We start from the raw sequence: 528,138 nt of genomic DNA, 5'->3' as shown, positions 1-528,138 counted from the left end.
TGTGATTTTGGGCCCATAGTTTTCATTTTAGCAGCCAGAATAGATAACTGGTACAAATTTACTGTTGCCAACAAAAACGAAACGATCCTTCACTTCTATAAATTTATATATTTTTTCTTACATAATTATTAAACCCAAGTGCTTTCTAAAGATTTCTCTGCTAATTTCCCTGCTAATTGGCACGTTATGCCAATATAAATCTATTGCAGTACATTATTTCTATCGGCTCCTTACAGTAGCTTAGGAGAGGGCTCTGTTATAGACAATAACTAAAATTCACACAAAAAATTAAGCTCCTATTGAGGGTGAGTATTAATTTCTGGGGTTCAGATGTCTCTCTCTCTTTTCCCTCCATTTATTATAAGGACCTGTCTAATGCTGTTATGGCAGCGCTGAGTCTACTAAAGCTGTACAGGACCTACATAATATCCCAATTCAGGTCTGTAGGTCTGCATGTTGCTGTAGAACAAGGAGGAGCTGATGTCCAGGTTCAAGAGAATCCTCTTACGGGAGGGAGGATCAGCCTTTTGCTCTATTCAGTCTTTCAGTTATAAGGGCAATTAATTGCTTTACCCAGGCTATTGATATACAGGCTAGTCTTGTCTAAACGCACCGTCAGAGGAACACCCAGAATAATGTTCCATCAAACATCCGGGCACTCTATGGCCCATTTAAGTTGACCCATAAAATTAATCATCCAAGTAAGTATTTAGAACAAACATTTTATTAAATATGCTGGAGATAGAGACCCCCCTACACCCCAGGATTCTGTCATTGTCCAATTCCTATTCTTTTTTCCACTCCTACCACTGAAAAAAAAAACCCTCATGTTTTCATACCCTAGGACAGTGGTCAGCAAACTGGGGCTCGCGAGCCACATGCAGCTCTTTGGCCCCTTGAGTGTGGCTCTTCCACAAAATATCGACTTCTGCGCATGGGCCACGAAGTTTCAATTGCACTGTATGTGCGCACCCGCACGTGGTATTTTTTGGTACTTTGTGGAAGAGCCACACTCAAGGGGCCAAAGAGCCGCATGTGGCTTGTGAGCTGCAGTTTGCCGACCACGGCCCTAGGAGAAATACCACCATTTAAACTGATTTCTATGTGTGCCTTACATTTCACTCTATCCTTGGAAACACCCAGTCACCATAGGCGTGTGATACAGGCATCCCTTGTTTCATTATGCTTTGCTTCATTGCCCTTAGCAGTTGTTGCGTCCTTATTTTTTTACAAATTTGAGGCACAACCCTCCACCAGCAAAAGGATGGAGTAGGACTTTATTGTGAATCTCACTTTATTACAATGGTCTGGAGCTGAACTCGCAATAACTCCAAGGTATGCCTGTAATTCTCCCACTGGAAGTCTTTACTTGGATAACCCACTGCGTTGTAATTACATAAACATACGAGGTATAATTTGAAAAAAATTACTTTATGTGCATTTAACATAAATTGTTCAATAAAAACTCCTGGTGTCAGAGAATATTCTCAATTACTTGAATTTATAGTAGAGAATATTGTGACTAAACAGAAGAAAAATATTGTTAGCATAATCAACTATAAATTGTTCCACAAATTCCTTCATATTATGTGCCTAACTGTGTTCCCCCAAAATGTGTATGTTGAAGTTCTAAACCCCAAAATACCTCAGGATATACTTATATTTGGAGAATAAATTAAATTTGCTTTTAAAGAGGTAATTAAGGGTAAGTGAGGTCATGTGTGGGCCCTAATCCAGTATGACTGGTGTGATGAAGAGGGGAAGAGACACCTGGGATGTGGGTGCCACAGTAAAGGACTTAAGGACACAGGGCCCATTTGCAAGTCAAAGAGAGAGGCCGGAAGAGAAATCAAAACCACTAAACTGAGTAACCTTAACCTATAATGTGCATATTTTCCAAAAACACAAAGACCGGTGTCCATGAAATATGGCCCCTTATTATGTAGAAACAGAATGTTAATTGGATGCCAGAATGAAGGCAAAAGGAAGGAGATTCTCCTACCCTTTTATATTTAAGATACCAACACACAGAAGAAATATTCATACCTGAATCTGTAATTGTGTTTGCTCATCAGGTGGACTATTACATGTATAAAATCGCAAAGGAAAAATCTTTGTAAAAGTCACAGCCACTTATATAGGTCTGCCTATACCCTCTGTCCCCTTCTCTTCATCTCTCAGTGTGCTTGAGACATAGTTGAGCAGCAGTGACTACCAGTATATGTAGCCAACTGGCTTGGGTTGTCTTGGTTAATCTTGAGTAATCATAGCCAAAAAATCTTTTGCATGTCCTACTTATGACACTGGCTTACTCACTGGTATTCTGCGTGAAAAGAAAGCATGTACTGTTTATAGAGGCTCTTCCAAGGTTGTCTCTTCCTTATTTTTTCAGGTGTTCATGTTAATAGTTGTGATTCATCTTTAGACTCAACCAAACTCAGGGTAAATATGTCAATAATACATTTCATTAAAAATAAAATCTTATACTACTCTAACCAGTGGTCAGCAAACTCATTAGTCAACAGAGCCAAATATCAACAGTACAATTGAAATTTCTTTTGAGAGCCAAATTTTTTAAACTTAAACTATATAGGTAGGTACATTGTCATTAATTAGGGTACTCCTAAGGCTTAGGAAGAGCCACACTCAAGGGGCCAAAGAGCCACGTGTGGCTCTCAAGCCGCAGTTTGCCGACCACAGCACCTGTTGAAGCTAGTTAAAATAATTCTTTGAGCCTTTAATCTAGAAAAGTATGTTGCAGGCACAAAATTGGAGTTATTAGTTAAATGAAGGACAAATTATACCAACTGTAGGTTACATTAAATTTTTTTGGCAAAATATACAATATGGTGTTTAAATTTACATAGATCCAAATGATTTTTTTAAAACAATTAAAAAATATCCCTAAAGCCATTTTCAAAAAGTCCTTTGTTTGTGATTGTGAGAAAACAAAAAGAGAGATTAAGTTAAAGTGATTAGATTCCTACAGTTTGGGCAGAGTAGAAGTTCGTTCGATCCCATCAAAGGCAATGCAGATACAACATAAAGGGAATCAAATATGAAGATATTTAATTACTTTAAAATAACTTACATAGTTTTGCATTAAGGTTAGAAAAATCTTAAAATAAAAATCCGTATATTTATGTAAAAGTAACAGATTTAAAATGTTTCGTCATTGTTGTTTAAATATTTTTATTTAAAAAAAAATTAAAGGCCTTCATGGCACAACTTCTTCCCAGAACAGTTATATTTTAGTTATACCAATTACAATACAACTACAACCAATAAATCAAGGGGGAGAGGAGGGACTTCTGACTTCAAACTTAAAAAAAAAAAAAAGGAAGGGGAAGCCCACTTCAAACAGTTAAAAACCAAACAAACAAAAAAACTTTCAGAGTAATTGCCACAACTGTCTTCTATTGGCATTCCATTTCTGCAATCTGATCAATGCAGACACAGGTAGGGCTGAGACATAGTGTCCCAGTACAAGGTATACAGATGAGGTAATTTACGACAAAGAAGTGGTTACTCTGTAAACCCTTGCCCCTCACTCACCCAATTGGGTCTTTTACTCATCCTTTTGCAAACTCCTTAGTTAGCTTTTAAACATTTTTATTTCTTTTAAAAGGCTCTTGGGTGGCATTTCAGAGTCCTCTGCATTTACATTCAGTTTCTTGCAAGGTCTGATGGGTGTTAGGAGGTTCAGCTGTCTGAAGCTTCCCACACCAGCCTCTGCTACACCTAGATTCTCTGAGCTACAAGGGTAGGATGTGAAGTCTTGGTTTATAACCACCCTCCTCCACACCTAAACGTATTAGTCGTAAGTGTCCTGTTCAAGTCACAGTGCAGTGCAAACGTAATCACAAATTGCATCTCTGGCATATCCGGTGCTTTTAGCTTCGGCACAAATTCAACACGGCAACCTACACAGCATTCTAGGGCATAAAAGGGTCCAGAACAATAATCCACTGAAAGTGGCCCCAAGAAAGAAAACCACCCGCCACACAGACTGTTCTCCCTATAAAAGGAGGCGTCAGCCTTCTCTAACGTTCACCGTTACACTCACGAAAGCCAGCGCCTTCATAAAGTAAGTTACTCCAGCCAAGATGGGTTACAAAGTTAGATAAGTTCATTCAACTCAAATACTTACATTTATGACACCCACATGAGAAAGGCTGATGAATCTCTAAAGGTAGGAGAATGGGGAACTAAGACTTTAGGCCTTAAAATATGTTGGAAGAATTTTTCCTAGTCCCCACAAACAGCTACTGTAATTAACAGGAGAAACTCTAGAGCTGATGGTTTTGCTATTGGGCTTAAAAAACTAGGCTTCCTTAGTGAAGCACCTGATAGATTTAGGTGGTTGCATTACAGTGGAAAATCCACTTTACACACACACACACACACACACACACACACACACACACACACACACACTGCCGACATTCCCATCCCCAACCCCTGCACTGCTAAGGCACAAAATGAATTTGATGGCAAAGGACCCTTAATCCCCAGAGACGCTTTGGCTTGTGGTGCTTTTTTAAGGCCTCTCTGCCCTGCCCGGTACCCTGGGTTGAATGAGGGGCTGTACAACTGGTGGCCTTTGAGAAGCCTCCACGGTACAGGGCTGCAGGCCCCTCAGATGTGAACGTGGAGAGAAGACAAACCTGGCAGATTAAAGAGGAGCTGGATGGAAAAGAACACAGAACACTGATAGAAACTTACGTTCTAGAGGGCATTTAAAGCTGAAAACATTAAGAAAGGACTATGTAAAACCTTAACATGGGAGTAAAATAAATTTCATTTACAAAAAGTAGGCAGACATCAATATATAGAGAAAGTTTAAAGGAATAAAGACCCATCAAGAGGTTGAAACAATAACAACATAAATAATGTTACCTTATTTATTGAATTTTAGACACCCTCTATTGAAAGATGCATAATTGTGCATTGATTATTCTAGAATGAGGAGAAAAACTCTGGCATGTACTCTGTGACTTACTCTCTATACATATAAAAGCCTAAGCTACTGGCTGGCTATTTGACCGTTTGCTATGACACACACTGACCACTGGGGGCAGATGTTCAATGTACAGGCATGGAAACATGGAACAGACTGATGAACCTAAGAGGGAAGGGGGGGAAAGGGGGAGGGTGGGAAGAGATTAACCAAAGATCTTATATGTATACTAGAGGCCTGGTGCATGGATTCATGCACCAGTGAGATCCCTTGGCCTGGCCTGCGGGGATCAGACCAAAACCTGCAGTTCCACATCCCCAAGGGGTCCTGGATTGCGAGAGCGTGAAGGCAGGCCAAGGGACCCCTCTAGTGCACGAATCCATGCACCAGGCCTCTAGTTGACGATAAAACACAGTCTGATTTCTGAGATGTTTAAATGTGAAAAAAGTATGTCATGTAATAGATGACTACAATATCTACTATTTAGTGAGTGTTTTTCCTTGTTAGAACGTGTGTTAAATGTTTACATTAACTCGCGAAGTCTCCATGGACAATTAGTATTTCAGGTATTATACTTCCATTTCTACAAAATCAAAACCAAAGCTTAGAAAAATTAGGCAACCTGCCCTTGGCTATACAGTAGAAAGAAAGAGAGTCAGGATTTGTACTGGAATCATGTCTCACTTTTTTTTTATTGGTAGGAAATGATGAGTGACTGACAACCATTAGAGAACAAGAGAACTTTGGATATTAACATAATTTATGTCATAGATATAAGAAAACTTTATGAATGAATCTACTGGCTAAAGTAAAAAAAAATGCTGCTTCCAAGTTTTCAAAGACAGGGAACTAAAGCTACAGAGGTTATCATGGCAGCAATGGGGAGATTCAGAAGGGTAACTGGTTGCAGGCAAATGATATTTGTTTAGGAAAGGTTGAGCTTCCAATGTCAGGGTAATAAAATTGTGTCACCATTTAGTTTTGCAGAAATGGGACTGAAGCAGAAGTGCAAAATCAGGGAGTGGAATGTAAAGCAGTACTTAACACTATGGGAGGACATCCTATATAATAAAAGCATAATATGCAAATTGACAGAACGGCAGGACGACCGGTCAGCAGGGGGGTGGGGTGCCAGGCTAGCCAAGGCATGTGCCAGCGGGCAGAGGGAGGGAACGGAGGGGTGATGGGGGGGGGCGGTTGGCAGGGCTGGCCGCTTGCCAGCTGGCCCATCCCCTGATCTGCCCGCCTGGTTGAGTCCCACAGAGGGAGGCCACACTGCAGCTTAGGCCCGCTCCCTGTGGGCTGGAGGCGGGGGGAAGAGCGGGCCTAAGCTGTCAGTAGGACATCCCCTGAGAGCTCCTGGACTGTGAGAGGGTGCAGGCTGGGCTGAGGGACCCCCGCCCCCCTGAGTGCACAAATTTTCATGCATCAGGCCTCTAATAGCATATAAATATGTAAGGAGAAGAGTGGGAACCTGAACCAAATTAGGGTTAAAACCACCGTTATGGAGCAAAAGGAAAACTGGCAGCTATGAAGAAAGGGAAACTAGCAGAAAAGAGCAGAAGGACAAGAATAATAACGAGGCTTGAAGATCAAGAGAGTCTAAAGAATTGGAGAGATTTAATAAACACAAATTAAGAAAAGGTTATTGAATTTGGGTAGGCAGGTGGTGGTATTAAGAGAATAATTCCAGGAGTAGGGTGGTTCCAAGAGGCAGACAGGCGGGAGATTACATGTAAATGAGTAGAAGCTGTGGCACAGGTGTAGGCCACACATTTCAGGGACTGACATTAAAAGAAAGAAGAGAAATGGAATGTTAGCATGGCAGTCAGGGGAAGGGGAAATTTAAAATGTCAGCAAAGGAGGCACGGGTAACAAGAAAGAACCAAATGCAGAAGTCAAGTGAAATACGCTATTGAGGGCAGTTTGAGCGGTTTGCTAGACAGAATTCTCCCATCCACTGAACAGTATTTTATTGAGTAACTATTGGGAACAGCACTGGGAAGACTAGGGTTCCAAAAACAACAAAAGCATAATTCCCACCCTCAGGTTGTTCTCAATTTATAGAGGAAGACTAAACAAGACTAGAGCCAGTAATATGAATATTAAAAGTAAATGTAGCAGGCAAAGGAAACACAAAAGGGTCAGACTGGGGACAGCAAAGCTCAAATAGAAGTGATGTCCATTTATCTTTGGCTCTTGGAGCAATGTCATTTTTCAGTATGAAAAAAGTAAGTTCAATACAAAGTAGAAATTGGAGGTGTAGGATAGGTGGTTCAGGCCTCTATAGGTTTGCATGGTTAGCTTGAGGGTGAGGAAGCAGATGTTGTAAAGGGTCACGTTGTCCATACAGTAGATCTCATGGGTATCTCAACCAGTTGCTGGACAGAGGGGGTAGCGTTGTAGGGCTCACCACAGTGTGGGACATTTAGGTAGGGCACCGCACTGAGGTGTTCATGATGTGTTCACTGATGCTGCTGATGAGCTTGTGCCCCGCCCAGCCAGTGGGTCAGCTAGAAGCCTGCAGGCAGTCACGCTCTCAGCCTCCTTCCTCACCACACTCGGGACTGAGTCACACAGCTTGGCTCCCTAGGTATGGTGGCCCTTGGCCTAGTTGTTGCCTCCCCCAGAACGACCAAAAACAAAGTCGCTAGTCAGATGATCTGGCCAATATGACCTGAGAGAACCGAGTCTGTGGTCTCAGGTTCTAGATGCACCAAGATAACACGAGGAACATATTTCCCACCAGGGGCGATACACGGAGATGCTATCCAGCCACAGGCCACTGTCCTCGTGATAGGTGTGGTGAGGCCGATGCCATGTCCATTACTGATCACCTCGCCGAACTTGGCACTGATTTGGTTGCCACACTGTCCGGTCTGGGTGTGCACAATTTCCCTCAGGGTTCAAATTTAAACTTTTCTTGCTTGCCTCCAGGTGTGTACATGGTAAGAAAATATGCCTTTATTTATTTATTTATTTATTTATTTATTTATTTATTTAGCTGCTGGTAGCAGGCGGGTAGGATGGGGTGTGCCCTGGAATCTGGAGCAGTGAGGTCTGAGCGTGGCAGCAAGAAGATTCTGGAAGCGAAATTGAGTTTTTAAATCTAAGTGTGCAGAGGGCAGAGGGACAATGAGAAAGAGCCAAAACCTCAGGGAGAGCTTAGCTGTTTTAGAATGCTGCAAGTAGTTGAATGTGGCATGTGTCTCAAATGAGGAGATTAATGATGAGAGATGCGGCTGAGGTTACTGGGATCACGCCAAGGTGGTGACATGTAGCTGACGTTTAGCTATGTGCTATTTAATAATCAGGTGGCATACACACGTTGGGAAAACACTTATGGGAACTTTAAAATGAAATATACTCTCCTGACTTAAATCTCAATAGAAAATCTCAATTGATTTTTTTCCATAAAGGCCCATTTTAAATATTTTTATAAAATAAATCCTGTGTTGAGTATTAGTTTCCTGTGCCTGTTATAAGAAATTATCACAGAGTGGCTTAAGACAGCACATGTATTATCTTACATTTCTGAAGGTCAGAGTATGAAATTGGACTCACTGAGCTGAAATCAGTGTTGATGGGGCTGCCCTTCTTCCTGGAGACTTTAGAGGAGAATCCATTTTCTGGCCTTTTCTAGCTTCTAGAGGCCACTACCATTCTTTCATTCATGTGCATTCCCGAGTCTACGAAGCCAACAATATTGGGTGAATCTGCTGCTGCTGTCACCCCTAGTTCCTGTTCTCCTGCCTCCCTCTCCTAATTAGAAGAACCCACCAGCCAATGCAGGGCAATCTCCCCATCCCAAGGTGGTGGACACACTTGCCTCCATCTGCACTCTTAATTCCTCAGTTTCTGGGGACTAGAACATGGACATCTTTGGGAGGACATTATTCTGCCTACCACACATAGGTATAGCGTCTGACAAAAAAAGGTCTTAAAAATGGTAAGACAGTTTACAGTGGGAAAGACCAGTAATAGCAGAAGCATTCAGTGAACGTTTGCTATTTGCACAGAGATTTACTACAGATTATATCATATTCTAAAATAACAGGAGACTTACTATCCCCTAAAAGACCTAAAGGAAACAAAACACACTAATACGAAACAAAATAAGGTAACACAGCAAGTGAAGGTAGTATAGTAAAGTTTGAATATATAAGTATGGAGAACATTTAATTTGATTACTTTTTTTAAAGTTAAGAAGATAAATTTTACCCCAAAATGATTTTCTAAAGAAGATGGGTTGGTGCTTTTGAGAAAACAATAGATATAGACTAATAAAGAATAAAGAAAACATTTCAGGTAGAAGGATTATATGTAAATTTTTTAATGTGGTCAAGTAACCAATTCTGGTAGAAAAATATTCTGGGGACATTTGATAGGTATTAATCACTATATTTTGGGAGACTATAATTGAAGGCAAATGACCTAAATTCAAATTGGGTGTCGCCTCAGAAAAGTCATTCTCTCTCAGGAAAATAATGCATGTTATCTCTCTCTTAATATTAATATTATGATCATAATTATGAATGTGCCTTGTAAATTTTAGAGTGCTGTGCATGTTGGTTGTGTTATGCTGTTACAGTAGTTATGGTGAGCCTTAACTGTTAGATTGAAGAATTCAGGCTATAATTTATGGAGAAGAGAAATGTACTTTTGATTGTCAAACTGGGAGTAATGTGTGGAGTGGTGTAGACATCCATTACAGAACTAAAGATATTAATTAGATCAAGGAGTCCAGCTTGAAGGCCACATTAGAAGTAATCTAAGAAAGTGGAATGGTAGTTGCCAGATGGGAGAGGGGCTGGGGAACTAGGTGAAAGAGATGAAGGAATTAAGAAGTACAGATTGGCAAGTACAGATTGGCAGTTACCAAATAGTCACAGGGATGGAAAGAACGGCACGTGGAATATGGTCAATACTACTGCGATAGCTATGTATGGTGCCAGGTGGGTACCGGAAATATCAGGGGGGACACTTTGTAAAGTATATGGCTGTCTAACCACTATGCTATACACCTGAAACCCATACAAAATAATATGGAAAGCAAACTAATTAAAAAATAAAAATAAATGATGAAGTAAAAAAAAGAGATGAGGACCTAGATTTGGATGAGGGATCCCGAACAAATGCATCGGAAGGTATGCATGGAGGTTGGCAATTGACTTGCAGAAAATAAAAAGAGGAAGAACATAACATTTAATATTGTGGATAAGGACAAAAACAATGCATGGGTGTATTTTTAAGTGTGGATAAAAAAATATTATAGATATTCCATTTTGAAGGGGGCCAGAATGAGATTATGATTGAAAATAATAACTGGGGATCTTGACATATTTACAATAAGGTTCTTTGGAGAACAAAAGAGAGAAAATGAATGGACTGATAGATGGGTAGACACAAGGAATGGGTTGTTGCCATTCAAATTGTAGTTTCTGCCTGAAATACTGTAAATAAAGTGCTTTGTTCAGGCTTAGCAGTATTATAATAGTCATGTTTGCCTTTGAAATGCTGGTGCATGTGTAGATTAGTACATATCTTTGCTATAGATAGGGTCACTATATGTGTAACTGTGTTCTTCATAGCAATTACTATAGGCCAGTGGTCGGCAAACTCATTAGTCAACAGAGCCAAATATCAACAGTACAACGATTGAAATTTCTTTTGAGAGCCAAATTTTTTAAACTTAAACTATATAGGTAGGTACATTGTTATTAACTTAATTAGGGTACTCTTAAGGCTTAGGAAGAGCTACACTCAAGGGGCCAAAGAGCCGCATGTCGCTCGCGAGCCGCAGTTTGCCAACCACGGCTATAGGCAATAGTTATGTGCTTCCTTATCTATCTAAATTTTTATTATATGTTCATTAAGGACAAGGCTGTCTTTCTGTCTTGTATAGCCATAGCTTTGTACAGTGTCTGCCATATAATAGGAGCTCAGCAAATGGACCAACAAATCAATTTCAGTGCTTTTCTGAATTTGTCATTTTTGTTGTTAATCTTTACCCAAGGATATGTTTCCATTGATTTTGAGAGAGAGTGCAAGAGAGAGGGAAAGACAGAGAGAAATACCCATGTGAGAGAAACAAAGTGATTTGGTTGCTTCCTGCACAGGGACTGGGCTGGGGAGGAGCCTGTAACCAAGGTATGTGCCCTTGACTGGAATTGAACCTGGGACCCTTCAGTCCCCAGTCGGATGCTCTATCCACTGAGTCAAACCAGCTAGGGTTGTCTTTTTTTTTTTTTCATTTTTTGCAAGTAACTACCCCCTCCAAAATTGGCAAAGGCCTTCTCTAATTAATTTGGGCATCACCAGTCATTTATTTGGCAATGCTTTGCAAATCCTTGGCTCTCAGTGTTTTGTCAGTTGAATTGAGAGCATACAACATTTAAAAAAGAAACTACAGAACATACAGCCACACCCTAAATTACCCCTAGATTACAAAATGGGCTTCAAATTCCTTAACAGTGACATATTTCAGAGGATCCAAATGTTGGAAAACCATATACTATCATTAAAATTATATAATTTAAGATAGATATCAAATCCATCCAGGGAATGTCCTTGTATCTTGGTTGTAATGGGTGGTGTGAGGGAGGGAGGGATGAAGGAAAGGAGGAAACTTGAAAACTCTTCTGAAAGTCATTTTTTCCTCTCCTTTATATCCAAGCTAAAACACAGAACACTTTTACTATTCCCATCGTGTAACAAATAAAATTTCTTTTTTTAAACTATATTTTTACAATTGTCTGTCATAACTTGTTACTGATACTGAATTCACAACATATATATTTTGTACTTCCTTTGGGACTTCGTTTAAGTCTTATTGCTACATGACCTGAAAATTAGGCAGTTTATTTGGTTGGATAACCTGATAGACACTTCTTTGCTTTTAAAAAGTCAGAATAACCAGACTATCAGTGGGAGAATTTTGCAAGGGATTCTTTTAGTTCCCACATGATGAAAAATTTTCTTTCATCTTATCAGTGAAAGGCACCTAATGAAAAAGACAGAATGCCTGCCAGAGTCAACAAGACTCTTTCCCCAAGGAAATAAATGAGGAGCAAATGATTGCTTGAATAAATTTTTAGAAATGCTGGTCTTTTCATTTCATTCCAGAGGAAATAAAGGGAAAATAGCCTTTCTAAGATACAATAGTGAATAACGAACTCCAGTGGCCATGCCAAATCTCCAGCAAATCCCACAGCTGGTGGGGAGGTGCCAAGAAGGGACAATGACAGAATGGGGAGAAAATCACCACCTTTAGCACCTCCAGTTACTGAAATGGGTCCTTGGCTAGAATCAGAATAGGTGACAACTCTGTCACTATCCCACAAATCTCATTATGAAATAAACTGCTTATACTTCACCCAGGCCAGTTTGACAAAGGACATCATAGTTCTCAAGTCAAAGCTTCTATATCTTCCCAGTCTAGCTCCTAGGTGTCCCAGGATGCGGAAAGATTCAAATGCCTGATGCCGGTTCAGTGACCTCCTGAACAATAAGCTGCTCCTCTCCAGCCCTGCCTGCCTTTAAGTGGTTGTAAAGCTCCAGTTCTGTCATGGAAGGGTGCCTTGAAGGAAATGATACTACTGTTCAGTGCATACATTTCTTGACATGTCTCAGTTTTCTAAGATAATAGCCAAAGGACACGGAGAATGGAACAGAGAGCATCTTGCTTGGATACTAGTTGATATGGGTAGATCTCTAACATCCATGTTATCCTTGACGGTTGTGATCAGAGATGATTTACAAGAAAATTTTTTTCTAAGTTCTTTCTAATTGTCTTGGTATCTGCAGAAATCTTTTGTCTGGGCATTAAATGACAGCAATAACGGAGGTCTGCAATAGAAGGAATTCTTGTGGTCATTGCTCCTTTATATATAGTTCGAATTGCTTTATTCAGGATTCATTTAGTTTACAATGCATAAGCACACGCTATTGACATTACGTTGTCAGAAGAATAACTTTTACTGTTTGTTTTTTGTATGTAAACACTAGGTTATCTTACTGTGGGTCTTATGAGGTTCTGTCAGTTCAAGATGAAATTGATTTATGTACAAGACACAAGGGCAACCAAATATAAGTCACTTAAGCCTATAAATCAGTTTTATCCTGAAAATATATTGCTAACCTAGCTTTAAAATTACCTACTTTTAATCTAAAAGTTCTATTGTTCTGATAGCCTTGACACAGCATTTCCATTAGACCACTTCCTGCCTTGGGGATAGGCACCACTTTGAGTGGAAATAGTGTGTATAACTTGGTACCACAAAAACTTAAGCCCATCACCCAATTTTTTGGACCCTTAACCATGGGACGGGGGGGCGGGGGGGGGGGCGGGGACCGGGGGCCGGGGGGGGGGGGGGCCGGCGGCTATCCTTTGTTTCCTTAAGAAAGCTATGTCATGTAAAACATATTAAATGAATGTGTATGCTCTCCTCTTGTTAATCAGCCTACCACTCTTACTCCAACATCATTCCTGGTGATTTCAGTACCTATGAAAAGGATCCTAAAATTATTTTTGTTTTTTTAATTTTCTCCTTTCAAAATGTATGCTTTCGTGTCATTCCTCTGCTTAGAATTCTACAGTGGCTCTTGACTTTAAAAATAATAGCGTAAATGTTTACAGTGATATATAAGTAAGATGACAATATAATAATCTAAATGAAAACACTTTTGAAAGTAAAAAAAAAAAAAAAAAAAGGCAATAGACAATTAAGCTGGAAAACAGGCAAAACTGTAACCCTTCTGGACAAGCTGACTTATGAACACCTCACCAATAAGGCCCCACATGAGCGGGCTTCTCCCGTGTCCTCTGATACCTTCTGGCACCTGCCTCCTCACACATGCTGCTCAGCTACCCTGGCGTCTGGGCTCCTCCTCAAATCCACTGACATTTGCAGACTAAACACTGGCTGGGGCTCTATCTGGAAACCTCTTTCCCCAGGTCCTCCTTTACTTCATCAACATTTCTTATCAGGAAGGCCTTCCCTAGCAACTAAAAAAAAAATAGTAAACCCATCTCAGCACTTAGAATGTTCATATCCTTTACCCTGCTGCCTCCCCCCAATTACCTGTTACCTTGGAAAAAGAAATGGCCATTGAGTTGAAAGCAAAACTAACTAAAGGCACTTTTGTTCTCTAGAGAACTGACATAATTTTTATGTCCAGGGGAGGTTGGTTCTTGGTTCTTTAATTTAGGAAAATACCCTGTTTGAGCTCAGTGGAAATTTTCAGTTGACCAGTTGCATCTTCTCGGGCATAGTCAAGTCCAAAGACAAGATAAAGAGGACGCTGAAATTCGTTGCATGATAAAGAAATGACTGAGGAAAGTACAGCAGTAGACATTTTAGAAACATCTACCCTAGAGAGAGAAGAGTGGCCTAGGTCTTTGGGAAGTAATATCTAATACTAAATGTTAAGTTGTTCCTTTTCTGGGCTGTAGTTATATAAGCCCCTTAGCATTAGCCCCCTGAGTGCTGTGTATGTTTCTTCTGAGAATTACAATGTTGCAAGAACAAATGAAAAAATGTCGTGGTTTCATATCGATAATAAAACAGGCAAGGATTTAAATCAGTGGCCCATTTGAGCTGTCAAGAAAAACTGTGACTTTGAGATGTGCCAAAAAGGACTAGTGGCGTCCTGTCTAGTTTACTCCATCTGTGTCCTCCCTGCCTTTTATTGTTTTAGAGCTATTTGACAACTCTCTAAGTTGTAGAAAACTAATAATAATGCAAGTGATTCTGTCTATAAAAATATAAATTTGTTGTATTCAATAGAACGCAATTAATTATTGCCTGTGGCTAGACCAATTTTTGCACCTATTTGTAAGTTTGTTTTAGCATTTCTTACTACATACAAATTCTTTAAATTCTGCTTTCAATTGGTAATAATATTATCTCACTAGTTTCCTCATAAGTTAACTAAAATATTTGACATGTTCATTTGATATTTCTAAGAGAGTCACAATTTTATCTTTTAAAAAAGAGTATTTAACAGAAACAATATCAGAAGATAGGCTACTTTGGGAAACATTGGAGTTCCTCTGAATTAAGAAGAGACTATGAAAAGAAATAATCCCTATTCCCTCTAAAACTTATCAGAGGAATTTTGCCTTTGAAAATATAAAAGGAAGACATAGATAGGGTCATCAGGGTTTTGTGAGTGAAGACATTTGATATAAATAGCTTTCTATATCGTTTAGTAGGTGTTTAAAAAGTCTTAATCCCCTTTCATCCCACCACAGTTCTTAATCCTGTAACTTTTTTCACTTAAATATTTTTAAATGTTTTATTATTTCAGTTTGAGTAGTTTTTAACTGTGGAAAGTCTTAAAACCTCTGGCTGTTCCACAAAAGTATAGATCAAAAGCAAATTTTTTCTATGAAGGGACAGACAGTAAATATTTTATGCTTTGCAAGCCATATGGTCTTTGCCACAACTATTCTCTGCTGTGTAACACAAAAGCAGCCACAGATCCTACATAAACAAGTGACTGTCAATAAAATTTCATGCACAAATTCAGGATTCGGCCCAGGGATTTACCAACAACTGAGAATAAATTATAATTTATTTACTCAAGACCTTATGAAACTATTAAATTAATAATTATTTAGAATTTTTAGAGTTGTAAACTAAGATGATTAAGAGGAGAATACAGAACTTATTTTTTTATCATTCTAACTATGAAAATATGTGTATAGATACAATAGATTGTAATGAAGGTTTATAAATGACCAATAAATATAATAAAGACTCTCTAATTCAATAACAGTGCCAGGAGCATGGCAAGATGTGTATGGATAAGACATAGCTAAAGATGGACCACTTAAAACAAAAAGGAATTTGTTCAAAACCAGAACAGAAGTGGCTGTTCTAAAAAAGGATATTAAAAATAGATCAACTCTGAGGCTCTAAAACTGAGCTGTTGAGATGCCGTTTCTTGTCATGGCATCAAAACCCAAGAGGACTTTGCATTGGGATATAATATGATGTGTCACATCAGAAGAATAGAGTGGAGACCATGGCCAGACCAGAATGGGCCAATTCCACGCCCCTACCACCAGCCACAAAAATTCAGTTTGAAGGAATGGGATAGCAACACCACCTGGGGATTGTCTGGTGGAGTATGAGAGACACTAACCCTTGTCCTCTCCCTGAGAACAGAACAGGGGTCTAGCAGGTGAGGACAGCAATGCGCTGGCACCATGCTGTGAAGTGTCTGGTGGAGTGAAGATATGCATACCAAGGCTACGCTCATTAAAAATCGACAATTCCCTACTTTCTTAGAATTATTCTGGCTAGTCTCACATATTTATTCTGTTGGAGGAACTTAAAATCATATTGTCAAATTCGTAAGGAAGAGTACATTCTGGTTTTATTGTGATTCAGTTAAATCTGATTCAGAGCAAGATTTACATTGCTTGTAATTGTTTATTCTTTCTACCTGTAGAATGGTGTGCCTCTACCTGTTATCCAGTCTCCTTTTATGGCATTCTGTAAATTCATGTAGCTTTCTTCTAAGATGCTTTTGCATGTTCTTTATTGCCAGGAATTTTATTGAGTTGTCCAACAGTTATTTTTTTTGTTACATTTTCTGTTTAGACTTAATAAATATGGATGATAGCTTTCTCATATTTATTTGTAAGTGACTTCTTCACTGAACTCCTTGAGTGGTTATAATTCAAGGGTAGTATAAATACAAAACTTCTTTTTGTGTCAAAAATGCCATCTGTAATAGCTAAGACTTTATTCCAAGTTAGGATGAGATTAAAAGGGAGAATGGGATAGAGCAGTGATGGTGAATCTATGACATGCGTGTCAGAGGTGACAAGCAAACTCATTTTTTTGGTTGATTTTTCTTTGTTAAATGGCATTTAAATATATAAAATAAATATCAAAAATATAAGTCTTTGTTTTACTATGGTTGCAAATATAAAAAAATTTCTATATGTGACACAGCACCAGAGTTAAGTTAGGGTTTTTCAAAATGCTGACACGCCAAGCTCAAAAGGTTTGCCATCACTGGGATAGAGGCATAAACACTTTTGTTTCACTTTTAAGATTAGTAAGTATGATATCCCTTTTATTTTTGATGTGTCTACTCCTTTTACAGATCCAGATGTTAGCTTGGTGGTGACTAATTATAAATGGTTTTAAATAAGAGTGACTAAGAAAATATATTAAATACAACCTTAGCTCACAAAATTCACCACCATCTTTTTACTGTAGCAGTTATAGTAAACATATCCCTAAACTTTATTCTTACCACTATATCTTTGTCTCAAGACAGCCATCCTCAGCGTGTGGTCCATTGAATTCCTAGGAGTGCCTACGTTATTTTTAGGGGATCCAGAATATCAAAATTATCTTTTAGAATAGTACTGCTATTTGCTTTCTCACTGTGTTGACATTTGCTTTTCACTGTGTTGATCATGAAAAAATCCATAGTAAAACTGCTACTACCTTAGCATGAATCAAGGTGCTGGTATCACGCTGCTCGCAGCCAATGTATTGCTCACTTGCAGATTAAACAAAAGAACAGTTTCAAGTAAGAATGCCCTGGTGAAGAAGTACAAATTACACATGTTATTAAATCTCCACCCTCAGGGATAGATCTTCTTAATATCTGTGTCACAAAACACAAAAGTGCACATAAAACACTAGGCAGAGAGATATGTTGGTTGACTCAAAGAAAAGTGCTTGTGTGATTGAATGATGAGGTGAGCTAGCCACTCTTTCCTGGAGCACCATGTTTATTTAAAGGAATGACTCCCAAGCTAATGGTTATGCAGAATTTAGTATTTGGTAGATATTTTATTGAAGATAAGTTTAGTGGCCTATCACTTCAAGGGGAAAAAAAAATGGACAGTATCTATTACCAGTGATAAAGTCTGAGCTTTCAATTGAGAATTAGAATTTTGGAAAGCTTGTATCCACTACTGTGAGCTTGATAATTTTCAATATTTCAAGACTTTCTGATGAGACTGATGAGAATAACAAATGTGGTTGCTAGTATTGTTTTAAAAATATATCAGCATCTGAAATACCTACATAGCATAAGGAATCAAGTTTTCAAAGACCAATTCATGATATTACAAATATATTACAAAATCATACATGAGCAAGCAATCCATCCAAAATGCCTGACCTATGAATGGATTTTAAATTAACAGAATACAAAAAAATCATGGATGGTTTAAGATTTCACATAGTATCTAGTTGGGTCTCTGTCTTTCATTTGATGTGTTCATGGCATTTATATTTAATGTAGTTATTGGTGTGATTGTATTAAAATGTCCATCTTTCTAGCTATTTTCTTTGTTTCATCGTTTATTTATACCCCTCGTTTCTGTCTTCTTTTGGATTAATGACTTTTCATTATTTTATTTTATCCACTATTGACTTGTTATTCATACATTTTATGTAAAAGACTTTTGGCCTTGCAGTGTACAGTATATAATTGTAAGGCAATTAAAGGTAGACTGCAACAAGTCAGCTGGCACCCTGTTTACACAGCCAGAAAACTCACGCTCATGTGTACTCCAAGGACCTTACTCAGTGTGTCCCCAGTTCCTCCCTCCCATCCTTTAGAATATTGTTGTCATATTAAATTTTTAAGTTCTATGTTTTAATTCATGCCACCTCTGGTGCCCTTCATTTCTTGGAGTGTTAGTTTTCTATTGCTATGTAACAGGGGACCACAAACCTAGTGACTTTAAGCAATACCCACATGTGTAACTAAATACAGGTGATAGTTGCATAATATTGTAAGTAAAATTCCACTAAATTGTACACTTCAAAATGGTGGCTTTTGTGATATGTGAATTTTACCTTAGAAAAATTATGAGTTGGAGCCAAGGGTTTTCATTCGTTTAAGGAACTGATTAGAGTCTGTTCAACTGAAGGTTATAAAAATGGAGGTGAAAACAACACACCCATTTATTACCTCACTAGTGACCTAGTGCACAAAATTCATGCATGGGTAGGGTCCCCAGGCCTGGCCAGCAATCGGGGCCAATCAGGGCCTTCCTTCCGGCTGCTGGCCGGGACCTCCCTTCCCTGGCTGCCAGATAGGGCCTTCCTTCATTCCGCGCCACCCCCTGGTGGTCAGTGCACGTCATAGCGAGTGATTGAACTCCCAGTCTCCTGGTTGAACTCCCGAGGGGACACTTTGTGTATTAGCCTTTAATATATATAGATAGTTCCTGTGGTCAGAAGTCAAGATTCAGTGTCATGTCAGCTGAGGTCATCAGGTTGAAATCAAGTTTTTGGCCAGGGCTGCAGTTTCATCTGAAGCTGAGTCCCCTTCCATGCTCATTCAGGTTATTGACAGAATAAAATTTCTTATGACTGTAGGACCAAGGTCCTCCCTTTCTTGTTGGCTGTTAAGTGGGTGCCATTATCAGCAATCAGAAGTCCCTGCCATTCCCTGCAAACTATGGTAGTTTGCTCTTTCAAAGTCAACATGAAAATCTCTGTAAATCCAGGCTGCTGAGGAGTCTTTAGGATTCCGCCTGCCACCCTGTGTTTATCACTAGGCTCCAAAGGCTCCCCAATCATCTAATACTGGTTTCTGGTGTTTGGGTTGGGTTTGGCAGGAATTTTCTCTCAATTTCTGTTCAATTTGCATCTTAAAATCGCCCCCTTCAACTGCACCTCAGAAGTCTTCCTCCATACTCTTGATCTTCCTCCAGCAGTGGACAGCTATCACTTATAACTCAGATAACTCACCTACTGGTGAGGGGGCTGGAGTCCTCAGTTGTTCTGGTTCAGCCTCTCTCAACTAGGGCTATGCCCCTGAGTTTTGTTTGTGGTTCCTTTCCAGTGCTCTTGCCCATTTCCATCTGGTGTAGGAGACATCTAGGACATCTAGTTATCTGGGCCCCAGAAGTATTCCTGCCCCTTCCCTAACGGTAGAGAGGATTATTTTCTGTTTTTTGTATTGCTTTGTTTTTCCCCAAGCTGGAATGGGTCTTCACCTATGTCCTAGTGGTGATATGATTTGATGCCCTACTTCCCCTGGTTTAAGGCTTTTGTGTTTTAGGGGATGTAGACACCAGAGGATGCTATATCTCTTTCCCAGGCATGCCCCAGAAAGGAGTTTTTCCCAGGTCTTTGTCCTCACTTTCTATCATGAGCCCACAGTGAGGTCTTTGGGGAAGAACCTGTGAGTTTGTGCTAATTCCCCTCGTGTGTGCAGTTTCCAGTATCTGTGCATTCTCACATTATCTATGTTCCACATTAAAATTTTTGCTCAATGTGTACTGGCCTGCATTGTATCCAGTGTCTAACCCAGATAAACAAGTGCTAACACCTAAAACATAGGCTGAAAATAAACTCCCAATAATGGCAAATCTTCATCAGGAAGTAAGTTTATAAAATATGAGTGTGTGGGACAGATGGGTGCATTTAAAACGACTTTTACCAAGTGCTTAGTATAGAAGATATACCAAAAATTTCTCAAGAAATCATGATTATGATTAGGTCATTTATAACATACTCCATCCATTTGGACAACTAATTTAATCTATGCTCTTATAATAGATCTCTTGGTGATCCAAGACTGTGCAGCTGAAATATAAGCCTGGTTATGCCCATGAGCATGATATATTCTCCCCTTAAGACTTACCATTCTAACCTCAGGGGTCATCTGTCACTTATTCTATAATAAATCTCACCACTCTCTACTAATATCTAAGGATTAAATTTTCTAGAATTGATTTCCTGATAATTCAGTGTAGGTTCAACAATTATTATCATTTGATTGCTTATTATCATAGGCCTTTTTACATGTATCAGGTTAAAAATCACCTTACTGTAGACACTTTATAAATCTTTTTCATCTGACATGTGAGGGCAGGTAGGAAACAAGACATGGAAATGTAAAAGTAAATGAATTGAAACTAGTGACTCAGTGCATAGATTCGTGCACATTGAAATGGAATTAATTAGGAGGTGGCTGGTGGGGCGGGATGGGCCAGACATGCCCTTGGCCTGGCCTGTGGGGATCGGGCCAAAACATGCTCCTCGATATCCCCCAGGGGTCCCGGAGTGCGAGAGGGCCCTCTGCGAAGTTGCTGTTGCACAGTGTGTGGACCACAAACCCAAGTGTACAGTACACCAGATTCAGGGCCAACAAGTGTCCCAGCAGCAGCATGAGCCATGGTGGAAGGTGGAATCGTGTGGTCCCACGAGGAATCAGTCTCCCTCCTCTCTGGTTTCGAGGTGCATCACCCAAGAACCGCCGCTGCCAAGTCACTGCGGCCTGGCAGCTCCTGTGTTGAGCATCTGCCCCTTGGTGGCATCATAGAGATGACCCGCACAGTGCGGCCGGATGGCCGGACACTTAGCATATTAGCCTTTTATATATAGAGATAATGTTCAGGTGTTTGATCACAAACGGAGCTTGTTCTTACAGGGACAAGGCTCTGGTGTAATCTGAAGCCCCTGCTCACTGAAAAAAGCAGGAAGCTGCTGGGGATGGGTATACAGAAAGCAGGAGGTGTGGGTTCATTCTTTTCCCTTGCCCTCCTTTAACTATAAGCCGTGTGCAGTTTCCAGACCCCTGGTAGAGAGAAGCTTGGCATGGAGATTTCATTAGCACACTGTTCTGATGAACTGAGCTCACCAACCATGAACATGTATAGTGTGGCAACAGTCAGGCTCATTTTGGAATGCCTTCGGTTCTGGAGAACAGAAGAAAAATAATCCACATTATTTGCGAAGCCCCTGTGAGAGCCCTGAGTGAGCATCCAGTTTTGTTAACTGAAATAGAAACAATTTCTTCTAGAATTGCTAGTGTTCCCTCCCCTTGACAGGTACTCAATGAAAGAAACGAAAGAGCCTTTGTGTAATTAAGTATTTGCCTGTGAGAGCCACTCTGAGTCATTCTTCATTTTAAATTGTTTCCATCTACTTTTTTTTTTTCTGTCTAAGCTGCTGTGGGGTGTTTTGCCCATTTTTTTCTAACATGCTCCTTTATCACTATGTCTTTGCCTTTAATCGTGCCCACATCCTAAAACCCCCTTGGTCACCTGCAAGCAAGGCACACCCATAGCTTTTTACTTCTCTTTTCTTCCCATCTTTTTTGGTTTGGAAATAAAGCTCAGTAGCTGATGAGAATATTCAACTGCATGTATCTGCGCTTAAGCAGCGGAGGGCTTTTAAAAATGAATCATTTCTTTGGGGTGAATGCTGTTAATGAAAGAATTCTCCCCTTTACTAAGGGCACATTAAAGTAAGTTTAACATCTCTAGGGCTCAGTCTCTTAAAAATAAGGGTATAAAGACATTCTCAGGAAATGCTAGACCTTCAAATTTATCTTACACTGCAGCCAGCTTTTATGACCTATTTTAAGAATTTGGTACTAGCTCTCCTGTTTAATGAGCAGTTTAATTTAAAGCTTAAAATTATTAAGTATTCCAATGGAGTCATAAATAATGCAGTTTATAATACTCTTATCAAGCACATGAAGTTACATTTGTCTTCCATTAACAACATACTTTTAAAGCAGCATGACCTCTTTAGATATATAAGAGCATGCAATTAGCACAATTTGTCACAGGTCTTTTACACATTAATAAGATGTAATTAATTGTCTATTTTGTCTAATTAACTTTTCAGACACTAGCTGTACCTATTCTTTTAATACAGAGCAAGTATGACCTATTTGCAATTCTAATCCTGACAGAGAATTCACACCAAAAACTCAAGTATACAAAACTCAGAAAAAGAGTAGAAAGCAATTAAGAATTCAACAGAGCAATAGTATAATTTTAGGATATTCATCTTTTTAATGTAAAGGATAGGAAAAAAGTACAAAATAAGTCCAACTCCAAGCCATAGAGAAATTCATACTAGAAAATAAATGAGAAAACATACAAAGATTTCAAGCATACATTAATGTATGCATTCTGATTTATTTCATATTTGCTTCTTCATTCATTTAGCCATTCTCTTATTTATTAATTCATCTGGTTTTTTTAATGCCAACTCTCTGGAAGACAGCTTGTTGATAGCTAGAGATTTGAGGATTACCCAGATGAAAACACTGCCCTTAACAGAATATTACCTGACTATGAAATTAATAGTGAAATTATCTGAGCCTTAGAGTAGATAGCTATATTCCATGTAAACCAGGATACATTTTAGTGGCATATTTGCTCAATATGAGACAACATATTTACACTAGTTTTTTTAAACTGTAAAATTAATATATTTTAAGTATAAAAATGACAAATAGTTTATATGTTGTTATACAATATTAAATATTATTCAAAATACTATTTTAATGGATAAAATAATTCATAGATACTATAATTTATTTAGTACTGACTGAAAAATCACCAATGTGCCTTTTTTAAAAATTCTGAATGAATCTGTGATTCTAGGGGGAAACTCTACAAGGAATTGTGATAGTCAAGGTTAAAAAGTGATTTCATATTATGCAGGGTGGGCAAAAGTAGATTTACAGTTGTGAGTGCACAAAACAGTTTATTCTTGATTGATTTATTAATTGTATTATTTTTCATACAAACAACTGTAAACCTACTGTTGCCCACCCTTGTGTTTTACACGAATTAGCAGTGTGGCAAATAATGGAATATTTTACATTATGCATTACTAAATATTTTCTTAGGTTACCTCTTAGACATGAAGTCCACGGACCAGAGGCCAAAACTAAAACTTTTTAAAGTATATTGATTCATATAATACAATCAAATCACTTTTTAGAAAATTCCAGAAATTTAATATCCTATATGTGAATATCAGGCTTATGTAGACTGAATTATTTTAAAATTTCATATTAGGCTAAAATGTCTGTATATTAACATTTTTTAATAATTTCTCTTCTATATGTATTTGAGTCATGTGTAATATTAAATATTCTATCATATTAGTAACCCTTTTTCCATTTTCATTGTAATATAATGAAATACTAGTTCAAAGAATGTGCTCTGGAATTAGACCATTTGTGTTGTAATCCTGTGTTGAGCACCTGTCCCCTGGTGGCCAGTGTGTGTCATAGCAACCAGCCGGATGGGAGAAGGAACACTTAGCATATTAGACTTTTATATAGAGAGTTGTGTATAACAGGATATTGTAAAAATTAAGTTACGAAATTTTTATTAAAACGTTTCTTACCGTTACATTGGCTGGGCCACAAAAATATTCATTGTGGGCTGCATGCGGCCCGCAGGCCTCGAGTTTGACATGCTTGAGATACAGGTTTTCTGGCTTACAGCTGGCATCTGAAGTGTGTAGTTAGAGAGGGTGGCAGTCCTGTAGGACTGAATCCTTAACCTGTGGAATCTGATTCTAACTCTGGGTATATAGTGTCAGAATTGAATTGACTTCTTGGATACCCTGCTGATGTCTGAGAATTATTTGTTGGTCTGGAGGGAAACCCCTCCCCCCAAAATTGGAGTTGGGTTCAGGACTCCTGTTTAGTTAGTATTAGTGAAGTGAAATTTGCTAGAACGGGCCTGGCTCATAGAAACCTTTGGTTTGGGAAGAGAAAGAATGAAAGAGGTAACCTTTGATTCCTGGGTGGCCGTGTGGTCCCTCATGGTATGGAGTAGCAGCTCTGTTGTGCTGGGCTCAGTTGCTAAAGGATAAAATTATCAGTGGAAATTAGAGATGCACTGGGTGCATAAGGAAAGGAAAACTAATAAGAAATAGGAATAGGCAAAATATTCAACCCTTTGCTATTGTCACCTATCATAGCTGCACTGAAAGTAAAAGAAAGTGTTGGGTCTGGCCTTGATGCTCATCCAAGCTCAGATTTGGGTTAATTCTGACCTTTGCCCATTAACTTCAAAGCCACCTAAAAGGAGACAACATTATGCAGGACAACACAAAGTGCCTCTAAGACCTCTGGTCACCAAGAAGGTAGTTAATGTTGAGGGGGGAGGGCAAAAGCAAGAAATGACTAAAACCAGGAGATAGAAGCGGGGAGGGGGTAAGAGGGTGTTTCATTTTGTAGATTGGTATCACCAGCTTCCTGGGGAACCTTTACTGAAAAGGATTTTGTCAGTAACTAACCTGAGGGCTAGCTGTGTCCTTGGTTTTGAATGGTGCTGAGTGGAAGAGCATGCTTGGGTTGATGGAATACCCATAGCTCCCTATTAAACAATCACTAGCTCACTATTGAACAATCACAGGAGGCTGGACATGATCCAGACACACAGGAGGTTCTTCCTGAGGGGACAGCAAGCCTGGTGCACTGAATGAAAGCCACTGTAAGGTCTGCCCACCTCCCCGCCCCCTTATAAATGCCAAATGGAAACCCTATTGAAGCAGCTGATATGCTTCATATGCCAGCCACGTGAGACTGGCTTTATGATGACCAGGGTACTCACCAGCTGACTATGCCTGTTAGTCAGGTCAGAGTAAATGCTGTGATGAAGGGGGGCCCTGTGCATGGGCACCCCAGGTTATTTATTGCTACAGAACCAACCAGTTCAAGAAGCCTTATCAGATTTCCTATCTCAGCTTCCCCTCCTGGGTTTTACACATGCAAATAAGAACATTAGCTTAATTAACTAGAGCAGTGGTTCTCAACCTGTGGGTCGCGACCCCTTTGGCGGTCGAACGACCCTTTCACAGGGGTCCCCTAAGACCATCCTGCATATCAGATATTTACATTACGATTCATAACAGTAGCAACATTACAGTTATGAAGTAGCAATGAAAATAATTTTATGGTTGGGTCACAAGAGGAACTGTATTTAAGGGCCAGAAGGTTGAGAACCACTGAACTAGAGAATGGGAACAGGCTGAGGGGAGAGCCAAGAGATTCACCTCAACAGGCTGGTTTTTATTTACCTTATTAAGAAGGTAAGGTAAATAAGCAAAAATTGATAGAAACAAAGCAGAAACAGAAGGGGGAGGGGTACAGGACAACTACCAGCATCGTGGGAATCTTTTCGATGGTTATTGGGAAATGGGTACATAAAACAGACATTGATGGGGTTAAAGCAAATTTTCTATTACAGTACTACCTAAGGTTGCGTGGGACAAAGAGCCTCCTTCTTGTCCCCCAACATTAGGCTCCAAACAAGTCTTCGTACCCTAGTTTTGAGAAATTTTGCAAAGTAAAGATTTGGAAAGTAAAAAAGCGGTGAGAAACCTGACCAGCAATCACTTTGGAGCAGCAGAAGGCAATCAATCAAGTTAAAGTTTGAAAAACAACTCGAGTCCCTTGGCTCAACCCCAAAGCCTTTTCACAAGAGTGGGTAAAATTGTCAAGAGTGGAAAAAAAGAAGTTTCTAGGACTCCCTAATAGGGGAATCCCATGAACTGGGAACAAAAACTCACCAGCAAGGCCAAGACTCAGGTTGCAATTAGTGTGAGAGAAAGTAAAATGCACTGGATGGTACTATTAGGAAAGTTGGAATGTTTAAGAAAGTATAATGTAAAAAAAAAAGTCCTGTCTCCTTTATTTAGATGTTTATGGCGAGGGAATACCTTCCCCTAACTAGCATTGTAAAACGGAAACTATAGAAGAAGTCCTAGTAGAAGCCATTAAGGCACATAAGCATAGAAGGGATTGCCATAAAAGTTTGGAGGGGAATTGGTATGTGAAACGGACATTATGTGAACTGACTCTGTCTGTCTTACTGATGTATTATGGGGATGGAAATGTATGTGGATGGGAACCTTTGCCCTTCCCAACAATGTAAAACAGAAGGCATGTAAATCCGCCCTTCAAGCCACACTAATTGGACGTGCTAAATGGGAAGCAGCGCGATGGCCTGAGTCTACCCAGTGCGTTATAGAATCTCATAGGGACAGCACTCTCTGCAATGGTCTTTGTGGGGCAGACACTGTGCCTCATAACAAGAGCCTCTGAGTGCCTCCCAGGGAAAGTACTGTGACTTTGGACAAGATAATGTCCATTTGAGGGGCATTGACTACCCTGCCAACCAACACTATCAATGGAAAATTCCACTGTGCCTGAGGGACATAATGCTTGAAACCTGAAATACCTATGATGTCAGAGGTGCTGTCAGATGAATAGTTGAATGGGGAAGGTGGTGCCCAGATGTATGCCATACTAAAATGGACACGGTTTATGTGAGCCCGTGCTGCCAGGGAAGTGCAAGGAGGAACTACAGGAGAGCCAGGCGCTTCGTCCCCTGGGGCTGACTCTGCAGCAGCAGAGGAGATGCAGAATTCTAATGTCCTGGGGGCTGCTCTGGACAGACCACAAAGAGCTGTTTGGTCTGTGGTTGGCATTCCAAGGTGAAGTGACAGCATCCTGTTTGGAAAGCTGCTGTAGTAAGACCAGCAGATGGAAAGACTCTGGCTGAAGAAGTGAAAACAGATCAGCTCCATTGGGATGGATTGCACACTGTTTTCTCATCTGTGACACCAGGACTGAACAGCAGTAAGGCCGTGTGTGTGGGTTGCTATGACTCCTGGCATTGGCCAGTGGCCTAACACATGGTCAGTCAGAACAATGGAAACCTGCTAAAGGGATGCCCGTCGGGGCACAACCCTAAGGAGTTCTGAGGGTGCCTGAAGCAGGACAGGCCAGTGCCCATCGAAAGAGCTCCTTTCCGGTCCTCTCGCCAGGCGTCCTCGTGGGAGTGACATCGTCTTTAAACCCTGCGTGGCAATCCCTGACGCACCGCCGTGATGCCCAGTGAGGACAGGGCTACCTGGAAGTCCAACTACTTAAGATCATCCAACTCCTGGATGATTATCCAAAATGCTTCATTGTGGAGCAGACAGTGTGGGCTCCAGGCAGATGCAACAGATCCGCAGGTCCCTCCGCGGGAGGCTGGGGTGCTGATGGGCAAGAACACCATGAGGCGCCAGGCCATCCGAGGACATCTGGAAAACAGCCCAGCTCTGGAGAAACTGCTACCTCAGATCCGGGGGAATGTGGGCTTTGTGTTCACCAAGGAGGACCTCACTGAGATCAGGGACCTGCTGCTGGCCAATAAGGTGCCAGCTGCTGCCCGTGCTGGTGCCATGGCCCCGTGTGAAGTCACTGTGCCAGCCCAGAACACTGGTCTTGGGCCAGAGAAGACCTCCTTCTTCCAGGCTCTAGGCATCACCACTAACATCTCCAGGGGCACCACTGAAATCCTGAGGGATGCACAGCTGATTAAGACTGGAGACAGAGTGGGAGCCAGCGAAGCCACCTGCTGCACATGCTGAACATCCCCCCTTCTCCTTTGGGCTGATCATCCAGCAGGTGTTTGACAACGGCAGCATCTACAACCCGGAAGTGCTTGACATCACAGGGGAAACTCTGCATTCCCGCTGCCTGGAGGGCGTCTGCAATGTTGCCAGCGTACGTCTTCACATTGGTGACCCAACTGTTGCATCAGTACCCCATTCTATTATCAATGGGTACAAGCGAGTTCTGGCTTTGTCTGTGGAGACTGATTACACCTTCCCACTTGCTGAAAAGGTCAAGGCCTTCTTGGCTGATCCATCTGCTTTTGTGGCTGCTGCCCCTGTGGCCACTGCTACTCCTGCTGCTGCTGCAGCCCCAGCCAAGGTTGAAGCAAAGAAAGAGTCAGAGGAGTCGGACAAGGATATGGGATTTGCTCTCTTTGATTAATTACCAAAAAGCAACCAGCTCAGCCAACTCTATTTGAGAAACAAGGAAATAAAGCTTACTTCTCTGAAAAAAAAAAAAAGAAAGAAAGAAAGAAAAAAGAAAAAAAAGCTCCTTTCCAGGTTTCGGAGGAGATGGGAATCAACAAGCAAATAGCCCATGTGTTTGCGGAGATGGCCACTGGGTCCACCCATGAATAGACATGAGGCCGCTGCAGCAATGCTGAGATAGACTGCGTGTAGATAGTCTACTTGTACCCTCTGCGGCACAAATGCCAAGAAAACTGTTGTGTCTGCCAGTAAAAGGGACAGAGACTGCAAATGGTTCTGAGGAAGATTCCCCGGGGGAGAGCTCTGAGCTTCCCTAGCAAGTCAGACTGACTTTGGTAGCCGTGAGGCCCTCTAAACAAATTTTAACAGGAATGGACAGTGGCTCTGGGCTGTGCTTTGCTTACCAGATGGTAGATAAAATGCTCATATGCTGAACAAACGTGAACACAAGGTATTGTACCACGCTGGATGGCTGAGCGTCATTTCTTCAGACCAGAAATCACACTTTACAGCCAATAGTGTCCAACAGGGACAGAAAGAGATGCTTCTCAGGACTACACAGAGAACTGAACGAGGCCATGTAACATTGTTTGTCTAAAATGGGGGGAGACAAAGCCTGAAGGGCTGGCTTACATGCCTTCCCCAGTGTGTGCACACACTCTACATGGACATGAGTGGCTAAAGGAGTGTTCCCACCAGATTAATCTGTTTTTCTGGAGGATCTGGGAAGAGGGGTGGGGAAGGGTGTTGGAAATCTATTTTTTTCATGTCTCCTAATTTTTGTTTTCCTACCTGATGCATTGGTCACAGGATCAGGGCTGAAACTACAAGGGCCCTAAACAGGGATGATGGCTAAGCAAGAAACTCTCACTGTGTTATGAACATTTCTGTCACAGTTCCTAAGGGCTGAAATGGACAGCTTTTGCCTTTAAGTCATCTGGCACAATTAGGATTCACAGAGAACTCAGCTCTATTTTCTGGGGGTCAAAAGAGCTCACTCTTCTGCCCTGTGTAATCTTTCCAAGTCAGATCAGGAATGGACTGAGGGGGAGGCACTTGCTAGACTAGTATTGCTGTCAGCATTCTGGACTAGCACAGAGGCTGAACCTGATGTCACTTCCCAAAGTGGAAAGGGGCGGGGTGGAAGATAAGTGATAATGGACACATCATTGCCCTTTCCCACATACCTGATGCCCTGTGAATCTCACCCTTCTGGCTGCTCGTGACAACATTATTTAACAATTAATTGGGGATCTGGAGGGAACATACTTCCCAGATACCTGAACCATTGTAGCCATTCAATGGAACCCAAGGAGAGGTTGTGGGAAGCTCTGGTTCTTAGCCAATCTGTCAGAAGCACAGATGAGGATCTAGATTTCAATTGGAGTTGTGAGCATCCCATCTGTACCCAATCAGTAAGAAGCACAGGTAGCCAAGGCTCATGGCCGACACTGCAGCACAGGGGAAAGCAAAGCAATAGGATATATGTAAATATTCCATTTTCATGGTTATTGTTACTAAATTATTAAAATGATTATTTAAAAAAAGTGCTGGTTCTTTCTTTGATGCTGAACAAAGCTCAAATTTGGGTCTATCTGAGCCTCGGCCATTAGCCTTAAAGCTGCCTAAAGGAGGAAGTGATACAGGGCAACAGGAAGTACCTCTAAGACCTCTGGTCACCAAGAAGATAGTCAATGTGGGGAAGGGCAAAACCAAGGAACTATTAAAACCAGAGGTAGCACTGAAACCGGTTTGGCTCAGTGGATAGAGCGTCGGCCTGCGGACTGAAAGGTCCCAGGTTCGATTCCGGTCAAGGGCATGTACCTGGGTTGCGGGCACATCCCCAGTAGGAGATGTGCAGGAGGCAGCTGATCGATGTCTCTCTCATCGATGTTTCTAGCTCTCTATCTCTCTCCCTTCCTCTCTGTAAAAAATCAATAAAATATATTTAAAAAAAAAAAAACCCAGAGGTAGAGTATAAAGGAGTTGATTCATTTTGTAGAATGGTATCACCAGCTTTCTGAGAAGCCTTCAGGGAAATGAATTATGAGTATAAATAATTGGGGGTGGGGTGGGAGGGATATGTCTTTAGGGTTGACTTCCACAGAATGTAACTGGCATAGTATGGGAATAGATAATGTATATGGAAGGGGACACTTCCTCTACCTAACATTGAAACCAAAACCTGTAGAAGTCCTAATGGAGGCCACAGTAAGGGTCATATTCATTTATGGAATCATGGATAAAGTTTGGAGGGGAATTGGTATGTGAAACAGACATTATGTGAACTGACTCTGTCGGTCTTACTGATGTATTATGGGGATGGAAATGTATGTGGATGGGAACCTTTGCCCTTCCCAGCATTGTAAAACAGAAGGCATGTAAATCCGCCCTTCAAGCCACATTAATTGGACGTGCAAAATGGGGAGCAGTGCGATGGCCTGAGCCCACGCAGTGTGGTGCAGAAGCCGGGATGCTGGTAGGGACCATTCTCTCTGCAATAGTTCTTTATGGGGCAGACCCTGTGCCTCACACCAAGATTCTCTGAGTGCCTCCCAGGGACAACAATTCCAACTCTGGACATGAGAATTCCCATTTGAGGGGCATTGACTACCTTGCCATCTGACACTATTATAATTGCAGCTTATACTTCTGAGTGGTGCCCAGAAGTATCCCATAATAAAATGGACACGGTTTATGTGAGCCCGTGCTGCCAGGGAAGTGCAAGGAGGAACTACAGGAGAGCCAGGCGCTTCGTCCCCTGAGGCTGACTCTGCAGCAGCAGAGGAGATGCAGAATTCTAATGTCCTGGGGGCTGCTCTGGACAGACCACAAAGAGCTGTTTGGTCTGTGGTTGGCATTCCAAGGTGAAGTGACAGCATCCTGTTTGGAAAGCTGCTGTAGTAAGACCAGCAGATGGAAAGACTCTGGTTGAAGAAGTGAAAACAGATCAGCTCCATTGGGATGGATTGCACACTGTTTTCTCATCTGTGACACCAGGACTGAACAGCAGTAAGGCCGTGTGTGTGGGTTGCTATGACTCCTGGCATTGGCCAGTGGCCTAGCACATGGTCAGACAGAACAATGGAATCTTGCTAAAAGGATGCCCATTGGGGCACAGCCCTAAGGAGTTGTGAGGGTGCCTGAAGCAGGACATGCCAGTGCCCATGGAAAGAGCTTCTTTCCAGGTTTGGAAGGAGATGGGAATCAACAAGCAAATAGCCCAAGTGTTTGGCTGAGATGGCCACTGGGTCCACCCATGAATAGACATGGGCCACTGCAGCAATGCAGAGATGGACTGCGTGTAGATACTCTCCTTGTACCCTCTGCGGCACAAATGCCAAGAAAACTGTTGTGTCTGCCAGCAAAAGGGACAGAGACTGCAAATGGCTCTGAGGCAGATTCCCCAGGGGAGAGCTCTGAGCTTCCCTGGGAAGTCAGACTGACTTTGGTAGCCCTGAGGCCCTCTAAACAAATTTTAACAGGAATGGACAGTGGCTCTGGGCTGTGCTTTGCTTACCAGATGGTAGATGAAATGCTCATATGCTGAACGAACGTGAACACAAGGTATTGTACCAACCTGGATGGCTGAGTGTCATTTCTTCAGACCAGAAATCACACTTTACAGCCAATAGTGTCCAACAGGGACAGCAAGAGACGCTTCTCAGTACTACACAGAGAACTGAACGAGGCCATGTAACATTGTTTGTCTAAAATGGGGGGAGACAAAGCCTGAAGGGCTGGCTTACATGCCTTCCCCAGTGTGTGCACACACTCTACATGGACATGAGTGGCTAAAGGAGTGTTCCCACCAGGTTAATCTGTTTTTCTGGAGGATCTGGGCAGAGGGGTGGGGAAGGGTGTTGGAAATCTGTTTTTCCCATGTCACCTAATTTTTGTTTTCCTACCTGATGCATTGGTCACAGGACCAGGGCTAAAACTACAGGGTCTCTAAACTGATTTTGGCTAAGCAAGAAACAATAAAAGATCATTGGAAAGAAGAAAAAAAATAATAGCTAAGGATAAAGGACGATAAGTGTGTTACATGCTAAGGGTAATACAATATTACAGTAGCACCTTGATATAGGCTTAGGGGAAGAGACGATATTGTCTCTTAGATTAGGTATAACAGATGCTGATAGATTGAAGCCGTATATTTGCTGAGACCATTCCTGCTTTGATACCTAACAAGATCAAATAGAAGCTGGCAAATCTGATTGGCCTCATCCTCGTCTCCCTTTCATATTATATGATGTTGACACAGATAGTTAATAACTGAAATTCTGATAACGTCACAGTTCCCTTTGACTTCTATGATTATTTTGCTCTGTTTGAAAACCAGGGGGTGAACTGCGATACAGTGATTTTATAAGAAAAATATATTTGACCATTCAAATGACCAAAATATATTTCTTATGTCTCTTTGGTCTTCATTCAGAATTCCTGGCTTGCAGCTTCCAGAACTCTCTGAATTTCCTAAGAGTTAAAAGTGTGTCTGTGTGTGGGGGGGGGGGGGGGGCGGGGGGGAGGGAACGGGGGGGGGGGGGCCTCCTTTTATGTTAATGTGTGACTTTTGAAAGCATCTGAGAATGGGGTCTAGTTGCCAGGAGAACCAACCTTGTGATTGGAGGGTTGGAACTTTAGGTCCCACTCCCTGACCTCCATGTAGAGAGGGGTAAAGGGCTAGAAGTTGAATCAATTACCAGTGGCCAACGATTGATTAATGGTGCCTATGCAATGAAGCCTCCATAAAAATCCAATAGGATGAAATTCAGGCAGTTTCTGGATTGGTGAACACACAGATGTGGGGAGAATCATGTACCCAGAGAGGACACAGAAGCTCCGGCTCCTTTCCACATACCTTGTTTGCCCTATGTATCTCTTCATCTTGCTGTCCTGAGTTACATCCTTTTACAGTAAAAGACCTCATAAGAAACACGTTTCTCTGAGCGCAGTGAGCCGTTCTAGCAAATTAATAGACCCCAAGGAGGAGGTGTGTGGAAACCTGATTTATAGACAATCTCTCAGAAGTATAGGTGACAATCTGGACTTCCAGTTGGCATTCTGAGTTGGAGAGGTCACTGGAACCTCCAATCTATAGCCAGGCAAGTACAGGTATTTTGGGCTGGTAGCTGACATCTGAAGAGAGAGAGAGAGAGAGAGAGAGAGAGAGAGAGAGAGAGAGAGAGAGAGAGAGAGAGAGAGAGAGATGGGGGCAGTATTGTAGGACTGAACCCTTAACCTGTGGAATTTGAGGTTATCTCCAGGTAGATAGTGTCAGAATTCAGTTGAATTATTGGACACCCTGCTGGTGTCTGAGAATTCTTTGTTGGTGTGATAGGAACCCTCCCCACAACCTTCATGTTGGAATGGGGTCCAAGAACCCTTTTAATATAGAAACATAATAATTCTTGTTAGTTCATGAACTCAGTTTGGGGCTTAATAAGTTTGTGTTGTTCCCTATGTCATCAATTTTACTGCTTCCATTGCTTTTGAGTTGGTTGCTTTCTGTCAGCAACTGTGTTAAATTGCTTGTCATCCTCTGGTCTTCAATGCTCAGACCTACACTTTCATTAGAATCCCTTCTTATCTCCCACTGCATTCTTTGCTAGTCTTTCCTATGTGTGCTTCAAATCACTAACTCCTGTTTCCAAAAGTTTCAAATATAGTCTTGGCCACTAGTATTTTGAATTTCTAAGCATTTTTGTCAGTTTATCCTCTTCGTATTTTTGTCCTCATCCCAAGTTTGGCCTCTCATTATTGGTCTAAGCCAGCCTTGGGCAAACTACGGCCTGCAGGCGGGATCCGGCCTGTTTGAAATGAATAAAACTAAAAAAAAAAAAAAAAGACCATACCCTTTTGTGTAATGATGTTTACTTTGAATTTATATTAGTTCACACAAACACTCCATCCATGCTTTTGTTCCAGCCCTCCGGTCCAGTTTAAGAACCCATTGTGACCCTCGAGTCAAAAAGTTTGCCCACCCCAAGCCTTTGCTTCTTAGAGGGCCTATCTTCTTTGGTAACACTGAGCTCATAACTATTTCTATGTTTCAATTTTGAATATTATTTTTAGAGGTATACTTAGTCTCTGCTTTTCTCCTGATTTTTTTTTTTTTTTTATTGGAAGGGGCTTATGTTTTCAAAATTTTTTTCAGCCTAGGGACATTTTTATCTAGGTTTATTGTTCTGCCAACAAGTAGGGTGGGTAGAGTGCTTTTGTTCCCTCTAATTGCTGCCATGCAAGCTGGCAAAGTTCTGCCTCTAGGCCCAAAATAGACCTCCTTCAACTTGAAATGCCCATGTCTTTTCATTTAATGTTGGCCTGATCCACTGAAACTGAAACTAAATTCAACATATTTAGAGACTTGGGGGGATGAGAAAAGTGGCAGTAATGAAATAAATATCTAAAGAGTATCTATTGCAAAAATACAGGTTAGGACATCTGGACCATAATCATTATCATAGAACTTGCATTATTGTCAAAGTAAACTGCATCCAATCCACAAGTGCCATAATATAGCCACTGACAACTATAGAATCACAGAATGTTACAACTGAAAAGTTATCGTTCAGACCGAGCTCAATATTTTCTAAAATCAGAACCCCAAACTCAGTGATTTTCCCCCCTTGGTAGGTCACTATTCCTTAAGGTTCAGGAATCGGGACACTAGGCTAGGAAAACATAAAATGTTCACAGGTGATTGGACAAAGTCAGGCAAGTGGTAACTAACGGTAAAGACAGACTGAATACAGTCTGAAAAGAAAGAACCAGTTTTCTAGGCCCTACAAAGATTCTTTCAATAATGTCTGAGTGGATGTTATTATGTTAGGAAGTGAGCATGTGACCAGACAGCTCCAGGTAGATGAGGATCAGAGATTCTGACAGTGGAACATGGAGATTTGTAATTGAACTCTCACCTGGGATTTGGTATTAGTTAATAAGATAAAATTGACAAAGCATGAAAAAAGAGGGCAGGTGTGTTGTTGTTTTTATTGGACAGATTCATATCTTAAATCGATCACTTCAGGAATTATCTAAGCTCAGTTTCTTCATCAGTAAAATAACAAAAGTGAAACATTTCCTTCACCATCCAGTTCTGATGAATGAAATTATGTATGTAATGAAAATTTGCAAATCTACTTGCCATCATCTCAGTAAACTAGTAAAGGATCATTTTATTTTTAAAAACATAGCTAAAGGTATCAACCTTCAAGAGAATGTTTATTGCCACTGTATTAACCATATTTATATTTTTATGAATAAATACAAAATGTAATGTTTTGTTAATTAGCTACTAGAGGGAACACTTTTCATCTGACAATGGAGACACTACTTCCACCTAGTGGCAAATTATCTAAATTACAGTATCGGGTCTAGAAATGCAAACATTTTAATTCAAGTATTATTTAGTTTAGAGAAAATATTTTTTTATATCTTGTACATTTCACTATTAACTTTGAGGCAAAATGTAAGCACTATTAAAAAACTAAGCTGTAATTAAAATGGTTTAGAAATTAAAACTATTCAATATTATTTATTAAAAATCAAAAGTGACTGCCTTTTGCTTTATATCTTTATAATGCCAGGCTATGTGAAACTATAAAAAAATCCTTTATTTTATTCTATGAATGCAGGCAAGCTGTGTATTTGCTTGCTACTACTCAAAGGAAAATAACTTGATGTCATCATGAACTTCAAAAAGTATGGTCACTAGAAGCTTCAAGTAAAAGAAACATTTTTGTTATTAATTACAAACTAGTTGGGGTTATCGTTTCCTCTATTTTCACATGCAAAAAATTAAGCTGGGAAACAACAATAAAACTCTTCATAAATTGATAATGCATGCATGTACTTTTGCAAATTGTAATTGGCCCAATTTTACCCTTAGCATTTAGAAATAATCACACTCTCCAGCAATTCTTGTCACCCCATCTGGTTTTTATGTATAAAACTGCTTTCAGAGGATCTAATATCCCGTAGTGACAACAAATCTGTCACAGAATTTAGATTTCTCAGTCAGTATTCAGTAACATTTCCCAAATTATATTCTTGCTCATTGTTTCAGATACGTTTTGGAAAGCACTGCAATAAATAAAGATAAGCAGGCCTGAGTGTCCTATTTTTAACATGGTAATGTATATTAATGAGAAGAAGAGAGCAGGCATCACTTCCCAAAAGCTCCGGATTGCTTGCCTCCACCCTTTTTCCCAGACACACAAGTACTCCTCTAAGGCACTCAGATTGGGGGAGGGGAGGCGAGAGCCATGCTAAGTGGCTCATTTTCTTGTTCTGCACTGATGAGTTATTTTGGTAGTTTTGCTTTGGAGTTTATCTTTATGTCAAAACTGAGCTTGTTGAGTGGAATGGTGCACTATATCATCTATACCATCCCTTTTTGCCCATTATGAAGTCATGACTGCAAAAAGGAAATGCTTGATTAAATTGGAATATCTCCCATCTGGTATTGTTTGGGTTTTGTACAATGAAGCTGATTTATGAGAAGCAGTACAGCACAGAGGGAGGAGGAGGGGCCAAAGTCAATTGAATGCTGAGGGCCAGATGCCTGCTCTACCAGCTTTATGGACTTGGACGAGTTGGCCAACCTTTCTAAGCCTCGGTTTTCTCAATATTAAGTAAGAAAGTTATTCCTAGTTTTATTTGAGAGTCCACGGAGTTAATACATTCGCACAGTATTTGGCAACTATTAAGTGCTCAGTAAAATATATTGTCCATATGTAGTTTAAATATGTAGTTGAACCTGATGTTCAACATGTTGAGGATTAGATCTACATTTTTACTTAAACCACTTTGGGAAATAAGTTGTTTGAAAATAAGGAGCTATTTCAGTGCTTAGCTTGCATTCCCAGAATTTAATTGAAACCTGGATGTTTGGTAAAATCATTTTTTTAGTATCTCGATAGCTTATTAAAAAATATAATGAAACAGTACTATGGAACATAAAATGCAGTTTTCAAATGTTTTCATTAAATTGCCCAGAGTAGTGACATTCTTGAGAAAATGAAGTCTTTCTTTCTTTGTAATTTTGGACTATTTTATACATACATCATTATATATGTATATTGCAAAGCTTTTACCTAATGAATAGTGTTCATGGCCAAAAAGTAAAGTTTTAAGAGAGGGGAAAAAAAGTATTTTCAGCATAGTTTTCATGTTTTTGTATAAAATTCTGTATGAAAAAAACAGCTAAGGTGAGTATTCTTTGTCTGATTCTAGAACACCCAAATGATGTTATATAAATCTTCCCTTGCTGTACTGTATATAGACTGACAGGGACAGAATGAAAACCAAAGCAAATATGAGGTAAAAATGATTTTTTATTACTTTAGGTATTTCTAGATGTCAGATAAAAATGAGAACATTGCTAAAAATTTTACAGAATGACAGCTTTGCCTTATGGATAAAATTCTATAGTTTGATGTATGAGGCAGAAAATGTGAAAAATATTATGAAGCACTACCCTGACATAATGATGGAAAGCTGTTGGAAGTGTGCTAACGCCAGAGAAATATAATAGACTAAAGTTAAACAAGAAAGAAGGCAATTCCTTTGTATCTCGCCTATCCCAGAAACATGAGTTCTGGCCTTCAAAAAGATGCAAAGCACTGATTTTCTTTTCTTTTATTTATTGACTTCTAAATGTTCTACTTTCCTGCCTCACTTTGAAATTAACTTCTCCATGCGTGCCTTTGCATATCTATCAAATGCAAAACAAATAATGGAAAGTTCTTGAAGAATCATAATTGACTTGCCATGTTCTGCTCTACTGCAAATTAGTAGATTAGAATATGATAAATGACTAATTCAGAGTCGCTATACTTACAGTCTCCCTCTGCACGTACTCTCCCAGGGGACAGTAGGCATTTGCTTCTTAGTCCACGTGTACCGTTACCCTGAGGCGCTCCTGGGCTGATTTATGTCGGTGGTGGTACCTGAGGAAACAGGCTCTTACTCTCTGGGAACCTGAATTTGTACTGATTCTTAAGCCTTTCTGAGCTTGATACATCAATTACTCTTTTGACTCTCTAAGTCATAGAGTGCTGTCATATCTCCACATACTTGTGAATTTTCCAGTTTTCTTCTTATAACTGACCACTGGTTGAAAAAGACATTTTATATTTTTTCAGTATTTGAAAATAGATTAACTCTTGTTTCATGACCTAATAAGTGATCTAGCCTAGAGACTGTTCCATGTGCATTTGAGAAGAACATGTATTATGTTGCTTTTGGATGAAATATTCTTTAGGTGCCTATGAAGTCCTTTTGCTCTAATGTGGCATTTTAGGTCATTGTTTACTATTGATTGTCTAGGTGATCTCACTATTGATAAAAGTGGAGTATTAAAGTCCCCTATTATTCTACTGCTGTCTACTTTACCATTTTGTCGTTATTTGCTTTATATATTTAGGTGCTCCTATACTGGGTGCATTAACATTTACAAATGTTATATCTTCTTGTTGGATTGACCTTCTTTATCATTATATAATGACCTTCTTTTTCTTTTATTACAGTTTTTATCTTAAAGTATCTTTGGTCCAATATCAGTATTGTTATCCCAGCTTTATTCTAGTTTCTATTTACATGGAATATCTTTTTCCATCCTTTCACTATCAATTTGTGTGTGCACTTATATCTGAAATAAATCTCTTGTAGGTAGTATATACATGGGTCTTTTCCCCCTCACCCCCATTCAACCATTCTTTTCTGTCTCTTTTGATTGGAGAATTAAGTCCATTTAGTTTTAAGATCATTGATAGGTAGGTACTTATGGCCATTTTGTTCATTGTTTTCTGGTTGTTTTGTTCTTCGTCTATTCCTTTCTTCTCTGGCTCTGTGATTTGATCGTTGTCTATAGTGGTATGCTTACCAGTAGATTCTTGTGTGTGTACCTACTATAGGTTTTTGCTTTGTGGTTACCATGAGATTTGCATAAAACAGCTTACATTTATAACTGTCTTTTTCAGTTGATAGCAATTTATGTTTGTATTCTAAAGCTCTACATTTTTACTCCTTCCTCCATGTTTTATGATTTAATGTCACAATTTACACCTATTGTTTTATATCCCATTTTGCTTAGGGTATTGTTGCTTTTCAGAATCTCCTCCTAAATATCGGTAACACTTTAGGTGGGATGCCACTGTAAAGTTTAAAAATTCTTGACATATTTACCTATTCACCTGTGTAAATACTCTCCCATTTTATTTGAATTTAATCATATCATTGGGGGAGACAGTGAGTAAATATACTTTTAAATTTAATATATATATAAATATGTAAGTATGGTCTACTAATAACATTGGCTATAATTTAAAATATCACTAAATTTCTTGAGTGCTTTGTAATCTGGGACTCACTACGAATACCTCTAAACACCTGATGTGGACTTTGTATTGCTGGGCATTACAAAGAAATAGAATAGAATATTGAAGGTATAATCCATTATTTTCTCCTGGAGATTGTAAGGCACAGTGAGATGTGGATGTGATGGATTTCGGCTTAATGTTTTAAAATGCCTCTAGAACATGCCACGCATACATCACACAGATTTCTTTGTGCTAATGCTACGGCTTGCTTTGTTCTTAACGGAGTTGGCTTTTTAGTCTCCTAAGTCCTGAGTGACATTTTTGTTGTGTAAATGGCTCTTCTTTTAGGATGTGTGCATCCTTTATCTAATAGGATCTGTTACAATGACATTTGGAACAACTGTTAATATTTTCTAGGTCACTATGAATTATACCACACATTTTTCATTTGCATTGTGTCTAGGTTTAGTGAGTGTACATCTGAATACATAACTATGCACAATAAGCTACTAACAAAGGAAAAGAACCACGTAAGTACAGAGTTAAAGTAAAATTGTGCATGACTTTTACTTTAATTAACACGGCATGTACAAACTCAAGAATATCTGAAACATAATGATGGTCTGTAATACATCTTAGATGTATATTGCTATTTTCTCAAATAATTATAAACTAAAACAATTGGATCACTCTCTTAAATAAGTATTCATCCAGCTCCTATTTTACAGGAGCTGAAGATACACGGAAGACAAGGGGAGGGTAAATGGGTAATTTGTGTCTTTCCTATACTCTCCCCCTAAATGTATTCCATTTGGAAGTATACAGAAGAAATGTTAGAATATTGATAATTTATCTCACTCTCATCTCCTATACTTTCATCCTCTCGTATACTCTCCTGGCTTAGATGTTCCCAGCGTACCGGCTTTTCTACCGCTGCTTCTCCTCTTTGAATGACTTGCTGCTCATGCGTAGAACGTTCTTCTGCAGCTTCCTGTGTTGTCTCTCTCACAACTCTGTGGACACTCCCCTTCTCGTTGGGTCTGGCCTGACCGCTCTAAAGGGGCTCTCCCAAGTCGCCTTTTTCATCCCTCTTTTCTTCCTTTACCCACAGCACCACTTTTAAAAATACATTATATGTGTTTATATTTGTCATTTCCTCCACTAAAATATTAGCTATTATTTATTTGCTTTTTTTTTGTTTTCCTCATAATTGTATCCACAGTGCCTAGAATAATACTTGCCATGTGTAGTGTTTAATACATATTTTCCAAAAGAGTTAGTGATTAAATTTTTTATTAAAGAAGTAATCAAATATAACAAAGTAGCATAGGACATGCCTGAAATACCATGAATTTATAACTGAGGGAGGGTTTACTACATAGTTGCTTGGTTTAAAATGTGTTTTTATTGAAAAGATATTTAAAAAATTAAATTGGTAAAACTCAATCCCATCATTGTAGCAAGCCTAAGTTAACCATTGCATTTTATGTTTATGTATACCAGTACAGTATATGGAGACATTATACAATGTACAATTTCATGTCATTGTTTATTATTTTTGTTTTTTGAGACTTTTCCCCTGTTCAATTGGATATAATTGTCATATAGCACTTTATAAGTTTAATGTATTCAATATAATGGTTTGACTTACATATGTTACTTGATTACCAAAAAGTTAACATCCATCATCTCATCCTTTATAATAAAAGCCTAATATGTAAATTATCCCCTTGACCGGGAGTTTGACCACTTGCAATGACGTGTGCTGAACACCAGGGGGCGGCATGGAACATGGTGGGCGTTGGCGACATGGCACTGGCAGTGGGCGGCAGTGGAAGTGCTGCTGGCCCCGATAGGTCCCAATGAAAGCAGGACTACAGCGGGATGGTGGAGCAGGTGAGCGGACGGTGCCAGGCCAAGGCAGGTATGAGCAGGGCCCAACTGCCCCACTGATTGCCCTGCAGACAGCGGTCAGCAGCGGTGGTGGGGGGTGGGGCTGCTGCCTGGCTCCCAGACGCTGAGGGAGCTGCAGGGGCCCGATGACTCAGGTGGAGCGGGGCATGTGGGGGCCCAGCTGCTGCCCAAGGCCCAGAGATCAGCTGGGGCCTGACCTTCCATGCCAGTTGCTCGTGCTTTGATCGCTGACCAGGCCTAGGGACCTCACTGTGCACAAATTTGGTGCACCGGGCCTCTAGTATAGATATAAAACAAGAAAAAAATTCTTAGGATTTACTCTTTTAATAACTTTCAAATCTCTACAGCAGTGTTAATTATAGCCATAATATTGTACCTTCCATCCTAGTACTTCTTTTATAACTGGAAATTTGTAATTTTTGACTGCTTTCGTCCAACCCCCACCTCTGGTGAACATAAATCTGATCTCTCTCCTATGAGTTTGTTTTTTATATTCCACTGTAAGTGAGGTCCCTGCAGTATTTGACTTTCATTGCCTGACTTAATTCACTCTGCATAATGCCCTCAAGGTCCATTGACCTTGCAAATGGCAGAATTTTTAAAAATACATATTTTTATTGATTTCAGAGCAAGGAAGGGAGGGGGAGAGAAACATCAATGATGAGAGAGAATCATTAATCAGCTGCCTTGTGCACACCCCACAACCTGGGCATGTGTCCTAACCAGCAATCGAACTGTGACCTCCTAGTTTGTAGGTCAACGCTCAACCACTGAGCTATGCAGGCCAGCTGGCAGGATTTTTTTATGGCTAATTAACATCCCAGTGTTTTAATATATCACAGCTTCTTTACTTATTAATTTGTTGATGGACACAGGGTGTTTCCAGGTTGGCTATGGTAGTAGCTAATGCTGCTATGAAGGCAGGGGTGCAGGTATCTTTTAGAGTTAGTGTTTTCATTTTCTTTAGATAAATAGCCAGAAGTGGAATTGCTGGATAAAATGATAGTGGTATTTTAAATTATTTTGAAGAATCTCCCTCCATACTGTTTTCCATAGGGACTAACCAATGTACACTCCACCCACAGTGCACAAGGCCCTTTGTCCCATTTCCTTGACAGCATTTATTTCTTGTCTTTTTGATGGTAGCCATTCTCTCTCTCATTGACTGGCAGAGGCTCTTTGTATAATCTGAATAGAAGTGCTTGTTTGTTTGTATGTTAGTAAATGTTTTCCAGTCCATGACTTCCTTTTCATTCTCTTAGTGGTGTCTTTTGAGGAACAAAAAGTCTTAAATTTAATGAAACCTTTTTCAGTAATCAATTGCTATGTAACTACCTACCATAAAAATTAGTAGCTAAAACATTGTGTTATATTTATACCCCATTCTGCATTTTGGAAAGGCATGTTAGTCTCTGGTAGTTGGATTTATTGGCAACTTGCTTCCCACAGCACAAAAGGAGTACAATGTCCCATCTTCCACACTCTATTAGTGAAAGGACATACAATGCCACTTGTACAGGGATACATGTTCCAAGATTCTCATCTAAGCAAAGGTTGTATTAGCAAAACGCTAGTAATGAACTGAGTGCCCATTTATATAAGGCTCATTAAATTATTATATATTTGTAAAAGGAAATATTCAAACCACTGCTGTTAAAATAAGTTGATCCAATTTGATATGGATTGAGCCAAAATATATATTGTTTTTACTGAAAATAGAAAACTGCATGAGAGGAAACATGTATGTATATAAAACATGATTTAATTTTTCTTAAAAACATAATGTTTGTGCCTATTCATAACCAAATTATGGTAGGATGAACAAAATAATAATGTTTGTGTATCAAAAAAGATTCTGTGGAATCTTGCCTAAAAAAGAATCTTTCCATTTTTGCTTCCTTTTATTATATGCATGTATTTATTTTCCACTTGAATATTAATAAAAATATGTAAATGTAACATTTCAACATATCATCAGAAAGAAAATAGTGCTAAAAATAAAATAAGAACCCCAGTAGAATTATAACATAGTCAGAAACACCCTCAAGCAAAAATAAATTTTCTGACAGATTTTTTGAAAATGGTTTCAGAAACTTAGAGATGTTTGAAAATGAGATACAGATGAACTGAAATTTACATTTGTTGCGTATAAACACATCCACAGGAAGTTGGGTAAATATGCCGCAGAATATGGGACAACAGTGAATGGGTGAAATCCCTGTGCCTATCTCCTTAGACAGCATCTGTCAGAAGTAGTTTTCCTGTTTTTGTCACTGTGGACATTTAAGCTTGACTTTAACAACCCCCATAAGAACCACCCAGCCTTGGGTTCTATATGCCACAGTGTTTCACATGGAATCAATGAAGTGTGTGAAAAAGGTAATTTTGAGACATTTAGGATATATACTAACTTACTTGCTATATAAAAATAATCAGAATGTTAGCATTTTAAGGGGTTCTAGTGTCAACTTACAGTTTCTCTACTGGAATCTGGTCTAAATATTGGCCAGTCTCAAGGATTTTCTAGCTTTATTTTCCATTTCTCTCTTCTTTGTATACAATTATGTTTTCCAAGTTATTATTTAATTCATCTTTATTAACATGCAGGATCCTTTCTTACTGCAGAATACATAGGAGAGCTTTCTGCTCCATCTGAAATTTCAATTATTACCTTACACTTGATTTCTGAATCAGTCTCAAATGTCAGCTCTGTGAAAATTATAACACATTTGTTTTCCTCCTTGTTCTTGAAGAATTTCCAATAAGCAGACATTAATATTGATGAAATCTGTAGGGTCTACTATGACTTTATTAATATAGATTGCTCTAAAAGATTTTTTTTTATTTCATTCTAGTAGTTTAGGAGCAGGGGTGTATTAGAGATAATTTTTTAAAATCTAGCAAACCTGAAATGACTTGGTGTTCAAATAGAATTGTTGAAAATGCAGATTTGAAAAGTAACCAAAGCCAGGAGTTTAGCCTGGAACGGAGCTTGTAGGCAAGCTAGGGGAGAAAGGGCTGCTGTGGACATTTGCCTGTAGGCAAAGTCTTTTGTTATCACCAGTAGATGAGTCCATGAAAGACTACAAAATGCTAAGGTTTGACTGTTTCCCCCCTTTTCCTGTAACCTCCCTCTAGAGTTGGGTGGGAAAAATAAAGTTATAGCCGTTGGAAAGAAAAATGTTCACATGCTACAGCTTTCAACTTTAGAAACTCTGAGCCAGCAGCTACATGTTGCAGAGGTTTTGATTAGAAGTTTTTAGGGGAAAAGATCAATACCTTCTGATTCCTCTGATCCTTTGTGATTGCAATAACATTGCATTCACTCGCTTTATGATGAATAAAGTCATTATTGCAGCTGAGTGAACCAGGGACAATCTAGACCCAAAAAGCCAGATCTAAATTATGAAGTAAAGTAAAATGTCACAATGAATTTTCACTTTTTTGCTTCATGTATTTTGTTTACTGCACTAAACATAAAGAATATGAAATCAGAAATGTCACCTCTTCTCTTTACTAAAAAGAACATGCTCTTCTAGCCCCGTCCTGTAGAAAGAAAATTAGTAAAATGGCAGTGCTGCTGCTTTAAGTATAAATCAAGAAACAGTGTTTAATGCTGCCTTTCTTATTGAATGTGGGCAACAAATCTAGTTTGATTACATTCTATTGCAAATGTGGAAAATGATATTAATAACCAATGGGAATAATAAATTAACAAAAAATAATTACAGATAAGTATGATGCACTCTCCAAACACAGAGTACCGAGGCAAATGTAGTAACAACATTTTCATGAAATATATAGACAGTCATGGAGGCATTTGTGGAATTAATTGCCTATTTCTGAATTGTATAACCATGTGTAAGCACATTACTCATATAGGTGAGAAAGATGTTCATCAAGGTATCAGGGTAAATATTTAAATCATATATCCCATCCCTAGAAGAAAGCAAATATAAGAAGCAATGCAAAAAAATGTCTTTCACACTTGGTTCCTAAGAATATTTGCTTATTTGTTTTGGGCAACTTATATCATGGGGGTAAATGATAAAAAGAATAGGAATAACTGAAGCCACTAATATAATACCAAATTCTCAATTTCTATTAATAATTTTCTATATTTTATCATTGATATTATCAGTGATTATTCTGCTTCACCTATATTTATGTTGTAATAAAATAATACCCCAAACTATGCTCTCTGTAAAATAAATTACAAAATATCTTGAGGACAAAAAAGGAGCATTGTTTGTAAAAACCAATGCCCAGTGCAGCTCTAAACACCAAGCAAACAAATGAAAACCTATGATTTTTATGTCTTTAGAATTTTAAAAATTAATAACTTTTACTGGTTCATCAAGGAAAGTCTTAAGTAAATTGCCTTTTTAAAAAAAAAAGAAAAAGCAAATACATGGTGGTGATGATATAATGACTACTCGTGCACTTTGATGTTAATTACTGCCTTGATTCAAGCTAAGGTGTCACTACTTATACCTATCTCTAGTTTTTCCTTTATCAATGCAAAAGCAACACAGTGGGAAAAAGGGGAAAATGACTCATTATTTTGTAAATAATTTTGACCTTACCCATGAAGATTCTCAGGGAACTCTGGAATTCTGCAAAACATTTGAGAACCTGTTGGTAGATTGGTTAAAAGTGTGGAATGGGGAGTTTTACTGCGTGGGTATGACTCAGCTCTGAGCAAATTACTTAACCTCTCTTTCTTTTACTTTACTCATCTGTAAAATGGAGATATGAATGGTGCTTAGCGTGCCTGAGCTGGGTTTTGGTTCAGTGGATAGAGCCTCAATTTTAGTCAAGGGCACATGCCTGGGTTGCAAGCTCGAGCCCTAGTAAGGGGTTTGCAGGAGACAGTAGACCAATGATTCTCTCTCATCATTGATGCTTCTCTCTCTCTCTCCCCCCTCTCCCTTCCTCTCTGAAATCAATAAAAATATATTTGAAAAAAAGAAAAGACTAGTGCTTATCGAATAGGATCGTACAAAAATTAGAACAGTAGCTGATAGATAAAACACAATTTTTTTTGTTTCTTAGTACTATGGTATTAATAAATATATCACCAGTATATTCACTTGGTAGGAGCATTATATAACCATGAATTAATTATACTGCTCCATTATCTTTAAAATATTTAATAATTTAAGCTTCCCTTTTCTGTGAAGTAGTTTCTCCATGAGACAAAAAAAGTAAATTTACAAGAAAGTGATTTTCTAACAAACCTGTATTCCTCTGGCTCCAATTTTATTTTTGCTCTTTCTGTATTTTAATTACAATATATTTTGCATATAACATTGTATAAAGTGCACAGCCTGTTAATTTGATATATTTATTCATTGTAATATGACTTCCATGGGTAGTAATAATTAGCACCTCTATCAGTATTCAAGTGTTCCCTTTTCTTACATCCTCACCAGTACTTGTTATCTCTTGTATCCTTGTTGATAACCCTTTTAACAGGTGTGAGGTGGTTTTCATTTGTATTTCCTGATGATTAGTGATGTTGAGTATCTTCTCATTTATGTGTTTGCCATTTGTATGTCTTCTTTGAAGACTGTCTAGTCAGTTCCTCTGACCCTTTAAAAATCAGACTGCTATTTTTTCACATTGAGTTATGAGTTCTTTATATATTTTAGACATTAACCTCATTTCTGATATATGGTTTGAAAAACTTTTCTTCCATTCAATAGGTTGCCTTTCCATTTTATTACTTTTGCGGTGCAGAAGCTATAAGTTTGATGTAGTCCCATTTGTTGATATTTTTACTTCTGTTTTTCTCGTTACATCCAAAAATCTGTATTTTTGTCTAGGCATATTATGGTGTTGGGTAATATGTTCAGGTCTTCAATCCATTTCAACTCAATTTTTGTGAGTGGTGTAAGATAGGAGCCAAATTTCTATCTGGGTTTATTCAATTTCCCCAGCACCATTTGTTGAAGAGACTGTTCAGTCCCCATTGGGTATTTTTTGGATCCTTTGTTGAATATTAATTTTCCATATATGTGGGTCTTCTGAGCTCTTTATTCCATTTCATGGTTGTTGTTTCTATTTTCATGCCAGTACCATACTGTTTTAACTAAATAGGCTTGTGGTATATGGTAGTTTCCCTTATCTGTAGTTTGGCTTTCTACAGTTATTTGCCCACATCAACCACAGTCTGAAATATTGGCAAGTTCCAGAAATAAACACTTCATAAGTTGTAAATTGTCCAGCATCTCCACACTGTAACATGGCCCTCCACCTGTTGGTCATTTAGTAACCATGTTTGCTAGCAGACCCACTGTCACGGTACGGCAGAGCTTGTGTTCAATAACAGTCCCAAAGCCCAAGAGTAGTGATAATGGCAGTTTGGTGTACACAGCATTGGGTACTGTCCACTAGTCAGTATCCACCAGGGTCTTGGAATAGGTCGCCTTCAGTAAGGGGAAAATGCTGTAGTTTGAAATTAAAAAATGTGATGCCTCTGGCTTTGTTCTTTCTCAGGTTGCTTAGGCTTTTGCGGTATTTTGTGGTTATATACAAATATTAGGATTGTGGGAATTTTTCCTATTTCTGTGGAGAATGCCATTGGGATTTTGATAGGGATTTGTGCGAATCTATAGATCACTTTGGGTGGTATGGACTTTCAACAATATTCTTCTTTCCATAAGGCTGTAAAGGTTGAGAAAGAAAGACAACCACACAGTTGTATGTGTGAGCACTGGGAGCGCTAGCTACCTGCCCCTGCAACTTACTTGTTTCTTCAGAACCTGCATGAGGCCACCTCTTCTTCTGGGTGCCTGGACCCAGCAGTGTCATATGGTGTTTATCTTCTAGAAGATGTGGACTGAGAGACACAAAATTAAAAGATATACTTTAGGTATGGCAGTTAGTGTTAAGAAGAAAAATAAAGCAGGCCTGGGAAATGATCAGTGGTTAAGGGTTGTAATTTTGTACAGATGGTGGGTACAGTAAGGGTAAAAGGAGATAAAGGAAGAAGCCGTGTGGGTATTTGTGGAGCACGTGCTCCATTCAGAGAGAAAGCCTGTGCACGTATGCTGAGGAAGGAGCCTGCCTGGACACTAGAGGCCTGTATGACTGAGAACGGTGAAAAAGGACCACCCACTGTGGAAAATTAAGGAAATAACTGCTGATAGTGGCCTGATTATTTACAATGTTTTGGTTTTATTTTCCTGGATGAATTAGGAAGCCATTGGTGAGCTTTGAGCAAAGATGGGATGCCATTTCACTTATGTTTAATTAGGATTATATAGTCTTCAGTATTCAGGACAGACTGAAGTGGATCAAAGACAAGGCAGGGGTCCAGTGAGGAGGCTATTGCAATTATCAGGATAATCATAATGGTCACTTGGGCCAGGGTGCTCTAGGTGTTCAGCAGTGGGGAGACCCTTGAGCCAACAGGATTTTCTGATGAGTTATGATGTAGTTTATAAGAGCAAGAGAAGAGTATCTTGAAGAACTGAAAGGACATAAGATAGGGAATACTGAGAGGAGGAGCCTGGGGGTTGGGGTTGGGACATCATGTCAGTTCTGCACATATTAATTTGCAATACTGTTCCGGCAGTTGTATATGTGATGTACCTATACATAGAAGGGAAAGTGGAAGTAATCCTTATGAAGATATTTAAAGCTCTGAACGATATGAGATTATTAAGTGGGTGAGGAACCCAGAGAAGAGAAGGGTCTGCAGACTGAGCCCCGGGTGGTCCAGCGTTAAGAGGTCAGAGATACGAGGAGGAACAAGCCTAAGAGGGAGATGCAGCAGCCAGCAGAGAAGCTGGAAATCCAGGCGTGTGGCTCAGCAAATGTCAAGGAAGAGAGTGACTGCAGATGCATGTTAGACTTTTTTTTTTTTTTAATATATTTTATTGATTTTTTACAGAGAGGAAGGGAGAGAGATAGAGAGTTAGAAACATCGATGAGAGAGAAACATCGATCAGCTGCCTCCTGCACATCTCCTACTGGGGATATGCCCGCAACCCAGGTACATGCCCTTGACCGGAATCGAACCTGGGACCTTTCAGTCCGCAGGCCGATGCTCTATCCACTGAGCCAAACCGGTTTCGGCCATGTTAGACTTTTTAATTTCATCCTCAACACCTCAATGTCTCATCTTGTCCATTGAGTTATTTCTCTTTGCTAAATTCTGGATGATCTCCTTAGAGGCAATACAGCAGAATAGTTGGTAGAGTCGATCACAATGACAAGCAGACTGGCTCTAACAAATTCCAGCAAGAATATACTAATGAACACACTTATAAAATTAACAACAAACAATAGAAAATAAAATAGCAAGTATTTCAATAGCACGTGTGTGCTTAGTAAGCACGTGATAAGCATTAGGTCACTAATTTTCTATTCACACGTTTCTAATCAATGGTTTAACTTGGGTGTTTTATTTCACTGGCAATTTTTCACTTCTGAAACTCATGTTTATTTCTTTTCCAAATATTCATATTCTTCCTTTGCTTTTTATTCCTATAGTTTTGATTGTATACTATGTTTTTAAATCATTTTAAATGTCCATTTTTATAATGCCCACCAGTTTGTTATGACCTAAAGCTCTGATGTTCTGTTCCTCTGGCTTGTCATGGCTGTGACTGTCTTACACGGGTATTTTTGTATCAGTATTTTATAACTTTGCATTTGTAAACTTGCCCTCCCAGGGTTTTCCCTATAAGGATCTTGTGGCCAAAGGGATTTTGCACTTGCTTCTTCCTAGTACCCTAAGCTTACCATTGCCTTCTGGGCCAACACCTATTTTGTAATGTGGGTTTCTTAGTATGTCTACCTAAGTGGAAAAACCTATCTTGAAATTCAGAACAATGAACTCGACTCTAGTGAATTTTGTTTCCATTTATATTAACCGAATGGTTCTGGAAACCCTACACTATCTTCATCATCCTTACATGCAATGAGGCAGACTATTCACAGTGAAAGGTGCACAGAGTAAGAGTCTGTGAAGGTCTCAGCTCCACAGGGACTCTCAGTGTTTAATCCTCCCAAAGGTTATAAAGGAACAACTAAGACCTGTGTGTAGCCCCAGGGCCAGGTCATTTTCCTACATTCGGTGTTGAAGTTCTATTTTGTTTTATTTGTGGGGATTTCACTTTCTTCCTTGGGAAAATTCAGAATGCCTCTTAAATTTTATTCCACCTTTCTAGCAGGTTAGGTTTTAGAGGTCGGTCTTGTGGATTGAAGACAGATTATTTATTTTGTCACATTACCAAAGCCAGAGGTACTCTGCATAGATTTTCAGAACTGGGATTCTGTATCAAGATTATCTAAGAAAACTGGCCTTTCCTAAGGGCATACACAAATGCATGCTACTCAGATCCACATGCTTGAAGATCCACCTGTAGTTTGAATGTACTTCTGGCCAATGTGAAATCTTTTTCTACCCTTGCAAGCAGGTATTTCTGAACCCTAGTGCAAAGCTTTTCATTTTGCTTATAGGACATGGGGTAGATGAAACAGAAATGGGTATTATCTGGATAAAAGAACTAATTTGGTCTTGCTATTTTATAGAGTAAAACAACTACTAAGACTAGTTTTAGTTTCCTTGTATTCTTATTTTAAAGCAGTTGTGACATTATGACTCCCTCAAAGTTATATAAAGTTTCACAAATTTGATTAAGCTGTGAAGAAGGAACTGAGACAAATCTAATTGGATTTTGCTTTATCAATCACCCTGGAACTCTGTTTGCTTATATCGAGTTTTCAATTCAAATATCAAAGATAATTTGCTACCAAAAAGAAACTGTCTTTGACTCAACATTAAGAAGATCCATGTAATTCACTATGCTATTTGCCTGTTTAGGAAACCGAAAAATGTGCTTGCAGAACAACAAATATTGTTATAGCACTGTCGGTTCCATTTTAACATGGTTAATGTTCAAGTGCAATAGAAACAGGAATCAGCACAGGAATATGATTTGGTTTGCTATAAATGAAGTCTTTGTTTTGAGCAACCATATTGTATTTGATATGACAATATATATATCTAGTTCTACTGCATAGCTACAACTCCAATTTTTACAAATGTGTTCATTGTAATTCAAATTATCATGCTAACATATTTGAAAGAAGAGCATTTTGATTTTGTATAACACTAAATTATTACACTTTTTTGCAATATTTACATTTGTTGAAATTATGGGACCATAAGTAACAAAACTATTTCATAAATAAAGAAGCATGAAGGAATTTATTTCAAGATATAAATGTTGAAAATTTTACATACCACCACCAAATTACTTCAATAAGACTAAAATTATCACTCAATAACTTATAAATAGTATCTTTTCAAGGATCAAGGCTTGTATTCATGTGTGGGATGTATACATATCTATAACATATTCATGTATTAACTATGTTAAATTCCTGTTTCTTTTTTCCTCACTAGTCTATATAACCCAGCGGTTCTCAACCTGTGGGTCGCGACCCCTTTAGGGGTTGAATGACCCTTTCACAGGGGTCGCCTAAGACCATTGGAAAACACATATATAATTACATATTGTTTTTGTGATTAATTACTATGCTTTAATTATGTTCAATTTGTAACAATGAAATTGGGGGTCACCACAACATGAGGAACTGTATTAAAGGGTCACAGCATTAGGAAGGTTGAGAACCACTTATATAACCCATACATTTCTTTTTGCTTCAAAAAACTAATTTAAACATGAGATGGGAGACCTGTATTTGATTAAATGTTGTGATTTCTTGATAAGCAAATAATTGGATTTGCTGCTAGTACAACTTCTCTATTCTTTAAAGCTGAACAGGATTGTTTTTTGTTTTTTTTTTTTGCTTTTTGTTGCTTTTCAATGTGGTCAGAAATATTTACATAATGAAGAGAAAATTACTTTGGTAAAATTTTATTATATTTCACTTTAATGAGTAACAATTTATTAATTGCAAAGACTTTCTGCTCAATAATAATTCTGCATTCCTCATTATTGCCAGTATATAACTGCATCATAGTCAATATTTTCTAGCTTCACGATGATGCATCTTCCAAAAAAAGACACACGGTTTTTCTTTCAGAGAAGCACTACCTGTTCCTGCAATGAACTCCAAACCAAGAAAGCAGGCATTCATAGGATGAAATAGAATTTTGTCTACATTGTAAATGTCACACCCTATAGCATCTGAGGTCACACATTCTATGACACTGAAATTATAGTATATAACACTTTAATATGTTTATATTAAATTCACCAATATATAAAGTAGAAAATTAGAATGGAGAATTGAACTTTGTTTTACTATTTTTCATCACTGAAATAGATTTCTGCTCTGCAATCTGTGAAGGTTATAGGTCTTCAGAAGTATGGAATATATTTTTGCATTCTACACTAGGGTTTGAGGAGTCCAGTTCCAGGCCAAAATTCCCGGGGTGACATTTCAGTAGGCAATTGCACAGGCTTTGCCTTGCAGGCCTCATGGGAAAAATTATCGTCTTAGGGAACATACTCTGTGCACAGCCCGTGCATTAGAATTCCTGGAGGAAGTTAACAATTAAGGCTTTAAGATTCCTCAGGCCAGCCATGCTCATACACATCTGTATTCCCAGCCTAGGTGCTTCCTTCAAAAGTCTGTTTATTAGGGGAATTGGCTGAGGCACTTTTCAGGTGTCTCTGCCAAGACCTCTGCAGTGGGGGTCTTGATTAGGATACGTGTCCCCACTCTGCCCCAGTACTTTCCCACTCCTGGCCCTCCCCTATTTCCCCAGTCCCTTGTATCCATAAGAAGGCAGGGGCCTTCTGTTCTGTTTAACTGCCAAGGAGTCACAGAGGATGCCCCCTGTCTGCACAGCCTGTCATGGAACCTTGCTTTGCTGTTGCACATGCAGAAATGGAACACTGGGGTGCAGTCATCTATTTTGATTTCTTGTTACTCCATTGCAGTAAGTAAATCGGGCTTGATTGTTGCTTTTAGTTTGGTGTGTCCTCGTAGACAATCTTGACACCCGAGAGCTCCATGACTCGTAACTTCACCTTTCAGTGGTAGATTTTCTTTGAATAGCTTTCCTTTTTCTTTAATAAAAAGAAAAAAAATAAATGTATGGGGGGACATTGGTTAATAAAATTATATATGTTGGTTTCAAATGTACAATTCTATGCTAGATCACCTGTATATTGCATTGTGTGCTCACCACCAACTCAAATCTTCTGTCACCGTATAGTTGACCTCTTTTTCCCTCTGGTCACCACCATACTGTTGTCTGTGTCTATGAGTTTATTTGTTGCTTTCAGTTTTATGAGTGAAATCATATGGTTCTTAACTTTCTTTTACAAAACTAACGATATGGCCCTAACTGGTTTGGCTCAGTGGATAGAGCGTCAGCCTGCGGACTGGAGGGTCCCAGGTTCGATTCCGGTCAAGGGCACGTACCTTGGTTGTGGGCACATCCCCAGTAGGGGGTGTGCAGGAGGCAGCTGATCGATGTTTCTCTCTCATCGACGTTTCTAACTCTCTATCCTTCTCCTTTACTCTCTGTAAAAAATCAATAAAATATATTTAAAAAAACAAACAACAAAAACCTAATGATATGTGCCCTGCCAGCATGGCTCAGTGGTTGAGCGTCAACCTATGAACCAGGAGGTCACGTTTCAGTTCCCAGTCAGGGCACAAGCCTGGGTTGTGGCTCAATCCCCAGTGTGGGGCGTGCAGGAGGTAGCCAATCGATGATTCTCTCTCATCATTGATGTTTCCATCTCTCTCTCTCTCCTTCTACCTTCCTCTCTGAAGTCAATGAAATTATTTTTTAAAAAAAACTAATGATATGTTATTGCTCTACTTAAAAATAATAGCTTGTAACACACAGTCATCACATTAACGCTGCTAATGCAGTATTTCCTGTGTTCAAAACTGTTGGGTTTTGGTTTCCATTACTGAATTTTAAAATATGTGGCTCTGCATAATAATAATGGCATATTCACACCCTACCAATTAATATAATGTAAATGTTGAATCTTTCTTCCTGATATTTTAGGCATCAAATTAATCTCTTGAGAAAGAAGTTATTGGTCTCTTTTCTAATGTAGCTTGAATAATATTATGTGCAGGAAAACAAAGTTTCATTGTCTAACAGACGCCTAATTAGAGAATTGAGCACTTGAATCAAGTGAGGCAAGGAAATGAATTATATAGCATTTACATGTGGAGCAATATGAGTAATAAATGCTGCTTTAAAGGGAAACTCATGAAAGCTTAGTTGAACTTTGAGCTGTTAATTTTTCTTTTCTGATAATTGAAAAAGCAGAACATGACAGCTTTGTCCTTATAGCTTCTGTTACATTAAAGAAATGATTGAGTTTTTTACTGGGATAACCAGTGATTCTTATAAAGTTTAATTTTAAAAAACATACCATAGATATTGTTCAATGTAATGAAGAATCTGTGAAAATCTAAAGAAACAGCAGTGCCTGAAAATTTGAGTTAAGGTCCTCAGAGGAGCTGAATTAGAAAGGTGTCATTGGTAGAAATTAAATGTTCTGTAAAAACAGCTGCTCTGTATAACTGATGAAAATTGTTTTCCAAAAAAGAAGTTTTAACCTCTCTAGACTTTTACCATATTTATAGCTGGGCTGTGTATTTGGTCACATAAGCACATTGTAGTCCAGGAGTCTACCTGATCAAGTACACAGGCTTTGCCTACATGTCAGAGCAATTGCTTTGCTCTCAAAGGAAGCAAAGTTTGATCTGATTTTAGCAGGAGGTGAGGGACTCCTCAGATACCCAACAGAGATAACTTTTGTAGCTTTACAGACAATTACGACTGTCTACCGTAAATCACACATGTCAATTTTCTTCATTAGGATTTTACATTGGAAAACTAAATAAATACACAGACATTTGGGGAATTCGAGTTCCTTCACTTAGAACATAAGTTGATAGATGTACGAATTCTATTTATCCTTTCATTGTTACCTGGGTTCCTTCCTTTCTAATGCAGACTAACCTATTGCTGGGTTGTATTTATGTGTGCTCTTCTAAATGCCTGTAGTGTTAGGCATATGACTAGAATATAGTCATAGCCAATACACTTTTCTTTACCTAATTCTTGATAAAGGCATAGTTGTTTTGGTATCTCCTATCCCAACTGTCCACTAGTGGGCCATTCTACTGATTATCACTGTCTTTAGCTGATACTTTCTGGCCACTCATTACATGTATGGCAAGTATAAAATGCTAGCTCTATCTTGAGTGGTTCCTGTGCCTCTTTTGAAAGGCTCTATTATAGTTCCTAGACATAGGAGTTCTACTTCTAAGGCAACCATAGTAGTGGTTGGACCAGTCTTAGCAATTCATCAAGCCTTGAAGAGTTTTGTGTTCTCAATTTTTGAGGCTCATTTGACAACTGAGACATATAAGCACGGTTGGTCCTCCAAAGTCAGCCCTTGATGCCAATTGAAGAACACCCTAAAAGTTCTACTAAATATATTGTTTCACAAGTATAGTTCTTCAAAAATACTCTAGTGATTAAAGTCACAGCAGTCCCTGGGTTTGTTAAGGACATTAGAAGATGGCTGTATGGTGTTAAATGCTGATGCATGTGCATGCTTGTGTGTACAGAGAGACCCCTAGAGTGAGTGAGAAAATGACAGAAAACAATCAAGGCATCAGAGTCTAACTGGAAAGTCGGTAGTGAAATACTATTATGTTTCTCAAACACACTGATTCTTAAGCTATTTTAAAATCAAGTGATGTGGAGTTCTCACCAAATTATAATGTAAGGTGAAGATATGGCATATCAATTTCTGAGATATTATTAAATGCTTCAAAGAAACTAAAATGCGAAGGAATGGATTTTGAGATGGATAAATTTCTTTTTTAATATACCTAAAGGAGGAAATAAAAGATCTATTATGATGGCAGTTAATCTTCTATCTTAGTGGAAGAGACCTTGTGGGGAAGAAAATGAAATGTTCTAAGTTCTGATCAAATAAAATAGGCACATGACTTTTTAAAAATGAAACATGTATGTGACATAAAAAAGCAACTGTCCTTTCTCTATTCATCTGTCCTGTTCCTTGCTGGAAAAAAATGCTTTGAACTCTCTTATTTATTTTTTTGAAACCTAAATGTATTTTCTTATACATATCTTAATCATTTTAACCATTATTTATAGTTACAGGTGTTTTTCTCAACTACAAACTTCCTTACCTCCCCCAATATACATAGTTGTCACTATTTGTAATTGCTCTCTTTAAAGCCTTTAAGTAAACTTACTTGGTAAATATATGTAGCATACTTGCATACCTATTTCTTATTCAATAAATTATGCGGAGTATCATGGCAGACATTGCTGATTGTTCATATAGCAGCTATTACTCCTTTCTTGCTTGGCATACAGAAGAAATAAATAAAATCCTGCTTTATATAACAAGATAATTATACTTTGAAACACTGCATCTGTCTTATTGCTAAATTTAACACCATCCTTATCTCTCTTCCATTATTATATTTTGTAGTACCTCCCCTATATTTTCTTGGTCAGAATAAGGGTAGAGTTCTAGCCTCCCATTTAGAAGGCAATCTTGTATTTCAAAAATTAATTATAAAATAGGTTATATTTTCCAGGAAAATCTTAAATCTCATTCCTTGGTAGCACGCTTCTAATGGCTGTAAAACTGAGACAGATGGCTCCTTATGTGAAGGACAGTCTCTTGGATGTAGAGTAATAAAGTCTACAGCAGATGCTTCAGGAGCTTTGTTAATGAGAAACAAACAGGGGAGAGGTCCAGAAAGGGCTCATTATCTCATTAAAGGGACGTTAAGCCATATCCAGCATGTATTAAAGCAGATATTAAAGAGTTTACTACATATCTTTGGAAACATCTTAACATTGTACTTTTTCCATTACTTTTACATGTCTTAACTGTCTTACCTATTAGCTGAGGATATTCTGTAAACAACAAAAATCCACATTGGATTCACTGTACATTCCTTGAGATCTAACATGCTGCGTTCCAGTATTTTGTGATTTGTGCTGATAAGGCTGCATAAATTAGATGCAGTTCAGAGTACCGCCATCTAAAAGTTAATAATGCCCACGTTGTCAAATCTCCTAGCTAAAGTTGACTGCTGAATTGATTTCATGCGGCTTGTTGATCTTACTGGTTCATCTTTTTTTCTTTCCTCATTATTTAAAAAGTGAGTCATTTCATTGCAAAACACCTTTTTCTGCAAACATACAGTATGATAATTCCTTGTAAGAAAGTGATAGGTAACATCTGGGCTAAATTCAACCACACTGTCCCACATGTGGAGAAAGTCTAAAGAAAGGAGCCAGTTGAATTTCTAAAGGCCAAGAATCAAACCTCATATGCTCTAGAAGCTCTTACTTGCCAGAAAATATTGCATATGTCCACAATTGGCCACATACTACACTGTTGGACCTTTAAAAGCTCCCATTCATCATATTTTTTTACAAAAAGTTTGTATTACTTTGTTCTCTCTCGGTTTTCTTAGCATGTTCCATACTTTTTTAATGGGATAGTCTGTTAGAAGATTGTTTGTAAATTTCTCCAAACTACTTCTTAAAAATGTGGGTCCTACCACCAGTGTAAGCCAGAACCATCTGATACCCAGAATTTTTATGTATACTCAGCCAAACTTTGGGGTGCTTACAGCAATCACTATTATTATTGCTCTAGCATTCATTGTTATGCAGTAGTCAACATGTAGGTGATGGTGAGGCTTAATTTGCTAAAATTCAACAATACAGGAATAAAAGTCCAAGGGATGTAAGCTTTTTAATTTGTTCAAAATCAGCCATGCATAGAAAGTTAGTTAATAGATATTATTATGGGGAAATGGGCTGAAGAAATGACTTTCAGAGAGAAAAAATATATAACTCCATTTTCTATAAAGTTAAGGAATTTCAATTTAGGATGCAAATCCATGTACAATATTGACAGGGCTGATGTTCACAATTTATGGCCTGACACACGGTGTATAACTTTGGTTAATCCCAGAAAATTATAAGAAGCAAATTCTAAAGCTTGACATTGATTTCAAAACAGCTACAACAGCTAAGAGCATTGCTGTCCCTGCACGGGGACCCCACCTTGTACACTCTTTATTTCAAAATACCAGACACATGCAAGTATAATCCCTGCACTAAACATAACTATTATCTTTTGAAATTGTTCAATTCCTGTGCTAAAGGAGTTTATGAAATTCTTCTAAGTGGGATACAGGCACTTTAAAAATGTAATATTGATTACATCAACAAAACTTATACTCACAGGATTCACAAATCATGCCTAATTGACAGCACCATCAAGTCATTTAGGAAATTCACATTCTTGCATCAAGCCTAATTGTCAGTATGAAGAGTAACTCTTCCATAGCCTATTTATCTTTAAATTGGGACACCGAAGTATAAACACAAGAAAATAATTCAGTGGATGTGTTGAACTCATTGCCTCTAATATCCCCGCCTCACCACCTATGCTAAGAAATCTAGTACAGAAATCTGGCTGAGTGAGTTGTGGAGTTTCTGATCCTGGATCTCTGTTTTTGTTGATGTTCACATCCTTAAGAGAACACGGTCATGTACTGCACAGCCACGTACTGCATAGCGACACTGTAAGCCATGGTTAAGTGGCGCATGACTGTAGTCAGGAAAAATAAGGATTATTTTAGTAGCTAAAGGTTTTGAAGGCAGGGAGATGATAATTTTTGTTTCCTTTGAATGTCCTAAATGACTATCATGCTATGAGCATTTATCTGGATAATTTAGGAGGGAAGGCTCATGGACCCTGGCTCTCCTTGTGGATTATCCTATCTTGGATCTGGGTATTAAAAGCTCAGAAGCTCTACACCAACAAAGTAGAGCCAGGGCCCAACATAGAGACAGTGAAAAACCAAGGCGGGCTAATTGCCACAGCGGTCAGCGAAGATCCGGCTCTGTTGTAAACTGACCGTACAGTCCTGCCGTAGCAAGCAGGTAAAATGGAGTAGAATTGACTCCAGGTGGTACAGCTGCCATGCCAAGCCTGAGATAGGACTGGCAGGAAATAGGATTTGAACAAGCAGAAAGAGTGACTTTTTGGCTTTTGCTCTATCAGAGATAGACATAGCCAAGCTCCATTTTTCATACCTGAAAGGACAGGATTAACACAGTTTTGTGTTCCCTCCAAATAATTTTTGGCTAGATTCATCTCCTTTGGGGACTGCTATGTTTTGTCGATGTCAGAATATCCAAGCCCTGTAGACAATTTTTTATGAAAATTGGTTTGAGTCAAACAGAAGATATGCCTGGCAGCAAGATCTCAACAGACTGAGAAAACGGCAAACAATTATTCTGGAAGCAGTTCCCTCTTTAATCTCAAATGTGTAAAAGAAACTAAGGAAGATGGCATGAAGGTGAGAGAAAAGAAAGGAGGTATTTGCCTTTTAGTAGTTATATGCCTGGGGTGTGACTACCCACCATTACCTGTCCAGTTATGATCAGATCACTGTGTGAGGTTACTTTTCATAGAACCCCCTTTTTCATCTACGTTCTTATATTTCGAAAATCTTCCTTTGTTAAGGTTTTTCTAATGCATAGAAAGTGACAGCTGCCTCTCCCAGTCTTCACTGTTTTATCTCCTATTGGAGGCCACCCCTTTAGCTTTCAAACCCTTTGTCTCTCAAACCTGCCCCAGCTTTTATTTTGCTGGCTCTCAGGAATTGAGGATGTGCAAAGCCACAGGGAAGAATCTCTGGCACCCAATCCGCCTGAATCCAGGTGCTGACTGACAAAGGTGCAAACTTCTGTCTGGGACATATAGGTAAGACATTGTTTTTGTGCTCTTGTCTCCCTCACTATGCCCCCTGACCTTTGCCCTCTAAGCGTACCTGAGTAGGCCCTTAGATATGTGCCAAACTAAAAAGCCTGCCCTCAGTCCGCTGGAAGAGGGCAGACAGCGAAGGGCAGTCTTCCTGGGGAAAAAGGCCTGAGATACAGCCCCAGAGCGCATAGAACTCAAGAACTGTCTTTCCCTTCTTTACATTCATGAGCCCCATGGGGACTGTATGTCTCACTGGTCATCACAGCCAGGCAACTGAGGGCCATTTCCTGGGTGACAGCCACCAAAACAGGGTGCCAACACAGACTCCAGGGTGCCAGTGTCTCCTGAAGGGGAGCTTGTGGCGGCAGACACAAGGGGTCCGAGGCTGCCTGTCACTACTCGAGTCGAATTAAGCAGACGGTTGAATCATACATGAGCATTTATTCCAATAATGACGGCAGTATGGAAGAGCGGTTGGTCACACTGGAAATGCTGCTCTCAGCTACACGGAGTTATCTCCTCTCCCACTCCCCTCAGCAGGTGGCTGATTATACACAGGTGAGAGCAGAAAGTGTAACATGAAAAGGAGAGGGTCTGAGCTCCTGAAGGCCAGACTGCAATCTTCTATGATGTTAAAAACTGCCTCAGGAATAGGCTGAGCTAAGTTCGACAACAAGGTGGCTAAACTCCCAGAGTGGGTCAGGGCCTGAGCACAGCAACCAAATTAGTGTCCTTGGTCTGTTCTCAAATTGGCCCCTTATTCAGAAAGGAAATACATCAAGGAATTTTACACAACCATGCTCTATTCTGTGCCCTTCCCCACTATCACTTGTACCTATGACCAAATCCAAGGCACTAGACACATGCCCCAGACAGAGGGGCAGCAAGAAGAGAGCACCCACCCCCCAAGGTCTCTAGAGGCCTCACACTCAGGCCCACTTCTCAATTAAACACACCTCTGGAGAGGATTGCACTTGGCCTTTAGTTTGTTTTAGGTCTGTAGGTCCCACTGGCCACCAGAGCCAGGCAATGTAGAAGTGCCCCTTGGGCAGCAGGTGCAAAAACTGGGGTTCCAGGCAAGGATATAAGCTCCTCCCAGGAGCTATGGGCCTGAGAGGCAGAGTGAGAGTGTAAAGAGAGTGCCTGCTGGCCTCCATCCGCAGATTATTGTAGTAGGTTAGTGATACATGGAGTGCAGGGAGTAGATTCTCCCTGTGGGTTCTTGCCTCACAAAGTTTGAAGAATAAACTCAAGGACTTGTTAGTAAAAGGGTCACTCTTTTGCAGAATAGTAGCTTCAAAGTCCAAAACCCATATGGTGCTCTCCTCTTTCTCTCCCCTTTATCTTACTTTCACAGAGGATAGAGGAATGTTGCGTTTCCCTCTTCCCAGTATCTAGAGACATTTCTCTTCCTCTATGGAAGTACTAGTAAGATAAGCATTTGGTGGCTTGGAGGTATTTCTACCCTTCGCATATGCATTCCTCTCCCATGGACACCACCCTCCCCCCCCCCCCCCCCCATTCCCTAAAACTGCTTTTCTTGTCTCTAACACACATCTACTTTCCTAATGAACTGTGTCTCAAATGAAAGAAATTTTAATCAGATAAATTTGTGAGGCAAGAACTCATAAGGGATTCGAGGTGAGCAGAATCTCCCCTTATTACAATGGCAAACAAAGTTCGAGAGTTTATTCTTCAGACTAAAAGATTTTAAATAACAATGTATACGCTTACAATAAACTTCCACAAACTCTCCCTGGGGTGGGGTTCCCAAATGGGAGAGCTTGCTCTTTCTCTTAATTTCCTTTCAATGAGGAAAGCAAAGGAAGGAGACAAAGGGGTCCTGATACTCTTCAGAAGAATGACCAAAGCCCAAAGCCCATGTGGTGGGCCTCTTTACTCTCCCCATTTCCTGTGACATTTCTCTATCTTCTGTGAAAGTATGTAAAGCAAGCTATCTCCTTCCCCTTGTCATATGCATTCCTCTCCCATGGACCCCCCTTATTCCCTGAAACTGCCTATCCTGTCTCTGAAATTCCTTTCACTATGGCCCTGAGGGTCTTGAGCTTCTCCTTGTGGGGTTTAAACTCTTTCAGTCCTCATCAGGCACCTGGACTTTTGAGTTCCCTCCCTATTGTAGGTCACCCCATTCCAGGGGTGGGGTTTATGACAAGATTATGCTTCCTACACATTTTTCCACCACCCCCAGAGGATGAGTTAGCTACAGGTGAGTTTAGGATACTTCTACATCAGTGTTTAACTGGAATGCCATTCATACTTTAAATGAATAAAAATGAGTGTTATATACCCTAAAAAGTTAAGCATAACGATGAAGTAACTGGCTTCAGGATTCAAGTTCTTTTTCATTTAAGGGTATATGGAAATATGTTATTTTCCTGAATTTTTATCATCTTTATCACTCTGCCCTTTTCTGCAGTATCTGTATGCGTGCTCTGTGTTGGAACTTATTGCTTTCACTTCATCTTAACTGAACAATTGCTGAGCAAACAGCTGTACCAGATGTTTGCTCCGCGATGGTGAAAGCAATCAGATGGGTATCGATCTGGGATCACAACTTCAGGAAGAAAATGCTGAGAATTCAGCTTTTGGCTTTCACCCCTCAGGACAAGCAGTCACCCAGACAAAAGATGCTGTTGTCAGTGAAACTGGTAGTGTTAATCTCTGTTTGGCTAATTCAGTCCCCTGCTGTAAAATTGGATCCCACTCATATTCTACCCTCCATTATGATTCACCGACATGATGCTTTTCTTGGGTTAGAAATAGGTGAAACCAGCAGTGAATTCATTGTTCTGCATTTATACTTTGGCACAACCCTTTCTATCTATTATGGTCAGGTAGTTCAGCCTCCTTTGACTCTGAGTGGATTTTATAATTCTATTTAGAACTACTCTGTGATTGCAAAATTATGAAAAGTGTTCAAAACGAAAATATCATTGAGACAATACATTTAGTATATGATGATTTCTACTTTATTTCAGCAGAGCTAAAAAATGAACCGTGTTTTATTGAAAGGTACAGAAATGTTTCCTCATTGATTAATGGAAATAAGATAGTGTTTTGCTTCCATGGCGTGGCATATCAGATCATTTATTTGATTTTTGCATAAGAATATCTGCCTTTGAATTGTAAACCCCCAGTAATATATATTTTAGGATATCTACCCTGTTAAAGATTTAAGTATCATTTTTACTTATAAATATTTGTTACTTGAAAATAATGCCTACACAAGCTCTTCTAGTTTAGTTCTCCTAGTACCTCTCTGCTTCTTTATCCATTTTCTATGAGGCTGAATGATATGCTTGGAACCACTCTTTCTTAAAAAAAGAATTACAAATGCTTTGGATGGATAAACCTGTGGCATTGGACACATCAAAACAATCAATGCAATGGTGGAAGGATGCAGTCACCCTCCATAGAGCTGCCCTTGTATGGTATGATTTACGGCACAAAGCATTCCACTTAGCTGCAAATACACCTCAGTTAATATACTGGTTGTTGTCGGTTCTTAATTTCAATATCTCCAGCAGTTTCTCACCATTTTTCTAAGCTATATCGAATATATGTTACACATGTGAAAAATTCCCAATAATTCAGTTTCTAATCAGAAGATATAACTATATCCATGTGACTGACTTATGTTGTCTAAAGTTCTTAGGTCACTTCTAGCCCTGGCCCAAAATTGAAGGCAGAAGGATAACGTGTTTGTAAAAGTAGCCCATCCCCATTTTCAAGCCTTCAAACCATCTGTCTAGAGTAAATAAAGGAATTTAAGTAACTTTCTATTTATCTTAAAATTTTTGGAAAGCTACTATTTCCCCACCATCCTAGAAAGGAAAATTAAGACTTTTTTCAAAATAATGCTTCTCAATCTGCAGAACTACCTAGACATTTATCTCCATAATGTAAGTGGGCCTCAGCAACTCCCCAAATTATCACGCAATGCTCAGGGCCCTATATACATGACTACCCTCTTGGCTCTCAATCAGGGAGGTTACAGGTCTGAAACAAACCTGTAGTGCAGTTATTTATTGTGGAATTCCCCTGGCTCTATAGTTCCGAGCTCTCCTATGGACGGTGACTCAGAGGTATCTTCTCACCTGGGCCTCAGTCTGTATATGCCCCCATTAATACCAGTTATTCAACTTCCATTATGTGTGAAATTACCCTTCCAGGTAATAGTATGCTAAACCCACATCCAAGGGCAGGCTAATTCCCCCAGCTCTCATTGTCCCAGAAAACAATTAATGATGTATTTTGATAACATGTTTTCCAGATGATTGACATTAAAAAGCAGTTAACCATCTAATAAAATGCAAAGGGAGCACAGCATCACTCCGGAGGCATTCTTGGCAAAAATGCACCACCTGAATCTGTCTAATGTTTTTTCATAATTACACTCAAACAGAGGAACATTCTTCAAAGGTTCCTGCCTTACAGAAGTTTGACAAAAAAAAGTCTTTTCCTCCAACAAAATAGACTCCTTACTGTAACAATTGTACCCCTTAATCTATCATTGGGAAAGCTGGTAAAAAGAAGACATTACTTCAGAGCAAATTTAACTCTAAAATTTATGGAGCAGTAGATGAAAGAATATTCCACTCAATAACAGGCAAAACTAATTGGTACTAATAAAGAAAATTTCATTTTTACACCTGTATATCACGTAGATACTTTGTAGTAGAGGCCAAGTCACGGAGTGGAATTCCACAGAAGGTAAGAAACTAGAAATCACCCCTGGGGGCCACTGAAAAGTGGTGAGAGCATTAGCGAAACACTCCAAGTCTGGCTTTCCGTTGTTCATTTATCAACCCTCTGAAATCACAGCTCTTTTCTTACTCCAGTTACCATCCTAACTCTACAAAACATCTGGAAAAGCAGGCCACAAACAGCAGCAGCTGTTATTGTTGGCAAAGAACAGCGATGGCAGCATGTAGCAGCACGTGCCCAAAGGTGGCAGAGAGCTGAGGAAGGGCGGCCAGCAGCATTCCACTTAGAATGGAGAATTGGTTTGGGATATTAAGAACAACAATTCACACAATAATTCTTATCCTTTTCATGAAAGCATGCCCAGCTTTTTATTAAAAAATGTTTGATTTACTTACCAAGTACATGTTTGCTAAGCTGAAAGATGTGAGGTAAAATAGCTCTATCCACCCACCCAAGCCAGAAAAAATAAAATGCATCAAAATTGAGTCCTTGAAAACTAAGTTTAGCGAATCACTTTTTAATGTTATGCTGATTAATGGATTCTTAGATTACCAAATAATTAACAGAAATATCATGTAGGTCTGTTAAAGAAACTTACCTATAACAGGTACCATGCAATCAATGTAGAATAGAGAGTTAATGCAAGAGAGAGCCCAGTAAAAAGACAAGTACATTGAAAATGATCCATGGTTTCAACCAAGTAAACCATTACAAGTTTCACACATTAAAACTTTGAAAAGGATTGCCTTTTATGAACACAGGTTCAGTTATTTTAAGTTCTGTGGTCTTACCTGGCATGGCATCATGGATGCAGTTCTGTGGTCTTACCTTGGATGGTATGAGGGATGTGTGGAGTCTGAACTAGTAGTTCAGGAGATTTCTTGTTAGTGGCTGTGGGGCTTGGAGTTCTGACATGACCTTCTTCCTAATATACAAGAAAATATAAATTACACTTTAGTTTAGTTTTGGTGCAATGGACCCAAATATTGAATATGAAAATAATGTAAGATAAATCTACATTATTGTGAATAAGGGTGTCCAGCCCTGATTGACGACCAACCTCTAACTCTTAATGTTGCATGAAATTCTCCCCAATGGGATGGGGAAGAACATCATCTCAGAATTTTCAACAGAAAATCAGGCTCAGCATGTTCAAGACCACAATTTAAAACAAACAAAACAAGACATGATGTATTCTTTAAGCAGTACCCTCTATCAGATATTGCCCCACATTTCCATTACAGGTAGGTTAGCCTAAGGATGTAACATATAGCTATCTTTGGCCTGGTTTCATTTTCATCCTGGAGACTAGATACAATGGCCACTTTTCTTGCCTGGTCCTTCAACCCAGAGAGTAGACTACTGGCCTGCAATTCCTTCATGGCATCTGTCACAATATCACTGTCACTGCTGGGGGAAGGTAGTGGGGTAGGGACACTGGAACCAAGAACTGCCCAGCTGAGTCCAGTCAACACATACAGAACAACAATTTAAATCTCTAAACTTTGGCTTTCAAGTGAAATACTTCCTGTGGGACCACTGACAGCCTGGGTCCCAGTGTGACGCATATCTATTGCCATGCAATGAACTACCCAAACAATCTGCAACCTCTTGCTCCACTGAAAACACTGTGAATATCCATCTCACACAGCAAAGTAACGGAAGCCTTAAAATAGGAAAGTTGACTGTGGCATAGTCAAATTGCCCTGTGATTAGTATCTGATTTGTTTAGCCCTTGAAAAGGGTTAATGCCATGAGAACTTCTAAGTACTTGCTTTTGGAGAAACTGTCACAGTATGAATGAAATTTTTTAAAACATAGATCTTGCAGGGATTAGAATGTGCATTACCTTAGCAACCTTTGAGTGGAATACATAAACCTGAGGATGCAGTCCTAATCACTATTTTAATAATCAAGGAATTGCAAATCAGCACAAAGAGAGGTCACGACGAAGCAGAAAATTTGTTTACTGATGAAATTCATAAGAAATCAATAAACTTTTTTTTGCAATAGTTTACCAGCCAAGTTTAAACAAGATTTTAGAATTATTTGTTCACTTTATCAGGGAGCAAGGTATTTAGGATTGTAAATTAGTCCTTGATTCAGACTGTTTATTTCCTGGCTTGGCTGACCTCTCAACAAATATTAGCTAAGTTAGTAAATATGTTAAATACTCTCTTCACATGTTAGCTGAGTGCTTTAATGTTTGGTCTCACATGTAAGGGAGGTTAAAGGGACTGACAATGCGAGAATTAAATAAGACTATTCAGGTGCTTTGCCCAGTTTGACTTGAGGATCAGTCAGAAGGAAAGGATCAGAAGAAAGAAAGGTGCTACTTAATGTCATTCAATAATAAGTATGAAAATAATAGTAAGTATGAATAACGTATTTAATAACCTATGTATCAAGATATAAACAATTAGCCCAGCTGGCATGGCTCAGTAGTTGAGCATCAACCTGTGAACCAAGTCACTGTTTGATTCCCAGTCAAGGCACATGCCCAGGTTGTGGGCTCCATCCCCAGTGTGAGGCATACAGGAGGCAGCCAATCAATGATTCTCTCTCATCAGATGTTTCTGTCTCCCTCTCCCTTCCTCTCTGTTTAGTTCCAAGATAACAAAATATCAAACAAATGTGTGTGGGTGTGTGCGGACACACTGCACTGCACTCCCTATGTCTCTGAAATCAATAACAAATTCTGTTGTTTTATGATTATGGATAAATATGAATAATTTATGTTGATTGCCAGATTTCTTATTTACAAAAATACATGGCATCTGACTATCTGGAGGGAAGCTCTAGTTTAGCTGTTGGGGGATTTATGGACATGCTGTAGGGAACTAAGGTGGAGCTAATCATGAAAATATTAATGAAATGAGCACATGCTTTATAAGTCTTGAGCCACAATGTCATTTGACTGACAGCTTAATTATATCTAGCTGAAATTAGAGTTTAGTCTAGAATGATTGAGGATGTCAATTCAGTTCCAAGACAATGTAAAGTAAAAGAGTTTTTAATCCACTCAGCCATTCTTCATATGTTAAGGTGAAATGTTTGGCTAAAGCAAGAAATAATTGTTTGCTGGAAGCAGAATCCATGCACACTGGCCAGTTGTGCAGTTTAGGGCCCATACAGTCAACAATGGTGCTTTTGGGTGGAGTCATTTCAAAAACGTAATAAGATGTCATCTCAGCTGTGTAGCTGGCTAGAAATCAGAGTGGTTGACTGACGAAAAAGAAGTTTCACAATAAATTAGTGTTGCATTGGCTGCTACTGCAGAGACCCCCTTAGAGATATTTGAAACCCCTAAAGGAAAATGGCTCAATCTCCACAGATGCTTGTGCCTTTAACTATACATTTAACACATCTAATCTGTACATCCATCCAGCTGATATAATAACAGTCAAAATTTAATAGGATGTGCATTTAGGATTGTGTTCAAAAGAAACGATGGCCTGAAACAGGAATGGCAAGTTCAATGTGCCATGCACTTTTCACAAATGACCCACGACGGCCTTATACTTTCATCAAGAATGTCTGGTTAATTAATCTTCTTATAATTCGCTCATTACTATGAGCAAGCAAAGCCATCACAAGGATACCATGCTCATTCTCTTCAGTAGTGTCACATTTATCTAGGTGTTAATAATCTGGACATTGCCTTCATTCACATTCACGTCTACTTGACCACAACCTATCATCTGTCTACCTCTCCCTCCACCGAGTGAAAGCTTTGTGAAGTTGGTAACCTAGACCAGAGGCTATCAACACTTGTCCATCATTCACTTATCAGTTCCAACATTACCTAAGCCAAGAGGTCACTAATGTGAGACCTCACCTCAGAACTGATCCACATGAAGGAGGAGAATATGACAGAAAGAATTAAGGACACTTTTGTAATACTTAATAAATTTTTTTAAAGAAGAATTTTGAGTGGTGGCAGAGGCACCTGGCTAAGTGTCAGGCGTTGCAAGACTAAATTCCTGGATCTGAATGATTTCCATAGGGGTGACCGTCAATTGGAGTTCTCGGCAGGAGGGTGTGCAGGGTGGGAGGTGGTGGCAGTTTCATCTATGGCATGGCTTCCAGGTACATTGGCCATATTTTCTCTTTCTTCAGTTAACAGTATTCTTGCTTATGGAAAAACCAGGCTCAGAACTCAATTCTAAAGACACATTAGCAGTTTTGGGCACTCTTTCCTGGGATTCTCTCAAGTGTAAACCCTGTATCTGCACTTCAACAAATTAAATATCAACTTTCAACCTTGCCTTAGATGTCCACATAAAGTCAGAGTAATCCTGGGTCTTGTCTTATCCGCAGGGGATCCTTTCATGCCTGACCGCCCCACTCCCCAACAAAAACAATCTACAATATCTTTAAAAGGGCTTATAGAAAAGGGCTTATAGAAAAGGGCATTGAAAAATAGTCCAAAAATCATTAAATAAAGAGAAATTATGTGTGTGGAAAATATTTGATTGAATATTCATAACCTGTACCTGTTTCCAAGCAATTAATAAAACAATAATTGACAGTTTCTTGGAAGAGCCTGAAGCACACGCCATTTACTATGCAATCTGCTCTCCTTATCACCAAAGGGCATTAGCATTGCTGAGAAGCCCACTAGGGCTGCTCTCTACAGGCTGGGTCTGATGGTGAGAGGTGCTTTAACTGAACAGGGAGTCAGAGCAGCAGTGAGATGATAGTATCCCCAATCAGCAGTGAGTTCATTATTGCAATGAGCAGCAAGGACCAGAATAGCAACCAGGAAAGATCGATCTGCAGGGGTTGTCATGCTCTCTCCATCATGTTTCACTAGGCAAGTTTCCATCAAGAAGGATGCCTTTTCTCCAAGGGATCTATAGCCATTTACTTAGGCAACTATTCAACATTTCTATTCAACATTGCTTTTAATGTACATAGAGTCGGGCTCACTAGTGTCAGATCAAAGTGCTCTCATCTAAAAGTGAGGGTGCATGGAGTCAGGCAATAGGCAGAATCCTGGCTTAGGCGTGGGTCCACTGCGTGTATAGACCCACCCACTAGTAATTTCCCAGGTTATTTTGGTCAAAGTGGTGTTCTAAATTAAATGCTGAAAAAACTACTGAAATAGCATTCATTTTAAAATTTGGACCATGTATACATAATAAATGTCAAAAGTCTGTCTGTCTGTCTCACACTTCTCCAAAGCATATACATTTTCCTTTTATATCAATGAAGAAGTTCATTTTATTCTTAAAAAAATTAAACTGGGTGGTTACACATAATTGTTAGGAAATGGCACATTAATAATTCCCTTGGCTCCTATCATGCACCATCACATACGTATTCCACTTGCCTACTTTGTGGCACTTTTAGAGATCTGTTCTCTAATATCTTTGCACATAAAAGAATCTATAAGCTTTTTGTTTCTCACCAAGGCCCACAATAATAAAAAATCATGTGACTTTTCAGCTAAGATGATGTTATTTTCAATTTGATAATGTTATTTTCAATTACAGTTTTACTTTCAATCATGGATTCCCCCCCCCCCCCCCGCCCCCCACCCCCCACCCCACCCCCGCAACCTCCACAACAATATATAGCTTTTCTTCAGTAGTTTTCCTTATCCTTCCTCTAATCCTGGATTGTGTGTTTCAGTGCAGACTCAGTTCTTGGCTGGAATGACTAGTGTGGACATTTTATTGCTTTTGTACATTACTTTTCTTTCCAGAACTAATGAAGAGTATTACTTAGCACTAATTGTTGGTTGACTTCATAGGATTTTTTCCTAGGTAGATGATCATATGATAAAAAGTGAGTTGTATCCTTTCTCTTTAAAAGAACATAAAAGTGGGCATAAGAATTAAATACTGACAATTTTTTAACAGACTAAATTAGAAAAATCAATGCATTTAAGATATTAATTTTATATCAAAAAGGTTACAGTTTTGTGATAAAATAACAGATTATGAAAAGGTAGGTTTTAAATTTAGTATTAAATTCACTTAGCCAATCATATATTTATATGGCTTTTGAAAATTTGGTAGAACTCACATAACAAATCTCCTCAGGCTGTAGCCTTTTCTGAGAGGAAAACTTCAATGAACATTTCAGTTTCTTTATTGCTTATTGATCTGTTCAGATGCTTTTTTCTCGTTCTCAGAAAATTGGGTAAATTACTTTTCTCTCTGTTGCCATATACTGGCTGAGATGAAAATTTAGCTCAGCTCTCATTGATTCCATAGCTTATGCTCTTAACTCTGTGATGACTACCACACAGCCTTATCTTATTTATAGTTACTGAGAACATCTTCTAGAGCAGTGGTTCTCAACCTTGGCTGCACATTAGAATCACCTGGGAATCTTTTTAAAATCTTGATTTCTGGGCCTCATCCTCTGGAAATTCTGTTTCTTTGTTATGGGGTGGGGCCACAACATTAGTACAAATTATGTATACAGAGTACAAATTATGTATACAGAAGATGGCTCATGTTAGCCTGGACTACAGATTGAAGGCAGGCATGAAGAAAGGGAAAAAAATAAATGAGAAAGTTATTACAGTAACTCAGGCATAAGTTGGAGTACTGTATGTATCTACACTAATAAAAGAGAAACATGCAAATTGGCATCACTCCGCTATGGCCACCAGCCAATCAGGATGAGTATGCAAATTAACCCAACAAAGATGGCGGGTCAATTTGTATACGCAGGTGCGGAGCAAAAACTGAAGGCTCCGGCCCCAGTGAAGACTGAAGACAACTGAAGAGGCTTGGCTTCTTATTTCCAAGCCCTGCTGCAGCTGGAATGGAGAAGCCAAGCCTCACTGCAGCCTGAGTGGAGAAGCCTAGCCTTGAAGCTTGGCTTCTCTGCCACGGCCGGACCAAAGGCCTGGGTCCCGGATGCCAGAGGGAAACCGGTGCCAGCAGCCAGGGGAAGGAAGGCCTATTGCGTGAATCTTCGTGCAACAGGACTCTAGTTATTATATATTGATGATTGATGATAAAAAATTAAAGAAAATTATAGAGAATTGTTATTTATCCTGGTGGTGTGAATACCCATTCTTTTCCCTCCTTGAGTAGAGGGAGTGTTAGCTCACCCCAAAGGAAATTGGAGGGAAGAGCCAGTCCTTCTTTTCTTTGGGAGGAGTCATTGAGGGGTTGGAGGAGGGCTAAGCTGTCTATAGAGAGTATTCTGCTCTTTCCCACCCCCAAGCCACTAGTGTAGGGGATAGAAACTGAACTCCTTGCCCCAGTGCAGAGCTGTTAGACAGATTTAGACAGATTTAGCCACGTCATGACCGATTCTGGGTCTCAGTATTAGGGCAAAAGAATAGGCATCTGTTAATATAAATTTTATTAATGGTAAAGATGTTTTGGAAAATGTGGCTTATACCTAATCCTAAATGTGAATTAGTTCAGAACTCAAGAAAGGAATTTTATTCTTGGCTTCCTCAAACCCCATTTTAAAGTATGCATTAAAACATATATAAAATTTAAAATAAACAGCTGGTTGATTTGTTTGAAATGGAAATAAGAATCTGTGAAATATTCACATGGAAGTGAAAATTAAAATCCTGGAAAAGAATAAAGAAACTGAATTTGAAGATCCAGCTTTGAGAAACAGATTGTATATTTGAGAAATTGAGTGTATATTTGAGAGGTAAATCAGGTAAACTGATGTCCTTTGTTTCCAAATGTTTCTTCATTTCTTGAGGACTAACCAGTTCTAAAACAGTCCACAAGTATACTTAATGCATACCCTTTTTCTTAAAGTTAATTGCAACCTAAAAACAAGAAGCAGAACATTGATGAATGGCTCTATGGCATGTGTATATTATATATTACTGGTCAGTGAAAAAACTGTCAGAAATTGTGATAAAAATTGGTTTCTATGCTAGGTTAGAAATTCCAATAATAACTCATGGGACCAGCAACTGGGCCATAACTGCTTTCCCAGACCCATCCTTACTCTGTATTTAGACCAGGGGTGGGCAAACTTTTTGACTCGAGGGCCACAGTGGGTTCTTAAACTGGACCGAAGGGCCGGAACAAAAGCATGGATGGAGTGTTTGTGTGAACTAATATAAATTCAAAGTAAACATCATTACATAAAAGGGTACGGTCTTTTTTTTTTTTAGTTTTATTCATTTCAAACGGGCCGTAGTTTGCCCACGGCTGATTTAGACTATGACTTCTCTATTCAGTCAGTGGTAGAACCAGTCTCATTGTTGACCCGAGTTGACTGAGTCTGAGAGGGTATTATATGTATAAACTGTTGCTCATTCAACATGGTTGGACAGAGAGATGAAGATTCAGTAGGAATTAGGAATAACACATTCAGTACCATAATCACCAACACTTATTATGTGTATGGATAATATTAATATCATCCATGTATGATTAAAAACACCTACTCTCCTCAAAGAGACATTCAGCCAATTCATCCTATATTAACAACTAGAGGCCTGGTGCATGAAATTAGTGCACGGAGAGGGAGGGTCCCTCAGCCCGGCCTGCACCCTCTCCAATCCAGGACCCCTCAGAGGATGTCCAACTGACTCTCACAATCCAGAACTGCTGGCTCCTAACCACTTGCCTGCCTGCCTGATTGCCCCTAACCACCTCTGCCTTGCCCCACACCCAGGACCCAGGATTCCCTTCTCCGGCCAGTCGCAGGGACCCGGGCTTCCCTCTCTCTGGCCAGCCACAGGTACCCAGGACCCAGGCTGCCTTCACCCAGGCTGGCCACAGCCACATGGACCATGGGAGGGCAGCTTCACCTGGGCTGCAGGCACCCGGGACCACAGGGCAGGCGGCTTGTCCCTCTCCTGGATCGCAGCCTGGATGGTCCCCATTCCTCTCTCCACAGTGTTGAGTGTCTGAGCAGTTAAGGTGTGAGGGCATGATGATGTGAGAGCATGACAACCATTTGCATATTAGCATAAACCATGAAAATGTATCCTATATAATAAAGAGCTATGTGGAATGATTGGGGAAAGCAAGCATAACACGACACTTATAAAACCTTCCACATTCTACCTCAGTCTAGTCCCCTCCCCCCAATTATGAAGTAGAAATATTATTTACTATTAAAAATTAGTCATTTATTAAATGGTAGATATATTACATTGTTGGATGAATAAATACAAAATTGTGCTTTCATGTATAACAAGCAGCCCACATTTCCCAAGTTTTATTTCAAATTAATTGGAACCATTATTTTTCCTAGTAAAAGTGTCATTTTATTTAGTGATAAACCTCCAGACCCACAGAAACTAGGATAGAATTCAAGAAAAAATTGAGTTTAGCCATATAAAATATGATTTTTACCCCAATCCTCTCTCCTCTTCCTTACAGAAGCAGGCTGCATCAATATGAGACCCTTTTATTCTGTCTTCTGTAAAATTTAAATTTTCTGAATATTTCTGTAAGAGAAAATATTTTCTCTTCTGAATCTTTCAGCTATTTATCTTTCCAGCCATTTATCTTTCCATACTACATTTTGAACATTAAGAAAATCACAGCTTTCGGTTGAGGCAGCAAGTCTTATAGATGAGGTCACCATTGAGCAAACATTTACTTATCTTTACCATATATTTACAATAATAATTCGCATTTTATTATCTCCTCATGTGTCTTGTATGCTCATTTTACTAGTATTATCTCCTTATGTCCCTTAGCTTCCATACACTTGATCAGAGACCCAACAAATTTTGGAACTTGTTGAGCTTATGTAATTTTGATTTAGAGAGAACCCATTACAGAGTCAGGATATTGGGTAAAACTCTAGAAAGTCCTGACTTCCTATCAGAGAAATGATCCACATCTACCAGGGTCTAGTAACAGATTCACACTACACAGATCATGAGATGAGAGAGGAGGGCTATACCCTAACACTTAACAAACACCAAAATTTTGTGGTCACAATATCCTGTAATTTTATGGATTTTGAAGGAAATATGTGGACCTGGAAAAGACTTGGTTTTATGACTCTCAAGATTGGGTCCAAAGTTCCTTGTTTTAGGGCACTTATTCAAATTTGTTTGGTGAGTTGGTATGGAGAGGAAGGGAGAAGGAGAGAGAGATAGAATTGAGCATTTTACTAAATCCTCCGGCTACCTTCTGCATGCCCCACACTGATCAATGATTCCCTCTCATCACTGTTGTTTCCGAGTGTACTGTCTCCAAAAAGTAAAAGCCCAATAAAGGATCAACCTCTTTCTGTTGTGGTTAGTGGCTACAGATATAGCTTTTTGTTTTGTTTTTTTAACTAGGAGGATGTGGAATGTCCCCTTGGGCTCTGCATTATAATGATTGCCTCAGAGCCTTAGATACTGACCCATTCATGGCCCACATAGAGTATCAACATATCATCGATGTAAGGGAATATTTAAATTTTAAATTTCAATCAGCAGTATACAGTATTCTAGGATTAGTCCAACAGACAACATAGTTTGGGATTTCAAGCAGTAAAAGTATACTTGTTGGGAGCTATCGGAGAAACTGGCCTAGTCAAAGCCATCTTAAGAACAATAAGTTTCTGGTAGTAACTCCTAGTTATCAGAGACCACGGCAAAGCCATCTTAAGAACAATAAGTTTCTGGTAGTAACTTCTAGTTACCAGAAACCACGTACGTCCTGTGGTTTGGTCAGCAATTAAGAATCCGTCACACACCACTTGTCACACACCACAAGCAAACAGCTGCCACTTGCTGATAGGCTATTACCATAAGCTTTGCTACCCACCCCTGCTACCCACCCCCACCCCTGGAACAAATATATTCTGCCGCTGTAAAAATAAAAATTTGAGGCTTGATCAGACTCCTGTCTTGCCTCCATTTCTTCGCGTCTCCTATCCTCTCATTCCCTTACAGGCACCTTCACAGCACCCACATTGCATGCCCCGCAGGTCGGGGCATAATTGGCGCCCAACGTGGCCTCCGTACTTCGGTTCCTGTTAGGAACGTTCACTCAAGTGTCCGGCCGGACCTCCTCTTAGGCGCCACTGGGATCGCCCTGTGAGTCAGCCTGTTTCCTTGGTCGCCGCTCGGCCCACCCACCCTGCGAGTCAGACCTGCTGTTACGGTAAGTGAACGCATTGGAACTGTGGATAGGCATCATCTTTCATCATTGCCCTCCCTTATTCTCCTGCCTCTAGTCCACTTCGAGCACTCTCTTGTTGTCTCTGGGAAGAGTGAAGGGTACCCGAGTTCGACTGAGAGAACTCCGAATCACTCAGGCTTGTTCCCTGGTTTCGTTCCCCTTGGTTGATCTTCATCCGAAAACCCTGAGTTCACTTTGTCTTAGTGGTCGTTCACCTGGCATGGGGCTTATACATCCCGACCTATGACACGTGAACAGGGGCCTCCTTTGTGAGGTTGAGGTTGGTTGATCTTCCTTGGTGGTTCGTCTCCTCGTGGACTCCTGGGCTGACCTGGTACGGGGTTTATACGTCCCGGAGGCTTACGTGGAAGAGGCGGAAATATGGGTCAGGCTTTGAGCTCTCATGAGTTATTTCTCAGGGGACTCAGGGAGTCCCTCAAGGCACGAGGATTTCGGGTTAAAAAGAAAGATTTAAGGAATTTTTTCACTTTCGTCACTGACCTTTGCTCATGGTTTATTATAGACTTTTGATTTGCATGTTTAAAGTGTTAAAATTTTAGAAGGAAATCTTTTACAGTTTTTGCATGTTATTATAGAATATAACCTTTATTTTTCTTGAAAAAGGTACTCTTTTAGATCAGGCTGAAGAAAAAATAGTACCATGGTCATCTTAATGTGTTTTCTTATCTTAATTTGTATTTGGAATCTATCTGTAATAAGAAATGAAACCCCGCGGCTGAATCTCTCTCTGGTTCGGAGAGATTCAAAGGTGGCAGCAGAGCGCAGAGCTATAAGCTCTCCTGCAATGAGATTACTTAATGTTCTGTTTAAAAACTACCTGAGAACATGTCGGGAAGTGCAAAGTCAAATTCTTAAAGATTGTGGTCAATTTACATCTGATTGGTCCAGGGTAGGCTAAACCTGTTCTTCCAGGGAAAACAGCCCCCGCCTCTTCCTCCCCCAGGCCAATTTTGAAACTTCCCACCGGCAAGCAAGGGGCAGAAAACAATAGCTACAAGCTTGTTTCTGGACCTTCTCCAGAGGAAAAAATTATGGTCGTTTTAAAATCAAAGGCCAGGCCTGCCTTGCCAGGCTCAAGTGTGACTTTCCAAAGCTGCTGTGAAATTTAAGACCTTGGAGTTTATACCTAGATATCTTGAAATGACATAATACTGAATTAAATGAAATCTAAGTATGCCTCATACAAAATCTAGAGGACAGTATTAAATCTGTTGGTTGATTATGTCTTGCATTTTTAAAGTTTAGTCTTAATGTTACTGATTGAGGTTTCCTCTGAAATAATTAGAATTCAAAATATGTTGCTTATTGCTCTGATAAAAAGAGGACTAATTTTGTGATCTCAACTGAAATTTTCAATGCAAAAACCAGCTTAAATTTAATTGATATCTCTTAATAATTATAAGAAGTATATAATTTTTAAATTATATATATATTTGATGGTCTCTCAAGTTAGATTTCAAAACTATAACCAAGAAATGACTTTGGGACATTTCATGGGCCCTGAAATGTTTTCAAAAGTCTATTCTCTTAAAGAATTTTTTAATAAAGCCAATTTAATATACTTAAAATCACATAAAAAGCTTTATTAAATAAAAAATTAATAAATATAGATTTTAAGTTTTTGCCTCTAAGAAAGGGCAAAACAAGTTATTTTATTTAAAATTTCTTAAAATATAGCAATAAATTTTAAGATATAATTTAAAATAACAAAAGCTCTTTACTACTACATTTTAAATTAGGCTAAAGATAGGCAGTATTTACACCTCGTAAATCAGGCATAAAACTTTACTAAATTTACTAACTTTATTAATAAAGATACCTACCATAAGAAGCCAGTATCTTTATAAGCAATTAAATCCTAGTAAAATAAATTCTTCACTCATATTACTAGAATCTCCTATATTCCCCAAGGACAAAGCATAGTTAAAAGGGCACATCGTTCCCTGAAAAATCAGATCTAAAAAACAAAGAAGGGGGAGCTAGGGGGTCCGTACTCTCCTCACCAAATATTACAACATTCAGTATTTACCTTAAATTTTTTAAATCTGGACGCGCAGGGTTTGTCTGCTGCAGATCGACAATAGACCATGACAGCCCATCGGGCTGCCTTAGTAAACTAGAAAGATCCTAACAGTATGTGCCGGGGTCCAACCCCAGCGGGTCCAGGGGTCCCCAGAGGTGTAGACGGAGTCGGCGAAGAAGGAAGGACACGGAGACAGTGTTCAGTTGATCAGCAGCCTAGCCAGGATCTCCAGCCAGGATCTCCAGCCAAGTTCTGGTCTGGATCTCCAGAGAGGTTCTGCTTAGGATCTCCAGCCAGGTTCTGTCTGAGATCTCCAGCCAGGTTCGGTCACCATGTTCTAGTCAGGCTCTCCTGCCAATCTCCACAGTCAGGTTCAGTCCAGGATCCCCTGCCATGTTCTCTCGCCAGGCTCCACCTCCAGGCTCCGAGGCCAGTCCCTGTCCAGGATCCTCCGGCATGCTCTCGCCAGCGAAGTTCTTCTGTCTCTAGAGAATGCTCTGTGTAGGTTCTGTGCCTAGGCTCTGTCTCTCTTGGTCCTGTCTTCCAAGCCCTGTGTTCTAAGTTCTGTGTTCTGAGTTCTGTCTCTTGCTCTCTAGTTACATCTGTATTTATACCAGTTGATTCAATACTATCAATCTCTATTACAAAGGTTAGGGCGTTTCTTATCTCCATTCCAGGGAGTAAAGATTATGTAGCTTAAGCATGATTATTCATAGTTAAAGTGATTAATTACCCGCCTGGCACTTAGTTGAGGGGTTTTATTCCCTCCCTAACTTCAGGGGAAAATCCCTACCTGGGGATTCAACCTTTCTCGGAGAGGTGACCTTGGTTAAAACACAGCGCCAAGAAGGTGAGCAAACATATTAAGAACCATATGCCATATATGCCAGGTCCCTTGAAACAGCAAGCATGGACCGGCTCCCGGCAAGTATGGAGTTGCTAACTTGGGGAAGAGGGTATACTTGTGCTTAAGTTCCAGATGCAAACCCCAGTGACCGAGTTTGCAATCGGATCTCTGAGGAAGAGGCAGAACACGCTCCAGTGGAGGCGTCCTTGGCAGACCCTTCAGACGGAGATGGTCCCTCCTCACCTGGGTCTCTTTGAAGAGGCTGGATGCGGAAGCTCAAAGCATTCACTCGGAACTCTTCCTAGGAGTTAATTTTGGCTTTAATCGCCTTGACGGGACTCTTGCCAGTAACTGTGGCTGAGGTTCAGTGGACTCAAATGATTAATCCACCAACCTTCACTCTGCAGACTTGGACTAATCCTGTTCTTCCTCCTTACCTTTTGCTTATTGATATTATTCATATTAACCCATTGGGATCTATTGTGCATGGGGATCAAGGGTTTGAGATCACCTGTTCAGGTTGTAACCTTATTAACTGTATCTCCACTGAGGTGGGACCATTTGATGTTATGCTCTTGCACCAACCTGCCTTTGTAATGATACCTGTGAATGTGACTGGAAAGTGGGATCAGCATACAGGGTTGGAAGTTCTGAAGCAGTTGCATGGACTTTTAGACAGGCCTAAGAGATTTCCCCCTTGTCAGCTTTTTCTTATTCCTAACCTTTGGCCCCTGGGCCTTTAGAAAATTAACAAACTTTATAAAACAACAAGTTGATAGCATTCTGGCCAAACCTATTCAGGTACACTACCACCGTCTAGCCATGTTAGACCGTGAACGTTATTATAATGACTGCCAAAACTCCCTCCCTGCGGGGACAGCATAAAGCCAGAGGAATGCTTGCCTACTCCCCATAGAAGGAGAAAGGCATGGGCACCGACCTGGGTGCACGGCAAAGCACTGCAAGGGAAGGTCACAAAAATTCGACCGCCTCTGGATTTCCCTGTGAGCACACCTGGTTTGCATAGAGGTTGGTATCCATACATAGCTATTTGCTCTGCCTCTCCTCCCCAAAAGATACCAAGAGCCACTAATGGTGGGATTCCACAATCCCACAGGAGGAACCAGGTCCCTACTCCCCCAGTCGGTTAAAGCCCACCCTTGATAAAGAAAAAGGGAGGAAATGTTGGGAGCTATTGGAGAAACTGGCCTAGTCAAAGCCATCTTAAGAACAATAAGTTTCTGGTAGTAACTCCTAATTATCAGAGACCACGGCAAAGCCATCTTAAGAACAATAAGGTTCTGGTAGTAACTCCTAGTTACCAGAAACCACGTACGTCCTGCGGTTTGGTCAGCAATTAAGAATCCGTCACACACCACTTGTCACACACCACAAGCAAACAGCTGCCACTTGCTGATAGGCTATTACCATAAGCTTTGCTACCCACCCCCGCCCCTGGAACAAATATATTCTGCCGCTATAAAAATAAAAATTTGAGGCTTGATCAGACTCCTGTCTTGCCTCCATTTCTTCACGTCTCCTATCCTCTCATTCCCTTACAGGCACCTTCACGGCACCCACGTTGCATGCCCCGCGGGTCGGGGCATATACTGAAGGCCTTTCCATACGATGGAAGCTGACAGTGACTATTTCTGGGACGGTACTTTGGAAAGAGAACATTAGCACTATTCCAAACAGCATGCCAATTGCCAGTAGTATCGGTTATTTGCAATAGTAATAGTGTCAGATACAGTGGGAACAATGATGACTAATTCCTCTGTGTTTTATAGCACCAGTAACTTTCACCAGGCAGACAGGGCTGCTAAAGCAAAAGATAGCATCACAAATCATCCCCACATATGTTAAATCTTGTACAAAAAGACTAAATTATTTTTTCTCAGCACAGGAATGGAGAGCATTAGGCGTTCAAGCTTTTCTTGGCCATACAGATGGTTGACAGTTGCAACCTACTATTGGATTCTGTAAGTGTTGTCTAATCAAGAACACACATTCACACACTCTGGATATCCTCGTCGGTTATGTAGGCAAATATAAAATACTAGGGGCCTGGTGCACAAAATTTGTGCACGGGGGGGGTTGTCCCTCAGCCCAGCCTGCCCCCTCTCACATACTGGGAGCCCTCAGGGGACGTCCTAGTGACGGCGTAGGCCCGCTCCCTGCTCCCCTTGGGGAGCGGGCCTAAGCTGCAGTCTGGCCTCCCTTTGTGGGAGGTGACTGGGCTGATCAGGCGAAGGCACCAGCCCCATCTCCCCGCTGCTGCAGCCACTGCCAGTCACCACAGCCAGCAAGGTTTTTTCATCAACACGGACTCCAGTCCCTTCACCATGAAAAAATGACAACTTTCTTTAGGCATTTTCAAGATGTGTCTTTCATATAATAATAATTTCTTTATTATTTTTTTTGTCCTCACCTGAGGATATGTTTCCATTGATTTTTAGAGAATGTGGAAGAGAAAGGGAAAGACAGAGAGAAACATCAAAGTGAGAGGAACACTTTGATTGGTTGCCACCTGCATGAGCCCTGACCTGGGCCCCGGCCAGGGAGAAGCCTGCAACCTAGGTACATGCCCTTGGTCAGAATTGAACTCAGACCCTGCCATCGGCAGGCCAAGGCATTATCCACTGAGCCAAACCGGCTAGGCAGGATATGACATTTCTTAGCCCTCCAGCAGTGGACCTTTGTTTTTTTCGCCAGGAGTGTGGTGAAAAACCCTAGATCACCTTTTTGGATTCTTATTACCCAAGTTACTAAGAATATTACCAGTGGCATACAGGGAGCTTAACCAATGAGCGGTCAGAAAAGGTGTTTCCTCTGTAGTTCACACCAATCGCCGGCTTGCCCCGCGTGCCCGCCCCCCCCCCAGGCCTGATTCCTCTGGCCCAGGCGTCAGGCCTGGGCAGGGGGCCCCCATCTCCCTCCAATCGCCAGATCGGCCCCTTGCCCAGGCCTAATGCCTTAGCCAGAGGCGTTGACCCCCATCACGGTCTAATCGCTGGATCAGCCCCTCGCCCAAGCCTGACACATCTGGCCGAGGCATCAGGCCTGGGCAGGGGACCCCCCAGATCTCTCATCTAATATTTTATTAGATACCACTTTTAATCCTAGACTAGAAATAAATTTGAATCTTGGGGTTGGATTTTTAAAAAAATATTTACATTCTAAAATAAATTGCTGTATAAGTAACTGCCCAAGCTTTAAATCATCCATATGTAACTGACTTCTTGAGTTTGAATATAGTGTTCCAATAGAAAATATAGAGAAGGAAAGGGGGAAAAGGAAAATTAATGAGCCATGGTTTAGCAAGACATCTGTATTTTTTTCTATGGGTTTTTCCATTGTCAGTTTGATTAATGGGATGTCTTTAAATGTATCTCCTTTTGGATATCTTATATCTCGACAAGTCTATTTCATGTTCTTGCCACCAACATTTCCAGTAGATTTCTTCAACCTGTCAGAATGACAGATAAGTTTCTTGGGTCAGTCTTACAGAGAGCTCATTGTAGTTTCAACCCAGTGCAATTGCCCTGACGGTCCTGTAAGCAAAGGGCCTCTGGCGTGCCATGTGATTTCCAAACCCATGCTGCAGAAAGATGTCATTTCTGGGCTTAAAATAAGGTTACAAGTCACTAGTCAAGGTCTTATACTGATTCTTATAAACATTCATCATCACCTCCTGAGCTGATGGGAAATCAAAATTTAAATATATCATATGGGCTTTTAATTTCTTCTTTAAGCTATCTACAACATGCACTTTTAATAACTATCTCTACCAAGTTCTAAACCAGTCAATCAAAAGTTCACTGCCCCAATGCCCCGCAGAATCTGTTATTGCCCAGAGTCAAGTGACAGTGCCCAGAACTCCATACCAAATAATTCCTTATATTTCTCCCAAATATTTGAGTTTCATTCTAATCCTTTCAGGGAAAATTGTCAAAGTCTCTAATCTTGCACACTGAAGTAATACTTATAAATGTAATGAATTAAACTTAAATAGAATTCTGTAACTTCAAGTTACAATATATAATAAAATAATTATAAATAAAAATATTTATATTCAATTTTGAAAGATTAATCTTCAGTTTAAGCAGTTCAGGTTTTTTTTAAATTTATAAATGTAGTTTAAAATATTAGAACATGTTTAAATAAAATTTTAAATAGGACTAGACATAATTCAATGTTCAAGTGAAAGTAATTACCAAAATCTGCCAGTTTCATAAAATGTAATATTTCTATGCTGAACTTAGGAGTATAAAAAAGAATTCAGGCCCTAACCATTTGGCTCAGTGGATACAGCATCAGCCTGTGGACTGAAAGGTCCCAGGTTCGATTCCAGTCAAGGGCACATACCTTGGTTGTGGGCACATCCCCAGTAGGAGGTGTGCAGGAGGCAGCTGATCAATGTTTTTCTCTCATCAATGTTTCTAACTCTCTATCCCACTCTCTTCCTCTCTGTACAAATCAATAAAAATATATTTTAAAAATAAATAAAATAAAAAAGAATTCAGTTTTGAACTATAGATTTATTTACCTATTAAATGATAAACCTATAATCTTCTGCACACAAACTCCACCAAAAACTTTATTTATGCAATAATGCTACATTGCACTTTTCTTTTAATTCGTTTCATTTGTTATTTCATTCTTTCCAGACATCAATAATATATACCTTTATTAGCATCTCATACTAATTATTCCCTTCATCATTAGAAGGCAAAATCATCCTCTGCTGGATTAATTTTTCAAATGTGTCATTTTTACTTTTTTCTATATATCTCAAATACAGTATGAACATTTTAAAATTCTCCCCCCTAGACATTTCTTATCTAGTTCCTAACATTCTAAATTGCTTAATAAGGAGACTACTGAAAGCAAATACAGGATAAGGAAATGCCTTCTGGATATGTACATGAGGAATTTCTGCCTCAGTTTCTGAGCAAATGCATGTGACCAATTCATGCTTTAGCCAGGTGCATTAAATTTAAAGAGTTCAACAAGAATTTGTGTATTATTAGCTTTAATTCTGAGTTACTGGAATAATTGATCTTTTATGCCATTAATGTGGCCCATTTGACATTACTTCAGTATAATTTAATGCCAAAAACCACTAACAAATTCCAGGAAGTAATGTTGCAAATATCAACATATTGATTTAAAGTTTATACGGAAAGACAAGACCCAGAAAATTCAACACAATGTTCAAAGAGAAAAGTTGGAGGGCTGACACTATCAGACATCATCATTTATTATAAAGCTATAATTAATCATAGGTCAATGGAATAGAATAGAGAGCCTGCCGGAAGCCGGTCCACCCTTGCTGCTTGACACAGTCGCTGCAGGGAAGAAACATCTGCACAGCTTATATTTCAAGGGACCTGGCGTATATGGCATATGTTTGCTCCCCCTCTTAGCGCTATGTGTTTTAAACAGGACCACCTCCCCGAGAAAGGTTGTTTCCCCAGGTTAGGGATTAACAGGACTAAGGAAGAGAATAAATCAGTGAAACTCCCTAGTGTTACAGAAATACCACGTACTACTTATGAAGAACTTGGACTAAGACTGTTGGCAATAAATTTGGGACTTGTTGGGCCCACATCCCCAGGGGTCTGCCCACCAGGGAAAGCACCAAAGCCTATACCCCTGGAGACCCACTGACACAGGACAGTCCCAGGGAGGGCAAGCAGTGAGGTTGGGAGGACATAACCTTGACTGGGTAGGATAATCTCCTTCAGTCACTTCCTTGTAGCTTATCAGTAGAGCAGTGACCTTGGAATAGCCCTTGTAATGGAACACAGAGATTAACCTAGACAACATTAAAATCAACAGAACTAGATAGAGACAGGATTTTTAGCTAAGGTCAGATAAGAAACAAGGAACTGTAGAATGTTACCCAGAACATACCATGATGTGATTATAGAGGCATGCTTATAGGATCAAATGGTATAAATATAGATGTAATAGGAGAATAGAAGAAGAACCTCACTATGCTGATCAAATGAACGCTGTCTCCGTGTCCTTCATTCTTTGCCAACTCCATCCACACTTTTGGGAACCCCTGGACCTGCTGGGGCTGGACCCCCACAGGAGCCCAGACACAGGCCCCCATAAATAAAGTCAACCGGTCTTTGCTCCATTTTATTGCCTTTGCTCTTTTGTCCAAGATAATTTCTTCAACAAATAATAACTCTAAAACTCCTAGAAGATAACATAAAAAAAACACCTAGACAATCTTGGGCATAGCAATGACTTTTTAGATACACTACTAATAGCATGATGCATAAAAGAAAAAAATGATAAACTGGATTTAATTAATACTAAAAACTTATGCTCTTCAAAAGACAATGTTAAAACATGAGAAGACAAGCCACAGGCTGGAAGAAAATATTTGCAAAAGGCAATGACTAATCAATGGGTCAAAGACCTTAACAGATACTTCAACAAAGAAGACATACAGCCGAAACCGGTTTGGCTCAGTGGATAGGAGCGTCGGCCTGTGGACTGAAGGGTCCCAGGTTCAATTCCGGTCAAGGGCATGTACCTGGGTTGCGGGCACATCCCCAGTAGGAGGTGTGCAGGAGGCAGCTGATCGATGTATCTCTCTCATTGATGTTTCTAACTCTCTATCTCTCTCCCTTCCTCTCTGTAAAAAATCAATAAAATATATTTAAAAGAAAGAAGACATACAGATGGCAAATAAAAATATGAAAAGATTCTTCACATCATATTTCATCAGGAAAAATGCAAATTAAAACCATAATGAGATACCACTACACACCTCTTAGAATGATCAAAATCAGGAACACCGATAACACCAAATGATGGTGAGGACACAGAGCTACCAGAACTTTGCATTCCCACAACTAACAAGTAAAACAGTATAGCTACTTTGGAAGACAGTTTGGTGGTTTCTTACAAAACTAAGCACACTTTCACCATGTAATCCAGCAATTATGCTCCTTGATATTTACCCAAAGGGAAGGAAAACTTACACCCACACAAAAAATTGCACATGGATGTTTAAAGCAGCTATATTCATAATTGTCAAAACTCAGAAACAACCAAGATGCCCTTGAGTGGGTGACTGGATAAATAAACTATTGTACATCCAAGCAATGGAATATATTCAGTACTAAAGGGAGATGAGCTATGAAGCCATGAAAAGGATAAAAAGGAAAATTAAATGCAGATTACTGAGTTAAAGAAGTCAGTCTATATACCATATGGTTCCAAATATATGACATTCTGAAAGAAAATACACAAAACACTATGGAAACAGTAAAAGGATCAATGGTTTCTAGGGTTTGAAGGTATGGGGAGGAATAAATAGGAATATCACAGAGAATTTTTAGGTTGATTTTATAAACTTTGTCTGGGACAAAAACTTTCATCTCCCTCTACCTCCCCTCCCCCCACCCCAATTGGGTTGTTATGAAAAGTTATGCCTAATTACATATGATGTGGATGTGTATTACTTGAACTAAGGTCTCCAGAATATCTTAACTTCTCACTATAGCATGTGAAATTAAGGAGAAAATTATTTTGTAAAATCTTTTTTAGGGAGTATATTACTAGTCCAACAAATGACAATGATTGATATTTAATTTTTAAACAGAATCTGGCAATCTATGAAAAAAACAAAAAGAATATATTATGTTATGTCCTAATTAAAAACTAATTAAATATTAGATGTACTGCTTGTTTAATATTTAATTGCTACTATGCATTTTCTGGTGATTCTTCTAATAAAAATGTAAGTTTATGTGCAGGAAATATTATCAAGCAAGACAAACAGGTCCTTTAGTAGACAGTTACCACATATGAGAAGGCAGGCTCAGAATTTTAGGATATCTTGCTATTCTTTTCTATGAAAAAAAGATTCTCCATTATTGATGGTATATTCCATTATGGTATCTCATCCAGATTTCACAGTAAAGTGGTTTCTCTGCATTATTATTTCATCAAAGCAATCAAAGAAGAGTGAACTAAAATATTTATTTTTGTTTTAAAGTTCAGCATGCCACTCCAGTAAAAATATACACAAAATTGAATGTGATTGTGACTATGAAATGTGTTTCTCACCACTACAAGAGGCATGAAGTGTTGAAAGTTGTGTGTTGAATATTTATTATTTTGAAATTTTGTATCAGTTTACAATAAAAAGGTATACTACAGATAATATATTTGAAGAGGAGCAATATTTTTTATTCTATGATTTTTGGGTGAATATTTATGTAGAATATTTTGAATATAGGACACACTTATCTATTCACCTTAGATGGTTCTTACTAAATGTTTAATTCATTCTAGTTTTATCTCATATTCATTGAACTCTCAAGCAGTGATTACTGGTGTTCCAAATATACTGAAGGGTAGCAAAGAAATTTAGTATAATCCAAATATACTATGCAATAAATCAGAATCCCTTCTTGTATTGATTTGGAAGAATAAAAATTAATCATCAAGATGATCATTAGTGAACTATAGTGACTATTTTGGTCACAGAGGAATATATGTTTATCACCACTACTTCAATCATCTTAAATAACTGACTAAATAACAATGCTTTTATTCAATTTAAGTACAGAGAACACATTATATTTATTATTCTTAAGTACAAAAAATATCATCATCATAATAAACTTGATATTAAGAGATCACCAACATGTATTGTGAATAACATATTATTTTATTTACATTGTTCATAATAATTTTAATGTTTTATACTAAAAGGTGTTTAGGATGCTCCTAACATATCAGATAAGCTGGACTGAGGTTAATTAACCTCTTTTACAAATACTTGAATTATTTCTGATCATCTTTGCTTCTATTTTTAGCACTTTACAGTTCACTTAAGCTATTATATTCATCATTATATATAATACTACAACTAGCCTATTATGTATGGATAGTGTACTTCTAAGATGGTCTATAGCTGGAAAGCACAAAAACCAGGGCTATATCAAGAATTTTTACTCTCACTCTACTGTACTTCCCTTTATAGCAAATTGCCATGAAAGAGCTGCCACCATTGAAACCATGTGATATATTAAAGGATATTTGTTAAATAGTGGTTTTGCATTGAGAACACTGAAAGTAAATTCAGAGGCAGCTCTAAGTTCAAGGTGGTCCTGGATTCAGTCTTCATTACCTCCCCTCCAGAGGAATCATAAAAACAGTTGTAAAATATGTCTAATGTCTCCAATAAAAAAAGTAACTTACCTCCCAATTTTTAATTGGGAAATACTAATCTCTGAGGGGGATACTCCTGAGGCAGCATTTCTGAAGTTGCATTTGCTTGAGAATTTCCCACAATTTAATGGGGGGAAAATGTTGACCTAAAACACAGCAGGGGAGTTCTTGTTCATATGCCTGCGTGGAGGCTACTCTGCTGTCCTCAAGGACTGGACATGTCCTTTTTCTCTCTTGAATGCGCCTCTTGCAATCCAGGACCTCCTATTCATCACTGCTCTTCTCCCACTTAGATACTGAATAGCATATGGAAAAGACTCAAAATGTTCCTAAGTTGATTGAATTTAAAAACATAAATGCCGGGAGCCAGTCCATCCTTGCTGTTTCAAGGGACCTGGCATATATGGCATACTGTTCGTAATATGTTTGCTCACCTTCTTGGCACTATGTGTTTTAACCAAGGTCTCTGAGAAAGGTTGTTTCCCCAGGTAGGGATTTTCCCCTGAAGTTAGGGAGGGAATAAAACCTCTTAACTAAGTGCCAGGCGGGTAATTAATCACTTTAACTACGAACAATCATGCTTAAGCTACATAATCTTTACTCCCTGGAATGGAGATAAGAACCGCCCTAACCTTTGGAATAGAGATTGATAGGATTGGAATCAACTGGTATAAATACAGATGTAACAACACAGAACTTAGAAGACAGAACCTACACAGAACGTTCTCTAGAGACAGACGAACTTCGCTGGAGAAAATATGGCAAAAGATTCTGGACTGAGCCTGACTACAGAAATTGGCAAGAGAACCTGACTAGAACCTGGTGACTGAACCTGGCTGGAGAACCTGGACAGAACCTGGCTGGAGAACCTAGCGAGGGAACATGGCTACAGAACCTGGCTGGAGAACCTGGAGAACCTAGCAAGAGAACATGGACACAGAACCTGGCTGGATATCCTAAGCAGAACCTCTCTGGAGATCCAGACCAGAACTTGGCTAGAGATCCTGGCTAGGCTGCTGATCAACTGAACGCTGTCTCCGTGTCATTCCTTCTTTGCTGACTCCGTCCACACCTTTGGGGACCCCTGGACCTGCTGGGGCTGGACCCCAGCACATAAACATTTGTTTATTTTTAGCTCATTTCAATCAATTTTTAAAATTTAATTCCTATTCGCTGACTAAAATAGCATTTACTTTTCATACTTATTAATGTTTTGAAATTGAGATACATAGAACAATTAACTAAGTAACTAAGAGAAAAAAATAGAAATACCTCTGTATATAAAAATGTGGCAGTTTACACCTTAATTTTCTGTTATTTGTTTTTAATTTAATAATTATTTAGCCTTTGTGAATATTACCCCAAGTCACTGAAATATATATTTTTGATCTAGCCATGGCACAAGGGTTCAGGAGTTGGGTGACTCAAAGTATTTCTTAAGTACCTGTACCAGGCTCCTATAACTGTCATCAGTCATGGCAAGAATACTGGGCAGCACCTGGGGACTCATGAAATAAAAGAAACCAACAGATTTGGGTCCATTGATTTGGTTCCATTTGATTCAGCAAGATAATGTTTGTGTGTGTATTTTATATGTATATATCTTAATAAAGTTAATACATATAAGAAAATTATAGTGACTTTCAAAAGAAATAATAAAAATTACTTTCATTCTGAAAATGTAGGCACTGCCTCTCCATAATCCCATTGTTGAATCCATTTGTACTGGCCATGTTGCTTATGTGACCTGGAATTCCCTCCCTTCTAATTCCAGCTTATTCAAATTCTACTCATTCACCAAGTCCCAACCCATATATTTTCCTTGAAAACTAGAGCCCACAGTCAACCTATATTTCCTTCTGGATATTACCACAACAAATGTTGAACTTTCTAACGTTTTGTTTACATTATAGTTTTTCTTTTATACATCAGTTCCACTTCGTGCCTGCAAGCAACTGAACCAACTCTAAATGTCAGCAGAAAAAGAATTTACAGTATCAATGAAGCCTGTAGGATCAGGGTTGGGATATGAGCAGGATCCAAGGGACTCTAGGTGACAGGAAAATAAAAATCATCTAGATTGATTCTAGAAACAGTCTGAGGAAGATGCACTCTGTCTCCAACGCGTCACTATCTCAATCTCAACGCCATAAGCAGTGGCTACCCTCCTTATATACTTGCTCTAAATCCTACAGATTCAAAACCACTGCTAGTTATGTCTTCTCTCCCCTGCAATTGGGTGAAGGAATATCTAGCTTTCTTGGCTTCCATATGGTGACAGTGGAGCCTATAACTTATTCCATGAAGGTTCCTCCTAAATGGAGAAAAATGCTTAAATTTGAGTAAGCTAAAATGCCTAAAACTATCATATTTTACAATGTTTAATATAAGCTCATGGAGGTTATAAATTCATTCTCATCTCATTTTTGCATTCCTCACTCTGCTTAAAACAAATAACTATATCACTACAATTTCCTTGATACACACTTCAGCACTGCTCCAGGATAGATTTAATCATTGAAATATATCAACAAGCATTTGTAGTGTGTCTATAACTCTGCCATATATTTCTTTAGGATTCCCTAAAACACATGTAGCAGAGTCCATGAACCAACGACACTCATAATCCTGATACAGAGGTGAAATTTTTCTCATGGGAAACAACTTGAAGAAAAGTCCAAGGCAGCATAAGCAAGTACACGATATATAGAGGCTCTTGAATGGGCGTTAAAAAAATATCAAGTAATCAAAAATTAATGTAGGATGTGTTTACTTCAAGATCATGAGGTTAACTTGATTTGTATAGCCTGAACTCAAGGGTGGATAATATACACAAAATAAAAATCTGATGAGTAATAATATTGTGATGCAGTTTGACTATACAACACTAATAAAAATTACTCCACTGCACTGTTAAAATTGGTTTTATAATAGCAAATGTCATTGTTCCAATGGAATGTACTCTTTGTTTTAATTTTCAGGCAGTAGACCTGATTTCATTTCCATGAAAAATCCAATCAGTTTATCATTTTGAAATTGACAGACTTACTTCATTAATTTAGATGTCTGTGAGCATTTCTCACTGAAAGATTTTGCTTCATGCAATGCATGATCATTGCATTCTTTCTGATAAGTACACTTGTAGGAAAGAGACAAAACACACACACACACACACACACAAACTTTCACTGAATGATTTATTTTGTCTTTCCATCATTTCATTTTGAAAAAGAAAAAACTTTGTAAAGATTCAGATAAAGATTTAAAGGCATTTTTATTATTTTTCTAGAAGCGCTCATAAAATGATCATGTTATGTTGAAGTCTTTTTGAGAAAGGTGATGTTCTGATACCATAGTACAGAACATAAAAGTAAGAAAGAGGCACTCTCTCGTTTCAGTTACGATCCTGATATCGCTATCATTACTTCCATAGAGGACTCAGTTTGTTTAGGACCAAACTGAAAATAATATCCAATTGGAATGTATTCTAACCAATAGCTTATGAAATGTGTACCTTAAATATTAAGAACAATTAAAATATGACATAATTGTGAAATATTGCTTTTAGCAATTGTTAAGGTTCTTTACATTTTCCATTCTGGCAAATTTGTTATTGTATTTAACAGTATTTAGTTGTATTTAATTTAAAGCCAGTAATTAGGTGTTGTTTTCTTCTGTAGCTCTACAACCAGTAATTAAGATAAACATGAGTTCAGAGATGATTAATCAATATTCTCTAAAAACATTAATACATTAATTATAAATGTCTACTTGAATCCAGCAAATTAAAACATTTTACTATTAGTTTCCATAAATATCACTCAAATCTTTCTTCATGTGGGATTCCAACAGGCTTTAATAAAGGGTATTTGTAAACAAGTATTCAAAGTGTACTGTAAAGACACCAATGGAGATAATGCAGGATCACAGGGCTGTCCCTATGTCCCCAAGGCTGGGCCTGAGGACTATAGTTAAAGGGAGGAGCTGCCTTGATAGGAACTGTGATATTCATTCAAAAGATACAGCCTCTATGTCCCACTCCCCCACCTTCCAATCTGCTGCTTAGGTTATCATTGGCCAAACTCAATTGGAAGGCAAGGTTCTTGTCCACCCAACTCTATGCTCTGCTCCCAGAAGACTGAATGCAGAAGAGTAGAGAGCTGATATGGAAAAGCAGATGGACTTAATGTAGTATGTAGAAACTTTAAGTATCTAGTAACTCAGTTTGCCTATTATTTGGCAGACAGACAGACATGCTAAGCAAAAAGTCCACACTACATAGATCCATGCCATCCTCTGATAACAGATTCTACTAAACAGTAAGATAACAGCAAATAGGATTAGCAGATAGTAAAAGGTTAATGATTAAACTATGACTTTTAATGCACTAATAAATCGTCTATTGTTTAATCAATGCATTAGAAGAGTTTAATCACCTATACATTCCTTAGTACTAAAGAAATTTGTCAAAAGCCTTTTTCATAGAAAAACATTTAAAATGTACACAAATTACTCTAAATTAATTACATTAAATACATTCATTTATCACTCAAGAAACATTTAACATAAGTCTACTACCATTTCATATCATGAGCCCTTTGACTTTGGGACTTGAGTGTAGTCAACAGACTCTAAATTACTTTAATAGAAGGCAACCTTCTATGAACAAATTAAAGTATACTGACTTGATAAAACTTTCTAAGTGCAAGTTCTCTTAAGTTATCTATCCTTCATAGAAAAATATGCCTTCTCTTCCCCTCTGTTATTGCTGTTTTGATCTGTGCTGAAAAATCAGCATTTCAAGGATCAGCTATGTGTAAGGCTTTCCTTCTTAAAAAATATATTGAGTTATTTGGTCTGCATAGCATCAAAAGGTTGGAATACCCATCAAATTGCAAATTTTCTAAGGTCAGAAATCATGTTTATTCCATTGGCAATTTTATGCTTCTTTATCGGGCGCTACAAACAGAGCAGTTACTAAGTCACACAAGTTGCAGATCTCAAATTTAGGTCCACTACTTAGTTTATCTCTGTGCAGAGTTATTGAGTTATGCCTTTTTTCTGCATATATTAAAATATAAAGCACACCATTGCCAAATGTTTCATCACGGTTGTATCTACCCCTTTAGAATAGTACTCAATTTTTCTATGAAAGAACCATTGTTGTTAAATGAAATTAGTTGAGCCCCCTTTTTTACACATTTTAATTTTGACAACTACTATCGATTTAACAGTTTTAAAACAATCTAGCTGAATTGTATGTAGTCCTTAGAGTTTATGTATTTAGAATAGAGCTAGAACTGAATATTCTACTCTCACAAATGAGGTCTGAGAGGGAAGGCTGCAGTGAAATTCCAGGGATGCATCACAAACAAGTGATTCAAACCAAGACCATAAGATTTTCCAGCTTAAATGTTATCTGGCTTACCTCTTTCAGATTTCTAAAATATTTTAAAGACACAGGACATATGAAACCTTAAAAACAAAACTCAAAGACAACTTATAAAAATTTGTGAATTATTTAGTCCCTATTTGAAAAATAGCACTGCTTTTAGCAAATACTAGCTTTGCCTGAGTAATATACAGCTTTAATCTCATGGCAAGTAGCCTCACAAAGAGGCAAGTAGCCTCTTGCCTTAGATCTAGAATTTGTACCGAGAAAAATTGGGCAATTGTCTTCCTAATTATTTTTGAGGCAAAGAGTCCTCCTCCACTCCCCTCTAGCTTTCTGCATCAAGCCTGAAACAACCAGTGTTAAAATGAACAAACCTTGAACAAACCAAGTCAGGTAGGGGAGGAGTGGGGAGAAGGGGTCCTGTGAAAGGGATGTTGCCAGCACTATACCAGTTCCTGGGATAAATGGTTCCAAAAATAAAGTGTGATTTGAGAAAATGCAACCTTTTCCTACCCCGATCACACTACAAAGACACTAGAACAAATAAAAATAAATTAAACCTTCCATTCTCCAAAATCAGCATTATTAGGGTTGCATTTCAGAAGAGAAGAATATTTTTCAGAAATCCAGTGTTAGAGTGACAACTGAACAAATCAACCTAAACTCCAGCTGTGGGACTGGAGGAACCTGTGACCATCACCAAGACAACAGGGAGCCAAGGCAAGTATATTCCTACCTCTTACCCAAACCTGAGTCTTGAGGGAGTTCATCTCACTTGAGAATGAGTGAAGCAGGAAAATGAACACCACGAAAGAGGGGAGGGGCCATGAAATCATCCTTCAGATTTCTAGAAAGTAAACACTCCTGAAAATACTCAATGATACTACATCCAGAAAACATCTTCAGGAAAACATGTGCCATGCTTAACAGGGCAATGCAAGGAGAGATGGCCTGTATGAAATAAGAGTGAAAATCCATGAAAACATTCGATTGAAATGAAGACAAAAGCTGATATGGAAGAAATTGCAAAGAATGTCAAACTTATGATTTCCTGTGAAGATTCTCCAAAGCAGAATTGCTAACAAGATACACATGGCTCCATAGAGAGAGATGATACACAGAAGAGCCATCCGAAGAAACATAATTCAAAGCAATTTTAATTATGTACAATATATTTGTAGGTCCATCTCAGATTATTTTCTTAGGAAATGTGCCCTTGTCACAAAGTCCCCGAGCTTTTCACTTTGCAATGCTCTATTTTCCTCCATGTGCGTGATGTAAGGACTTCAGCCTTCACCAAGTGAAACGGGAAATCACTGAAGGGGTGAAAGGCAGTGATGCAAAGGAACAGTAATTGGAGGAACACAAGTAGTAAAAACAAGGCTTACTGAGTGACAGGGTGGGGATGTTTAGTTGAGAATGAAAAAGGAAGTAAAGCTGGCTCCTGGCTTTCACACGAATATAAGAAAATATTAGGAGAAGTGATTAGATATGGATGTAGATATGATATGGATATAATATAGACATATCACCAATGGATATAATTCCAAATGAAGCAAGCTTCAGAGACCCAAGGTAGAAAGTGCAGAATCAATAACTATGTACAGTGGCAGATGGTTACTAGACTTATTATGGTGATCACATAGTAAGGTTTAGAAATGTTGAATCACCATGTTCTACGCCTGACACTAGTGTGTTAATTATAATTTAAAATATGTTCATAAGGAAAGAAAGAAAAGTAGGGAAGAAAGAGCCAAAGTACAAATTCCAGTGAAATATAGAACATTAATACGTCTGAAATTTTATTCAGATTCTAGCTGATAGTACCAGTGCCACCTCCACGCTGTACTGACCAGGAAATGGCAGGATTGAAATACAAACAGCAGAGCACTGCAGAACAGGGAGTTCATCAGCACAGAAAGTGCTGCTCATTTGCATTCAGCTTTGCTAGGCTGGTGCTGTGAAAAGAATCGATGAGGAACAGAGCCGTGCCACCCCGTGAACTGATGGAGGCAAGCACATTTCACGACGTGTCAGGGACTTACTGGGGCACGACCTGGAACGGTGCACACCGCGCTTTGGAAAAAGACAGTCGCTGCAGTTGAGAGAATGTAGACTCGGGAGGCAATCAACCACAGAGTTAATTCATTTTAGAAAAATCTTTGTGTTTTGCAAAGAGACAAAAAATAAAATAAAAATGACATGATGCTAAAAAAGTAGGCCCTGGCAAACTGCAAGCCCAGGACTGTAATCTCAGAAAATAATCTCCGGGCACAGCATTTTGGAAGTGACTCTAGGTTAATGACAGTCTCGGTACCATTAGCCCATCTGCATGCATAAGCAAAAGCGTTCCGTGGAATAAATTTAACCTATGAAGGCCCTTAAGTTCATGTTATGTCCTTACAGCTAGTTTCCCATACTACTCAGAAATATGTCATTCCAAGAGTCAAGTCGGTAATGGTTTCAATGTGCGGAACTTGAAGTTGAATAAATAACACAGGTATGGATATAGGATTTCCTGCTTCTAATAAAATGTAAGATGAGTTGATTTTTCATGTGGAATGTAATCAGTATGATTTTAACCATTTTGGCATTTACATTATGATGCTCAAATTTCCTACTGGTATATCCTGAATGACACTAAGCTATCATACTGTCCTCAGTTAAAAAGTTTACTGCTGGTCCTGGCTGGTGTGACTCGGTTGTTTGAGTTGTCCCATACATCAGAAAGGTGGCATGTTTGCTCCCCAATCAGGGCATATACCCAAGTTACAACTGATGTTTCTTTCTCACATCATCACATTAATGTTTCTCTCATTTCTCTCTCTTTCCCTTCCTCTCTTTAAGATCCTCTTTTTAAAAAAAAAGAATTTACTGCTGTCAATACTGTGTAATACACTTAGATAATGCCTGCATCTTCATGGACATGGCTCCAAAGAGACAAGGACAATTTATAGGATCACATGTTTAGCAGCAGCAGATTTGGCTGCCTGAAGCGGCCATGATGCCAATATTATGTTTCATTGTATTGATATGTTATATTAACCTTTGATTCTTTTGCAGGTTTGAATGTATGTTGGCTGTCCTGAAAGGGAGCTGTGTGGGGTGACCCCCAAAAGTAAAGGGTATCTAGCTGCCAAGAGGGCAGGTGCCCAACTGGGCAAGGAAGGGTGCCCATCAGGTTTTGGTCTCTGTTGAGAGACAGCTAACAGTTGGCAGCCTGTAATACTGTCTTGCAGGCCTGAGTCACCATGCCCATGTCAGGGGTAGTAAAGCTGGAAAAAGCCTGTTTAGAATAGAAGGTCTGAGGCACGGTTATGCATAGAAAGAAGGTTTTATGCCAACAGTTACTGTTTTGTTTTAAATCCATGAAAAGGAATTAGCAAGGAAAGTCAGAAAATCTTAGAGTAGATCAGTATGTTTTTCTCCTTATGTAATTCCTCCGAAATCCGGCAATACATGAAGGGATTTATTCCCTCCTGGGAAGGCACTTAAGCATTCTGTATTGCCAAGAGGATCCCAATTGTCTACAGCTGTTGTCTGAGCTCTCCGTTCAAGCTGGGTTCATGAAAAGCTGGTACCATGGATCTGTCTCTTGCCCAATGGCGTAAGCTGGGCCCTCTCTGGAGAAGAAACCTGGGTTTCCCAATATATGTGATCAATGCCAGGGCCCCACCAGCAGGCGAGGGGAACCCAAGGCAGGTGCTGGGTGTGGAGGCCACAGGGGCATAGGCTAACAAGGAGACAGAACTGAACCCCACATCACCCTACTTGGCCCAGAGATGGCTGGTAGTCAAAGACGGGTAAGACCCTACAGGGTGGGGCAACCTAAGACAGGCACAGCCGGGGGCCAGTAGGAGAGAACTTGGGGTTCAACAGAGGTGGGGCACAGATCCTCACCCCCCCAATGGTGCAGGGGCTTGAACACTCGCCCCTTCTGAGGAAGGTCTCCTGTCCCCATGGCTGCTTCTTGCTTCCCATGCCCAGCCCAGACCAGGAACCAAATAACAGAAGAGACTTGGTCCAGCTGAAAATGGTACCCAGAAAAACGAAGGAACAGACTATAAATTTAAACCTAGCCTAACAAACAGGAGTGCTTAGGCCTCCTCAAGGCAAATAGTATTAGATAAACTAAACTTGATTTGGCTTTTTGATAGCCATGGAGGAATTTTAAGAAAAATCCTGCCCTGACCGGTTTGGCTCAGTGGATAGAGCGTCGGTCTGCGGACTGAAGGGTCCGGGGTTCGATTCCGGTCAAGGGCATGAACCTTGGCTGTGGACACATCCCCAGTAGGGAGTGTGCAGGAGGCAGCTGATCAATGTTTCTCTCTCATCAATGTTTCTCTATTCCTCTCCTCCCTTCCTCTCTGTAAAAAAAAAAAAAGAAGAAGAAGAAGAAAAATCCTATTTCGATAGAAGTTGTTAAATCTGAAATGGTTTCTTTCCCTTCCACCGGACCATTTGTTAAGTGTATAGGGATAGTTCAGTTGATAGTTCTGTGTGCCCAGTATGGGCCTCTAGCAATGGTGAAATAGAAATGCAGTCCGTCTCCTGATTGAGCCGGAAGTTCCAAGACAAAGGGGGGAATGAAAGGGTAAGGACTACGCCCTCCACCTTGCCCCAGGGTAAGGGCTATGCCCTCCATCTTACTTTGGCCATGTGCTCAGCAAGGCTTCTTCCTGGAAGCCAAGCCTCTGCTAGCCACACCCAGGACTTCTTTAAACTAACCAATGACAATCAAGGGAAGTCAACCACATCCTGTGTAACAAGACACCGACTTGTGCCTGGCCAATCAGCAGGGCCCACAGTCCTTTCTCCTCCCCTTACCCCAACCCACTATAAAACCTCTCTCCACACAGAAAAAAAAAAAAAAAAAAAAGAATTTACTGCTGTGTGAGACGTCTCCCAATTAAGTAATGTGATTCTTCAGGGGCATAGAAAGGGAGTGGACAGACTATTCTTGGGGAAGAAAGGGGTGAGGGGGATGCGGGAAGAGACTGGACAAAAATCGTGCACCTATGGATGAGGACAGTGGGCGGGGAGTGAGGGAGGAGGGTGGGGTGGGAACTGGGTGGAGGGGAGTTATGGGGGAAAAAAGAGGAACAAATGTAATAATCTGAACAATAAACATTTAACTAATCAAAAAATAAATAAATAAAATGAAAACCAAAAACAAACAAATAAATAAATAAATAAATAAAATTAAACTAATAAAGGTACTTTGCTTAACAAAAAAAAAGAAAGAAAGAAAGAAAGAAAGAAAGAAAGAAAGAAAGAAAGAAAGAAAGAAAGAAGCAATGTGATTCTTAAAATCTACCCAAGGATATTATTCTTTGGATACTATGTATGTCATAAAAACATTGAAAAATGTTTTTGCTAGCTATGTAGGAAAAATAAAGTTCAGAAATCATTTTTGGAGAGTGGTTTATAGTTTGGTTTTATTAATATCTGTGCACAAATGAAACTACGGTGTTCAGAAAAAGCATGTAACCATAGTTCTACAAAGCACACAGTGTGGCTTGAATCATTCAAAACTTGCATAACTATAAAAATAATACTGTAAATGTGTATGATGATTACAGCTTTAAAACAAATCCCTGAAACTGGAAGCTTAGACTTTGTCCAAGAATGTCACAAATTTGCTGTATGTATAACCTGCTTGAACTTGGCCCAAACTGAATTGAAAAAGGGATTCTCTTTCCTGGACAAGTGTTACGTTGTGTCAAGTCTGAGAATAAAGGCAGCATATGGAAGAATCGCATCGATGAGATGAAGTACCGATCACCCATATTTCATACCCGTGGAAACTAATCAGAACATGGACACTGGTGAGGCAGAATAAAATCAAAGGCAAAGGAAAGGGAAGCCAAGATAATCAACACAAAAACTTTAGGAAACTATTTCTAATCATCCCCAGGCATGTTATTCATTTGGTAAATGGAAGGTAGAGCTATTAGATGGGTGGGTGGTGTTTGAGGTAAATGTTTCTAATAAACCTCTCATATACTAAAAAGTACAAAAGTTATTTGCTCTCAAATTGTTTATCTGAGACAGTTTTAAAATATGTAGCTATGTGTTTTTGAAGTCTCATGTTCCTGGCTCCCAAAAATTATTTTTCTTGAAAATACAAGTGTGATAATTTAGTCTTCACTCTCAGGAGGCACATAAGAGCCATAACTATTAGGCTGAGAAACAGAAATGAAGCAGTATTACTCCAAGTGTGAAACACAGACCAACATTGATGTATGTGCGCACGCGCGTGATGACACACACTTTAAACACATCAACCAGCTGAATTCAGAAATTGAGAGTACATGCTTTAACATTGTGACAATGTTGTGACACCTAAATATGTTATCAATGTCAATAAATATGGTTTGGAATTTTAGTTCTGGACAGAATTAACTTCCGATGACCCAACTCTGAACAAAGGAAAACATTTATGGGCAGATACTCAGATTATGAAGATTGTACCAGAATATAAATAAACTCATTTCTTCCTTTACTGAGAAACTTTGATGACTATCAGCTAAACTAGACAGTGCATTTTATTACATAGCAAAAATTGTAAATTATGTAAGGTTAAGCATTAAAGAATATGCTCTTTATTGTGTGATAATATGAAAGCTGATCATAAATAACTGTTCTTGCATGGTTGTGTATGATGATTATCAGTGAGAAAGGTTCTGTTGATAATTTTTGAATCATGGAACAAACAGCATTTCTGAAAATAAGTTTCAGTTTTCTACAAAAATTTATTATTTGTCTAATATTTTATGTATTTTATTTTTATATTTTAAAATATGTTTTTATTAATTTTTAGAGAGAGAGAGGAAGGGAGAGGGAGAGAGAGATAGAAACATTAATGTGAGAAGAACATCCATAGTTTGCCTCCTGCCACCCCCTACTGGGGACCAAGCCCAGAAACTGGGCATATGCCCTGACCGGGAATCAATTTGGTGACCTCTTGGTTCATGGGTCAACACTCATCCACTGAGCCACAGCGGCTGGGCTGTATTTTAAAATGTATCTTAATATATATAATAAAAAAAAATGCATCATATTTTCAATGATAGGTTTGGATGACCAAAACAAGAAATAAACTATCTGACTCAGGAAAATGATCAATGTGACGTATTTTATAGGTCAAATAGGAAAAGGAGGAAAGAGAAATTACTTATTTCAAAATGGACCTGGAAATTATTATGCTAAGTGAAATAAGCAAGTCAGAGAAATTCAAATGCCATATGATCTCACTTATATGTGGAATCTAATGGACAAAATAAACTGGTGAACAAAATAGAACCAGAAGTATGGAGCAATGGAACAGACTGAGGGATGACAGAGGGTAGAGAGTTGGGATGGACTGGATAAAATAAGGTGAAGAGATTAGCCAAAGAACGTATATGCACAGCTCACGGTCACAGACAACAGTAAGGTGAAGGCCAGGGGAGGCGGAAGGCTAGGCCTGGGAGAAGGTGAGCAAAGGGGGTGTGGGAATGGAATAGTGTCAACAATAAATTCAAAAATAATATTTGAAAAAGGCTTTCAGCATTTTTACAAATTTTATGTTTAAAACATATAAAAGTCATTCCATTAGATAAAATGTATTTTTTCTAGTAACTAATGAGAAAATAATGGTAGCTGATTTTTATTGTTGAGACTTTTATCATATGAAACTATAACTCAGTATCTACTGCAGACAGTCATATTTAGACCGTAGTTCATCTAAATTATTTAGCCCAAATCTATGCTTGTAGATTAGTTTAAAATATGTATCTAGCTCAGGTAAAATTTTTATCCTTTTCTGAAATTACAAGGGCAATATCCTAAAATGAAGAAACATTAGCAGGAGGAAGTGGTTTGTGTTTGTCATCACTACTCCAGTTTCTTGCCAATTCATTAAACTTGTTGAGACTCAGTCATCCCAATTAACATGTAGGATTAATTTATTGCCACCCTGAAGCCAGAAAACAAAATGGGGGAATTAGTTGAAATCTCTTAGATTATTGACTTAAAAATTTTGTCATAGTAATCTCTCTCTCTCTCTCTCTCTCTCTCTCTCTCTCTCTCTCTCTCCTTCCCTCCCTCTCTCTTCTAGCCCTCCTCTACCTACCACCCACACCACCACGTATCCTCCCAACTGTACAGTAATGTCTTAATCTGCATGCTCTAATAGGACACACTTTAGTCTAGAAATAATTGATACACACTTACAAACACTGACTCTTTCTGAAAGACAATGGCTGACCTAAAGTCCTAGGCAGAGATGAAATTAAATTTGATTTCAGTCACTTGTTTATGTAAGCTATTTCTAATTAATAAAAAAAATGAGCCAGCCCCTGGCCAGTGTGGCTCCGTTGGTCCATGCACTGGAAGGTTGCTGGTTTGATTCCCAGTCAGGGCACATGCCCTGGTTGGGGACTTGATCCCCAGTAGGGGGCGTGAAGAAGGCAGGCAATCAATGTTTCCCTCTCACATAGGTGATTCTCTCCCTCTCTCTCTAAATATCCATTAAAAAAAAGAAATTTAAAAAAAAATTTAATGAGAAATGAGCCATAAGTTAGGACAGACTTCAAAGGTCAAGGAGAAATATGGCCCAATGTCTTGGTCTCCAGAATGAAACAAAACAATTCAAACAGGAGACTGAATCAAGGGGGAGAGAAAAAGCAGCCATGTCATTCTGTATTCTAAGAACATATTTCACAGTCAATTCTTCCACAATATGGAGTCATAATCTTGGAGTTCTTTCAGCTAGACTTTCCAACTAGAAAGCCCTGGTTATTATTAGCTGCTTGAGTAGTTAAGTTTATATTTTATTGACTTCACAATCCATTACACAGAGTAATTTTGCTTAGCCAAAAAAGATTTTTATAGTGTTTTTTAAAAATTCTAATTATAAAGGAATATGCAATGACTGCTTATAGCTACAGTCCCAGCTCGTGATTTATTTTACAAGTCTTTCCTCCAAGCTCTTTGCTGAAGACATTCCTTGTATTTTATTACAAGTTTCTTCCATTGCGTCATGCTCTCAGTGGGATGGTGTGCCTATATTTTATTTTACTCTTGCCATTAATTACCTGTGGGCCTGTATCATGTCTCCCTCAGACCCATTTATTATAATGCTGCCTGCTGGTGTCCCTGCAGCTAGCAGTCTGTCAGCATTCCCATAAGAAACCCCATTTCGCAGGGGCTTAAAATTCAGCCATAAAATTGTGCTTTAGGCTGTACATGTTTGGAGTACATGATAGGAGCTATGAAGCTCTATTTTTAGCTCCAAAATTATAAATTTGAAGAAGGAAAAAAAAGCTATTTCAAAATTGATGGGAATGTGTCCTAATTTTCACGATAAAAAAAAAGTTTTGTCTTCTAGAAACAATGTAATTATAAAAATATTTAGAGGGTTTCTTCTTTCCTTTACAAAATGAAATATTCCTATGTAGTTTATAGGACATTCAATACAATCTAGGTGACAGGCATACTCTCATGTTTATGTCTCCATTTTAGTTCCCTAAAAATACATGGCTGCTGACTTTTTAAGGAATTCTGATTCACTCATTAAATTCAAGAAATATTCAAATAATATCAGCACTGATATTTTTAGATGTTCTAAAAGTTAGCTATGGAGTTGTATGTTTACTGGACAGTCTTCAAATATGAATGTTATTTACCATTTGAAAAATTGGATCTTAGAATTCATCTAAGTTTCTGGAGAATTATTATCCCAAAAGAAACAAAAATTACCCTATGTTGGGCATAATATCAGTAGACTTGCCAGATAAAATAATGGACACCCAGCAAAATGTTACTTTCAAAATATTTAGTATATGTATGTTCCAGTAATGCAAGTAATTTTTGTAGTATGTTACACTAAGATAAAGTATTTGTTGAGATTCTAACTTAATAGGTTCTCTTATATTTTCATTTGCAAAATCTATGCCATAAATATTAGTGATTAGTCATTTTTCATATTATTTTAACCTAAAACTAGAATGCAATGTGATAGAACATATGAAGAACAAAAGAATGAGAAACAGTCTTGGAATTCTTAAAACATAGCATGGGCTATAGAAACACTTCTTCAAAGAGTAAATTCATTGTAAGGAAATAAATTCTTGTGGATAGGAATCAAAAGGGAATAATTTGATAAAGGGAAAACAAGATATATTGTTTAATGGAAAGAGATTCCCTAAGGATGAGAACTGATTTACTTAAAAACAAAGACACAAGGGGAAAAACAAATAACAAAAAGCTAAGAAGACATTTCCAGATATACAGTGCCCCTGTGTACTCTAGCATAAATATTTGACTTAATTATGAAGTACACACTTCTCTTCTAAGTACATTTTAGTCCATTTGTTTGATTTTATAATAAAACTCAGAAAAAAAATGCTTATTTAAAAATAAATTTCAAAATATTTGACTCATTCACACAATCAAAAAAACTTTTTTTAATATAATTTTATTGATTTAACAGAGAAAGGGAGAGGGAGAAAGAAATAGAAACATCAATGATGAGAGGGAATCAGACTGACTGTCTACTGCACACCCCACACTGGGGATCAAGCCCACAACCCGGGCATGTGCCCTGACTGGAAATCGAACCGAGAACTCCTGGTTCATAGGTCAATGTTCAAACACTGAGCCATGCTGGCCTGGCACAAACATTTTCTTTAAACAGTTTCAAGAGGCTGAATGAATGGATCTATGTGGGGATTTTCTAGGAAATTAAAAGGCAGTGGATATTTGGATGAGATATATTGGTATAGCAGTTAGCAGGTAGAAGAGAATCCTATATAATAAAAGCCTAATATGCAAATTGTCCCCTGGCTGGGAGTTGGACCGGGAGTTCAACCAGGGGGTGAGACCAGCCGGCCAATTGCCTGCAGCCACTCCCACCCCCACCCCTGCTCTGTCTCCCCACCCCAATCAGGGGTGGGGTGGGCCGGGGCAGGCTGGACAACCTCCCACATCTATGCATGAATGTGTGCACCAGGCCTCTAGTCATTCATAAAATAGTGTGTTAAAGCATTAATCAATCATATGCCTAACACAAAAATATCAACATAGTATATCATAACACAAAATGAATGAATAACTTATGAGAGACTTATTTGATAGCTAGTTAAATGGGTCATAATTACCCAAAACAAACACTATCCTAAAACATTTAAAACATGGGTAAATTCATATGGAAGGATGTGTTCCAAAGTGAATTTATGTGAAAGGCAAAAAGGAAATAAAATTATATTTATGTAGAAGAGAAACTTTAAAACTTTAAGATATAAAACTTTAAGTGCGTATGAATGTATGAATCAGAGGTATAGAGTAAGACACATCCCATGCTAATAAGAACTTAAAACATAGAGCTATAAGACATGAAATCATTCAAAGATCTATCCCATTATATATTTTCTGTCATAAGTTGGTTGGTTTAGTTTGGTTTTCAATTGCATGTTAGGAGGCTTTCTTTGCTGTTAAATACTTTTGAATTTCTTCAACTGCTATCAAATATCCTCACTGTAACAAATTCTTACATTTTAAGGGTAAATTTGATTTTTTGATTTTTTATGTAATATTAAATATAGCATTTTGAGTGGTATTTTAAGTGGGATTAAGTACATTCACAATGTTGTGTAACCATCACCACTAGAACTTGTTCATCATCCCAAACAGAAATTCTATTATTGGAGAGTGACCAAAATGTAGCAGAATTGAGAGGATTGGCTCCTGACAAAGCAGAATCACAGTGGTTGATGCACAGAACCATGAAAGCACTTCCTAGTTTGCATGTCACCTGGAGGAGAGAAATACAAGTCTCAAGGACTTAAGAGTCATCAGAAGTTGGATATTGGTGGTGCCAGAACTGAACACTGCAATAGCAGTCTTAGAAAGGAGTTAACTACTGATTGGATAGCTATAACATCTGCATATAAATTATAGTCAAATCTTTGATTCAAATTGTGCATGCACAGAAAGATACTCCAAAGAAACCAGGAGAAAGCAACACCTGGAAAGTAAGGACCTATTAGGCAATTTTAGCAGCTGCCCAGTACCTGGGAGGTATTTTGTAGATTGCACCAAGAACCCCCAAGTTAGGGAAGCTTTTTAACCACTCTTAATCCAAGAAGGCCACACATTCAGAGTAAATAACATATCCAAGGACCCAGGGTCACTCCCTACATTAAGGTTCAAAACTGAAGTTGACCTGCTCTAATAAACCCTGTAATCAAGTTTCCTTAAGAGCAAGGTGATTCAATTCTTTGATAGTACAAAGTCTAGCATTCTTTGGAGAAAAAAATGATCAGGACTTTGCGCAGTATATTATCCACAGTTTCCAGTGGTCTATCATATTTTAATTATGCGAAGTAACAGGAAAATATGATCTGTAATCAATAGAGCTGACCTGCAGAGAATCTTGACATTGGGAGTAGTATAGAATGATATTTAATAACTATTATAAATATGTTTAAAATGTCCAGAAAAATGATGGATATCATCAGTTAAACAATGAGAAATTTCTGAAGAGTTGCAAAAACCTTATACAGAAAGGAAATCATAGAACTAAAATATATAATACATAAAAATTATCCATTGAATGCTACTCACAGAAAATTGAACTCTGCAGGTAACTGACTCTAGGAAGCGGCTCTAGAGTTAAGCCTCGGATTGACCTGGCAGAGTCACAAACAAGTCCCAGCTTAGAGGGCAGAGCCCTCTTAGCATAATTAAGCTTGACCTATGGCCACCCCCTAGATCCTTCTTGGGTAGCTAATGGGCTGTGGGAGGTGCACCAAGTGCTGCCAAAACAAGTGAAATTCACAAGAACATTGTAACTATGTTGACCACTACCTTGTTTTTCTCTGATTATAAAATAAAGCCTCAGCTTGCTGGCTGGATCCTTCTCTGGGGCCTCATCCAGGCACAGGAGATCCACCAAGCCCCAGCTATATTCTCTTTGTCTGTCTTTTCTTTAATCCTTTAACCTCCCCCCCCCCCCGCCCCCCTTCAGGCTCACCGAACCCTTGGCTGTGCTGGCATGGCACAATGATCTTTTAGATATGCAATTACAAATTCCAAACTTAAGCACTTAGAAAATAACATTTATGATGATGATGATTGAACATAGCTTAATGGAGACTATATCATGTACTCTAAGATTCATGTGGTTAGAATTCCAGAAACAAAGAGAGAAAGGGGCAAAGATATTTAAGAAATAATAATAATCACCCTCAACTTCAAAATCTCAGTGAACACCAAGAAGGATAAACACAAAGAAATACATACCAGAGCATATCATCATCAAACTGCTAGAAACCAAAGAGAAAATCTTAAAAGGAGCCTGAGAAAAAACTCATTCGTAGGATGAACACTAAGCATGAAGACTAACTTCTCATCAGAAACAATGGACCCTAAACTCCTGTTTCCCTCTTCTACTGTTAAGAGGGATTTCACTTGGGATTTTATTGGGCCCACCTGAGCAGTCAGGATAATCTCCCCATATGCTGGTTAGCAACCTCAACTCATCTGCAATATTATTATTACCATATAACTTAACATATTCACAGGTCACAGGCCTATGGACATCTGTATCTTCTGGGTAAGAGCATCATTATTCTGCCTACCACAAACAACATACTTTAACCTCCTGTGATGGTTCATTTTATATGTCAACTTGATTGGGCCTCTGGGTGTCCAGACATTTGGTGAGACATTATTCTGGGTGTGTCTTAGGGTGTTTCTGGATGAGATTAATATTTGAATTGGTGGTCAGAGTAAAGATTGCTCTCCCTAACATGGGTGGACCTCATCCAGTCATTCAAGACCTGAATAGAATAGAAAGGCTGAGTAAGAGGAAACTTCTCTTACCTAACTGGATGGGCTAGGACATTGGTCTTTTCTGGTCTTTGAGCTTGGACTGTAACACTGGCTCTTTGGGGATCTTGAACCGATCACACGAATGGTTCACTTGGCTCACAGGCCTGCAGGCTTGGACTAGCACTCTTCCTGGGTCTCCAGCTTGCTGGCTTCAGATCTTGGGACTTCTCAGTCTCCAGAATTGTGTGAGCCAATTCCTTATAATAAATGTTTGTGTGTGTGTATGTCCCCTATTGATTCTGTTTCTATAAAGAACCCTGATAAATTGGCAGGGGACAATGGAGGAATAAGGACGCATACGGAATACCTTAATCAATAAAGAAATAAAAAACAGTTTCATTGTAGAAGAAAGGGGAAAATAAATGCAGAAGGATAGAACCAAACTAGGAAAACTAAACCTTTAAAGCCCAATGTAAATGGATTTAAAATCATAAATGTATTGAAAAACTTTTGGGAGTAAATTCATTGGTAATAATATAAAGAATGACAAAGAATTTTTTTAAATTTTTACTTAAATAATGTCTGGGGCTGTATGCTATCAGGTCTATTGCCATGTCATGATTTTAAGGTTCTTAGAGATTACTACATTGTCATTTTTCAAAGTCATTCTATAAATAAGTGAATTAAGAAGAGCTAGGGTGAAGACAATGTAACCATACTTAAGATTGCTTAAATTTATAAATAGTTATCAAACACTATATGATACTTTTAAAATAGTGTTCATATTAAAATCTTAAAAAATAAAAATAAAAAAATAAATAACCCTGATAATACACCTCCCATGGAAATTATATTCATAGTTTACAAAGAACTTTAAATACATCAACTAAAAGGAATAACAGAGGTACTGATAAATTTCTTTGGTGGTTCTATGTTTACTAAATTTCTTTTGCTGTCTATTCTGATTCTGTACAATGATATGTACTTGTTAGTTTATTTCCTTTGAACTAGAGTTGTTGTTATGGACTGAATGTTTGTGTCCACCCAAAATTTCTTTGCTGAAATTCTAAGCCCCAATGTGATGGAATCAAGAGAGCAATCACAGAGCTCCTCCTACTGCCATTCCACATGCGAGACCACCTCCCTATGTGATATATTTATTACATGTGACCTTTTGCTAGTCTACTAAAATGTCAAAAGCAGAAATTTTACTTGTCATAATGCAAAAAGACATCAAGAAGTTATAAAATTTAAACGCAATGCCATTTAAATTTTAATAAAATGAGACTTTTCTGAATAATAGCTGACTAAATAAATGACAGAATCATATAGCAATAAGATTTCTTGGAACATAATAAAACTAACACTATGTTAAACATAAAGGATTTAGTCAAATCAGTACCTAGGGATTGTTTCTGTCTGGATTATGTTTATCTGTAACTGACAGAACCCCTATAATAATAGTTTATACAAGGTGGAATTTTATCTCTTTCACATTAAAATAAAAATCCTGAAAACAAGAAGTCCAGGAGCAGTACATCAACTTGAGGATCATCCATTTCCTTCTGGCTTGTTGCTCCCATATGACTGTTCCAGCTATCACGTTTGCTTTGAAGACAAAAGAATGAGTAAAATAACCAGGAATGGAGGCAATCATTTCCTTTAAAGGCACTACCCAGAAACTGCATATGCTGTTTCCACTTGAACACACCAAGATGTAAGAATAGCTGAGAAATGTTGTCCTCAATTATGTACTCAATTAATATTCAAGTATTTATCACTAAGAAAGCATCTATCATTCAGCTACTGGGGGAACACTCATGGACTCTCACATAAATACAGCCATCTTCAGTTAAACAAAAGTAATGGAAACAATAATTAAAATAAATTAACCCTGAATAAATTAATAAAGATTAAAGTTCCTAAAAAGCAATTCATAAGAAAGTATATCTAAAACAAAAATTAAGATTAAACTCTACTAGGAAAAAAGCAAAAACAGAAAATATAAAAATAAAATGTTATATTAGATAAAAAATAGCATTAAAAATTAATGTTGGTTATGTCCTGGTAATATGAAATTCTTACTAAATAACATGATCCCTAGAAATTAAAAAATTCCCTAAATTATCTCAAAAAGAGAAAACACATATTTAGCTTGTCTTTAATTGAACTGACTGAGCTCATTCAGGGGGAAATACCCTTTCCCCAGGGTGTTTGTCAAAAATAATCAGCAGCAATTATTTAAAATTGCAGCTGCCTAAAGCAGTGAAACAATGTTGAGTAAACAGCCCAAAAATATATTAGAAAAATATAGCAATTGAGATGCCATAAAGGGCTTTGAAAACCTTCAACATATTCCTAGGAATATAGATGGTTGCTGGCATGTCCAGTGCTATGCACATAACAATGAAAGACTTGCAAGGCCTTAGTCTACACTTCCTTTTTTGTGCAGAACCTAACGGTCAGCCAGAAGTGAAAGATTAAGACAAATCTGTAGTCTCCCAGAGCAATGAAAGTGTCCCCCATTGTACATACAGTGCAAAATGGGGAGACATTTCCTTAAAGCATTTAAGGAAATTTATGTTCAATCATTAGCTGACAATTAAGTTAACTGAGCAAAAAATTCAGTGGTAGCACATAACAAAAAAATAAAAGGCAATCTATCCAGACTTGGGGAGCATCATCTTCCAACTCATTTTGTGAGGCCATTCCTACCCTGTTACGAAAACCAGACAATGACATCAAAATAAAACTACAAAGCAATATCCCTTAAGAACATAAATGCAAAAATCCTCAACAAAATATTAGCAAACAGAATCCATCACATATGGAATCAGACTCTCTATCACAATAATCCACAGAATAGGAAAAAAATTATTTACACATCATATAAATGATGCTGTCATGTATTTGGCATATAGAAAGAATTCACAATTTAGTCGTAAAAAGACACCCAATTTAAAAAGGGAGAGTCCTGGCTGGGTTGCTCAGTTGGTTGGAGCATCGTCTCACATACCCAAAGGTTGCCGGTTCCATTCCTGATCAGGGCACATACCTAGATTGTGGGTTGAATCCCAAGTTTGGGGCAACCAATTGATATCTCTCTCTGATCGATCTCTCTCTCTCTCTCTCTCTCTCTCTCTCTCTCTCTCTCTCTCTCTCCTCAATAAAAGCATCCTCAGTGAGGACTTTTAAAAAATGGAGAAAAATACCTTAACAGACATTTTTCTAAATAAGATATACAAATGTCTATGCTACGGCATATGTGCAAAGACACTTAGCATAATTAACCATTACAGAAATGCAAATCAAAACTATGATAGCATTTCACATCCACTAGGATGGCTAAAATAAAAAAGACCGACAATAATCAGTGTTAAAAATGATAGGATGAAATTGTAACTTTGTACGCTTCTGTGGAATTGTAAAGAGGCGTAGCCACATTGGAAAGAAGTTTGTCAGTTCTTCAAAATGCAAAACACAATTGCCCTATGACCCGCTATTGCACTCCTATGTATGTATAGAAGAGAACTAAAGCCATATGTCCATACAGAAACTTGCACATTAATGTTCACAACAGAATTTGTCATAATAGTCAAGAAATGAAAATAATACAAATGCCCATCAACCAATAAGTGCATAAACAAAGTACAAAATATATATTCAAGTGATTATCATTTGACAAAAGGAATGACATACAAATACACATGCTACAACATGAATGAACCTTGAAACCACTGTGCTCCATGAATGAATTTAGTCACAAAGACCACACATTCCATTTATATATAATGTCCAGAATAGGCAAATAGGAATTGGAACTGATAAGTGATACAGGGTTAGTGTTTGGAGTGTTGAAAATATTCCAAAATTAGTGATGATGGGTATACAACTCTGTAAATATGCTAAAAACCATTTAATTGTATACTTTAAATATATGAATTGAGTGGTATATTAATTTATCACAGGAAAACACATAACCCAGAAAACCACAATCTTTTAAAAACAGGGATTATGATCCTTTTTGCAATTATGTACAAACATTGGAAGACATCTGTTTTAGTCAGTATGTTGTGCTAATGTGAAGATAGTTATTATATGGAGTGATAGAGAAAATTAGTTGAAGAGTACAACTTTTTATGACCCAAATTAGATGAATGCTGTATTTGCAACTTTCCATCCCTGACACTTTGACTTGGCCCTCGTTATGTTGCCCTTGGGGATGCTCTGTTTTAAGTTGTTCTGCTTTCACTTCATGCACAATTATCCACCGGAAAAGGGAGCCCGAAACGTGTGGAGCTGCGAAGATGATGCTCACTGCTGATGTCCTTAGAAGTAGGGTGATCACCCAGTCTCCCCAAGGCCAATCATATTTAATGCCCGCAGCTCCAGCTTGGATTATAAGTTATATGGTCACTCTACCTTAAAGGCTATTTTAGGGGTCTATGTAACAGGTTAAATTATTTTATAAAGAATTCTTTTCAAATAAAACTAACTGATAATGTTTAAGAATGCATGGTTACATGGTAAAAGAATAAAGAAAGCAAGTGATTACCACAAAGGTCAGTGCAGTACAGTAATTCTCACCCAGGGGTAATTTCCCCCCACCTCCCCCACCCCACCAGGGTCATTTAGCAATGTCTCTAGACATATTAGCTTGTCACAATTTGCAGTAGTGGGGAGAGGGGGCAGGGGGATAGGTAGGAGTATTCTACTGACATCTAGTGGGTAGAGGCCAGTGAGGCTGTTTAACATTCCATAATGCCCAGGAGAGCTCCCTTCAACAAAGAATTTTCTGGTGCAAAATATCTCTAGTGCTGTGGTGTAGAAACTCTGAGACAGTGTTTACATTTGTAAGGGAGGTATATGTGTGTGTGTGTATACACACATACTGTAAATGCGTAGATAGATAGATAGATAGATAGATAGATAGATAGATAGATAGATCTAAATGATAATTAGAGCTGTTTATGTATTTGTGCGGTTTTTTACATGCATGGTATACTTTAAAAATTTGAAGGAAGAGAGAAAGGGAGAAAGGAAGGAAGGAAGGAAGGAAGGAAGGAAGGAAGGAAGGAAGGAAGGAAGGAAGGGATGAAGGAAGGGAGGGAGGTAGAGATTGGAGGGAGGGAAGGCAAAATCTTGAACAGGCCAATTGCAGAAAATAAATATAAATGTATATAATTATCTCCAAATATTTTAGGTATGAGTTCTTCCAGACTCTCAAAAAATGAATATTGTTGCCCTATATATAGCATTCCAAAATAAAAATATGTTAAGTACACCGACTTATTTTATTGAACAAAATAATCCTTATAAGAACATCTCACTTAACAAAAGATTGTATATTAATTTTACTTATGACTATTAATAAACATTTTAATAAATTTATAGCAAAGTAAATTTGGAGGTAGAAAGTCAAGCATGTTTTAATATTAGAAAAGTTATTAAATTTTACATCACATTAACTCAAAAAGTTAAGAGATTCTTAGATTGGGAAAATATTTAAGAAATTTTTAACATGATAAAAATATCTCAACGCAAATACCAAATCAAAACAATCAGTTTAATGTGATAAAAGCTCTAATAATTCACATTTAAATAACAAAGAACACAGAAAAAATGCATTGTTATTTAATTTTCACATTTCTAGAAACTGAAATTAGCCTAATAAGATTTTAAAATAAGAAATAAAAATTGGAGACTTTGTAGATCTTGCCCTGTTTATTCCACATTTTCCGTAAGCTTCTGGGCTGTATCCTCATTTATCTTTTATAGATGAGAGTCTCAGAATAATGAGAAGTTTTAGAAACTTAAATATCATTTTTATTACAAAGTAATATGTGTAAGAGATATAACCCCTATTTAATCCTTAAATTTAACTCGTATTCATTGTTACTCTTATCAAATTTTTCTTAATTACGTCCCTAACACTTTTAAGCAGGGGGGAGGTAAGATTCAGGATGGACCAAGAATGTAGGTTCCACACATTACTTGGTAACTTTTTAAGCTACAAGTCCAATCGTTAATTTTCAAGCAAGTAGAACATGTCCCCAACTCTAACCTACTGTATCAAAATGCTCCATAGCAGACTTCAAGCACCAAAATAGTACCGGTGGCAAGTCCATCCACATGGAGGCACGTGCCAATGAGACCTTCCTTTGGAGCCATGGATACGGGTTTAGCTTTTCCATGGTTGAAGTTGATTGGTTCAACAGCTGGCACATGGCTTGGTTTGGCACAAGTGAAAGGAAGGTTGAACACTGTGGAAGACATGCAGCCACTGTGTCTCTAACAACTTTGAGACCTGCAAGGAGGTTCTACGACCGACCACTGAGCTCTCAGAAATGACTAATAGGTATAATCGTTCCCACACAAATGATACTGACTTGTGTCTAGTTATTCTTGGTTGTAGAAAGTGGAAAATTTCTTTATAACATGAAATACCATATATCAGCTATCCAACTCAATGCTTAGTCAAAAGTAAAGATTCAAAATATTTGCTTATTTTTCTCTTCCCTTTTATGCCCTATTGTTACAAAAATTCCATTAAAACTTTTTTCTTCTAATTTCTAAATTATTCAAAGTATAATATAACCTTTTTCTTGCCTCAGAGAACTGAATATGGTAAAAACACATTTTTAAAAGCTGCTTTTCCATTGGGGAAAGTTTGTTGGATTATTTACAATATTTGTATTTACTTAAGTGAAAATTGTAATATTTAAATATTTACTCACCTATTAGTTAATGATGAAAAAACTGTATAACCTATTTTAGAAAACTCTTATTCTCCATTAGTAACTTTTAAAGTCTGGTGCTAATTACTGAATTTCCATCAGGGTTTATTCTTAAAATATTATTTTTATTTTATTTCTTGGCATCCTCAAAAATATGTATCTATCCTTTTTTCAAAATCTGATTTATAATACAGGAAGTTGGTTTGTTTTGTCCTAGACCCCAAGAAACGGTAAAAAGGAAAGAAACCTCTAAGTAAGAATGACATGTTAAAATTATAATATTTTAATGCAATAGCTGTTTCCCTTTCTGATTCTTACTCCCGAAGACCAAGAAAACATTGGGGTAAAAATAGACCAATACTTGTGAATTTTTATTCTCATTGTCATAGAAATTAGGGGGAAATTTTTTTTTAAATCGCCTGAGATTTATTGACTTCTAGTTTTGAATCATCTATTTGCTGGGGAATGTCCTACTTAAAAATGACTTCAAAATTGAAACATCAAGATATCTAAATATCCATGGCGAAGAATTTTTTTCTTTTCTAATCAATTTAAGTCAATCGGTGAATGACAGATTAGAATAGTTCAGCTAATTGTAGTCACACCACTGTTAGGATAGCTGGGAAAAGCAAAACAAAGCAAGCTCTTGATTTAAGACTCTCTCCTATCAGGACTGCCCACCGCAAGGACAAGCAAAGGTAGCCAACTTCTTGTTCAGGCCACATAATGGCCTTTCCTTTCTCTCTCTGGAAGGTTCTGAGTTAACATAAGTAAGCTACTACTCTTCTCATAGTTTGTAATATTCTCTTCTAAACAAATTATACTTATCCCTCTCTGTTTATTAGAAATCTAGGAATCCACAGATAGTCTTGGATTTTTCCCTTTGTACATTTTCAGATAAATCTGGTAAATATATATATATATATATATATATATATATATATATATATATATATATATATATATATATATATATAAAGAATATTGCCGGTATAACTCAACTCTGAAAAGTCAGTCCAAGATCCCTGGCACATACAATGAAGCTACTACAAAGAACATTGTAACTAAGTGGGATTGCTATCAGGGAAGAGTCTTCTCCATGTTTCTCACTCTTATATCCCTCACATGCTTGGGGCATGTTATGTGCCCAGTAATGATATTCAGAATGAAATAATCAATACTGTTTGGATAGAGGAACCCTTAAGGAACCTCTAAGTGTCCATAATTTGAGTGAATTTGTATGAATCATCAGTTTGTCTAAAGGTTCTTGATGTGTGTGGCTGGAGCATGATGAGGGATTCTCATTCTCATTTCATACATTGAGAAACAGGTAAAGGAAGTTGATCAGCTCCAGGTTACACAGCTAGTAATTGGCAGAGTAGGGTTTCAAATCCAGCTTCTGTATTTGCAATCCCTACCTCTTCAAAAAGTTGCCTGTTCTAGTCCTTTTGGCCAGATGTACCCTTCATTCACTCTTTTGATGAGTTGACATAAGACCACCTGAGCTTCTCTGGTGACACATACCTTACTTAACTTTGTATTTGCTATGTCTGTGCATCTCCCTTATCTCCTTTCCTAAATTATGAGTAAACTACTCATTTCAAAGACAACCTTTCACTGCTGTGTAACAAATTACTCCCAAACTTAGCAACTTAAAGCAACAAAATGTTTATCTTTCCCTTTTCAAGAAACACAGCGCAAGTTTGCAGCCAAGTCCTTTTCTCAGGCTGCCTTCAGGGGCCCAGTGACATCCCTTCATTTTGTACTGTCTCTCAATCCAAGCATATAGGGTTCTTGTTGATATAATTTGCCCAAGGACTCTATGGCCTTGTTAATCTCACTCTGTCAGACAAAAGCCACACCCATAAATCCCGAAGGGGCATTAGCGAGTTTTTAGCTTAGCAGTCTTGCACCAATATTCTGTCCTTCAGGGACTATACATATTTCTGCCTTACCCAGATATTTTTAATCGGCTTTATCATTCTTCTGGTAACCTCATTAATGAGTTGAATAAATCTTTGACTCATATTCTTGTCAAAGAACCAAGTTTTGAAAATTATACTTCCAAAATAGATTAAGTCTGAGAAAATAAGGTTTTTGTTATCATAATAATTTTGGTAGTGAGATTGCTATGTCACGGTTTCTTTTATTTTGAAATTATGTTTTTGTAAAGTGTGCAAATGGTACATAGGAATGACTGTGAGTATAAAACAGTACCTACCATCTGTATGATAAATAATATGATTTAATTAAACAGATAAATGGATGGCTAAGCAAGTTTCTCTCTTTTGCTTTACAAAATCTCATAAAATTCCTCATTGCAAAAAAAGTGGCTACACTGTATTCTTAGCTGAGTAGAACTGGCTTCTGCTGGAACCTTTAAGTATTTCATTTCCTGGAGTGTATAATAGTGGATTCAACTTTCCATGTGAGACAGCAAACGTAAATAAACGTTTTTCTTTGCTTTTAAAATTTTTAAATCCCCTTGTTTATATGGAGAGAGACTGTACTCAGAAATGAGAGAGCAAACCTCCAGATGGATTGCAGCCCCTCTCTATTTCGGGTGTGCAGAACATGGAAAACTATAACAAACTTTGATGTTAAACTTCTTAGAAGAGGTGACAGCTAGGAAAAAGCCTCTAGGCTCACTTTTATGGCATGTTTTGTGCATTGGAACACGAGCCTCTAAACAGGCTCTCCCCCTCGACAGCAATGATAGTGAAAGAAGTTACGTATTATGGAATTCATGTTGACAAATGGTAACTTGATGAAACATAGATCTCCCAAACAGAAGCTTTCTGCAGAATCAGTTTGGTTTATTTTCCTATCTTAATTCTAGAATGTGGAGATACCTAGTTACCATCATCTATATCGTTTATGTAACAGGTCTATTTTGTCTTCTGGTTCTTTTCTTGGACAAGCAGCTCCAAAAGCTCATTTCAGGAATTTAGAAAATGTCCAACATACCAACTGCTTTGACATCCTTTATGCCTGATTGCCCTTCAGTCATGTTCTAGCTTCAGAGTGCATCCGCCCTTTAATCCAGTGTAATAAATCATGAAATGGTTTTTCTCAGCGAGACAAAAGAGAAATTACTTGAAATGCTAGCTTGGCATTGAAGTGGGGGGGAAGGCTATGCGATTATCTAGAAGGCCTGTGCATTCCTTCTTCATTCCTTTCTACCCGAGGACACAATTATTATGCAGCACCGTCAGGTCTAGCATTGCATCGGGAGCAAGTTCAGAAAGCGCTGATTTATAAGGAGCAGTGTAGCTGGAATAAAAATTTCAGTAAGCAAAATGACTGAAAGGCTTTATTTTATTTTCCCTATTTCCTAAACTCAACTCTTTTCCTTGTTATGCTTAAGGTATATAATGATTAATACTCTCTTTTTACGTCTATCTACACTCCCACCCCAAACATGTAACTTTGTATTCAGTTGCTGTTTCATCTCTGAGGCAAGGGAATTTTAATATGTAGGCATATAAATCATGCCGGTGCCTGAGAAACGTAACGCAGAACATTAGGTCCTGTGTCCTGGGAGGGAAAGGCACAGCCTTTGAAGGGCACAATGTTCTTAGAGTCCCTAGCTAATGGGGAGAGGCCGAAGTCCTTATCTAGCCCTTCTTCCCTTTCCAGTACAAGTCAAGTGTACCGGGCTTTCCCTGAGACACATAACTTCAAATTTCATGATTTATATCCTCAAATACACAATCAAATAGAAAGTACCACAAGTTGGAATCCAAACAAGCAGAATGACTTGCAAATCTTGGGGCTGTGAGTGTGCCCTCTTTTCCCCTCACTGTCTTGGACCTTTCTTGTCTTCAAAACCACACGGTTTAAGGTGCAGAAGGATTTATTCGCTAGCAGAGCATGCCATATTCACAGTATGACTACTCTGGACTGAAAAATCAAAGTATTTTGTCTTGTCCTTAATGCAATCTGCTGAAAGGGACAGGCGGTAGAGCAGGTGTAGGTATTCATACAGTAGACACCGGCAGACTTCCTCTGCACACTAATTACAACACAAAATGTCAACAAGAAAAGAATGAAGGGCAGGGGATTGATATACCCAAGCATTAAAGACATTATGGTATTTAATCCTGGTAAGCTGGAGGGAGGCCGTCTGTGATCAGTCTACTGTACCACACTGAAGAAGAGTAACACCGGTGTGAACCATTCCATTCTCCTAACAAATCGTATTTCCTCCAGTATATCTTTTAATCCTTTCTGATAAGATTATCCCCAGATTCTCTGAAGTTTATTCTTCTCTTATAAAGAAGATCTGGATTAGGGATGTGGAGCACCATCCTCAAGTAGACTAACCATCTTCCCACAAAGGAAAGGACAAATTTAAAACATCCTTGTTAAGGTGTATTAGAAATGGTCTACTTAAATTATTTAGAAATATCCAGAATTATATGTGGAATGGTGATATTTTAATTTTAAAGTACATCTGTGAAATCTATAGTTATAAAACTTTTTCCATTTGCATTTCTAACTTTGACCATGAAACTTACCTATCAAAGAGCTACATCAAAGCTCTTTTATACTTAAGCTGTTTTTTAAAAATGAACTTTGATAAGCCAAGATTTAAGAAAATCATTCCCTTGCAATAAAAACATCGTAAAATGTCCTTATCCGATTTACTTTGTATATTATTACAGCTTTCAAGTTATATGCAAGCAAAAACTTTATCGTGTAGTTCTGAATCTTGTTGACAAACACCCAGCAGGCTGTCAAGGTTATTCTCTGGTAAATATGAAGGAAGAGATCTGAAATATGCAAACCACTGAAGTCAAGATAAATGAATGTTAGAATCATTGGGTCCAACCACCTTAATTTGCACAGAAAGTTTAAAATGGCAAAGGTACAGAGCATTTAAATATCACTCATTTTTAGCAAAGTCAGCACTGAAACAAAGGCAACCTCTCTCAGTATCTTGCAACAATGAATATACTGTATATGCTACAAGTCATTTTGATGTGATAGCAAGTATGTCATTCACATTATTATCTGAAGCAGGTATGCTGCTTCCTATTTCCCGTTGACTAATCCAAATGACACTGAATTACCTACTAATCTAAATGACAGGCATCCTCAACCACCTTGTCTGCATAGGAACACAACTGGATGTAAGCAGAGACTTACAAACATGGGGTAGTGTTGACGTTACTCAATCTATACACAGGAAGCTGGGAACGAGAGCAAACTGCATTGTTAACCCCGAAATACCAAGGCAAGTCATGCCAGGTAATTTTGCATGAAGGCCTGTAAGTCTTGTGACTGAGGTGAGGTTAGGGGAAACTGAGGCAAATAAAGACCGTTTTTTAGAACTGAGGACAGACTCAAATTATAAAGTTTCAGATCCTGTGATGAAAGGAGACTGTAGCACAGGGGTGGGCAAACGTTTCGACTCGAGGGCCACCATGGGTTCTTAAACTGGACCGGAGGGCCGGAACAAAAGCATGGATGGAGTGTTTTTGTGAACAATATAAATTCAAAGTAAACATCGTTACATAAAAGGGTACGGTCTTATTTTTCAATAGTTTTATTCATTTCAAACGGGCCCCGGCCCGCGGGCCGTAGCTTGCCCACGGCTGGTCTAGCATCTTTTAGTGCTTCAGGATGATTTTTCCACAATGACATGGAAGTGAAAAGTCACTAGGCGGTTCTGGAAGAAGGTAAAGTAACACTATTTAAGAGCTACTGTCAAATATTGTGCTAGATTGTTTACACTAAAACATCTCCTTGGCTCCTCACCAACAATTCTGTGAGGTAGATATCTTTACCTGAACGTGAGAGTGTAAGTTCCTTTGAGCAGGTTGCACATGGAATAGGATTTCAATATATATTTGTCAGCAGTAGGAAAGATTTATGCTCCTAGTCGAGCTCTCCAATAGAACGGTGGTGAAATGCACCATTTCTGGAGGCAGTCTACCTGGGTGCAATGTTGGTTCACCGGTGCATGACGATGGAGGAGTCCCTTCTTCTAAGCACTAGGCTCCTCCTCTGCAAGATGGAACCCATAGAGCTGTCCACAACGTTAAAAGCGGTAATGTGTGCACTGTGCCAGGCACACAGCGAGGTCTCAGCCCTTAGCTCTGGCTGGTAGTAGGACAAGTCTGTCCAGCAGAGGGCGCAGTACACCCATAAAAGCAGGGTTCCTTACGGTCCCCAAGGCCCAAACCCATAAAAGGCCAAAAAGAAGTGTTACATTGTAGGGAAAGACTATTACTTCTTGGAGGAAAAAAATTACTATGATTCTCAACAAAGAGTTTGGAGACCCTCAAAACTGAGAACAAGATCTGGAGACAAACTGCAAAGAGAAACAGTGGTATTGGGGAAGGCCAGCGACCCTGAGAGTGAGAAGAGTCCAAACCGAAAAAGCCAGAGTGAGTCAGCTGGGGAAGGGCTGCCTGCAAAATCTCTCCAGCTCATTCCAAACTTCTCTGGAGGGGAACTGAGGGGCTGAGTGAGGCAGGCAAATAATCTCTATCTATAAAAGCCTAAGTGACCATTCGACCATTCAACCGTTCAATGGGCGCCAGACACCGGGCTCACGGATGGTGAGCACCGCTGTGGCCGGCCTGAGCCTCTCCCGCCCTGCAGGCACTCCCCTTGCACACCCCTCCCCCATCTGGATCGGGACTGGGATCAGGACCAGCATCGGACTGACTGGGCGCGAGCCTGCTGCTGCTTCTCAGTCATGATGTGCGGAGACCACAGCAGAGCGGCAGCGAGCCTGCCGGGCCGTGGCATGGCGGGATGAGTGGGAGCAGCACGGTGCACGGCCAGGGCTCAGGCTCCTCCCCGGCCACCTGCCCTTCACACGTTACTACTTCCCTCCGGGGGGATGTTGGACTGCCAGTTTTGGCCCAATCCCCACAGGTCACACCGAGAAACCCCACCGGTGCATGAATCCGTGCACCAGGCCTCTAGTAATGATAATAATTAGCACCAACTTGGCAATCCTTACAAAAATTGCATGCATTACAAGGAAGCTGAGACACAGGATGGTTAAGTAAGTTTCTCAAGGTCTCAAGGTTAGAAGTGGTGAAGCTGAAATTCTTATCCATTATGAGTTTCTGTAAAGAAGTCTCCAATGATCCAAGTGTGTCCAGGATAAAAGGTGTGTTTGAATTTTTTCTGTCTATTTTTAATCACCCATCTAACCCATACACACCACCTTAGGTCACAGATGCTCTGATGTGTCCCCGTAAAAGAGTCGATAAAGAGTGCCATAGAGAAGAGAGATCGGGTTTTTACAATATCCTAAGCCAAATTTCTTTAAGTTCCTTCTACACAAGGATGCAGGAGGCAATCATCTACCTATGCGAGATCTTTTGTCCCTCCCCAAAATATTCAAAAGGGTTTTCATTTGTTGTTTTTGCACGATTATGCTTTGGAGTCCTGTTTAGAAAGTTCTTGAATGTAAACAAGAAAAAGGTTTGTTGGTGTTTATATCATTTACAGTTCAGTCAACAAAACAGTTATATACCTAGATCACTTATTTTTATTTTTTTAATTGATTTCAGAGAGGAAGGGAGAGGGTGAGAGATATAGAAACACCAATGATGAGAGGGAATCATTGCTCATCTGCCTCCTGTATGCCCCACACTGGGGATCGAGCCTGCAACCTGGGTATATGCCCTGACCGGGAATCAAACCATGACCTCCTGGTTCATAGGTCGAAGCTCAACCACTGAGCCACGCCGGCTGGGCAGTCACAATTTTCTTAGACAGGAATTTGACTGAACCCAATCATGGGAACAGGTTGAGCAGTCTCGGTGAACTGTTGCCGTCCTGTCTGAGGCTAGGACCTCAAGGCAGCAGGCAGTCAATCAGGATGGTAAGATGGATGTTAGGTTAGGGAGAGAGCAAGAAAACACTGGAGCCCACAAACACAAGCTAGAGCTCACGGTGACAAATGGATAGCCATGACTTGCTGCCCTGGAACCTGGCTGACCTGTGTGCTGCGTTGTGTGTCACCTGTAAGGCCTGCCGAAGGCTCCAGCCTCCCTAGCTGTCACTGACACTTCAAGCACCATTGGATTTGCTGTACACGTGGTCCAAATGGCAGAGCCGTTGGCACAGCAGCCAAACCTGCTGCAGGGCTCTGTCTAGTTCCGGGCCCCACTCAAGGCTGCAATGTAGTGAGTCACTCGATAACAGAGTCAGACACACACACACACACACACGAATGAATTGCAAATTGTTTTCAAAATCCAAAAATGCCTACTTGAGTGTTGTGCCTTTTTCTTAGTGGTTGGGTTATGTGCAGTCATTTGCCGTTCACCTGATCTCTCAGCGTACCCCCAACTGGATACCTAGAAATTTCACCAAGTTAGCAAACCATTTAGTTTTTGTGGGATTTACTTCTCATCGGCTGGCATTCAAGTACACCAGGCCCAAGCAGAAGTGTGTCATCCATGAAATGGATGAACGTACTGTCCTGTGGAAGGACACTGTGCCCAAGAGCCCTGTGGCACAGACGATAACACAGGGCTGAGGAGTGCATGTAACCCGGAAGTAGGAAAGTGTTTTGTTGGCATTGCCAGCTGAACACTGGTTTCTTCTTGTGGTCTTTGCGCAGGTCAGTAGCCACGTGCCAGGGAGCAGATAAATTATACGCACTTGGTTAGATACATAGATATGGATATAGATAGATATCCAACTATTTGTGATGGGGAACTCTTTATTATGGCCCTTGGGGAGCTGGTTAAGCAGTTGTCATTGCATTTGCTTCTGGAGCTTGAAGCCCACAAAGGAAGCAGTTGGGAAGGAAAGACATTAATGCGGTGGAGAGGAAGAGCAAGCTGGACTTCACAAGCCATGGGCTGGCGCCCAGGAGGACAGTTCTTCATGCCAGCCTGACCCTGGCGAGATGGGTGTCCTACAAAGGTGAGGGCCCTTCATCACGAAGCTGAGAACACGCACGTGGCCCGGCAGTCAGAGACATGGAAACGGGGTGGAGTGTGCAGCCCCACCACAGCCTCACACCAGTGAGACCAGACATCAGGCCGTGACATGTGTGAGACACAAAAAGGCGGCTGCTGCGCTTCCCGCTTCCAAATCGCCCACAAGAATCTCTCCCGTTCTCACCCTAACCAGAACAAACAGGAAAGAAAACTTGAGGAAATTAATTCACTCTTGCCAAGGTGACACACCACAAAGCCAGCACGGTATCATTAAAACTCTACTCTGAAGAAAGTGTCAGAGCAATTATAATAAGGTTTCTGATGCTGATTCTAGGGGAGAGGACAGAAATGAGGCGAGCTAATTCCATTACAAAGGGAGTGGGGGAAGGATGAAACGGGCAGGTCAGGAAGAGAGACAAAAAGGGAACAAGGATTCAAAAGATGTTGTAACACCAGTTCAAAGTAGTTTCTACACGACTAAATATGGCCTGAGAGAAAGAGTAAGGAATGTTTGCTCTCTAGACGCTCAAATATACAGGGTGTTCCCCCAAAAAATGTATACACACTGTAACAGCTGATAGCTCAACTTTTAAAATGAAATGTATTTTAATATACACTGCCTTTATAATTATTCAAAGTATGCATATACATTTTTGGGAACACCCTATATTTCTGATCCACCTGAGTAAGACAGCGTTCTCACAGGTGATGCGCTAACTCTATGTACCTTTGCCAACTGTCGTAGGTTTTAATAGCAAGTTTATAATTAGGGCACACAATGTTCTTCTCATATAAAGTTCCCTGCAAGCATGCCTCAGAGGATTTTCTTTAGCCAGAGCACTAGCTGGGTGCAAACCCTTCTATACTAAACAGATGATTTCATACCTACACCAGTAATCCCGCTAAAATGAGGATCCACGAGATAGTAGGAAACCCGGCTAAAGCAATTGGTCCACAGGCTCACTAGCTCTAGGCTAAACCTGCCCTGATTACTGTAGGACTTGCAATACAAAGAGAACTGCCAGCAGGTGAGGAGGTGTGGAGTTCCCAAAATAGCATTTCTGAGCACAGTGCTTTGACCCATTTTTAATATCTCCTTACCAACTTGGAAGAGACAGCCTGTGTGATCAGTATGGAAGGGGACGACATGAAGGAGCAAATTTTATTATCTACAAAGTCACAGAAGCAAAACCAATTTAGGCATGCTACTTAGAAAATACAAAGTGCAGGGTCTAAAAGTTTTTCAGCCGAAATCCGGTTCAAAGACTAGAAATACTGACATTCTAAAGGAGAAATAAAACAACTAATGAGAAAATATACATTTTGGCAGGTCATTTCAATTAACCCTAAAATCTGGCAATGAAAATGACATTTTTCACTCATGATTCCTCATGCCTTAGATGTAGAAGGAACAGTGACAATTTGGTGGGCTACCTTTAAGGCCACCTAAGGAGTGAGTTATGGGTCTCAGAGCCTTTCATCCTGAGTTTAACATGCAGATAAAACATAGGTCCTACCAAACTTATAGCCAATCATTCCAGCTGTTTAACCTCATCACCTTGGTCAATGGTTAGCCAATGGACATTATCCTCAAAGTGATTTGCAAAGCAAAGGCACTACTTTGCGGGGTGGGGTCAGTCTTCTTCAAACTCATCAAACTGATTTAAAAGACAGTGTCAAGTCCAACTTGTCCTTCCCTGTCATCATACTGGAGCACCTTGCTCAACAAACAGCACTGGTAAAAGAGCATTTAACAATCTGCTTCACATACACCTCTTCTCCAGCCAAACTGCACCCATAAAGTTAAAACAGAACATCTTTGGAGTCTCAACAAACACAAACTGAATATTTTATGATTTGTGCAGTAGTTACAGTGTGCTGCCTTTTCTTAATTAGCATATATATGGAAGCCTTTCTTTCGTGGCGTGTTGTTATTGTTGCAGTAATTCAATAAAAGTATCCTAAACATTTACATTGCGGAGCATTTTTATGATTTACACCAACAGAACAGCATACATGGTGGGGTACATCTGCTTTCAAAGTCATCGCTTTATGTCTCATTCCCATATCCCTTTTAAGAATGACAGATACTGTCGTTTGGGGGCCTGTCTTTACTCCTTATTCTTTCTGCCTATGAATTTCATTCTTACACACACTCTTCCCTGTGATGATCCATTCAATTCGTTCAATGGGAGCATTATTTTTTTCCCCGAAGTCTCTCACAACAGAGTAAAGAATTCTTCTCTTAATCTACTCCATTGGATTTCTGTTATTAAAAAAATAAATAAACATGTTCCTCTGTTTGGTCACTAACTAGACTCACACTCAGTCTTTTCAAAATGAGTCATGAACAGTCACAAGCACGAGTCTTCCACCGAGAAACTAAGTAAACGTTGAAAGGGACGTCACTATAATTTCTTATATTGTGTTATCCTCCTGAACCATTTCCAACCTCCAGTCAATGGAATAGGGGTCGGTTGAACAAAGCGATCATGTAAAACATCTCCCTGGGCCCGGCCCTCAGGCTCTTCCCCTTTGTGTTATTACACCCAGTTGTGACATGACAGCGTCAGAGCAGTCTGCTTTACCTCAAAACTCAAGGCTCCAAGACGTCTTCACTTGGAATAGCTGTTATATGCATGTGTTTGCCTGGGCTTTTAATCTGCCCTTATTTCTACTCTTTCTCCTGTAAAAGAAGCAACTAGCAACTTACAGAAATTTTAAAAAGATCTTTTAGAGCTTAAAGCATCAAAATTGTGAACTTCGAATAAGAGGTGTGGGAGAGACATTCTACTAAATCTTAAGATGCAGTCTGATGATCAGCAAACATACCTGAAGTCGAAGACGGTGGAAGATGGTGGTTGGTCTGGCCTGGGCCACTGGTTGACTGCAAGTGGAGTGAGAGGCGCTGGTGAGTACAGCTTCCCTGGCACCCACAGTTACTGTTTCCCAACCGATTCTGAGGGAATCTTGCAGAGATAGCTACAAGAGAAAAGACTAGTATTATTTTAATATCAAGGTATTATAAAAATTGAATTAAGACCTGAATTAAGGGGGCTGGGGATAGGGACATCCTTCCCCCAGCTAGAAATTTCAGAAAGAAAAAATGATGGGGAGCACGTGGGGAACGGGAGAGGGACAGCGGGGCTGGAACCCAACAGCAGCAATGTGGTTCAGATCAGCATGACTGTCAGAGAACCTGGGCGGTCGACAAGAACACCAGGGATCAGAGGTGGAAGTGCAAACATCGTTTCCAGAAAGGTCATTTTAAAGGCGGCAAAAGAGAGTGAGACATCAGGTGAAATAACAACAACAATCACCATCATAATAACTGCTGACACTGGACACTGCTTCAAATGTGTCAAGAACAAAGACTTATATAGCTTATCTCTCATACGCAAGCCTTTCCGATGAGATGGAGACAATTATTATCCTCTTTTTAAGATGAGAAACTTGAGGGAGAGTGTCTTGAGTTATTTGCCTATGGTTTCCACAGGGGGGAAAAAAAAAGTGGTGTGCTGAGCTTTGAAATGGGGTATTCTAGATGCAGGCTGTGCCCTCAAACGCTGCAGAGTCCCTGGCAGGTACGAGGGGAGGCCAGAATTTCTATTTCCAGGACCCCCACCATAAGTGTGCAAACACTGTTTTTGATATAATTTCTACCGTTTCTTAGATAGACCTCCTTGACTGCATTTACCTAGTCCAGTGGTTCTCAACCTTCCTAATGCCGCGACCCTTTAATACACTTCCTCATGTTGTGGTGACCCCCAATTTCATTGTTACAAATTGAACATAATTAAAGCATAGTGATTAATCACAAAAACAATATGTAATTATATATGTGTTTTCCGATGGTCTTAGGCGACCCCTGTGAAAGGGTCTTTCGACCCCCAAAGGGGTCGCGACCCACAGGTTGAGAACCGCTGACCTAGTCAGCTGTGAGAAAACATGGTTGGGTAACAGAAGATACAACTTAATCATTGTGGTCAACAATTCTACTGGCTATTCTTTCACTTCATCATTCATTCACTTACTCATTTATTCAATTTACCCTGTTCGTACCCTGGATGGGATAATCCACAAGCACTTTCAGGTCCAAATGCCCAACTCCTTCTCATCAGTTCACAATAGTATAAACTTTCACTCCCCAGCCCCTAACTCAGGAAGGCCAAAAGAAGCTGAGTCCAGAATTCCTCCACTGCTCCAATATTGCTATATCTTCAGGAGTTCTTTGTGTTCATAGTGAAAATATTTCGGTACAAAAACAAGAGGCACTGTTCTTTTGGAACTGATATTATTAAGTATTTAAGAAAAAAATTTTATAACATTGTTGGAGTACCAAGTTGCTTCACATAAACATAATACCTGTACTCAAAAACATTTGAATTTTTTCAGCGTCTATTGCAAATGAAGTTCAATCGAATAAGTATTAATGCATAAAGGGGGAAAAAGCACAATTCTCTAAGTGAACTGACAATTCCGCAAATGTTACATGCCATTCAGACCTGGTTTTATATAAAACACATTCACAAAGAGTTAAACACTCCTCCTGTGAAGAGTATACATATTCCCACATGGCTCCACCTCCTAACATGGACTGGTCAGTGACCTAAGTGAATCTAGTTATAAGGATGTGAAATTTTTATTGCTGTTGTACCAGCAGGTGACTTGGTTGATCTGACATGGAAATAAATCTGCAGTCTACCTCCTCATGTTCTTCACACCAGCTAATTGTGAAGATGCAGAGTAAATGAAAGGTGTCTCAAATCTGCATGGGTAGTCCTGAACACCTACTTCCTGACTGATTCCACCAATTACGCCCTGGGCTCCTGGATGGATTGTTAAAATGTACTGGAGTCTTGAATCCATCGAAGTGTTTTGAATTCAGGCAGGAGAGCCCTGCTGCTAGTGTTCCATGCTTTCTCCCAACGTGCTAGCTCCCTGGGGAGCTGGCACACGTAGCTGCTCCACATCTCAGAAAGAGAGTAGCAGGTGCCAGACTTGAAATTGCTGCTGGGATTACAACGAATTCCCAAACCGCGGCACAGCAGAAGCAAACAGCTAGTCTCGGCCTCGTATACTAAGATGGCAAAATGAGATTGAAGAGATCGAAACATTTACACTGCAGCATCCTTTGCAGCAACTGTTGGGTAATGTTGATGAGACATGACATTAAAGGGATTTAGCTATAATAGTGACTGCGGAGAAAGGTAAAGACTTGTGAGGAGGACAAAGAAAATGAGATGGCTGATAATTTTGGAAAGTTTTGTAAACAGATTGAACTAGAAAGTCATTCTTTATTACGGACTGCCATATGGTTTCGTTATTTCTGCACTGTTTGTGTTCAAAATAGGCTGTAATGTGCACAGAGGCAGCTACTCCAACTACGTTTTGTTCATCTCTGTGTACCACTAGGATCTCAATGCTGCATTTGATACATACTGAAACTGGTAACAATGTAAGTCATCATCTTGAACCTAGCTAGGCTAGAATTTAAGTAATAGGCCAAATCCAAAAGTGGCCAGGTGGCTATTTTAAAAATTACAAACTTATATTTCTGACATTACAAAGGGACTAATCAGTCACGGGATAGTATTATGGATGAGCCCTTGAAAGGGATTTTCCATCCTCTGCCCTTCAAGAAAGCATTCAGCAGCACTTAAGCATTCAGTACCATCCCAAGCAGATGAGAATCTATTCTTTGCCTACAGAACTCCAGGGAAGTATAAGGCACAGCCTTCCTCAGTAAATCATGCCCTTAATAATATTACCCTATATTAAACTTGTATGAATGAATTTATTGACTAATTGACAATATGTCAATGGGAGAATTTAATCTTAAATGTATTCAAAACGCAGCAGACTTTGAAGATACTATCAAAAGCTAGACGTCTTCTGGGTGTGTTAAAAATTCAGTCAAAACTTTAAAAAGTTAATAGAAAAAGTCCAAGGCTCCCTCGATGGATTATTTGAGGGTTGCTATTACAACGCTTGAAAATCAGAAATAGTGCGGAAAAATTAAACTCTGGTTAAGGTCCATTAATTATAATGCAATGCCTCAGCCAAACAACAGCTTGGCCTTAAATCAATACTCAATTAAATACTTCCTGCAGTTCTATCCATTAATTGCTCTGCAGCTCAGAAAATAACATTCTGACTGCTTGCAGAAAGGTAATCAACACTGGGGTATGAAACTTAACGTTGGGCTCCTTTGTGATTATCTTCCTTCAACCAGAACAATTAACTTCTTCAGTGACTTACACTCCATTCCTTTCAAATCCACTCAAAACTATTGAACATTGAAGACAATAACAGGCAATTGGTATTTTTTTATTGTGAAATATTTAGTTTGTCTTGAAGAACAAGCACCACACTATAGCATTTCCTTCTTCATAATGAAAAGTATCACCATTTTTATGCTAGATCTCAGTTGTAGACATACGAACTGGGAACTCTGGCTGCCTATACACTATTGGATGGAAAATATTTAAGGGGCAACATCTCCTAGCTGCTGCTGGCAAAGGAACATTTAAGGTCGAAATAGGAAATGCTATCTTGCCCTGCAATGAGGAATCACCTTTCAGTTCAGCTCTTAAGTACAAAGAAACTCAGCCTGACAGAGGAGATTTACAATGAGCCTCCCACAGATGCATCACCCAGAATGCTGATTGTGTAGCAGGACAAATACAGAAGCAGAGAAGGAGAGGTGGGATTTAGGCTGTTGGCTTCAGAAAGAGCTGCAATACCCAGGCCCTCGGAGAAATGCCCACCAGGACTAAAGGATAAAGGCAAGAGAACAAAATTGAGGGAAACAACACAAATATAAGCACCATGCAGGCAGGAATACCAAAGGTTGGCAGGTGTGATGACTACGAATTTATCAAGTAAGGTTTTGAAATGAATAGCTCAGCCGTACACAGCCTGTGGGGAGCTACGGCAGGAGGGACATGAGCTGGAAGACAGAAACAAAGCAGATGGAAGAGGTGCCCTTCCCTTCCCTTGGAGGCTCTTGCCTTAGTGTGGATGGTTTGCAAGTATGTGTTCACAGTGTTTGTCATGTTTTTTATTTATAACAACTTTGATATTTATCCATTAAGACTCAGATGCACAGAAATATAATTTTCTGCATTTCTCCCCACTGCAGTCAACTTGTTCTCTGAGCCTTCTTTTTTAAATGTAATGTGGGCTATAGAACTGAGAGCAACAGATAAACAAAAACTCATAGACACAGACAACAGTATTGTGGTTACCAGAGGGAAGGGAAGGGGGAATTAAAGAGGGTCAAATATATGATAAAGGAAGATTTGGATGGTGGGCACGCAATGCAATATATAAATGATGTATACAGAAATGTACACTTGACACCTACATAATTTTACTAACCAATGTCACCCCAATCAATTTAATAAAAACTTAAAAACAAAAGAAATGATCACTTGTCAAGTTTCCATGTAATACCAAAGAAGAATATCCACAATTATCTGAAAAGACTATTAAAGTTTTAAAGGCCTAAATCCCTTTTAAACATCTGCCAAAGGAGTCTAGACTTTCTTCATATACATCAACCAAAACAGCCTATCATAGCAGCAATGCAGAAGAAAATATGAAAATCCAGCCATTAAGCCAGACATTAGACAAATTTGAAAAATGTAAAACAATGTCACTTTTCTCACATTTTTTTGAAAAGTTATTTTTCATAAAATATAATGTTTATACTAACATAATGAGATAATTCTTTTTAAATAAATTAATAAACTCCTTTTTAAAAAATGTAATGTAGTCCTGGCTGGTGTGGCTCAGTTGGTTAAACGTCACCCCATACATGAAAAGGTTGTGGGTTCGAGTGCCGCTCAGGGCATATACTTAGGTTTCCGGTTCAATCCCCATTCGGGGAGAATATGCAAGGCAACCAATCGATGTTTCTCTCTCACATCCCTGTTTCTCTCTCTCTCAAAATCAATAAGCATATCCTCAGGTGAGGCTTAAAAAAATGTAATGCAGACTTCCAGTTTCGCATGTAAGAAGTATGGGAGCCGCTATTCTGTTCTGACAAGAAATGAAAAGCTGAACAAACTGAAAAATCAACAATTCTTCTTAGATCTCTAAGAGGAAGGATGTCACAGAGCAAAATACTGCCAGAAATTCACTGACAGGTGACTACAGAGATTCACTACTTACAGAACAGAAACCCAGGCGCTGACATCTCTGGAGGAGCCGGTGCTGGGTATGGAAACGTGAGCTGTGGCTGAGGAATTGCAGGAGGCTCAGTGTGGCCATGTTTGAGAGAGAAAACCTCTAGGGTACCCAGTCGTTGGTGAAACCCTACACTCCTGTGAGTTTGACCTTCTGGAAGTCTACCAGGTTCTCACAGAGAAGATCCGAGAAACATCCCCTCCTGCTTCTTGAGACAATAAGCTAAATTGAAAGGCCTGCCCTCAGGAGAAGCTATTTAACCAGATCCTAATCTGCTGGGGTTTCTCCGTTTAATTAACTTGGGGCAGTGGTCGGCAAACTCATTAGTCAACAGAGCCAAATATCAACAGTACAACGATTGAAATTTCTTTTGAGAGCCAAATTTTTTAAACTTAAACTATGTAGGTAGGTACATTGTTATTAACTTAATTAGGGTACTCCTAAGGCTTAGGAAGAGCCACACTCAAGGGGCCAAAGAGCCGCATGTGGCTCGCGAGCCGCAGTTTGCCGACCACGGATTGGGGGAAGGGAGATACCCAACTCCAGCCCACTCTAGCCATCCATCGGTCCCACCTGAGGGGCGTGGAGAGAGGGGGCTGAACTGAGAAGCACGTGAAGCTCATAATCCAGGGGCAGAGTCTCCCAAGAGCCTGAGACCTAATCAAAGGGCTAGCATGCTTCCCCTCCACCACAGCTCCCCCACATTACTGAAGGCCTATTACTGTAATTCCTTTATACCTGGTACATCTAGTTTGGCTACCAAAAAAGTAAATTACAAGACATACAGCAAGGCAAAAGCACACTTTGAAGAGACAGAGCACGCATTAGAAGCGGACACAGCGGGAATATTGGAATTACTCTGTTAATCTTTTGTGACCACCTTTGTTCTCTGTATCCACAGCTGATGTTAGTATTCCCATCTGGCTTTTGCATACAATGAAGAAACTGTGCTCAGTCAGGCCTCTAGCCTGCCCTTCATATCTACGCACCTTCCTTACTCCTTATCTCAACACCCCATGCCTCCTAGGGTCTCCCAATCTTTTTTGCAATCCCACAGTCTCTATTAGGCATGAAGCAACTTTGTTCTCCACACCAGGTCTTGCAGAATGCTGGGACACAGCAAGATGCTATCTCAAACCCTCTTTCTGCCAGAAAAGGCAAACCCTTCATATTAAATCCTCTGGTCGTCCCATTTGGGGAGCATTACGAAGCCTTGCCTTGAAATGGGAGTGCAGAGCATGCTCCCTCCTCCTGAAATGACGGGAGCTATGAGAGTAGGCTCCCCTATGGGACCTCAAAGCACTCTTACCTCTCTGGCTCCAAAGCTTTCCCCTCTGAGGAAGGGCTTTCACCTGATTCAAGTCATCCTTCCTCTGTCAGAGTTTGTAATAAAAACGTTATGTTCAATCCACACTTTTTCCCTAATGCTTAAAGACAACTTCTTAGAATTTTAAAACTTTTTAATTGGGTTTTTGTGTGTGTGTGATTATGAAGTGAACTTCAAGAGCCCATTTTAAAGTGAGAAGGGTTGACCTTGACTATTTCGCCCTCTGCCATCAGCTACAGCAATCCTAATGTGGTAATGCACCGAGGCTGTGGAAGATAATCTTGCTAAGTTCGTGCGTGTATTTTCCATTTTACACTCATAACATTTAAGAAATGACATTACTGAACCTCACCCAAGACCACAGTTAGGGACAAAACCAGAAACTGAAGCCAGATGGTTTGCATCCAATGTGTAGAGGATTAGCCACATACAAGAAAGTAAATAAAAAGAAATCCCATATCAAAATATTACCGATATATGTACAAGTTCATTTACCAATGGCTAATTTCATGTGTAGTAAAATTTATAATTTTAATTCTGATTGAGATTTCAATCATCTTTCAGTCACCCTCAGAAAATTCTAGATTAGAAGGCCTTTGCTATACAATTATCTATTATTTCTGGACACAGAGTACTTTCCTAGATAAAGAATTGTACCAGAATGCACAAAACGGGGGAAGTACATATTATTATAGCATGTTGTCTCCACCAGGTGTATTTCTCTTTTGGTGTGTCACATGTTTCATAAGAGCTAATGTTCGTAAAAGTTAAGCTTTTTTTATGGCTAAAATTGTGTTTTCATTTTTATATGTATTGTTTCTCTCTGTAATTATCTGAACAACTCATAAATACATATAATGCATCACATCATGATCCTTAAACTCAATGGAGAAATAAACTATCATAGTCCCAACATTTTCTGGAAATGCAATACTTGTTAATAGGTTCATTATGACAAGTAATAAAAAAAATTCAAAATTTGAAGCTTGGATTGTAATGAACATTAGAAGAGATTTCTACTCTAAAATATAATCATATTTTCTTTTCTGTATGCCAAAAAAAGAACTTTTAGGAAAAAGAAAGATGTATTTATTTATTATATGATTACTATCATGCTATTATTTATACTTCATGTATTAAATTCCAGAACTATTTAGTATATTTTAAATTATAAAAGTTAACATTTTCTTGATTTAACCTCATTTCTATTTGAGATGTATATTAGCATGCAATCGTTTATTCACTTATTTGCATACCATGTATTAAATCAGTAAGAGGATTTATCCTATACATGTAATATTTAAAAATACATAACACTAAAATTAAATATGAGTAAATGTGGGAGAAAAAAACAAAGGAAAAACTGGTTTGGGTTTTGTAGGATTGTACTCCCATCACATCCCCAGTGTCATTGTCCACTTGGAAAAAAACAAAAATTCAACTATTTCAACTGGAGGAATTTAATACATTTCGAGATAAGCTACAACAGAGTTAGAAGGGCTGGAGTAGCCAGAAGGGAAAAGGAAAGGTCCTCAGTGGTCAGTATCTGCAGTTCGCCGCCATCCCAGGCTACAGGAGCCGAAGGGGAAATGGTGTTACCTGCAGGAGGGTCAGCGCCGGACTGGGCTGGAGCTGGAGTAGTGCCCGCCGGAGCAGTCCTCTGCAGCTAGTACTGTGGACCACTCACTGCTGCAGCTGCCTTGCAGGAATCCCAGGCCGTTCTGTTGCTAGTGCAGGAGTCCTGGGTTCCAAAGTTCCCAGAAAGTATCCCTGGGACAGACACAGGGAGAGAGCACCATGCTACCAGGGCTGCTAAAGCTCAACTACTTTGCTGCTGTACTGACAACCCAGAAAACATGTGCCGCTGTTGCTGGGAACAGACTGCAGGAGTGAGGAGGACCCCAGGTGCTCACCATCACCCTGGGCCTGCTGTGGAAGGCTCCGATGAAGGTTCCACCCTCCCCCCACCAAAAGGTGTGAGTTTGGGCATTTGCCTTCCTCTTGCATTCTAATCACCTGCTATTACCGGCCTCTGTCAGAGTCTTACACCAGCCAGCTGCCAAAGAAATCTCAGGAAAGCAGTTTTCAGGCCTCCAGCCCCCTGTGACAGAAGATGAGAAGTATTGCTGAGAACAAATATGCAAATGACCCTGTCTGACCTCTGACGTCATTGCCAATTGGCAGTCTCTTTCCCTGACATCAGTCTTTGATAGTCTTCAAAGATTCCTTACACTGTTTTCTGTTATTTCTCTTCCGCTCATTTTGAAAGTAGAAAATATATTTCTAGCCAGGCAGGTGTGGTGCAGTGTTTGAGCAGGGGGTCCTATGAACCAGGAGATCACGGTTGGATTCCTGGTCAAGGTAAGTGCTGGGATTGCAGGCACATCCCCAGTAGAGGACATGCAGGAGGCAGCCAATCAATGTTTCTCCTTCATCATTGATGTTTCTATCTCTCTCCCTCTCCCTTCCTCTCTAAAATCAATAGAAATATTATTTAAAAATAGATATTTATATTATTTTACTAATTTCCATAAAACTTAGTCATGATATACATTTTATATGGTTCTAGATCTTGTTACAAAATATTTTAATTTTTTTATAAGTGTTTATTGGTGATTTTTCTCTCACCAACTGTTTTTGTCAGTTGTATCAAAGTTGTACTGACTCCACAAATCATGTAAAGAACTGTTTCATGTTTTTGTATTCTCTGAAAGAATGTGTACATTATTGGTGTTATTTTTCTTAAATATTTTTGAATAATTTACCAGGTAAGCCATATAAGCTGTGTCTTAAAATAAGCATGAACTCTCAAGAAATAAAGAAAATAATTGATAGGGAGTAAATATCAAAGCAGAAGTACCATAATGAATACTCTGTAAATTTCTTCTCCCAACCAACTACCTATAATAAGGCAAAACACAATAGAAGTCATTTTTCTTTCATCTTCTTACTAGAAGGAAGCAGAAATAACCATTTGTTAATGACAAGAAGGTAAATAATTTAGTTTACTTTAGCTGATGGAAACATAGACTCCTTCACCCTATAGTGAATATAGGAAATAGGATATCTTCACATGACTGTTAATTCGGTCTATTTACTCGTTACTTAATGTGAGGTTGCTAGGTACACAACTCAGTTTTGGTAATTTGTGTGTTTTTAAAAATTTGTCCATTCCATCTAATTATGTTTTATTTTTTTCATTCTTTTCTCTCTTTTTAGGGGGAATTCATTATTCCTATCAACCTATCATAAAGTTAAGATTGTTTATTTTGCCAGTTTAAAAATACCATTGGGCCCTTCTATTGAATTTCTCATTTTATTTGTTGGACTTTTTAACTCCAGATTTTCTGTTTTATTCTTCTATACTTTCTATCACTTTATTGATTTGTCTTGTTGAGTCGTTGTCTCCATACCTGCCCTTTCTTCTTCAAGCATAGTTTCTTTTATTCTTTACATATATCAATAACGGCGACTTTGAAGTCTTTAAGCTGACATCTAGTCCCTCTCACAGGCCATTTCTGTTTCCTGGGTCCCCCCCCCCCAAAGTATATGAGTCATACTTTTCTATGTCTTTGCTTGTCTCATAATTCTTTGTTGAAAACTGGATGTTGTAGGTACTATATTGTAGAAACTCTGGATATGGATTCCCATCCCTCTCCCACAGGTCTGTTTTTATTGTCTTATTATTTGTATTTTGGTGACTTCCTTCAGCTCTTTTAGTGAAATCTATCTCCACTTCGGTCATCAGCTTACCAAGAGGAGGGACATCTTCCCCCTGGGATGACCTTGGTTTTAACAGGACTTCCTTAGATCTAACACTGTCTTTCCATGATCCCCTGGTAAGCTGCCTGCTTCATTTGGTATTAGATCCTACTGCGTGCGAGTTTTCTCCTTTGCCCTCTCTCCCTTCTTCTTTCCCCCTCTTCCTTGCTCTCCCTCTCCCTCTCTTCCCGTCTCTCCTTCTCTCTCTCTCTCTCTCTCTCTCTCTCTCTCTCTCTCTCTCTCTCTCTCTCTCTCCCTCCTCTCCTCCTTCCCTCCCTCCACCTCTCACCACCCCCTCTAAAAAAAAAAAAAAAGATCCTACTGGGAGGAGTTAAAGCAGAATTGGGCAGAAAGGGTAAGGGGTGGGAGAAGGAGGAATCCTGGAGCTAGCTGAAACAAACAAAAAATATGTTTTGCAGAAAACCAGGATGGATAGCAGAAAAACAGGGTGTTTTGAAATGAGGATGCTTTTCTTGCAAGTGAAAGAAAACAATGTTGCAAAAAGGCCAGGAACCAATTGGCCAACTGCACAGCTAGACAAAGAGCAGGCCTTTACCTGGTGTGAGGGGAAGAGCAGAATGCTTCAGGAGGCAACCCATTTGAATGTCCCTCCCAAGCAGGGAGCCTGAGTTTGTTGGCAAGAAACTCCTGCCTTGTTTGAATACCTCTGGTCCACGGCTTCGTTCCTCCCTTGCATGAGACATGAGACAAGACCCCGGGAAAAATTCCTGCTCATCGGTTCCGGCATCACTACCCATTAGTCGTCTCTAACTACCAGCTGATTATCATTTTGTTTTTGACAATGTCCTCAAGACTGAGCCCAATTTTTTCAGCAGTTTAATCCAATTAAATGTGAGCTGCTGTGCCAGGGTATTATTTTTGAGAATTTTTTCTGTCCCTAAGAGGGCTCTTCTTAGGTGTATCTTTTTATCTGTTGAACTAACTCGCCTATTAGACTGAGCGTTGCTCTTGATTAAGATAAATTATTGTTTTCGGGGGCTTCCTTATCCTTGAACACTCTGTTTCAAATGAAATCGCTTCCTTTGGGAAGCGCTACCGAGCTGCTTTTCCCTACAGATTGCCTTCCCCCAACAAAAGCTCTGAACCACCCTTTGGAGAGTGGGCTTGTAGACAGTCTCTGGTCTCCCATCCTGGATCCTCTGTCCTTCGAATAAGCCTGGGTGAGGGCAATATTGGCCCAAGTATTCTCAACCTTTCCCGCATAGGGCAGTTTCTATCCCATGGACAGGGGCAGGAGGATGGAGGAGGGGAACCCCTGAACTCTCAGCCATGCCCACTAGCAACTTAGCTCCTTCAGCTTGTAGTTGGAGGGAATGAGAACCGCAGTAAGTTCTTCTGGTTGGGAACTAAGTGGTGAGGGAGCCCCATTTTCTTGGCCTTTACACACACTCCCCACCCCCACCCCGAAGTTTCTGTCCGTCTGAACTAGAATGGGGGAGAAAGAGGAAGTAGGTTGTGGCTCACATGTCACAGATGACCACTTACCTTTTGTGTTTTAGTGGAGTGTGAGGAATAAAAGTTTTTTTATGTTTTATATTTTCTGTATGCCCTTAGGACTATTTTTAGAAACTTTAAATGATTGGATTATTTTTTAGAGTTTTTGCTAGCTTTGCTCATTTCACTGGGGATTAAATTCATAGAACTTTCCATGCTGGCATCTTAGAAGTGGAGCACTTCTGAGCTTCAATCTTAGAGGTAAAATAATGTAACGATGATCTGAAATTATTTAAAGTTGTTATATCAGTGACTTTTATTTTTGTATCCCACTAATTTATTGTCAGATCCCTGCTATTGAGGGCATTATGACCAAGGGTATTGATATTGTTGTGCTGCCTATTTGATTAGGGGAGAATAAAAAACTTTTACTAAACTTTTAGCTTTATGCTTTTCCAACATAATGACAGAATAGATTGGTATCAGAAATGAGACACAGACAACGTGTGGTGATGGCCAGAGGGAAAGGGGTGGGGGCTGGGTGAAGGCAGACAAAGCATGGGAGGCGGGGGAGAGACATCAGTAATAATGTAATAGTGTCAATAAGAAAAAAAAGAGAATTACATGGGGTTCACAATATTGGGGGTTAGGAAGAAGAAATGAAAGAGAAAGTTCTGACTGCTAGAAGCAGCCAAATAAAAGGAACATTTGTGCTAATAAATAGCTGGGTGATCTTGGGTTTATAACCGGGATTACATGATTTTAAGTAGCAGTCCAGTCCTCTAAACCCAATTTTATTTCCATTAATTAAAATAATGCAGAGGGAAATGTGGACAGGTCAGAATTATGTAATTCTAGAGTTAGAAGTTATCTTTCTGGGCAGTTGGCCCATTTCATTTACAGCAGCAAATTTGGGAGGTCACTTGTTAGTGTTAGAAAGGAGACCAAATTCACAACTTTTGCCCAAAGATCATTATAATGTATTTACTGTGCTGCTTTTTCTAACTCTATGTTATTCTCAATTTAATGGCTGTCCTAATATAATGTGGCTAAAATGTTAATTTTTATCTGGTTATGAATGAGGATACAGCTGGGCAGCTCCTAGCTCCTACGGTTTGTTTTTAATAACCGGAAAAGCCCCTTTAATATTTAATATTTAACTGTAATTTTTAAGTTAGCATATCTATTTCTTTATTACTATTTTCTCTTTTTTTAATTTTTTTATTTTTAGAGAGAGGAAGGAAGAAGGAGGTATTGAGCAATAGAAACATCAATGATAGAGGACATCATCAATTGGCTGCCTCCTGCATGGCCCCCACTGGAGATTGAGCCTGCAATTGAAGTACATGCCCTTGACCAGAATCAAAACTGGCACCCTTCAGCCCACAGGTCAAGGTTCTATCCACTGAGCAAAACCGGCTAGGGCTCTTCATTACTATTTTCTAAATCTCTATAATTTGGTGATACATGTTAATGTGCTTTTTTCAAGTATAATTTCACTTTGTAGTTATATCATTTTTAGTTTATTGTTATTGTTGGCTTATAAAAACTGGTATTTGCAATATCAATTTACTAAACAGCTCAAAATTTGTTGGCATGCTTTTTTATATCCTTTCCCAACTAAGGTTATTCCAAAATTTGTTGGCACACTTTTTATATCATTTTCCAACTAGGGCATATAATATTTTCCTTTATTATATTTTCCCAATTGGCTACATAGCCCTCTATCATTACCTTTCCATTTATAACAATTCAGTCTCGTCCAAGCTAAAGGAATGCCAAGTAATATTATAAAAATAAAATTCCAGAATAAAATAAACTCAGTTGCATTTATACATGTAAGTAATGTGTGCACATTACTGCTATACCTTTCTTTTTAAAAATAATATACTATATAAGATCGGAGCATAGTGGCCTCAAATTCTTTCCATCCATGGCCTACCTAAAGTCACAGCCTGTCTCCTCCCCCTCACAATTCCCTTTCCTTGCTCTACTTTTTTCCCATTACATTGATCATTTTCTAAAATATGTATTTTTATTTATTTATTGTGATTGTGGCTTTTTACTTTTCATTCTTCCTATACTTCAGCTTATATGTAAGCTCCATGAGGGCCAGTTCCATGTGATTACAATAGTGCTGGGCTCTGCTGGGTCAATGATGTCTGTTGGCTGCCTGCTATGTTTAAAGCACTGGGCTAAGCTGGTAAAGCCCTCAAAATGTATAAATTTCAGATACGTTCAATAAGCTCACCCTTTATAATAGCACAACAGCAAGACACCAACAATGATAGCACACCTGGACTCCTTGATTTTCAAATTAAAGAGGATTTGTAATGTAACCTGCATCAGGAAAGGGGCCAATATCTCTTGGTAGTGAGATTAAAAGATATATTACCAGGAGGAATAGGATTATTTTACAAAGGGAACTAATCACCAACAGTGTAGAATATGAGATTTTAAAAAGTGTTCCTGAAGGAAAAAGTGCCCTTCCCACCACCACCACCACCACCCACAGTGTCTCAGTGTCCCTTCTTCTCTATTCTGGTCACTCCTCTCCCAAAACAATGGTAAGAAATCTGGCAGAGCTGGAAGCACTTTTGATCGTGGCTTATTTGGGGGCTTAAATTCATTTATTCATCTATTCATTCACTTGACCAATCTTCTTTTCTTTTCATTTTTTGAAATTTTATTTGAGCCAAAACTGAGGACAGTGGCCAGGAAGCATGGTCTCAAAAGCTTCGACCAATTCTTCTTAATTCTCGTTATGTGTTGGAAACTGTTCTAGCTTTGGAGAATATAGTGATGAACAAGTAGACGAAATTACTATTTTATAGTTTACAAGACTCAGTGGTTTTCAAAATGGGGGTCAATTATTTTGGCAAAAGAGGCAGGTAGGATATAAAAGACAAAAACCATTTAAAAATTAAAAAATATTAAAACAAGAGCAATACTGAGGAAAGTGAGAAGTAGAATTAAAAGGATTTATTTACATGGAAAACCCCTGGAAGCTTATGTGTCATGGGTGTGGGGCTCCCTTTAAAGGTCTGAGTCAGAATTCTGATATATAGTAGCTACTGGGCACATGTGGGCACCAAGCATTTGAAATGTGGCCAACATGGGTTAGATCTAGACAGGGAGGGCCAGGAATACTAATACATGAGTCACGAGAACTCTTAACTCTGCCCCATTGTGCATAAGTCAGATTTATCCCTGCAAGTCAAAACTGCTTCCAGGGATTGCAAACGCCAATGGTTTGATGAGAGAATGAACTACAACAGGGTCTGGGACAGACACTTGTGGCAAGCTCCCTTTTTCCCACCATTGATTTACACTTTCAAAAACATTAAAACTTTAAAAAAGTCCAAAATTGTACTAGCCTAATTAAAAATATGCTATGATCATGCAGGCATGTATACGGTGACCTCTGGTTTAATGAGTCTCACAATATAAACATGCTCGAGTTTGCTTATAAGTGGTTGCCAACACAGTACCTGAATTAGACAAGTACCACAGAGCTTCCCTCCTCCAACACCAACAGGCAGCATCAGATCCACTGTTATCCTGACATAAGGAAGGGGCAACATAGGGGACCCCTTGTTATAAAAAACAAGTTGAACAAATAATATGATTGACAAGTCCTCACATCATAATTACCATTACCTTGTCACTTTATTTCAGAAGATACTCCCAAATCCTTAAAGAAAAGAAACAAGAGAATCTATCAAATGATTTTAACCTAAATGAAAGCATTTTAACAAGAGAGTCAGTCAAGCAGGAGACTCTCTGTCATTAGCCTCCTGTCAGGTGGTTACATGACACTTTACTGTCAGTCTGCATAGTTGAGTCTCACAAGTCAGGCAAATCTACTTTTGAAAATTGTTCATTGCCAACATTTCCCTCATGTTGAGCTCCAATATCTCAACCAGAAAGTCCCACACTTTGCTCCAACTTTTTTCTCTTTAGTCCCTTTGAAACAACATTGAATAAATCTAATTTATCTCCAGCAAGAAAGTGCTTCAAATATGTCACGTTATAAACTCTCTCCTTACCTGTTTTCTATCTATAAGAATAATCTTTCCCAAGTTAAGTATTCTTCATTCTGCCAACATTTTTTCATCTGATTTTAACTTACATGTGTTCAGCAAACAGGTTTGGGTCTGTTGGTAGCTTCTGATCCACTCTAAATCCAAAATTATGGATTTGAATTCCTATAGGTTTTACCACATTTAGGATTTTAAAAACTCTGAAATTGTTTAATATTTCATTTTGAATACTGCTTTTATCATCTAATAGTTTAGCTGTAGCTACAGATTTTGCAACACCTATAGATTTTATTCATCTATAGTCCATGTATTCTAAGCTGTTATAACATGCTAAATCAGATAAGCTGTTATAACATGCTGAATAAGTTAATGACTAAAAACCTAGATAAATCATACCACTAGAAATCTTTCATTGTGATTAGCACAGATATGATATTCTCTCCAGATAGACTATGTAAATTTGGAAGGTAAAACATTTAACAAATATTTGCTGAATGTTTTCTATGTGTTGGGTACTCATCTAGGATATGATGCCAAGAAACAGAAAAAAACACAATCTTTTCACATGAAGAGTTTATACATTGTGCCATAAATAGGAATAAAATTAAATAACTACTGGTTCTATTTCCAGTGCTATCATCTAAGCATGCATTAGAGTGTATATTTCCTTTAGGATCTTTTTAGGTTGCAGATAACAAAACCCAACTATAAATAGCTTAAACAATTAAAGGTTAGTTTTGTTTTTGAGCCATACATTCGGCTTTCAGCTTCCTAACAGATTAACATAAAAAGAAAATACAGCCGTGGCAGGATAGCTCAGTTGGTTCGTGTGTGGTCCCAATACGTCAAGGTTTCAGGTTCAGTCCCTGGTCAGGACACATTTAAGAATCAACCAGTGAATGCATAAATAAGTAGAACAACAAATCAATGTTTCTCTCTCGCCCTTCCTCTTTCTCTAAGAATAGGAAAAAAATACACATTTACTTACCTCACTTGTATTGTACTATTTCTTGTTCACATAAATAACAATAGTCAAATGTTAATCAAAGGACCTCTGTATTCATGTTGTGCAAGCACCTGACTGCTAACCCCAGAACTCTGATGAAGTCTGAGCTGGACTAGATGCTCTCAATGCTCCAAGCAGAACCACCTAATTCTGTGAATCTAAAGTATTAAGAACAGCACACTCATGCGTGACTGAGAAAGGGACAAAGAGGAAGAAACAGAGCAATAGAAAGTACTATATCCCAGAAAGAGCCTTCATGCAAATAGACCCACCCAGCTACAGGAAACCAGGAAGTGGAAGAGGTAAGAGGCTGTACTAGACTTTCACTGGGTTTCATCGCACAGTAACTCCACCCACAAGTCACTGTGGCCTATCTACTCTGCACACCAACTAATCAAACCAGTAGCTCTTTTTCCCTGGAGGGGCTTAAAATGGCAGAGCTGAGTGTGGTCTGAGGGGAACCCAGCATCCCCACCTCTCTCTCTCTTGTACTCTTTCATTTTTATTTTAATCTATATCCAGTAGAATCAGCCAGGGAAATGATGCCTCTCTTAGGAGAAGAGCATTTTGTAGCCTCCAAAACCAAGTGGAGTAGGAAATTAAGTTTTTCCCATGAAGTCTCTGAAGCTGGTCAGAAGACACATCAAACATGAACTCAGACACATTTACTACTAGATTAAATTCTCTCCCTAGTCCACACGCCCAGCAACATGGTTGACAAGGAAAGTCATACAATGTACACCAGGTGGTAGTCAGAACTTGTCTATTACACATAACAGAGCACCATCCCAAACAGTGTGGAAGCAGAGAGAGGGATCTGTGGTTTCACATAATTGGAAAACCCAGATGGGGGCACCGCTTCAACAGGTGCTGCACAGTGTGGGATCAGGACTTGGTTGCTCTCCATCTCTTACTTCTACCTTTGTTTCAGCTCAATTCCCAGGCAGACACTTTTCATGTCATTGAAAAGAGTAAATATTGTCTCAGAGAGTATATCCTCCCACTTTCCTAATCCTTAACCCGAGGTGACCTAAAGGCTTTGTCACATTCCTACCCCTGAAGCAATAATCCTGTGACTCTCTTTACCCAGGATGGGAAATTGCCTCCGCCCGGGAGTCAGAGAGTAAGTACATCAGGCACTCACAATCACATGGCCTGAGGACTAGGTAAGGATGGCTCAATAAAGTAAACCAGGGGTGTTTTATTAGCAAAGGGGAGGGAGGGATACTCAACAGGACAAAAGTAACAGATGTCTTAGCCACACAATTGACCATGATATTCCCAACGAAGTTACCACTTATCCATAGATAAGAATGGAACATTATCCTAAATTTGAACATAATGAACAATATTTCATTATCATTTTACCACACAGAAATTAAAATGCCAAATAAAAATCCTATCTCCTTGTAAAGTCTCAAAATAGTAAAGTCCAGTATTCTTCCCTTCACAGTATTCTTTTGTGGTTTAGTTCAGCTCCACAGATTTCATTTGGAAGTCAGGGATCATCCAGGATTTTTATGTCATTATGAGGCTTGAAAAATACATTGTCCACTGAAATGTGAGACTCTTTAAACATTTCCAGAGTTTAACTCATCCATGCAAGTCTCCTGTTTATCAAGAGAGAAGTCGGTATACAATAGTCACCACTCCTTAATGATACTTAGAAAGTAGGAATAATTCCTAGCTAGCTAGCTAGGCACAATGCTGCATTGAATAACATTGGAATTATATTACTGATGTAAAAAGGAGAGTGGATATTATGGAAAAGTAGCAATTTCAGCCACAGGCCATCATATTTATTTTCTTACATGGTCAGTAAGAGAACAGAAAAAAAGGCCCTATGGTCCAGGATATGCTTCTGACTAACAAGAAAATTTGCAGTTTTTATATTGGTAGGTTAAATAAAGGCAAGATCACTAGGTCATAGCCCATGGGTTAATTACCACCAGGTTAGTGAGAAAATTCAATCACCAAGGACAAATATAGTCTATAAATGAAGGGGGAAAATACAATTTTCTAACATGTATATTTTATAAGCCTTGCTTGCAATCATAGTTTGCAGTTCAAAGGTAACATTTTAAGAGAGAGCGACAGAAACTTTATAGCCAGCAGCTGAACATGAAGTGAGGGGGGCGGGGGGAGGTTCTGCTCTTCTTGGTAAAAGATTTAGGAATGCAAATCCATAATGATAAGTGCAGAATCCACATGGACTCCATCTGAACAAGGCCTCTGTGCTTCTCCGGCAATTCTCTAGCAAACCAGTGGTCATCGTTTGGAGAATCTGTACAAACCCACTGTTATTCCCTCTAAGATTTTTATCACCAACCATTGTAACATATGATTTAATTTTAACCAGGCAGGAATTAAAGTTTCTTTACATTTATGATTTTTATTTCCTGTAGAGGTTAGTCATGCTGTCATTTGCTCATCTATAAGCCCCCGGTGTCTTTATGTCTGTGCTGGTCCCCATGACACCTCCCTTACCCGAGCTGCTAGAGGCCCAATGAGAAGCAACTATCTTGGCCAGATGCTCTGCCCTGATCTTGTCTTTGCTCAGCATTTAATTCCTCAGATCTCGGATAACCTTCAATACCCTGGTGTCAGCATAAAAGTTCCTTCCCACCTTTGATTTCATGGCTCCAGCAGGACCTCACTTCAACATTCTCCAAGCCAAGGCTAGGAAACTGGATAAATGCAAAAGGTTAACAAAATTGTTGTCAATAAGCTGAAGATGGGATGGATTCCTTGCAGCCAACCTGGTGCTGCCTGCCAAGTTTCAATAGTGATCATCCAAAACCCCAAGTCTTCCCAGAGAAGAGATCTATCAGCATTTCTCCCAGCCTCTGTGGTTTGCAGCTATGGAAAAGGTGAGCTTATCCTGTGATAAAATTTTCCTGAGTCTAGCTAGAGCTTTTCCATGTCCGTATGGACCTCGAAGCTCTGGGAGATGGCCTTGCGGTCATGGTCTGCAAGAGTGCTGACCTCGCCCCTCACAGAGAGAATCACCAAGCTTGGCCTCATTATTCTGTTTGAAGTTACCACCTAGCTAGCCTCCCACCACCAATCCCCAGGCTCCCCTCTCTAGCAACACCACAGTCATGTGTAGCAAAAATCAGCCACCTTAGCCGAAACTGTTAAATGCACCAGTGCACCCCCCATCTCCCCGAAGAACCACTGTCCCAAACAGCTGCTTCTCTTCAGAGACCCTCAGCAGACCATGTGGAGTGGTAGCATCTGGGGGCTGATGTTCAGGTCTTGTATTAAATCAAACTGTTACCATTAGCTAGTAGCATAGAACAAGGAAATGGAAGAAACATGTCTGCATCTCTGACTGAATAAATCTAACAATTAAATACACTTCCATAACAACGTACCTTCCTTTTAGAGCGCTTACCATAATCTGATTTTACATTTATTTATTTTATTACTGGACTACATGCCTACCTCTTCTACTAGAGTCTTTACTATTTGAGAGCAAGAAAACGGCCTGGTTTTCTTACCTCTGAATTAGCAGACTTAGTACCATGCGTAGCATATACTGGCATTTAATACTTAATTGTTGCATGAATAAATGAATAACGCTCCAGTAATATCTGAGCGTGGACAGGCCAGATTAACAACTCATTCTTGTTCATAGGTGAGATGCATTAGATCTCTCAAAAAAATAACTTGTAAAAAAGGGCGTTTTCTACAAATCTGAAATGAATATGATCCTTCACATGAATTTTCAAGTAGAGAATACTAAATGGAAAATGTCCCCCAAAAATCCCTGAAGAGAATGTAATATTACATTTGATATTAATATTTTAAAGCATCTCTAAATATAAGCCAGGGCATGATTTTTAATATTTCAGTTAAATGATTTTTCTGGAAGTCAGGACACTGTGATTCACACACTCAGGTATATGATGACTGGACTCAACACACGCTAAAGTGAATGAGCAAATGACACTTGAACCACAACTTGGAGTATCTAAAAAAAGATCTAGAGAATATAAACATTTCTTCCACACAGACTTTCGACAGGAGTTGGATTCCAAGGCAAGGCCATGGGTTATAGGCACAATGTTCTCTGGTATAAGTGGCAGACTAAATTAGTAAATGGCAGTGTTGAAATATTTTTTTTTAAAAAAATCCACAGCCAGCCCTAGCTGGTTTGGCTCAGTGGATAGAGCATCGGCCTGCAGACTGAAGGGTCTTGGGTTTGATTCTGGTCAAAGGCACATGCCCAGGTTGTGGGCTCAATTCCCAGTAGGGAGCATGCAGGAGGCAGCGGATCAATGATTCTCATCATTGATGTCTTTCTCTCTCTCTTCCTCTCTCTCTCTCTCTCTCTCTCTCTCTCTCTCTCTTAAAAAGAAAAGAATCCACAGCCAGATGAATATTTTTTATAAAACAGGGATAAAAGTTTTTCTTTAGGGGAAGTAAATCTTTCTGAAAACATATTACAATGTTGCTATAATATAAGAACAACCTATCAATCTACTCTCCAGTTTTACATCATAGAGACTCTAGCCTCCATTGGTGGCATTCTAAATGTAGCCCCTGGTGATCTGCAAACTGCTACCAGTTCACAGTGCATAAGGACAGGAACTTGGAATAAGCACTAAGAAACTTATATAAAAATTTGAGATTATCATTGCATTCAAGCACATGATCAGTGCATTCTACAAAAGTATTGTTATGTGATTATGTGAAAGTTAAACAAATAAATAAAACAACAAAACAGTTCTTGACGACTGATGGTTTAAAAAGCTTTGGCGTAAAGGGTTTAGCTTGGAGTTTTCAAAAATGGATTAACAGTTGCTTAAAATAACCATAGAAAATTCTCATTAATGAAATTATATCATTGTTCTGCATAAGAAACTTATTGGAATATCTTCTAGGGTGAATTATTTGCACAATATATCTAAAAGTAGCCCATAGCCCAGCCAGTGTGGTTCAGTGGTTGAGCTGCTATCTTTGAACCAGAAGGTCACAGTTTGATTCCTGATCAGGGCACGTGCCTGGGTTGTGGACTCGGTTCCCAGTAGGGGACATGCAGGAGCCAGTCAATCAATGATTCTCTCTCGTCATTGATGTTTCTATCTCTATCTCCCTCTCCCTTCCTCACTCTGAAATCAATAAAAATATATTTTTAAAAGTAGCCCACAAATAGGTCTAAATTAATTCACCTATTTTAGAGATTATCAAATACAAGGAAGTTAATTCTTCAAGTTGATTGATTCATATTAAGGCATTCCTTCTGGCAGTAGCAGGAAAACAGGAAAAACTGTCCATCAAGGCAAGTGAAAAATAAATTATTATAATATGACCAATGAAATTTATTTCCAGTTGGGAAAACAAAGTATCTTATTTTTATCACTACAACTCTTCTCATAGACCTTCTAAGAGGGGCGAGGCATGTTTTGTGAAATATTGGAGAGAACTTCGGAAGAGCTGTCTAAGCATGAGTTTCTAAATGAAATTTGGGAGCTGTATGATGTCTTGATATTGATAAAATTCTGTACCTTTCAATAATGATTTGTAAGTGAAAGGTAAGAGAGTAGTAGTTGTTGCGAAGTCAGGGTACTACTGAACTTATTTCAAGGCTGACCAAAGCCAAAAGCAGATACAGAAGAAAGAAATTCTGAAAATGGAGCAAGTTCTATAAAACTTACACAGAGGAAGATGTTTGTCGCTCTCTTCTCAAAAATATGTGTAAAGTGAGGTCAGAAGTTCAAAAAGTCTCGAAATATAATTTAAAATGAGATGGAGCCAGACATCTCAAAAATATTATTTAATTTGGCCTAAGAGCATTTCTACCAACCGAACTCTTCAGGTAGTTCTGGCTGGTGGTTGATAGAAACAACAGTGGCCAGGAGTTCATATTGAGTTCTTAAGCTACAACCCACCCAAAGTCCCCATAACCCTGGCTGGTTGCTTGCTCAGTGGTTAGAGCGTCCGCCCGCGAACCAAAGGGTTGCAGGTTCAATCCCTGGCTCTGGTCAGGAGCGCAGCAGGCAAGGTCTCTCTCATGTTGATTTTTTTTTCCTCTCTCTCCCGCCTCCCCCCTCCTACTCTCTCTCTAAAGATCAATTGAAAAAATATCCTCAGATGAGGATTTTAAAAAAAGAAAGTCCCCATTCCATAGAAGCCACTGTGAGATAAAGAGGGTCATGTCATGTATTCGTCATAAGTTCTCCATGGAGTGATAGAATAATGAGGGTCAATATTGGAATAGGTTTAGTAGCCTAAAATTTTTTGCCCTTCATGTAATATAATGACTGAAGATACTCCTACTTGTAATTTTTCTAACAAAATACACAAATTTTAGAAGGAATACTTGAAAAATTAATAGAGTTAAGATCCAGAGAAGTTTATATGAACATGGGATAAAAATACTGCTTCTCAGAAGAGAAAGGGGTCTAAATCATACTGTTCTCAGGGTTATATTTTTTTAAAATCTTTAGTAAATGGATAACTGAAGATTCAAATCCTTGAGTTATTTAACTAATTACAATTGTTCTGTTCAAGCAGTTGAAGTGTTCCAACCAAAGATGGACATAAAAATGTAAAACATTTTAACAATTTTTCTGTAATTATTGAGATGGGAAATTGACCATTGGGTTAAAAGTCGCTCAGTGATGGTTTGAAAGGACAAACCCAATACCTATCAAATAAGTTTATTGTATTTTAAGTATTTGGAAATAATATGCCAAAGTTTGCATAGGTTGAGACCATGAGTAGTCATGATTTTGTCTCTCTGATTTTCTATTTTGGGGTTGTCATTTTTTTTCTCCTTTTCACATAGCACTTGTCAAACCAGGAACTTTAAGATTAACATTTCCAAACATGAAACAGACCAAATTTTATCAATTATCTGTTGATAAGAGAAGAAGAATCTTCTTCTTTTGACATTCTAAAAAATAAAATACAATAGAATAAAAGTGTTCCTTACTCTTTCTCACTCTTTAAAATTGTCATCTTACGAGTCTACATAGGATGTAGGGTGACTTGAAAAAAATTACATTCATGTGAAATAAAGCAAGATATTTAGTCTAAGGCAAGAACAAAGCAAACAATGAGTTCATTATAATATAATCAGTAATTTTCTCAAGGGTTAAAATATATTTGAATTTTTCCTAAATATAAGGGATTTGCTTTCCAAATTTGTCTCGTAGGCTGCAATTTAAGGATAAAAAATCTTATGTGTAAATAAATACACTGAGAAATGTTTTCCATTAAATTGTCACAGCTCTTTGTCAAGAAATGTACCATCTTAGAGCAGTTTTCTCCAGAGCAGCTTTTTTTCCCCTCCCACAGGCACCTACAAAATTCTTCATAAATAATTATCTCCGGTATGTACTAATGTACTATATAATAATGTATAATATATAATCAAGTTAAGAGGTTATTATAATTTATTAAAAACTAAACAGGTACCCTCTGTCTTGTTGGGGGGGGAGGGAAATTGATGCATAAAATAAATCCTATAGAAAACCAAATCAGAGGGAAAATTTTGGGGGGGGGGGTTCTGGGTCAGAGTCTAAACGCTTTATCTGTATCATTCCCCTCCTCTTTATAGTGAAGAAATAACAGCTTAAAACTTGGCACTTGAGGAAAGCTATTATATACAATTCCAAGTTGCCTCAAAACCTATAGTATAAAAATCCAACAAAACAAAAACCCTACACCTGAAGGTTGTGCATTACTTTTCCTGCCAAGCCGCAATTTTTAAGACCAATCTTAGAATTTGGAAGGCAATCCCGGTAGAATCTGCCAAATTTGAAAAAACACAACCCTATCCTTCTGCAGCTTCCAGTTATATCTGTTGGCATCAAGTGGACGATGAAACACACTCTAATCGAGACTTAACAAATCTAGCTGGGTTTCCGAGAAAAGAGAGATTGCTTTCTGGAAGAATCTGTGCCCAGGTCCAGGACTGGCTGGAAAGGAAACCAAGCAAGTGTGATTTCAAACTGTTTTTGAGAATGGTGGACAGGAGGTTGACTAGGGACAGCCTGAGGGCTCAATTACTACCATGTTATATCATTCTAATTAATTGATGTTGATCAATTTGGTTTCCAAAAAAAAAAAAAAAATCCCTGTAAACCTCCAAGAGGGTTTTAATTTGTGCTTTTAACATTTTTTCTAAGTTGAATACTCTGCTTAGCATGGTGCTGTTTATAGAGCACACCCCGTTGAATTGTGGTTAAAGTGAACCGTGCTGTTGAGTGCTGATCTCTGAAAGACAGGTTTCGTAATTATAAGCATCAATCATGCCGAAGACTATTAAACCTAGATCACTTCACACAATAGAAGTTTTAAATCAAACTTCTATTTGGGGAACTGTCATTAATATTTTTCTACAGCCTCACTTCTACAAAAGCGTTCTTCGGTTTATATTGGAGCCCAGTCAGTTTGTGTAGCTTATGTTGGAGCCTCGTCAAATTCTTCCACACTCTCCCTGCATTTCTTTATATAATGACCCCCATTCCAGAAACTCAATCTCTGTTGTTAATTTCCTGAGGATTGTAGAGAATGCTGCCTAAATGAGAACCATCAGTTCTCAAGATGTAAGCAATGCCTTAATTGATCAGATAAACATGGTCCATTTAGTTTTGCTTTAACTCAGACTTCAAAGTACAAAGCTGTATGTTTGCATCATTTTGGCCAAAGCAAAAAACCTGAAACTCTTCAGGAGGTAAGGAAACAGTGGAAATTAGGCATCTGCCCAAAATTGGGGAGGAAGAATAAACACATAAAGCCCATTTTAATTTATACTTTGAACTGAAAAGAAAAGGGCTCATGAGAACATCTGAAGACAGGAAAAGGACAATTTTCAAGACCTTGAACTTGAACCCATTGAACAGCAGAGGTTGTGGTGGTCTCAAGGCCACAAAATATTGGTCTTTCTTCATTCAAGTCCCATCCCATCAAGATAAAACACAGGTTCTAAAATCTCCTTCACTCTTCCACCTACCGGGTGTCAGCCCTACATACCAACTTGCCTGGGGAGGATTTATAAATGCCCTCCTGAACTTCCAACAGACTCTCTTTTGAGCAGTGGTTCTCAACTTGTGGGTCGCCACCCCTTTGGCGGTCGAACGACCCTTTCACAGGGGTCGCCTAAGACCATCCTGCATATCAGATATTTACACTATGATTCATAACAGTAGCAACATTACAGTTATGAAGTAGCAACGAAAATAATTTTATGGTTGGGTCACAACATGAGGAACTGTATTTAAAGGGCCAGAAGGTTGAGAACCACTGCTTTTGAGTAACCATTTACAAAAAGATTAAATTCAAATAGACTGTATTTGTTTCCCGTGGCACGCTGCCTTCAAAGTCTACTTTATTACCTTCTGCCCCAGCAGCGTATTGATGCTGGGTGGCACAGGGCACCCTCAGATTCAGGAGGAAGGGAAGGAGGGGAAGGAAGTATATGTATAGACTCACTCGATCCCTGGGAGCAGTTTGGGAATGGCTGGCATCTGACCTCCATGCCTGCCCTGGATTAATTGGAATTTGTGACCCGCTTGGAGGAGTAACCTGAGCCCTCCACGCACCTGCCCAGCTAGGAGCTGAGTCACCTTGGGTTCAATCATCTACTTATACCTACTTATACTCATTACCTTTTTTTGATGTTCTCTCAGTCTCTGAATTTACCAAAAGTAACTACACCTGGATAGTTATTGGTACCAGCTTACTTATGGAGAAGCATTTGTTTTATCTTGAAAGCTAGGTATGACTTAATGATCATTTCAGCCTAATTTGCTCTTAAAACTATGCTAACATATTCACTATAAATACTATTAATTCAAACAAAATCAGTACCCATGGCATTAAAGGGATTAATGGGGAGTAAATCTCTCAATCTCTGTTCAACGATTAGATCACATAGCAAATCACTAGATGTCAGAGTTAGTAATTTTTTATCGGTAGACTTTTGAGAGAAGGAAAAGAAATATGACAAAGAGAAGCAGACATTAAACAAACAAACAGAAAGATAAAAGTCAGCACTTTCCACCTGGGACTACAGACTCATTCTTCTTAAAGGGGAAAAGCAGTGCAGCGGCTTTTCACAACGCCTCGGGTTCTGGGTTCGGTTGGCATTGTTGTGACCCCCGGCAAAGATGGATCTTCCCCTCATTACTGTGCTGCTGCCTGAGCCCGGATGCTTCCGCATTTCACCAACCTCTCCTCCCAGTCACATTTTTTACAAAGATGAAGAAGAAAGAAGGTGAACCATTTCCACAGCAATTCCTTCTTCATTCTGGTGTGTTTTGCAGCCCTGCAGGGGTGTCCCGTGGCCCTGGCTGCCTGCATGCTGCTCGCTTCCCTGGGCCTGGCAAGCTTCCCCTCTGGTCAGACAGGGGGAGGCAGAGGGCTGCTGGTAATTGTTCAGGTTTTGCTTCTCCCTGGCATGACAATGCACAGCATTCTAGTCTATTTTTTTTTTCTTTTTTCCCAGTGGTGTGGAGGTGTGCAGTCATTTAGCAAAAGAAACCCCCGGCGGCTAAGGGAGCAAGGAGGAAAGTCGGGAGCAGGCCTGCCTGGCCTTTCTTTGGGGCCCGAAACTGCCTGCAGTTAATTGCTCGCATCAGAAGAATAACTGGTGGTACCATAATTGAATTTTTATGGAAATAAACAGGTGGCAGATTTACTATAGCTGTGGGGATAGTAGGGGGCGGAATGCTGCAGCCACATTAACCTGTTTAATTTAATAGCTTCGGTGCTCATAGACAAAAAAAGGCAATGTTGCTCGTTGAGTCGGTTGGATGCCAAATGTAAATAACTACAAATACCCTCACATGCCCATGTGGTTGAGCAAAATAAATAAATAAATAAATAAAAAAGAGGGCACTGTGCCAGCTTCTGCTAGGTTTCATGTTTATTAATTAAGCCCCTGGAAGTTTCAAAATAAAAGTTGTAAGCCACAAAGAGCCTTTGAAAAAGGGAAGAGAAAAGAATTTGACAACAGGAAAATAGACAGACACAGACAGACTAAGGCTTTGTTTACATTAAAAGCAGAGCGCAAGTCTTTGACAGAGAGGGTTTGGGGAGAGAGTCTCCTGGGCATTGCAAGGATGAACTAAACACTATGCTTCCCCCCAGTGGGCAAGTTTTGAAATGCATTTTTATATGAAGGAAAGAAAAATCGGGGAACATTTGGTGAAATGTATAAGGAACAATGTTAGCTTATTAACGTACCTGGCATTTACTTGTAAACCAAATAGTAAGAATGAAAGTTTGTGTTTAAATTTTTGCTGGTTTGCCTTCAGGCAAGAACAATGTGAAATAGAAATATATATTGCAGCAAGGATTGAAACACATTTAAAAGGAAAAAAAAATGTTTATGAGACAAAGCACTTACTATCTAGGAGGAACCACACAACGTGTATACAACGTGGGTGTCCTCTGCCTAATTCTCCAGGCCTGAAGGGTAGGCAGATTCCCAGATAAGTAAGTTAGATACAAGCAGAGCTTGCTAAGTTCTGGAAAGAGCACAGAGAGAAATGGGGATGAGAAAGGCAACAGAGAGAAACGGGGATGAGAAAGAAGTGGAGCGTATGAGGAAGCCATTTTATCAATGAGAACTATTTTGCCCTGGGTTTGAATGACCAGATCAAATACATAAATAGCCAAGACTATCAGAACCAATGGGATCGGGAGCTTGGGATGTTTTGTGTTTGTTTTTACTATTTTAGAGTAAACCAGTAAGAAGTGGGAGGGCCTGAAAGGGTGCTGTCTGTTTTGGGTTTTTTAAACCCATGAACCTTTGGTAAATGCTTGCTGGGGGCATCATATTGTGCTGACTACCTTCCACGGGGACATCAAACCTTGCTGCAGCCAGATATCCGATCATGAACTCTTCCCTACTTAAAAGCATGCTCTTGACTTCACATCGACCTCTTAAGATAGGAACAGACCCCACAAGTTAGCCCCCTTTCTACCACTGCAGCCTCCTCTTTCACCACTTTGCCCCTTACATCACTCCAGGTGCACCATGCTTCATTCAGTTCCTCCAGCACTCACTCCTCTCCTGCTCTCTGCGGTGTTTGGGTCCACCTACCACTTACCTCTGCCCCAGAACTCATCTGAAGTGTCACTTTCTAAAGGAAGACTTTCCACACCTTCCCTGCCCTCTCTTCCAAAACCCCCTGCACATACATATACACAAACACGAGGACAACATGGGTTTCCCCGTCACACAAGCCCATAGAATTCTCTTGAGCAATGCCACCCTCCCACACCAAAATATCTGTGACACCACGGCAAAATCCATGTCATGTTTGCTCATAACTGTACCCCTGACATCTAGCACAGAGTTAGTGGATCTTGGTTGGTACTGAATATTTAATACCTGGACAACTGGCTATCATTTATAATCACTCAATTCATGTCTATGTCTTCCAAGGCTGTACATCTTCCACATATTCTAAATAGAGACATGAAAATAATCATCAGCCCTAACCGGTTTGGCTGAGTGGATAGAGCGTCGGCCTGCGGACTGAAAGGTCCCAGGTATGATTCTGGTCAAGGGCATGTACCTTGGTTGCGGGCACATCCCCAGTAGGGGGTGTGCAGGAGGCAGCTGATCGATGTTTCTCTCTCATCGATGTTTCTAACTCTCTAGCCCTCTCCCTTTCTCTCTGTAAAAAGTCAATAAAATATTTTTTTTAAAAAAAATAAAATAATCATCAACACAACATCTGCATGCTTTGGATGGATGATGTCTTTAATTTTTGTGATTCACCTATAGATGCAATATTACTTTGGATTTTAGCACTTGGGAGGGAGGGACAACTTCAGAAGCTTTAACAGCCCTATTGATGGTAGAGGGAGCAAGGGAGGATTTTGCCAATTGCTTAAGAGAACAATTCCAGTTATGTACTCAGAAAAATAACCACAAGACTGGACCACCTAAAGGCAGACTCAGATCAAAATTCAATTTATGACCTGAAGTACAATTTGCTGTTCTGAGAACACCAACAGTGGTATCTGAGCTTCTGGGAATGAGGTTCCTCAGAATCAGTGTTTCACAATATCCCCAAACTCCAGTCATTTCCGTTTCCTCATGTAGTTTTGCCATGTGAAATTTTACACCTCCTTTGTATTCTGTTCACATATAGATAATACCTGGCATGAAACGTCTGTGTAACTGTAGCCAGATTCTAGGATGTGTTTGAATCAGCAGGACCTGAAACTCAAACAGTCTATTTTTGTCACAAAGCCAAAACACTTTGGAAACTAAAAATGTTTACGTGAATGTCGACCCCTAAAAGCCCGTTATCCTTAGAATGTAATGTGCTTTCTTTATTGCTTGCTACATCACTGGAATGCTTTATCCAAAACAAACAAACAACAAAATAACCTCATTGCCCAGCCATTCTAAAGAAACCCAGAACAAAGGGTAGGCTAACCAGATGAAGAGCTACATATCTGCAATACATAATAAATGACCAATGATCCTTTGGCAAAGGCTGGGAAGGAGATATATTCCACACACAAGGGATATCATTGCACAATCCAGCATCAAGGAATTCTTGATTACAGAACTAACATCTGATAATTATATGAGAATGAGCGACTGACTCCCTGTAATGGTGTAGACCCATGCTTCCCAGTTGTGCCGTGTTTTCCATAACACAAATGAAGGAGGACTAATATGCTATCACCTATCTCAGTTAAGGGAGCTGATGATCAGCCAATCATTACCAAAGATTCCTGCAATTCAGAACGTGCTGACTGATGAGCGTGCCCCCTGCTGGTTACAGTAACACCAATTATTTTGCCTCTTGCCTTTCAATGCTACCACTTGGCCGCTGCTGCTCTACATTAATAGTTTCTTCCTTGTTTCAATCAGGCAAACCATTTCCACTGGAGCATCTGCCTCTAACATCTTCAGCCCACAAAGAACAATAGCACAGAGTCTTTTCAAAACTGCTACCTTTCCCCTCACCAATACATTTCTCAGGAACCCGGTAATGACCTAGGTGTCCTGGGAGGTAAATTAGGTGAAAATGATTTGTATATGATAATACCACACAGAGTACTTGCTACACTTCTCTGTGTTATTTAAAGGATTTTTGGAATCTCAACGTCACTATTTAGAATATAGTCAAGCAAGTGAGCCATGAATCAGACCCCCTCTAGCCACCTCAGAATGATATAATTATCACTTTGAAAAATTATCCAAGGTCAATCATTACTTTACTTATCTAAGGTCAGTCATTGTTATTAGTCATCATCGTTCTTACATATAGTCCCAAGTTTTGTCATCATAAAATAAAAGGAAAAACTTCTCCACCCAGCTTTTACAATGCAATTGATTCTCTTAGGACAGGCCGGCTTCTGGCCAGTGGTTAGAAATCAGGAGACAATGGTAGGTTTATGGGCTCCAAATGGTGAATTGCTCTCTCTTGCAAAATTAGTCCCTGAGAAAAAGGAATAGTCTCTAAGCAAGAAGAGACCACCCCAAACAAGGAAGGAAATATATCTGAAATCCCAACGCAGCGATGTGCTAGCAAGTGTTTAACAATTCACTCTTTTTTTTTAAAGATAGGTTTATTGATTTTTAGAGAGAGAGGGAGGGAGAGGGAGAAACATCAATGTGAGAGTGAAACATTGATTGGTTGCCTCCTGCATATCCCCCACCAGGGATCAAGCCTACAACCTGGTTATGTGCCCTGACCAGGAATCCAATGTTGACTTTAAGCGACCAACATGACATCACTGAACACAGAGTTGGGAAGAAATCAGTGCAGGTGGCTCTCATAAGGCATCAAGAGCCAGCACACCACTGCAGGGACGGGGGCATGGAGAGAAGAGGGGGTGTGAGGTTGGAGGTCAGGGGGTTGCAAGTCTTTACAACCCACTCACATGCTCCAATTCTGGTGCTGAGGATCCTACATTTTTTCTGATCAGTACTCTCACTTTCACATAAAAAGAACAGCAAGACTTTAAAGCTAATTGATATTATAATTCAGCAACCATATCAAACCCTGAGTTTCATTTCAAGTACATGAAAGTTGAAAGAAGCTGAGAGAATTAAGAGACTCTTTAAGCATTGTTAGCGTTCCCGAGGTCCAGTCTGTGTCACAATCAAGAATTAGAGAAGAAAAACTTATCACTTGCCTTTGTCAGCTATTCGATGCTCTCAAAACATCCCAGTATCCCTATCGTCTTTTATTTTATCTGGTAATGACACTGGCCACTTGGTTCCCCGAAGCCTTACCTTGAATAGGCATTTCATTCCAAGGAAGCCTTTCATTCCAGAGATCAGAGGCTGTGTTTAATTAGCTCTCTCACCACAGCTTGTGACGGGCTGCCTGAGTCCAGTCCCTGAAGACAAATGGAATTTCATTGTTTTCAGCCCCACTCTGAAAATCAGCCCACATCCTCACGCCTAGCCCCGCTTTCTCAGACTCAATTACATTAAACCCAATCCCAAGTACCATTTTCTTTATCCATGCAGTCTTTAACTCAAAGGAACATAAACCAAATGTATTTTAATTAAGGGATGAAAGACACATATGGCAAGAATATTGGTTAGCTCACAGAATTATGTGAAACTTGGAAAATCAGACTCGAAAAGTAGGAAGGAACCAAAAGCAATTAGTCAACTGGTAACGGTGCAGAGAAAACATCTAGTTTGGGACACCCAGGATGCATTAGCTACCATCACCGCTGTCCCCTGTGAATAATTTCTCCTCTGTGCCCAGGTAGGACAGCCAGCTGCTAAGGCTCATGCCTGGCCCTGGCCGCCTGGTGTAGAAAGATGGAACATCTGACCTCTTCATCCTTGCACGTGAACTCCTGCCTCCTGCTAATGTGGAAACCTGAGGATTGACTCCTAGCAGAAAGAGTGCTCAGATGCTGAATAGTCTGTAACTCTGACCATTGTACTCACTAAGTAGGAATGGTTCACTCTCAGAGATCAGTTTCAAAGAACGGGGAAGCAGGAAATGAGATGGAAATAAAGAAAAGAGGAAATGGCCCTAGCCGGTTTGGCTCAGTGGATAAAGTGCAGGACTGTGGACTGAAGGATCATGTGTTCAATTCCGGTCAAGGGTATATGCATCCGTTGTGGCCTATCGGGAGGCAACCAATGGATGTTTCTCTCTCTCTGTCTCTCCCTCTCTATTCCCTCTAAAAATCAATGTGAATATGTCCTTGGGTGAGGATTAACAAAAGAGAGGGGGTGGGAAGAGAAAAGAGGAAATGAGGAGGAAAGGTGGCAGGAATTTCTGTAGGAATAGCAGAGAGCAGCTCGATGGGCACAGCAGCACTTTTGGAAGTGATACTGTTGCTTTTCCTTTTTAAGGGGTAAATACAAGTACGTCCGAGGGTGCACTGAAGGGAGGGGCTGGATATTTCAGTAATTGAGGAAATAATGGAAAATGTACTGGAGAGGGTAACATTAACAACACATGTGTTTGAGTTAACTTTGTAAAGGAGGCAGGTCACTTTCTCCCTAAAATCGGAGGAAAGGGGAGAATGAATGAAGGCAGTGAATTGGGAGCTGGAGCGGGCAGGGGGCAGTTGTTTATTAAAGGAGTTCTCTCAGACAGCCTTGTTCTTTTCACATGACTTGGAGATGAAGGCCGTGTTTAGTGTTGAAGGCATGAGGCAGGGTCAGGGCCCTGGGTGAGTGGGAAAGCTTTAGAAAAGCTACCATGAAAAGTCACAGCGAACTAGGTGTGACTAGAGGATCGGTTGGTGGAACTGAGGACCACTTCCTAGCCGAGTGCCTAAAAGGCTGCTCCATCATAGTCACTGAAGTTGGGCTGATAGATCTTCCCATTAGGAAAAAAATAAAAAGTATATACTAAACCCAGCTTCACCAGCCCTCGTAAGAGCCTTCAGTGTGGTTATACAAACAGCAGATGCAGAAGGTTTTACCCACACACCCACACACAAAAAACTCACAAATACCTAGTTATAGGAAGCAGAACAAAACACTGCGAGAGGATGAAATGATCATGACAGATGGTAAACAAGGACCCCATTTCAGCGTCTGGGAAGCTTCATCTTTGGCTTTGTGGTGTCTTTCATGGCTGTGTAAAGGAACTGGAATTTAACCGCCCATTAAGAGTACAGACTAGGCCTTAGATGCATCTTAATCTTCTGAGGTTTGTTCCTTTTCCACAGAATGTTCCAGATGCATTCTGTAATGACACTTTATCAAGCCACTAAGATCGACTGCCAAAGTCCAATCTGCTACAGGAATCTTGCGAGAAGAAAGGGATGTTTCATCGGAGGCAGGCATTCATCCTAGCCCACACCTTGCCTGCTTCTGATCTTCTACTGTTAAAAACGTAGCACGCTGGAGCAAGATTGTGCTATATTTCATGGGTGTTCTGGGCCGCCACCAAGGGACAGTTCCATCTGTTATTTGCTCTCAGCTTTGCTTACTGATAAAACAGGAAGGACAGCTTGCTGATGGGTCCGGGAAGCGAACGGCTCCTCTCTTTCCTGCAATTAATGTTCATAAATTATTTCTACAGTAGACAGTATGGATGGTACCATGATTTCAAAATTAGTTTCAATAAATTAAGGGCCTGCATTCATTACCAAAGGAGATCGATTTGCAAGACAACTTGTGGAGTTTAGCATCGCCAGCTACCTTTTGTGACAACTGCTGTCATTAACTCTGTGGCTTATCAGATCTTAAGATCATATGTTCAGTTGCTGAAATTTCATTTTATGGATAGTATACGAAAGAGTTTTAGTTGTTCACAGCAAACAGGATTTGGGGTACTTCAAAATTTCTGAGACTAAGTTAATAGCCCTTTGGCCATAGGAAAGGGAAATGGATGATGACAGCAAAATGCAAAAATCAGCTGAAACCGGTTTGGCTCAGTGGATAGAGCGTTGGCCTGCGGACTGAAGGGTCCCAGGTTCGATTCTGGTCAAGGGCATGTACCTCGGTTGCGGGCACATCCCCAGTAGGAGGTGTGCAGAAGGCAGCTGATCGATGTTTCTCTCTCATTGATGTTTCTAACTCTCTATCTCTCTCCCTTCCTCTCTGTAAAAAATCAATAAAATATATTTTAAAAAATCACTAAGTGATTTTTTCCCCCCAAAATTATTCTGTTGTTCCAATTATGCAACATTCATCGGATAAAGAAATCAGTGTATTTTCTGGCCTCTGCACTATTTTAAAAGGGATTTCCAAGAATCTAGAATATTAATTGCTTTTTCTAAATTTCTCTTATTTCAACTTGTCATGTTTTCTTTATTTCATTGGTTCAATATCTATGACCAAATTTGTCTATGCTTCCTTTATAAATGAAATATTTCCCATGATCTATAGTAGTATGTCTTCTAGGAAATAGTGGCTAGGACATTTATAGCAGGCTTGACACTTTCAGAGTTTTAGACTAGGAATTTTAACTTTCCCAGCAACACCTATCAGTTCAAAGTACAAACAACAACAACAACAAGGAAATGGAATCATGATTTCTTAAGACGACAGGCTGGGGAGAGACGCCTTGGAACAATGCAAGTGTCATTAAAAGGCCTGGGGCGGCTGCCTTCCCCTCATCCTGTGTGAGACCAGTGGAGAAGCAGGTCTCCTGCAAGGAGGGGGATCAAGGTGAAGTAGGAATACAAGATTGCTGGTTAAATGAAATAACACAGTGCAGGTTAATAGTAGAAATAGGAAAGAAAGAATTACTGGAACATGAAGAAAGAAAAAGGTATGAAGCACCCCCATACCATTAACAGGATATATTTAGGAGAAGCAATTTTATAAAAATACAGGCCAGTGGCATGGCACACTCTGTATCATTTCATTTCATGTTATTGTTTATTTTTTTTGGTTTTGTCATGTCCTATCTAATGGCTCAAATTCTGCTGCTTCCCTAATATATGAAAGTAAATATTGTCTACTCAGAATACTTGATGCCTCCTTATTTTATTGACAAATCTGTACATTAGAGAATTAAAAAGAAATAAAACTCATTAAATATTAAATAAAATACAGATTCATGGTCCTTCAATGTTTGCATCCTAATGTACTAAATACACTATGTGAGTGGCCATGAACCAACTCACTAATTATCTCCTATTTTACTATTAATTTGGTTACATGAGGCTATCCAGTGATGGCGAACCTATGACATGCGTGTCAGAGGTGACACGCGAACTCATTTTTTTGGTTGATTTTTTGTTGTTGTTAAATGGCATTTAAATATATAAAATAAATGTAAAAAATATAAGTCTTTGTTTTACTATGGTTGCAAATATCAAAAAATTTCTATATATGACACGGCACCAGAGTTAAGTTAGGGTTTTTCAAAATGCTGACACGCCGAGCTCAAAAGGTTCGCCGTCACTGGGCTATACTGTACCACTGGATAAACATTTAGGAAGAAAAGTTGCCTACCTAGCTGAAATGTCACAAACTAGTTAATCTATTTTGGCCAATTTGCCACTTTAAGACAGCTCAATACTAGTGCAAAATCTGCAGCCAATTTGGAACCGATACTCACTCCTGGTAAAGTCATTTACAATCCAAAGAACCGTCACATTTCTCCATTAGGAAGGCAAGAGTCTGAAGATCAAAACTTTTAAAATTAGAATCTCCATCCTAAACAAACCCTCTCATTTCTTATCATTATGAGTACAATTACTCTTTCTTTTCAAAATTATTTTTTTGTTAATCCTCACCCAAGGGTATTTTTTCCCATTGATTTTGTTTGTTTGTTTGTTTTAGAGAGAGTGGAAGGGAGGGAAAGAGCAAAGCACCCATGTGAGACACATCAATTGGTTGCCTCCCACATGAACCCCGACTAGATGAATCGAACCTGCAACCTAGGTATGTGCCCTTTACTGGGTATCGAACCTGTGACCCTTCCGTGTGTGGGCTGATGCTCCAACTACTGAAAACACCTACTAGGGCATTCCTTAAAAATTCTCTTAAAATATTGGCTGGTGATGCCTGGCCAGTGTGGTTCAGTGGTTGAGAGTTGACCTATGAACCAGGAGGTTATGGTTCAATTCCCAGTCAAGGGCACATGCCCTGCCCAGGTTGTGGGCTCAATCCCCAGTTGGGGGCGGGGGGGGGGAGGGGTTGTGCAGGAGGCAGCCAGTCAATGATTCTCTCTCCTCATTGATGTTTCTGTCTCTATCTCCCTCTCCCTTTCTCTCTGAAATCAATAAAAATATATTTTAAAAAATATTGGCTAATGGAGCACAGTGGCATAGCATTTTTTAAGGAAAAACTATAACAAATACTAACAATATGCAGTAAAATGTAAGACTACGATTCCTGTCTTACAAACATTTACAACATAAAATGATACTTAGTCTAATAATCCCCCTCCAAAGGTATAGGTATTATTGTTATCATTGTATTACTGCCATTATTGTCTTTATTAAAACCTCTTGCCTTGGAAGGAATGATGGTGAATGTGAGTAAAAAAGTCTGTAGGTTAAATGCATATATTATGTGTCTATTGTGCACTCGATTAACATAAAAATAGTTAACATTCCTAGAGAGTTTACTGTGATCCAAACACTATGCTTAGAGGTTGTAAAATCCTCACTTCAGGCTTGTAAAGGGCGCATTGCCAACCCCGTTTTAAAAATAAGCAGATTGAGTTCAGAGAGGTGAGTGACGTGCTCTTGGCTGCATCTCTAAGGAGTGGTATGGACAAAATTTAAACCCAGGCTTAACTAGCTCTAACGTTTGCATTCTTACTGACTATTTCTGAGAGTTTACATTTGATGTATTCTAGCCATTGAAGTTTTAGTAGGAAAAAAATCTGTCTCTAGGAGCTGAAATATATGAACTGTTACATATGACAATATCTGTCAGCTAAAGGAAGATAATTTAAACCTGAGACTAAAGTCCATGTCCTAGTTCTCATTTCAAAAATGATTAAATATATTCTTTCCCTGCTGGACTATCACCAGAGTGGCATATGATATGCCTGGAATCTACCATATAGTCCCAAATGGCCTGAGGGCAAAAGCTACTTCCATGCCATTCATTTCTAAGCAAAAGCTGAAAGGCCAAAAAATCACAGGTGAAATTCGCTCTGGCGAGATTTTTCAGTTCAATTTCATTCTCCCTTGAGGTTCAAACAAACTTCAGATAATCATCTTGAACTTGGTGATGAACCAAACTCAGATTCAGGCTATAGCTTCTAAGAGGGCCAGCCCTTTCATTTAGAATAAGGCAGAGCTTAAAGTGACAAGCCAAATGGGGTCAGATGTTCAATACTTGGCAAAACCCCAGCTGTCGCACTGAAACAATGCTGACAACATGGCAGGCTTTAAAACACATTCCCCGGGGAGGCTATTGATGTTATTCTCACTTTCCCTTGTGTCGCCTGTCCAACCTTGCTGCTTTCTGGAGCATGTGCCAATCACGGACAGCACATACTAGGAAAGGCAAGGACTGCACAGCATGCTATGCTTATTCCAGCATCAGGAGCTGGTCCGTGTCTATAGGGGGTCTTCCTGGGCTCCCCCACGCAAGATGAAGCATGCTGCTCACACACCTTCCCAAGCAATCAGAAGGCAGCCAAAGCCACCGCAGACCTCACTCTCCAGAGCTTAACCCTTTCCAGTCAATGTCATTGAATAAAGTGGGAGCCGAACACCATGGACACTGCCTCTAGACCAGTGGTTCTCAACCTATGGGTCGCGACCCCTTTGGCGGTCGAAAGACCCTTTCACAGGGGTCGCCTAAAACCATCCTGCATATCAGATATTTACATTACAATTCATAACAGTAGCAACATTACAGTTATGAAGTAGGAACGAAAATAATTTCATGGTTGGGTCACAACATAAGGAACTGTATTTAAAGGGCCAGAAGGTTGAGAACCACTGCTCTAGACAATCCATTTCAGCCACTGCTCTGAGAACGTAGATTAAGTTCAGTTAGGCAGCATCCATCCAACTTTCTGATAAACAAGAAGCTAGCTTCCCAACATTGAGTTAAACACCATGTAAGTGTTAGAAATATGGACCCATTAACTGTGTAGTGCCAGGTCTCTGCAGTAAACTAACTTGGTCTGCTTCAAGTATATCCTAAAGGTTTAGCCCAAATCATGCTAACAGTTAAGCTTTGAGTTTCATGAGCTTTCAGGTGTATGCACCATAATCAAGTATAGATAGAAAGCTAGCCACACTGTGAGGAAAAGTAACTTTTTGATGCATTTTCTTCTCTTCAGAACTAATTGATTATTCTGAAGACATAAAAAAAATTAGAGAATAATATAGGAGAGAAATACAATGCCAATAAATAGATTTGATTTAAGGTGAGATTGCTTTGAGTGGCTCACATTGTTTTTGCCTTTAGGGTCTAACTAACAAATAATTGCCAACCCATGTATGTTTCAGTTATAAGATTCTGAAGTTGGTACATACATAACTCAGTAAGGTTATTGGGGTGGCCTAAACCACCAGGATACCAGGTAGATGGCATTATTATAAGTGAAAAGTTTAAAAACTATTAAAATGATCAAGGGAAATATTGACAAAAGATGTCTTGGAATAACCCATCCATAGGCTATCTCGTTAGTCCTCTCAGAATGTTAAAACCATGGACAATTAAAAGGTTAGATCTTGGCCCTGGATGGGTGGTTCAGTTGGTCGGAGCATCATCCTGTACACTGAAAGGGTACGGGTTCGATTCTCTGTCAGGGCACATACCTAGGTTGCAGGTTTGATCTCTAGTTGAGGTGCTTATGGGATGCAACTGATCAATGTTTCTCTCTCTTTCTCGCCTTCCTTTCTCTCTATAATCAATAGAAACATGTCCTAGGATGAGGATTTTAAAAAAAAGCTAGACCTTGAAAGGGTCATAAGATGCTCTGATTTGGTCACTTATGAATGGGCTACATTGCCTCCTTTGGAGGCTATCCCAAGGGTGCTAAGGAGAGAGAGCGCCTGGCTGCCCACATCTGCTTTACACAGAGCAGCTCCCATCATTCTTCTACCTGTTGGTCTTGTTAAGAAGGCATGCTCTTGGAAAAATAAAATGGTGCTGCTCATGGAAAAATTAAAAACCATGCATCTTGTCCATACTACTCAGTTTATGAGTAAAGTGAACTTGAGAGAGGTGAAATGATTAGGCCAATGCCACCTACCTCGTGAATGACCAGCCGGTCAGAACTGCAGCGCCCCTTCCTGCTCCCTGATCCCAGAGCATGTCGGGCCCTTTCAGAAGACCACAGTTTTGCTCATGTTGTTGTTTCTTCTGTTTACAGTATCCAACCCCCCTCCCTTTTCTCCTGAGATGTCCGACCCATTTTTCCAGTATAAATCCATGAAGTATTTTTGGAACCCCAGTTACTTTTACCCATTAAACCACACAGCTGAGCACTTACCCAACGTCTGAAGGAAAACACAGGGAGGGCCTGGCTTAGGCATGAGGGAAACCCTCAGCTAGGGTGAGAATTTCACTTCCTCTCAGGATCATCATGATTGGGTCATCATCGTCATCTTCATCATCATCCCTTACATTTAAATTACAGTGTATAATGGCTTGTTAACATGCATGTTACTTCATATGACATCCAGTTAATATGTACTATTAAGCATCTTAATAAACTGAGTGCTGGGGTAATCAAGACTCTCTGTACTTTAACATAAATGCCTTGTCACCGTCCAAATTGCTTGGCACATGCAAGTTCTCTCACAAAACAGATTTTTAAATTGTTGAAGTCATCTCTCACTCCTCCTGTTACTTTTTTTATTAAGCAGCTGTTTAACAAAGGGACATGGTTATAGAAAACAATCTGCAGATTACAGATTAACAAAACTAGAACCACAGAGTCCCAATGGCAAAAAGATAAGAGCGGAAATTGGAACAACTTCAGATGAACTGCAGGGTGCTATAGCCCTGAATGACTTCCTGCAACTCTTGATGTTAATGACCAGGGCCTCCTTCCTGAACCTTCCATTCCCTTTGTTTTATAAGTCCTGCTCTCTTCTAAGCTCCTGGAAACTTCCTTCTAAGTGCCATTTTATAGCTTTGCTGACCCTCCACATATTTTCATACTTTTGGGTACCTGCTCCTGACATTCGTTTCTTCCTTCCTTCTCATCTTCCAAGATTCACCTCAAATCCCACTTCCTTCCTAAAGTCTTTCCTACCATCCAGACTGGAATTATGTGTTCCTTCCTCTTTCCTTTTTTAAAAATATATTTAGTTTTTAAACAGGTTATACATTCCCATGGTTCAGAACCCCAAAATACAATTAGGCATGCAGTGAGGTATTCCACTATTGTTTTCTGTCACCTAATATCCCTTCCCATTGGTTGATTATTGTGTTTCCAAAGATATTTATACATAAATAAGCTAAGACAAGCATAATTTTTCTCTGGTTTTACACAAGTGATAGCATATTATAGGGTAGGTTCTGCACATTGCCTTTTTCACTTAAAATGTGTTTTGGAGAGAGGTACTTTCATATTAATACATATAGCATCATTCTCTTATGATTATAGAATATTTATTGTAGGATTACAACATAGTTTATTTAATCAGTTCCTTATTGATGAACTTGCAGTTGTTTTTAACTTTTGTCATTCTGAGCAATGATTCAATTAATAACCTTGTAATATGTCACTTTGCGAATATGTACTATTATACCTACAGAATAAATCGGGGAAATTGTTCTATCAAAGGGTATAAGATTTTGATCAACATTTTCCTTTGTCCTGCACATATGTGTTGTAGCAATATGTGAAGTGCTTATTTGTCGCACATTCTTGACAACACAGCATTATCAAACTTAGGTCTTTGTCAATCTCAATAGGTAAGAGATGTTATGTCAGTGTAATATAAATTTGTACTTCTTTTATTATAATTATGATTGAGTATCTTTTTATAGTTTTAAGGGTTATGTGTATCTCCTTTAATGACTTATTTGTTTATATCATTTCCACATTTTTCTATTGGGTAATCATATTCATTGATAGATGCTCTTTACATTTTACTGAAATTAGATATTTTTTCTATTAATATGAGCTGCAATTTTTTTCTAATTTGTGCTATTTGGTTTTGACTGCTTATAGTAACCCTGATTTTCTAGCTGCCTATTAACTATTAGTTTATTATTGAACTCATGTCATATGTTTCTATATTTGCTATTATAAAAAAACAAATATTGTTGATATTAGACTTTGAGGATCTCAAGAGCAGATATCATTTCTTATTCAACTTTCTTTTTTTTTTTTTTTTTTTAATTTTATTTTTTTTTTTTATTTTTTTTATTGCTTAAAGTATTACAAAGGGTATTACATATGTGTCCATTTTATCCCCCCGCCCTAGACAGTCCCCTAGCCTCCCCTATCACCCAGTGTCTTATGTCCATTGGTTATGCTTATATGCATGCATACAAGTCCTTTAGTTGATCTCTTACCCCCCTACCTCCTGCCCCCCAACCCTCCCCAGCCTTCCCGCTGCAGCTCGACAATCTGTTTGAGGCAGCTCTGCCTCTGTATCTATTATTGTTCAAAAGTTTATAATGGTCTCTATTGTCCACGAATGAGTGAGATCATGTGGTATTTTTCCTTTATTGACTGGCTTATTTCACTTAGCATAATGCTCTCCAGTTCCATCCATGACGTTGCAAATGGTAAGAGTTCCTTCCTTTTTACAGCAGCATAGTATTCCATCGTGTAGATGTACCACAGTTTTCTAATCCATTCATCTGCTGATGGGCACTTAGGCTGTTTCCAGATCTTAGCTATGCTGAATTGTGCTGCTATGAACATAGGGGTGCATATATCCTTTCTGATTGGTGTTTCTGGTTTCTTGGGATATATTCCTAGAAGTGGGATCACAGGGTCAAATGGGAGTTCCATTTTCAGTTTTTTAAGGAAACTCCATACTGTCTTCCATAGTGGCTGCACCAGTCTGCATTCCCACCAGCAGTGCACAAGTGTTCCTTTTTCTCCACATCCTCTCCAGCACTTGTCGTTTGTTGATTTGTTGATGATAGCCAGTCTGACAGGTGTGAGATGGTACCTCATTGCTGTTTTGATTTGCATCTCTCGGATGATTAGTGACTTTGAGCATGTTTTCATATGTCTCTTGGCTTTCTGAATGTCCCCTTTTGAAAGGTGTCTATTTAGGTCCTTTGCCCATTTTTTGATTGGATTGTTTATCTTTCTTTTGTTAAGTTGTATGAGTTCCCTATAAATTTTGGAGATTAGGCCCTTATCTGATATGTCATTGGCAAATATGTTTTCCCACACAGTGGGTTTTCTCGTTGTTTTGTTGATGGTTTCTTTTGCTGTGCAGAAGCTTTTTATTTTGATGTAGTCCCATTTGTTCATTTTTTCTTTAGTTTCAAGTGCCCTAGGAGCTGTATCAGTGAAGAAATTGCTTCGGCATATGTCTGAGATTTTCTTGCCTTTGGATTCTTCTAGAATTTTTATGGTATCCTGTCGTACATTTAAGTCCTTTATCCATTTTGAGTTTATTTTTGTGTATGGTGTAAGTTGGTGGTCTAGTTTCATTTTCTTGCATATATCTGTCCAATTTTCCCAACACCATTTATTGAAGAGACTATCTTGGCTCCATTGTATGTTCTTGCCTCCTTTGTCAAATATTAATTGAGCATATTGGTTCGGGCCGATTTCTGGGCTCTCTATTCTATTCCATTGATCTGTATGCCTATTCTTGTGCCAGTACCAGGCAGTTTTGAGAACAGTGGCTTTGTAATACAACTTGATATCTGGTATTGAGATCCCACCTACTTTGTTCTTTTTCAGGATTGCTGCAGCTATTCGGGGTCTTTTTTTATTCCAGATGAATTTTTGGAAAGTTCGTTCTAGATCTCTGAAGTATGCTGTTGGTACTTTAATGGGAAGTGCGTTGAATTTATAGATTGCTTTGGGTAGTATGGACATTTTAATGATGTTGATTCTACCAATCCATGAACACGGTATGTTCTTCCATCTGTTTATGTCTTCCTCTATGTCTTTTTTCAACGTCCTGTAGTTTTCTGAGTAGAGGTCTTTTACCTCTTTAGTTAAGTTTATTCCTAGGTAGCTTAGTTTTTTCGGTGCAATGGTAAACGGGATTGTTTTTATAATCTCTCTTTCTGAAAGTTCACTATTGGTGTATAGAAATGCCTCAGATTTCTTGGGGTTAATTTTGTATCCTGCTACATTGCCAAATTCATGTATTAAGTCTAGTAGCTTTTTGATGGAATCTCTAGGGTTTTGTATGTATAATATCATGTCGTCTGCAAATAAGGACAGTTTTACTTCCTCTTTTCCAATTTGGATGCCTTTTATTTCTTCTTCTTGCCGAATTGCAATGGCTAACACTTCCAGTACTATGTTGAACAGGAGTGGTGAGAGGGGGCATCCCTGTCTTGTTCCTGTTCTCAGGGGAAATGGTGTTAGTTTTTGTCCGTTGAGTATGATGCTGGCTGTGGGCCTGTCATATATGGCTTTTATTATGTTGAGGTATGATCCTTCTACTCCCACCTTGCTGAGAGTTTTTATCAAAAATGGGTGTTGAATTTTGTCAAATGCTTTTTCTGCATCAATTGATATGACCATGTGGTTTTTTTCTTTCAATTTGTTTATGTGATGTATCACGTTTATTGATTTGCGGATATTGTACCATCCTTGCATCCCTGGGATAAATCCTACTTGGTCATGGTGTATGATCTTTCTGATGTACTGCTGGATCCGATTTGCTAAGATTTTGTTGAGGATTTTGGCATCTATGTTCATGAGGGATATTGGCCTGTAATTCTCTTTCATTGTGTTGTCTTTACCTGGTTTTGGTATTAGGGTGATGCTGGCTTCATAGAATGAGCTTGGAAGTGTTCCTTCCTCTTGAATTTTTTGTAGTAGTCTGAGGAGGATAGGTTTTAGTTCTTCCTTGAATGTTTGGTAAAACTCCCCTGTGAAGCCGTCTGGTCCTGGGCTTTTGTTTGATGGAAGCTTTTTGATGACTGCTTCAATTTCTTCCATAGTTATTGGCCTGTTGAGATTTTTAGATTCTTCCTGATTGAGTTTTGGAATGCTGTATTTTTCTAGGAATTTGTCCATTTCCTCCAGGTTGTCTAGTTTGTTGGAGTAAAGCTGTCCATAGTATTTTTTAACAATCATTTGTATTTCTGTGGGGTCTGTTGTTATTTCGCCTCTATCGTTTCTGATTTTATTTATTTGGGTCCTCTCTCTCTGCTTCTTGGTGAGTCTGGCTAGAGGTTTATCAATCTTGTTTATCCTTTCAAAGAACCAGCTCTTGGTTTCATTGATTTTCTGTATTGTTTTTTTGGTCTCTATGTCATTTATTTCTGCTCTAATCTTTATTATCTCCTTCCTTCTGCTCACTCTGGGGTTTTCTTGTTGCTCTCTTTCTAATTCTTTGAGTTGTAGAGTTAGATGATTTACTACCATTTTTTCTTGTTTTTTGAGATAGGCCTGTAGAGCTATAAACTTCCCTCTCAGGACTGCTTTCAATGTATCCCATAGGTTTTGGATTGTTGTGTTTTCATTGTCATTAGTTTCCAGGATGTTTTTAATTTCTTCTTTGATCTCATTGGTAACCCAATCAATATTTAATAGCATGCTATTCAGCTTCCAGGTGTTTGAGTATTTTGGGTTGTTTTTATTGTAGTTTATTTCTAATATTATGCCATCGTGGTCTGCGAAGACGCTTTTTATGATTTCAATCTTCTTGAATTTGGGGATACTTTGCTTGTGACCCAATATGTGGTCTATTTTTGAATATGTCCCATGAGCACCTGAGAAGAACGTATATTCTCTGGCTTTGGGGTGAAGTGTTCTGAAGATGTCTATTAAGTCCATCTGATCTAGTGAGTCATTTAGGATTGCTGTATCTTTGCTGATTGTTTGTCTATAGGACTTATCCAGTGCTGTCAATGGTGTATTAAAGTCCCCTACTATGATTGTATTGTTGTCAATCTCTACTTTGATATTTTCCAGGAGTTTTTTTATGAATTTGGGTGCTCCTACATTGGGTGCATATATGTTTACCAGGGTTATATCTTCTTGTTGTATTGATCCCTTTAGTATTATGAAGTGGCCTTCCTTATCTCTTGTTAAGGCCTTCACTTTGAGGTCTATTTTGTCCGATATAAGTATTGCTACCCCAGCTTTCTTTTCCTTTCCATTTGCCTGAAAGATATTTTTCCATCCTTTCACTTTCAGTCTGTGTGAGTCCCTTCTAATGAGGTGGGTTTCTTGTAGACAGCAGATGTATGGGTCATGTTTTTTTATCCATTCAGCCACTCGATGTCTTTTGGTTGGAGCATTTAGTCCGTTTACGTTTAAAGTTATTATTGAAAGGTACTTGTTTGTAGCCATTTCTTTTTGTGTGTGTGTGTGGCTGTTTTCTTTCTGAGTTTTTTATTTCTTCTTTTTATACCAGTCCCTTTAGCATTCCTTGCATTGCTGGCTTGGTGGTGACAAACTCCCTTAGTCTTTTTTTGTCTGTGAAGCTTCTTATTTCCCCTTCAAGTTTGAATGATAGCCTTGCTGGATAGAGTATTCTTGGATTCAGTCCTTTGCTTTGCATCACTTTGTAAATTTCAGTCCATTCTTTTCTGGCCTGATGTGTTTCTGTTGAGAAGTCATTTGACAATCTAATGGGAGATCCCTTGTATGTAACTTTCCGTCTCTCTCTTGCAGCCTGTAAGATTCTCTCTTTGTCCTGAACATTTGCCATGGTGATTATGATGTGTCTTGGTGTGGGTCTTTTCGGGTTCACCTTGTTTGGGACTCTCTGGGCTTGTGTGACTTTTTTCTTCCCCACCTCAGGAAAGTTTTCTGATATTATTTCTTCGAGTAGGTTTTCTAATCCTTGTTCATCTTTCTGTTGTTCTGGTACTCCTATTATTCGTATGTTGTTTCGTTTCATGTTGTCCCAAAGCTCCCTTAGGCTCTCCTCCTGTCTTTTAATTTTTTTCTCCAATTGCAGTACATTTTGGGTGTGTTTTGCTTCCTTGTCTTCTAATTCACTTATTCGGTCCTCCGCTTCTCCTAGTCTACTGTTGATACTTTCAATGGAGTTTTTCATTGCAGCTATATCACTCTTCATTTCTTCTTGGGTCTTACTTAGGTTGTTGATTTTTTCATCTGTTTCTTCTAGCTTCTTCCATATGTTATCGATTTTTTCATCTGTTTCTTCTAGCTTCTTCCATATGTTATCGATTTTTTCATCTGTTTCTTCTTGCTTCTTGCAGAGGTTGTCGATTTTTTCCTCCATCCGGTTTATGCACTCTAGGATCCTTATTCTGAATTCTTTATCTGTCATGTTGCATGCCTCTGTATTACTTAGCTGCTTTTTTGGAGAGTCCTCCTTCTCTTTCCTTTGGGGGTTTCTTTGTCTACCCATGTTTGATCTCACTGACATATCTAGTCGTTGAGTTGTTCAGTGGTTGCTCCCTTGGTGGCAGTGACTCCTTGGTCTGTGGTTGCTCTTCGGGCGGTTGTGGTAGCAGCTGCTCTTCAGTTGGCAGCAGCTCCTCTGGTGGGTGCTGTTCACAGCTGTGGTGGCTCTTCCGGCTGGTGGGGCGAGGTTTCACGTACAGCTGCTGTTCCTCAGCAGAGGATGAGGTGCTCAGGAGGTTGCTGTTGCTTGGATCTGCTGCGTTGATTTAAAGGCACAAAATACAACACAACAAGGCACCACGTACCAGGCACTATACACAAATATATTCACGATATTAATAACCCCAATTAAAGGTGACCACCTGAATTAAGAGAATTAGGGTTTAAGGAAGAAGGAAGAGAAAAAGATAAAAGAGAAAAAGGAAAAGAAAAGTAGGGACCAAAAAAAGGGAGTGTAAAAATGAAATTGGGAAAAAGGAAGGGGGAAAATAAAAGCGAGAAAAGAAAAGAAAAAAAAAGAGCGAAAAGAGAGAATGAAGTGGAAGAGGGAAGAGACTTTTTATATGAGGAGAATACTCCTATAGAACAGCCATTAATCCCAACAAATTCCAGCAACAGCTCCCTGGATATGAATGCAAACTAGAAACAACCAATAATATAACGATGAAAATAGAATGGTGAACACTAATCCCAAAATAAAATAAAGAAAAAATAAAATGGCACTTTAAAAAATGGTAAAATGGTAGCAGTAATAATACTGGTTAAAAATAAGAAGGTAGTAATTAAAAGGGTAAAATCAGGTGATGGAAAAAGAAGAAAAGAAAGAAAAAAAAAAAAGAAAAAAAAAAGAACAGAAAAAAAAAGAATGAAAAAAAAATTGGTTTCTTAGTTAAAAAGTGAAAAAAGAAAAAAAATTGCAGTAGTGAAGGTCCTTCGTTTCTTCTATTCTTCAGTGTGGCTCGCCTTAGACCTTCCAGGTATTCAGGAGAGTGTTGAGTTTCCCTGCGATATACTGTTCCTCTGTGTTGTAAACCACAGTCCTTATTTTAAAGCATGCCGCATTTATTTCCCAGACTGCCTTATTTTGTGTTTAGCAAAGAGTCAGTTTGTGGGTCAGCCTCTGGGTGGCAGTGTTCTGGGGTTGGCCTCTGAGGCTATAGGGCCTCTCTGTCCAGTGGAAGTTCACTGCCCAGAGCTGACTGCGTAATAGTTACTGGGATTGAAAATCCCCCTATAGGCCAGACCCTGTTAACTCCCAGGGACTGATCAGGTTATCTTAATCCTTGATCTCGTTCAGGGTGGAATCTGGGTGTGGCTGTGCTCCCCGCCTGGGGGCCGGGGGGAGGAGACTCCCTCCCAGGAGCGGGCGGCTGCCCCAGTCCCGGGCTCTGGGGTGTCTCAGCACTCAATTCACTACCACCTCTCCCGGCTCCCCCTCTTTCCCCAGTCTCTCCCCAGATTCCACTCCCCAGCACACTCTCCCTCTCTTCAGCACAGGTGAGTGTCTGTATCCAAAATGTCCCATGAACAGGATTCAGTGAAAACAAACAAACAAATGCCGGCCGCGGAAACGGGGAAGGCTTGGTTTCTGTAAGCTTCTTCTCTTACCGGGACTGCATGGTCAGGTCAGCTCTTCAGGCTGCCCCCTTTAGGCTCAGTCCTCTGTGATCACAGAACCCAGCTCTCAATTTCCCTGGCGGCGCCAGGAATCCCGAGGTTCTCCTTTGCCCCGTCAGGGGCTGTGCCTGTCCCAAGGGACGCGGCTGTCTGCCACGCGGTCTCCCTCTGACTCTCTGGGCTCAGAGGTCTGGCAAACTTTCCTGCCCAAATCCCTGGTTTTTTTTTTACCTTACCAGGGGAGTTCTGCTCTTCCCGGCTGTAAACCCTCTCACCAGCTGAGCAATTTCGCCAATTCGGTGTGAGTGTTACTAGCTTCAGCTGCTCGTTCCATTTGCTCCGGGACACGACCTGGGACACGTCTGCCTATATCGCCGCCATCTTGGTTCTCTCTCTTATTCAACTTTCAATGTCTTTTGTACATTAGCACAATGCCAGGCACTTAAATGTCACCAATAAATTTTCTGTGAATGAATCATTTGGGTTTGTTTGTATTTTTTCTTTTGAGCTTAAATTGATGTTAAGTTAGTATGGTACTAGCTGCATACAACAGCATTTACAACACTGCTTTGTTGTGGCTCTACTTCTTTTCCTATTCAATTGACACTTAACAGAACAATAACAAGCAGAAATTATTCATCTGATCAGTTTTTATTTGAGGTAAAATTCAAAATATGTTGTGTATGTATGTGCAATGTGTAAAGGGTGGAAGTGGACGAAGCAAGCTCACATAACCATTTAAGGGCCTAAGTTTCTTTTCAATCTGGAAAATAAATTAAGTGCCAGAATAAAACCTCCTTGAACCTACTGAAGATTCGGGGCCAAGAGCCCTAGTCCCTCAAAAAATCTATTCAAAAATGATAGCTTTGAAGTAAATCAATATAAAGTCAAGAAAATAAGACACCTGCCCTTCAGTGACTCCAACATCAATCAGTACTATATCTGTTTTTTCTTTATTTTCTCCTTGCATATCCTAGATGCAAATTTCAGACTATCTTTTTTTATGGAGAAAAAAGTGAAAATTTAATTTTCTAGTGTCAGCCACCTATTCTCATGCGTTTGTTTCTCAAGTGTTTCTGTAGTGGAATGAAAGCACTGTGACTCCTCAGGCGGACTATAAAACAAAGGTTTTATATACTTGCAGAAGGGGCGGAAGGAAGGTGTGGATTCCACACACATGTTCATCCATAATGTTCCCCTTGGTTCAGGATGTCCCTCACATTGTTTGGTTTTAAGGACTCCGCGCTAGAATGCACTTGCATTAGAGCAATTTACCCTGGCTCACTTTCTCTTTTTCATTCTTTCTTTCTTTTTTTTTTTTTTTTTTTTTTTTGCCACTGATGATTGCACAAAAAACAAACAGTTTTCCTAGAGTGTTTAATAGCACTCCAATGTGCCAGGGCAAGGACCCCTTTTCTAGAAAATGAAATGAACATATGGAAACGAAGAACTCTTGTCAAAATTATTCCACTGTGAAATTAGTTACATTCCACAAGAAAATATAATCATGCCAAAGGTTTCTTTCTTCAGTGACTCTCACTAAACTGCAGTGAAGGGAGAAAAAAAGCTGGTGTTCAGCTTCAGAAGCTGTCAGTGCCTTTGGCTACCTAAACCCGTTCTTATTTGATTATTTTCAGTCCACTGCGAGTCCTGTACAGCCCTGGCAGATATTTCTTTGGTTCATTGAATAAAACATTCACATCAGTCTATGATTGTGTTGGCCTGTCCTGGCTATAATGAACACAGCAACTGATTAAAAATATTCCTTAAAATAACTGGTGTGTAGTATACATCCAAACAGAAGACACATGACAAAGATGATCCAAGAGGGAGCTGCTGGGAGGGTTTCAATATCCCTTAAACACGCTGCTAGGAGCTAACTGAACCACAGCTCTGCTGTCAGCAGAGCATGAGACTCTTGAGATTTGTCTCCATTTCTATTCAGTCTCTGCCAGTTCAAACTAAAGACTTCCACGGGGTTAGTGCATATTTCCCTTTTTACTGGGGCTGTCTACTTTCTCTTTAAAATTATTTTTATTTTTAAATTATACTTGACATACAATATTATATTAGTTTCAGGTGTACAACCCCATGATAAGTCATTTATATAACATGTGAAGTGATCACTCTGATAAATCTAGTAACCATCTGATACAGTATTATTGACTACTAGGGGCCTAGTGCACGAATTCGTGCACCTTGAAAGGAACTGGGAGCCGTGAGGCTGCAGTGAGCACAGGTGCGGGTCTCGGCCCATCCTCTATGCCCCTGCCTGGCCCCTCCCGCTGCGGTCCCTGGTCTCCTGTGTGCTGGCAGCCCCGCTCCCGCTGCCACCACTCACTCCCACTGATTGGGGCCCGGCCCCGGCAGCGGGTGTGAGCAGCCCCAATCGCCCCTCAGGAGCAGGGGTAGGTGGAGAAACCCTGAGGGGTGATCAGGACCGGCACCAGGCACCGGCAGCAGGTGTGAGCAGGGCCAGTGCCGGCAGCAAGTGCAAACACCAGGCGGGACCGCAGTGCGTGAGAACAAAGAATTTTCAGTAACCACCAGAGGCTTGCCCTGATGACAGCAACTGGTGCCCCGTCTTGATCTGGCACCCCTGCACACCTGCTCCACCATCCCGCCACAGCCGACACCTGCCATGTTCCACGTGTGCACCCCCTGGTGGTAAGCATACATCATAGCGACCAGTTGTTCAGTTGTTCCGCTGTTCGGTCTATTTGCATATTAGCCTTTTATTATATAGGATATTCCCTATGCTGTACTTTACATCCCCATGACCATTCTGTAACTAGCAATTTGTACTTCCAAATCCCTTCACCTTTTTCACTCATCCCCTAACCCCCCTCCCATCTGGCAACCATCAAAATGTTTTCTGTACCTTTGAGTTTGTTTCTGTTTTGTTTATTTTGTTTTTTAGATTCCACATATTTGTGGAACCATCTGGCATTTGTCTTTCTCTGTCTGACTTATTTCACTCTATGCAGTACCCTCTAGGTCCCTCCCTGCTGTTACAGATGGCAAGATTTCATTCTTTTTTATGACTGAATCGTATTTCATTGTATATATGTACCACTTCTTTAGACATTCATCCTTTGGTGGGCACTCAGGTTGCTTCCTTGTCTTAGCTATCATAAATAATGTTGCAAAAAAATATAGATGTATATGTCTTTTCAACTTAGTGTTTTGGGTTTCTTCATAAAAATACCAAAAATACTTTCTATTTTACAAGCAATCCATTTCCCTCTCAAGGATGCTTGAGCCCTTTATGAAAGTGATATTCTGAAGAGCACTGTGTTCTAACAAACATTCCCAACCTGCATCAGCACCCTCATCTCCAGAAAGTCTTTCTCTTGTGCATGCAGTTGTGAATGGCACTATGGAGATAACCTGCTAGACCCCACCCTCTTCCCTATAAAAATGCATCATGAAAACACACACACACACACACACACACACACACACATACACACACACACACGCTGAGTATCTAGAGAGAGAAATGAATGCAAACAGTAAACCCTATTCAGACTCCCCCATTTGATTCCCATGTCCTATCAAATCAAATATAATTTTCTCAGCCCGTCCTTCAGAGACTTCCACAATATGAGCCTAAATTATCTTCCCAGTCTGTCTCACCGATCTATGAATATCTCCTATTCCTCGTAAACCAGATGACTCGCAGTTCCTGTGTTACGGTGTTTCCCCATTATCTGATCCTGCCTCCTATAAGCAGAGAATCAGGGCCCTGGAGTTAACTAATCTGGAGTACAAGGTGTTAGGTGCTGTCTCAATGGGAAGGGAGGGAGCGCAGAGGAAGGAAGCGGTTTTTTGTCATCTTATCAATAGGCAGCTGGGAGTGATCTCAGTCAGAGTTGCCTATGACAAAGTCACGCAGTTCATGCAAATAAGTTGTCATTTAAGTGAGTGCTGCAGAAATGAGGATTCTGTAATGAAACCAGAGATAGGGAAGGAATCATGTTTCAGAGTGGAGGGGTTCAGGTGCAATGGAGAGCTGTGTAAATAAGAGGAGAGATGAAATGACTTCCCATAGTGGCTGCTTCTCTGGGTTGCTGTGTACAGAGGGCTAAGTATGTGAATGGAACTGAATGTCACCTCAGTACGTATACCCATGGCATTCTTTCTGCAAGGAGCATCCTCCTCCACTGGTTCAAATCATACCCATTATTCAAACCCCACCGTAAATACCACCTTTTCCAGAAACCTTGCTCTATCCCTTTCCAAGAGGCCACCCTTCCCTCCTCTGCACTCTATCAGAGGTGGTCGGTACTTCTTGCTGGCCTTCCTTACATAGGTTGTGTTATACAGTCTTTGATCTGTACCTTTACTCTATTGTGTACACTGTAAGTAATGGACTTGCTCTTTCTTAATATCAACTATAGCAATTATAAAACCTTGATGCATAATTGTTACTCAATAAATATTGTTAACATGGCTTTAACTAACATGCAGATGAGAAGCAAATATGTGCATGATCTATGGAACAAGGAGAAGGAAAAAAAAGGTCCAAATATATCTCTGGATGGTCTCCCAGTTGGCCAGTATCATTGGAATTCCTCCAATATGTTTTATAGAGATAACTAGATATGCTCAGCTTGTGTTAAATATACTTACCATTCCTCCTGGGCCTAGTCAATCAATTTGTTAACTTGTCAGGATAAAAATATTCACTATAATCTTGAGGTGTTGAGAGAATATTGAATATATATTACCATGAAAATATAGGAATGTCCACTTTAATCTTCTCCCTAGTTTTTTGAGCATAGCCATGAAACCATTTCATTCCACTGAAAAGTGTGATACCAAGACTAATTTAGTTACATTTTAATTAAAATTGAGTGTTCTTTCTTAATTTAATAATTCTTTCTCACTACATTATCCCTTTGTTAAGTTTATTATTTTGGAAATATGTGCTTGAGGAATATATTTCATATAAACGAAAGGTAGGATCCATAGGAAAAATCTTACAATATCAGGAATAAAATACTCCTTAAAATGTTCTCTGTGTTGGGTGCTGGGAAGATTGAGAGAAAATATTTAGCCAACTTACAGTAAAGTCTATTAGACATTAAAAATGTATTTTATGATTAAATATTACCCCCAGATTTATCCTATTTTCCCTACTTTTGTTGTTGTTACTGTTAATCCTCACCTGAGAATATTTTTTCCACTGATATTTTTAGAGAGGGTTGAAGGGAGGAAGGGACAGAATGAGGAAGAGGGAGAGAGAGAGAAACATTGATACAAGAGACACATCAACTGATTGCCTCCTGTACTGATACTTGCCCTGACCAGGGCCATGGATCAAACTCATTTTTATATTACTTATACCCCTCAGTACGCAGGCCAACACTCTAACCACTGAGTCAAGCCATCCAGGGCCTACTTATTTTTCCATTTTCCAATTTTCTTATAAAGTTGGGTTTTTTTATAAGCCCTTTAAACACTTTTTATTTTAACAATGTGGGGTATAAATAATAAACACAAAATTAAGGTGACCTAGTCTTATTTACATTTCAATATTCTGAAGTCAAATATGTTACATTGGAGTATACTATTATTAAATTTTTAAAACTGCCACTTTTAGGTACATTTTTGCCAATTTTGGACAGATTTTCAAAACTAGCTGGATGGTTCGGGGAAAATCTATTGATCTTCTAATTGGCTCCTAACATTGAGGGGAGCCATTTATTTATTCACTCTATCTTTCACTTTCTCCTCTAAAGGGTAAGGTAAACAAAACCCATCTGCCCACCTACCTCATGCTTATAATTCCACTATAAAGAATACAGGTATGAAATTTTGGCTTTCAAATACCTTATAATAGTTACAGAACTGAAAGACGATAGGAAATGCAACGGCTACATTCATTAAGGACCTTGCTTTCCAAGGCTACAGAAATCATCAAGGTAATACACCATAAATATGATATATTATGAGCCACTCAGCATTCAAAAGACCCACCCTGAGGACAGTACTTTTAAAATATGTAATTCCTTTGTTAAAATAAGAAGAAAACTTAGAATTGGAAGCTGATTAACAGTGAAATCCTTGCAAGTGTAATGAAATTTTGTCATAACTTTTTGTTTCAACAGCCCTCATATTTTTAGTAATTTTATTTGTGTATTTTCATTTCCAATTAAGATGTTCCAAAAAATAATATTTTGACTAAAACAAGCAATGAAGGAAGGGCCAGTGCTAAATGCAAAGTTTCACAAACAGAGTCTACCCTTGTTTTAAATATGTGTAAACTAACTCTCCGTGAGGCTTTTGCGAACTGGTTATTTAAATGTGTGGAAGAGAGCAAATGTGTTCTATTACTGCTGACTCAAAAGCAGATACTTGCTGTGTGAGCAGAGAACGTCGAAGCTATTTGTGAAGGGAAGAGTATGTCACCTAAATTAATGTGGTAAATTCGCCTCATAAGTCATCTCCACCATCCTGCCTAACCACACCGCGGGAAAGAGTCGAGGTCAATATTCCACTCATTTAGAACCTACAGAGCCTATTTATCTAAGATGGCGTCCATATCCCTTCATGTAGTCCGGATACAATAAGACTCAGATTAAAAACTTCTTTAAGAAACCAATTTTTTAGGGCAATGAATCAGCCATTAAACTTGAACAAATATTTCAAAACTCTGCTTGCTCTCCTCTGGTGGTGAACGCCATGACTAGCCTACCTGTCCAGACGAGGCCACCTGCAGACTCAGATGTCAGCGCTGCTGCATAAACTCCTCGCCCCAATGCAATACATTGTTTCCTTCTTCGTGTGCTCGCTGAAGCCGCAGTTTATTTCCCTTCCCCCCAAACATCCTTTAAAAAAGGGACATGACATTATTTTGCTCAATTAGACGTAAGAAATAAACTCCTTTATGCAGAAGGGGTGCTGTATTAAGTATGGTAGCCATCCTCACAAACAAGCAGAAAGTGAGGGCCGTGGTAGAGAACGTCAGAGAAAAGGAGATACTGGAAGTGTCAAAAGCCGCTTTTGACACAGTTAGTGGCCAGCGTTTTGGTTCTGGTTCACTTTTGCCTGAAGGTAATGACATATCACATGTACCTAGGATAAAGATTGGAGAACTATTTCTGAACTTACTTATTATTTTTTATAGCAGCATGTCATTCCTAAGGTGTGGAAGGATTAGGGGAGATATTTACATAACATTAGCAGAGTGTGCTCAACAGAGGCTACTAGCTACAGTTCTTTCCTCTCACTTCTCTCCCCTAAATTCCTCATCCATTCTTTTCCACCTGCTCTCACACCTCGCTCCATGAGCATCCCCCCCCCCCCCCCCTGCATTCTCTAAGTCTCCCTCTGAGCTCCCTCTATTTCTGAATATTTAGATTGTTAATTGTTACTTGTAGGAAATAATTATGACTGGTCAGAAGAATAACTGAATACTGAATAAACAGATTCTTCCTGGCCCTGGGAGCCAATTTCCCACAGTAAACATTCTTGGGACTATTCTGTTCCCATAGATGCACAAAGGATTGCTGCTTCAGTCTTCTTATGCAGGGAATCAGCTCATTCAATGCATCCACATGGTGCCCTAGGTCCTATGAAAAGTCCATGAATCCTGTGGGTGAGTGGCCATTGGCCACTTTGATGTCCTCCTTCTCTTTTCCATTATGTGGAGCTTTAAAACTCTGGCTTATGTTCATTTGGATGCCAATTGTTAAGCTTGTGTAGCTGGTTAGAACTGTTGAGTGGGAGCTAAGGAGATGGTGGGGAAAGGCAAGAAGCTGAGACAAGATTCAAGGCTGGAGGGTGGGTGTGACCAGGTGGGGTGACTGTTTCCTAATGCTCCACCCAAGCCTATGTACATCAAACCTTTTCTTTTAAAGTCTTTGCTTCAAAACCAAATTCCTTCTCTAACAACTTTTTCCAGGTGACTTTATAAAAAGTCATTGAGCACCTAGCTGTTGTGGGGAGCGTTCGGCAGCAGGAAGCAGGGGAAATCAGGCCAAGCCCAAACACGGCCATCGAGAGCAGAAATGCCTCCATGTGCTCAGCATGCGTCCACCACCCTTTCACACTCACTCATCCTCCCAATAACAGTACCCCCAAAACTGGTGTGGCATCACTGCCATTCGTTATATTTTCACTTGCCCACATGTAATTTTTGCTCTCAACCCTCTCTTGGCGTAAGAAACAGGATGGCGGAATAGCCACCATTCTCCTGAAAAGTGGATTTCATCTTTAGTAGCTTATCAAAAAGCTGACAATAATTCATTAATACCAACTACTTCCAGAAATCCGAAAATAAATAGGCCACTGCCCTAAAGGTGAAAGAAAGCGATGTTTGTGAATTTTAAATGTATGAAAAAAAGATCCTTATTGTGACATTGGCTACAAACGGCACACACAATAGGTTTGCTCTGAAGACTGATTAAACTCCCGTGTTACCATGACTGTTAATCAATGGCACCAGCAACTGACTACGTGCCATAAACAGCACCAGTGAGAAACCAACAAGCACAACTAAATTTGGCTGTACTTTGTCCAGGTAATCCTGGAAATCTCCTGAGAATGGAAGACAAACCAGATATGAGACGGTAGAGAAACCCAGGCATTCCGATTTCATTATTCCTGCACCAGCACAGCTTGACTTTTAAGTTGTAAACATTTTAGGATAGACTTTGATTCATAGTGTGTTCCAGTTTTCAAAGACTTCAAGTTGTCTTATGCCAAAACATAACCTGCATTTACTTTAAGGTTTTTCCCTACCTTTATGTATCTTTGGGGGAGAAAAAAAAATCACTTTAAATCCCTTTCACACCCTTTGTTTTTCCTTTCTCTTAGAATACATTTGAGCTAAATGTTTAATCTATCCACTCTAACAGGCATTTAAATTTTTTTTTTCTTTGAGAGAGGAAGGGGGGGAGAGAGAAAAAAACACTGATGGGTTGCCTCCCTCATGTGCCTCTACCTGGGATCAGACCCGCAACCTTGGGACATGATGGGATGCTGCACCAGCCGAGCCGCACCGGAGGGCTAGCAGGCATCTGAAAAGCCCATGTGGAGGCAGTTGAATGTGACACAAGAAAACAGAATGGGTGAGTAGAACTACCTGACACTTCGGCCACGCCAAAGCAGAGGGGTCATCTCGGGTTCTTTTTGTACCCATTCAAATTGTCAACTTGACATGTAAGAGGTTGTCAGAATTTCTGGGTGAAATTGGTTAAAGATGAATATTCTTATGTTGTAAAGAGACAGTAAATTCTATTCCGTCACCCACCTCTTTCAGCGTGGTTTCTAGGGAAGCCAGAGACCATCCTGCCTCTCAGGATCGAGCCCTGAAAAGTGGATTTGCTAAGGTAAATGTCAATAACGGGATCAGAGAGTTTTAGAGTGTGAGACGTGGCCAGAAACGTAAGTCAAAATGTCTCTTCAAAGAGGAATTTGGTACAGCGGAAAAAGCACTGAAGTCAGAGTTGGCTGACAGAACAACTAATTGTATTATTCTGAATAGATCTTTTAAACTTACTAGATCTCACTCAATTTACTCATCCTTAATATGAAGCAACTTGAACCCAAAATATATTCTATGTATGTCAGGGTGAAAATTTTTAAAAATTGTTATTGATTTTAGAGAGAGAGAAAAAAAAAATTATTGTTCCACTTATGTATGCCTTCACTGGTTGATTCTTATGTGTGCCCTGACCAGGTATCAAACCCATAATCTTGGCATATCAGTATGATGCTCTAACCAACTGAGCTACCTAGCCAGGGCCCCAAATTTTTCTAACTAGCTTATTGCCCTTCATCTAGTAAACCAACAAACATAAGAAATGTCATAATAGAGCTCTTTAAAATTTACCTTTGATAATGAATAATAATTGAAATAAAAATATGGTTAAAAATGGGCATCTTATTTCACTTTTTGCCTAGGGCTTTATCTTCCTACATCATCTTTTCCTTCTCTTTTTTATGTTGTTAGAACCCAAGGGAGAGTATGCACCCCCACGTCTGGTCCCACTTTGGCTATCAGGAGGGCTTAGTTTCTTGGATTTCCTACAAGATCCAATTTGTCTGCTGGCACCCGAACTTTCATGATTTTTCCCAACTATTTTTCTAGTCCTCCAACATCCCCCTTCCACACAATACTTCCTCAGCAAGCCTTCGCATTTGTCCATAGTCTAATTACTTCCACAAATTCTAGTACATCCTTTATTCCCATGGAACTTAGAGTAGCTCTTTCTCCTAAAAATTGATGGGTCTGATGGCATTACATAACATGTTGATCACCAATAATAATCTCTGACTCTTTTGCATTGTGTTCACTCTCTACTTCAAACCTCTTTGTCCCCAGCTTACTTTGAACTTTCCTGACACTGTAATACATGCAGAATCACCATATATCTACATACCTATTCTTTACCAGGTGAAGACAAGTTCTTAAAGACCACTTCCTGCTAAAGGAGTTCCTCACCTATTCTAGGAATAAGAGAAGAGAATTAGGTAGGAAAAAGGAATATTTCTGGGCCATTCTCTTTCTAGAACCACTTCTAAAACTGTTCCTGAAAGGAGGGAGGAGACAGAAAAATGGTTATCAGGTGGAACTTTGGTAAGTGTCCCCAGATCTCCACACATTTCAAAATCCATTCTTTCTCTTCTAAGAAAAACTAGGATGAAAAGCTTCAAATAATAGAAAACTGAAAAATAGGTATGAGGGAAATATTTAGTTAATAAAGTCAGTATAAGTAGAAGTAAAACATTTTAGAATAAAACTAAAATGATATTTTTAGTGACAAATAGATATCAATTGGTAAATTACACAGGAAGCATAATCACTGGTGTAAATGAGGAAGGTATGACTGCTAAGGCACTCTGACTCCTTTGTCCTATTGTTTTTCTAGTCCATTTCTACATGGCAATGCCCTATCAAATTCTCAAATGCAAAAACTTGACTTCGAGTAATTGCCAACATTCATCTGGACTCTTTTCTTATTCCATCTTACATTTCTAAATCACATTTATTTCATAACGTTAACTCAAGCCAGATGAAATCCCTTGACAAAAGAATCGAACAAGTCCAAATTGATCTCTTAAGTGGATCAATAGAAACTTAACTGAAATGGATTGGGGATTTTATCTAACCTGATGTAGTATAACACTAATAAGATCACTTCCAATTCACACATATAGAACTAAATTTCAGTGCAAATTGATCTGATTACTAAGGATGAATGGTCACCTTTAATAATGGATTAAGGTGGTAGAGAATTCTCTTTTTATATGAGAATGCTTTTTCTTTTCTTTCAAACTCTTAGAGATTGTTTTAACTTTTCTTTTTATGCTGAATTTCACTCACTTCTTCCATGGCCAGGTTTGACTTAAGGATTGTTTTAATTTTCATAATTTGATCTGAATTCTATTTTTAAGTCACAAATATCTTCTGAAGTGTTTTCCAAAGGAAGTTTTATAACAGCCAGGAAACCACGATGACACAAATGCAATGTTGCAGTAAACCATGACATCCCTGAAAGCTATTTGTATAATAATGATAAAACCCTAATATGCAAATTGACCAAACAGCAGAATGACTAGTTGCTATGACACACATTGACCACCAGGGGGAAGGCACTCAATGCAGGCGCTTCCCTCTTGTGGTCAATGTGCTCCCACAGAGGGAGTGCTACTCTGCCAGAAGCTGGGCTCACGGCTGGCAAGCACAGCAGCAATAGCAGGAGCCTCTCCTGCCTCTGCAGCAGTGCTAAGGAACCCTTGGGGGATGTCCACCTGCTGGCTTAGGCCCACAGGGGCCGGGCCTAAGCCAGCAGTCAGACATCCCCTGAGGGGACCCGGACTGCAAGAGAGCACAGGCCAGGCTGAGGGACTCTCCCTCCAGTGCACGAATATTGCGTATCGGGCCTCTAGTTTGTATAATAAAGTAAATGGTAGTGAATAAAACAGTCAACATGACAAAGAACAGAGGACTGTATGTTTGAAGTGTTAGCTTTGTCCATTTTGTGACTATTAATTTGATAATTTTGATATAGTTTTCTTAGAAGATCTGTTACATGTTAGAATTTGTTAATGTTCATAACATTTATTCAGGATAATTTGATGATAACTATTCTACATGGTTGAAACAAAGACTTAATATAGTGATGAATAAAGGCCAAAGATTGTATCTCTAAAAATAAATACTCTACTATAGCTCCAATTCATTTGAAATATTAGAAGATTCATCCATTCTAGCATCCATCTCTCTATTTCCACAGATGGTAACTAGCTTCTGCAATTGCCTCAAGTGTTGACTACAGAATGCTACAAACAAGCTTCACTTTTCTTCAACAAAGAGAAAGGGTGTTGCTATAAAATGCTCAGAACCTAGGCTACTTTATTTATTAGTGAATGCTTGTGGGTGTACCTTTCTTAGACCTTTTCTTCTTAGTATCATGGACTAATGGCCCATGAACTAAACCCCTTTAGAAAATTAAAGTTTCTCTTTGCTCCTCCCTCCCCATCCCAACTCTCTCCTCCCTAAGTGTCTCTCTTTGGGTCTTTGACTATTGACTCCATTTCCCCCCTAGCTTACCTCTATTGGGTAAATATACCCCAAAACAAAAAGCTTTTCTTTGCCTAAGAAAATGTTCAAACAAGCAGCTGATATCTGTTCCTGCATCTCTTCTGCCTATTTGTGGATGTGTTCTGAATTGTAAATTCTTAAACATATTTGTTCCTCAATAGGAAGTAGGGGGATAGGACATGTGGTCTACTTTACTTCTAAGCTCTTAGAGCCTAAATGGAATGGACGGAGAAACTCCATCTAAAATGCTCTCCATCTTTTTGGTTCAGGATAACTCACAAGGGTTCGATTATTGGAGTATGGTTCTAAAGCCCTAGAAAATCCTGCAGTGCATTTTCCCCGTGTCTTACCTTCTCTTTTCAGCTTCGCACAGAAGCACAAAATGAGAGCTGATTTGTCTAATGTAGACTTGAATGTTTGTGTGTCCCTAGGACTATCACCATAAGGTCACACTAACATTTTTCAACACTTGGTACCAGGAGAACTATAAAAATTAACAAGATATTATGCTCAAATTATTTCCCTGGTGCCAATCTCCCCTAGCAGTACTCCTTTTTTATGTTGTTTTTAAAATAATTTTATTATATATCTTTCTAAATGTAAAAGTAATGAAGTGCTTTTTATAACATAAAAAGTTAGAAAACCTGGAAAGCTATAAAAATAAAAGAATAACTTATATATTATCCCACAAGCCAGAGACAATCACTAAATTTTAGAGAAAACCTACTGTGATTTGTTTGTCTAAAAATTCTTGAGCTAAAGTGTTAAATAGGAAATTCCTTTCTACTGGTAGACCAAAGCCTAAATAATGGTCAATATATTTTTGCATATTTAATGTAAGGAAAGGCCACCATTTAAAAAAAAAGCAGAAAGAAGAATAATTAAGATATTTAAGAGACCAAAAATATTTATTTCAATTTTTATTAAGAGCTAATTGGTCCCTATTGCACTCGCCCATTCTATCTGGTTATATGGGAACGGATCCGAAAGGGAGTGAGAGGATAAATAAAGAAGTTCCAACCATATATAAGAAAGAGGATGCTTCAGGCCACCTCAGGACCAGATCACTCAACACAAAGAAAGCCCCTTACCTTTTTCAGGTGAATTATAATGTGCATCTTTGGCTTTGAGTGACACATGTACTAGAGGACCATTAAGTGAAGTGTTTCTCTCTCTCCTTGAATCAGGAGACAAGAAGCCGTGCAGGGAAACAGTGTTTGAGCTCCTTTGAGAGGCAAAAACCATCATATAGGATGTGACCTGAATATGGATAATCAAAGTGGCATCATGGTGAAAACCATTTAATAAGAGAAACAAGAGGTGGGGGGTTACTGTTTACTCCGAGATCAAATATTAGTACTTCCCTTTGTTTAGTGCTCCTCTTGGAGGAATACTTCCACATTGCCACACTGGTGAGCTGGACTTGCTTTGGCCAATTATATGTGCATGGAATGGTGTGCATAGATGGGATGCAGAGGCTTTAATAGCCTATGTGTGGTTTACCATGTCTCCGTGCTCTCTGTAGTGACAAAGTTTGAGAGAGAGAAAGAGAGAGAGAGAGAGAGAGAGAGAGAGAGAGAGAGAGAGAGAGAACACCATCACCTTTAGTTCTAGAGGAAATACAACAAGGAGTAGAGCCAGAGCTAAGCAGAGAAGGATATTAGCAGAGAAAGATATTAATCCTTATAAGTTAATAAGATTTTTGTCTATTACTGCAGTGAAGACTAACCTAATCTGATGGATATAAGTTGGATGTCAAAGCTTTCACAAACTGATAGGGGATGCAATAGATGACACCAACCAGAAGGGGTAGAGCAAAACACAGCTGGAAGAACTGAGCAGCAGAAGAGATTCTGGGTTTTACATAAGAGTGACAGTAAATTTCTGGAAGCTGCATAGACTCAATTTTCTCACTATGAATTCAACTCTGATCCATAGGTTACTTTTACTCAACATAATAGCGAGCACTTTTCATGTTTTAAACCTTTTTGGAAAGCAACATTTTTAATGGTTATGCTCTGTCTTTTGATTTATTTATTAGGTTGTTACTATTTACTTATTAGGTTGTGTACTATCACTTGCCATTGTCAGGGATACTATTAAAATATTTTAATCTTGATACTCAAGGATTGAGTATATAATTTTATAAGCCTTATATGACTGAATTTTACTTATTTAAAATCTCTTTTTGTATTATATTTTGCATTAGATTATAGCTCTTCATATGCAGATATTATGTTTTTTTCTCTTAATCTCCCTTGATACATATTCCAGTAAATTATACAGAGCTCATACTAATAATTATAATTATGAACATAATTTTCTCTGGCTTTTATAGAGATAACTGACCAAATGCTCTCTTAATATGGGTGACCTAACTTTACAAACATTTCCATGTATTTACATGAAAGCTAGTTCTAGTGTGTAAACTGAGTTTCATTCTACACTTAATATAGATGTCCAAGAAGCTCTCATCAGAGATCTTTAGAAAACAATTTAAGAAAATTATCTTAAAATTGATATTTTAATATGTCCAAATCTCTATTTCCCTTCTTATTCAAAAATTGAAAGCTATTAAACACAATGAGATTTGAGAAAGTTAAAATCTTGACTGATTCAACTGTGAAAGCCAATTTTCTTACTTGAGCAAAAATATAAATAAATGGTAATGCCATTCTTTATAAGTGGAAAACCCAAATTTGGTGCAATTAAAGGGAAAAAGTCTCATGTAGTTTAGACATGTGGGAAAATGTGGAACCAGGGTGTTTGATGTACATATGTGCACTTATCCATTTGTCAGTGTGGTAATTTCCTGCACTTGTCAACCTGGTTCATGCAGTACCTAATCCTATTTATTAGCTAACTAGACACCCGGTGCACAAAATTTGTGCAGGGGTGGGGGGAGGTAAGAGGGGAGTCCCTCAGCCCAACCTGCACCCTCTCCAATCCCAGAGCCCTCAGGGGGTGGCCTACTAATGGCTTAGGCCCACTCCCCATGGTTCTCTGCTGTCTGTGGGGCCCTCTTAGCAGCTCCCGGGTCGTCGCAGGCCATGGCCAAGCAGGCCCTGCTCTCAGCTGCTGCCCCCCAGGACTGGAGGACTCCAGCAGGGCTGAGAGATCTGGGTACTGCCATCTTGTGGCTATGGGTGCCACCATCTTTGTGTCAGAGTGATGGTTAATTTACATATTACTCTTTTATTAGATAGGATTATATCCTTGATTAAAACTTACAAGAAAACAGAAAAGCAGAAGAGGAAATGTTAACAAGGCAGTAAAGTAGTAAAAATAAATGCTTGCACAATGATATGCTTTAACTCATTTGGAGTAAGTGCCGGCCATTAAATATAGTCAAAACAGATAACGTGCTGTGAATTACAGGGTCTTAAACACCCCCTTTAACTGATATTTGACTTGTTAAATATAATGGTGGGTGGAGAGAGGACTATCACCATAAATAATAGAAGATAAATTCTAGGCCTGTCAGCAATGATTTCCTGTGTGTTATTTTTACTTAAACACTGAAGGAAATGACAAAGGCATAAACAGAATGAAAGCTAACTTAATGAAGACTTTTTTATATAGTTCCGTAACACTGAATCTAAACCAGTTTCCAGGCAAGACAATTTCAACACTTCCATCAGTCCTCAGGACTGGTTTGCTGGGATCAAACCAAGCTGCACTTCTAGAATTGCCTTTATCACAATGAGTCAAAAAAATCAATGTTTTCATGTCATCTATCTTTTGTATTTTTTTCAACCTAATGGTGTCTGCAAACTCCTTTTCAACATACAAGGTTTATTCTGTAGTTGAAGAAGATGTGCTACAGATTTTTGTAAACCTAGTTACTTCAGAGATTTGAATATAGTGATAAATCTGACATAAAGCAGTGGTTCTCAACCTTCCTAATGCCACGACCCTTTAATACAGTTCCTCATGTTGTGGTTACCCCCAACCATAAAATTATTTTCGTTGCTACTTCATAACTGTAATTTTGCTACTGTTATGAATCGTAATGTAAATACCTGATATGCTGTATGTGCTTTCCAATGGTCACGACCCATAGGTTGATAGCCACTGCACTATAGACTTCCAAAGGTTAAGGGGAAGCTGGCTTATCTTTAGCTTCCAAGAGTACTTCCATCTGAACTGCCATTGATCTAAATTTACGTGGTCATTGCAAAATCAAAGCAACTCAAAAAATTGTGCTGCATTAACCTTCCATATACCAGCGATTTTCAACAGGTGTGTCGCAAGAATTTTTAAAATGTGCAATACATACCTGACTATTTAGACAGGGGCACTGACCTCTTTTCCCTTCTACTGTCAAATTTAAAAAATGACAGCAGCCATCACAATAGCTGCCCAGCGTTAATGAATCAAAATTATAACTTTTTTAAAAATCAAATTGGCAAAAATATATTTTTGGTGTGCCTCAGAATTTTAGTAATTTATGTGTGGCATGAGATGAAAAAGGTTGCCATACACTAATAGTTGTCTATGAACAAAGTTCATAGTTGCTTCAAGAAAGTCAATTGGTACTGGATTAATCCATTCATTCGACCATCTTATTGAGACTGTTTTACATCAGACATCATGTCATGTACTTAATAATAAAAATATTAAGTGTCTCATCCCTGTTTCTCTTAAGGACCTAGATATATGGCTTGAATCACAAATTCTAAAACACTAGAAAAGCCAAAGGCTTTTCACAATTGCTGTGATTCCAGACCCCTGCCTGATCTTGGTGCTATCTGCTTCCAAACCTATCCATGTCTGAAACTTGGTTCCTTTAACAGTGGACACCACACACACACACACACACACACACACACACACACCCCTGCTTATTCTCAAGTTCAGTAATGCTATTAAAAATGTAGGACTCACAAGTATAGAATGATATGGCAGAATACACAGCCTTCTCCCATTTCTCTTGTTTCCTGCCTCTCTCCCTGATTATACCTTCCTCCTTTTTACCACTCTCCTTCATCCATCAAGGCCAAAACAAAGTATTTTCCTGTTGTATGTCTGACATCTCTGACTCATTTTATTGACATGTCCTAAGTCAAAACAAAGCCTCTCTCTAGTTTGTGACACTCTATTTCTCAGTAATATCTCTAATTTATAGTACAGGGCTGTTCAATAGAACTTTCTGCAATGATGAAAATGTCCATAAAGTAACTACCAGCGTATGTGGCTATTGAGCATTTGAAATGTGGCAAGCGCAAGTGAGGAACTAAATTTTTAATTTTATTGCATTTTAATTCACTTCAATAGCCACATGTGTCTGGTGGCTACCCTACACAACAACAACCTCTCTAGATAAAGTAACCTCTGCCAGGCATTCAAGTACTCACTTATTAATCGGAGTTGTATTGCTCACCAAGTTATTAAGCACATCTTCCTTCATAGACTTCATTTTCTTCATATTAATATTCTAATCTCTTAATGAAGATAACATAAAAGGCTAAATTATCAAACCAGACTCACATGAATCCAGAGTTTCAAGCTCTACCAATAATTTTGAATTTTAAAAGAAGCCACGGCCCAGGCAAAGCGAGGAGATGCCAGGATCCCCAGTGCAGCTCCCCTGGTGCTTCTCACCACATCAGAATACCTTCTGACCCTCCTTAACAAAAGAGAGCACTAACGATGTATGTAACTACAGCACTTACACAGAGAGACCTATGTTCATCACAAAGTATCTCCCCTTTATACCCAAATAGCTTTCATGACATTTCCTAATAATCTATGTGTACACATCCATAGATCCCATTTCCCCAAAGCCCAGACTGCACCAGCAATCGACAAGCCAGGTACATCTGCTCAAAGCATCCCTTAGAGAAAAGACTCCCCAAGGACTAAATACTTAGTGTGTTTCCCAAGAGTTCTGCAATGAGAATGTTTATAAGAAGACTTGACTGGGTAGCGTTTATTCTTTCTTAGAGGCATTTTCAGGTAAAGGGAGAGAATGGATTGAAGTGTGGTGTGTTCATGGATGTTGTTGAGTCCTAACTTACATGCATCCAAAAGTTAGGCAGCCATGTTGGCATGTATTTATTACTGGTTATGCAGCATCCCAGATGCAGGTCCATATTTGGTTCAAGTTCAATAATCCCAGAGGAGCACTGAAAATGAAAAGTTAATATTGGCTGCAAGTTACCTATACTATAGAGATCTAGACTTTTTTTCTTTTTTTGATGTTCAACATGGAAGCCACATGTGGCAATTCAGCACTTGAAATCTGGCCAGTTCCAATTGAAGTCTACTGTAAGTATAAAATGCATATCACATTTTAAAGATTTAGTACTAAAAAGGAATATAAACTATTTCATTAACATTTTTATATTGATTACATGCTTAAATAAAATATTTTGCACATATTTTGTTAATAAAATATACTATTACAATTAACTCTATTATTATTTTTACCTTTTTAATGTGCCTATAAGAACTTTTAAATTTCATATGTGGATTGCCTTTTGTGACTCATTGTGTTTCAATCAGGCATCACTGGTCTAAAATATTGCATTTCTAATACCTTTAGCATATTAAAATTCAAAGCCTCTTCGTGATCTCTTCAAATTCCCAGATATTACATTTTCACGGCACTTTCCTCAATACACAGTATCTGTTTTGTTCTATCTTAGCTCAGCCAAAAATTCATAACCTTCATTAGTTATTAATTTAAAATAAATGATTTATAAATGTAGAAATATTACCAACAAATTTATGGGCCAGAGTTGCGTCTTAACATCTCCTACCTTCTCTTTGCTATCTTTCTTTTTCTTTTTATTTATTTATTTATTTATTTATTTATTTATTTATTTATTTTTGTTCATTCTTCCTTTTCCTCATCTTTCTCCTCAGGAACAAAACAATTCATCTCTCTCCTGTATCGCAGTTAGTAAGCATTATATTTTGTTTGAGCATGCTTTTGAAGTCTGTCTTTCTCTACTTGAAGACAGGCAGTTCTCTCCTTAAGAAGAGGCCTAGTGAATACATTTTTCTTCATTTTTTTTTACACTTGCAATACAAAGATGAAAGTCACTGGAGAAATTTTTAGTGTATTTATAATCTAGAAGGGGACACAGAGAAGTTACAACAAAAATAAAAACAGTATGAATGGCACCATCATAGAGCTGTGCCCACGACGCTGTGAGAACACAGGGACCAACAATGCTCACCATTAATTACACAGACCAATAGAATAATCAGTGGGTAGCTGCCTTGTTTTGGCTACATTCACACCATGCTCCAGCCAAGCGACCCTGTGTGATTCATTATTCACTCTACCTCAAATTCTCTACTGCAAAGGTTTTCTAATTTTAAATACAATTGTACCACAAATAAAAACCCAGTGAACAAATGTAAATTGGTAGCTCAAAAGCATAGTTACTTTGATTTTGATGAGAGGTGTGGAGTCCCATCTATTTGCCTCTCTCCACTAAGGTGACACAGCAACAACCCCTGGTGGGGCTTTGGGGAGAACATTGTAAAAACCATAGCTCTGTTCCCTTGGCTCCCAAGATACTCCCTCCTGATTTCCCATTTCTGACAAATCCCCAGTCAACATTACTTTCTCACTCTTGATCTCTCCCTATGTGTTTTCATCCAACATGACTTCAGCTCTGCTCCTAAAAGCTGAGCACATCCAAGTCTAAACCTCCAGCACAACTTTTCTCCAGGCTTCAGATGTAGACAGCAACATGCCTGCCAGACACCTCCTGCTGGCTTCAGGTTCCACAGTCTCCTCCATCTCTACCTGCTGCACACCTCGCACCCCAATGATTCTTCCTCTAATACAGAAAGACCTCTGAGATCCTGTGGCTCGGTGCCAGGCCACTGTAATAAAGCACGTATCATGAAAACACGAGTCGTAATTGTTTTGCTGGTGGAGGATCTTGCCTTCAGTTTGTAAAACACAACAGCAACTATAAAGCCAGGTATGCCTGTACTTCCTTTCAGCTGATGAGATCCCTTTTCTTACTGTCAGCTAAATTAAACACCTATGAGTCTTTTTACTTTTTTCTTTCACTCCCCCATACCAGCTTCATAAATTACCAAGTCCTCCCAAATATGTTTTGACTTTGTTTCATGGTGGAATGATGGCTATCAGAGATGCTTACAGTCTAATCCCTCAAACCTGTGAATATGTTACCTACCTTACCTTACATGGCAAAGGGAACTTTGCCTGGGTAGCCTGCAATCCCAGTTTATGAATCATATTCTCCAGAATCTCATCTGTGGGATTAGATGTTACCTTAAATGCTCCCACAATACCCCATGTCTGCCTCTATCAGTACCTTAAAATACTGTCTTATATGGGTTTAAGGGTCCCTATTTCATCAGGCTGTTAATTACTTGAGAAAAACTGTGCTTTATGGTTGAGAGCACAACACTCAACGTGGCATATAGTACTTGCTTATTATTTGTTGAATGAAATTATTGAATTAAACAATATGATATTGTACATGAGTAAAAACAGCAGTTTCTAGTAAAGGGAAGGGACTTACTCAACAGCAATTGGAATGATATTGAGAAACATATGTCACCAGTGAAAGGAATTTTAAAGCACGTCATAAAACATTACCACTCATTCAGTTACTTATAACCTGGAAAATTCGTCTAAGATAGGAAATGTTGTACAAAGTAAATCAGGGTTGCGGTGGTAAATTTCCAGTTGAAAGTATAAATTACCTTTGCATTTGTATGATGAAGATAAGACTCATGTTTGGTAAATGAAGGAAAAAGGTTTTATAGGGAAAAGCAGTAATTTAAAATCCATATTCATATTGGAACTCAAATGAAAGTCTCTGGAATGATCTTTCATGGCCACATTTATCTTATTACGTAGCTAAAAGGTAATAAGCCCATCTCAAGTCTTCTTTTTGTTGCTTCATTTACTACAGCATTAAAGGTAAATTGTGGAGAATATCTTATGATTCATGGGTATTAGTGTTTGAAAATTACACTATCTGGGAACTTCAGATTATTAGGTCAGAGATTCTGCCAGGCAAGCTGAGAAGTGAGAAAGTTTGTTCTCTGCTTGGTCCCCTCTGAAGTCTAGAGAACAGTAGTGAATTCCTTTGATGGTCAGGCAGGGCATTGCTGTAATCCACGGGTGAGATGGACTGACATGGCCAACTAACCATCCTTGGTCTTTTTCTTTCTCTTTCCTTTCTCTTTTAGGGATCTTGATGTAAAAATAACTGAAAAAGTTGTGGTATTTTACAACATACATTGACAGTTATAGCCCGGGTACATGTTTTCCTACCATAGCTCCTCAACAGCATTTTAATTTCCTGTTAAACCCTCTTCCATTCTAAAAACTGGTCTTAATGGAACACATTATCATTGCATTATTCAGTTTATTCAAAACTATCGTCTTTAAAAATGCTATTAAGCAGTTCTTCAGTTCATGATCCCCCATCCTGATCAGCCAGTGCAGTCCCTCTTCTGGTCTGGTTGTTGCTGTTGTGGTGTCCTTGTTATTGATGTTATTTCCCCCTAGATCCACATCTCCGTGCCCCTGACCTTCTAAATTTCTCTCTTAAAATGCTTTGGCTGTAGCCTAAAAGTGATGGCTTGCTGTTTTCTTCATTACCATATAATTCTAACTATTTTTTATACCCCAAAATCTCTTAGCAGTCTATTCTGATTACAAATATACATACTTTAAACAAATATCCAGATTTTTTAACAAATATCCTTTTATTATTGATTTCTAATTTTGCTATATTATTGTCATATTCTCTAAGGTATTGCTTCCTTGATATTTAGTTGATTCATTGAACCCAAAAGAAACTCAATTTTTGTAAATGGTCCATGGATGCTCAAAAATAATATTTGCCTATCAGGTATTAAATATGTGTATACTTTTGCATATAAATATATAATTCTCTATAGTTAAATAACAAAATATATAACTTAATATAAAATATACAGAGTTATATATAATTGTTATTTTCACACATCCTATAACTTCATGTCTTGTCAGTTTGATTTAACAAATAATACTTCCACTCTTAACATCTTCCCATAGCCAGGTAAAGCATTGTCCAGATAAACACCAGTATGCCCTGTGACCTATAGATTTCCTATACAGGCATTAATATCCATCATCACTCCTCCTATTGATGGAAGTTTCTTCTTTTTTTGTCCAGTAAGCAAATAAAGTTCAATACTTTGAATGAACTGAAAATAAAACACTTGGTGGTCAGGATAGGAATACTTTTAAGGAGCATTTATTTAAAATATGCCAGACACTTACTGTGTGACTTTTGACATACTACTAAACTACAATTTGCCTTTATTATGTACTCATAATGTGGACTTTATAAAGTAATGAGGTTTAAATGAGTTAGTATATAGTTAGTGCTTAGAATAGTGCTAAAGGCACATACTATGTATTTGATAAATGTTAGTTATTTTATCTCTGACTGTATTTCATTCTTTCTGTTTTTTTCAACTTCTTGATTTATTTATGCTTTGTGTGCATGCATGTCTATGGGAAGCGGGGGAGAGAGTGAGGTGGGGAGACCTTTTAAAATTAGTATAATCTCTGGGAATTCTACTTCCCCCAAAGCAGTCAACCATTCACTTGTGCAGGGGACCTGAGGGCCAAGGGCAATAACTGTGTTCTGCTTGGAGTTAAAGTGTATTACCTATAATTGTGACTAAAAAAATTGAGTCTTGCCTGAGTTTTTTAATTGATTGGAGGAGATGTATAAACTCAGGCATTATACAGAGAAAGTCAGTACAGAGAGTCATACAGAGACATAGAGGTAAGAAATGAAGAGAGCATGTTGCCTGGATTCCTGGAGCTTTTCTATTCTAGATGTGAGGCCTGTTCTGATGCCAGACTGTGTTCCTGACAAACAGTTCTTCAAAACATAGCTTTATTCTTATAATATTCACTTTTTTGCTTTAATTACTTGAATTGGTTTCTGTTATTTGCATCCTAAAGAATCCTAAGTAGCCAAAACCAGTTTGGCTCAGTGGATAGAGCGTCGGCCTGTGGACTGAAAGGTCCCAGGTTCGATTCCGGTCAAGGGCATGAACCTGGGTTGCGGGCACATCCCCAGTGGGAGGTGTGCAGGAGGCAGCTGATCGATGTTTCTTTCTCATCGATGTTTCTAACTCTCTATCTCTCTCCCTTCCTCTCTGTAAAAAATCAATAAAAATATATTAAAAAAAAAAAAGAAACCTAAGTAATATAATACATCTTAACAAGCTTGTTAAGGCAGAAATATGCTTGTTAAGGTTGAAAAATTGTGATTTTGCTTCTGGGATCAGAAGATAACAGAGTAATCATTGACATCTTTTCACTTACCACATACCCAAAATTCCAAAGCTCAGGATGGCGGCCAGCTTGAACAAAATATGAGAAATGGATATCATTCTCCAATGATATCAATGGAAGTTATTCTGAAACTACAATGTATTGTGTCATCATCCAAAACACGTAACAGACATTCATCTTAGATCCGAAGAGTCTTAGTAGTTGCCTATTGCTCATTTCCCAGTTAGTTCCCTGCCTCATTCTTCTTCCTACCTAGCTCATGCCAGCTTACTCCATGGGCCACCCGCTTCTACTCTTTTTACGTTCTCTCAGTTGAAAGCTATCAATTCACCTCATCTTCAATTGCAAGCTTTATTTACTCATTTAATCAAAAAGTATTTGTTGAATAGGTGACATTTGCCAAGCACCATGCTTAAGTTAGATAAAAAAAAAAATATGTTTTCTGAACCCAAGGTGCATTTCTACACAGAGTGCTCCTAAATGTGATGGGTGAAGGAGATGAGGAGATGGTTCTTTCCAAACCCTAATATTTACTTCCCTGTAGAAGAGGGAAACACTCTTAGCCTCATCCTAGAAGAATTCTGGGGGGAATTATTATGTAGCTTTTCTTTCTTGGGAGGCATCCTGACCTCAGAGGGAATTAATTTCACCATGCTGCTCCAGGCCTTAAGTCTTACAAGGTCAGGGATCCATGGGAAGAGGCTATTGCAGGCTCAAGGCTGCCTGCAATGGGGTGATCAAATCTTTCTAACTGTAGAGTTCAATATTAGAAAGCCTACTTGCCCATAGTCATGAATCACATTCCTCTATATTAGCTGTTATCAGCAATGAAGGTGGTATTTTGTTCTCCTACCTGCCTGACAATTTTGACTTATGTCTTCATTTATTTATAATTCAAGTAGGGAAGAGAAGTGATGTTATAAGCCTTCCCAAGAATATTAACAATATATGCCTCAAATCCTCCCCTCTCACCTGAGCTTTTGCCCGAAATCTAATTTTCAGGGAATGCACCCAGATGGCATTTTCATACCCTCAGCCTCAATACTTCATCATGAAAATGTGCTTCAATTTCCTCATAGAAGGAAATCAGAAGTTTACCACTAAATATGCCTGTTTCGATCACATGCTCCTTTATTCATCAGCTCATTCAGGCTTGAAACCCTAGTTACTTTAACTCCTCCTTCTGTCTTCCTCCATAGTAAGCTAGGCACAAAGACCTGTTGTTTTTTCTCCAGAATTTCTCATTCTTCTGCTCTTTTGTCTCCAATCCTAATCTAGACTTCATAGCTACTTGTTGCAAAAGCTCATCAGCTTGTCTTAGCTGGTTTGGCTCAGCAGATAGGATCCTGGGTTGGATTCTGGTCAGGGGCACATGCCTGAGTTGCAGGCTTAATTTCCAGTGGGGGACAACAGGAGGCAGCTGATCAATAATTCTCTCTCATCATTAATGTTTCTGTCTCCCTTCTTCTCTGAAATCAATAAAAATATATTTTTAAATAAAAGCTCATCAGCTAGATTTTGCTGATTTCAGATTTTTCTTCATTAATTTTTCCTCTCTCAGTTGACAGTATAACCTTCCTCAGTTGCCACTTTCATCATAGTATTCTCTTCATAAATGCCTTCCATGGCTTCCATTTGTAGATGAAACTCATTATCCTGATTTAAAGGCTCTGTCATAAGTAGACATGATACAATCAACATTGCTATATTTATTATCCTTGGCTCTACTCAGACTTAACTCTTTTATGAACCAAAAGCATACATGCCTTGTCTCAAATTGTAAAACACACACACACACACACACACACACACACACACACACATTGTCAAAATCAACTTCTAACCATCTTCTCCAAATGTTTAAGGACTAGTGTCAAGACCAACACTTTTATCTCTTCATGCATTTACAGTTGTAGTACACAGTTTCACAGCCAACCACACACTATATTAAATGGTGTGTCCTGTGGCTTATTAAAGATTCTCCTTTATCTGAGCAGAATTACTGTGAGTTCCTAGAGCTGAGGAATCATGATACATTTCCCATACCATCAAATTCATTGTTAATTATGTAGGAGATTTGGAGTAAATATTTGACTTATAATTTTAAAAAAGCAATTGTTTTCACCTAAGAGATGGCTTGATTAAATACTCTGAAATTTAAAAGTGAATTGATAATCAGAATTTCTGTTCTGACCTCTGACTTTCTCTGTTACTCTAAGCATGCCATTTTAGCTATTTTCGACTTACTTTGTTAATCCAAAAATGGAAGTAAGACTTGTCATCTGTCTTATTCACAGAGAGTGGTGAGGAGTATCCTAGTCAATGCAAAGCACACGGCTACTACGAAGTTTAATAAAAATGATAAATAGCATCTATTACAGAATTGAACAATTGTTCAATTCTTCTGCCCTTTCAGTCCTTTGATTCAATATTCTCTCACTGAAATCTGAGAGCTTTAATTTGAGATAGGGTTTAACTAATAATCATAGACTTTCTACATTAACCTTTTCTTATCATTAGGCACACCTGGATGATATCAAATTATTCTTTTAAGGAAATCAATATGTCACTATAAGTGCATAGAAAAACATCTGGTAATGGAACATCGGGTAAGGGAAACCTGGATATAAAAAAAACTGTATCAGAGCAAGATGGCAAAATAGATGGTTCCTGACTTTAGTTCCTCTCACAGAAAGAGCAACTAGCAACTACTTATAGACAAGATGCCTTTGTGAAGACCCCAGGATCTGGAGGTGAGGCTAAAGCACCTACCTTGGAACACAAAAACCAAGAAAAACTGCATTAGTGGGGTTAGAGGAATGGTTTCCCTTTGACTGCATATCCCCTCCTTCAGGCCAGAGCAATGCCACACCCAGTGGGTCGCCTCGGCTACAATTTCTCCAGTAGGTAAAGGAGAGCCAGACGGAGAAAAAAACAAGATGGTGGCATAGGTAAACACTAGAGTTTGCTGCTTCAAACAACCACTTCAAAAATACAACTAAAAGACGGAACAGACATCATCCAGAACCACAGGAAGGCTGGCTGAGTGGAAATTCTACAACTAGAAGGAAAGAGAGAAGCATACCAAGACTCAGAGGAGGTTCAGTGTGGAAGTAAAATACTAAGGTACAGAGGCGCATACAGAGTGGACTGGCGGCTGAGGGCGCGGTTGTCGTTTTCAATCGGGAGGGAGTCTCAGGCTCTGAGCTCCAGTTCCGGGCGAGTCTCTGGGGATCCAGACTCATACGGGAGAAGCGGGACTGTCAGGCATCTGTTAGAACTCGAGGGCAGCTTTCTCTCGGAGGGGCTTGCAGCGATTACCAGGACATTGAGAAGTGGAGCCTCTGAGGGCAGCCATAACTGCTAGCCCCGCCCTGTTGATCCCGTGGGACCCGCCCCGCCCAAGCCCTGCAGGGAGGCTTTTGTTGGACAGCCTAAGGCATAGGCTAGATTAGCACCTCCCTAGAGATCCAGGAGCCAGTGTACCCAGAGGTCAGAGTGGGACCATCCAGTTTGCAGCTCCGTGGAACCATAAAGGACACACTCAGGGGGCAGACTCAGTGAGCACCAAAGCCCCATTGAAGCAAGTCTTGCCCCGGAGGGGTGTTGCCAGCACAGAAGTTCTCCTACTGCAGACACAGCTGATTCTCACAGCCAAATTGGCCTGGAGGTCATTTCCTCCCAGTGATACCTACAACAATCAAGGCTTAACTACAACAAGACTGTGCACAAAGACCACAAGGGGGTGCACCAAAAGTGTCCTCCTCAGGTAATTGGGGAGGCTGAACCACTGGGCCCTAGAGGACACTTAGGACAGAAAACCACTTTATCAACACAGGGAAGCATAAAAAATGAGGAGACAAAGAAAAAGGATACAAATGACAGAAATGGAGGAAAGCAAACTACTGGATATAGAGTTCAAAACCACACTTTTAAGGTTTTTCAAGAATTTTCTAGAAACTGCCGATAAACTTAATGAGACCTACAAGAAATCTAATGAGACCCTCGAGGTTGTGATAAAGGACCAACTAGAAATTAAGCATACACTGACTGAAATAAAGAATATTATACAGACTCCCAACAGCAGACTAGAGGATCGCAAGAATCAAGTCAAAGATTTGAAATACGAAGAAGCAAAAAACACCCAACCGGAAAAGCAAAATGAAAAAAGAATCCAAAAATACGAAGATAGTGTAAGGAGCCTCTGGGACAGCTTCAAGCGTACCAACATCCGAATTATAGGGGTGCCAGAAGAAGAGAGAGAGCAAGATATTGAAAACCTATTTGAAGAAATAATGACAGAAAACTTCCCCTACCTGGTGAAAGAAATAGACTTACAAGTCCAGGAAGCGCAGAGAACCCCAAACAAAAGGAATCCAAAGAGGACCACACCAAGACACATCATAATTAAAATGCCAAGAGCAAAAGACAAAGAGAGAATCTTAAAAGCAGCAAGAGAAAGAAAGTCAGTTACCTACAAGGGAGTACCCATACGAATGTCAGCTGATTTCTCAACAGAAACTTTGTAGGCCAGAAGGGAGTGGCAAGAAATATTCAAAGTGATGAATGCCAAGAACCTACAACCAAAATTACTTTATCCAGCAAAGCTATCATTCAGAATTGAAGGTCAGATAAAGAGCTTCACAGATAAGAAAAAGCTAAAGGAGTTCATCACCACCAAACCAGTATTATATGAATTGCTGAAAGGTATCCTTTAAGAAGAGGAAGAAGAAGAAAAAGATAAAGATACAAATTATGAACAACAAATACACATCTATCAACAAGTGAATCTGAGAATCACTTGAATAATCTGATGAACAGAATGAACTGGTGATTATAATAGAATCAGGGGCATAGAAAGGGAGTGGACTGACTATTCTGTGGTGGGGGGGGGGTGAGGGAGATGCGGGAAGAGACTGGACAGAAATCATGCACCTATGGATGAGGACAGTGGGTGGGGTGTGAGGGAGGAGGGTGGGGTGGGAACTGGGTGGAGGGGAGTTATGGGGGGTAAAAAGAGGAACAAATGTAATAATCTGAACAATAAAGATTTAATTAATAATAAAAAAAGAGAGCCAGACGTGGACACCCAGCTTCCCCACGTTCCAGGAAGCTTCCTAGGAAGCACACTTAGGTGTTGCCTGACAGGGCTCCCTGGGGGGTCAGTTAGAGAAGGAGAAGTGGAACAGGGTTCACAGTAACAAGTGTGTAGATCTTGGCAGACAGCGTTCCTGCTGGCAGTGGTGCCTCCCCTTAGATCCCAGACAATAGCTCTGTCTATCCATAGACCCAAGCCAGTGGCCCTTTCTGACTAGGGAGCTTGGTCGGCAGTACTGCCCAGTTTAGGTGCACAGCCAGCAGGCTATACCAGTGGCAGAACCCATACTACAGCTCCACCCAGATAGTAAAGCAAGTGGGCAGCTCCTACAACTGCTGGGCATTGGCCTCCAGCCCTGTCTGACCAGCAAGCCTGGCCAGAGAAACTGGGCAGGTGAGGAGTCCATGCTATAGTCCTGCTCAGGCAGAGAGCCATGCCAGAAGCCCTGTCCAACTGCAGAGCATAACCTCCACCCCATCTCTAAGGGAGCCCACATAGTGACCCCAGGCAGCCTTGGCATCTGAGCCTACAGTACTTCCCAATTGCTGAGCATAGCAAGTGGCCTCTTCCAGGCAGAGAGCCCATCTAGCCACCTTGTGCAATCATGGAGCATAGGATAGCAACCCTGACTGATCCTGGAGCACAGCCTCCAGCCACACCTAAATGAAAAGTACAACTTGCAGCCCAACTTCACCAGGGATTCCAGCCAAAGACCTCGCCCAAGAGTGGAGCACAGCCAGGTGACTGTCCAATCATGGAACTGAGCCTGCGGCCCAGACTGAACAGAGTCCAGCCAGTGACACCAGCTGGCTGGGGAGCTCAGCCTAATGAATATAACAAACCAAATTCAACAGCATATTAAAAGGGTCAGACACAATGATCAAGTGGGATTTATTTCTGGGATGCAAAGACAGGACAATAAACACAAATCAATGAATATGATAGAGCACATTAATAGAATAAAAGACAAAAATCATATGATCTTCTCAATAGATGCAGAAAATGCATTTGACAAACTAGAACATCCTTTTATAATATACTAGAGGCCTGGTGCATGAAATTCATGCACGGGGGAGAGGGGGGTCTTTCAGCCCAGCCTGCACCCTCTCCAATCGGGGACCCCTGCGGGATGGGGCCTAAACCGGCAATAGGACATCCCTCTCACAATCCAGGACCTCTGGCTTCTAACCATTCACCTGCCTGCTTGCCTGATCACCCCAAACTGCCTCTGCTTGCTGGCCTGGTCGCCCCCTAACTGTCCCCCTGCTGGCCTGGCCACCCCTAACTGCCCCCCTGCCCCTGCTGCCCTGTCCACCCCCTAACTGCTCCCCTGCTGGCCTGGCCGCCCCCTAACTGCCCCCCTGCCAGCCTGATTGCCCCTAACCAGCTCTGCCTCGGCCCCTGCCACCATGGCTTTGTCTGGAAGGAAGTCAGACATCCTGAAGATGTCCAGTTGACCTGGTCTAATTAGCATATTACCTTTTTATTAGTATAGATTTAACACTCTCAGCAAATTGGGTATTGAAGGAACATACCTTCACATAATAAAGGTGATACATGACAAACCCAGAATACTCAATCACAAAAGGGTGAAGCTTTTCCTCTAAGAGTGCCCACTCTCACCACTCCTATTCAGCATAGTACTGGAAATCCTAGCTGGAGAAAATAGGCAAGTAACAAAAATAAAAGGAATCAAAGTCAGAAAAGAAGTAAAATTGTCTTTGCAGATGACATGATCATACATTTAGAAAACTTTACCAAAAAACTTTTAGATCCAATAAATGAATCCAGTAAAATTGCAGAATATAAAATCAAGATATAAAAATATTCTGTTTCTGTTTACTAACAACAAACTATCTGAAAACTAATAAAGAACACAATCCTATTCACAATAGCATCAAAACAATGAAATACTTAGGAATAAATTTAACCAAGGAGATAAAAGACCTTTATACGGCAAACTATAAGACAACGATAAAAGAAACTGGAGAAGAGACAAATAAGTAGAAAGATATCACATGTCACAGATCAGAAGAATTGACATCGTTAAAATGCCCATACAACCCCAAGTGACCTATAGATTCAATGCAATCCATATTAAAATTTCAATGAGATTTTTCACAGAAAAAGAAGAAAAAAAACAATCTTAACGTTTATAGAACCACAAAAGATCCCAAATAGCCAAAGCAATCTTGAGAAAGAAAAACAGAGCTGGAGGCTTCACACTTCCTGATTTCACACTATATTACAAAGTTCTAGTAATCAAACAGAATGATACTGGCAAAATAAAAAAATAAATAAATAAATAACACCAAAAAACAGACACACAGACAAATGGAATAGAGTCAAGTGCCCAGAAATAAATGCATACATGAACAGTCAACTAGTACTTGACAAGAGCATCCAGAATATTCACTGGAGAAAATAATAGTCTTCAGTAAATGGTGATGGGAAAACTGGTTATCCATATATAAAGAATGAAAACTTACACCCATCTAACACAACTCACCAAAATTAATCTAATATAGATGAAATACTAAAATGTAAAAAAACGATACCATAACACTCCTAGAAGAAAACAGAGAAAAAGCTCTTGGCATTGGTCTTGACAGTGATTTTTTTTGTAGATGACACTAAACACATGGAACAAAAGGAAAAAATAAACAACTGGGACTACATTAAACTGAAAAGCTTCTGCACAGTGAAAGAAACAACAAGATGAAAAGGCAACCTGTGGAATAGAAAATATTTGATAAAGCGTTAATATTTAAAACATAAAGAACTCATATAACTCAACAGAATAAAAGATAAATTTAAATATTTATTTTAACAATGGGCAGAGGACCTGAATAGACATTTTTCAAAAAGACATACCAATGGCCAACAGGTATATAGATAACGAAGGTGCTCAGGGGTCAGGTCTGAACCAGCTTGGAAAACATTTCTGGAAGAGATGACTTTTGGGTAGAAGTCTGCTAGGTGGGGAATAGGATATAAGAATGGGGGAGGAAAATATAATTCCTGTATAATTCCTTCAGTGTGTCAAATGAAATAAGGGCATCTTTTCTTTGTTAAACTACTAAAAAAATGCATCTAATATGGCTTCAGGAAATACAGAAGTGGTCATTTGTAGCTGGAGAAAGGTGGCAGATAATGGAAAGTCCTGTATATTACATGAAGGAGTTTGGATTTTATCTATTGGGGTGGGGGGAGTGAAACTATTAATGATTTTTATAGTATTTCTGTTTCAGAAAGAACATTCTGGGAAAACATATGAAGGCTGAATGAAAGAGAGACAAGAGATGAGACTTTTGTTAAGAGGTAAGAAATAGCAAGACTGAACTGGGGCAAGTGAAAACAAAAGAAGTTGCTGGCTATTTTAGACCAGAGGACAGAAGGATGCAGATCATAAGGGAGAAGAGCATCTACGGTGTTTACTGAGACTGTCACCTCTTTCAATTTTTAGTACAGAAAATTGATGATAAGTGGGAGCCACCAACAAATTCACAGAATCAGTGACAGATAAATCTAATCATTAAAACCCAAACTTTCAATTGAATGAAATGTACAGTGCTCAAAAACAAATGCCAAAACATGACTTTTATTATGTAAACTATCAAATGTTTATTTACTTTCCATTTCAAATATTTTCAAGTAAAAAATATGTACAAAAATATATATACAAAAGTTTAATGAGCTGGAAGCATTTCAAGCATACTTATACATAAACACAATTGAAATTAAATTCAATGCAAAATTGAGTGACATCATATTGCACCAGAATTTCTTCCATACAAAACATATGCGTCAAGAGTTTCCACCAGATGAAATCACACTTATTTCATAGTATCGTACCACTTACACAAATAGCCCATAAACACCATCTGGCAGTGTGATTTCTGCACCAGAACGCTCCCCAGAAGGAAATCATTAAGCTGTAAAAAAATCCATTTTATTTCACATATCACATGCTGGTATAGGCATCTGTGCCAGAGAACCCTAGAAACGCAACATAATCTACGAATGAAATTCTCTGTGCGCCATTTATATTTTTATAGTTAAATATCTTAGTACTCCAAATATGATTGGAATGTAGGTGCAGAAAAGGAGTTTTGCTCCTTAAGAATTTATCAATACAAGACATTGCGTAAAAGTATAAAATATACACAATCTGCTTTACCAAGTTTCACTACCACAATGTCAAAGCGAAGGGCCACAGATGAGGACCACTGAGGAAACTGAGGCTCACTCCTCCACAGCTGCATTTCTCTGATCCTGTATTTTAGATCACCAGGACAAATCCACCATTCCCCTGACCCCTACCAATTAGGGGAATGGCACAAGGTCATGACAAATACATTCCAGACCCCAGCTAAGGGGTATAGCTGGTCTATAAATTACAGTTTAAGCACACATCAAAGAGTTGGCCCCCAGCACAACCCGCCAGAGTAACCCAACTACTATTTCCCCACTGGGCTCAATTGATTCCATTGGTGCAAATTACTGACACTTGACATAGGATATAAAAGGCATTTAAATACATTCATATATGTTACTTAATGATATGTTAATATGAACACACATACAGAATTTTCTACTCCTTGAGAACTGAAAAAGAAGTTACTATTACTAAGTCAAATTTTAACACAAAACTCACTGAACCCATTTTTATAAAGTAAATACAGATAAAGTTATAATAAAAAGATATTAATGATTCATCATGAGATGAATTCTGAGTCAGTAACTAAAAACCATCTCTACCAGTGCATCACTACCATCTAATCCACTCTCTGGTAAGCAAAAACCAAGCTCTACAAAATCTTGAGTAAAATCTTGGTCAGAAAAGTAGGACGAATTAAGTTCCCCAAGTATTCAGTCCAGGCAGATACGTGGCTTGCCTTTCTCTGACTTGTGCTTATTAGACATTCACAGGTTGCCAGCATGTGATCACTAAAGCACAACTAGATGTTTGTTCACCCATGGCGCAGAGTGGAGACACCCTGTCTCATGGTACGAAGCAATGAACTCTTAGCACATCTGATGCTTACGTTTGCAAATTCTCAAAAGAGTTGGCAGGTACCATTGGCTATTTTGAACATGGGCATTGGGCCCTAAGTAGCCTAAAAGAGTTAAGGGATATGCCATTCTCCGAACATGGATAATGTAAAAAGATCCCAGTTTTCAAGATGTAAGCATTAATAGTTTAGTTCCAGATTTATACCAGTAGAAATAACATTCACCAGGGAAAACTATTAGGTAAAAAATTTCTCCAAGGAAAGAATCAAAATAATGCCAGATTACTTAAAATTTTTGGAGGATCCTTGTTGTTTGTGTGATAACCGCAGCTACATATATATTGTTCTTTATTTCCAGAGCATTTAAAAAGTGCTATGTGGTAGTGTCTAAAATTATGAATATACACAGTAGTTTAATGTAGGTCAGTTCTATTCTGTTATAAGCACACATTCATTTGAAACTATCTTTTATTTCTCCAAACTATTTTTCTACTTAAATATAATAGTTTTATATTACACTAGAGGCCCAATGCACAAATCTGAACACTGGTGGGGTCCCTCGGCCTGGCTTGTGGGGGTCAATGGACCTCCATGCCACCGGAGCCCGGCCTTACCCACCAGCTCCTCAGGCTCTAGCCTGCTGTCTGCTTAGATCCCGCACAGCATGAAGTCGTGTGGGAAGCGGCTGGTGGCCGGGGAGGAGCCCGAGCCCAGGTGGCGCTGCGCTGCTCCTGCTCATCTGGCCCCACTGTGCCTGCCGCCCCTTCTCAGGCACGCAGGGGGAGTGTCCATGGGAGAGGCTTGTGCTGCTGCAGCTGCATTCACCAGCCCGTAAGCCAGGCACCTGGTGCCCGTTTGTCGGCTGAGCAGTGCTCCCACTGTGGGAGCGCACTGACCACCAGAAGGCAGCTCCTGGCTTGGCCATCTGTCCCCTGGTGGTCAGTGCGCATCATAGCTACCAGCCGGTTGTCCGGTTCTCTGGTTGCTTAGGCTTTTATATATATAGAGAGATTATTCAATAAAAGGAAATTTGGAACAAAGGAGAAATGCTAGGGACAAAAGAACTCAGAAATACTTTTAAATCAGACAGTTTGAACCTAGAACCACACTGTATTGCTTCCCAGTGTGAGATGAATGTGCTTCTGAGCATGCATGGAAGCATTAGCAGGAATAATTGAGGTCTAACATCACAGTCCTCCTTTAAGTCAGAGCACTCACAAACCGACCGTTACAGCTGTAATAGCCAAAGGCCTGATGTTTTCCCACAAGATGCAGTGCAAAATACCCTCTCACACAAGGTGCTCAAAATACAGTCACTGCTGCAAAGAGATAACTGTGCATTCATCTTTATTTTTCCTCTAGCTTTCAGCCTGGCCTTTAGAGACTTCAGCAAGAGGTAATATGGATTCAACAAGCAAATCCTCTAACCAATAAATTAATTCACTTGAAAGTCATTCTTTAAAAAATACCAGTAGTGTATATGTTGAGGGGGAAAAGGATGTTCACTTTCAAACCAGTGGTATGGCATTCAGATAGATGCCTAATGCTCCAGTCTCTTGAGTGGATTGTTATCTATAAAAATACTAAGGTGACTATTGATATTATAAATGCACCCTCGATCTATAGCCTAAATACACATGTAACAGATAACTATTTGCAGACTGTAACCATCCACCAGTGATGTTTTCAAGTCAATGGAAACAGAAGAGGGGGGGAGGGGACTACCAAGGAAGTAAACCTAAGTGGCTGTAAGTAAATCTAAGAATATCAGTAATTGTATAGATTCAAATAAGACTTACTCCTATCTTGAGGATATCATGCCAAAAATAATACAAAATGAGTCATTGATTCATTCCAAGAAAACAGAAATAGTTCAAAGAGATCAAGTTAATACCCCTGGAGGTTATAAACAATATCTCACAACATGGAAAACTGGTGAAGTTCATGTGAGACCATGACTTATGCCTTTGTGAATTTATGTCAAATCTAAAACTAGCCTGAGCATTTATTTTTTATACCAACTAATTTGAAAAATGCAATAGAAAGAAGAAAGGATTATTTCTTAAATATAACTGTTAAAATATCTTTTTAAGTGCATACCTAGAGGTTACACTTCTAGGTATGATATACGATGGAGAAGATTAAAAATGCCGTTTATAAGAAAATTATCCTAAAAACATTATAGGTAATAATCCTATTATCTATATATAAATAATGTAAACAGAAGCTGTCAAAATGACTCATTATCTACTCTAATTTATATCCACGATGAGCTTGTTGCTAGTTACTCAATGATGTGCTTACTTCCTGACTTTGGTTAGGAAAGTCAAATGTAACCCTGTAGACATTATCAGCACCGACATATAGCCCATCATATAGGGTAAAATGAAGCAAAATTATATTTAAGTAACATTAAATTTCTTGACTCATCTGCAAATTCCAAATCTCTCTATATTTTCAGCCAACCTAAAAAAAAAAAGAGCTACAATTAAAATCCTATTTACTATCATTTAGAACTGACAAATATGTGAAAGGTGAAACTCTCTCCTTATATATCATATAATGTGTATTATGAGAAAGCCATTTATATATACTAGTAGATACTTTAACTAATTCACAACCTTATTTAAAAGTATATCTTAGAAATACCCCATTTTATTTCTAACAGGAAAAGCAGTGGAAGTTTTTTACCTTAATCAAAGGGGTATTTGATTTTGTAGGGCCAGAAGTATATACTGTTTTGCTGATTTTCTTCAAGAAAATTAATACATAATTCCTAATGCAAAATTAGGTACATGCAAAATTGGAAGGGGCATGTGCAAGTGAGCGGCACTGAAGCTTAAGTTTCGTTAGCTTCTCAGGATGTCCACCTATGTGCAGCAGGCACTGAATTTTTAATATTTCTCTCATTGCACTGCATAATAAATTACACCAAAACATTGTTACCTCCAATAATTTCATAACATATACCTCAATAAGAAATCAACTATAGGTCAAAGATGCTCCTTTTCTTAGTTATCATTACATTTGTCTGCTAATAGAGATAAAATATTGATTTTCCTGAAGACTGATTACAGTGCATGGAGAATTCCATTGAGTGATACAATGGAATGCTAACCATCTGTTGATATTTTAAACTAGAGGCCTGATGCATGAATTCGTTTACCAGTGGGGTCCCTCGGCCTGGTCTGCAGGATTGGGCCAAAACTGGCTCTCTGACATCTCCTGAGGGGTCCCAGATTGCAAGAGGGTACAGGCCGAGGGACCCCACCAATTGGGCCAGGAGGGACGCAGGAGGTTGGCCAGCCAGGAGGGACTGGAGGAGGGCTCCAGGGCATGTCTGGCCAGTCTCATTCAGTTCCAATCCGCTGGACGCCAGCAGCAAGCTAACCTACTGGTTTTAGTGCCTGACCCCTGGTGATCAGTGCACATCATAGTGAGCAATTGAGTGGCCTTAGCATATCATTAGCATATTACGCTTTGATTGGTTGTATGGACAACCGGATGACAGGATACTTAGCATATTAGGCTTTTCTTATATAGGATGGCAATTGGGGAAATAATTTTACCAGACACATAAGACAATCTGGAAATTTTTTTCAATGTAGTTGTTTTAGTGTTAGATAAACTGTCATGCATTTCTACCATATCCTAATAATTGTCCTAGTTTTGTGCCAGCGGGGCTGGGGGGAGATACTGTACAAGCACATAGCACGTGTGCGTGCACACACCTAACATTTATGTGTAGTCTGGAGTCAGCCACCTTTCCTAGGATATGATACAATTGTGAATAACAATTATGAATATTGACTCCCCAACCACAGAAAACATGTTTTGTCATGATTAGCCTAAAAATAAGTTAAAGTTTAATAATCTCCATTATTTTCTTTAAAAATTACTGACTGACTTTCTGTCTGGTTAAAATGGTATTAGAAATTTAGTAAGGAAAACTCATTTTGATATGATGAAAGAATAATGAATATGTATTCTATTTAGCCAGTTCAGTAGTATATTTAAAGAGAAATTAGAACCCAAAATAAACAAATAAATAAAATGCAGAGACCTATCTGTTGCTATAAGAACATTAACCTCAGGAATAATCAAGAACCGCACAAACCTCTCTCCATGAGACTCTGCCTTTTTTCTCATTACATAAAAATCCAAGAAGAGTTTTCTGGTTTAGATTATATGGGCCTAGATCGCAATACCTCCAGCAACAATATAGTGGGAAGAGAGATGGCTAAATGGATATAGGAAGTAGAGACTACACATCAACTTTGAAAACCCTATGAATGCACTTAGAGACCCAAACAGTAGGTCTGTTTAAGAAATGTCAATCTTGGATATATTTTACATGTTATCAAGAGGAAAAAATTGAAATTTGTGAATTGGAATTGTCTCAAATTATGAAATATCATTACTACTTTGTCAATTGTCTGTGGACTCTACATCTTCTCTGAATGATTTTAACCAGTGTAATTCTTTTCAAAAATTCTTATTTTCAAATGGACAAAAAATTAAAGGATGAAACATAACTCTGGCTATGATGAACTACTCAACCTTAGATGTGTGTAAATAACAGTTAACAAATGTCATCAGGATATTACTCTCATTAGAAAATTGCTCAATAGCTTCTGAACCTAGCATAATAACACCTGTCTGGATATACACATGCATGCACAATTTCTATTTCTTTTAGTGAGTCTGTTACCAGTTATCTCTTTTGCAGATTAAATGATAATTAAGGTGAACAAATTATTGACAAAACCTAGATATAGAAGTGGAAAATTTTTAGAAACATCGGTTGTGAATCTTATTTAGCAGTGGCATTTCTTCCTCAATTTTTATGTAAATATATGTCATTTCCTAATTGATCTGCACAGTTTTATCTGAAGAGATATTTTAACAATATAAAATACAATTAGGAAATGTACAACCTGTCAAAATTCATCACCATGTAAAAATAACTATAAACTAAAATATTATCCAGAATTGCTATCATTGCACATAGATATGATTATAGGGTTAAGTATAACATTTTGGGCATTTTCTTTCTTGGTGATTTCTGTTTTAACATTGATATTTTAATTTGAAGTTTTGAAAATGCACATATTTAGATATATTTATCAAGGGTAAATTACCTGAAACAGGTAATGGTGCTTAAAAGGATTTAATACCAAATTGACTATTGCTTTGCTGTAAGAAGGATGCTACTTACATCCTTTCCTGATCAAATGGGCTGCCATGAAAACAAAATGTCAGACAACCACAAAGCTTCTTGATGAGGAGTGAAAAAAATATATCCCAACATATTAAGTTCTCAATGATTTTTACACAAACATAATTCCTGAATTTGTAAACAATAGCTCCTAGAAGCCCTTCTTTAATGTATTTATTAAAGTTAGGCATACCCCCTCTGTCCTTTGTTCACAATGCTATTAGTATTAACCCTTAAAAGATGAGTGACATCTAAGTTGGCACCAAAGGGGAAGCAATGCAATGCCCATGTAACAAAAATTTCTTTCTTTCCTCTGTCCATAGTGTTGACGTACACTTTTTTTGTTCTTTCTCTAGAAGAATAGAAAACACTTTTCACAGTATGGCCTTCTATAGTAGGTAAAAAATGTTTTTACAAAACCTATATATACAGAAAACACCTCAGTCTTCAATTTGAAGTTTCTTAGCCATGATATGTTACAGAGAAAGACCACTGAGGTAATTATCCATCCCGTAGTCTTTTCCCCTCACCTCAACAGGTATGTATCAGGGACACAAGAATCACGTGAACTCATGGTAGAGCTGCATATCAGCTTTCTACAATTACATGGAGTTATAACTAAATTTCTTAGAAACCAGTTTGAATACATTAAAAGATCTGAATAAAAATGACTGACTCCTTTATTCCATCACCAAAGCCGCAGTCCTCTGGATTTTCATAAAATGAAGTGAATGTCCATACTTTGTTTCAGCCCTTTGGGCAGAAACAAAGCCAAGGATAGATTGCCAAGATTTCAAATGCATTAATTTATAATTTATGACAATCTTCTTCTGGTACAACTTCCAGTATTATTTGTAATGTTCTGGTTATTCTGCCTATAAAGAAATAATGAAGAAAAATTAAAAATGTACAGAAATCAGAAATACATAAAAAAAACAGCAAAATGTGAATTATTTTGGGTTGAATACTGAAAACACACAACTATTTCATAGAGCACTTACAAGAATCATTTACTTCATTAGAATCCTATCATGCTCAATTAATGTATGTCACTTCTATAACTTCCCATGATGACGTCTCAGAAGAATATGTTAATACTTTCTATTAAAATAAGGACTTTTATTTATGAATCGGGAGGCTGAAAATATCCTGAGACAATAGGATCAAGATGTAAATAACTGTTCAAAAACACATTTCATATTCAGTTTTAAATTGCTTTGTTTTTGTACCTATGAGATTACAATCAATTCCTCAGCAAAATCAAGAGAAGAATCAGAATAAAATTTCCAGTCTCAAACTTGTAGTGTATTATTGAGCAAAACATTCCACCTCCCAGGACCTCATTTGCCTCATCTATAGGAATGAGGGACTTGGGAGTGACATCAGCAAGCTAAAAGGCTAGAAGGTCCCAATGCTCATCACCGCCTTAAGAAAACAAGGACAATAAATAGCTACAAATGGAAGAAAATAGCTCAGGAAAAGCTCTAGAGTCTAGACAACAACAAAAATGCAGCAAAAACCTGGCAGAGCTCAGAAATCAAGGATGGCCACATAGTTAAGTAAGAAAAGTATTTTGCCTACATCACGGCATTCCCCAGCCAGAGATCTAAGAAAGTTCCCAGAGAAAGAGAGCCGGAGAACCCCAGCAAACCTCACCAGTGTGGACATTTGCAACTTTTGCTAGAGAGGTCTCCCACAGTCTTGAACATGCTGATCCCCTGATGGAGCATCCTGGAGCACCCCCACCTCTGTATCTATTCTCAGATGCTGCAGCTGTTGCTGAAGTGAGATGGCCTCAGGTTCCCTGGTTGCTGTGCCCCATTCTCAGGGACTGGGTGCCACAGCATCTTACCATACACAAGACCTGAGCTGCCACTTCTCTTTGCCCAACGGGGCCCAGGTCAGGCATTTTCCCAGCATTACTGAGGCAGCTTCCCCTGCTGAGTCCAGCCCCCGGGGTCCCAAGTAACACGTTGCCTGCCATTATTTAGGGCTGTGTTGGTGCTCCCTCACCCTCCGCTCCCTCCATCCTGGTCAAGACTCTGAACTGTCATTGTTGAAATAGCTCTTGTTTCCCCAAGCCCTGCCCGCTGGGTCCCAGGCACTGGCTCTAATCCATTATTGCTAGGGGCACTGTCACTACCCTGGCCCCACTCCCCAGGCAGTTCAAGGCTCAAACCCATCAATTTTTCCCAATACAGAAAAGCTCAGGAACAGAGCTTTCACTGGTGAATTCTACCAAACATGAAGAATGAACACCAAGACTTTTTTGATTAATATGGCTGAAAACATTATCAGCGAAATATTAGAAAACCAGATTCAACAACATGTTAAAGGCTCATTCACCATGATCAAGTGGGATTTGTCTCAGAAATGTAAGGATGGCTCATCATAGTACTGTTATCCTAGCCAGAGCAATTAGCAATTAAGTAGAAAAAGAAGTACAAGATATCCGTATCAGAGAGGAAGAAGTAAAATTATCTCTGTTCACAGATGACATCTTATATATAGAAAATCCTAAAGAAGCCACTAAAAATTGTCAGAAGTAATGAATGAATTCTGTAAAATTGCAGGGTATAAATCAACATACAGGAATCAGTAGCATGTTTGAACACTAACAACAAATTATCTAAAAGAGAAATTAAGAAAGTGATCCTATTTACAATAGCATTGAAAACAATAAAATACTTGGAAGAAACTTAATCAAGGAGATGAAAACTATAAGACACTGATAAAAGAGATAAAAGAAGACGCAAAGAAATAGAAAAATATTTTGTGTTCCAGGATTGAAAGAATTAATATTGAGAAAATGTCCATTAGACCCAACATGATCTAAAGATTCAGTGCAATCCTGATCAAAATTCCAATGGCATTTCTAATATAAGTAGAAAAATTGTCATAAAATTTGTTTGAAACCACAAAAGACCCCAAATAACTAAAGCTATACTGAGAACAAACCTGGAGGCATCATGATACCTAATTTCAAGCTATAATGCAAAGCTATAGTAATCAAAATAGAATGGTCCTGGTATAAAAATAGACACATAACTTAGTAGAACAAAATAGAGAATGGATACACAAACCTCCCTATATAATTAGCTTATTTTTGAGAAGGGTACCAAGAACACACAATAGGGAAAGAACATAAAGCTGGATATCCACATGCAAGAAAAAAATGAAACAATCCTTGCCTTATATCACTCAAAAATTAACTTGAAATGAACCAAAAGTTTTAATGTAAGACTTGAAGCCACAAAACTTCTAGAAGAAAACACAGGGAGAAAGGTCCTTGACATTGATCTATGCCAGTGGTTGGCAAACTGCGGCTCTTTGGCCCCGTGGCATGGGCCACAAAGTTTCAATTGCACTGTACGTGTGCACCCACACATGGTATTTTGTGGAAGAGCCACACTCAAGGGGCCAGTTTGCTGATCACTGATCTAGGCAATGATTTCTTGATTAAGTCACCAAAGCACAGGCAACAAAAAGTAAAACAATTATGACTACATTAAACTGAAAGCCTCTGCCGAGCAAAGGAAACAATAAGTTGAAAAGACAAGTTACAGAATGGAAGAAAATATTAGCAAAGCATACTTCCAAAATATATGACGAACTCAGATAAATCAATAGCAGAAAAAGAAATAATCCAATTTAAAAAGTGGGCAAAAGTCCTGAATAGACCTTTTTCCAAAGAAGATATACAAATGGCCAACAGACATACACAAAGTTGTTCAACATCACTAATCGTCAAAAAAAAAAAAAAATGCAAAACAAAACCACAATGAGATGTTACCTTACGTATATTACGATGTTATGACTCAATTCATAGTACTGTTACCAAGCAGTTCATGTGCTAGACTTGTTTGCAGTCCATACTTTAAGTGGCACTGCCCCAGGGGATGAAGAGACCAGGGTTCCTGATGGTTAAATGGAGCACAGAGGCCTGCTGGCCTAGAACATTCAAACCAAACCCTTACATAAGAGAGACAATAAAAAAGAAATTCATATTCTTCCAAAAAATATTTTTAAAAGGCCAAGAGATATCAAATGTTGGCAAGGATAAGAAGAAAAGGGAACCCTTATACATTGTTGGTGAGAATGTAAATTGGAACAGCCATATAAAAACAGTATGTGTGTTCCTCAAAAAATTAAAAATAGCACTTCCATATGACCCAGCAATCCTATTCCTGAGTATGTATCCAAAGGAACTGAAATCAGTATCTCGGAGGGATATCTGCCCACTCATGTTCATTGAAGCATTATTCACAATATGTAAGATTTGGAAACAGCACAAGTGTCCATCAACAAATGAGTGAAGATGTGACACACATACAAACAGTGAAATATTATTTAACCATGAGAGAGAAGGAAATCCTGCCATTTGCAAAAACATGAGTGGACATTAAAGACATCATGCTGCCCTAGCCAGCTTGGCTCAGTGGATAGAGCCTTTGCCTGAGGACTGAAGGGTCATGGGTTCGATTCCGGTCAAGGGCATATGCCTGGGTTGCGGGCTCGGATCCCAGTTGGGGGGTGTGCAGGAGGCAGCCAATCAATGATTCTCTATCATTATTGATGTTTCTATCTCTCTCCTCCCTTCCTTTCTGAAATCAATAAAAATATATATTTAAAAAAAAAATAAAGACATCATGCTAAGTGAGATAAAGCAGGCAAAGACAAATACTGTATGAAATAACTTGTGTGTGGAATCTAAACAAACTGAACATGTAAAGACAGAGTAGAATGTTGATGATCAGGGGATAGGGAGTAGGGGAACTGGGGAGATGTTAAGGATGCAGACTTAAAACTAGTAAATAAATAAGTTCTATGTAATGCATGCCATAGTGATTATTGTCAATGTACCATATTATAAAAGTTGCTCAGACACTAAATCTTAACTATTCTCAACACACACACAAAAGAAATGAAAAATACATGACATAATAAAGCTATTGTTAGCTAACGCTATTGTAGTAATCATATTGCAGTATATAAATTATCAAACCAACATATTTTACACTTTTAACATACACAATGTTATATGCCAATAATAAAAGAGTAATAAGTAAATTGTCCCCTTGACCGGGAGTTCGACTGGAGTTCGACCAGGGGGTGGGGCCAGCCTGCCAACCGCCTGGGGCCCCTTCCCCCAGCTGGCCCCCACGCGTGCACGAATTCATGAACTGGGTCTCTAGTATCTCAAAAAAAATAAATTAATTTAACAAAGAAGAATGAGGGACTTGGACTCGGTCTGTGGTTCTCAGAGTGTATTCTGCAGACCAGCTATGATATTCAAAAAGCATCTTTACAACCCCCACCCTAGAACCACTGCATTGGAAACTGAAGGTGGAGCCTAGAAATGTGTGATTCAGATAGACTAGTCACTAGAGTGTAGAAACCACTAGGCTAGATCATTTCTAAGGTCATTTTATCTTCGTAGTCCTTGAACTCTGTGACTGGTTTCCCAGGACATTACTTCTTGGTCACTTCTTATCTTTGTAATCAACCTCTACAGAACCTCTTTAAACTACTACTGGTCCTGGAGCAGTGGTCGGCAAACTCATTAGTCAACAGAGCCAAATATCAACAGTACAACGATTGAAATTTCTTTTGAGAGCCAAATTTTTAAAACTTAAACTATATAGGTAGGTACATTATTATTAAGTTAATTAGGGTACTCCTAAGGCTTAAGAAGAGCCACCCTCAAGGGGCCAAAGAGCTGCATGTGGCTCGCGAGCCGCAGTTTGCTGACCACGGCCCTGTGGCCTCTCAAGCCTACCATGTCATTTTGGTGGCTTCAGACCCAGATCATCTCTCATCTAGACATATAGCATTTCTCCTCTTTTATGACTTGTCACTTGTAATAGTCCCTTCCAAGCAGTATTTATGATACAGGGCCCAGCACAGTTCTGGCAAATGGTAAACTCTATGTAAATGTTTCGCAAATAAATTATATTTTGTCACAGTCCATTCTACATTGAGATGTACATGAAGCACAGGGGAACACTCAAGAGCAATAAAACTCCATGCTTACAGGAAAGGGAAATGGTAAGATTATCCTAGAAAAACAAATAGAAGAAAAGTGTCAATCAAAAGCAGGAAGAGGTGGCTTTATAGGCAGAGAAGGAGCTCGAGTCATCTGATAAGGTGAAACAAGGGTTGTAGTTGTCTGCAGTGGTCAAATGCAAAAAACAGTGGGGTTAAATTGACATCCTCATCAACCCTTTTTTCCTCACTGAAGAAGTCTGCTGTAGCTAGCTGAACTATCTCCACAACTGCCGTGTGTGTGTGTGTGTGTGTGTGTGTGTGTCCATGCATTTATCTACTGAGATTTTCCTTTCTTCTTTTTTTAATAACTGACTTTTTAATCTGCTCCTCCATGTCCAAACAGAAGCTTCTTCCAAAGTGTGTTTCTCTATTCTGGGACCATCAGCCCTTTGTTTTCTTAGCCAACTTGCTTACCCAGGTCACAACACTGCATTGGGTCTAGAAAAAGGGAGAGCAGTGCTGGGGCCCTGATGCTTTCCTAGTGTGACATTCTCCTTCCTGAATGTTCAGTCTAGATCTTCTTTTCAATAGCATATCTGGGGCCAACACTCTCTTCTAGTTCTTTACACCTTCCTTTCTCTTCTTCCACATTCAACCAGTCCTATGTTTCCTGTGGCTTTTTTATGCTCAAGATTTGGATAATCTTCATCATTATGGAGGTTTGGATGGAGTGGCTGATTTGGGCTCTGAGTAGCTATTTGAGCCACACCAACTTTTTCTTCTAGGTTATCTACAGCTATGCTGTTAGATGGGGTCTCAACAGACACAAGTAAGCCTCTGAGGAAGCTTCCTGCTTGCAGGAAAGCCCAGGCGTGTGGCATTCAATTACACTTGTGCTCATGTAAGTCCTTTGGCTTTGTGGATAATCAACCATGATACTATTTTTTTTTAATAAAGTAGAGCCAGTGAGTCTGTATTTGCTGTTTACAGTAACTACAAGATACAAGACCAAACAGCAGGTGTATTTTCAGTTTTACCGTTCATATTCAGTAGGTATTCCCGAAACCAGTTGAAACAACTGACCTTGCAGAATCTGATTTCCCAACCACACCTGGTACACTCACAGGAACTTCAGCCAGAAGTCGTGAAATACTAGCACAAGAACCATCTTCCCCGGAAGTCGGGATTAGAATAATATCTTTTTTTTTTTTTTAAAGACCTCAAAACCTTTTCACATGGATGGTCTCATTTTATCCTACAATGAAGATGGTTTGGGCCCCCAAGGAATGTGGGCAAGCTTAACTAATCTCACATGTGGCACTGCAGTCTGCATGAAGCATCTGTCCAATGCACTAAGCAGCTTTCACTGAGGAATCATAAATGAAGTCACCGCAGCACACTGTAAGCAGCATATGCTTTTAGAACTGGGGCATTGCCTAGTCACCATCACGGAGATGGATACAGTCATTCTGCTGGTGCTGCCCAGTATGGGTCCCTACAATCAAATACTTTGTTTAAATGCAGCTGTCCTCCTCTCTCGCCCTGAGCAACAGGGACCAACTTCCAGTGACCCCACTCACTCTCGGCCGTGACGGGGTCTGGCTCGTAAACCCAGACTGTCAAGTAAAGTGGCTGCTGGGAGCCTGGCTGGGTTTTGCCAGGGCTGGATATCACCCGGTTATCGGCTAAATATATCAGTGGCTATTCTGACCCATTTTCCTTGGGTGAGAAGCTGGTGTTTCTATAAACAAATAAATACATAAAGGGCCAGGAGAATTAAGCACGCTGTCACAGATGGCAGGAGAAAGCTTCCTGTGTGTCTAGTCCCTGAAGAGCCCCTCTACATTTCACCCTGGGAATCTGTCAAACAGAATGTGGTTCAATACTGGCATCCTGTGGCCAGAGGAATTCATCAAATCTCTGAACCTCTCCCATCCTTGGGTTCGTCACATGCCCTGGCTGTCTGGGCTGAGCAGCCTTTCAGCGTTTTCTGAGAGCTGTCCGGTTGCCTCGCATTTTTTATGGAAGCACCTTCAGTGAGGTGTGTTCTGATCTACCGACATTTCACAGGGCTAATGGGTTCGTGTGTATTCGGGTAAAGAGAAATGATAATACAGAGGCTAAAGAATGTTAGCCACCAAGACAACCGGATCTGTAATCACTGAACTAACTGCCCCAGGCTCTCTGGCCTCCAAGTTCACACGGAGTTTGTCTCTGACAAGGAGGTGGCTGGGGGGAGAGGTGACGTTCTGGATCAGGACTCCACTGTTTTGTGTGTCTGTGTGTGAGTGTTCTGTTTTGGCCAAAGGCGAGGAAAATACTGGCTATTGCAGCAATAAATACTATGAATTTTTACTTTACTTTATTACAAGAATGCTGCCTAAGAGGAAAATCAAACAAAATTGAGGAAAGGCTTTCAAGGCAACTGTAGAGATAAAGGGTGACAATGATCGCAGTTTAAACGGCAGAGTTGTCATGTTCCTTGGTGAGGCTTAATGGTATTTTTGGGAACCAAACAATCATTATGGGGCTGCTACATTGTTGCTATGTTCACAAGTGGCTAACACTAAATTTGGAGTCCTTGGAGATGACCAAAACATCATTAGAGACAGAAAAATAACCCCAAACTTGAAAATTATATGAGCAGGAAAACACATCAAAGAAAGATCAAGCATGGAACATAGCAATAGGCATGCACTCGCAAAAACGTGGTATGAAGTACGCACATGTTAGCCGAAGGAAAGAAGTATTGCAGTAGGCTGGCTACAAACAGGAGGAACACAATGCCTACTACGTGGGAGCAAGCAAGGAATTTGCTCCTTCACAGTGCTCCCTTCTCGATGTGGTCCAACCCTACGGCTGCCAGCTCTTCCATCCTGCATTCTCTTGGTTTTCTATGGCACTCAAGGGTTTTAACTGTCTCTGGCCAGGATCTGAGATAGACACAGATCTCATAGTGATGAGCGTTAATCTGTCCTGAACATTGGTAACGAGGAGAGCAACCCTAATGGTAAATACTGTTTACCAAGTCTTGTTTTTTTTCAGAATCGCATTGCCTACAAGTGGAAAAACATAACTAAAACCATTCTACAGAAAATGAATGTGATCTAACAAGAAATAGAGATTAAATGCCCTGCAAGGCGATCAGTGTGCCTATGTTAGCCTTAAAGAACCTAATTTTCATAGTAACACTTCTTTGGGGAATAGTGTTGCCGGCTAGAAAACAAATTTCAGTATAAATAGTATATAAAAGGTCTAAAGACACCAAATACCAATTAAAAACTAATAAAGAGGAATAGTAGCAAAACTCTATTTTAAATGACTGCCTTCTGAAGGAGTTCGTGTAGCACAGTCGAGATTCAATACGTATACCACATTGTTATTTTATTTTATTTTTTAGTAGCACTGACAATATTTATAAACAAATTTTACCAGAAATCTCTCTGAACTTTTTGCTGAACTTCAAAAAATTAATTATGGTAAAATAAGTAAATTAAAACAAATGAGAACAAAACTTGTTTTCTAAACTCACCAAACTCACCAGCAAGAACCTATCTGCTTCTCGGGTTGTGTTTTTGACCCCTCTCTCTCGTCCCCCCAGGAACCCCATCCAGCAGATGTGGGTTCAAATCCTAGCTTAATGGTTAAATTCTGAACACTCAAAAATAAAATCCCCACTCCCTGAGTCCCGAGTTCCCCACCCGGCTGTAGGAGTAACACCATCTCGCGCGGGATCTTGTGGGGGATTAAGAGAGATGATGATGCGGGGAAAAGGGCTCCCTCGGCAGAGTCTGGGACAGAGGGCTGGGCTTCCCACCGGGGCTGTTCCTTCCTAAGCACCCTTCCTCCTACTGATCTACTATTTTCTCCTTCAACTTACCTGGTCACCAAGCACTGTGGGCGTTTCCTCTTTAATAGCTTTCCTTTCTCTTGGACCCTGCTGACACCCTGAGTTCAGACCCTCCTCCGTCCTCATCAGGATTACTGAGTCAACTAACCTCTATTCTCTGTCTTCAGCCTCGACTCCCTCTAACCCAGCCTCCCTGCCTCCAGGGTGATTTTTCTAAAGCATAAAACTGCCTGAGTTTGAGTTCTAGCTCTTCTACCTAATATCTATGTGATGTGTAAGAAGTGGTGTGAGTTCTCCCATGCTATAACTCAAAGTCTATAAAATAGAAATAATAATTTTCCTGCCTACGGGTTTTAAAGAATAAATAAGGTCATGTATGTGCTAATCCATAGAATCACACAGTAAATGAGAGCTGTTATTCTTCTCTTCCTTGTTCTTGCTGGTCTTGTGACGCATGTGTGACTTACCATGTCTATTAAATAGGGTGGAGTTGTAATCATGATATTTAAGACCTTTGCAGGTCTCTGCCTAACTCCCTGCCAAATCTCATATCACTCATCAAGTAGTCTGCTATGATATAGAATCACTAACCTGCATTCAACCCAGAATAAAAGGAATCAGGTTAGGAAAGGCTTCGTAAGAGCAATGAGACCGTTTTCAGAAATGCTGATAAAATTCTTCCTATGAAAGCCATTGTCCTAAGACGTGACTAAGCATCCCAACTGAATACTGCCCTGAAAGCCATCAGTGGCTGCACCTTAAACATCCTTCCACTTTTCTTTCTTCCAGTTCTAATGAAAATGCAATAATGCATTCACACTAGCAGCTGTCCCACTTATAAATTTGAACTTTAAGAAATGTGTGTCATGGGTGTACACATAGATGAGTTTTCTACAACATGGTCTGTGAAAAGGTTCAAAGACTTACCTGACAGTCTTCTAAACCACTTGGGCTTCTTGTCCCAGATAATAAAGAGATAGTATGCGGGGACTCCAGTCAGTGTGAGGATGAAGCCAATCCCCGTACTAAAGGGGTCTGAATAGAGGGAGAGGGCAACCATGAAGAAGCACGTGAAGGAAAACAAAGCTGGGATAAACAGCGGCACCTGGAACACAGCACAGAAAAAAAAAAAATCACTTTTAACACAGTGTAAGAGATGGACAGTGGTTCAAGGTGAGCCCATCAGTCATTACATTGGGTGACATACACAACCAGGTGACAGGCACCATCCTATCTTACCTTAGTAGCAAAGTATCTTTATTTTTTAAAGACATTTTTATTGATTTCAGAGAGGAAGGGAGAGGGAGAGAGAGATAGAAACATCAATGATGAGAGAGAATCATTGATCAGTTGCTTCCTGCATGCCTCTACTGGGGATCAAGCCCACAACCCAAGCATGTGCTCTGACCGGGAATAGAATCATGACCTCCTGGCTCATAGGTTGATGCTCAACCACTGAGCCATGCTGGCTGGGCAGTAGCGAAGTCTCTTTAAAGGACACAGAATATATTAAACACTAGCAGCCCAATGCACAGAATTCTTGCAAGGGGCTCGGCCCTCTCAGCCCCGGCTTTGTTCAGAAGGTCATCCGGAAGGACATCTGGAAGGTTGTTTGGTTATCCGGTCTAATCAGCATATTACACTTTTATTATTATAGATATTCCCTTAATTAAAAAAAAATCTTTGGATAGAAAAAACTATAAGGATAAATAAGTGTGTTTCATTATAGAAGTCCTGATTTAAGTACTACTATAATTTCTGTTTTTGGTATTAAAAGATCAGCTCTTTGATAATTATGATTAGAGTCCACTTTAATGTGGAGCTAAGACCATGGGCTGCTAGTTACATCTTAAATCCTTTCGGGGAAAATTGATTTTCTGTTGGAGAGTCATAGTAAGAGAGGACAGGAACAAAACAGGCCAACTCCTATTCGACCGCTAATGAAGATGTTGCCAGGATTAGGCAATGAATACAATTAGAAACAAATCTGACAATGTAACTGACAAACGGATCTGTTATTTCTTCAAAGCAAATGAACAGTGAGGCCAAATCAATCTCTGAGCATTGGAGGCTGAAAGAGACAGGTGAGAGGGTATTCTTCAACCCCCCCCCCCCCCAAAGGAATGCTTAGTTATGGGAACTGTGCTTTCGATTAAGTGGTAAGTTCATACACCTTCGCTTTCCCTCCATATTTTACATTTTTATTCCTTCTGGAGTGTATAATGTAGAAAAAAAGGGCAATGTAATAAGTCATAACCTTTAAAAATACTGAAAATGCCTATTTTGTACAGCGGCATCCACTTTAGAGTTTTAAAGAGTGACACAAGTCCATACATATCGGCATCGCTCTTTCTCATCTGGCTGTGCACAAATGTTAGCACTAAGGTAGATCAGAGCATCCCATGCTTTGAATTTATCAGGTCATTGGACATGTCATGAAAAACCAGCGTAACAAACATCCTCTATTAATGCCACCTCCTTTTAAAGAGCTCAGCACAGCACATAAAACAATGTGATGAACTATTTCCCAAGGGAAAATCAGTCCAATCTGAAGGCACTGCCTGCAACAGTTAAACACCTGATGGCAGAGGATGGTGCCCCCGCCCGCCCAAGCTCCCCATCATCAAGCTATGACAAAGGGAGGACTAGGTATTAGGAGAAAGATTTATGTAAACCCATCAAGATTGCTGAGGTTACCTTGAAAGGACGATGCATATCTGGGCGTTTGTATCGAAGATAAATCAGCCCAGCAACCGCCAGCCCAATAAAAAACCACCTGGCAAAACTGAGGAAATTCAAAAGACTGTAGAGGTCCCCAGAGAAGAGCATCACCATCGTCAGAGGATACTGCGGGGAGGGGGACAAAACCACACTCGGTGAGTTACAGGGAACACAGGTGATAGCAAAGCATCACATACCTAGACATTCTTACTATCCTTTTCAAAAGATTACTTATACTGATAAACGACCGTGTTGATGGAAACCTAACCTCCTTTCCATATTCTGCTCTTAAAATCCCTTTCTATGCCAGAAACAGAATGAGAGGGCCATCGTCCCTGCCACTTATTGAGAAGGAATTTTATATGGATGTCTGGTGTTTAGTTGCTTTTACATTGGACAGAAGAGACTGTATTTTCAAAGTCACAGTCAGTGACTGAAAATGTAAGGACCCAGAGGTGACTAATAAATAATAATCAACACCACAGTGTCCCCTCTTGGGGAGTCTGCAGAAAGCTCTGCCAGTGGGGTCTGCGTCGCTCTTGGCCACGCACACATGAAACACGGGCCACTTCTCAGTGCCTCCGCCAGGCGCTGAATGCAAAACGTCGGCCTCTCCTTCCTCCACGCTCCCTCTCCCCGTGGGTTTGCCACGGGTGACCCTCAGGACCGCACAAAGGAATGCGGCGCAGAGATCAGCACAGGGAGTCTCTGCTGCGCCCGCCGAGGACAGCATGACTGATCGCAGAGGCTTAAAGCGAAGCCCTCTTCACGGAATAATACATTCTGTTCCCACGAGTGACCGCTGCCTTCCGGATTCCTCACACAGAGTACTGTGTACTTTACAAAGAAATTTCAAGGAAACATTTTCAAACGAATTAAATGCATGGAGAAGAAATGTTCCATGAATTCTGGCAGCAGATTGCATTTGAGAAAAATGTTACAAAATGGTAGGCACAAAGGGACCATAACATTGCCAGTGGGTGTTTGAGGACCGTTACACCTTACGCAGTCTTTTGTATCCCATGTTTCACAGGTACTGTTCTCAGCATAGAGAATCCTACAACTGAAATTTAAGTGTTGGTGCTTTTATTTCTTCCCTCTAGGGTTGCTCTCAAAGGTCTCACTTTTAATCACTGAATCACTGCACTGTCTAGAATTTCATCGTTGCATTTTCTATAATTTTGTGTGGCTTCATTATAAGGGGCCTATGCGACATCTGGGTCATTTTGGACTGTAGTTTTTAGCTCCACTCTCTGCACTTAGAATTGGGATTTATTACTCTGCATCCTCTTCTACCAGGTCCTTTGTCAATGGTAGGAGCCAAACTAATTTCCCTTCCACCTCACTACTTTCTACAAAGGTGAAGAAAAAGTGATGTGGCTCTTGCCCCATACCATCAAATATGCATCAGCAATACTGAGGCAAGGGAAGCGGCAGAAAACACCCTGCCTCCCACACGCTGCCAAGATCTCCATAGAGCCCATTTCTCAATGAATGAGAAAGTCACGCACTCTGATGTCTGGGTGCGATCCGCTTTGCTAACCTGCTATTAGAGGTTATATCGAGAGACACTTGTAAATGTGCATTACCAAAACAATAACAGCTGGCAGAGGAGTGTGCTTGCGGACATGAATCATGGAGAGGATTTCTGGAAGGTGACCCTCTCGAGACGCAACATAGAATAACCTGGTGGGAGAAAAACAGGGGTGGGGTTGACTGCATAATTGATCATAGCAGAGGGGGAAATATCCCAGAACCCTAAGACAAAACTTGCATCTTTTTCATCCCAAACGATTTGACATTTCTTAGATGATCACTTAGATTTCACTTTTCAGACAAGGTAGAGACCATCATGAGAAATCTGTCTCGGAATTTTATAAAATCTGCCAACTGTTATATTCTTCTTTGGGAACAATAGCCACATCTGACTCAGCATGGCTCTCCCTACATGTAAATAGCTGATAATGAATTTAGTTCTAGGTTCCAGTACTGTAGGTGTGCTGTCTATCCAACCAAAACAACACACACACACACATGCACACGCACATGCACACGCACTCTGCATGCACACGTACATACACACTGTGAACATGAATAAAGGAAACCTCATTTAAAATAGAGTTGGGAGGGCCTGAAAGGGCCTCAGCAGAAAGAAGCCTCTTCACTCCCCAACAGGAGCAAAGCCATTATCTCCTGGCCCAGCAGTGACCCAGCTGGAGAGAAGCTAGAGCAACCCTGAAGTCCCACTCTACCCAACGGCCTTTCCATCAAAACTCCACGCCCAGCGACTTCCCTTCCTCTGGAAAAGCAAGCCCCTCTCCTTTGTTCTCAGGGCGCTCCTGTGGTTTTGCCAGAGTTGGCACGTTCTGAATTGCGATTCCTCTGCTATTTCCGAATACTCTCATTTTTCTGGTAAACAACTGGCTATTTCATTTTTAAGGATGACAACACATCTAACATTCATATTTATCTGATTGGGTTTTAATCTTCTATTAAAACAAAAGGTACTTTTACATCAAAGAAAGCAATAGGGCTAGAGATAGGGTGAAGTGGTGATTTCTGGCATCTCTTACTTTACTTTTTTCTTGTCACCTTTAGAGAAACAACAGATTTTATCACCAGAAATAAAATGCTGTTGTTAGACTCTGTAGACACACTATAAAAAAAATGCCACAGGCCCAGCTTCAGACTCGGCTATGAGTAGAGGCGCAGTGCCCTCTAATGGGCAGAAGGAGACACGCTGTTGCTACTTGGACAAAGACTTCAATCCTGCCTGTCCCTTTAAAAACAACAGGTTAGGAGGCACTGTTTCTTTGTAAAGTCATCCTTATCACATCCAATCTCAAAAACAGAAATACATTTCTGAAAATGCTTGAACTCACTCACCTGGAGACAGCAAATACACCCCCATTCATGGAGCCAAAGCAGGTGAGGGCGACGCAGATGGGAACTGCTAATGAGAAATTTCCCAGGAGCCTCTCAGCAAAGGTCTAGTGAAAGACAGAGGGACATGAACTAGTGCTTTGCCAGAAAGTGGAATAAAGGAAACAATGTATGCCAGACTTGCTCTATGACTCTCTATTAGCCTGGTGATAGGCGTATGTTTTATAATCTTCCTCTTTGGTTAGGGTCAGGCTAACTTCGTAGACAATAATCAAAATTAGGTGCCATGGCATTGCTTGTTGCAAAAATGTGGGCAAAGGTCTAAACAAGTACCTATTCTTTACTTTCAAAAGGCAACGATCCATTTACCGAATCTTTATAAACTGTGGCCAAAATCTTCTATCATTCTGGTAAGTGGAAAAAGCTTCTTCAGAAAAATTTCTGCTTTTGGAGACAGAAATCCTTTTGCACAATAACTTCTCTTTAGCCCAGAAAGCCACATTTGGATAATAAAGCACAAATGTACACTGAGAGGAATGATGGACACTTGTGTCATATACCAATTCCACCGCATGACGTAAAAGTGTGGCAGAAAATAACTGATGATTTAATCACTGATATCATATCTATGAGATGTTCTGAAAATCTTTTGCCCAGAATAATCACATCAGTTGAATCTGTGTTTATCAAATCAATTATCTGGCAATTCCTTCTGTGTTTCCCATGAAAAGGCTAGACTACAAATACAAGTCCAAGGAAATCAAGCCACAGAAAAGACAACAGATAAACAAAACTTCCGAAATTTCCCTTTATGCCATGACATAAAGGCTGTATTGTAAAAAAAAAAAAAAAAAAAAAAAAGAGGCGGGATTCTTTATTTGTCCTTGATGCAGCTGGTGCTGTGTAATTAATGGACCACATTACGCTCAAGGAATAAGTGCTGCCCTCTCTCTGTCCAATAAGATGAGATGACTGGCCGGACAGCAGTAAGCCTTGTACATGTGGGTGTCTGCTAGAACTTACAGCAGTAGCTGAAGCCTTTTTTAACTGCAGTGAATGCATACATAGGTTCATGTGAAATGAGATCATTTGTTCCCCATGGATGTTGCTGATATGAGGTAATAGTGACTATTTTTAAAGGAACTGACAGCTAATGATTGGAAGTTATTTTACCCCCTTTATTGTTATGAGGTCATAAGTGAAGGCTCTCTTACTACCTACGGTTTTATACAAAATAAAAGTATGTGTCACAGAATAACAGTCCTATAACACGACCTTTGGGAGCAAAGACAGTTCTGAAGTCTCATAAATTTTGGAAAATGTAAAATTATGAGTATCTACTTTTTAAGGAATTAAAAATGCACGTTAGCATTTTATTATTCTGAGAAGTGCTACAGAAATGATATCTGTGTAACTTTGAATAACTCATTATTCCCCAAAATGAATAATATCCCATGACTAGTATTCAAAAGGATGTAAGAGAAAAAACAAATATATACGGTCAAGTTGGAAATTCTTGAAGTGGTACTTTGGGAAAAATGTTTGAAAAGTTTACAAATGGGAAAGAGTACAGAATAATTGCAATTTGCATACCCCAAACTGCATTCTTTTAAATTCTGCCTACCTGTCCTTAAAGGCATGTTGGAAGACTGTGTATATGTGGAAATGTGTTTTCAAGCATGTATATGGAGAAATGTCTTCCATGACATTAACACTACAGAGAAATCGTATAGGATTTTAGCTGTATCAGTTAAGTGGAATATGCTAAGGTGTGTTCTAATTTTTTTAAGATGCTCATTATCATTCAGGTCAAGAAAAGATTACTGAATTTCAAATCCCTTTTCTGCTGGAAGGAACTAGTATAAAATGGCATCAACTCATCAACCTAAATTCAAATTGGCATTTCCCCAACTTGGACTTACCACTGCCACTGCATTTGAAAGCAAGAGCTCTTCAGCACTAATGGTGGTGAAGTAGGCCACATTCATTAGCACATAGCTGATGGTGACGATGGCCATGGATATACCTATGGCAAGGGGGATGTTTCTGAAATGCACAAGGAATCACTTATTAGTCATCTTTCGTTATTCTTTTTCTAAAATCAAGGACGATAGGCTAATTCAAACAAAAAATTAATTGGTAGGTATGATCATTATAGGCTCTGTTGGGTATGCATAAACATTTCACTGGAGTGAGGTACCTGGGGGATTCTGATGCTGCTATCCAGGGGGCCACACTTTGAGAACCATTGTCCGCTACACCTTTCAAGTACCAATTCGCTGCCTTTGCACCTTTCTGATATTCGCTCCCCAAATGGTCTTTCACATTCATGGGATTTTCCCCTTCAGGAACTTCCCTTACCAGCAAATAATACTTCCAAAATGTTTTTTGGAAGTCTGAGAGCAGGAGATAGCCACCTTTCTAAAGGATAGGAGTAATAATTTTGCACAGAACACAAAAAGCACAGAAGTGCTCACAATAATGACTTTGCATGGCCCTGCTGCGAGTTCAAAGGAAGCTTAAGATCATGAATGTCTATTAAAGCAGCAGCGAAGACAATCCCATGAAATCAGAGGTGACGTGCTGGGAAGCACATAGGGCCGGACGGTGCTGACAGGACGCAGCATCAAGAAATACCCAGTGCAAATGCAAGGTTATGTCTTCATTTAATGCACTTGGAAAGCCAGGAAGTTACTGACCCCAATAATTTGATTCCATGTTACCGATACACATTACTTGCTTCACATAATCACCTCTTCAGACTCTTTCCCGTTCAAGCAACTTAAACCTTCAGCTCCCTGCGTAAAGGCTGATGGGGTTTCTTTTTTTTGGCCGTGGAGCTTATCAGCCCTCATGGAGCCTTAACCCTGCTGGTGTCACTAATGAAGACCTCAATAGAAATAATTTTTTCCAAGATGAAAATACAGTTCAGAACCAGGGGGAAAAAGGGGGGGGGGGGCGCGGGGGAGGCACAGCCTGCCTCACTCCCCAAGCCAGGCGGGTTTTAGCACGCTAAGTCCCAGCTCATTATGCTAAAGAGTGCTGTAGAGAACAGGCAAACCTAGCCAGCCAGCCTCTGCCATTCATTATGCTGCTTGGAGCCTGGCACTCCCCTGGTCCCCAAAGTCTTAAGCCTTGATGGAGAAACACATTGACCTCTAAATCCCGGCATCCCGTTAGGAAAGGAGCAGATGCTTCCTTTCCCCAGTGCGGGGAGGGTCCTGCGGAATTTGCTCTGAACACCGTCACATGCGCTGCCAGTTGTGATGGATAAATGCTCAATTTAAGCAAAGGCAACCAGCAGGCCAATTAGATACAAAAGAGTGAATGGCACAAGGCCAATTAAAGATGAGTTCTGCTTCTTTGAAAGAAAGGTTACATGGAAATGCAAAGGGGAATGAAGAGGAACATGAAGGCCTATAGACAACCTTTCAATCACTCACTGTGTTATTATAAACTTGAAGCCTTTCAGCTTTATAATGTGCCCAACTGGGATGCTAAGTTCTTTCCATGGAGGAGAGAAACAGGAAGAGGGGAAGAGAGACTCTGTATTCCTTGCAAGAATAATATTAAGAAATGAAATTAAGAAATGGTCAAGCAATGAAAAGGTTCTGGTAATAAAAAGTGGGGTGACTTATGGTTCAGGGCAGTGAAGTGACCTAACCTGCCCAGGACAGGCAGTCCTGTCTCACCACATGATGCTGCAAAACAGTAGAGAGAAGTATCAAATTTGGGCTGTGGGCTCCCAGCATGGTAGCCAGAATGCCAGCTTCCCCCTCTGTTTCCTGCCTGGGGATTATGGTGCTTCTGAGGAAAGTTTTCTAAATTGATCTTAACAGAAGGGATCCTAAAACAACCAAACAAAAAAACCTAACTTTCCAGGTTAGCTTTTCCCCCCCTCAGCTTGTCAACAAAAAAAAAAAACACCAGCAGCTGTTGCCATTTATGTAGTGCCTGCTATGTGCCTGACATTTTATTGGGCACATTACATGTTTGCCTGATTTTATCCTTGGAAAATCCTGCAGGTTGGAAACATCATCACTATTTTATATATGAGGAAATGAAGTCTTAGAGAATTTAAATAACTGTTCAAGGATACACAGCTGGTAATAGGAAACACAGAGTTGAGCTGCAAGGTCTCGCCTACCTTGAAGTCAAAGCATTTTAACCACTAATATGCACACACTGTCTCCTGTGTGTGGGTCCTCAAACACTGACTATTAATTTTCAGAGAAATCGTAATTGCTGAATATAATGTTTATTGGAGAGCTCTTTTCAAGGCTGTGTTTCTCATGCAGTCACTGAGAATGCAGCTGCCATGAATGAGGGGGAAATACTTATTCCATGATTTCTACAGTTTCCCTGTGTAACATGAACTATAATGTGTAGTTTCACTGTTTAGGTAGTAGATTTTCTTTTTAAAATTAAAAAGACAACAGAGGGCCGAAACCGGTTTGGCTCAGTGGATAGAGCGTTGGCCTGTGGACTGAAAGGTCCCAGGTTCGATTCCGGTCAAGGGCATGTACCTGGGTTGCGGGCACATCCCCGGTGGGAGATGTGCAGGAGGCAGCTGATCGATGTTTCTCTCTCATCGATGTTTCTAACTCTCTATCTCTCTCCCTTCCTCTCTGTAAAAAAATCAATAAAATATATTTAAAAAAAAAAAAGACAACAGAGGCTAACTTAATTAATTTTGTAGAAAAGAAGGAAAAGCAAGCATGATCGTCAGGTAAACTGAACTAGATGAACAATTTTACTATCAGCTGAATTTACTAGATAGATATTAGGGGGAGGAGGAATCAAAGGAGCCTAAAGTATATGACAAGAGAGATGGCCTAACCTTGCTGCAATTCCTAACACACCTAGTAATTCCTCTCCAGGTAAAATTAAGCCCTGGGAATGGGAAGGGTTGTGGCAAAATAGCCACTTTCTTCTGTCCTGAAGTTCTATTTCACTTGGACAAAGGGAAGGAGGAGAGGGGATCATGGCTGCCTTGAGATAAACAGCAATCAGGAGTAAATCAGTTGATTTGTTCAGAAGGGCTTGGCATGCAGAAGGGCTTTAGATACAGAGGGCAGATAAGCATGGTTAGTAACCCAAGATTAAAGCAAATGATACATGATAATAAAAGGAGTTGCAGGAACTGCTAGGCCACTGATGTTTCACAGCCGCTGTGTGACTGGGAGGCAGCCCCTAATGCCAAGAGCAACAAAACCATCATCTTGACACTGAATAACAATGACTTACATCTATGAAGTCTACTCTTTCTCAAGTATTTGTGAATGTTTGTTATGATTAACAAAATACAAATGTATTCCCTTTGTAATACTTTAAGCAATAAAAAAAGAAAAGAAAGAAACATCAAAAAAAATACAAATGTATTGAAAAGAGTCACTTAATCCTTAAGAGCTTTTTGTCATTATACATAGTCTTTTCAAGTAACAGGCATTACGTTTGTGAGAATATGGTATTTTTCATATTAGTTGCAAATGGTCTTCAATCAAAAGGTCTTGAAATACCCTTCTCATAGATTTATTTTGAATTGGTACCAATAACCCAGTCTATGTCAACAAATATCTATGGATAAATACTTGTTTCGTTTGAAATTATTACATGGAAGTCTGGAAGAGCCGCTTCGAAGCACTTTCATTCTAAGGATCCAAATGGTCCCAGTAGGAACGGCTCATAGTTTGCATTTGTATAATCTACAAAACACTAGCGAATATATTTGATCTTCAAATCTACACGTCATTTCAGATTTTTTTGTGGAATGGGCTACAGTCTGAATAATGAATAAACAAAATTCACAACAAACCATTGAAATAGGAGTTAATACTCCCATTTTCAAACAAGGGATCCAAGGCTAAGAGGGGTTAAGTGACATGGTCAAAGTAACGAAAGCAGTCAATGGAAGGGCTGGACCTTGAACCTAGCTCTTCCAGCTCTCAGCTCCACATCCATGATATATCTTATCATATCATGGCTGCATTGTACCTACTTTAACTCTATGTACAAGGTCCCTAGGACCCTTACATGTTGACAAACAGGTATGATATTTTATATAAGTGACACAAATATCAGATTGTTACAATGTGACATATTTCAAGCCAAAAATATTTTCCTACATAGCTAAGAGTCATCACAAATACACATGCAGCATGGGTTGCATTTTTCATATGCTTTGCAACTATAATAGATCCAGAAAAAAAAAGATTGTTCCCAGGGCTTCAGATTGGCTAAAAAGACTTGGTATTGAAGCAGAATGAGTAAACCTAGCGTGGTTCTCCAGAGAGTTGAGCACAACTAAAGGTTACAGGGATATCTGATATGCGGAACATATGAGTAATTCCATAATTACTTGAATTTAGGATACTACTAAAATTGTTTTATAATCTGAACAAAATCTTCTGAGATTTGTATGAATCAAAATAAGTTCCATGCCGAAACCGGTTTGACTCAGTGGATAGAGCATCAGCCTGCGGACTGAAAGGTCCCAGGTTCAATTCCGGTCAAGGGCATGTACCTGGGTTGCGGGCATATCCCCAGTAGGAGATGTGCAGGAGGCGGCTGATCGATGTTTCTCTCTCATCGATGTTTCTAACTCTCTGTCTCTCTCCCTTCCTCTCTGTAAAAAATCAATAAAATATATTTAAAAAAAAAAAATAAGTTCCATACAATCCCCTGTGTTGGACACACACAATGGGGAATCACAGAAGTCATTGATCCTGGGGCATCTAAAATTGTCTTTGAGCCAGGGGGCTGGGCATGATGACAATTCTGTTAAAACCTACTCTAGGGCCGAGGTCGGCAAACTGCGGCTCGCGAGCCACATGCGGCTCTTTGGCCCCTTGAGCGTGGCTCTTCCTAAGCCTTAGGAGTACCCTAATTAAGTTAATAACAATGTACCTACCTATATAGTTTAAGTTTAAAAAATTTGGCTCTCAAAAGAAATTTCAACCATTGTACTATTGATATTTGGCTCTGTTGACTAATGAGTTTGCCGACCACTGCCCTAGGGTATTTGAGTATTCTGAAATCTTTAAGACAAGTTGTTGATGCTTCACACTTTCTATTTAAAAATCATTAATATTTTAACACATGTATTTGTAATCAGGAAAAAGGAGGGAGGAATAAGAGGAGGGATTCATAAGGATAAGAAAATGCCAAACTTCTTAATATGTGAGATACTAAAAAGAAAAGAAAAGAAAGGGAAAACAGGGTTTTTCAAAGCATTTTTCAATTCTGTAAGCAAACTAGAGACTATTTGTTTATATATTGAAACATAACTGTGATTCATCTCAACATAAAGTATTTAAAATTACATTAAGTATCTTTTGATTACAAGTCTTCATTTTAGAATCATACTTATTTCACATTTTCTTTATAATGACCCAAAAGAGACCTTGAAAGCTTTCCTTTAGATCTGACCCATAAATTACTCGAGCATGTCTCTTTTTTACTTATAATTATTTTTTGCAGAATTACTGTTGATTTTATATTACCACTGCTGTTAATTTTATCTCACTCCTCAAAATTTTGTCATATGTTACAGACAAAAAGATAAAGTATATATCAAAGAAAATTATCTATATTTTTCATTCATATGATTTTTCTTCCATACATTTTTACATACTTTCCCTGACTCTTGGTCATTCCAAACTTTCCAGAAACCCCTAGAAATGGAGCTGTCCTATTTGGCTATGTGATTTTTGATATTTTTAGCAGGGATTGATAGCTTTCCAGACTTGAAACAATTAGATTACAGATGACTGCACTCATATGAATCCCTTTATGTGTTTTCAGTGATTTTGCCTCATTGTCATTTAGTGCAATTACTATATCTTTGTTTTTCATCATGAGTGGGGATTGTGTTGTTAATAACATTTTTTAAAAGAAATGCATTTGTGAAAACACAGCAAGTCATTGGAGATATGGCATGGGTTGTACTGGAAGAAAATAAATGTAGTGAGAGAGGAAGAATACATTTAATAAACCTATTTATGAGACACCTTTCAAAAGAGGACATCCAGAAAGCCAAGAGACATATGAAAACATGCTCAAAGTCACTAATCATCCGAGAGATGCAAATCAAAACAACAATGAGGTACCATCTCACACCTGTCAGACTGGCTATCATCAACAAATCAACAAACGACAAGTGCTGGAGAGGATGTGGAGAAAAAGGAACACTTGTGCACTGCTGGTGGGAATGCAGACTGGTGCAGCCACTATGGAAGACAGTATGGAGTTTCCTTAAAAAACTGAAAATGGAACTCCCATTTGACCCTGTGATCCCACTTCTAGGAATATATCCCAAGAAACCAGAAACACCAATCAGAAAGGATATCTGCACCCCTATGTTCATAGCAGCACAATTCACCATAGCTAAGATCTGGAAACAGCCTAAGTGCCCATCAGTAGATGAATGGATTAGAAAACTGTGGTACATCTACACGATGGAATACTATGCTGCTGTAAAAAGGAAGGAACTCTTACCATTTGCAACGTCATGGATGGAACTGGAGAGCATTATGCTAAGTGAAATAAGCCAGTCAATAAAGGAAAAATACCACATGATCTCACTCATTCGTGGACAATAGAGACCATTATAAACTTTTGAACAATAATAGATACAGAGGCAGAGCTGCCTCAAACAGATTGTCGAGCTGCAGCGGGAAGGCCGGGGAGGGTTGGGGGGCAGGAGGTAGGGGGGTAAGAGATCAACTGAAGGACTTGTATGCATGCATATAAGCATAACCAATGGACATAAGACACTGGGTGATAGGGGAGGCTAGGGGACTGTCTAGGGCGGGGGGATAAAATGGATACATATGTAATACCCTTTGTAATACTTTAAGCAATAAAAAAAAAAAATAAACCTATTTATGAACACCCTTAAAGATCCATGGTTCATGTTCTAATTTAATGACAATTTCTGGGCCAAAGCTGAACACAGTGATGTGAGAAGCAGATTGTCACATATAGGTACACAGCGTTCCCACTGATTTCAAGCATTAGACACCTGCCCTCTGCTTCTTACAGTAACATGAAGGCTATGGCTGTTTTCACTGAGACATTTTGCATTTCAATACCACTGACATCTCATCTAAATCTCACCATTTTCCATTGTCCACAGATGAAGAACTCCATAAACAAAGAGAGAAGACAGAGAGACCTGTAGGGAGATGTAAGAAATGAACAGACACAGATTAAGAGACTGCAGGGCTAAAGGAGGCTCCTGGAAAAATGTACGTGGACACATAAAGGAGGGAGAAAAGTGCAGCAAAACCACACAGAAAAATGAACTAAAATTTACAATTCAGAACAGGGTAATAAGCAGTCAGAAGCATTAGTATGAGCATTTTTATCCCTTAAAATACTTTATTTTTTAATCCTACTATTAGAATAAATTCATGCCTAAATAGAATTATTCAGCAAAATGTAGCTTAAGAGTAAATTTTCATTTGCTTGCATTTCATACAAGTAAAAATTTGCAGTCTGCATCTCATTTGTCTCATAGTCTAAAGATTTAGAGTATGTCTTCCAGATATATTACAGTTGTCCATATTTATGGGTAAACCTAAAAATATTAGCAGGTGAGTTTGAGTGTGCAAACAGGAAATTGGTTTCCAATAAAATGTTAGCAATTAAATAACTGAGACAGAATATTTTAATAACTTAAGTTTCACACCAATGTTCAAGGCTTATTTTTGTTCTATTGTTTTTAAAATATACCTCTTCAATTGTCATTATGTTCCTCAGGATTTGGTCTAAAGTATAATACGACATCTCAGTGAACCATTTATTTTTTTTATAACGGAGCTCCTGAGATTCGGGTATACGGCTGAGACCACCCATCACGATTTTGTGTTGCTCTTTCCAAAGTAGATGTTATTCCTGAGAAGCAGCAGATGGACCACATTTCCCAGACCCTCTTGTTTCTAGGTGGGAATGTGACTCATTCTTGTGTTTCAATTAATGTGACAATAAAGGCCGAGGTGAGGTGGTTAAGAAGTGGGTTGCCTTGTCACCCCATTTCGCTGACAACTAAAGAGTAGCAAAGCCACATTCTGGAAGGAATCTGGGTCACAGAACCAACCTGTGGAAGCAAGCCCACCAGTCAGCCAGGGGCACCAACAGCGGATGACTGTTACTTAAGTTAAAAATTAAACTTTTGGTTATTTAAAGCCATTAAAAATGTGTGGTTTGTTTGTTACAGCAGCTGGTATTACCCTAACAATGATGGGCTACATTATATCAAGACTGTTTGTAAATCTCAATTCATTGGTTTAGGTAAAACTTAAAATGGGTCCTATACTATTCTTGTTTTATAATAAACCTGTATGTAATATAAAATTCTTCAAACAATGTCCCAAATGACAAAATCAAATAAAAATATTTGCACCCCAAAAAAGCTAGGGTAGTGAAAAATTTATTATTCAAACTTTGCCCAGAAACAGAGCAAATATAGAACCCATTATTTTAAAATATAAACTCTCCTGCATGCCTGAGAACCCTCACTAATGCAGCAAAGACCAAAGCACAATTGCCCCTTGTTTTGTCCAAGGATACATAATAAGATAATGAGATGCTAAATTAATATACTAAAAACAAGACCACATAAAATAAATACACCCACTTTGGCATAGTAAATGAGAATTAGAGTCAAAATTCCCTCATGCCATTAACACATATCTTAGAAGGAACTGATAACACTTCTACATACACATAAATCAGGTCTAATCACATTTTTTCTGATTAGCACACAATAGGAAATGGAACAGGTAAACATGGGAACAGTCACCCATAACGAACCATTGCTTCTACCACCACGAATTGATTCAATACTTCTGACCAACAATGATGAGTCTAATTATTATTTATCATTTCAATTTGATATCTGGTGGTCAAGTGGATATTTGGCTTTCCAATTCGGTGCTCTGGGAACCAAAATAGAAAATGGACAATCGGCCCAGCCAGAGTGGCTTAGTTGGTTGAGCATCATCCTGTGCTCCAAAAGGTTGCCAGTTCAATTCCCCAACAGGGCACATATATACTTGGGTTGTGGGTTTGATTTCTGTTTGGGGCATGTCCAGAAGGCAACTGATAGATGTTTCTCTCTTACATTGATGTCTCCCTCTCTCTCCCTTCCTCTCTCTAAGCATGTCCTCGGGTGAGGATTTTTTTTTTTAAAGGACAATTAATAGGATTACAAGCTACTCTGTTTGCACTCACCTCAACCAGATCAGTCCTCTTTACTTGTTTTATGTATTAATATTCTGCCAGACAACTGAAATAAACCAATGCTTTCAAATAGTTTTAAAATGACTGCTCTAGATTCTGCAAGTCAAATTATGTCTTTAGATAATGTTTTTGGAGCCAATGATGGCTTCCTTGAGTATTAAAAATATGTGGATTGGTTTCATAAAGTGTCTATATATGAATGATTATGTAGGTATGTACTAGTATGTATATATTTGACCCTACGAAGTTAAAATAATTTTTCAATGCAACAAATTCCTGTTACACTCAGCGTAACTGAGGGGAAAATTCTTAGTGGGAAAGCTATAAAGGGATAGGAGAGCCAATAGCTATGGCCTGGCTTTAGTCAAAGAGGTAAATCCACATGGCAGGGCCACAGAGAACATGACACAGCGGCTGAATGGAGCAGTAAAGAAAAGCGACGATGAGAAGAAATAGAGTTGATGGGTTAAGCACCCTGCTAGTTTAAAGAGATGATATGTCATCATCAAAAAATGAGATGATGAAGACTTGTGATTGGAACAGCTGACAGCTCCCTGAAAAGGTCACAAAGGCCCACGGAATGGCAGATCCTCCGCAAGCCCTCCCTCTCCTCTCCTCAGGCTGTCCATTTACAGAGATTCATATTCCCAGCAGACATGGAAATGTTGTGATCTTTTATCTTTCAGCTCAAAAGTTAAATCTTTTGAAAAATAAGCTTTTGTGCCTTCATTTTATATGTATTATGACTTTTGTTAGACTACAAAGATTCATAGGCAAGCCTCTCTCCAGGGATAATTTATTCAAGTCACGCACAATGTGCACTGGCCTGGGGACTATTTGTCCTGGGGAAGTAGAGGTGGTCCTTAGATATACCCACCACTTAATTTCCTTTCTCTTCCACATTTTCTCTTAGTCCCATTACCCAATTAAACATGACCACAAAGAAAAAAAAATATATATACTATCTCAAGTGTAAATTGTCTTTTCACAACATCTTTTCTCCGGAGTTTCACCTTTGACATTTGCTTTAACTTGATTTCAGAGAATTAAGAAAAACTCTCTGGACAGCAATCTCAAGGCTGGGTCTAGTCATGTCCCAGTCACTAGAAGGCACACAGGAGATCACTGGATCTCTCTGGGCTTAAACTTACTCATCCGTTGAAAAGGGTATTGAAAAATGAAATCTAAAGTCCATTTCAGTTAAAATTTCATGATTCAATCCCTTTAGCAAATAAAGTAAATCCATAAAGATTGTTTAACAGAATACTTTGAAAAGTCAGTTGAGCACTTGCTCATCTATCAGAGCATCCTAAGGAAATTTCTGCCTTTGCCTTGTTCTGTCAATCAGAGGCGAGAATAGGACGCCAACTTTACAATCTCTTCTCCTGTGTTCTGAAGATTATGATTCTATTCTCAACCAGGAACACCGGCGCATTAAATCACCTCCCATCACTACAACTTCAAAGTGTCAGCCTGGCTGGGAAAAAATCGATCATTACCGAAGATCATGTAAAGGATAAGTGGACTGTTCACTCTTCTAGAATCTAAAATGTGGTCTGAAGATCAGGCCAGGCCTCCAAAAGGCTACATACATGGAACCTATTATCACAGACACTCGTGGACTGTCTTTAATAAGTTGCTGTATTTTATACCTATAGATTCATCAAAACTTAATGGCAAACAAATTTGTTAAATCCATCTGAATTTCAGGAGGGCATTTGTAGTAATATTGTTAAGGATGTTATCATGTGCATTCTATCAAAGTCCTATATATAGAGTTTACTCATTTAACCAATGTTTATCAAATATCTTCTTTATGCTAGGCATTGTTATAAGTAAAGGGATAAAGATATTAGCCACAACAACAACAAAAAATGTATTCTCCCATGGAATCTAAAATTCCAACAGGTAAGATACACAGGGCCCTCTCCCTGGAACACAGTTCTCCCACCACCCCTGGGTCCGCACATGGTTGCCTCAATCTTGTCAGTTAGTCCCATATCAGAGTCTCCCTCTCAGGGAAATCTTCCCTTCTTTTCCTAAGTACACTCCCTGCCCCAGTAATACCCACCCACTACTCTTTTTAATGAGAAACAAACAAACAAACAAACAAAACATCTTCTAACTCCTGTCTTTTCAAATATCTTTATTTATGTATCCATACTCACCAAAGTCTACAAAGAAAGTAAAACCATTCACTGAGCATTATAAAGTGCTTTCAAAGTATTTGCTCTAAATGTCTAGTGCAAACACGTTTGAAAGGGGTTGCCAGGAATGTTTTTAACCCTCAAGGATAACGCTGCGTTTTGTGTAGCTTGTAACCATGTAGGGAAAGGGTTGTTGGCCTCCTTGGCCTTTGATATTTTGTTTGTTTGTTTTACCAACCTCTTATTTCTAAGATATGTCCTAAAAGAAATGGTTCATTAAAACAGAGAGATAAGGTAACTACTTTAGAAGATATAACTTGGGATTTAAAAACACGCACACACAATTAAAATAAAAGCTTGTTTCCAGTAGTGATGGGAAGACATGCAAAGCTTGACCATATTTAAATGACTTTAATCAAACCAAGCTATCATTTTGACTCTTCCTCTTATTATTATTTACACAGCTGTGAGATAAATCTGTACAAACCTCCCCAAAGAAGACTTAAAAAAATAAATGGAAGCAGTGAAGAGAAAAAATTAAAAAAAAATTAATAAATAAGCACAGTTAAGAGACAGCTTTAACAGAGAAAAGAAATGTTATTACACCAAATGCTCATGTGAATTGTAAATTATTAAATCTCCAAGAACACCTGATTTATGAACAGGATAACAGAGCCCCTAGCCAAAATCATTTTTAATAAAAAACTGGAAACCTCCTGAAGTTCATCTCAGATTTAAATATCAAACACAGCAGCCACTCATGAACATTTCCCATAAAACAGAAACACAGCACGACATAACCGGTGGGCAGCCATCAATGGGGAGTAAGCAGTACCAGTACAAACAGGGTGTCAGAACCACAGACAGGATCAGGCTTCACAATCTAGAGCAGTGGTTCTCAACCTTCCTAATGCGGCGACCCTTTAATACAGTTCCTCATGTTGTGGTGACCCCCAATTTCATTGTTACAAATTGAACATAATTAAAGCATAGTGATTAATCACAAAAACAATATGTAATTATATATGTGTTTTCCGATGGTCTTAGGTGACCCCTGTGAAAGGGTCGTTTGACCCATAAAGGGGTCGCTACCCACAGGTTGAGAACCACTGATCTAGAGGAAGCAGCCAATGGAAACGGGCCACAGACTGAAATGATGTCACCAAGGAAGGGTAGGGGTGCAAGGAACACTCACTTCTACATATACTGTAGCAGGTGGCTCCCACTCTTGGTCAAAATACTGAGCTTCCTAAACAACTGCTGGATTTAAGAGAGCAACACAACTGAGTTTTATGTTGATTTTTGTACATAAACTCAGAATATATCGTGAATTGGAACCACCATGAGAAAACAAAGGGTAGTGCCCAGGTGGTGTGACTCAGTGGTTGAGTGTCAACCTAGGAACATCATGGTTCAATTCCCTGGCAGCCTGGGTGGTGGGCTCAATTCCCAGATGGGACGTGCAGGAGGCAGCTAATTAATTATTCTCTTTCAGCATTGATGTTTTTCTCCCTCTCCCTTCCTTTCTGAAATCAATAAAAATTAAAAAAAAATAAAACAAAGGCGAGTAATTAAATAACCTAATATTTCCTTTCTAATTTAGTAAGAAGAGTAGATACATCTAAGAAATGTGTAAAAATATGATTCAAATATTTTCCAACAGATATTTGGTTTAAAAATAAGGATGTCAAAAAAAAGTTATTATTCTTTCTAATATATATTTCTTAGGAACTGTATGTAATACTCTGTTTATAACCTATTTGTCAAAGAATTTTTTCTCAGAAATATAAATCAACTAGTTGGATACATATATAATAACTAAATTCATTCGTTTTTAATCCCGTATAGGTCAGTTTCAATAATAATAAGGATCATAAATAAATAATTTTTGCATGTTTCCATTGACATTTCCATTAATATTTGGGCATTTTGTTAAAAATGTTCTGGAAAATAGAAAATCATTATAAAAGGTGTTCTATTAGTAGAATTCTGGAGTGTTTTTTTTAAAAAAAAGGCCAAAATGGTAAAAAAGTAAAACTAATATTATTGGCAGCCACCTTGTAGGTTACTTTTATTAGCTACTGTTTTTTTTAATCTGAAAAAAGAAAATGAAGAAACCAACTTAACAACTAACCCTAGTAGTCAAAAGAAATTTCTGGATTAAAAGGGAGTTAGTCATACATGTATAATATATACTTATATAGCACAGATTATATTGAAATAATATAACCAGAACAACTTAAAAACTATGAACTTTATATTTCAAAGCATTATACAGATTATTTCCCCATTCATGAAAAGCTAAAAGTAGGAATGGCCTTCATACAAGTATAAGTTATACTCAATGCTGATTTATTTGGAGAAAAAGAATAATAATCAATGCCACCTTTCCCCCAGATAAGAATAGAGTATTAGAAATTTCTAATAATAGTCTGGCTAGCATGGCTTAGTGGTTGAGTGTCGACCTATGAACCAGAAGGTCATGGTTCAATTCCTGGTCAAGGCACATGCCCGGCTTGCAGGCTGGATCCCCAATGGAGGGTGTCATACAAGAGGCATCCAATCAATGATTCTCTCTCATTATTGATGTTTCTATCCCTCTGTCCCTCTCCCTTTCTCTCTGAAATCAATACAAATATATATTTTTAGAAACTTCTAATAATAAAAACTGTATAAAAATTGGCAGATATATCAATAGAAAGGATAAGTGAAGCAGAATAGATTAACTTAAAAAACAACTTAGTTTAAAACATAAAATCTTAATATATAACATAATGATATATGTCAAAATTTATAATGTATTATAAACTAGTAAAAATATCATAAACTGAGGGGCAATATGAGTTTTCAATAAATGTTGAAATATTTGGAGGAAAATCTAGAGCCTACATTGAATCACACTAAAAGAAATCCATTCCAGATTAGTTAAAAAGTTGACATAAAAAGAAATCAAGAAAAAACAAACAGAAAATCCCAATGAGATTTAAATGCGCTAGGGATACAGAAAGATTTATAATATAAAAGCAATATACAGAAGCGAAAAACACATTGATTACAGTTAAACGCAGTTCAATTTAAATATTTAACTTATTAAATTAATATATTTAAATGCAAAGTTCTATAACCTGACTCAATAAAGAAAATTTATTTACATGAAAGTGTATGATAAAATTTTTGCAAAAAATATAATTAAGAATTAGTACCCATAATATACAAAGAATTCTGTTGAATCACAAATATTCATGCTCCCAAATGGCAAACACATACAACTACTAAACATGGGGGGAATATTAAGCCTCCTATGTGATTTTAAAAAAATGCAATTTAAAACAATGAAGTGTAATTTTTGCTTTTCAATTAACAAAGATTTTTGTCAATAATGATCCATGCTGATTAAGTATTCTTAGCTATAGCTATTTCGAGAAGAAACTGATATACCCACTCTGGAAAGCAACTTGGTCACCCACAAAGAGACTTTTTATGAGTTCACTAGAGGCCTGGTGCACGAAAATGTGTGCACCATGGGGGGGGAGTCCCTCAGCCCGGCCTGTGCCCTCTTGCAGTCGAGGAGTCCTCAGGGGATGTCCTACTGATGGCTTGCAGTGGTTCTCAACCTTCCTAATGCCGCGACCCTTTAATACAGTTCCTCATGTTGTGGTGACCCCCAACCATAAAATTATTTTTGTTGCTACTTCATAACTGTAATTTTGCTACTGCTATGAATCATAATGTAAATATCTGATATGCAGGATGTATTTTCAGGGGTCACGACCCACAGGTTGAGAACCGCTGGTAAGGGCTTAAGCCCGCTCCCCATGGGGAGCAGGCCTAAGCCACATTCTGGCCTCCCTTTGTGGGAGGCGACCAGGCCGGCTAATCAGGGGACAGTGCTGCCCCTAACACTCTGCAGTTGCCGCCTGGCCTCCCTCTGTGGGAGGCGACCGGATGGGCCAATCAGGGGATGATGCCAGCCCCTCCCCATCTCCCCTCCACCACTGCTGGTCGCCACCCCCCACCCCCCATCGCTCTTCCCTCCCTCTGCCCTCTGGCATGCGCCTTGGCTAGACTGGCGCCATCTGCTCGCTGGCCCCGCCCCCCGCCTACTGGTCATTCTGCCATTCAGTTGATTTGCATATTACACTTTTATTATATAGGACTTTCTTTAATATACTAACTCTCGTCTAGCATTCTTCCTAAGATAATAATTGACTATGCACAAGGATTTGTATATTAAGTGCATGTTATAGCATTATTAAACTACGAAAAACTGAAAACATTTTCAATGCCTAACAGGAAAATGAGTAAATATTGGTACATCTACCCAATGAAACACTATACCACCATTAAAAATGGTATTTTTTGCCCTAGTTGGTTTGACTCAGTGGATAAGAGTGTTGGCCTCCCAGGTTCTATTCCCATCAAGGGCAATATGGCCAGGTTGTGGGCTCGATTCCCAGAAAGGGACACGCAGGAGGCAGCAGATCAATGGTTCTCCCTCATCATTGATGCTTCTATCTCTCTCTCCCTCTCTTTCTCTCTGAAATCAATTTTTAAAAAAGGCATTTACTAAGACTTTAAAGATCTAGGAAAATTAAATGAAATAACATGAAGTGAAAAAAGCAGGATAGATCTAGAATATGAATAGAAAGAGTTAAAGCTGAGCCAAGATACAGCAAATCTAGGGAGCAGGACAGACTTCATGGCAGCTTCAAGCTGCTGGGGATACAGCAATGAGTGACAGAGGAGGCTCTGGTCTTCACAGGGTAACAGACAGTAAACAAACAAGTACGTATAGTATATAGTGCCAAGGTAATAAAGAACATGCATGTGTACATTTATCTTAAGTATTATAATGTAGTGCTCACATGCATGCCACTGGGACACACACAAACACACACACACACACAGTGGAAAACACCTGTCAAAATAATAACAGATAGTACTTTGATGTGAAAATGAGATGATAGGTGATTTTAATTTTCTTCTACATATGTTTTGGCACTTGAAAATGGACCACCTACTATTATCAAAAGAAAGAGGGAAAGGCTACATATTGTCATTGAAAAGTTATGAAAATCATCATGTTTTACTTTGACTTTTTTTCCCACCTAGGGTACAGAATACATAATTTTTTCCCCTTTCTATCACTTGACTGAATGGATCATCTGACCACAACAATTGGGTGGAGATTTGTGTTGTGGGCCTTTAAGAATGGAATAAACAAGTTATGTCTGTTAGGAAAATATGAGAACAAAGATATTCAGGATATCTTGTGCTTCTTGGTGGCCCTAGATCAGAGGTGTGCAGTTAGGCAGGCAGGGCTGAGAGGTGAGGGTACAGGCCCAGGAGTTGCTATAGAAATGGCAACCACAGGAATAGAATTTACATATTTGGGGGAGAACAGGAAACTCCCACTCTGTCTAGTCACAGGCTTGCATCACATATGACGGTTTGAAAAGCACCTAAGAACCCAAACTGCAGCTTCCTCCCCACTGCACTTCAGAGTGCAGGCTGTGGCTTGGCTTAAAGACAAACAGCTCCAAGACCCAGAGAGGGACATCTCCGAGATCAATGAGCAGTTGCATTTTCCCAACATTTGCAACTTGATCACCTCTCCTTAACAAGTGTTGCAGCCTTATGGGACCAAAGAGCCAAACATTTATGTACATTTAAGACACATTTCACCTTTCTGGCACCAGACCCTGGGCAGCTACGAAACAGGATTTCAAAATCATGACCTCCTCTTCCTCTCTATCTCACTCATTTCTTTTGTCATTTGCTGGTTCAAAACAAAGTTTATCGTGTCTCCTATATCAATTTCTCTTTCGCTTGCCTCAGGCCAGAATATAGGAAGTGAGATTTTGATTGTTTGACAAGACCAATACAGAAAGAATAAATATTGCCCCCCAAATAGATATCAGAACTATTTAAAGGACTAGTATATCTGTAAAGATGTCAGAGAAAATAAAAAGCAGCTATTTCCTGATAATATTCTATCATTTCACCAGTTTCTAATCTTAAAGCTTCTGTTTTAATCTTGTAACCAATGACCTTCAATAAATGACCTGGAATAAATTATTTAATTCTGCTAGCCAAACCTCATCCATTATGTGTTTGAATAACAGCTTTAGAAAGTTGAATGCAGGCAAATGTTAATGCTTTTACACATTTTTAAAAGCAGTTTTATTCTATTCTTAAATGACATACAGGTCACTTCTAATGATTACATCCCTCCTCCAGCTTGAAATTAGGCTACAATCTTGCCATATCCAACTCCCTCAGATTTGTATTCAACAACACTAACTGTTTAGAAAGAAGACTAGAAAGGAATCGGGATTTTAACTTGTAAATATAGACAAATCAATCCATCTCTATGGCTTCAATTTATTTATCTTTACAATGAAGGGGCTGGATAATTTGAGGGCTACTTCTGATTCTAACATTTCAGGCCTTTGTAATTTATTCTTTCAAGGTCAAGTTCATTGTGTTTTTAATTGTAAACTTGGCCAGCCATGCTAAATGTGTGAAGGGAAGAAGGGAAATGTGTAGAGAACTATTTGTATACACAGGTCATATAAAATTCAAACAATTTAGAGACATTATCCTATCCTATCCCTGAGAGAATGAGCATGATGGTAGAATGTCAAGGAAGGAGAAGTGGCATCATGAAAGGTTAACAGGAAAGACACTTTGGAGAAACTGAGACATAAGATGCCTATAAAAAGCATTGTATGGTGAGCAATCAACCAGGATCAAGAAATGACTGCTGATAAAATCATGCATTATAATTTTCAGTCTTTTTCTCATTATGCATTATATATTATAAGCTTTAGTTTTTCATTTATTATAAAATATTAGTGTTATGCCATAGACTTCATTTCCTAAACTATTTTCCATATAATATTGTACATCCTACTGTATAAAACAGTGGCCTTGGCATTTGGCCACCAAATGCTCAACTAATATGCATAGTATTGAATATTGTTAAGTTTTTGTAATAGATAGCTTTTCCTATCTGTTCCACATCTAAAAGAAAGGGAATATGAGAAAAGGGGAAAATGAGAATATGGCACAGTAGTAAAGAGTTACCTGGGAAAACCATCTGATTTTTGAAAGCTATGAGCTTGTCTCCATAGAAAAAAATCAATGAAATACTATATGTTTTTTAAAAACAATTTCCAAATGTCAGAGATTAGAAATGCCTCACTCTGAGACTGAGATAATTTCTGCTTCCCTTCCCATGGTAAGATGTTTCAAACAAGGTATCCCTTACTTCATCATAATGGATTTCAAACCCAAAACACAGGCAGTGCAGAAGGAAAGAAATAGCTTGCCCACATTCCCAAATCCTGATTTGATAATCCCTATTAGATTACAAATGAGCTAAAGACACAATATTTGATAATAATAAAAACTAAATGGTCTACCATTAAATAAGTGTCTACTATAAGCAAGGTATTGTCAGACACATCAATCAGTATGTTATTTCTAATTCTCACAAAAATGCTGCAAAATAAGCATTAGAATGCATATTAGAATCCACTTTACCATTGGGTAAGGAGAAAATATAAAACTCTCTCTCTTTCTCTCTCTCTCCTCTTCTCCCTCTCTGTCTCCTTCCTTAGGTAGACAGCATAAAAAAAAAATAATGTAATCCTAACTGGATTATTGGAAATGTCTAATGCTTAAAGTAGAGCTATCAGCTCTGGTTATTGTGGCTTAGTTGGCTGGAGTTTCATCTGTGCACCAAAGGGTCATGGTCTTATTCCCAGTCAGGGCACATATCCAGGTTGTGGGTTCGATCCTGGTTGGAGGGTGTACAGGAGACAACAGACAGATGTTTCTCTCTCACATTGGTCTCTCTCTCTTCCTCTCTAAAATATAAAATCAATTAAAAAATAGACCTATCAGAGAAGATACCTCTTTGCATAGGCAATTACCTCAATATGTATGTAGACTCTTATTAAAAATAAACACACAGTAAAAGCCTAGTATGAACATCCTGTAGCACAGAGGTTTGTATGCCATTTTATATCTTCTGTAGGTATATCCTATATAATAAAAGCCTAATATGCTAAGTGTCTGGTGGACCAGTTGGCCATTCAACCAATCAAAGCGTAATATGCTAATGATATGCTAAGGCGGCTCAACTGCTTGCTATGATGTGCACTGACCATCAGGGGGCAGACAGTTGACCAGTTGGCCAGTCGCTATGATGTGCACTGAGCACCAGGGGTTAGCTTGCTGCTTGGGTCTGGCTGATCGGGACTGAGACGAGCTAGACATGCCCTGGAGCCCTCACATGGTCCCTTCCTGGCTGGCCAACCTCCCACGTCCCTCCCTGGCCCCGATCGTGCACTGGTGGGGTCCTTTGGCCTGGCCTGCGCACTCTTGTAATCTGGGACCCCTCGGGGGATGTCAGAGAGCCGTTTTTGGCCCAATCCTGCAGGCCAGGCTGAGGACCCCACTGGTGCACTAATTCGTGCACCAGGCCTCTAGTATGATAATAACAGTGAGAAGAATGCAGGATTTATTACCATACATTGCTGACTACCCTAACAAGTCTATTAACATCTATATTCTTCCTGGTGCACTCCACCTATCACGGACCCTGTACTTAAGGTGACCCACTGAATCAGATGCCAGAGTTTGGTCTAACCCTAGATTTCAGACCTAATAATCAAGTTCCCTTGCCACTGGGGTGCCAATCCAGCTTCATTGCCCACATGCATCCTTTCAAACTTACCATTTCTGAAATAACTCAAAAAATTTTAGTCCTATATAATCTTCCATTCATCATAAGATCTAGAAATTGGCCACAGAATCCCATTTGTGTGTCAGTATTTTTGACACTTTTAACTCCTGAGACAGATCTCCTGCCTATGTTTCTATCCCTTGGCCATGCTCCCAAAATAATATTTTCTACTTGTCAAACCAGGTACTTGTGTGTCATCTACAAGAATTATAACACATATTCAGTTAGTTGAAAGGAAACTCCGAATTTGCTACTCTACCATGCCTTTTCTATCGCTGAGAAATCGGAGGCTCGGAGAGGATAAAAGATGTAGCTAAGGTCACAAAATTAAATATTTCCAGAACCAGAACTAGAACCTTAGTCACTTGACTCCAAGTTCAGAGCCCCTTTCCTAACACCAATGTGGATCTCTTTTCACAACACCAGCGTGAGTGAACCTCACTGTGCCTGGTATGCCAGTTGCCTCCCAGGCCGGCTCTTGTCCTGTACTGGTTTTGCTATTTCCCTCTTCTAATCCTACCTTTCCCCTAGAATACAAAATGTTTAAAAGTCAGATCTTTAACAGATCTTATTTAAAATATTTCCAAACTCTGATTTAGGATTTCCATTTGACCTTAAAATCTGGGGGTTTCCTTTATCTTACTAGTACCAGACACTCCTGTGTAGTACATGCTTCCTCACTAGCCTAACAATAGAGCCATAATAGTATAGAATTGGAAGCAAACTCAGACAATGGTCTGCCTCTTTTATTCAACCTGCATATCTAAAGAATTACAGCTAAATGATAATCCCTTTTATCTCTTTTGAGAATTCCAATGCCAAACCAAATTCCCTTTCTTTGACACTTTTGAACATACATTTTACCCTAAAATAAACTCTCTTGTCATTTATTTTAATCTCATTAGCTCTTCCATTAGCATGCAGAATACTAATAAATGATAGCATTCTCTTCATAAAAAAAAACAAGACAATTTGATGCTTTGGAAGAGAATATGTGAACACTGTGTTGACTCATCCTTTCTCTTTAAGCAGTTCTGTAGCCCATATCTTTGGGCTGGGACAGTATGATGCTATTTACCAGAATTCTCTGCCACATGATATGTCACCTTGTTTGACTCTAGCAATGGTTCAACTCTAGAAGGCAATTAGCTTTACAATGACATTTGTTTTTATTAAAAACAAACATATAAAAAAAAGATTGAAATGCAACTTTTCAGATTATAATTCCCTTTAAATTGTATATATGTAACAGCAAAAAATCTACTGAACCTGCAACCACATTCATCTTCCCCAAGCACTGCTTCACATACACTAAAACCTCCAGTGTAGCCCCCCACACCCTGTCCCATTGGCCAATGGATCAGGTCCAAAACTCTTGTAATGGAGGCTAAGGTTCACCACATCCCAGCTTCCACACATTACTACCATTTTGTCTTCTACTCTTCACAATCCTTTGCTTTAGGGAGAGCAGTTTACACATTATTGCCTGGAACCACTAAACAGTTCATGGCTTGAGGTACACCCTTCCCTGTCTCAGATGCCTTCACTTCTCTATTTGACCTTTCTGAGTTCTACTTTTCTTCCAACTTCCTCTTCCATAGTCAAGTTACTTCCTTAATCAGTCATTACACCACCTGGCACACCCATGGTTCACTTTGCTTTGCTTCCCAAAGAGACAAACTGGCAGGTTGGAAAGAGTATGAGCTTTGGAGCCAGACAAATAGTCCATGCCTTGTATCAAATGTGGATTATAATCCTAGTCTTCTCATGGACTACCGACGTGGCCACGAGAGGTGACCTCACTTTTATGAGCTTCAACTTTCTCAACTGAAGAATGGAAATAATACATCATATTATTAAAAGTGCTACCCTGTAATCCAACTAGTATTCAGACTGAAAAATACCATTGATAGTTTTAATAAAAGTTATACATTTTTAAATTAAGCAAAAATTCATAAAAACTATTTGGGGGTAAATTAACACTGGTGTTCTTCAGTTTTATATCAATTCAATAGCTTCTTTTCTACAAATAAAAATAACAATTTAAATACATGATACCAACCACTCAGATCAAGACCTTGTTTGTCAGATTTCATAAAGAGTTTCTTGGTAAGACAGTGAACCTAAAAATAGGTGACTGTAGCGAAAGTACAAGTAATCCATCCATTATATCTGCACCATCAGTCAACAGTGTGAGGATGACAGTTTGGGTGTGGGCATAGAAATATTTGGTTCAGAAGGAAAAAAAAATCTGCCAAGAAATTCATTCTGATTATGATGCGTGAGGGTACTCCCACCTGAAGGAGGTTAGAGACTATTAAATAAAAAGCAGTTCTCATCATCTTCTGAACCTTTTAACTACTAATAATCGGTACTTTGCTGATGATGCAGAACAACTTTTCAAGCTGATTAATAGGTCATGTGTGTAGAAGAGGCACCCACGTTCATAAAACAATTATGCTAATCCTCTAATTTTTTTTCAAAGATTATGAAATATTCTAATCTTTGATGAATATAGGTTTTGGTTGCAGATGGTGTTTGAATATTGCCTGTCGAGCTCATTAACATTGTGAATTTCACATATTTTATCCACACAATCCCATGAGAACTGTAATAGGAAGATTATTACCCTCTATTTAAAAGTGGTAAACACAGATTCAGAAGCAATTTAGAGGTCTATCCAAGGTCAAACAGCTAGTTAAAAGAGGGCAGGATTCGAATTTTGGTTTCCTAAACCAGTGCTGTTTTCAAAGACTCAGAAAGTGAATATTTTTACAGTTCATAAAAGTGAAGGAAATCCTTCTTTATTGGAAAGTCTCAACTTCACTTGGCTAACTTTAGATGTTTACATTGTAACACATTCTAGCTGCACCTATACAAATTCAAAAGTTGCTCAGTTTCCTGAGTAGATTGATACGCAGAGTCAATGTTTGAATATGACTAGAACAAAACTATCAAAATTATTTCAGTGCACCGCAAGTGTCAGTATAATGGCCTGGATGCATCTTGTCTCTGCCTATAATAAATAACATGGGATATTATCCTATTTTTGGGAGAATCTTAAAACAACACTGAATCTTAATGAATGCCACCCAGCAGGCCACAGACTAGAGATTAGTGATCTAAGAAGTTTTCCCCCCAAATATAATTCTGAATGTAAAATTTATTGATGAGCCACCTATTGGGTATAGTCATCAACTTTTAAATCCAGGCATAGAGAAGGATAGCTGATTTACATAAATGAGAATATGAATTAAGGGAGTTACTAAAGTGTAAACTCAAAAGCAGAGGCTATACTAATGGCTGACTTATTGCTTCTGATTGTAGAAAGTATTTCCTTTTAGATAAGAAGATTCCAACTCTGTTATCTCCAGTGTGTGTCACTTAATTTCTTATTGTGTTGTGCCTATTACAGTCACGACATTTGGCCTAACTTACCTATGCCACCAAAGGCACAATTTATCAAAGCTTGAAATGGTCATAAGAATTAGCATGTTGCTAATCACATGCAAGTGAACATATTGGTAGCTCAGTTCAAGGAAGTTACAGTAAGATTCTCATTTTATTGTATATGGATTATATCTGTTTAAAGATAGTATTGAGGAGATTCATGCATGTGGTGAAAGGCTAGATTAGATAGTATCCATGGTCCCCTCTAATTCTGAAAATTTTTGAATATCTTATGGATAACTAAAGAAAACAAAAACAGAGGATAAAATTAAATCAGTCACTATTATTGCCCCTAAAGAATGAGTTTATGAGTCTACGCTGAAAATATAAATTTCAATAATATTAAAATTCAAACTTAGAAACAACTAATATGAAAAGATGTAGAATAGTTCAAAGCATTGTCCTTCAAATTTTTGTCTCAAAATGGGGTTAGAATCCTTAAAATAAAATAAAAAAATTAAAAAATCTAAATGACTTCCACAAAGCACTTGAAGGATTAATATCTGTCTTCTTTGTTTATTGCCTGATAAAATATTATAATATAATCCTATAATTTTGTACCACATATTTGGCACATTAACCTATAAGAACAAACTTTTTCAACCAAATGTATTTTTTATACGTATATGAAGCTGAGAAATGCAAGCATTTTGAACTCAGGGCACATCAACACATGTCCCATTAGTGAGAAATATTTGAACTGAGCAAAGGCAAGGATGAGTAACTTGATGACCTTGATCTCTAAATATAGAATCATCTGTTTTCTGTAACTTCTGGCCAAATCCTGACCTTTTGCCTGCCTCCGTGGCTCAACCAGTATAATTATACTCCTGCTGTGAAACATACTCAAAAGTTGATTTGCAAAACTTTTTCTGTTTCCAGAAAAAAAAATGCACCGAATAGAATGAATTTAATTTAGGTATCAATGATTTCAACAATTGAAGAAATGTACTGTCAAATATTAAGATAATTCTAACAATGCTTTGTTGTCATTGATAAAGAGATGCCTCATTTTGCCAAAGAAATCTTTATAAACTTGGGTATAAATTCAATTTTAAAATTCAACTTGATTAGGAGACATCATTTTTAAGAGATTCATTCAGCAAATATGTTTACAAATTAATTCTGCTTAATAACCTAGATTTTTCTATATACATTTATTTACAATGAGGTAATTTTCTGTGACAATTAGTTTATATACCTTAAGAACATATACTATTTGAGTATTTGTGAAAGAAACTGCAAGTTTTCTGAAAATATAGATAACATTACTTTGTAATTAAAAAATGAAAAAACATAATGTTGCTATAATCTGCACACATAATTGAGACATTATATGCTATTTCCTAGCACCTGTTAAGTTAGAAAGCTACAACACAGAAACAGGGAAATTTGTCTCTCATAGAAAACTGCACTCTTAAAATGCCAAAATACAAGATCAACGACTTTAACTCAACCTTTAATGCGCCGTCATGCAACTTCACTACAGCACATTTGGGCAAGATCTTTAAATTGTTTTCTTTTGCTATGTTTTTAACCAGGCTAATAGTTTTATATTTCCTATAAGAAATAGGCCTTATAAAAAATATAGCATTATTAATAACCTAGAGGCCCGGTGCACAGATTCGTGCACTGGTGGGGTCCCTCAGCCTGGCCTGAGCCCTCTCGCAATCTGGGACCGCTTGGGGGATGTTGGACTGCCAGTTTTGGCCTGATCCCCTCAGACCAGGGACCAGGCTAAAACTGGCAGTTCGACATTCCCTTGAAGGATGTAGCAGTATGTGATGTGGCAGGTGGCCGGGGAGGAGCCTGAGCCCCAGCCAGCCCTGTGCTACTTCCGCTTATCCCGGCCCTGCTGTGCCTGCAGCCGCCGCTCGGTAGCACACTGCTGCGGAGGTGGGAGGCTCGCACCGCCACCACAGCTGTGCTTTTCAGCCCTGAGCCTGGTGTCTGGCACCCATCAGTGCACGTCATAGCGACTGGTCAAATGGTCGTTCAGTCATTTGTTCATTCGTCACTTAGGCTTTTATATATATAGACTACAGGTCCGATGCACGAAATTCATGCAAGAATAGGCCTTCCTTCCCCCAGCTGCCAGCACCGGCTTCCCTCCGGCACCCAGGACCCAGGCTTCCCTCGAAGCCCTGGCTTCATCTGGAAGGTCGTCTGGAAGGACGTCTGGTCTAATTAGCATATTACACTTTTATTATTATAGATACCTTTACACTAGCTTAATACAAATCAATAAGGATAAAAACACATATACTAAGAATGCATGCAACATCTGAACTGAATGAAAATAACATGATTGTGGACCATTTATGAATCAGTCTGATCCCATCACAATGCCTTAAATGTCTTTGGGCATTTTTCCCAATCCAAGTTTCTCTTCTTTGAAGTTATCATTGGTACAAGGTGTGATGACTTGCAGGCATCAATTAATATAAATTGGCAGCAGGCATAGTATTAATTAAACATGACACTCTGATTATTTAAACCTCCTATTAAAGTTGATTATTTAGAGCATGTTGATAGCCTGCTCTTCAAAAATGACTGATGATATCAAGCTTTACCGACTTCCTCCAAGTCTACTATTTCCAACTCCTCAGAACAGAAGGAATAAATGAAGTGAGAAGAACACTGAAACAAGGCTAATAGGCAAACCGACTAATCTCAGACTCCCAAGGTCAAAGTAAAGCAATTCATTTCTTGCCTTTCATCAACACAAGACATGATTTATCAATCTGAGAGCAGGATTACAAACATTATACATCTCAATGATATGTTCTTTGCACTGTGTAACTTTTTGAACAATGATGGATTGCAGTCACCACAAAAGTAATATCATAGGGAAAACCGATTAGATTTGCAAATAAAAACATTTTGATTTTTAAAAGCAAAGGTACTCATTAGCAATCACTACTACTACACACTTCATTGGGGGGTGGGGCAATATTATTTTAAAATTCAGATATTCGTTGGGATTCTATCACTTATGTGATCTAAACTTTGGACTTTTATGCTCTTCAAAATACTATTCTTACTTTAATATATTTATTTGTGGAGCCAGTCACCATGCTATAGATAATTATTAAATGCAATATTTTTATATTATTGCAAAATGTCAAAGATATTATTGCATTTTCACATAAAAATGGTAAATGTCTTTTAAGGATTGCTACTTCTATAGTCCAAAGCTGCTTTTAGAGAAGAAAACATTTTAAGAAATATCATTGGAACATTTTTTAACATTACAAATGTAATCATACAGCAGGAATTTTGCCTCAAATTTTAGGATTAGTGTCTTATAAGCTATTAAGAATGGGTACGATAATAAGAAAGAAGTCACAAACTAATTATTTTGATGATATTAATCTCCCAGCTTATCTCTCATTTGCTATAACACTTACAGAACTGTTCCATAAGTCATGCTCCTATTAGAAGTTAAGAAATTATTCTGTAGAGTAATGTTAGGTAATTTGAAAGATTTCCACTGATATCAAATTATATATAAAAGATTGTTAATAGTGATCACGAAACCGTATTCTCCGTTCTATATATTTTAAATCACATTTTCGCTGATCGACATTAATGACCACTTTTTCTATTCCCTCACAATTTAAGGTGAAATTTATTGCCTCGGCGGAGGAGGATACCACAAGGTGTTGTACCTGCAGCTGATGATTCATTTCACCAGCTGCCAGAGAGCTGCACATTGCCGCACACCTGGACACACGCACTGCGACTGTTTGGGAAACACATTTATCTTGGCACGTCACAAAGGAGATGAAATTATAATTATTCTCCCTTGTAACGAAAGGTATTTTGGAGCTGTGTCGACCTACAAAATAATACAAATTACACATCTGGAATAGGTCCACATAATTTTACCATCTGTTCTCTATAGTCAACCATGAATATGTCCCAAAGCATTCTTTGTGTTTAAAAAAATAAGATTTATTTTTAAAAGGCTTGGACTGGTTGTCAACATTGCAGGGAAATGTTATTTTTTTAATTTAATACACTGAATAAATTGCTCAAAACCCTGAATTTCTTTGGTTGATAAATAATGCATAGTACAAATTTAATCAGTTGTTTTCATTAAGGGGATTTTGTGGCTATCTCGGATTCTGATTTTGAGAAAATAAATGTGTTGGCTAAGTCTTATGCAAAATCTTCCATGCAAGAACTAAATATCTGAGTATCTAGTATGAAAAAAGAATGATATCAGACAGGTCTTTCTTCAACTGAAGTTTCAATAGTTACCCATTATCTTGACCTAAAAATCCAGAGATTCTTACTTAAATTCTCATGAGAAGTTCCTTAGTTTAACACATTAAAATATCATATCAAAATAAAAGTATTCTAGGAATATTTAATACAGTTTTCAGAATCATGAATTCCAGAAAATGAAAATATTTTATCCAAGGTCACCAGTGATAATAATCTTAGTCTACATCAGATTTGATAGTTACTTTAATTTATTATAAAACTCTCATAGCTGATGTTTCTCCTTTAAAATGCAAGTTTATTTTCTCTAAATATAAAGATTCAATGAATCTGTACACAAGAATAGGAGAGATCATAAAATGCACATCCGACTTTAGTACTGAAAGTTTAGAGAACAAGCTTCACTATGGTGTGAAATCATTTTTCATATTTCTACCAAAAACACTGAAGAAAGAGAATAGCTTAGGATATTGAAATATAGAAAACACTCTTACATGGGTAATATTTACCTTGCTCCTAAAATAAGGATATAATAATAGTAACAACAACCAAACAATTATCTATAATAATAAAAGCATAATATGCTAATTAGACCAGACATCCAAACAACCTTCCAAATATCATTCCGATGTCCTTCTGGAAGAAGCCACAGCAGCAGGGGCCGAGGCAGAGGCGAGTAGGGGCAATCAGGCAGGCAGGCAAGTGGTTAGGGGCGATGAGGCAGGCAGGCGAGTGGTTAGGGGTGATCAGGCAGGCAGGCGAGTGGTTAGGGGTGATCAAGCAGGCAGGCAGAATGGTTAGGGGTGATCAGGCAGGCAGGCAGGTGTGCAGTTAGGAGCCAGTGGTCCCGGATTGTGAGAAGGATGTCCAACTGCTGGTTTAGCGGGATCAGGCCTAAACCGGCAGTCGGACATCCCCCAAGGGGTCCCAAATTGTGAGAGGGTGCAGACCAGGCTGAGGGACACCCCACCCCCTGTGCACTAATTTCATGCACCAGGCCTCTAGTGTAGAGAATAAAAACCAATAGTCACTAATCTAAGTACTTTATACACATTAACTCATTTTGACAACCCAATGAGGCAGATGCTATTAGTATTTTCATTTTTTTTGAGATGAACTTTCTTTGCAATAAAAAAACACTGAATTAATACATCATTGTCCCTCAGTATTTGTATATATATGGAAACATTGATATTATCAATGTGCAAAGTTAAGGCCCTGTTAAATCCATGTTAAGTGTATGTATAGATGTATAAAATAAGTTACCAAAAATATAACTTTATTATTTTATGCTTTCAGGTTCTATAATTTAATGCTAAATGTAGAAGATACAATAAAGTTATTGGCATCTAATTTATGATAAAATCAAATAAATTTTATCTGCCTAAGAGAATGATGATTATGATAAGTATAAAGTTGATTAGCCCACACTAAATTTCTTCTTTAGGTCTACTTTTCAACTATATAGCCTTACATTTATTCCTCATAAGTATTTCAGAGTAAATATGGATACTTACTTTTCAGGATTTTCTACTTCTTCAGTTACAAAGTTGAGATAAAACCTAAAAAGATATAAATAAATTATAAGCAATTAATATATTTTATGATCATAATTCAAAGTTTCAAAATTTATTCATTTATTGAATTTATTGGGATGGCATTGGTTAATAAGATCATATAGGTTTCAGGTATACAATTCTATGACATGCCACCTGTATATTGTATAACTGTTTAAAATCAACCTGAGAATTATGAAAACTTTATAAGCAAACACTTACAGTAAGATGAAAACATTCCACAACCAAAAGCTCCTGCAAATCAGTTCCCTATTAAACTGCATTGATGGAGTTCTTTTTTATTTAACATTTTTATAGAGGTATAACATACTAACAGTAAAGTGCACACATCTTAATGTGTAATGATGAATTTTTACACACCTGTGTAACCAACAACAAGATCAAGAGATAAAACATGTCTGGCCTCCCAGAAAGTTTCCTCATAGCCCTTTCCAGTAATACCATCTCCCCCACTCTCCTGCAAAGGCAACCACTGTTCTGACTTTTACCACCATAGATTAGATTTGCTTATTTCATCACAACAGACTGATATTTGCTTGTATAACAATTTTACAATATTTATTCTTTTGTGTCTGGCTTTTTTTGCTGGCCTTTGTGTTTGTGAGTCTCATCCATATTGTGTGTAGCAGTGATTCAGTATTTTCCATTGTTGCTATTCATGGATTGAATGGAGCACTATACAGTCTATTGTTGATGCACATTTGAATTACTTCTAATTCATAGCTATTTTGAATATAGACACCATTGATATGCTTGTACATGTCTATGCATTCATTTCACTTGGTTATATGCTCAGAATCAGATTGCTGGATCATAGGGTGGATATGTTTACTGCCAACTATTTTCTACCATTTCTAAAATCTGCTCCAGTAACAGATGAGATTACCATATGTCAGTCACCGGGGACATGAAAGTGGAAAATACTTAGTCTCTGTCCTCAAGGAGCTGATGGTTTATAGATTGGTCCATAAAATAGTGTGATACAGCATAGGAGGCAATGCTGGGGGCACACACAGGGCGCCATGGGAGCCGGGGCAGGTCTAACCCAGATGGGCAGGGCAGGGAAGATATTTTTAGAAGAGGCATCGCCTCAGTTGAGTCCTCAAAACTGCTTAAGATTTACCCTGGTGAAGTGGTGTAAGGACATCCCAGACTGAGTGGAGCACATGTGCACAGGGCATGAGTAATGTATGATTGAGTATTCTACAGCACTGATTGTGGCACAGAATTTAAGTACACATAGCCTTTGGCTTCTGAGAATCCAGACTTTAGTAGTGGAGTCAAGTCTATCAAAACTAGTAGGGTAATAGAAGTATGACAAGAGCATTGCTCAGTTTTAGGGAACTGGCTTTCTAGATATAAACAGAGGATAAGTAGGAACTGAAATGGGACAAAAGATAATAAATTCTCAATTCACACTTCTCCCTTTCGATTCACTCTTTTCCAGTATGCACCCCACCAAATAACCTCAAGTCACTAGGTGCTGAAACTGCTATTTTTCTTTTTTGTATATTTAGGCCGTTAAGTTTAGGCACATTGTTAGGCATTATACAAAGTTGATAACTAAAGAGCAAAACTTGTTTTTGAAATCCTTACCCAAGGACATGCTTAGAGAGAGGAAGGGAGAAAGAGAGAAATTGATTGGCTGCCTTAGTACATGCCCCAATCAGAGGTCAAACCCACAACCTGGTTATAAGCCCTGACTGGGAATTGAACCTACAACCTTTAGGTGCATAGAACAACACTCAATGAACTAAACCACACTGGCCAGGCAAGAGCAGAACTTTTAGAATATTTCTCAAGGCCTGAACACTTTTCTGGGTCTATTACATGACAGGAAGCATTCTGGGCAAACATATTACTTTTTCAAGTTCTATAGAGTTGCAAATATTGCCCTAAAATTATGGCCCAAAAAAATTTAGGGGTTCCTTTTCTTTACCTTGCGACCCTACTTGTCCCATTCAGGAATGTCCACCACCTTGCACACATGACTTCTTTTTCCAACCAAAAGGACTGCTGGAGACCCTTTAAAGCCCTGTAGTTCCCTCCCAGGGTTCCAAAATATATAAGATTGAGGCAGACTCCATCCTCAAATACACATACATAGATAACTAGATCATGAAGATGGGAAAACTAAGGGTTCATAATGGGGAAAGCTGAACATATAAAGAAAAAGACCTGTCTACCTCTTCATTTCATAGGTTAGGAAATTTCCACAAAATAATTAAGTGATATTTTCAATGTACCCTTCTGTTCTCTTAGTATTCCTTAGGAGGAAAAATATCAATTATTTAGGTGCACAAAAGCCTGGGTCCATAGGTACAAATTTTTCATAACCTAAAACCAAATGGCTGGCATATTAGCCCATCAGCCTTTAATATACTTAAACTTTCTCGTGACTTACAACGAAGATGAGAAAGCCTATCACATTCCATCTTTATAAAACACTTATCTAAATTAATAAGTAGGCAGTTAATGATCATGGTTGTTCAAAACAAGACAACAGGCCCCCAATGGAGTCACTTATGCTAAGCCACATGTCACCAAACTGAGACTTAATTACAGTTCCAGCTCTCCCAGAAATGGACTCTGAAACCAGTCAATCAGGAATCATCTGACCAGAACTAGTTGGGCCATCTGCCTATAGACAGGTAAGTAACCTTGCAGTAACCAACCTGCTTTTTTGTGTAGTGTAGTCTAACTTTCTTGTTCCCACTTCCTTCTGCCTATAAAAGTCTTGGAGCTCCTTTCTATCTGCTAGATGGGAAGCTGCCCAATTGGAATCAATTTTTGCTCAAATAAACTCTTGGAATTATTAATTTTATAAATTTATCTTTCAACAAGGTTAAGATATCTAATATTTTAAAGATATGTTTTAAGTGGAAATAGCTGAGAAAACGGTAGTGATAATGTTGATCTAAAAAGTTAGCAGCCTACCTGGCTGGCATAGCTCAGTGGTCAAACTATGAACCAGGAGGTCACAGGTTCAATTCCCAGTCAGGGCACATGCCTAGGTTGTGGCTGGTTCCCCAGTAGGGGGCGTGCAGGAGGCAGCCAATCAATGATTCTCTTTCATCATTGATGTTTCTCTCTCCCCCTCTCTGAAATCAATAAAAATATATTAAAAAATAATAAAAATAAATAAATAAAAAGTTAGCAGTCAGCCAGGCCAGTGTGTCTCAGTGGTTGAGAGCCGACCAATGAACCAAGAGGTCCCCAGTTTGATTCCTGGTCAGGGCACATGCATGGGATGCCGGAGGACGTTGGCTGTGAGGAGTGCAGAACCTTTTTAGAATGATAAAAACTCCTTCACAGAAACATGATTAGGGGGAAAGAAATCATTAACCCAGCCAGGTCACAGAGTTGGGTCAGAACAACTTTAATATTAGGGGTCATGCAGGAGACAGCTGATGGATGTTTCTCTCTCATCAACGTTTCCATCTCTCTATCCCTCTCCCTTCCTCTCTCTCTAAAAAAATTAATAAAAACTTTTTTTTAAGTTAGCAGCCAAAGATATCTTTTAATGACTAAAGTGTACATTCTAAAAATAGAGGTTGTAGTTATACCAGGAAGGCAAGCAGCAATCAATACTTACATCTGGAATATGCACTCTTAGGGATTTGATGTGTTTGTTAAAAGCCCAAGGCAATGGGAAGTACAGGAAGAAAATGTAAACAAAACAAAACAAAAAGCACACAAATGAAGAAATATTTCCAAGGTTCTCATATCAAAAATAACCAGTTCCGTCTTAACACTTGTTTTAGAAATGTCTTTTTCCAACAATGTTAAAGCAAGAAAGGAAATATTTATGAAAAAGAACACAATTTCAAATATTTGTCATAGCTCCAGAGAATAGAGACAAGGAAAGGGCTTGGGGCAGGGTAGGGGTGGGGAGAAGAAAGCTTCTTATTTTGGTCCAAACATTCCTATCCTGCGGGAAATACACCTTTATGTTCTCCTCGCCTCTAGCAATGAGTCCAAGAGCATCCTCTTTGCCTTACATCTCCTCAAGGCCTCCAGAGAATGTTCACAAGATCTATTGTCTCAGCTTTTCCACGATTGTGTATAAAAGGCACCGCAATGCTGACAATGCATTCCAGTACCCAACCATGTGAATTCTTTTAAAAAGAAGCTTATTCTTTAGATGGGATTTGACACAATGGTACAAAATAATCCCCACAGGTGCTTTAGAAAGACCAAATCCACTGAGGATAGGATTTAAAAGGAAGAAAAAAAAGACACCGAAAACCCATTTTCTATCATGCAGTTTAAAAAAAAAAAAAAATCCCACCAACCAATATTTAGCTTTGGATCAGGTATGAGGCTGAAATTGGTTGAACTCCCCTGGGCCATAAGGGAAACAGGCAGGCATATTTCTCTGAATACAGACATTGGCAAGAATATTAAAGTTGTTCTGACCCAACTCTGTGACCTGGCTGGGTTAATGATTTCTTTCCCCCTAATAATGTTTCTGTGAAGGAGTTTTTATCATTCTAAAAAGGTTCTGCACTCCTCACAGCCAACGTCCTCCGGCATCCCAGCCAAGGCCTGGCAGTGTCTTTTTCCTATTCAACACGGAGCCGGACCTCCAGGACAACCAGGCTCCTGCTGCTTTCACTTACACCCCAGGTGGGTAAGTTCTGATGACAATTGCAGCTCCTGTCTTACTTTTGTGCAATGTCCCCCATACTTTTTATTTTTTTCCATCAACATTGTCACAGCAGTAGAGGGAGTGGAGGCTCATTTAGAGCCCCATTTATAATTCCACAACCCGGTCTTGTAAATATCTCATGAAAGTCAGAGACAGGTCAGAGAGAAAGGATCACATCTGAAAAATTAATAAACACCCCTCTCCCTGGGAACTCTTTTAGTCTCCCTCTTGTTCCATTTATATCCAGATATTAACTTTTCTGAGGGAACTTCAGGCCAACAGACTATTTCTTCTAAACACAGCTTCATTTTTTTCCTAAGGCTGATGGCCATAGATTACAACCAGACTATTTTTGCCTATCCACAAAGCAGCTTTCAGGTAGCATAACCACCTGTGATCGAAATATAGTTACTTATCTGTCCCCTACCTAAGCCACTTGTATCAGATGACATTTCACTTAAAATCCTGGCCTTAATTTCCAGGACGATGATTGAATCCTCAAGAATATAAGAAAAGCAACAGTTTCCTATTCTTTAAAACAGGGAGTAGACATGAGGATTATATGGGTAAAGGTTCATGTAAACCCCATTTACCCTATAAACAGTATTGAGATAAATGTTTAGGCCCAACACGGAGCTGCTGGATCCCCCAAAACCAAGCCAACTCTGGGCTCTATACTTATTTCCTTGCTCTTTATTCATTTTCTGTGTTTCTCTTCTTTGTTCCTTACTCTTTACCCAATAAAGGCTTCCTGTCTGCCACTCCACTGTGCAGTTCTGTGGACCCTTGAGAGTGGAGACTGCCCACTTTATGAAGTACTAAATCATGATTGTTTGTATCACCTACATTGTCTTTTTAAATCATTTTAACAAGAGTAACATTTTGGGTTCAATGTCAATAAAATTAAATATAGCCTGGCCAGCGTAGTTCAGTGGTTGAGCATCGACCTATGAATCAGAAGGTCACTCACGGTTCGATTCCAGGTCAGGACACATGTAAGGGTTGTGGGCTCGATCCCAGTGTGGGACATACAGGAGGTAACCAATCAATGATTCTCTCTCATCGTTAATGTTTCTATCGCTCCCTCCCTCACCCTTCCTCTCTGAAATCAATAAAAATATTAAAAAAAATAAAAAACAAAATTAAAGTAACAAGATAATTCAACATGAAAAGAGTCTTTGTTCATAAAGAAATCTATCAGCCCTCAAAAGCCTACAGAAGTAGAGATGTGCTCCAGATGAAGAAGGTGACCTGAATATTCAGTGCTGTTAGCGGCGGGGAGAGAGCTAGGTAGAAGAACATTTCAATATTCCGTGGGAACAGATGCATCGTACCCACAAGAAACTTCATTCAATAGAATTAATCAAGTCTCCCTTGTGACTATCTCCACATTCCACACTCTTGATTGAATACTCCCAGGCTCCAGGCACTTGGCTCTAGCTGAAAGCTTTTGCCACCGCCCCACTTCACGCTGGTGTCTCCTAGTGACCTTCCCAGTAGCTTGGCTGGTGCCCCAGGGCTGCAGAGCTCTGATCCAGGCTGAATAGCCACAGAAGAGCTGATTCCAACGCTAACCCTGTGATCACAACTCCGTTCTTTTCTCTGCCCAGCCCCGCATTGTGCTTTAGACAAAAATGAAAAAGACTTCAAAACACTGAGGGATTCAAGACCAACGCTCACACACAATGGATATAAAAATATCCCAGTAATATACAAATATGTTATGCTAGATTCCTTAGAGCTACAATCTTTTAACAACCTTCAAACATATTTCGCTGCAAAAGCCATGTTAAAATTTTAAGTTAAGTTCCCGTTCTCTCCTAATGCTCCTCTACTGCTATATTTTCATAACTCAATGAGATTAACAGGGTAAACACTCGATTTACTTTGAAATATATTTGTATATGCCATGCATTAGCTGGAAGGTAAGATGTTAAAAACTAAAGAAACAAAAGAAAATTGTATTTGTGTTTGAAATGTATTTACATAATTTTTGAACTAGTGTAGTTTCCTGATATTATTTTTAGACCCAGAACATTCTCACAGCTAAACCTGTACAACTATTAGCTCTATAAATAATTAAAAAATATATTGCTATTAATCACCCCAAAACAGTGAAATTTAATTTGACTACAATCATTTTGATATTTAAGTAATATATTTCTACCTACTGGGCTTTCTAGCTAAAGTCGCTTCAATTAAATCTTACTAGGTCAGCAATTTTTAACTGGTGTGCCACAAAAATTTGTTAAACATGCAATATCTGACTATTTCGTCAGGGGCACTGACCTCTTTTCCCTTCCAGCGGTTCTCAACCTGTGGGTCGCGACCCCTATGGCGGTCGAATGACCCTTTCACAGGGGTTGCCTAAGACCATCCTGAATATCAGATACAGGGGGCCTTGACTTACGAGTGTCCTGACTAACGAGTTTTTCGAGATATGAGCCATCTCTCGGCTGATTTTTTGCTTTGAGTTGCGAGCTAAAATTCGGGTTATGAGCCAGCTTCAGATACTCCACCGCTAGTTGGTGCAGCGAGCGTCACAGTGAATGCCACAACATCAGCCCAGCATCACGTGTCTCACTCGTTCACTTTATGATCTGATATACGAGTAATTTGAGTTACGAGCTCCGTCACCGAACGAATTAAACTTGTAAGTCAAGGCCCCACTGTATTTACATTACGATTCATAACAGTAGCAACATTACAATTATGAAGTAGCAACAAAAATAATTTTACGGTTTGGTCACAACATGAGGAACTATATTTAAAGGGCCAGAAGGTTGAGAACCACTGCCTTAGACTGTCAAATTAAAAAAAAAAAAAATGACAACAGCCAACACAACAAAAGCTGTCTGGTGTGAATGAATCAAAATTATAACTATTTATTGTCAGATCAGCAAAAAATATATTTCTCGGTATGCCCAAAAATTTAGTTTATGTGTGCCATGAGATGAAAAAGGTTGGAAATCACTGTACTAGATCAATAAAATTAAATTAGGAAAAATCCCACTCTTATCCACAGTTATTGTTATTCAAATTCCCGAACAAAACAAGGCACAAATACAAAGTTCCAATGCTTCCCTGGGAAGGTACCACAGTTGGACGTGCCTCAAAGATGCACTTCCATCGTCTGGTGATTTCCATGAACTTGGCTGCATATTTTCTTTTCAAATGTTGAGAACGTTTTAAAGAATTTGTAAGGTCCCTTAAAACGTAACAGATTATCTAGCACAGCGGTTCTCAACCTGTGTGTCACAACCCCTTTGGGGGTCGAACGACCCTTTCACAGGGGTCGCCTAAGACCATCGGAAAACACATATAATTACATATTGTTTTTGTGATTAATCATTATGCTTTAATTATGTTCAATTTGTAACAATGAAATTGGGGGTCACCACAACATGAGGAACTATATTAAAGGGCCGCGGCATTAGGAAGGTTGAGAACCACTGATCTAGCCCAACTGATTTCATTGCTGGAGTGTTAAAATTAAAACACTCCAATTTAATTTTAACACCTAAAATTAAAGTGTTAAAATTAACACTTCCATGTCTTTTACCTCCTGGGAGCATCTTACTTATTTCTACATCTGTATTATTTCTTTCTCATGGGAAGGTGGAGAAAAGTCAGTCGCTATTTGCAAACACCCTTGAAGCTTTAGCTGAAAGGTCTTTTGACGAGCAAAGTAGCCATCGTTAATATCTCCTGGCACTATTATGTCCTACCTGATCCACACTTACAAGTGATTTGCACTGGTTCTTAAGACCCGGCATTGGCTTGTTTTATGACATTAGGCTCAATCTAGCGGTCACCTCGACTGGGAACCTCAGTTATGTTCGCATTAAGTTACATGCTCAGGAATGGGCCTGGTGGAGCCACGCCATCTTCTTCACGTCAAGTAAAGTAAATCGCACTGGATTGTCACATTTGCCTAGCACTTTGCTTGGCAATAAATTGAAGTACTCGAAGGAGCTAATGGACCTAGACTAACTACCATCTACAGTTATCCACTTACCAGCCAGCATATGCATACATTCCATAATAGAAAGCCAGTGGCAAGCCCATGATACTGGCGTCTCTTCCTGAAAAGGCATCTTTAAAGTGTTGTGTTTGCCCTGCAATGAGAAGGAAAAGATTTGAAGACTTTTCAAAGAATTGGTTATTATTCATAAACATGGGGAGGGGGAAGGGGGGGATTGGATAAAAACTATACTGTTTGGGGTCTAGGTTTCTTACCATCTGCCCATTGCCAATGTTATCTATTAATACTGTATTCATTCTAGAGATGGAGTCCCCAAAGTATATTGATCACCACTAACACTACTTTACACTTCTCTTTTAATAAAATTATAGCAAAGAGGAAAATGGTATTTTTTTTAAATCCTTTATTTGAGTGTGCCTCTACTCTTGACAGAGTTTGACCATGAGTGAAGATTAAAGGATCTTTGCTAACCTACAGTTTATAGGAGTATGATAGAATTCTTTTAGATGAAGATAATAGAATGCTTGGGAGGAAATATCCATGATTTATTCTCAAGGAGGAGGTGGCAAGAAAGCCCTGAAGCACATTCTTACGTTATTTAACTTCCTGCTTTTCCCCAGTAGTTCATGAGACACCAACAGGAATTGGAAAACCTTGCAACTAAATTTGCTCCACCCCATGCCCCCACCACCCTCCCCCCCAGCTGCTTTGGTAAATAAAGTTTTATTGGAGTGCAGCCAGGCCCACTAGTGTTATGGTTGACATCGCCAGTCTATGGTTGATGTCACCCTAAAACAGCAGGGTAGGGTTGTTGTGACAGAGCCCATATGGCACGCAAAATTAAGAAGATTTAGTATCGGCCCTGTGCAGAAAGTCTGCTGATGTTGTTCTAGAGAATGGCATGGGTTCCTTCTAGAAACACTGAAATTATACTGAACTTTAAAATAGATACATTTTAACAAATTTTGCATCAACATGTGGATTGAACGCTATTATTGGTCACATTTTTCTCTACTTTGTGAATCATAATGGGCCCTTTTCTTGTATGTCTTTTAGACAGTAACCAAAAAACAAGAATTCCGATTTAGTCAGCCAATATCTGAAGTGAAGCATAAAAAAAAGTCTCTGTCCCAAAGCAAATAGCAAATGAGATTATCCTAATAGGAAGTGTGACACTGTTTCAAAATTGGTCTTCACATAAGTAAATTAAAGGAGGTAGCTGATACATGAGACCCTCTCTCTTCAGTCCTATCTCAGTTGCTGCCTGGGTTGCCCAGCAACAACAGATATATCAACATCATATGTGTGAGTTTTGAGACCAACAGTGGAGAATGTTGAGTTATACACTAAATGATTTTTCCCTCTAAGCATCCAATTCCCGAATGCAGCTCATTTTTTAAAATGATACAGTGAATTCAGAAATGCCTATTTTACTAAAACATCTCTTCCGCATAAGTGGGGACTATAAATGCTGGAACTCTGATAAAAAACATCTGTTGTATCTTTTTTTTTTATCCTTGGCCTAAGGATTCCTAACAGCACTGAATAATCAGTAGGAGAAACCAAATCCTGCTAAGTGCCTTCTTAGAGTATTACAGAAGAGAGGCCTTGCTGAACTCCAGGGATATTGCGACTGCATCACAGAGGTCTCCGGGAGAGGGAAGTCATGATCTTCAGAGGAAAGCTTAACACATCCTCATAAGTAAATAGAGACCATAGAACTATTTTCAGGACCTGATTAGAGTAGACATAAATGCACAATCTATATTAGTAAAACAAAACAACAAACACCCTTTTTCTCTCTGAGAGTTTCAAATTCATGTGGAAAATATATGATCTAGTTAGAGAAAAAGAAACTCACCATTTCATAGTCCTGGAGTAAATATACCTGCTAAGAATGCTCTCCAAAATGTTAAAATCTACTTTGAATGTGGTAATACTCTTGGGGCATTTCTCAGATTAGATATATAAGGAAGCCTGGTCACATTAAACACGGATATCCTAAGATTTTATCCTAAGGATCATTTTAGTGTGAAGTGCTGAGAAATATCCCAAAAGGTATCTCATGGCTTCTCTTCTCAAGGAATCTACAACACATTAGCATTTGGGCAACCTCCTCTCATCTCACACACACATTTAAGTAAGTGATAAAAACTGACTACAGTCATACATTACACCAAAAAGGATAAGGGGGGAAGGGATTTTGGTTTTCAAGGATGATATGTCACCTTTTGGAACCTAAGCTAGAACCAAAGTACGGTCGATGATCCAGAGTTTCCACACTTTCCAAAAATGGAAGAAGCGCGTTACAGAAGACTAAAGAGTTAGCCCAGAAAAGGAAAGCATTAATAAAACATCATTTTCCCTACAGTTCTCACGGATCAGATAAAACCTGAGCAGGCCAGCTCTGTGGAGACTAACGTGAATAAGGAGAGCCAGCTCATGTCTTCTCTTTATTGTGTTTATTCTGAGTCCAGCCAAGGTTGCTGGATTGAATGCAAACATTTAGCCAGGAGGACTCTAAGAATTCCCACTGGGCTCCTTAACTGGACAACAGCAAATCCCTTTCCCTGACCTTTTGCCGTTTGTTATTGTTTAATGCAGCGGTTCTCAACCTTTGGGTCTCGACCCCTTTAGGGGTCGAATGACCCTTTCACAGGGGTCACCTAAGACCACCGGAAAACACATATATGATTATATATTGTTTTTGTGATTAATCACTAAGCTTTAATTATGTTCAATTTGTAACAAAATACATCCTGCATATCAGCTATTTACATTACGATTCATAACAGTAGCAAAATTACAGTTATGAAGTAGCAACGAAAATAATTTTATGGTTGGGGGTCACCACAACATGAGGAACTGTATTAAAGGGTCATGGCATTAGGAAGGTTGAGAACCACTGGTTTAATGCCTCTATCATTTTGCTGAATTTTGGCATATCCTTTGCCTTGTGTAATTCTTCTGCAACTTCATTAAACTTCCCAATAAATTCCTTGGAGCTGACAATGTCCATGTTAACATTAAATACTTTACATGCTCAAGTTATAGCTCACTCCCATACAATTCCACCTCACTTTCCTATTTACTTCCTACTATCATGCCCATTGCTAATTAAATAACTCACCTGGGCCTGCTTCTTTTCCAACAACTTCCCCTGAACCCAAGCTATAGCATGTGCCTCCTTCCCTAAAACAACTGAAACTCAAAATGACATCACCCCTCAACCACCTCAGGTTTCTTACTAAACAGTCAACTCTGTAAGGCAAGTATTCCCAGAAAATGGTGTTACATTTCTGTTGAAATGCAGAGTAATGTAACAATGATAATTGAGTACTCACCACTATTTTTGTCAGATAATATTTGGATTTTAGGAATGCTACTCCCTGATCTGTCTCCCTGCCAAGATTCTATTCTTAAGGAAAAGGGAATAGTAACCATAAAGGAACAGAATTATTGATCACCTTTTATTATGTTCCAGATATCTTTAATCTTCATTACCGTCTCTGAACTAGCTTAAAGTTTAACCACAGGTGTTTTTTTCCCCACTTTGAGTTTTCACTTCAAACAGTTTACACGGAGAAAGAATTCACTGACGCCTTATTTTGCGGCTTGGCCCAGTCTTAATGCTCTTGTTGCCATTTAGCTCTAAATACCAACTCATCCTCAGGGTAGCAGGCTTTCATATCAATTAGATGGCAGTATAGATTCCAAGATCCACAAGTAGAGACTAATTAAGGGATTCTGCTAGTACAAGCGAAAGTTAGTGTTGGAGAGACCAAAAGCAGATACGTACTTTAAAAAGCATTTATTTTTCAGTCCATACCTTTAATTAGCTGCATAACTCCAGGGACTATAATTATCAGAATTGCTACGAGCTTGCAAAAGGTTAGAAAAATCTGGATCCGGGCACTCCAGCTGACACTCATGCTATTTAGGACCATCACTGCAGCTGCAAACAAACAAATGACAAACAAAAAACAGACAAAGTTACAAAAGGAGAATCCTTATTGGCATGAAGACATCGTAGGTCCTGATTACTCTAAGGCAGTGGTCGGCAAACTCATTAGTCAGCAGAGCCAAATATCAACAGTACAATGATTGAAATTTCTTTTGAGAGCCAAATTTTTTAAACTTGAACTATATAGGTAGGTATGTTGTTATTAACTTAATTAGGGTACTCCTAAGGCTTAGGAAGAGCCACTCTCAAGGGGCCAAAGAGCCACATGTGGCTCGCGAGCCGCAGGTTGCCGACCATGGCTCTAAGGCAGAGGTTCTCAACCTTCTGCCCCTTTAAATACAGTTCCTCATGTTGTGACCCAACCATAAAATTATTTTCGTTGCTACTTCATAACTGTAATGTTGCTACTGTTATGAATCGGAATGTAAATATCTGATATGCCGATGGTCTTAGGCGACCCCTGTGAAAGGGTCGTTCGACCGCCAAAGGGGTCGCGACCCACAGGTTGAGAACCGCTGCTCTAAGGGCCATCCAGGGAACCAGAGGTGTTGGCATGACCTGGAAGCATTGTGGAAATGCAGAAACTCGGGCATGGCCCAGACCCAAGAAATACAAATCTGCATTTCAACAAGATCTCTAGGTGATTTTTATACACATTAAAGTTTGCGAAGCTTTTAGATAAAACCTCTGAACAGTGAGAAGTCATTGCTTGTTCTTTTTTTTAAATATAAGAGTGAATAGATAGTATAGTGCCCTAATGATTATATAAAAATATCTTCTAAGCAAATCCTGAAGTCATTGCAGTGCGCAGATTGCTGAATGTGACTCTTCAGCTTGCTAAGGCAGCAACTATCTCCTCCCTCAGTGATTGTGTGCATATTCACCTCTCAGTGCGAATCACACTCAAGAAGAAGTAAGATGTTAAGAACGTGGCTGGGACCCTATTCTTCACTCACAGGACTAGCCTTGGCCAGCAATCTTGCTGTTCCTCTCCACTGTCCAATTAGCACGGCCAAGAGTGGCTCCCAACCCACCCAAAACAAAGCGTCTCCCAAGACATGTTTTGGGACTTGGACAAAAACCATTGTAAGCGATGAGTCCAAAAGAGCACCCAGGCTAGGATGAACCCTGGGTCCGAAGCCAGCAGCATGTTCCTTTCTTCAGGAGGGTGCCTGCGGTTTCCCAGCAGCACACGACCAGCCACGCCCCCCACCCTGCGTGGACCATGAGAGCCTGGAGGAGAAAACAAGCCATATCCATCTCTGCATTGCTAGCATCCAGCTTCACGCCTGCCCTAGGAAGATCATCAGCTCCATTTTGTTGAATGAGTGAATGAGCTGGATACTCAGTTTAAAAAACAAACAAAACCAAAAACCACTACCGTGGGCCAAAAAGACATGACATGAATGGTGATAGATGCTGCCTCCTGTACTCTGCAGGAATGACAGGGGTCACTCTAGGGCCAGGCAGTGGATGTCAATGCTATGCTTCTTTACAAAGCCTTATGCTTAGTGTTAACCACCTCTTCCCACCCAAAAGCAGCTCCGTAGTTGCAGTTATCATCTATAAGCTTTATTTTTTAAAATCTATGTTCCTCCCAAACAAATAACAAAAAATGTATAAAGATATTTCTCCACAGATAAAACAAAACACAGAGCTCTTATTCAAATTGCAACAGGAAACTCTCCTTATGTGCAGCAATGAGTTATCTTTTCATCTTCCACCGCTTGACATAATCACTGACTCCTTTCAGAATTTAAGAATCAGTACAAATGTTATTAACTAAATAGCCTAAACCCCTAAAAGAAGGTTAATTAACGGACATTTCTTAATGGTTTGCTATGCAGGCATTTAAAATCATGATATAGTCAGATATTTATTATACGAAAGGGTGTTCATGATATAATACTGACCAATAAAGCAAGTGACAGAGATGGATAGACAGATATAAACACACAAAGGCAGAAAGGAAATGAAAAAAATCTAAAAAATCATGTATCAAACCATTAACAGAAGGTATCTATAGATGTTAGAACACTAACTAATTTTCAATTTTTATTTATTTTTCTGCATTATTTCAATAAATTTATAATGAACATGCAGCATTTTTATGCAATAAATAAAGCAATTTTTATTTTTGAAAAAAATTCAAACATGGAAAAACTAAGGGCTCTGTAGATGCCCCATATAGTGAGCTTGGAGTTTCCTAGTGAAGAAAGGCTTAAAGGAAGGATGATCAGAAAGGCTGGGCCTGGAATAAGCTACATGGGAGGTTAAGAGAAAGTTTTTACCTACATTTGAAGCTTAAAACTTGAAGAAACAGACACAGCATTAATGGCACAGTGCATTATTTTATCAGAGAAAGGATAAAAAATAAAATTATTTCTCTCTCCAATATAAAGTACTTATATATCAAAAATAATACAATGCAACTCTGCTCTCATCTTTGTCATCCAGTGATTTCTTCTCCTGTTTCTATGCAAATGACTCTGTGATAAATGAATCATCATACCAAGGGGATTATTTTTTCAGTTAAGGAGATTCAGCATTGGCCTAAAAGAAAATGGAACTTATGTTCCCACCACCAACAAAAGAGCACTGTTTTCTTTTAAACAGAGCTCCTAAAACCCCAAACACTATTTCTGGAAGTACTCCACAGTAGACAAGAGCTGTTGCATAGAGAGGAAGAGAGAAATAGGAGGAGAAAGGGGGAAAAAAGGAAGGAAAGGGGAAGGATGGGAAGGAGGAAGGGAGGGAAGGAGAAGGCAAGGGAGGGAAGGAGGGAAGGAAAGGAAGGGAGGGAGGAGGGAAGGGAGAGGATTGAGGGAAGGGAGGAGGGGAGCAAAGGAGGGAGGAGGAAGGGAGGGAAGGGAGGGAAAGGAGGAGGGGAGCAAAGGAGGGAGGAGGAAGGGAGGGGAGGGAGGGAAGGGAGGAGGGGAGCAAAGGGAGGAGGGGAGCAAAGGAGGGAGGAGGAAGGGAGGGGAGGGAGGGAAGGGAGGAGGGGAGCAAAGGAGGGAGGAGGGAGGGGAGGGAGGGAAAGGAGGAGGGGAGCAAAGGGAGGAGGGGAGCAAAGGAGGGAGGAGGAAGGGAGGGGAGGGAGGGAAGGGAGGAGGGGAGCAAAGGAGGGAGGAGGAAGGGAGGGGAGGGAGGGAAAGGAGGAGGGGAGCAAAGGGAGGAGGGGAGCAAAGGAGGGAGGAGGAAGGGAGGGGAGGGAGGGGAGGAGGGGAGCAAAGGAGGGAGGAGGAAGAGGGGAGGGAGGGAAGGGAGGAGCAGAGCAAAGGAGGGAGGAGGAAGGGAGGGGAGGGAGGGAAAGGAGGAGGGGAGCAAAGGGAGGAGGGGAGCAAAGGAGGGAGGAGGAAGGGAGGGGAGGGAGGGAAGGGAGGAGGGGAGGGAGGGATGGGGGAGGAAGAAGAAAGAGAAAGAGGCATTCTTATTTTTGGAAGCTCTATTTATTTGAGAAGAGGAAGAGGGTTTGTAACATTCATAAAGAATATAAGTATTCAGTGCCTATTAAAAAAGAAAAAAAGTATTTGGGATTTTCTTTTGTATTTGATTAAGTCTTCTTAGAAAAATGGAAGACAAAATTAAACTGATATTAGGAATTGATCATCTCACCTCGCTCTGCTCTCAGACAGCTGAAATAAAAATTCTGGTTAAGACTGATTTCTCTCAAAGATTTCTCAAAACGCTGCTTTATTTGAGCATCCAGACATTGCACTCATTATGTGGTACAGCTGGGGTGTACCTCTGCCACCCTGAAGGATACAGCTGAACCAGGAACAAGGCGGCCAGTACAGAGGCACAGCGAAGGTTCTCACTTGGCTGAAACTGCTGTTTCATCATGTGTCTTTACAGAGAAAGTTAAGTCTATGAATGCTGCTTATCCAATAATATTGAAAAAGGATCTGGGACTCACTATAGCAAGAGCTTTCTGAGTCTCTGAGACAAATAATGCCTACTTTGTTTTTGATATACTACCCACAATGTAATAATCAAAGAAATCTGAGCAAGCTCTCTGGTCCTCGTTTTACTTTCATTGAATAATTATTGCTAATTTCACACATTATATATTTATATAAATTTGGGATGATGATGATGATGATGATTATTATTACTATAGTGTTGCTTATCCTAAATGTTACCAAAATGAAAATTCAGGGACCTAGAGTTTTTTGGCACTTATTTATGATGCAGTCTCCTAAGACCTGAAATGCAGCCAGGAAAGCCATATGTACAAATCCCGGAGATAAGAAATACATATTTGAAGGGAACTATTTCTGAAGAGGATGTTTAGGGGAATGTTAAGGACTGAGTCTGTGACTTAGAATGGCAGGATGTCTTGCTGCACTACTGTAATTCAAGCCTGCCTTGCTTTTGCAGAGTTAAGATTACTGAACCTGGATATATTGGGCTTTCCCTGGCTCAGACTTCTGACTGCTTCATGTTACCCTGGTGAAATATATGAATGCTGTATGGGTGTTAGATGGCTGAGCTAACTTGGATTGTGTCATTGTTTTCCTAACAGCTGCCTGGACTGCCTTTATCTCTTCGTTAGCATTTATTTCCTGGATGCACTAATTTCAGAGAAAATGTGTAGCAGTAAATAAACAGAGAGTCTATATCTAGGGAACTTACTATTGGAAATAAAAGTTGTAAGCATTAAATCATGTGTAACTGTAGAAACTTCATTTCTTAATATGACCCTTTCTCCTTTCTTTCTTTCCTTATGATTCTTACCCACCTCATTGGGCATCCTGACTCACCTGCCTCCTTCTCTCTTGCAGGGCCATTCCCTCAAAGGTTAAGTGGTTCTCAACCTTCCTAATGCCGCGACCCTTTCATGCAGTTCCTCATGTTGTGGTGACCCCCAATTTCATTGTTACAAATTGAACATAATTAAAGCATAGTGATTAATCACAAAAACAATATGTAATTATGTATGTGTTTGCCGATGGTCTTAGGCGACCCCTGTGAAAGGGTCGTTCAACCCCCAAAGGGGTCGCGACCCACAGGTTGAGATGCTGGGTTAAGCCTTCAGGACAAAGAAATTCTGATCAGCATCAAATGACCTGAGGAACAAAGCCTCCGGTTTGTTGACCCCAGAGATAGAGTTACAGTCAAAGTCAAATGAGAGATAATAGCTAAGCCTCAGTTGTGTTTCAGCTCCAGGTCCAGAAAAAAAAAAAAAAAAAAAAAGTGGCAAAACCAGACAAAGAGATGCCATGGCTGACACCAGGACCAAATGCACTGACTAATGACCCCCTACCCTAGCTCTGACCAATCAGTAGAGACCATGACCGGATCTCCCTTAGTCACTGTGATTAATGATCTTTCCCCTATATAACCCATGCCCTGGAAGCCATGGGGGAGCCATGTCTTTGAGCATTAGCTCACCTGTCTCCAGGGTAAGCCACTTCCTAAAAATAAACCCTTACTTTGCTACAAACTCCTGTTGGTGTCTTATTGGGCCTTGTCGTGTGTAGGCAAAGACACTGCTTTAGGCTGGTCACAAGTGCAAACTATTATTACATGGCAGACACAGTGCAAAGACTTGACATGGATATGTTATTTAATCTTCACCTCTCTATGATGTGGTTACCATCACTGGCCTTATTTTTCAGATAAGACTCAGGACATTATTGAACATGCCTATGTTCACATAGGTAAGTGTGAAGATAGGATTGGAGCCAAGGTAGGCTGCCTTCAGAGTCCTCACTTTTGTTACTAGTTCCTAGGTAACAAGGAGGAAGTAGCTCAAAGAATATGATCTCACTAGAACACCTGGTTCTTCCAAACTCCTGGCGACTCCCCCTCTCTGCTAAAGTTCATGTTTGTCTTGGCTGGGATTTCGGGACACTTCAGTGACACATTTCATTGTTATCCTCGTGAAGAAAATGGTTGTTGTCTGCAGTACTTGTGTATTTAAATCAGGGGTCCTCAAACTTTTTAAACAGGGGGCCAGTTCACTGTCCCTCAGACCGTTGGAGGGCCGGACTATAGTTTAAAAAAAAACCATGAACAAATTCCTATGCACACTGCAAATATCTTATTTTGAAGTAAAAAAACAAAACGGGAACAAATACAATATTTGTATTTGCATGTGGCCTGCGGGCCGTAGTTTGAGAACCCCTGATTTAAATACTATGCATATCTACCTAAGACTTGGCTGTCTTGGTAATTTAGTTATGGTAGAAAAGGAATAAGTACAGACAGACTTCAGAAGATGAAACAAATCCACTCCACGTGCTATATTAGAAATGCTAGCACAGAACTGGTCCTAGATTTTCTTTCATGTAAGTCACTGATGCCAGGAAATACAGTTTTAGAAAAGAACATACAGTAATGCATTTGTAGAACTGGCTAATTTTTTCTTACAATGCAATCACATGTTATTTTTAATTTGTTTGCTTCCCCTAAGTATTCTCACAGGTATGAGAAGCTGGGCAGGGCTGTCTACTCACCTACATAAACTAAACTCAAAAACTCAGAGAGGTTGCGAGGGTTGGATCTGGGAGTAGATCTCACATTTTGAAAAAATATTTTTATTATATTATTCTTCCTTTAGAGTGTATGCTTATTTAGGATTTAGTTTCATGAGACCAGAACAACAGACAAAATATCATTTTAAATATTCAACATATGCATATCAGTGCTTCTTGAAACTACAAAAACAGTGAAAATTCGTGGGGTTCCACCGAAGGTAAAGGGAGTAATGTCAGTATTGGGAAAGAGGGGAATGCCAAACTTGAATATAAGATTTCCCAGTTTCACTTCCATGTGACTCGCATGTTTACCCCAATGGAGAGGGCTTTGAATAAACACAGCTTCTCATCCTTATTAATTTGACAGAAATGAACTAGAGCCCAGATGCTCCTGTATTTGTCATAGGGTTACAACCAGATAAATCCTTTGTGAGATGAAAATATTCTAAGTCGAAAATGCATTTCATCCAGCTAACTTCCTGAACATCATAGCTTAGCCAAGCCTACCTTAAATATGCTCAGAATATAGAAAAAAAATTATCAAAATCAAAATTTGAAGTTTGGGTTCTACTTAGTAATGTTAACATAAAAAAAAAAAACATTGAAACCTGTAAAGAATTTTTGTGAGTTTGTTTGAGCCAAACTGTCGACATAAGCCAGGAAGCAGAACCTCAACGAATTGAGATAATGCTCCCGAGAATGGCGGATTACATCTGTATTTATACATTGCAATCAAAGGAAAGGGATGTAGGTGAGTTACATGCAATCCACTGGTGATAGACTAGAGAGGCAGGAGAAAGCAAAGTGGGGAAACCTCTGGGATTGGATAAAAAGTAAAATGATAGACACATACTTAGGTGGGTACAGGAACAATGAACATGATAACAATGAAGGAATTTGTGGTATCTGTCCTGGCGCCCAGGCACATTTGGTTGTGCCCCAAGGGGTCCAGAAAAAAGGGAAGTTACAAGTTACCCAGACATTTCAAGGATATGTTATCATAGATGCAAAAAGACAGATAGGCTCAGTTAAGGTAAAGGTTGACCTTGTCAGTGAGGATACAGGCCTAGGATGTAACTACCCACCATAACTGCTTTTAGTTAAAGTTTAATTTCAGACCATCCTTTGTGGTTACTTTAGGTCTCTGAGTTTGCAAGACTGCCACGCAGGCCTTCCCTGAGCTAGTCAGGTTAGCATGTGGCCCCTTTCGTCCACAGTGTGAATCATTATAGCATCATCATAAAGTCTAAAAATTGTAAGTCTCCCTGGCCGGTTTGGCTCCGTGGACAGAGCACTGGCCTATAGACTGAATAGTCCCATGTTCCAATATGGTCAAGGGCACATGCCTGGGTTGTGGGCTCGATCCCCAGTTGGGGGCATGCAGGAGGCAGCCGATCAATGATTCTCTCTCATCATTGATGTTTCTATTTCTCTCTCCCTCTCCCTTCCTCTCTGAAATCAATGAAAACATATTTAAAAAAATAAAAATCGTAAGTCGAACCACTGTTAAGTCAGGGACCTCTGTACTTTATAAAGGGGGATGAGGAGTAAATTAGCATTCAGTAACTCTCCATCCCCACCCTACTCTCATTTCTTAAATGGTGGGCTAACATTTCAAAAACTTTAAATTCATTTTTTTCCTGTGATTGGATTATAATACAACCCTCAGGTTTGCTCTTCTATATTGAAATACCACAAATGATTTCCTTCCCCAGGGAATATAAGAAGCAGTTCATACAATTAAACTCTACTTTCTACTTCTCACTAACCTTCCACCCCCAGCAGGCAGAGAGTCGCCTATCTTTCTTTGAATAATGCAGACTGTGAGAAATTTGCCCCCAGATGAAGTTTTCCTTCTCTATTGCCATCTCCAGTTCCCGTTGCTCCATTAAAGCTAAATTCTTCCCAATTATCCACTGACTTACATTAACTCCCACTGAGTCATAAGAATATCTGGGTGTTTGTTTTTCTCTTTTAATGCTTCTTATTATAGGAACACATTTCCTCAAAATTTCAAGCTTCTAAAAGAACATCAGAATTTGTAAACAAATGTTATAACTAATTGCAGAAATAGAAGGGAATGTCTAGCTTCATCCAAGATTTACTGACTCTTTGTTAACTATTCGGTCACCAATCTCTACTAAATAAAGAAGTTTTGCAAACTATAACATGCTTAGTTATCCTTACATATAATTGCTTTAAAATTTTAATTTGTATTGTTACCATTAACTTCCCTAAAATTCAAATTTTCCCTTAAAATTATTTAATCGATTTGAGTAAATAAGAAAATAGTCACCTAGACTTCCCAAAATAGTAATGTATTAACCTTTGTCCAGCTTATTTCCAGGCCAAAGTGGGCAATATTTGTGGATTTGTAAATGTTTACATAGAATGTATTTAAAGTTTGCTGGTTATGGTTTTTAATTAGTAACTTCTATTGGCAATTTATAGAGCCCTCAAACACACTACCCTTACCTTTCTCTTTTCAAATATAATAATTGTAGTATGATTCTGCCTCAGTTAATCCAGAGACCAGAAGAGAATGGGCACAACATTGGCTTTTAGTGTGTTCCATAGTGGAATACCAGATTTATCAAGAATTTTCTACGGGCAGCTCTGCTAAAGGCCTTCAACATTTAACATAGCTTCATCTTTCTACAGCCATTCAAGATAAATGATCTTTTCACAGGTGTTTTACCAATAAATAAAACTGATGCTTAAAGTGGTTTAATTTTTAGGCCCAAATCACACAACTAAGCAGTTGAGACATGAAGTTTCAATTCCAGGTTGCTGGCCTCCAGAGCCTGAGCTATAACCACTACCACATTTTTATGTGTAATTCCTCTTTCCTGAAAACTAACCACTCACCTCTGTGCTATCAAATGTGCATCGTCCTCATCCTCTTCATTGTTCTATTGAAATACCTGAGCTACACATAACTAAAAATTCTATGAGTATATAATTCAGTTATTTCTGTGTAGCTTTCTATTTCTGAGTAATTTAAATAATCAAATGTTGATTCTTAAAATAGTTTGACTCAAGTAGCATCTAGAATTAAGTTATCGTTTCCAGTAAGAGTCAAAGGTTTGGAAGCTACACCCTTCTAAAAACTTAGTCATACTTGGCTTTTATATCACTTATGTAATGTTGTGCAAAATCCTCTTTTTTTATTTGTTTCTATAAATTTTCTACGACCTGTGCCCATTGATAAAAATGAGCAAGTTACTAATTTGGAGATTGTAAAGAAAACTCCTAGCTAAGAAATGCTACTAATAATCAAATATAGAAAGAAGACTCATCGTGATTCCCAATGGGCAACTAAACCCATAACACTGAGACAGCTGCTAACACCATAAAATGTATGAACACAACATACACACCCAACACATACACATCACTCCATGAGGATAAATGAGTTATAATTCAGCATGTTTTATCACTGAGGAAGGAGAATTTCTAGTACTAAAAATCCATAAAATAATTGGGTTTTCCCCCTGCTGGCCATGGCTCAGTGGTTGAGTGTTGACCTAAGAATCAGGAGGTCATGGTTCAATTACCAGTCAGGGCACATGCCCATGTTGCGGGCTCTATCCCCAATGTGGGGTGTGCAGGAAGCAGCCAATCAATGATTCTCTCTCATCACTGATGCTTCTCTCTCTCCCTCTCCCTTCCTCTCTGAAATCAATAAAATATATATTTAAAAAAATAATAATTTGGTTTTCATCTGTAATTGTTTTTCCTCCCCATGTAACCAATTTCTATTTTACCAACAAGGTGGTTTTTCTTTGCCTTTTAAACGATTAGCTATCCTGGATATTGCGCCAATGGAAAACTGACATGTAATATAATGAGGTATCTCTCCAAATACTATTCTTTTCTAACACAAATTTGGCAAGGAACTATAAGCAAAAAAAGAACATGATGTGGGAAGTAGGTTCGAACATGTAAAAAGTCTGAAGAAACTATCTCCAATCATTTTTGTGGTGTGTTTTTTGTATTTCATATTCATACTCACTTAAGCCCACAGCTGTAATGAGCTGGACTGCAAGTTTAGGAATTTCACAATGAATAAAAAATGGTTCCAGGAAGTAGTGTCCAAATGCCAGAGATATCACAGCAGTGCCTGCAGGGCTAGAAAACATATATATTTAGGTTACTACAGAAAAAAAATAGCATCTTCAATAAACTTTTTCTACTATGAGGTATTTTTATTCAGCACATGGAACATGTTAAACATGAGAGTTTTATAATTTTCAGAACTACATATTTGATTAGGTTGTGACCAACATTTCAAATGAAATTTTGTCAGTGACTTTGGTGGATAGTTTTTAAACTTCCCATTTCTTTGTGAGCAAGGCTCTTTTCTCCCATATTTGTCCTTTCCCCCCTTAAAAGTCTAGTTTATTACTTGAGATCCTGACAGAGCTGAGCTTCACCAAAAGCAGGCTTCTTTCTCACTAAAGCCACAGAAAGAATGTGTTAACAGTGCATGTCTAATGGGATGGGGCAGGGGCAGGAAAATGAACACAAAACTCAACAAAAAATTAGTAAGTGTTTATTGTAAATATATGCCTACATCCTTGACACTATTATTACTTTTCCAGTGTGGACAAAAACTTGAAGAGCCAAGTGATTATTCTTAATTCCATAATTCCATGGAAATATTTAGATTCAAAGTATAACCTGAAAAATAGAAATACTCTTGTAATTTTACACAAGTGAGAAAATATGTGTGAAATAAGAAAATGAAATATGTATAGGTATATAGCAAAATAGGTAATAGGCCTTTTCATTTTTAATTCTTCAAATATTTCTCTTAAAATTATTCATGTCTTTTTAGTTTAAATATATATATATATATTCATTCTTTGGATACACAGACAAGCCATGGGGTTATATAATTTCTCAATATTCCCTTCCAGCTTCTCCTCTTTCCCGTGGTCACCCAAGACCCACACCCAGTCCCTAACCAGTGATGGCGAACCTATGACACGCGTGTCAGAGGTGACACGCGAACTCATTTTTTTGGTTGATTTTTCTTTGTTAAATGGCATTTAAATATAGAAAATAAATATAAAAAAATAAGTCTTTGTTTTACTATGGTTGCAAATATCAAAAAATGTCTATATGTGACACGGCACCAGAGTTAAGTTAGGGTTTTTCAAAATGCTGACACGCCGAGCTCCAAAGGTCCGCCACCACTGCCCTAGACTGTGTGGCCTGCTGGTACCAGACAGCACTACAACTCTGAATCCTTCTTTTCCTGGAGACCCCCTTTCTACTCCAAAACATGACTCTTTTTCCTGTTCTCCATCATTTATAAGTCTTTTGATGTGTAAATTAAAATCTGATCATGTCATTTTAGTGCTTTCAAAGCATGCTCCAGATATGCAAAAATCCTTCATTTCCAGGCTCCAGCTAGTGTAAACTTTCCCTTTTTCCTTCAGTTTGCTTCTTCCCACTAGTGACTAGAAGGATACACATACCCTTTGCCTGGAGCTCCTGCAACTCTTGGACAGTTTTTTATAGCTCAGATCTAGTTCAATCTTCCTCCAATCCTCTGATTGTGTGAGATCTCCCTGGTATACCCTCTTAGTGAACCCCCTGGCTTCCTTTTCACAGTGCTTATATTGTAGCAACTTTACATTCACTTATGTGATTTCTTGATTGATAACTATTTCCCTCACTGACCCTGAGCTCCATGCATATAAAACTGTGTCCACCTTAATCACTATTTTATCCCCAGTGTTCAGTATAATGTCTATCATGTAATAGAAACCCAATAAATATTGACTATATGGTGAATGTGTGAATTCAATCTAATGGCCCCTGCTTTGTAGTGATGTGTGATATTTCTTTCCTTTAAATCTACCTTTTACAGATGATTACTGGCAATTTTAACAGGGAACCAGAACACAGACTTCTAAAATATGAAGTAAGAATACAGATAGTATGTTCAACGTCAAAGGAGAAGCAGAGACTGCACGTTTCACAAGAATTAGAGAAGAGAGACCGTCAACTAGGGTGAACAGGAAATTAACTGTGAAAAAGACGGAATTAAAGTTGACCTTTGAGGAGTAAGATTTAGATCACCAGAAAAGAGTAGAAGGCACATTCTGGGAAAATCCCAGATTTTATAAAAGGAACAAAGTAGTTCTTTTTCATTATAACAAGTTTTAAATGATGTACAATTGTTTAAAATGAGAACAGACTTATCAAAGAAGTAAATTGCACTCTGACGGTCTTTGTTAAAAGAGACTCCTAGGACTATAAAAATCAAGACTAGTGTTAAATCAATGCTTATAAATCAGTGCTGTCTTTGCCACTTAGATACGATAAAAGCTCATGAGCTCTCAGGTGTGTGTACTGGTAAGTTTACAGGAAGAACAAGTTTTCCTAGTTATTTCTGTTAAGCTCTGTGATCAGAATGTGCAGGTCGTGTTTTCTGAAAGCAATTAAACTTAAGGGATTGGGATACTTTAAATGACATCATGAGTTTCCCATGAAGTTGAAAGGAACTTTCTAGTCAGGGTGACTTAGCACAACTGGGCTTGATTCTAAACCAAGAGTCTCTGGAAGAGGAACACAGTGCTACAAGAGTAAAGTCAAAAAAGATTTTCGCAACTGTAGTCTACTGATTTGTTTAACTTGAGGATGTGAGTCATTTGTGTCGAGTAAAGTCTTATTTCTTTGTAAAGCCTTAAACTTGGTGACACACCAAGTTGTGAAGAAGCACGGAATGTTCCTAGTCACAAAAACTGAGGAAAGTGAAATGCCTTAGTGGTGTGATCCACAAGAATGACAACACCAGTTTCTAGCCTAGGACTTCATTTTGTCTGGCTGGTCAAAAGATGTGATTTATCAACCTGGATTTTTTTGTTAATCCTCACCTGAGGATATTTTTCCATTGATTTTTAGAGAGATTGGAAGGGAGGGGAGACACACAGAGAAAGAAATATCGATGTGAGCAAGACACATTAATTTGTTGCCTCCTGCATGGCCCCAACCAAGACAGAGCCTGCAACTGGGGTACGTGACATGGACTAGAATCGAACCCGGGTCCCTTCAGTCTTTGGGCTAACGCTCTATCCACTGAGCAAAACTGACTAGGGCTATCCAGGTGGATTTTGATGCTTCATGTCTTTTCAGGTTAACATCTTGCCTGAAATGTCATAAGGAATAATTGAAGATTAAAGAAAAACAGCTGCTAAAAAGTTTGGCATGGTTGGCAAACTACTGTCTGTGGCAAAACTGCATGTAAAACATTAATTGAGAAAAGGTATTTCATCACAGACTTTGTGTCCTAAAGTAGACATATTTACAGCATAGTCACATGGCATGCATGTTTTAATTCGGTTAAAATAATCACAGTAATTCAAAGAAGGGTGTAATGAATAGGTTTATTTTTCCTTATTTTTTTTTCCTACTTATGCACTTACCGGATTATGAGCAGTTCCACCCAAACTCGTACAAAAGCTGGTAATGGGCCAAAGACTTCCAGAATATATGTGTAATGACCACCAGATTTCTTTATACTTGTTCCCAATTCAGCATAGGACATGGCTCCTGTGAAATATTTATAATAAACAGGTACTAAGATAAATATCACCAAGTCATTCTGCCACAGAGTTACAACAACAACAATGTTTATATTGCATGGAATATTATTACATGCTTTGGTATAAATGACATCCTATTTTAAGACAAATTATGGTCATCTAATTGCTAGAGAGCCACCGAATTCTTCTTGTAACTTCCTTAAATTTGATATCTAGTTCATTCTGTTCAAACAGTGTAAATTTATTTGAAATGGTAAAGACAAACTTCTAAAACAATGTCATATTATTAAGAATTTTGAATCACAAACCTGAGAACAAGAGAAAAAGAAGAGATCGATGCCAATAATAGTAACCTATTTTTAGAGCATAACTTCACACTAAGATATTATCCCAAACTGACCTCATGCTATTGAAAATCCTTTTAATATATATGTCTGTGCTACATCAAAATAAAGAAGATTTATCTAGCGTTGGCCCAGTAGTTCAGTTGGTTAGAACATCATCCCGATATGCCAAGGTACTGAGTTTGATCCAAGGTCAAGGACAAACAAGAATCAACCAATGAATGCTTAAATAAATAGAACAAAATTTCTCTCTCTCTCCTTCTCTCTCTCTCTAACCAGTAAATAAAAAAGGAGATTTATCTGTTTTTCAGAAAAGTATAAATTCTAGGTCTTGAAAAGCTTTAATTATCTTGTAGGATATGTCTTTCGTGCAACAAAATGAATTTAATTCAGATATTCTATTTATGAAAAACATTTTCCTGGATGTTTTAAAAGTATATACTTCTGAGTGGTTGAAACAACATATCTTTAAAAAAGAGATGCTATAAGTTGTATTTATTACATTTGATAAAGTTCACGTGAACCAAATTTTAACATTTAGCAATACAATTCACATGGGCTTAAGTAAGTTATGTAACCTCCTAAAATTTCAGTTTCATGTTTTGTGTATCAATGTGATAATAGGTGCCAAGGACATTACTGGGTCTCACACTTGGAATAAGTACCTCTTGAAAAACAGCTATATCCATTAATTTGAACAATTACTTATCAAGAAAATGGAAAATATATCTTGTTATGATGTAAAAAGTTCTACCATACTGCTAAGTACTCAAATGTAACACTTGATTTTTGCTTGAGCTACTTCAGAGGCTAAAAGTATGGGAAAGTATCAATAGTCAGCAAGACTTTAGGGACAACTGTCTAACATGAATAGAATTTCGATACTCAGTGAAATCTTAATATCACTTATCCCATTCCTGAGCCTAGCGTTTTATCAGAATTACCCAGGAAGAATTTTCTATTCAAATACAAGCAAAAAACCAGATTCTAGGGCCATACCCCAGACCCATACTCTAACCAAGAGAGTCTAGACCAGTGGTCGGCAAACTCATTAGTCAACAGAGCCAAATATCAACAGTACAACGATTGAAATTTCTTTTTTTTTTAAATATATTTTATTGATTTTTTACAGAGAGGAAGGGAGAAGGATAGAGTTAGAAACATCGATGAGAGAGAAACATCGATCAGCTGCCTCCTGCACACTCCCAACTGGGGATGTGCCCGCAACCAAGGTACATGCCCTTGACCAGAATCGAACCTGGGACCCTTCAATCCACATGCCGAAGCTCTATCCACTGAGCCAAACCGGTGAGGGCTGAAATTTCCTTTGAGAGCCAAAATTTTTAAACTTAAACTATATAGGTAGGTACATTGTTATTAACTTAATTAGGGTACTCCTAAGGCTTAGGAAGAGCCACACTCAAGGGTCCAAAGAGCCGAATGTGGCTCGCGAGCCGCAATTTGCCGAACACGGGTCTAGACTCTCCAATAAAAGAATCCAAGGTAATCTAATACTTTAAAATTTGCACAGGTGATTCTAGACTCTAGAATCTAGAGTAACTAGTCCGCAGATTGACAGTTGGGGATCACTGGTAGAGTTTGCCTAATTATAATTAACTATAATTATAATTAACTATCTGCAATTTACACTCTGTTGGAAACCATGTTGATAGGCTGTGCAGAAAAGCATCCAATATAAAAAGATATTGTAAAGAGTCTTAAGGCCCCAGTATTTATTGTCAGAGAACCAATACCTAGACCTGTGCATGCTTTGCAGAAGCTCCAGGATGGTTAACCTAGGTTTAAATTGAGTTCCGGGGAAATGAGATTTTCATTTCAAATGCTCAAGCTCACAAAAAAAGTTCAAAACAGAATATAAAAATCCATGTATTGACTCTGGCTTTAAAAAAGAATCATAAACCAAATATATAGATTCTTTACTTTTAGTTCCAGAGTTTTCCTTTTACATTTTGCTTTGCTTCCTGTTAAGATGATCAACCATTAGGTTTCTCTTTGTCTATAGATGTGCATGCCAGACCCTGTGAGTACCACGACCTCCTTTTAAAAGTCTAAAAATTTTTCCTGCATGGGTCTGTTTGTACTAAGGTTCTGGTTTAAAAAGTTTTATTCAAAATACCTTCTTCTTTTAAAATAAATAAATGCCTTGTTACAAATAATAGAAATTTGAGTCCTCTAAATCAGTGGTTCTCAACCTTCTGGCCCTTTAAATACAGTTCCTCATGTTGTGACCCACCCATAAAATTATTTTCGTTGCTACTTCATAACTGTAATATTGCTACTGTTATGAATCGTAATGTAAATATATGATATGCAGGATGGTCTTAGGCGACCCCTGTGAAAGGTTCGTTTGACCGCCAAAGGGGTCGCGATCCACAGGTTGAGAACCTCTGAATGCTCAAACCAATGAATTAAAACATCACAAGGCCTTAAGAATGAATGGATTGATATGTGCAGAACCAAGAGCTAGTACTTACTTGATCCTAGAGTTATAACAGAGTTAGTACCTTTACAGAGTAGTGTCTTTTGAAATCAAAACACACAATTTTCCAGAGAAAAGCAAATATATCTTAAACATTTACCATTTACCCCACAGCAAAAAAGAAACTTTTTTTTTTTTTTTGGACCATTGACCAGTTTTTGTCACCTTTACAACTAACTCATGTAAGCTTTCTAGTAATTTGTTCACCTCATGAGGGGACATTTATTACTTCTTTACTATTAACTGTCAAATCAATAGAAGAAATCTTGATCTCGAAGGAAAATTAATAATCATATTTCTCCTAGCAGTTCCATTCAGTGAACAGGTAGACAAATGGACTACATCTCTAGAGACCAAGGGGACTATAACTGAAGAAAACAGCTCTGAGCAAGCACAGCAAACTAATGCCCAATTCCATTTTCACAGTTCATATTGCAAAAATTCATAGGTGAGAGATGAAAGGTTAAAAAAAAAATCTGTAGTATGCTCAGACCCTTGCAATACATCCACTCATGATAATGATTGAGTCATGTGCCATCACACATCTTTCCACATCAAGGACTTTTGAAAGAGTCCTAGGAATTGACAAGCACATGAAGTTAAAAAATTTAAAAGGAAAAGACTGCCACCCATTTGTTTTGCTAAAAAAAAAAAAAAGTCAGTAAAACTTCTGCTGAACACTCAGTTCCGTGTCTAAATAGGCCACGCCAGCTTTCACTTCACAGGTGTTTCATTCAGCGTGCCAGCTGCTGAGCCGCCCCGTACACACAGAGCTGAGCACAGCCGCCCGGGACAGAACGCTCACATGGATTTCACTGGGTCATCAAAGTTAGCCTTTGCTTTGGTCGCCCCAGGGAAAAGTCAGGAAACATTCTGTCTTAGAAAAAGGGAAGACAGCCTGCAGGAATAGACTTGAAGGAATTCAGGATCCTGTCAACAGTGGACGCTGCGTTTGCCTAGCCCGCATATCTAAACAGAAATCAGAAAATTTGGAGGACAGCCTTGGCCATTTCATTCACTGCTTAAACATTACCCTTTGCTTTCCCAGAGAGAGAACTGCCCAGCTCCACAGACACACCCCCTGAGAAGAAGCTGCACTCACCGAACAGTGACAGGACCCCGCAGGCGGTCCAGACAATCAGAGACATGCCCACACTGCCCGTGTTCTGGAGCACGCCCTTAGGAGAGATGAAGATTCCCGATCCAATGATGGTGCCAATGATGATGGAGATGCCCCTCAGCAAAGTGATTTTCTTCTTCAGCATCACTGTGTCCTGCCCAGGGGGCTCCTTGCCCCCCGGGGAAGGCAGCCCCCCTTTAACAGTCCCCTGCAGGTAACCTCCATTGGGGATGGTGGCCACAACAGGCTTTCTGGTCATTGTAGTGACTCACCGTGGGAAAAATGAAACAGAGGAGGGGAAAAAAGAAAAAAAAAAGAAAAAACAAAAAACCTTGAAACTTTCAACTTTGGTGTCTCTTGGTGTGAGGAACCAATCTTTTCCTCCTTGCTCCCAGGCTGTCTCTCAGTGCTACTGTGATCACAGGTAAAAACTCAGAGGTGTATTTTCTCCTTCACAGCTATTTAATTACGCCTCAGGAACACCTGTGAGTTCTTGGGGCTTCTGCTCCTCCACCTCCTCCGACTACCTCTGTGCTGTGGCCGCGCGGCGGCGGCCCTATCATTAAGATCAGCTCAGCTTCCTCATGGGCTGGTATTTAAGCTCCTGCCTGTCACACCAACTTACTCCAGCTAAATGATGATGCAAATTCTCCAGGTTTGCATCAGCCACATGAGAAGGCTCCAGCATGACTCAGCTCTTTTTTTTTTTTTTTTTTTAACAGTAGCAGGATGTTGCTCAAATGACCTAAGCTTGTCAGAGAACAAAGCAAAGCACACCCACTTAAAAGGGATCTGAACCAATCCAGGAATAGTAAATGCATAACAGACCTTCCCAGAGATTTAAAGCAACGCCTGGGGAGGGACAAAAACTCTTGACCCAAGAAAGAAAGTGTGACATGAAACAGGAAATGATAAGAGCATAGTGGAGTTCCCTTTTTCTGTTACAAGCAACTGTTTTGATAATAGTATGTAACCCAGAATGCACTGTTTATGAAACAAAATTTAGATTTTATAATCTGTTTCTTGCGTGTTTTATTTATTTATTTTGAGGGAGGTTTCCTAGCAACACAATCAAATCTAATATTTACAAAGCTAGAAAGGTTCTGTATGGCTGCTGTCATGCACACAACAATTATGAACCTTACTCAACATTAAAAGATAAAAATTCTTACTGCCAATAATAAGCCAGTATTTAAAATCATCATCTTAGTGTGACAAGTTTTAAAATCCCAATGATTCTAGAAAATTGTCATTTTCTGGTTCTCATTAATCCTAGGTGATCACCTAAACTAAATAAATGGTAAATATTCTTCATTTGCATTTCTTCATTTGCATTACTTCATTGAATTACTAAAAAACACTAATTTAAAAGTTGAATAATAATTACAATGGCATAAAAATGTGCATATTAGCAAAAGCTTGAAAAGGAACACACAGAATAATCAAACTATAGGTAATGACATCATGTATAAAGTTTTTTTCTAAAGCGTATAAACTATTGTTATATTATGATTATAAATTTAAAATGAATGAAAACCATAAGCTAAGATTAAATTGTTTACCTTGAAACAGTAAGAAAAGCAAAACATTTTTAAACCTTACTAACTTTTCTTAATCGGGCCCATAAAACAAATACCAAAAAGAAAAGAAATCCCAGATATCACGTTTGTGGTTTAGGTGGTTTGGGATTCCATGAGAATTGCACAGTAACTTTACCCTGAAGCTACAGTTATGCACACTATTAAATATGCTTCGGGATGTCTGAACAAACACAGCAAGTGGGGTGGGGAGAGGTTTGGGATGACCTAAGAAAGAAACAGCCACTAGGAGAGCAGTGTGCAGGAGGTAAGAACTATTTTGTGCTGTTGGCACCTAGAAAATTATACCACATCAATAAATTCTACCATCCAAATAATTGAGGCTACATCATTTCCTTTTATATTGTCTACCTGACCCTACATAATTTGCTTTGGGTAGACCAAAATCAGGGTTTTTTTCTACAGCCAAAATAAATACTTTCACCCAGATGTTATGTTTTAAAAAAACAAAAATGGGTAGTTTTTCTCATTCAGTCTTGTTGGAAGGTCCTAGAAGAAGAAAACTAAGGAAAGATTCTTCTTCTATTTTTCCTCCTCCAAGTCCTTCCACTCACACAATTCTCCTGATGAATGAATAATGGAGAGAGGGGGCCTTTATCTGCCCAAAGGGGGAACATGTTCGCTCTGAAGAAATATGAGTTAAAAGTAGAACATTCAGCATCTCAGGGAACAGCGTTCTAGCTCCAACTAGCACAGAGCACACTGTAATTTTACATTTTGTGCTAAATGACTGAACTAATAAATTGAGACTAAGACCTCACTCAGAGAGGAAGTTAGATAAATTCTAAAGAAGGAAAAAAATGTTCTTTCAATATAAAAGAACAGTCTCCTTCTTTGCACTATTAAAAAAAAATTAATGAAGAAAAATCACTAAAGTTAGACTAATGGCGAAAAGGTTTGTACTGTTGGATAAGACAGAGTCACACTAAAAAATTCTATAAAGTGGCACAGAGTTACCAAAGACTGTAGAGAGCGCCTGGGAAGGCACATGGGCATTTCTTTAATTATTGTCAGCTGAATCCAGTGGCATTGGCAGAGCCACGTCCTGGAAACACACCTTGCCAGGGGCAGGAGTGTTGTCAGCCTGACCTTCAGCCCAGGCGCCAGGGGGTGGGTTTCGTTATCTGAATCCAGCCGAGCACCAGGAATGAATATGACTCGGGCCCACCCAAGAAAGCACATAATCTCCTTTGTCTTGACCTTTAGCAAACCTCCCTGGTTTTTGCTGTATAAAATAAAGGCGCTGTATTGGCTCTGGGTCACTGTCTCTCCATCAGAGGACAGTGGTCCCATCTGGCCCCAGCTTTCTCCTTCCATCTCTGTGTCTGTCTCTTTCTTTCATTTTCTCAATCCCCAGCCACCCCTACTCAGGAACCGGACCACTCTCTAGCCGTGCTAGACGCGGAAAAGAGAGAAATATTTACAAAAGAAACCAGTACACTTCTTCTAATACCTAGATATTGGCAGAAAATGGCGATTACAAAGAAAATGCTGCTATTTTTAGTGTTAACCAACCCTAATGGTCAATGGTTCTAAACAGTGATAAACCAGGTGTATATCACAGAAATGAGTTCCAAACACATGCATTTATATTCCTCCTCCTGCTTTAGGCCTCCTCTTAGACCAGTGACGGCGAACCTTCTGAGCTCGGCGTGTCAGCATTTTGAAAAACCCTAACTTAACTCTGGTGCCGTGTCACATATAGAAGTTTTTTGATATTTGCAACCATAGTAAAACAAAGACTTATATTTTTGATATTTATTTTATATATTTAAATGCCATTTAAAAAGAAATATCAACCAAAAAACTGAGTTCGCGTGTCACCTCTGACACGTGTGTCATAGGTTCTCCATCACTGTCTTAAACCCTCCTGTCAAGTTAGGAGACTATTTTTCTGCTATTTACAAATATTTATCTAGTGCTTACGGGACACAAGGAATAGCCCCAGTTCCCTAAACATGTCTCATGGAAGAAACAGACATGATATATGTACTACGGTAGCTTCCCCTTGGTAGTAAATTATTTCTGTCGTGTGATTATAAATATGGACACATAATGGCCTGGCCAAAAATAATCATCTCCCTGGCAGTGGGGTACAGGAATGTGACCTGAGCTGGGCTATTTCTAAACAGAATTAGATTTATCTTTTCTCATCCGTTGGAAGTTGTGGAGATGTGACTCCAGAACAACTGGGTGCCTTGTCCCCTGTCATGTTGAAAAAATGCCCATGAAATAAATTGAGACTATGCAGAGATGAGAAACTTAGAATGTGCCAGCATCGTGGGGCCCTGTTTTAGTTCCTAAGGGACCCAGATTGGCTGTGGGTCCTGAGGATCTTTTATTTCTATCAATAAAAAGCTACCTCCTTTCCTTGCTAGGTATGCTGCCTCGTGCCACACACAGAGAACAGTTACACGTGGTTGGCAGGGTTCAATGGAAGTGGTATGATATTTAAAGCTCCTAAGTGGGGTTGACATGATACATGACAGCCATTAGACACATGTGGTTACAGTCACTTGAAACGTGGCTAGTTCAAAATGGGATGTGCTGTAAGTGTAAAATATCCACTGGAATTTGAAATCTTATTTTTAAAGAATGAAGAAAAAATATCTTCTTATAATTATACTAGAGGCCTGGTGCATGAAAATTCATGCACTGGAGGGGGGGTCCCTCAGCCTAGCCTGCCCCCTCTCACAGTCCGGGAGCCCTCAGGGGCGGGAGGTGACTCAGTGATCAGGGGAAGGTGATGCCCCATCACACCTGGTTACCTGAGCCTTGGGCCAGCCGTGGGCAGCTGGGGGGCTGAGGTGACTGGGGGACTCCAGAGGCAGGCTCACCTGCCACCCCAGTGGGGCTGAGGGGACTGGGCACCGCCAGCTTGTGGCTATGGGCGCCACCATCTTTGACGGCCTGGCAGTCAATTAGCATATTCCCCCCTTATTGGCTGTGGGTGCTGCCATCTTTGAGGGCAGGGCAGTCAATTAGCATATTCCCTCTTTATTAGATAGGATTGTTTATATTAATTCTACCAGTTTTGTTCTGTTTTTTAATGTGGCTACTTAAAATTTAAAATTACATATGTGGTTCAAATTTGTGGCTCACATTATGTTTTTATGGACAGTGCTGATCTAGAAGAAAAGAGGATATAATTCTCAACTTGGTGTAAGCAGGGATTTCTTAAAAGGAACATACAAATTACTAACCATAAATGATGATACATTAGGATATATTAAAATTAAAAAATTCAGCCCTGGCTGGTGTGGTTCAGTTGAGTGAGCGTCATCCCATGCACTGAAAGGTCGCAAGTTCAATTCCTGGTCAAGACACATACAGGTTGCAGGTTCGATTCCTGGTCAGAGTGCATATGGGAGGCAACTGATCAATGTTTCTCTCTCATATCAATGTTTCTCTATATGTGTATCTCTTTCTTTCTCCCTTTCTTTCTCTCTAAAATTCATAAAAATCATATTTAAAAGGAGAATAAAAGAATTTCATTTTATCAAACAACATGATTAAGAGACTGTCAAAGTGAACCATGAAATGGGAGAAGGTATTTGCAACTGGCAAAGATCTCATATCCCGAATAAATAAATTCCTACAAATCAAAAGGAAAAAGACAGCTCAATGGGCCATACATTTTAACAGACATGTGAGAAAGTGGTCAATACATTTGTAAAAAACTGCTCAACAGTATTTGTCATGAGGCCAATTAACACTAAAACGATCATTGGGTATTAATCCCCAACATCACTGGGGCTACCTGAGAAAGACTGACAATACCAGGAATGGTAAAAATGTGGAGCAACTAGAACGCCTATATTCTGCTGCTGGGAATGTTAGTTGCATCTTTTTTGTTCTTTTTTTGGTTTTTATTCTTTTTTGGAGGAAAAGAGCAGCTGTAAAATACAGAGACCTCAGTAACAATGATTTGTTTTTTCTTAAAGCGAGAGAATGGAATCCAAGGAATCAAAGCAGTAGATGGGACAACTCAGAGCATCTCCAAGTTGTTTTCAGGAAACAGCAACCAAACGTAAGCTAAATATTCCAAGCGAAGAATTCTTCTAACAATTTACCTTGTCCTGTAGATTACCAACACTTCCCCCGTTGGTGGGAAAGCATAATTTATTACTGCAAACCAATGACTCCACTATAAGAAACACCCTAGAACAAAGCTTTGAATCAAATCTGTCTACCTGCAAAGCAAAGGCATGGAATGAGGCAAATACCCACACAAAAACAAATACCCAAACCCCACAACAAAACCCCTCAAACGAGGACGAAGATTTGACAAAAGGCGCCTGAACTATAGAGTGTAAAGGATCATTAAGCATTAAATGCAACCATGTATCCAAGACCCAGTTTGTGTTAATATATGGGATAACCAGGTAGTTTTACCCTCTATGGCTAAGCCCATTTCTTTTTTTTTTTTTTAATTAAATCTTTATTGTTCAGATTATTACATTTGTTCCTCTTTTTTTTTTTCGCCCCATAACTCCCCTCCTCCCAGTTCCCGCCCCACCCTCCGCCCTCACTCCCCACCCACTGTCCTCATCCATAGGTGCACGATTTTTGTCCAGTCTCTTCCCACATCTCCCACACCCCTTTCCCCCCCAAGAATAGTCAGTCCATTCCCTTTCTATGTCCCTGATTCTATTATAATCAACAGTTCATTCTGTTCATCAGATTATTAATTCACTTGATTCTTAGATTCACTTGTTGATAGATGCATATTTGTTGTTCATAATGTGTATCTTTACCTTTTTCTTCCTCTTCCTCTTCTTAAAGGATACCTTTCAGCATTTCATATAATCCTGGTTTGGTGGTGATGAACTCCTTTAGCTTTTCCTTATCTGTGAAGCTCTTTATCTGACCTTCAATTCTGAATGATAGCTTTGCTGGATAAAGTAATCTTGGTTGTAGGTTCTTGGTATTCATCACTTTGAATATTTCTTGCCACTCCCTTCTGGCCTGCAAAGTTTCTGTTGAGAAATCAGCTGACAGTCGTATGGGTATTCCCTTGTAGGTAACTGAGTTTCTTTCTCTTGCTGCTTTTAAGATTCTCTCTTTGTCTTTTGCTCTTGGCATTTTAATTATGATGTGTCTTGGGGTGGTCCTCTTTGGATTCCTTTTGTTTGGGGTTCTCCGTGCTTCTTGGACCTGTAAGTCCATTTCTTTCACCAGGTAGGGGAAGTTTTCTGTCATTATTTCTTCAAATAGGTTTTCAATATCTTGCTCTCTCTCATCTTCTGGCACCCCTATAATTCTGATGTTGGTACGCTTGAAGCTGTCCCAGAGGCTCCTTACACTATCCTCGCATTTTTGGATTCTTTTTTCATTTTGCTTTTCCGGTTGGATGTTTTTTGCTTCCTCGCATTTCAAATCTTTGACCTGATTCTTGCGCTCCTCTGGTCTGCTGTCGGGCGTCTGTATAATATTCGTTATTTCAGTCCGTGTATGCGTAATTTCTCGTTGGTTCCCCAATATAAGATCGAGGGTCTTATTAGTTTTCGTGTAGATCTCATTAAGTTTATCGACAGCTTCTAAACAGTTCTTGAGAGACCTTAAAAGTGTGGTTCTGAACTCTATATCTTCCATTGACAATTTTGTCCTGTTTCTTTGTCTCCGCATTTTGTTATGCTTCCTTGGTGTACCCCCTAGTGGTCTTTGTTCGAAGTCTTATAGTTAAATCTTGATTGTTGTAGCTAATTCCAGGGAGGGTTTGACCTCCAGGCCAAGTGGCTATGAGAATCAGCTGTGTCAGCAGTGAGAGAACTTCTGTCCTCTAGGGCGGTGCTAATCTAGCCTTTGCCTGAGGCTATCCGGCAAATGCCTCTGTGCAGGGCTTGGGCGGGGCGGGTCGCACAGGATCAACAGGGTGGGCCGGAGAGAGCAGTTATGGCGGCTCTCAGTCCTGTCCCCAGGGGCTCTGCCTCTCTGAGTCCCAGCACCCGCTGCAAAGCTGGGAGAGAAAGCTGCACTCGCTCTGACCGAAGCCAGACAGTCCCGATTCTCCCGTTTGAGTCTGGGTCCCTAAAGACTCGCCCGGATCTGGTGCTCAGAGTCTGCGACTCCCTCCCGATTGAAAACGCCAACCGCGCCCTCTGCCGCCAGCCCGCTCCGCGCACTCCGCACCTCAAAATTTGACTTCACCACTGCGCCTCCTCTGAGTGTCCGTGTGCGTTTCTCTTTCCTCCTAGTTGTAGGACTTCCACTCAGCCAGCGTTCCTGTGGTTCTGGGTGATGTCCGTTCCGTGTTTTAGTTTCACTTTTGAAGTAGTTGTTCAAAGCAGCAAACTCCGGCGTTAACCTATGCCGCCATCTTGGTTCTCTCTAAGCCCATTTCTTTATATAGACAGACAAAGCTAGCACTGCTCTAGTAGTAACTAGTAACATACTGCTTTGTCCTTTAAGATCTAGTGCCACACTATGCTGAACCACGAAGCCAAGGTTTTCCACTAAGGCTAAGGATGCTGCATCTTTGCAGGGATGAAAAGCTTACCACACACTCATACTCTCATATACCAAATCTATCAGCTCCTGGGAGTCAACCTCAATTCTGCGTTTCATTTATGGCAGTATATCCTTTATATGTGTTCTTCCGGAATATTCCTGTCATACTAAACAGCAAAAATCTCAACACATTCGCACCTGGTTATGGTTACCCAGTAGTTATTACTTGTGTGCAATAAAACGAGAGGCTGAAACCACAGGACAAGTGCACAGGGTGGGGACTGTTGGATAAGGAACAGATATAAAAACGCAGATGTGCAGATTTCACCAGAAACCTCAAATATCCGCCTCTAAGTCTGTAGCACAGGCTGCTTTGCCACAGTTCAGATGTTTCACCCATCACCCCTCATACAGGGCCAATGCTGCTACTTTTGAACACCCTCCAACGGTGTGAATCTGGTTGAAAACAGATGATGCAACAAACGTACACCAGCTGCTTGACTGTTAAATTTGTGTCACAAAAAACTAACTTTAAGGTTTACTATTGTAACTTTTCAAACCAGAGAAAACAACATACTCCTTGGGGAAAGGTGAGGCAGTGAGAAGACAGGCCCTGGGGCGAAGTATTATGACAGCACCTGGAGCTCTAGGCCTGCCTAGGAGAAGCACGGGTACCACCACATCACCACGGGGGACAGCTACTGTCTGGGGCTCAGCAAACCAGTTCACACACCACGCAAAGCTGCTATGGATCTAAGTCATAAGAGTCTTCCAGCTCATCCTGAAACAAGTTCCACTCATCTTCAGTCAGTCAGCTCGTTGCCCTACCTGCAGCTAAAAGCATAAGCAGCATCTCATCCAGCTCAAAGGTGACCACCTCTTCTTCATCATTGTCAAAGGGGTTGCTCTTCTCTCTTTCCTCAGTGAGCTCCCAGAAGTGGTTCCTTCGTTGGGCCCAGTGTCTGCTCGAGGATCCCACTTTCTGTCTCTGTGGCTCCTCTCTACAGCCATCGGGGTACGCATGTTTGTAAAGACAGTTCCCTCCAAATGGGCAGCTCTCACGTCCCTCATCAAAATACCTACCTGCACACCTTGCTCATTGCCTCCTCATATTTCTGAATGTGTTTCTGCGTCTCTTCTTTCTCCTCCACCCAGTACTCACTTGGAATGACTAAGTTAGATGTGATCCGGCCTTCTGGGCAGGACTTAATGGTCTTGCTCTCACATTGTTGAGCACTCCTCCACTTGTGAATACACTTGAGACAGTAGGTGTGGTTGCAGTTGGAGAGGATCCAAAAGTGGTGCTCATTGAGGTTGGCTTTCTCGTAGATCACCTCTACGCAGATCCCACACACGTTGTCCTCACTGTGCGAGAAAGCACATGAGAGCTCCATGTCCTTCTCATGGCCTCAATGCAAGATTTTATGTGCTGTGATCTCTGGGTGGAGGATGTGCAGCCCACACTTGTCACAGGAGTCTCCATGGATATACGCACTGTTCTCCCCATAGAAGCACTCTTCAACCTCAGCATAGGGGCAAAGCTACTTCTCTGTCTCCATTGCTATTGGCACCTTCTCTCTGATTCTTCTTTGGTCACTGAGCCTTGAAGGGGTGCTTTAGTGTACCCCAACCTCAGCATAGGGGCAGTGCGGCTACAGTAGGGCTGGCCAGGAACAAACTCAATGGCATTCCCTCAGTCTTCTGAACCTGCTCCTGCAGTTGCAAAGTTTGAATTTTTTTTTCTTTTTTTTATATATTTTATTGATTTTTTACAGAGAGGAAGGGAGAGAGATAGTGAGTTAGAAACATCGATGAGAGAGAAACATCGATCAGCTGCCTCCTGCACACCTCCCACTGGGAATGTGCCCGCAACCCAGGTACATGCCCTTGACCGGAATCGAACCCGGGACCCTTCAGTCCACAAGCTGACGCTATATCCACTGAGCCAAACCGTTTCGGCAAGTTTGAATTTCTTGACCCAGCTTTGCCCGTATTCATTTCAACAATCAGTCCAAGTACTGACGAGAGAGTTGAGGAAGGAGCAAGAGATGATTTTGCAGTTAGATCTGTAGCAGTTGCTTCTTTCTTCCTGTTTCGATGGTTTGCTATGTTCATATCCACAGCGGTCTCCATGAACACGGTACTCTCACTGAGAATACTTGAACACTACACCATATGGACTGTCAGAGAGGTGATGTGAGTAGCGACAGTTTTCTCCTTCCTTACAAACTCCATGCATGGAACACATAAAAGGGTGGTCTTGGAAGGAGGCAAGATGATGTGGGTATCCTTTGTGCCCTAAAGCATTCTAGGACAGAGTAGTTGTTGCATCTTTATGCAGAGTTGTTGGGTAGTATTGACTAAGTTAAACATACACATATCCTAGGAATATGCCCAATAAAAATGCAGGATATCCACATACCAAAAGACATGGATGAGAATATTTATATTGCGTATCATTTATAATACCCAATACAGATAATAATGCACATGTCCATAAACAGCAGAATGAATACATGCACCATTGTATTTATTCCATGAAATTCTATAAAACAATAAAAAAGAATTAACAACTATGTACAATAATATGGATGACTTTCACATAATGTTAGAAGACAGTTACAAAAATACATATGCTATATGATTCAATTAACATAAAGTTTAAAAAAAAAGTATGAGAACTTTATGGGGGAGAATGCTGATTGTTACCTTTGGGGATAAGCGGATTCCAATGATTGACAGGGCACAAAGACAGTTGTAGGGTCCTAGTAATGTACTACTTTACAACCTGAGTGGTAGGTACCTGAGTGTCTTAACTTTATGATAATTCAATGGGCTGTGCACTTATAGCTTTCTACTTTTCTTTATTTATGTAAAATTCAACTTTTAAAAGAAATAAGTATTTTAGTTGAAAATTTATGATATTCTCTCAAAAATCAAGCAGACAGATAAGCAAAACTATAGAAAATTTGAAGAGTGATTCATAAACTTAGGACAGTCATTCCATAGAGAACTTTCTATCCACCAGATAAAAAATACAGATTACTTTAAAACATATATAAAGCATTAACAAATATGCCATGTCTAAGGTACAAGAGAAACCTTAAGAAGGTCTAAAGAATTAGCATGAAAACTATACACTCTTACCATAATATAATAAAATTAGAAATTAATAATAATTATAGAGCTAAAAAATAAATTTTGTATGTCTGGGGAATTTAAAAACATACCTTAAGCTTATCTATTGATTAAACAATAAATGTGAGGCCCTAGCTGGTTTGGCTCAGTGGGTAAAATGTTGGTCTGCAGACTGAAGTGTCCTAGGTTCAATTTTGGTTAAGGGCACATGCCCAGGTTGCGGGCTTGATCCCTAGTAGGGGGTGTGCAGGAGGCAGCCAATCAATGATTCTCTCTCATCATTGATGTTTCTCTCTCTCTCTCTCTCTCCCTCTTTCTTCCTCTCTGAAATCAATAAAAATATATTTTAAAAAATTAATAAATGTGAGAAAAATATTCACAAAATACTTAAAATTGAATAATGAAAAGCCTGCTCTAATTTGTGTGACTCATTAAAAGTACTTAAAGAAAAATTTAAAGCTATAAGTTACATTAATCAAAACATAAGAAAGATGTAAAGCAAGTAAGCTAAATAGTCAACACAAATTTTTGGAGAAAAAGACTATATTCAAAGTAGGAAAAAAAAATAATTTTAAGACTGAGGAAAGTAAGAACAAAAAAGTGATAGAAAATATTCTTAAGAGAAAATTTTAATTATTTTAAAGACAAATAATATACAAAACTGAAAAAAATTAGGAAATTAATAAAAGTGAAATAAAAAGAGAAAATATCTTAGAGACCTGGAGTTTATAAATACCGAAGGAATGTAATGAACAGCTATCTGCCAGTAATATGAAAACCTAGAATAAGTGCACATATTTCTGGAAAACAAATACTGAAATGGCACTAGAAGAAATAAGAAAAAAAATAAGTAGTAAAATTAAAAAATTAAGTAAACTATTTAAAATTGGTAAGCAAGGATATATTTGACTCAAAAAAAAAAAAAAAAAAAAAAAGCAAAACAAAACTAGGCATCATTTGTTTTACAGGTAAGGCCTACCAAATTTTCATGAAATAATCTCTTTCTTAGAGAAGTTATTTAAGAGAATGAAAAAAAGAATATCCAACTCATTTTTTTGAATCTAGTGCAGGAGTTGGCAAACTTTTTGTGTAAAAGCCCAGGTAATAAATATTTTAAGTTTTATGGCCCCATATGGTCTCTGTCCAATACCATGCACGTGCATGTGCACGTGTGTCTGTGTTTTATAACCTTTTAAAAATGTAAAAATTGTTCTTAGCTCTTGGGGAACTTGCCAACTCTTAGTCTGATAATATCTTGATTGCAAAGGATAAGACACTCAGAGCTATTGCAATGGCTTATGACAAAGGTTTTGTAAATAAATTTTTATTAAAACCCCACCCATTTATATAGTGTCTTTGGCTGCTTTCACATTGCAACAACAGAGCTGAGTAGCTGCAACAGGCACCAAATGGTCTACAAAGTGGAAAACATTTACCATCTGGCTCTTTACAGAAAAAGTTGGCTGAACCTGGCTTCAAAGAATATGCAGGAGCTGACAACCCATTTCTTCCTTGATTTTTCTTACTACTCACTCCTCGTGCTCATTCAGAGCTTGTTATTCCTACAAGATAGATATGCTCCAGCCTTATGGCATTTGAAATTGCTATTCCCTCTGCCTGCGATTCTATTCCCATAATATCTAGACATTTCAATCTCTCACCTCCTGTACTACCTTTTATCGCAGCAATCATTGCATTGCAGAGTTCCTTTGTATTACTTTTCTCTGTCCCTCATTAGATTGTGAACTCCCTGATCTTGGACTAATTTTTTATTTCTGCATCTCAAAATGCCTAGCCCATCTGTCTGTTACCAAGTAGTAAGTACTGGGTATACATTTGATTGTTATTAACTCCCGGAAACATAAACAATGTTATTATAGAGTTCTATTGGGAGAGTTCAAGGGGTGGGTTAGGGAGAGAGAGGAGTAGCAAAAGAGCTGAATCATCATCTTTCACAGTAGAAAGTTGATATATAACATAAATATAACCAAAAAATAACAGGAGCATATTATTTAAAGATTTGGAGGCCAAAGAGCTTGCACAAGGCAGAGCATCCCTTTCCAACTGTTTTATCCCAGTTCACCCCAGGTGGAAGGCTTAATAACTGCAATACAACAGCCTGACAGGGCCATCGATACTCTGCTTGCCACTAATGATGGGGTCCTTCCTGCCATTTGACAGGTGAGCGACTACACTTTTTTAAAGTTTGCATTCTAGACTATAATACTTTTAGTATCAGTTGTCTTCGTTTTCAGATAGAAAAAGAACATGAATTGATAAATCCTATCCAAGTGATTTGCTAAAGAATGCTTTCATGAATACAGGTAAGGGAATACCGAGAGCAGAGCAGGGATGGGAAAGAAGACAAGCAAAGATACAATTTCAGATAAAGTCCCAGCTGATCCTGCAGGAGGAACTCTTGAGGGTAAATTATACCTTAGAGTTCGTCTCAACTCAAGGCATGGGTGTCAGACTTTCACATTATCAGATCAGCGGGTCATTGGATAACATCCAAGAGCAAAGAATGAGAAAACTCAGGTTCAGAGGAAATGTGTTAACCCTGGGGAGTAAGAAAAGGGGTGCAGGTAGAAAGAAATATTAAAAAACAAGGACACCTACTTTTTTTTATCAATACTGTCACCTCCTTAAGAGATCAAAATAAATATCATCAATAGTGCCCATTGATAGAACCTATATAGGTAACCCAATATCACCTATGTAGAATTCTTGATAAAACTGTTTAACCTGAATCCACTGATGGGGTAGCAATCATAAAAATCCATAACAGAGAAAATCTACTCAACAACAAGTCTAGAATCTTCAAAGACGTCAATATAATTAAAAAAATAAAGGAAGAGGGACTGTTCTATATTAGAAGAAACTGAAAAGAATATAAAAGATATCTGGGATAACAGGAATTTTAATGAGAAATGCATTTTGGATGATATGGAATTTTTATTAATTTTCTTAGGTGTGATAATAAAATTGTGATTGCATAGGAGAATATCTTTACTCTTCAGAGATGTATGTGAAATATATATGTCATAATGTGGGCAATATAGTTTCAAATGGTTCAGCAAAAACATGTGTAAAGAGGGATAAGTCAAATATAGTAAAATATTAATATTGCATCATAATCTGTAGAAGCAAAAGTTTCAAAATAACATCAATGCCCATCAAAAGTGCAATGGTCAAAATAAGTACCCAAATATATAATGGAATACTAACCAGCTATTTTTAAAAACTTCAAATTTCTTAATGTTGACATAGATTTCTAAAATTAATATAATATAATAGAAATCACATTAAGTAACAAAGGAAGGACAATAATTGTGTGGGTGTGTATAAATGATTGTATTAAACCTCCACATGGAAATTGAGCAGATAGGGTAAGAGTAGGAGAAAATTTTCCACTATATACTTTTTTTAAATGTTCTTTGATATTTAACTACTGTTAATGAACACCTATTTTAACAACAAAATAAATTGCAGCATAGAACAATGGAGAAAGCTCCAAAGATTGCAAAGAAATAGAGGGTAATAAAGTAATAATAGAAATTGACATAAATATGATAAAACAACAAAATAAATATGACAACAAAAGCATCATATGATTCTATGAAAATCTAACAATTAAGCATACTTTTGATAGGGTGTATGTATCAAGGTAAAAAAGAACAGGGTCATAATTACTAACAAATATAAATTTACAAACTAATAAAGTGGTACAAACTCAAGCCAATTCATCTGAAATATCAGATTAAATGAGCAATTTTCTAGAAAAAGAAATCTATATTACCAAATGACTCAAGAGTAAATAGAAATTTTGAAATCTTTAGTAGTTAAGGAATCAGCAATTTTAGAAATCATATATAAGAAATGAACAAAAACATACTGGTAGTTATACATGAAAGATCCACAAACATTCAAAAAACAAAAAATTCCAGTCTTAAGCAAACTGTTCCCAAGATTAGTGAAAGAGAAAAAAAACCTTCCAACTCTTTTTATTAAGCTAGTATAATCTTGATATCAAAAGATAGAAAAAGACAATAAAAATTAAAAAATGCAAGTCCAGTTTTACTCAAAACACAGGTAAATGCATGCTAAAGTATTAACATAAATCCTAAAAATATTAACAAACTATATTCAAAAATATGTTTATTAATTCACAATAATCAAATCAGGCTATCTTAGATATATAATGTGAATTTAATAACATAAAAATCAGTGTAATCTTTTAATTGCATTATTGATGAATGAAAAATTATAATTACAAATGTTATATCTTTTATATGTAATATATTATTTTTATATATGCAAACATAGTAAAATGTAGACATAATCTATTTACCATTTTATTTTAATTCCTAAGAAACAAAAGACAAGAAAAAGAAACAAAAAGTTAAGAAATCTTTGTTATTTACAGAAGACATTATCTAAATAGAAAGTCTGAGATAAATTAGATAAACATATTTATTAATATATAAAAATAAATGTACTAAAATAAGAATGTTCGATAAGTTTTCTAGATATAAAATCATTATAGAAAAAATGCATTTCTAAACATATAGGATAAATAATTATAAAATATAACAGTTTAAAAAGAATAATTAAAAATATCACTAATTAAAATTGGCTAAATTATAGGTCTGTGGCAGAGGATTAAATAAGCTAAGAGAAGTATATGAAACACTAGAGGCCTGATGCATGAAATTCTTGCAAGAGTAGGCCTTCCTTCACCCCACTGCCGGCACCCAGGACTGGGCTTTGACTGGAAGGACAGAAGGACATCCGGTCTAATTAGCATATTACGCTTTTATTATAGATTATCTGATACCTGCTAAACAACCAACAAAGGTGCAATGCCATGTTACCCCTTGTTTAAAACGTATCATTAGTAATTTAAACAAACTTGAATGGTGTCTAAAAATATAATAAAAGTTTAGAAAATTGTAGGGAGCGGCTCTAGGGTCAAGCCTCTGGCTGTCAGAGCTCTCCTAGCATAATTAAGCCTGACCTTGTAACCCTCCCTAATTCCTTCCTAAATAGCTAATGAGCTGTGGGAGGTGCAGGAAGTGTTGCCAAAACAAGAACATTTGTATATATGTTAATCTACCCTTGTTTTAATCAGACTATAAAATAAACCATCGGCTTGTAGGCTGGATCTTTCTGTGTCCTCATCCAGGCATGGGAGATCCGAAAAGCTCCAGATGTAATCTCTTTATCTGACTTCTTTAATCCTTCACCGCCCCTCCTCAGGTTCACCCTTGGCCATGCTGGCGTGGCACAGAAAATTATAGTCTTTACTGAAAGACTTACAAGAAGATTTATAATACAGATATATACCCTTTTCTTTAACTCAACATCTTAAAGATGACAGTTCTCACTAAATAAATTAATAAATTAAATTAAAAACGTAATGGTTCATAAAACTCAACAAGCTCATTTTCAAATTCATATATTACAGTAAAAAAACTAAGAATATCCAGTACAAATTAGAAAAAAAAAATGAATTAGAAGAGGATTCAACCAATGAGGAACCATGGCTTATAACAGGTATATAGTAATTAATTTAGTGTAATATTGGTACAGAAACAAATAAATAAGCCAATGGAACAGACTATAGAGCTTATACAAGACTCATGTATATGGAGCTATTGGTATATAATAGGTAACATTACAAAACAGTGGAGACAGAGTGGCCTGTTTTGATATATGGTATAGAATTAGCTACCCATGCAGAAAAGTTTGAAATTAGACCCCTACCTCAGACCATACACACACATTAAAATATTTTAGACAGATAAAAAGTCTAAATAATAAAAAGCAAATTCCAAAAAACAGTAAAGAATGTACAGAAATAAATTTTAGATGATCAGATAATGCAAGATTTCTTAAACAAAACACATATCTATATGGCTTGTTTCCTCAGCTAATAAGTTTTCTGCTGTAATATCAACTAATCATAATGGCTTTTATATATATATATATATATATATATATATATATATATATATATATATATATATATATATATATTGATTTTTTACAGAGAGGAAGGAAGAGGGACAGAGAGTTAGAAACCTCGATGAGAGAGAAACATCAACCAGCTGCCTCCCGCACACCCCCAACTGGGGATGTGCCTGCAACCAAGGCGCACGCCCCTGACCGGAATCGAATCCGGGACCCTTCAGTCCGCAGGCTGATGCTCCATCCACCAAGCCAAACCAAGCCATTATTTTGGCGATAATGGCCTTTTCTGACTATCAGATATAAAATACTAGTCCTCATAGTTTATGCTTGACATTCTCTACATTATTACCCTGTTGAATTTTTCATCACAGCAATTATTACCACTGCAGAGATGGGTGTAGGGATTTTTGTATATTCCTTTCATTCCTCTATCCCTCAGACCTAGTAACTCGTACATAGCAATCACTCATTTGTAGAATTATAAAAATACAAAAAAAAATTAAGAAAAACATTTACAAATTTAGAAACTCTTCTGTTCATTAAAAATCACCATAACCATGGAAATAGGCCATATCTGAAAGGTAACATTTACATGGCCTAAAAGAGAAAGACTTAAAGTCCTGCATATATAAAGATAATATGCAAATTTATAAGAAAAAAACTAACTTAACACAGATTGGATTTAATCAGACTATTCACAGAAAAGAAAACCTCATTGGCAGAAACATAAATACATTTACTTCATTAAGGTATGCAAACACCTTTTTTGACAAATGGCAATAATAAATTTGACTGAAAGATCAGCATCAACTTGGGAAAATCAAGTGAGGTTACCTCCTTAAAGCATAGAGAAGGAAGCAAGTGCATTCAAGATATACCTCAGAGATTTCAGTTACATTCTTCAACACAGATGGAGGTTCACGTTCACCAGTTGGAGATCATAGCACATGAATGAGATGATTGAGGTCACCCTAGCTTTCTGCTCTCCATATCTAGCCTCACATAAATAATTCTGGAGCAATTCTGCATGTAAGCTAGTCTGGGTAAGTGCCAGGATTACCTCATCTGGGTCAAGTTTATCTATCAATCTCAGAAGTGTATAATCCACAATTTGATTATAAATTACCCTACATTATGCCTAGACATGAACAAACCTTCTCATCCAGCCACCCTAGGCTAACATAGTCTCATCCAAAACAGAATAAGAGGGGAAAAAAATACTCTTCTTAAATACATATGGCAAAATTACCACATTTGAACAAACATCAGGCCATAAAACAAACATCACAACTTTTCAGAGAAAAAGTATACAAACCATGTTCTCTGACCACAATAAAATTAACTTAGAATTAACAGATAAAAATGAAAATACTGTATCTAAATTTATGGAGAACAGTTAAGGCCTCTCTGAGAAGGGAATATACAGCCTTAAATGGTCACATTCGAAAAGATGAACAAATTAAAGAATAAATGTCCAAAGTGGATAAAAAAAACCTGTGACATATATACTAGATGCCCAGTGCACAAATTTGTGCATAGGTGGGGTCCCTCCAGATGGCCTGTGGGGATCAGGTCCCAGCTCACACTCTCAGCCTTGCAGCCCTGCAGCCCCACAGCCCCACCCGGCACCCTGCTGTGGCCTGGCACCAACCCCTCACCTGCTCCACCATCCCGCCTAAAGGGTGATAGATCGAGGCTAGTCCCTTCCCCCCGCCCTCCCCGCCCCCCCGCCCCCTCCCCCCCCCCCAGTTCCCTCAGTGTATGGGAGCCAGGCGGCAGCCCTGCCCCTCACTACCACCGCTGGTCGCTGTCTGAGGGGTGATCAGGCCCCCGCTCGCACCCACTTTTGCCTGGTGCCACCTGCTCACCTGCTCCACCATCCCACTGTGGTCCCGCTGTTGTCATGGTCCATCAGAGCTGGCAGTGCCTCCACTGCTGCCTGCTGCCAGTGCCGCATCACTGATGCCCGCCATGTTCCATATTGACCCCTGGTGGTCTAAGTACATCATAGCAAGTGGTCAAACTCCCAGTCAAACACTTTGCATATTAGGCTTTTATTATATAGGATACAATGGAATACTATTCCCCCATAAGAAAAAGTGAAATCTTAGTATTTGCAACAGCATGGATAGACCTAAAGCGTACTGGGCTAATTGAAATAAGTCAGTCAGAGAAAGACAAATACCATATGATTTCACTTATATGGAAGATTTAAAGAACAATATAAATGAACAAACAAAAGAGAAACAGACTCATAGACACAAAGAATATACTGGTGGTTGCCAGAGGGGAGACGGTTTGAGGGATTAGATGAAAAATGAGAAGGGTTGACAAGTACAGTTTAGTAGGTACAAAATAGTCATGGGGTATAAAGTATACATGCAGAATATAGTCATTAATATTGTAATAATTATTTATGGTGCCAGGTGGGTACTGGAAATATTGCAGGGAGCACTTTGCAATGTATGTTATTATCTAACCACTATGCTGTACACCTGATACCAATACAAAATAACATTGAATGTAAACTGTAATGAAAAATATAAAATAAAAGAGTAAATGTTCAATGTAAAAAATTAGAAACAAACAATAAACCCTAAGAAAATAAATAAAAAGAGATAACTAAAAGAATTAAATAGAAGACAAAGATGAAATAAAGATGTTCAATAAACTCCAAGTCTTTCTTTGAAGGGTGACAAATAAAAGCAAACCTCTGGTAATACTTATGGGTAAAAACAGAGAATGTACAAATAATATTACAAATGATAAATGAGACATAATACTAATGATGCAATTGAAATTAAAAGGTAATAAGTGAATATTATCAACAACTTATTAAATTTAATTGAAAACCTAGGTGAAATGGACAAAGTCCATAGAAAGTTAACCTAATAAAACTAACCTGTGAAGACATAGACACTCAAATGGCACTAGAACTATGAAAGAAAGTGAAGAGTTATAAGATTTTAACAGACACAGATCCAGACATTTTTGCAGGTGATCTTACAAAAACTTTCAAAGATTAGTGCAGCTGGAAATTTGCATACCTTATAACCCACCAATTCTACTCATAGCTATTTATTAAGAGAAAGGCTTATACATGTGCACTCTGAGAAGTCCACAAGAACAACCATAAGCAAAACTTACCAAAAATAATGGGAAATAAAAATTCCCATCTATTGGAGAATGTTAAATAAACTGAGTTTTAGTCACACCATTGAGTGTGAAAATGAAGAAACTATAGCTGCATGCAACAAGAGTATGCATCTTACATACTGTTAAGTAAAATATTCTCAAAAGCTTTTCAATATGATACTGCCTTCATGAAGGTCAAAAACAAGCAAAAGCGGCAACACACACACTAAATTTCTAAATGGCAAGGAAATGATAAACACTCTAAAGTTCAGGGTTATAAAATGCAAAGGGAGAGGGTTTGAGAGTTCAGGGATGTCCAGGACATTACTTATAAACAAACAGGTAAATTAAAAAATGGCCACCCATGGGCTTAAAATGATTTTGTATCATGAACCTAGGGATACAATAAATGTAATTCCTTATGCCTGACAACGTAAAGGAAATAAAAAAGAAGTAATAGTATCTTCTGGTCTCATAGTAACAAATCTTAACCATCTCTTTTACACAGGATAATAAAAGAAAAGTTAATATTTCACCCCTGTCAAGTTGACAAATACTTAAGATGGATAACATGCACAGATTAGTGGAGTTATAAGAAAAAAGAGGCCTAAATATTGATCTGAGAGTGTAAATTTATACAACTTAAGAGAGCAATTTAGAAATATCTAGAAAAGTTAAAGTTGCACTTCCCTGATGAGTTATGAATTTCACTTCCAGAAATCTACCTTAAAGCAATTCTCATGCAAGTGCTCAAAGGAGACAAGTACATACAAGGATCTTTCATTGCACTAACTTTCACAACAGCCAAAATGTGTAAACGTCCTAACTATTCAACATAGGGGAATGAATAAACTGCAATTTGTTCCTATAAAATGTGACACAAGCCCTAACCAGTTTGGCTCAGTGGATAGAGTGTCGGCCTGTGGACTGAAGGGTCCCGGGTTCGATTCCGGTCAAGGCATGTACCTCTGTTGCGGGGGCACATCCCCAGTGGGGGGTGTGCAGGAGGCAGCTGATCGATGTTTCTCTCTCATCGATGTTTCTAACTCTCTATCCCTCTCCCTTCCTCTCTGTTAAAAAATCAATAAAATATATATTTTAAAAAAATGTGACACAAGTGGTAAAATGTATGAACTAAATTTACATATACTAGCATCACAAAAATGTAAGCTTAAGTCGAAAAAGAGCAAGTTGCAGTAGGATGCACACAGTATGATACCATTGACGTAAAGTTTAAAAGTACACATTACAATTTGGGTATTGTTTATGAATGCATTCCATATGTAGCAAAAGAACAAAAAACACACATGATGATATAACCGGCTCTAGAAGAGTGGTTAACTTTGAGGAGCAGAAGGGGAAAGAATTATGGAGATGAGTCTTTGCTGGATTCTTTAATGTTTTATTTCTTGCAAATAAAAATAAGGTGTGAGATCAAAGAAACATGGCAAAATAACATCTGTTAAGTTTAAATTGTGCACCCTGTGTTTGTTATATTATTTTATATTTTTTCCGTAGGTTTGAATAATTTTATCAATGAAATTTCATTTCATTACAGGACAAAATAATCTGACATCTCAAACTCTACCCAACGTCCCAGTGCTCACTGCAGTAAGGATTCATAGCACACCACAGTAGGGAGATCTGTGGAATCCTTGGTGTCCAGCCTTGTCTGCAATTACTTTTCTCAACTAAGCCTAACTTGTGACATGGAAGAGATGTGGAGAGTACTTAACCTCCTATAACATAAATTTTTATTAACCATTATTCACCATCAGAGAATGCCTGAAAGTACCCTTGTGTAACAGATGGATGAGGTTATATTAAATCTAAATAAACAAAAATCATTCATAAATGAGCAATTTCAAAACACCTAGAGTATAATAATTAAAACCTTTAATTTTCATACGATTTTTTTTGAAAATGTATAAACTCTAGAGAAAAATATTCAGAAGCAATAAAATTATGTTATACATATAAATATGGCTGTTATGTACAACTGAAATACCATAATCCTTATGGTATTTCCATCTCAAAAATGCAAGCTATAAAAGAATCATGTGCTTTGATTTCAATCATGTATTGAGTCATTATAATATAACTACAGGCAAGTCTCAACTTGGCTTTCCACTCCTTATGTTTTTAGGAAGCAGAAAATCTTATAATCTCTGAAAAGGGTACACCCTTCATCACTACTGACAACATATCTACAATATGATTTACATCAACATTCACTAGATGAAGTCGTTAGAGGCACTGTACTTACACACTTTGTAATGGGACCTGCTTATTAAAGGAACTTGCCAGAGGGTAGTTGCAAATGCAATAAAAGCATTCCTGAAGTAGGGGAGGCTGGAATCTTTGTCTCTAACATAAACAAATGCACACATTTTCCCTATTTAAAAAAAGCAATAAACTGTGAATTCAAACCTGGTTAATTCAGTCATGAATCAAACGAAAATCTCAATGTAAAAGTCAGGGCCAGAACTCACCAAAACAATTTTTATAAAATGGCTGACTCACTATAGCAGGTATCATAACTATAAATAAATTGCAAAATAAAAAAATGTATGGACAACATTGTGGTGACTGGGGGGGCAGGGAGGGTGATGGGAGGAGGTGGGAGAGGGTACATGGGGAATAAATGGTGATAAAAAAATAATATAATATAGTGAAGAAAAAGTTTGCTAAAATTGGATTAATTTTCAAATCTGTTTGTAAATGTTTGAATTAATTTTGCTAACCTGTAGAGAGCGCCTGGGAAGGCACATGGGCATTTCTTTAATTATTGTCAGCTGAATCCAGTGGCATTGGCAGAGCCACGTCCTGGAAACACACCTTGCCAGGGGCAGGAGTGTTGTCAGCCTGACCTTCAGCCCAGGCGCCAGGGGGTGGGTTTCGTTATCTAAATCCAGCCGAGCACCAGGAATGAATATGACTCGGGCCCACCCAAGAAAGCACATAATCTCCTTTGTCTTGACCTTTAGCAAACCTCCCTGGTTTTTGCTGTATAAAATAAGGGCGCTGTATTGGCTCTGGGTCACTGTCTCTCCATCAGAGGACAGTGGTCCCATCTGGCCCCAGCTTTCTCCTTCCATCTCTGTGTCTGTCTCTTTCTTTCATTTTCTCAATCCCCAGCCACCTCTACTCAGGAACCGGACCACTCTCTAGCCACGCTAGACGCGGAAAAGAGAGAAATATTTACACTAACCAAATTCCCTTTCTATTTAACCGTCTTAGAAGGCATATAAATTATATACAGTTATATACCTGCCTATATGTCACACTTAGACGAGAACATGCCCTTTGGAAAAACCACCCCCATTTACTGACCTCTTCAATCTATGCTTTTTCCCTGTGCATCTGTCCATTTATTCCTTATTTCAGCAAATACAGGGTGTCCCCAAACTGTATATGAACTTTGAATGATTATAAAGTCAGTGTTTATTAACATACAGTTCATTTTCAAGTTTTAAAAGAATCTACAGAAATGAATAACTTGTTTGTCAAACTGATGATCATTCTGGTCCAGGCACTGCTGATAATGCAAAGCAATGAAATCGCAAACATCAAGAATCATTTCATTAGGGTATTTGTGTGCCCTCATTTAGTCGACTGTTGCTGGTTTTGTACTATAAACTTAAAGATGTCTGGTGGTACTTTAGAATAAGTTTTCTTTGTTCAAAGCTTAGTCTGGCTTCACCCATTATTTCAAATCAGTTAAACCTGAAAAGGAGTAAAAATTAAGTAAATTATCAGTTGTTAAATTGTATATATTTGGGGGGGGGGACACCCTATATTTAATGAATATTTACTATGTGCCAGGCATTATATTGGGTGGGAATATTTAGTGGTTAATGAAGACTATGATAATGTGTTATGTGCCAGTAATGCATAAATACTTTAAAAACCATGCCTTCATGAAGTGTATGGTCTAGTTCAGCCATGGGCAAACTACAGCCCGCGGAATAAAACTAAAAAAAAAAAAAAAAAGACCATACCCTTTTATGTAATGATGTTTACTTTGAATTTATATTAGTTCACACAAACACTCCATCCATGCTTTTGTTCCGGCCCTCCGGTCCAGTTTAAGAACCCATTGTGGCCCTCGAGTCAAAAAGTTTGCCCACCCCTGGTCTAGTTTATAGTCTAAAAGGGAAGTAGCAACTAATAAATTGGTTGCAATTACAATAAATGCTAAGGAGGAAAGCTATAGGAGCCTTAAATGACAGGGTTATGGTCTGAACATCAGTGATAACATCCCTGAGAAAGATTAAGACATGCTCCCGGTTTTCACCAACCACCCTCTTCATCTTGCTCCAGTTGTTCAATACAGTTTTTCTCTGACAACCAATGCTATATCCTCAGGAACCGTCCTCAGCCTTTTCCTCCCTCTCACCCCTTTCTCTGCTGTGTCCCAGCCTGCTCTTCAGTAATGAGCCCATACTCAACGTCCACCTCCATATTTAGGTAAATACACTTCATCCACTGAATATGCAAAGACTCACATGAGCACTCACACACAGTTATTTCCCTGTATCATACAAGTAAAACCAAAGAGAAAGCAGGAATTGCTGATTGAAAGCTACTTTTCCCCAAAATGCTTACACATAACTCCTATCCCTAGCCTGTTCTCTTTCATTGCAAGAAAGAAAATGCGAATGGGAAGGCAGGAAGGAGGGAGAGAATAAAAGAAGGGAAAAAGAAAGAAAGAAGAAAGAGAGATAGGGTACTGGCATACAAAATTCACGATCTCTTTAGGAAAACTCTGACATGCCTTTTGCCTCCTTCCTTTTTTCCCCTTTTCCTCTTATTTTTAAATTCTACTTATTTGACTAAAAACAAACAAACAAATAGTTCACCTATTTCTCCCATCTCCCACCTTTGCCTATAGCAACTATCAATCTGTTCTCTGTATCTATGAGCTTGGTTTTATTTATTGTTTTTACATTTCACAAATAAGAGAGATCATATGTTATTTGTCTTTCTCTGACTTATTTCACTTAGCATAATGCCCTTTAAGGTTCATCCTGTTGTTATAAATTGCAAGAGTTTATTCTTTTTTATACCTAAAATAGCATTCCATTATATATATATATACTGTATCTTTCTTATCCACTCATCCATCGAGGAACACAAGTTGTTTCCATATCTTGACTATTATAAGGAATGCTGCAATTACCCTGGGGGTGCACTGCATATATCTTTTTGAGTTAGTGTTTTTATTTTATTTTTCTTTATTTTTAAAAATATATCTTTATTGATTTCAGAGAGGAAGGGAGAGGAAAAAAGACATAGAAACATCAATGATGAGAGAGAATCATTGATCGGCTGCCTCCTGCACATCCCCCGCTGGGGATCAAGCCCACAATTCTGGCATGTACCCTTGACCGGAATCAAACCTGGGGCCCTTCAGTAGGCAGGCTAACACTCTATCCACTGAGCCAAACCAGCTAGGGCTTTATTTTCCTAGAGAAATATCCAGAAACAGAAATGCTGGATCATATGGTTGTTCTATATTTTTAATCCTCACCCAAGGTAATGTTTTATTGATTTTTAGAGAGAGGGGACCAGAGGGAGAGGGAGAGAGAGAGAGAGAGAAACATCAATCGGTTGCCTCTTAAACATGCCCTGACTGGGAATAAACCCACAACCTAGGTATGTACCCTGATAGGAAATCAAACCTGCAACCTTTGTGTGAGCAGGACAATGCTCCAACCAACTGAGCCACTAGCCAGGGCTGGTTATCCTATTTTTAATTTTTTAAGGAGCCTCCACACTGTCTTTCATAGTGGAATTTACATTCCAACAACAGTGCACAAGGGCTCTTCACATCCTTACCAACACTTGTTATTTCTTGCTCTTCTTTCTTTCACTTTTCATTTGCATTCTTTTTTATCTCCTTGGATTTCAACAAACATAAATGCACAATTTAAAACTCGCATTTTAGCATGAATATACTCAGTTCTTTCCTCCTGCAGATTACACTGTAATGCAAATGTCCGCCCCTGAGGGCAGTGAACGCTCCATAGTATCCAGGTTACCTTGTCCCTTCATTTTCAGTAAAGTCCACCAAACCTCTTCATTCAAATTAAAGATGTACCAATTTTTAAGTCTCTTAGCCATTTCTGACACAGGAGACTATTGCCTGGTCAACCTCCTTCCAGACAAAATGCCACCTTGGGAAGCTGCTAGTTGTTTGTTTTCCCTCATCGCTTTCTTCTTTTCGCTCATTCTCAGGATGTGTAGAGAACGCGGGCTTCTTCTTCTATCATTCAGAGCATTCTCACCCCCAGCCCAGCCTATACTTACACCGGCAGACATTCCACAAAACAAATGGGCCATCCCAACACTTATCTCAAGAAATGTATTTGTTTTGCAGAAGATAGATTTTTTTTCCTAGCTCTTAAACTGACAGTTTCTTTTTTCCTCCTTATTACAATTTTGAAAGCATATTGTAAATAAAAATAAAAAATAAAACAAAAGCAAACAGAACTAATCAATCTTGAGAAATAATATTGAAAGGTAAAATATGCAGTAATAAATATGTTTTAAGGTTCTGGCTAGTGCCTTATAGTACAGAATACTCTATTGAAACAATAATAATAAGATTCTGTCCAACAAATACAAGTTTTGTTCAACTGTACATATACATGTGTGTATGTCTGCCAGTTCCTAAAATAGTAATTAAAAGTCTAATATTTGGCATAACACAGTGTGAGGACAAAGAAAACAGAAACCTCAGAAATAGCAGCAGAGTTGTGAGCCCTGAAAGTCAAAGAGTCACAAGTGTGTGTGTGTGTGTGTGTGTGTGTGTGTGTGTGTGTGTGTGTGGTGGGGAGATGTTGCTTGGAAAGGTGGGGATAGTAAACATAAGGCCTGTTAAAGTGGCCACTCAAATGACAACAATACCCAACACATCAACGTGATCCATTGGTGTGGGCTTCCTCGGAAACTCTGAATTGACCAACCTGCCAAGCTAAGGCTCGAAGTGCAACCTGGCAGTAGGTCCCGTCTGAGCCTCCCATGATCAAACACACACCTTGTGAAAGAGCCAGAAAGGAAAGCCAGGCTGGAGCTAACCCAAAACACATATCACATCCTGGGAAAGTGTCAGTAAGTCTGGAACAAACACATTTTTGAAACAAAACAAAAAAAGAAAGAAAGAAAAAAGTAGCAAGCCTTGACAGGTGTTCATGAGAAGACTGAAAGGAGGGGAAGGTGGTAAGTATAGCTGACTCAGAGAGCACGTTGCACATTCTGAAACATGTAGTTACACTATGCTTGGGGATCACATACTCAAATGCAGCATGATTGACAATGACAAATTTGCAAAGCTCTAAGTTGGAAATGAGCTTTTAATTTGCCCCCCCCCCCCAAGCCTTTTTACCTCCACTCATGTCAACTCACAAGGTGGCCATTTTAGTGAAATACGCAATGGCAGCACGGAGTGCATTTATCATGGCTCGTTATCTGGCCACATTTTTGTGGCTTAAATTTCTTGGTAAAAATGGTTGGCAATTGGACCAATAATAGCTTTGAGAATTGGTGTGCAACATGCCAATGAAATCAGGGTTCAAACTGTACCTATTAGTGTCAAATATCATTTCCTACCAAAGTGAGTCAATACTGATTTGCGTTTTTAAAAAAGGAAAGGAGGAAAGAAATAAAGGAAAGAAGGAAAATATGGAGAGAGGAAGGGAGTTATTTTTTAATAATATGTAGGTAGCTGGGTGTCTTATAGTCATTTTTGTTTTTTTTAATAATTTTTTTATATTTCAATTATAGTAGGAGAATGCCATATGAGAAAAAGCATCCAACTACAGGTATCCCTTGCTTTTTGGAAGTTGCTTTATGCTACTGAACTTTTTAAGGAAGAAACTTTTTAATTGAGGTAAAACTGGTATATAACATTTTAGAATGTACCGTGCATGCCACATTCTTCCATGAATGACCTACATTAATACCTGTTTTCACTAACTGAAAGAAATCGGAAGAGGACTTTCATTTTTTATGGAAAAAAACACTGAAAGGCAAAAATAACGTTCAGCCTTTGTTTTGCAGGGAGCATTCTAGAGGCAGCAGCACCCCAAGCAGCAAGAGTGGCCCCACCACGCTCCTTCCCAGAAGCTACACTCAGCATCTCCGCATCAAGCCCCGGGCCTGGGAACTGTGTCTGTGAGCATCTGTGCTGTCTCTGGGCTTAGTTTGTGCATCTGTGAGCAAGATGGGTCTGTCCTGAGGTAATTGCTTCTGTACTTCATGCCATCTTGGCTCACAAAAGGTCTCATAGGAACACTCTCCATTTGGATAGCAGGGGGAACCTGTACAAGAAGTCATGTTTATCTGACACATTTTAAACATGAGAGAGAAAGAAATTGGAGTCAACCCTTTTTTATGAGTTTGACAGAATCAAAATACTTTTGCTGTTTTAAAAGGTGAAGTAAGAGCAATTGGTGGCATTCAAAGTCTTCCAGAAAGAACATTTTTAATGGCACACTTAGGAAAATGGCAAATTAGGAAAAACATATTACTGGCATCCTCCAACCATCCTTTCCCCTCCTTTTAACTGAATATTTTTGCCATGTTTTTGGTCTGCTGAAATTCCCCAACTGAATCCACTTTTCACTAACGTGCCTCATAACACAGATACTCCGTAATACTTTCTTCAATGCGAATGCCCTTTCTTTTACATATAACAATTTTAAAGAGAACTTTTATTGAAGAAATTCATACTCAATGTAAGTGGCTAAGTCACAACCCCCAAAAGATATTTTTTAATTAAAATCAATTGGTGGTATGTGTAGAAAGGTTTCATTTGTTTGTTTGTTTCTTTTTATTTGTTTGGCATGGAAACATTCAAAGTACTCCTTGCTTATTCACTTAGAGTAACCTTTTATTCCATGTATTTTAAGAATAATTGCATAATAATTCTAATAGGCTGCTGACTCTTGCAAAAAACTGACAACTTATTGCTCTGTTCATAGCATGGTGGCGTCTTCTTGACTCCCTGACACTCTTCCCCTCTTATTCCAGCCAGTTCATATTGAGGACAGGCCATGAATGTTTATCCCCAACTCAGGAGTCAGGATGAGAAAGTCTTAGCACTGTTTCCCCCAGGGTCAAGTGTGAGGTAGTTCCTGGTCACCCACATGCCCATCCTGTTACTAAAGTTCCAACCCTACAACATGCTAGCCCAGCTCACGTTGGTAATTTTCTGCCTCGGTTTCTCTGCCCTGCCTTGATTGCATCTTTCTTATGAGCCCTTGGGCTTTCATTACTCTCAGGATCCAGGGTTCTGGAAACATCCACCCACCTCCTTGAGCAAACCAAACACCTTCACTTCGCTGGAATTTTTGTATGTCACATGGAGCTCACACATCCTCATAAGATGATGAGGAATATGTGACTTAACTTACATTACTCAGCCCTGTGCTGGCATACAGCATGTGAAATGTCTTTGACTTCCCTTCTAAAGAAGAGAGGCCTATCACAGGAAAACATTCAGTATAAGTTTGTACCAGGGCAATCGTTTATTTAGTGTCAATTAATAATTTTGGTTTCAAAATCACTAAGTGATGTATTTTTTTTTTCTGTGTTTCTCCAAGCCCTGTTTGAAAAAGCCCATTCCCAGATTTGTGAATATTTAAAGTGATATTAAAAAATTCTGGGAAGAGACAGCAATGGAGACATAGTTTTGGGATTTTCATGAATCTCCACATGAATATCAAGCAAAGACACAAAACCAACAAACACCTACAACCAAATAAAGTAACACAGTATCCTTACAAATCTCAGCCACCCAACGCAGAAATCCACAGAGCATGGGCAGCTGTGGGGGAGAAAGCAGAGGAAAAGCACAGGGTACTACTGTGAGCTATCGTAGCCACATCTTGCCAAGGGGCCCTAGTGGAAACTCAGCAGGGCCAGCTATGAGCAACCATCACAACCACAGGTGAGCGCTGCAGGCTCTACCCGAGTCATGGCTGGTGCAAAGGGACCGCGTGAGGCGTGACTGTGCTGGAGTGATAGGCACTGTGGACTCGTGAAACGAACCACACGAGGCTGCCTTCCAAGATGAAGCCCCGCACTATCGAGAGGCTGGAGAATAGAATATAAACTGAAGAGCAAGGGGACCATAGGTGGCAGGTTGGCAGGCAGAACACTGCTGTTTACAGGGAGGTTCAGAGAAAGACTCATCTGTCAGATGACATGGGAGCAGAAACCTAAGGGAAATAAGAGAGTGTGCTGGCTTCTAATTGCTGCTGTAGCAAAGGATCACAGACTTTGAGGCTAAAAGCAACAGACATTTATTATCCTAATGGAGGCCTGATGCATGAGATGCGTGCACTGGTGGGGGGCGGGGGGGATAGGAGGAGGTCCCTCAGCCCGACCTGCGTCCTCTCGCAGTCTGGGGCTCCCCGTGGGCAGTTGGACATCCTTAGCTTTGCTGCGAAGGCAGGCTCCCGCCACTGCCGCTGCACTCGCCAGCTGTGAGCCTGGCTTCTGGTTGAGCTGCCCGCCCTGTGGGAGCACACTGATCACCAGGGGGCAGCTCCTGTGTTGAGCATCTGTCCCCTGGTGGTCAGTGCGTGTCATAGCGCCATAGCTCAGCTGTTCTGCCATTAGGTCAATTTGCATATTAGCCTTTTATTAGATAGGATACTTCTGGAGGTCAGAAGTTCAAGATCAGCCTCCCCTGACTAAAGGCAAGGTGTCAGCAGGGCTTGTTCCTTCTGGAGCCTCTAGAGGATAATCTAAGTCCTTGTCTTACTCAGCTGGAGGCTGCCTGCTTCCCTTGGCTCATGGCTCCTCCTCTCATCACTCCAACTTCTTGGTTTGGTTGCACATCTCCTACTCCACTCTGATCTCCTGTTTCCCTCTTATAAGGTCTCTTATGCTTACATTGGGCCCATCTAGATAATCTAGATAATCAAGGATAATCTTCTCATCTTAAAGTCCTTAACCACATCTTCAAAGTTCTTTTCCCAATATCAGGTAACAAATTCACAAGTTTCAGAGATTAGAATATGGATATCTTTAAAGGGATATTATTCAGCCTATCACAGTCAGCAAACTAAGACTAGCCTTTCTGTATAAAATGCAAAGTAAGATATGCCTTTTACATGCTTAAAACTGTGATTGGTCATTATAATCATATTTCCACTAGGACTTAAACTACACTAGTTCCATATGGCTCTCAAAAATATTTAGAGTTTTAGAAACAGTCAATGTACTCTGGATTTAAATGATGTCAATGGAACCTGAGCAGAAAAGGGTGCAACGATGAGAAGAGGGTTTAGATTCAAGGCAAATATCTGCTCATTTCAATCAATTTCAAAATCTGGCATTTTTCTGGAAAGACTTACTTAGGATGCCAAATTGTGCTTTAAATGAAAAAAAGAAATATACTGTATATCAAAAAGGATCAGGTTAACTTTTCACCTGCACTGGCTTAAGACTGTCAAGACATAACAAGTCTACATTGATGAATCAATGTTTTTAATAGCCTCCCATTGCTGAGCATTCATGTTAATTTAAATAATCTGATATAATTCACAGAAAACTGCTAACCTTTGGGAGGTGGAAATATGAAGATATTTTCAATCATTCATGGTCATTAATATGAAAGGCAATGTTTTTTTTTGCTTTTTTTAAATAAATTTTATTGATTTTTTACAGAGAGGAAGGGAGAGGAATAGAGAGTTAGAAACAACGAGAGAGAAACATCGATCAGCTGCCTCCTGCACACCCCCCACTGGGGATGTGCCCGCAACCTGGGTACATGCCCTTGACCGGAATCGAACCTGGGGCCCTTCAGTCCACAGGCTGACGCTCTATCCATTGAGCCAAACCGGCCAGGCAAAAGGCAATGTTTTATTAGAAACTAATAATTATGCCCAAAGATGTTAATGGTGTCCATGGATGGAAGCAACTGGTTCACCAAACATGTCTTTATGGAGAAAATCAGTTAGAAGAACTTATGCCAGAGTTGAGTCCAGAAAATAATACAGAATTATGTATTTTACAGTGGAAAACTTGGCAAATAAACTTTCATTTATGTATATATATATATATATATATATATATATATATACACACATACACATATATATGTGTGTGTATATATATATACACATACATATATATATATATATATATATATATATATATATATATATATAGGCTTCATAGTAGAAGACAGAATTTAAAGAAAAAATTTAAAATAAACATGCATATAAATAACCATATAAAAATTTAAAATCTCATCTAATGTCTTATCAAGGAAAGAAACCCAATAGAGTCTAAACCAGTGATGGCGAACCTTTTGAGCTCGGTGTGTCAGCATTTTGAAAAATCCTAACTTAACTCTGGTGCCGTGTCACATATAGAAGTTTTTTGATATTTGCAACCATAGTAAAACAAAGATTTATATTTTTGATATTTATTTTATATATTTAAATGCCATTTAACAAAGAAAAATCAACCAAAAAAATGAGTTCGCGTGTCACCTCTGACATGCGTGTCAGAGGTTCGCCGTCACTGGTCTAAACTCTAGAATCTAGAAATATATCTTCTCAGTGTGACTCACTAGCTCTTGTGATCTTAGTTACTTAAACTCTATAAGCTCAGTGTTCTGTCTACACAATGTGGAAATATATATATTCCCACCTATATTAGTTGTGAGGATTAAATGATATTATGTAATGATAATCTATTCAGGGTTGAGCCATAGGATAAAGCTTTTGGTAAATATATGCTACTACTGCCCAGCTGGTGTGACTCAGTGGTTGAGTGTCGATCCATGAACCAGGGGGTCACGGTTTGATTCCTGGTCAGTGTACTTGCCCAGGTTGTGGGTTTGATCCCCAGTGTGGGGTTTGCAGGAGGCAGCCGATCGATGATTCTCATCATTAATGTTTCTCTCTCTCCCTCTCCTTTCCTCTCTCTGAAATCAATAAAAACATTAAAAATGTATGCTGCTACTGTTATCACTTATTCTTCAATTTCATATTTTAAGATTTTAAATAAATTATCTTCTCTTTCACATTCACAGATCACTGAGAATGTGCAACACAGATGCCAGTTCCTTCCTGCCGTGGCATTTACCTTGCTCTTTTCTCTACCTGGAACATTTTATCCTCAGGAATCTGCTGGCTCCCTCCCTCTTTCAAATCTTGAGCAAGGAGGCCTTCTCTGACCACGCTGGGAAAAATAGCTCTTTGCCCAAAGAGCATTCCCTATCAGTTTCTGTTTGATTTTTCTCCAAAGCATCTACTTTCTTATTATATGTTATAAATGACCCATTTATCTTATCTATTGTTTGTCTTCTCCACCCTTATATAAACTCTAAGAAATCAGGAAATTCGGTATATTTTGTTCTTTGCACCATTCCCTTTGCCTAGTCCCTAGAACAAGGCCACAGGGGTATAAGATATTCAGATGCCCTTATTTAAATTGATGTTTTCACTGTCTTCTTATTGCGGGAGAGCCAGCCCAGGGCCCAGGCATTCTCTACTTCTACCATCACTTAAACACCTTTCTTCTATACTCCACTGTCAGAAACAGTTAGTTCATGGGGCTTCCTTTCCAAAATTTTTCACACATACCCACATTATATACTTTATTTCCCAGTTCTCACAGAGCAAGACCAAATATGATTGGAATAGCTTCTATTATTAGAAAAACTCCAAGCTCCTTAGTGTAATTTGATAAAAATTTTGTCTTTTGTAACATTCATTCGTGCTCTGGATACTTTACTCTGCTAATCACACATTATCCAATTTAATGCTCACAATACAATGGGGTATACACTGCTATCCCTATTGTACAGAAGGGGGGGACAGTTCAGAGTGTCAGGAACCTGACACATGGCTAGTAAGTCCCATGAGGAGTGATTTGAACTTAATGACCTCTCTCTCCAAAGTCTATGTTCTTGGCACTTTGCTATGTCACCTCTTCCACTGCGGAAGATCTGACATCATTTCCAAAGAGTCTTGAAGTCTAAAACCACATTCTTTTTTTTGAGTCTTTTGAGACATATTAAGATTTAAGTTGCATCCAAGTAGAAAATGATTTAAAAAGTTGACTAAGTAATAGAGTCAACAACTGACAGTGAGCCATTTTCAGAATATAGACAAAAGAATACAGACAAAACTGAAAACAAAGGAAGGGAGAGAAAAAACACTCGAGTCAGCACAGATTCTCTATACTAAGAAATTAAAATTAAAATGGAGAAAACATCCCATGTGTGGGAAAACAAAGTCTTCTGAACGAGTAATATCAGATCGCATATAAAAATGCTCTCAGACTTAGAGTTGAATTGCCATCAATGGATTCTTCAGGGGCACATTTTCCTGAAAAATCAATGTGCATATTGCCTCTTTCTAAAGAAAAAATGCTCAGTCTGAAAGATGATTACTTGGATCCCAGCCAAGGAGGTTACTAGTTTATAGGAGCACAGCCTATATATTATTCCTGCATTTTTATTGAGATCATTATTTTAGCCTCACAAATACCTTTCAAAATCTATTTCCACCTCTTCCCTTTTGGCTTTCTGAAAAGTATCAGAGCTCAACTTCTCCACTTTAATAATATGCTCTTCAGTTTAGCATTTTATCTTCAACAATAACATCTAAAAAGTAGCAACCTAATCATAACAGAAAAATACCATCAGGTTGAGTTGAATGTATTATTTAAGTAACTTCCAACAATCTCCAAGGATATTTAGTATCTGAAGAATCACATCATTCTCCTATTCAAATATATACTAATATATACATAATGTTTACCAATTATAGGTTTCTTGAAGACAGTAATCATGTGCCTAATTGGCAAATCACTTTATCATATACTTCAAATTGCACTATTGATGACCAAATTGTCTTAATTGACTAAATTGCAATACACAAATATAATATTTGAAAAGTAGAAAAAAACCCCTAAAGATTTCAAGGTAGGAATTATACCTTAGTAAAAAAAACAAAAAACAAACCTACAAAATCTAATATGAAAGGCAATTTTATTTCCTCGTGATCTAGGGTGAATATTCAAAAGGCCCCTTTCTTCATCTGCAATTGATAAGGCACCATTTGTGCAGGTTATAGCAGAATCAGTATACCAATCTCACTCAACTCTTAATTGCCCTATGTCACAGACCAGGGAGATGTAGAATCAAGTTTCAGCTTTAGCTAAAGTCATTAACTTCCAGGCCCCTAGAATCAGTGCCTGATTCAACATGTCAGAGAAGCTTGTCCGAAACTATTTCTGCAAAGCTCTTATGAAAGATGAGATTTTGGGGGGCCTTGGTACAGGGAAAAGAGACATTCCAAACTATTGTGGAAGAGGGGTGGAAATTCCTTAAGGATCTACTAAATACAACAGTATCTGAAATTTCATTACACCAAATGGATTTCATGATATTACATTTATTTTGAACAGAAGCAGGTGGCCAAAAGCAAAAATGTGTTCATTAGGAACCCATTCTCAAGGCATAGCTATGTGCAGTGAAAATAAGCACTTCCCAAGAGGAAATAAACAAATAAAAATCATAGTTGACCTACAAAAGTAAAGCACCACAACAATGACAAGATAATTTATTCTGATCTTCAGACACCATAATGAAGCTTGAATTCACAATAATTCCATTTATTTATTTATTTATTTATTTATTTATTTATTTATTTATTTATTTTAAATCCTCTCCCAAGGATATTTTTCCTATGATTTTTAGAGAGAGTGGAAGACAGAGGGAAAGATAAAGGGAAATATCAATGTGAAAGAAAGACATTGATTGATCGCCTCTTGCATGAGCCCCAACCAGGGCCCAGGCCGGGAGGAGCCTGCAATCAAGGTACATGCCCTTAACCAGAATCAAACGTGGGACCCTTTGGTCCGCAGGCCGACACTGAGCCAAGATGGCTAGCTAGGACAATAATTCCAGTTATAACTGTTCATTTACTCTCTTGACATTGGTGATATCACTACAAAGACTTAACTAGATCATTTTGTTGTTGTTGTTAATCCTTACCCGAGGATATTTTTTTTCATTGATTTTTAGAAAGACTGAAAGGGGAAAGGGAGGGTGGGGGGGGGGGAGAGAGAGAGAGAGAGAGAGAGAGAGAGAGAGAGAGAGAGAGAGAGAGAGAGAGAGAGAGACATGGATGTGAGTGAGATACATTGATTGGTTGCTTCCTACATGTGCCCCAACCCAGGGCCAGGGATTGAACCTGTAACAGGCATATGCCCTTGAGTGGGAATCAAACCCAAGACCCTTCGGTCTGTGGGGTTGTGCTCCAACCACTGCTCCAAACACCTGCCAAGGAGACTTAACTAGATCTTGATTGAACTTATGTTCATTTTAATTTGAAGCCATCTTATTAAGATGATCCTGATTGCTAACTTGCTGAGAGTTTGCCACATTCACTTAAGTGCTTGGCATTTATTTGTACATTTAATCCTCACACCAAGTGCATCAGAATTTACCTCAACGGATTATCCTGAGGGCTAATGAATTGACATATGCAAAATGTTTAATTCTGGCTCATAATAAGAATTTGAAAAGTGCTAACCATTTGGTAAATAGAATTATTATTCATGTGTTCCAGTTAGAGCACTTCCAGAACCCACGCTCTGTCCAGACTCTGTGTTTAGTATGAATTCTATGAAATCATAAATCATATGCATAAGAGATGACTCACATCTCTTCAATGTCCGATTCTCTTCCAATACAATTCCGCTCCCTTGATCTCATTTCACACTAACCTCCACTTGATGCCCTCTCTGACAGTTTGTTTCCTTGCTGCAGTGACCTTTGGGCCCCTGTGCAAGCTCTTTCATACTTCGGGAATAACTTTCAGGAAAGCATATTGCATCTTGTGTCTAATTGTTTCTCTCAAGGTCTGTCTATTTTCTGAAGCTTTCAAGGGTTTACTTCATCTCTTTTCAGTCTCTAACCTCCCTATATAATCCCTGACCTCTTAATATTCTTCATTTTTTTCTTTGTATTGAGAACAAAGCTTAGAAACACATGTTATTCTCTCTATTGGATTCTTAGGAAGCAGCAACTTTACCTGAAATCTCAGTTGTTCTCTACAAAGCCCCCGTTTGTTATAAATTGTAAGCTTCAAAGGATGCCTGCACCAAGAAGCTGCATCTCTGGCCAACACACTCCAAAGAAGGATACTCTTATCAAATGAAATTAATTAAAAAACTTGATTATAACTTTCAAACCCCTAAATATACTAAATATTACACACTTGTGACTTAGAGTCCCAAGAGTCTAACTGCTTCTTCACTGAACAGGTCTGAAGTTCTAAAGCAAAAGCATACCTTCTATCATCAGTAAGTTGTATGTTGTGTGTCTCATAACTGAAGTAGAGTGTCCAATTACACAAGGAGTGCACAGTGTTCAAATAATAAATCGCTGTGGTATTTAGAAAGTATTGCGCCATGAATCAAAACCTCTATGAATATATTTTACTTATGTTACATCAGAGTGACTGTGAAATATTATACACATTTTCAATAAGAAGTTATGTAAAAATACCCTTATACTAGATTTATATTTGATGCATATAACTATGACAGTCATACATGCTAGAAAGATTTCTACACTAGAGAGTGAGTGTGATAGAATAAGAATAGCCCTCACTGCCCATTTTATACCAAGTACTAATGAGACATTAGACAAATGGTCTCTATATCAATTTTCTTATCTACAAAATGGGTGGGTTGACACAATCCTGACTTGTTTCTAAGTTCTGTCAAAAGTCCCTATATATTTTCAGAAGATTGGTAAAATATTATTCATAATTTAGTTACCATATTGCATATTTAATATCTATGGTGTTCATACTTCATAATTGAAAATTAATGCTATAGAGCTCCACTCCTGATACAATTATATCATATCTTATGCTACTCTAAGCAGTTTTGTGAGTTATCCTACTTAGAATGTTTCTATAATAAATATTTCCATGATCTTTATAGAAAAAAATCTCTATATTAAGAAAACTTTAGGGAACAACTAATAATGTACAAGTGTTGCACAGAACTTTTCAAGTGGGTATTTTAAAAATTTAATTATTTCTTTAATTACAAAAATTAAATACATTTCAGAGAGACAGCAGTGTTTTATGTCATTAGGAGACAAAATTTCCTACCAAATTGTCTCTCTCCTCCCTTTGCTTCTGTGCCTCTACGTTCTACTCTCATTTTTGAAATATGTGTGAAGCAGGAGACATGTCAGGAAGCAAACACAAATATATCACAGGTAAATCACACCCATTTTCCAAGCATGGACATTGGCACAGTTTTTATGAAGGGAATGTTTCTTTGTAATGATCTCTGCCCACATCAACTCTGCTTGCCAATGGTTTTAGAAAACAGGCTCTGACAGGAGGGACATTCAGCACTGAAGACCAGGATGCAAGGGGGAATAATGACTTATTACCAATAACTCATTTTGAATCATAGTGGAGATTTATTCAGCTAGATGCGCCTGGTTCTGAGGCCTGGCAACTGTACAAGAACGCAGATGTGGTATCGCCTCTGCAGTGGCTGCAGAGACAAGAGTTTTTAAACACCTTTTTCCCCCCATAGATTTTTTTTGCAATGGAAGGAGAATATCAGGGAGCCTGGAAATCAATTTTTTTTTTTTTTTTTTTGCTTTTTTCTTCTAACCACTTTAAAACAGATTCAGAGTTTGTTTTGCTAAGGAATTTGCTGGCAACACACAAATAACTTCATTTTCAAGGTAAAATGAACAAGGGCGGTATGACTATGCGCACACTGGCTACCTTTCTGGATTTGTCCTGTTTTTTTTTCCTCATCGCTGTTTTTGCTTGATGTAAGTATGATGATTCCCATTTAGGATGCCTTTTGTTTTGAAGGAAAACCCAATTTGAAAGGGAAAGCCAACACAAGGATCCAACTAAGGAGTATGAGAAGGAAACCTCCATTTGGTTCCTCTGCTTTTCATTTTGGGGACTGACCGTTACTGTTTACTTACAGACTCACAGAGCTGGAAAGAAAAGGACAGTTATCTAACTTGCCTCCCCATTTTAAAGTCAAGAATTTTCAAATTCATTCATGAAATGCAAAAATCACTGCGGCACTGCAATTGTTACTCAACATTTCCTATTATGAATATTTCTTTATTCTATCTCTAATATTGCTGTTTATTACAAAGAACATTCTTTTCAGCAAGGTATATCTTTAAAGTGCAGAGCAGTTGGAAACTTTATTTTTTAATATATTTGCGAGTAACACCGTCCGACTTTGAAGCCCTATGTTCCAACTTAGAAACATATGTGCGCGTTTTTGTAGTTACCCAGTGAGTGACCTTAGGGAAGGTCGCACCTCATCAAACTGGTGGTGTTATGTGCTGTGCAGTATCAGGCCTGCTGAACCAATTAGAAAAGACATAAACTGAAATATGGGCTGTGTCTGGCTAGAATGAAAACTCAGATGTTATGTCTGTTTTTTACTTTGATATGTACCCTTGATCTTCAGCAACTTTGAGTGTTATGTTTTTTATGGCTTAAAAAGTATTTACAGGTGTGAGACCCTAATTCTTTAAGCAACGGGATTATTTCTTCACAATTCAGATAATCAAATAAGATACTTGGTTTATCGACTACATCTTATTGTTACTGCTGGGATATTGCAGGATAAAATAGCAAAATAGAAGTCCAGTCTTTTGTGGTTCAATGTTTAAAAATGTTTATGTATGTATTTATTATTTATTTATGTATCCACCCACATTTGAATGTATGTTAATTATAAGTCACATAACTGAAAAGTGGTATTGTAATCTTAAATTTTTATTCAAAGTCTGTAAACTAAACACAAATTTGAACACTGTAGACTTGCAAACCACAAACAGCAAACATAATAATAAGAAATGGGAAAAGTTTTTTCTCATGTGTTGCTTTTTTTTCCTGATATTAATTCTGTGGGATTCATTTAGAATATCAAAGTGAATTTTGGAGGGAAAAGAGAACCATGAACTACCAACTCCCGTGATCATTACCTCCATTGTATGGGGGAAAAGTTTTAACAGAAATATATGGAAAAATGTCACCTATAATAATAAAAGCCTAAGCCACTGTTATGGCAGAACGACCAGAACGACAGGTCGCTATGATGCGCACTGACCACCAGGGGCAGACGCTCAATACAGGAGCTGCCCCCTGGTGGTCAGTGTGCTCCCACAGGGGTAAGTGCTGCTCAGCCAGAAGCCGGACTCACGGTTGGCGAGCACAGCTGCCACGGTGTCGGGAGCCTTTCCAGACACCATGGCAGCACTACCGAGCAGCAGCAGCAGGCACAGTAGGCGAGGATGAGCACGAGCGGTGTGGTGCCTGGCCCCAATTCGGGCTCTTCCCTGGCTGCATGCCACTTGGTACACTGCTATATCCTCCGAGGGGTCCCGGACTGTGAAAGGGATGTCCTACTGCTGGCCTAGGCCTGATCCCCATGGCATATATGATATCCACATACAGTCCCAATATTATTTTAGGCATTTTAACAAAAACAATATTATGTGGGATTGGGCCTAAGCTAGCAGTTGGACATCACCTGAGGGGTTCTGGACTGTGAGAGGCCACAGGCCAGGCTGAGGGACCCCCTGTCCCCAGTGCACTAATTTCATGCACTGGGCCTCTAGTTTTTAATATAACAGGCAGGCAAGAATGAGGAGAAGATAGGTAAAACATGAGCTAACATTGTTCAAGTAAACCTTTATTTTTCATTTTATTCTACTGAATTTATTCCAGGCTATTCATAAATATGTATATTAGCCTTCTTCATTATTTTCCCAGTAATAACTGTCTTCAGATATACTGTTTGCTAAACTATGCATTGGTCCAGAGCAAATTATATTTTGAAAACATTTAATGTAATGGAAATCATTAGAACCATGAGGCTTACAAGAAATTTTTAGAAAATCGACTTAAATCTTTGTACATTTTTAAAATAAGAACTCCTGCTATACAAAGATTATTGGGTCAATATTTATATTTAAATAGAGATATGTAATTATAAGATACTAGAGGCCCAGTGCATGGATTCATGCAGCAGTGGGATCCCTGGGCCTGGCCTGCACCCTCTCACAATCTGGGATCCCTTGGGGGATGTCAGAGGCTCAGTGCATGGTTTTGGCCTGATCTCTCAAGGCCTCTAGTATGTATATAAGATTTTTGATTAATCTCTTCTCACCCTCACCACTCCCCCCTTCCCTCTAAGATTCATCAGTCTGTTCCATGTTTCCATGTGTGTGTGTTGAGCATCTGCCCTCTGGTGGTCAGTACACATCATAGCAGATGGTCAAATGGTCGGACAGTTGCTTAGGCTTTTATACATATATAAAGAATTATAATAGGCTATAGCATTTTATATTTTCCAAATATTTTGACATACTTCAACTTATTGGTTGTCACAACAACCCTATATCCTAGTTAAATTAGTTATTATTATACACCCTAAGCATCCCCTGTATACCAGTTTTTCTCCCTGCTTTTAACCAGTGTTGTCTTTTGTTCTTTTTCATGACAACAAAAGAAAAGAACCTGAGCTTAATGTGGTAGGTAATTCAAAAAGAATTCATTCATTTTACATGCCTCTATGCCCTAAATCATAGCTGAGGCATTAGCAATCCAACTGTGAGCTCTAGTTAAATATCTGAACACTAGTATGTCCAGTTGTACAGGAATACCACTCACTACTGGTATGGACATGATATTGTTTTTGTTAAAATGCCTAAAAAAATATGAGGACTCTATGTGGATGTCATATATGCCACAAAAATCTGTATGTATGTACATATGTAATTACTTTTTAAATTACAAACTCAAAAGTGCCAAATAAGCAGCAGCAGAATTCAATGTGTTGAGGAACATTTATCCCCAATCCTGGAGAGATGTCCTTTTGACTTTGGCATTTTACCCATAATTTGGCGGAGAGAAGACACAAGAATTTTAATCTGAGGTTTCTTAGATGTGACCTCATTAAAAAAGATTAGCATTATCAACTCATTCAAGTACCTAGACAATAAAGTTGTCAGTGGTCCAAAAGTGATTTCGAAATGTAATTCTATATTGGGATGACTAAAAATGAAATAAGTATAAAGATGCTCAATATACAAACAATATTGACCACTATTATTCTAAGAGCATTACTGATGGTTGTCAAGTGAGGAAAGGAACTGTCCCAGGCATCCCATTCCAGTCATCCTGAGGTTTCCCAGCCAATGGGAGGCTGGAACTCAAATATTTATAATATACAGGTGACCTCACCCCAAAGATCAAGTTGTACCTATTGGTTTAACAGAGATGGGAAGAAAATGAAACATAACTTTGTCTTTCTAAATATCTGCTAAAGCCTCTGGGACTGGAAAAGGGGGAGCAAAAGGACCCAATATTCACAGAGGATAATACCCTGAGAGAGCATCCTATATAATAAAGAGGTAATATGCAAATTGACCATCATACCCGCACACAAGATGGCCACCCCCATGTGGTCACAAGATGGCTGGCAGGGGAGGGCAGTTGTGGGCAATCAGGCCAGCAGGGGAGGGCAGTTGGGGGCAATCGGGCCAGCAGGGAAACAGTTCGGTGTCAATCAGGCTGGCAGGTGAGCGGTTAGGGGCAATAAGGCAGGCAGGCAGGCAAGCGGTTGGGAGCCAGCAGTCCCGGATTATGAGAGGGATGTCCAACTGCCGGTTTAGGCCCGGTCCCTATGGTAGTTGGACATCCCCTGAGGGGTCCCAGATTGGAGAGGGTGCAGCCTGGGCTGGGGGACAACCCCCCCCCCCCAGTGCACAAATTTCATGCACTGGGCCTCTAGTGTTTTATAAAAGCTGAAGGAGATAGCACAGGATGCTGGATTCCCAAGAGGAATTGAGCCCATTGACATCCAGCCACATAGGAAGCAGCTGTGCTCCAAATAAAGGGGTTGGGATGCAGAGATGAGTTTAACTTGAAGCAAATAAGGTTTTAGCTTCAAGGACTCTTAACATGCTAAGAGGGTTTAAAAAAATGTTTGTATTGTCATGAATATTTAGAAATTTAGCAAACATAAGATCTGTTCTAAAGACTATCAACTCTTTCATCCCAGCTTCTGCTCTGGAGACAGAGTGGTTGCAGGCATGTTGGGGATCCAGTAGAGTAGAAGTTGAATCATGGATGCATTAACAATGAGTTTAATGAGATAAAATGAGATAATGGTTCTCAGTCATTTATATGTGTGATAAGGTTATTTGCCAGCTGGGAGAGGCTTCCGGGAACATGCTATATACTATATAGACACACCCAGCTTCATGACACAAACAGACAGGCCTAGTCGTCCGATTAGTGTGACGTCTAGCAATTGGAACCAGAGCATGTGGGTGGGGAAGCAGTGAGATGTGAAAGGAAGAGTCAGAAGCTAAACTGTGGGAAAATGTTCCAATCATTATGTAAGTTAAAAGTGTGTAGGCAGAGACACACATTGGCATCTAGTCAAAAGAACTGACTCCTGTCAAGATGCACTTGATAAAGGAGTGTATACAATTATTAACACTCTATAGCAATTTTTAAAAATTTTACAAGACTAAGAATTGACATGATGGTATCAAGAGTAAGTGGCAAAAATACCAATAAAAAAAAATTTTAATCAGCCATCCCTAAAAAAGAACTGAATTATCTTTTTTTTTTTTTTTATTGAATTTTATTCAGGTATCTTTTGTATTCAGGCAGTAGGCCTGGACTGTTTTTTTTCACTTATGTGCTTTTTCTTTTTTAATTAAATCTTTATTGTTCCAATTATTACAGTCGCTCCTCTTTTTTCCCTCCCCCACCCTCTGCCCTTACCCCACCCCCCACCTCAATGTCCTCATCCATAGGTGTACGATTTTTGTCCAGACTCTTCCCACAACCCCCACACCCCTTTACCCCCCGAGAATAGTCAGTCCATTCCCTTTCTATGCCCCTGATTCTATTATAATCACCAGTTCATTCTGTTCATCAGATTATGTCTTCCCTTGATTTTTAGATTCACTTGTTGATAGATGTGCATTTGTTGTTCATAATTTGTATCTTTACCTTTTTCTTCTTCTTCCTCATCTTAAAGGATACCTTTCAGCATTTCATATAATACTGGTTTGGTGGTGTTGAACTCTTTTAGCTTTTTCTTATCTGTGAAGATCTTTATCTGACCTTCAATTCTGAATGATAGCTTTGCTGGGTAAAGTAATCTTGGTTATAGATTCTTGCTATTCATCACTTTGAATATTTCTTGCCACTCCCTTCTGGCCTGCAAAGTTTCTGTTGAGAAATCAGCTGACAGTCATATGGGTACTCCCTTGTAGGTAACTAACTGTTTTTCTCTTGCTGCTTTTAAGATTCTCTCTTTGTCTTTTGCTCTTGGCATTTTAATTATGATGTGTCTTGGTGTGGTCCTCTTTGGATTCCTTTTGTTTGGGGTTCTCTGCGCTTCCTGGACTTGTAAGTCTATTTCTTTCACCAGGTAGGGGAAGTTTTCTGTCATTATTTCTTCAAATAGGTTTTCAATATCTTGCTCTCTCTCTTCTTCTGGCACCCCCATAAATTGGATGTTGGTACGCTTGAAGTTGTCCCAGAGGCTCCTTACACTATCTTTATATTTTTGGATTCTTTTTTCTTTTTGTTTTTCCCATTGGGTGTTTTTTACTTCTTTGTATTTCAAATCTTTGACTTGATTCTTGCAGTCCTCTAGTCTTCTGTTGGAACTCTGTATAATATTCTTTATTTCAGTCAGTGTATGCTTAATTTCTAATTGGTCCTTTTTCATAACCTTGAGGGTCTCACTAGATTTCTTGAGGGTCTCACTAATTTATCGGCGGTTTCTAGAAAATTCTTGAAAAACCTTAAAAGTGTGGTTTTGAACTCTATATCCAGTAGTTTGCTTTCCTCCATTTCTGTCATTTGTGACCTGTTTCTTTGTCTCTGCATTTTTTATGCTTCCCTGTGCTGATAGAGTGGCTTTCTGTGCTAGGTGTCCTATAGGGCCCAGTGGCTCAGCCTCCCCAATTACCTGTGGTGGACAATCTTAGTGGAAGCCTTTGTGGGCTTTGTGCACACTCTTGTTGTATTTAAGCCTTGATTGTTGTAGGTATCACTGGGAGGAATTGACCTCCAGGCCAATTTGGCTGTGAGAATCAGCTGTGACTGTAGTGGAAGAACTTTTATGCTGGAGACACCCTTCTGGGGCAATACTTGCTTCAGTGGGGCTTTGGTACTCACTGATTCTGCCCCCTGAGTTTGTCCCCTATGGATCTGAGGAGTTGTAATCTGGATGGTCCCACTCTGACCACTGGGTACACTAGCTCTCGGATCCTCAGGAAGTGTTAATTTAGCCTCTGCCTGAGGCTACCCAGCAGGAGCTATGGAGGGATCTGCAGATTCCTCTTCTTTGTTTGGGGTTTGGAGGTTCCCAGATGAGGCCCAGCTGTGAAGCAATGCAAGCTGCTCTGGGGCCTTGGCCCTTCTTTTGAAAGTTCTGGGTCTCTCTGACCCAGCTGCAGTTTGTTAGGTAATTTTCAGATTGCAAAGGGCCAGGCCTTTCATATACAAAAGCCTCTGTGCATAGCTTGGGTGGGGTGGGGTCTCAGGGGATCAACAGCACAGAGAAAGCAGCTATGGCTGCTCCTCAGTCCTACCCTAAGAGGCTCCATGTCTCAGTGTCCCAGTAATGGCTCCAAGCACCTCTGAGAGAAAGCCGCCCTTGAGTTCTGACCGATGCCAGACAGTCCAGTTTGTCCCCATATGAGTCTGGGTCCCCAGAGACTCGCCTGGAACTGGAGTTCAGAGCAGTGAAATCTTGAGACTCCCTCACGATTGAAAAAGACAACCGTGTCCTCAGTTGCCAGCCCTTTCCACGTGAGCCTCTGTACCTCTGCACTTTACTTCTGTACCTCCTCTGAGTCTCAGTGTGCTTTTCTCTTTCCTTCTAGTTGTAGAATTTCCACTCAGCCAGCCTTCCTGTGGTTCTTGATGATCCTGAATTATCTTTCTATACTTTATAGAAAATACTATAAAATCTTTCTTATATAAAAAGATGCTCAGCCTGGCCAACATGCTTCAGTGGTTGAGCATTGACCTATGAACTAGAAGGTCAGGGTTAGATTCCTGGTCAGGGCATGTGCCCGGGTTGAAGGCTTGATCCCCAGTGGGGAGCGTGCAGGAGGAAGCTGATCAATTATTCTCTCTCATCATTGATGTTTCTATCTCTCTCTCTCTCCCTCTCCCTTCCTCTTTGAAATCAATAAACAGAAAAATGAAAATAAAGTGCGCAAAGAATATTCAGCCCAAAAGTGGGGGAAAAAAGTAACGTAGTGATGTGGGGATGTTGTCATATCCACAGCATGAGTCAGCTTTTAAAAATATGCCGTGTTTTTCTAATTCTATATCAATAGTCTCTTTCATACCTAAATTTGTACTTATACTTTTATATCCTTTCCATAAAGAGTATCTACAACCTTGTGTAAGTTCAGGCTCTACAAAACCTATATCTTCCCCTAAGTGGTTTATTAATAATAATTTTTCTCATTTACCCCTGAGTCGGGATGCTGTTTCAACAGTTTGAGATTGCTACTAATGTCCCAGATTGAGGACTATTAATGCTAAATATCACACATAGTCTGGATAATGCCAGCAGACAGACCTTCACATGACCTATAAAGGGTTCTTTATGCTATTCCAAGCATCACGCACCCTACCCCCAGACTTTCCGGGATTCCATAAAGGCAGACTAAAACATTCAAAGAGAATCATAAGAATCAAGAGACAGGAAAGAATGTTAGTGCTCTTCTCCCCGGCAGGCCCATCTTCCCAACCCTTCTCCACCTCCTCTGCTTGAGAGGCTGACCTTTACGGGCTACATCAATGGGTTCTCATGCCACTCTTGTGGAGAATGGGCAGGATATGGGAGAGAGGAAGTGAGCTAACGTGTTACCAAGAGCTGCCTATGCCTATCAGGTAAAGGACACAACTCCTGTTCGGTGACCTCCACACACAGCTCTGTCTCCAGCTCCAATAATCACTGTCTCCCTAGTATTTCAGTTTTGGGGTCTATAAGAGTTTAAAGATATTGAATTCTCCTACATCTTCTCCATACCTTTTAAAATAGTTTTTAAAAGTAATAAATTAAATTTATTGTTTTACTTTGATCACTTTATAACAAGTTAGATTTTCACTTTCTCACACATAGGCTTTCCCAGGTAAAGTTCTTTTTTCTTTTTTCTTTTTTGTGGTAAAATGCACAACACTGACTATATTAACCACTTTTAAGTGTATACTTCAGTGATACTAAGTACATTCAAAACGTTGTACAACTATCACACCATCCATCTCCACAAAGAACACTTTACATCTTGCAAAACTGAAACTATATACCATTATACAATTATACAATAACTTCCCTTTTCCCCTCTCCCACTCCTGGGCAACCACCATTCTACTTTCTCTCTCTAAAAAGATGACCCACAGAATGAAAAAAAGTATTTATAAATCATATATCTGTATAAGTATTAATATCCAAAATATATGGAGAACGACTAAAACTCACCAACAAAGCCAAAGACAGTCTGATTTTAAAAATGGCAAAAGGCTTAAATAGACATTTCTTTAAAGAAGATATACAAATGGCCAATGAGTACATGAAAAGATGCTCAACATCACTAATCATTAGGGAAATGCAAATCAAAACAACAATGAGATACACTTCACACTCATTAGGATGGCCACTATTTAAAAAAACGAAAACAACAACAACAAAAAACCCCAGAAAATAGCAAGTATAGGTAAAGATGTGGAGAAATTGCAACCCTAGTTTACTGTTGGTAGAAATCTTAAATGGTGCAGCCGCTGTAGAAAACAGTATGGCAGTTTCTAAAAAATAAAAATCCATTTACCATATGCTCTACCAATTCCAATTCTAAGTATGTGCCCAAAAGAATTGAAAGCAGGGTCTCAAAGACATGTCTGTACAACCATGTTCAAAACAGCATTGTTCTCAATGCTAAAACACAGAGCAACCCATGTCCATTGACAGATGAATGGATAAACAAAATATAATGAAATATCATTTAGCCTTAAATTTAAGCAGACATTACTTTAAAGTTTTAAAACCTCTCCACACATTGACCCATTTTGAATATGATATTAATTTCTTACTATCACTCAAACTAATATGTCTACCAAAACCATGTGAGGGGGCTTTAAGAAAACCCCTCCAAGAGATTAGGTGTCAAGCAAAAGGCTTTCAAATAACTTTGGACTTCTTATTCCGTGAATTTGCTGATCTTACCTCTGTGCTCTCTGGTCTTCTTCCAGAGGCAGGAGCTGAGGGGGCTCAGAAAAGGTCACACAGGAGCACATTCCATGGGTCAGAGAATTGATCACAGGAAGGTTACCTGCAGAACCCCCCAAGAGTACATGTGAGGTCCCCTATTTGAGCTCCTGCCACTTAGCAGCAAAAGAGAACCCTGAGAATATATCAAGAAGGAATTGCTTATTATCATGTGTTCATTTACACAAAATACATTTTTCTCTTTCCTTTCCATGTTTCCAAGTTCCAACACCCTAAAGCAGCGGTTCTCAACCTGTGGGTCGTGAACAATGAAAATACATCCTGCATATCAGATATTTACATTACAATTTATAACAGTAGCAAAATTACAGTTACGAAGTAGCAACGAAAATAATTTTATGGTTGGGGGTCACCACAACATGAGGAACTGTATTAAAGGGTCATGGCATTAGGAAGGTTGAGAACCACTGCGGGCCTAAAGGATCCAAAGGCTGTAAGAGTAGGGTTACAAGAGAAAATACAGGATGCCCAGTTAAATTTGAATTTCAGATCAATAGCAGCAACAACAACAAAATTAGTGTAAGTATATACCATGAATTATTTGGCGTATACTTATACTAAAATCAAGCTGACAACATTATTCAAAAGGAAGGAGATGGTGTCTCAGGATTAGAATTTTCCCCACCCATATCTACACACAATTTAAGGCTGATAGGTGATTGGGATGAGAAGAGAGAGTTTGGGATCAGAAATGAGATTGAAATTCTAAACTATTCTAGACCAGACTGAACTTCTTTCCATGCAAAGGGGATAGGAGAATTGAGTCTATCAGAAGCCTCTTTCAAGAGTGACAAGAAAAAAAGTAAAACAGGTTCCTGTTTTTGTGCACCAGTTTCAGGTTTGTTCAGTAGGAGAATTAAATGCCCAGAGCTTGATAAAATATCCAACTACAACCCTGGATTGTCATGATAAGGGGAGCATATCTATCTACACAGAGACTAATAACTACCATTCTTAGAAAGAGATGCAATGAGTTTTTGGAATAATGGCCATGATATTCTCTGAGGACATGCAAGACTTCTGACATGGATTGTGAGAGATCGGTGCAGGCTTGGGAAATACCAGAGAGCTGAGATTGTGATGAAAATGAGGACTCTACAGTATCCTCTTTAAAGTCCCCGTGCAGGCATCAACTGCTTGGCTGGAAGTTCAAGTGGGAAGAGCAGGAATGCAGCCCTGGTAGAGGTTCAGACGATGCCAATTCCTCTGCCATCTCCAGGGACCATCTGTGACAGACGGATGTCTAGAAAGTGATACTTAAACACCACTGACAATTAGTATTATATAGTCAATTGTATGAAGAATTATATAGATACCTATGACCATAACTGGCAATTTCTTGAGACTAAGTGGAATTTAGTCTTCAAGATAAGAGGTCTTTACGTTGAAAAATATTGGAACTGGAAGCTAACTTGAAGTACAAGTCATCCATCTCTCTATGTTGCAAATTTGGAAAATGAAACAAAGATGAAGTGATTAAAGGACAGCTTTAACAGGTTCAATGACTACTAGTTCAAGTGTACGTTTCCCTTTCTTCTTCTTATTACTCCCAACTTTAGTATAAACAAAACTCCTAAGACCTCTAAAGAGTGTAAATAGAGTCCAAGTACAACCTTTCCATTTCCTGAATTAATAAATAGAATGGAAGTTTTCATCTATTTGTTTCTTCCAAAAGAAAATTTTGGGGGGCTTAACATCTTCTTTGAGGCTACATTGTAATTTGTAGAGGTATTGATTTCCAAATCACTTGTGTGATACTGCCTAAGGAACCATATGCAGAGGAAAAGATAAGACTCAGGACTCAGAGTATAGGTCTATAACAATTCTTGGCTAATAAAATATACTTCAGAGAAAGTAATTATTAATTGTGAATGACCTTTTTATTTCAAAGACAAACATATCCACTTTTATAGTATAAATAGCAGAAAAGATATTTTATAACATAAATTATTAAAAAGGAAGCAATAATTCAGGAATAATTCAGTAACAATTACAAAATAAATAATTCCAAAGTTTGGGATGATACAAATTTTAGATGTCAAAATTTCCAAGAAAATTTTTAAAATCCTATATCACAATGTATATTTAATATCTTTGTAAATAATCAACTCTTATGTTTCAATATTTTTACTCCACAAGCGGGAAAAAAAAATGTTTTCTCCTTTGAGGCAATTTTAAAAAAATAATGTACAAACCACTGATTTAAAGTATGTGATCTTAAAAAAGATGAAGATCTCTCTGATTCTTCCTAATCCATTTTAATCTATAGTTCCTTATGCAACAAAATGATGTGGTAGGTAGAATACAACCCCCCCCCCCCCGACACACACACACACACACACACACACACACACTGCCAAGAGATGTTTATTCCTAATCACCAGAACCTGTGAATATGTCAGATTCCACGGTAAAGGGGAATTCAGTGTGCAGATGAAATTAAGGCTGTTAATCAGCTGACTTTAAAATAAAAGAATTAATCCTGGGTTATTCACATGGGCCCTATTCATCGCAAGTGTCCTTAACTCTGTCTGGAACAGGAGACAGAAGAGTTGGTGTCAGAATTATACAATCTGAGAAAGACTTGAATGGCAATGGCTGGCTTTGAAGATAGAAGGGGGCCAGAGCCAAGTCATGTGGGCAGCATTTAGAAGCTGGAAAGGACAAGAAAAACGTTCTCTCCTAGAGCCTCCTGGAAGGAATGCAGCCCAGCCCTCATCTTTATTTTAGCTCAGGAAGATCAGTTTGGAATTCTAACCTCCAGAAGTCCAACAATTGGACTATCAGATGATAAATTCGTATTGTTTCAAGCTACCAAGTAAGGTAATTTGTTACAGCAGTCATAGAAAACTAATATACATGACAAGGGAATAGAAAATCACCCAGGTTTGCAAACAATATTAAATACGTTGAAGTTAAGAAAGATAATTGAATTTGGAAATTAACTTCTCAACAATTTCATGCCTTGCTTTCCAAAAGAAAAATCAACAACACAAGTTTAGTTTCTAGAAGAACATGAGAGAAGCGGTATTGTATGCCAATATATACAAGGAACTCATATAACTCAATAGCAAAAAGAAAACAATCTGATTAAACTGAATAAACACTTTTCTAAAGAAGACCTACAAATGGCTAACAGGTTGCTCAACTTTACTGTCATCATGGAAATGAAAATCAAAAGTGTAATGAGAATCTGGCCGGCATGGCTCAGTGGTTGAGCGCTGATCTATAAACCAGGAGATCATTTGTTTGATTCCTGGTCAGGGCATATGCCTGGGTTGTGGGCTCGACCCCCCAGGGTGGGATGTGCAGGAAGCAGCTGATCTAATGATCCTCTCTCATCATTGATGTTTCTATCTCTCTCTCCTTCTCTCTTCCTCTCTGAAATCAAGAAAAATATTTTTTTAAAAAACTATAATGAGAGATCACCTCACACCTACTAAAATGGCTGTTATCAAATAGATGTGAGATAACACTGTTGGTGAGGAAACAGGAAAAGGAAACCTCGTGTAATGTTGGTGGGAATGTGTCTTGGCACGGCCACTATGGAAAATACAGGGTGTCCCCCAAATGTATACACACTTTGAATGATTATAAAGTCAATGTTTATTAACACACATTTCATTTTCAAAATTTAAAAGAATCCACAGAAATGAATAATTTTTTTTGTCAGTGCCTGTTTTCAAACTGATGACCGTTCTGGTCCAGGCACTGCTGATAACACAAAGCAATGGAATCGCAAACATCAAGAATCATTTCCTTTGGTATTTGTGTGCCCTAGATCCATTGACTGTTGCTGGTTTTGTACCGTAAACTTTATCTTTTACGTACCCCATACAAAAAAGTCTAGTGGCACTTTAGGATAAATTTTCTTTGTTCACAGCTTAGTCTGGCTTTACCCATTATTTCAAGGCAGTTAAATCTGAAAATGAGTGAAAATTAAGTGAGTTATCAGCCGTTAAAGTATGTATACATTTTGGGCGGTTCCTCAAAAACTAAAATCAGAACTGTTGTGTACTCCAGCAATCCCACTTTGAGTATTTACCAAAAGTAAACAAGTGCATGTGTGTGCACTAAGTGGTAAATGCATTTCAAAAGTTAAGGCCACTTACTGTTAAATTAGAAATTGGAGGTATAAATATAAAATGCTTTAAATAAGACAGAGATTAATTAGGAATTCAAATGCATTAACATTACACGAATGGTCAATTAAATAACTAATTATGTTTAAAAATTAATTGCCTGCTTAGATATAAGACCATACCCTACCACATACATTTTCTCAGCCCACACAGGTGTTCCATGTCTCCTAGATTTCAAAAAATAACTTGGCATTCATGTTTAATGACCAGAATAGCCTGAAACATTTTTTATGTGTTCAATTATCCACTCAATCTACAAGCAGATAAAGAATGATAATTTTGTGTTAGGAATTATGTTAGCATTTAGGAATATAGTGAAGAAAGACGGTCCTTAACCTCAAAAAGCTAATCTCCCTCTCTTCCTCCCTCCCTCCATCCCCCCCCCCCCTCTCTCTCTCTCTCTCTCTCTCTCCCTCTTTTTCATGTTTTAGATCTCATTCTAAAAGATACACATCCCTATGGCATATAGTTTTTTATCTCTATAATTCAATGGACAGAGAAAGAGAAGTTGCTTACTGTTACAACTGATGTTGAATGAGGACAGCCTGGTTTGTAAAATATTTGTCCGGGCTCATTAGTTGTACCTTGACTGGCTCTCAAGATGGTTTGGAGGAGAGAAGTTGGAATTAAAAGGCGCAAATTTATCCTGCATAATAAAGTATCATCACCTGGCAACCTGGACATTTTTCTCTAGTGTTTGGGAAATAGAGACCAAAAGTGCACTTTGGTTAGTGTGAGGGTGAATCCAGCAATACATGGAAAGTCTGGGACCCACAGAAATACAGAGAGTGATTTCCATACACCAGGAATGTCTGACCCAAGGGAGAAATTTCAGAATAACATCTGATATTGAAGTTTAGTCGGTCTCTTGTTCTGTAATATTCTGTAAGATTTTTAGTTACCAGCACAACAGCCTGATGTTGGTGATTTTCCATGCAAATGAAAGAGACATATCAACACTGTGGGTAAAGCCCTGAGAACAAGGAAGAAACAGGCAGGAGTTGATGAGAAGTGGTGATCAGAATAGAGCTGGCGGAGACACAGGCAGCTGTCCGCTATAGTACAAACTGTAATGCCAGCAGGCAGGGATCCTTCTAAACACTAGAAATCACCTGACTCCTCACAGTATTCGGGGTGGGGTCTTGAGTTGTTTTGAAAATAAAAGAGAAAGCATCCAAGGAGCCTTGGGGACTTAAAAACTTTCTGCTTATTATTATGAACCTGATCGTTGCCTCATGTTATACTTACTTAAGTCACATTGCCCTCTCCCAGTGGAATGTAAGCACACGTGGTATTTATCTGTATATTTCTCCTGTACCAAGCTTAGTGTACTATGGAGAAGGGGCTCATCAAATTAAGGAGGAAATGGATTTCAGGAGCAGCAGGAAGACTCCATAAAAATAATATTTGTTTCCACGTAAGAAGCAATATCGCATTGGCCAAGGGCTAAATAAATTACTTTTGTCTAGTTGAGTTTCCCCAACTGGAAACAGCTCCTCTGGGGTTTGGACTTGAGAAGAGTGGGAGGAGTGTCAGTGGATATGCAGAATCGTGGTGAGCAGAGCTGAGAATAAAAAGAACTTTTTCTGTAGAAAAACCTCAAGCTGGAGAAACAATAATTTAAAGGAGGAAATATATTTGCCTTTTAAATAATAAAAAAGGTATTCTTAGTGCTAATTTGACTTATTCTATGGATTATATATGATATGCACCAGAGATTTATAAACATGGCTTTATGATAAAATCACTAAAAACAGATTGGTAGGTTTACTGAAAATATATGCTCAGGTTCCCACTCTGGAGATTCTGTGTTCATGGTCTGAGTAGAACTCTGAAATTTAATATCTTTTACATTTCCCACAACACATTAAGAATCTACTCCTTTTGGTCTTTTTAACCCCAAGGCTGGCATACATATTGAATTAATTAATAATGTGTTCACCCTTACCTTCAAATTCAAAATCTATCAATAAAAATAGTTTAATCTAATTTTCACCTTGTTTCTTTTAAATGAATCCTCACAGTGCCAGTATTATATATGACTAGAAGCCCGGTAACCAAAATTTGTGCATTGGGGGGGTTTCCTCAGCCCAGCCTGCACCCTCTCCAATCCGGAACCCCTCGGGGATAGACCCTAAACTGGCAGTCGGACATCCCTCTCACAATCCGGGACCACTGGCTTCTAGCAGCTCACCTGCCTGCCTGCCTGATTGCTCCTAACTTCCTCAGTCTGCCAGTCTGATTGCCCCTAACTGGCCCCCCTGCCAGCCTGGTCATTCCCAACTGCCCCCCTCTGCTGGCCTGGTCACCCCTAACTGCCCCCCCTTCCACCAGCCTGGTCACTCCTTACTGCCCCCGCCCCAGTCAGCCTGGTCACCCACAACTGCCCCCCTGCTGGCCTGGTCACCCCCAACTGTCTCCCCTGCCGGCCTGGTTGCCCCATGCAGCCTGCTGTTCAGTTGTTTGATCATCCCTCACTAACCCCCCTGCCGGCCTGGTCACCCTAGGCAGCCTGCTGGTCGTTACTGTAACTGTGACAGCGTCCCGGACAATTTGCACATTCCTCTATTATTAGTACAGATAGCACCCCCCTCATCCTGCCCAATAAGCAGAAACCTTAGGGAATGTCTAAAATAAGGCTTTCAGCTAAGAAAAAAAATCAGTAGCAAAAAAAGGGTACCAAATAAGTAAATTTTTATTGTCATTAATGGACGAGATGATTTAGTAACAGCAGCATATATAACAGAAAAACTATTGTTTTTATGCTTCAGACTTTCAGTTTGTAATTGTGTTCTTGCATTTGCCTAAATACTGTATAGATCAGGGGTCCTCAAACTTTTTAAACAGGGGGCCAGTTCACTGTTCCTCAGACCGTTGGAGGGCCGGACTATAGTTTAAAAAAAATATATGAACAAATTCCTATGCATGTTGCACATATCTTATTTTGAAGTAAAAAAAACCAAAACGGGAACAAAGACAATATTTGTACTTGCATGTGGCCCACAGGCCATAGTTTGAGGACCCCTGGTATAGATCAATCAATTAATTTCTGATTGACAAAGATAGAGAGATAGAGATTTTAAAAAAACAGATAGAAATAGAGCTATAAGGAATCTTAAAATTTAAAACATGTCACACACAAAAACGTCCAATCACAAAAAATAAAGGGAAGTTCAGATTTTGCAGTGTAAACTCTTTATTACCTTAAAGGTAATAATGCCAAATTCAAGCATGTAATTATGTGGTTCTGGTTCAGATGCTGACATAATGAAGGCTGCTTCAGTGCTTTCATTCATCATCTGTACATGAGATTCTAAGTTGGAGCATCATATTTGTTTAGCAATTTAAACTGAGATGGTATAAGACATTTTTAAAGAAAATAAGAATAGGAAAAGCTCATTGGCAAAGCTCATTCTCTGACAGGAGATAGCAGAAAAGTTTGGAGTCAACACAGTATTCGTAAATGATGTGACATAAGACCTTCAATGATTTGAAACTATTGAAGGAGGAAGTCTAGTTCTCTCAATTGAAAAACAAACAAACAAAAAACAGTGTCCTGGGATAAATCTACTCACACTACACCAAAGCTTTCAAAAGTACCCATACATTCCCTGTGTTACTTCCTTAATGCCAAAATGTATAGTCTTAATTTTTATGCATACATACACCTTTCTGAAAGAGGATGTATTTTAGGATTGATGAGTATACTTAATGTAGTTTATTTTCCATGAGAACTATTAATAAATCAAAGGCATATGTTGCAACTGATGGCATGTTAGCATTGATAAAATACTGAATTCAAGTCCCAAATTTAGTTAATCTTTGGTTTTTCCACTTAATTGAGATTGCGTTACACTAATGCTGTGAGCCTAGTTCCAGAGACAGGGGAAATCCCTTAGAAGTCAAGAGAAGAACTTGAGGAAAAGTCAGGAGAATATCGACCGAGCACTAGACCAGATGCAATTAATTTAACAAGTTACCAGGCAATTGAAAGGTCACAACTGTTCCATTACTTCATTCACTTCTTGTACAGTCAGAAGGGTACTGCTAGATTAACAAAAACTGACCAAGACTAGAAAAGTAATGAAAGTAAGTTGAAAGAAGAAAATCTGAACAATTCTTACTTTAACCAAGGTAGGTCCCACATTCACATTTTGCCAGAGAAAGAAAATAAGTATGTTGTAAATATGCTGGAAGCTACTCTTCTTGGCTCTCTAAAGCTCATTGCTAAATTTTCAGGAATTTTATGAGGCAGCTATTAAAATTTTGGTGGTGTGAAATTGGTCATAGTGGATGTATCTACAACACAGAAATCAGCAAATGCTGATATAAGACAGGGCCTTGGTTTCCCCAAAGATGCAATTAACCTAACAAAACATGCTATAGAATGTTTACATTTTATTTTATTTTTAAACTCGAGGCCTGGTGCACAAATTCATGCACCAGTGGGGTCCCTCAGCCTGGCCTGCGGGATTGGGCCGAAACTGGCTCTCCGACACCTGCCAAGAGGTCCCGGATTGCAAGAGGGCACAGGCCAGGCTGAGGGACCCCATTGGTGCACAGTGAGGGCCAGGGAGGGACATGGGAGGCTGGCCAGCCGGGGAGGGACCATGGGAGGGCTCCAGGGCATGTCTGACCCATATTGCTCAGTCCCTATCGGCCAGACCCCAGCAGCAAGCTAAACTACAGGTTGGAGCATCTGCCCCCTGGTGGTCAGTGCACATCATAGCGACTGGTCAGTTGGTCAACTGTCTGCCCCCTGGTGGTCAGTGCATGTCATTCCATCTATTGATGGAATAGAATTATCTTTAAAAGCAAGATTTTCAATTAAAAAATAAGTTGACCTAGTTCTGATCTAGACTCATCAACCCAATGTCATTAAAAAGTACTTACTTATCACTATTTCCAAAGATATTTAAAGTCTTCTTACCCTAAACAACAACAAACTTATGCACCTAAATTAAACTTTTTACACACACACACACACACACACACACACACACACACACACACTAACATGACACATACTGTTCCAATCCAAATACAGTGATTATGATTCACAAAGAAGACATCCCTTTGTGTGTCTGATATTTGCTGGGAAAACAGTAGAGCTCCTAGCAGGCATAACCCATCTGACTTTACCTAAGACTCCTATACTTTTTGTATAGGAAGTGTATTTTATATTTTTGTGATGAGAATGAGACTTCACCTCTGTGGTCTTCCTCCAAAAAACAGAACCCTAGTTTAATAAAGAGAAAAACCTCAGCCTTAGCCAATTTGGCACAGTGGATAGAGTGTTGGCCTGCAGACCAAAGGGTCCTGGGTTTGATTCCATTCAAGGGCACATGCCCAGGTTACGTGCAGGAGGCAGCCGATCAATGATTCTCCCTCATCATTGATGCTTCTATTTCTCTCTCCCTCTATGAAATCAATAAAAATATATTTTAGAAAAAGAGAGAAAAACCTCAGACAAATACAAGCAGAGGGACAGTGTACAAATATCTGACAAGTACTCAAAACTCTTAAGGTCCTCAAAACATGGGAAGTCAGAGAAACTGTCATACTGAACGCTAGGGAGGCATGATGACTCAATGTAATGTGCATCCTAAAACAGAAAAAGGATATTGAGGGAAAATAAGTAAATTTCAAATTAAGTGTAGAGTTCAGTTACTATAGGGAAGGGGGTCACTTGTATGGTGATGGGTAGTAACCAGAATAGGGGGAGTGATCACTTTGTAATGTATACACATCAAATTATCCTGTTGTACACATATAATTATGTATAATTATTAAAATACCCAGTGGGGGGAAATAAAAAAACAAACAAAAATAAGTTAGCCCTTAATGCTGTGACAAATGTACCACAGTAACATAAAATGTTAGCAATAGGGGAACATGGGAAAGAAATAGCCAGGAACTCTCTGTACTACCTTTGCAACCCTTATGTAAATCTAAAACCATTCTAAAATAAAAAGTTTGAAAATATATTTGACCTCTTAGATAAACCTGCAAAATGATATACTCCCATTCCTAACCAAGCACACTTACAGGCCCCCCAACAACAACAAAAACGGTGTAAAATGCAGCCCAAGACCTTCAAACTGGAACCACCATGGGTCGCAGTGTACCTTGGATGAGTGGGGATGATCAATTGGCTAAGCATAAGAGAGAGGCTGCAAAGCATAATTACTTGGATGAGAGATATTGGTTTTTCTAATTTCAAGGATGAATAGGAGCTTCAAAATCTCAGCTGAGCCAAGGAGCCACCGGATAGCTTGCTTTCTTATGCATGAGAAAAGCCCATTATGAATTTTTGTCACTTGAGGTGAAAATCAAGAAGGGGATACTTTGGAGATGTTGGGTGTAGACCCAAAAGAGGGGAGGTCTGGGAGCAGTAAGCCACAGAAAACAATTGCTGGAGAGCCTTTGGGAATTCAGGGGCAGAAAATTTTGTCTCTGAATGCTGATTCCTGATTGAGAGAGACCAAGACCCAGAGGCACTGTCATCCCTCAGGGGCCATACGGGCCTTGTAGTCCTGCAGTTTACAGGGTTTATCGTCATTAATTAAGTCTCTCACTCTAAAACCTGTATCAGAAATGTTTGCAAGGTAGGATATTTTTCCCCCCATGCCAGTGAACTGTTATCGTCTCTCTTTTAAAAAATATGTTTTTATTGATTTCAGAGAGAGGAAGGAAGAGGGAGAGAAAAATAGAAACATCAATGAAGAGAGAGAATCATTGACTGGCTTCTGCATGCCGCCTACTGGGGATCAAGCCAGCAACCTGGGCATGTGCCCTGACCATGAATGGAACTGTGACCTTCTGGCTCATGGATCAACAGTCAACCACTGAGCCACACCAGCCAGGCCTGTTATCCTTTCTTACTGTAAATTTGCCATCTCTGTCACTGAGATCTTGAATGTAAGAAACCAGGTATAATTCTCAGTTTAAGAGAAGCCCAAACAAGGAAATTGGGACTAGAGGAAGCAGCATGATGAGAGTCAAGGCAATTTTTGTCTTGGTTGTTTTGTATCATTTGCCATAGCAACACTGATATGGCACAAAGAAGAAATGAAAAATAAATTTTGGGTTCAATATGAGGTCTGTCCTGAAAAAGAACAAAAAGGCGACACATGTCAGGCAGTATAAAAACTATATGTATTCTATTGGTTCTGCTCACGCACTACCTTGATGTATGATTGCTTCCTGGTGTAATAATGTATTGCCTATTAGTTCAGTGTTTCGCGGGCCCACTTTTTGCTCTTTGGCTGCATGGCTGACTCCATCAGTGGTAATGAACTATGTCGTAGGTAATCACACCATCCAGACCCATCTACCTTCAGCCCCAAAGCCTTGAAACCCTCTCAGCGCTCAGTCCTGCAAAGAGAAAGAGGCAATGACCTGCAAAAACAGAGACCTGAGAACCTCTGATGATATTAGGTTTAGCTTAATAGTGAGTCATTAATAAATAAGATGCAGGATAATTATCAATATGAGCCACATTCAATAATTAATAACCTTGCAAACAAAATAGAAATGAAATACTTAGGGGAATTTGACAGAGGTTATATTCAGTTCCCCTTGAAAATCCTGCTTTGAAGGGGAAATCACAAATAGTTTAAAATTATGAGAGAGCTTTTTCCCCAAAGCATCCATAGTGAGCCACTTAGCAAATAAGATTCTTAACACTCACCCATCTGTGCTCTTACAAGCTTTCCCCATGCTTAATTCTAAAAGCACAGCTCCTCCCATTTAATTACAACTTTTCACCTTTCATTGAAGTATCAAAAGGTTTTGGTGGGAAGCGTATGATTTATAAAAATGAGTGGCAAAAGTAGTTAAATATAGCCTCTTTCATATGTCACTCTCATTATCTAGAATTTGTAGGCTAGAATTTGTTGGCAGTAACCTCCACTTTCTGCTGACAATCCCCGTTTTTGATGACCTATACTTTGTTGAGGAGGGGAAGGGAGCTAATAATTACTGAGCATTCACCGAGGTAGATGGACTGTCGCATTGGTTATCTCATGTAATTCTCTTAAAAAGCCTATGCGTATAGGCTTATTAGCGTCAATTAGTAGTCCAGAAATTTCAGGCTAAAGAGGTCAACCACTTACCCAAGAGGAAAAGTAGTGGATTGGGGATTTCATTTCTGATGTTTCCAGTCCCTACGCCTGCCATTTTCAATTCTGGGTCCTCACTATTTCTGTAAGTAGAATCCAAAGGTCTTCTTGATGTTTCAAAAAATGACCTTACCTAAAGTAATGTATGGTTATTTACAGAGTATTTTATTAATGCTCCATAATATTTAGCAGCTTGTCAACAGCTGGGGGAACAAAGAACAAAAGCACTTTCCAAGTCCTGATTCAGAAGGGAGTCCAGTCATTGTCCAGCACTACTGACTGATCAAGTCCACGATGAAGCGAAAGAAATAGGTTTTCACTGTCACTAAAAACAACTGGTAAACTCAGTCATTTCACCAACCATCCCCGCTGCACCAGCCACTCGGCTCTACCTGGATGTTGAAGGGAATGGTTACAATTTCTTTCCATAATTTTTAGCCCAGCACAAGCAGCTTTAACTCTCATCCTGAAATATGTTCACTTTAGGCTAGAAAAAAAACAGAAGTGCCTTCAGATAGGTAATGTGTTTGTTTGTTTCTTCACTGTCTTGTGCTTGAAGACCAAACACTGACCAGGATCTGAGCTTTTCTTAGGAATAGAATGTTTAGTCATGAACCTACACCTTTCTCACCTATGGTTTCAGTGACCCCAATCTCACTTTCTCCCACAGGGCATCTCCGGGGTGCTGTGAACACAGTAGTCTTTCATGCTTTTTAACTGGAATAAACATGTGTTTGTATTTCAGATCCTGTTGAAAATACTCATCTGCTGAAAATACTGATTCTGTTCCTATTGCCTACATCATACAGGCAAAGTTTACCAAAAACATGTTTTAAGGTAATAATGATAATAATGGCAAAACAAATACTCCAGCTTTAAAAAGTTTTAATACTTAAACAAGAATAAGAAAAAGAACCTAATACTTGTTATAGTCTATGACTTCTCTCTGACTCAGTTGAACAATACAAGAAAGCCTTGGTACTTAGAAATTCCATTGTCACAGCGTCAGATAGGCAGGTAACATCATCTACTATAATCAAAAGGATTAAGCAGCCCTAGCTGGTTTGGTTCAGTGGATAGAGTGTTGGCCTGTGGACTGAAGGGTCCCAGGTTCGAGTCCAGTCAAGGGCACAAGCACGAGGCAGCCAATCAATGATTCTCATCATTGATGTTTCTATCTTTCTCTCCTCTCCCTTCCTCTCTGAAATCAATAAAAATATATATTTTTTTTAAAAAGGATTAAGCAATAAAAAATAAAAAGGAAAATGAAAGAGAAACACAATTACCATAGGAAATATGAACTTGACATAAACTTGTCAAAAAAGTCATGTACTCCAACCCAAGTAATTTCAGATTCCCTATACAGGCTATCCCCACAAGAATAGCTGAAAAGTAATGAATTCACCTAATTTCAGGAAATGCCCTCTGCTTTGTGACATACTGGAACTCTAACCATCTTTCAAAGCTCAGGTCAACATTCCCATCCTGAAAACATTGGCTCTCACTCTGGTCCTTTGTCCATTTCCTCAACTCTATTAAATGCAGGGTTATACCACAGAAATTAACATACATCATATTTATGTTATATTGCAAGTTGATACAAATATCTTCAAATATTCTCATACACAAGAAATAGCCTCTTGAATGCCGAAATTGTTCCATATTTCTCCACTGTAGCAAGCACATATGACACCCAATAAACGATCATGGACTGAATATTGGCCCTCTGGTTTTCTATGTAATGTTCTACTTGTGGCATGTTCCCATCTTTCATTATTTTGTTAGACGTTTTTTACTTCCTTTTATTTTAAGGCCCAGAGACACAAACATTTTTCTCTTCCTGTGGATCAAATCAAATGCTCTATCTCCTTAAAATCTATCCTTAAATCTGCCTCTTCCAGGGAGTCTCCCTGATGTCCTGCATGTAGTGATCTTTGCTTTAGCAGCTGAGATTTAAATGACACTATAATGTCCTTAAACCCCTATCACTTCATGCTGTTCTCCAGTGTTTTCCATTGTATGTCTTATTTCCCTAAGTAGATAATAAGACCCCTTAGCTCAGAGACATACCTTCTACATTCTTTATAGTGTCCACAAAAATAAGCACATGAAATATAGATTGATCTGGCTTCTAGCTTGCATGCTCTGTCACATTTCATAGTCTCCTCTGTCCTCAATTAGCTGATCTGTCATACACTTCTGCGCCCCACCCCCTCAAAGAGTGATTCTTTTTTACTTTATAACCTAGCCATTCAGGGATTTTGTTAATAGCTCGGACTATTTAATATATTCTAGACACTTATTTCTCTTGGATTTCCAATAAGGTGTTTTTAAGCAGCTTTTCTTGAATTTTAAAGCTTCTTTAAACTTATTTCAATTTTTCCTCGTATTTGGCCCCACTTCCCCTTTCTAAAATTAAGCAACCAAATAATGAACTTTTCCCTACTATCGCCAGAATATTTGGGTAAATTTAATTAAGTTGTGATGATTACAATAAGGCCTTCAGCATGAATTAGTGTACCATTTCCTTTCCACTCCTGGTGCTCACATGCTGCATTTGTCCTTGTGGGGTCTGGAAGACTTATTTCACCAAATCACTGAATCACAGACAGAACCCTTATTTTAAGTAAGGTCACATTTTCTCCCATTTTACAACTCTGCAGATACATTACTACAGTCCTTGCAATGTGTGATTGTAGAGAAAAGCATAAACTATTTTGAACTTCCTAAGAATTATTAAAATTGAGGTAATAGCTAAAACTTTTGCTTTATCTTAAAGAGGCCTCTAAAAGAAGGGCATTAGTACAAAATATTTAATGTTGAAATAGTGAAGCCAATCAATCCACCAGTAGCTTGAACATAAAATTTAGAAAATAATAATTACAGCAAAAAATTTAATGTTCATGTATAAAGCAAAGGAGGAAAACATAGTGCATAAATGTTAATGGGTATGAATTTGATAGGGATAGATTTATACTTTTACTATCATCTGCCATAGGAATATCAGTATTTAATATTTTAAGATTTCCAATAAGGAATTTAGATGACCAATACACATATGTAAATGTCAGTTACTGAATCTAGATCACTGAACTGTTATTTGTTAAATAAAAACCTGATGATAAAAAAATACAACTCTTGCAAATTACTGTTAAAAAATGTATTCTTTTACTGTCAATATCAGTGATCTATAGATTTATGAGCTTCTTTCCATAGTAATGGTACTTCCTCTATAAATAATATAGGTTTTCCTCAAAGTAATTATCACTCTAAAAGAGAAAAGTGTGGTTATTTTTTAATAAGAAATAGAGAATTTTGAAGAATAGACAATGATATTGGGAAGAATTATTGAAAATAAAATATATGTTTTAGAATTAACTATATGAAATAGGACTCAAAGCTTCTTTGACTGCCTGTGTTAATTTTTTTAATTGACTTGCACACAGAGAGACTGTGTAATAGGCAAACATAGGTCTGCCACCCCCATCCCCTTTCTTCTCAAAGTTTCTTTTTCCCTTCAGCACCAGCTCTCTTAAGCCCCGTCCTCAATTTCTTATCTCTTAGTTTCTCAATTTACAACTAATTTGATGAGAATAATAAATTATTTCCTGACCAGGAAAGCAATTAAAAGAGGTAAACATCATTAGAACTTAATTTAACAATTTAATATTCAACTGTCCTGACCCCAAGCAATGAAACATCCTGGGCATAACATGCCATCTTCATCTGAGGGTGTGTCTCTGTAACTCACAGGAAGGATGGCTGCCTCTTCTCTATTTAAATCTGTTCTTGCCTGGCAGCCCTTGCGTGCATCATGGGCTTGTGGTATCTTATGTTTCCCACAATGCTGAGGTGAGCTAAGAGGAACCCTCATGTCCATGCCTCTTAATGTTTCTATGCCCCAAGTTCCTTCCCTGCCTTTTTGTTCCTTCCCCTCCTACTACTTCTTTACCAGGACTCCCCTGAGGGATTCCCCCTTTCCAGGAAGTCTGTGCAGACCCTCCCAGGCCACATGAAATATTCTACCTCTGCCTCTGTGCTCCTGTGGGCTGATCTTTCATGGTAGCTGCTACTGTTCTGTAATTGTCTATTCACTTGCCACCACACTGAGAGCTCCTTCTAAGTAGGAACTGTGTCTTTAACCTCTGTACCTCTGCTAGATAGCCATCATGATGCCTGGATTTAAATGAATGAATGAATGAATGAATGAATGAATGAATGAATGGCTATATTTATGAACAGCTCCTTTCTTCTCACAGGATAGTCTAGCCATCTTAGCCTGGTTCCAGATTTGCCCCCTCCATTCTTTCCCTCTTCATCTCCTGTAACTTTCCTCAAGCTGTCTGGATATTCAAATGGTCCAGTCATGCAGGCTTATCCTTTCTCACACTGGCTATACATTGGCTCAGGCCTGGGATGGTCTTTCTAATTAAAATAATTTCTGTCTGTCTGCAGTGAAAATCAAGATTGGGCTAGACCAGTGGTCGGCAAACTGCGGCTCGGCAAACCGAGGCTCGCGAGCCACATGCGGCTCTGTGGCCCCTTGAGTGTGGCTCTTCCACAAATTACCGGCTCTTCCACAAAACACCGACTTTTGTGCATGGGCCATGAAGTTTCAATCGCACTGTACGTGCGCACCCGCATGTGGTATTTTGTGGAAGAGCCACACTCAAGGGGCCAAAGAGCCGCATGTGGCATGTGAGCCGCGGTTTGCCGACCACGGGGCTAGACTGTTCCTACCTCGATGCTCCTTGAGCACTTTGTTCATAACACTAATCTAGTACGAATTACATTGTATCATAGCTAGTAACTTATCTACCCATCTGTCCCACCACCCTGAACTATTTAATGAGAAAGTGCTATTTGGATTTTCTTTGTGCCTTCAGAGAGTCTAAGTGATTTTCCCAAGTTTATAAAGCTGGCAAAAAGCAGAGGCAAAACCAGGTATTCCACCTGGAAGTCCAGCACTCTAGATATTTTGCTGAACTTCCCTTTCTCTTTCACACCTGCTCACTGTTCAGGTACTTTATTACTTTCAATAATCCTATCTAATAAAAGAGTAATATGCAAATTGACCATCACTCCAACACACAAGATTGCTGCTCCCATGTGGTCAAAGATGGCCATCACAAGATGGCCAGCAGGGGAGGGCAGTTGGGGGCAACCAGGCCAGCAGGGGAGGGGAGTTGGGAGGGACCAGGCCTGAAAGGGAGGGAAGTTAGGGGCAACCAGGAGGGCAAGGGAGGGCAATTAGGGGTAACTGGGCCAGCAGGGGAGTGGTTAGGGGCAATCAGGCAGTCAGGAGAGCGGTTGGGAGCCAGCAGTCCTGGATTGTGAGAGGGATGTCCGACTACCCGTTTAGGCCCAATCCTGGTTGGATTGGGCCTAAACGGGTAGTCGGACATCCCTTGAGGGGTCCTAGATTAGAGAGGGTGCAGGCTGGGCTGAGGGACATACACCCCCATGCACAAATTTTGTGCACCAGGCCTCTAGTATTTACTATAATACAACACACACACTTTTCTTTGTTGTTTCAAATAACTAGACACCAAAATGAATGTAGGAGGTAAATGTAGAAGCCCTTCTTGGGAAAAAATCTGAACAGAAAGAAGAGAGACACTAGCATGTATTCTTTAAAGCTATACAAAAGTCTGTGGATATTATTTGTTATTACATGCAGCTTCCTTTGCTAACATTTCCTACTCCTAAATTGTTAGAGTTCTGATGCACAAAATGAAGACTAATGAAGGCAAACTAAAATGTTTTAATAGCTTTACGTGGAAAAAAAAATCCACCTTGCAATGTCCCTATATAAAAACCTGTTTTGGAGGAGAAACTGTCTGTTAAGCTATAATGAATCCCAATTGCAACCAGCCAATGTCTGGTATGTTTTCTAGACTGTCTGTAGACCTCTTTGGCATTTGCTGACAGAGTTCAAACTCAATGGAGGGCCCTGGGGGCAGAGGGAGGGAGGGAGGACTTTTGTAAGTAGGCCAAGTTAGCTTGAAATAAATGCAATCGGAGCACAGGTCTTGGAATTGGAGGCTTTCTGAACTGTAATCCTAGCTCAGACACTGATCCCTCCTGCGACCTAGGATAAATTACTCAACCTTTTCCCCTTGGTTTCCAGATCCTCTAAAAAGGGATAATAATCCTGACCTCAGAAGGCTAGCGTATGAATTAAACATCTGAGAGGCCTCATCTCACAGAAAGGCCGAATGAAGCATCCCCTTCCTTACAGATATAGTAACTCTTTCAACTCAACTTACTGAGAACTGTTTCTGCTAACGGGACTAACGACGACTGATTCCTGTATCCAGGTGCCCTGAGAGTGTCCATGCAGCCTCCAAAGAAAGTCTGAGCTTTATCCTAAGTGAAATAAGCCAGTCAGAGAAAGATAAGTATCACATAATCTCACTCATATGTGGAATCTAATGAACAAAATAAAATGAAGAACAAAAATAGACTCAGAGACATGGAAGCATCCAACAGACTGTTGAACCTCAAAGGGAAGGCAGGGGAGAGTGGGTGGGTGAAAAGAGATCAACCAATGAACTTGTATGCATATATGCATAACCCATGGACACAGACAATAGGGTGGTGAAGGCCTGGGGTGGGGGGCAGGGGCAAGCTAGAAGAGGCCAATGGGGGGAGAAAGTATATGTAATACTTTCAACAATAAAGATTTTTTTAAAAAAAGAAAGTCAAACTCATAAATGAAAGAAACATGAGGCTGAAAACAAACAAAAATGTTGACTTCACCCAAAACCACCAAGCTTTTCCTATCTTTGGCAATACAGTGTTTGAGTTTGAAGTCAGTTGGCCTTTCTGAGCAGAGGTCTTACAAACTAAGCCTTTCAGTAGATTTTGTTGTTTATCTCAATAGTTTACAGACACATTAAGTTGAAGAAAGATTCAAATTATCATCACCAACCATTCAAGGACAGACATTTGGATATCTGGAAGTTCTAGCAAAAGTACCTTTTTAGATTATACATAACAATAAGGTTCTGTAATCTGAGCAATACAATTAAAATATATAGAATCGAGTCACACAGAGTGAGGAGGCGTGTTCTAGAACATCACACGTGACTCCAAACTCACTCAATTTAAGAGTAATTTCCCACACAGGAATAAATACAAATGAGGACAAATGCATTCATGGAGAAGTTAACTTTTGCTTTTACTTTTCTCAGCATTCTCCTGTATCTCACAGAATCTGCTCTTCTACATTCACAGCAAAGCAGAACATGATGGTTATATGCTCATTGAATGAATTACCCCCAAAACTTAGTAGCTTGAAACAATAAGACTTATATCTCAAGTTTCTGTCTGTCAGGAATCTGGGCATGGCTTAGCAGGGTCTCGGGTCTCTCCCATCAAGCTACAATCAAGGTGTGGAGAGAAACGGCAATCAACTCATGGCCCAGTTGGGGAAGGACGTGCTACTATGCTTCCCTGGAACACAGCTGTTGGCAGGACCCAGCTCTGTGTGGGCTGTTGGACTGAGGGCCCCACTTCCTCACTGGCCATTGGCCCGAGTTCCTTGCCACATGGGCCTTTCCATAGAGAAGCTCATAATATGGCAGCTTGCTTCATCAAAACAGGCAAGCAAGAAGAGAAGGAGATTAAGACAGAGACAGAGGAAGGGAGAAAGGGCTAGAGCAAAGCAAGAGCAAGATAGAGACTGAAGTCAGTGTTTTGTAACAATTTTAGAAGCGACATCTTATCTTTTATTACATTTTATTAACTAGAAGTGAGTGGGTCCAGCCCACATTCAAGGGGGGGGGGGGAGATAACACAAGGTTATGGGACTTTCTAATGGGCTCACTGGCAGCCATCCTGGAAGTCTACCTGCCTCAGACTTCTGCATACCTTATATTACATTTAATACCCTTTCTAACATACTTTATATTCAAGAGTGTTTTTCAGTGTTAGCACAAGCCTTAACGTTTAGTAAATACCTATATGACATTGTTATAAGATGTAAAAAAGCTCTATAGCGTGACAGTGAATGTTAAAATACCGGCACTAAGGTCCCCCTAACCGCTGATGTCACCAACAGTGTGAATCCAGAGACCAACAGGATGGCAGTGTGAATCACAGAGACCTGTGTAAGGGATAAGATGGCATTACTCTGTAACAACAGCATCAACCCAACTGACAAGTCATTCCAATGTGCTTTCAAAAAATGGCTCTCAAACAGTGCCTCTTAAAAATTTGAAAATGAAAACCTTTGATCTGCATTGGTTCATGCCCCTAAATGAGGCCTTATTGGCATGCCATGCCACATTATTTTGAATTTTTATAACCTGCGTCCATACTTTGTCTGGGTGTATGTGAATATGCCTGTAAAAATAAGGCCTGTGATTCCATAAGTGTTTCTATATGGAATGTTTTTGAAATCTGATCTATTAGCTCATTTGGATCACTAAGTCAATGTCATATGCTTAATACTCATGTCAGTTACCTAGTTTTGCAAGAGAAGAAAAATTGTTGCTGAAAATGTTATCCTATCTCTGTGCTGGAGGGTAGATAGATAGAAAAAAATGTGTAATGTATATTTGTGGGTGTGTAAAAAATGTGGGTAGATTTGAGGAAAAATGGATGACTGCCCTTATGGAAACAATTCAAGGTACATTACCTACAAAGAGAGGGTCAACATCATGATTTATATATATTCCTTCTCAACTGTAATCCTTGGCTTGGAAAGGTAATACTTCCTTAAGAATACTCATTCAATTTTCAGTCTAATATTATTGAGTACATATTTAATTAGAAATGCTCCTTTTAATATGTTTACTGAACAAGCCCTGTTATAGTTATGGCAGGTACCTTTGCTCACTAGCCACTCCTTTTACAAAAGCCTTCCCTTATTCTGCAAACACATTGTCATTTTGACTATTCTCAGATTAGTGGTCTGAAATGAGATAGATCACAAAAGACACATTTCCATATCATTAAAGAAAAAAGGTGAAGAAAAATAGGAATTTTTTCCCTCAAACTTTGGATCTATGATGAATTACCTGTTGACTTTTCAGAAAAAATTCCCTCCCTCAAAGGTTTCAAAGCTTCATTTGTAAGTCTAAAAAGCAGACTCTCACTGTAATTTAATAGTTTTGCTGTTAAAACTCAATGCAGCTTGAACTGTGTTCGTTGAGGAATGGTAACTAGAAAAAGAAATAAACTAACCAGTCCTCTCTTCTGTTCACTTGTCAGGTCATATCTGAAATAAACTGTTTAATCTTGGCATCAGATTTCCAGTGGGTTATTGACACAAAGGCCACAGGATAATGGTATTATGAAAGATGGCTGAAGAATCTCTGGAGGTTACATTAGTTTGCCAGGGCTGCCACGGCAAAGTGTCACCACAAACTGGGTGGCTGAAACAACAGAAATGTATTGTCTCACAGTTCCGGAAGCTAGGTATCTGAAGCCAAGTTGTTGCCAGGGCTGTTCCTTCTCCAGGTTGTGAGGAAAAGACCCGCTCCATGCCTCTCTCCTCTGCTTGCATGTGGCATCTTTTTTTTTTTTTTTTAAATATATTTTCTTGATTTTTTACAGAGAGGAAGGGAGAGGGATAGAGAGTTAGAAGCATCAATGAGAGAGAAACATAGATCAGCTGCCTCCTGCACACTCCTTACTGGGGATGTGCCCACAACCAAGGTACACGCCCTTGACCGGAATCGAACCTGGGACCCTTGAGTCCACAGGCCGATGCCCTATCCACTGAGCCAAACCGGTTAGGGCACATGTGGCATCTTCATATCACATTCCCTCTGTGCATGTTTCTGCCCCAAATGTCCATTTTATAAGGACATCAGTTATATTGGAGTAGGGTCCACTTTAAATTGATTACTTCTATAGACACCCTATCATCACCTAATAAGGTCACATTCTGAGGTACTGGAGGTTAAGACTTCAACACATGAATTTTAGAAGGACATATTATGATGTTATAAAATTCATAACAGATGTCTGATTTTAGTTAAAAAGGTGGTAGGGCATATATAATAGCTATTTTCAAATTTCTGAAGGATGAGGCTAAAAAAGAAGGATGAGATTTTTCTGGACTGCTCTAAAAAATAAAACTAAAATGAATATATGAAGGTAGGGAAATAAGACATTTTAATTATATATAAGGAAATACATTCTTTGAGAGCCTGTTTAATATTCTATGAAAAGGCCTTAGGTCTTGCAGTTATTGAGACAAGAATGGAAAATCTCACCACTAGTAACTCTTAGCTATTGACTCTGGACTTGTTTTATAATTTCTCTCTACCTGGGCTATTACCCTTTAGTAAAATGAATATATTAATACCCAGTTCATGTGGTTGCTGTGAAACTAAATGAGATGATGTATACTCAACATCTAGCATAGGGCTCAGAACAGATTAGGTCTGCGGGTAAGGTAGTTGACATCATCATTATTCCTATTTGGAGTTTTCTAATGATTGTAAGGTGATGAGATAGTTGTGAAGAATTAAAATTGTGGCTAGAGGGCCACTGTTCACAGATATTATTACAGGAATTCTTATATTTGGAAGTTGGATAAAAGATTTTTAAGGTCACTTGTAAATTAGTATTTTACTAGTAGCTCAGTGCATGAAATTAATTAGAGAAACATAATTTGGACTTACTATCTAATATCAATAATATGTGAGTGTGAGGCAGTCCGCATTTCTGAAATTCAATGACATGAATTTTAGCTATTACTTTGCCAAATAAATGGAATTTACAGATATCATTTAAAAGAGCATTCAGCTTAATATTAAAAACTCTGGCTACCAAGTCAAGTCTATTTTCAACTTTTTTGCCAGCGTTGTAAATTGTTTGCAATATCTGCCCATTTGGGGTTGCATGTCATGGTTATGAATAAATCGGCCTTGCCATACTTCGTTACAATTGCCATAGCATCCTGATATCGCTGCTGCATATTTCCGGGACTACCCTCAAAAGATGATGGAAGTAATATCAGTTTACCAATCGGCACATTGTCATTTTCAGATCTAGATTTGAGATAATCCATCAAACCACTATATTTTTCAGCTCTCAACTTAGATTGGTTTGCTTTGATTAAATTTATCTGATTGGCCTCCATTTTTGAATATGAATCCATGGTAAGCTGTTAATTTTCCTGCATTTAAAATAGGACTGAACGTGTCCCACACAGAGAGATGAAATCCATAATACTGCATTTGTGTGACTCGTGTCCTTACATTTTGTCCAGTATTATTGTAGATTACACTGTTGTCTCTGAATCTTAATGCAATATCTGTACCCCAGCCTTTTTCACCAAGTGGGAAAAGAATATGATATGACATTGCATCTAATGTAGGAAACAGGATATTGATTTGTTTTATTTTAGTGGCATTTGGATTATTGGGATCTGGTTTACAATGAATGAGCAAGTCCCTTTCAAAAGGAGGTTCTCCATCTTCGTTTCTGAATATGACAGCAACCTCGGTTACATGGGGAGAATGCTATCTACCCGGGTCACTGTTACAATCATATTTAATTGCCATTGTTACTTCTGTGGGAGCAATACCTTTTGCTGCTACTTCAGATTGGGTTTCCTTTTCTACCTCATGTAGTATCTTGTACAATTTTGTTAATTCATTTATGTCATGCATGAGGTTGTTGATATTGATCATGAGTCTTTCTGAGCAGCCCTGGTTTTCTGGCATTGCTAATCTTTTACTTGTAGCTATGTTGTAGCAACAGTTGTTCTTTAGACATAGTCCCACCTCTCTACTGTCATGGTCTGAGATGCAGGTGAATGAGAGTCCTGCCTGTCAGGCCACTGAGAGCTGTCTGACCAAAGGCTGATTCTGGCTGATTCTGTGGTGGTGAGACTTCCCCCTCCCTGCTGTCAGTTTCCACAGCTGTGATGAGGAAGCTGGGGTGACAGAGGGAGCCGGGCCCTCCAAGCTGCTCTATGTCCAGTGGTCTCCTGCTCTGCCAAGTCCTCCAAACCTCCCGCTCTCCACTGGCAAGGTCCCAGGAGCCCGCGGGTGTGGCTAGGTGCGGGCGGCCTCGCCTCCCGGACAGGCCAAAGTCCTGGGAGCCCGCAGGTGTGGATAAGGCCTTGCCTCCCAGGCCTGCGAAGGTTCTGGGAGCCCGCGGCCATGGGTGTCGTCGCCTCCTGGGGCGCCTGACACCTGCATATGCAAATCAACTGCCATCTTTGTCAGGTTAATTTGCATAGTCACTCTGATTGGCTTGTGGGTGTGGCTTGTGGGTGTGGCTTGAGCATAGCAGAGGGATGGCTAATTTGCATGTTTCTCTTTTATTATATAGGATAGTTTTAGAAGGGAGATAAGTTGGAAGTAGATTTAGCCATGGTGGTTTTACATATTTACCCCTGAACAAAAACTAGAGTTGCTATTGCTTACTGTGGCTATGTCATTCTTGAGCTACTAAATTTCATAACTTATAGCAATGTTTCCCCTATCGTGTGCTTACTTAATGTTTAAAAATATCTACACAAACACCAACATCAATTTTAATGTAGTCTTCAGTGTCAAATATTATCACAAAAAGCAGAGCTGCATGGTCTACTGATGGAGCTCCTTGGAACTTAATGTGTGCCTCTAAATGTAAGTCCATTGTGGGTTTATTGGAGTAAATACAAATTAACCTCATCTTCATGCAAGGATATATAGAGAATAGATTATTCACTCATTTTACTCATTCAAAATACACTTTGGTGCCCTGTTAAGTACCTAGAGTCTGTCCTAGGCACTAGGACTACAAAAGTAGGAAAATAGGTGTTCTTTCCATCTTCAGAGAGTTTTCAGGTTAGTGATAAAAAACATGTAAGTAGACACTCAATTACTGAAGTGTTGGTGCTATGATAGGTGAAGTATAGACTATTAAGGGGGTAGATAGGATGGGTACCTAACCACAATTTTGATGGTCAGGAAGGACTTGGCAATGGAAGCATTTCTACACTGAGACCTAAAGGGTTAGTAGGAGTTCACAAGTGAAAAGGAGGGGGAAAGAGGAGCCCAGGAAGGAAAATGTGTGTGTGAATGCTCAGTCCAAGAAAGGTCATGCATCAAAGGAGAAACTCCAGAATGTACCTGGGGTAAGAAGGAACATGAATGGTGGAAAACAGCATGGAGCCAACAGTCAGAAGACCGGACCTGGTCATTAAGTAATGGTCCCCCTACCTCCCGCCCACGAATGCAGGATGTACTCTGTAACAAAAATGTCAGCAAGTTTTAAAATTCATACATTATTTAAGATCTTTTATGCAAACAAATTTTAAAAGACCATAGTATATACTCTTACAATGAGATATGGAAAGAATAATTGCAGATTACTAGATGTTAATCTTCTAAAAAACAAATCTTTTTTCCTCATCTTTACAATAACTCATGGTGCCAGGCACTGCGAAATTGTATAGAATTGAGCGAAGAGACACCTCTATCTTCCCATCCTAAGAAAATAGACCCCCAAAGTATCATATATCACTTCCATAAACATTCAAAAACAGTCTAGGAGTAATGAAAATGGCATTATTTATTTCAATTATTTAGTTTCATTCCCCTTTCCAAAAGAGGACTATATTTCACTAGTTTTTTCCATGTGACTTACAGTGCTCCTTTTGGGAAATGCATAGCCCACTGCCACCTTATTTAAATCACACGTGACCATGTAACTTACTATATAACATGTAGGCAGATGCTTTAAGTGCCATGACATGGCTCTGCTATTGCTCTGGTCCCGCCACAAGACTGGGTCCCCAATGAAGAAGATACATGATGAAGAGCCACAGCTCTCCTAGAATCTTCACGAACAGTGAGAAACAAACTGTGATTTGTAAACCACTGAGATCTTGAACTTACTTTTTAAATATTTTTCTTGATTTTAGAGAGAGGAAGGGCGGGGGAGAGAGAGATAGAAACATCAATGATAAGAATCACTGATCAGCTGCCTCCTACATGCCCCCCACTGGGGTTCCAGGCCACAACCCGGGCATGTGCCCAAACTGGGAATTAACTGTGACTTCCTCATTCATAGGTCAACACTCAATCACTGAGCCATGGTGGCTGGGCTTGAACTTATTTTTATTGGGGCATCACACAGAGAAAGATTTCTGATCCAAGGGGATAAATGATTCTTTAAAAATGTTTCCCTAAGATGAAATAATGGTAGATATGGCCACATAAATGCAAAAAGGAACTAGTATTGCTCCTAAGGTGGTGCACTAAGTGCTTGAAAATGTATGACTGCCCTTATATATTTCACTGGCAATACTACCCAATGAAAGGACTGACCCAATGTGGACACCAGTTACATACTAGTTTCACCTCATTGTAGCCTCCCAGCCTGCACACACAGTTTGGGCAAGAAAAAATACTCCTGGGCCAATTGCCTTCTTCTACACAATCTAATTTCTTCAAGACCTTTTGTGTTTGCTTTTCCAAATTCACCTCATCTTCCATGGCAACAGGACAAGACAAAATGGTCCTGTTTTAATATTCACAAGCTGTTGCTCCCAGACAATGTAGTGCTGTTTAGTAGAAAAGCCCTAGCCAGCATTAAAAATAAAAATTAAAAAATCCCATTAACTCTTCCCTTCTCATCACTTGTGAATTAAAGCCAATACCGTTGGTAGACCTCCGCCTTCATCTTCCTGACAGCATAGGTTACAAACACAATCAGAATGAGAAATAAAGTGTACAGCTAAAGTATTTGCTATCTGCTCATTTCTTTCTACACGTTAACAAAATGGCAGGATTCTGAACTAGATATATAACTTGCTTGATAAATATTATGTGGACCTGGAATTCCTAAAGGAATTCCCAGAAGCTAACTTGCTTTACCTTCTGGTCTTCTAAAGCAAATAAAAAAAAATTGTGAAAACTTTTTCAAAGAATTCTAAAAGATGCAGAAAACCAGTGTAAAGCTGAAACAATATGCTAAAAATAGACATACAGGTTTACGCTATACCTCGGAGACAAGGAAGCCATGTGGAGTTTTATTGAAGAAATTATCACATGCCGTTTGTGCCGCACTATGGTCAGCCTGGCATCCCTATCTAGCATAAAGCAAATATATTTGCTTGAAAAAGCCCTTAATACTTTCAGGTATAATTACTATCATGTCATTTGGCATAACGTGTCCTAAGGTGGTATCTGGCTACCTTCAAAGCCCAAAGACTTACCAAATACGATTTTTCAAGTGTGCTTAAAGTTGTTAACATAAGCTAGAGCCCTTAGTTCCCAATGTGCTGTTTCAGCATAAAAAAAAAAAAAGAGAGAGAGATGCTTCCATAAGGAACAGAGCTGTTTAGGAGTCACAGTCAAGCACCATGGTCCCTTTGCTCCATGATTCAAGCCAATTGAAGCAGATGTAATGACAGTGGAAGTCCTCTTGCTACCTGACATAGAAGCCCCTCATGCTGCCGCACTATTTCTATTTAACTCCTACCAGGATCCCAGCAGAGTCCAGAAATTTCTGAGGCTGTTAGTCAAGATTGGGAAAACAGGGGTGTCTTAAACTCCACCTAGACTACCTCCAAGGGGATAGTTCTGAGCCAAGATAATCAGGGGAAACCTGACACATTAATTATAAATTCTTTCTCCTTCCTTCCCTAACTGCAATAGTCCAAGACATTTCAAAAGATCTAGGAGCCATTCATTTGACCAGCACTTCCTGGAATACCTCAGATGGCCCCAGCATTGTTTTAAAACTACAGAGCTGACAGGAGAGGATACACACACCTTGATTATGAGCTGGACTATGTGGCCCATCAGCTCAGAGTTGTAGCCAAGCAAACACTCAGCTAAACCCAGTCTCCCCAAAGTTTATTGTTAAACTTTATTGTCAGGCTTCGTTCATCAACCAGCAGTCTGACCACAGGCACCATTATCCCACAAAATGTAGCATCATTTTGATGGAGATAATGATACCCTTCATCTCCCAGAGATTCCTTTACTTCTCTGACACCTTTTTAAAAATATATAGTTTTTTATTGATTTCAGAGAGGAAGGGAGAGGAAGAGAGACAGAAACATCAATGATGAGAGAGAATCATCTATGGGCTGCCTCCTGCAAGCCCTGCACCGGGAACTGAGCCGACAACCCAGGCATGTACCCTGACCAGGAATCAAACTATGACCTTCTGGTTCATAAGTCGATACTCAACCACTGAGCCAGGTTTTGATGCCTTCTTATATCAGTTTCTTCTCTATCCCACCTCCAAAATATATGGCCATAATAAGAATACCATCTACACTAGTTCAGGCATTTGTTCATTAAAAAGCCAACTCTCATCTAAATGAAGAGCCAAAGATCATTAAAGGTGACAGAGCATGGAATTTTTGAAATGAGTATCTCCATAAGGCCTCAAATATCACCTTGGTCGTTTATGACTCTCTAGGTATGTATTTTATACACCATTTATTTGAAACAGCTTTGAGAGAAGGTCATTCAGGTATTTGGATGTGGCTAACATCTAAAATGAACCATGGTTTATTATTCTTCTTATTGTCCACTTAGGGCAGTCTAGTAGATGGTTGAAGACTATGGCCTCATTTGAGAAAGTATAAAAACAGCATTTTTTTCTCCATTCACATTACAAATATCTTGATATTTAAGTCTCTAACCCTTTAGGAGTGAGTGGTAATTTTATGGGTACAGTACATCTGTACCTCATCCTTCTAACTTGGGCATAACACTCTAATTCAGGCAAAGACCTGCAGTAAAAGCACATTGGTGTCTGCAGCAGCGTTCTCTTTAAATGAATTGGATCTACAAGACAATCTTATCCTGCTTGCATTAGTATAAATGGTAGCTTTATGTTGAAGAACAAGAGGAAGTAGAGCAGGATACTGTGATGCATCATAAACCGGCAAGATCTTTACAAGTCCAGATAGATGTTGGGATAATGAGAACAGATGTACTTGTCAGAGGCTCTGATGTCCAAACCAGAGTTTTCCATGATTTACAAACGGAATACTTTTTAAATACATTCACAACACAATAGCACTCAACAATAATTGATGATCCACAGAAATACCTGTAAATTAATATCAAAAAGAAGCATCCACTTCTGGCTGCTAGGAATGCCTGTGGGTAACAGGAGAGTTACTTGAAACACTGTGATATTTTTGAATGTTAACTTTCAAAAGCCCATCTCAAGTTCACTCTCATTATTCTGGGACTAATTAAAGGGTCATACATAGAAAGAGAAAAAGCAATTCATTTGTGACTCCCAGCAAGATTTTTATGAAACTTCTCTACGAGTGGGAACTCAGGAAATCCAGTCACCGTAAGGAAAAAGATGAAGTGCCATCATTAGAACATCTTTGAGAGGAACTGGGAAGAACTAAATAGTTAAGATTCAGAAAGTAAAGAGGTTAATGGTGGGATGCCCCAAGAGTATACTTTAAAACTGTTAATGTTCAATGAATATATTAACCTGGGGGAAGAGAGGTTGTGAATTTAAGAGTTAGTACGGAAGTGTTTAGAGAATTTAGGAATGAGAGGATTTTAACAGCTACCAGGGGCTCTGTGTCCTTTCTACTAGTATGATGCTCTCTGGGTGAAGCCTGGAAACAGGCCTGATGAAGACAGCTCATGCCTTAAGAGACCATGACTGGGTCTCCTTAACCAAGACCCAAGAAAGTAGATTAGATTCTTAAAGGGGAAGGGAGGAAAGGGCATTCTAGTCAGAACTGTACTAGAATTAGAAACATTTTAACTTTGTTACTTACTGATAAGTTAAATCATTGGACACTGAGGAAAGAAATCTATTCAGTTAAGTACTAGGAATCAAAAAAAATTTGATAGATCATCTTAACCTGGCTTGAGAAATGAAAATTGAAGAAAAAATACAAATAGTTTTTGCCAGTGTGTAAACCAGTAGAGCAGGCATATGGGAACACTATTTTTGAGTTTGATAAAGCAAACTTAATAGAATTTTATTTTAAAATGCAAGGGATTTCAAGCACTAGGTCCTATTATTTCCCTCAAGACCAGTACCCCCAGCTGCTCCAAATGGAGCAGCAAAGTAAAATTAACCAATTCCCTTGAAAGGCTGTAGTGGTTCAGCTTCAGGGGACTTGTTAATTTCCCTTCTCCAGGGCTTCCAAGGGGGGCCTGAGAGCAGGCTGGGAGGCAGTGTGAAAAAGAGAAATTAACAAGCTTTCTAAAGTATTGCTACCCCCACTTCTTTCAAGGGAATTGGTTAATTTCACTCTGTAACTCCATTCAGATCAGTTAAAGTTTGAGGAAAGCTCCAATTAAATAGAGGGAGGGGAGACACAAAGGGTAGGAAATGGAGGGAATGTATAGAATTTAAACCAATGACCTCTATTCAAAGCATCCCCACCTCCCAAATATTGAAAGCACTTTACACGTAAAGATGTAAAGATTCAAGTCATTTTAAAAATCTGGGCAGAGTAAAAGAATGGGGGTGGGGAAGGGACGTGCTGGGCGGAGAGGAGGGGGAGAGGGGAGGAGGTTATTTTATTTTGATTAATTTTATTCTTCCTAGAACCCTGGTAGAACTTCTGAAATACAACCTTTTTTTTCTACTTTACCCGAATCACAGTGTTAAAGGCTATTTATTCATGTCTGAACCATATAACATAGTCACTTCTTTTCAAATCTGAATGATTTGAATATCTCTACCCATTTCCAATGTGAAATAACAAGTGTTTTAAAATTGAAAAAGAGAAATAAGCACCTAGAAGGAACTTCTTATAAACACTGCCTTGAATTACGAAAGAGGAAAAAATGGTCAAAAAGAAAAAGAAAGAAACTAGTAGAAAAAAATAAAGGAATAAGCGGAAGAGGCTTGAAGGGAAAAGATAAATGAAAATAGTAAGTGCATATAAATCACCTAAGAACATAAAGTATTGTTGGTTTTTTTTTAAATTTATCTTCATTGCTGGAAGTATTACAGATGTCCCCCTGTTTTCCCCATTGATCCTCTCCACTGTATTGTGAAGGGCTTAAGTTAATACATGCATTTAATTTATAATATCACTAAAAAAATGGACAAATTCTCACTTAGAAACCCTAGAATGTGCAAAATCTCTAAAATAATATAATACAGCTCTTAGCCTAATATAAATAAGTGCTCAAGTACTAGTATCTTAAAATTACTTGACCATTATCTATAGATCACTTCTACTCATGCTTCTGTTTTATAAAGTTTGTATACCTCTTTTTTTACAAAATAATATTTTACCTTTGACACATTTGACTGAAATCAACCAATACTGTTAAAACAATTAAGGATATATGGAGGAAAGTCTTTTTTAAGGTACCATGATAAGTAGAAAAAGCACAGTTCTGATTGCAAATAAAATCTAAGTTCATCATTTTCTAGGTAGACTCCACATGTAGCCTTGGGCAAATTACTGAGTCTTCCAAAGAAAGAAATGTCAACTTTCAGGAAATGAGGATAATAAGATCCACTGTGAGAGATTGTTTAATTAGAGGATATGGATGTAAGGTACCCAAGGCAATGCATGTTAAGTGTTAAACAGCCCTAGCTGGTTTGCTCAGTGGATAGAGCATCGGCCTGAGGATTAAAGGGTCCCAAGTTCGATTCCAGTCAAGGGCACATGACCAGGTTGCAGGCTCGATCCTCAGTGGGGGGCATGCAAGAGGCAGCCGATCAATGATTCTCTCTTATCATTGATGTTTCTATCTCTCTCTCCCTCGCCCTTCCTCTCTGAAATCAATAAAAATATATTTTTTTTAAAAAGTGTTGCCTTAGCTGGCTTGGCTCAGTGGATAGAGCATCAGTCTGCAGACTGAAAGGTCCCAGGTTCGATTCTGGCCAAGGGCACATGCCTGGGTTGTGGGCTTGATCCCCAGTATGGGGTGTGCAGAAGGCAGCCAATCAATGATTCTCTCTCATCATTGATATTTCTATCTCTCACTCCTTCTCCCTTCCTTTCTGAAATCAATAAAGAAATACATAATAAAAATTTTAAAAAAGTGTTAAACAAAGAGTAGCTATTAGTACCATTACTAAAGTTAAATACAGATAAGGCTGAGGCTGAAAAGTAATTTAAGAGATCTAGACTAGTGGTTCCCTAAACTAGTTTTGCTTCTTTATAACCTGAATGAAGCTTTATAAAAATAGAGATTTTAGAGCCCCAACTCAAATATACCTAGTATTAGATCAGAGTCTCTATGAATGCTGTCCAGAAATCTATTTCTAATCCAACATATTATTTTATATTAATGATACTTAGATAAGTTGTCACTTACCAATATTACAGAGTGGCAGCACAAAAACTAGAACCCTAGGTCTCAGCTTGAGCTGTATGTTATACACTATGTCTTTATGGTTTTACATTCATGGTAACCTTAGGAATCTGTTTAGTCTCTCTCTCTCTCTCTCTCTCTCTCTCTCTCTCTCTCTCTCTCTCCCCCTCTCTCCCTCTCTCCTTCTCTCTCTCTCTCTTTAACATTTTGTGGTCTGATTCTATACACTTGATGAAGCCCACTATCTTTTTTCTAAACTCTATAGTCTTCCTGGAGGGCAATATTCAAGCACATATTTTACCCACTTTATATAGATTATTCCTGTTACTTTGTCAGTGTTTTGTTTATATAGACAGAGCTAAATCAAGAACTCAGATATACCAGCTCAATAAAAGCATATAAAAAGAATATTTAACTTAAATGTAAACTTGTACTTCTACACAAGATGGAGTAACAGGGGCCATATTTATCTTTCTGTCTGAAACAACTGAAAATCTGGACAGCAGATATAAAACAACAATTCTTAAGACATTGGAAATTAGGGAATCTGAACTAAAGGGGTTCAGAGCATCCTATGTCAAATTGTGCCGGTTTGGTATATTGACAATTTTGACCTAAAGGCATTAAAATAACAGCGGACACAGGAAGGACATGCTGACCTCCTTTTTATTTTCTAAGAGCAATAGATAAAAATCCCAAGAGAAAGATTTCCTCACTGTGACAGGAGGTAAAGAGCATTTGTATCATGAAAGACAGGGAGTCAAGGCCAAGAGAAATCTGTATAAACAAACCTTGTTAAAATAACCCTAACCTTCCTTTAGCCTCCTCATATGTTAAGTACTTTTCCACAATTACCACTCTTTGTTCAATCTAGTATATAAGCACTTAGGCCTAACTACCTTTGGGGCCTTTATTTTCCTATTAATGCCTCAAGAGAAAAATAAATAAATAAATTTTCTAAGCTTTTCTCCTGTTAATCTGTTTTATGGCAACTTAATTCTCAGGCCCAGCTGGAGACCCTAAGAAAAAAGAGGAAAGTTTTATCTCCCTTCACAACAAATGATAGTGATCCCTACAAAATTGAATATAAATAATAATGTTTCAACTAACTCCCTAAAGAGAGTTTCTAAGCCATAACTTAGGGAGAGGAAAGCTGGGACAAGCTAAAAGGAGTTCAAGTCATACAGAATATCTTCTCTTGCCTAAATGGAATTAAATTAGAAACAAATAACTGAAAGATCTCTGAAAATGTCTCTAAATATTTGGAAACAAAATAACCCATGGGACAAAAACAGAACAAAACAAAACAAAAAAAAAAGCACAATTATAAAGTATTTTTAACTAAATGAAAACACATATATCAAAATTTGAGATGCAGCCAAAATAATACATGAGGTAAATTTATAGCACTAAGATGCCTATATAAGGAAAAAAGAAGTATCTTGGTTTTCACCTGAAGAAAAAGAATAAATTAAAACTGAAGTAATCAGAGAAAATAAAATAACAAAGATCAGAGTGGAAATCAATGAAAGAGAAATCTAAAATAAATAAGAAAAAGTCAATTGTTGAAACCAAAATCTGGTTATTTTAGATTAATAAAATCTATAAACCAACAACCATACTGACTAGGGAGAAGAAATAAATTATCAATAGCAGAAATGAGAGCTGATATCATAGATTTTAAAGATACTAAAAGAATCACAAGGAAATATTATAATAATTGTATAGTAATACATTTGACAAGTTAGATAAACTGGAAAAATTCTTTAAAAGACCCAAACCACCAATGCTTAATCAAGAAGAAATAGCCTAAGTAGTCTTATATATACTAAAGAAATTAAAATTGAAATAAAAATCTTCCCACCAAATAAAATAAAATAAAAGTGGTAGGGAAGGACTAGAAAGGGAAGTATTAACTTTTTGGATTTTGACCAGTATGTTCATTATCTTTATTGTGGCGATGTTTCAAAAGTGAATGAATACATATATCAAGGTTCATCAAATTGTACATATATGTGCAATGTATTATATGTTAATGAAATAGATAAAAACATGATGTAAAAATATACACTATATTTAGTAAGGCTGTGATAGTTGGTAGACTGTTCACTCAAGAGGACACAAAAATTTAATAATTAGAAACATACAACTCCAATCTTGAAAAGTGGTCACAAAGAGAACTTTCACCCAGAGGGTAAAAATTCTTCAAGTTTAAAGACATTGTAGACCTCCTAGAAGTGTTCTTTTCCTTCTTTGGGTCAAATATGACTATTTGAATTTCTAGTTAAAACACACACACACACAAAACCTAAATATTTTCTAAAATATTGTGCTTACTAATGGAGAGAGATAAAAATACCTATAATAACGATCACTGAAATCAATCAGAGAGAAAGAACATTTCCATGTCATGGTGTGGACTATCTGTTCCTTTCTTTCAGTTTATTTATCACTAATATCTGTCCCACTTTTCTCATAGACCTCTTTTGAGAGTAAAATAAATGTGTCTTAAGGAGTTTATCCTACAAAGGTTTTCAAGTGTCTAATACATTGAATGCACATGACTCATAGGGTGTAATGAAAAGCAATATTATTATTTTATCAAGTGTGCCTGTCCATATCCACTTAAAGGTGATTATTAAACCTGCACCCCTCCCACACTCCCAGCTTATATGAATGGAATCTAGGGAAGGTCCCATGGTTTATCTGATAAACCTTACATAATTAAAAATATTCTTATATCTCCAAGATAGTTCTGGTACATTAATGACTATGTCTTGCCCAGTTTAATACCAACTCTGTATTAAATTCAGTCCTAAAGTTTCTCCCTTGACTCCTACTGACCACTCATAGTAGAGGAAGCTAGAATGAATGTCTCCCTCCCTTTTTCTCTTCTTTGTATTCCATCTTTCTTCCCTCAACTTGCCACTATAGATTTGTTACCTCTCCAGGATCTAAACAGAGGAGATAGGACAGGGAAAAGGTCAGGAGAGTTCTCACATAACAAGTCCTGATGTGGCTGTTGAGGTTTAAAGCAGACCCTGTTTTTTATGGAAACATTCATGAGTTCTTGGGAAATCTTCATCAGAAAACCTTCCACTAGCAGTTCTCAATCAGGCAATCCTTAGATGATTGCTCAGAACTCTTCTCAAGCCCTTGGGCATCTGGAGGTTTACTTTCAACATCTTTCTGCTGAGTTGTCCCTGTCCTTTCAAGCAGTCCACTCGAACAAAGTCTAAAATGAGCCTCTATCACTTTTCTCTCTTATGGCTCGCAGTTTGTCCATGGGAAACTGCCTAACTGCTGTCTTTCGGAGGGCTGTTACACGCAGTATTAGTTTTCTAGGGCTGCTGTAACAAAGTACCACAAACTGGGTAGTTTAAAACAATAGCTGTCTTACAGTACTGGAGACTAGAAGTCCAAAAATGAAGGTGTTGGCAGGGCCATGCGCACTCAGAATCCTGCAGGGGAGAATCACTCCTAGCCTCTTCTACCTTCCGCTATCTACCAGTAATCCTCGGCATTCCTTGGTTTGTAGCTATATCACTGCCATGTCTGCCTCTGTTATCATATGGCCATTTTCTCCCTGTGTGCCTCTGAATCTTCTCCTCTTCTTATAGGACCTAGTCTTATTGAATTAGGGTCCAGTCTAGTTAAGTATTACTTCACTTTGACTTTGTTATATCCACAATTACTAAGACCCCATTTCCAAGTTAAGTTATACTTATAGGTTTGGACTTCAATATAGCTTTTGGAGAAGAAGCAATTCAACCCTAACACACACCAACCATTCCAACAGTAGCCCTGTACTTTATCCAACCATATTCGTAAGTTGATGCCCATCTTTTGATTTCTCAGCCATAAGTGCCCATCTTTAGTGTTCCTCGAGCTCTCTGAATGGTTTCTTTAGAGCTCCTCTTACTGCATCTGAGGTGAGAAGAAATCATCTTCCCAACCAACATGCACTTCCTATGAAGTCCCACATAGATGGTTTAGCATTTTCTTTTGGAACATGGATATAGTTAGCACCTATTATATTAGGACCTCAGTAAAAACTCAAGTTGAAATAGTTCAATATTGACATTCGCAATTGTCTAACAATATTTCTGTTAAAGCAGATGGATACCAACCACATTTATGATGAGACATTTCATGCTCAAAGTTTAAAATAAAAAAAAAGCATAGCCCTAGCCAGTTTGGCGTAGTGGATAGAGTATCAGCCTGTGGACTGAGGGGTCCAGGTTCAATTCCGGTCAAGGGCACATGCCTGGGTTGTGGGTTCAATCCCCGGTAGGGGCTGTGCAGGAGGCAGCCGATCAATGATTCTCTCTCTCTCTCTCTCTCTCTCCCTCCCTCCCTCCCTCTCTTTCTCTTTCTCTCTTCCTCTCTGAAATAAATAAAAAAAATATTTTTTTTAAAAAATAATAAAATAAAATAAAAATCATACATTGCCCAAAGCAGGCATTTCTACCTTCTCTGTTGCTTCCTTACTGGGTAAACCAGATGACCTTTATTACAAAGTCATCTGGTATTTCTGGCCCATAAATGTGTAGTGTGATCATGAGTACAATAACTGAAATCAAATCACACAGAGGACTAAAATTAGCCTGTATCCTAATAGTCATTCCTGATTTTTGGTAAATAAATAATAAAATTGTCAAATCTTTCACCTAATTGATTTGGAGGTGAAATTCAGTTGAGAATAAAAAATGAACGAAAATAAGCATAAAAGATCAAATAGTAAAGGAAGAAATTTAAAGAATTGGAGTAAATCAAGAAACTGAGGAGTTGTTTTAAGAATGATTGAATAGATTTAAAACAACAAAAGGTAAAGGGCAGAAAGTGGTTTTATTTCACATGACTCATGAAAACAACTGAGTGTTCTGGGATCTATTTCTCAGGAGAAAATTATTGGCTGCACATATCAAAGCTAAGATTAAATGATTGTACTTGTAATCATTCTTGGGTTGTAGCATGTACATGATCACACACTTCCAGCATGCACTGCCGCCCACTGCACAGCTCATGGCTGATCATTACTTTCTCCACCAAGTACCAAGAACTATACGAACTCCACTTGAGAGAGGATAATGATAGTAACTTTATCTTTTCTAAGTTCTATCAGGTAACATCTTTTATTTTTCCTGCCAATATGTACCTCTGTTTGAACTTGTAATATAATTGTGTATGTCCCAACAACATCAATGAGTCAAAGAGCTACATTGTACTATTAAATATTTTTTGCATACACACACATACCTCTTGAATTAAACTGATTCACTAATATGTGCTTTCTTCGATGACATCCAATCACATTATTTCCTGCTTAAAACTTTTTGTAAGTCAGGCCAGCATCAGCAACTTCCTGTGACACATACATGCTTAAAATTACAAAATCTTTTTGGGAAAACCACCTATGACATTCTCTCACTTCCTTATTTCACCCACTCCAACCTCTGGCTCTCTGATACTCCATTTCCCATAGAATCTGGTACCAATGGGCTCTATTTAGTTTCCATTTTATGAATGAAAGCTGTTACCTTTTTATCTCACTCAGCTCCAGCTCCATTATCCCAAACTTTCTGTAGCTATGAATGGGGTTTCAAAGTACATGCAGTGTATGAGGAATAAATACTTCAAGCAATTGAGGGTTCACTGATGTGGCACCAAATGGACAACCCTAGGAAATTTGGGAGAAATAAGCAATAATTTTCACTCCTATCTGTCCATAGCCACCCTTTCTAAGCAACACTTTTTCCCTCTGCTTGCCTCTTCTCCCCTGCCAACAAGATGCCTTCTATTCTCCAGCTCTCTGGTACTACCATGATGGTCAATTAAAATGACCTAACTATTTGCAAGAAGGTGTTATATAGTAAGTTATACCTTAGGGATATTTCCAATTCTAAATTATACCGCACAAAGGGAAGAAGCTCTTTAAAAATAGGAATCAGTACAAAACAATGAATCTTCCTTGGTCTCACTGCATCCAGTTGTTCAACAAATATTTTTTTTTTGAGGGACAATATGTAGTAGCTTCATAGTGTTAGCATTCTTTTATGTTATCTCAATCTGTTTGGTAGCAATATTAGTTGAATATCTGTCTATTTCTCTCTAGCTGGTGAGTTCTTTTCAGGCAGAAATTGTAGCTTATCAGACAGTATTATAGTAACATATTTAGTACTCAGACAATAATTGTTTAAGGAATTTAATTCAGTCCCACCTAGCTCTTCATTTAAAAGTTAAGGAGGAAAGTACACTGGAATGTTAGAGGACTTTTCCAGTGGCATACGTTTAGTCAGTGCAAAACACCAGATAAGAATCACTAGCAAAACAATAAAATAAAATAATAATCACTAGCATGTTAAGCATCAGTATAAATAAAATACTTTTTGTATAATGTTAAATCTTCAAATCATACCATATTGGTGCCCACCTGAAACTTTGCCACCTAAATGGAAGAATGGCCTTATGTTTAAAATACATCTGATTAAAATTTCATCATTGTAACTATTTTTTCAAAATTAACATACTTTTAATAATTGCTTTCTCTATTAAGCCCACTTTCCCTAGCCCTGATGAATTACAGCGTTTTATGATAACTATGCAGTGTGCAATGATAGGATCAGTAGCGGGACAAGCCTCCCTGTGCTCAGAGTACATTTGAAAGATAAGTCTCAGTTTTAAGATGAATGATATTAACCTAGAATAATGTGAAAGAGGGTGAACAGACTGGCAGAGGGTATAAACACAGTTGTAGGAAAAATGGAGAATTAGGGGATTTGCAACCTTCAGTACAAAGCTTTTCAGGGCACCTACAAATGCAATTTTCAAATCTTTGAAAGTAGTTAATATGGTAAATTAATGTATTCTTTGGACATATCTTCAAAGACAAGAATAAAACCAAAGTTGAAGTGAAAAGAAACCAGGTTAGTATCCATTTAAGTAAAAGTAATTTATTGAATCAGCTGGACTCAGTAGGGTGCAAATAGAAAGAAATCAAGAAAGAAGGGAAAAAAAGAAGAATGGAAGGAAGGAAGGAAGGAAGGAAGGAAGGAAGGAAGGAAGGAAGGAAGGAAGGAAGGAAGGAAGGAAGGAGAAAGCAAAGAAGGAGGGTGGGAGGGAGGGGGAGAAGGAAGAGAGGGAAAATTATTTTCCTCTCTGCTCCTTTAAGCACTATAGGTCATCATTCCTCTTTACCAGCATTGATGGCATCTTGGGCCAGCCTCTCTGCCCCATTTAGTCAGAAGAACAATCTCAGTGCAATAACTTTTAAAGCCCCAGCCAATAACATAAAAATTCTGACTCTTGTCCTATTTGAAGTCTCTCCCTTCCCCTATAATCTGGGCTGGAAACCTTAAGTGCGTGAGTGACTGACTTCCTCTCTCTTCCCAGCGCCATCTCTTCTCCTCACTCACTGGCCATTCCTTTGGTGGCTCCAGCGTCAGACCCAGGTAGTGAGGGAGGGTTAGGAGGAAACAGCTCAGCTGTATGAGGTTGGTAGGTACTGTCATTGCACTTAGGATGTTCTGCAGACTCCCTGGAACTCTCCTTCTATGGAGGGTCTCCAACTGCAGGTCATTTAACTTGAGCAAGGTCACTTCTCCAACCGGCTGCTACGACTCCTTTTATCAGTTCCCTGGGGTAGGATCCCTCTCAAAATGACCTACGGTCAGTTCCCTTTCGTGGCATGCAAATCTAGATAATGGCAAGGACACGGGCAGAGCAGAGATTATCCCTAGAGATTCTCTTCCTTCTGCCACCAGGAAGGGGCAGCTCCGGTCACAGCCCCTCACCATTAGACTGGATAAGAATAACTCAAGTAACGTGTCTTCAAACAGCTTGACCAACACACGTCAGTTTTAACCCGATCCCTCTCTGAAGCCTACTCACTTAGAGTGGGTAGCAAAGCACTTCATTCTTCTTCCCCACCCCAGCAACACATAGGAAGTGCTCGCCAAGGAAATGTCTCCCTGAAGTGTCCAACCCCCATTTTTTACATATATGTTATTGATTTTTTTACAGAGAGTTAGAAACATCAATGAGAGAGAAACATCAATCAGCTGCCTCCCACACTCCCCCTACTGGGGATGTGCCCGCCACCAAGGTACATGCCCTTGGCGGGAATCGAACCTGGGACGCTTCAGTGCACAGGCCGATGCTCTATCCACTGAGCCACACCGGTTGGGCAGCCCCCATTTTGTATACATGCCTGTGGATGTTGACAGTTAATGCAGGTTAGGATCAGCCCCTTTGCAAGTCTAGCTCCTTCATTTAGAATGCTTTTTTCTCCAATTTCAGGCCTCTAGAGACCAGAGAAAAAAATGCCACTGAACATCCTGTTGCTTACATGAAAAGTCTTAATAATAATTAAAGCAGCTCAGAAAGTGGAATTGTCAGCCTGTTGAATACCTAAAGAGTTTGAGTAGAAGCTAGACCTCGATTCTAGACTGTCAGAGCACAGATAAGGAAGGCTGCAGCACAGATTGGAAAGTGAATTGTCTTGAGGGTACTTTCTAGCTCAAAGATGGATTCTAAATCTACCCAGCCGATCACTTTGTAAGGCATATAAATTTCTAATCACTATGCTGTACACCTGAAACTAATATAATATTGGATGTCAACTGTAATTGAAAATAAATATTAAAAAAGGCTTCATGACCCACAGGCTGCCTCTTTAAAGGAAGAGCAGAGAAGTTCCTCTACCTTTCAAAAACAAATAGAGGGAAATAACATTAACAAAGAAAACAGAATGTGATGCAACTCAGTGAACAGCTCCACATATCCTACTTGGCTATCATTTATTTGATCTCTTCTCATTTTGTTTGAATTGGCATATCATGATAGCACCAAGCTTGTTATTTCAACGTTAACATCAAATCCCTAAAGAGGTAAAAGGAGAGTTCTGAGTTCAGCTACATCAAGAATTCAGATAACCAAAAGAAGTTTAAAAATAAAATAGTAGCAACATTGGAGTAGTCATAGAGAAATATTCAACTTCATTCTGTTTAAAAAAATAATTACTAACAATCACAATAAGGACAATTAAAATAATTTTGTTCTCTCCTTCCTTTCCTTCAGGCTCTTTCATTTTAATTGCTCTGGTACTTTCTTTCTTAGGCCAGATATTATCAAACTCAATTAGGGTTCTTTTTGCTCCCCACAAGGTTGCTTTGTTTTGATCTCTGAATAACAGAAAGGCATGTTCAAACTCTAGGTTAGCATTTTCCTAATCTTCTTGCTAATCCTCATCAACACTTACACATTTTGGCACTTTCCTAGAAAACCTAGATGCAGAACTCATTTCTCTGAGAGGTCCTGAGGATTCCCCCGTCCTCTCCGCAGTCCCGCCCCCCGCCCCCCCCCACCCCGCACACACACAGTGAGCCATGCAGATTTTCAAACATTTGCACAGGAGCTGGAGGAAAAGGTTAACATTTTTCACCCTACACCACACAACTTAAAACCCCTCAGATATTCTTGCCTCCAGTGTCCTCTTCAGCTAAACCTCCATGGAGGATTTCTTTTTCTTCTGTTGACCTCTCCCCTCCTACAATACCTAGACTCTGGGCTCTTTTCTCCTCTCTCCCAGATTTTCCTCAAACATTTCCCGCTCTTCTCTCCTTTATATGTGGAGTAAATCTACTCTACTCAGAGATTACGGGCCATTTTGCACATGATGGCTCCTGCCCCCATGAAAATACAAGGGAGCCACCACCTCTGATTGCCAGAACATGCTCATCTGGCTAACGGTCCTCTCCCGGGAGGTTTATCTGGACATCCTTCTGAATGGCATGTTCTCCCTCTATTTAGATAGGCAATCTGAGTGAAATAATGCACATTTTCTCCATGAATTGTTTCTCTGTCCCATCAACCGAAGTTTAATGGATAATTTCTACCATCATCCTCCACAGTTGTCACAGCAGATAATTCAATCCAACGACACAAATACGTGACAAAGCCGGGTCGGACTTCACTGTCAAAAATGAAATGGAGGGTGCTCCAAGGTCCGAGTGGGCAAGGCCTGAAGCCTTCGGCACCTGGATGTTTCTCCTCTCCAGTATCTATGCTTCTCAAGGCCCCGAGGGTTACATTCCACAAGCCTCATTTTATTTCCAACCATACATCTAGAAACTTGTTTAGATGGAAATAATGACAACAATGATCCTCATAATTATACCTTGAATTTATAGGACACTTTGCTGAGAAACTGAGAATTCTTCTCAAAGATCTAAGACTCGCCATTATTTATTTCCCTTCCCTAAATATCATCATCCAGAAGGTAATGACTGTACCTATAAATTCAGGATTATTTCAAGAGTTGAAATCCTTTTTGAATGGTTACCCTGAAATACAGAGGACTAGCATCTTCCACCCACACCCCACTCAGGAGTGATTAACAGGAAGCTGGCTGTGAGTTACAGTGCCCAGGGTGGTTGCAAATTAGTAGTTTACTTTCTGCCTGGGTACGGCATTAAGACGTGCACCAGGTATCATTAGAGAAGGTGTGCAGCAACCGTCAGCCCCCAGATAATTACAGACCACAGTTCCTTTTATGATGAGCTCCCAGTCGGTCCTCTACCTGCTCCGGCAGCACTGCACGCGGAGCATACAAGGGGCAGGCCTGCTGCTCACCTGAGGTTCATGATTACCCTGTGGCTTTTCTCTACGGTTTATACATTCTAATATTTTTCCTGCTGTGCTATCACCTGGCAGCTTCTACAGGGAAAGAAAGAAGTGCACTGCGGATCAAAACTGCCCGTCCATGGCCTCGATACAGGTGCGCCTGCGTGGGTATGTTTCGCTGACTGCATTGTCGCGGTACCTTGAAACCAAGTAGGAAAAGGAAAAACCCAGGTAAAGAAACTACCTGAACCAAAATCAGCTCTCCAAAGGTGTGCTGTGCAAGCCATGTCCTTGTCGGGGTGTAAGATGATGTGCATGAGGGTTATCTGCACAGGGCAGACATTACCACGCTATTGCTTTAAAGGGATGTTTTGCAATGTGCAGACAGGCATAAAACACACATCAAGAACTTTCATTTGCATTCCTTAAATGCTGCCTTTACTAGGAAAGCACAGGTCTTGATGTGCGCAGATCATAATTTTGGCCCAGCTAGACTGCTCTTTATGTGGAGAAAATGAAAGCCCTTTGAAGATGAATGGGCCTGTGTGTCTTCATTCATTTTGCCAGGGCACAGCCATGCTGATTCCTGCACTGTAGGAATTTAAGGAGAGCAAGTCTCAGCCTCACCCGAGAGATATGAATTATGATGCAGTCTTCCCTAGATTGCCTGCACCTCTTCCGTCTCCCACAACCCCTTCAGTGGATCATGTCAACACTCACTTCCTCCAGATACTTCTATGAAAAGTCCAAGCTCAATGGCTCAGTAAATATAGGAAAGGGTCAGGCATCTTGCCCAGAGAATTAGCAAGTTCAGTTTTGTACATCAGAACTCCCTGAAATGGCGTTTGGGTTTCTTGGGGTATTTTCTTCCTTAGGCAAATGCAATGCAAATAAAATAAAATAAAATTGCATTTCTTTCCTCAACATGCATCCATCCCTTGGTCAAGCCCATCCACAGGAAAGCACAGCTGCCCTGCTGTGGCTTCTCCTGCCTGGGTCCTTAATGAGGCTCTGTTAATCTCCTATCCTACAGTGGTTCATTTTTCACTATATCCTATAGCTGTGTGGCTTTTGGGTTAAGATTCGTTTTTTAAGAGCAGTGTCTGAAGGCAATCCATTGATCAGAGAGTGATATCCTGACTGCCTCTTTTATCATTTCCCAGTCAGACTTAGGCTGCAGGTGGAATCCTGCAGTTTCTTTGTTTAACATTAAAAATAATTTCATTTTCCTGCCAGAAGCCAGTCTTACTGATCATGTTGCTGCTTTAGAAGCCTGGAGAAACATGGCTTTCACCTCACTTTCAGTAGTGAGAGATGGCAGATAATCCTAATTAAGAAAGAAACATGGATGGGTAGAAAGACTGCAGTATAGAACAAAAAGAATAACAACTCCACTGTAGTAGCTATTTCCATAATCTGAAGAGAACGGGAAATTGTCAAGGCAGCAGGAATTGCTTTCAAGAGCAGTCTCCTCTCTAAGACTAAAAAGCAGAGATGCAGCTAAATTTACTCAAATCTGTTTCTGCTTCTTTCTGCAGCTCAGTTAAGGATTTCGGTTTAATCTAGTGCTGCAAACCCAATAGTTCAGTAGAAAACACAGATTCTGAAGGGAAAATGGTTTTTATTCAAGAGGCAAAACATATATTTTACTATTGCATGAAGTAAATTTGAATTCAAAAGATCAGAAGATATTTTACCCCAGGCATTATTTCTTCCTTTCTTTTCTTCAAATCATCAGTTTAAAATCTTCTAGTTGAGGACTCAGAGTTGACATGGGAAATGTCGATGCCTGCAGCATTATGACCCGCTGTCTCTAATTATAGCCCTGGGTAAAGGCAATGTACAGAATCCAGGGTGGCACACCATGAATGCTAAATCTGAACACAGCACAGAGAAAATCCAGGAACTTCAATAAATCAGAACCTATTTGTTTATACAGCTGTCATAACAGATAATAGATGTTTCCTATATATGCCACCGAGAACAGGAAGTAAATTTCACTCCAGAATTAGATAGAAATGGCACGAGCTTTGGGTCAGACAGACCTAACTCCATGTAAACACATAGAGACCACATGCTATACATGTTTTGGAATGTAGGTTCTGGAGTCTCTGGAGTTCTACTTACTGACTGTGTGATGGGGCCAGAAACATTTAGGGCTCAGTGTGTAGCTCTTTTTTTCCCTCACAGTTAGGTCAGCCATATGATTGAAATCAGGCAATGAAATGTGGCCAGAGGTGATGTAAAGCCAGGCTCCTAAAATATTCCAAGTAATTTTTCATATCCACTCTCAAAGAAGGCAGAACTGAAAGTCTCAAAGATAGTGAAGTCACATAATGGAAGGACTCAATTCCTCAGCTGCTACTTGGAATAAAGTTGGAGTAAAGCCACCTAACTAGGAACATGTGCCTCTGTATTTGTGGGTGAGAATTAGCCTTTGTTTGGCTATTTCACAAAGAATTGTTTTAATAGTGGCCAGCCTTATTTATTTATAGTGACCATGGAGCTAGAAAATTAAGATATTATCATCTACTTCAGAAGTCCCTGTGAGGATGGAATGAGATAACAAACTTAGGTGCACAGCAACTATCCCTCCTTCTTTACATGAGTTTGAATCTGTAGCCTAAACTATTTCTTTATTTGTCTGTTAGCTAAAGAACACAGAAAGTTAAATATGTGTTTTATGACATATGCTATACAAATAAATACACGTTTTTATATATGTATATAAATACACACCTTATCCAGTTGATACATTCCTCCATTATTAAATCACAGAAATTATTGGTCTTTAGGATGGCCATATGGTTATAAGAAAAAGAAGGCAATAAATCATAAATTCTAGAACAATCTTTTGGTGCTCATGCCAGACTCCCCATCAGCGTTTTTCCTCCCTGGAGCAGAATACAAGAATGTGATTCACGTGGAATCACAGAATTCATGTATTCTACTCAAATCAATTTACATGTGATTCGTGTAGAATCACAGAATGAAAAGTCCATAGTGTGAACTTAATGTAGCTCTTTATATTGAAAGCCCAGAGCTAGAATTCAGGTCTGTGTCCTAAAAAGATTACCCAAGACAGAAAGCTGTTGTGACCAATTTCTGGAACTTTTAGAAACACCTCTATGCTCATCAAATTAGATAGCCTAAGAGCTCTTTCTAACAGTAGTGTACTGTGTCAGGCAGTGCAGAATGGGAGATCAAAATTTTAGAGAGATCCTAATGCCTTCTCACTAACAATTAGAACTAGAATAAACAGTATGGTTGAAGTCAGTTGTATTTATAGAAAGAATATAACTGCTCAAGTCCAGTGCATTAAATGCTTAAGCTATAGAGATATTGGGTCACATTAGTTCACAAGAGAGATCTAAATTCAGGCAAGATCTACCCTATTACATAACCTCTTTATGGTCCTGAAGGAACTGAGCTAGGAACCCCAGGCAGGCTAGAATTTAAATTCCAACTGCCATGCATTATTTATAATAGGAGCAGACAAAGTGTCCCTCAATGGCTGAATAAATAAAAATAATGTGGTATATAAAATTAAGTATTATTTATATATTTTTAAAAAGGAAATCCTGCCATTTGGAACAACAAGGATGAACTTTGAGGACATTATTCTAAGTTTAATAAGTCATACAGAGAAGACAAATACCATACGACCTCACTTATAAGTGGAATCTAAAAAAACAAAAGTCATAGAAACAATTAATAGATTTATGGTTGCCAGAGGTGAAAGATAAGGAGTGGAAGAAATGGACACAGATGGTCAAAAGGTACAAATTCAAAGTTATATGATACATAAGTTCTGGGGATTTAATGTATAACAGGATGACTATACTTCACAATACTGTATTATATATATTTGAAAATTGCTAAGAGAAGATTTTAAAAGTTCTCATTACAAAACAACTTGTATCTATGTAAGGCAATGGATGTGTTAACTAACATATTGTGGAAATAATTTTGAGGTCATATATAAAGATATATATTCACCTCATTGTATACCTTAAACTTATACAATATAATACGTACTTTGTTCTCTTCTGTATCCCACTGTTTTAATTTTACTCATTGTTATACAATGGTACCCCTAATTCAACATAAAGCATAGGTTTTTTTGCTACAACATTATTATTTTTTATTTAGGATATTTTTCCATTGATTTTTAGAGAGAGTGAAAGAGAGGGGGAGAGTTAGAAAGAGAAACCTCTACGTGAGAGAGAAATAGCAGTTGGTTGCCTCCTGCAAGCACCCTGACCAGGGCTGGGGATCTTGCCTGCAAGCTAGGTATGTGCCCTTGACCAGAATTTAACCTGGGACCCTCAGTCCGCAAGGCCAATGCTCTATCCACTGAGCAAAACTGGCTAAGAAACAATGCTATCATTAATACACAAGAATGAGATTGTGTAAAACTAGCCTGTGAGTGTCTTTGCGAGATGGCAAACTCTGTGAGGGAAGGAACTCATTTTTGTATATACAGAACCTAGCATGGTATTTGGCAGACAGTCGGCACTAGAGAAGTGTTTATTAATTTGAATTTTTGTAAATGTTCCTTAATGTTTAGTGTCTATGTTTCTCTTAGCATGAACATTTCCTAGTTCCTGGAAACTCTTAATAATGAAGTATAAAACAACTATTTCATATCATACTCAGTGCCACAAGGTTGACTATACCGTAGCTCAGTTCTTCTGCATCTTTGATTTTATTTATTAAGTAGATGTGAGTAAACACCACAAGGAAAGGCACATGTTAGGATTTTAGACATATTTAAATATGTAAAAATCCTCATTAGCATTAGACAATTTACCATAGTTTGGGAATAAGACAGTACACTGGAAAAGCTTTAAGTCTCATTCAGTGATGTGTTCATAGTGGGTACTCAATAATGCTAATCGAATAATGGAGGGTTGGCACTCAGTGGAAATGAAAGCCTAACTGATGATGAAAATGAACTTTTGATCCACATGGGGAAAGTGCCAGTATTTTAAAATCCTGAATAGCTATACTTGTTCCCAGACTCCCATTACTTTAGTTCCTTTGGGTAAATTCAGAAGCAGAACAAATGTGCAAAAGATTCACTAATCTGATTCTCAGAGAATATTTTCTTGATTTTACTCCCCTGCCCCCACTTTCAGACCCACAAAGAAAACTTGCAAAGGTGCAAGATTCCAACGTTGCCGGCATTCACTGCCTTTCCTCTGCCCAGTTTCTCTCTCTGGGAATGTGATTTAGATCACTTCCTATCCAGCTCTGCGGAGCTGAGAAAGCATGTGGGAGGAGGTTGTGAAGAGAAGGATCATGGTGCTTCCCGCTTCATTCAGGCAACAGACTGCAACAGCGCAATAGTTCAGAGTGAAATGATCAGAATCCAAAGCTTGAAAATCCCCATTAGCCAAACATTTGTGGCATTAGCAGGAAATGTGCTTTCTTTAGGGGTGACAGGCTGTAGGCCTGCTGTCTGTCAATCGGCTCTCCCCCAGATGTCACAAGCCAGGAAGCTCTCTTCTCCACCACGGGGGTGGCGCCTCAGTCAAGGTGAAAACTAGAAAGGTATAAAAACTGGACTGTTCTTGACCGGGACCTCCACAAAGCCTTGGAAGTATTCAGGGAAGATGCCTGCAGCCTAGGGGTTATGAAGCATCCCGTCGCCCAAGGAAAGGATGAGGGTTGGGACAGATAGAAATGCAGTTAGTCTTATCACTGAACTTACTAGCTAGACTAGTTGGGTCAGTTGGTGCTTGATTTGTTTATAAATTTCCATGATGTTGGACAAGGAATTAGAGCTGATACATTATCTACTTTTAACACCTATCTTTAAAAAGCACACTTATTCATTAAATGACCAAGGAGAAAACTTCCAAAGACCCTCATAGGCAGTGAAGCCCTAAAGAGCCTTTCATGTCTTGACATTGAATTCTATGAACATAGTAGGTCAAAGTTCATTCAATTTAGACAGCGCTTCAGATGGGAAAGCCACTAGGAGTTAGTGGCCCCAAGCAGGGTTTTGGAGAGATACAACAGATTTGAAATCCTAGCTCTTGTCTACACAATAGTTATGTGACTCTGTAAATTATTTAATCTCTCCAGCCTTCAATTTTCGTATCTATAAAGTGGGGTTTTAGGGTAACAAATCTACCGTACAATGTTTTAATGAAACTGATGTACTTGGAAGAATTTATGAGTTTGGGAGCACATTGTAAGTGCTTAATAAGCATTAGTTATAATATCTAAATTTGCATTTAAACATTATATGAGTTGGAAAAATTGGCTAGATTCTTTGGTTTTGTTGTAAGATTCGAAAGTATATTTGAAAATGTTTCTTCAAAAAGGAGAAGACAAAGGAGCCTTAATAACATGAAAGGGAATAAGACCCAAGGCTGCTATATTTATAGATTATATGCAAGAAGAAGTTCCCCAAACTATAGCAAAACAGTTAAATGTGTCTTTTATGAACATTTAAAGTTTTCTGTGATTGAATCAGCCATCCATTAAATTTTAAATTAAGAAAAGCCTTCTAGAGAAGATAGCCATCTAAACAACTAAAATAGGGATTTAAAAAAAAAAACCTATTAATTTGATTTTAACATTATTGCTAAAATAAAACTTTAGAGGCAAGTAAACTAATCTATGTAAATCAAATTTTATATAAAAATTAGGTATTCATAATAAGTCCAGCAAATTGTCTACATGTAATATACTTTGATTTCATACACAAGCACTTCCAGATAGCTATTTCAAAAAAGAAAAAGTAAAAAAAGAAAACTGTTTTCTTTTTAAATTCACCCCAAGGTAGCAATAATCTTATTAGTTCCATTTGAGACTTATTTACATATTCATTATATGACTGATGTAAATAAGTCAATTTCCTCACTACCATATTAGGATTTGCACAAAACAAGAGCATTACGGAATTTGAAGCATTGCAAATCATTGGCTGACAACACGAATGTTCAAATTTTAAAACTGAGGACAAATTGGTAGTTACAAACCAGTCACCAGGATGTAAAGTACAACATAAGGAAGCATATAGTCAATAATATGGTACTAACTATATATGGTGCCAGGTGGGTACTGGAAATATTGGGGAAAACATTTGGTAAAGTTGTTTAACCACTATGCTGTGGTTAGACAACTCAGCTAACTTGGGAGCAGGAGGAGCACCGCTCAGCCAGAAGCCCTAAGCTGGGGTCACGGCTGGCAAGCGCAGCAGTGGTGGCGGGAGCCTCTCCTGCCTATGTCCACAAGGAGCGGGCCTAAGCCATCAGTCGGACATCCCCTGAGGGTTCCCAGACTGCATGAGGGTGTAGGCTGGGCTGAGGGACCCTCCCTGAGTGCACAAATTTTGTGTACTGGGCCTCTAGTATAAAATAATCTATACTAATAAACGAGAAAAATGGTAATTGGCGTACGACGATACCCTTTTCATTGGCTAATCAGGGCTATATGCAAATTAACTGCCAACTAAGATTGGCAGTTAACTGCCAACAAGATGGTGGCTAATTTGCATATGTAGGCACAATGCAGGGAGGCGAAAGGGAAAGCAGGAAGAAGCCCCCTGCCACTGACAGTGATTGGAAACCCAGGGGGGAGCTAAGAGCTGGGGGGCAGGGCTAAGGCGGCCCTGGGGCCGCCTTTGCCCTGCCCCCCAGCCATGATCGGAGAATCAGGTGCCTTTTCCGCCCTGGCCAGTGATAGCAGGAAGTAGGGGTGGAGCCAGCAATGGGAGCTGGGCACGGTCGAAGCTGGCAGTCCCGGGAGCTAGGGGTCCCTTGCCTGGGCCTAAAGCGAAGCCCACGATCGCGGGGCCGCTGCAGCTGCGGGTCCCCGCTGCCCGGGCCGGACGCCTAGGCCAGAGGTGTCAGGCCTGGGCAAGGGGCTGAACCTGCAATTGAAGGGTGATGGGGGTCAACGCCTGAGGGCTCCCAGTATGTGAGAGGGGGCAGGTTGGGCTGAGGGACATCCCCCCCCCCCACCCAGTGCACGAATTTCGTGCACCGGGCCCCTAGTATTGATTATAAACTATAATTGAATAATAAATTTTAAAAAAAAAGACCTGCCGAAACCGGTTTGGCTCAGTGGATAGAGCGTCGGCTTGCGGACTGAAGGGTCCCGGGTTCGATTCCAGTCAAGGGCATGTACCTGGGTTGCGGGCACATCCCCAGTGGGAGATGTGCAGGAGGCAGCTGATCGATGTCTCTCTCATCGATGTTTCTGGCTCTCTCTCTCCCTTCCTCTCTGTAAAATATCAATAAAATATATTTAAAAAAAAAAAACAAAAAAAACCTGAGGACCACAGCAGAGAACCAACTTGCCTAAAAGTATAAACAAAACAATTCCCATGCGTGTTTTTCTCACACAAAGAGAGCTTGTTCTCTCACTTGGGGAGGACAATTCCACACATCACTGCCAGTGTATTAGTTTCCTAGGGTTAATATAGCAAATCATTATAAACTGCATGGCTTAAAATAAGAGAAATATCTATATATATGGTATTTCATGTTTCTGGAGACAGAAGTCCAAAATCAGGGTGAAGGTGGGCTGCACCCTCTGGGGGACCTAGGAGAGCAGCCATTTCTGCTGTCTTCCAGCTTCCCATCAGCATCCTTGCTCCATGGCCTCCCCTTCTCTGTTCCTTCTTGGCATCACCTTCTCTGTAGGGTTCTGACTCCACACCTCCCCATATAGAGCACACCCATAAAATCCTGGATGAATCCTCCTCTCAAAATCCTTAATGTAATCACATCTTTTGCTATATAAGGTGATATTCACAGGCTTTGGAGACTAGGTTGTAGAAGTTCTTTTAAGGGGGACATGAGGGTGAATAAGACACCATGTAGCCCACTGCAGCCGGGCAATGTTAATGAGTCTGTGAATCCATCTAAAATACAAACTCTATGTCTGAGGGGCTTCAGATGATTAAAGTTTAAGGAATTTTTGTCCTTTACCATTTGATCTGCAACCCACTTCTCCTAATTAATTTGAATGTGATATAACCACTGAATTCTCCCATGAGCAGACCATTTTTATCTAGATTTTAGAGTTCTAGTTAATCTTGACATGCGGATTCTAGTTCAACATGGTAGAATGGATACATCCAAAGATCTCTGTTTATTCTTGAAACTGCACTAGGGAGCCAATTAAGGAATAAAACAGATAAAGACATATAAGCTCAAAGATTACAGCAGAAGATACAAAAGCAGAAGAGATATGCAGGCCTACCTTGGAGATATTGAATGCTTAGTTCCAGACCACTGCAATAAAGGATGACAAAAAGTAAGTCATAATCTTTTTGCCAGTGAAGGGTCTTGCTTTCAATTTATATAAAATGCAACACCAGTAGACTATAATAAAGCAAAGTGTAATAAAACAATATATGCCTGTATCAACCAAATATTGGAAGATGGAAAGAGATGGATAAGTGGCTTCTGACTTAACAGAGCAGAGAAAGACAATCCTACGTTTACAAAGGGATAAATCAATAAATTGTATCCGGGGTATATACCTAAAAACTCCAGAAAAGCTGAGGAATTGGAGTAATTAGTTATGCTCAAAGGCCACGTCAGAGTAAAGATTCAATAATGAGCTGCAATTCCTAAATCCAAAATTTCTGAAAACTAAAGTTTTCTAAAAACTCAGCAGCAAAAGTTATCTGAAATAATTTGCCATCAAAGTGACTTAAAATATGTAAAGCTAATAATTATAGTCTTTATTCACACCCCCTAGTATGACTATTCATGTTCCATTACAGAAAATTCAATGTTTGCCTAAGGAGGCCGTCTTAGTTCCCACTACATAATATATAGCTTATACACTATATTATTTTTTTAAATCTTAAAAAGAATCTAAATGGAACTACCTAAGGGACTGGCACAGAGGGAGGAAAAATGAGAGGAAGGAGGTTAGGGTTCTCAATCTTTCAGGTGTTAAATATGTCACATTATTAACCAAATATTGAATTTTTACCCTTTAAATATGTCCAAGCCCTAATCACTGGAACCATGAATAGATTAGGTTACATGACCAAGGAGAATGAAGGTTGTAGATAGAATTAAGTTTTGTAACCCGCTGACTCTCAGACAGAGAGGTTATCCTGAATGACCTGGGTGAACCCATTAGAATCAAAAGGCAGAAAAGAGAGTCAGAGAAAGAGATGTGATGAAGGAAGAGTTCAGTCAGAGTGATGTGATGTGACAAGAACGCACCTGCTGTTGCTGGCTTTGAGCTTAGAGGAAGTGGGTCATGAGCCTAGGAACATGGGCAGCCTCTAGTCTAGAAGCTGGAAAAGGCAAGAAAACATTCGCCCCCTGGAGCCTCCAGAAAGGAATGCAGCCCTGCCCACAAACCGGACCACACCTTGATTTTACTCGAGTGTTAGACTTCTAACCCAGAGGTTCTATTGTCTACATCAGGTTTTTCCACTGAAAATTTCTCTCCCCCCCCCCCCGCGCCCCCGCCCCCGCTTTCCACAGTCTACTCTTTGGAAGGAAGGTGCTATGCTATGAAGAGTGGGAGTTATACTCCATCCACTTCCTTGGAGGTAGAGAAACTACATAAATTATTTGGAATTTTTCTGCAGGAGAAATTTGTCCATTCTCTCCCATTTTATTTACTTTTTCAATCATTTATTTATGTCAGTATGGATATTTATTTGATATATAGGATTATTAGATTTCCATTTACATCTCCTTGTCCAAAGATGGGCCATATGCCCAACCCTAGACCAATTACTGGTAAAAAGATCTGCATAATTGGTTTTGACTGTTCATGATTCACCACTAGGGTTGTACACAATGCCCAGCGCCCCCCGCCCCCACCACCACCACCACCCCGTCCTCCCAAAATAGATCAACTCAAAGAATAAGGAAGGAGTGAATAGATTGCTATTTAGTGGGGAATAAACACTCATATGACTAACAGGTCATCTATTTTTGTTTTAATATGAAATGAGTTTAAGACACTGGTGTTCTAAATCTATCAAGCAGAGATACCAGACTGACTGATTTACCATCATATTTGAAAATAAATTTCTTATGGTCTTGACACATCTAGGTAGCTGAAAAAAAGTGCATATTTTTCATATTGAAGCAAAAAGGGGTTTTTATTGTTTTGTTTTTTAAGGAAAAGTCTTAAAAAGAAAGCTATATATTCCAGGAGTTTGCTGTACATATTACAATAAAGATTCCCAGAAAACAAATTAACTGGGTGAATTGCCTGGGTTTTTTGCTTTTGTTTCTTTATGTGCCATCCTAGCTAGCTATAGTCCCCACTGATTCAATCAAACACCATTTTAGGTGCTGTTGCAATGAGCCCCCATAGATGTACTTAAAGCCCCTAATCAGATGACTTTGAGGAAGGTAGATTATCCTGGATAATCTGGATGGGCCTAATTGAATTCGCTCAAAGAATTTAAAGGCACAGCTGAAGTTTCACAAATAGAGGAGAAATTTTTCTTGTGGACAACTACCACCCATGACCATATATTCAAGCCTTTCCACTATCTTCCCTTCCTCGTTTCCTGCCTGATGGATTTTAGACTTGTTTAGCTAGCCCCCACAATCAATTAAGGCGATTTCTTGTAATAAATAGCCCTGCCTTCCTTCTCCCTCCCTCCTATCTGTCTGTCTTGTCTACCTGCCCATTCATCCATCCATCCATCTGTCCATCCATCCACCCATACACCCACCAACCCACCCATTCATCCATTCATCCATCAGTTCGTCCACCCACCCAATGATTCTGCTTCTCTGATTGAACTCTGATTGATACACTTAAGGACAAATTATTTCAGACACGTTTATCTTCTGCTTAGTGTTACAATAATCCTCCTTCATCGTAATCTTTCTATAATGCTTTTTCTCTAACTTTTATCAACTCTTACAGGTAAAGAATTAAATGGCTTCACTGATATTCAATGCACTCTAAACAAGTCACATGCTCTGGAAGGAAATTTCTTCTGAGCTCAGCTGAATTAGAAGGGAAGGACTGAGAAGGGGGGAAATTAGGGCAGAGTGCAGAAGGTGGAGATATGCAGTCACAAGATGAAAAAGACTACATGTTGATTTTTGACAAAATAAATATATCCAAAACATCTGCTGATTTTGGGGTGTTTTGAGTACTCCCCAGGCTTGTTGATACAGTGCTAGAAGTAAACAAGAATCCAGAGCTGGCTTATTCCAGCTCTTGCCTTTCAACATGGGCCAAATCTTTAAATTCCTTAGTTGTGAGATACTCCAACCTTTTCCTTCTTCATCACAGTTGTTCAGTCTTTATTGCTTGCCTGGAGAATAATTAATAATCTATAGAAATTATCCTTTCCCATGAATCTATCTCAGGCAATCTCTTCAGACAACACTATCAAGTTCTTGGTATCTTACAGTAATTAAAGTAGCTCAGTGTTTGAAGAGAGAATTCTTGAGTTTGAGTCTAGTCCAATCTCAGTCAGAACATTATCTCTCTTCCCTCTCTATTTTCCAGCATAATACTCACAATCTCCCTACATTCAACACCACTTATTTATTCATCTTGTTTATTATCTTTCCCCACTAGAATCTAACATGTAAACTCCAGGAGTGCTGGGACTTTGTCAATGGAATGAGGCCCTGCTGAATTTCAGGAAGTAGTACAGTGTCTGGCACAAAGTGGATGCTTATTAAATACCAACCAAACCAATCTCACTCTTACTGAATCTGTAACATGAACATAATCACAGCACCTAATTTACTAGGTTAATATGAGGGGGAAATGATAATGCATATGTGACACTCTGGAATATACTAGTTGACCGAATTCAGAAACTTTCTATAGGGATTCCAACATCTACTTCCTTCCCAACAGAGCATATGGAAGATAGATAAGCACAGGGCAGAAATAAAGCATTCCTCAATTTTACCAGTTCTCAGATTACACTACTCTATTACCTATAATTCTTTAATTCCTTTTTTAAAATTGATTTCAGAGAGAGAAAGGAAGAGAGAGAAAAACATTAATGATGAGAGAGAATCAGCTAGTGACTGCCTCCTACACGCCTGCTACTAGAGATCAAGCCCACATCCTGGGCATGTGCCCTGACCAGGAATTGAACCATGACTTCCTGGTTTATTGGTGGGCACTCAACCACTAAACCACACTGGCCAGGCCAGCTCATTAATGCTTTATCTCCAACACTGTCTTGTGATGGAATCCACTGAAAAGGGTGTTTGCTTTAAGCTAGTACAGCACTAAGTAGTAGGAATTTAGGAAGAATCTTTGCTGCTTATCATTTAGCCAAGTCAGTCCACCAGCCAATCAACAGGATAACTTCAGCCTGGCATTCTTTTATTTTTTAAAAAAATGTATATTTTATTGATTTTTTATAGAGAGGAAGGGAGAGGGATAGAGTTAGAAACATCGATGAGAGAGAACTATCGATCAGCTGCCTCCTGCACACCTACTACTGGAGATGTGCCCACAACCAAGGTACATGCCCTTGACCAGAATCAAACCTGGGACCTTTTAGCCAGCAGGCCGACGCTCTATCCATTGAGCCAAACCGGTTAGGGCCTGCCTGGCATTCTGCTGCAAGTGGAGAAGTATTTAAGACCAGTAAGCCACTTCTTCCAGTAACTAGCAATAATGTCAAGCCATTTTTCTCCAGATATAACCCAAATACCTAATGCTGCACTTAGCAGTTTATCCTTCTTGCTCCTTCTTTGTAGAAATGGAAGAAAAATGGATCTCCCTTATACAATAAAATACCGAAGAGAGCTCGCAAGTAAACTCTTGAATATTCCATTTTGAACCCTGAGACCAAAGAACTGCAATGTGCAAGGCTTCATTCTCTGGTACTCTGAGAGTGAATGAGCAGTGTTAAATAAAAATATTCACGAATGAGGCCCTCAGGGACACACAAGAATGTTAACAGTGGTTCTCTCTGGGTCACGGAGAATGTTTGTTGGTGATATCTTTATTTTCCCCCACAATGATTATTCATTATTTATATCTGTATCTATTTATTTTGAAAGGATTTTTTCCCCTTTAAAATGGCATTTTAAATCTTGGGATAATAGAAATGTTGTAAATGTCTGCAACAGCTTATCATCATTAACCAAGTAAAATCACAGAAAAGATGAAAAACGAACAGGAGTTTAAAACATGGATATAGTAACCACAGGTCACATAAAGAATATGCAGTCTGAAGTTCCATAAACAGCAAACTGTCTCATTCCTTTCTTCAGTCCTGTTTGAGAAAAGCCAAGATGGCCGGGAAGCTCCTGAAAACCTCCCTCTCACAATCCTCAAATTACTATTTGGATCTTGAATCTTTAGCAGACCAGCAGTGGCTAAGAGAAAACATTAGTAAACATAGCCAGCAGAGAAGGAATTAAAATGTTTAATCTTCCTACCAAGCTGGTAAAATGTAACAACGCCCAGGCTGGCTGCCTTGACTACCTTGCTGTTTGGAAGAAAGGGTGTTTGCAGCTAGCTCTTTGAGGGTGGGTAGGGACTATATTGCTTCTAGTTTTTTCCAAGAGCTGGATTCAAATTGGTTAAAACTGTGGTGCACACTCCCAGGGGCACATCCCTAGTCCTGAGACTGTCCCAAGTAAACTTTATATACCCTTTGGATTTTACTCTCCTCTGTGGCACTTCCTATAAATTCTCAAGATTTGGAGGTGGAATGAGGAAGGCAAAAAACAATCTACGGTGTTTTTAAAGAGATACCAAGATAAAGAATCTAATTCTCTCCACCAGTGTTCTCCTCTTGGATAACTGAGGGCGAGAAGTAAGAAAAATGATTGGAGAACCAGGTTGGTGACACCAGGAAACTGAATTCATGCCTTAAGGAAAGTAAAGCAAATAGCATGACAAATACTAATCTATCTATCTATCTATCTATCTATCTATCTATCTATCTATCTATGCCTAATATGCAAATTGTCCCCTCGGAAGTTCGACCGGGAGACCGGGAGTTTGATGCTTGCTATGACATGTGCTGACCACCAGGGGGTGGCACAGAACTAAGGAAGCCCTCAGCCGGCAGCCAGCAGCCAGGGAAGGAAGGCCCCAAGGCCCCAGCCATCAGCCAGAAGGCCCCGATCGGCCCTGATCGCAGACCAGGCCTAGGGACCCTACCCATGCATGAATTTCATGCACTGGGCCTCTAGTTTTAATATAAGATGTAATTGGTAGCCCATTTTTTCCCCTTTCCAAAGCCTGAAAAATTGGGAAATTGGTCTATCAAATGTGTTTTGCCTTATAAATCAAAAGCATTGCTTCTCTTTGGAATCATGTATTCCCCACCAAGAAGTGGATTCTCCTGACATTCACTAAAGGCCTACGGAACTTACCCACTTCTCTATTCAGCCACTCAGTCTTGGTGGTGGTCCACCTTTCAATTAGTTCTCTTTTTTAAAAGGGGGGAGCCTTATTTGTCTGTTTGTTTTTAGGCAACAAAAACACTGAACTATTTTACTATCTCTGACCAGTCCAAGTGCACACAAAGAAGATAGATTAATCACCTTATAAAATGGGTTTTTTCTTCAGGTGAGACTAACTCCACCTCACCTCTCGCAACTTTACAGGCAAGAGGCTGCCTTCTACTGAAGGTGACATCACAAAATGTAACCTTGGGAGGTTGGGAGGTATGTGAAACTGCAGTGATCTGCCTTGCAGCAGGGTCACTGAGCTGACCACTGTCCCACAACGCCACTACCCTGTATGTGAGTCCAGATTTCCAGGCCAGTGGGGATATTTCTCAGTATCCAATTGGCTATGTTTACACTTTTGTACCCAAGACCCTGGGTTACCTGCTGCAGTGTCATTTTAGACACCTGTCCCTCACCATTTTCTCTGATCAGCTTATTCTTTCAAGCATAAGGCCCACACCTACCCCACTTGTTCACTCCAGCCCAAGAGCACAAGAAGGAGGAGGGTCTGTCCAGTCACCAGGCTCCTTACCTCAGCAGTCTTGCCCTTCATTGCGTGGTCTTGGCTGTTGGGCAGTAACATGTGTGAGAAAAGCATGGCCAGGTGGGCAGTGTTCTTCCACTCAGCTACCTCCCTTCATCTCATGACTACTAGGCAATAAAGAACTACAATTATCTATTCATATTCAGCTTACAGACCCTATTCTGTAGAAGAAAAATGAAAAGGTAAAAATAATGTTGCCACATTTACTATGTAAGCAAAACAAAATTCATGGTGAAACTTGGTGCACAAGTTAGGGTCTTCCAATTTTTCCATTTGTTGAAAGTATGTATAGCAGAATATTTTAAAGAAAAAATTAATAATTCATGTTTTTTTAATATGCAAATGTCCTCTCAACAAATTTGATAAGTAAACTATTACCTCCTTGTTACACTTTCATTCTTTTGGTTTATGGAGTCTTTAGTTTCCTTCTACCCTTCAAATTACTAGCAAACACCATCTTTAATATCTCTTCCTCCACTACTGAATTTTTCAATGTTGAGATTCCACTCTTTGACTTACATTTTCATGAATATCTTACTGGGGTTTTTTTTGCAGGACAAAACTTGTTTATTATTTAAAATCCTCCCTTTCCCTCCCAGGGAGCTTCTGAAATAGTAAATAACATCTTTCTCGGAGTTTTTTGAGCTGCTCTAATAAATTAATCAAACCCAAGGAGGGGATTGTGGAACCTGTAATTTATAGCCAGTTGGTCAGAAATACAGGTAATAATCTGAACTTGATTTGGCATTCTGAGTTGGAGGGGGTTGTTGGAACCTCCAAGCCTTTTAGTCCTAACTATAGGTAAGAGCCTGGACTTGCAGCCGGCTTCTGAAGTATGTACATGAGGAGGGGATGGGAGGAGCAGTGGTCTTGTAGGATGGAACCCTTAACCTGTGGGATCTGAGGCTACCTCCAAGTAGATAGTGTCCGAATTGAGTTGAGTTCTCATACACCCTGCAGGTGTCCTGAGAATTGTTTGCTGGTGTGGGGGAAACTGCCCCTCCCCATTGTTTGGGTCTGGGAACCCAATTTACTCACTCATCTCCTTTCCTTTCTTGGTGTTCTCAAGGGACAATGGTCACTTTTGAGTTCTGCTAAAAAGCTGACTAGCTCTAGCCATTTTGGCTCCACTGATAGAGCATCAGCCTGCGGACTAAAGGGTCCCGGGTGTAATTTCGCTCAAGGGTATGTACCTCGGTTGCAGGCTCCTCCCTGGCCCAGGCCCTGGTCAGAGCATGTGCAGGAGGCAACCAATAAATGTGTCTCTCTAACATCGATATTTCTCTGTCCCTCCCTCTCCCATTCTCTATAAAAAAAAAAGAAAAAAGGAAAAGAGCTGAATAAATTCCTGCCATCAAACATATTGTTTGCTTTTCCTAAAAGCCCCATCCCCACTGTATCCCTGATCTTCACCTAGCTAATTTCTCTCTTCTACTCACACTTCAGGTCTCCATTGAATATCACTTCTTTTAATCCTGCCCCTCACCCCACTTCTCTGTCACTCCCTGACTGATCAGGTCTTCCTGTTATATGCTCACTGAGCACAATGCACATTTTAGTCACAGCATTTTTTTCATCTATAATTAAATAACCTTTCCTACAATTATTAACATCTGCCTCCACCATACTCAATTATATGATCTATGATATCAATGTTGCTGGTATTATATTGGTGAACTGCTAATTATTTAATGTTGCATAGATAGTCATTTCTGGGCTCACCATTTCTGTAATAGATTCTTTTAAAGCTAAGATATTAAAAATTACAAGTTTAGATATAAATCATATTTACATTTGCTATTTCTATTTCTCTATATTTTAAAAGAAAGAACATACCTAAAATATCTAATATATAGGTTTGAAATGAGGATGAGACTAAAACAAAAATTTGGGGAACTGTAGGGAAATGGCATATTTTTCTTCAAAGAACATGTCAATCACAAATGCAGTCCTTGCACCTCTAGAAATAAAGAACTAATATCCATTTTAATTCAAATATCACTCTCATTGCTGAGAGAACTCACAGAAAGAGTTCATTAGTGCCACCTGGAGTGACAAGCTTATGGTTCCATCATTACATCTGCTAATAAATGAACTGATAATATGAATCAAATTCACTAAAATCTCTTGAACTATGTTGCAAAAAATCAAAGCCAAAATGATGTGTTCCATAGTATTTCAGATGTAATAAAGCCTAAAAGTCTCACTGCAAAATGAGAATTATGTGCAGTGAACTATCTTATTTAACCCAAAATGCTTTGGGGCTAATAGTCCATGGCATCCCGCTCATCAAAACGGACCAAGAGAAAAGATATGGTTGAAAGCAGTGGGCTGACTCTGTTGCCACTCCTGACTGTTTCCATTCCTAAGAGAATCAATATGAGCACATCTACCCACAGATATCTTAGATGTTTTCCCCTGGGAAGCCACTTCTGTACTTTCCTCCATTTAACATCCACTACTTACAATCTTGATTCCCTCATTTGATAGGAATTTAATGTGCATTCAATAAATGTTCATGACTGCTTCAGGCTCCGTGGGAAATTGCAATGTGAAATGAGATTGAAGGGACACAGGGCAGGCCTCCCCAGGATGTGCTGCTTTGACATGTGAAGTATTTTGAGCTAAAGCAATCAAGACCCCAGTGAACTCAAAAGAAACTTTTACTTCTCCCTTAAAAAATTTAAATTAGGGACCTTGCCCATAAGAGTTATTACCTTATTGGAAACAACTTTATAAGGAATTTGTTCGGGAAGGGAAAACACCTAATTACTGAGCTCTGCTCCTCTTATTGTCCTGCAAATGTTGCTCCTCCCCTCTGAAGCCCCAAGACATCTTACCTCATCCTTAGCTCAGGATAATATATATAGTCTTAACTTTCAGTGTCTGAACCTCTCAAATATGTGGGGTCTCTGACTCTCTCATGAACATAGGGTTCCCACACATGTATATGTAATTAAATTTGGTTACTTTCTCTTGTTAATCTGTCCCATGTAGACTTAATTATTAGACAGCTGAAAGAGCCGACAAGGGTAGAGGAAAATTCCTTCCTCCCCAACAAAACATGGAGTCAAAGCTTTAAAATAATTAGTAAGGTGTTATTTATACCGTTTGAGATGCAAGTGTGAGCTGTTTGGTTCATTGTCTCAAGAAGTCAAGGAATGAATTCATGGACAAAGAAGGGGTAATCAAAGGCGGTTGCCACAGAAGCTCACTAGTCTAGGGATTTAAATTTTCCTGCTCTCGCTCTCTATTGGCTCTTTCAAAGAAGCACCAGCCAATCTCCTGTTGCCCTCATCTCCCTGCTTTTAGTTCCAGGCTCCTGGGTTCAGGGGGAAGGTCTATGGTGGACTGATACATTCCGCCTATTTTGCTTACATCTGACCACCTGGTTTATTTCCTCCTTATCTACCATTTTTCCTCCCCTCTGCCTTTTCCCTAAATTGCCGGATCCCATCTAACTCCTCACTTTCACACACAAATGTAAATAAAACTAATGGACAACTATTTTAAAGTGAAGAATCTTTTTACAGATATCGCATGGTGGATTTTAAGTGAATTTAGAAATAAAAGAAAGGTCACTGTGAGATAAGTCTAAGAAATATTCTCAGAGGAGCATAAAAGAGTGTATGTTTCTACCTATAGCTTGCCTGCTATGTTGAGTTGAGGAGCATTGAAGAGAACAAGTTGGCTGATGTTGAAAGCACTAAGGGAAAATATTGATTAGATGGAGCCACATTGAGAAATATTTTAAATACTGACATGAGAAAATCTGAACAACTTTAAAGGGGGCAAGGGAGTGTTATATTCTTAATGAAAGTGACAATAAAAGTGGCATCACAAGGAAATTACAGATTAAGGGATAGATTGGCAAATGCTAGGAAGACTTATTAAGAGATTGTGGTAATACAGCTCTAAAATGATGAGGGCCTTTATAGAAAATGAAAATAAATAACATAATGATTGAGAGTAACACTGAGAAATAAGAATCTAGAATACGGTGACTGGTGTAGATATGAAAGAGAAAAAATGACTTGACTTTTGATATTTGGACTTGGGTAAAATGGCATCTTAATAAATTAAAATTGGAAGGGGGCATCAATTTGGGAACTGCTCAAGTGTGCTATACAGAATTTTGCAGTAAAGAACAGGATTCAAATGGAACTGCCAAAATTTTAGAGTTCAGAGGCACTAAATTCTCAAAAGAATTCAGGAATCCTTTCTAAAATACTCTGTATTTAGGAACATTACTAGGAAGCCCTTCCCTATATTGAATTAAAGTTTACTCTCCTATAACTTGCACCTAAAATTTCCACTTCTACCCCTGGAGCAATACCGGACACAATTATTCCACGTGATAATTTTTCAAATATATGACAATCACTGGATCCCCCTTTAATTCCAACTTTTCAAGAATAACCATCCCCTACTTCCTTCAGGTATAGCTTACTAACATAACATAAACTTCTTATTTATTTATAGAGATTAATCATTACAACTCTCAGCTATGAGAACTGATTGCTTATTTAGTTTTATGGCTGGATTTTATAGTACTCTCTTACAAAACAAGTACAGGCAACTTTCTTTTCCTTGATAGTAAAAACGTAAAAACTACACTCAATACTAAAATATCTTATGTCTAATGAAAACCCAACACCAGCAAGTCTGAAGAATTTATGGTTGGGCTTCTAACTTCAACAAATGAATAAATTAAAAAGAATCAAATTCAATTTCCTCAAAGATTGTGATTTTCTACTTGTATTCACACTATAAATTTGGCAGGTTGTAAAGGTTTGTAAAAAATATTATTATTGTCTGATATTTTTAACAATATATTTGCTTCTAAACCTTGAGGTACACTCATGAAAAAGAAAAAATCAATTTAAGTATCTATTATCTCCAAATGGAGACTGAATTTGATGAAACGTCTATACAACTAACAAATGTTGGCCTACCCAAATGACTTTTGCTCTGGTATTATGCCTCAGAAAACAAATTATTATTATGTATGACCATAATAATGTGTATTTACATAATAAGATTCTCAGAAGAGTTGAAACCGAGTTTTGCTTATTCAATAGCACCTCTCATTTATAAAAGTCAGAAAATGGCAGCTTTGTTGTTTCAAGAAGGAAAATGTGTTAGGAAGGCACAGGCCAATCAAAGCAAAAGTCGGTTTCCAATGTGCCAACAGTTAGAGGAATTTAAGTGAATTTTGGTGAATTAACACGCATACTGTTTAACCTTCCCATTATGTGCCAGCCACTCTTACAAATTAAAAATTGCAGAAACTTAAAAATAAATTCTCAATATCTAAGCACCTACTCTGTGACCAATGTTATAGGATATGGAAGGAGGAACCTGGTTTCAAATCTGAGAAGACAAGATATCAAAATAATAAATAACCTGAGACTGTCACAAGAGAGGATATAATGACCTGTTTAGAGGAAGCAGCAGCATTGCGAAATTACTGGATAAGAAATAAACAGAGGTCTTGATTTTATTCTCTATTCTGCAACCAACCTGAAGCTAGCTATTTATCCCATCTGTAAAATGCAATGCAGCTGCACACAACCATCTATCCCAGAAGATAGGTGAGGGTTAATCACCTGTAGCTGTCTGGAGTCTCACAAGTAGTGTTGTGCTATACATTTTGCTTCCATAACACATTCGTGACCCTTACACACTGGAGGGTACCTTCAGTTGTTCAGACACTACATCAACAAGCAAGTGGCATCCCTCTTCAGTGTCTCCTGAGGATATGCTGAAGACCAAGCCGAAAATGATTCAATGATCACACTTTAAATTACACAAGGTTGAGACAGACAAGGACTCAATTTACTTTTGTAATACAAAATTAACCTTGTAGGTACAAAATTACAGTATTATTTTATAATTATAGAGGTATCCTCTATATTTATGAGACATTGCAAAACACCTGACCTTCCTGATGTAGGTTAGCTAATTATTTTGTTTCTAGCAAGAGCAAGTTCATTAAACCTGTATTTCAACATAAGTGTGACAAACACTTCTTCATCTGAGTAGTTTCTATTGCCACTATTCATGACACATTACTTAAATTTCATATTCAAGTATGAATTTAGAATTTAACAATTTAGCCAAGTGTACCCCAGTGACTGTTTATAGTATCAGACTCTCAGTGTAGAAAAAGCCATAAATGACTTTATATTTATTTACTTGTATGTTTGTTTCTCTCTATTAAACTATAAGCTTCTTTGGGGCAGGGAAATTTATTTTCATAATTCATGTTTGTAACCATAGTTCCTAAAAAGACACTTTGCACGTGGTAAGCAAACAATAAATATTTGTAGCATGCTTGAACAATATTTGAATTGGAAAGATATGACCTTTTCAGTATATTGTGTTACTTGTAAGAAGTATGTTGTCAGTTTACAGTGGTCGGGTTTTGACATTGGTTATATTCTGACTTAGATGTGTTTTAAACAATTGCAAATCTAAATTGCAAGTTTCAGTCTAATAAAGGTATATTTACTTGTCTTCCCTCTTGATTATAATTTCTAAAAGAGCCCAGCGTTTTGCAGGTATACAACATTGTGTAATATTCAGTGAGAAACTTAGTCTTCCTGAAATAGATAGAATCAAGGCGTGGACTTGTTTTTAATTACAGCAGATTTAGAAAGATATAGAAATCAGCCTAGCCGGTTTGACTCAGTGGATAGGGCATTGGCCTGCAGACTGAAGGGTCCCTGGGATTTATTCTGGTCAAGGGCACATACCTCAGTTGCAGGCTCAAACTCTGGCCTTGGTTAGTATTCATGTGGGAGGCAACCAATTGATGTATCTCTCTCACACTGATGCTTCTCTTTCTCTGCCTCACCCCTCCCTTCCACTCTTTCTAAAAAATCAATGGAAAAATATTCTCTGGTGAGGATACATATATATATATATACACACACACACATATATATGAAAATAAATATTCATTTTAAGAAGAAATATCTCAGTACTCAAATGTGCATAAAAGCATTTTAGTAAATAAAGAGGGAACCTTGATAGTTATGAGTATAAAACCAAGAAAATACTTGATACAAATTTTTGATATATGCATTCTACTTGACCATCACACTATCCTTCCTTAGATTTTCTCGACCTGCAACTTTTTCTGTATCTTTCTTCTCTAGAAAACATGCAAAAAGCATTTGTTTCCTGCTGCCTTTCTCTGAGTGGAACTCATAGTAAGTAAACCTGGATTTTTAATATGAAAGTTTGAGTTTAAGAAATCTAATATATATCATAGAAGTCCTTTATATAAAACTAGAGGCCTGGTGCACAAAATTTGTGCATGGGTAGGGTCCCTAGGCCTGGCCAGCAATCAGGGTTGATAGGGGCCTCCTTGCTGCTGTCCAGGGCCTCCCTTCCCTGGCTGCCAGCCAGGGCCTTCCTTCATTCTGCACCACCCTAGGGTGATAAGCGCGCGTCATATAGAACGATTGAACTCCCAGTCTCTGGGTCGAACTCCCAAGAGGACACTTTGCATATTAGCCTTTTATATATATAGATGAGAAAATTTAAGGTCCACATATTAAGACATCACTATGGAATTAGGTAAGATATTGGGAGAGAACTTCACTTTGTAACATATATATTCCATATGCCTTGTGGCATTGGTGCACAATTTGACATTATTTAAGTGAGCTACCATGTTATTTATTTTAGTTAGTTAATTCCCATTAAGAATGGAAAACTAATAGATGCTGGTAGAACTGCAAGTGAAATACAGTGGGGCCTTGACTTACGAGCGTCCCGACAACATGAGTTTTTCAAGATACGAGCCGTCTCTCGGCCGATTTTTTGCTTTGAGTTGCGAGCTAAAATTCGGGTTATGAGCCAGCTTCAGATACCCCACCGCTAGCTGGCGCAGCGAACGTCACAGTGAATGCCACAACATCAGCCCAGCATCACTCATTCACTATTGATTTGACATACGAGTAATTTGAGTTACAAGCTCCGTCACAGAACGAATTAAACTCGTAAGTCAAGGCCCCACTGTAAAGAAGCTTGATCTTGAAGAACTTAAAGTTAATTTATAGGAACAAAACATAGATCCAAGAAATGAGTAAGAATAATTATAAACAAGTCAGTAAGTGCAAGCTATCCTCTACTCATTAAATATATAAGCCCTTTAGAAAAAAAAAGCCACTAATGGTTAATGATGGAGGTGGTTTCATAAGTGAGCAATTCTCATAAGTAGATTTAACAGGTTACGACAGATCAGGATCAGCTTCATTTCACATCCGCCTGTACCATGTGAGATCAGTAGTGTCACTGGCCACAAGGTCCATATGGATGCAATGGATGAATAGAACCAGGAAAATGACAACAATCAGGCTGTGCGAGTTTCCCATAACACGTCAGCTTTGATCCTGAAGCACATAAGTATTCAATCTCCCTCTGAGGGGCAAAAGGGAGAGTTGGTGAACACATGGTAGCATTAATATTAAAAAGTATGTGGTGGCATCATTCAGAAGGATGAATTCAGATAAGGAAGAGATTTTCTCAGAATCAGCTGAGGGACTTGTCTTTTGTATGTGAGAAAAGAGAAAACTAGGAAATGTGGTAGATCACCAATATAACACATGGCATCAGAGGAGAGGTCCAGTAACATCAGGGCTTGAGGTGGAATTTCAACAGGAAAATGTGTATATTCTATTCCAGTAGAGAAAATCCAGACTTCCTATCATTTTATATAGGATTGAGAATAAACACAGTAGCTTATGATTGCTAGACTCTATTTCAAATTTCATAAGAAACAAGCAAGTACTAATAAAATTATTTACATACTTAGCTAACTGCTCTTGCCATTTAAACAGGCTGTAAGTCAAATGATCAACTTTTTATTCTTCAATTGTAAAACACAAGCTCCTAGAAAGCAGACTAGAAATATTTATAAAGCTACCATAAAATTATTAATAGGGGAAAACTTCAAAGAATATCCTTACATTTTCCTGGTATGGTAATGAAATTTTTAGCACAAAGAAGATAAAATTGGGGTTTATCATAAGTGAAGACATAAAATGAATGGAAAACTCTATGTAAAAATGGCATCACATTCTTGGTTACTTCTCTATTTTATATAAAAATTCACTGCATTTCTAAGTAGACATATGTGAAATTATATTAACCACTAATTATTCACTAATATAAATATTAACCACTAATATAAATATTAACTAATTATTCACTAATATAAATATTAACCACTAATATAAATATTAACCCTCGTGTATGTTCAGAAATGAGTACAATTGATTTTCCATCTTCTTTTCCTGCCACAAGATGAAAACACATCCTTTTTTATTACTATTCAATTCACAGTAAATATCAGAGTGGGTTTGTGTTGCTATTGTGATCACAGAACTTAATCAAACTGTAAGAAAACAAGAAACAGATTTGTTTTTCCTTCTGGAAGTTAAATTGCATGTGGAGAAGTAGTTGCATTTTTTTTTTCTTTCTACCCTCCCACTCTGAAGTTCAGTTTTAACTTAATTTATTGATTCTACTTTATGGTGTTTCATTCCTTGATGAAGCACCTCTCAGGGCTTTGCGCCTGGAAAACAAAACCAATATCAAGAACTGCAATGTGAAACCACTGCTAAGTACAAAAATAAGAAAATTCAGAAGTGGGCAAGTATTATCAAAGGCACGAAGCAGACATGATTTAGCTTGTGCACTCTTTTTTTTCTTTTCTTTTTCTAGAGAACTTAAAGTAAAAGTGCTCTTTGTTTCCATTATAAAAGCTGCTTTTCTCAGTGATGTTGTTTGGTGTCTGCTGACCCAAAATGGCAGACAAAGAAAACTTGTAGTCGTATTTGTCCCCAATAACCCCATACATAGATACAAGCTAAAACAGTGGTTCCCAAATGTCCCATTACAGCTGCTTCCAAACCACCTGGAGGGATTGTTAAACAGACTGCTGGGCCTGCCCAACTCAGAGTTTTCTATTCCACAGATCTTCAGAAGACATGAGGACGGGGAAAATTGTCAGATTTTGTTTTCCAATAAGTTCTCAGGGGCCACCCTTTATAAACACTGGCCTGAGGCAACTGGAGACAAAGGAGATGAAAGAACTGAAATATGTCAAGATTTAGGCGCCTCAGAATCCAGCTGAACAAAGAATTCTAACCCAGGAATTTAACTGCTGATGAATATGCTATGTAGGGGGCAGTAAATATTTTCAGATTCTTCTAGAACCAGGAGCAAGTTGGATAATTCACGTCTGAATCACCACCCCATACACTCCCTTCCTCACTGTGTACTTCCTCAATAAACACGTGCCTGAGTTTATACCAAAAGGCACCCCTGCCAGGCCCACAAGTAATGAGTGCAGGGCAGGCACAAGAGAACAGATGAAGACCCATATACACGTGTTGGTAGGAATTTCAGTTTCTCCTCACAGGCTCTTTTCCAAAGGCCACTTGAAGGTCCTCACTATATAGTGGCTCAGAATAAGTAGCCAAGGCACTAGCCACGATGCTTTCCATGACCTAACCTCAGAAGTCACACACCCTCACTTCTACCATATTCTGTCCATCACAAAGTCAACCCTGATTCAACAGAGAGGGGACTGACTATGCCAGGGCATGCATACCATCAGGAGAAGTCCATTGAGGGCCAATGATGGCTACCACAGATGACCTCTAGGGACTCTCCAAATGCTAAGATTTTATGATTGATGGGGATTTAGAACCACTTTTAATAACACTGAAATACATGCATTCTGCTGGAAGGAGACTAAATGTTATAGATGCACACAATTATCTATGGTTCTTCTCCTAATCGCTAGAACCTGTGAATATGTTACTTTACATGAGAAAAGCGACTTTGAGATTAGGATTCAGTTAAAGACCTTGAGATGAGGAGATTATTTTGGATTATCCAGGCTGGCCCAGTCCAATCACATGGGGAATTAAAGAATCTTGGCTGTGGGTAGAGGGAAATGTGACTACAGAAGAGAGAATCTGAGAAACGGCAGTATGAGGACTCAGTCCCCACCATTGCAGACTTTGAAGATGGAGGAAGGGATCAAAAAATACCAGTGATCTCTAGAAGCTGGAAGAGGCAAGAAAATGGGTTCTCCCCTCATGCCTTCCAGAAGGAACCCAGCCTTGATGTTAGTTCTGTGAGACTCATGTTAGGCTTCTGACCTCTAGAACTATAAGAACACATCCATCTGTGTTCCTTTAAACCATCACCTTTGAAACCAGCGTTTTTGAAGATGATTGCTACATTGGCAAGAGAAAACTATAATCATCATAGCAATTTAATTTTAAAATGTCTTTTTTTAATTTATTTTTTATTATTGGAAGGATTACAGATGTCCCCTTCTCCTCCCTCCCCCCCCCCCGCCCCCCCAGACCTACCGCACTATTGTTTGTGTCCATGGGTATTGGATATATGTATTAAAATCTTGCATTAGTTCATCATTCAGGATAAAAATAGAATATTATTTAATGGGATTTGCAACCCCTGTATAATCAGCATTATATATATTTTTAAAATATATTTTATTGATTTTTTACAGAGAGGAAGGGAAAGGGATAGAGAGTTAGAAACATCTGAGAAAGAAACATCGATCAGCCGCCTCCTGCACACCCCCTACTGGGGATGTGCCCGCAACCAAGGTACATGCCCTTGACCGGAATCAAACCTGGGACCCTTCAGTCCACAGGCTGACGTTCTATCCACTGAGCCAAACCAGTCAGGGCAGCATTATATTTTATTTCATCACATTAATAATCAACTTTTGCCTTGAGACCAAACTGACAACAATAAAAATCTCCTGAGTCAGGAAATGTATTGTGGTGAAGTTGTTTTGAAGGGTATATTCCACTCTCAGAAGACCACACTGGATTTCATTTTAAACAATTCTCATGGAAACAAATTTAAAAAGTTAACATACCGACAATAAAGCAATTGGGCTCTCCACCATCTGCCATATCCCACTACACTCTGTCCTCGGTAGTTTCTCCTGGGTGGACATCCAAAGTCATCGTAATAGTTACAGGTAAGTGGAGCCCACCCATGTAAGTCTGGGAGCACGTGAAGGGAGGGGAGTGCTTCGACCGTGACCCTTGAAATCAGTGAAGGTGACAACAGAAAGGATTAGGAAACTCAATTTTATCCTGGTGGGAACAGATCTGCAATCTGCATGGACCCAAAGCTCCGTACGTAGAGAATTCAAGCCAGTGTGAGCATTTCTGCATTCTTTGGGGGCCACCTAACGTCTGAACCATGGAGGAAAAGTGCATCCACCCCACCACCCAAATAATCTGTGCAGCAACGCTTGGCCGTGATATACACCATGATACAGAACCGAGGTCGTTTCTCTAAGATGAGCACTAGCTTTTACAAATTTACTTTCAGTTTTTCTATAGTAAGCCTGCAAGATGAAAACATGTTAAATTAGCAAACCTTTGGGTTCAAAAAGCTGTATTTTATGTCAGTAGATAAAGCACGCTGCCTCCACTCATGCTGGCATTTTTGTCAACACAGTCTGCTAATTATTCAGGATAACATTTTTCATAATTGGCAAGGCCGTGCTCCCTGCGTGGACTTTCTCAGTGAATGCTGAAAATTGCTAAATACGATGTATGTAATTTATTTTTGTCAGTGACCTTATTAGTGCCTCTACTGCTGAACCGTGTTTGTGGGTGGATGTGTACATGAAAATGCAGTCTTGACTTTTTCAAAATAGAAGTTATATAACTTTACACTTCATAAATTTAACAACCAAAATGTTATCTGTAATAAGTGTTTCTGGGAAGCACTGTTTCACTGCTGACTGGTTTGATGGGAGTTGATTAGATAATGCATTTTCATCTGTGTGTTGTTGCCATTACTGGCCTATTCCACTTGGCTGCTAAGGTGTCTAAACACTCACAAACAAAAATTTACCCATGAAACCTGCGACAGGGTTCTCTGGGTTCATAGCTACAGATCACTGCACATCTGGATGGGTTGTTTCAGCTGAGTTTATAATGTCACATCCCCTGTAAACACGATACACCTGTCTCTCTTTTTAACAGACAGTTTTTGAAGCTGAAGCATTTATTTCCTCCCAGAACTCAGCAGTGGCACATTATTTACTGATGTTGAACCTGGGGGTCCCTCAAACATCCCAGGATTTCCATGCTTTTATCTTTACATGCAACAATACCCTTTACTTAAATAAACCAGCAAAGAAATATCAGCTTTATTTTGACATAAAGGGGGGATGAAAAGGGACACGATGAGACAATCAAATACTTGATGATTCCCAGTTTATTTTAGAGATGTAAGAACTATTTTCCCTTTTCACATGTTGTAAGCCACTTTTGCTGTCAGTGTTACAAAAGACTAATCACCAAACTATCTGTGAGCATCAACTGCGTGCAAGGATCTACGTTAACACATTACAAAGTTACAATGAGGTGTGTATCACTGTTGTCACCCTAGTCTAGAGTTGGCTTACAACCCACTTAGAGGGATGGGATGGATATGCATGACAAGATACTAAGCGGACAGGTGTCAATCATGTGCCAGGTGGGAATAAAGCAAATGATGGAGGGCAAGTGCCTGTGTCCATGGGAAGCAAGGTTGAAGCCTTCCCTTTGGTTGAAGGCCCGCTGAGTCAATCACTGGTTGCTACTCTGCCCCTCACCTCAAAATCATTGATTTCAATGAGCCATTTCATAAGTGTAGGCCTCAGGGTTTATTTGCACCAGTGGCCACACAGTATATACGGCATTCTCTGCTCTTCATTCGTGTTCTGCTAAACCTCAACTACAAACTCTCATTCCTAAGGTACATATTCATGCTCACACTCATCTTTACTTTCACTGGATATACCAGCCAAAATAATAACACTGGGAAGGAAGCACACAGAGCAATCCTTACACGCTGCCAGGGTACATACAGTTGGAGGTTGAATACTTTCATAACAAGCCTTCTGGAGGTGTATCTTCATATTTACAGTTCATATGCAGTCATTTAAGATACAGAATGGAAGATGGCCTCTGAGGAAGAAGACATTCATTTTCTTTATGACCATAGAACTTAACTCCCATCATGTGATATTGGTAGATTAAAATTGCTTTAGATCTTTCCATAATTCAGTCACTTCATTGCATATGGCTTTACTGAGCACCTACCAGACGCCAAGTTCTGTGATATGTGCTGGACAAACAATAATGAACTAGTGTCTGCACTCAAGGAGTTTGCAGTCTGGTGTGGGAGACAGACAAGACAATAAATGAGGAAGGAGTATGCATGCAATTCACAGAAACACAGGTTAAGAAAAAAGAAGGAAAACCAATTTTTGAGTTGAGTTTTAGAACGATAAACAGAAGAAGGGAAAGGACATAAAATGAAAGGGGACAATATATGTATTGGTTCATGGGGACCAAGAAAATAGTAACCCTTACCTCCAAACAAGAACCAGTTGAAAATCCAAAGAAGATAGCAGATGGGAGTCAGAAAGAAAATGTTGTCAAGGAAGGCTAGGGCGGAGGACGACGCAGGTTATACCTGCGGGCAAGTGGGCACCAAGTTGGTCAGTCTTACTCCTCCAGTCACAGGCAATGTGGGACAGGAGAATATGGGGAGCAAAGGAGACCAAGCTGGCTTCCAAAGGAAAGGAGAGAGAAGGGGCTGGCCCACTCACACTCAGCTTCTCTTGCAAAACCCTCCAATTGGATAAGTCACACTTGCCTTCCCTGGGGGCAGGGGGCGGGGTGGGGGGGGGAGTGAGGGCATGAAGAGAGGTCAGAAATGTCCCTCTATTGCAGTGGTTCTCAACCTTCCTAATGCCGCGACCCTTTAATACAGTTCCTCATGTTGTAGTGACCCCCAATTTCATTGTTACAAATTGAACATAATTAAAGCATAGTGATTAATCACAAAAACAATATGTAATTATATATGAGTTTTCTGATGGTCTTAGGTGACCCCTGTGAAAGGGTCGTTCAACCCCCAAAGGGGTCACGACCCACAGGTTGAGAACCGCTGCTCTAGTGGAACCTCCTTCACAGCCACGGATATACTAGGAACAGCAAAGAAGCGTCACTCCCTACCATTGTGCAAATCACAGACATGAGAGCCTGGCCCCGAAACCCAGAAGAAGTTGATATGACTGAAGTACAGGATATGAATACAGGTATAGCTGAGGACTAGCCTGTGGCCACTTCACAAAAGGTTGAAAATAGGACGCCAGGAATTCTCTACATTTTATGCCTTAGTGCCCACCCTAACCCCCATCAATCCATTCCTATACCAAATCTAATCACAGTCTCAATATCTTGAGGCCTGTGACTAAATGTTGGCTATGCTGTCAATCTGTGGGAAATGCATAATTCGCCAGAAGTCAGCAGACAGGGTAAATGACTAAACAATGGAAATAGCATTATTACTCACTAGAAGCAACAAATCATCCCTCTGCCATTGTATTCATTTTTATATCTTCTAAACTAGTGTTACTCTGAAAGTTTTTAAGTAGCACAGAGTTACAGAAAATTATTTCCTACATCCAAAAATAATCATTCATGAGACTCTATATGTACATACTTTTTAGCTTAATTATTACCTACCTTGTGAAAGATACATTGTACCAAGACATTTCCTCTTAATATCCGCAACATCAAGATTTCATTTTGACCAACAGAAACAACTTTCAGGAAGAATTTAAGTGTTATTAAAACAATTGTTTCTGATTAACTCCATTATTAAGATGAGCACAGTAAAGTATTCTGTTTCTACCTATGAAAGATAATCTGCAAATCAAAATCACAATGAGATATCACCTTGATACCATTGTAATCAACCTAGGGAATTATACCGTTGTAATTAACCTAGTTATGAATAACAGGAAAGGAGCAAAGAGAAGGCCAAATATTACAGGCCCATCATTGAGGCAGCTTCACCAAGGCGCTAAAGCTTTACACACTTCCCAGGAAGCAGGGGGAGAACTGCACGGCGGGAAGACGAGATGCATGCCCAGTAAAGAGGGGCTTTTAGCTTTACTGCAGGGATGTAATTCCATGGAAACAAAGCCTTCTACCACATCTCACCCTCCCATGGAGCCTCCAGAAATGCTTATTCCAGCAGCTCCCTAAGAGTCCGACTCTCACTGGCAACGGGAAAGACCACCCACGCATTCCTCTGATATCCACGTCTTGCCTGCTGGAATGTCTGTTGGTAGGATTGTAAATTGGTGCAGCCACTAAGAGAAACAGTATGAAGGTTTCTCAAAACATTAAAAATAGAATTACCATATGATCCAGCAATCCCACTTCTGGTTACATATTCAAAGGAATGAAGTCACTATGGCAAAGAGATATCTGCACCCCCATGTTCATCGCAGCATTATTTACAATAGTCAAGACGCGGAAGCAACCTAAGGAGCCATCAACAGATGAACAAATGAAGAAAATGTATATATATATGAAAGAAAATGTAGTATATATATATATATATATATTGAAAGGGGCCACATGCTAACCTGATAAGCTCAGGGAAGGCCTGCGTGGCGGGCGGTCTTGCAAACTCAGAGACCTAAAGTAATCACAAAGGATGGTCTGAAATTAAACTTTAACTAAAAGCAGTTATGGTGGGCAGTTGCGTCCTAGGCCAGTATCTTCAATGACAAGGTCAACCTTTACCTTAACTGAGCCTATCTGTCTTTTTGCATCTAAGATAACATACCCTTGAAATGTCTGGGTAATTGTAACTTCCCTTTTTTCTGGATCCCTGGGGCACAATCTAATGTGCCTGGGCTCCAGGACAGATACCACAAATTCCTTCATTGTTATCATGTTCATTGTTCCTGCACCCACCTAAGTATGTGTCTATCATTTTACTTTTTATCCAACCCCAGGGGTTTCCTTGCTTTGCTTTCTCCTGCCTCTCTAGTCTATCACCAATGGATTTCATGTAACCCACCTACGTCCCTTGCTTTGATTGCAATGTATAAATATAAATTATCTCAATTTGTTGGGTTTCTGCTTCCCTGCAATTGTCAACAGTTTGGCTCAAATAAACTCACAAAAAAACTCTTTACAGGTTTGAATGTTTTTATGTGAACAATATGAATATTCTTCAGTCATAAAAAGAAGGAAATTCTATCATTTGAAACAACAGAGACAGATCTTGAAGGCATTATGCTAAGTGAAATAAGTCAGACTGAGAAAGACAATTACTGTATGATCTCAATTATATGTGAAATCTAAAACAAAACAAAGCCCAAAAAGCCCCTCATAGAAACAGATAATAGATTGGTGGTTGCCAAAGCTGGGGGCTCAGAGTGGGAAGTGAGTGAAGGGAGTCAAAAGATACAAACTTCCAGTTATAAAATAAATAATTCCTGGGGATATAATGTGAAGCATGGTGACTAAAGTTAACAATAATACTTTGTTATGTATTTGAAAGTGAATAAGATCAAGTGAATAGATCTTAAAAGTTCTCATCATAAGAAAAAAATTATAACTACGTGAGGTGCTGAATGTAAACTAAACTTGTGGTGGTGATCATTTCCCAGTATGTACATATATTGAATCATTACGTTGTACACCTAAAACTAATGTTATTTGTCAATTATACTCAATAAAACTAGAAAAAAATTTTAAAAGATAATCTAGAAGGTCTTTCCCAAAATTTTACACACACACACACACAAACACGTACGCATGCATGTACTAGACTGAGATACTATAAATTGTTTTCAGAACAAAATAGGAGTACACGTATAAACATAAATACATATATAAGAACACCAACTAGGAAATAAAATCTTTCTAGCAATGGTCCCCTGTTGTTTCTCCGTCCACTGAATAAAAATTGCATCAGCCTGAAGTTTTCTCCTCCATTGGTGCTCAAACATCCTGAACAGAAAAACAAAGGAAGTGTGCCTGTATTTGCATAGTGTCACCTCACCTTGAGAAAACCCCTCCCTGGCTTCTCTGTCCCCAGCTTGCTAGTGAAGTCCTTTGATTCCTACAGCTGCAGTTCCTGTTTGCTCTCAGGACTGTTTGATCACTCAGGGGCACAAGGGAACAGCATGTAACTGTTGCATTTTTGGCACAGGCTTGACATTGAACAGTAGGTGGTTTCTCACCCGTTTGGCTCTTGCTTCAGGACAATGAATGACAAGATGTTAGTTCACAAAGCAAGGCTTATGTAACTCACAGAAGAAAAATATCCGGCTGGAAATTTGTTCTGCAAATCAGCAAAATTTCCAAAACAAGAATAAAAGTCCCTTTTTCCCCCCAGCATCCCAAGATAAAGATGACTTGGCCAAACTAATAAAGGGCAACTCAGTCAAGAGAATGAGTCAATGTGGACAATGTCATTTTTAGGTTGTCAACATAAGAAATGTTCAAGCCTGTAGAGAATTTTTTATGAGTTTATTTGATTCAAACTGATGACAGTTTCAGGAAGCAAAATCTCAAGTAATTGAGATAATGCTGCAGAGAACGGCAGTTTTGCACATTTTATACATTACTGTTACAGAAGAGCAAAGAAATACCAAGCACGCTTCCTAGAGAAGGGGAGGGACCCCGTTTATTAACATAGTGGACTCCGGGAACAATTTCCAAATCACAGTGAAGTAACACGCAGAGGCTTCACTTTTTATAACCTTCTGGGGTCTTTGTCTTGCAGCTATGGTTCCGCCCCCTTTCCTGGGCTCACAGAAAGGCCCCCGGGTGTTGATGATCTGTCCTGGGGCCAGCGATAACGACCTTACCCCCCCCACCCCAGGGCAGTGCATTGTTCAGTTTTTATGTCCTGACAAGCCTTGCAAGACCATTTTCCTCCTCGTTACAATCAAAGGAGGGTTACATCATGAAATCCATTGGTGATAGATTAAGGAGGTTGGGGAAAGCAAAGTGGGGAAAACTCTGGGACTAGATAAAAAGTAAACTGATAGACACATATGTTAACGTAAAAGTAATGTTAAGGTGAAAAAAAACAAACAAAAACCCATTGAAACCTGTAAAGAATTTTTGTGAGTTTATTGGGAGCCAAACTGTAGACAATTGCTGGGAAGCAGAACCTCAATGAATGGAGATAATGCTCCTGAGAATGGTGGGTTACATCTGTATTTATACATTGTAATAAAAAAAAGGGGACATAGGTGAGTTACATGAAATCCATTGGTGATAGACTAGAGAGGCAGGAGAAAGCAAAGTGGGGAAACCTCTGGGATTGGATAAAAAGTAAAATGATAGACACATACTTAGGTGGGTGTAGGAACAATGAACATGATAACAATGAAGGAATTTGTGGTATCTGTACATTAGATTGTGCCCCAAGGGGTCCAGAAAAAGGGAAGTTACAAGTTACCCAGACATTTTGAGGATATGTTATCATAGATACAAAAAGACAGATAGGCTCAGTTAAGGTAAAGGTTGACCTTGTCAGTGAAGATACAGGCCTAGGATGTAACTACCCCCCATAACTGCCTTTAGTTAAAGTTTAATTTCAGACCATCCTTTGTGGTTACTTTAGGTCTCTGAGTTTGCAAGACTGCCATGCAGGCCTTCCCTGAGTTTGTCAGGTTAGCATGTGGCCTTTGTGTCCACACACTCTTCTTTTAGGTCAGTGGTACTCAACCTTCCTAATGCCTCAACCCTTTAATACAGTTCCTCATGTTGTGGTGACCCCCAACCATAAAATTATTTTCATCGCTACTTCATAACTGTAATTTTGCTACTGTTATGAATCGCAATGTAAATATCTGATATGCAGGATGTATTTTCATCGTTACAAATTGAACATAATTAAAGCATAGTGATTAATCACAAAAACAATATGTAATTATATATTCAATATGTGTTTTTCCAATGGTCTTAGGCGACCCATGTGAAAGGGTCGCTCGACCCCCAAAGGCGTCGCAACCCAGAGGTTGAGAACCGCTGTTTTAGGTAGATGGGTACAGGACAGTTAACAGTCAACAATTAACAATGAGGGGATTTGTGGTCTCTGCTCTGGCATGGTTGTTGTGCCTAGAGGGGTTCAATAAAGGGAAGTTACCTTGACATTCCAAAGGTATGTTATCTTGTAAGCAAAAGACAATAGACAGGCTTGGTTAACCTAAAGATTTACCTTTGTCAGGGAATATTCTAGCCTAAGGTTCTAGCCAGGCCCACCATGACGTGCATTTAGTTAGAAAGTTTGAATTTCAGACCATCCTATGAGGTTACTTTCTGTCTCTGAGTTTCCAAGGCTGCCATTCAGGCCTTCCCTGAGCTTGTCAGGTTTACTAGGTGGCCCCTCTTTGTCCACAGGTTAATGCTCTTCAAAACAACCAGACTGGGTTTGCTGAAGAAAATTTCATTTTGTTTCCTTTTTTTTGGAGGGGGAAGGGTTGAAACAGAAAATATTATTTATAAAGGTGTTCATTATTGAAACAATCGCCATGTTAATATAAGAAGTGTAACTCTCCCCCCATGTTTGCTCCAGTTTCAAGAAATCAAAAATTACAGAACATAATTCTATATGATCCAATAAAACTCCTGTAAATGCTTGCTTCTTGCTTCACAAAAAAATGGTTGTTAGGAAGTTAAACAGAAGCTCTGAATTTGAAAACCAGTGTCTTTGACATCTTCCTGAGAAATTATACAATAATTGTCACAATTCGGTCTAGATTCCTCAATGAATCATAACTCCTTGCTGCCTATGAGTAATAGTGACTTTTGCAAACAAGATTTCCACAACTGAACAATGTTTGGTTATCATGTTTTTATTGTATGAATATAAAGAAAACAAACAAGAACAGAGTCTGGAATGAAAACCTCAATATATTTCCTATAATAATGTCTGGAGGGGCCAGTTACCCCCAAATTTATGAAGGCAATTAAGTTTTACCAGGCAGCTTAATGTCCAGCCCTCCTCCCACCAGTTGTACGCATATCCCTTTTTAAGAGTCCTTCTCATTGCAATGATAGACCTGTTGGATTCCTTTCACTTCTACCTCCCAGAACTTAAAATTTTTCACATATCTTTGAAAATAATGTAAAAATAACCCAATTTTCATAACAATTCTACAATCTAGTTTTTAGAATACGGCTAGAATAGATGTCAAACACATCAACAAACCAACCAAAAATGGTTTTGGTAAGCTAAAAAAAAAAAAAAGAAAAAGAGCATCCCATATATTACAAAAAGTATTGGAAGGGTTATTAGCAATAAATAAAGTGTAGCAGTAGAGTTGTATAGTAAACAGCTATTGTACTAGTGGCAAATGGGTTTACGCCAGCTCAACCACTTACCACTGTGACCGCTCCAACTTGAGATTTCTGAGACTGGGCAACTATGTAGCTACTCTATTCTCTCGCTACACTAGGCGGTTGTAAAGTTCAGATCATATTATGCGTGTAAAGGTGCTTGATAAGCCTTAACCGGTTTGGCTCAGTGGAGAGAGCATCAGCCTGCAGACTGAAGGGTCCCAGGTTCAATTCTGGTCAAGGGCATGTACCTTGGTTGCGGGCACATCCCCAGTGGGGAGTGTGCAGGAGGCAGCTCATCGATGTTTCTCTCTCATCGATGTTTCTAACTCTCTATCCCTTTCCCTTCCTCTCTGTAAAAAATCAATAGAATATATTTTAAAAAAATAAAGGTGCTTGATAAATTGTAATATATCCAGTAAAAGTTAGGCGTTATTGTGCAAACGTAGTATGTTAGGATTTTGTCAAGGTCAGGTGACAGCTGCTATTCTTCTCTTCTACACCGACTCTCATTCTTTCTAAAAGAGAATGATAAAGGAAAAGCCAACTGCCTAATTATAAAGTTTGCATGAATCAAAGTAGCAAAGCTAACTACTTATTTCTGTAATCCCCACTTCCATCCTGTGGCCAAGTTGTCACATAACCAAATAATTTAAATGTGGGGAAGACTTTCATCAACTTCTGGTCCAGTGGACTGAGGTACAGACATGAAATGAAGTGACCGAGGCGGTGCCCCAAATGACCCAGCTGCAAGCATCACCAGTCACCTGGCAGTGGAGAGGAGTGATTCAGCCTTAGCCTTCATTCTTCTGGCTACCTCTGGGGCTGATGGTAATTTCAAGAGAGTATGATGAGTCCCATGGTCATTGATGGCTAATGGGTATATCTGCCAGAGCACAAGTGCTATAAATAGCACTTCGATGAAAGTTAAAAGTAACAGTCAAATTTGATCAACTGTATCATTTGTGGTTGAAAGGGTACATGCTGACTACACAAACACATTCAGGCACTGCACATCTGTGCTCTGTAGCATCACAGGGATTTCATTGCACTCAGTCCATTTTTTGAGAGAGACTGGCTTCATGCTGAACTCAGCGTGAGAACAACAGGGCAGGACACCAATTAGTGGAGGCGTTTGCACCAACTTGACAGGACCACTGTGCAGGGAAGTTTCCTGGACCCCAAGCAATGGTGGAAACATGTCCTTTGGCAGTAAATAATTAAACTGGAAATGAGAACTTTATCCTTCTAGATAACAGCTTTGATTTATGTTCAAGAAAATCTGCAACCTCCAGAAAATCGGATCAGTTGCCAATCCCATGTGATCTTGACAAAACCACCAGAAATTGCCTTGTTCTCCTGTGCCACTTCATCAAAAAATGTACTTCATCAAAAAATGATCGAAATTCACTTTTTCGATCTTCAGCAAGTTAGGCGTGGAAGCAGAGGTCAGGACAGAATTAGCATAGCATCAATCCCTGCTTCCTGACAGTACAAAATAACCACAACTATTTGCCTCTCTGGGCAGCTCCGGCTATCCTTCTTTTATAGTTCACAGGTCCATTTAACTATAATTTTTAAGTATTATATTTTCTAGGTTCTTACATCATGATTTTTTTAAGAGGAAAAAAAACACACATGAGATAAGTAGCCATGTGTTGGCTATATTTTTTGAAGCACATGTTTTGCTTTTAATCCTAATTTCCAGATCTAATTCCCTCTTGGTCTATTTCTATTTAGACTGATTGACTAGAACCTACCAAGAAAAGATCACAAACTAAATCCTATGATAATAGCCTCAGAAACTTTAAACAGCTCTAAGAGCTTTGGCCTCAGACCCAAACATTAACACGATTACTCAATTTTAATGAGGTCAAACAAGCTGCTGGGCATCTGGCTGGTGATCAAGGTCTTGGCCTGAGTGGGGAGGGCCAACTTGTTCTTACAAAGAAGGTAAGACACAGTGACAGGTGATAATGTAATGCATGAAGACACTGCCCTAGGCCTCTTTATCTTTCCACCCCACTGGGATCCCAGAGGCCAGATGTAAACGTAGCTGAGGATGTGAGGAAGAATCATACCTTTGCAGAGGAAATGCTAAGGGATTTAAATAAACCCCTTACATGTCAAAATGAGTTCATCAACCAACTTGGGGAGACCAGAAAGAAAACAGACCTCAGGAAGTGATAGGCAGAAAGATGAAGGCTAAGAAAGAGCCAAGCTAATATGATATATATTTTCATCTTTTTGTGTGTTTTCTTTTGGGTTTGTTTTTGTTTTCTATGATCACTTTATTAATAGAGGAGACAAGTCATTGGTCATATGTATTTTCTCCCAGTCTATCATTTGCTTGTGTTTAGTTTTACATTTTTGACCCTACAGAAGTTTTCTGTATTTTTTCTTCTTTTTTTATGATCACTGGTTTGAGGCTCTAGGGAAGGGAAGAAAGACCCTCCTCCCTCTGAGATAATAAATACATCTATCCTTGTTTTACTCTAGGAAATTCTTGGCTTCATTTTAATCAAAATACCTGACCCACCTAGTGGAAGGTGAGGTGTGTGCATGCGTGCGTGTGTGTGTGTGTGTGTGTGTGTGTGTGTTTATCTTTATTGTTGGAAGTATTACAAATGTCCCTTTTCTCCCTCTTCATTGTCCTCCCCTCCCCACACCTACCCCTGCTCCAGGCCGTTAGGCATTACTGTCTGTGTCCATGGGTTATGCATACGTGCATATAACTTTCTTTGGTTAATCTCTTCCTGCACCACCCTCCCCCCCGCCCCAGAATCATCTTGATTTGATTTTATTTTTAAAAAATATATTTTTATTGATTTCAGAGAGGAAGGGAGAAGGAGAGAGACAGAAACATCAATGATGACAGAGAATCATTGATCGGCTGCCTCCTGCACGGGGATTGAGCCTGCGACCTGACATGCTCCCGGACTGGGAATTGAACCATGACCTCCTGATTCATAAGTGGATGCTCAACCACTGAGCCACGCTGGTGGGGCTCATCTTGATTTTAAACAGTGAATTCTAGTGCCTTAAAGACATATCAAAGATCTGTATACCTTTACAATGCCCCCAACCCCCACTGTTAAATATTATCTCTGAAAAAAATGAAGTCTTTCTTGAGTAAACTGCTTTTCTTTGAGTAACAGCAATATATTTAGGTCCAAATCATTTGCTAATTATATAGGTAAAATCATTAGAGACCAAGATTGAAAAAAAAAAAGAAAATATTTGAGCCTGACATCTCAGAAGTAACTCATTTGACATATAATTGCCTCATTTTTCCTTTTAATAGTTCATATAAAATCTTCATCTTAGTATCACCATCAGTACAGGGCCTGCCATGGGACCAGGAATAGCCAAGTCACCAAATATGGGAAGGAGAAAAGCACCCATAAGCAGTTTTAAAATGTACTTTTGAAATAAAACATTGAGATTAACACACACACACATATATGAATGCAAAACCAAAATGGTGAAGTCATTCTCTATTAATATTATGCTACCTTAGAATATGTAAAACTCCATGATTTGGTGATACATTTAAAGGGTTATGAAAAATTGAAAAGGGTTTAAAATCACAGAAATCAGCTTAAGAACCTGGAACTTTGTTCAGTTGACCTATAAACACCAAGTTACCTTATTACAGAATGTGTGAATTTTCTCTAGTAAAATTTGGTAAAGTACTTCATCAAAAAATGAATGGTGAAAATATAAGGCACAAAAAGTGGAAAACTCAATGGCCTTTCTTAATTCCTAGTAGGAGAAATAGCATTTGAATAAGCAGTCAAGTGGGTAGGAATGACTATTTTCTGAGACCAGAGAGAAGCTCCCTGAGTCATTCTTAGGTTAGGTTTAATCCTGTTCACTGTTAAGAATATGTGTGTGGGATAGAAATTATTTCACCAACTTTAAGATTCTTTTACTATGCAACCAACAACCTAAAAACATTGTCATAAATATTTGAAAGGTACTTTTCTCTGTCACTATGAGCATGTAGGCAGGAAATCAGGGTGCTCTTCCCTAAGGAGCACATCCATTAGAACTTTCTGTAATGATGAATATATTCTAGGTATGCTGCCCAATATGGTAGCCACTGGCTACGGGTAGCTACTGAGTACATAAAATATGTCTACTGTCACTGAAGAACTTACTTTTATTTTATTTTAATTGATTTAAACTTAACTAGCCACATGTGGCTTGTGGCTGCCTCATTAGACAAGAAAGTTGTAGAAAGCAAGCATACAACTTTGACTGGGTAATCAAATCAACTGGATCTACTAAAAACTTGCAGTGTTCTGCATTGTGGAGAAGAAACCTTACTCTTCTTGGACAGATCTACTTGAGTTCCATCACCACCACTGTTTCAGTTCTCTAAGATCACCTGCTGTTGGAATCCTGAAAATTGGGAAATGACAGGCTAGGGCAAAAAGTCTTAAGTAAGCAACTTCAGATGATAGAAATATTGGTAACATGGCCACTTATGCACACACCCTACATCACATGTGAAAGTAAAGATTACATCACATACTGCATTATGCAGCCTACTTGTACGTATAGCAAACCAGTATACTCCCAACTATGAATGACAACAGATATTTTTCTTAGAGAAAGAAGTGTAAACTTGTAATGATGAGAGTCTTCGGGTCAATAGAGAGGTTCTTTTAAGAATCAGCTGTTTTCCCTCCTGTGCATATAGTCCAAGAAGAAACAGCCTTAAGTTGTATTGAGGGAAATACAGACCACATGTAAGGAGCTTCCTTCAAACTTCAATCTTAGGCAGTGGGATGGGTGCACAAAGGGTGATTATGAAATCTTTAACATAGGACACTGTCATATATGCCTTGTGATTTAATTAACTGGTGTCACACACTATATGTTATTTCTGGAATTGTGTATTTTATTTCAACTGAATTGTTTAGCTGACTTTCTTCCATACAGTCTTACTATATATTTTCTAAACTTTAAGTTCCCACATAGTCTAGTATGCATACATAATTACTTCCTTAAAAGTATATGTTCAGTTTAAGATTAACTTGTTCATTTAAAGTTAATAAGCTCTTGTGTATGTCATCACTGAGGCTGTTGTTTAGTTGTAAAAGGTAACAATGTGGTTGCACTGTATTGAGGTACAAATGATGTAATTCTTAACCTGAAGGCAATAATCTAAAATTTGGCCAAAGGAAAAATAAAGAGATGGCTGTGATTTGATATTCAAAACCTTTATTGGTAGGTAAACTCTAGGGAAACAATTAGTTTTTAGAAACATCATGGAACAGTACAAAATGCTATTAATTTCAACTTTAAAAATTAGGAAAAACTAAAAAGAAATAAAACATTGAGCAAGAATTTAGAGAGAGTAATAGACTTGCTATGTATTTATTAGCACTCAACAGTACATTTAGAGGATTAATTATTAGCTGTGTTGCAGAGAATAAAATCCTACTATGGGACGTATTTAGTAAATGCGGTTTTGACAAGCAACAATTATGTAAGCACAGCCTTGCTTTTCAGGTTGTTTTCTTTTTTAAGCTTTTTTGCCCCCAAAATGGGAACTGTAATACAATACCACAGGGGCTCAGCGTGCACATTTCCAGACTTCTACAAACACTTTGTACTGTTGCTCTCAGGAGTCAATGAATCTTTGAGACAAGTTCTCCTCTACTCCACTGCCCATCTCCACCCCAGGCAGTGAGCACAATGCAAGGTACAAAATGGGGTGATCCTGGAGGGCAAGAAAGAAAGCTCTGGGTGGTGAGCACAGAGAAGACAGATATGAGAGAATGCAGATAATGAAAGAATTAAAGAACTGGAGGCAAAGAAAGAGTTAGGAGTGCTGTTCCCCTGTCTTCAGTACTTGATGCAGTTGAAACTGTGAGAAGTAATAGCAAGGGCTATAACAGATGACTTCCTTGCACTACTTTCTACACGAGACTATCTGACCTGCCACGACCAGGGAGACAAAGACCCCAGGAAAGTCAGCGCTGGAAACCAGATCACCCAGCCTCTAGCTGCTAAGGCTGCCGTTATTGGCTTTGCCTTAAGATGACTGGCTATTTTTATGACAGGGGCCATTGGGTAATTCATATTGGTAGAGACATGGGATCTGGAGTCAGACTACCTGAGTTTAAGCTGTGTGACCTTAGTTAACTGCTCTTTCCAGGACTCAGTTTTTCCCAAATGTGAATGAGGACGAAATAATTCTGACCTGAGAGCCTTGTGCATTCTAAAGGAACTCACGTTCAGGAAGTCTATGGAACAGTGGCTGGCTTGTAAAAAACAATCAACATATACTAATTATGATTATTATTTGTAGCTTTCCTACTGTGTTGGAATAGTTGGACTCTGTTTGCCATAACAAACAAAATTATTGATATTTAACGGCTACTTAACAGATAGACATGGTGGTTTTAGTGGTTGGTAAATCTCATTAAATAGGTTTCTAATAGCCAGCTGGTATTTAGTTAGCATATTAATGCTCTTATTACCTTTAAATTAAAGCCTTATTTCAACCATTTAATTTCTGTTTATAACTTATATATACTTTCATCCTTTTAAACAAAGCATATAAAGCTTCTCTTATAAAAGAATAATGATGTCCATTGACTCCTTTTCTTCCCTGTTTTATTGGCACCTAAATCCTCAGAAGCATTTGGGCAAAGACACTTTGAGTTGCTTAATCCTGCTGGGTCATATGTTGTTGTGAAATTATTTTCTGCCTAACCACAAATACAATATGCTTGTATAACTTCCTCTTCATGCATCTCAACAGTTTCTGATTCACAAGCAAGCCTACTGTCACATGAATGTCATTTCCCCTGAAAATGACTTCAATCCCATCATTTCTGTTTCCACTTAATTGCAATATCAATTTATTTTACCACTGTGCTTATCTTCACCTTCTTCTCTCCCAACTTCCTTTCAGTATAAACTCTTCCACTAGACTGACTAACCAGCCTGGTTGAAGGTACTGTTTCTTTGTCTTTAGCTGATCATCAACACATTCATCAGGCATGGAATTCACGGCTTGTGCCACAAAGTGATAAAGGATCATTGGCTACGAGAAGAAGACATATGACCTAATTGTACGGCAAAGAACAAGCTGATGGTTGCTTGAGATCTTGAGGGGAACGTGCAGAAAATTCACAAAAGCCCCCACAAAAGAATCAACTGTAAACATCCATCACATTGTCAGCTATAACACCTGCCCGGATACCACATCAGGAGCTGTGAACTAACATCTTTGCTGCCTTCCTTACCTCTTCTCCCTCCCTACTCCCAACCCTTGAGGACCCAGAAACATCTGTTGGTGAGTTGGAGAAGGCGGAGAAAATTAGGTAATAAATCCTTCCCACTCCCACTTCAAATCAGGCTTCCCGCTGAGCTGCCAGCCAGCAAGAAGCATCAACTTTAACACAAAATTGAAGTTTTTATTAACACATGTAACTGAGAGTTAAATTACTAAACCAAGGCAATTTTCAGTGACCTGAAGTTACCAGAAAAACCTATTGCCCAAGAGGGACAAGAAAAGTCGCGGAGCCTGCCTAACATCTCACACAGTGACGGGGAAGATTAACCACCCAGACCGCATTGCAAGGGACAGAGGGGGACAAAGTCTGCACGTCATCTCTGTCCAGTGTGTCAGCTGCTTTTTGAAAGAGAAAATGGTGGTACCGGAGGCCAATATGGCTTCCCCAGAAATATAGATGCCCTGCCCAGGCCTGAGCACAGGAGTGAAGCCCAACACTGATGTGCCTTGAAACCACGGAAGCCAGCTGGGCAGGGACAGGTCACTTGTCATCACTGGGTTAAGGATTCATGTTTCGTATGGACCTAGGGACATGGAAAAGCACCAAACTGTAAGTATCTCCATTTTTCTGAGAAGGAATCATCTCAAATGTCTCTCCCTTTCTTCCCAGGAAGGTGTTATGAAGAATTGTTATAATTATCTTTTGAAATAATGATGTAGGCATTAATGGAAACATTATTCTGCATGAAAATATTGCAATCACTTACAGATACAACTTATGACAGCACAAACTGCCCAGAGGTTTTAAATCAATGAGTGCAAAATAACAAAAGGATAAAAACACATCCCCAGAGACACAACAGGAAATGCATCTTGTTTTGCCTTTGTAAAATGCAAATGTAAACACAAGGCAAAAAATGACCATATTAAACCTAGAACTTAAATTATGTAGAATATTTTATGAGTGTAAATTTGCTTTTGTTTGGGGAAACAAAGAGGTAAAAAAATGTAGTTTCATGAGTCTGTTCACTGGTGATTTGAAGGCATCTAGTACAATATTTCCTATTTATTTTTTAATGAATGAATAAAAAACAAATAAAGGATCCAGTACCATTCTAGAAAAACATTTATGCCCTAAAAGTTTCGAAATAATATTGAAACTCCAAAATTGCATATATGTAACTCCCACAAAAAGAGCCCAAGTATGCACTGTCTTCCAACCTGGCTTCAAGCAGACTGCTAACCCAACACTTTAAGGGAAGTAGTGAGTGACTGTTTCAGCACGTGCTACAGATTTCCTATGATGGGCTAGTCTTGGACTTAGTGCATTTTGCATTCTGCATTTTGAACAACATTTGTATAGGGAATTGTTCCTTTAATTTCTAGAGCATTTATAAAACCCGTTTCCCAAAATAGGATCATTTTCTGGGCCATAGAACACATTACATTTGGTTTAGTTGGGAGCATTAATGGAAGGTTTCATCATGGATTCCACCACCAGCGCATTCTTACAGCATGTCATCAGCATTTTTCTGAAATTTTACAGAGTTGAGCAGATGGCTCAGCTCTCTGATAATGGCCACAATAGCCTCGCAAGGCTCTTGATTTTATTTGTAAAATTTTAATCTTTAAACAATGAATCATGAAGGTAGAGGAAAGTGGAACATTATAACGAACTCTTAAAAACTATTCCATGGCCCCATCCTATGTATGTGTAAGTGGTCAGAAATACAGGTTCTTGTTTACAGTCTTTCAAGCTATTGGATTCTAAATGTTTGGTGAGAGAAGCATGCAGATTCAAATTTTTAAATATGGCTTTTGTCACTTACTGAAGGAAGAAATGAGACAATACTAGCAGACAGAAGCCAGGCAACTGCCACACCTCAGACTTCTCCATATCAACGGCGTGGCTGTGTCTTTGACAGAAGGCAAATCATGAGCCCTCTCCTCTATGAACTGCTTTGTGGTCCACAGGAAGGAAGGGCCTTGTGACATTTGAGTGGCCCTTGTATTCTTGATTTCACCAACTTCAAAATGTTATTTGAAAGGGAAACTAATAACATATATTAAAAAGAGGTCACCATACATTTGAAGATCTATAAAGGAGTCATGATCTTTGCTCAAGGAAGTAAAAAACTAAGGAAATTGTTGTTAGTGAAGTTCTGAACTGAATTGTGCTCCAAAGTTCTGATTACAGAAGGTGCTTTTTGTTAAAAAATAAAATAAAATGCTCTTGATATGCAAATGATAAAAATATCCCTTAGTATCAAATAATATCTGAAAGCAAACTTTGCAAAGTGTCCCAGAACTGTTTATTTAAGGACATTCTGATTATGCTTCAAGGTAAGCCTATAGGCAAATATTTACCTAGATTATTTAAAAAGGGATTTTCATTGATTTGCACTGTCCAGCTTTATTTCATTGATCTCTACCATTTAACTTTATTTTTTAATAGTATCAGATCTTTACCACAAGAGAACACTATAGTTAAGAGATCAATAATAATATAATAGAATCCAAAATTTTCTAAGAGTTAATACCTCTGCAACTAACTATAATGAATAATCTTTAGCATATAAATAGTCACATAAGCTGTTATTCCCCCAGTCACATAAACCAGGATAGCATAACCTAGTAACAATCACACAAAAATCTGTCTTAGACAAAGAGCAAAAGTAGCAGGAAATCTGAGTTGTAAAATCTTCTTCCACGAGTTCAAAAGGGTTGCCAGGCTCTTTCACCTGATTTCACATGACCGGGCCACCATCTTTTCTAACTTACACCCTCCATGTCCTCTATTGTCCCATTAAGTAACTCCCTGTGTGTTTCCCAGTGGAAACTTGCTTCTCTTGGTGCAGTCAGCTCAACCCAACCCAGGAACTCTGGCCTGCAGGGATATATTGTCGTGAGGGCAGAGCTGTTCTCAAACACAGCCTGAGTTGGTGGTTGAACTCTGTTACTAGGCAATGACACTGTATGACCTTGGATGCTGGTTTCGTAAGGATATGTCTCTTCCCTTCAACTCACTTCTATAATAGTCTCTGCTCCCTGGGATCTGAGACCAGTCTTTGGAGACTGGTCCAGAATATAATTAGAGTGATTAACAATGTTTATACAAAACCACTAATAATTCTACTTGGTCATGCCCCCATCCCACATCTTAATTTCTGTGGGAGGAAACTCCTAAACCAAAGGAATTTATTCAAAGCTATACAATTAAGTCATGGAGAAAACTACCGACACTAGCTAGCATCATTAAAACCTAGTGTAGCTACCTAGTTCTTTTGTCAGGATACCAGCCTCGGGCAGAGCCTGAATGAGCCCATTGCTTGTTAACCATCCTCTACCTAAAGTTCCTACAGGAGAGGGGGGAGGGGGGGCGCTCATTCTGCAGAACCCTGGCTGGTTAAAGGGCCAGTCTCTGCAAAGAGAGGCCTGGGATTGAATTCCAACTCTTTTCTTCTTTGAACAGGTTTTTAACTTCTCAGGGCTGGAATGAGTGCCTAAAGGACTGAGGACTCTCCCTCTCAGAAGATCTTTAAAGGTGAAAGGAATTAAGAAGCACAAATTGCTGGTTATAAAAATTGTCACAGGCCTGTAAAGTACATCATAGGGAATACAGTAAATAATACTGCAAATACTGCGTGTGGGGTCAGGTGGGTACTAGTCTCATCAGGGTGATCACTTTATAAGGTATAAAAATGTCTAGTCGCTATGTTGTACACCTAAAATTAATACAGTATAATATTGTATGTGAACTGATTGGAAAATAATTTGTTGTTAATCCTCACATGAGGATATTTGTTCCATTGCTTTTTCAGAGAGAGTGGAAGGGAGGGAGGGAAGGAGAGAAACATCCATGTGAGAGGCACATTGACTGGTTGCCTCCCTCACACACCCCCAAGAAGGGCAGAGAGTGAACTGGCAACCCAGGTACATGCCCCTGACTAGGAATCAAACCGGAGACCCTTTCGTGCACAGGGCAACACTTTAACCACTGAGCAATACTGGCCATGGCAAAAATAATTTTTTTTTTAAACTTTAAAAATAGGGTATTGTATAGGAATAAAAATAATTGTCTGAAGCATGCTGGAAGACAGAAGACTGGATGACCTTTGAAATCTTGTGATAAAAGTATAATTTGGAATAAACCTTGGATTTTACATAGTCTCATGTTATATCCAAAGTTTTCATTTTTATTAGATATCTGTGAATCAAAGCACTTACAAATTCATTACTTACTGATGAGATGTTTGATTTTTAAAAATAACATATCTATACTAATAAAAGGCCAGGCGTCATGACTAGAACAACCACTCCACCAGTCGCCATAAGGTGCATTGACCACCTTTTGGTCCCTCCCCGATGGCCTACTCGAGCAGCAGTGGGTGGGCGGGCAGGTGGGCAGGTGGGCGGGGCGGCAAGTGCAGCAAGCAGCGGCTGGCTACAGAGCGCGATTTTGCACACTGGGCCTCTAGTCTTTAACTATTAGACTTAAAACCACACCCCTCCAATTTTTTCTTATTTCTCTTGTCACACATTTGTGAGACAAAATATTTCATGTAGCCATTAGTAATTCTATACCAAGTAGATGCAGAATTGTAAAACACATGTCTCATGCTTGAGTATTGTCTTCCTATCCTTGTCCACTAGTTCAATCCATTATGTCAATTTAATAATTTGGGCATCGTAACAATTATGCAAGCCTAGTGCCATGAAGCCTTCTTTGGGAGCAAGGAGTTTGGGAGGCCAGTAGGAGCAGGAGGTGAAACAACAGGATAATGTATCTGAAAGTGAGTTGATAGTGACAGGATGACTTTCATTCTGATTTATATGGGCATTAAAATGATCAGACCATCATCAGTGATATCAAATGTGCAGTGAGTCAATGTCTATATGAATCAGCCTCTTAATGATGCTTGCAACTTTCATTTGAACAGCATTCGCCATAACTCCTTTTGGCTATTGGTTGATTAGGTTCCTGGTAGCTCAAGTTACTCCTGCTGTGAATGCTGTTGGACTCTTAAATACACCCCAGTATTTGAACCAAACATAAGAATATTTATCGGGCTTCTCCAGAATGAGACAGGAGCTAAGAGATTTAAGTTCTGCCACTAATGAACTGTGTGACTTTGGGAATGTCCCTTAGTGTTTTCTGGCCTTGGTTTCTTCTGCTGTAAGCTGGGCAAGATAATTTAAGGTCCCATCTAAAGGATTCCTCTGCTCAGTTAAGAGGGCCATGGTCATTTGCTGGAAAGTTTTATTTTAAAATCCATGGGAGGCCAGAACATAATACTGTATAACTTAAAGCACTTTTCTACTTTAAGCATTATTATATGTGAGGGAATACAGTCTCAAATGTTTTTACACTAATTCTTCTTAGCAACTTTTCAACAGTCCCCAAATTATTGAAATTAAACAGATTGAGATATCCTAGAACAGATATACATTTAGTTTTAAATTGCTGCCTTTATACTTTACATATCATTGAATTTTCAAAAAATACAATTAACAACAGGGCAAAAATATAAGTGAATTGAATTTTAACAGAGAAGCCACATGAATGGAAGTGTTTAATCACTAGATGTTCTGTAGTATAACTAAATCAGGTTGTTTATGGTAATTTTATTACCTCGGCCCTCTTTCTATAGTTATTATATTTCCTCATGATGTATGATTTCACATGTTCGAAGCCCTTTCGGTAATTGGAATTCCATGAACCTGCTTTCCAAGGCTCATTAATGTGAAAAATTATCTTAAAAGTTTAATATGTATATTCGTTTCATTTTAGTTTGAAACGCCCAACTACGAAAGGTATTTTCTATATTTATGACAGTATTCCTGATTAGAAATCACCTCTTTTGGTCAACATTGTAACTTCATGAATTTCATTTACACTAATTTTTCACACTGAAAATGTCAGTGTGTTCCTTTTACCCAAATTGCAAATTTTGTTCCAGAAACCAGACAGCAGGCATTTCAACCTGGGTTGCTCTTTAGAATCACCTCAGAGATCTGGAGGGGTCTGCAGCTGGGCCCTGCCCGAGAACACTGAAAGCAGACACTCTGGAGGCGTGGGTAGCAGATATTGGTATATTTTAAGAGATCCCCGAGGATGGGCAGTCAGGACTGAACTGCTAGCCTGGAGTAACTACTGATCTCCTTGCATTTACATCAGTCTCTATTGTGTTTCCCTGTTGGCATTTCCATGCTTATACCTGCTCTTTCTTCCACAATGCCCTTTACTTTTCCTGTCTCTAAGAGAAATGCTCTTGAAATAGTAGTTTACTTATTTTGCCTTTCTATATAATAATTGCATAGAGTTGGAAGTACATGTATTATCCCATTTTACAGATGAGAAAGTCTGAGTATGCCCAAGGGAACACAAACATGAAGAGATAAAACAAGAATAAGGACTCAGGTGCTCTTATACCAGGTTTGACGTGCTTCCCATGGTCAGATTACCGGTGCCTGGCCTTCAATCTGCCTGTTCTGCGTGTGTAATTGTATGTTGAGACTATCCAAGCAAGAGGCAAAAAAGAAATAGAGGCAATTTATACTGTGTGTACTTGAGGCCCACTGACTGCCCTTGATACTTCTTTTAAGAGTTTTGGCAAGGCTTCAATGTTTTGATACTGAAATTTTATCTTACTAAAGATGGGTCTTTTGAATAAATAATTAATCCACTAGTTTTTAGCCAATTATCAATTAGTTGAAAATTATTAGCCAGAATTATGCTCTAGCATGTTTTTCTCTGTCACTTTACTCCTTGTCCCTAGCTCCTCTTCTTTAATTAAAAAAATTCCAAACTCTTTAACAGTTTCTTCTCTCTGGCTTCCAGATCTGGAAAGAAAAAAATGAGATCCTCTCCATTCTAATAATATATTTTAAATGTGTATAATAAAATGTTAAAATTAAAGAAAATTATTGCATAGCAAATATTTTCAGAGCAAGATATTTTGACTCCACAATCTGCTCACATAGAATCAAGTGAATATAATCAGTGATTTTGGTTTGCATAACTCAGTCTACAAACTCAACCATTTTTCTTCAACAGTAGGTTTATATTCTTTGCTTCAATAATCCAAATGATTGGTTCAGCTGCTCATTTCTCTTTACTACTTATAAAAGCAGTCCATGACAATAACAGTTAAAGAATACAGCTGACCAAAAGAGCTCTCTAAAGATTGAAAAACAAATTATATGTTTAAGAAAATGATAAATAATAACTGATTCTTACAGGCTCATTTGCATTTATTGGGCAGTGGTAAGCTGGGAAATAGACATCCCTGACCAGTCCAAACAAACAAAAAAGGAGCAAGGCTTTCCTTGAAACTACTACGATGAAGAACAGAAACACTGGGCCCACCCCAATACGTCTTCGTATTGCCTCAGTTTCCTCATCTCAAGCAAGGATAATAAAAGTTTCTGCCTCATAGAGTTGTCATAATTAAGTGCTTGAATGTATATAAAAGCTTTGTAACAACTCCTGGCACACAGATCAAGGGCTGCCTTCCTAAGTATTAATAAGTAGTAGTTTTTTCAGATTGTTGGCTTAGAGGTATTTTTAACTTCTTCCCAATTCTTGCTCTCTCCAGGGTTACATCACCGCAAGAAACCTTTGTCCCCACCCTACAACCATTGTCAGAACTTCTACTGAAGTGAGGCAGTGGTGACTGCACTGGGTTCCTACAGCCAATATGTGAGAGTCTCAAACGTGGATGATGAAAACTAAAGAGCCAGAGCAACCCCATTGATCTGAATGTCAAGCTCCACTGCACAGAACATGCAGAGCACGAATCCACCAAAGATAAAGTGATTCCTGAGATGTCCACTATGATTTCAGAACTACTCCTGAACCATTAATGAGAGAGAGGGAGGGAGGGAGGGAGGGAGGGAGGGAGAGAGAGAGAGAGAGAGAGAGAGAGAGAGAGAGAGAGAGGTTATTGTAGCAATAATAAGAAAATGGACTGAAACCTGAGCACACAGATCTGTGGCAAAATTTAAACATATCTGCTTAGGAGTTCTATTCTTTCAGCCAATATTAATTAAGCACTCTTCTAGGCACATTCATTTCATACTCAGATTTGCATCTTCCCCCTTTATAATTTCAGAACACTTTGACCCTAACAAGGCTTTCTAACATAAAGCCCCAGGGAAAGACCTTTAAACATCCTTTAAAACTGTAAGAGAGAGTTGATGGGGCAAATATAAAGAAATAATAAGCCCTAGCCAGTTTTCTCCGTGGTTAGAGCGTTGGCTGTCAGACTAAAGGGTCCAGGGTTCGAATCTGGTTAAGGGCATGCACCTGGGTGGCAGGCTTGATCCCCAGCCCACTTTGGGGTGCCTGTGGGGAGCAAAAAATTGATGCATCTCTCTCACATTGATGTTTCTCTCTCTCTCTCACACACACACATTGATGTTTCTCTCTCTCTCTCTTCCCCTCCCTTCCACTCTCTCTAAATATCAATGGGAAAAATATCCTCAGGTGAGGGTTAACAACAATAAAAAAAGAAATAATAGTAACTAATATATATGACTACTGCCTTAAATGCTTTACAAACACTATTGAATTTAATCTTCATAATTAACTCTTTCTTAAAATTTTATTTTATTGTTTAAAGTATTACAAATAGTAGTACATATGACTCCTTTTTTTCCCCATTGACTTTCCCCTGGCCTCCTTCCCTACCCCCCACCCCCCCGCCCGCACATGCTCATCTCCCCGCCCCCCACCAGTGTCTTGCGTCCATTGGTTATGTTTATATGCATGCATACAAGTCCTTTGGTTGATCTCTTACCACACCACCCAACCGTCCCTAGCCTTCCTGCTATAGTTTGACAGTCTGTAACTCTCTAAGGGCTACTTAATAATAAATCAAGCAGCCTTTGAACTCAGGATGGCTTGATTATACAAGCCTACATTGTTACTCATTAATAATAGTTGAATTTAGATAGCGTAATTAGTGGAGAAAGTACAACAGATCTCAAATAATAGAATGTGAGTTATATAGAATTAACTAACTAGAAAACGAGAGTAGAATTTTCTCTTTGAAACAGAAAAACTTGATACATCACATGCATACACATTATTCCTTCACATCCTGTAATATACTTGCCTTCCAAGCAGAATAAAAGTCTATAATCTGTAACTCATACACCTTTTTATTAATTAAAGTGAACAAAACAGACTTTTCAGTTTATAAGAATTTTAAACATAGAAATAGAATTATAGTCCTTATACCTTTGGCAATGACCTGATGCTGTATAAATGCAACTAGTGAATGAAAACTAATTACAGTTCTTTTAAGCTAAAAAGCAAAGCAGCTGAATACCACTAATTATGCAATGAAGCTAACAATACTAAAAACATAGCAACAAATGTATGCTCAGGAAAAATAAAGAATAAATGCAGCAAATCAGTTATTGTAGAAAAAATGGCAAATGCTAAAATCATCCTGTACCACACAATGGATACTTTTAAATGCTTAATTAGCATACAGTGATGACTTTTAACTCACCACAAAGGCAATTTTCATAGCTGTCACATCCCCCAAATGCACCTTTACCACGTATGAATGACAGTGCGCTTTGTATTAATGAAGCTATGCCTAGGCTCAGATGGCAAACAGCTGGAGTAGACTATGCCAATGACCACAGACCAATTTATAAGACACGGTTTTCCAAATGATTGGGGAGGAAAAAGGGAGGTTTTGTTTGCATTTGGGGTAATTGCAATTCAGCTGTCTTAACCTGGCCAAATGGCTTTCCATGCAAGACTTTTCTATTCTGGTCAAATTAGATGCTACATGAAATCCTAAGGATTCAACTGGGAACATATGCCACTTGTATCCTTAATGTGGCCTGATTCAGGGGGGACTCACTGGAGAGAGATTGATAACATGAATACAAACCTATCCTGATGAGTATCTATTTTAATAGTGCCATAAGCACCCCCACCATTCTTCTCTGTAAGCATTTACCCCAGAGTGAGCAAGAGAGGAGATCCTTGAATCTGCTCTTACCCCACTTGGCCTAATTTTCCTGGGTCTCTCCTGGGGTAAACACCTCACTTGCTTATGGACTATTTAAGAACTTTCAAGGATAATTTAGTAAATTTGACTATATGTAACTTTTGCCTTCCATGCTCTCTTTATTTATTTTTTTAAAAATATATTTTATTGATTTTTTACAGAGAGGAAGGGAGAAGGATAGAGAGTTAGAAACATCAATGAGAGAAACATCGACCAGCTGTTTCCTGCACACTCCCTACTGGGGATGTGCCCACAACCAAGGTACATGCCCTTGACCGGAATCGAACCCGGGACCCTTCAGTCCGCAGGCTGATGCTCTATCCACTGAGCAAAACCGGTTAGGGCCCATGCTCTCTTTAGAATCTAATTGTTGTAAGGGAATTGTTAACACTAAAGGTGAGTTTCTCTATGATAATGTATCTTTTATGTAAATTAACTGAGGATTTTTAATAAAGTTTTAATAGTTTGAGCTTGGGTAAGTACTAAGCACTGTAGAAAGAAGCTTGCATAGTTTTGATATTTTAGAGAAGGAGCCATAAATGCTGGAAATAATATCAGAATAAGAGATAGCAAACTAAATTAATTACATGTGAACTTGAAAACATCTTTTATAGTTTATTTACCTACAAAATGGCCCATGATTCTATTATTTTTAGCATTTTTAGTACTAAATCATATCTGCAGTATTTCTGAAACTTCTTGATCATTCCAAAGAGTTAGAGAAAAGGAAATAAAAATGTTTGGGACGGTTTGGGTTTTTTTAAAGAAAGTAAGGAAAGAGAAACAAAGAAAAAGCGAACTTGCAAACATAGCACCATGTATATATGGCAGTGGGAATATTTAAATAATGGACAGGGAGATCTTTCTGATCTCACCAGCTTTTAAATATTAGACTCTAATGCTCATCCTTAGGCCTTCTTTCTTCACTCTGTAATCTCCCACCAGCAACCTCCTCCACCACCTCTCTGCACCCTAGTTTCAGGCACCATCACCCCCGGACAACCACAGTGGCATCCTCCCTGTGCTCCCACATCCACTCCTCACACCTCCCGACCCTCCACACAGCTTCTATAATCCAATCTCTACATTGAAACCAGAGTGGCCATTCTGAATGACAATCTGTGTATACCTCCTGTAAACCCTGATTGGATTCCCAGTGCCTTTTGGATCCCAAAATCCTTCCTATGGCCTGTGAAGCTCTGCATGATCTTGCTCCAGCCTCCCCTCCAGACATATGATGTGACACTTGTCTTTCGATGAAACCAATCCAGTCCCTCTCTTCATTGAACTCCCTTCATTGAACTATTTCCTATTCATTTCCCAAATCTCAGTTAAAGTATAATGTTTTGAGGAAAGTCCTCCTTGATCTAGACCAGTGATGGCGAACCTATGACATGCGTGTCAGAGGTGACACGCGAACTCATTTTTTTGGTTGATTTTTCTTTGTTAAATGGCATTTAAGTATATAAAATAAATATCAAAAATATAAGTCTTCGTTTTACTATGGTTTCAAATATCAAAAAATTTCTATATGTGACATGGCACCAGAGTTAAGTTAGGGTTTTTCAAAATGCTGACACGCCGAGCTCAAAAGGTTCGCCATCACTGATCTAGACCAAGTCTGATCTCTTCATTAAATGTAGAACCAAATACCATTCCTTCATAAGATTTATCATTTGGAATTGTATGTTTGGGTATGTGATTATGAGATTTGATGTCTAAACCCCTAATTAAACAGTAAGAACTATGAGGAAGGGACCCTGTGTTTTTTTTTGTTGTTCACCATCATGTTCCAATGAATGCATAGTATCAAACAATAAGGTACAATGAACATGCTGAAAGAAAAAGTGGAGCAAAAGTTCAATTTTCATATGTGGAATCTATGAACACCAGAAACTGATGAATAAATAGAACCAGAGGTGTGGAAACATGGAACAGACTGATGAATCTCAGAGTGGAAGAGATTACGCAAAGAACTTATATGCATATATGCATTGCCCATGAACACAGACAGTATGGTGGTGAAGGCCTGAGCCAGGATGGGAACCACGTGGTAAGGGGCAAGGAGGAAAATAGGGGAGATATCTGTAATACTCTCAATAGTAAAGATTAAAAAAAATTAATACTAATCTGTTAATAACACCCATTCTTCCACTGCCCTGATACTTAGACCTGGAAGCTGACGTCAACTCTTTCTTTCCTCCATTCACTACTAACCAGCTAGTCTCTTCATTCTTAAATGGAGATCTTTTCCATTATCACTTTATATTCATATGTCCACATGCCAGCACAAACATCATGCTTTCAGAAGTAAATTTTTATAATTGTTGTTCAACGTGCTTGAGGCTCTCCTTCTTATAGTGTATCCCACATACTGTTGCAAAATTTTTTATGCATACCAGAAATATGTAAAGCATCTATTACACTATAAGCTTATAGTGATAAGCATGAGGGGGGCAGTCAGAGTTGGTGAGTATGTTAAAGCTAGTTTCTTAACCTAGTCATCCCATTCACCTGAGCCTGCAGTACCTAAATAACTTTATTTCCCAGATACTCCCAATATAAAATACCACCTTTTTACTAAGGAAGTCTAATCACTTTCTAATTAGGATAATTTAGGATTCATCTCTTCTTCTTTTCTCAAATTACTCTCATTTCCTAGAATGTCGTCATCTGATTTTGACTGTAAAAAAATCTATAACCCACATACAACTGAGGCCTCACTTTGCACAATCTCTCATAACCTCTAAATGACAGAAAATTGTATCAAATGAATATGAAAGCATTCCAGTTTATATCATCTTTCACCAAGGGGCAGGAGGGCAGAACATAATAAAACCCTGTCTGTTTCTACTACTTCCAATATTGTCTAATTTTCTCTCTCCTTTACTCCCAAGTTCCAACCCAAAGCATGTTCCAAATCCAGCCCAGAATTCTTTACTTTTCCCCCATCCTCTCTAATTTGAATTTGTCTACCTTTCTCTTGATAGCAATTGTTAATAGGTCATTTTTAAAAATTATAAATCTCTTTCACTCTGTTTATCTAGATTGACATCATATGTTGTGTGATTATGGAGTGAGGTACAGGAGTCCTGAATATTTTTATATGAATAATTTTTGGTTCCATTCCAAAATACTATGCATCCTTGAGAATGAGTTTTAAAAATCATTTCTTCTATAAAAACTTCTCTGATGGTTTCCTCATCCTATATAACAAAGAGGTAATATGCAAATTGACCATCACATCCTTGCATAAGATGGCTGCCCCCATGTGGTCACAAGATGACTGTCCCATGTGGTCACAAGAAGGCCGCGCCCATGTCATCACAAGATGTCATCCCTCATGTTGTCACAAGATGGCTGGCAGGGGAGGGCAGTTGTGGGTGATCAGGTCAGCAGGGGAGGGCAGTTGGGGGTGACCGGGCCTGCAGGAAATGGAGGGCAGTTGGGGGGTGACCAGGCTGGCAGGGGAGGGCAGTTGGGAGTGACCAGGCCAGCAGGGGAGGGCAGTTGGGGGTGACCGGGCCAGCAGGGCAGCAGTTAGGCATCAATCAGGCTGGCAGGGGAGTGGTTAGGGGGTGCTCAGCTGGCAGGCAGAAGCGGTTAGGGGCAATCAGGCAGGCAAGCGGTTGGAAGCCAGCAGTCCCAGATTGTGAGAGGGATGTCCGACTGCCGGTTTAGGCCCACAGGGATTGGGCCTAAACCGGCAGTCGGACATCCCCCAAGGGGTCCCAGATTGGAGCGGGTGCAGGCTGGGCTGAGGGACAGCATCCCCACACCACGCCTCCCCCCGAGCCCCAGTGCATGAATTTCATGCACCAGGCCTCTGGTATACTTTATATAGCTACATAATTAAGTTCTGTATCCTACATTTTTAGCTCTCAAATACATACTCAGTGATCAAAATTTAAAGCTGGCAAAGCTTTTGGAAATCATCTAAATTAATTCTTTCCTTTGGCAGATGAGAAAATGAAAATTATTTTTCTCAACCATGTTACAGATGTTTGCCTTCTTGCCTCACAATACAATGAGGTACCTGGAATGAGGAGAACCAATGTACATTGCTTTAATATCTTCCTCAGTCCAATGTACGTACTATGCACAAAATAAGTAAATACCTACCTAATATCCAAGTTAAGTAAATAAGAGAGACAATGTCAAGAAAATGACAAAAAGGGAGTCACTTGTCCAAATTCCTCAATTTCAAATTAGGAAACTGAAGCCTGAAAATGATAGCTGCTTTGTACCAGTAAGTAGCAAACATAAAGTTTTTAAATATATGATTTTTATATTGTCCTATATAATAAGAGAGGAATATGCTAATTAGCCGTTACACCCTGAGGCATAACGACCAAGTGTGTCATGACCAGATCATGGATCAGCAGGAGGGTGGGCCAGTGAGGCACAAGCAGGCTGTGGAGAGCTACAGGAGGAGGCAGGGCAGCAAGCTATGAGGGGGAGGGTGGGTGGAGGGTGGTAGGAGGAGCTACAGGAGGGCGGCAGTGACCTACTGGCTACAAGCAAGTGGCAGAGAGCTACAGGACAGGGCAGGGTAGCAAGCAAGCGGGAGGTGGAGAGCTACAGGAGAGGGCAGGGCAACAAGCTATGGGGGAGCGGGGCAGTGGGTGGAGAGTGGCAGCAACCTACTGGCGTATGGATTCGTGCGCAGGGCTTCTAGTGAATAATATAACTATCAAGAAAGAAAGGAAATAATAAATTTCAATTCAAGATAGTTTCATCTAAGGGGTAAAGGAAGATGACAACTGGAGAAATGAGCACAAGGGGCATACAAGACAATGATATTCTTTTTAAAATATATATATTTTTGATTTTTTACAGAGAGGAAGGGAGAAGGATAGAGAGAAACATCGATGAGAAAGAAACATTGATCAGCTGCCTCCTGCCCACCCCCTACTGGGGATGTGCCCGCAACCAAGGTACATGCCCTTGACCAGAATCGAACCTAGGACCTTCCAGTCCGCAGGCTGACACTCTATCCACTGAGCCAAACCGGTTAGGGCAACAATGATATTCTTATAGTGAGTAGTGTGTCCATGGGAATCCATTGTACTGGTCCTTTAAGCCTTATAAATATTTTTAATGAAACTTTGTCTTAAACTATGATATACATATAGAAAATTGCATAAGTAATAAGTGACTAGCTTGTGAGTTATCACATGTGTAACCAGCACCCAGCCTGGGATACAGAAATTTACAAGAATCTAAAAGCTTCCTTGTATTCCCTTACAGTTATCACTCTTCAAAGGTAAACACTTATTCTGATTTTGAACAACACGGATTAATGTTGTCTGTTGTTGAACCTCATATGAATGTAATTAGGCATTGTGTACTCTTTGGTGTCTCGTTTCTTTTGCACAATATGTCTATGAGGTCTATGCTGTTGCTTAGAATTCCTGTTTGATCATTCACACTGCTGAATAATCTAAGAATACCAGAATGAATTTATCCTATGTGTTGTTGGTGAACAAATGTATTATTTCCAGAAATTAACCCAAGCCATTACACTCAATTAATATTTGACAAAGGAGGCAAGAACATACATTGGAGCAGAGACAGTCTCTTCAATAAATGGTGCTGGGAAAATTGGACAAATACATGCAAAAAATGAAACTAGACCACCAACTTAAACCATACACAAAAAACTCAAAATGAATAAAAGATTTAAATGCAAGATGGGAAACCATAAAAATCCTAGAAGAAACTTCAGGCAGCAAAATCTCAGACATCTGTAGCGTATGTTTGCAGATATAGATATTTCTCTTAGGGCAAAGGAAACTAAGGAGAAAATAAACAAATGGGACTACATCAAAATAAAAAGCTTCTGCACAGCAAAAGAAACCATCAACAAAATGAAAAGGGAGCCCTCAGTATGGGAGAACATATTTGGCAATTATACATAAAGGGTTAATTTCCAAAATATATAAGGAACTCATACAACTTAACAAAAGGAAGACTAACAATCTAATTTTAAATTGGGCAAAGGACCTATATAGACACTTCTCCAAAGTGGACATACAGAAGGCCAACAGACATATGAAAAAATGTTCAGTCACTAATCATCTGAGAGATGCAAATCAAAATGACAATGAGAGACCACCTCACACCTGTCAGTATAGCTATCATCAACAAATCAACAAATGACAAGTATTGGCAAGGATGTGGAGAAAAGGGAACCCTAGTACACTGCTTGTGGGAGTGCAGACTGATGCAGACTGGTGCAGCCATTTTGGAAAACAGTATGTAGTTTCCTCAAAAAATTAAATATGGAACTGCCATTTAACCCAATAATCCCACTTCTAGGAATATATCCTAAGAAACCCAAAACATCAATTAGAAAGAATGTATGTACCCTTATGTCCATAGCAGCACAATTTACAATAGCTAAGATCTGGAAACAGCCCAAGTGCCCATCAGTAGATGAGTGGATAAAAAAGCTTTGGTACATTTACACCATGGAATACTATGCAGTAGTAAAAAAGAAGGATCTCTTACCCTTTGAGACAGCAAGGAGAGACTTGGAGGATGTTATACTAAACAAATTAAGCCAGTCAGAGAAAGACAAGTATCGCATGATCTCATTTATATGTGGAATCTAATGAACAAAATAAACTGATCAATAAAATGGATCCAGAGACACAGAAGCATAGAACAAACTGTGGAATCTCAGAGGGAAGGCAGGGGGAGGGTGGGTTGGTAGGAAGAGATCAACCAAAGAACTTGTATGCATATATGCATACCCCAAGGACACAGACAATAGTGTGGTGAAGGCCTGGAATAGGGGCAGGCTAGACAAGGTCAATGGGTAAACACAAGGGACAGATGTAATATTTTCAAGAATAAAGATATAATTTTAAAAATGGTGAATGATTCAAACTGTTCAAAATAATTAACTAACCAAAACCAAATAAGAAAGTACCTCTACTAAGTCAAACATAGTTCATGTTTTATGTTACACTTCTCTATGATGTGAAAAAAGGGTAATCAGAGCATATAGTTAAAAGTGATTCTAAATTTGAGAATCATCCTGAAAAAAAAAGAGATGAAAGTAGCAAAATAACATCTTACTGCAGACAAAGCAATCTTAATTTATCTTAAGATAATCCAAAACACCTGGAAGGCAGTAATGACAAAAAAAAAAAACAAAACAAAAAAAAAACACAACACCCACAAAAAAATACCTGGAGGAAAGAACAGATAACAGATATATATGGGCTTGCATTACGATAGAGAAACAGAAGGGTTAATGGGGGCTGGGGCGGGGGGAAGCCTAATGTAATTTTGCTGTAAACTCAGAGGAATCATGATACTGAACAGAATTTCACCTAGAAAGCTCTGGTCAGATCTGGATATCACGGTGTGTAATAGTTGTAAAACATTGGAGGCATTTCCAAGGAAAGCAATAAAAGTGAGCCCGAGCATAGTTGGATGTGGGCTGAGTCTACATGATGCTTCTGGCACAAGTGGACTGAAAAATTCCCAGCTATCTATTTCCATTAACACGGTAGCAAAGAACAGATCAGCTGGAGGAATCAAACCATTTTGCAAACACTTGCACTTGTGTGTGCAAACTTATTATCACAGCTCTGAAAAATCAGTATATAGTCTCTTTTGAGAACTTAAAACCTAGAGAAAAATGGGCCATTTTCCAGTTTTCTCTAGAAATAAGACAAGTAAACTCAGAGAGATTTTGTTTCTAATGGAAGTTTCACCTTCTACAAGGAGTGGGCCAGTCAGGGAAATTAACATTGACAAGGACAGAATGAGTACCTTGCTAAAGAAGAGACACAGACCCCTAATTAGTTGAGACTGTGCTCTCTAGCTGTGTGCCTGGTTTCAAATCCCATCTCCACCAAGTATTTAGCTGTGTTAACCTTGAGCAAATTACTCAACCTCACTGGACCTTACCTTACTCAAGGCTAATAACAACACTTATCACTAACAGAAGTAATAAAGATTAAATGAACTAATATAGCTAGTGGACTTAGAATAGCATCCAACACACAATTAACATGTATTGTTAGTTATTGCATATTTATTTTCCAAGGGCAGGCTTAAAATCAAATGACAAACGGAAGTGAAGATTAGAGGATACTGTACAAAAGTTATTATCAGGAGTTTTGGGTTGAAATTGGGTAGGACTTGTGCTTTATGAAAAGCTCTTGCTCTCTGTGCCTCAGTTTCCTCAGATGTGATAATATTTCTTTATATCAAAAGATTTTATGATGACCAAGTTATATAAAAGAAGGAAGTCTATGGAAAGCTATATGAATGTTATTATTATGATCAGCACATATCAGAGTGCATGGTGCCTAATAGATGTTCAGTAAATGTTGATGTTAGATGAATCTCATGATAAACAATTACTTGAGGAACAATTTTGAGGTAATTATTCAAAAAATAGAGAAGAGAACTTAAAACATAAAACACAGCCAGCATAAAACAATACATTTGGGAGCTTAACTTATTAAGAGATTTGTTTTAAGTTTCCAGATAATTATCTCAAATTTCATTTTGTATCTATGCTAATAAAAGGGTAATATGCTAATTAGACCAGATAGACCAGACGTCTTCCAGACGTCTTTCTAGACTTCCTTCCGGACAAAGCCGCAGCGTCTGTGAGGGCTGAGGGCAGGCAGCACGGGAGAGGCAGTGGTGTGGGCTAGTCCCAGTGCTGCCCTTTCCACAGAGGCAGCCACAAAGGCAGTGGAGCAGGCCCAGTCTCAGGGCCACGCCTCCGCAGAGGCTGGACAGGGTGCAACCTGCTGTGCCTCAACCTCCCACAGCACCTCCCCTAGCCGGCCTGGCCCCAGATCACCCCCCACCACCACCACCAGTGGGTGGGGGTGGGGTCAGTGCTAAGAAGCAAGGGCTGATGGCCAGCAGCCGCGGCAGCCGGCAGTGGCAGCAGCAGCAGGGTGATGGGGGCGACACCTTCCCCTGATAGGCCCAGCTGCCTCCCACAGAGGGAGGCCAGACTGTGGCTTAGGCCCACTCCCTGGGGAGCGGGCCTAAGCAGTCAGTAGAACATCCCCTGAGGGCTCCCGGACTGTGAGAGGGGGCAGTTTGGTCTGAGGGGACCCCGCCCCCACCCCAATGCATGAATTTTCATGCACTGGGCCTCTAGTGTATATAATAAAAGGTCTATATATAAGATATCTTAAAATTAATCTATTCTTCTCATTAAGTAAAGCAAAACAATATGTAGTTACTAAACTTAAATTGTATTCAACATGCTCTATATCAACCTACCAGATCATAAGTTACAGCTATTTTAGAGGTGACATCAATGGACAACATCCAAAAAGTATTTATATCAATGGATCTAATTCATTCCCCCACAGATCTTTTCTGGAACTAATTGCAAAGAGAAAAATGGACTAATTTTAAAAGGACCAGCTCTGTTATGGACCCTTTTTTTAAAAAGGGGGAAAAAGAACATTTTTGAGCTACAGCAAAATAATTTTTTTGACATAAAGTCACACCTTGCTTCCACAGAAAATAGTAAATACAAAGAATTTGTTTCACCAAGAACACACTGAAAATGTGAAAAAATAAAAGGACATATAAATTCACAAAGTACCCATTCCTGAAGCATTTGTGGTGGGAAAAGAGCAGGAAAAGGTGAGGGAGGGCCTTCTTGATGACTAAATTACATGCCTGGCAATCTAACACTTGATTGGTGAATTGACCATCCATTCATCAATTAACTTCATAAAATGAGCCATAGCATATTTTCCAAACATGAATTTCTGAGTGTCCCATTCCATTGAAACTATCCCTACTTTGAAACTATCATTTCATTTCAAAATATCAATATCTACCACTCTCTTTGTAATGGAAAACATCTACTTTTTCAGTTCTAACTTTTGGCCCCAATATTAAGAAAAACAAGTTATTTAATGATCTATTAGACCCACCTTATTTAAGTACAGTGGCAACAAAGAGATACTTTATAAAATGTCCATTTTTTTTCCTTTATGGCATAAAAGTGATTATTAAAACAATAATAGAACAATGGAAACATTTGTTGACTGTATATTATATCCCAAACAAGTGTGGTATAGCTTTAAACAGCTACATGGCATTTTTCTACTTATTAGTGCATTTGACCTTGTGATGACTCTATAAAATAAACAAATTTTCATTATCCTCATTTTAAATTTGAAGAATCTCCATAGTTGACACCATACTTAATAGTAAAACTGTAACAGCATTCCCATTAAAGTCAAGAGTATGAGAAGAATGCCTCTTTTGTAGCATTGTTCTGAAATTTCTAGCTAATGAGGTATCAATGCTGCAAAGAAGAGATAAATTATTGTATTTGCCTGTGGCATTATCGCTCAACATATAAAACTCAATAAAATTAACTTCAAAATCTAAACAAAAAAAGCAAAAGCACTGTCTGTAAAAGCTGCTAGATTTGTGTTTTGGTAAATAATGAAACAACTATAACAAACAATGGCTTACATATGCAAAGATTCTTCTCTCAGGTAAAGATGTGGAGGTGAGTGGCATTCTACAAAATCATCAGGGAGCCAGATTCTTCTGGCTTTCTACCTGCCATCCCTAAGAAATACCCTGGTGGCTCCTGGATCTAGCATTCCCTACATTCCAGCCAGAAAGGAGAAGGAAGACACAAAGAAGGATTCATCCCCTCCCTTAAAGAACTGCTGTCCAGAGTCATATATAATATATGCCATTGGCTACAACTTCCTTACATGGCTACACCTAACGGCAAAGGAGGCTGAGAAACGTCTTTGTTCAAGATGACCACATGTCCAACTAAAACATCAAGAGTTCCATTGAGGTCAAAGAGGAGAATGCATTCTGGGCTTCAACTAAAATGTCACTGCCACAATACAGAGCAAAATAACCACACTTTTTTCTTTTTTAATAAAAAAAAGAATTGTGAAAACATGAAGTTAATAAAATTTACACTAAAAATTAGAAAACCTTACTGAAATTTGTTGTAAAATTTAGATAAATGAAAATAAGTATTATCTTCCTGGATTAAAAGATTCCATAATGTAAACATCTGAAATTTCCCTAGATTCATCAACAAGCAGTGTGTAATTAGAATAAAATCCCAAAGGAATTCTTTGGAAGCTAACAAAACGATTTCGAAATGTTAGGGAATAAATGAAGAAAAATTGGCAAGAAAATTTAGGGGGGGAAAGGAAGGGAGCAGCTGACTTAGATTTTGGTTTGCTTTATGTAACCTGCTAGGGCATTAGGGCCATGAATGATTTAAGACACGAATGATTCAATCAATAATCACTGATCTGGAGAGAGAGAAGGGAAAATTGGTACTTGATTTTCTTTGCTCAGGCTGTCTCTCATTCTTTGTGTATATTTTTCTTCCATTTCTTGGCAAGGGACGTGCTGGTGTGAAGATGTGACAGCCATACAAACTAGAATTCCAGCAACTCCCTGGCCCTTCTCCCCTCGAATTGAAAATCCATTAGGCCAAATCTGGAACGTGAAAGGGAAAAAAAAATCCTTAATATGAATATCAGCTTAAATAACTGAAATCTATCTACCTCATTCCTGTTGCTGCTGCAGCAACACGCCTGCCACCGATATTCACCTCAAGAATTCACCGGGCCATAGCTCCTGTGTCACCTTGCACAGGATCATCATGACTCTGATCCCACCATGCCATTAACAAAATCAGTGGCATTATCCTGGGCAGTCTGGAAATTTCCCCCTGTCATCCTATGAGTCTGTGATTCTAAGAATATGAGAAATCGCTGATGAATCCATTTTACAGATTTTGGTGACAGTCAACTTTGCCTAGATGAGTTTTACCACTGAGCAAATAGGGATGAGACTCTCAAAATCAAGACATGGCTAAAACTGAATATTTGCCACTATCCAGATACTCATATATTCTCTCTTCTCCTTGCTCTACAATTTTAAAGGTAAACCACCAAGGAAAGTTCTATCAAAACAATGATTAAAGATCCACATACTGTCAAGATTTAAAGTTTCATGTATAAATGCCAGCCTGATTCTGGGAAAGAGTTGCATAGAGGTTTTAGAAAAATAATTATAATACTTGTAGACCATCTTTATACCTAGACATACTGTCAATTAAAAAAAATATTTTTTGTATTTGTCATTATATTTTCTCTCTCTTTAAAGAGGAAGCAAGCCACCTAAAGGTCTTATTCAAAGGATTGGATTATTAGTCCCAATTCTTCCATCCTCTGAAATAATAGCAGAACTCACACCTGTAATATACTGTGTTGAGTGTGTGAGACTCAATAATTTACCAGAAAATGCCAAAAAATAAGATTTCTAACTTAAGTTTTCTGGTTTCAAATCCTGTGTGCCTCCGGTAAGTAAGGCTCTTCTCAACTCTTTAAATGAATGGAAAGTGTACAAAACAGTCTAACAGCTTTGAAAATTCTATTCATCACTCAGAAATTAAATAAGGATGCTTTGGGTTCATTTCAAGTTGCTAAGCCATTGATGAGTTCCTTTCTTCAACAGAAACATCTAGAAGTGAAGTGAAAGACATTTCTACAGTATTTTCTAAGAAAAGCTTTAGAGACTAGATGAAACAGAAGTTCCTTGTAGAGAGAGAGGTAAAATTTCCACGTCAAAGCATCCACCTTTAGGACATGAACTATTGAGTTTCCAAAATAGAAATCAGAATTTTCTCATGATATCCACTTGTTTATAAAAATTCTCTTTTATCGAAACATATGCTTGGCAGCTGGCTCAGGAATGAGTACCTATCCTGCTATTGGATGTATATCATTATGTAAAACTCATGACCTTCACATCCTTAGAGCCACATAGCATTTTCTCTTTCACTCTTGACTCTCAAGGGGGAGAATACAGAGACATTACATGAGTTACTTTTTCTTTAGCATGAACATTTGGCAGGGATGATATCACTTCCAGATGCTTTCTTATTTTTCATCTGTTTAACGACCTTGCTCATCAGAGAGTTGGAGGGTTTGTAAGTTTGGCTCCATCTGGATATTATGCGGAAGAATGTTGAAAGCATTCTCACCAGCAGAGTCTCCATTATGACTTCCAAATCAAGCTTCGAGTATGTAAAATGACTCTCCTCTTCCCATGCTTATAAGTTATGGAGTAATCTACATATAAACTAATATAAATATTAACATTTCTCAAAGCCAGTAAGAGGGAGTTAAATCTAAGCACCACTTTGTGATTCTACCCTCCAGGTAGCAGTGGACTGTTTTGTGGACATGAGCATCTGTTTTAGGGGCAGGATGACTGCAGACTTCAGGTGTAAAAGTCTCTGAAAGTCCGAAGATGAGTTCACTGTGATGGAAATGCTGGGCATACTCAGCCTACTCCAGAAAGCATGTGCGTAGAATTACTTTTAGCATGACTGATTTCCCCACATTCTCCAAGTGATTCTAATCTCAGTTCTGTTGAGAGTTGTGCAAATACCATTCAGGTATCTTATTTTTACATAGTGGGTGAAATTTATTTTCAATAAAGTAATAGAAAAATACACAGACTAATCTAACTAACATAAAGTAGTACAGGAATATTGTACCTATACCAAATTTAGTAATGCCATGGTCTCATTGAACCAGAATGCCTAACAAAACTGGAAATGAGCAGAACAGACTTAATTTCAGGGAAACTGAAAAAGGTGTGACAAAATTGACCATCCTTTCAGAGCTCACTTATTTGTATTCAAACATGTGCAATAAGGCTGATTTTCCAGTCTCTGTAGCCAGCGTTCATCTTTTAAAATTATTTGGAACCAAATTTGGAATGCCTTATCTCTGAAAAATATAACTTTTAAAATTTGCTGCTTTCTTTGAACTTGTAAGATTGCAAAATAGGAGATTATGTTCTCTTATTCAGAAGACTTTAGAGACTTTCATTCCAAAAGCAACATGCCCTCAAACTGACTAATTTTTGGGGACTGAAATATGCCACTCTGCTTTCCTTTATCTAGAAAGAGGTGACCTTGACTGTCCCATACCTGTTCAGCCCAATGAAAGCAAAGGCTATCCGCCTCACTCCGTGAACACCTTACCCAGCACTGAGCTCATTTAGGCGTTTATATTGTCTATGCTAGTGCTAATGACATTAGTCTGGGGTGAATATTTTAGCCTTTCTCTAAATCATTACAATTTCCCTGTACTTTCCATGGAACTACCATGATGTGGGGAAAATCATATCAAATTATCCTTTCTTCATGCTTTCATTTTAAATGTAACAGTATTGTGTTTATACCAAAGCATTTCTCTTTCAGATTTTTGAGAAATGTACATAACTTTCATGTCATGTGATAACCATGTCTTTCCTAGGAGCCCACAGACAGGGTAATTACAAATATAACACATGTAATGGCTTTGACATAGGATGCTGTGTATCTGGCTCAGGACATCTGGAAGGGTCAGCCAGGAGTCCCTTTCCCTTGGTTCCCTCACTCCCACTCTTCCCCACGGGGGTTCTGGCTTTATCCTGCAGCTAGGCCTTTGATCTGTTCCCAGTTCCAGCCAGAGAGGAGTACAGTGCACCTTTCTTCTTCAGAGACTAACATTTACAAGAAATAAAAACAAGGTTGTGTCCTGCTCATGCTGATGGCATTATACACTAAAAGATCTCTCTTCACCAAGAGCAAAGTTGAAAAGATTAAAGAAATGAAAGGCAGAGATGACCATGTTCTGTTTACAACGAGCTATAAGAAGCACAAGAATCTTACCAGAGGCCAGCCTTTTTGCATTCTATAAGGTACAGTATGAACCTGGCAGAACTTTTACCAACTGCATATTTTGTTACTGCTCCTTAAAAGATCAAAGCGGTACTTACTAGAAAAATCCATTCTGATCAAAAAAATACCAAACTCAAAAAAAAAAAAATACCAAACTCAAAAATGTATAATTACTATATAAAGCTGAAAGTTAATGGGCAGCCTAACCTTTTCAGAAAGAATTCCTAGTGTGAGCCATGAGGTAAGGTGCCCACTTAGCAGACTGTATTTTCCCATTGTCCCGAGTATAATAAGCTAAAGGAATTTTTCTTCATTTAGAACAAGTGAGATGAAACAGTTGTTATTCTTACTTTGATGCTCTTGAAGGGCAGATCCAGTGAAGCTGAACCACAATAACAATGATTGATGAGCTTCATCTAATGATAATCCTTAATACCTTAGAGAACAATCCCAACAGATGCAAACAGCAGCAAAATTCCACTCAATGAAGGGCATTGTGTACACACAAACATGTGCAATTAGCAATGTGTTTTTATTTAAAGTACTTATGTCAATCCCAGGGTAGCATTAAAGGCAAGAGAACTGATATTGTAATTTTAAATTCCTGGGTGTTCATCCCAACTGTGCCACTTAAGAACAATGGGCACTGGAGAATTTCACTCATTTCTGTGAAATTTAGAGTCTACTATAAAGGGAGTCCATGTACAAAGTGGACCCTTGCTTAACTGCTTCTTTTCTCTCTTGATTTTATATTCTATGAGGTTAGAGACCTTGTCTTTCTATTTCACTTTTGCTTTGTAAGTGTCCACCATAATGCCTGGCTCTTGATTGAAAGAATGAAATCATTCATCATTCAATAACTATTTACTGTGTACCTCATAGGGTCCAGGTACTGTTCAAGTTGCTGGGTGTAAGGTTGTGGGTACAGGGGCAAAGAAAACAGAGAAAAATCCCTACCTTTGTGGAGTTTACATCCTAATGCAGCCGTGGGCAAACTACGGCCCGCGGGCCGGATTCGGCCCGTTTGAAATGAATAAAACTAAAAAAAAAAAAAAAAAAAAGACCGTACCCTTTTATGTAATGATGTTTACTTTGATTTTATATTAGTTCACACAAACACTCTATCCATCTTTTGTTCCGGCCCTCCGGTCCAGTTAAGAACCCATTGTGGCCCTCGAGTCAAAAAGTTTGCCCACCCCTGTAATGTGAAAGACAATTAACAAAGCAAAGAGGTAAAATCAATACCTCCCCAAATAATTAAAGGAAAGGAAGATGTGAAATGTTGGATGTTGGGGAGGGGGATGAGATTTTAGGATTGCTAAGGAAGTCCTTGGTGAGAAGCTGGCCTTCCCGTCTGCACCAATTCAATGCCAAGAATACCCAGTTTGGGGTGCTGTGAAGGAAACTTTAGTGCAGGCAGCTCCACGGTAACACAGCATAGCACGGCTGTGAAAACAACAAGGCTGTGGAACAGCTTGAGCGCCTTACAGCTACAGCAGGCGGCTGTGAAACCAGCGCGGCATGAGGCTGCCCTGGGCCAGGTCCCTCTTCAGCTGGGCAGCTCTGCTCCACGCTCCCTCCAAGCTGGTCCTCTCAGATGCAATGATCCTTTGAAGACGGTGCACTCAGCAAGCCAGAGGGGAGCTGCTTATAGATAGAAGCCCCCACCTGGTCCCTGATTGGTCAGAATAAAGCCGTTCTGATTGGTCTGAACAGCTCTAACTGGATGGGGAAGGTCCTTGGTTGAAACAGGACTCCAGGAACTCCTTTATAAGGGCTGGTTGGGAGGGCAGAAATGGTGCAGGCAGCAGGTTAGCTCAGAGGCTTCTCCATGAAAAAGCAGTTTGTATGAGAGGCCCCTGTGTAGAAATGGCTGTTAGGCTGGTTTTTGTTGTTGTTTGAGCCACCGGGAACCCTTCTTAGTCCTTAGGGCTCACAATGTAAAGACCCACGTGGCTATCTTGGAAGCGACCATTCCAAACAGAAGGGACAGAAATTACAAAGATCCTAAGGTAAGAGTTTTGAGAAAATAGCACAGGGCTCAAGGCAGTTTATGGAGCAGCATGAATGGAGAGAGGGAGGGAGGATGAAGCCAGAGTGGTAAAGGGGAGGCAGCGAATCAGAGGACTGGTAGGTTATAGCAAGGACTCTGGCTGAGAGAAACAGGAAGTTGCTGGAAGGTTCTGAGCAGAAGAGTGATATGATCTGACTTATATTTGATAAGTTGGGCTGCTGTGTTACTAACAGACTGTAGGAGGGCAAAGGTAGAAATAGTAAACACCCCCCTCATAACATTTCTGTAGAGATTACTGAGAGACACACATGCAGAACCCAGAGCAGACCTAACACTAATCGCCCTTCCCCACTATAGGAGAGCTGTTGCCGTTTTCAGGGATAACAGTTGTGTTCTGGCTGTAGACACACAACACGGAGAACCATATCTCCATTATGGTGGCCTGGGAATTGGGATATTGAGTTAAGATGAGCAATAATTAACAATGGACTCCCAAAAGAAAAAAACAAATGAGCCTAGCATCTACTGGAGTTCCTAAGGCAAAGTGAAGCAGCCACCCTATTAGCTACCCCTGCCCCAAACCAAGGGCTCCCAATCACTCAATGGTGTGGCATCAAAGGGCTGTGAGATGCTGGGACTTTAGCTTTTACCAAAATATTTACATCTAAATTCCACAGCACTAGCATGAAAGGACAGCCATTCACATCAACATCTTCAAACAAAACATACAGGGTGCTTTATACTTCATCCATGTTTAATGTTTGACTGAGGAAAAGCTAAAAGCTACATGAAACATGACCAAATTCGTGAACCCCAATTAAATTTCTCCTTTTCATCCCATCATTAGATATTAACTAGGGATGTTTTGTTCTCTGAAGGAGTAACTGGTTAGTTTCATTTCTGCTGAAGAAATAATTGGAATCTGGCCGTTTGAGGGGAGGTTGTCCAGGCAGCCCTGACCTCACAAACCAAGTAAGCGGATGGCACTTCCCTTTGTTTTCTCCCCCATTTCTGCTCACAGATGGTGAAAGACTCCTTGTTCCTATAGCTGCCCTCATTTCGCTGCTACTCCTGGGAAGGTGTACAGGAGTTGATTCAACAAGTTCACAGGGTGTCCATTGTGTGCTAGGTGCTAATGATATAAGACACTGCTCTCTGGGAACTTACCCTCAAGTGCCCCTGGAGGTTAAAGAGAAAGAGGTGAAAATGAAACAGAATAACCCACCTCCAGATCCTACATCTCCATCCCAACCATTCTCATCAGGCAGCATCAGGCAGCGTAGGGCACATGTCAACAAGAGCCTTCCTTGGGAAGAAAAATATTTGAGAACAAATATGGGCTTCCCTCTGAAATGGAGATGAATCATGGTTTACTTTTCAGGGACTCCAAGCACACACCATATCACTTATGTGCTCTTGTATTGGTACGTATGATACTGAGCAGAAAGGACATGTGTGCTTTCATAGCAAAAAAGAAGAATCCGGGAATATCAGTATTTTTCTTTACCAGTATTTTGAAATTTTATTCATAGAAAACAAGTAGAATCCGGGAATATCAGTTTTTTTCTTTACCAGTATTTTTGAAAGTATCTTTTGAAATTTGGAATTCCCCTTTATTATTCCTAACTATTTTAGTTTTTGTTTCTACAGTTACTGTTTTTCAGAGGGTGTTTACTAGACTTACCCACTATACATGACACTTTTGGTTGCCTACTAAGCATCCTTTCCCCATCCTACCTTCCCATCACAATCCCACTTTTATTCAGAGATCCTCTTCCCATTTATGATGCCTGGCTGGACAACATTCCTGACTCCAGGGGTACTTCATGATCAGCCTCAGTCAATCAGCTTAGGCATCCCAGGGATGTGCTAATGCTTTGGGATGGACATGTGACCTAACATGGTTTTATCAGACTAAATGAAAGATGCCCATGATTGGGGAGAAATTTGTTTCCCTCTTTCTCCAGCAAGTTCAAAGCAAGATTAGAGCTAACACTGTGAGCGACAGAACCTGAGCCCACCCTTGAGCTCTTGAATGAATCAAACCTGAGGCTATGGGAGATGATAAATTTCTTCATCATCTAAGCCAATCTGAGTCAGGTACTCCGTTACTTGCAGCCTAAAGCATTATATCAGATACACACTGGAATTGTCACAGCTCGGGGCAAATGCAGGATTTATTTTCAGTTCATATTTCAAGCAGAAAAAGATTCTTCACATCACAGAGTCATTTTAAACCACTTCTGTTTTTGTGACAGGAAGAAAACAAGCTGTGCCAGAGCACACAAAAATCTGACCCTGGCAGAGAACATAGACGCAGAGCTGTCAGGTCAGATTTTAGCACTACGGACCCATGCTTTATGGGATTAGCTGAGTACTCAAAGATGGAATTTTAAACAGGTGCATAAGTAAAGATCATGTTGTAGTAACAGCGTTCTGAAACAGAAGTCGTACAGACAGCTTTACTGTGCAGGGCAAGAACAATGTAGGACATAGGGAAGGGAATCCAGATGAGATTATACTATCCTTATTGAAGAGGAATGAGAGACAATAACAAAAATGACCACATATCCTACATATTCTATACCACAAAATATGACCGGCAGATATATATGTTATTGTTTTTCTTATGGACTGTTCAGTTATTCTCAGCTGATCCCATTCATAAACCCACAAGTGAATTCTGAGTATTGCTAGCTGTAGACATATTAATAGATTAAGGTCAATCCTCTCTGGTAGATTGTTTGCAACACTGGCTGCGTCAGTTCCTCCCAATCCTGGCATATGCTCTTCCTGAAGGTGGGAGGACATCCCTGCCCCTTGATTGGCTGGTCCTGTCCTGTGACTTTGCTATAACAGAATGCAGCAGAAGTGATGGGTGACTTTAGAGCCTCTATATGGAGACGTCTTGCAGCTAGCTTTCTCTCTTGCCCTTTGTTGCCCTGATACTGCCAAGTAAGGAAGCCCATGGCCTCCCTGGGGAGAGAGAGTTTCTGTAAACTGCTTTAAATTCTCTTTCACTCATTCAACAAACTTTAAGGAACATGTATCAGGAGCTATGGCTATTGCAGGTAACGAGTCTCTGCTCTCATGAAGAAGATGGTAGCCAAGGAGCAAAGCCAATAAATAATGCAATGCCAGATTGTAATAAGTTCCAAGGAAACAGCAGGGCAGGCACCATCACAGAGAGTGATTGTAGGAGGGTGGAGTGGGAGTGCTGTTTTGGATTGAGTGTTCATAGAAAGGGTTCTTCATGTATGAAACATTTGAGCTGAATCCAGACTAATGAGAAAGGGCCAGTCTGGTGAAGACCTTGGGAGGTGGAATTCCAAAGAGACGAAGAGCAAGTGTAAGGACCCCTGGCAGGAGGGGACTGAGCATGTCCACAAAGGATGAAGCCTTGAAGTAAGATGTTGTGACTTCGGGGAAATGCTATTTTGCTCTGCTCACGGACCGAATCTGTTTCACACGCGTGTGCTACTGTTGTCCCAGTGCATGCAGATCTTGCAAGTGACATTGACATGCATTGCATGTGTTACTAAATGTTTAGCAGCTTTCCCTCATGAGCAGAAGGATGGTGAATTTGTTGATGTTAAGAGTTCTTGGAAAATATTAGTAGCCATTACCTGCTCTGACTGCCTGATATTGTATTCATTTGTACAAAATTGAGTTTCCATTCTTTCTTCTTCTATTTTGAGGGCAAACCAAACTTTTTAAAGAAGGAAATGTTTACAGACTCATTCTGTACCCTTCTGGGAAGAACCAAAATCTGTATTCAGTAGACAAACCTGAGGGTAGCCAATGGTACAAGCAGAAAAACCACGTATCACCGGTAGGCAAATATCTGTATTCTTGATACAAAAGTCCTTCCCATATAAATACACTATTTGTTATCTCCAGAGATTCTGCACATTTACATTTCAAATAATTCCAAGTGGAACAAGAATCGCATACCTTACCACCTTAGCAGGCATAGATTTTTACCAACAGAGATTATAAATACAGTTGTTTACAATGATATCAATTGAAAACAGACGCGCCTGCTTCTAATGGCTGATGCTAAAATCATCATGGAACTACCTCTGACTTACTATCGGAGCCTTACTTACCATAATTGACTTTCTCGTTGTTGTTTTTACCTTGTCTTTGACCCTGTACACCAAGCATGACTCCCCTGAATTTAAAAGAGAAAGTGATTAATGTAGCCAGTGCAGAGACGGTCGAGCCTGTAGATGCCAATGGGGACCTGGGAGAAGCCTGATAAATAATAAACACCACCACTTCTCACACTCCAAATCTCCCTTTCGCTGTACCTTTCACGCAGCCCTTTAAATGAGGGGGTCACTCATTATAAAGCCAAATATTCCGCTGTGCTATTCGAAACTTATTTATGCCATGGTCAGGAAAAGTATTTACATCTAAAAATGCTGAACCACGAAACTCCAGCCACAGGAAAGGTTACTTGTATAAACAAAAAGAAGTTTGTATCAACATGATTTCCATAATCATTTTTTCTTTTCGCAAAACTCTCACCTCTGCTTTGCCTTGAGAGATTTCCAGGTATTCCTTTGGCTGGCTCAAGTTTCTCTATGAATCAAACCTGAAATCAAAAGTCTTTGAGGTTGAATGTAAACATCCTTTACCCATGAGGGGAAAATAGCAAAGAAAATCAATCCTGGGGATATAGATGATAGAAGAACAATGGTTTCTGTGAAAGAAAAGAGCAATAGTGGATTTCAAATTTATTCTGTGTAGGATGAACAGAAGTAGGAATGGAGTATCCAGTGCTGAATTCCGTGGTAATCAGGAGTTAATGAACACTATAACTCAGTTTTGTTTTCAAAGATTATTTCTATCTCCCTCCCACTAGAATGTATTATCTTTCTATCTTATTGCTCCTTGGGTCTGTTCTGATAGCTATTAGCTTACCAGAAATTGTGTTCTCTCTTTCTCATTGACAGTAAAGTAAGCCAAGACACAGGGAATTAGGTACTGTGGGAAACTCAGTACACTTATCATTGAGCGTCTTAACAGAGAAAAGTCATATGTGTCGTATGCAAGGAAGAAAGATATAGGAAGGAAGAGGTGAGGGAGTACCATTAAATGGGTCTTATTGATACTTAGATGACTGGACTAGAGGTAACACTTAAGTTTCTATCAGGGTCCTACTTCATCCAAATATGTCAGGATTATTCTATTTTAATGATGACTCAGTAATAATTTGCCTCTTCCCTCCTCCCCATCTAAAGTTGCAAATCTGAATGGCGGCCCTGCCCTGTAATAGCACATCATTTAAACCCCTGAATTTCAGTGTCTTTATCTATAACATGAAATCATGATACAAGAAAATAACAAATGTGGCAACCCCTGCTGTAATTACTTCACCAGTACTTGAGGGTGATCCCGGTATATCTTATGTCTCTGAGGAAATCCTTTCATTTATTGTTTCATTTATTCTTCTAGCCATTTAAAAATTTACTGAGCATCAAATATACACCTGGATTGGAACCAGGTGTAAGAGATACATGATATAACACAGTCCCTAACTTTAAGGAATGTGTAATCCAATGGAAATTCAACTGAGAGATGCTTCCAAAGGGTCTTTGCAATTTGCTAAGACTTCTGGCCCCATTTACATCTTAATACTTGAGCCCTGTGGATCACCAGAACAGATTTTCAGGCAAAAGTCACTTTCTCAGAGCTACTCAAGCCACTTAGTGTTTACTATATAGCAGCCAATATAATGAAACACACCATATAGAACAGAGGAATTTAATATTCAAACCTAAAAATTAAATATGTGTATTTATACTAACTTTTAAAACCCTCAGCTATATTAAAAAGGAATCCTACTTTGACAGACCTTTCATAAGACACTGCCCAGTTCCCTCCAGCCCTCTCGAGTATGATTTAAGGCTCACCCACAACAGAGTCAACATCACCAAGGGAACGCCAACGGGGAGAAAACAGAAGAGGAAGAGGCCAACACAGTGTTTTGTTAGTTTGTGGTATAAAAGATAAATAACACTGGGCATTCCCTTCGATGTCTTTTGGGTACCTGAGTTCAGGTATAGAGATTTATTGTTGATCTACTTATGTTTTGCTTCTCCCCTAGAAAATAGATTGACATATGGATTCCAGGAAGACATCATGTCTGGTTCAACACTGACTATAAAGAGAAACAAAGAATCTGAAAAGAACATAAACAGACCCCTATAACTACATAACTATAATCAACTGATCTTTGATAAAAAAAAAGGGGGCAATAAAATCAAGCAAAGATAGTATTTTCAACAAATGGTGGTAGAAAAACTGGATAGCTACATGGAGAGGGAGAGGGAGAGGGAGAGGGAGAGGGAGAGGGAGAGGGAGAGGGAGAGGGAGAGGGAGAGGGAGAGGGAGAGGGAGAGGGAGAGGGAGAGGGAGAGGGAGAGGAAGAGGGAGAGGGAGAGGGAGAGGGAGAGAGGGAGAGGAGAGGAGAGAGAGAGAGAGGGAGAGGAGAGAGAGAGAGATCCAAACACAGATCTTACATTCTTCACAAAAATTAACTCAAATGGATCATAGACCTAAGTTTTAAAACAATGAAACTCCTGGAAGATAACATAGGAGGAAATCCAGATTACTATGGGTATGATGATAATAACACCAAAGGCACAGTCCATGAAATAAAGAATTAATAAGCTAGATTTCATTAAAATTAAAAATTTCTACTCTGTAAAAGACATTATTAAGAGAATTAGAAGACAAGCCACAGAATTGGAATATATTTGCAAAAGACATGCCTAATAAAGGACTGTTAACTAAAATATATAAAGAACTCTTGCAACTCTACAATAAGAAAATGAACCACCTGATTAACAATGATCCAAACACCTTGACACCTCACCAAAGAAAATATGTGGATGGCAAATAAGCACATGAAAAAATGCTACACATCATTTGTCATCAGGAAAATGCAAATTAAAACAACCAAGAGATATCACTGCATACCCTTAGAATGGCCAAAATCCAGAGCACTGACAACAGCAAATGAGAATGCGGAGCAACAGCAACTCTCATACTTTGCTGGTGGGAATTAAAAATGGCACCGCTGCTTTGGAAGATAGTTTGACAGTTTGTTACAAAAGTAAATACACTCTTATCATAGGATTTAGCAATCGTGCTCTTTCATATTGAAAGATTGAAACTGATGTCCACACCTAAACCTTTACATGGATGGTTATCGCAGCTTTATTTATAATTTCCAAAACCTGGAAGCAACCAAGATGTTCTTCAGTGGGTGAATGGGTAAGCTGATACATCCAGACAATGGAATATTATTCAGTGCTCAAAAGGAAATGAGCTATCAAGCCATGAAAAGTCAGGGAGGAACCTTAAATGTGTATTACTAAGGGAAAGAAGCCAATCTGAGAAGCCCACATGTTGTGATTCCAAATATATGGCATTTTGGAAAAGACAAAACTATGGAGACCATAGAAGGATTATTGGTTGCCAGGGCAGGATGGGAAGATAAATAGGTGGAGCACAGGGAATTTGGGAGCTATAAAAATACTCTGTGATATTATAATGATGGACACATGTCATTATACATTTGTCCAAATCCGTACAATATACAACACCAACGGTGAAAACCTTTATGTAAAGTATGAACTTTGAGTGATTATGATGTGTTGCTGTGGGTTCTTCCTTGTTAAAAAAAAACACCACTCTGGTGAGTGATGTTGATAATGGGGGAGGCAACGCACATGTGAAGCAGGGGTATATGGGAAATCTCTGTACATTCCTTTCAATCTTATTGCAAATGCTGAAGAAAATAAAGTCTTTAATATTAAAAAAGAACATAAACCAATCTACTCGGTTTGTGGTATGGTTAACAAACTCACTACATACTTTGAATTCTCTCTATTCAACATTGTGTATTTACCCAAATTTTAAAAAATAAACCTAATTTAAAAATAAATAAATAAACCTAATTAGTTGTTAATTTTAAACAAAATGAATGATATAGTACATTTAAATATGTAATATTAATGAAGAGAGTATGCAGGGGAATACCTTACTGAATCCATTTTCTTAATTTGCTGTTTTAATTACCTAGTATCTCATCACTTCTCACCCCAACTACTAATTTTTTTAAGTGCTACACATAGGTAAGACTGAATGACACCTAGCACCAGCACACTTTTAAAAAGCCAAGATTCAACCAAATAATTTTGAGTCATCAGGACAGAGATAGGGAGATTGTACCAAGGCCACAGAAAACTCATTGATATGAAATTCATTATTCCTGAATTGAAACATCAACACAGGCTAGACTCCACCAGGGAGGAGATGGATCAAAGACAGTAAGGCTTTCTCTCTGACACAAAAATAGCCAGTTGATTCAGTCAATGAAGTGGTGGAAAAATCTATTTGTGCTGTTCTATTGATCTGGAACAGAGTTAAATCAATCAAAACCATCAGTGGGGGAAAGAGCAGTCAATTATCAGGGACTTTATATTAAAAACAAACCAAACTTCTGTTCTATAGACAATCGACATGTGCAAGTATTTTTGGCCTGATCTATTCTAAAACATACTATCATTCTCCATTTAAACTAGAGTAAGGAGATGCAATTAAAGCTCCAGTGAACATATCTCACCCTCATCTAAATGAACTATGTTGATTTTATCCCCTTTTTCTATCTCACACACATATAATTAACTGTGTCATCCTTAGGAAAAAAATAATCATTCAAATGGATTTTGTCCATTCAACTCAACAAACTTTTATTCAACATCTCCATCAGGGGTGCTTACCCTCATTTTGAGTGTTATATTCCACTTTCAGAATCTGAAATCTGATGGACCCTTTCAGTTAACCATATATGTGTAGACTATGGGTTCTCTATTCTGTTCCACTGATATACATGTCTGTTTTTATGCCAGTACCATATTGTTTTGATTATTGTCATTTTGTAAGGTATTTTGAGAATAGGAAGTGTGATACCTGCAGCTTTGTTGTTCTTGCTCGAAATTACTTCGGGTATTTTGTGGATCCATATAAAATCTAGAATTTTTTAATTTCTGAAGAAAATACCATTGAGATTTTAATAGGGATTGCCTGAATATGTAGATCACTTGGGGTAGTGTGGACATTTTAACAATATTAATTCCTCCAAACTATGAACACGAGATGTCTTTCCATTTATTTGGGTCTGCTTTCGTTTCTTTCACCAGTGTTTTATAGTTTTCAATGTATAAGTCTTTCCCTTCTTTGGTTAAGCTTATTCCAAAGTAATTTAACTTTTTATGCTATTGTAAATGTGGCTTTCTTAATTTCCTTGTTGGAAAGTTTGTTATTGGTGTATAGAAATGCAACTGAAAAGCTTCTGCCCAGCAAAGGAAGCAATCAACAAAATGAAAAGGCAACCTATTAAAGGGGAGAAAATATCTGTAAAAGAGTATACATCTAATAATGAGTTAATATCCAAGATATATAGGGGACTCTTGCAACTTAACAGTAAAACAACAACAAAGCCCAATTGAAACATGGTCAAAGGAACTGCATAGACATTTTCCCAAAGAAGGCATGCAAATGGCCAACGGGTACATGAGAAGGTTCTTAACATCACTAATCAGGGAAATGCAAACCCAAACCACACTGAGACATCACCTCACACCTGATAGAATGGGTACCATGAAAAAAGTAACCAAGTGCTTGCATGGGTCTGGAGAAAAGGGCACCCTTGTTCAGTGTTGGTAGGAATGTAAATTGGCGCCGTCACTATAGAAAACAGTATGGAGACTCCCCAAAAAATTAAAAATAGAACTACCATATGATCCAGCAATCCCACTTCTGGTTATATATCCAAAGGAACTCAAATCAGGATCTGAAGAGATATCTCTGCACTCCATGGTCACTGAGGCATGATTCACAAACCAAGGTCCTGAAGCAACCTAAATGTCCATCAGTGAACAAACGGATAAAGAAAATGTGATATGTGTATGTATATACACAGTAAAATATTATTCAGCTTTTCAAAGAAGGAAATTCTGCCATTCGTGACAACGCAGATAAAGCCGGGGGCATGATGCTAATGTGAAAATAAGCCAGACAAAGAATGACAATTACTATATGATACAACTTAAGTGAGGAATTCTAAAATAGTCAAAGTCATAGAAGCAGAAAGTCGAATGGCGGTTGCTAGGTGCTGGGAGCAGGGGAAAACAGGAAGGTATTATCAAAGGTATAAAGTTTCAATTATGCAAGATGAATAAGTCCTAGAGATCTACTGGACAGCACAGTGCCTACAATTTGCAATATTGTACTGTATGGTTAAAAATTTCCTGAGGATAAATCTTATGTTGCATTTATCACTAATAAAAAAAAATAGTAACAAAGGCAAGTAAAGCTTTTAGAGTTGATGGATATGTTTTTGGCATGGATATGGTTTTACAGGTATATACTTATCTTCAAATTCATCAAGTTGAATACATTAAATATGTACGGCTTTTTAATGACAATCATATCTCAATAAGGCATTTTCTTTAAAAATTGAAATATTTTTATAATAAGAGATTTCCCAAAAATGTTGGAGGCAAGTGATTGGCAGAGAGAAAACATTCATGCATATTCTATAAAGGCTTAATATATACAACATATAAAAATGACTTCCTCACCCTAGCTGGTTTGGCTCAGTGAATAGAGTGTCAACCTTTGGATTGAAGGGTCCCGGGTTTGATTCTGGTCAAGGGCATATGCCTGGGTTGTGGGCTCAATCCCCAGTATGGGGCGTGCAGAAGGCAGTCAATCAATGATTCTCTCTCATCATTGATGTTTCTATCTCTCTCTCCTTTCCTCTCTGAAATCAATATATATATGTATGTGTATGTGTGTATATATGTATATATACACACATACACATACATATACACATAACACATATATACATACATACACTAGTGGCCAGGTGCACAAAATTCACGCAAATTAAAAGGGGATTAATTAGAAAAAATATTTTAATATTGCTATTTGCCCTTCCTCTATAATACAAGTGTCAGAGATGAAAGAAAATTAGTAAAATGTATATGAAAATCTTCCTCCTGTCAGAGTCTGGGGCACACCACAGGACCCAGAGTCAAGTCCCTGCCCACCCATGTGCGCCTCAAAATTGTGCAAGACCCAGACCCGGCTGGCCCTCCCGCCATTGGGCTAGATCCAGACCCGGCCTGTCTCACCCTTGTCAAGCCTCACCAGGCAGGGGGCACGGCCTGAGATCCCTCAGCCTGGGCTGGGGCAGGGGGGAGACCTTCAGGTTCCCCATCAAGCCCCGCCGGGCGGGGGACACAGACTGAGGTCCCCCGTCAAGCCCTGCTGGGTGGGGGGCATACCTTGAGGTTCCCCATTGAGCCCCACCAGATGGGGGGGCACAGCCTCAAGTCCTCCGGCCTGGCACTGGGAGGGGGGGCATGGCCTGAGGTCACCTGGCCCAGGGCAAGGGGAGCAGCCTGAGGTACCCCAGCCCAGCACTGGGGTGAAGAGGTGCAGCCTCAGGTCCCCTGGCCCAGTGCCAGGGTAGGGGGCATGGCCTGAGGACCCTCGTCAAGCTCCGCCGGGCAGGGGTTGCGGCCTGAGGTGCCCCAGCTTGGCACCGGGGTAGGGGGGTGGCCTGAGGTCCCCCATCAGGCCCCATGGGGGCTAGGGGTGGGGGCACAGCCTCGGGTCTCTGCTGATTGCTTGTTAAGGCTCATTACAGAAACTTGGCCTCCGCTGTGGGTGCAACCATCTTTGTGGCAGAGTGACAGTCAATTTGCATATTCTCTCTTTATTGTATAGGAGATATATATATACACATAATCTTCCTTATTAAGAACGTCAAACCACCCAGTAGAAAACAAACATAGCAAATGAACAGGTAATTTTCAGAAGAACCAAAAATGACCAATACACTTACGAAAAAAAACATTACTAGTAATCAGGGCACTATAAAGTTTGAAAATACAATATCATGTTCTTATTATGTTAAGAATACTTACCATGAGAGCTGCCCTCTTAACAATTTTTAAGTGCATAATACAGTAGTATTGTTAGTACAGACTCAATGTTGTACAGCAGAGCTCTAAAATTTACTCATTTTGCAAAATTGAAACTTTTTATCTCCCAGACTGGTAGCAATTAAAAAGATATGTTAAGTATGTGTGAGGAAGGCAAAAGACAGGCATTTTTGTATACTTTTGGGAAGAGTATATTAACAAAATCTTTTTGGAAGGCAATTATAGGGATGAAAGTCAAAGTATTTAACATCCAATGTGGTACAGGCCCTGACTCATCAAAATAGATGCCAGCTATAGCCAGGTGATAATGTCCTGTCAGTACACTCGCCCCAGTCCTTACCATCTGAATTTCTACCCCAGCAAAATGTTTCTACTCTTGAAGTGGACATGCCCTTTGACCCAGCAATTCCATTTCTAGGACTCTATCTCAAAGAAATTCTCTTGTGAGTGCACAAAGATGCATGCATATTGATCTTTATTTTGTCATTATTTCAAATAGCTAAAGAAAGGAAGCCATCATAATAATCACCTCAAAAATGAAGTGGTTATATGCTATGTCACAGTCATGCTATGAAATACTATACAGCCATTACAAAGAATGAGATAAACCAAATTTACCAATATAAAAAATATGGCACAATATTAAGTGAAAAAAGCAAGTTCACAGGACAATGTGTATATTTAATCCTATGCATTCCAAAAATACGTGTTTGTATGTGTAAGCATGCCTATAGCATAATGTGCATGAATACATATTAATGTATAGAAAAGAGAATGCAAACATATCCAACATAGTTATAGGAGTCATGTCTAGGAATGAAATAGAAAAGTAAGATGGAAGGCAGGAGGGGGAATAGCATTTCACTTTGTATCCTCTGGATTAAAGTTTGAATCATCTACACTGAGAATACATACATAATTTTTTAAAGCTATAAAAACATACAGGAAGCCCTCAAAATACTAAGTACATTCTTCAAAATTACTTCATGACTAAAATGCACATTCACCTTTAGCAATGAAAGTCAATGTCACTTCTCAACATATAATCTGAAATATTCAAAGTGCATGGAATAAGCCACATCTCAAGGGCACCATTCTAAATGGGATTTATTGGACCATTTTAAAATTAGCTAATTCCCAGTTTTAAATATTTGACCTCTGGGTTTTATCCACTGTCCTTATACTCTCTTATATTCCTAATTTTGTGGTTCTCTTTAAGGAGGATTCCTAGAAGCACTTAGGGAAAATAGGTTAACTCACTTGTTAAACATGGACTCATCTGAACCGAAAGCCCAAATGCATAATTGTCTCCATATTTTTTTAGAGCAGAACATCATTTGCAATTGATATTCCTCTCCACAGTTAAGGTATTTTATTTCCTATTCTGTGTCACTGACTCCACAAGGTGAATGGCCAGACTTCCAGTTGTAAAATATTGAAGCCTAACTCTTTAAAGTCGATTACATCTACTGTACGATATGCTATAAATGTGAAACTCGGTTCTTAAAATATTAAACAGAATTTCAAGATAACGCTTAGAAATATCCAACAAAAATCTGTATACAACTATGTCTACCCCTTATAGTTAAGAATACAACCAACCACTCAGAGGATTTTTTAAAATATATTTTTATTGATTTCTGAAAGGAGAGGGAGAGAGAAATAGAAACATCAATTATGAGAGAGAATCATTGATTGGCTGCCTCCTGCACGCCCCCCACTGGGGATCGAGCCCACAATCCAGGCATATGCCCTCATCAGGAATGGAGCCAGGACCTCCTGGTTCATAGGTGGACACTCAACCACTGAGCCACGCTGGCTGGGCTCAGAGGATGTCTTACTGTGTTGCCTTAATCAGGAAGGGAAAAGCCATCTACGTAAGGAGGGGTCCTTGCCCCAGGAAACCTATAACTACAAACCCTACCATCCCTGCCTGGTGAGATCACACAAAATGACCAGGGTCTGCAGAGCTAGTATACACTGAAGACCTGCATTCGTCTCCAAATCTATTCCATCCAATTCACAGATGTGAAACATATTTCCTAACTATGTTTATTAAATCTACATCATTTTTAACATCTCATATTCACCAAACACTTTCAGAAGGGCTTCATCAGGGAGTAAAGGAACCTCAAGACAACCATCTCAGCTCCACGTCATAGTTCCACTCAGAATGCCTGGAGAACAGAACAGCAATTTGAATAAACAGAGTACATTTTCCTTAGGGAAATGTACTTGTGCTTTCTGTTTCACTTGTCTGATGCATATCCCTCTTAGCTTCCTACGAGACAAATGAACCATTGTCCTCAAGTTGATGAAAATATTCAATAAATTTGGGGAAATCTAGGGAAGTGATGGCTCAAATCTAAATACGAAAAAATCAAAACTCTGTTATCTTTGCAGTAATTTGGGCCCATTGACTTTGCTTCTAGTTTTAATTGAGAATTTGACTTTTGGGTGGATTTACTGTGTGAGATCACAGTTATTCAAATAAAGAAGTTCAAACGGTATTAATTCAGTCGTCTTTATATCCCTTAGGGAAGAACTTTTTCACTGTCATTAACTTTGACCGAGCTCCACAAGGCAGAGCCCAATACTTCTCTTTCCAAAGCTGCTAAAATCACAGAGAATTCAAACAACTGAATACTTTAGAACCAGAAATATTTACAATTCAGGTAGGATTTTTAGTTTTAGTTTTTGTTGTCCTACCCTAATCCTTGGGAGACCTTGTATAACAGCTAAGCTCATCAAATCTTTTGAGAACAAAATGTACTATTACTAACTGAATGCCATAAAGAGGCATTTTCTTTCCACTGCAATTTGAAACAGGATGTTTCAGAAATCAAAACTACATAACAGAGCCAATATTCATACATTTTCAGCTGTTTCAGGTTATTTCTTTCAAGAGGTCATGGCTTTAAATACTCACGGGCAAAAGCAAAATGCCTATTTGGGTGGCCAAATGGAGAGAGGCCAGGTACATAGAAACCATGGCATGAACTGCCTACCTAACCCTAATTATTCAGAAGAGAGAAAGGAAGGCCGCATGCACTGCCACATCAAGGGTTAGTCCATTTCAGATCTGGTACGTGTCTGACCACTGGAGGTCTATAGTTTGTCAGGTGTCTGGACAACAAAACTGGCAGGTGGCTTGCAAAGTCTGGGGAAGTGAAGACTTATTGTTTAACCCACAGTCTTGACACAGATAGGAAAATAGAGCATAACTGGGGTTATTCAGTCAGCCTTTGGGAGAGCTGGTCCCCATTTCTCCTTCGCCCAATCTTTCCAGGCTATTGCTCTGATATGCATCAAAGCCGGTAAAAGCACATTTGAAAATGAAAGCTCGGTCACATTGCACGCTTCTTTTGAAACATCAAAAAGCCACATAAAGAAGCGGTAGGACGAGAAAAAGCTGACAAGGAACAGGACAGTGCCTGCTAGGACGGCAGGAATAGCTGGAGGTGAACCAATGAAAAGGCGAGCGAGAGAACCAGGAACTGGCTGCTGACAAGATGAAACAGCCCACAGCTGTGTCATGCTAATAAAAAAGTTAATTTCAACTTTCTGACACTCTTCATGGTACTTTACAGTTCAATGGCACCAAGGCCATCCATTGTGCGGCCTCACCTGCGGAGGCTGGGTCTATTTACAAGCTCACAGCATCCAAACAGAATTTGAGAAAGCGATTTTATTCCTGGAAGATGCCCCCGGGGATAAGGGCATTTGTGATCAGGTTGGACAGCTACCCCAGCGTCCTAGCAAATTCCAGCTCCAGCCTTAAAATAAAGCCTGAGACACAGACACAGGGGATCGGGAGCTTTTCCTTAGCCGTCGTTCATGCCATCGCTGTCCAGATCAGGGGATCAGCAGCGTTTCACTGAAATAAATCTGAAATTTCTTGATAAATCTGTGGTCACCCTGATGACCTACTTCTTTCAGCCTAACACAGACAACCTACAAAACTTTTTAAAGAGGCATGTCACTAAGTTTTCCACCGTGTTATTTCCCGAGACCATAAATCCAAGCTGTTATGTATACACAGAAGCTGCCTCTAGGAATCTTGTACTTGGTGACATTTATTAAACACAAGCAGAAAACAGAAACCCAATAATTCCTCACGGCCATATCTTCTTGGTGCTCTTGTGCCCTGGCTGCGGAAAAGTCATTCACTCGTTCACTGTATAAGTAGGATAAGCATTACATTTCTTTGCACGACCATGTGATTTAGAAGTGCTATGTATGTGGAATTTCAAATCCTGCATGTGAATCTCAGCTTTGTCACTGTTTCTTTGTAAGCAAAATATTTAACTCTATCACAATCTCCTGATGTGTAAAATGAGATATGATATGGGCTGCCCTGCCCTTCTTACCTCACAGGAATGTGCTGAGGAACAAATGAGAAAACACATGCCAAATAGCATAGAAAAGTATGCCATTGTTCGACTTAGCAATGTCTAGCAGTGCCCAATACTAAGTTCTACATACTTGTTGAATTAATGGGAAAATTACTTACTCATAATACTAAGAACTATTTACCATATGACTTTATTTCAATACATATATTTTAATTAAATATGCTTTACAGTTCATGATTACAATATCATTAATATACCATTGTATATCCCTGAAGATACTAATTACATTTGTTTTAATATCTTCTGTTGGCTATATTAACTCGTTTTCTTTGGATATTAGCTCTTTTCACTGGATTTAGGGTCTCGCTTTTATAGAGATACTTGTCTTCCAATGCTTGGTGATTCTTTCCTGTTTGAGCACCTTTGTTTTTGAGAATTCCAATTCTATGGCCTTTCTATTCTAGCCTGCTCAAGAGTACTGTGGAGGAATAGTGAGAAAATGGAGTGTGGTGGGACACACTGACAGATTCTTTTCTGTAAATGTGAAGCCCAGACTTTCCTCATCTTGGTAACTAGCAAGGATACTGCTCTGTCTCTGCGGACCCAGCACACACACTGACTTCATCTGCTGTGGGCACATAACTCTATGGCCCATTCTAGGAAAAGCAAGGCTCAGGGAAGAGGCAACCAGCCCAGTTGTTCCAACTGATGCTACAGGCTGGTGGTTCCAAGGCCCCTTCCTCCCGCTCTCCGTTGGCTGTGAGCTGAGAGGAGAGGACTGCCAAATAGCTTCAGCTTGCACAGGAGTCTCTTCCTCATGTGTATGTAGTGTATCTCTTTGAATCCATGTGCTTCCTACCCTCCAGAAGATCTTCAATTTCTTATCTTCTGATAAGAATTTGTTCTTTTTTTTAATTCAGTGATAGGAAGGAGGTGGTAAGTATAGTATGGATAGAAGATATAAGCTGGGAAAATTCCTATGCAGTTGTTTATCACTCCATCTGTCCATTAACTCACCCATCCTATATAATAAAACCCTAATATGCAAATCGACTGAACGGCAGAACTACCGGCAGAATGACCAATTGCTCTAACACACACTAACCACCAGGGGGCAGATGGTCTGCTCCCTGAAAGAAAGGTGACTGGTAGCGGTGGCGATCAGGGGACAGTGATCAGGGGATGGGGCCAGCTGGCAAGTGCCCCGCCAGTCGCATCCCACAGAGGGGGGCAACCAATGGCGGTGATCGGGGGCAGGGCTGGCCAGCAGGCAGCGCCAGGCTGCCAGCCAAGGCGGGTGCTAGCAGGGAACCCCCAGATCACCCTGCCCACTGGTCACCCCACAGATGGCCCTGATCGCCAGCCAGGCCTAGGGACCCTACCTTATATATTGGAAACAGTCTCTTGGATTTAAAAATTAAAACCTGGTAAGGATACTCTAACACTGAAAAAAAACAGGATGAGGCAGTGATGACATACATGGACTCTGACTTGCACATTTTGTGGTCAGCCCTGATTCTGACAATTTTAACTGTGTGACAAAGCCAATTACTTAACTTCTCTCTGCTTCAGTTTTTCCACCCATAAGATGGATAAAATGGTACTACCTCAGAAGGATCATGTTATGTACTACTTTTTTCTTAATATATTTTATTGATTTTTTTATAGAAAGGAAAGGAGAGGGATAGAGAGTTAGAAACATCGATGAGAGAGAAACATCAATCAGCTGCCTCCTGCATGCCCCCTACTGGGGATGTGCCTGCAACCAAGATACATGCCCTTGACCGGAATTGAACCCGGGACCCTTGAGTCCACAGGCCGACACTCTATCCACTGAGCCAAACCAGTTAGGGCAATGTACTACTTTTTATAATCAGGGCAAAAAATGTAGCTGCCCATACAACAGCAAGATGCCTTTCACCTGTATGAAAAGTATGGTCACTGTTGCATGCAGTGTCCCGGATTGCAAGAGGGATGTTCCACTGCATGTTTAGGCCCGGCATCCCCTGAGAGGTCCCAGATTGCGAGAGGACGCAGGCCGGGCTGAAGGACCCTCCCCCACCCATGCACAAATATTGTGCACCGGGCCTCTAGTTTATTATGAAAACAACACATGCTTTTTTATTAGAAATTCAAATTGTAGAAAAAAGTGTCCAAAAAAGTGAGTCTCCTTCCCAGCCTAGTTACTGAGTTACTCCCCAGAGATAACCACAGTCAACAGTTTCCTGTGTGCCTTTCCAGAACTTTTCCATGCAAATTCACATCTATAGACATTTTAACTTAATATTGAAGATCTGTCCAAATAAACACATATAGGTACACTCTTTTTAATGGCTATGTAAAAATTTATTATATGACTATATAAAAATATTTTAGTCTTACTTGGCTATTGTGGCTCAGTGGTTGAGCGTCGACCCATGAACCAAAAGGTCATGGTTCGATTCCTGGTCAGGGCATATGCCCGAATTTTGGGCTTGATCCCAGGTAGGGGGAGTACAGGAGACAGCCCATAGATGTTTCTCTCTTATCGATGCTTCTATCTACCCCTCTCCCATCCACTCTCTCTAAACTCAATAAAAATATATTTCAAAAAATATTTTAGTCTCTTGTTGATACACATATAGGTTGTTTCCTATTGTTGCTTTTTCTTCCCATTATTAGAAGTAATACTGAAGTGAATAATTTGTGTTCAGATCGCTAAGTAGATATGAGAATAAAAACAGAGGACAAATTCCTAGAAGTGAGACTTATAAGATTTGCACATTTGAAGTTTTGATAACATTGTCCAGTTGTATTTTAAAGAGGTTGTAATAATTGTTACTATTCCTGCATTGTACATATGTCTCTGTAGCTTCACATACTCATCCACTGTGAATTTCCAAATTTTATAATGATCACCAACGTGATAAGTGGTAATTATCTTATGGTCTGAATTTGCATTTCTTTAATTATGAATGAGACTTTGTCTATTTTGTGAGGTCTGTTTGTATTGGTTTTGTTGACAAATGAGAATCGTGTGTGTGTGTGTGTGTGTGTGTGTGTGTGTGTGTGTAGGATATTGTTGCATATAAAGTGCAAGTGTAGTAAAAATTGGCCCAATTTCTTTGGCATACAATTGGACATGTACAGATTTTTTTTCAGTTTTGTCTTTTACCTTTCATCACTGTATTTTTTCCATAGAGGAGCTTTAATATTTTATAGAAAAATTAATCTCCATCACTCTTGTCTTCAACTGTCTATTTAGGTTGTTTCTTACTTAAGAAGGTTTTACCACACCAAGATTACTTTAAAATATTTTTCCATGATGCCTTATAAAATTTTTATAGTTTTACATTTTCTCTTTAAAGCATAGAGGTCCCACTTCTTTCCTAAATGGCTAAAAAGTTGTCTCAATGGTATTTATTAAATCATCTATCTTTTTTCACTAATTTAAAATGCCACCTTTATGTATGCTAAATTTCCTGAAGCATTTGAACCCACTTAAGATTCCACTCTGTTCCATTGATCTGTCTGCCTATACAGATATTTTAGAAATGAATACATTTATGGAGCTATAATTTAGCACATGTGGGTCTATTTCCAGGCTTTTGTTATTTGTATTCTACGGTATATTTATTTGTCACTGAGTTCCTCTGGTTTGACTTCCTCAAGGGCAAAGATTATGGATTCTACTTGATCTGTAATTCCCTAAAACACTAGTCTCTGCCAAGTTTGACATTTTGAAAACTGAAATGTGTCTTTAGATAGAACCAATGATTTAAGCAAATGAAGCGCCAAGTCAAAACATTTGACCCCCAAAACACTATAACAATTCATTCCTTTCATTAAGGAGACTGTTAAAATGTAAATGCTTTTTGCATGTTCCTGAGAATAAGTTCACCATATTGTTTCCTTGGTCTAGATTTGGAGACAAAGGCAACATGAACTAACATTTAAAGATCCATGCAATCTGGTAAGAATAGTACATATTCCATCTCATCTAAAACCACCAAGTAGCCTAGAAAATTGCTCTCATCAATCTCACTTTACAAGGAGGAAGCAGGCTCAGAGAAGTTAACTTGCCAAGTTAGTTAGTGACAGAGCGTAGATTCCAACCCAAGTCTGTCTGATTCCGAGTATGTCTGGTTCGAAGCTCAGTTACTTGATTTGATATATGGTTCTGAACTGTTCTGCTGGCCTGTGCTGCCTCTCAGAAACAGAGTTCCTGGAGCAAGGATGCAAAATAACTTCCACTTCTTGTGCCAACTCCGAGTGGCTGCCTTGAGCACTGAATGGAGAATAATTTCTAGCTGCAACCATGCTCAGCAGGAAAGAGGGCCATGATAAATGATGCATGTCTCCCATGGCAGTGGGAGGCGGGAGTGGCAGTGTGGGACACCATATTTGTCACCACTGCCCAGAGCACAACACTGGGGACCAAAGAAACATTTTACCAGCTTCACAATTGTGTTTAGAAAAACAACAACAACTAAAAATCGGTCAGTCAATAAAATTTCACTCTACATAAAACCTATTTATTTATTTAAAATACATTTTGATAAATATAGCAAACAGAAGAGAGCATTATATACAGAATCCAAAGCAAACCAGTCCTGCCAACTTGACATACAGTTGAGCCTCATTTCTTTCTTTTAAATTCACCCAAGGAAATGTCCATTGATTTTAGAGAGAGAGGGAGAAAGAGAGAGAGAGGAATATCATCAATCAGTTCCTTTGCATACGTGCCCCAAGGAGTATCAAACCTGCAACCAAGGTACATGCCCTGACTGGGAGCTGAACCCATAACCTTTCGGTGTACAGGACAACGCTCCAGCTACATGAGCCACACCAGCCAAGGCCAGCCCAATTTTGTAATGATCGACTTTGCTCTATCGTCACAGGAAGGTCCTCTTGACCTTCCATCTGCTTCACCAAGGCCACTGCCTCAAACCAGTTTTCCCCAGCAGAAGAGACATAAGAAATCCTAGGCTGGTAAGTAAGCGGTATGGCCTCTAATTTGCCTAGTTTACAGCTTCATTCAGAACCATATATCATACCACGTAACTAAATTTTGAATCAAGTTCTCTCCAGCTTTACCACCTCTAAGAAGTGAGCCTGTGTGTTCAAGTGATAATCAATAGACCAACATACAGCCCCTCTGGAGCAGCCATTGTGGGCGGCCACCCAGCTCTAATCCTTTTCCTTTCCCTGAGAGATCTGCAGTCTTATTTAGGTATCCGGTCACCCCCACCCCCAAATGCATGTGGCTCGGGAAAGGCTAGCCCCACCCCAGCTCCTGACAACCCCCATGCAATCTCTTGCCCCTCGTCAGTGACTAAGTTAGCAATGGACACAGGACTGAGTTCAGAGTCCTGGGATAAAGGCAGAAGTTTGCTCGAAGCATCTGAGGAAGTTCTTCGTTATTCCTCTGGGGCAGCACCACAGAACAGCTCCTTTCCTCTGGCCAGTATTCTGTGCTGATGAGATGCAGAACTGTTGCAGCCACATCTGTACCAGCCATCATTCAGTGGAGGACGGAGCCAAAAGGATCACAGGGAAACCGACCAGGACTCAGCCCTGGTGACCACAGTCACTCTGAACTTGCAAGTACTGAGTCCGTAAATGTGTTTACATTGTGAACTATTACTTGCCTCCAAATGCTTCTTAAATGACCCCACACATACACCTACACAAGCATCTGCGATGGTCACTGTCTGGACTCTAGGTCTCCCTAAAGCTACTTGCCTACTTGAAGGACAGTGTAGGAGTTAACAGCACAGGTTCAAACCTTGACCCTCACTCACTCTTATTTCCTTTGTGACTTCAGGCAAGTTCCTTAAACTCTCCATGCTTCAGTTTCTTCATCTGCAAAGTGGGGACAATAGTCACATCCCAGAGTTGTATGAGGAGTAACAAGAGCAATCATGAAAAGTGCTTAGAACTGGGCCTGGCATGTAATTACTATCATCATTACATGAATGTTGTCAATTTCTACAGCCTGATTTCCCAACCCTTATAGCAGGACACCAATGCCACACTCCCCATGTCTACTTGGATCACCACTTACAATCTCCAACCCTGAATCCAACCCATGGGTCTGTCAAGCCCCTGCACCGCAGTCATTCCAAATTTGGACTGATCCTTTTCACATCCAGCTGTAGTCATTAGAAATTTCCCATCCAGGAATCCCAGAGTTGATATAGCTATATAAGCATGCAACTAAAGAAATACAAGTCTAGTGCTAGAAGCATTCTTAGAGACTTGAATCAATTTTTCTTGCCATAGCACTGCTACTTAAGGGCTTGTTCGTGTGGATTAATGTGTCTAGAATAATAAGCTCCTAATTACTATTCACACCTAGCTTTGTTTCTTTACGGACAGTCACCTGTGACAGTAGCCCTCCCTTCCCACTTGGCCCCGGCGCTTTCATTCATTCATTTGGTATTACCTTTTTTTTTTTTTCTTTGCTATGGGCCACTGTGAACTGTTATGCTGAATTTCAAAAAGGACACTGCTGGAGAAAACTTTTGAATATATTTTTCAAATATCTTTTCTCCTAGAAAATGAAGTTGGACAGTCCTTATACCATTAAAAGTGGCAGATGAGTTGATGGGACAACTCCTTGAAAAGCACACACCTAAGGCTGTTTTCCATGCCCTGGCTACTTCAGCCCGCCTGCACTTTTCATGCTGCTTCCCTGGGAACGGTGCCACCTCCAGCGATCATTTTCTGCTTATGAAAAGGAAGAGAGAGATCAGAATCGTTAGATTCTATAAACACTTGAATGCTTGAGAAATGCAAAGCAATCAGCTATTTTAGAGGGCTGCTGGAGAGAGGAGGAAAGAAATTACGTCTTAAAACTCCAATGTGTACAATTCTTACATGATGTCTAAAGAGACAGGAATTCAAGTTGAGCATTTGAATGTTAAAACAAAATAGACAATGCAATGATCTTTCCAGCAAAATAGCTGTTATACACATTACTGCTCTGAATGGAAAAGGGAAGAAAAAAAGGAGAAACAGAGATAAAATGAGATGCAAGGGAAAAGAGAGAGAGACAGAGAGATTGTCCAGGGGACTGTAGTTAAAATTCCTGGAGTTTTACATAAAAAATAATTATGTTCCATAAAGGGAGTTAAAAGAAAAGAAACAGGAAAAAATCAGCCTGAACTGCAGAATCTATGATTCCCTGACATATAACATCTCCTCATCCATTTCCAGCAATTTCAGAGGGCCAGTTCAATGCTACAGAATCTCAAAAATGATTCACCAAGTCAAAGAAGCAACTCCGGAGAGTCTGAACTTCCTGGTTCCAATCCACGAATATATTTTCATAGTTTTCTTCAGCTGCCTCACAATTCCAAAGCAAATTAATGGAAAGCCAATGAGATTTCAATATGCGGGCTGTATTGTTCTAATGTGGTCTGTATTGCCTCTCCTATCTGCACAGATGCAAAGAAGTCTATTTAGGTGTGCTTTTTAAATATTCCTCTCTTCTACAAAATGGAACGCTTCTGAGAAATCGGAGTGATAAAGAACTTGTAGCAAGCAACAAAACTTGGTTGTTTATTTTTATTTTTTTATTTTTTTAAGGGGCTGTCTCAGCCTCACAGGGGCCGTTTCAACCTCACAGGGGCCATTTCAACCTCTCAGGGGCCGTCTCAGCCTCACAGTGGAAAAGTTGGTTTTAACGTGGTCACTCAATGCCATTGCTCGGCTAAAGCTGCCTGTCAGTGACGGTCATTGAAATTGTACTGGCCCACCAGCCCTTGGAAGAAGAAAACTGACTGTGAGAACTTGGATTTTCTTGAAAATCAAAAGCCAGCTGACAGGATGCTCTCTGAACTCACCCAGGAAACTCTTAGTTGGAGTCATCAGATACAACAATACTGCAAGAAAGATTTAGAGTCTAAGCCTAGGGGAATTGTTTAAAAACTGCACACATGCCCACGCATCAGGGTGAGTTTCATACAAGTACAAGAAAAGCTGCAAGAAAAGTGGGTTTAAAGACTGTGTACATTGACAGAACCAAGAGAGACAGAACCTAGGCACAGAACCTACACAGAACGTTCTCTAGAGACAGAAGAACTTCGCTGGAGAGAACATGGCTAAAGATCCTGGACAGAAACTGGCCTCAGAACCTAGAGACAGAACCTAGAGAGAGAACATGGCAAAAGATCCTGGACTGAACCTGACTACAGAAATTGGCAAGAGAACCTGACTAGAACCTGGTGACTGAACCTGGCTGGAGAACCTGGACAGAACCTGGCTGGAGAACCTAGCGAGGGAACATGGCTACAGAACCTGGCTGGAGAACCTAGCAAGACAACATGGACACAGAACCTGGCTGGAGATCCTAAGCAGAACCTCTCTGGAGATCCAGACCAGAACTTGGCTGGAGATCCTGGCTGGAGATCCTGGCTAGGCTGCTGATCAACTGAACACTGTCTCCGTGTCCTTCCTTCTTCGCCGACTCCGTCTATGCCTTTGGGAACCCCTCGACCTGCTGGGGTTGGACCCCAGCAATGGCCTTGTATATGTAGGGACCTTGTATGTCTTTTGGCTTAGAGATGGCAAATTCATGGACCATGAGTCCAGCTCGATGCATGAACTCTCCTGAATACATGGTATGCTTTAAACATGGCTTTGGGATGTCTTTAGATAGGATCCATATTCTTTGGTTTGTTGAACATCCTACTCCTCTGTAATGCTCAGTCTATGGCTCAGTCATATATATTTTAGTTGCACAGAGAAAAAATAAATAAATAAATAAAAATAAAAATAAAATAAAGACTGTGTACAGCAGCCATCAAACACCTACTACATTTTAAGTTCAATAAATTCCTAATAACCACAATTGTGCCTAAAAGCACAGAGCAGAAAAATTAGCAAAATAAGCAAAGAATAATGTTAAGGCAGAAGGAGATTTTTCTAAATAAACATGCACATAAAATGAGTGTGATTATGTAAAACAGTAATTTCTCAATCATGTGTTCCCCAAATTCTTGCTGACCATGGCACATTTTTATAGACATGGAAAACATGAGTGCTTAAAGGGTAGCATGGTGATATTTTTGAAATACATAGTCTTCATTTTTCCTTATCTAAGTTGTTACACAGAAGCCATCTTAAGGCCAATGCAACTCAGAACTAAAGATTTGTCATTTTCAGCAGATCAAAGAATTTCCATCTCTGCTTTATCATTATACTTAGCATTTTTAGGTTTCCATTTCCAAATAATTTTTCTAAATAATCAGATACAATGTGATCAAATATTCATATAATTGAAGAGGCAACCATACAAAAAGAGAATTGCTGAAAGAGAATTATTGTGGGGCACACAGCTTCATTACTCAACAGCTTGAATGTTCATCACCTAATATAAGAAAGTCCAAATGTAATGAATAAAAGTTGATTTAGAAGGATCTAAGTATCTATATATATAAAAGCCTAAGCAACCGTCTGACCATTCAACTGTTTGACTGGTAACTATGACATGCAATGACCACCAAGGGGCAGATGCTTTGACCAGTAGAGGAGGGAGCCCAATTCCTCTCAGAATTGGCTGTAGGTGAGGTTGCTGCCGGGACACTGTCGGCCCCAAATCTGCTTTACCTGCACCCCAGACCCAGAGAAGAGGGAGGAAAGAGCCGGTGGGCATTTAGGTCCTGGGGACTGGTCCTGCAGGAGGGGTCTCACAATCCAGGACTCCTCAGGGGATGCTGGAGAGCCAGTTTCAGCCCGATCCCCGCAGGCCAGGCCAAGGAACCCCAGGATTCATGCACTGGGTCTCTAGTAATGTAATAAAAGGGTGGTTTGTATGGGAGTTGAGTTTAAGGAAGTCTCTATACCAATCAAGCACACATGCTGTGCTACCATAATTTGCAATAGAGTCTGCCATTAGGAAAATATCCTGGGGCCCAACATTCCAGGTCTTCCCTCTCTGGGGTGGAAAAGTCAGGGGTCTGAGCCTCTGAGTGATGTCAAAGGAGCCAGAATCATAATATCTGCCATAATATGGTTCCACCCAAAGGATAAGGAAGACCAGGTGCTTCAGTCTTCTACCCAGAGTCAAGGGATGAAGGAATGGGGACCAGGGTTTGGTGCCATTTCTCTCTTTTCCTTCAGATCCAGACTTTATTACTAGGAGAACTTAAATAGGCTATGGATTTTTTAAGGTGGCCCACAGAAGCCATTCTATAATAGTGCCCTGCAGTGATTCCCTAAAATGAAGGATGATTAAATTAAATAACTCATAAAAAGAACATATTATTATGCAAATACATAGAAAACACTCAATGTGGGTTACTGAATAAATAAGCCAGTAATACTTCTAACAGGTGACCCAAACTTCATGTCTTGGTGAGAGAAAAAAATTGATCTAACTAGACCTTGATACACACCTATCACTAAGGTAACAGAATACTCAAAAATAAGTTTTAAACCAACATTAGAATTTAAGAATAAATTCCTAAAACATACATCAAAGTGGATATGATTACTGGATACAGGAATTTAAAATGTCGTATGGAATGCAGAATTTAATTCCTGAGAAATCAATACCCATCTTTCTCATATTTTTTGTTTGGTTTTTGAAAATACTAATTTATCATATTATTCATGTTTATTTCCCTGATCAAATTTGTTTTAGCAGAAAGTATTGATTTTGAATCTATGTCTTTCAATCAGCTATGGAATAATATTTTAAAGTGTAAAAATTTTAATTTTTCTACCCAAGAAATAATTGAATACCACCTTAATTGTTTTCTAAACTCATCGATATTTTTCTAAACCCATTAGTCTCTTACTAGTCATGTTATCCACTTTCCTGTTTTTGCAGGCTTTTTGTGAGTTACTTTCCTGTTTTATTTAAAGGAGGTTGAATTGAATTCAAATGACAGCAATCATTGCTGCATTCCATGTGTCACCATCTCACAATGCCATAAGAAAAATGCAAAAATCAATAATCATTTTATATCTGATTGCTGGTTCAATGCTATTTTGTAGGAAAGAATCTCTTTGTATGGATTTTAATATTCTTCTATTTTCTCTTGAGAAAATTAGCCAGTAACTTCACAGTCTTTTATGCTTAATCAGATAAAGTTTACTCAGAGATCCTTGAAAATAATTGGAATTGAGGGTAGGATACAGAAACATATTCCACCTCAGTTCCTCTTTAATGTTAGACTCAACTAGGCAAAATTAACTTATTAAAAGTCATGTGTTTATTTTAAGACAATGAACGATTGACCTTTTCATAAATAATGTTTATTGTTTATTATTTATTACTAAATCCTCACAATATATAAACTAAATTATTATATAATATATATTTATGTTAAGAGAATCAGAAAATTAATATCTATAAGAAATGTCACACATTGACCACATCTAGAGCGTAATCTGTGTGTCTCAGAACATCTCTTAGAGCCAGCACTGCGTAATGCCCTCACAAGCCACCTTGAAGAAATCAGGGTGGGTGAGTTACGCTGCATAGCAAGCAACCTCCAAAATCTCAGTGAGACCACAAAGCTTTATATCTGGCTCATACTATGTGTCTATCACAAGCCAGCAGGGGCCTCTGCTCCTCAGAGCCCCTCGGGGATCCAAGCTGCTGGCTGCTCCATCTAAACTCATGTATAAGCCATCACCAAAGCAGAAGGGAGCAAAAGCTTAATTAATCCAGCATTCAGCATTCAAGATTCTTCCTAAAAGTCATTAAGAATCACTCCCTCACATTCTTCATTAGCCAAAGCAAGACCATGGATCACCCAAGTGCATGAGGGCAAGAAGTGCGATTCTTCCAAGGACTGAGGATAATCAGAGATATTTGGTGGCAACCCTGTTCCAGCCTGAGTAACCTTGTCATCAAGGAAAGCGGGGAGACGGCAACAGTTTTAACAACCGGCCCAACAAACGCCCAAAGCCCTTTCTTTTTTTAATATATTTTTTATTGATTTCAGAGAGGAAGGGAGAGGGAGAGAAAGATAGAAACATTAATGATGAGAGAGAATCATTGATCACCTGCCACCTGCATGCCCGCTACTGGGAATCAAGCCTGCAATCTGGGCATGTGCCCTTGACTGGAATTGAACCCAGGACCCTTCAGTCCTCAGGCCAACGCTCTATCCATTGAGCCAAACCAGCCAGGTCCCAAAGCCCTTTCAATGACATTCATACCATTCCTTTCTAACTCAGACTCTGGATTTACAGGGGTGAGTAGAGTTACTGTTTTCTCCCATAGTATCACCCCTCCTTGTAAATGCATATACAGCTTAAAGTGATCCTTTCTTCCTCTTGGTGTTTATACAGTATTGCTAAATGTGAACCTGGTTAGCTTTAAAGCTTCCCAGAAAAGTTAGGAAGAGGTTAGTACAGACTTGAGAAGGTTAGATGAAAAACACATGATCTCTGACATTTATTTAGACTGTGCCAGATGCTTTCATAGTGGTTTCATGTATCATTGTATATAACCTGCATAGCAACTGTGATCATCCCCATGCTTGGAAAGGAAAAGGTTAAGAAGAATGCAGAGCTCCTTAGTGAAAGAGGAGGGATTCTGCTACAGCTGTGGACTCCAGAGCCCACACTCTCAACCAACATAGGACAGTGAGTAACGCTGGTAAAATGTTTTACTATAAATGCCATTTGAAATTCTGTATTTATATAAATGCCAGCTTAGAATTGTAATTCTGAGAAGTGGGTTCCAAAACATCATTCCAGCACATGCCCCCATTAAAAAAAAATGACTAGCTCTTAACTTTGCCAGATTCCTTTCATATGATCAAATGGCAGGACATGTAAAGAGCATTTTCAGGGCTACCCTATAAACTTGACATGGCTCTAGGCTAATCAGAGAATTAAAAAATATTACCATAAATGAATAAGGCTAAAGTTTACAAGGAGTAGATTGGGAACACGCCCATGTTCACAGCTGCCGCAGGCTGTAAGTGTGGAACAACCTTAACGGACGTCGCGCCCTGGGGCTGCCCAGCGCACAGTGTGTGTGGACTCGTGTTGAGGCCCCAATGTTCTCTATGGGAAAGCTGCTCTGTTCAACACTCCTGTTCCAAGATGCCGTGTCTTGACAAGGGAGTCCTATGTTGGTTTTGGTTTTCAAAATATCCTTAAAAAATTCAATAATTTAAGTTCATTTCCTAATTGATAGTAGCGAATGTTGCTGCATTGATAGGAGAGGCATGATGAAGCCCAGCCTTAAATGAGCACATCTCATATTGTCATTTTGTTTGCTAGAACAGTCGGTGTCTGGGTCTGCATATGTAAATTGTATTAGTTGAAATGAGAACCTGCAAAATCAGTTAAATTTAAGGAACTATATTTACTTGAATATAGGATAACAGCTATTCAACTTAACTATTTTAAAACTTCATAGAGACAAATGATATTGCATTATAGACTTGTGTGTTTACTGATATCTATGGGGGGTGGGGGAATCATATTTTCAAGAATGCAAGAAAGCAGCGCCACTTCAATCCATCAACTTCAACAGCTTCCTATCTCAGCCTCCAGAAAGCTGCTGGCTTGGCTCATTCCTCGCCTTCCATGGGACCCCATTACAAGCTCCACTGCTGCCATCGCGTCTTAATTTTGTTTTAATCTTTTTTTTTTTTCAATCCTCCAACCCACTCTAGTGTCAGCAAGCTGCGGTTGATCTTGAGAAACCCTTTGTTGCAAATCCCTCTGAGCAGCTTTCTGCAGAGAATTGCCCCTTTGAAGCCGGGCCCAGTGGCCTTTGTGTTAGCCGCTTCAGTGGAGGAATAAAGAGGCATGCCTTGGGTAAGAATCTCTGCGGTGCCTTTTCAAATGGTATTTGTACACTTCAGTCGTCATCAGAGAGTCTCCGCTGACCTATGAGATTTGCGGCCTTACAGGCTGTGGCAGATGCTAAGAGTATTCGCCAATCCTTTTCTTCTTTTGAAACAGGCCCCCAAAAAGGAATGGCTGGTGGGCAAATATTGATTTCTTTTCCCAATGATCAACAGTTAAGTATGAAAGGACACCTAAACATGAAATTGAAAGGTTTACATCGCCAAACCAGGACAGAAGGCAGAGAGCACAAGGGCTAAGGAATGAGTCAGGAATGCAATGCCTGTGGCATTTCCTGTGAATCTTCTCCCAAAGCTGAAGGTAAACATATGAAGCGATGTAGGACCGGGCGTCTCAAACTTAAACCTTCCGTTTGTGCATAAGGATCACCAGGGAGCCTGCTAAAACACAGACTCGGAGTCACTGGGTCTGGGATAGAACCTGGGATTCTGCATTTCTGTGAGCCTCTACCGATGCTGATTCTGCTGGGCCATGCTCTGAGACCATGCTCGGAGTGCCAGGGGTTTAGGTCACTTGCTAGTAGTAGTGACTGACCATGGTGTCCTCTAGCAGCAACTGCCTGACTTCTTTCCAGCAAGAAAAGGCAACAGCGGGAGCTGATGACACATCTGTATTGCCTGCCTCAGAGAATAAAGCAGCGCGAGGAGCCCCCCAGTGGCACTCTTTGTCCGTAAAAAGGTTATGTCCACATGAAAAAGGGAGTGAGGGAGGCAATGGGGTGGCTGCAGTGAGCCCAGCAATCCCTCTGCTGACTGCTGAAGGCACTGGGTCTGGTTTTCACATTACCAGCCTCAGTCGGGTGGAACAGCGGCTTACAAAGGGATAAGCTCAATGGCAATTGCAAGTGTATTGTTGTGGCCACTAGCACCTTCCCCATTGGTATTTTCCATTTCTCCAAAGCCATGTGGAGCAGTTCATCTATTTAGGTGATTTCTTAAGAGAAAATGAACAGGATGTGTTCCCAAGTGGTGAGTGTAGTGAAAGTTAAAAATATTTTCTTTTATCCCAAAGCCTCCAAAAGGTTCACAGATCTTACTATTATCATAAAAATAAATGACAACGGGGATTTTTAGTTCAGTTAGAAATCATCCTGCTAGAGGCCATGTAAAGAAAGTTAAAATGCCGAAACCGGTTTGGCTCAGTGGATAGAGCGTCGGCCTGCAGACTGAAAGGTCCCAGGTTCGATTCCGGTCAAGGGCATGTACCTTGGTTGCGGGCACATCCCCAGTAGGAGATGTGCAGGAGGCAGCTGATTGATGTTTCTCTCTCATTGGTGTTTCTAACTCTCTGTCTCTCCCTTCCTCTCTGTAAAAAATCAATAAAATATATTTAAAAAAAAAAAGAAAAGGAAAGTTAAAATAAAACATACTACCCTGTAGCCTTCCACACCTTCTAGCCTTCAGTATTGGGCTAAAAGTTCAATATGATGATTCTATCTATGCTCCTAAGAATCTGTGATTTGAAGAGCTGGTTTTAACAGAGAGCCTGGCCAAAGAGTTAGAAAAAGAGGAATTTTGGGTCTAAGACTAAAAATAGTAGGTTGATGCTGAAATGGGTTTGTTCCTTTAGGGAGTGTTCCACTGATCTTACTGAAATTCTCCCAGGTGAGTTAAGTACTTGCTCTGTCCAAGAGCAGTTGCCATCTAAAAAATAATAAGGTATTTCTAAGCTAATAGTTCTCTCTGGTTGAGTCAGAAATTTTGGCCAAATTTATAAAGAAACATTTTTCACTGACTTTCTGAAGACATATCAATATTATAAGTAAAAACTGAAAGAAATTAAATGCAACGCTTTAAGAGCCAAGTATGATTGCAACAAATCTACACTGATAGAGGTCTGCGTTGGAGACTAATTAAAAGGGTAAGGGTCAAACAGAACCTGGTTTGATTTATAAAATTACTCCCAAGGCAAGAACGATCTAATAATTAGAATTGGTGAGCTGAAGAGGTGGCCACTAATATGAAATGACACAGTTCAAGGGACTTTTTCTCTACCCCAGCCCCCAAATGTCTTTTGCCTAAAATTCTAAATTAGACACCCTATCCCTATTAATACGTCCATGGGAAGTAACACATTAAATTGTTTTTGATTCCTTGATATCTGTACTGATTTGATTTTGTGGGGAGGAAAAATAATTTTCTTTCTATCTTCAGTTCTTCTGGCTGGTCAGATTCTCAAATTGACACGATGGTAGGGGAAGGGCACATAACAGGAACAGAACCACAGTTGGTTAATGATTATTCACCTTACTAACTATAGATAAGAGGTTTTCTTACAGACTTTGGAAAACTGGAAGATGTGTTGCAAAAAGAAAAACAAGGCTATAAAAGATAAGGTCTCGAAGCCCAGATGGGTCCCATTAGAAAATACATTTTGAGAGCAGACCAAGGACAGGACACACTTTGACCTGGCCCACTCTGGAAGTTTGCCTCAGGAATGCTGACCATTCTCAGATCCCAGGAACGGGCTGTTTTTGACATCATAGAAAATTAACTACCCTTTTATTGGATTTCAAGATCCCAGAAGGAGATACACTGACTACATGCCCTACATCCCTTATCCTGCCCCACGTCCTCCTTGCACGTAGCCCTTCTTCCTTATCCCCATATAATCAGCCGGCTTAGAGCAGAATTTTCAGGATGACCTCCTGCTCTCTCCATAATGCCAGCATTATTGGAATACATGTTCATATATTATTCAACTTTTTCTCTGCTTAATTAGGCTCAAGTGCTGACAGACCCATTTTGTGTTTGATTCCAATGATACAGATTAGCAAGAGAAAATAACCAAATTTATTACCTATGCATATACGAGGGTTCCTAAGAATAGGGAACCCAAAGGTAAATTGGCCAGTTGAGGCTTATCTGCTTTCCTGGACTAAGGAGAAAGAGGTAGAGGTCTAGGACTTTGAAGGGAAAGTGAGCCAATCACAGGTATTTGAGAAAGAACAAACATGTGGCAAACAAATTCCTGCCGCCCAGAAACAATGGGACAGAGATCCAAGTCCAACAAACAGGCTTTAATCGATTCCTCTGTGTCTGCCACACTTAGTTCATATTATGCCAACGTAATCTCCCTTCCTGGGTCAGGTTTTTCTATCTGAATTCTTTTAGGCAGAAAAGGAGAAGATCAAAGGTTCTGCCTGAGTCTTTTGTTTTCTTAAAAATGACCAGCTTAGCCCTGGCTGGTTTGGCTCAATGGTTAAAGCATCAGCCCTTGGACCAATGGGTTGAGGGTTAGATTCTGGGTCAAAGGCACATACTTTGGTTGCAGGTTCAATCCCCGGCTCCAGTCAGTGTGTGTGCAAGAGGCGACCAATTGACGTGCCTCTCTCATGTCAATGTTTCTCTCTCACCCCCACCTCTTCCCTCCCTTCCACTCTGTCTGCAAATCAATGGAGAAAATATTCTTGGGTGAGGATTTAAAAAAAAAGAGACCAGATTAAAATAATAGCCAAGAAATATATGTTTTGGGTTGCAAACCCTGCTCCCCCCTCAATTATTAGAGCCTCTTATGATCTAGCCATGAATAGATCTTGTTTTCCTGAAGGGAGTGAGAGGAGGAGCACAGGAAAGGATAGGTCTAAAGGCAACTCAGGACTGATTAGCGAGCCACAGGGGCGATGATAAGGGTGTTCAGACACCTGCTGCCTGAATACTGAATTAAGCCTTTGCCAATGGCAACGTTAATATTCTTTATATTTTTGCCTACAATGGGACGAAAATAATCACAGAAAGACAGGCCAACGCGGGTGCTGCACACCTCAAGCAGGAGTGGATCTTTTCAATTAGAAACACAAATGACTGACATTAATTGTTTGGTGAAATTTGGGTAAAACAACCTAATTGAATACCGTTCTTATCTGTAGTTGAGGTAATCATAATAGACAGGAAACACCGTTCCTAAGGCCCGGATTACCTAGCTACACTGAGGAAATGTTTTCCCCCTCTGGCAGGATAGCATTTCTGGTATTAAACAGTTGTTTTCATCTCTCCCTTAAAATGTCTGGGACTCACTGGCATTCAAGTTATCTAGTCAAAACCTGTCAGGAGTTGCTGGAGGCTGGAAAGGATGCATGTTGCTTCTTATGTAAATGGGAAGTAAAGGTGTGGGGCAATGGGCGCCACGGATAATGCTGTCGCAGAAAAATGACTTTACACAGATGCCAGAAACAGATCCTCCTGGTCCTCTGAGCCTGTTTTGCTGCTTAAGCACCACGCTCCCCCTCAGGTGTCCCTGATGCAACTCTGAACACCCCGAGCATGAGTTTCAAACCAAATGCGTTTTGACAAGTGTTCTGTGAAGGCCTCTGTGAACTAGGGAGATGAGCCTGAAAGATGTTCCTTTACAACTAGGTCTTTCTAGTGAATTGCTCCACTCAGGTGATAATTCTCCCTGTGTTTCAGCCTTTGAAGTGTACCCCGGGCTCAGCAGCTAATGGCTCTGTTATCTGGCCACAGTGCCATTTTTGGGATGCAAACCTTCTAGAGTAGGAATCGGATTGACCTCTGCTTCCCAACTGCTGTTGATCTTACTGCATATGAATTTGTTCTTACAGAGAGAGAAGAGCAGAAAGGTGAGGCAGCTCAGAACAGATTCAATTGAAAGAGAAATACACTTGTACTTTTTCTTCAGGTAACTAACTGAAATCTCTCTTTAGAATCATTCATTCCCATATTACACACACACACACACACACACACACACACACATATCACCTTGAACATTTCTGGGCACAGGGGATGGAATAAGCAAAACAACATAAACTGATGAACAAAAACAGAACCAGAGTCATAGAAACATCGAATAGACTGTCTAACCTATGAGGGAAGGCAGGGGGATGAGGGGGTAAGAGATCAACCAAAGGACTTGTATGCATGCATATGAGCATAACCAATGGACACAATGAGGACTGGGGGAGGCGCGGTGAGGGGATGCGGTGGAGGGTGGGAGCGGCCGGGGAGAGGTCAATGGGGGAAAAAGAAGACTTATATAATACATTAAACAATAAAGAACTTGAATTAAAAAAAGAAAGAAATTGGTGTATTATTTGTCTGGAAAAAAAATTCATCAAATATTTTAAAGGTGCTTTACAAAACAAGATCAGAAGCCATACTTCTTTATTAAAAAAGTAAGAGAAAAAGTAAATATCCAATACTGTTACAAAATCTAAAGTCAAAAACATTACAAAAAGGCAGCTCCATTCTTACTATGTTTAACTATATTTATGTCAGTTGTTTGAAAATTAAACCATAATTTCTCACTTTAAAAAATGGCTTTGTCCATAGAAGAGGTCACAATGCATACTCAATTAATAATTTGGTGGAAATATTGTATTTGTATAGTCAAAATATATACAAATCTGAAAAACTTAAAAAAAAAAAAAGAATAAGCAAAACAAAGCCTCTACCCTCATGGACCTCACATTGTAGAGGACATTGACAATAAAGAAGCCACAAAACCCTGTGTGCATAGAATGCAGTGTTATGCAGCAATAAGAGCTGTGAGTTAAAAATGAGCCGGGGAAGGGGACCAAGGTGAAGGTGGAGTGCATACCACAGTAGGCCTGATATCTGAGAAGGTGGCATCAGACTGAAGACTTGTTTAAAATGGGGGAGCAGCCCTTGCAGATATCCAAGGGCAGAGCTTTCCAAGCAGAGGGAATGACATGTCTGACGGCCCTGAGATGGACCCCAAGCTTGATTTTCTTTTTAAATTTTTTATTTATTGATTTTAGAGAGAGAAGGGAGGGAGAGAGAGCGTGAGAGAGAAGCATTGATTTGTTGTTCCACTTATTTATGCAGTCATTGGTTGCCTTTTGTATTTGCCCTGACCCGGGATCGAACATGCAACCTTGGCATATCGAGACAATGCTCTAACTAACTGAGCTACCTCACCAGGGTCAAGCTTGATATTTCTGAGGAACAGAAAAGCCAGTGTGGTAGAGCTGCAAGTGGCAGGAAGAGAGAACGTGTGGACAGGGAGAAGGCAGATCAAGACCACGGTAAGGAGCTGTGTTTTCATTCTGAGTGAATAAATCCACTGGAGGACATAGAGCAGACAAGTGACTTACATGACCTGATTTACATTTAATCAGGTAACTGGAGCTCTTGACTGGTGACGGGGGCGGGGGGCGGGGGGCAAGTTTAGGAGCAGAGAAACCAATCAGGAGTTTCAAAGGAGGTCTTGGACTAGAAAAGTAATGATGAACATGGTACAAATGATTAAGTCCTAGACATATTTTGAGTTTGCAGATGGCTTTTTGATATGTTAAACGTGAAGCTATGAGATAGAGAACCATTAACACTAGATTGCCCAAGGAAGTCATTTTGACTGCTTTTTAATTTCAATTAGAAAAACAATTATGTATATAAGGACACAGTGTCTTAGAATTTTGTGACTTTTTGTACAACATATAAATGCGTTTATTAATAATTGTAGTTACCTCCCCCCCTCCTTCATTTCCGGTATATATATGTGTGTTATACCTATATTGCCCAAAAGCAGTCATTTTGACTGCTTGGGAAATTTTAAATAATCAAATGACTCTTATTATTGAATTGAGTAAATTTCTTATATGACCAGTTCAGCTCTGTATTGAAATAACAGTTTTCATTTTTTTTCGATTACCGTCACATAACATACAAGTACATGATAAATTGTCGATACTTGATAAGTTGCAGTTGCTCAATAAGCTAAACTAGTACTTGTTATTCGACTCTTTATGCAGTGATACTTGTTCTAATAAGTTGTTTATTTTATTTCTTTTGCGCCCTAAATTCATGAAAGAAATGTCGAATAGAAGTGAGTTATTGGAAAAGCTAAGGAACATAAGTGAAGGGTGCTCCGATATTATTCTTTCACAATGCAGTCATTTTGACTGCTTTTGGGCAATATAGGTATATACTAAGTTTCAGTCTTTCTAGTGTTAAGGATAACTCTAAGTTTTTTCCTGAACCACATAGTGAGTGGTGATGTTGTTTACTAAAATGAGAGTAAGGAGCGGCTGGGGAAAATGAGATTCAAGAGTTCTATTTTGAAGATTCTCATTTGTAAATGCTTTTCACACATCCACGTGGAGATGTTGAGGATGGAGTTAGACATACAAGTCTGGAGCCCAGGGAAAAGGAAAGGGCTGGAGATGTATTCAGAACCACCTCAACATAGATGACATTTAAAGCCATAACTGAATGAGAGCATAGAAAAAGTAGAGACAATGGCCAAGGGACTGAGCCCCAGAATACCCCCAAAATCTATAGGTCAGGAAGAGAAGGAACCAACAAAAAACAATGGGAAGGCACAGCCACAGCACAGGAAGAAAATGAAGGAAGAAGAGAGTTACCCAAGCCAAGTAGAAACTGTGCTTCCAGACAACAGAAGGAAACAACTGGGTCAAGTGCTCCTGACAGGTCAAGTAAGACCACGGTCCAGAAATGCCCATAGCTTTTGGCAAGATGGAAATCACTGGGAGCCAACTAGAAGGGTTTCAGTGGAGTGTTGAGGACAAAAGCTAGAGTGGCATGAGCCAAAGAATAAACATAAAACATAAAACCCCTCTTTCAAAGAGAGCAAAAAATACTTGAAAGGGGATGTAAAATCCGGTCTACAGTGGCTGATTCTATCAAGGGAGACTTTTAGAGTATCTTTGAATGCTAGCAGGAATGATGGTAGAGAGAAGGAGAACCTGACGCAGGAGAAAGACTACATAATGGCAGGAGCAAAGTCCTTGAGTTGGCAAGGGGTGGGATCTAGTGCATGAGTGTACAGCTGGGCTTCGAAGAAGCAGGACTGCTCATGCATTGTAACAAAAGCAAAGCCGTGGGCATGAATCCAGGGAGAAGTGGATTTGTGATGGTGGGAACTGGCAGAAATTCTCACGCTCATCTTTATTCTCTCGGTGACATAACAGACAAGGTCATCAGGTGAAAGTGAAGGGAACAGGTATCCAAAGCTAGGGAGCAAGCGCAGGTGAACAACGGTGCCTCAGAGAGTGGCCGAGTGAGGTGATCAGAAAACCTAGCATCTGTGTACAGTGCCCACAATTTAAATGATTCTCTGCCTCCCATTGCTTCACCAATGTTGGTTTTTTGTATTTTGAACTAGAGAGAACAAAACTAAATAGAATAGAAGTCAGGTTATAATAGGCAAAAATGCATGAGAGGAAGAATGCTTAAAATCAAACTTTGCAGCCCAACTTTAAAATCATAACTGTCTTTAGTTTCATTTTCCTCTCTCTATAAATTGTCTCCATTTAGGCTTAGATGCTCATTTTTTTATTCAAAGAGTATTGTACCATCAGAACATCTATTTCTAATCTCTGCCATTAGGAAACTGGATAATCCTAAGCAATTATTTAATCTCGCTGTAAAAGAGATTGGTTACCACCCCAATATCCTTTTTTTGCCCTATTGGTCAGTAACAGAACTCTTGATTCTTAATTGAGCAGCCGACTCCCAGAAGTAAGAATATTTTCCCCAACTTCCTTTGTAGCTAGGTGTGACCATGGAGTTAAGTTTCAGTCAATAAGATGTAAATAACAGTTAGATGAGACAGGTTCTTTAAGATTTCCTTTAAAAACAAGCCAAGCGCTCCTTATCTAGTTTTTAATCCTTTCTTCCATGTTAGCTAAAGTTCCACTCAACATTTTGAACTATCCAAAGAAAGGTGAAGCCGTGACTGAGAGGGAGCCTGAGTCCCTAACAATGTTGTGGCACAACCACACCCTTGGAATACAAACTTTCAGCCATTAACAGGGGAGAGAGAACTGTATCATGACTGACAGACCCTGTAAGTCTCCATTTTCTCTTCTTGAAACTAAAGCTACTGTCAAGTTTCCTGAGCAAATGTAAAATCTTCATGCACATGGCTCTCTCTCTGTTTCAGAGGTCAAAGTAGTTTAACCTACAATATTCTGGAATCTACAAGAATTCTGGCTCCAACCGCTTGGTTTGATGCCATCCTGAAACCTGTTTAGTATTGCTGAGGGAGTTGACATCCAGAGTTTTAACACCTCTCTTCACACGTATATTTCCACAGAGGGGAGGGATCATAATGTTTGATCTCTGATTCAACAGCACAGTTCTGACACCAGGCTTAGTTTGGTATGTGGAACAAAGAGGCATTGCTGAATGTTTTCTGTAAGCCCTGGCACCCCCACCCTGCCTCACAGCGATGCCACTAGCTTCAACTGTCTGTGCACGATGGGGGAAACAAGAATTGAAAATTATAGCTCAGGTTATGCTTTTTTTTCTATCCTGAATAAAATGAACAGTATCAGCCCACAGAATTTGTTGATTAATCTGGGGCACCGTTATGTTCATTTGTAAAGTGCAACCACGAAAAGCATGGAAGGAAATATACCAAATAAAAACAATGGTTTGAAACAAGTTTTGTTAAAACAATGTCTTAGGAAATAAACATTTGAACTTAAGGTATTTTGATAATTTGTAAAGTAACTTTTTAGATTTTTTTTCACACCCTATTATTATTAAACTGGAGTAAAACTCTTTCCCTTGAGTTATCATTTATTATAAATCTCCATGGATTTCGAGGCAATTTATAGAAATGTAACTTGCACAAGAAAAAAGCTTGTGAAATATAATGTTTTAGCAAAATTCCTCTTTTGAAGAAGCCGTTGAGCCTTCTGCACTCTATGCAAATAGCATTGAGCCAACAGAAACTGCTGGAAAAGCCATCACTGGAAGTCTGTATTTTCTTTTGATCTCTCTCTGGATTTAAGGCCGTGGTGAAGCTCGAATGGAATATATGCATGTCACAGCATGGCAGAGGGATAATATATCTCCCCCTGCTCCGCTGAGCATGAGTTGTGCATCTTGCCATCTTGAGAGTTCACAGTGTGGTACATTTATCCCCATTGGAAAAGCTCACTTCAATAATATATGGGTCCTGCAGCCATTTATGACAAATATGCAAAATCATAACCTTGTGCATTCTGGGCGTGGGGTGCATATACATTGAATCTATTAACCATGTATTGACAAATTTTTGTTAAAACTAGATTTTCAAGTCCAAAGACTAAGAAGGCAAATGTATTGATTATATTTGTATGCATATATATATGCAGCCTTAAAAGGCTATCACTTTAATTCAAAGACAGAAAAGAACAATGTTTCCCACTTTGGATATATATGAGTTCACTTTGCCCATCTTGAGCAAAAAGCCATTCAGAACAGAGTGTGTTTGTAAGTACTGTTGGATTAATTTGTGATAGTACATTCAGCTCTTTCTCGTCTTAGTTCAGGGGCAATGATTATAGCAGTGAAAGAGTATATATTTTTTAATTGACCCCAAACTAAGGAAATATTTATGGTTCAAATTCCAATATTTACTAGCGCGTACGCTTGGGCAAGCTTACTTAACTCAAATCTCATCTTGCTCACCTGTAAAATGGGAATGACAATCCCTACCTTATAGAATTATTTGTAAAGTGCTTAGCACACTGTTGACACTCAATAAATATTGGCTATTTTCATCATGGTGATTATCTCCAGAACCTTACCGGTATCCAGTGGGAAGGACTGAGCTTAATATGTGAAAAATAAAAGGTAGGGGAGCTGCCCATTAATTGGGCTCTCCAGTTACCCTTATGTGCCCCCAAGGATTTAATATAATAATGTCCCTAAACACAACTGAGAAACAGACATAGATGCCGAGAAGCACACAAAGGCCTGATAAACCCAGAAAAGGTCTAGGTTCTAGAATCATAAGCTCCAAAATTTTAGTCTGTGTCTGTATCTATTAGTACACAGAAGCACCTTCCAGCCACCTTATAACCAAGAGAACAGTGGCCAGGGGGCACTTGAAGAGAACAGTAGAGCTCCTCTTCTCGCCTCTGTAATGAGGGGATTACAGCATTTGCATCTTTTCAATCTCAGGATTAGCATTTCTTGGAACAAATTGTGTAAAAATCTGTCAATTAGTTGATTCTCTGTGTTGATAAGGCTATAAACTCAAACTCACTGGCTTTGAGAATAAAAGCCATGGCATTGAAAAATAATGTTTCATGCCAATCTGCATAAAGTTAAGGATCCAAATACGTTACCAGAGTAAAAATCTCATAGATATTCTTAATATACCTGTTTCTCCAATTAACACAGCACAGTCATTAGTATACTATATTATGTTATGAAGTCACAATTGCAGCCAAGCAAAAAATAATTACCATCTATCAGCTTCTGTGTTTTACAAAAGCAAAATTATTTTCCCTTTATTTTAGAAGTTCTCCCAAACAAATAACAGCTTTTTCATTGGCAACACTTTCATTTCATGACCCAACTGCCATGTGTCTCTATAAAGCTGTCATAGATCCTTCTGGGCTCAATTCACATGGAGCTGTTTCAATTTCAAAATCTAATCCAAGGGCAAATCCTCCCAATTCCATTGTGAACACCTGGTAAGAACAACAATGAAAAATACTGGGTTTCCTTCCAATGTATCACCAATGTGAAAAAAAAGAATTTCACGTCTCTCTGAACAGACCTATAAACCAATTCATTGCAGTTAATTTACGTCAGCAAACTTATAAGGAGCACCCACTCTCACATGCATTGCTAGCAATTTGCTCTTGGAGGTACAGAGCCCTTGCCCTCAGGCAGCTTATAGATTATTGGAGAACAAGACAAGTAAGGGGCACAAACAACTATACTATGAGACAGAATAAGATACATGCAATCAGCTCAAGGTCATCTAATTAGATAGACTGACGTCATTGAAAGGATGCAAAGTAAGGCTGATAGAACTTCATTCAACAGAGATGGGACTGGGCTCTCTGGACAGAGGGAACAGCATTATCAACGACCCTAATGTAGGAAAAAACACATAGTGTCTTGAAATCAGCAAGCAGCCCTGTTTGCTTGAATCAAGAATTACCTCTGCAGTGGACTTCTGCTGTTTCTGCCACCCAGGATACAGTTTGGTATTTTAACAAATACATGGAGCCATGGAACTATTACTTCAATCAAGATACAGACTGTTTCCATCGCCCCAGAATTCTCGCTCATGCCCATGTAGTCATACACTCCCTACCTCTGGCCCCAGGCAACCACGGATCTTTCTGCCACTGTAGATTGGTTCTGCGCATTCTGAAAGTGTTAGGTAAATGTAATCATGCAGCATCTACTCTTAGTGTCTGGCTTCTTTCACTGAGAATAATGTTTTTGAGACTCATCCATGCTGTTGAGTATATAAGTAGTTTCTTTATATTCTACAGGAATATTTCATTACACAGATGTACAATTATTTATTCATTTTCCTATTGAGGAGCATTTGGGTTATTTGAGGCTTGGGGCTATTATGAATAAATCTGCCAGGAAAACGTGTGTACAAATCTTTGTGAGGATAGATTTTTTTTTCATTTCTCTTCGGTAAATATTAGGAGCAGAATAGCTGGATCTTTGGGAAAGGATATGTTTAATCCTATAAAAAAAACTACCACATTTTTTCAAAATAGTTGTACTGTTTTATATTCTCAACAGCAGTGCCACTTCCTTCCAGCCAGCACTTGGTGTTTAAGTTTCTTTAATCACAGCCATTCGGGGTACACATAGGCATCCCATTGATATTTCAATTTCCATTTGCATTTTCCTCATGTCTAGTGGTGCTGAGCACCTTTTCGATATATTATTGGCCATTGTAATATGAAATATTACATGAAATATCAGTTCAGATCATTTGCCCATTGAGTTGTCATCTTATATTCTTTAAAAAGGAAATCTTTATGCCTTCATGGTTTGTCCCAAGTGATCCACTCTACATTGGGTGGCATTCTCTGTCTCCATCTGGTACGCTTCTTTAAAGTCTGGCCCATAGGTCCCCTTCTCTGTGTGGCTTTCCCCCACCTCCCCAATCAATTTATTGATTAAATTGTTCCCTGTCCTGATTTAATCAAACATTTAGCCCAATGTTCAGCACACAGTAAGTATTCAATAAATGTTAGCTGAGGATACTATAACTGTTATTTGTTGTTTATGACCATTATTCCCTGAGACAACAAGGCAGAGTAGCTTAAGCTCAAGCTCTGGCATCCTGCAAAATTGGGTCTGACTCCTGACTCCATTTTACAGCTCTATTTGCCAGTTACTTAGCTTTACTTTGCTTATGCATAAAATGCAGCTAACAACAGTGTCCACATCACAAGGTCACTGTGAGTACCGAGGGATAGACAGCATGTAAATCTTTTGCCACACCTGAACACAGCAAGTGCCCCATAAGTGGAAGCTGCCAATAATATTGAGAACAGAATCTATCATTGGGGAAGTTTGAAGCATCATTTTTGGAGCAGCCTCCGGGGCAGCGTATCTCCCTTGTATTTTATCACCTCAGCCAGAAGTTCTGCATTTTTCCCTTTCCGCCCCAAGATGTGTGCGAGACTAGACAGGTCCCTCCGGTCACCTGAAAACTGTACTTCCTGCCCTCACTCCAGGAAGGTGTGAGACTCTGAATGTATATCCAGAGTATTGGCAGGTCAATAATTACTCCAACTGACAGAGATAATAACGTGTTAACAGATCGGGCCTCCGGTGCTCATAAATTATTCTTTCTCTCCTGCCTCAGCAAGGATCTCAGGGACCCGGGGGGGTTGAGCTGTTACTGCCTCAGAAGCTTTGCAATGGCTGGTTATCTCACTGCTGATGCTGCTGGCATGCTCCATTTTCCCGGTGCCACCAGTGGCAACCAACTCGTGCTGGCAGTTGACATCTTTTAGTACTTGTTGCTCACTTTCTGCCTGGCGTTTGTGGCTCCATGTTGACATGAAGCCGTGCCTGTTATCGCCATTACTAATGAGACAGTGCTGTGAACTGCTTAGAAAAATCCCAGCAGCTTCAGGCCTGTGTTTACTTTGTTATTTACACAGCCAGGCCATTTATTGCAAGATGCTGCCTCTCTCTGGGATGGAGTAGGCAAATTATTCCATTTGCTACCGTAAAAGGTGCAACTCCTGATTCAGCAGCCTAGACAGGAGCCGTTCTTGGGATGGAAGCGTTCGCACGGTTGTTGCTGAGAGCAGGAAATCATTACCTGGCCCTGTTCTTCTTTGGCACTTAAAACAGAGTGCGGTTGAAGAGATTGTTTTCATGTCTCTTTCACCATTGAGCCAGGTTAACGCTAGACAGAAGGATAGAGACAGGGAGAGCTGGGACAGCATGGATGCATTTTAATGGTCTATTGGTTCCATTTAGCAAAAGACTATTAATTGCATAGCATGCCTCTGTCTCTGTGTCTTTCAGATAACATTTCCAACTACCTGGGAACCGCTAAGAAGGCACAAAGGGTTGTATAAAGAATGGGTGCAATTAGACAATTATGGTCAAGGATGAAGAAAGGTTTGAAGGGAGAGAAGAAAAAGATGCGTCTACATCAATGCTGTCAGATACTTTCATAGAAAAAAGGCTCTTTCGTTATGAAAGTCTTTCTTTTATAAAATGCTACACAAGCAACATAAAGATGGGAGAAGTAAGCTCAGAGTGAAAGGATCAGGTGTGCTATGAAAAGGAGAAGGAGAGCTGGGAGGTTTCTGATTGAAAAGAAACTTTTTTTTTTAATTTGAATAAAAACCTACTACAATTCTATTTTTCATTCCTCTTTATCATCTCCCGGTGAAATTCCATATTAATGAAATGTGGGAATTAACAATTACTTGGTAAGATTTTAACCCTACCTAGTATCTTGTGCCCACTGGGGACCCCAAAGTGCATCTCCAAGGAAGAGGAATCATCCCCGTTCCTTCTGTAGGAGGAGCTGTCCCCTAGTGGGTCATGTCATTCCCTGGCAGTGCCATTCCTCTAGCATTTATTGTCACAGCGCTATCTCCCTTAACAGACCATAAGCTGCTGGGGGACAAGGGGATTTCTTTATGCGTACTGTTCTGATTAGCTCACCTTAGGAAAAAAATAAGGACCTTGCAATTTTTGAAAATGTTGAGTTTTTTAAATCTATTTATTTGAAAGAAGGAAATGAATAGCAATAAATTGTTTTATTTGAGAGTCACTGCATTTTGCCTTGCTAGAAAAGTGCCTCTGCTTCTAGAACATTCTCAGATGGGAGGAATGAGCCCCTCTGATGTGGCCACCTTGAGAGAGGTGGACTCGTGAGGATGAGGCTCCAGCCCAATGCCAGAGGGCCTGGGAAATCATTGCAAGAGGATCGGAAACTGCTGGCCGGCTGTAGCACATGCTCAGCTCATGTGGAGGATGCTCTGAAAATCAATCCAGCTCCTTGGCTTTTGGATAAGAGCTCAGCTGCAGACAAGCTGCAGTCCAAGAGGCAGGACGGACATGGTGTCCACTGCCAGCCAGTCTCAGCCCAGAGAAGGACACCTAGACAGTGAACTTGTCTTGGGCCTACAGGTGGCTATTAAGGGGATAAATGGTTGGTACTTCTATTTGGTCCACCACTTGCCTCCTGAATGGGCCTCTGCTTTAAAAATCTAAATACTAAAGTAATAACCAATTCCATCTCCCTCCTGATAGCGGGGCATTACAGTGAGCATTTCCCTGCTAAAATGGGCCCTGCTGTGAGTCCAGGATGAGACCCAGAAGTTAAACTGTGGTGTTAAGTCCCAGAGAGGAAAACGCAGTGCTTTCTTAAGCTCCATCAAAAACAATTATGGAGAGAACCAAGATGGCGGCATAGGTTAACGCCGGAGTTTGCTGCTTTGAACAACTACTTCAAAAGTGAAACCAAAAAACGGAAGGGACATCACCCAGAACCACAGGAACGCTGGCTGAGTGGAAGTCCTACAACTAGGAGGAAAGAGAAACGCATACGGACACTCAGAGGAGGCGCAGTGCTGAAGTCAAATTCTGAGGTGCGGAGTGCGCGGAGCGGGCTGGCGGCGGAGGGCGCGGTTGTTGTTTTCAATCGGGAGGGAGTCGCAGACTCTGAGCACCAGATCCGGGCGAGTCTTTAGGGACCCAGACTCAAACTGCAGAAGCGGGACTGTCTGGCTTCGGTCAGAGCGAGTGCAGCTTTCTCTCCGAGCTTTGCAGCGGATGCTGGGACTCAGAGAGGCAGAGCCCCTTGGGACAGGACTGAGAGCCCCCATAACTGCTCTCTCCGGCCCACCCTGTTGATCCTGTGCAACCCGCCCTGCCCAAGCCCTGCACAGAGGCATTTGCCGGATAGCCTCAGGCAAAGGCTAGATTAGCACCTCCCTAGAGGACAGAAGTTCTCTCACTGCTGACCCAGCTGATTCTCATAGCCACTTGGCCTGGAGGTCAAACCCTCCCTGGAATTAGCTACAACAATCAAGATTTATCTATAAGACTGCGAACAAAGACCACTAGGGGGTGCACCAAGGAAGCATAACAAAATGTGGAGACAAAGAAACAGGACAAAATTGTCAATGGAAGAAATAGAGTTCAGAACCACACTTTTAAGGTCTCTCAAGAACTGTTTAGAAGCTGCCGATAAACTTAATGAGATCTACACGAAAACTAATAAGACCCTCGATCTTATATTGGGGAACCAACTAGAAATTAAGCACACACAGACTGAAATAACGAATATTATACAGACGCCCGACAGCAGACCAGAGGAGCGCAAGAATCAAGTCAATGATTTGAAATGCGAGGAAGCAAAAAACATCCAACCGGAAAAGCAAAATGAAAAAAGAATCAAAAAATGCGAGGATAGTGTAAGGAGCCTCTGGGACAGCTTCAAGCGTACCAACATCAGAATTATAGGGGTGCCAGAAGATGAGAGAGAGCAAGATATTGAAAACCTATTTGAAGAAATAATGACAGAAAACTTCCCCCACCTGGTGAAAGAAATGGACTTACAGGTCCAAGAAGCGCGGAGAACCCCAAACAAAAGGAATCCAAAGAGGACCACACCAAGACACATCATAATTAAAATGCCAAGAGCAAAAGATAAAGAGAGAATCTTAAAAACAGCAAGAGAAAGAAACTCAGTTACCTACAAGGGAATACCCATACGACTGTCAGCTGATTTCTCAACAGAAACTTTGCAGGCCAGAAGGGAGTGGCAAGAAATATTCAAAGTGATGAATACCAAGAACCTACATCCAAGATTACTTTATCCAGCAAAGCTATCATTCAGAATTGAAGGTCAGATAAAGAGCTTCACAGATAAGGAAAAGCTAAAGGAGTTCATCACCACCAAACCAGGATTATATGAAATGCTGAAAGATATCCTTTAAGAAGAGGAAGAGGAAGAAAAAGGTAAAGATACAAATTATGAACAACAAATATGCATCTATCAACAAGTGAATCTAAGAATCAAGTGAATAAATAATCTGATGAACAGAATGAACTGTTGATTATAATAGAATCAGGGACATAGAAAGGGAATGGACTGACTATTCTTGGGGGGGAAAGGGGTGTGGGAGATGTGGGAAGAGACTGGACAAAAATCGTGCACCTATGGATGAGGACAGTGGGTGGGGAGTGAGGGCGGAGGGTGGGGCGGGAACTGGGAGAAGGGGAGTTATGGGGGGGAAAAAAAAAGGAACAAATGTAATAATCTGAACAATAAAGATTTAATTTAAAAAAAAAAAAACAATTATGAACAGCAACAACCTGTGACAACCAGTACTAGTGAACAGGACCGAAAATTCAGACTGGGACTGAGCTTTGTTAAAGGTATCATCCAGAGACATCCAGAGCGCCTCCTTTAGCCTACACTGCAAAGGTTTTAAGCTTACTGTAACATCAGCCAGGCATCACCTCTCTTATTCTATAATGTAATGCAGAACACCGACAATAGTCATATATGACAAAGCCCTAAATCCCCAAGAGTGGGAAGGACAGATAGATGACACTCTCAACTAATTTTACCTACCATTCTTGAAGAGACCTAATCTAATCCCAAGGAAAGCTTTAAGCAGACGTTTCCCTTCAGCCTAATTTGCTAGTTTTCAAACTTCAGTTGCATAATATTTAGCTCGGCATGGTCACTGAAAATGTAGAATCCACTACTTCTCATTCAAAGATCTAAGGTTAGGCCCAGGGATCTACACTCCTAATAAATACCACACTTTGGGAAACATTGCTGTAGAATGAAATGATGACACAGTCTTCACTGATTTACAACAACAGGCTCTTACCCTTCTGGAAGGTGGAAGAATTGGATGATAGTATCTTTTTTAGACAAGTGTTCTCTTCATTGTGATTATTTTTTTCCACAATAATGTGTTTGCCCTAGGAGTCTAAAGAACATTTTTGCTGCTTTGTTGTTTCATTCTCTGGTGTTAATAGATATCTATTCCTAAGGAAATGCTTGTACCAGGTACAGGAACACAACTACACATGGATACAATCTATATTTAAGAGCAGCCCTTGGTTTGAGACCTTTCTCAGATGTCTTTGGGGAGTTGAGTTTATATTCAGTTCTAAAAGTACCAGCCCTCAGTAGGCACTAGTGTTGCACTCAGCCAAGTTGAAATCATTGTTCAAGGCCATATTTTTAGCCAGTTCCAGATTTCATTCTAACGGTATGTGCTTCATTTTCACGTCAACTAGCTATTGTCACTTAGTGGGGGAGGGGGGAGGAATTTCAGGAACTAGAAGTATTGATCTCTGATTAAAAATGAGAAGAAAAAAAAGAATCAAGGAAAAAGGAACAAAATGTGGGTAATATGCCAAGGGCAAGCATAGTAACAATCTGTGAACATTTAGAAGATTAGGAGGGAGAATCATCAAGTAGTTGAGCATAGGCCATGAGGACAGAGAGAAGCAGGCCTGATCTCTGTGTAGTTTTCTGTTAAACTTAAAGTTGCTGATGACATAGCTTCAGCCATTTTTGAAAGGTGTGTTTTTGGCAACACAAGTGTAGCTCTTCACTAATCCAGGACTGCTGATGCCAATGCAACAAGAGTTTATTTACAATTAGGCCTCACATTCCCAAAGGTAAATCCATTTTTAAAAATCTTTAGGAAACTTACCTCTGCAAAAACTCTACTCTCCCTTCCCCCTAAGGTGTCAAGTCAGGATGGGTGAATCAAATAATAAACTTGCTGAGTTGCACAAAAATATTAGTTAATAGCTTGCAACTCTAACAATTTCTGCTACTGTTTAACAGCTTACAAATCCTATGCTTCCCTTTCAGTCAGCCATGTTAGCCAAGAAACCCAGGCAGTTTGCTGGCCCAGAAGACAGTTTACTCCCCAGAGTTAAAATGCTACTAGTACTTACCCATTCTCATTTCCCAGCCATATGCTACATCAGCACCCCACATTTTAACACTGGTTCAAAATATCACTTGCCTCTTTCAATGTGGTTTCTTTCCCAAGATGTATTTTCTCAGAAAGGTCAGTTCTAGACCACACTTACATATATTCGAGACTACGTCTTTCTACCTTGAAAATCTGCATATGACTTCTGACTCCCCAAAAACTTAACTTCTAATAGCCTACTGTTGACCAGAAGCCTTACTGGTAACATACAGTGATGAACACATATCTTAAATGTTATATGTGTTATCTATATATATAAAAGCCCAGCGACCATTATGGCAGAACAACCGGAAAAAACAGAACGACCAGTCGCTATGACAAGCACTGACCACCAGGGGGCAGACACTCAAACAGGAGCTGCCCCCTGGTGGTCAGTGCGCTCCCACAGGGGGAGCACCGCTCAGCCAGAAGCCGGGCTCATGGCTGGCAAGCACAGTGGTGATGGCAGGAGCCTCTCCTGCCTCCACAGAAGCACTAAGGAGCCAAGTGGTAAGGAGCGAGCAGGTGGGCTGTTAGGAGCGAGCAGGCAGGTGGTTAGGAGCGATGGGTCCTGGATTGTGAGAGGGTGCATGCTGGGCTGAGGGACACCCCCCACCCGCGTGCAGGAATTTCGTGCATCGAGCCTTTAGTATACTATATTCTTATAATAAAGTAAGCTAAAGAAAAGGAAATGTTATTAAGAAAATAATAAGGAATGCCTGGCCAGTGTGGCTCAGTGGTTGAGCATCTACCTATGGACCAGGAGGTCATGGTTCATTCCTGGCCAGGGCACATGCCCAGGCTTCAGGCTCCATCCCCAGTGTGGGGTGTGCAAGAGGCAGCTGGTCAATGATTCTCTCTCATCATTGATGTTTCTATTCTCTCCCTTCCCCTTCTTCTCTGCAATCAATAAAAAATATATTTTTTAAAAAATAAAATAATAATGAAGAGAAAGTACATTACAGTACTGTATGTATTTACAGAAAAATATTTGCATATATGTGGACCTGCTCAGTTCACACCTGTGTTGTTCATGGGTCAACTGTATATACTTTAGCATTTGAAACAGAAGTTCTTACAGGAGCAAAGGTATTGGGAGGAGGGGGAGGGAATTGGAATCACCAGGGAGGGTGTTTTATGAGCACATGGAGCTCACACTGCTCCCGGATTCTGATTCTGTCGTGGACCAAGTAGAAGACATACCAGAGATATTTCTCCCAAATTTTTCTCTAGTGGGAAAAGTATTGGGGTATCATTTATCATTAAGCCAAATTAATGATAAAATTCTAGAGAAACAACTAGCTAGTCTCAACCCTTATCTCTCTAACGAAGGCAGTGCCTAGCATAAAAGAGGTGTCCACTAATAAACAGCCAATGGAATCTAAAGAGCACCAAAAGCAGTGATGAAATACCTAAACATTTTAACAACTTGAATGAGATTCTTGGTATGATCAACATGAGATTACCTCTCCTCATGGTTTTACTGCTGCTGACCAAGTCAAACCTACTGCTTTATGGAATTTATGGTCTGTTCCAAATCTACTAGTAAATCTCAACAGAAGTGTGGTATAGTTTGGTTAGGCTCAAAGCTACTCACTGACATCATAAAGTATGCATTTGAAATTTGTGAGGACTTCTTTAAACCGAATTACATGATATGCAAATGGTGGGAACTCAATAAATGCTGCTGACAGACTGACAAGATTCACTCATCACTAGCCTGAGTCTTTGTGACTCAGTTCAACCTCTTTTCAGAGGAAAAGAGTTCAGTCTTCACGTCCATTCTGGAGCTGGGCAGCCTTCAGAATGGATGTGAGAGAACAGATTGCTTATTACTGGCATGACATTCCAGTACCCAAGAAGCACAAATAGTGGTCCCTGAAGTGGCTTTAACCTTTTCAGACTGGAACAACGTGATTGTTCGCCTCATTAACACTCTCCAGACCTTCTCCGGGATGACGGGATGGCGGCCGAAATGGAGGGTTCTCCCCACATCCTTCATTAGCACTTTCTTCACCAGTTCCTAGCACAGCAAACATCCAGGGAGCTCAGGCAGACGCTGCAACAACTGCCCCTCAATATTTCAGCCCTTCAAGTCCCCGGGCACATTTCCTATTAAGTCATGTGGGTGTTCTCAGACACATGAGCCTGAGGAGCTTTGCCACCCCCAGCTGGCCCCAGAACAAAGCCTTCAGCAAGAAAATTCTCTCTGTGGGGTTTTCCTATCACAAAGCAGGATCATCAGTGAAAACTCAAAAGCTCACAAAACGGAGATGAGTCATATAAAAATTAAAATGGTTTGAAAAGGGCTGGAAAGGTATCTTAAAGCTGCAATTACTATCGTATGTGATATCAGACACAGAGCTCCTGCTAATCTGACCACAGCTACTCCACAGACTCACCATCTCCTTTTACCATCCATAGCACCCAGCACCCACCCCAAGCCATGCACTGCATCCCAAGCTGACTACACATCTTTGCAGACATTCCATCATAGTTTGCCACTTTGGGTCCCGCTCTACTTGGTAAATGTCCACTCATCCGTAATTTCCATGTTCAGATAACCTCTTCAAACACCCTACTTGAACGTCAGGCCGTTTTTTATTCTGAAAACACGGTATAACTCTTTATAGACCCTACTGTAGTGCTCATTACAGTAATGGTAACGGTATCTGTCTCTACAGTAAAATGTGAGCTATTGAGAGCAGCGATGGGCCTTAGCATTGTATATCCAGTGACTCGCCAAGAAGCTGACTCTAAGCAAACAGGAAAACTAAAAGCAATCAGTAGTTTGGACCCCAAATTAGAGACATTTTAGGAAACATTTCAGAGCCACTTAATATGCCTCCATATTCTGAAAAATGTGCTATTGCTAAAGTAAATGTAAAAATATATACTGTAGCCCTGGCTGGAGTGGCTCAGTTAGTTGGACGTCATGTCATGCACTGAAAGGTTGGTTGCTGGTTTGATTCCAGGTCAGGGCCATGCCCAAGGTGTGGGCTCCATCCCCAATAGGGGGCATGCAGGAGGCAGCCAATTGATGTTTTACTCTCACATCAGTGTTGCTCTCTTCCTCTCCTTTCCTCTCTCTCTAAAAATCAATAAAAAACCTTATATATATGTATATATACACTGTAACAAAAAGCTAATAACACAAATGGATGAAACCAGTGGGACACTTTCCTTAGAGGAGTATAACAAGAAAAAAACTACTACAGAAATGGCTTCATTAATTGTTCATTAAGTCTATTTATCTAAACTAGAAGTAATAACCCCATTAATATGAAAGACAGAGAAGCATTCTAATTTTTACATTGGCCAATTCCATCATATGGTTTCATAACCATATTATTTTATTGAAAAATGCAGTTTAAATACTAATGTGAACACAATACAATATACAGATGATGCATTGTAGAATTGTATATTTGAAACCAATATAATTTTAATAACCAATGTCACCCCAATAAATTCAATAAAAAATAAAATTAAAAATAAATAAAAAAGGAATGCTGGGGGTGGGGGAGTGCTTGCCAAATGACTAGTTTCCTCCTCCTCTCCATTATCACAAAATTCATTCATTCATGCATTCATTCATTCATTCATTCTAATGTGAGAGCAACCAGAAGCAAGCCAAAAGTGATATACTTTTATCATCTTTCAATGTTACAATACAGTAAAAAAAAAGAAATAATAGAAGAAATCAAATCAGGGTCTACAAAAACACTTTGAGGAGATAAAAGTTTATCTTTAAAAATTAGCATTCTATTAGTTATTTTAGTTTTTAATATTTTCAATGAGAAAAACCTGTGCTGTGTTATTTAGCCATGAGTTTTCAGTACAAAGGATGTTCTCCAAACAGTCACAGTGCATATTGGAGGACACATTTTCAGGCTACAAAAATGCAGTGTGTCCTTTGCTAAACAGGGATATAGAAGGATGGAGGGGCCCAGCCAGCATGGCTCAGTGGTTGAGCATCAACCTATGAACATGGAGGTCATGGTTCAATTCCCAATCAGGGCACATGGTCAGGTTGGGGGCTCAATCCCTAGCTGGGGCATACAAGTGGCAGCCAATCAATGATTCTGATAATTGATGTTTCTATCTCTTCCTTTTCCTTCCTCTCTGAAATCAATACAAATATATTTAAAAAAAAAAAGAAAGAAAGAAAGAAAGGTGGAGGGAAATGTTACTCCTTTATGTGCTTTAACTTCTAATTAAACAGCCATAAGAGATTAAAGAAAAAGCCCCTTTTCAGGAAAAAGAAAATATGTTTCTAATATATTTGAAAATGTTTCTGGCAAAAGCTTGAAGACAGGGGCCAAAAAATAGATACTGAGTTTCTGAACACTCTCAATTTTTTTCTACCTAAGAAAACCTTCCATACAAAATTTCCTTCCTGACTTAACTAATACAATAATTATTCCTTCACGCACATTATTTATACACCAGGCTACAGTAGTCTCCTGGAAGGGGTCAAGTTCAGGGTTTGAGATACCTATGGGCTCGGTATCCCTGCCCTCCTCCTTAATAAATTTAGACAAGTGGCTTCACCTCTCCCTCTCATTTTCCTCATCTGTAATAAGGAACTGATAAAAATACTCTATTTCATTCGTTGGGAGACAAAAGCTTTCACATTTGCACATTTCTGGAATCAGGAGGTGAAGCAGTGTCTTAACAGTTGCTGTGGGGCTGAAAGGAATTCAAGTTCTGCCAGAGGAGTTTTTCACGTGCTCCTGACGGGAGCATCTCCCCGCTCCTGCACCCAGTGCCACGACTGAGAAAGGGTTTCCTCCTTTACCCTTCTGCGTGATGGATTTCGTTTCATTTACCCTTATCCTGAGGGTGGAGGTCCCAGTTTTATACAAAGGTCTCCTATCTTGTGATTTTACAACTGAAGACATCTTAGATGTGACACACTATCTCAGTGAGCAGGTGGAAGATGACGATGGCAAGAGCCCAGAGCACTTTATAGCACCTAGTGAGCACTCAACAACTGCCGTTCTTTCTGTCTTACTATCAATACCTACTTGTCACTAAACAGATCAATGTGTTCATTACTTAATTCTCTTAATCCATGTCCCAGATGCAGGCATCTAAGAGAGAAAGCCTTTAGGAAGAGCCCACCTCGGACATCGGCCTTTCGCATTGCGAGGGTAGCCATGGCCAGTGGCCGGTTCTGGCCTAGTAGAGCAGGACTCATGACTGAAGACTCAGTCTATTCTTAAACAAGATCTGGCCAAATGTTTCAAATCCCTCTGCTGGTGAAGACTGGCTTTACAGAACGAGTTCCCTGTTTTTATTAACGGAAAAAGGGATTTAATCTCATAGAGTTCCCTCTTAGCACGCTCAGAATGGACTCCCCGGCGTTCTGCAGATGCTGCCTCAGCAGGGTGATGGGCCGGCTGGCGAAGACGCAATTCTCCTGGTATCCTAAAGACTCGCTGGAAGGTCGTGGTACTTTGCTAATTCAGTAAAACATAATTACACTGCAGAAAGCTGGTTCCTTTTTAATTCCTCTTATGGATATGCAAAGTTCTTGCAATTTAAATAGCTTAAATGCCAGGGTATTTACACATACATTCCTCAGTGCTGTGTCCACAGCCATACAAAGGCTCTGGTCTTGGGCTTTTTAGACGGGAGAAGTTGCTTGTTAATATGTGCAATCTACAGCCAATGGCAACATTGCTCTCCCTTCCCTGGGTCCAAGCCCTTGTCCGCTATTGCTGGAGTGTGTGGGAGGCAGACAAGTGATGGCAGAATTGAGTTCCTTTCAGAGCTGCTTCATTGCATAACATCGGGGGTGCTTCTGACATCAGAGTCTGTGTGAAAGGTGTCCCCTGGAATGATGCCAGGCACAACCTGTGAGGCCGCACATGGCAACCCTGGTCCCTGTAATGGGAACCAAGGCCAGGTCTCATACATTCTTTATAATCAAAACATTCATTGTGATTATTTGATAATGTCACAACTAATATCATACCTTAAAAACAAATAACTTGGAACTCCTGTAACTATATTTTATATTATTGTCTTTATCAAAATCTATGACTTTTCTACACAACAAGTAATCTAACAGATAATATATATAGGCTTCCAGTATTTAATATAAATCAGTTGTTTTGTTAATAAACACCAACCTGGTGTCAGCTTAAGTGGTATAAAATATGGGTTTTAGGCTTCCCACTGATCCTCCTGAGTCTTATCTGTTTTCAAAAATCTCCCTAGAAGATCTACCTTCGGTGGTTACGCATTTCAATAAGTCACATTTCTTCAGGTCGCAATTTCTTCCTGTTCTATAACAAAATTCATCGTTTCACCACTAAAGGCCCTTTCTGTGTGTGAGTGTGGTGGGGGTGTTAGTAAGCTTGGATTTGTCTATATGTTTCAAATCCGTGTGTGTATTACACTGCACTCCCTAGGACAGGTAGGAACAATATGCCAATAGCAATGAGCAAATCTATTGCCCGTGCCTGCTCCTGCACATCATTCTTCAATAGAACTAGGGCTGCATGAAGAGCTGTCTGAATCCAGATCTGAGAAGAAAAGTACAAGATGATCCTAGAACATCTTTTTATACCAGAAAGCAAGGAAGTACTCAAAGAATGACAGGGACAGATGTCAGAGCTTGAAGCAGCTTCCACTGCCAAATCAGGAAAATTTGAGTATTAGAATGAATACTCAATGGTAGTGATGGATTATAACCCATCGAATAAAATAGGAAACCATAAGTCCATGAATGAACAAATTGAATGTACAGTGATGAATGAGACATTGACATAGTTTCAAAGTAGGTCCCTCAAAATACTCATTCATTATGAAGGGAGAAAGAGTAATTTTTCAGAGGAGAAGCCTGGAAAGCACCACCTCCATCAAGTGATCCAAGTGAAAACTGTCAGCAATAAGATATATCAACACGGAGTGCCGCCTAATAAAGTATAATGAGAAGAGCACGGCATCACATCCACAACACTCTTAACAAACGTGAAATAACATCAAACAAACCCATGCTGAAGGGCATTCTAAAGAAATGGCCTGACCCTTTTTACAAAGATGGAGCCAAAAGCAAAGAAGGAAGCCCCTGCCCCTCCCAAAGCTGAAGCCAAAGCAAAGGCTGTAAAGGCAAAGACAACATCCACAGCCACACACACACACAAAAAGAAGATCCACACGTCACCCACCTTCTGACAGCCAAAGACACTAAGGCTCCGAGGCAGCCTAAATATCCTCGGAAGAGGGCGCCCAGGAGAAAAAAGCTTGACCACTATGCCATCATCAAATTCCCCCTGACCACCGAGTCAGCCATGAAGAAGACAGAAGACAACAATACACTGGTGTTCACTGTTGGATGTCAAGGCAACAAGCACCAGGTCAAACAGGCTGTGAAGACGCTCTATGACAGTGGTTCTCAACCTTCTGGCCCTTTAAACACAGTTCCTCATGTTGTGACCCAACCATAAAATTATGTTCATTGCTACTTCATAACTAATGTTGCTACTGTTATGAATCGTAATGTAAATATCTGATATGCAGGATGGTCTTAGGCGACCCCTGTGAAAGGGTCGTTCCATCGCCAAAGGGGCCGCGACCCCCAGGTTGAGAACCTCTGCTCTAGGACATTGATGTGGCCAAGGTCAACATCCCGATCAGGCCTGATGGGGAGAAGAGGGCATATGTTCTACTGGCTCCTGACTATGATGCTTTGGATGTTGCCAACAAAATTGGGATCATCTAAACTGAGTCCAGCTGCCTAATTCTAAATATAAAAATTTACACTGTTTAAAAAAAAGAAAATGGTTTGAAATCTTCAAATATATCAAGGTCATGAAAGTTAAGGAAAGCCTGAGAAACTATTTCAGACTGAGAGAGACAAAGGAGATATGACAACTATATATAACACAAGATTCTGAACTGGGTATTCTTCTATCACAAATATTATTGAGACAATTGGCATAACTAAGGACTACAAAAGAGTAATGTATCAATATTAATCTCCTCCCTTTGATTATTGCTCTGTGGTTATATAAAGAAATTTTCTGTAGAAAATACACATCAGAGTACTGGGGGCCATGGCATAGGGCATCAGATTGGCAACTTACTCCCAAATGGTGCAAGAATAAAATTCTTTGTATGCTACTTCCAATGTTTCTATAAGTTTGTGTTTCAGAAATGTAAAAATGTCTTTAAAAATCAACTAGATATAATGGACAGAATAGAGAAAATTGGCAAATTTTGAAAACAGATGGTATATTAGACAATAATATTGAATCGATGTTAAGTTTCCCAAGTGTTGTCTTTGTACCATGATTATGAAAGAGAATGTACTTGCTAAGGAGATACACACGGAAGTATTTTGAGTTAAAGTAGTATGACATCTGTAATTTACTCTCAAATAATTTAGAAAAAGTATTAATAATAATAATGCATATATATCCACTATGTTATTTTGGAAATTATTTAGGTTTGAAATGTTTTCAAAAGAATTTCTAAAATAAAACAGAAAACAAAATAAAAAAATCACATGGACCATGGTTTCCAACCTTAGCCGCATATGTGAATCCCCGGGGAAGCCACATAAGCTAAAGATTCCTGACATACATTCCAATCTTACAAATCAAAACTGCTGAGCTTTCAATGTTTCTCAGAGGGTTGACTGCATCTCATCCACTGACCATCATCAGGGACCCAGTCATCTGTTCTGTCTCCCTCATTTTACAAATGAAGAAAGGGAGGCCTGAAGAGGTTACGAGACTTGTTAAGGTCACACTTGACAGGTAGTGGCAAAGAGAAGACCAGAATCCAGCTCTTCTGACTTCTGGTTTAGTGCTCTTTGATCGCAATTCATAAATGGTTGACTCTCAGTAGGGTTGATTTTTCTTTTTAAATTTTGATCTTCAAAGGTTTCTCAACTTAAAAATGCCGTTGTGTTCGACCCCAACGCTTCCTGTGGAGCCCTGCAATGCAGCTGTGACCGTCCTCAGAGCTCGGGGCTAAATTGGAGACCTAGTCTTTGAAAACACAGACACGGGCTTGTAATCATTCTTTTCAAGTCAAAAAACTCAGGTCTTCTCATGTTTGCTGGAGTTTATGGGTTTCAATCCTTAAGCAAATAAAAGCAGTTGGAGGAAAGAATTGGGGGAAGCAGGCAAAGAGCCTTTGTTGATGGGGATAATTTCTGATGACTCCTCAACCAGCCTGACCAAGGCATGCCTCTCACTCTCCTATTTCTAAAATGCAGGATCAGTTCTATATAGAAAGCATTCATATGGGTTTGCACTGGTACAACATGGTGAGACTGCTATGTGTTTCTTGCCATAGCATTTCTCCTTAAAAGAAAAAAGGAAAGGATAAATTATATGAGGTTGTTCTTTGAGTTCCTTTGCTGAGCCAGTTCCTGCTGCAGTGAGGGCAGCCTTATAATCGAATCTGTGAAAGTATTTCTGTCCAGGTTTGCTGAGCTTTGTCAGCATAAAATGTTTATAAACTGCTAACATACAGTGGGGTTTTTTTTAGTCAATTTGTATGGTTTCATTTAATTTCACTTTTCTCCAACTGCAGACCAAATATTTCATTTCCAGACAAAGAAAAAGCTACTCACCTTGAAAACTCATTATCTTTCCATCACATAAAAAAATTGGGAGACCAGAGAATGCAGTTAACATAAGTGTAGCTAAAGCAATCAGACCCCACTTTCTGACAGTGTAGGAAGAAGTATGGAATTCACGACATTTCCACCTAGGTTGGAGGTACTTACTGTGATCCACTACATAGGATTGTTAAATGTAACCTTTGAGCCAGAAGCAAGCCCATCAGCCCACCCACTGCCTATTGACCCAGCCCTACCACAATCTTGGGTTCTCCTAGATACCACCACATATTAGGGTATTTATGGCACGGGAATGGGCAATGCCACACCTCTAGTCAGTGATAACCTCTATTTCCAAGAAAGTATAAGTCAAACCAAATGTCCTTTTAATGAGCCTAGGAGTTATCTTTGACTCCCTCTCCTTCATCTCTCCTATGCAGTCAGTCTCCAAATGCTGTGAAGTCTAGCTTTTCCTTTTCTCTGGAGTCTATCTTTTCTCTCCTGTTTCCAATGCTGGGGTCCATCTCTCAGCTATCTTTGTCTTAGACATTTTCAATAGCATTTTTTTTTATTAATTCTCACCTGAGGATATTTTCCCATTGTTTTTCAGAGAGAGTGGGAAGGAGGGAGAGAGGGGGAGAGAGAGAGAGAGAGAAAGGCATCGAGGTGAGAGAGACACATCGACTGGTTGCCTCCCACACATACCCAAACCGGAGACAGGGAGCAAACCCACAACCCAGGTATGTGCCCTTGACTGGGAATCAAACCCTTTGGTGCTTAGTCTGACACTCTAACCACTGAGAAACACCAGCCAGGGCTCAATAGCATTTTAATTTGTTGCCATGTCATTAATCTGTCAGTGTTCCGTCCATTCTTCACAGTGCTACCAAGTTAGTTTCTTAAAAATGTAGAATTCATATGCTATACACTCAGTCTTCTGTGCCTCCCCACAGCCTACAGAATACAGTCCATCTCTTTGCATCTCTAGCACCACCCTACCTTTCTAGCCACATAATCCTCTCAACCTCTTTACATAACAGGTGCCCCTCCACACACAAGAAGTCACTCACTCTCTGCTTCTATGCTTTGGTGTTTCTGGCAACATGGCAGACTGAGATCATGTAAATGGCTCACTTCTCATGATGAACACAGAAATTCTGAATAAAATAAGACACACACAAAAATTCAAATACAAAGCTACCTAAAAAAAAAAAAAAAAGAGCACTATCCAGGTTATAGAAAAACTGAGTGATGATAAAGCCAATACCATAAGCAGAGGATGGTGTCCATGAGGGCTTCAGCCAGAAAATAGATCAACACAGTGGTGCTGAGGTTTAACATCTGCACATGAAAAAAATATGTATCCTTTGGCCTTTAAAATGAAACAGGCTTAAAATCCTGAATAAATCCAACTGTCTCCGAGACCTGGCCCGTCTATGAAAATGACAGTACCATTAGCCCAGGGAAAGCTGCAAGGAAGCTTGCCATTTGACTGGGCCTGTTAGGGGTAGGGGTATTCTAATCAGAAGTCTAAACCTGAGGCTCATGCCAGAATAAAGTTGGATCCAAATTTGCATTACCTATGCTGTAAAGAAACCACAGATAAAAATTGGTCTACATTGTTGAGTTCATAGAGCCCAGGCAGAAGCATATGGAATCTATTCTGCAAGGACATTTCCACGGTCCAATGCCCACAGATAGTTCCAGAACAAAACAACACCCAGAAGATGATTTTACAATAAAAAGTTACAAACCCATGAAAACACAATCCACCATGACCTAGAGAAAACAAACAAGAGGGTAGTTTACCAAAAACTAGAGCTAGAGAACAACCTGATAAACATTGGAAGGAGAGGATATAGGGTTCAATCAGGCCTCCTGGGTCTAGACTTGGAAACCAAAGCCACCAATAAAAAAAGGTGACTGATCTTTGCAAAATTGTCTCTCTTAGGAGCCACATGCTACCTTGATGTACCTTTAATTCTCTGTTCTTTTCAGATTACCTTTATCCACTTACATACTAAATATTAGACTGACATCCTAAGTATTAATTCCTTATTTTCCATTTGGAAGTATTCTTCCATGTACAATATGAAAGCCAGTATAGCCTATAAGATTAAATTCTGTAATACAAAGTCCTGAGTTCATCTTGATCCTGCCATTTACTGGCTACATGGCCTTAAACTTATCCCATTTTTCAAGTTCCTCGTTTAAAAATGAGGATGATACTTTGTATCGCACAGGATTGATGAAAACATGCAGTGAGACAGCACTATGGAGCCCTCAGCCTAGGGCCTGGCACAGGGAAGTAGTAACTAAACATTATTCATTGCTATGCATGCTAACTACTATCACACCTTATTACCTAGCCTTGCAACAATCTTGTAAAAAGATGTTATTGCCTCCATGTCACATATTAGGAAAGGGAGTTCACAGAGGTTCAGTAATTTGCCTACGGCAACACTGCTAGCAAGTGGTAGAGCTACAGTAATGAACCCAGATGTCTTTGGCTCCAAACCCTACACAATCAATCTCTACACGATACTGCTAAGCTTCCTCAGGACCCCAAAACGGTCACCCTCAACTAAGAGTATGAATTATCTGCTTACTCCAGGATTCGCCACTGAGGGACAATTTCTGTGTGTCTTAATGCAAATTCAATTATTTACTGAACATATTTATTGTGCTTCTCATCTGGGTCTAATCATTGTACAGGCACAGGATCTACATGAGGAAATCATGCTACTTGCAATCTAGGGATACCAGGAGACAGTATCCAAGTAACAATGGGGGTGTGTAATTGCAATGATAAAAGTGTTGTGAAGAAAATCACAGGGTGCAGAGTGGAACTCATGTTACCCTGGGTGTTGTGGAAAGACATCTGCTAGCAGATAAAAATCTGAGCTGAGACTAAAGGCATCAAAGGAGCCGACACGTGAGGAGTGAACAGAAGAGTAGTGCGTGAGGAAGGGCACCGTGCAGAACTGACCTCAGCATATTGGAGGGACTGACATGAGGCCACAGCGCCTGGAGGACAGAGAGCAAGTGGGGACAAGAGTGATGAGGAGGGAGAAGCCTGGGAGCTGATCATGGTAGGGGATCACCATATTGTGGAGTTGTTTACAAGTGCAGCAGGAAACTATGGAAATTACTTTTAAGTAGAAGAATTACATGATCTAATAGTGTTTTGAAAATATGATTCTAAGTCTAACTTGGGAACACATTTAGATGAGACATTGCAAGTAGGAGGCAATGTTGGTGGTGATAGGACGGGAGCAGAGGCAGAGAGCAGATTTGAGATTTTTTTTTTTTTTTTGAGAGAGAGAGAGAGAGGGAGGGAAATGAAGAACATTGATGCTATATTGGAGAGATTCTGATAGGCTCAGCTATTCAGATTAGGCATTATGCATCTTGAATTGCTGCTTAATCAAGGGATCAGCTTCCTTTGGCTCTGAGTCTGTTCCCAAGCAACCATCTGTGATCAAGGACAGGCACCGGGGGCAGAGTGAGGGCAAACCCTTGCAGAGGTGGCAGAGAGGGCAAGCGCTAAGAAAACTGTTGATTACATTCCCTCTACTAACCTCATCTCCCTCACTAGACAATGAGCTCCTTGATGAGACAGGTTTTCATTGCATCTAAATGGTATCCCCACATCAATTACCAATGTCTATTATGTAGTACATGCTCAATAAACACATTTTCAATTAAACTAAATTACTCAAGACTAAAATCAACATCAGTATGAAACTGACAAGCTGCTGTTTTTCTCCCTCATCTCTGCTCCTTCTCTTTCTATCGCCATGTTCCTCTTTTTAACCACATAACTAGATTTCCCCCCCTGGCTGTCAGACTTTACCATTCCAAGATGACCAAAACAAAAGGAGAAATGGTACAAAGCGAAAATCAGCAGTTCTGTTCAATAATAGCCCATTGTTTCCCTGACAGCATCCAGACAAATAGTCCAAATCACAAATGCATTTGTGACCCTCATTTTGCAAGGGCTGCTCTAATCTTAGTGACTGGAATTGAACTTCAAAAATGGGTATCAAGGTCCTTGGGGGCCCTCAATTTTCTGTTCCAACACCCCAGTGGCTGAGCTACAACCAACCTCTTTCATTCACTTAATAAAAATAACAAGAAAAGCCATAATAGCCAAATTTTTCTCTCAAATGCCAATGTAGAGAGCAATCATTCCCAAACTCCAAGGCAGTAAAAAGGCTACTTTGAACAATGCTTTATGTTTGCCTCATTTATTTGTCAATTTTTATCCCCAGATTAGATATATACCTATAGAAGAGGAGACAATCCCTTGAGCTACGGAGTAAGTTAAAGTTGCAAAGCAGATTAAGCAAAGACTTATGTATAATCACCACAGAATTCCCATGTCCATCTTCCTCTTCTAATGCCTTTGTGTGAGAAAATCAGAAGGTAGGATAGATTTAAAATGAAAACAGTCACAACTTGATTGGGGACAGGCTCCAGGAACTCCTTTTCATGAAACAGCAGCCCTCCGTGGGTAAAAATAAATAAATAAATAAATGAATGAATGAATGAATGAATGAATGAATAAATAAATAAATAAATAAATAAATAAATAAATAAAATTGGGGTAAAAACCAACTAAAAGGCTGTGAAGACTCAAAGGTATTATCTACTGATTTTAAAATATGATTGCTTTTCACATTTTTGCTAGATAATCTTTCAAAAACGTGCAAATTTCTTACTTCTCCACACACACACATAAGCACTAATACAAGCATGAATATAGGACACAGATGTTTGTAAGAGGACTAAAAATAGATTTCTGTATATATTCTGCCAGAGGAATATTTTATACAACTGAGTCTGAATGACTTATATGAGTGGATGACTAAAATCTTCAACTAAAAGTGCTTACATATTTATCCTATGAATAATAAAATATTTTAATGGACATATATTTTGGTTAGTAAATGTTTCAATGAGTAATATTTATGCTTCTTTCAAAGGAAAATATTCTCATAGCTTCACAATATGGACTTAAATTTATCTTACTACAATGTCAATTTAATATATACACATGAAAGTTAATCATAAACAAAATGTATATAAATATATACTTACTGTTCTTATACAATAAAAAATGACATTAATTTCAAATAAAAAAAAAATGATATTGCTTTGTTGAAACCAAATAGTAGTTTTAACCAGAATGATACAGTTTAGGTCTAGTTCCCATTTATTGTACCTATAATTTAACTTCCATGACAATAATGTGAAGAATGACTTTTACATATGTATGTTTTCCCAAATTGTTATTAATAACCTCAAATCTTTGTGTCCTATTTTAGGAGAAACAGGTTGCTCATTTTACAAAAATCAGCAAATAAGAAAAGGGGTTTCTCTTGGTAATTCTATAAAGCAACCTTGTTTCCTTGAACATATATCAGACATTTGGCATTAATAAAATCTGAATTGAAATTGGTATCTGGTCCAATTAGAACAGGAACCAAGAAAATAAAGTTTCAAATGTATTTATATTTAACTTCTAATAAATTATCGCAGGACGGTGTGAACGAAGATGGGAACCACACAGTACATTCACCCGAAATCATATCCCTAAATTCCTATGGCACAGATAGTTTTGAATTTTGCATACCTATACCAAAACATTCCACAGTATAGAACTATTTGTTCACTGTTTTTCTGTAATTGTACGACTGTGAAAAACCATTTACATAAGTGTGCTGGGACACTATTTAGCCTGTACATGGTATGAAACAATCACAAACCTATACAGAAGCACAAAAAACATGCGCAATGTATTTCATTGAGAATGATTACACTATTTTTTAAAACACCTCTACATAACTCAGATCCCAAAGAATACACACACACACACACACACACACACACACACACACACACCAGTCTGATAAACACTAGTCTTTCAGAAGAATAATTAGTCAGCATTTTTGCCCCTTCACACCTAAGCATAACACTTAAAGGGGTAGTCTATGGTTATGCTCACTTCCAGATGGCTATTTATAACTCCACCCATGTCTCTTCCACTCGGAAAAGCATATTAGAATGCAAGTCACATGAATGCATAGAGAGAACCCAGAATATAATTTTTTTTTCTGTTCATCAGATTATTTATTCACTTGATTCTTAGATTCACTTGTTGATAGATGCATATTTGTTGTTCATAATTTGTATCTTTACCTTTTTCTTCCTCTTCCTCTTCTTAAAGGATACCTTTCAGCATTTCATATAATCCTGGTTTGGTGGTGATGAACTCCTTTAGCTTTTCCTTATCTGTGAAGCTCTTTATCTGACCTTCAATTCTGAATGATAGCTTTGCTGGATAAAGTAATCTTGGATGTAGGTTCTTGGTATTCATCACTTTGAATATTTCTTGCCACTCCCTTCTGGCCTGCAAAGTTTCTGTTGAGAAATCAGCTGACAGTCGTATGGGTATTCCCTTGTAGGTAACTGAGTTTCTTTCTCTTGCTGTTTTTAAGATTCTCTCTTTATCTTTTGCTCTTGGCATTTTAATTATGATGTGTCTTGGTGTGGTCCTCTTTGGATTCCTTTTGTTTGGGGTTCTCCGCGCTTCTTGGACCTGTAAGTCCATTTCTTTCACCAGGTGGGGGAAGTTTTCTGTCATTATTTCTTCAAATAGGTTTTCAATATCTTGCTCTCTCTCATCTTCTGGCACCCCTATAATTCTGATGTTGGTACGCTTGAAGCTGTCCCAGAGGCTCCTTACACTATCCTCGCATTTTTTGATTCTTTTTTCATTTTGCTTTTCCGGTTGGATGTTTTTTGCTTCCTCGCATTTCAAATCATTGACTTGATTCTTGCGCTCCTCTGGTCTGCTGTCGGGCGTCTGTATAATATTCGTTGTTTCAGTCTGTGTGTGCTTAATTTCTAGTTGGTTCCCCAATATAAGATCGAGGGTCTTATTAGTTTTCGTGTAGATCTCATTAAGTTTATCGGCAGCTTCTAAACAGTTCTTGAGAGACCTTAAAAGTGTGGTTCTGAACTCTATTTCTTCCATTGACAATTTTGTCCTGTTTCTTTGTCTCCGCATTTTGTTATGCTTCCTTGGTGCACCCCCTAGTGGTCTTTGTTCGCAGTCTTATAGATAAATCTTGATTGTTGTAGCTAATTCCAGGGAGGGTTTGACCTCCAGGCCAAGTGGCCCCCAGAATATAATTGAACTCATTTACAAACTAAGGTATTTGCTAAATTAAATATTTAAACCATAGTCAATAGCCAGTTATTTGTAATACAGTTTAGAATACTGGAAATGTAATTGATTTCACTACAGTCACAATAAAAAAATCAAACAAAATTTAGGGGAATCTTGGAGGGGAAGAGTTGATTCACCATTAATTAGGATATAAATTTTATTTCAGAATAACTCATAATTTACAGATAATTTTAAGTTAAAAATAAACATTCATTACATTGTTTCGACTTCTTCATGCTATTGAAAGGTATAAGCTTTTTGGTTTGGCTCACAGTTCATTTGGTCTCTTTGGTATGAATTGCCAATACCTTTTTAGCTCTAAACATGTTTTTCAAAAAATGGTCTACACACAATCATAACTAGTTCTAAATGGGCTGACATGTTAAATCCATAAGTTAGATGCCACATGATACATACTCAATAAATTATCTTAATTAACAAAAATACTTCTTTAATTAAAAGAAATATATTTTTAAGTTGTTTTGGTTTTTCTGCTAGCCAGTTTGTAACCTAAGAATCATATTTATACTGAGGTTCAGTTTAGAGGCAGGTACAGGAATTAAGAGCACAAGGGTTGGCGTTGGAGAGATATGAGTTCAAATCCCGATTCAGCTGTGTGACCTTGGACTAGTTACTGACTTCTCTGTGCCTCAGCTCCTCCTTGTAAAATGAGCGTTATGATATTTAATCACTCTATGTGAGGGTTCTTATAAGAAATGAGACAACACAATATAAATCACTTTATTACTGACACATAATGCTCAGTAAATAATGCCATTCCCCCATCATATCATTATTCACATTTAATTAAATCAATCCTCCAATATATTAACCTTTATCTCACTATTTGATGAAAAGTCTAAAGCCAGATAGATTTGCCCTCACTTCAAAATGGCAGCAATATAATCATCTCCTGTGTATATGTGTATTACTCTGTCTGAATTTTTGTTTAATATAAAAGATATCTGGCTACTATTAACATTATTATTTTTTGTTGTTGTTAATCCTCACTCTAGTATATTTTTCCATTAATTTTTAGAGAGAATGGAAGGGAGAGGGAGAGACAGAGAGAGCAAAAACATCAATGCGAGATGTTTGGCTCAGTGTTCAGAGAGTTGGCCCGTGGACTGAGGGGTCCCGGGTTCAATTCTGGTCAAGGGCATATACCTGGATTGCAAGGCTTGATCCCCAGCCCTGGTCAGGGTGTGTGCAGGAGGCAACCAATCAGTGTGTCTCCCTCATATCGATGTTTCTCTCTCTGTGTCTCTCTCCTCCTTTCCACTCTCTCTAAACATCAATGGGAAAAAAATATATCCTCAGTGAGGATTAACAAAAAAATAATAAAAATCAAGTAAAAGTTGCCACATTGCAATCTTTAAAAGTAACAATTGAGGGTCAATAATTATTAGCACATTGAGGTTTAGCATAGGTTTAAAAAAAATAAAACTTTATCATTTGCAAGATTAGAACCAATACAATTATTCATATTTTGTATACGAGGATACGGAAATTCAGAAGTCAAGTCACTTGCCCCAGAATCACACAAACAGAAAGTAGCAAAATCTTCATGAAATCCTAAATCAGTCTGATTCCAAAGTACAAGCTCTTTCATCCTCCCTGGAAGCTTCCAGAAATCAGATAAATGGCACACCCTGCCATGGCCCCTGGGTTGTTTCAGTAAGGTGACAGCTCAGCGGCCCCAAGAGCTGCCCTGCCAGCCAAGTACCCAGGTTCCCGTCCTCCCTCGCCACATGCTAGCTGTGTGGCCACGTGAGAACTGTTTAATGTCACTGTGCCTCAGTTTCCTTGTCTGTTACCAGCGATCCCACAGTATTTCTCTCCGAACTATGGAGAGGATTAATTAAAGTCATTTATAGGACAAAGCTTACCACAGTGCCTAGCATTGCCATTCTGTTACTACTGTGCTGTTATTATCCTTCCTAGCGTGACTGTTTGGGGACATATTCTCTGTGGTGAAGATTGGTTCTTCTTTCTCAGGAAAGCTACGGAGCATTCACAACCAGAGGGGCCCTCCTATAGAGCCTCATCAGCCACTGTGGGTGACAACTAACAGGCCTGGCTCATCCCCAAATCTAGCTGGAATCGTCAGCCACGGCCTCCTGCCAGGGACTCCCAAAAGTCCATAGGGAAGATCAATACCGTTTCTCTGCGAAATCCTCCAAGCGTATCATTGAGACACCAGAGGAGAGATTCAAACTTAAGGTATTTATTTTCTTCGAGTTTGGGGGTGAGAGGCGTGAGGACTGAGCACGAAGGGCTGCGTTTATAATGACACACCCTGTGGAAAATGACTGCCGTTCAGAGTCTGGCCGTGAGCCTGGGTGAAAGGCTGAGATGAGGTTTTCTATCCAGAGGTGATTTAATTCCTTCAGCCACCCTCCCCCATCCCCGGCTCTATAAATTCTCAAATTAGAGTCTTAAAACAGAAGCTTCTATTTTGGCAAAGATCCATTAATATTCATTTTATGTCCAATTGCTCATACCTGAGTTGGTGATACATACTGTTTTAATGCTGGCTTGTAAAAATATTTTAAAAGATACATTCTTTAAACTTGTATCATGTATAATTATAGACGGCAGGGTACTCTTTGGGGGACATCAGGTACTGAGCGTTGCCTTAATCATACTGTTCAGGTCATAGCACATTGTTAGCACTGGTCTGCACACGACACTACCTTGTTTTATTTCACTCCCTTGTAATTCTAATATCCCCTCCCATTCCTCTCTCTTCCCTTAGCCAGCAATTGTGTTCATTGTCTACCTTTTGGTTGGAGATGTGCTCTTGCAACATGCACAATGTTCTTTTTTTTTCTTTTTGCATGTATTTTATTTTATAAAATAGTATCTATTTCAGTCTGGCTAGTTCCCTTTAAACTAAGCAGCATGTTTTGAAGATTCGTCTATATTAAGAACATCTAATTCTCAGATTCTGACTGCTGCTTTGAACTTAGTCTGTATTTCCACCATGTTTTCCCTGCTCCCTTTCCCCATGAAGCACCCTCCCTGCCACGGCAATGCACATCCTCAGACCTGGACACCCATGGGTTAGATGACCACACTGTCCAAGCAAGGTCACTTCTGGGGGTGAATGGGGGTATTATTACAGGAACTGTCCAGGAAAACCAGGTTGTGTGGTCATCCTACTTAAGGACCTATCTGGGACCCTTTGGGATCTATACCAAGAAGCAGCATTCAGATGTCTTAATCAAACCACTTCCAGATCACTCCCTGGAATAGAGGACTAGTCTATTCCCATCAGCCCAGACACAGTTCCCATTTTGATACTATTTTCATCATCACATTTCCCTGCATATATGTTAAGAAGTTTACAAATTTATAAAATGTTATTTTAAAACCATGTCAAGCAAAACTAAGCCCGATACCTAAACAATGTTAAAGTCATAAGAAATGGGAGCAGTGTACGATACAGCCAGGAGCCAAACACATTCTGAGGGCCCCATGTGCATTTATCTGCACAGAGGCGTATTGGTAAAATCTTATACATCAGCATGTCCAAAACTTTTCTTCCACAAAGATACACTCGATGGCATTCCTATTTGGGACTACCAAGATTATTTAGGGTTCATGACAGTGTGTTAGAACACTAGCTCTGAGAACCATCACAATTTATCTCAGTATGTAAATACACTATCCTTAAGCCATACAGCAGAAGGGAATCTTCCAAATCACTTCTTTAAGTGTCCAAATTTCATGTTAGTTCTAACCACACTTCCACACGAGTCAAAAACCCAGCCAAGCACAGAAACCAGTGCTGCAGAATACCTTCCCTTCAGTGCCCCCCTACCCCACCCTCTTCCCCCAACCCCACCCCCACCCCTACCCCCGACCTCTATTTCCATGGCTCCCAGATCAAGATTTTGTTTTCCAATGTTTGTTGCATGAAATCTACAAAATATAGGACTTTTCATATACAAATCGAAGAATCTCTGGAAATGTATGACTTGTTTATTGAAGTTATTATATAGACTAGGATCATCAGAAAGAATGTGAAGGTTCAGCAATATAAATATGAAGTGTCTTCCATCCCCCAAACATTTCAGCACATGGCAGGTTATGATGATAAGAGGAAGTAGAATAGGAGAATGTCAGAGAAGATGTTGGAATATTAGGATGCATGACATTTTGGTGAATGTTTCCTTCTTTGAGACACATGATATATTATGTACTCTTGGTGCACCAGCTACCACGAGGGCTTAAGGGTCCATGAGCCAGACAAGCCTATCAGCTCTATGCTGCTCAGAACCTTAAAGGTCCATAATCACCACTGTAAGATGGTCAAGCATGAAAAATAGGCATCATCATAATATTTAACAATAGCAGGAAAGACAAAAATTTTTGAACATTTTTATATTGCCAAGTAATTACAAACACCTTCATTCCATACGTTTCCCCCCTCACCCTCATCACATATCCTTGACCACCGCTTCATTATTTTTTTTATTAGCCCAAATCACAATGCCATCTTGTAAAATAGGCAACTTGTCTGACTGTGGATATGGTCAATAATAGAAAATAAGGTATTCGTGAATAAACCATTTTGCTGTTTCCATTTCTAGCTGTTTACTGCTAATATAGAAAAAATATTAATATTTCATTTTGTATTTAATCACTTCACCAAATTTTCTTATTAATTCTAGCAGTTTTTGCTTTGGTTTGGTTTTGCTTTATTTCGTTTTGTTATTCTTGCACTGCTTATACTTTGGTTTTTGTTTATTTGTGTTTTATTATTATTTTTATTAAACTTATTGGGTGAAATTGGTTAATAGGATCACATAGGTTTTGGATATAGATTTCTATGTTACCAGATCTGTATATTGCGCTGTGTTTACACTTTGTTTTGGTTTTTGTTCATTTGTATTTTAAAAGAGTAACTTGATCTCTCTAGATATACTACTTACTTGCCCAAAGAGATTTCTTTTCCAATTTACACTAATTTTTAACACGGTTATCTTTCTACATTTGCAAACCTCTTCAAAGTACTGTTAAATAATGATGATGACAGCAGCAACCTCTGTGACCTCTTCATTCAACTGAAATCATGTCAGTGGTTCCATATTTAAAATTGTGTTTATTTGGGGTTTCAGCAAATACAACTTAATCGTATATAAGTAATAGCCTTCCATTACTTGTTCAGGAATGGCTGCTGACTTTCCAAATGTCTTTTCTGCATCTATCCATATGTCAGTGGGGTGCCTGAGCCAGCTCAGTGGTATCATGTTGGCTGATGGTTGAACTGATTTAAAATGGTCACGGTTGAAGTATTTGCACCATGGAAATCAGCAAACACGACAAATCAGGGCCTTTTTTTAAAGTTGTTTGTTAAACATTTACCACATATCACTGGATAGAACCATATAGTCTATCTCCTTTGACTTAATTAACATAATCCATTCATTCAAAAATGCTTATTGAGCAGACACCTATGACAGATGTTCTAGATACTGGGGACACAGTAGCGAAGAAAGCATGCAAAATTCCTTCCCTCATGCAGCCTACATGTAGTAGAGTTTATATTTTATGATGTGATTATGTTAATAATTACCTGATATTCAATATATGTCCTTTATAGAATAAACTGTAATTGATCAGGGTGCATGTTATTTTGAGATATGGCACTGAATTTGCTTATTTTATTTAGAGTGTTGGCATCTATACCAGTGAAAATAGTCTTTAGTTGGGGGCTATGTTTGTATTATATTGATCAGGTTTTGCTATTAATGTTCATCTGTCTACATAAAGTACTTGGGGGACTTCCAGTCTAATTCTGAGGCCTGGAATAGTTTAAATAACATTGGAATCATCTGTTTTCTAAAGGCTGGATAGAAACTCAGCTGTGATAGAAACCATCTGGACCTGCGTGCCTGTTTTATGGTGGATCTGTAATTGCCCTCCCAACCCCTTCTATGGCAATGTGTCTCGTCAAACTCTTTATTCCTTGGCATAACACACATTTTGATTGAAAACATTCATTTTTGTCTAGATTTTCAAATGTATTACCAAAGAGCATCGCTAAGTATTATTTTATCATCTGCACAGCCCTTGCACATCTGTGCTTTATCCACTCTGTCAATTCTCTTTCTCCTCATCAGGCTTGCAGAGGATTTTGTCTCTTTTGTTAGTCTTTCCAAAGGACGAGCCCTTGGATTTACTCTACTTTCCACTCTTTCTGTTGTTGTTCCTACATCAATTTCAGCTTCTATATTATGCCTTTTCCCATAGTCTTTTGGTCAACTTTACTGCTCCTTTTTCTAATTTCTAGAGCTATGTATCAAGTTCCTTTACTTTTACCTTCTTCTTTAATAATGAGGCATTGAGGTTACATATTTTCTTAATATAACTTTAACTGCAAACAGAGTTTTATATGAATTGATATTTTTATATCATGTTCAGTTTGAGTTTTTTGACTCATGTTAATTATGGGATTATGTTGATACTTTTTTGGTCATTTATTTTTTTAATTATCACTAAAATATTGGCTCTCCTTTTTTTTGCCTTTGAATTTGTCTGAGTTTTCTTTGCAGTCAAGTACATAATTTGGAAATATTCCATGAAAATAAAAAAGTGGCTATTCCATAGGTAGATTTAAAGTGTGAGAGTGGCCCAGCTGGAGTGGCTCAGTGGTTGAGCATTGATCTATGAACCAGGAGATCATGGTTCTATTCCTGGTCAGGTCACATGCCTGGGTTATGGACTTGACCCCACTGTGGAGGTCATGCAGGAGGCAGACAATCAATAGTTCTCTCTCATCATGGATGTTTCAATATCTTCCCTTTCCTTTCTGAAATCAATAAAAATATAATAATCAACAAAAAATAAAATAAAGTATGAGAGTGTTATGAGCTGAATTTTATTCCCCCAAATTTATAGATTAATGTTCTAACCCCTAATGTGATTGTATTTGGAGATAAGGCCTTTAAGGAAGTAATTAAGTTTAAATAAGACCACAAGGATGGGATTCTCATCCAATAGAACTAGTGTCCTTATAAGAAAAGGAGATGGCAGGAATG

At 39.2% G+C, this 528,138-nt stretch overlaps 1 protein-coding gene and 3 pseudogenes across 5 annotated transcripts; 2 read left to right on the top strand and 2 right to left on the bottom strand.

Annotated features, from left to right (window-relative positions):
• The first annotated feature begins 27,560 nt into the window (after positions 1–27,560).
• Positions 27,561–28,639, top strand: LOC132235531 (large ribosomal subunit protein uL10-like; annotated as a pseudogene).
• A 24,471-nt stretch (positions 28,640–53,110) lies between these two features.
• On the bottom strand, positions 53,111–292,443 carry SLC7A11 (solute carrier family 7 member 11). Of its 5 annotated transcripts, XM_059698019.1 has the most exons (14): positions 291,793–292,443; positions 287,727–287,853; positions 284,303–284,418; positions 273,671–273,796; positions 269,875–269,974; positions 261,146–261,190; positions 231,725–231,848; positions 229,806–229,909; positions 228,509–228,605; positions 226,896–227,045; positions 225,126–225,303; positions 126,254–126,403; positions 66,200–66,296; positions 53,111–53,893 (listed from the first exon to the last, which is right to left on the bottom strand). In XM_059698019.1, exons 1-13 carry the CDS (start codon positions 292,067–292,069, stop codon positions 66,256–66,258), a joined length of 1,635 nt encoding a protein of 544 aa, XP_059554002.1. In that variant the 5' UTR covers positions 292,070–292,443; the 3' UTR covers positions 53,111–53,893; positions 66,200–66,255. The 5 variants fall into 5 exon arrangements, with proteins under 5 accessions (XP_059554002.1, XP_059554003.1, XP_059554001.1 ...); XM_059698018.1 differs by lacking the exons at positions 53,111–53,893; positions 66,200–66,296; positions 126,254–126,403 and adding exons at positions 214,673–215,235; positions 216,017–216,139; XM_059698023.1 differs by lacking the exons at positions 53,111–53,893; positions 66,200–66,296; positions 126,254–126,403 and adding exons at positions 214,673–215,235; positions 215,362–215,509 and having other exon boundaries at positions 291,793–292,441.
• An 8,302-nt stretch (positions 292,444–300,745) lies between these two features.
• Positions 300,746–302,097, bottom strand: LOC132234299 (E3 ubiquitin-protein ligase makorin-1-like; annotated as a pseudogene).
• A 209,222-nt stretch (positions 302,098–511,319) lies between these two features.
• LOC132234298 (large ribosomal subunit protein uL23-like) lies at positions 511,320–512,022 on the top strand (annotated as a pseudogene).
• Positions 512,023–528,138: the final 16,116 nt, after the last annotated feature.

The sequence above is a fragment of the Myotis daubentonii genome, chromosome 5 (assembly GCF_963259705.1).
Source record: "Myotis daubentonii chromosome 5, mMyoDau2.1, whole genome shotgun sequence".
Lineage (NCBI taxonomy): Eukaryota > Metazoa > Chordata > Mammalia > Chiroptera > Vespertilionidae > Myotis > Myotis daubentonii.
The sequence above is the reverse complement of the archived record's forward strand: the minus strand, read 5'-3'. Positions and strand labels throughout refer to the sequence as shown.

What these genes read in the sequence shown, in the direction of transcription:
- SLC7A11 (XM_059698019.1), bottom strand. Translation starts at nt 292,069, where the DNA reads ATGACCAGAAAGCCTGTTGTGGCCACCATCCCCAATGGAGGTTACCTG. An exon ending in ATGTATGCATATGCTGGCTG is followed by an intron (nt 261,191 to 269,874) that starts GTAAGTGGATAA and finishes ATATCTTTTTAG; the next exon opens with GTTTTATCTCAACTTTGTAA. An exon ending in TCCACCGTCTTCGACTTCAG is followed by an intron (nt 66,297 to 126,253) that starts GTATGTTTGCTG and finishes CTTGTATATTAG; the next exon opens with GAAGAAGGTCATGTCAGAAC.